The sequence below is a fragment of the Typopeltis vanoorti genome, chromosome 15, assembly GCF_054136105.1.
Source record: "Typopeltis vanoorti isolate ZY-2024b chromosome 15, IOZ_Tvanoo_1.0, whole genome shotgun sequence".
Taxonomy (NCBI): domain Eukaryota; kingdom Metazoa; phylum Arthropoda; class Arachnida; order Uropygi; family Thelyphonidae; genus Typopeltis; species Typopeltis vanoorti.
The window spans coordinates 108,988,487-109,494,517 of NC_143563.1; the positions used below are offsets into that span (position 1 = coordinate 108,988,487).

General features: G+C 36.6%; 3 protein-coding genes and 1 non-coding gene across 5 annotated transcripts; 1 reads left to right on the top strand and 3 right to left on the bottom strand.

Moving 5' to 3' along the window:
* Window positions 1-6,697: 6,697 nt before the first annotated feature.
* Rab5 (RAS oncogene family member Rab5) lies at window positions 6,698-100,299 on the bottom strand. 2 transcript variants are annotated; one of them, XM_090405540.1, is made up of 6 exons: window positions 100,034-100,299; window positions 77,848-78,019; window positions 60,049-60,200; window positions 53,676-53,798; window positions 37,561-37,654; window positions 6,698-7,365 (listed from the first exon to the last, which is right to left on the bottom strand). In XM_090405540.1, the coding sequence occupies exons 2-6, from the start codon at window positions 78,011-78,013 to the stop codon at window positions 7,262-7,264; spliced, it is 639 nt and encodes a 212-aa protein (XP_090261666.1). In that variant the 5' UTR covers window positions 78,014-78,019; window positions 100,034-100,299; the 3' UTR covers window positions 6,698-7,261. The 2 variants fall into 2 exon arrangements, with proteins under 2 accessions (XP_090261666.1, XP_090261667.1); XM_090405541.1 differs by lacking the exon at window positions 100,034-100,299 and adding an exon at window positions 81,041-81,056.
* A 77,934-nt stretch (window positions 100,300-178,233) lies between these two features.
* Window positions 178,234-353,375, top strand: LOC150099067 (EF-hand domain-containing family member B-like). The gene is made up of 6 exons (XM_090405805.1): window positions 178,234-178,368; window positions 205,504-205,678; window positions 262,794-262,893; window positions 293,953-294,132; window positions 321,821-322,052; window positions 353,175-353,375. The coding sequence occupies exons 1-6, from the start codon at window positions 178,351-178,353 to the stop codon at window positions 353,373-353,375; spliced, it is 906 nt and encodes a 301-aa protein (XP_090261931.1). The 5' UTR covers window positions 178,234-178,350.
* TRNAP-AGG (transfer RNA proline (anticodon AGG)) lies at window positions 221,259-221,330 on the bottom strand. Its single transcript has one exon. It is a non-coding gene; the product is annotated as a tRNA-Pro (tRNA).
* Window positions 353,376-355,912: 2,537 nt separating the features above from the next.
* LOC150099069 (chitin synthase chs-2-like) lies at window positions 355,913-448,512 on the bottom strand. The gene is made up of 8 exons (XM_090405806.1): window positions 448,494-448,512; window positions 422,859-422,973; window positions 418,959-419,194; window positions 414,734-414,906; window positions 400,214-401,163; window positions 383,529-383,625; window positions 365,570-365,745; window positions 355,913-356,069 (listed from the first exon to the last, which is right to left on the bottom strand). The coding sequence occupies exons 2-8, from the start codon at window positions 422,918-422,920 to the stop codon at window positions 355,913-355,915; spliced, it is 1,851 nt and encodes a 616-aa protein (XP_090261932.1). The 5' UTR covers window positions 422,921-422,973; window positions 448,494-448,512.
* Window positions 448,513-506,031: the final 57,519 nt, after the last annotated feature.

Genomic DNA, 506,031 nt, shown 5'->3' on the forward strand with positions numbered 1-506,031 from the left:
TGAGACCTGTAGATGACAAACTGAGAGCTTGCAGGATGGGGAGAAAGCCTGCCATAGAGGAATACTGTTTTGGGACTCATCTTTGATGAGTCCAAAAAACTTGGCCTTTGGAACTATGGGGGAGGACAATAGTTTGTCTCATTCTTAAATCAGGATCACAGTGGAGTGTGCATTTCTGGCAGAAGTGTATAGACTTTTTTTTTTTCCCAGCAGATACCTGAACCCATGAAGAGACATGATTGATTGCTTGTTGAAGTTGTCTTTCAATGACCCTCATATTGCAGAAGTGACAGAAAATTGAGAAATCATTGACATAAAGGCTGTAGGAGGAACCGCCTCCAAGATGATGCTGCTCACTTGGAGTTGGAACAAATGGCTGGATAGAAAGTTCTTAATAAAAACAGTAAGGTACCCCTTCAGACCAAGATTAAACAGGTCTTTTAATATACCATATCTCCAAGCTATGTCACAGGATTTTTCCATGTTGACGAACAGTGAAACCACATGTTCTTGTTTAAGGAAAGCATCTCTTTATACATGTTTCTAAACAGACCAAATGGTCCAAGATTGATTGGCATCCACAAAAGCCACATCGTGCGTTGGAAAGAAGTTTGTTGCTTATAAAGTGTTATGTCCATTAAAGTCACCCAATAGGAGTATGGGATGAGGCAGTTGCATTATGAGATATTATCAGGTTCCATTTCATTTAGTTTAGAACCCTGTGGTAAATAAATATATCAAGCATACTGTGATTAGAAACCCCACAGAGGGAATCACTACTGCTTCCAGAGCAGTATTAAGCTGAACCTGATGGAATGGAGTATGTCTACGAGAATAGCACCATGTGCAGGGCCATCAAAAGTTCTGTCCTTGCATACAAGAGTGATATTTCTAAAAGTAGGATACTCACTGGGTTTTAAATAAATTTCCTACAAACAGAAACAAAGAGGTTTGTGTTTCTGAAGCAGGTGCCTGATATCACTGATATTCTAGCAAAAACCATGACAGTCCTATTGTTTAGGCTGTGTAGACTGGCTTCTGGGAGGTTGTGGACTTGCCCTTATCAGATTTGTATTTCCTATTAGCTTTTGGGAAGTATGGATGACCAGTGTCTATCTCTTCCTCTGGAAAAATATCCAATACACCTTCAGATGTGTCAGGATGAAGTTGCTTTCAGTAGATACTGAAGTATTCATTTTTTTTTTTTTTTTTTTTTTTCACAAGTGGGTTCTCACTGAATGGAACTCTTTTTAGAGTGGGACCATGCATTGTGTGACTGATGCACTTAACAGAGAAACAGTCATAATCGTAAAGTTCAGGTACAGTGAAATTAGCAAACGGTGGAATAGGCATACGACTGAGTTGCTACTGGCATTTTCTTAACTGTTACCTTTTCAGCATAAGAGGATCTCAGAGCAGGTGTGGTGGTAGGTAACTTTCTTTTTGCATCCTGATATGTTTTTATTTTTTGTATTTCTTCTCATCTTTTCACTTCTGACATGCACGGGAGTATGATGGATGATCTCCCTGACAGTTTACACATTTAGCTTTCTTGGCGGAGCACGACTGGTTATCATGCTCTTTACTACTACACTGGATATAGGTAGCAGAGCCATGGCAGGCACTTTGGGCATGTATGTATTTCTTGCAATTGAAGCATCTTAATGGATTAAGAATGTAGAGTCTAACATGAGAATTGAGATATCCTGCTTTAATAGATGTTGGAGGCTTAGGTGTATCCAAAGTAAGGATGATTTTTCCTTGAAACCAGGTGACCATCCCTATGGACCAGGATGCACCTCATACCTGTCACCCTCTGATATTTCAGTTCTAAACTTATCAGGAACATCTAGGAGATCCAATTCTGAGATCACTCCTCTAAATTAATTGAGTGTTTTATGGGGTGTAACTGTTATTGGTATTCCACCCATTGATGTAGCTCTGAGTAATTTTTTGGAATGTTGTTTCTACAAGGATATTGCCAGAATGTAGTTTCTTAACTGTTTTGGGAGAACCTGCCAGTCCTTCTAGACGATTCTTTAAAATAAAGAAGGGTGACATTTTCCCTATTAGCTTTTTCACCTGTTGCATTGATGATTAGAAAACCTTGTACATTTGTAATGATATCACGTCTTTTGTTAATTATTTCTGTTATTGAAAGGTGCATCGATCGTACTATCACTTGATCGGAACTTTGTGAGGTCCTCTGAAACAAATGAGGATGAAGGATTCATGCTTGAGAGGTTTTTTTTGTTAGACACCAGAGCTCCCCACCCACCATGGAGCCACACATGGACGCCCACTATCCAACAAGCAATGATTGTGCTCTGGGGTGGAATGCCTGGACATTAAACAAGCACCACAGCAAGTCTTGGGCTCTGTCCTTGGACCATGGTGAAGGAGACTTACAGCAACACCCTTGATCATTGCAGACAAGCACACTAGTAGAATTATTCTAGCCAGGCCACCATCTTCCTGAAGCAGAGGTTAAAGCAGTGCAAGACTATCGATTCCCTTTTCCAGATGTCCACAGGTTGCACCATATGACAAACACGGGGCAAGGGGTTGAATCCCACTGATGGTAGTTTGGAAGAGAGGATAGTAAAATAGACTCGGGAGAAGTACAGCGAAGAATACATGAAGTAAAGCAAAGAAAAAGCAGAAGAATGAAAAGGGCCAGTACCATGAACATGGGCCTCACATGGATGGGGAAACTCACAGGATAAGGTAAAAAAATTTAACTCGGAATGTCTAGATAAACTACAGAAACTAAGATATCAAGTCTTCCTCTTTGTTTCAGCTGGGTGTGTTATGCTTCATATATCTCATATATTTTGACTGTTAGTGATATTCTGGATAGCCTAAATCATCAAATATTGCTACATTACTATGTATATCAGGCTGACTATATAATATAGTCAACCTGATTGAATTACTATTCAATTTGATAAGGGAAAAAAAAAGACTGAAAGCATTTTTTTACTGGATTTGAGTTTACCAGACTTTCACCTTTGCAGTTACCTGAAGGATATAGTGAACAATGAACCCTGAACGATGATGTGCATTACTCCTACAATGCCTTGTTTATCACTCAATTCTTTAACACTGAGAGTAAAATCAGTAGGGGGTGCTTAAGGGTCAAAGCTGTACAACGGAGTGGAGACCTCCAAAGAGCCTTTATAGGAATGCGGAGGACCAAATAGGTCTTCTGACCTAATGTCCAATCCTCACCTTCTCATGGTGCAACATGTTGGGTATCTACCTGGATAATGAACAAATGAGGATAGGCTGTCAATTTGGGATTTAGCCGACCAAATTGTATTCTTATTGGTTTAAACCAATATAGAAAATGATGGTACAACATGACAAAATTTCATTTTGTCATGTTGTACGGCGTTGTTTTCGCCAGGAAACCAGGGCAAACATCGAAAAGTCAGCTACGGGAACAAATCTGAAAGCACACCCCAACTCAACATCACCAGAGTTAAAGATCGGTACTATCAACATAAGAAGCCTGAATGGCAAAGAAATGGAGCTAGCTGAGGAATTAGATAAGTACCAGATTGACATAATAAGGGTGACTGAAACAAAACAGACAACAACTAGTGAGATCTTTCTGATCAATAAATACAAAATGTTACATTCAGAAATTGACAATCAAGGAAAAGAAGGAGTAGCCATAGTATTCAACACAAAATATGAGGCTAATCTTCTTGAATGGCAGGCAGTCTCAAGTAGAGTGATGTGGGCAAATATCAGAATGGGGAACTGGACAATGAGACTTATTTGTGCCTATGGTCCCACAGAGGGTTCTACTAAGGTAGAAGTGGAGGAATTTTTTGAGGCTTTAGAAAAAGTACCTGACACAATGAAAAAGGAACAGTTGGTCCTTGTTGGGATCTAAATAGCAGAGTAGGAAATGATTGTGAGACATACAAAAATATTTGGGAAAATTTGGAGAAAAGAGCAAAGCTAATAATAATGGCAAATATCTGTTGGATTTCTGCTCAGGACATGGACTGGTTATTACTAACCCCATGTTCCAACATAAAAATGTGCACAAATTCACATGGAGAGAAGACGCAAGGAATAAGAAAAGTCTCATCGACTATGTTATTGTTGATAGTGATGTTCTCTCACTGGTGCAGGACACCAGAGTGTACAGAGGATTTGAAATTGGAAGCAATCACTATTTAGTCTTGAGCACGATAAAATTGTATTTCATATTGAAAAGAATAACATGTAAGAAAGTTTTAAAGCGAATAAAAGTTGAGCAGCTCTCGGATGTGAACTGTAGACTAAAATACACAAAGATTATTGAAGAAAAAAAAGAAAGAGTTTGAGAACAGGAACCAAACCTTAGAGATTCAGTGGCAAGCCTTGAAGAAAACCCTGATTCATTCAACCAAAGAGCCATGTGGTGAGGTTGTCTGCAAGGATAGAAAAATCAGAACTCCATGGTGGACACAGGAAGTTAAAGAGGCAGTGAAGGAAAAGAAGAAAGCATATCAAAAGTTCCTGGCAAATAAATCAGCTTTTGCTCTTAGAGAATACAGAGACAAATGTATGAAAGCGAAACACTATGTAAAACTAACTAAACAAAAGTCATGGGAAGACTTTGGCAAGAACATGGAAAATAAATATCAAGGAGGTGGTAAGATATTCTGGAGGTGGTTGAAGAAGCTTAGAAATGGAGGAAAGAGTGCTGTAAAAGGAGTTAGGGATGAGAAAAGTCATATGAAAACAGGAGAAAAAGATATCCTTGAAGTATGGAGTAATTACTTCGAAAAATTACTAAATGAAACAAGCAGTGGAGCACAGTGGTAAAAAACACTCAACAGGCATACAGTCAGGAATACATATCCATACTTGAAGAGTAGAAAAAGCCATCAAATGCTTGAAATGTGAAAAGGCAGAGTAGATGACATTCGATTTCTGGTCGAAAATCATCTATTCCTGCTGCCTTTCCACATTTAAAGCCTTTGATGGCTTTTTCTACTTCAAGTATGGATATGTATTCCTGACTGTATGCCTGTTGAGTGTTTTTTTACCACTGTGCTCTCACTGCTTGTTTCATTAACAATTTTTCAAAGTAATTACTCCATACTTCAAGGATATCTACTTCTGAAGTATGGTGGTATAAAAGTCTTACAGTGGCTGCACCGCATAGTTCAGAATGCCTGGACAGATGGACGAATTCCTGACGATTGGAAATGAGCTCTAATAGTACCCATATATAAAAAGGGAAATAAAACTGAATGTGAGAATTACAGTGGTATTTCCCTAATGAGTGTTCTTGGCAAGATCCATGCAAGTATACTTGAGAAACGGTTGAGAAGAATTGTGGAAGAAAAGCTTGGTGAAGAACAAGCTGGATTCAGGCCAAACAGAGGCTGTCAGGATCAGATCTCCACTTTACGACAAACAGTTGAGAAAGCATGGGAATATAACAAAGATCTGTATTTAAGTTTTGTCGATCTGGAAAAGGCATATGAGAAGGTGCCAAGAGAGAAGCTATTCAATACGCTACAATTATATGGTGTCAATGGGGCATTATTATGAAGCAATACTTAGTCTTTATTTGAGTTGTCAGTCAGCAGTTAGAATTGAAGTACAGGAAGATGGTTTAATGTTAATTCTGGTGTGAGACAGGGATGTACATTATCTCTTCTGTTATTCATTATCTATATAAATCACATTATGAAGGAAAGTGGTATTAAACATAATATCAAAATTGGAGATGTTAATGTCAGCTCTTTGCTTTATGCGGATGATGTTATACCTCTACAAATTTGCAAGATTCCCTGACTAAATTGAATAACTGTTGTAATAGATATGGTATAAAGGTCAGCATTAAAAAGACAAAAACAATGAAAATAGGTAGAATTGTTGAAAATGTCAACTGTGTTGTGAATGGGGAACCTGTGGAGCAAGTAAAATATTTCAACTACTTAGGCACGATTTTCACTGAAGATGGTAAATTAAATATGGAAATAGACAGCAGAACAAAGCTGGTATGGTAGGCAGGTAGGCAGTCAATTGAATAAATTTATATGGAATAAGAGAGAAATTAGTCGGAACACTAGATTAGCTATATACAAGACAGTGTTCAACCCAGTTTTAACTTATGGATCTGAGAGCTGGGTCAGAAGTAAAACACTTGAGCAAAGACTAGAGACCGCAGATATGAGAGTCCTGAGAAAGATTAGAGGCGTGAACAGATGGCATCAATGGTAATATCATATTAAAAACAAGGATATTAGGAAGAAACTTGACATTGTCAGCATCCAGGAATGCGTTAGCAGAGCTAATCTCAGGTGGTATGGTCAATAAACAGAATGGGCGAGGAAAGATTAGCAAAACAAGTGTTCTCTGCCAGGTTGGCAGGAAAATGACCCAGAGGAAGACCAAGATATAGGTGGATTGATATGGTACAAAGTGCCTTAGACGACAGAAATATAAGATCTGATAATGTTGGAGTCTTGACAAGTAACAGACTGATTTGGAGGAAAATTGTAGATAGGAAGTTAGTAATGATGTAAATTTTTCATGTAGTACTATCATATCCTGTACATCCCTTGAGGGTACATGTCAGGAATTTGATGATGATGATGATGATGATGAGTAACTACCAGTTACTATATGTTAGAGATGAACACGCTGAACATATGGAATAATGAATCATGTAACCAAAATATCAGTCTGATATTTCATTTTTTTTTTCTTTATTTAACAATAAAATATTCCAGCATTAAATATGTACACATTTTTGAGTACCTTGTACTAATGAAGTACAGTACATAAAATGATAATTTCAATATGTATATGCATTTCTTTATTTAGGATATCAAAACTATTTACATACCATACCCTTTTAATATAAAGGAAGCAATGTATAGTGCATATTACAATATTATAATTCATGCTGACAACTGTTTTAATATTAGTTTGTTTGTTTTTTTAATTTACATAATTTTTGACTGTTATTGTTCCATTTTTTCAATACTCACAGTATGGCAATTTGAATTTAAAATATAGCTTATTTTCTTTGCATGCATGAGCATCCACCCACATACCCATAACAAAAGAAGCAAAATTTTTGCATGTGCAGCATAGAAATATGAAATTTATTTTTTCCCTAAAAATTACATTATGTACAAAACTTGTTAAGGTTTTTTTTTTTTTTTTTTCTTTTTTCCCCTCACATCTGGATTAAAAATCCAAACTTGTCTATACACAGCCATCATCTGCCATGATTTAATTAGTTGCAACATTCTCTTTCAGACTGCTTCCTTTCAACTCTCTTTCTTGGACCAATATTTACACTGTTCCCATTTAGCTGATCATTTTTAGGCAATTGTTTTGCTGTACAAATTAAAAAAGAACTTTTAATAATACAAAAGAAATGATGCAAGTATAAAATAACAAGGGAAAAAATGATTAATTTTTTTGAAATCCAAAATTTAATTTCACAGAATTTCTGTTTATATATTTTTAATACTGTGGAGACCTATTATAATACAATTTCAAAATCATTTATTTTGGACTGGATCTGGAGAGTGTGTCATAGAATAAGTTGTATGCAAAAAACATTACTAATTTATTCATGTATTCAATGAAATATATATGAAAAGTAACTGTGATAACTCATTACCCAGTGTATAAGAAATGTTTAAGAAGTGTAAGAAGTGTATAAAAGAGTATATGCTGTATACTCTCTCTCTCTGATTTTAATCACATTGGACCAAAATGTTACTGTATTTAAAAGGATTCTAACAATGATGTAATGACATCCACCTGTAGCATATACCTGCCATGAAATGTCAGCCAATTGTTGTACACACAAATCATACCTTGCTGTTTCAAAAGTAGTTGTTAAGCTGACAACAGAATGAATTAAGCATGTTGAAATATCTTTTACAAATAGCAATTTTTTTTTTTTTTTTTTAATTTCCTTAAAGAAGAGCAGTGATCATCAAGATAACAGCTGGCAGAATGGTATTGAAATTAGACTATTTTCTGTAACCTGAGAAAGAAGGGGTGCCAACAGGAAGATGTGTTATTTTAAGTTAGTCAAACAGTTAGCTAAATCTGTAACCCCACTTACTGGACATATTTCATCTAATATTAAAAATTCCACTCATTTCAAATCTTTAATTCAAAATTTAGTTTTAAATAACAATATTACGGTGTGCTTTGATGTTACCTCTTTGTTTACCAATATCACCCTTTCTGACACTTGAACTTTACTGAAAAATGTTCTGTATCCATACTGGCTACTTTGCTTGAAAGGACACCATATAAATGTAGTGACAGGATAGTCATGGCTCTCCCTCTAGCCAATTTCTATATGGAACATTTTTTTTGGGGAAAAAAAACATGCCTGAGATACTGCCATTTTCAAATCTTCTATCTGGATAAGATATATTCTCTATCTGGCCACATGGCTCAAAATAATAATAGCCTGCCTTTTCTGGATACTAACTAACACATCTTCTAACACATCCTCTAACTAACATCCTCTAAATAATACTCTAACACATCTTCCCAGTGGCATTCTTTCTTTCCCAGTTTACAGAAAATTCACCCACACAGGTAGATACGTACAAAACCTCATCATCAAATTCCTGACATGTACCCTCAAGGGGTGTACAGGATATGATAGTACTACATGAAAAATTTACATCATTACTAACTTCCTATCTACAATTTTCCTCCAAATCAGTCTGTTACTTGTCAAGACTCCAATATTATCATTATCAGATCTTATATTTCTATCGTCTAAGGCACATTGCACCATATCAACATTTTCATCCTTAATCACAACCCTTGTCAACAGAGTCTCCAACCTCTGTTCTATCCAGTCTGCCCTTACAGCTGAAACCTTTATTTTCAACACCATCCTGTCCAATGGTTAAATGCTAAAAGGATTAACAAATTAGTTATTCCTTCCATCCCTCTCAACATACAGACCACAGCAATACTGTTACTATTCCTTATATACTGGATCACCTCAGAAAAAATAGCCAGCAATCTAAGAAATATAATCTGTGCACTACTTTTAAATCTCATCTGAAGCTGGCTGCTCTAATCCATTTTCCCAAGGATTCATTCCCTTTCTGTTCCAGATTTACAAGATCCTTGTTCTTACTACTTGTGGTTTTGCTGCAAGAGGGTGAAAGATAGTGCAAGTGATGAATATTGGTGCTGAAAAATAGGTTCTTTTTGAAATTCCTTTAGTGTTAATTATGTCATTCTTTTTGCATCATTATGAGTGTTTGTGTGATTAACTTTAAGGGTAGTGTATTTAATTTTCTGATTTTTAAAGGTTTAATATTTATTTTCTTGTACACTGTGCAGCACGGTGCCAATGCACAAAACCATGGTAGGAAATTTTAATGAGTGAATACATTTACTGCAGCATGTGCAAAATGTATGGCCTTCACAGAACATGAGATTTTTGGAAGGAGAACGAAACTAGAGAACATGCCTCCCAAAAGTGTTTTGTGAGCAAATGCCAGAAATGTGAAGAGAGTAAGAAGAGTGATAAAGATGAGTTGTAAGATGAAATGCATGATAATGCGATTAGTGTAGTAGTTAGTGTTGCAAGCAGTATGAGTGACTGTATGAATGACAGTGGAAAATGAAGAGAATGACCAAGTGATAATGGAAAAGAGAGCCCACTTATGTGGAGTTCTTCACAGAACAAAACATGAGATTGAGTAGTTGGAGAAATGCATGACAGATAATATGACACAGAAGTGAAAGAAAGGGGAGATAAAGCAGAGCATGAAAGAGCAAAAGCAAAAAAATAAGGATCAGATTTTGTATGGTGATTCATTGATACAATGAGTCCTTGAGGAAAGTGTGACAAAATCATGTGTTCCTGAAGCTAAGATAAAAGATGTTAGTGATGCTGTACGGATACAGAGAGTTAAGGGGAAAGAGATGTTTATTTTAGTTGGTACAAATAATTTAGCATGTAACAAGTGTGGTATGCAAGAGTTGTTGCTAGTACATGTGAAAACGAGTGAGAAAGTAAATGTTGTGAGTCTGTTACCACAGCACAATAGAGGTGAGCTAAGACAGAGAGCTATGATTGGGAATGAGTCAGTGAGCTGATTGTGCAGGAGGAATGGTGTGGAGTTTGTGGACTTGTGGAGTGAGTTTGATGGAAGCAAGGATTTATATAAGGATGGCATGCATCGAAATGGATTTGGTGTCAGGAGACTTGAGAAAGTGTTGTTCAGTGAAAGTTTAGAAGAACGAAGTCAGGGAATTTTTTATTTTTTTGGGGGGGGGGGGGGGGGAGAGTTTCCAGGCAACTTACAGGTTAGTAAGTGGGAGAGTGATTACAAGATGCAAAATGTAGCACACCAGGTTAACTTTAGTGGACTATGTAACACAAGGATAAACATATTCAAAATAAGGTTGAGCAGTTTTTGGCATTGATTAGCACAACTTGGCTAAATGTTATACACATTGGTGAGACGTGGTTGACTAAGGATTAGGCATAGAATGTTTTCAGAGAGGACAGAGAGGGGGGGGGCTGCTAATGATAGCATAGGAATTAAAGCCAAAAATAACAGAAGTACATGATGGGGACAGGGCAGTTCATTTGAGGCTATCTGGTGTGATAGGGACCATATAATCCATAGGGTACGAGAGAGAATGTAGACGACATGAACTCACAAATTAGCATGATGGGCACAAGTAGAGTAATTATTATTAGGGATTTCTACTATGGAGAAATGGATTGGGAGGATGAATGGTCACAGGCATGGAAAGAAATGGAATTTATACAGCTGCTGAGAAATAGTTACCTGAGGCAATATGTATGGAGGAGAAAACAAGGTTCAACAGTGCTAGATCTGATCACAGCATCAGAGAACTTAATGCTAACCAATCTAGCTACGCTACCTCCGATTGGAGAAAGTGATCGTGTAGTCTTGACCTGAGAGATTGCCAGACATGCAGAATTTTCTATTAAGAAAGGATATAAGTGGAATTACATAGCAACTAATTATGACAAGCTGAGAGGTCAGCTTTCAGCAGAGCCACGGCATACGAAGTTGGAGGGGAGAGATGGTGGTGGTACATGGGAGGTGGTCAAAGAGTGTTTGAAGAAAACAGTATCTGAATGTATACACAGAGTCAGAAGGATAAATCAGATAGGAGTTAGATGGATGAATAGCTTCATTAAGCAGTAGTTGCGCATAAAGAAAAGGATGAGGAGGGATTATAAAGAAAAACGTGATTAACTTGCCCATGAGTAGTATAAAGCTAGCTGATGAGGCCAAAAGCAACCCTAAAGAGTTCTTTTGCTATAGAAAGTAAAAGGAGAAATGACTATGGGAGGATGACTTTAAAAAGTGCTGATGGTGAGGTAACAGAAGCAAGTCAAATAGTTGAATTACTGAGTAAGCATTTTGCAATAGTATACCATCTAGGTGATGACAGTGCAATGTGGAAAAGATGTGACACTGAGTGATAGAAGAATGGAGTTTGGAGAAATGGAAGTGCTTAAAATATTGCAGAACCTCAATATGAACAACAAAGCCATGGGATTAGATGGCATATCAGTCCATGTATTATGAGAATGTGCAAGGGAATTATCAGTTAATTTGACCAGGCTGTTTAATTTAAGCTCAGTACTGGAAAAAAGAAATGGTTCTGCAAAAGGAAAGAAATGGCAACGACAACAGCACCAGCCTATGGCTTTAGGCAACTGGAACATTTTCTCTCTGACAGGGAAGGAGTTGGAACTGGTCGAAGAAGCCAAGTGCTACTGGCTAGACTTAGTCGGGCTTTCTTTGACCAAGAGGAGAGCTCTGGAACTGTCGACCTAGATAAGGGGTGGAAGCTCTACTACTCTGGTGTGAGCCCGACAATGTCTGCTCAGGCGGGTGTGGGGATACTCACAAGCTCCCAGCTGTCAGACTGTGTTGCTGAGTGGATCCCATTGGGGGGACGGATATGTGTGTTAAGGCTTCAGAGGAAAAACCATGATTTGGCTGTGGTGCAAGCCTATGCACCTAATCTGGAGTCAGAATACTCTGCCTTCCTAGAGGAAGTGGATGCTGCTTTTGACAGGGTGACAGACATGGAATCAGTCCTGCTAATGGGTGACTTCAATGCACATGTTGGAACAGATGACCAGACATGGAGGGGTGTGGTTAGGAGGAATGGTGCCCCTGACCTTAACATGAATGGGTTGAAATTATTGGACTTCTGCTGTACTAACAGCTTGTCCATAATGAATACCTTCTTCCAGCACCAAGAAGTCCATAAGCATACCTGGTACAGGGATACACTAGAACAAAGGTCTCTGATTGACTTCTTTATAGTCTCAGCAGACCTATTTTCCTCAGTGTTGGACGTTCGTGTGAGAAGAGGGGCAGAAATGTCAACTGACCACCACCTTGTTGTGTGCACTCTACAGCTTCAGAAACCAGATGCTACCATCAACGCTGGTAGGTCTAAGCAGCTATACTGCGTGAAATGGGAGACATTGGAAAATGAGGCTGTGAGGAAGAATTTTGCAGATGACATTTCCTCCAGGTTCAAAGAGATTCCCAAGCATACTGCAGATGTTGAGGAGGAGTGGAAGCTATTCAGAACAGCTGTCACTGCCTCTGCACTCTCATGCTGTGGCAGAAAGCGGCTTGGCGTGGCAACAGGCAGTGAGAAAAGGACACCTTGGTGGAACCAAGAAGTCCAAAAAAAAACTGTCCAGGCAAAAAAGGAGTCAAAAAATCCATCTCAGGTCACCTGAGATGCATTTGCGGTATGCTGAGGCATGAAAAGCTGCTGCTGAGGCAGTAAAGACAGCAAAGCAGAAGGCTTGGGAATCCTTTGGAGAAAGATTAGACTCATCCTATACAAATGCAAACAAAGTATTCTGGCAGACCATCTGCCGCCACCTTCGAGGGAAGAAATCGTGCACAGCAAGGGCAATTAAGGCCTCTGATCGTGCACTTTTAACAACTGAGAAGGATATCCTCCACAGATGGAGGGAATACTTCGAGAGCCTTCTTAACCCAGGTGGCCTAGCAGTTGTGGACATCCAAGAGGTGCAGATCGGGGCAATGACTAGTCTCACAGCAGAAGAGGTCCATTTAGCAATAAAATCGCTAAAATCGGGCAAGGCTGCTGGCGATGATGAAATTCGGCCCAAAATGCTAAAAGCCTTAAATTGAGACAGCGTTCTCTGGCTGACTCGAGTGTGTCAGGCTACTTGGATATCTGGGTGAGCATCAAAGCAATGGCAGACAGGCATAATAATACCAGTCTTCAAGAAGGGAGACCAAAAGGATTGCAGTAACTATCGTGGCATCTCTCTGCTCAGCCTGCCTGGGAAAGTGTATGCTAAGTGCTTGGAAAGACGATGCAGGAGCATAGTTGAGTCAAAGTTCCAGGAAGAACAATGTGGCTTTCATCCTGGTAGAAGCACAACTGACCAAATCTTCACTTTAAGGCAAGTCTTTGAGAAATCTTGGGAATATGCCAAGAATGTCTACACATGTTTTGTGGACTTGCAGAAGGCATATGACCAGGTTCCTTGGGATAAGCTTTGGCAAGTAGTACAGGAGTATGGAGTGGATGGCCAACTATTAGCTGCCATCAAGTCCTTGTATGAATGCCCAGGGTTTTGTGTCAGGGTAAACAGCACAAAGTCTGAACCTTTCACAGTCTCCATCGGCCTGCACCAAGGGTGTGTTCTGTCAACCCTCCTTTTCATAATATTTATGGACTAGATTGATAGGCACAGCCGAGGCAGTGAGTGTGTCAGAATTGGAAGATGTAGCATTAGACGTCTGCTTTTTGCAGATGACCTAGTTCTGCTTAACTCTTCCACAGATGACCTCCAGTGGACCCTGGATAGGTATGTAGCTGTTTGTGCAGATGCTGGAATGAAGAAAAATGGCCAAAACTGAAACATTTGTGGCCTCAAGACAACCATCCCGGTGCACTCTACATGTAAGTGGAGTCCCAATGAGGCAGGTGAAGAAGTTTAAATACCTTGGGTCCATATTCACGAATGATGGAAAATGGGACATAGAGCTAGATACTCGAATTGGCTTAGCAAGCTCAATATTGTGGGAGCTTGGCCGTTCGGTAGTACTGAAGTGGGAGTTAAGCCAGAAGGCAAAGCTGGCTGTCTTCAATACAGTCTATGTCCACATCCTCACCTATGGTCATGAGAGTTGGGATGACCGAAAGAATGCGGACACGAATCCAAGTGGCTGAAATGAGGTTCCTTCGAGGGGTTGCGGGGCTGACAAGACTCGACAGAGTCAGAAGCTCTGCAATTTGGGAAATCCTCAATACACAACCGCTGCTTCTCCGTGTTGAGAGATCACAGTTACGTTGGTACGGGCACCTGGTCAGAATGCCACAAGAGAGGCTCCCTCAGCAGGCCCTCTTTGCCAAGCCAGAGGGTGGGAGGCCACGTGGAAGGCCAAGGACTCGCTGGATAGATTATATCCAAAACCTTGGGTGGACACGTTTGGGAATCCCACCAGAACACCTGAGCTTGGTGGCAGAGGATCGTGACCATTGGAAGTTCCTCTTGCAGCTGTTGCCCCCACAACCCAATTAGGAAAGGTGGGCCTTGAAGATGTATGTACTGGAAAGGTAGCAATGGAGTGAAAAGAGAGCAAAATAGTCCCACTGCATAAAAGAGACTCCGAGACAGATGTAGCAAACTATAGGTGAATCAGCATATTCACTAACAGGATTCAGTATTTAGTTCTCTGTTGTTTAATTTGTATATCAATGATATAGGAAATGATTTGACAGGAAATATTCAGTTGTTTTCTGCTGATGCTAAACTGGGAAAAGCAATAGTAAATGAAGGTAATGAAGAGATTCTTCAGGAAGACTTAGACTAATAGCATGGGCAAAGGTAAATGGCAGTCAGTTTAATGTGGCCAAGTGTAAGGTGATGCACTATGGGAAGAGATCAGAAGCTGTGTAATAACTGATGTAACTGAACTGCAGGAAACTGATAAGGTTAGGGACTTGTGGAGAGGGAGTTGAAGTTTAGAGGGCATATTGCAAAAGTAACCTAAATAGAATATCAGATTACATGGTTGTTGAAGAATACACCAACAAGCAGGGATAGAGAGATTATTGTCCTCCCATATAAGGCTTTAATAAGACTACATCGGGATTACTGCACACAGATATGGACATTTGGATTCTGTAGGTATGAAGAAGTGGTGTAGAGGATCCAGTGTTGAGTGACAAAGATTGTAGGTCTGTGGAATGCTCCCTATGAGAATAGATTGGTCTGTAGGCTTTAAAAATTAGCTAATAGGTGAAAAAGGGGAGACTTGAAAAAAGCATTTAAGTTATTAAAAGGGTTTTATAGGATTGACCGTGAAGATTTTTTTTTTCAGTACATGAAGAAGGGAGAGAACAAGAGGTCACCAGTGGAAGTTGTGAGAATGTGGTTATCAAGGGCATTAGAACTAGATTTTTTTTGCTTTAAGGATGATTATTGGTTAGAATGGGTTGCCAGAGGTGGTTGTGTGCATTTCATCAGTGAATGAGTTGCAGGAGTGGTATGGCAGGTATTGTGGAAATGATGGTGTGTGAATAATGGATCTCCCATGATGAGTCTTATGACTCCAGAGATACCTGTATAATGATAATAATAACAACTTATCAATAGAAAAGGGGTTGGTAAATCCCTTTATGTTTTAAAAGCCGGGTATGACACTCGGATCGAAATTCATCGAAAACCATAGAGTTTCATGCTGAAAAAACTATCGGCAGGCCCAAGTGTAAATGATCGCTTGGGTAGTACCACACCAGGGCAACTCCGAGCAAAGGTGGCGCAAGCTCCCTCACTAACTTTAATATTCTCTCATAATGTAAAAGCCAACTCCTAAGAGATGTATATATATTGTTTTACATTATGAGAAGAGGTCACTACCCAGACCGGTTTCAATAACTTATCATATTATGGTCAAATTGAGAGATATGCCAACATCTGCAAAGAAGAACATAAAGAATACATCTGCTGCCACCTCAATGGTCAGTCAGGTCTACCTGACCATGCCCTGGATACCTTACACAGAATCAAATGAAAGAAACTACTATGCTTCACTGCAACAAATATAAACTTAATACTTATTTCAGAATCAGCAACACATTTGAAAAACCAATCTAATCTTAATATTGTTGTGTTAAATTTCCCAAAACAAATCTTGGGAAATTTAACTTAATTCTTAGGCCTCCAATCCAATAGCATCCAATAGAGGGTACTTTCATAGGACTTTAGCCTTTTAGTCTAATTTTGTCCACTCACTGTTTTGTGTGCGCTTTTATGATTTTAAGATTGTATCCCTGATGATGCTTTTGTGACAGATGAAATTTAGGATCCATTAAACTTGTGTTTAATTGTTTCTCCATGTTGTATTCATACCATTAAACCTAATAATGAATTTAAACCATCACATAAACATAAATACTGTACTTGTAGCTGGTGCTTAGATGGGGCTGGTCACTTAACCAGTACACTGCTGTGGGTGCCACTGGATTATGGATAATTGTTTGTCATGATGTACAGTCAAGGGCTTTCTGTTTTGCTTCTGTGAGACAGAACCACTGGTTCTTTAGGTCGTGTTCAATTTGCTAATCCCAGGTTTTCTTAGTAGCAGCTGGTTGTGTCTTCAGTGTGCAGGTTGTTGCCTCAATAGTAGTTGATGCACACATGCCCAAACCAACAAAGTCTATGTGTTTGAAATTCTTCTTCAATTATGGGTTGGTTGTCACACTAAGTCCTGATGGTAGTGTTTCAGATATGGTGGAGTAGTGATATTCAAAGTATGTTATGGAGGCATCACATTTGAAATGGCTCTAGTTTAAGTCAGTTTTAAAAAGTGTCCAAGTTCTGATCCATAAAGGAGGTTAGGCATGATCAGTGAGTGAAAGAAGCACATCTCTGTTTTGAGTGAGATGTGATATTTTTTCCATAGGCACCAATTTAGTGAACCAAAGGCAGTGGTTTTCAGGCCAATTCTGTTGTGTACTTCTGCTGTTGATGCAGTTTTCCTTGTTTGTATGAGTGAACCGAATATTTGAATTGGTTCACCTGCTCAATTTGGGTGCCATGAGGGTAAACAGTGCAGAGTGGCCCATCAGTTGTCATGGCCTTTGTTCTGTCAATATTAATTTGTAGTCAAATCATTTTCAAAGATGGTGCTGTCATCAGTAAACATAAGATCAGTTAAATTTTTTGTTTTTTGCTGTACTGCACTCCACATTTACTAGTGAAGGCCTGTCGCATGATAGCATCAACAGTGTTGAATAGCAATGGTGAGATTATACAGCCCTGTTGGATGCCTGTGCCAATAGAAAACTCTGCTGAGTGCTCATTTTTGATGTGGTCACAGCTACTGGAGTTGGTATAAGTTTACTTGTAGCTAGAAAAAAATAACTCTTAACCCATTCATGGTAATTTTTTAATCCTAATATGCCAAGTCCAGTCTTAAGACTTATAAAATGTCAGCAAAAATTATTAAAAAACATTTCTGCCTATGCTTTTGTTGTGATGTGATGTACAGCAAATGATCAATACAAATAACAGTTAAAAGTTAATACTAAAGTCACTGGTAATTTGTCTGCTTGCTTAGACTCTGTATCTACAAAAGACACAGAAGTTCTTGATATAAGAACTCAAGAACTGGCAAATCCAATGTCCAGTTTCTGCTTCAGTGTAAGAAAATGCTATGCAACGAAGTTTATATCCTAATTCACTTAGGACAATAAATTCTTCCTGGATGGTGAACAACTATGCTTATTGGAATTGGAAGTTTATCTTCCACTTGGTTAAACTATAATAAATTAGTTTAATCCTTTATCCAAGAGTAAGCAAACAAAGTTTGCGCCTGAAGTATCTTCAGGACTGAGGCAACTCGTAGTTTTTGGTTTTATCACTAAAACCAAAGTTCTAAAATGGGTAGGTTTAACACCTTTGAAAGCAAGAACAGAAAAATATGCTAGTAGATTTTGCTAGCTGCCAAGTGGGCACACATTGCACAAAACAGAATGATGTCCAACATCTTTCTCTAAATCCAGAGTAATTTAATAATAAGGCGGTACACCTTTTGGCAACACGTATAAGTAAATATGACCTCTTCATTGCTTCTGCCTTAGTATCATCTCTTCTAGGTCTGGCTCCCACTGATGAAACCTCAATAAAGGTCAAAACCGGTCTGGGTAGTGGCCCTTAATGCATAGCATTATACATATCCGCAAGGAGATGTGCTTTGCATTATGAGAGATACAGAGACAAGGAGTGATGAGAGCTTGGTCAACCTTTACTATTAGTCACCTCAGTCCTGAAGATACTTCAGGCACAAACTTTTGTTTGCTTACACTTGGATAAAGGATTAAACTAAATTTATTATAGACTATGCTTATTCATGCCGAATTTTGCAAATTACATACAATTTCTGAGGAAACTGAATTTTTTAAAAGATGACAGTTTTTTTATTTTTATTTTTTTTTTTTTTAATGGGGAAAAAATTTAAAAGGAATGTCAAAACATTTTAAAGAAAATTCCATAATATGCAACTTTAGTGTTTTTACAAAAATGATTACAAATTTCAGCAGGAAACTTCAGGTTTTGCCTATATCACTAAAACCAAAGTTCTAAAATGGGTAGGTTTAACACCTACCCATTTTAGCAAGAACAGAAAAATATGCTGGCCTGTGGAGAGTAGATTTTGCTAGCTGCCAAGTGGCCACAAACTGCACAAAACAGAATATTTCTGATTTAATGAAAATAATAATAATTTCACCAACTACAGTATATTAATATAACCTATTAATCATTTTGTGATTGGAAATTTGGGAAATAACATTAAAAAAAGGGCAGATTCTTGGGCGAATACATTTTTTTGTGTAGTGAAAGGATTTTGCATAATTTGTCAAGCCTTGTTTGCGAGTGCATTCTAAAATTAAGAACTTCTAATTTACATGTATATGCCAGGTGCCTGTGTAGCCTTGTGGAAGTGGCATTTGCATTCATTGCACTAAGACTCCCAACGAAATACTGTTCTAAGTTCAATTCTAGTTAATGACTAGATGAACTTTCTCTAAGCCTTTCCTCAACTGGTCCCTGATTTAATTAATTGCTGGCAAGGTCAGGATGAGTTTTCCCCCACACAGGATGCAGGTTTACAACTCAACATCTGGAGGAAATTGACCATAGAACCCACAATATTGTTGCAGATACTAGTACAAGTGTTGCACTACAAATCCAGATACTCATAAACTATTTGTTTTTTGATATGACATAAGGGAATTTGGAATCCCCACAAAATTTATTTATAATTATGTAAAATTTAATTACACGAGTTAAGTAGGGGGTGCTTAAGAGACAAAGCTGTATAACTAAGAAAAGACCTCACATAGCCTTTAAAGGAATGCGGTGAACCGACCAGGGCTTCTGACCTGATGTCCAATCCTCACCTTCTCGTGGTGCACCCTGTTGGGTATCTACTTGGATACTGAACGAATGAGGATGGGCTGGCAATATGGGATTTAGCCGACCAAATTGTATTCTTATTGGTTAAACCAAAATAAAAAATGATGGTATAACATGACAAACTTTCATGCCAGATGGGGAGTTGCCTGGTTAAACAAGGCCCCTGTTGTTTTTGCCAGGTAACCAGGGCAAACAGCGAAAAGTCAGCTACTGAAACAAATCTGAAAGCACACCCCAACTCAACATCGCCAGAGTTAAAGATCAGTACTATCAACATAAGTCTAAATGGCAAAGAAATGGAGCTATCTGAGGAATTAGATAAGTACCAGATTGACATAATAGGGGTGACTGAAACAAAAAATGACAAAAACTGGTGAGATCTTCCTGAGCAATAAATACAAAATGTTATATTCAGAAAATGACAATCAAGGAAAAGAAGGAGTAGCCACAGCATTCAACACTAAAAATGAGGCTAATCTTCTTGAATGGCAGTCAGTCTCAAGTAGAGTAATGTGGGCAAATATGAGAATGGGGAACTGAACAATGAGACTTATTTGTGCCCATGGTGCCACAGAAGGTTCTACTAAGGTAGAAGTGGAGGAATTTTTTGAGACTTTAGACAAAGCAACTGACACAATGAAAAAGGAAAAATTGGTCCTTGTTGGGGATCTAAATAGCAGAGTAGAAAATGATTGTCAGACATACAAAAATATTTTGGGAAAATTTGGAGAAAAGAGTAAAGCTAATAATAATGGCAAATACCTGTTGGATTTCTGCTCAGGACATGGACTGGTTATTACTAACACCATGTTCCAACATAAAAATGTGCACAAATTCACATGGAGAGAAGAGGCAAAGAATAAGAAAAGTCTCATTGACTATGTTATTGTTGATAGTGATGTTTTCTCCCTGGTGCAGGATACCAGAGTGTACAGAGGATTTGAAATTGGAAGTGATCACTATTTAGTCTTGAGCAGGATAAAATTGAATTTCATATTGAAAAGAATAACATGCAAGAAAGTTTTAAAGTGAATAAAAGTTGAGCAGCTCTCAGATGTGACCTGTAGACTAAAATAAACAAAGATTATTGAAGAAAAAATGTAAGAGTTTGAGAACAGAAATCAAACTTTGGAGATTGAGTGGCAAACTCCGAAGAAAACATTGATTGATTATGCCAGAGAGTCATGTGGTGAGGTTGTCTGCAAGGATAAAAAAAAATCAGAACTCCCTGGTGGACACAGGCAGTGAAGGAAAAGAAGAAAGCATATCAAAAGTTCCTGTAAATAAGTCAGCTTTTGCTCTTAGAGAATATAGAGACAAATGCAAGAATGATAAACACTGTGTAAAAACTAGATAAACAAAAGTCATGGGAGGACTTTGGCAAGAATATAGAAAATAAATTACAAGAAGGTGGCAAAATATTCTGGAGGTTGTTGCAGAAGCTTAGGAATGGAGGAAAGAGTGCTGTAAAAGGAGTTAGAGAATGATATAGGTGACATGAAAATGGCGAGAAAAAAGATATCCTTGAAGTATGGAGTAATTACTTTGAAAAACTGCTAATGAAACAAGCAGTGATGACAGCATCAGTGGTAAAAAAACACTGACCAGTCATGCAGTCAGGAATTCATATCTACAACTTGAAGTAGAAAAAGCCATCAAAGGTTTGAAATGTGGAAAGGCAGCAGGAGTAAATGATATTCAACCAGAAATGCTGAAGTATGGTGGTATAAGAGTCTTACAGTGGCTGCACTGCATAGTTCAGAAAGCCAGGACAAGAGGGACGAATTCCCGATGATTGGAGTAGAGCTCTCATAGTACCCATATAAAATATATAAAAAGGGGAAATAAAATTGAATGTGAGAGAATTACAGAGGTATTTCCCTACTGAGTGTTCCTGGCAAGATCTATACAAGTATACTTGAAACGGTTTGAGAAGAATTGTGGAAGAAAAGCTTGGTGAAAAACAAGTTGGATTCAGGCCAAATAGAGGCTGTCAGAATCAGATCTTCACTTTATGACAAATAGTCGAGAAAGCATGGGAATATAACAAAGATCTGTATTTAAGTTTTGTTGATTTGGAAAAGGCATATGACAAGGTGCCAAGAGAGAAGCTATTCAATACTCTGCAGTTATATGGTGTCAATGGGGCATTATAACAAGCAATACTTAGTCTTTATTTGAGTTGTAAGTCAGCAGTTAGAATTGAAGGAAGTACAAGAAGATGGTTTAATGTTAAATCTGGTGTGAGACAAGGATGTACATTATCACCTCTGTTATTCATTATCTATATGGATCACATTATGAAGGAAAGTGGTATTAAACATGATATCAAAATTGGAGGTGTTAATGTCAGCTCTTTGCTTTATGTGGATGATGTTATACTTCTAAATAAATCTGCTACAAGTCTGCAAGATTCTCTGACTAAATTGAATAGCTGTTGTAATAGATATGGTATGAAGGTCAGCAATAAAAAGACAAAGACAATGAAAATAGGCAGAATCATTGAAAATGTCAACTGTGTTGTGAATGGAGAACCTGTGGAACAAGTAAAACATTTCAGCTATTTAGGCACGATTTTTACTGAATATGGTAAATTAAATATAGAAATAGACAACAGAATCAGCAAAGCTGGTATGGTGGGAAGTCAATTGAATAAGTTCAGTTCAAACCAGTTTTAACTTATGGATCTGAGAGCTGGATCAGAAGTAAAACACTTGACCAAAGACTAGAGACCGCAGATATGAGAGTCCTGAGAAAGATTAGAAGCGTGAACAGATGGCATGAATGGAAATATCATATTAAAAATGAGGATATTAGGAAAGAACTTGACATTGTCAGCATCCAGGAATGCATTAGCAGAGCTAATCTCAGGTGGTATGGTCACTTAAATAGAATGGGAGAGGAAAGATTAGCAAAACAAGTGTTTTCTGCCAGGTTGGCAGGAAAACGACCCAGAGGAAGACCAAGATATAGGTGGATTGATACGGTACGAAGTACCTTAGACGATAGAAATATAAGATCTGATAATGTTGGAGTCTTGACAAGTAACAGACTGATTTGGAGGAAAATTGTAGATAGGAAGTTAGTAATGATGTAATTTTTTTCATGTAGTACTATCATATCCTGTTCACACCTTGAGGGTACATGGCAGGAATTTGATGATGATGAAGTAAAAATGATTCATCAACATTACATGAAAGGTAAATATTCAAGGATAACTCCCTTGAATTACCTGAGGCAATATGTATGGAGGAGAAAACAAGGTTCAACAGTGCTAGATCACCTGAAGTGATCTAGCAATTCACAAGGAATCAGCAGACTGACAAAGATCAGTTGAAGTCAGCTGCGTGGAGAGTGTTTTCGCTTTTCAACCAATATGCCATGGGTTTGAATCCCTTGTGGGAACAAAGTGAATGAAAAAAATTTCCGTATTTAGTTGTTACAATATGTAGTTTCCACCATACTAATATTTAGGTAATCCAGTTCACCCATCTGTGGTACTGATGTATAAATTTTATTAGGATGAGATTGACATAAAAAAGAGATATTCTATTACACTGCTAGTCAATATTCATCTACAAAAAGCAATTAGATTGAATTAAATGGAAAAACAACTATGAAGTATTTTGCGTATGCCAATGACATGGACATAGAACAAGACGACTAGTTTATTAAACAGGATCTGGAAAATGAGAACTGATGGGGTCGGGGTATGGACCTTAAGGCCAGGTTAGAGGGTCGAATTATCGATCACACAAGTAGAGTTTTCATAATACCCATCTATAATAAGGAAAATAAAACTGAAAGTGACAATTACAGAGGAATCTTCCCTACCATGTGTTCTTGGTAAGACTTATACAAGTATACATGAAAAACAGCTAACATTACTTGTGAAAGGGAAACTTGTAAAAGAACAAGCTGGATTCATCGGTACACAATAAATAACGGAAAAAACTCACGTAGAAAGATTATTTATTAGTATAATTTTCACCTGTGTGTCACAGGCATCCTCAGTACATTAAGCTCAAAATTAAACACTAACTGACAATTCCAAAAAGTGCCACCTAAGTAGCTGGTGTAAGATAACTAAAAAGGTCAATAACTTTCCTAAAAAAAAAAAAAAAAAAATTAATACAATAAAAAGTTAGGAAAGATTCGCTGATTTGTAAAGTACTATCTCCCATAAAGTGGACAGACGTAAGCCGTCGGATCTGTTTAAGTTAGGAGAATGAAGTAGAGTTTCACATGTTTCTTTATAAAGGCGTTCCATGAGAAACTGACTTTTGTGAAGAACTCTTGTCTTTCTCCAATGAACTCTGTGTCTAGTGAAGATGGCATGTTCAGAAAGTCCAGACTTTTCAGGTTTAAAGTATTCAATATAAGATTGGTGTTCTTCTAGCCGAATAGAGGCAGATCTTCCCGTTTGTCCGAAATAAGATAATCCACAAGAGCACGGAATCTGGTAGACACCTGGATGATTAAGATGTGGAAGCTTGTCCTTAGGAGAAGTGAGAAAGGTGGAGATTTTTCTAAACGGTCGAAAGGCAACAAAAATATTCAGTGATTTTAAAACTTTTGCTATACGTTCACTGATGCCTTGTACATAAGGGATAGTAATGCGCATTATTTCCTCTGTGTTTGAAGAGGAAGACATATTAAAACTACTCAGAGTTCTTTCAATGAAGCAATTCTTATAACCATTAGATAGAAAGGAAGAAGTTAATGTATTGTAGTTCTTTCTGTAAAAGATTGTCTGTAGAACAAAAGGAGTGGGCCCGATGAACCAGTGTTTTAATAGTTCCTGCCTTTTGACTGGGATGGTGATGAGATTCCGCATGGATATAATGGCCTGTATGAGTCTTCTTTCTATAAACTGAGAAATGTAGGTTACCATCTGGTTGGCGAAGAATTAGAAGATCTAAAAAGGCTAACTGCTTATTTGATTCTATTTCTAGGGTAAACTTGATCCTAGGATGAAATGCGTTTAACTTAGTGAGAAATTGTTGAAGTTCATCAGAAGAGCCATTCCATACAGCAAAAATGTCATCGACATATCTGAACCAATGCGTAGGTCTGGGAGAAATATTGTCAAAGATACGTTGTTCAAAATGTTCCAAAAAGAAATTGGAGATAGCAGAAGAAAGAGGATTACCCATTGCTGTTCCTTCAATTTGTTGATACAACTTATTTTTAAAGGAAAAATAACCAGAATTTATTACAAAATCAAATACGTTTACAATATCCGAAGGAAATTCCTGTTGTAGTAATTCAATACTTTCCGAAAGAGGCACATTTGTAAATAAAGAAACAACATCTAAACTGATCATGATATCAGAAACGTCCAAATGAAGATCTGAAATTTTATTTTTGAAATCCAAAGTATTTTTTATTTAAGTGTCAGTTCTTCTAGTTGAAGAGGAGAGTAAATTAGATAAAAATTTTGAGATTTTGTAAGTGGGGCACCCTATACAATCTACGACTGGTCTCAACGGAATGCCTGGTTTATGAACTTTCGTAAGACCATACAATCTAGGTGGACGACCGAAGAAGGTTTTAAGTTTTTTCTTTTGATCTTCATTCCATGTAGATACATTATCTGTAAGAGAATTAAGTCTCTTCAATTGACTCCGGGTAGGATCCGATGTAAGAGGCCTATAAGTTGAATAGTCGCGAAGTAAAAGAGACATTTTTCTCTCATATTCCTTCCTATCTTGAATCACTATAGCCTTCCCCTTATCAGCTTTCGTAATTATTAAATTATTGTTATTCTTCAGTGATTTCAATGCTTTAAACTCAGAGTAAGAAAGATTAGGACGAGGAGGCTTTGCATGAAAAAGAATTTGTGCACATTCAAAACGTAATCTGTTGGCTGTTTTTTGGGATAAGGATCGAATACCCCTGTATGAAAATACCCATGGAACGCCTTTATAAAGAAACATGTGAAACTCTACTTCATTCTCTTAACTTAAACAGATCCGACGGCTTACGTCTGTCCCCTTTATGGGAGATAGTACTTTACAAATCAGCTAATCTTTCCTAACTTTTTATTGTATTAATTTTTTTTTTTTTTTTTTTTTTTTTTTAAAGGAAAGTTATTGACCTTTTTAGTTATCTTACACCAGCTACTTAGGTGGCGCTTTTTGGAATTGTAAGTTAGTGTTTAAATTTGAGCTTAATGTACTGAGGATGCCTGTGACACACAGGCGAAAATTATACTAATAAATAATCTTTCTACGTGAGGTTTTTCCGTTATTTATTGTGTACCGATATGTCTACTCACGGTTTACCGCTTTTAAAACTTAAGCTGGATTCATGCCAAATAGAGGATGTCAGGATATTAGATTTTCATTTTAAGACAAATAGTTGAGAAATCTTGGGAAAATAGCAAGGATTTCTATTTAAGTTTTGTATATCTGGAAAAGGCAAATGACAAGGTACCAAGAGAAAAGATTTTCAAAACACTACAGTTGTATGGCATAAATAGGACATAATATCAAGCAATACATAGTCTGTATTTGAGATGTAAGCTGGCAGCTAGAAATGAAAGGAGTACAGGAAGATGGTTTGATGTTAAGTCATGTGAAAGGGTGTATATAATTTCCAGTTATTCATTATTTATATGGATTATATTAGGAATGAAAGTGGTATTAAACTTGATATTAGAATTTGTTATGAAAATCAGTGATAAAAAGAAAGACAATGAAAATAGGCAGAAACACTGAAATGGACCTTATAACAATTAAAACATCATACCAGATGTTTTCATTGTTAAGTTCTCCACTGCATCCTAATGGAGAACTTGACAATTAAAACATTTCAGTTATTTAGGCACAATTTTTAGAGAAGACAGCAAATTAAATATTGAAATATACAGAAGAATTAGCAAAGTTGGTATGGTATGAAGTCAGCTGATATTTATATGGAATAAGGAAAAAAATTAGTCAAATTAGTTTCTATACTAATTTTATATAAAACAGTGTTGAAACCAATAACTTATGGATCTGAGAGCTGGGTTAGAAATAAAACACTTAAAGACTGAAGAATACAGATATGAGAGTCTGAAGAAAATGAATGGAGTGATCAGATGGCAGTTTCATATTAAAAATGAGGATATTAGGAAAGAACTTGACATTGTTAGCATCCAGGAATGTGTTAACAGAGCTAATCTCAGATGGTATGGCAACTTAAATAGAACAGAAACAGAAAGGATAGCAAAACAATTGTTTTCTTTGCCAGGCTGGCAAGAAAAAAACCAGAAGAAGACCAAGATATAGGTGCATTGATACAGTAAAAGACTTTAGAAGACAGAAATATAAGATCTGATAATGTTGAATCTTGACAGATAACAGATTAATTTGGAGGAAAAGTGTTGATCAGAAGTTAAGTAATGCAGTAACTTTTTCATGTAGTACTACATGAAAAAGAATTTGATAATGATGCTTTTAGTGAATGAACAGTTTCAGGATATGGAACATGAAGTTGTGCATGAAATAATACTAATGAATAAAATCTGCTACAGTCAATTTTTGACTCTCCTGATGTTTATATTACTGAATTTAATATAAACTCTCCAGCAATACTGCTACAGAGATTCAGATGGCATCAATAGAAGATTCATATTCAAAATGAGGATATTAGGAAAGAATGTGTTAAAAGAGCTAATCTCAGGTGTATGGCCACTTAAACAGAATTGAACAGAAAAGTGTTTTATGCCAGGAGGGCAAGAAAAAGACTCAGAGGAAGACCAAGACCTAGGTAGATTGATACAGTAAAAAGTGCCTTAGAAAACAGAAATAAGACCTAATGACAGATAACAGATTAAATTGGAGGAAATTTGGCGACAGGAAGTTAGTATGATGTAACTTTTTCATGTAGTATTATCATAATATTATGCACAACCCAAGGATGATGATGATCATGTTGATTACAATACAATAAACAGAAAGGAGTGGGAGAAATGTCCATTTTATTAACCCTATTTCGTTCCAGTTCTTTTATTAAGATTGCTTAATAATAAATATCACCTAATATAAAATATATATATAAAAATATTAAAAAAACTCCACAAAATAAAGAGTTACATATACTATTATCTGAAAGCAAATATTCAAATCAAGGTATCTTCTCTAGATATGCAATGCTAGTTGAAAACATACAAAATAATTATCAAACTTATGGGAATATATGGGAGTGGAAATATAACATAAAAAAGCGAGACAAATATTTAATAGCTGATGTATGTGAAATAAAGTTATTGAGCAAAATATATGGAATAATATATGAAAATGGGAAAGGTACAGAAAAATGAAGAACCAAACATCAGAGATTGAGTATCAAAATCTGAAGAGAACACTGAATGACTCAACCAGGAATGCATATAGTGAAGCTACAAAGATAGCACAATAAAAACTCTATAGTGTAAGAAAGCAGTCCACAGAAAAAATGCTGACTTACTTCCTGGCAAGTAAGTCAGTAATATGCACTCAGAGAATATAGAGAATAGTGACCTTATCAATTTCAAAACCAAGATACAGTAAAAAGTGCCTCAAAAGACAGAAATATAAGACCTGATAATATTAGTCTTGGCAGATAACAGATTAATTCGGAGAAAAATTGTCATTAGGAAGTTAGTAATGATGTAACTTTTTCATACAGTACTGTCATAATGTCCCATACACCCAAAAAAATCCAACAATATTATTTTGTGGTTGGATTTTGTTGCTTTTATATTTTTATTATTTTTTTTGTGTAATTTCCTAACTGCAAAAGGTTATTAGTTAACCAATAATACATATGTACCATGGGTAGGCTAAGGAACAAAAAAAGACAAAAACTGGTGAGACCTTTCTGAGCAATAAATACAAAATGTTATATTCAGGCAATGACAATCAAGGAAAAGAAGGAGTAGCCATAGCATTCAACACTAAATAAGAGGCTAATCTTCTTGAATGGCAGGCAGTTTCAAGTAGAGTGATGTCGGCAAATATGAGAATGAGAAATTGGACAATGAGACTTATTTGTGCCCATGGTGCCACAGAAGGTTCTACTAAGGTAGAAGTGGAGGAATTTTTTGAGACTTTAGATAAAGCAACTAACACAATGAAAAAGAAAAAGTTGGTTCTTGTTGGGGATCTAAATAGCAGAGTAGAAAATGATTGGCAGACATACAAAAATATTTTGGAAAAATTTGGAGAAAATAACAAAGCTAATAATAATGGCAAATACCTGTTGGATTTCTGCTCAGATGTTGGACTGGTTATTACTAACACAATGTTCCAACATAAAAATATGCACAAATTCCCATGGAGAAAAGAGGCAAGGAATAAGAAAAGTCTCATTGACTATGTTATTGTTGATAGTGATGTTTTCCCACTGGTGCAGGACACCAGAGTGTACACAGGATTTGAAATTGGAAGTGATCACCATTTAGTCTTGAGCAGGATAAAATTGAATTTCACATTGAAAAGAAGAACATGTAAGAAAGTTTTAAAGAGAATAAAAGTTGAGCAGCTCTCAGATGTGAACTGTAGACTAAAATATACAAATTGTATTCAAGAAAAAATGAAAGAGTTTGAGAGCAGAAATCAAACCTTGGAGATTCAGTGGCAAGCCTTGAAGAAAACCCTGATTGATTCAGCCAGAGAGGCATCTGGTGAGGTTGTCTGCAATGATAGAAAAATCAGAACTCCATGGTGGACACAGGAAGTTAGACAGCCAGTGAAGGAAAAGAAGAAAGCTTATCAAAAGTTCCTGTCAAATAAGTCAGCTTTTGCTCTTAGAGAATATAGAGACTAATGCAAGAATGCTAAACACTGTGTAAAACTCGATAAACAAAAGTCATGGGAGGACTTTGGCAAGAACATAGAAAATAAAAAGCAAGAAGTTGGAAAGATATTCTGGAAGTTGTTGAACAAGCTCAGAAATGGAGAGAAGAGTGCTATAAAAGGAGTTAGAGATGATAAAGGTGACATGAAAATGGGAGTAAAAAATATCCTTGAAGTATGGAGTAATTACTTCAAGAAATTGCTAAATGAAACAAGCAGTGATAGCACAGTGGTAAAAAACACTCAACAGGCATACAGTCAGGAATACGTATCCATACTTGAAGTAGAAAAAGCCATCCAAGGGTTGAAATGTGGAAAGGCAGCAGGAGTAGATGATATTCAACCAGAAATGCTGAAGTATGGTGGTATAAAAGTCTTGCAGTGGCTGCACTGCATAGTTCAGAAAGCCTGGACAGAGGGACGAATTCCCGATGATTGGAGTAGAGCTCTCATAGTATCCATATATAAAAAGGGAAATAAAACTGAATGTAAGAATTACAGAGGTATTTCCCTACTGAGTGTTCGTGGCAAGATCTATGCACATATACTTGAGAAACGTTTGAGAAGAATTGTGGAAGAAAAGCTTGGTGAAGAACAAGCTGGATTCAGGGAAAATAGAGGCTGTCATAATCAGATCTTCACTTTACGACAAACAGTTGAGAAAGCATGGGAATATAACTAAGATCTGTATTTAAGTTTTGCCGATCTGGAAAAGGCATATGACATGGTGCCAAGAGAGAAGCTATTCAATACGCTGCAGTTATATGGTGTCAATGGGGCATTATATCAAGCAATACTTAGTCTTTATTTGAGTTGTAAGTCAGCAGTTAGAATTGAAGGAAGTACAGGAAGATGGTTTAATGTTAAATCTGGTGTCAGACAGGGATGTACATTATCTATATATATCACATTATGAAGGAAAGTGGTATTAAACATGATATCAAAATTGGAGATGTTAATGTCAGCTCTTTGCTTTATGCGGAAGATGTTATACTTATCTATAGATCCACTACAAGTCTGCAAGATTACCTGACTAAATGAATAACTGTTGTAATAGATATGATATGAAGATCAGCAATAAAAAGATAAAGACAATGAAAATAGGCAGAATCATTGAAAATGTCAACTGCGTTGTGAACGGAGAGCCTGTGGAACAAATAAAACATTTCACCTACTTAGGCACGATTTTTAGTGACGATGGTAAATTAAATATGGAAATAGACAACAGAATCAATAAAGCTGGTATGGTAGGGAGTCAATTGAATAAATATATGGAATAAGAGAGAAATTAGTCAGAACACTAAATTAGCTGTATACAAGATAGTGGATCTGAGAGCTGGGTCAGAAGTAAAACACTTGACCAAAGACTAGACACTGCAGATATGAGAATCCTGAGAAAAATTAGAGGCACGAACAGATGGCATCAATGGCAATATTAAAAACGAGGATATTAGGAAATAACTTGACATTGTCAGCATCCAGGAATGCGTTAGCAGAGTGAATCTCAGGTGGTATGGGCACTTAAACAGAATGGGCGAGGAAAGATTAGCAAAACAAGTGTTCTCTGCCAGGTTGGCAGGAAAACGACCTAGAGGAAGACCAAGATATAGGTGGATTGATACGGTACAAAGTAACTTAGACGACTGAAATACAAGATCTGATAATATTGGAGTCTTGACAAGTAACAGACTGATTTGGAGGAAAATTGTAGATAGGAAGTTAGTAATGATGTAAATTTTTCATGTGATATACTATCATATCCTTTACACCCCTTGAGGGTACATGGCAGGAATTTGATGATGATGTTTTGCTACATTTATAAGCTGTTAGTTACTTTATAATGTCAAGTGCACATGTCCTATTAAAGGTCTTAGTATCAGACTGCATACCCAGGATAAGGAGTAGTGATTAAGTGGGCGAGTTGCAATCTAAACCAGAAGTTGAAGGAACAGAAAGCATTGTGGATGGAATATAAACAAAAAGCAATCAGCATGCTCACGAGCAATATAAAGCTCATGAGCATGCTGATCATCTTTTTATTATAGAAGGGTAATAAGTGTGATAAGGAAGGCTAAATCAGATATTGAGAGAAAATTAGCTAAGCAGGGCAAAGTAAATCCAAAGTTTTTTTTGCTGCATATCAAGTAAGAGAAAGAATGATTAAGGAAAGATAACTTTACTCAGTACTGATGGTAGGAAAGTGACAGAAGCAGAAAAAATAGTTCAGTTACCAAGTGATCATTTTTAAGTGTATCTCATTGAGGTGGAGACAGCATTTATTGATGTGAGAATTGCGGTAGGTTAATTGGAGGTACTTAATGTATTGAAAAATATCAAAGTGAATACAGCAGTGGGCATGGACAGTATGTTAGCTTGTATGCTACGAGAATGTGTAAGTGAACCAGCAATGCCTCTGACAAAGTTCATTTTAGAAATTGACTTTACAACCGTGTTGTAAAGTTCCGGGTTAAAAAAATTTCCCAACGTTTCGACCTTAATATGAAGGTCCAAAAGTAAAGGAATATGATATTCTATAGAGGGAAAACATGGCTTTGTAAAAGGCAGTTCCTGCCTAGTATTAGTATTCTTCTTCTTCTTCTGCAGCTAATCCCACTTGAGTATGGTGGCTGTTTTTAGTGAGTCTCCTCCATGTCCTCCTGTCTTGGGCTGTAACCACATCCAAGTTCTTCATCCTCAAGTCCTACTCCACCAGCTCCCTCCACTCTTCTTTGGCTGCCCGTGCTTCCTCCTCCTCTGCCCATCAGTAAATTAAAATAGTTATTTTTATCACGGTTGTAAAGTCCATAATTTCTAAAATGAATGCTGATCACTGTGCAACACTAAAAGAAAGGCCTCTGACAAAGTTGTTTAATCCAACTCTTAGCTCTGGCAAGGTTCCAAGGGAATGGAAAGAGGGGTGAGATAGTTCCATTACATAAAAGGTAGCTCCAACAGAAGTACAAAAATTACAAAGCAATCAGTATCTCTGAAGTGATGGGTTAAATTATAGGAAAAGTGTTGGTTAAAAATAAAATTCAGGACTAGGTCGATAGGAATATGATACTCTATAGGGGGAAACATGGCTTTGTAAAAGGCAGATCCTGCCTTGTATTCTTCTTCTTCCGCAGCTTATTCCACTTAAGCATGGTTGCTGTTTTTAGTTAGTCTCCTCCACATCCTCCTGTCTTGGGCTGTAACCACATCCAAGTTCTTCATCCTCAAGTCCTCCAGCAGCTCCCTCCAACTCTTCTTTGGCTGCCCATGCTGCCTTTTCTCCTGCCCATCCATCTGCATAACCTTTCTTCGAACATATTTGTCCTTCCCTTCTCATCATCATGACCAAACCATCCCAACCTCGACTCCTGTATCTTCACTCCTAAGTTGGTAACTTTCACTGTTCCCCTTACATAGTCATTTCTCAGATGATCCTTTCTGGTCACACTGCACATCCACCTAAGCATTCTCTGCTACCTCCATCCTGCTAATGTTATTTTTCCTGGGGGGTCATTTTCTATAGCATACATCATAGCTAGTCTCTCTACTGTCTTGTAGATTTTGCCTATTTGGATTGATCGGCACTCTCTTATCGCATAGCACTCCAGTCATCTCTCACTCTTTCTCTCCACTTCCTCCATCCAGCATCCCACTTCCTTCTCAGCTCTCCATCCTCTTTCACTGTTGAACCTGAGTATCTAAAGTCCCTAACCTTCCTAATGACATCTCCTTCCAGATCTGTCTCTTGGCTGCCATCCACTTTGCAACACATACTCTGTCTTACTTCTGCTCAGTCTCATACCTCTCTCTTCCAGTACTTTCCTCCATCTTTCCAGTTTAGCTGCCACTTCTCTTGATTCTGCATACAGCACGATGTCACCTGCATACAACATTGTCCAGGGTGCATCTTCTCTCATCTCCTCCATCACAATATTAAACAGGAACAGACTTAATGCTGACCTTGACGCAAGCCAACTGTCACTTGAAAACTTTCTGTCTCTCCCAAGCAGGTTTGAACTCTTGTCTTCACATTTCTGTACATCTCCTGCACCAACCTGACATATTTCTCCGGTACCTTCTTCTCCCTCAGACCCTCCAGACTTCTTGCCTTGGCACTCTAACATAAGCTTTCTCCAGATCAATAAACACCAGACATAGCTCTCATTTTCATTGTTTCTCTTGAAACTTTTATATCATCATCTGTAACCCAAAGATAGCATTTGTCGTTGATCGACTAGGCATGAAGCCAAATTGCTCTTTAATTTGCATGTTGATATAGTGGAAGATTTGGAGGAGGGGGGGATATTCAGTTGTTTGCTGATGATGCAAAACTCGGACACCTCCCTCAGACACTTCCAGACTTCTTGCCTTGGCACTCAAACGTAAGCTTTCTCCAGATCAATAAACACCAGATGTAGCTCTCGTTTTCATTGTTTCTCTTGAAACTTTTACATCATCATCCATAACCCAAAGATAGCATTTGTCGTTGATTGACCAGGCATGAAGCCAAATTGCTCTTTTGCAATCTCCACTCCTTCCTCAGTCTTCCATCAAGAACCCTTTCTAGGATTTATTGTGTGGGACATCAACTTTATTCCTCTGCAATTCTTACAGTCTAGTGCACCGCCCTTTACCATTGTAGATGGGGATAAGAGTACTTTCCCTCCACTCCTCAAGTATATTTTCCTGTTGGCAAACTTTCATGAACAAGCCCCACAGCAGGTCAATTCCCTCTTCCCTCAGTGCATCCACTGGGATCCTGTCAGGGCCCACCAATTTTCCCTTCTTCATCCTCTTTATGGCCTCCTTCACTTCCACTCTACTAATGTTCTGCACCATTCCCTCATAAGGCTGCCCATTTTCTCTGTGCGTCCATGCATTTTCCTCATTCAAAAGCCCTTCAAAGTATATTCTCCATCTGCCTTATTTCTATATTTTGCCAATCGATAAATTTGGAAAGGCACTGGACAGAATACTGCATGGAAAACTATTACATATGGGGAGGGTGGCGAATAAGGGTTACTAGTGGAGGTGCTCCAGGGCTCTGTACTAGGACTAGTACTCTTTAATTTGCATGTTGATATAGTGGAAGATTTAGAGTGGGAGGGGAGGGATATTCAATTCAGTTGTTTGCTGATGATGCAAAACTGGGAAGGGCAATAGTTGATAAAGGTGATATAACTATCTTGCAGGATGACTTAAATAAATTGGCAGTGTGGGCAAGGACGATATTTCATCACTTTGGGATGAAAAGGTTACATACTTCATATCGTAATGATGGTACTAGATCACACAAAACTGATGAGGCTAGGGATCTCTGAGCGATGGTGGATAGAGATTTGAAATTCAGTAGACACATTGCAAGAGTTGGCAAAGTAACTCAGAGGATTACTTGGATGTTGAAGATCACACTGACAAGATAGGGAGGTTATTATCCTACTTTATCAGGATATGATTCAGCCCCATGTTGACTGTTGTGCACAGATTGGGTCACTTGCATTTCTTAGGGATCAGGTGGTGGTGGTGGAGGAGAGGATTCAGAGATGAGTGATCAAGCTCGTGACAGGTCTGTGTAATGTACCCTATGAGGACAGACTGAAGATGTGTGGGTTGCAGAGTTTATCTGAGAGGCAGAGAAGAGAGGATATCATAGAAACTTATAGGTTACTTAAGGGATTCTATGAGATTGACATAAAAGAAATTTTTGAATACATGTTTTGAATACTAGGGATCACACTTAGAAATTGTCTAAGAGTTTGGTTAGTAAGGATATGAGGACAAGGTTTTTTACTCGGAGAATCGTGAATGAGTAGAATGGACTGCAAGATGTGGTTGCGAGTGCCCCAACAACGAATAAGTTTTAGGAGATGTATGATAGGTATTGTGTTAAGGAATAGCGTGGGTCTCCTGTGATGAGGCTTGACTCCATGGCGTACCGGTATAAATAATAATAATAATCTTGAGAAGACTGATTATTTCATCTTACTATCAGACCCTAAAAAATTTGTCTAGAAATGAAAGCAGCATAAGCAACTTCATAAATGTTTTCAACACAGAGAGAGGAAAATGTATGCCTTGAGCTCTCACAGTGTAGTAAGCCCCTAAATTGGAATGGCTGAGGTATGCAGAACATGAACTGTGAAGCAATTGAAATAAGATTCATTTCCACTACCCCACAGATAATATGCATCCATTTCCAATGCATGGACCGATTTCTAATCAAATCTGTCCATGCAATTATCCAAGAGGCAATGGAAATGGATGCAAATGATCTCTCATGCTACATGCTCTTCAGATCTGTTGATTATGTCTGGGCAAGGGGAATGCCTGGATGCAACCTCACATCATAACAAAGTAATGATGTGAGGTTGTCTCTCATGTTGCAGATTAAGTTCAGTAGTTGGTGCATGCACTACACCACTGTTGTCATGAGTGGCAGCATGCTTGCTAAATTCAAAATGTTCATCATTTTTTAAAAATTATGGAAACTGTGTTAATAGTAAAATTTTAGTTTAATATAAACCAAAACAATCACTCGACATTTTGACCTTCATGTCAAGTCAAGGTCATCACCTGGAGTATACACATATATACAAAATACTCTGGATCAGAGATAGATGTTGAAAGTTTTTCCACTTGGTTACATTAAAAATTAAAGATTCCAAGAAATTATATTCTTGATTTAATCCTTTATCCAAGTGTAAGCAAACAAAGTTTGTGTGGGAAGTAACTTCACGCTGGGCAACTCGTATATAGAGGCTAATGACTTCACATTACTAGCCTTAGTATCCCATAATGCAAAGCACATATCCTTATGGACATGTGTAATGCCATGCATTATGGGAAGGGTCATTACCCAGACAGGTTTCAACCTTTATTGAGGTGTCATCCGTGGGTGCCAGACCCAGAAGGGATACCAAGGTTGAAGTAATGTAGAAGTCATATTTCCATATACTAAAATGCTCTGGATTAGAGATAGATGTTGAAAGTTTTTCCACTTGGTTATACTGGAAGAAAATCACTGCCAACATGCTTTCTCCAGGACTGCATAGGAACTGTTTGTTTCCTAGCTTTCTTCTTAATTTCAAATGACAAAAATATTTCTCTCTAAGCTTCTCATATTGAGATATTCAACGAAATTGCATCTGTTATCTTGCTATCTCTATGAACAGTTTCGATGAGAAAAGATAGTGATTTCTGCTATGCTATATTATATGAACTTTGATAAAATATCAAAGATTACTAACAAACTTTCTGAAGATGTCTCCTTGGTAAAATTAAGAAACAAGTTATGTTGCTGCATTTTGCACTAAAGAAACTTGCTTCATACACAGAAGAAAAAATAAGTTGTAAGTGCTAATTATGAACTGCAGAAAAGAAAAACCATTACCAGGTTTTCAAGATAAATGGCATATATATGAGGAATGGCCATTTTGACAGATGTTATATCTCCAGTAATACTAACTGAAGTTAAATGTTTTCTGACATATCTGAAAACTATTCTGCCTGACAAGAAAAGTTTTAACATGCATGCATGCACATGTGTGTGTACACACACAAAATAAAAAAATTACGTCTGACCATTAATTAGTTTTGACTTGCACTGTTTTTCTCAAATATGGATAAAAGTCACATTAAAAATAATTCATCAAATAAATACTTAGGCATTTTTATTTTTATTTTTATAGAGCTTCCTTAGTTCGAGTTCCCCAGTCCTAAAGGTATTTCAGCACAAACTTTGTTTGCTTACACTTGGATAAAGAATTAAACCAAGAATATAATTTCTTGGCATCTTTAATTTTTAGCTCAATCAGTTTCAACTATGCACTTTGGCTGGAAAGGCTTGGGTTTGAATCCTGTCTATGATGTGGAAAAACCTTACCTTTATTAGAGCTTTTCAATGAGTTAGCCAGTCTCATACAAAAGTGACGGGGGTTTTTCCTCCTGGAAACCCAGGCTTTTCATTTCACAAAATGGCTAACAGGCCAAAAGAATGCAGGCAATTCATAGCCATAATACACTAAGCATATAGAATTCGATTTCGAAGAATCAAATTTACTTGGCTATGACAGGGCACTGGGCCTAACATGCAAGGGAAGATGAGATGATGTTTTTTATATTGGTGATGTGCTGTCTATTTTTCAAACTGGATATTAGTAATAAAGTAATCATCTTAGACTAATTCATAACAACACATACTGTTATTCTTATATACAATCGAGTTAAAATTTGACTTACCTATTGTCAAAAATAATTCATTAATATTCAAATTTGTTTTTGCTGAAGTTTCTACAAAAAGTAAACCATTTTCTTCTGCATATGCAACTGCTTCCTATAATAAACAATATATTTCTTAATTGTATTACAGAAGAGACAAGCTCTGCTAATAAATATTATATAGGATACATTTGTTGGAACTTTTTCCACTTGGTTATAGTATAAATTAAAGATGCCAAGAAAATATATTCTTGGCATCTTTATCCAAGTGTAAGCAAACAAAGTTTGTGCCTGAAGTATTTCCAGGATATGGCAACTTGTATATAGAGGCTAATGACTTCACATCACTTGCCTTAGTATCCCACAATGCAAAGCAGATATCATTAGTATAATGCTATGTTATGGGAAGGGTCACTATTCAGACCGGTTTTGACCTTTATTGAGGTCTCATCAGTGGGAGCCAAACCCAGAGTGCTTCCAACAACTATCTCTAATCCAGAGTATTTTAATAATAAGGTGTGACACCTTTTGGCTACTCGTATATGGAAATATGACTTCTGCATTACTTCAACCTTGGTATTACCTCTTGGTCTGGCTCCAACAGATGAGATCTTAATAAAGGTCAAAACCAGTCTGGGTAGTAACCCTTCCCATAATGCATAGCAATATACATGTCCGTAAGGATATGTGCTTTGCATTATGGGATACTAAGACAAGTGATGTGAAGTCATTAGCCTCTATATACAAGTTGCCCTGTCCTGAAAATACTACAGGCACAAACTTTTTTTTGCTTACACTTGGATAAAGGATTAAAATCAAGAATATAATTTCTTGGCATCTTCAATTTATATATAGGATATACTTTAAATCACTCACTGCTAAAAGGGTGTAATTGGCTGAAATATTCAAAAGATCGTTAACTTCAATAATGTCACAATTATTTAAGATTACGTATTTTTCAAGATAAAATTTTAATACTTGTTTAAAAAAAAAAAAGTGAAGCCAACACTTTTTTCAGTAACTGTTTTGAAAAAATAAAAAAAAAAACAGTGCTGTGCCAATATCTAACATGAAGCTGTTTTGAGAAGGAAGGAAATACCTAACCTTGTTTTTATTCACAGATTTAGATTTATTAGTTTTTATTTTTCACATAACCCATTAGATTTTATCATTATCAGAATCTAAACCTGAGAAATATATCCCAATAATAGTGGTATACAGTACACTATAAGATGCTAATAAATTAAAGTCCTAAATCATCCACTCACATAACTGGTCTTCTGGTGGCCTTTACTATGTCATTTCAGTAATCTGAAGCAAAAAAAAAATGATCTCTATACCTTTTCTACTAATTTTTTGTCATTCCATTTTCAAGGATGACATCATAGATTAGTTCCGTCTACATACACTTAAATATTAATAACTAAGGTTTATTTCTAATATTCTTATTTTTAATATACTTCTGCTACTTATTTCATTATTTAATTACCCAATTTTACTCCAAACTCTTATATCAAAGATTTTATGCGAGTTTGCTGTTTTAGCTAATTTTCTTGTTATTCTTCATAATTCTGCTATTCTATTACTCATTTCCATATTTGTTTTATCTCTTCATTAAAAGTTTTAACGTGATAGTTAAAAACAGTTCACACTTATTCTATTGGCTCAATATTGAGAATGCAATCAAAATTTTCTGTTGTTTCCAAAATTTAGCCATTTTTATCACTAGATTTCACTGGCTGGTTTGGTTATAACAGCTAATTAATTTGGTTAAGTCCTGAATAACTACAAAAGATCTATTTTGACAACAGGTTTGTATCACTTTTCCCAATAATCTTAGTGCCAAAAGTTATTAAATAATTTGCCCCTAATTGGGATGTAACTTATATAAAAGTTATGCACAGCTCAGCACATGGCTCAATTTTATTTTATTCATTAAATATGAATAGAAATTTTATTTTTTGAACTTAACATTTCATTAAGTTACTTGAAAGCATTCAATACCTCAATAGTCATTTCAAATTTCCTTGGCTTCTCATATTATACTGATAAAATACTAAGATTTGAAATGGCTTTTAAGGTCAATGAAACCTTTTAAAAACATATTAATGAAAGGCAGAATATAGTCAACAGTTGCACTCTTCCTAAAGAATTTTCTGTAAACCTAAAATATATTTTTTTAAAACCTATAATATAGTTTTTGGATATGTGGATTGAGTTTGAGTCCACGAGGTTGGCCTAGTGGCTATGCGCTTCGCAACCATATGCCTGGGGAAGGAGTGTCCTAGGTTTGATTCCCGTCGGTGACATGAGGAGCTGAAGGATCTTCCTCAGCCATAGCCAAGTTAGCCGGTCTTGGGCAGTAGGGTTTTTACCCCAGTTTATCCTGAGGTTTTTCATCCTGCAAAGCAGGCAAACTGGCCTTGAGAACTCAACACAACAGGCCATAGAGTACACCAGGGTATAGGGCAGACCACCTTATCCTGTGAACGGTTTGAGGTCCAATGATTAATAAACCCTCGACACCACAAGGTAAAAGAGGGTAAAAAGGAAGATGATGATGATGGAGTGAGTTTGAGGGAAGATTGGATTCGTATAAGAGGGATGGCTTATACCTGAATGTGTTTAGTATCAGGAGTCTAGAAAAACTAATAACTGGTATGAGACCTAACAGAGAGTGTGTCAGGAAAACTAAATTATAAATGGAGAATGGTGAGAATGTGCATGTAAGAGCAACGATGTTATATAACTGTGTTAATGACAGGATTTTGACTTTGTGTTCATCCGTTTTTAGACCCATCAGACGTGTGCTAAAATGTCTACATGTATAAGGCACTAGAGAAGCATAGAGATCTGCAAGTTGTCCATGCAGACAAGAGTATACAAAAGATCATGCAGGTAGATTATTATGTCTGTACACAAATATTAGAAGTATCAGAAACAAAGTGGTAGAGTTTGTTGCCTTGGACAATATGTTAGAACCTCAGATTGTAGGCATTAGTGAGACCTGGCTATCAGAATCAGACATACTAACTGGTATCGAGGGTAAAGGGTACAGTATTTTTAGGTAAGATAGAGGATAGGAGGGGATATGTTGCTAATGATGGATGACTTGAATCCAGTCAGTATTGAGACATATGATTGACGTACAAGTAACAGTATTTCATGTAGCAGTGAATTTGAAACAACCTGGTTAGAGGTGGAATCTAACAAGATCAATTACATAGTAGGGTGTTGTTACAGGGGCCTGGTAGATCCGTTGCTAGTGATGAAGAAATGCATTACCAAATAAAGAAGATGAGCACAAAGAGAGTAATCATAATGGGAGATTTAATTATCCAAATATTGATTGTATAGCAATATAATCTCACGAGAAGAATGAAAATGAATTTATTGAGCTGTTGAAGGACAACTTCCTCAAGCAGCATGTGAAAGAAGGAACTCGAGGCAACAGAGTGTTAGATTTGATTATAGTGTCAGAGAGCATTTCAGTTAAAGACATAATTATTCTGCCTCCGGCTAGTGACAGTGATCATGCAGTACTCACTTGGGAAGTGACTAAGTTTATGAATGTTCCATTCAGAAAAGGTTACATGCTGAACTCCAAAGCAGGAAATTATACACTGGTTTAGACAGCATTTCTATTTTTGAAACAGGCCTGGAATTCTTTTCCAGAATACTCGAGTTCCTTTATCACATTATGCTGAATATCAGCAATGTTAGAAAATCTTCATCCTTTTAGCGCAGTCTTTAATTTTGGAAACAAGCAGAAATCACAGGGAAGTGAATAAGCAGGATGACATAATTCAGTACTCTATTTTTTGGCCAGAACCTCTCTCACAATGAGCATACTATGGCTTGGTTCCTTGTTGTGATCCACTTGTCAGGCCACACTTCAGGTCTTTATCTCTGAACAGAATCTCTTAATCTTTTCAGCACCTCTAAATAGTATTTTTGGTTGACCATTTGTCCCTGTTCAATGAATTCATAGTAGACTATCCCCTTGTGATCAAAGAAACACACCAGCATGGTCTTGAACTGCAAATGTTACATGCAAGCTTTTTTTTGGACATGGCGAACTCTGGGTTTTCCACTGCATGCTCTTGTGTTTATTTTCAGGATTGTACTGGAAGCACCAGGTTTTGTTACCCATAATTATCAGAAACATGTGCTAATTTGCAGAAAGATCAGTCACAACTTAAAGCTGTCACTGCTTCTATTCGTCTATCAAGATCTGAGGCACATACTTTGCATAAATCTTTTGCATACCCAATTCTTCAGTTAAAATGACCCTGACTATTTGTTGATTCATTTGCAATTCATCAGCCATTAATCGCACGCTTAATCGTCTTTCAGACCAAATCTCACACTCTGTTCACATTTCTGTCCATCATTTTTGTTTTTGGCTGCCCACTTCTGGGGTCGTCATTCACATCTTCTCTCCCACCTTTGAATCTCTTATGCCACTCAAAGAGACTTGACTTTTTCAGAGCATCCACACCATATGCCACTTTCAACAGCTCTAACGTTTCAGTAGCAGTTTTGCCAATTTTCACACAAAATTTGATGTTAACACACTGCTCCAAATTTCAATCACACATTTTTACACCAAAGTTACATGCAGATCTCTATTGTTTTTGCAATAGTCAATTATAAAATGGCTCTATTGGCTTGAGGTTTATGCAAGCATTAGTTAAAACACATACAAAGACAATTATTCATGTGACTCCAACCAAATCACCACATGGGCGACACTACATGGCTCTTCCGAGAATTAAATCGTCCCACCTCTTATATCTCAAAATATTATTAAATTATATACAGCCAGAGTGGAGTTACTGCAGCATATATAATTCCAATATATTTTTGCCTCAGCAAACAGTCCAAACGAAACAAAACCTTAATAAATTTTGTAAGGATTGAAAATACCAAACTTTGGTTTCTATCCAGCATTAATAATTTGTATATGAACTGGAAAAAAAAAACACAAATCCAATAGAGTCTTATGAATTCTGCAAAGGAATTAGATTAGATTAAATGAGAGATTAGTGAAACTTGGTTAACTGATGATGGTTTATCCTTGACACAATGTGATTTATCCTGCATCACATTTTTGTAAAAAATTTTCATAAATATCCCAATCAACGGACAAATTTCAACCTGATATTATTGGCACTTTTTTGCCAATGTGGTTGCACATGAAATAACTTTCCGGTTATTTTGTGTGACAAAATAATTTTTACCTACAATAGTAAGGTACAGCCACAATCTACTTCTCTTTTTACACGGCTTTTTTTTTTTTTTTTTTTACAAGATTTTGAAATAACACGGTTTAGAAAACAAAAGCAATTATATTTTTACACAGAATATTTTGATTTAACATGGTTCAAATGGCATTTATTTTTAAAATTTCTGTTTGAAATTCAGTTCTGTTAAAAAGGGCACTATGCTGATTCCCCACAGTTAAGTTGGTCCATTACGGAAGGCCTGCCTATATAGGGTTGCTTGGAAGGAGTTAAGCTGTTTGCTAACCAATCATTACTTGTTTATAATTCGAAATGTTTATATGTCTTGTATTTTGTTCGTGAAAGTTTTGTTCATACAATAGAGTTATACAGATATGTATTAAATTTTGAAGATTTTTTGTATACTTTATATCAAATTAGTAAAATTAATTATTGATTATTTTCAGATATTTTTCTAACATTACCCGATTAATCACGACGTCAGATAATTCAGTTAGACAGAAGAAGAAAAGTAAAGCTATTTCTTTAGAAACTAAGATCCAAATTTTAGATTGTTTAGCAGCTGGAGAACATTCAGCATCCTTAGGGAAATATTTTGGACTGAACGAAGCTACAGTGAGAATGATTAAGAAAAATGAAGAGGCCATTAGAAAATCTGATCTTTATGGAACAAAATTAAATGCCAAGTCGTCATCGTATAAACATTATAAAAGTGAAGAGGGAAAAGGTCCTAATGATGTAGATAGAAGATTGCTTGCAAAAAAGAATACCTTTAGATGGAAATATCATCAAACAGAAAGCATTACAGTTGTACAAACAGATTCAGGAAAAGAAGCCAACAACATCAAACAACGATTGCGATTTTTCTGCAAGCACAGGTTGGCTTAAAAATTTCTCAAAAGATATGTGCTTCATAACGTAAAAATAAAAGAAGCCGTATCTGCAGATGAGCCAGCAGCTAGGAAATTTCTTTCAAAACTATCCAAAATATTGAAAATGGTGGCTACACTCCTGATCAAGTTTGAAACACAGACGAGACCAGCTTTTTTTGGAAAATAATGTGAAGTAGAACTTATATAGCAAAATCACTAAAAAGTGTTGATGGCTTTAAAGCAGCTAAGGATCATGTGACTATTATTTTGCAGCAATGCTTCAGGAGATTGTATATTGAAACCATTATTCATTAGTCGATCCATAAGACCACATGCAATGAAAGGTAATGTGAATTTTAACACATTACCAGTGCAGTGAAAGGCAAACAAAAAATACTGGATTACAAAAGAAATTTTTAATGAATGGTTCCATCAATGTTTCGTTCCAAAAGTTAATTGCTATTTGATGGGAAAAAATTCCGGAATTTAAAGTTTTGTTGATTACAGACAATGCGCCTGACCATCCTGTTTTAGAACACCTGAATGCGGAATTTTGTTTTCTGCCACCTAATACAACATCCTTAATACAACCACTAGACCAGGGTGTGATCGCTACCTTCAAAACTTACTATATAAGAAGAACATTCCAATACATTTTGGATAAACTGGATAAGGATAACTTACTGACAGTTATTGATGTGTGGAAGGCATTTTCTATTTTGGATTGCATCAAACTTGCTAAGTTGGCGTTATCAGAAATGAAACCATCAACTTTAAATGCATGCTGGAAAGCTACTTGACCAGAATGTGTGAAAAAGAAAAACTGTGTACCTTTGCATACAACCGAATATACCAATATTATCAGATTAGCACATGCAATCGGAGAAGGATTTGATAATTTTTCGTTTGCAGATTATTATTATTATTTGACACCTCCAGGGAGTCCAAAGACTCAATGAGGGAGAGTGTGCCAACAGCATCGAACGATTGTCCCCTTCCAACTACTAGCTGTGCTCAAACTTACTTAACTGAGCCATTAGTAGCAGAGGCTCTGCCAATCGACCAACCTTTGCCGGCATTGAAGAATTGATGGTTGACAAGGTAGAAGCTGTCCTTGAGAATCTCGATGAAAAAGAAAAAAGTGAAGATGATGAAGAAATTCCACTTACTGCAGGATTAATTAAAGAAGGGCTTCAAATGGCTAGTAAACTGCAAGGTCATTTTCTTATACATGATCCAAATACAAATACTGAAGTCATGTATGGTGTGATATGAAGAATTACACAAAGATCTAGTCAAAACCGGATCTCAACCATTAATTACAGAGTTAATGGTTTAAAAAAAATAAATAAATAAACCTTCAGAATTATTGGAAATTAGTGCCAATCCTCAAGGACTCACTTTAGTGAGTACGGGAATGGCAAACCCGAGGTATCTGATGCTGGACCATGCCTTACTTCATGTAATATACATCCGTTATATTATCTGTAGACTGGTCCCTCCTCTTCCTTCCTTGCTTGCTTCTTTCTTCTCTTCTTTCTCCTTACCCCCAATGCTATTAGGGGTGATCTTTCTTATTTTGCTGTGTCATTTCATCTTATGCACTATTGTGAGGCACCAACCCGTCTGGCCAGTGTGGTGCTATAAGGCCAAATATTTCCCCATGAATGAATAAAATAGGAAGATTACATACTGGCTCGTCAATCACCCATTGGTCGAAAAATATGCTACAGTCTCCACTAGCTACAATGAGTCCACCTACAGTGCACAATGATAGAAGGATATTAGTAGAAACATATAACTGCAGATCTCTATGGGATGATGATAGATTGGAAGAACTGATGAAAGAATTGGAACATATAAAATGGGACATTATGGGCCTTTCAGAGATAAGAAGGAAAGAAGAAACTCTTATGCGATTAAAAGATGGACATCTACTCTACCACTGTGAATGAGACAGAAACTCAACTGGTGGTGTAGGATTCCTAATAAATAAAACAATTAAGGACAATGTCCTGTTTGTAAATAAAATAACATCAAGAATAGCTGAACTAAGTCTCTTCATAAATAAAAAATACTAACTGAAAATTATACAAGTATATGCCCCAACTATGGACCATCCAGATGAAGAGATAGAAGATTTCTATGAAACATTAGAATCCACATTCAATGATTCTAAAGAATTCTACATAATTATAATGGGCGATTTTAATGCCAAAATTGGAAGCAGAGATGACCATCTGAACTCCATCGGTAAATTTGGATTTGGACAGATGAATGAAAGAGAAAGACTTGTTGAATTTGCAGAAGAAAATAACCTCTTTATTATGAACAGCTTTTTCAAGAGGAAAATCAACCGAAAATGGACTTGGAGAAGCCCAAATGGACAAACTTACAATGAAATAGACTTCATCCTCTCCAACAGAAGATATATAATAAATCATACCGAAGTGCTTAATAGATTTAACACAGGAAGTGACCACAGACTAGTAAGGGCAAAAGTATGGATCAACAAAAAATGGGAAAGGAATAAGCTCATAAGAAAAAAGTCCAATTTAGTGAATCTACAAAACCTCTGCCACAATAAAAGCTGTTATAGAGAATCACTCAAAAATGAACTAAAAAAGTTGAACACAGATACTACCATCGATGATGCTAATGAAATATTAACAAAATCTATCTTGAATTGTGCACTAGAAATAGGTGGTGTAAAAAGGCACAAAGGAGAGGAAAAATCTAAGACAGGAAACCTTAGATCTGATGAAGAAAAGAAGAGATATGAAAAGAAATTTGAATGACACCAATAAAATAGAATATACGGAAATTTGTAAAACTATACATAAAAGGATGAAACATGAACTTAGATCGTATAATACTAGGAAAATTAAAGAAACAATAGAAAACAATAGTAATATGACAGTCCTAAGACTAACATTATCAGTTGGAACAAAGGAAATAACCTGCTGTAAGAGGAAAAATGGTGAACTGATAGAAAATTGAGATACAATAATCAAAAGAATTCAGGAATTTTATACTGAACTCTATGAAGACAAAGACCGGGACATCCAAGAATCATCTATGGATTACTCAAGTGAGGAAGAACATGATGACCCTGAGATCTTACAAGGTGAAGTGGAAATGGCACTGCGGGAAATGAAGAATGGAAAGGCCCCAGGAGAAGATGGAATTATGGTAGACTTCTTAAAACTGGGAGGAAGCCCTGTCATCAAACAGTTGAGTAAACTCTTCAATAAATGCATAAAACAAAGAAAAATTCCAAAAAATTGGAACAATTCACTTATAGTATTAATTTTTAAAAAGGGAAACAAGGAATAAATTAAAAACTACAGACCTATAAACCTACTCCCCACCATATATAAAGTTTTCACAAAAATTATAAATAATAGAATAAAATTTAAACTAGAGGGAATACAATCCTGTGAACAAGCTGGATTTAGGAAGAATTACAATACTTTGGACCATATTCACACATTAAGACAGCTCATTGAAAAATCAATTGAATACAATAAACCCTTATGTCTGGCCTAGACTATGAAAAAGCATTTGATTCAGTTAAAACATCTGCAACACTAAAAGCACTTGAAACCCAGGGAACTGAAAAACCATATATTGAAACACTAAAACATATTTACAATAATGCAACTTCTGTAATTAAATTATATAAAAACAGTGAAAAGTTCCCAATACAAAAAGGCATTCGGCAAGGTGACACCATATCTCCCAAATTATTTACAGCTGCACTAGAGGAAGTCTTTAGAAGCCTTGATTGGGAAACAAAAGGAATAAACATAAACGGAGAAAGGTTGCATCATCTGAAATTTGCAGATGATATTGTCCTGATAGCAGATAATCTTGAAGATCTAGAAGAAAGGCTAAATCAGCTAAACGAAGCCTCCAGAGAAATTGGATGAAAAATAAATAGAGAAAAAACAAAAATAATGATGAATAAATACATAAACCATAGAACTATCAAAGTTGAAAACCATGAAATAGAACAAGTTACTTCATATGTATATTTGGGCCAATTGTTATCCTTTGAGGAGTGCCAAAGAAAAGAGATTGAACGAAGAATTCACCTTGGATGGATGGCTTATGGGAAAATGAGAGACGTATTCAGAAGTGACATTCCTGAGTCTAAAAAGGAAAGCTTTCGACCAGGTATACTTCCTGTCCTAACAAATGGAGGAGAAACATGGACTTGAACAGAAACCCTAAACAAAAAGCTGAGAACAACACAACATCGCATGGAAAGAAGTATGCTAAAAATAACATTAAGAGATAGGAAGACAAATATCTGGATAAGATCTCAAACAGGTGTCATGGATATTGTAAAATACATTAAACAGGCTAAGTGGAGATGGGCTGGCCATATTGCCAGATGCAGTAACGGGAGATGGACTAGAAAAACAACAGAGTGGAGACCAATGGATGGAGCAAGACAAAGATGAAGACCGAGAAGAAGGTGGAGAGACGAACTGGAAGAAATTGCAGGAGTGAGATGGATGGGAGAAGCAGAAAACCGAGTGATCTGGAAAATCATGGGGGAGACCTTCGTCCAGCAGTGGACAGAAACAGAAGGTTGAAGAAGAAGAAGTGCCAATTTAGTTCCTTTTACTGAAGAAAAGAATTTGGCAATGCAGTATGAACAGGATGGCCAAAGTGTTTCAAGTGATGGAAGTGATTTAATTCCAATCTCACACAAAAGAATGCCGCTACCGTCATAAAGTGGCAGCGAATAAAATTTAACTAATAACCATATGCACGGGTGTATTTGGGCCTTTTCGAATTTCTGCTTTATTAGTGACAGAGTATTTTCTTTAAGAAAGATACATATGTATATACTTTAAATAAGTACCTAAAATAAAAAAATATTCCATTAAAATTAAATAGAATTTTATTCAATGATTTTCATGTGTTTTGTTTGAAAATAACTTATTGTTCGTATCAGGTTTTCACATCCATCTGGAACCATTCTATTTTTTTTTTGTATGCACTCATGGTTTTACATGGGTTTTTTTCTGGAACCAATCTACCATGGTTCCAGAAAAAATGAAGAATTGGTGTATTTTGAGCAATGTGCTCTAGATGCCTCTACCTTAAAACCCCCACAGACTTTGACTTAGATATGTTGACAATAGCTTTTTTTATCTGATGGCAGGGCTACCAAACTTCCTTAGCCCCCTGAACAAACAACACAGATGTATACAATTTACCAATGAAACTGAAAACCAGAAATCATTCCAGAAATGGAATGATTTCTGGTTTTCAAAAAAATAACAAAACAACAGGACAATAACAATTTGTTCTAATGAGCAAGCTGTTAAACATGAATTACAAATTATTAACAATAGCTATAGCAAAAAATATCATCAATAAAATTCTTCACAAAAGTATACCTAAAAATGGAAATAATACAGATTACAGTGAAACCATAGCTACTGAATACATTAAAGGAATATCAGAAAAAAAGTAAACAAATGCTATACAATTACAATCTTAATGCCACCTTTAAACCCTCTATGAAATTCAAGAGCTTAAACTTCTCCAAAGATCTCCCAGTCTCTCCCCTGGCTCATCCCAAATACAGTGCACCTATAACTTACCTTATACTGATGAAACAGGATGTATGATTCCAATCTGAAAAAAAGAACAAAAACAATACATTCAATTTAATGATTTTCGTAAACTGGCCCTCTCCGATCAAGTTCTTAACACACTACATCGAAATGACTGGTTCCTTACATTGTACTTAAACTTGGTATGAACACAAATTTAAGGAAGTCTGTGAGATTTTGATTTAACCATTCTAATCCAAATAATAATGATGGTCTAAATTATCATGAGAATATGGATAGCAAGCATTCAACCCACTTATGTTTCAATTTCACCTGCAATTTTCAACTCAAGACTTTAGGCTATAACTTCAGTTCTAATTTCTTACATTGAGCAATCACTAACACTGTTTTTGTTTTAATCATCTTTTAGTGATTTCCATTCAAATAGATAACAGGAGTCTAGCTTTGATATCAGACCAGTAATGTTCATGGTTTGCCAAATTGTGTACTCCAGATGATGACCAGTGAATGTTGAAACAAAGATAAATTCATCTTCCTTCTTCTCACAACTTCCAAACTGGGTAGCAACTAATCAAGAGCAATATTCTTCAAACTTCAGACATTCTACATCAACTTCCCAACCTTTTCTTCCTCACTAGCTTCCCTATATATCATAAAAAAGTTGCAATTTGCTTTCAAATAATCAATGAACTTTTAATTTTTGGCCAACCTATTGTATTACATTATCATGTGTTCTAACATTTTGTGGATGGAACTAATATTAAAAAAAATGATTCATCATCAAATTCCTGCCATGTACCTCAAGGGGTGTACAGGATATGATAAGTACTACATGAAAAACTTACATCATACTTACCATAAATTTATATGGTATACAGCTAATTTAGTGTTTTGACTAATTTCTCTCTTATTCCATATAAATTTATTCAGTTGTCTATTTCCATATTTAATTTACCATCTTCACTAAAAATCGTGCCTAAGTAGCTGAAATGTTTTACTTGTTCTCCATTCACAATACAGTAGATATTTTCGATGTTTCTGCCTATTTTAATTGTCTTCGTTTTGTTATTGCTGACCTTCACACCATATTTACCTAATTTATCCATTCATACCTAATTTAAAAAAATATGGTTGCATTAAACTTCCCAAAATTTGGGAAACTTTAATTATCGGAGATCCCTTTTTACATACCAGGTCACCTGCAAATGCCCACAGAGGGCGCACCACCTAGATAGGATTTTAGTTTCACTTTGTATTGTATTTGTGTGTGTGTTGTTACAAAAAGTTTTTGTAATCCCCGAAGATCTCTCTGTGACGGAGATGAAATATTGGAAGTATTAAAATTAGTTTTAATCCTTTCTCAGTGCTGTTAATATTCCATTAAACCTCTAACATGAATTCTTCACAGCACTTAAGCCTCAACACAGGTATTCTGATCATTCATGGTGATGAAATATCACGCAAAGCAAAACAATACGGTAAGTCGAAACTACACTTATCGAGGCTATTAAATCGGCTGGCCTTTTAAAAAAAAGATGTCGGGACTCAAGAGTTATTCCTAACTGTGTTAGGCTTAAAACCAAGTTTAAATCTAATAAAGCCCTATGGATATACAAACGTGCTAGTCTGGCACTATTACGAGAGCAGATCACTGAAACTCTGCGCCAGCTTCGATACGACAAAAGCTGCCATTGTCTCATTACAGACAAAGCTCTCCGCTATACTCAATCCTGAACTTTGGTCTATTCTCCTTAGCATCTCAGAAGTTTTCTCTCAAAAAGAATTCCAGAAAATAAAAAATAAGCACATCAAAAAGTTCAATAACCTTTGCAAATCAAAACCGCTACCTGAAGTTCAACCGCTCCATACAGTAGTCAACCTATCTTCTAAAAGACTTAGCGAAGATGCCGTTAGTGCCTTAAGCCTCAGACACAATTTTGCCATTGCACCTATTGAAGTTCCGGTATTGGATATTATGTACCACATTGAACACGGAATCTGTCACTCAGCTCCAGAAACAGCCAATAACATCAGACTTGACATAGCTAACATTCTCTCCCATTCTTCACCTCCTAAAGTTAATTTATCTTCCAGTCAACTCTCTGCCCTCAAAAAATTACGGAAAGAAAAAAGTATTGTCATCACCAGAGCTGATAAGGGTAATGCCACTGTTGTTCTCAACGCCTCAGAATATAATCGGAAAACGGATATTATTCTCCGGGATCGCGCTACCTACATACCACTGGAATACAATCCCACAAAATCTCAAGTTAAAAAATCTACTTAAAAAAGTTTCTTCCTGGCCTCCTGACATTACAAAAAAACTCAAACCATTCTGTTCTCACCCCCCCCCCCGGATATACGGTTTACCCAAAATCCACAAACCTAATTCTCCCCTAAGACCTATAGTAGATGCCACCAATGCACCTTGCTACAAATTATCAAAGCAGCTAGCTAATTCTTTGAAAATCTTACTTTAAATAATACGATATATTGGTCAGCTTTGACATCATCTCTTTGTTTACAAATATTCCCCTAATTGACACTTTAACTCTTAAAAAACGTTTCTCCTTCTGATATCTTGGAGCTCTTTTCCTTTGCCATCAACTCTGGTTATTTCTCTTGGAAGAACAAAATCTACAAACAGATAGAGAGAACTGCCATGGGTTCCCCCCTCTCACCAATTATTACATGGAAAATTTTGAAAAACGAGCCATTGACTCTTCCCCTCTAAAACCTTCTATCTGGCTAAGATATGTAGATGATGTGTTCTCTATTTGGCCTCATGGCCCAGACACATTAGATTCCTTCCTCAGTCACCTCAATAGTCTACATCCAAGAATCCAGTTTACGATGGAAAAAGGAAAATAACAATAGTTTACCCTTCCTAGACACATTAGTAACACGCCTTCCTAATGGTAACCTTTCTTTCTCTGTACATAGAAAACCTACTCATACAGGCAGATACATTCACGAACTCTCCCACCACCACCCCTCCCAGCAATATGGCATTATTAAAACTCTGACCAATAGGGCCCACAATCTTTGTTCCAGTAAAACTGCCCTTTCAACTGAACTCAAACACATACACAACACATTCCTTTCCAATGGCTATAATGACTACAGAATTAAAAAAATAATCAAGTCCTTCCCCATTCCCCGACCATCTCTTCAGAAGGACTTTAGACATGCCATCACCATTCCTTACATCCGTGGTACTCAGAAAAAATAGCCAGATCATTAAAAAAGTACAATCTCCATGCAACTTTTAAGCCCCACCGTAAACTTGCTACCCTTATCAGCTCCACTAAAGACCAGCTCCCTCCTCTTTCTGTGCCTGGTGTATATAGAGTACCTTGTTCCTGTAAACTTGCCTACTTCGGACAAACAGGCAGGTCAGCATCCATCCGGTTAGAAGAACACAGTTCTTACATCTGCAAATACGATTATGGTCAATCTGGCCTTGCAGACCATGTTTTGGATACAACATCCCACAGGATCTCCTGGAAAAAAACTACCATGCTCCACCATAGTAAATTCAAAAAAGAAAGACCATTCTTTGAATCTGCATCTACACTCAGGAATCAACCTAATTTAAACAAATACGGTTGCATTAAACTTCCCAAAATTTGGGAAACTTTAATTATCAGAGATCCCTCTTTACATCCCAGGCCACCTGCAAATGCCCATAGAGGGTGCACCACCTAGATAGGACTTTAGTTTCACTTTGTATTGTATTTGTGTGTGTGTTGTTACAAAAAGTTTTTGTAATCCCCGAAGATGTCTCTGTGACGGAGACGAAATACTGGAAGTACTAAAATTAGTTTTAATCCTTTCTCAGTGCTGTTAATATTCCATTAAACCTCTAACATGAATTCTTCACAGCACTTAAGTCTCAACACACTCAATAATTTTTCATACCATATCTATTACAACAGTTATTCAATTTAGTCAGGAAATCTTGCAGACTTGTGCCAGATTTATTTAGAATTATAACATTTTGATTTACAAAAAAATTAAAATTGGAGATTAACATCTCCAATTTTAATTTTTTTGTAAATCAAAATCTGTTGTAAAACTGATGTACAACACATTACATGCCTTTAGCTGGAAAACATATGGATTCAATTCTCATCATGACAGAAAAATTTTTTATAAAGGCTTTTTCCAACTGAGGATAAAGTTAGCCAGTCTCATACAGAGGTAGGAGGGTTTCTTATCTCCTAAAAACTCAGAATTTTAATCTAGCAAAACAGACTCACTGGCAGAGAACACACAATTAACAAACAAAAAATATTCATAAAGTAAATATAATGGCATACAAAACAAATTAGTATAATGTGGAGCAGCCTTTTACAATGAATTGTGGGAATCCATGGAGGTGCCACATAATAACAATAATTATCACAGCTAAAACTTACTTCATATTCTACAGTTCGATTGTTCTCCTTGTCTGCTTTATTGCCAGCTAAAGCAATTACAATTTCCGGACTTGCCTGACGTTGCAATTCTTTAATCCATGCCTTTGCTCTATTAAATGATTCCTGCAAGAAAAAGAGAGGAAGTAATATTTAAGATAATTCTGTTAATTCATTGAATGAGTGTTATTATTAACAATAATTAATAATGAAACAAGGAAATGATTAAAAATTAAAGACTGACTTTTTTTTTTTAAAAACTCAATCTTTAAAACACTAATAAAACCTGAAGTACTAATTTTTTTTATTACTAAACACTTATCAAAATCCTATCTATTAAGTTTGCACATAGTGAAAATAGGGAAACCTCATTATATCGGGGAAAATTGATGACTTCCAACTATAAAAGATGTGGTAAAAACTATGTTTGGCAACAAGTTACTAAAAGATGATGATTTGATTCCTCTTTCAAATGCCCGTAGCAGAATTAATGATATGGCAGGTGACGTAGAATCTCACTTAATCGAAAGAGTTAAGAAGATCCCTTATTATGCATTACAAATAGACGAGACTACTAAATCATGCACAGTTAATATGCTACATAAGATATGTGCATGATAACAATGTTCATGACGATATTCTGTTTTGTAGAACTTCGTCATCCTGAAGAACTGGAGAAGAAATATTTCACACTCTCAATAATTACATAATACACAAAGGGATCCAGTTGGAAAAATGCATGGGCTTCTGTTCTAATGGAGCTCATGTCCTTACAGGCAGGCATAGTGGGTTGTTTCTAAGGTCAAGGAAGTAGCTCGGGATTTCATACAGAGGGAAGCGTTAGCCTCCAAAGGAATGCCACAAGAATTTAAAACTGTACTATACAACGGTGTAAAGCTAGTTAATTTTATTAAGGCTCAACCATTAAATAGCAGGTTATTTTGTGTACTCTGCGATGAAATGGAGAGTGAATATATATACAACTTTTGCTTCATTCTGAAATTCACTGGCCTTCCAGGGAGCAAAGTACTAACAAGGCTATTTCATTTAAAGTACAAGTTTTATTGTTTGTAAATGAACGTAATTCTGATTTTGCATCACTCCTTGTTGACAAAGCATGGTTAGCAACATTGTCTTATCTTTCAGACATTTTTTAAAATCAAATGAATTAAATCTCTCCCTTCACGGAAATTCTTTAATAGTATACCTACAACAAAATAAAGGCATTTGAGAAAAAACTGGTGTTATGGATTAGTTATGTAAAAGACAGACAATTTGCACCTTTTCCACCACTGGAATCCTTTTTAGTGGAAAATTATATTTTTGTTGATTCTGAGTTTCTGGAAAGGATTTGTGACCACCTCAAAACTCTGAAACAGTATTTAGAAACATATTTTCCGAATAATTTTTATAAGAAATTTCTGTGGGTTCGAGATCTACTTCAGGCTTATAGTCATGAGAACAACCTTTCGTTATCGAAAAAAGAACAGTTAATTGAGCTTCCAAGTGACAGTGGGCTTAAAATGCAATTCCGTGATCTTGGTTTGTTTTGCGAGAAAGAATTTTCATTACTCCTTCAAATAAAAACAAAATACAGAAATCGCTTTAGTGTGTGCCGTTCTTCGACTGAAGTTGACCAATATTGAGCCAGATATCCAGCAACTCTGCAAAGGCCGAGAAGCTCAACCATCTCATTAAAAGTAAGTAGTAACATAATTATATCATATTATTTATTTGTTTAATAAAAAATTAAAACTTTGTTTCAATGATGATACACTTTTAATTGTTTACTTCTATGTTAATTAATTATGTTTCCATATGTATTCAAAACACGCTTTTAGATTTATTATGTTATAAATGGCACAGTTTTTCTCAAATGTTGGTAATTCCCACATAGGTTTTTAAAAAAATTACATAACTTAGTGATCCGTAGCATTGTTTTAGGCATTTTACTGGTCCTTGGGCTTAGAAAGGTTAAGAAATGCTGGTTTAAGATATTGAAGCTTGAATCAAGCACTATAAGGTTTTGTGACTGATGAAGAATTGTGTGTACTGTCATAAACAAAGCTATGAAGAGAATGAGATTTTAGCAAAGACAAGATCACTGATGTACAGGAGAAAGAGTGTAGTAGTCAAACTTGGTTGAATGCCTTGGCAGTATCAAGAGTGACCACATGAGTTTTTCTCCAAATCTTTCCATGGCCTGCATCCAAAAGTGGATAAGGTTAGCGAGGAGGTCTACTATAGAATGAGAAAGGCAGATCCATACTGGTGATCATTAATTAAGCAATGGGTCTCTAAGTAGTGAAGAAGCTGGTTGTTGACCATATTTTTTGACAGTGCCGAGATAAGAGCAAAGGGATAATAGTTTGATGGCTTATAAAAAATATTTACTAATTTTTTTAAAATATTAAATTCTTGTCATCGATTGCACCAATTGTAAAAAATTGGCTGAAAGTGGTATCAGATTTCTATACTGAAATCTAATCACACAAGTAAGATCCTGGATATATGTATTTTGCTATGATAATTTTCAGGAAATAGTTTCTTGAAAACTATTTCCTGAAAACCACTTTCTTCTTATCTGAAAATCTACAGTTATCTGAAAAGAACTGTAGAGTTCCTATTCATAGTAAAAGATACAAAAGTTCAGACTTTCATATCTCTTACATATTGGATAATAACATCCTCAATTTCAAACACTATTTCCTCATTTAATAATTAAAATGTTTCTTCTTTCTTCTTCAGGATTCACAACCTTTTTCATCTTCTTGTACAAAGGAATTACATGAAAAAATAATCAAACAATTAAAAATCAACTTGCTACATCTATTCTCTGAAATAGCCATTAAATCATTATTATTCTAATGGAGCTTTTAATATCTGATAAACATTTCTCCTTCTATGTGAGAATTCATTTATCAAATTCCAAATTGCCTTTAATTTATTTCACAGCTGTTATTCCAGTTACCTTTGTAACATAAGGGTTAAAATCTTTTAAACTTCTTTCTATATAAAAGGCCACTACTCATGAACTTTTATGCACTTGTTCCAAAAATTCTTCCTTATCACTATATATATATATATCTTCAGATGTTTGCTACTTGCCGAATCTGTTTCACTTGTGCATACTCTGGCATGCAAAAGATTTCTGGTTCTGCTTCATTTATGAAGCAAGACAAACAGCTGCCATTACATGGTAGGTAAATGCGAGTTTCTACCAGTTTGCTTGAAAGGGGTAGAAACTCATAAAATGCATAAGTGTTATGTATTTTATACATACACAAATATTAAATTTTAACCCACACAATTAAGTGAATTCACTTGTGACACATAAAAGTAAATGTGCAAATAAATGTTATCAATGGCAATATCATATTAAAAATGAGGATATTAGGAAAGAACTTGACATTGCCAGCATCCAGGAATGCGTTAGCAGAGCTAATCTCAGGTGGTATGGTCACTTAAATAGAACGGGAGAGGAAAGATTAGCAAAACAAGTGTTCTCTGCCAGGTTGGCAGGAAAACGAAAGATATAGGTGGATTGATACGGTACAAAGTGCCTTAGACGATAGAAATATAAGATCTGATAATGTTGGAGTCTTGACAAGTAACAGACTGATTTGGAGGAAAATTGTAGATAGGAAGTTAGTAATGATGTAATTTTTTCATGTAGTACTGTCATATCCTGTACACCCCTTGAGGGTACATGGCAGGAATTTGATGATGATGATGATATAAAAACAAGTAATTAATTAATTGTGCAGTTCTCAATATAAATGCACTAATGGGAACTACTGGCAATTTAAAACAGAAAACTTAAGTTTACATTAAATAAAAATACTGTAGACACCTTTTATCTGACTTTTTATCTCCTTTTTCAGGAAAAAGCTGGATAAAAGTTCATCTGACATCTATCCATGCTGTTGGACAAATGCCAGATGAATGGGACAATAGTAAAGATGATACAGGATGGGTGTATTAAATCTGAAGCACAAATCTTAGCATAACTAGAGGGATACCACATGGGCAAGAGGACTTATAACTGTCATGGCAACAGATAGCTTTCTTATGTCCTTCTGTTGAAAAATTAGAGGAGGTATACTGAGGGTAGTTTGTGGAATAGTAAGAGGAGATTTTTCTTTAGTTCTCTAAACAAGAGATGGAGGAGAAAATCGATGCCAAGAGATCTGCATTATCTTAGATGTTATTTTTACATTAGGATGTGAGAGAGACAGAGAGATGCAATGTAGAAGGGCAGAGGTTTTGCTCGACAGGCTTAGCAAGGGACTGGACAGCTAACCTGCAACTTTAAATTTGCCAATGACTATTTTACAATTGTTACAGGTTTTTTTTCTGGGAAAATTAGCACCTCCGTAGCGCAACTGGAAGAACGACGGTACGTTGCGCCCTTCAATTGGAAAAGGCCTAAGTTCGAGTCTCGTCATGACGGGAGGGATCTTTGTATAGACTTTTTCAATTGAAGGTGAGTTAGCCGATCTCATACGGAGGTAGCAGGGTTTTTTATCCTGCATAGACAAATCGGCCCTTCAGAACACATGCAATTTACAGACAAAAAATACTAGCTGTGGTGGTGGGCAGTAGATGGCGCTGATGTAGATGATTGGTAGTAGAGGTTCAGTATAGTGGTGGAGACAGAAAGTTGTGCAATAGGTGTCCTCCAGTGATGAGTCTTCGGACTCCTTGGAGGTGTCACGAATAATAATAAATATAACAGGTGTATGTTTTGCTGAATGTCAGGATGGAGTCTAACTTAAGAGGTTAAATGAATGATGCATTTTTAGCTTTGATTCCTCTAGTACATTTGTTAGAAAATCAAGGCTTAGATAATGTCAGGGATTTTAAGTGGAATAGAGAATAAAGACACTCATTCCAGCATGAATATTTCAATTATGAGATCAGAACAAGTGCTTCAATTAGGATTGCAAAAGCAATAATCAGACCATGGAAAAGAGAAATCCCAATTGACACTATTTTAGCACCATAGGACATGATGCTGAGATTGTCTGGGAAAAGGACAATCTGTAGAAAAAAGAACCATGGACAAGGTTGTGGTCAGAGCTGCCAAGAGAAGAGCTAATACCACTAATGTATTGAGTGGGAGAACTGGTTAAGAAAAGATCACAGTATTAGGAGAATAATGAGAAGTATCTGGAATTTTGGTAGAGAGATTGGTTAACAATCTGTATTAGATCATTACTGACAGGAAACAATTCAGCTTCTCTTCCAGTTTGGTCTGTGAAGTTAGAGAAGGGGGGGAGCCAGCTGAAATTGTGCATGTTGAAATTCTCTAAGGACAACTGTTTCTCTGTTTAAGTAAACAGATTGTATGTGATAAACTTTCAGAGATGGATAATCATCAAAGAGGTCAGTATAATCATCAGAATTAGAAGAGCAGTAAAGAAGCAAATGAAGACAAGAAAATCTTGAGCAAAAGCATATCACAGAAAGGAGATTCCAGGTCTGATAACCTTAGGCATTGGGATATCAGACCTGACAAAAGTACCTGTTCTGCATTTCTTACAGAAGACATCATGCATGATGCACTGCAGGAAGTTTAGGTGAGCTGTAGTCATAGAGGATGCCAGCTGAGGTTCAGGGATAAATAACAGATCAGTTTGGATGTCTGCAAATGGTGGAGCACATTGCTCATGTTGGTATTAAGCCACCGATATTGGTAAAGTATATGGGGAAGCGTTTTGTTGGATTTTTTGGGTACATTTGTTTTTCAATTTTTGTCCATTTTCGATCTTTTTTTTTCTTGTGGGAGTTTTTTTTAACTGCAGAAACATTATAATTTTTTTATGCTGTCTTTCATGTTAGAATGTGAGGAAAATTTATACAGGAGGGACACACAACAATGGTAAAGGACTCATGGTGACAACACCACATAAGGTATGACCAGACCCTAATCCAAGTGTGGCCTTGACAATGTCTCCTGCAAGTTACTTAACTTGGACTCCCTCTAGAAAACCTGGTAGACTAAGCAATATCAAGATTATCTGCTGACTGGAAAGCCTCCTGAAGTATCACCGATTGGTTCACATTCTAGTGTACTAACTGGTGGCTAGTCTGTGAAACACCGAGTGTTGGCTCCCTAGTTCAATAATTACAGTGTGGAAAGCATACCCATCAAAATCACAATATGCACTGCATGTAAGAAGAAAGGGAGAGGACAGAAACTGGAGACTACTCTAGAAACAAAACATGGCAGCAGCGACTTCATGCCTCAATTAAGCAAAGTGGGTGATGTTTTCGTAAGTTGGTGTTTCATCTAGTTGATTAATAAAATTCAGTTTATTAGCAGTAATAATCATTAGCAATATTTAATCACCATCAGTGGTTATAAACTTACATGATGAGTAATATCATAAACTACAATTGCTGCCTGAGCTCCTCGATAATACATTGGTGCTAAGCTGTGATACCTTTCTTGTCCTGCAGTGTCCCAGATCTCAAATTTAACTGTTACATCATCCAAGCAAATCGTCTGAGTAAAGAAAGCAGCTGAAAAATATATATCTTCATTAGTTGGTCAAATTTTGAATAATATACAGGGTGACTGCAGTTAATGAGATAGCAAACATTTCTAAAAAAGTAAAGCATGCACCATTATAAAAGATAACTCAAAGAATTTTCACTCAGCACATGTAAGAAGTTATTTTCATTTTGCCATTAGCATTGCCACACAAAGCCTGAAAAACCAATTCATGCACTGCAGTTTCACCAGTTCTGATCCCCCCCCCCCCTCCTCCTCAAAAAAAAAAAAAAATAAATAAATAAAATAAAAATCTCTGCTGGGAATCTGTGAAAGATAGCATAGTAAACTTTATATTCTTTCACACTGCCTCAGTCTGCTAATGTCATCACTGCTGAGCAACTTAAAAGATCATGTATGGATAGAAAATACCCAAACTAATCATCAGCTACTACTAGAAAAGGTAAAGTCAACTACTGTCTTGATGTGTGCAGAACAACATCAAAATAGAACATGACTGAATCAAAAGTATAAAAAAACTCTGAGTTGCTCTTTACAATGGCAAAGATCTGGCTTTTGTATTTCCAAAAAATTACTTATCAGAAATAATTTTATGCAATTACTCACATCATTTGTAGTTAACTAGTTTCATACTCAATAAAAAATTGCTTAATGTGATTATGGCATAACAAATGGACTAAGTAATCATTCTGCTAACTACTTTCTCTGAACTATAAATACATTACATAAGTTTATGTATAATAATGTTGCTGAATAAAAGTTCAATACTATTCTATTCAAGTTTATGTTTACAATATTCCCTATTTACACAAGGTTAAAATGACCATATGCAAGACATTCAAACCAATTTTAACTTATGGATCTGAGATCTGGGTTAAAAATACTTTGGTCAAGAGATGACAGATGTCATCTCTAGACCAAAGACTAGAGATGACAGATATGAGAGTCCCGAGAAAGATTAGGGGCAAGATCGGATGGCATCAATGGCAATATCATATTAAAAACAGGGATATTAGGAAAGAATTTGACATTGTTTGCATCCAGGAATGTGTTAGCAGAGCTAATCTCTGGTGGTATGGTCACTTAAACATAAGAAACAGATTTTGAAGAAAGGTTAGCAAAAGAAGTGTTCTCTGGCCAGGTTGGTAGGAAAAACCCAGAGAAAGACAAAGATATAGGTGGATTGATACAGTAAAAAGTGCCTTAGAAGAGAGAAATATAAAATCTGATAATGTTGGAGTCTTGACAGGTAACAGATTGATTTGGATAAAAATTTTAGATAGGACCGCCGACCATCATTAGTAATGATGTAAATTTTTCATGTATTACTATCATAATATCCTGTACACCCCATGAGGGTATATGTCAGGAATTTGATGATGATGATAAAATGATGCTGTTTAGCACCCTAAATTTTAAGAACATATCCTGAGCGTTAACAGGAGTCTTACTGTACTTCACATAGTGTGGTTAATATGTACTGAAAACATTGAGTACTAACTGAAACCACACCAAATGGAACATTAATATGTCAGGTTTCACTGTAATATGTTCCAAAGACAATTACTGGTGAAAAAAATGCTTAGATTCTTAACATGCATTATTTGATGTAATAAAATGATTTAACATGATTAAATGGAATGATATAACCTCCCAGTTCAATATCAAGATGCATTTCAAACAGACTACAATCACAAATAAAAAAGGATTAGAAATAACAAAAAAAATAAAAATAATAATAATTTTTATTCTTTATGAATGAGTTATATTTTACAATTAAGTTTATAATATTTAGTAAAATACAAAGTAGTTTGTACAAATAAAGCTATAAGTTTTAAAAGAGGTAAACCGTGAGTAGACATAACTATACATAATAAATAACGGAAAAACTCACGTAGAAATATTATTTAATGGTATAATTTTCGCCTGTGTGTCACAGGCATCTTCAGTACAATTAGGCACAAAAATTAAACACTAACTGACAATTCCAAAAAGCGCCACCTAAGTAGCTGGTGTAAGATAACTAAAAAGGTCAATAACTTTCCTAAAAAAACGGCTTACGTCTATCCCCTTTATGGGAGATAGTACTTTACAAATCAGCTAATCTTTCCTAACTTTTTATTGTATTAATTTTTTTTTTTTTTTTTTTTTTTTTTTTTTTTTTTTTATATTTTTTTTTAGGAAAGTTATTGACCTTTTTAGTTATCTTACACCAGCTACTTAGGTGGCGCTTTTTGGAATTGTCAGTTAGTGTTTAATTTTTGTGCCTAATTGTACTGAAGATGCCTGTGACACACAGGCGAAAATTATACCATTAAATAATATTTCTACGTGAGTTTTTCCGTTATTTATTATGTATAACAAATAAAGCTGTTTATTTCTTTGTCATTTTCGGAAGTATGCACTGTGAATGAATAAAACAAGAACATTTGAGGTTTTTTTTTTTTTTTTTTTGCTTAGAAATGCCCTCTGCTTTAATTTTGTAACACACTGCTGCTCCAATGCAAATAATTACTGTACTATGATGTCATGTCTATATCAATATTTTGCTGGACATCAAATGTAGTTATTTTCTTATAAAAAAGGATTCATTTTGATTCACAGGAAAAAATTGATTTTTGTTCACAATGCCTATTCTTTTGTAAGCCTGGAATGAAAATAGTGAAAAATACTACATGCTCAACAGACATACTGCAAATGGAATAAAAAACAAGTGGTTTTATTGTATTGCATCACTAAATACAGTACACAGATGACTAGAGTATGTCATATTTTCTGGCGACAAATGGAATGAAAATGACTTTGCATAATGAAAAACAACTTCCCTTCCACAGACATTATACTGCATACAGGCAAGCAAAGTTTTACTGCAGTGCCAAACACAATTAAATAGTGTCGTAAAACTTTCGGTTGCAGAAAATGTGGTCAAACTTTAAATTCAATCAAGGATGCAGAAACCAACTGATTTGTGTAAAGCAAATATAGAACTTGAAATAAGAATTACAATTGAGGTTTTTCTATCAAGAGAGTTCATACATGCCAAAACCTTTGTTAACCATTTAACCATTAACATTACTGACAGGATGGGTAAAGCACTAGTGCTTTTCATATTCCCCTTTATCTGTAATGAGAGTTGTTTGGGAATGGGAGGTTTGTGAGCAGTTAAGCTCGCCCTCCGAGGGCAGTTGTGTTAGCTATGATCAGTTGAGAGAAGAATAGTCTTCGGTCTTTTGTGTTTGTAGTAATCAGTCTCATTGTAATTGACAGCTTCTACGATTAGTGGGTTTGAATGTGAACTTGACTTCACGAAGAATTTTTCTGCAAGATTACGAAGAAAGGAGGTAATGTATGGATTGCCGGTTTCTCTGTGAATCTGTGAATTTCTGATGAACCACGGTGCATCCAGGATCATCCCAAGGCATTTGTTTTGGATTCTCTGTAATTTCGAAATGTTTGATCTTGAAGTGTGACTCCATGCTGGTGAGGCGTAGGCAGTGACTGGACGTATTACCATCCGGTAAAGAAGCAATTTATTATGTAGGTTCAATTTGCTCTTGCGGTTGATCAATGGGTAGAGCTGTGCTATTACTTTGGAAGATTTGGAGCCAATGAGATTGATGTGCTTGCTAAAAAGGAGTTTCTTATCCATTAATACCCCAAGATATTTGGTCTCTGATTGCCATGGGATCTTATGACCAGAGAGCAGGATGTCTTTTTTATTGCAGACTTTTCTTCTTGAAAGCAGCATGGCTGAGCTTTTAAAGGGGTTCACTTGAATCCTCCAGTTGGTGAACCAGTTTGCTAGCTCATTGATACTTCCTTGGAGTCAATGTGATTGCTAGGCGGGGGCTGAGCGATCTAGCTAGAATAGTGGTGTCATCGGCATAAAGGGCCGTAGTAGTTGTTCTTGAATTGAGAGAAATATCTGCCATGTAAGTTGTGAAAAGTATTGGGGCCAGAAGAGAACAGTGAGGTACTCCCACCAGTATTTTGCGCCTTGATGACACAATTCAATTGAGTTTTACTTGCATGTATCTTTCATTAATATATGAATATATGAGTTTCACTAGTTTAATTGCGATATTGTTTTCAATTAGTTTGAAGATAAGGCCTTGATGCCAGACCTTATCAAAGGCCTTGGCAACATCCAAAAATACAGCAGCAGTGTGAAGGTGCCAGTTAAAACCATGAGTGATATGTTCTGTTAGTCGGTGAATTTGTTGAACTGTGTTGTGACTTTGCGAAACCCAAATTGCTCATTTGGGATTATTTTCTGTTTGTCCACTGCTGATTGTAGTCTTGATAAGATGCCCTTTTCTATTACTTTGCCAAGACAGGAAAGAAGACTGATGGGTCTGTAGCTTTGGGGAAGTTGTGGGTTATTACCAGGCTTTTTCAGAGGTATAATGTCTGTGATTTTCCAATCTGTGGGAAAGTACTGGAATCTTAAAATGGAATTGGTAATATTAACTAAATGAATTATGGCTTTCCGTGAAAGTAGCTTTATTATTCTATTGTTAATGCCATCAGGGCTGGGAGCCTTTTTATTCTTCAGGTGGGAAATAATATTTATTATTTCTATTGGAGAAGTGGGGATGATGGCTTCTGAATCATCCTTAGGCTGTCTTAGTGCATTTCTAACTTTACAATGAACTTTGTAAATAAGATTGATATTTAAGTTTACGTAAGATGGGCTGCATTGATTTTCCAGATTGTCAATTAGGGCTTCTACTTTTTCTTCATCTAAATATGCAATTCCAAGATTGGTCTTCAAAGGGGGAAGTGGTTGTCTTTTGGTACGAAGAGATTTTACAAACTTCCACATGGACTTATCTTCTGGGTTGATTTCCCCGAGTTTGGATTCCCATTTGGAATTCCTGTGCATCTGGAGGGTTTCTCGAACCTGTCAGTTTAGGTTGTTTAAGGTTGTTTTGTCCTGCGGGGCTCTGGTGTTGTGATATCGTTTTCTGGTTTATTTTTGGCCCTAATCAGGTCCATTATCTCTTCTGGGATCCAGTTGGGAGTGTGGAAGACTGTGGTTTGAGTGACTGACGCTATTGCTGATTTGCCTAGTTAAATTGCTTACAGCTTGGTCTATTTCTTCTTTTTTACGAATGACAGGGGGGGGGGGGGTTGGACCGATGTGGACTGGGAGAACCTTAGAGCTTGTCCCATGGTAAGAAAGAGTGATGGGGAGAGAGAGCTGATCTTGAAGTCCTAACCTGAGCAGGATGGGATTATGATCCAAGTTAAGCTCTTCTAATGTCTCCAGCTGGTATTGATATTTGATGTTTCTGAGGATAACTATGTCTAATACATCAGAACTACCTGATGAGTTGTAGTGGGTGGGTTCAGTGGGTCCAGCTACTATTGATGAGTTCAGTAACGTGTACTTGAACAAGGTACAGCCTTTGGAGTTGATTGACGAACTGAACCAGGATGTATGTTTGGAGTTTAGGTCTCCTACTATAATTATGGAATCCGTGGAGCCAAGGATGGAGTCTAAGTCTGCTGTCAATAGTGGAATGCTGGGAGGATTGTATGCTGTATAGATTTTGAGTTTGCCTGCATTATTAGTGTGCACCTCCAAACCTGTCACCTCAAGGTTTAAAGTTTGAGGGTTGGTCAGCGAGTTGTGGCTCAAATAATTTTTAATAAAAATAGCTGTGCTGCCTCCACTAGAGTTAAGTCCGTCTGTCCTATATAAAATATAACCTCTTAGTTTTGGGTTGTTCGATGGTCTGAGGTGGGATTCACTGATCAAGATTATGTCTAGATTGTATCTTTTTGCGAATTCTTGCAGCTCGAGAATTTTATTTGTTAAGCCATTCACATTCCATGTTGAGAGAATTTGGCTTAAATTTTTTAAACATTATCATCATCATCATCAAATTCCTGTCATGTACCCTCAAGGGGTGTACAGGATATGATAGTACTAAATGAAAAAAATTACATCATTACTAACTTCCTATCTACAATTTTCCTCCAAATCAGCCTGTTACTTGTCAAGACTCCAACATTATCAGATCTTATATTTCTATCGTCTAAGGCACTTTGTACCGTATCAATCCACCTATATCTTGGTCTTCCTCTGGATCTTTTTGCTGCCAACCTGGCAGAGAACACTTGTTTTGCTAATCTTTATTCGCCCATTCTGTTTAAGTGACCATACCACCTGAGGTTAGCTCTGCCAATGCCTTCCTGGATATTGACAATGTCAAGTTCTTTCCTAATATCCTCGTTTTTAATATGATATTGCCATTGATGCCATTTGTTCACGCCTATAATCTTTCTCAGGACTCTCATATCTGCGGTCTCTAGTGTTTGGTCAAGTGTTTTACTTCTGACCCAGCTCTCAGATCCAAAAGTTAAAACTGGTTTGAACACTGTCTTGTATACAGCTAATTTAGTGTTCTGACTAATTTCTCTCTTATTCCATATGAATTTATTCAATTGACTTCCCACCATACCAGCTTTTGCTGATTCTGTTGTCTATTTCTATATTTAATTTACCATCTTCAGTAAAAATTGTGCCTAAGTAGCTGAAATGTTTCACTTGTTCCACAGGTTCTCCATTCATAACACAGTTGACATTTTCAATGATTCTGCCTATTTCCATTGTCTTTGTCTTTTTATTGCTGACCTTCATACCATATCTATTACAACAGCTATTCAATTTAGTCAGAGAATCTTGCAGACTTGTAGCAGATTTATTTAGAAGTATAACATTATCCGCATAAAGCAAAGAGCTGACATTAACACCTCCAATTTTGATATCATGTCTAACACCACTTTCCTTCATAATGTGATCCATATAGATAATGAATAACAGAGGTGATAATGTACATCCTTGTCTCACACCAGATTTAACATTAAATCATCTTCCTGTACTTCCTTCAATTCAATAACAGAGGTGATAATGTACATCCTTGTCTCACACCAGATTTAACATTAAATCATCTTCCTGTACTTCCTTCAATGACAACTCAAATAAAGACTAAGTATTACTTGATATAATGCCCCATTGACACCATATAACTGTAGCGTATTGAATAGCTTCTCTCTTGGCACCTTGTCATATGCCTTTTCCAAATCAACAAAACTTAAATACAGATCTCTGTTACATTCCCATGCTTTCTCGACTATCTGTCGTAAAGTGAAGATCTGATCCTGACAGCCTCTATGTGGCCTGAATCCAGCTTGTTCTTCACCAAGCTTTTCTTCCATAATTCTTCTCAAACGTTTCTCAAGTATATTTGCATAGATCTTGCCAGGAACACTCAGTAGGGAAATACCTCTGTAATTCTCACATTCAGTTTTATTTCCCTTTTTATATATGGGTACTATGAGAGCTCTTCTCCAATCATTGGGAATTCGTGCCTGTGTCCAGGCTTTCTGAACTATGCAGTGCAGCCACTGTAAGATTCTCATACCACCATACTTCAGCATTTCTGGTCGAATATCATCTACTCCTGCTGCCTTTCCACATTTCAACCCTTTGATGGCTTTTTCTACTTCAAGTATGGATACGTATTCCTGACTGCATGCCTTGTCAGTGTTTTTTTTACCACTGTACTGTCATCACTGCTTGTTTCATTTAGCAACTTTTCAAAGTAATTACTCCATACTTCAAGGATATCTTTTTCTCCAGTTTTCATGTCACCTTTATCATCTCTAACTCCTTTTACAGCACTCTTTCCTCCATTCTTAAGCTTCTTCAACAACCTCCAGAATATTTTGCCACCTTCTTGATATTTATTTTCTATATTCTTGCCAAAGTCCTCCCATGACTTTTGTTTACCTAGTTTTACACAGTGTTTAGCATTCTTGCATTTGTCTCTGTATTCTCTAAGAACACAAGCTGACTTATTTGACAGGAACTTTTGATAAGCTTTCTTCTTTTCCTTCACTGCCTCTCTAACTTCCTGTGTCCACCAAGGAGTTCTGATTTTTTTATCCTTGCAGACAACCTCACCACATGCCTATTTGGCAGAATCAATCAATGTTTTTTTCCGAGTTTGCCACTGAATCTCGAAGGTGTGATTCCTCTTCTCAAACTCTTTCATTTTTTCTTCAATAATCTTTGTGTATTTTAGTCTACAGTTCACATCTGAGAGCTGCTCAACTTTCATTCGCTTTAAAACTTTCTTACATGTTATTCTTTTCAATATGAAATTCAATTTTATCCTGCTCAAGACTAAATAGTGATCACTTCCAATTTCAAATCCTCTGTACACTCTGGTGTCCTGCACCAGGGAGAAAACATCACTATCAATAATAACATAGTCAATGAGACTTTTCTTATTCCTTGCCTCTTCTCTCCATGTGAATTTGTGCACATTTTTATGTTGGAACATGGTAAATAACCAGTCCATGTCCTGAGCAGAAATCCAACAGATATTTGCCATTATTATTAGCTTTGCTCTTTTCTCCAAATTTTCCCAAAATATTTTTGTATGTCTCACAATCATTTCCTACTCTGCTATTTAGATCCCTAACAAGGACCGACTTTACCTTTTTCATTGTGTCACTTGCTTTTTCTAAAGCCTCAAAAAATTTCTCTACTTCTACCTTAGTAGAACCTTCTGTGGGACTATAGGCACAAATAAGTCTCATTGTCCAGTTCCCCATTCTCATATTTGCCCACATTACTGTACTTGAGACTGACTGCCATTCAAGAAGATTAGCCTCGTATTTTGTGTTGAATACTATGGCTACTCCTTCTTTTCCTTGATTGTCATTGCCTGAATATAACAATTTTTATTTATTGCTCAGAAATGTTATATTCAGGCAATGACAATCAAGGAAAAGGAGTGGCCAATAGTATTCAACACAAAATACGAGGCTAATCTTCTTGAATGGCAGGCAGTCTCAAGTAGAGTAATGTGGGCAAATATGAGAATGGGGAACTGGACAATAAGACTTATTTGTGCCTATGGACCCACAGAAGGTTCTACTAAGGTAGAAGTGGAGAAATTTTTTGAGGCTTTAGAAAAAGCAACTGACACAATGAAAAAGGAAAAGTTGGAGAGCTGTTAATATGGATTGGATTTCTAGATAGAATCTCTTTCTGGAAGCTGGTGAGGTGCATGCTTTGCTGAATTCATGCAGCATTGTTGCAAGTGACGGGGTTAAAGCTGATGTGAGATTAGAGCTCGTTCATTCTTGCGATGTAGGAGTCTGGGTTCTTACCGCTTCCGCATATGATTTCGACATGGATGAAGGTCAAGTGCCTTCCTGTGTTGCCGAATGTGAGGTATTATAATCTGGAAGGCGACCTGCTTCGTTGTTTGTGTCATTGCTTGGAGGACCGTGGTTCGTTCTTGTTGATCCACGGTTTTTTGGATGGAAAAGGCATCCTTTGTAATTAGAGGGATGTGGTCCTCTACAATTGGCACAGCAGGCAGGTGTGGATCTGGGCTTGGTGCAGGAGTTAGTTTGGTGACCCTCACCACATTTTAGGCATCTGTAGGCAGCTCTGCACAGTTTTTGGGCATGCCCGAACCTCTGGCATCTGTGGGACTGCCCTGCCGATGCCTTCTTCCTTGAGGTTCAGTTGTAATTTTAGCTTACAATTATCGGTAACTTCATAGATTATTTTTTGTGTGTTGGAGATTTCGACCAACACCAGTGGAATTGGTATTTTATCTGACCTCAACATTCTACTGACTTTGATTGGGGTCAATCCTTGATTGATGAGGTCAGCTGTGATCTTATCAGTTGTGATGCCCCAGCCACTCCTCTTAGAACTACTTTTAAGTTCTTCTTGCTTGCTAAGCACAAAGGTGTGGAAGGGCAATTTAGAGTTGTCCAGCATTTTTGTCATCATGAGATAATCTGCGACAGTGGTAGGGTGAATCTTTACACCCTCTTCAGTATTTCTTGCCTAGGAGAAATTGATATTTTGTTCTCCTAGGGATCTTGAGACTGAGGTCCATTTATTTATCTTTATCTCGAAGGATAACTGGAAGGACCTTTTCTTTTCCATCTTGGGTGACCTGATTTTGGTGAGTTGTTACATCATCTTCCATTCCACCTTCTGATGTTCTGCGTCTTTTATTAGATTGTTCCTCCTGTGAACAATCGATTTGTCTGGGAGTCTTTGTAGGTGGAACAGGTGCAATGTCCTCTTCGATGTACAAATCATCATCTTCAGTGTCATTTACTTGAGTGAAGAGATTCAAGCAACCAGGATAATCCTTTTCAAATTTCTTTAGGATGAATTTGAGAATGTCAAGTGACATATCTTTGTTTAGATGTTGAATGGCATCCTTGATATCTTTTACATTCTCCATCCTTGTGTACAATGAGGGAAGATTCCGATGTCTTATTCCTGACGATCTAGGAGGGTGGTCTATTGACAAATCCCTCAGACTCACGCAAGAGGTCTACCAGCTAAGCCATGTGTAATCACAAAAATAGACAAAAGGAAGAAAGCTTACCTCTAAATATATCATTCAGAAGTCCCAACCATTATATACAACATAGAACGCTTACCTCTATATATCATTTCATCTTAACTATTAAGTACTCTTTAGCAACAAGTATCACGAGCGAATCACTCAATCACTTGAAACCGTTGTAAAAAAGCATCTGCCTGATGGTTAAAGCTGATACTAAAAATTTAATGGAATATATCACAAAGAGAAATAATTAAACAGCAGGTTTAATCATTCGATCTCTTATCTCTGTCACAAAGACATCTTCAGGAATTCAATATTAAAATTATAATAGCATATATAAAACAATAAGCGGAAGAAATTAGACTATTTAAAACCTAATGGCCTATGAGGTGCACCCTCTATGGGGAGTACTTTGAAGGAGACTAAAATATGGTATTATAAACTTTAATAAAATTAAAAAAAAAAATTATGGTTATTTTTGGGTACCGCTCATACATAAACTTTCCTATCCCCATGTTTCAACAATATTCTGTGGATGTTGCTGTCGTTGTTAGCCTTAACTTTTAACAAAATGGGAGGCATAAGAATTAAAGTTTCACAAATCATGGGAAGTTTATCACAATCATATTTATTAATATTATTATTATTTGTCACCTCCAGAGAGTCCAAAGACTCATCGAGGGAGGGCATCTACTCTACAGCTCTGCTTCCACCACTCACAATCCATCAACTGACTGCACCTACACCATCTACTGCCGACCACCAGCACTAGTATTTCCACAGACAATCACAAACATCCATGCCCAATGTGGGATTAGAACCCGCAGCCCCTTCACTGGAGAGAGGACACACTAACCACTCGGCCAGCCAGGCTGGCATTTTAACATTAGGCAGTTATTTTAAATAGAAGGCCTGTGTAGTCCTGTGGAAGTGGCATTTGCTTCCTTAGCACTAGGCCTCCTGAAAAAAACCATTCTTAGTCTGAATCTAGTAACTTTTTTGCAGTTTCTTCATCCAAGTAAATGAAGAAACTGCAAGAAACTTGGGTTTACATCTAGTAAAATCAAGAAAATTGACCGTAGAACCCACAATATCTCGGATATTAATATAGCGAATCACAATTAGGGACCAGAAGATGGTGTTAGTTGTCTGTCTCTCTTCACTAGGTTATTTATAATTAACAAAGGTTAATTATAAATAACCTTTATAATTAATGATAGTCTTGGCCTGATATCTCTAAATGGCTACTGATGGAGAATGGACTGTCCCATTGGTGTCCAAAAGTTAGATAAGGCTAAAAACAGCCTCTCCTACTCCCTCTCCTACAGGGAATAAAAGGTGTTAGAGGATTAATCTTAGGATTGTTTTTTAAATCTGCTGCTGATTCTAAGAAGTTTTTCATGTTTGTATTTGCTATGATGGAGCATAAGTTTTATTCCATTTGATCTGTGTAAGGTACCCATCCAAGGAATGGTCAGCTAGACCTGCATGACCATAGTTGTGGGCAGTGGATGCTAATAGATCTCCCAGTTTGACCATAATATGATAAAGCTTGTAAACATCTGGAACAAAGAAGAGGAGGAAATGGATCCTTTGGAGAGTGGAGAAGAAAAGCCAGCTTCAAATGAGGCTTGAAAGCAGAGATTATATTTCATTAAAGTTCTGGCTATTTTTAATGAACTGCCCCAGATATAGGGAATAGTAATGGCATTACTGTAGTCTGTATGTTGATGTGGGGAGATGGCCAGGACAGATAATTTGTATATATTTTTGGCATTGTAATCACTGAACAGGAAGATATGGCAAATAAAGGCGAGTTCAGCTGTCAAGGAAGCCTAGGTAGAACAGAGGCTGAACTGTTTACAAATGTTTTGATAACAGAATATTGTTGAAACATGGGGGATAGGAAAGTTTATGTATGAGGGGGGTATCCAAAAATAACCATAATTATTTGCTGTTTTAAGGATACTTGTGACATAAGACTGAATGATATATGCACGTAAACACAAGAAAGATGTTTAATTAACCAAATATTTCAGTCCGGAAATTTCCAGACCGAAATATTCGGTTAATTAAATATCTTTCTTGTGTTTACATGCATATATCATTCAGTCTTATGTCACAAGTATCCTTAAAACAGCAAATTCTTATCCTTCATGGGGAAAATGCTACCAAACTAACCGGTAAATTAGAAAAACTTTCAGTTATACAAGGTAGGTTACGAGCAAAGACCAATTTCTTAAAAAAGTGCTGCGACACCATGATTATTCCCAATTTCGCTAAGATTAAAGAAACAATAAAATCTCCTGGAGCTCATAATATTTACCGGAACACTAGTTTATCTCTAATCCATAATCAACTTAAAACTGCTAAATGTGACCTTGCTATTCACAGTCGTCACATTTCTGATCTGTGCACCTATATTTCCATAAATTTGGATCCACATCTTTCTCACATAGTTCTAAATGTGGCTAAATGTTCTACTCAACGTGCTTATAATAAACTAAGTCAACATCTTAACTGTAAATATGAAGCTCTTTTGTCTAGACAATCCAAGCCCTTCATAACTCCAGATAAATGGATTGTCAATATATCCGGACATCCTTTGACTGAAAGTGAAATACCCTCAAAAGGACATGATTTTTCTATTGTTCCAAATAAGATACCATATCAAGATTTCCTAGTTAACATTGAAAGGAATCTCAATCATCTAACTAGTGATAAAGCTAATGCTCTTTGCCTAGAAGTCACTTCTTCTCTACTTAAGGCTAAACTTCCTCCTTCCAACATATCTCCTTCTGAAATGAAATCTATACAGTTCTTGAGAAAAAATAATCACCTCATTATCACCAAATGCTGACAAGGGAAAAGCAACAGTAGTTATGGACTCAGCAAATTACAGAAGAAAACTTTCTCTTTTGCTTCGAGATTGTTCCACATATCAAGAAATTGATTATAATCCAACCAACAGACAACTAAAGAAATTAAATTCTCTCTTAGATGAAGTCATCAGTTTAGATAAAGACACAATTGAAAGACTTAAAACTCATTTTGCAAGACCTTCTAGATTTTATGACCTTCCAAAAATCCATAAGATTGACTATCCTCTTCGTCAAATAGTAGATTGTATTGATTCTCCTACTTACCGTATAGCCAAATATCTAGCTAAATTATTGAAATCTTACATTGGCAACTCTAATTCTTTTTTAAAATCCTCAGATTTGTTAGAAAAATTAAAAAATGTCTCATTACACCCTACAGATCTTATGGTTAGCTTTGATATAGAATCTTTATATACCAATGTACCTCTCAAGGAAACTTTAAAATTACTTGCTGACATCTTTCCTCAAGACATTATAAAACTATTCGATTTCGTAATACATTCTGGATATTTCGTATGTCAAAATAAATTTTACAGCCAAGTAGAAGGAATGGCCATGGGAAGTCCTCTTTCTCCTGCTTTAGAACATTTAGAAAAAGTCCTCTTCGCATCTATTTTCCCTCAACCATCTTTTTGGGTAAGATATATAGATGACATATTTACTATTTGGCCTCACAGCAAAAACGCTTTACCTTCTTTTTTAAACAGTATTAATTCCTTGCATCATCGTATAAAGTTTACTATGGAAATAGAAGAAAACAACCAGTTATCTTTTTTAGAGACGTTCTCCTCATCCGGTCACCTTCAAATATTCTTACAACTATAGTATACAGGAAACCAACGTTCACAGGTCGTTATATTCTTAAAGAATCAGGCCATCATTCATGTCAAAAAACAGGAATTATAAAATGTCTCATCAGAAGAGCCAAAACTAATTGTTCTACTTTTGATTATCTACAGAAAGAACTTTCTACTATCCAATAACACATGAAGCTCAATGGCTTTTCTAAAAAAAGTACTCAACATCTTTTCAATTCTTATAATCCTCCACAAAACAACAAAGTTTCAATACGTCGAGTGCCTATTCCTTATATCTCCAGTATTTCAGAACCGATCACAAGAATTTTAAAGAAATATGATTTAACAACTACTAATTCACCTATTAACAAATTGTTTTCTCATTTTCCTTCTCCTAAAGACAAACGCTCAACTTTATCTCTTCCTGAAGTTTATCAAATTCCTTGCAACTGTGATCTCTCATATTTTGGACAGACTGGACGTTCTCTTGAAAAAAGAATCCAAGAACATCAATCCTCCATTCTTCACAACAAACCTGAGAAGTCTGGATTGGCTCAACACGGGATTGAAACTGACCACAGCATCTTTTAGTCCAGGACTCGCCTCTTACATAGATCCCGTTATAGGTTCGAACGTTTGTTCAAGAAAAGCGTGGAGGCCTTGCTCCATCGTCCCAACCTGAATCGTAATGACTGTATATATCTATATCAAAAATCTGGGAAAGTCTAATCAAGATTATTCATTAATTTTTTTTTTTTTCAATCATGTCTCTACTTCAAAATATTCCGTTTTATACTTAATACTTAGTGATATAACATTACGCGGCATGTTCTATTTTTAATGATCTATTGTTAGTATTCTAGCTTGTATTTTTTTAAAACTGTTCTTGTAATACCACTGAGGATGGTCTGCTATTTCCGGACCGAAATATTTGGTTAATTAAATATCTTTCTTGTGTTTATATGCATATATCATTCAACCATAATTATTTTTTCTTTAAATTTTATTAAAGTTTATAATACCATATTCTAGTCTCCTTCAAAGTACTCCCCATGTGAGTCAATGCACTTGTCCTAACATTTTTTTCTGCTGCTGAAAACAATCCTGGAACTGTTCAACTGGAATACTGTTTATAGCCTTTAGCAACTTTCTTTCACTTCATCCATATCAACAAATAGCTCCTTTCAAGGTTTTCTTTATCCATGGGAATAATAATTTTAAAAAAGTCACATGGAGAGAGAGATCAGGCAAACCTTTTCGATGTTTTCATACTTTCTGCTTGTTGAAGGTCGGCCAGATTGTGGCTGGTCTTCAACTGACATGTCCCCATTTTTGAAATGGGAAAACCACTTGTAGACCTGTGTTTTATCTAAAGCATTGTCCTTAAAGGCTTGCCAAAGCATAACAATAGTTTCAGCTGCAGTTTTACCCAAAAGAAAACAAAATTTCATGCACACACTCTGTTCCTTGTGGTTAGCCATCACAAAATCATCAAACTGATGATATGTTCTCTTTTTGCTCACATGGCTCAGACACAGACTCTTTCCTCTCTACCTCAACAGCAAGCATCCCAGAATCTAATTCACTATAGAATTTATTATTTAATGTTTTATATGCGTTATTACGATTCCAATATTGTACTTCTGAAGATGTCTCTGCAACAGAGACAGAAGATCAGACCGATTAAACCTGCTGTTTAGTTATTTCTCTTTGTGCTATATTCATTCCATTAATTTTTTTTAATATTTTAAGCAAAATGACTCTGATCTGGGGATCAGAGTCATTTTGCTTATATTTAGAGGAAAAAGAGACCTTTCCTACACTCATGATATCATTAGTGTGCAACAAGCAGTTTTTGGAATAAAACTTATTCAAATGTTCCAAAATACTCCAAAACTATCTGTACTCTTATGACTGCAATCTCTTTACTAAGAGAGTCACATGTAACAGGTCCCCTATCCCTATGGCTTTAACAGGCCTTTAAGGCCCACAACCTTCCAAGCATGCTTGGATTTCGTAACCGAAGTACTAGGATAGGATGGTCACCCCTATTCCTCTAAGTATTCCTGGCTGTATCCCTGTGTGTTCACGGGGCCGGTTTGCCTGGTTGCGGGATGAAAAACCCCAGATAAACTGGCAGAAAAACCCTGCTGTCCATGCCTTCTTCCATTTAATGCTATGTGATGGGATATCAAGAGAGAGAGAGATGCCAATCCCATAATGACTTGCCATAATAATAATAGCAAATGTAGTTTTTCATGTTTGTCAAGGTGAATATTAACACCATCTATGTGTCTGTCAAAAGTAGATAAGTTGCACACATGTGGAACTTTATACACTCCAGGATGGTTAAGTGGGTGAGGCATGTTCTTTATAGAACATACAAAAGTAGCTAGCTAGATGGATGATTGAAAGTAGTATGGAGATTGCATTCATGAAGAACTTCAGACATTTTTTCAGATGTATCCTGGCAATAGTAATAGTTATGTTGTGATCTTGTGTAGGAAGGGAGGGATGGTGGAGCATGTAGCACTTCTTCTTATAAGGATTACAACTAGTGGCTAAAAAAAATGAGAAAGATAAACAAGTTGTGTGGCAAATGCTATGTTATCAGAACAAAGAGTGTTTTGAGGATGTCAGACTGTTGGGAAGGATTATAATGTGATCTGTTAACATCCATCTTGGAAGAACATAAGAGCTACATACAATATGGTAAGTTAGGACTAGCAGACCACCCATTGGATGACCTATCACACAGGATAAAATGGAGAAAAGTAACAGTGCTACACAAAAGTCTATTGGAATCAGCTTCAGCTATGAAGCTGCTCCCATAACTCCAATATATACAGCTGCATTAAGTTTCCAAAGATCTTTGAGCCATTGTTTCCAAAATCTTTGGAGAGAATAACTTTATCCAATTCTATCTAAGAGGGCACATAATAGGACACTAAGTACCGTTTCAGTTGCAATTTGTGCTATGAGATGCTAGTGAGAATGCAATGAAATTTCCAATCTTTGAGCTATTCATTCTTTCCAAAACTTTTGGAGAGAATAACTTTATCCAATTCTATCTAAGAGAGCACCATAATAGGATACTAGTACTCTTTCAGTTGCAATCTTGCAATTTGAACTGTTTCTTATCTGTTGTCTCTAATTCATTTATAAACAATATACTCTAACTGCATTAATTATGCTAGGAGCAAGACTACTGTATTTCAAAGTAGTCTGCATTACTCACAGTGACTCAAGGAATGAGGGTCCCTTTTCCAGGAAGCCACAGAAAAGTATCCTTTCATTCAGTTTTCAAACAAAACTCAGTTCTGCTAAATTATTCCAAAATAAAATGGCCTTATTATTAATACAGTTGATACATTTTTAACAATTAAATGACTAATCTTTGATAATTATTTTCATCATGATTTCCTTTTACACCCACATTTTGTAAAATGCCTGAGAGTACTATCAAGCTACAATCTACCTAGATCCTGTCTGAATCACTTTCCTGCTATCTTAGCAAGGAACAACTGTTTTAAGTTAAATATAGAATTTACAAATGAATAAAATAAAACTTACCACCTATAGTGCTTTCTTCATAATCATGAAACTGACCTTTGACGAATCGCAACACCAGACTTGACTTTCCAACAGCTTGTTCTCCTAAAAGCACAAGTTTAAATGGACAAATCTTTCCTTGTGCTGTTCCACTGGGCCTTTGGATTGTATTATTTCTATTTGCCATAATTATCTATTAAAATAAAGTAATTTTTTTTTACTTTTTTTTTTTAATGCATGTATAAGGGGGACCAGAAAGTAATCAATTTTTTGAACTACATTTTTAATATAAATTTTATTAAAGAACAAATGAACATTATTCAATTCTATAATCGCCATCATTAATTATAACCTTATTCCAACGATCTACTAAGTTTAGAATTCCTTTTTTGAAAAAGGTTTTTTTCTTTGTAGGCAAAAAATGATATCAAACTCCTTTGGACATCATCTTGCAAATGGAAGGTTTTATTTCTTATGCTGAGTTCTAAGGACCAGAATAAGTGATAGTCAATAGGGGCAATATCCGGCGAATATGGAGGATGTGGTACAAGTTCCCATCCTAACTGCCTAATTTTTTCTTGAGTCATTCTTGCAGAATGTGGTTTTGCATTATCTTGCTGCAAAATTACCCCTTTTTGATTAACAAGCGCAGGACATTTGATTAACAACGCTTGATGTAGTCGCTCTAATTGTTCACAGTAGATGGCTGCTGTGATAGTCTTACCTTGTTCCATCAGTTCGTAATGAATAATTCCATGAACATCCCACCAAACGCACAATGGAACCTTCTGTGGATGAAGTCCATCTTTAGTGTTGAAATTGGAGTTTGATTTGGAGAAAGCCACTGTTTTTTGCATTTATTATTCTTATACAGCACACATTTTTCGTCACCAGTTGCGACTCGTTCCAAAAAGGGGTCATTTTGTTGTCTGGTCAACAATGAATTGCAAATTGCCCGTCTCTGTGCTTAATTGTTTTCTGACAGTTCATGCAGTACCTATACATCCTGTTTAAGAACCCTGCCACTCTTATGTAAGTGCTCTTGGACAGTTGACCATGATGAATTAAGTTTCTCTGCTAATTCTTGTATGGTTTGTTTTGGATCTGATTCAACGAGAGTCTTAAGAGCATCGTCATCTAGAGTAAGAGGTCTTCCAGATCGAGGACAATCAGAGAGATCAAAATTTTTTTTTGTAAATCTCCTAAACCATCGCTGACATTTGTTAACCTTCAATATGTCTCCATAAGTTGAGCAAATGATTTTGGTAGCCTCAGTAGCATTCTTTCCTTGGTGAAACAAAAACAGCATACAATAACGTTAATGGTGCTCCTCAACTTTAAAGCCTGCCATATTAAAAAAAATAACCTAAAATAAAAAAAAAAACAGATTTTTTAAATAGAAAAGTAATGCTAATATTTAAATAAAAATCAAATTTAATAATTTATGTGTTATTTAAGAAAAAACAATCGGCTAAAAATGACCTATTAAAAATAATTGATTACTTTCCGGTCCCCCCTTATATGTGAAAGCTCTTTCATAAAAAGAGCTCTCACATACATGCATTTACAAGCTTCTAAGCTAGAAAATTAGATACACTTAACCTTTATTGCATGAAAACAATCGACAGAAATCTGTGTAGCTTAGGGGGGATCAACAAACGGTTATCTCCTACTGTGCTCCTAACTGTATACTTCACTTGAAAAAGTTATTCAAGGAAAAATTTGCAAAATGGAGAGTCGAAAGTTGGAGAAGTAGTGCTGTATATACAAGGGTATCCAAAAACATGGAACTCAATCAGTTTTATGTTTCAGGAGAAAAAGTGCTGGAGAGGTTACACTTAGAATACATGACTAGACCAATGAAAAAAAGTGTCTCTGCAGGAAAGCAGCACACACCTGGTAAAGTGGTAGTAATTTGAGTGGATTTTATACAGTAGAAATGCATATGCAGTAATACTGTTGGACTTTGCAAAGGCATCTGGGAGAATGTCACATGACAAATTTGTATTGAAATTCAGAAGAATGGATATTAGATTAGTAGCTTGGATATAAAGATAGTTGTCAGATAGTTCTCAGTGAGTTGCACAGGGTGTGGTGCCTCAAAGATAGTGAGTTGGGAGACAGATATGCCTTAAGCAAAAGGAATCTGTTCTGGATTCCTATGCTTATGTCACTTATTTATACATATGGTTGAACTTTGTCATAAGCATGGAAATAACGAGGGATCAGCTTGCTGACACAGTGCCTAATGGTTGTGTGAAACAGTGCTCTGTAGTAAACAATGTTTTAAACAATTATCTTATTTAAAAAACATATTATAGTAATCATGAATTTGTTATGTCTATTTTTATTTCTCATTTGTATAATACTATTTGATTTAGTGGTCACTACTCTTTCCTTTACCTTATTATATATGTTGGCCTCTGTCTGCTATCTTTAACCCTTATATATCCCTAAATCGTCTGCCTAACACTGCGTACATGATCTTACTTTGGGCCCCCAGAATATACCTATTCCCTGATCTCTATAAGTCATCCACATTTGCTCAGATAAATTTATTTCCTGCACCAGCCTGGGCTTTAAGGACAGAGTCAAACTCAGCCTAAGGATGGTTATAGAGTATTAGAAGCTATTAATATAATTTGCTTGAAATCAGAAGTCGTAGGTTTTCTTTTTTGTCTGTTTGCAGTCGTGCCCACTTTCCTTTCTTACTTAGGATGTCCCTGAGCACGTATATGATCACCAGGTTCGTATTTTTTATGAAGTGTCTAGGTCAGTTAACATGGCCAGAAAAGCAAACATGGAAGGTAACAAACAAATTTAATGAATTCATAATTAATTATAATACAAAGACAAAATTGATATTTATGCTAAGTTAAAACTCTTACGTTTCTCTCACTTTCTCATTCTTAGATAAACATGTATTTCTTAATCTCTACAATACTATTCCTTCAACTTATCAAATATTTAGTTTACAACTTAATAGGAGCCAGCTAGGTATTTGGCACATTATTAATCTCCCTTGAGTAGGTCACGACAGAATCTCCAGTAAGTTAATAATTCTCAGAATTCAGTCTAATGGTATAGAGTCATTCACACATATATTAATTCTTCATGCTTATCCTTATCATAATTTCGAGATACACTTTCTTCCGTTTCTGTTAGTCAAGTTCTCTAAAGGGCTAGAATATGTAAAAGTACTTATCTACACTACCTTAGGTTCTTTCGGGATTTTCTTCGTCCTTCCTTCTTATGAAGTTCTGGCTGCCTTGGTTCTGTTGCCATGTGGGAATCACGTGCTCTCCCTGGATCGGGTGCTCGGTTTTTTTACTAAGGATTTACGTCGATGCTATTCCTTACCGATGGCATGCGTTCAAAATTTGCCGTGCTCTGTGGCAGTGCCATACTGGGATTTCTCAGAGATCAGCTCTTAAAGATAAGAACTGAATCACGATGACCACTTGAAGCACACGGTGAGAATACAGGAACAAACAAAACGGGGGGAGGGGGGGGTTCAATTCTGTGTTGCAGGTTTTATACGCTCCCCAAGAGCATCACCTTTCCGAGTTTGATCTCACCTTTCGCCCTTCCAATTCGTCCCCGACTGGGTGACCACCGATCCTCATACGGGACCTTCCAATTCCAGGAATGCATGTGTCTTGATGTCTTCTTAGAGATAGCACCCCATTGACGCTTACGCTGCTATTGTAGTATTGGGCGACCTTTGCCCCTTCTTACCGAATTCTTAGCATTCTTTCATGTGTAGAAATTCACTGATAATTACTCTCATGTGAGCCCTTTTTGTTGACTTACAGTTACATTAAAGTATAAACACACTAACTACAATACAAACAATTCTTATTCTAATTTGCCAGTTGTTATTTCTTTTAAGACCTAGTTAAATTGTGCCAAATGATAAGTATGCTCATTTAACATATATCTTCTGTTAGACTCTGGAAAGGTGACCTCATTTAGAGTGAGGTCGCCCGTTTCAGATCTAATAGTGCCTAATGGTTGTGTGAAACAGTGCTCTGTAGTAAACAATGTTTTAAACAATTACCTTATTTAAAAAACATATTATAGTAATCCTGAAGTGTAGCATGTGATACACTCTACAAGTTGATGTCGTGCATAGCTCTGAGTTTACAACCTCTGCAAGCAGTGAGAAAAAATTGCTTTCCATCAACAGTCACCATAGTATACAAAGTGAGAACCTATAGGTGCTAAAGTTAATCCTCTCCTTTTTTATATAACAAAGGAGAGGATTAACTCTGTCTAGCGAAATGGCAGTCTGTTGCAGAATTTATGAAGATATAATCGCCTCTGTAGTGCAATTGGAAGAACAACAGAACATTGAGCCCTTTGACTGGAAAAGAACATGTATTCGATTCTCACTGTGACAAGAGGAATCTTTATAATGGCTTTTTCAATTGAAGGTGGGTTAGCCAATCTCATATGGAGGTAGCAGGATTTTTTCTCATGGAAACTTGGGTTTTTCATCCCACGTACAGGCAAATCAGCCATAAGAACACATGCAATTTACAGAGAAAAAATACTAGTGTGGTTAGTGATGGCCAGCAGATGGCATTGATGGAGGTAGCATCACTGTGTGTATTTGCAGAATTAAGTATCATTTCATCCTGTTATTATTTTATAATTTTTCATCTCTATATAGAGACTGTTTTACACCGAATGTTAAGTAATTAATTACACAAGAATTAATTTCAACTGGTACAATGACTTAACTATTTCTTTTAGAATCCAGAAAATCACTGGCTCAAGGCTAAATAAACTACATATACATTTAATGAAACTAAAACACTATATACATTTTAAATAAAATTAAATAAATAAATAACTACAAAATTTATTGGGTCCAAGGCAAGTCTACACTTAAAAGATATTCTTATCCTAAAAATATTTTTATTATTATTACATAACACCTCCAGGGAGTCCAAAGACTCATCGAGGCAGGGCATCTGCACAACAACTCTCCGTCTCCACTATGGCACTTGACTGCACGAAGAAAGACATGGGTTCAAATTTAGTTGCCAACTAGAGGAACTTTTTCTAAGCTGTTTTTCGACTGATTCCTGAGTTTGTCGAAGCTATCTCTGATTGGCTACTAGTGGAGATTGAACTTCCCACTCAGTTTCCAAAAGTCAGATATGGCTAAAACGGCCTCTAATACTCACTATACAGGAATAAAAGGAGATAGCTGATTTATTTATTTATAAAAATATAAAATCATTAATTGACTCATACTACTGCTGAGTTGTTTAACATACACTTAAATCATGCCTACCAGACTAAACACCTTGTTGTCACAACAAAATGTTCATCTCTACCTCTTCATTGGATGAAGAAACTCTAGTGTATGAGGAATGAAGTATTAGAGTTGTTTCACAAACTGAATAAGAATTTAGCAATAGGGACTAATGGAATATCAGCACTGGTGCTAAAAGAGTGTTCAGCTGAACTGGTTATTCCCTTGACCAGGCTATATAATATGAGTCTCAGAACAGGGAGGGTTTCACAGGAATGAAAAAATGTATAGTAATTCCATTGCACCAGGGTGGTGCAAAAACTGATGTATCAAACTAGTGACCAATTAGTATCTCAGGAGTGGTGGTGAAGATTTTGGAAAAATTTAATGTGTGGGAAGGCTTGAGTGTTTGTCATACATGTTGATTAATTTTAATGGTATAGATGAGAACATAGACTGATAAGAAAATAACTATTTATTAACTTATTGCTGATATTTCGCTGGTATTCTATCCAGCATCTTCAGAACAAAAATATTCAAATTCAAAACTAGTTTGTCACAGTACATGAGACAACAACAATCCGGTAAAACAATGGGACTAGTTTGAATAATTGTAACGTTCAACACAAAGACTGAAGTCCTAATTAGGTGATATCTATGTTGAGGGGAAAAAATAATAATAACAACAATAAAAATAAAAAAAAAAAAAAAAAAATAGAAAGAGAAGAGGTATTAATTTGGTTTCAAGATGACTGTTTCCCATATCTTTGGCAAATTTATATAGCCATACTTGAGGTTTGGAGTATGTTTCAAGGCTTCTTTTAATTCCAGGTACAACCTGACTAAAAGTTTCTGTGCAGCATTTTTGTTTTTTTCCAATTGATCCTGTGTGCAAGGGTATCTAAAGCATGGTCTGCCAGACCTGACTTTCTATAACAGTAGTGCTGGATGTATTTTTTATGTTCACTGAGGTGGATGTCCACAGTTTTTCCCATCTGCCCATAGTAAGCTCAATCATACGAACAGGCACTTTGCAGACTCCTGGATGTGATAAGGGAGAGATTCTGTCCTTGGGTGAACAAATGAGAGTTGCCAATTTCATGTATGGTTTAAATATGGTGCATAGTTGATGTTGGTTAAGCACTCTAGATATGGGATGGTGACAGTTTTGTTGTAGCCTTCTGAAGTAGACAGTGGGGAGGATTTCTCGGGAACATTTGGTATTTAGTCAACTGAATAAATTTATATGGAATAAGAGAGAAATTAGTCAAAACATTAAATTAGCTGTATACAAAGCAGTGTTCAAACCAATTTTAACTTATGGATCTGACAGCTGGGTCAGAAGTAAAACACTTGACAAAGACTACAGACTGCAGATATGAAAGTCCTGAGAAAGATTAGTGGCATGAACAGATGGCATCAATGGCAATATCATATTAAAAATGAGGATATTAGGAAAGAACTTGACATCGTCAGCATGTTGGTGTGTTAGGAATGTGTTAGCAGAGCTAATCTCAGGTGGTATGGTCACCTAAACAGAAAGGGAGAGGAAAGATTAGCAAAATAAGTGTTCTCTACCAGGTTGGCAGGAAAAAGACCCAGAGGAAGAACAAGATATAGGTGGATTGATATGGTAAAAAGTGCCTTAGAAGATAGAAATATAAGATCTGATAATGTTGGATAAAGGTTTATTTATAGGAAAACTGTAGACAGGAAGTTAGTAATGATGTCAATTTTTTATGTAGTATTATCATATACCCTTGAGGGTACATGGCAGGAATTTGATGATGATAACATGTTACTAATTTTATTTATAGACACAGCCAAACAAATGCAAACCATAGTGAATGCTGATCTTTTAAAAATAACAAATTGGTTCTAGTCAAATAAACTCAGTCTGAATGTCACAAAAACTAAATATGTAAATTTTAACTTATAAAATACAAGTAAATTGAACTTCATGCCACAGTTATTCTTGTATGAATGGAACTGCAGAACAAATTCAAAACAGTGTGGAAATAGAATATAATAATTCAATGTAATAACTTATTTGGGATTAAAAACTGATTGTAATTTAAGGTGGAAAGCATGCATCATTGAGGTGTCATTAACAAAGTGAGAATTATGTTAAACAGACTTTACTATTTAAAAAGATTCTTAAATTTAAATATGTTAAAAATATTATATTCTGCATGAATTCAAAGCACACTACAATTATGGTTTTAAGATGGAGAAGTATCTACAGCAATACACAGAAACTTCTAGTTTCGACTCAAAGTAATTCAAATCTTAACTAAAACAAATACAAGAATACTGCAACATGCAATAAATACACCATAACGAAGACGAAACTGGAATATGAGAGGAGATTAGCCCTAAGATCCAAAGAAGATCCTAGGGGAATTTTTTTAGATATGTGGCCAGTAGGAGGAGAAATGACTGTGGAAGAATGATATTGTGGGATAAAAATGCGAATAGGGTGACTGATGCAGAGGACATAGTAGAATTGTTCAATGACCACTTTATTGGAGTATTTCATTCTGGAGGAGTCAGTTTTAATGCTAGAGTGATAGGGCAGATTCAAGGTTTAGAGGTACAGGAGGAGAGTGTGTTTCAAATACTGAGTACTCTGGATGTCAGTAAAGCTGTGCGACTGGATGGTATTTCACCACAAGTTTTGACAGAATGTGCTAGGGAACTGACAGTGCCTTTGACCTGGCTATTCAATGAAAGTCTCGCTACTGGAAAGGTGCCCATGGAATGGAAGGAAGGTAAGATAGTGCCATTGCATAAGGGCAGTAGCAGACTGGAAGTGTCTAATTATAGACTAGTTTGTGTGTCATCAGTAGTTAGTAAGATCTTGAAGAAAGTAGTGAAGGACTGTATACAGCATTGGGCAGATGAGGTTAATGCTATCTGTGAGAGTCAACATGGATTTGTGAAGGGGCGCTCTTGTTTTAGAAATATGCTAGCCTTTTATGATAAAGTTACAAGAGCATTAGATGAGGGAAAGGTATATACTGCCATTTTCTTAGATTTAGCGAAGGCATTTGACAGGGTGCCACATGATAAGCTGATATTCATGCTGAAGCACAGGAGTCTGGATGTCAGATTAGTCAACTGGATTCAAGATTGGTTGTCCGATAGGTATCAGAGAGTTGTATATGGTGGGGCAATTTCAAGGAAGCAGAGAGTTACTTATAAGTGGGGCCCCACAAGGTTCAGTACTGGGACCTATATTGTTTAACCTTTATATCAATGACATTGTCAGTGGATTGCAAGGGAATATTCAGTTGTTTGCAGATAATGCGAAGCTGGGAAGGGTTATTAGTAATAGTGCAGATTTGGTATCCCTGCAAAAGGATTTGAATAAGCTAGACAGATGGGCAAATGAATGGGGTATTGGTTTAATGCAGCAAAATGTAAGGTCTTGAGGTTTGGGAAACATCGATGCGACACTGCATACTCTATGGGAGGAGTTATACTGGAGGAAGTAGGGGAGACAAGAGATCTAGGGTTGATGATTGATAGAAACCTGAAATTCAGGTGACATATTGCAAAGGTGGTGAAGGTAACACAGATGATTGCTGCAATAATGAGAAGGACACTGACCTGCAGAGATAAAACAGTTATCATTCCATTGTATACGACCCTGATCAGACCACACTTGGACTATTGTTCTCAGATTTGGTCCCCAAGATTTGAAGGGGATAAATTAACTGTGGAAAGGGTACAAAGGCGGATAACAAAGATGGTTTCAGGACTGTACAATGATAGTTATGAGGATCAGCTGAGGGAATGCGGACTGCAGAGTTTGGTGGATAGAAGAAGGAGAGGTGATATGATTGAGACTTTTAAACTGTTGAGAGGTGGTTACAGGGTTGACACTGGGGAGTTCTTTCGCTTGGTTGAACAGCGGGAAGGAGTGATGACAAGAGGCCATCCCTGGAAGTTACTAAAGGAAACTGTGAGCAAGAGGGTGAGGAGTTGAACCATGGAATGCATTGCCTGATGGAGTGGTGAGAGCAAGAGCAGTCAGTGAGTTTAAGGAGTGGTATGATAGACTTTGTGTTTCTTAAGGTGGACCTCCCCTCGATGAGTCTTGATAGACTTTGTGTTTCTTAGGAAGGACCTCCCACGATGAGTCTTTTGACTCCATGGAGGCCTGAATAATAATAATAATAATAATAATAAGATACTTTCTTTAGAAGACATAAGGGCATAAAATACATAGTTCCTAAATCAAATAAAGAAGCAATACACAAACATAATACTTATTTAGTGCCAAAAATATCCAATACACTACTTTTAACAATAAGAAGTGACTCTAACCCAAACAAATACAAAAGCTAATTAGATAATATTTATTTTTCCACAAATGAGAAAACTCTGTTTAAAATAACTGTATATTTTAAATAAGGGCATAAAATACATATGTATAAATTATATGTATAAATTATTGGCTTTAGGTAATGGATTCTAGAATATTTGTATTCAAAGATCCAGTTTCATGTGTAAAATGTAAAAATCTAAATATTTAACTACTTTGTTTTATTTTATTCCAAAACTTAATTGTTTTCATTGTATATTTAGCATGTTACACTTCTTCTCTCTCTCTGTCTGTGTGTGTATCAATGATTCATTACATAACTTTTTGTAACTATATGCATATCATAACATGGACCAGCTATTGCTCTCAGGTTACACATGTGATCATTCAAAATTTTGTACTATAATTTGAATCTTAGAATAATGATTTAGAATTAAAAAACAACAAAAAAAAAACTGCTCACTTTTATAATGAGCATACTACACGGATATAGTCTTTTCTGGAATAGACAACAATGAAAGCAGTGACTTGGTTTTCTTGACCACCTGCATAGGATTATGGGGTGGTTAGTAACCTAATCTTGTTTCTGGAGCAAACTCCTCATTATCTAATCCAGTGTAGTTTCCAGACTTCCTCCCTCCCTTTAACCAAACACTGCTACAACTGTAAAATGAGTTAAAAAAATCAACCCTTCCATCAAAAACGTGTCTATTAAAAGAAAGTTTCTCACAGTTTATGAATAAGTCAAACTTATCTATTATTATTATTCATGACACCTCCAAGGAGTTCAAAGACTCATTGCAGGAGGACACCTACAACTGTCTCAACCACTCTATCTATGAGTTAGAAATTGGTGCAAAAAATGTTGAACTGTGTAAAAAGTTTTATTATTACATAAAGACTCATCTAGGAGGTCCTTTTTGTCATACACACACAGCTCATCATACCATGGGTTAAATACACTCAAATTCTCTGCAGACACCATACTCTCAGACAAGGCATTGCAATCATTCACAACTTTGCATGCAAAAAACCTGCTTCTCGCTCCCTTGTTCACACCCTCCTTATACAACTTCCAGGGATCATCTCTAGTTCGCCTCTGATCTCCCACCATTTTATGAAAAATCTCTTTAACATTGATCCTATAACAAAATCTAAGATAATACTGTGTATCCCTCTCCTCTGTCTAATGACACTGTCAGTTTATTGTAATAAGTAAGTAGATTACTAAAGCATGATCTCCCTTTAGCTGTCCATTCTGTCCATTAGAGATTATACCATTTTGTCAACCTAATTCTAGATCTTGGTTCTTACCAGCCTCTCCAACACTTTAACTTCAACATCTGACACTGATAGTCCTTGCTCTCCTTCCACTCCTTTGGAACTGAAACCAGTGTGACTCATTAAACAGATACATCAAGGCAGATGCCAACTCTGTGGCACATTCCTTCAAAATACATGGTGATATATTATCAAGTACCACAGCATTATTAACATCGTTTGCTCAATTCCTTACATACCTCTTGCTCACTTAAAGTCAGTCTCTTCTCATCAGCTGCTCTCAAACTCTCCATGATGTCACAAGAATGAAAGACCTCTATGAACTGCTTATTAAGTATCTCAACTATATTGTCTGCAGCAGTTGTTCTTATACCACTTAGATGTGACTTCTCCATGCTTAACTTGAGTCATTTCTTTTTCTCCTTATTCATCTTAGAATCTGCATCAAATTCAATGGTTTTCCACTGATCCCAGGTTATCCCCTTCCCTTTTTGTCTATACATGCATTTGCATACTCTTGGAGCATCAACCTTTCACACGCTGTGTCCCTGTTTGTCTAGCACACTTGTTCTCTCATTCTTTATACTCATGCTACTCACTTCTTCGTTCATGATCATCACTTCAATCTCACCTTTCTTATTCTCTCGCTCTTTCACACTGCTTCTTACTTGATCAGATTCATTCTCTGCACTCATTTCTTTACCTTCCAGCAGCAGTCTCTCACACCAAAACCATTCAAATGAAGTCTCCATCACAATTATACAGTTCAATTTGTCCCTCAAACTCATTCCACACATTAACATACTGCACTCCTTTCTTCTCACACATTTCTGCTAACATATCATTCACAATCTTTGCTCTCCACCTCTCTTCATCACTATCACACCTGGGCAACACACTGACTACCTTTCCTATCACATTATTATCTTTTATCTGTCTCAACAACCTCCTGATATCCAATATGATGTGTTCCTTGTTCCCAGTCAAGTTATTTGTCCTTATTACCACTATCGACTCTTTTGCTCACTTACTTCTCACATCCAACACCTCAATCACTCTATTCATTCTATCTCCAGGAAAACAAACCTTGCGCATCCTCTCGACCACCACACCTCTATTAATTGAATCCCCATACAATGCCACTCATGGGTCTTTCGTTACTCTTTCATACTGATATTATTTGTTTTCATCATTTTCACTCTTCCATACACATCTCGAATTCTCTTAGCTTGTTTCTCTTATTATTTGTTTGTCTTTCTTATTATCGACTGTTAAATTTATCAGATCATTCGTTCACTTTTTCAAAACTTTTTAACATTTTTTTCACTGCTCTTTTACACCATCCCTCTTTTCTATCTGATGAGTACTTATTCTCCTTGTGGCATTCTCACTACAAACACTTTCAGTTACCAATACATTACCACTCATCAAGCCACCATTCAGCTTACACTTCGCACGCACCCTCCTTCCATTTGCCTTAATATCCATAATTTATCCACATAATCGAACAAATGCATATAGTACACCTCACATTTCACAAAATGACAGAAATCAAAATTAAATTCTTGCAAAGACAGAGCCGCCACCATCTTTCCTTTGCTGGTTACTATACCAAGCTCTAAGTTTGCACTTTTGTAAGCAAACGTAAGCAAGTCCACACACTAAAAACACTGCAAGTGCACAACTTTTACTCATAAACACACATTTAGAATTAATTATTCAAAAAAAAAAAAAACTTACTGAAACGGGAGCCTTCTTTACACACCACTACTTCTTGTCATGACACTAGCGACATTTTTTTTGTCCTCTTAAACAGTATCAACAATTTGAAAGAATAAAGAGGTTTACATATCGGCACTGGAAAACAACATAACCAAAACCAAAAAAATTTAGAGTGCGAGCTTATAGATCAATGAAGCATTGCTTCAATACACTAAGAAGTACTGAATTTTCAATAGATGGCCTAATCTTGAAGGCTTGAGCAGAAAAATTTGTTAAACAATTTGGAAATGACGATTTTGTATGTAACAAAATTTGACTGGATTAATTTACAAACTGACATAGCATCATTATATCAGTTTTTAATAACTAATTGAAACTGTGTTTGTCATTAATTATTGTTTTAATTACAGACAAATTGCATTTAATATTAAGTGTACTGTAATTTATATAAACATATTCATACAAATAATATCTGAGTGTGTAATTTTATTATTTTTTTCTCTAATACCTCTTGTTTTTTTATCTATTTTTTATGGAGTTATTAATAATTAAAAAAATAGGAAGTAGATTTAACTCAGTGATATAGTGAGTAATGGTTACAACAAGGAAATTCTGTCAGTCCCATGGTGCTTGTTATAACTAAGTTCAACTCCTCTCTCTCTCTCTCTCTCTCTGTGTGTGTGTGTGTGTGTGTGTGTGTGTGTGTGTGTGTGTGTGTGTGTGTGTGTGTGTGTGTGTGTGTGTGTGTTTGTTTGTTTGTTTATGTGACTCCACCCACCTACTATAAGTTACAGACCTATAGTACATTAGTATCATGAGTGGACTAAGAATTTTTCTATTTTTTATTACTTTATTAATTGACACAGAAACCCTGCTCTGGAGAGCAAACGTTACTTTTTCAAGCCACTTCAGGTTTCCAAGAAGCAGGTTGGTGGTCACTCACTGGGCAATGAAATTCATCATTCAATAAAGACAATCTCACAAATGCCCATGGTGGTATTCAAACCCACGGCCTATTAGAGAATATGTTGAATATATGTGGATTATATATATTGAAGATATGGAGTCACGGTGTAAAAGAGATATTCATATGATGGATCATATGATGAACAGTCTGATATAAAATTAGAGTAACAGCAGAATTAAAAGGAATCTGAATAGGCTCATACTAGAAAATAAACTTTGAACAGATTTATAACAGAACAGACTTATTTAAATCTCATATAACAGACTTCGTTGCAGGCAGAACAGTATGGATGTCAAGTCAAGTCAATTAGCATACTAAAAGTGCAAAGCTTTACACTTTATACACAAAATATGGGATAAAATCTGCTATATCAGCAGAAAATTACTTGAAAAAAATGGAGGCAGCACAGGAATCCATGGCTGATGGATAAGAAACTAAGTTTAGGGACCACACACAACAATTATGAAAGATAGTCATAAAAAAATAATAATAATAAATTAATAAAAGAGAGAATGACTTGAGGGAATGACAATATCATTGTGAATAGTTGTATTTTCATGCTGGTTAAAGATAAGAGTGTACAGATGATTTGAAACTGGAAGTGACATCACTTAGTTTTAACTAAATCCCCAACGCAACATCACCAGAGTTAAAGATCGGTACTATCAACATAAGAAGCCTGAATGGCAAAGAAATGGAGCTAGCTGAGGAATTAGATAAGTACCACATCAACATAATAGGGATGACTGAAACAAAAAAGACCAAAAACTGTCGAGATCTTTCTGAGCAATAAATACAAAAAGTTATATTCAGGCAATGACAATCAAGGAAAAGAAGGAGTAGCCATAGTATTCAACACAAAATACGAGGCTAATCTTCTTGAATGGCAGGCAGTCTCAAGTAGAGTAATGTGGGCAAATATGAGAATGGGGAACAGGACAATGAGACTTATTTGTGCCTATAGTCCCACAGAAGGTTCTACTAAAGTAGAAGTGGAGGAATTTTTTAAGGCTTTAGAAAAAGCAAATGACACAATCAAAAAGGAAAAGTTGGTCCTTGATATAGGGGATCTAAATAGCAGAGTAGGAAATGATTGTGAGACATACAAAAATATTTGGGAAAATTTGGAGAAAAGAGCAAAGCTAATAATAATGGCAAATATCTGTTGGATTTCTGCTCAGGACATGGACTGGTTATTACTAACGCCATGTTCCAACATAAAAATGTGCACAAATTCACATGAAGAGAAGAGGTTAGGAATAAGAAAAGTCTCATTGACTATGTTATTGTTGATAGTGATGTTTTCTCCCTGGTGCAGGACACCAGAGTGTACAGAGGATTTGAAATTGGAAGTGATCATTATTTAGTCTTGAGCAGGATAAAATTGAATTTCATATTGAAAAGAATAACATGTAAGAAAGTTTTAAAGAGAATAAAAGTTGAGCAGCTCTCAGATGTGAACTGTAGACTAAAATACACAAAGATCATTAAAGAAAAAATGAGAGAGTTTGAGAACAGGAATCAAACCTTGGAGATTCAGTGACAAACTCTGAAGAAAACATTAATTGATTCTGCCAGAGATGCATGTGGTGAGATTGTCTGCAAGGATAAAAAAATCAGAACTTCCTGGTGGACACAGAAAGTTAGAGAGGCAGTGAAGGAAAAGAAGAAAGCATATCAACAGTTCCTGTCAAATAAGTCAGCTTGTGCTCTTAGAGAATACAGAGACAAATGCAAGAATGCTAAATATTGTGTAAAACTAGGTAAACAAAAGTCATGGGAGGACTTTGGCAAGAATATAGAAAATAAATATCAAGAAGGTGGCAAAATATTCTGGAGGTTGTTGAAGAAGCTTAGGAATGGAGGAAAGAGTGCTGTAAAAGGAGTTAGAGATGATAAAGGTGACAAGAAAATGGGAGAAAAAGATATCCTTGAAGTATGGAGTAACTACTTTGAAAAACTGTTAAATGAAAGAAGCAGTGATGACAGTACAGTGGTAAAAAACACTGATAAGGCATGCAGTCAGGAATACATATCCATACTTGAAGTAGAAAAAGCCATCAAAGGCTTGAAATGTGGAAAGGCAGCAGGAGTAGATGATATTCGACGAAATGCTGAAGTATGGTGGGATAAGAGTCTTACAGCGGCTGCACTGCATAGTTCAAAAAGCCTGGACAGAGGGAAGAATTCCCGATGACTGGAGTAGAGCTCTCATAGTACCCATATATAAAAAGGGAAATAAAACAATGTGAGAATTACAGAGGTATTTCCCTACTGAGTGTTCCTGGCAAGATCTATGCAAATATACTTGAGAAACGGCTGAGAAGAATTGTGGAAGAAAATCTTGATGAAGAACAAGCTGGATTCAGGCCAAATAGAGGCTGTCAGGATCAGATCTTCACTTTACAACAGATAGTCAAGAAAGCATGGGAATATAACAGAGATCTGTATTTAAGTTTTGTTGATTTGGAAAAGGCATATGACAAGGTGCCAAGAGAGAAGCTATTCAATACGCTACAGTTATATGGTGTCAATGGGGCATTATATCAAGCAATACTTAGTCTTTATTCGAGTTGTCAGTCAGCAGTTAGAATTGAAGGAAGTACAGGAAGATGATTTAATGTTAAATCTGGTGTGAGACAAGGATGTACATTATCTCCTCTGTTATTCATTATCTATATGGATCACATTATGAAAGAAAGTGGTATTAAACATGATATCAAAATTGGAGGTGTTAATATCAGCTCTTTGCTTTATGCAGATGATGTTATACTTCTAAATAAATCTGCTACAAGTCTGCAAGATTCTCTGACTAAACTGAATAGCTGTTGTAATAGATATGGTATGAAGGTCAGCAATAAAAAGACAAAGACAATGAAAATAGGCAGAATCACTGAAAATGTCAACTGTGTTGTGAATGGAGAACCTGTGGAACAAGTGAAACATTTCAGTACTTAGGCACAATTTTTACTGAAGATGGTAAATTAAATATAGAAATAGACAACAGAATCAGCAAAAGCTGGTATGGTGGGAAGTCAATTGAATAAATTCATATGGAATAAGAGAGAAATTAGTCAGAACACTAAATTAGCTGTATACAAGACAGTGTTCAAACCAGTTTTAAATTATGGATCTGAGAGTTGGGTCAGAAGTAAAACACTTGACCAAAGACTAGAGACTGCAGATATGAGAGTCCTGAGAAAGATTATAGGCGTGAACAGATGGCATCAATGGCAATATCATATTAAAAACTAGGATATTGGGAAAGAACTTGACATTGTCAGCATCCAGGAATGCATTAGCAGAGCTAATCTCAGGTGGTATGGTCACTTAAACAGAATGGCTTGGCAGCAAAACGACCCAGAGGAAGACCAAGATATAGGTGGACTGATACGGTACAAAGTGCTTTAGATGATAGAAATATAAGATCTGATAATGTTGGAGTCTTGACAAGTAACAGACTGATTTGGAGGAAAATTGTAGATAGGAAGTTAGTAATGATGTAATTTTTTTCATGTATTCATGTAGTGCTATCATATCCTGTACACCCCTTGAGGGTATATGACAGGAATTTCATGATGATAAAAATTAATTTCACATTGAAAATAACAGTATGAAAGTTTTAAAAATAATTAAAATGGAGCAGCTTTTACATGTAAACTGTAGACTCAACTATACAAACATTACTGAAGAAAAAATGAAGAAGTTCAAAAAAACAAGAACCAAACCTTGGCATCTGAGTCGCAAGCTCTGAAGAAAACACATTCATTGATTCAGCTAAGTAGGCATGTTGTGAAGTTGTCTACAAGAATAGAAAAAAGAAGAACACCATGGTGGACATAAGAAATTAAAGAAGCAGCTCTAGAAAAGAAGAAAGAATACCATAATTCAGCAGATGTCCTAAAAGATGTCCTAATTTTATAGAGAAAAATGTAAAAGAGCTAAGCTATATTTAAAAGTGGCTAAACAAAAGTCATGAGAAGACTTCAGTAAGTATAAGTTAAATATCAGGAAGGTGGCAAAATGCTCTGAAGGCTATCGAAAATGCTTAGAAATGGAGGCAAGGGTATTGTAAATGGAGTCAGTGATAAAGGTGAGATGAAAACTGAAAATTAGAATTTCCTCGATGTCTGGAGTAATTACTTTGAAAAGCTGTTAAACAAGCAAAAAAAAAAAAAAAAAAAAGGCAGTGACAGAACTGTAGTAAAAAAAATTTCATGAGAAATGCAAACAGGAATACATATCAATACTTGAAGTAGAAAAAAAATGATGGAATAACTGTGCCTTCATAAGTCATGATCAGAAAAAGATGGAGAAATACTTGAGAAGGTTCAGAGACAAGTGACTAAGATTTCATCACGGTTGTGATTAAATATGAGAACAGTTAGGAGAATTTTGTTTGCATATATTCCAAATAGGAAAAGTGATATAACCGATATATGGTGAATAGAGATTACCGAACAGATGTAGGGTAGCAGTGTGTATGAAGTTGTACATCAGTGTTCTGAATAACAGAGTAAGAAGAGATTATGAAGGGGAAATGGTGTGTGTGTGTGTGTGTGTGTGTGTGAGTGAGTGAGAGAGGAAAAGAGAGAAATGAGCTATAGTCACTAGAATGCATGAATATTGAAGAAAATCAAGATTAACTATAATAAATATTCTAATATATAAAACAGAAAGACCTCTAATGGAGAAACCTCTTAATACTTAAGCACAGTAGAAATTATCTTTCATCAGATAGATCTTTTACAAATATAACTCAGTGATGACCATACTGCATATGCGTAGGCCACTAATAACTTAATTTTAACCAAGATTTTTTATCTTTTCCAAAACAAACAAAAATATATTATTTTCCAGTGCAGGGAATGATTTACACTTATTATGATGGCATGCTATTTTTAAAAGTGTGGTTTTTGGATTTCTAGCTATCAGAAGAAGCTATACTAACTGGTTTCTAGTGCAATGGATATAGTATTTTTTTAAAAAGGATAGATGGATTGGAGAAGAGGGGACATGCTGCTAATGATACTGGAAGACTTGAATTCAGTTAGTACTGTAATACTAACTGTTTTTAATGTGGTAGTGAGCTTGAAGTCACTTGGTGTGAGGTCTGTCAAACATGATAAAATATATAATATGGAGTTGTTACAGACCTAGTGGATTGGTTGCTAGTGACAAAGAAATGCATCATCGTCTTTATTTGGTGATGCAATGTGTGCAAAAAGAGTAATCATAATGGGATACTAATTATCCAAACATTGATTGGGTAAAAGTAAAATATTACAAGAAGCATGAAACTGAATTTCAGCTGTTGCGAGACTTCTTCAAGCAGTATGTGACAGAAGGAACTCAAGGTCAAAGGATGTCAGATTTAATTATAGTGTTGGAGGGGCTTCTGTTAAAGACTTTTGGATGGTGACAGTGATCATGCAGTTCTCACTTTGGAAGCAGCTAAGTTAATAAATGTTCCATTCTGAAAAGGTTACATGCTGAACTACAAAACAGGAAATTATGACCGACTGAGGAGTATGCTGGTTTCTGTGTCACTGTATCAGTATAAGATGAGAAGAATGTTGACAGTTCATGGGAAGCATTTAAAAAATTTAAATCTAAATAATGCAATATTGGAATGTGCCCGAGTTCAAAGAATAAATAGGGGAGAAGTAAAATGAATGTGTAATTTTATTAATCAAGAGATTTGTAAGAAAAAGATGATGTGGAAGGAATACCATGTACATAAGGATGATGTCTGCTATGAAAATTTTAAGTGGTAGGCCAGAAGAGTCAACTGTCATACGGAAAGCTAAGTCTGAGTATGAAAAAAAAACTGGCTCTGCAAGCTAAAGACATCACCAAAGAATTTCATCATTATGCTGCAAGTAAAAGAAAGAATGAATATGAAAGAATAATTCTACTGAATGTAGATGGTGTGAGGGTGACAGATGAAGAGGTTTAACTAATGAGTGCCCATTTTGCTAAAAGCTATCAACCTGGTGTATGGAACATTGCACTCACTGCTACTGCTTCATGTAATGAAACTCTGGTGTGTGAGAAGGAGGTATTAGAGCTGTTGCACAAACTGAATAAGAATTTGGTAATAGGAACCGATGGGATATCAGCACAGTGCTTAAAGGGCGTTCAGCTGAACTGGCTATTCCCAGGCAACATAATTTGAGTCTCAGAAATGGGAAGATTCCATAGGATTGGAAAGAATGTATGGTAATCCCATTGCACACGTGTGGTGAAAAGATTGATGTATCCAACCATCACCTTATCAGTATCTCTGGAGTGGTGGTTAAGATTTTGGAAAATATTAGTTAGGGCTTGCATTCAGAAAGGATTGACAGAGAATCTCTTTGTAACGAACAGCATGGGTTTACTAAAGGAAGGTCATGTTTGAGCAACTTGCTCACATTCTATAATAATGTTACCATTGAGTTGGATACACCATGAAATAGATACACCATGATACTTTTGGATTTTGCTAAGTCTTTTGACAGAATACAACATGGAAGACTTATATAAATTGGAGAATATGGGACTGGATTATAAAATTTAGCAAGGATAAGAGGATGGCTAACTGACAGGTGTCAAAAGGTGGTATATGGAGGGGGGGGGGGATGTGAGTGTATAAGATTTAAAGTAACCAGTAGTGTACAACAAAGATCAATCCTTGGTTCATTGTTATTCAATATGTACATTAATGACATTGAAAAGGATTTGACAGGCAACATTGAGCTATATGCTGACATGCAGAATGATGTGAATAGGCTGGAATTGTGGGCATGTGAAAAGGCTGTCAATTCAATTTTTCAAATCAATAAATTTAGTTAATTATTAGCTTTAGAAGTGGTTTTTCATTAACCTAAGTAATAATAATCAACATCCAAGCATCCATATCAGATTACTGCCTTCTTCAATATCTGTTTTACATCTGAAGAGTTCTCACCAGTTCAGACCTCAACCATGTCACCTCTATGCATAACCAGCAAACTTTGTAAACCACACTCCCTCAATCTGTTCTCACTGAACATTCCAAAACCTTTATACTAGTTTGCTCACTCACCTCTGATCTCTATCTGTCTGGTGTTTTTGTAGCTCTTATGTAGTCAGCCTGGGTGAATCCACAGTGGTCAGATTCTTTGCAGTCCTTGGAGTGATTTACAAAAGTGTATCAGTGTATTTCCTTCAACTTGAGCTCTTTATTCAGTCATCCACATATACCAAGCATTCTAATTCTCATACAATTCAGTTCAACCAATATAGTACATTAAATTTCCTCTTGACATAGTGCATAATTTTACACTTAGTGACACTGAAATTACATTGCCATTTAAATTATTTAAACATCTAGAAGTTACCATCAAATTATAAATTTGAATTCTCTGCTATTATCCCCTTCTGTTTTTTCCTTAAAATAATCAGATAATCAGATCCTCTGTGGCTCAGTCAATGACCATGATACCCTTTGGTTGTAAAGATCTGGGTTCAAATCTAGTATAGGGCACAAACTTTTATAATGGTTATTAATATATATATTAATATATACAATTATGACCAAAGCATGTAAGGCGATGGCACCAGTGCATTCAGTCTGTAAATTGCATGTAGCTGGTTTGCCTATTTTGTAAAATGAAAAATCCAAATTTATAAAGTGCTTGCAATATGAAGTGTTTTATCCCACAAGACACACACAAAGGCAGGCAGGCAGAGAGAGAGAGAGCAAGAGAAAAAAAAAAAAAAACTAACAAGCAAAGCAAACAATGCATATATGATTAAACATTATAAGAGCATTAATTAGGTTTTTATGGCGCTAAGTTACTTGAAGACGATGGATCACTGAGGCTAACATGTAAGGGGAAAGTAATGATATATATATGGTGTCACATGAGTTACGTTAAACAGAATAATTATACATTATCGGAGCCATTTACGTGATCAAACACCCATCTATTAAATTAATATATATATATATCAGGTTCATATTTACTCGAAACTAGTAGTATCTCAGCATTCAACTTTATTCTTTTTTATTCTCGGTATTATAGTAATTCAAACTAATTTATTTTTCCTATATATATATATATATATATATATATATATATATATATATATATATATTTATTAAAGAAGAATGCACTTTGCCTGAAAGGTGAAAATATGCCAGTTCGGAAATCCCACAGAGCTAGGTTTCTAAGTAAAGTGTGATCGAGAAAGAGTGGTATGTACGGTGTATTTGCAAATGTAATAACTAATTACGATTTTAAAAATCAAGCATTTAACATGATGAGAGTTTAATATGTACAGGATGCATACTATTAATATTCTTGTCCAACTGAAGTATTTCCACTTGAACTAGGTTGAAAAAGCTTAGATTTTAATAATGGATCTACACATAAATAGATGGAGGAATTCCATGGCTCGTATTTTGTTTACATTTCTTGGGATAAAGCATACAAAATTTGTGCCCCTAACATTCACACACAAATTTTTCACTTATATTTTCGTATCAATAATAAATATTTTTCATTAAGTTATATCATCAGGATTCCATTAAGTTATTAAATTTGATTTCATTATTTAATACAAGAAAGTCTTCCAATTATAATTTAATTATCAAAATTATTCAAAAACCCACCTCTCAAACCATTTGTCTTACTATTTTTATGACAAAAAAACAAATGCATAAAAATAAAACTGTTTACAGTTACGATATCTGAAGTAAAGATCCCGCCTACACAAATAGCTTGCAATGAAAAATGCGTGTTAAGTAGCCAAACAGCGTCAATTCGATTACAAACAGAATATTCGATATTTAAAATATATAACTGTCGATATTAATTAGTATCTTCCCAATAGATATAAGCTGAGTTTTTTTTTTTTTTAACTCAGTAAATTTTATCTTTAAAAAAAAAATTGATGAAAGGATCGGATTATGATGCCGCCTGTTAAACAAGACCACATAAGCAAAACCTATGTGTAAGCACTATTAGAAAATTACATATTAGTCACTTTTTTTTAAGAATGTTTTGAACAGAAAGCATATTCTTAAAAAATGTCACAGTGTAATAAATTCACATTGTTTTAAATTAGGATATATCTTAACAATCTTTAGAAAAACGTATTATATATGTAGTATTTATTTTTTAAAAAAATGAAATAGTATTTGATTATATATATATATATATATATACAGGGCCGACGGAAGCGGGCATGCAGAGCATGCGGGCGCCGCTACGAAGGGGGTGCCGGGGCACGGGTTATAAGTTCATTTTTAAGAAACAAAATTTGTATCATAAAAACAAAAAATTCTTAGAATGGTCAATATTAAAATACGTGGGCTGTTCAATAAGTAATAAGACAAATTTTACTGTGGCGAAACCACTCATCACAGTATTAATTTCTGTGGAATAAAGACATCTTGTTGTATGTATTAACAAAAGAGGTTGCTAGATGGCGTATACCGGCTGATGTGCCAGAGTGTCACGTGACTAAACGCAAGTGCTCATCGGCGCGCCTACGAGGTGCGACCAGTCTTCGAAATGGAAGCGTCCTTGGAACAGCGTTATGCGATTAAATTTTGTGTGCGTTTGCAAAAATAGGCATCGGACACTTTTAACATGATACGCGAAGCCTTCCACGATGAAGCAATGTCGTGGGCAAGTGTTTTTCGCTGGCATAAAACTTTTAAGGAAGGAAGGCAAAATGTGGAAGATCTTGAACGTGAGGGAAGACCTTCAACATCCATCACAGAGACAATGATCAACACAGCAGCGATTGTCATCAAGCACGTCAAAAGGAAGCGTCCATTGCTGAAGAATGGCTTCTTATTGCACCAGGATAATGCAAAGCCACATATTGCTGGTTGTGTAGTGGACGTTTTGCAGAAGAACAACAAACATATCCTACCACACCCTCCATACAGTCCTGATCTCGCACCGTGCGATTTCTGGCTGTTTCCTCAGACCAAGAAACCACTAACCGCCATTTCGAAAGCAACAAAGCATGTGTAAAAGCTGCGGAGGCGGTTTTGAAAGAACTCTCAAAAAACGGACTCTCACATGTGTTTAAGAAGTGGACACAACGTTGGGACAAATGCATCGCGTCTCACAGTAGTTACTTCGAAAAAGACCATGTAAATGATGACGATTAAAGGTAATCTGTTTTCTGTATAAATATAGTCTTATTACTTATTGAACAGCCTACGTAAATAAAGCCGGATACACCGAATAAAAATTTTTAAAAAATTGTATATTGCTGGCTGTTTACAATTTTGCAGCGAGAGCAGGCTAAATGCTTGCCTCCAGAATCTAAAGTGAAACGGTGAACGGTTTTTATGTGCAGAAACGAATTTTCGTACAAAACATTTGTTGCAACGTAACCAGTCGTATGGTACTGTAAAAACTCGATTGTAGCTTAAATATTCCAAAGCACATTACATTCGATTATTTACTTAGGTAAGTCCCATGTGAATATTGTAAAAATAAACTTTGTTTGTCTCTGTATAGTTTGTTTTACATGTTATTGTAAATAACACTCTGGAAGTTAACTGTATATACCGCTTTAATAAGAATATGTTAGAGTGTTAAAAACAAAGGCAATGTTTTTATCGCCGAAGCTGCATGTAATAGATCTACATGGCGGCATTAGAAAGATTGTTATTAAAATTTGTTTGTATGAGAAAGGCTTGCAAGCTTTAAGTGTAAACATCTGCTAAGTCAGTCAGAAAGGTTCAAACAACTTTCCGATGGCCGGCAACTTACAATTAAAAGAAAGCGGAGGAGAACAAAAGGCATGCCGAACTTGAAACTTAAGATGAAAGAATCATACTGATTCTTTGGGGGGGGGGGGTGCCAAACTTCATGCAAGGTCTCAGAGGAGGTATAGTAAAAAGGGACTGAAGCAAACAGAAGGGGCTGCACAGATCCAGAGATTGCTGCAGAAGTAGAGGGAGCCCGGTTCCAGACGCTGTCAAAGAGGAGGCAGCTCGATTCCAGACATTCCTAAAGCTGCCCGGTCCCAGACGTTGCCGAAGAGAGACAGAGCTGATCGGTTCCAGACATCGTCAGAGATTCCAGATCCAGACGTTGGTTGAGAGAGGAGTTTTCTGCTTCCAGAAAGAAGCTTCTCGGTTCGAGACGTCGCTAGAGAGAAACGACTTCTAGGCCACAGACAGGGCATTCAAATTGCCGAAAGGAGAAGTCCCAAACGCCATAGAAGAGAAAAGTTTCTAGTCCAGGGGAATCCTGATTGACAGTTGACAACAGTTTCATTTTTCTTGGAGGCAGCATTTTCAGTTTCTTAGAGGCGGAAATTCAAGCTACTTGAGACGGCAGTAGTCCAGGCATTTTCGGCAAGCTCAAGTAGAAGACAAAAGGCGAAGCAAATCTCCGAAGTACCTTCGCTCGTAAGTTTTTCTTTTCGCAGTGGGAGAATAACCTTTTTCTGGAACTGTACGAGTCCCGCTATATTCCCAATTGATATAGCCGAAGCCAAAATTCCAGATGAAGATCTGAGATGAAAGAATTGCCATAGAACTTTTAATGAAAGACTTTTGACTAATTGTGAGATACAGAGCCTTTGAAAGTTCAAAACATTTATATAATTCCTCTTATAGTTGTATTAGAAAGACTTTTAAGATATATGTATAATAAGGTTAAGAAGTGTCCTTGAGAATCAACTGGCATGTTAGAAGTTGATATCAAATTTGTAAAGATAACTTAACAGAGAGATTTAGGTAACCTCTTTGCGAGTAAGATTGGAGTTTAATAAGTAAAATTTGTAAACTGAGAGTAGATAACGTTTTGTGTTAAAGAAAGTATTTTAAAGTTGAAGAAAAAAGGTTCTAAATTTTGCTAAAGAGTTTTTATAGAAGGATAGAGAAAGCAATCTCCCTAATGTTTAAATTCGTGTACATTTCATAGTAATGTAAATAAATGTTATTTGACTTTCTTGTAAACATAGCACGTAATAATATAAACAAGAGAGATTCTGAGAGAGAGAAAGCATGCACAGCTACATTAGAATAACGGAGAATAAAGTATAAAGTAAAGAAAAAAGACATCACAAGTAATTAATAGAAATTACGAGTATACAAATTTAAAATAATAATAAAATTTTTGCAGTAATGACAGGATAGCAACAGTAGATTTATAACAGTACGCATCTCAATAGGCTACTGACAGTAGCGCAGTGCGGACTATTGTTTTGTCTCTGTGTCGTGTTTTGTAATAATTTCTTGTGGGTATAAAATAGAAATGGAATCAAAAATTAAAAACAGTTATCTGGTGCACAAAGTCGTAAGCGTCATGCTGCGAAAGAATCAGATATTAAGAAACAAACTGGGGCCCTTAATAAATTTGTTAAAATATTAAAATATTCTGATGTTGGTTACAATAACCAACTTGATGCATCAGAAATCAGAGTTGACGAACCGTGCATATCATCCAGTTTGAATGAAAGTACTATAACAACTGTTGAACAAGATAACAAGATGCAGAATTTAAGTGAAAAACAGTTAGGAGAAGATTTAGTTGTAGTTGACAATGAAACTAACATATTATTAGTCTCTGTAAATTTAGAAGATCCAGGTGAATGGGGAAATTTTGATGAAAAATTACGAGTTGTTTTAATTGATATGGGGCCTGTTCAAAAGAAATATATAATATATCCCAGAGATACACATGGTCGTAAATTTGGCGACACGTATTATAATAGAAAAATGGAAAACGGGAAGCTCGTGCCAAGAACATGGCTCATTTATTCCGAAACTTTAAATTCTGTTTTTTGCTTTTGTTGCAAACCTTTCGCACCTACTGAATCAAGTAGTCTTGTAGAAGGTTATAACGATTGGAGAAATGTAAGTACAACTTTGCATAGACATGAGGCTAGTTTAGCTCACGTGAAAAATTTCTTAAAATGGAAGGAACTTGATAAAAATTTAAAAAACAAAACTACTATTGATTGCCAGGCTCAAAGCATGTATGAAATGGAAAAGAAACATTGGATGAGTGTTTTAGAATGCTTTATTTAAATTATAAAATTCCTTGGTAGCCAAAATTTAGCTTTTCGCGGATCATCTGATAAATTATATGAAAGGAATAACGGCAATTTCTTAAAATTACTCGAACTGTTTGCGAAGTTTGATCCCGTTATGGAAAATCATGTTGAAAGGGTCCTACAAAGAAAGAATAGAGTACACTAAGATGTGTAATGTAATATAGTGACACACCTTTCGGTCAATCGTTTAGCAAAAGTATGTAAGTTTTCTTCACTTAAACTCTGATATTAACTAGGTCTAGCTACTCACTGATGAGACCTCAAAAAAGGTTGAAACCGGTCTGGGTAGTGACCTCTCCTCATAATGTAAAACAGTACTACATCTCTTAAGAGCTGTGTTTTACATTATGAGAAAATATCAAGAACAGTGAGGAAGCTTGCTTCACCTTTGCAACGAGTTGCTGTGGTGTGGCACTACCAAGTGGTCACTTACGCTTGGATACGCTGACAGTTCGTCGGCATGAAACATTACAGATCGTAGTGTTCGATCTTAGTTTCGCTTACTGGCTGAAAAACAATAAGGGATTTTTATCCCCTTAACTTATAATAGAGTACATTATTTGAGTAAAGATAACATTTGAGTAAAGATAGTATTTGTAGTCAAAATGAAATATTGGAAACTTTAAGTAATGCAACCAGGGATGCAATTTTATTATCAATTCGAAAATCTAAATATTATTCCATAATTTTAGACTGCACACCTGATGCAAGTAAAACAGAACAAATGACCATTATTATTCGCTTTGTTTCCTGTGACAATGGAATTATCAAGATCAGGGAAAACCTTTTAGGTTTTGCAGATATATCAGATTCCACAGGACGTGATTTATGTGCAACAATAGTGGAACAACCGGAAAATTGGAATATTCCCATTGAAGACATGCGAGGTCAAGGGTATGACAATGGCGCAAATATGAAAGGGAAAAAATGTGGGCTCCAAAATTTGCTTTCGAACAAAACTCCTCGAGCTTTTTACGTGCCATGTGCTGCTCATACTCTAAATTTAATCATTAACGATGCAGTCAAAGTGAATGCAGATACAATTAGTTTCTTTTGCAATTATTCAAGAAATATATAATTTCTTTTCATTCTCTTATAAACGTTGGGCAATCCTTTTAAAGTTCGTAAAAAATTTAACATTGAAACAGCCATCAGAAACGCGATGGGAAAGCAAAATTAATGCAATCCGCCCTCTACGATATCAGTTAGGAGAAATTTACTTTTGACTTTTGAGAAATGCACTTTTTGAAATTTTTAATAATGAAAATTTTAATAAAGAAACCCAGCATGAAGCACAAACATTATGTGCTAAAATGAAGACTACAAATTTATTTGTTCTCTTATAATTTGGCATGATTTACTTAACAGAATAAAGCCTGTAAGTAAAACGCTTCAAGGCAAAAATATGAACATTACACTTGCTTTAGAATCTATCGAAAACTTAAAAATATTCTTACAAGAGTATCGATCAGATACAAATTTTAAAGAAGTTCTAGAAATGGCAAAAGAACTGAGTGAAGAGGTGGATGGAGAACAAGAATTTAAAACTGGTACGGAAGTTCGACGACGAAAGAAGACACCACAATTTAACTACGATCTTCATGATTAAACTCCACAATCGCCAGAAGATAAATTTAGAGTGAATGTGTTTTATACACTTCTAGAAGTGTATAAAACACATTCACTTTAGTTGTTTAAAACGTTCGTTAATATAACGTTTTGAACAACTAAAAACATATTATGATAATTTCAATTTTTTGTATAGATTACTACAAATTAATAACGAAGATTTACGAAAAAATTGTGACTGTTTAGAGATTCTCTTCACTGATAGCGACAATAAAGACGTAAATGCGATAGAACTATATGACGAGTTATGTGCTTTCCGGGATATTTTTCGAAAGGATAATTTAAATATTCAAAACCCTTTCGATATTCTTAATTTTATTGTGTCCAATAATTTATCTTTCCCAAACTTTTCAATTGGTTTAAGAATACTATTAACCTTACCTGTTAGTGTAGCGAACGGTGAACGTTCCTTTTCCAAGATGAAACTGATTAAAACCTACTTAAGAACAAGTATGTCACAAAAAAGGCTTGTTAGTTTGGCGTTAATAGCTATTGAAAATGATATATGTGCGGAATTAGACGTTAAGACCATTATTTCTAATTTGGTGAATATGAAATCAAGAACCCTAAAATTTTAATTAAAAATTTTCAAGAAAATTTATGTAATTTAATTTATTTTCAGTTATTCTGTAAAGATTTTATTTTTTGAATACTTATATTAATATTAATAAAATGTTATTATTATTTCTGAATTCTTTTCTTATTTTCTCATCTATCTTGAGTTTCTTTTATTTTCCTAAAAGATAGTTCCACTTATAAAAAATTATTAAAAAAAGTTTACAACTTACTAAGAATTTAGTAAAATGGAAGAATTTTTTTAAGTGTAGCTCAGTGGATGTGGCGTTTGCACACCACCGCGCTTGGCCGCACGAAGGAAGTCTTGGTTTCGAGTCTAGTCGGCGACTAGAGGAAATTTTTCTAAGCCTTTTTTCGACCGGTTCCCTAGTTAGTCGATCTCTGGCACGGGCAAGCAGGTTTTTCCTCCCGGAAACTCGGGTTTTTCGTCCTGTAAACTCAAGAAAATCGACCGTAGAACCCACATTATTTCAGACATTAAATATATTGTGTTAGGGTTAGGAACCACGAGATGGCGGCACATTTGAGCCGTCTCTCTTCACTGCGTACCGCTTAATTAGTGATAGCCTTGGGCCATCTGTCTCTGATTGGGTACCAGTGGAGATTGAACTGCCCACTCAGTCTCCAAAAGTTAGATAGGGCTAAATGGCCTCGCCTACTCCCGTATATACGGGAATAAAAAAGGCGTTAGCTGATTTTTATTTTATTTTTTTTAAATTTTAACTTTAATTAAAATTCATTTTAACTTTGTTAGCGATTCGGGTCGGTGAGAAAGCTATAATCCCTGTATCATTATATTCAACGAATAAAGTGAAGTGGCTTTATCAAAATTTGCTTTAACTTTTGAGAATAACTTTTGAGAATTTTTTGAATATTCGGGTTTTTAAGATTATCCTGCCTAGTCAACACTCCCGGTTCGTTACATTTAGCGAACCAACGTGTGGCTGTTCTCAAAATTTATTTAAGAAATTTCAAAAAATTAAAATTTTTATTATCTTAAAAGAACCACACACAGGCCTGGATCGTTACAGGGGCGCTTAGATAGACATTGTATGCGGGCGGCAAAGATCCTAGCGCCGGCTCTGCTGACCATATTTCCTTCAGACAACAATAGGACATTGGGATGACAAAAACGGGACTGGGTTATGTAATATTGTGTATTCATGAAAAAGTAAGACGATAAAAAAAGTTTTATATTGCCCAATATGTTTGGTGCTAAAACGTTGGTAATTATTGCTTCTGATTTGGTACGTGCTGAAGAAAATTTTGGTTCATAAATTTTATTGATCAATGTCGACAAGCTATCATTTGCGCGAAAACTTTGGCCATGACCCACAGAATGATATGCAACAACAGCTTCACCTGCTGCAATTTTATCACTTTTGCTATTACCATCACGTCTCACCACAAACGAGCTAATGTTTTTTTTTATTTTTTAACTGAAGCCGGAGTGTTTTCAGCATCCTTATGTTCTGGCTATGTAGCTATTGATGTCGCTTCTGTCTCCATGAGCAACGGAAAAATTTACATTACAATGTTGGCGTACCACTTTTGTTCCATCACTAAACACCTTGTCCAGTTTAACACATTTGAATTCTTTCTGGAGATCGTAATTAAAACTGCCGTTTCGCTTCTTTAACATTGCAAGGATCGACTTAAAACTTTAAAAAATAAATCTTAAAACTTTAAAAAATAAGAAATTTAAGCTATCTGCATTGAATAACAAAGCCACCGGTTAGCATACAGACAAAACAAAAACTAACGCTAGCAGAACAGACGACGCGTCTGAGACCGCAAATGTGGTCAACATACATTAATTATTTTCTCTGAATAAATAACTGCAGATGTCGATATTTAGTATCGAACAACGCGACACCATGGTTATACAAATTACTGGTATCCATGATATCGACATACGATTATAGGTTATGAATAATAATTTATGATTCACCAATATAAAAATATATTTATAGTTTATATTAAAAACGAGACAAAATTAGAATTTTTATTAAAACGACGGGACGACCGGAAAATATGAAAAAAAAAATCAGTACTGTCCCATTCAAAATGGTACATATGGTCAGCTTAATTATAAACCAATCTGCTTGTCTGGAGTTGTGGTCAAGGTGTTGGAGAAGCTAGTGAGGTGAATGATTCAGAACTAGGTGGATAGCAGCAGAATTCTTTTTAATGGACAGCATCGGTTTGCTAAAGGAATATCGTGTTTTAGCAATCTGCTTATTTATTATAACAAGGCGACGAATACATTGGACAACGTGATGCATATATTTAAATTTTGCAAAGGCTTTCAATAGGCTTTCCACATGACAAACTAGCAGTTAAATTGGAACAGATGGGGTTGATAGTAGATTAGAGTGTTGGGTGGAGATTGGCTATCTGATAGGTACCAGCAGGCTATGTATTGGGGATTCAATCCCAGAAGAGGAAAGTCACTAATGGTGACTTTCAATGAACAACACTGGCCCAGGGGCCTGTTTAGCGGCCAGTGTTGTTTACGTTGTATGTAAATAACACTGGAAATGCGCTTGCCCAGAGATCAACTAACTCGGCAACCGGTCGAAAAAAAGGAAAAAGTTCCTCTAGTCGGTGACTAGAATCTAACAGGTGACGCTCTTTCTTTGGGCGGTTTAGCGCTGAGGAAGGCATGCATCACTTTCACTGAGCTACATTATGCATTATACAGACTTGAGATTATTAATATTTCAATAATTCAGACTTTGTTCAATATATTAAAAAATCTCCTCCATTATAATTTTTTCAATACTCTAAAAAAAAAGCTAGATAGATTTTTTTGGCCTAATTTATAAGCCCTTCCCAAAGTATCCTCAACCATGCTCTGTATCTCTGGTTCATTTAAAATTGATGATTTTCGATACCATTTTCAACGATGTGAAATAAGGATTTTAGGAACAGAACTGGAAGCATTTATTAGCCTTTACTACCATGGAGATATGTTCATTAAGGTATTAATTGGTCTCATGCCATATGTTTTATACCGGTTCTCTTGTTGTGTGGAAGGGATTTCATTGTGACCTATCTGTGTTTTTGCCATGTATTGTTACATTTGCGTTTTAGTGGAGTGGTTTGCGTATTTCAATAAGCTAGGAAGCCATGAATTAAGTTTTATTCTCTAGTGTAGGCCTACACTGGGAAGTGAGCCAAAAGATAGTTTACAAACTAAATTTAATACAAGAAGGCAAAACAGAAGAAAATATTCTACACTTCTATGACTAGTACGGCAGAAGAAAGCCACAGTGGAACTCGAATCTTGAAGCATTTGGGCCTCTGTGCAAATGGAATGAAATCTCTGTGCTGCCTAGTGCTGTGTTCATGCGTGCACGCGTTGTTATAATGCAGCCTTAAAGAAGGTGCACACAGGTATCTTCCTCCAAATACCATCGTTCACAGAAAATAGCTGATAATTAACCTGAGATAGTTATCGCAGGAGTGTAGCTCAGCAGAAGTTGCGTTTGATTCCTCAGGGCTAGGCCGGCCGAAGAATGACCTAACTTCAATTATAGTTTCCAACAAGAACTTTTTTTCTAAGCCTCTCTTCGATCGGTTCCCGAGTTAGTGGATCTCTTGCACTGGGAAGTGCATTTTTACTCCCAGAAACTCGGGATTTTCGTTCCGTATGTTTAGGAATAAAAGAAATGGTAGTACTTGTTTGCCAATCTCTTCACGGGATGACACTTAAAATTAGTGATAGTCTTAGTTCAGCTATCTCTGAATGTCTACTGGTGAAGAAGAGAATGAACTGCCTACTTAGTCACCAAAAGTTAGGACTAAAATGGCTTCCCTTACTCCCTATAAGAAATATAAGAGATTAGTTGCTTTTTATATAAATAATTTTCTAACGCCTTTTATTCTCATACATCTTTGTATGCTAATAAAAGCCGAGGCCATTTTAACCCTTTCTAACTTTCATTTAATTTTTTTCACTATTAATTTTTGTTTTATGAATATTAGTGTTTCGCTACCTCACCTTATTTGCGAAAAGTGTCTATAGTTGAAAGTATGGAAATCTGGTAAATAATTTCTTCATCATTAGCAGCAGATACATCGGTCAGGACGAATATATTGGCTTATGCTACAAAAGTTATCTTCAGATAACCATTGGAGCATAAGCCAATATTTTCGTATGCTTCTGATGATTACAAGTAGAATGGAGAGCCCTTTAACTTTGTCAGTGCATTGCTTTCATTCGGTGACCGTGTTGAGAATATAACGGCTGCTGTGGTTTAGTGTTAAGTCTGCTTTATAGTTCAAAATTTAGAAATTCATGTCTAATACAACAACAACGTTTGGTAGAATGATGTCAGATACTCAGAAAAGAAGACTGAATCACTTTTTTGGGATATGTTCATCTTTGGCTGATCTTTTTAGTTTTCTAGATTTTATGATAAGATTGTCTCTTATGGGCTTGCTTATTAACAGGTTACTGGTTTATTGCTAGATTATTAAGAAGAAAGACAGAAAGCGAATTGATTCATTTGAGTTATGGCCATGGAGGAGACTATTAAGAATCCCACGGACTGCAAGAATGACCAATAAGAAGCTTATAGAGAGTATAAAGACAGAATGCTCCTTTGATGCGATGATTGCTAAACAGAAGTTGACGTACTTTGGAGATATTATGAGAGCTGATGAATCATTGGAAAAGGCAGTTATATTAGGGAAGATTCTGGGAATGAGAAGAAGAGCAATACAACTAAAGAGTTGGATGGACAATATACAAGAAGTTATCAACTTAAACTTACAATTGCTGAAAGAAAAGACAAGATGCTGTGTGGGATGACGAACCTTTATTCACAAGATCACCAAGAGTTGAATATGGGTGAATGGCACATAACAACAACAACAACAAAGATATATCCATTCGTCATGTTTGACATTTAACTTACTTTGTCAGGTGGATTTGAAAAGGCCAGAACTTGTAAAGTTCAGATTTCTAAGTCATTTCTAAGTCATTCCTGCAGGATTTGCAATTTCTTTTGGGTAATACATGGCTTTCGCATTTTTGCACTTTATGACTCACCTGCAACAATCTCCCTGAGCTACTGCAACCAGTGGTGGATTACCCATTAAGGAAATAAGGCACGTGCCTAGGGGCCCATGTTTTTGGGGGCCCCAAGCCAAGACATTTTCCTAAAATTGATTAATGTTTTCAGTAAACATCGGAAAAATCCTGAATATTTTAAGCGCAAATTTTTTCGAAAAATTATTACGTTTTAATATGTATTTTGAACAGCGCGCACTATCTACGCTTTAAATAATGCCGCAATACCAATGTCGGCGCTAGTTGACAAGTTTCGTATTTTGTATTTTGAACACCGCGCGCTATCTACGCTTTAAATTAAACCGCATTACCAATGTCGACGCACGGCACTGTTGACAGCTTTGAGGTCACGAAAACTGATTGCATTGCCGAGATAGGAAGTTTCGCCTGGTTGCTCCTTAACTTCATTTGTTACTGAATCGTGTAAGAGTGAGGTGTTTGTTTCAAAAATAACTTTTTGGTCTGAATTTTCGTGTTTTCATTATTTGAGTGTAGTGCAAGTAAAAAAAACACTTTGTAAAATTGTAAAAAAAAAATTAAAAAATAAAATAAAATAAAAAGTTTTATTATTTATCAGAGAGCTTGTGTAGATCAGCGGATGTGGCGTTTGCACACCGCCGCGCTTGGCCGCACGAAGGAAGACTTGGTTTCGAGTCTAGTCGGCGACTAGAGGAAATTTTTCTAAGCCTTTTTTCGACCGGTTCCCGAGTTAGTCGATCTCTGGCACGGGCAAGCAGGTTTTTCGTCCTGTAAACTCAAGAAAATCGACCGTAGAACCCACATTATTTCAGACATTAAATATATTGTGTTAGGGTTGGGGACCACGAGATGGCGGCACATTTGAGCAGTCTCTCTTCACTGCGTACCGCTTAATTAGTGATAGCCTTGGGCCATCTGTCTCTGATTGGGTACCAGTGGAGATTGAACTGCCCACTCAGTCTCCAAAAGTTAGATAGGGCTAAATGGCCTCGCCTACTCCCGTATACGGGAATAAAAAAGGCGTTAGCTGATTTTTTATTTTATTTTATTATTTATCACCCTTTAACAGGCAGAAAAGTCCAGAAGTGTCAAAAAATTCAAAAGTACTAAATTTCATTTATTTGCCACCTAACTTTTATTATTTATTATTATTTTTTCTGGGGCCCCCAAATATAATTTGCCTAGGGGCCCCCAACTATCCTTAATCCGCCACTGTTTGGACCCCATTGAAAAGATAAATCCAGCCGACAATTGTCAGGTTTTAGACATAGAAAATGTATATCTAGGGGCGGTATGAAGAGCTTGATAGAGAATGGCAACTATTGAAGACTGTAGAAGCATTTGAAGAAAGGACAAGAATTCGTGTTTTTTTTTTTTTTTTTGGAATAAAGCTTTCGAAATGGAAAATGCTGTAGGAGAACAAATGTTTCCTAATTTAATAACATTATTATTATTATGTTGTACCTCCAGGGAGTCCAAAGACTCATCGAAGGAGAGTGTGCCAACAGCATCGAATGATTGACCCTTTCCAACTGCTAACTGGGCTCAAACTTGCTTAACTTTTTGCGTGCGCCATTAGTAGCAGAGCTCTACCAATCGACCAACCTTTGCTGGCATTAGTTAAAGCTGTACTGTACTGTGCCTCCCTCATTCATAAGCAGCAACTGAAATAATATTTTCAGCAGGGAAAATAAATAAGAATAAAATAAGAAATCAACTACAAACTGCCTTGATGAATGGACTCCTTTTGAGAAAAGAAAAATTGAAACATTCATCGTCTACAGAGTTTACTATTTCTGAAGAGTTAATTAATTTAGAAAAATCTGCTAAAAATAATGAATAAATACTTCCAGTGTTTTTCTTGTGAGTGGGAACCCCCGTATACATATGTAAATAACATATTAAATAACTGAAAATTTAATGTTACATTATTTTAAACACTAAAAATTATATGGTAAATTAATACACATATTAAGTGCAACTGCAGCTCTTGGACTCATACATGATTACAGTGAGATGAGTTTGGCTTTTTTTTTTTTTTTTTTTTTTCCTTTTCATTTTTGATGTGCATGTGTTAATTTAGAGGTTTTACATTGAGTTCATCTATGATAATAAGGTAGTAGTATCGTAAAATGCCCTAAATAGAGTGAAATGAAAGCAAATAAAAATTTTAGTACTTTTTTTTTTCAGATCTGGTACCTTTTTCTTGCATAAGTTGGTACTGAATATTTTTGCTGGGTGGTCACCCTGGTCGTGATACGTCACACCATTTGAAAATGGCAACTTTCGACGGTGCAGAACGAGTACGTATGTTTTGGTTTGAGAAAACGAAGTCTGCTACACAAGTTCAGAGGAATTTTCGGATGCGGTACTGCCAATTTTCGGAATCTATCGTTACTTGTGGTATGTATCTGGGCATGCTGTAAGGATACCTAATACTGCAATTAGAAGACGATGAGCACGACGGACGCTTACATTTCAAGCAAGACGGAGCACCTCCTCGTTATCTGAGAGACGTAAGATTGTACCTAGACACCCGTTTTCCAGGTAGATGGATTGGTAGAGGAAGGCGGGGCTGTACTATAGTCACCACGTTCCCCTAACCTTACATTAGATTCTTTCTTGTGGGGCTTTGCGAAAGATCCAATGTTTGTATCACCACTACCAGCCAGTTTGGATGAGCTGCGTTTCAGAATTACTGCCACCATTGCTGAAGTTACGCCAAATATGGTCTGCCTCGTGTGGCAGGAAACTGATTACAGATAGGATGTCTGCAGAATTACTGGAGGTTGTCATATCGAACTTTAACTGTTTGTATTCCTGCGGAGGTTTCTGTGGTTAAGAAGCTCAATATAACTATTCCGGTTTGGTGACCACATTTTTATTAAAGAAAACTGTTTTTTTTTTTAAAATTAAACAAGTACTAAAAAACAACACCAGACAAGTTTCGTTAATCGTCAGACTAACATCTTCAGGGGTAAAGAGAACTAAAAGTTTAAAACACAGATTACTAGAAATTACGAAAATTAGTTCATTTGTTGGTATTGTGAACTTCTAAACAGTTCGTTAAAAAACTGAATAACAGATCTATACAACCGTTAATGCGTGTTAGTTGGAGACAATGTTATTTGTTGTCGCGTTCAGTGGTTCACTCTCACTCTGTCCGAGGTCTGAAATTGATAAATTTTTAATAAACGCTAACCAAACTTGATTTAAAATGAAACCTTGGTTTTTGTTGCATTGCGTAGGAATTTTAACCATATTTGCTGCCTCTTTGAATTTTTTTGTGAAACAATTCTTATCTATGACTAAACAAACACATGTAATAACCACAGTAATAAGTTTTAAGAAGTACCATATTTCATCCCAAGTATCTTAGGACATCGTCAGTACAGTTAATTCAAACAATACTAGGAATAACATACAGTTAGGGAGCATGATTACAATGAAATCCGAATTAAATTAAAATATATCTGGAGGGGGGAAATTACATTAAAATAAGATAACATGTATATATGGATCCTATGGTTTGGGTTTTCAACTCCGTGTTGTGCGATGCCAAATTTCTGCGGTTTGATGAGACGGATATGGGTTGCCGAAATGCGTTTATGAACAGATCTACCTGTCTGTCCATAGTAAGACAATTTACAGGAGAATGGAACCTCGTACACGCCAAGTAGCATCAGAGGCGAGAGTTTGTCTTTAGGAGAAGGTACCAAGTTATAGATCTGGTTGATTGGTTTGTAGGTAGTAGCAAGTTTGTATTTCTTCATAATGTTTGAAACACGTTCGGAGATGCATTTGACATAAGGTATGGGAATCTTATGGGCTTCTTCTTGTCTAGTTTGATGTGTGGGAAAGTGACTGATGATATTTTGAGTTGTTTTAAGATTATATCCATTTAGTATGGCTGAATTCTTTATTATTTCCAATTCTTGGTTTAGAGATTCTTCAGAGGAGCAGAATCTGTGTGCTAATGAGTTGAAAACCTAAACCATAGGATCCATTTGGAAAAGACCAAATTTCGACATAGGTCTTTTATATAAACATGAACGTTTATACAAAGAAAGTGCTGAAGCCCTACTTCAAATCTAAACCGTAATGACGTTCTTGATATTCCTAAAGTATGGGAAATTGTCACACAAAATTGTGTAAAATAATTTTTATATATGTTATCTTATTTTAATGTAATTTTTTTTCCTCCAGATATATATCCGAGAGACGTAAGATTGTACCTAGACACCTGTTTTCCAGGCAGATGGATTGGTAGAGGAAGAGGGGGGATGCACCATAGCCACCATTAAAATAGAATTTTAATTTAATTCTATAACACGCTACTGCACGCATATTAGGATTCCATTGTAATCATGCGCCCCAACTGTATGTTATTCCTAGTATTGTTTGAATTAACTGTACTTACGATGTCCTATGATACTTTTTTTAAAACTTATTATTGTGGTTATTGCGTGTGTTTGTTTAGTCATGAATTCTCCACAGGTTTCATTGTACAATAAATTCTTATCTATATAGGACATGTTTGTTCTATCCCAGAGTACATCATGACCGGTAGAGGTTGCGTGAAATGCCAATCCCGATTTATGTTCTCTCTTATTTTGTACACCCTTTTGATGTTCGCTCATGCGGATTTCTCCTGATCTCCCCATCTGGCCCACATAGCAGATGCCACAGGAACAGTGAATATTATAAACTCCTAGTGTTTTCATTGGGTGATGTGGAAGTTTCGGAGGACGAAGAGATCGTGATATTTTTTCAAGTGGCAAGAAGGTCACTTTTATGTTGTATTGGCAAATTTATTGTATTGGCAAATTTATCTGTCATATTCTTGATATAAGGAAGGATGACTGCGTTCTTGAAATCTTGTTTATTTAAGTTTCCTGTATGTGCTGTATTGAGAATTAACTTAGTATTGAAACCATTCAGTTGTAGGATCTGTGTTAAGTATTGTATTTCTTCTTTCCGTTTTTTTTTTTTTTTTTTCTGTACTGGGGATGTTGTATGCTTTATCCCTTAAGATTTTTATTAGGCCTATTTTTTGCTTGGGATGGTGATGTGAAGTAGCGTGCAGAAATCTTCCTGTGTTTGTTGGTTTTCTATAGACGGAGAACGATAATCTGTATTTTTTTTCATTTATTTCTATAAGGATGTCTAGGAAAGGAAGTTTTTTATTTTTATCTAGTTCCAGAGTAAATTTTATGTTAGGATGTAAGTTATTAAGATAGTCTTAGTTTTAAAAACAGTTTTCTTTAATAAACATGTGGTCACAAAACCGGAATAATTATATTTAACTGTCTGTGTTGAAACTTCAAGTACTTGCTACATTTGCCTTCTCTTGTCATTCAAAGCTGTATACTCCCTTTTGAAACACTCTGTGTGTGTGTGTGTGTGTGTGTGTGTGTGTGTGTGTGTGTGTGTGTGTGTGTGTGTGTGTGTGTGTGTGTGTGTGTGTGTGTGTGTGTGTGTGTGTGCTGTCCGACCACAGATGCGAGACCCCACGACACTTGCGCATGGCAGAAGGCGAATCCATTCCGATAATAGGGTAATTAATGCGTTTCATGGGGAGGAGTGTTTATTATCATACGTCGGAAAGTTAGTTTTTCGTTTATGAAAATTGTAGTTTTGCTTGCACAACAGTTGGAAAATTTTATGTATAAACATGATTTCGCATGTTGGTGACGAATTCGTACATCGCCTTGAAGGGGAACCGTTCAACATGAATTGACTCTTTTTGGCATTGCGCCACCCGAGACTCTCGCACATGTGGTCGGACAGTTTCTCATCGGGCAAGATCCTTGTTATTAGACGAACAAAAGCTTAAAAATGAATTACAACACCTCAAAAGTACCTTCAAACAAAATGGATACTCTGAGAAGAGTATAAACAGACTTCTTTCTCACCGTCACCATCAACCTCCAAAGGAGGATACGTCTAATTTCAAAGTCTGCATCTTCTTACCTTAGTATAAGTATATTAGCAAAAATCTTAAAGAAATCAAGACTTTTTTCACAACTTTACTCAAACTCTAGTAAATTTTAAGCCGTCCGAAAGAGAAACATCACAATCTTCAGTTTCCTGGTGTCTACAGAATTGTTTGTGATTGCGGTAAACCGTATTATGGTCAGACTGAAAAATCAATCCTTCTTATCCGCTTAGAAGAACACCAGAGTGACATTTCTTACAGCAGAATTCGGGCCACTACCCTGTCCAGCCATGTATTGTTTTCTGCAAACACCAATGATGAAGGTCTCCAGCATCAAATACCAAATACACTGGGATTTAACAACCAACGTTCGCAGATGTTATGACGAACTAGAGAGACGAATTCTGGAATCAAAAGAAATAGTTCTTGATACCTCCCACATGAATAACAACCTAAGTTACAGTTTGCCAGACTTTCACAGTTCTGCCATTCAACACTAGCGCACACGCACGCATGTGCGTGACACTTCAACTAAAACTCAGTCTCCAATTTAAACTTTAATTGCAGTTAATTGTCATATTCCGTTGTATTAAAAATGCAATGCTTTTATGGTCTTTCTGCTTTATATATTTTTATGCTGTTACACCTGACGAAGTCGGCTTTCCGACGAAACTAGTCGTGTGATCTATTAAAGTTTTGATTTTAAAACTCTCAGCGTTCAGTCATTAAGTATTGCGAGGGCCCACTTATATGCGGATTCTTTTGAATATATATTGAAAATATTATTATTATTACATCACATCCAGGAAGTCCAAAGACTCATCGAGGGAAGGCATCTACTCTCGAAGTCTTCGTCTCACTACTCCACCAACCTTCATCATCTAACACCAACGCCATCTACCGCCGCCGACCACCACCACTTTCATAGATAATCACAAACTTCCATGCCCACGACGGGATTCGAACCCGCAGTCTTTTAGCTGGAGAGCGGATACGCTAACCACTCGGCCAACTAGGCCGGCAAATATATTGGGAAATTTTTTAGTGATTTCAACAATTTGAAAAAACTCGTAGACGAACCGCGTAGCCTAAAAATATGGCCATTTGCAGTCAAGAGAAATGCAAACAAACGTGCAGTATAAAATCATCACTGTATAAAATTAACTGTTATTAATTAATTAGCTAAATTTAATCAATTAATTATGCTAATTTTATGCTAATTAATTGGCATAAAATAAAACTGTTATAACGATTAATTCATTAGTGTATAGGCTAGGCTACCGCAAAGCAATCGTATCGATTACACTAGGTCAGTGATTCTTAACCCGGGGGGGGGGGGCGGAAAATTTATAGAACATTTCTAGTTTTTAAAATCTCTTAAAATATTTATTTTTTGCTCTTTATTTTACTTTGTTTCAAACTTGTATCGTTTTGTATTAGTAATCTGAATTATGCAGTACTTTCATTTGCTAGCAACGCTGCAAGTCGTGACATCTGCCTACTGGACGTGTGAACGTGTGACAGAAGTGATTGTCAGAAGTTTTAAACAATACTAGTACGAATGCATACAACTTAGCGTTGTTACGTGCTACTTGAGTGTCATTACTTTTCGAAACTTTCAGTGCTGTAATGCTGATTTGTTATTTCTTAATATTTGCCCCCTTAAAAAATGAGCAAACAAAGAACATTATTTGATTTCCTAAACATGAATACACCTGGTAATTTGAACAATAACACGTGAAAGTAGTGATAAGACAGTGATAATTCTACGGATGGTGTAAACGCGTGTGAAACAGAAAATAATGCCAATCGTAAATGTCAAAATAAAAAAAACTAAAAGTAAGCAAAGGAAATATGATACAAGTTATTTAAAATTCGGATTATTAGTATAGAACTGGATGAATTTCAAAAACCACAATGTGTTGTTTGTGGTGTGGTCCTCTCCAATGAATGTCTGAAACCAAATAAATTAAGAAGGCATTTAGAAACGAAGCATCAGCAATATAAAGATAAACCAGAAGAGTTTTTTTACAAGAAAAAAGGATGAACTGAAAAATCAGAAGTCCTTCATGAATGCAATAACTTGAAACTACTTAGAAATAAATCATTAGTTAAATCTTCTTTTATAACAACTTTGCATATTGCGAAATAACAAAGCCGCTTTCGATAGGCGAAAGTTTATTGAAGTCATGCATGATTAATATTTGCGAGGAACTGTTTGGAATATCAGAGGCTAATAGAATCAAAGAAATAACTATGTCGAAAGACTCATAGAACTACACTGATTGCGGGCAATCTCCAAGAGCAGTTAATTCAAAATATTAAAAATTCACTACAAATAGATGAATCAACTGACGTTTCCATCAAGAGTATCTATTTTGGACAAGGGCGAATGCTGGTCTTGAAATGCACGCTTGTTCTTGTTATCATTCAGGGAGTGAGAGGTGTGATTGAAGTCTGATTAGCGGAATAATGAATTATTAACCATTTAAAACTATATATTTAGAAATTTATGTACATTTAATTATGCAAATACAACGTTTTGACAAATGATATTCCATCTTTTTCAATTTAACTACTTGGATACAAATTCTACCCTACGGTTCGTCTTTATGAACTGGTTAATAACATCGTCATAAAAAGTTGGTTGTAACTTAATTTTCCCAAGCAGCACGCACACTTGTAAAAGCTGGCTGAAGCTCACTGGCTAGAGCTACTTTCACTGCGTATGGCCTGTGCTTAAGACGACGTGAAGGGAGCAGAAATGGCTATGCGCGCGCATGAAATCACAGTGCTACAGCGAGGACCTGGAAATTCACACAACCGAGCAAGCCAAGGTAGCTTTCACTAGACGAGCAAGCATCGGCCTTCGATTCACAACGCAAGGCTCAATTATTGCCTCGCAAGCTTAAGACGTCTTCTGACTACAAAAATAAAAGCCTAAATGGAATGCTTAGAAATGCATGCATTGATTAACAAATAAATATTACTTCTTTCTCAATTAATGAGCTTGCACAGTAAGCATAGCAAGCATGGAGAATTCGCCCCTGATTTGGGATATGCGCGATATATTGACCATAATAAAGAATTTATATTCGAAGAAATGTTGTTTTGTTTAGAATTAGAAACTGATACAACAAGTGAAAGTATATTTAACAAAATACATTTATTTTCACATCCAATGACTTACAGTGGCAAAATTGTGTCGGAATCTGTACAGAAGGTGCAGCCGCTATTTCCCAATTTCTAATGTTTTATGCACATAGAACAACTAGCTTCTAAAGAAATGAGTGCGGAATTGCACGAAGTAATGATGGTTTCTGTAAAATTATAAATTTCATAAAATCAATGCTCTTAATTCAAGACAATTTCAGCTCTTTGTGAAGAAATTGATGTCGATCATACATTGCTTCTCTTTCATACAGAAAGTATTAGTTCAGGCTTTCCAGTTCATCGACACGTCAATACATTCCAAGTTATCGTGTGTGTACGTGCACGCGCGCTCGAATTTCTCACAACGGCTGTAGTGGAAATGAAACCTATTAAACATCAGCCTACTTCCCAACACAGCAAACAAACCAATAAATAATAACTAACTGGTGTCATCCTTAAAGATAAGCTTAACAAATAAGCTTTGCAATGGAAAGCTGAGAAATTACATCTAATTCAAGATCAACAAAAAAGGGGAAAAAAATCCATATATCACATTTCAGTGCTGTAGTTACAGCGCTTAAATATATTAAAATCAAAATTGTAAATATATATAACTCATTGTTAAATGAATAGATGCTATATTATTATTATTGATACATTATACAGAAAAAGAAAAAAATCTGTACGAATTTCATTGTTACAAAAAAAAATTAAACCTGTTGTAAATATGTAATCATAATTTTAATAATAATAAAAAAATCGAATTTAAAAAAATGTAATCAAATTCATGTAATCTAATGTAATGTATGTATCATATATAATCAAATTCATGTATGTATGCAATGTATGTATCACATTTAATTTAAATCAGTAATCATAAATTTCTGTAATAATAATTAAAAAAATTATTATTATTATTATTATTATCTACATCCCAGACATGATAAACAAATTACCTTTTGAATAGAGAAACCTTACAAACTACAATAGCCTGAAAAGAGCTCTAAGGACATACTATGAACAAGAAACACGCACCCAAAATACCATACAAACTTAATGAAACACAATATATTCGTTCAGGCTTCCAGTTCAGCGACGCATCAATACATTCCAAGTTATTGTGTGTGTGTGTGTGTGTGTGTGTGTGTGTGTGTGTGTGTGTGTGTGTGTGTGTGTGTGTGTGTGTGTGTGTGTGTGTGTGTGTGTGTGTGTGTGTGTGTGTGTGTGTGTGTGTGTGTGTGTGTGTGTGTGTGTGTGTGTGTGTGTGTGTGTGTGTGTGTGTGTGTGTGTGTGCGTGCGAGTGCGCTCGCGCGAATTTCTCAATCATAGATTTCGTAGCTTCCCAACACAGCAAAAAAAAAAACAATAAATAATAACCAACTGGTGTCATCCTCAGATAAGCTTACATATAAGCTTCGAGGATGAAAGCAAAGAAATTAGTTCTCATCCAAGATGTATCATATGTAACCAAATGCATGTAATGTACCTATCACATGAAAACCAATGTATGTAATGTATGTATTATATGTAAACCAATGTACGTAATGTAAATATCACATGTAAATAAATGTAAGTAATGTATCATATGTAAACAAATATATGTAATGTATATAATAACTGTAACAAATGTATGCAATGTAAAAAAAAATTCTTTTAAATGTAAATCATGAGTTTACACTGTATGTTTGTGAGAATAAGGAAATATAACATTTAGATTGCAAAAAAAAAAAAAATATTATACTGAACAGAAAATGTAATAATATGTTTTAACTGTATATATGTAAATAGTCAGCATATGTAGGGTATCGATGTAAATAGTCAATATATGTAGGGAATCGATGAGTCCTTGGACTCCTTGGAGGTGTCACTTAATAATAATAATAATAATAAATTATTAAACTAAAATTGATAAATGTTGTTTAAAAGTCGTGTACAGCGTTGAGACGTGAAATTAGACAAAAATTGTATTTAATTTTCCAAATTAAGCATTATGAAACACAAAATTGCACAATCTGAGGTTATTTTAGATAGATACATTTTTATGGTGATCGCATGGTTTAATACAAACCTGATTTTTCTCTAAATTTTTGACACATTATAGAAGTGACTGTTTAGAGTATTATTTTTATTTTATTTTATTTTATTTATTTATTTTTAATAAATAAAGTGTTTATATTTTAAATATTTTAAATAAAATAATATTTCTGTTCTAAAAAAAAAAAAAAATTATTATTATAAAAAGAGGGCGCTTTAGCAGCAAGAGATACCAAGTACGTTATTTCTATGCTCACATATTTTAAGTTGCAAAGTAGGTTTTTTTCTTGTGAATTAAAATTTAAAGTGTATCAGTGAATTTTTTTCTTCAAGACGTTAAGTAATAAGTAAATTATAAGTATTCAAAGTTTGAAGCATACGTTGGTCTTGGTCAACTACGCTAGAGGAGAACAAAGCAAGTCGCCATTTTAGTCATTTAAACCAGAAATATGTGCTACAAATGCCAGGAAGACTTAACGAGGCAAGAAAACCACATAACATGCAGGAACTACCAGAGAAATATGCATTTTCTATGTTCGGGATTGTCCGAGGCCACTTGGCAGCGAAAATCGAACGCGAAGTGTGATGAGTGGAAATGCCCATATTGTAGAAAAAACAAAGGAATGTCGCCTTCAACTGCAGGCGGGAAACAGCCAACACAGAAAACTACCGCAGGAGGTAAACAGCTAACGTGGCAATCAACAGCAGAGGAAATTAAAAACCAAGAATACAACAATGGAAACCCAGGTGAGCCAACATTGAATGCATTACTAGAAAATAGATTACAAAACCTAAAAGACTGTTTAATCAATTTTGTTGGAGAACTATTTGAACAACATACCGTACAAATTACTGAAAAATTCAACTAATATGAAGAATTTATTAAATGTAATAATAGCTCAGTAGAAGACCTAACACTCTGTGTATTACAAAGTGTTAGAGAAATTAAAAACTGCGGTAAAGAACTAACAGAAAGACAGCATAATTTAATTAAGGAGAGAACGGAACTACGACAAGAACTAAGCTCTTTAAAACAACACTATGAACTCTTAAACCAACAGCAGTATAAAAATGATCTCCTCATAGATGGTCTCCCAGAAATTGCTATGGAACAGTTAAAAGACACGGCAATACAACTAAGCCAGAAAATTGGCGCTCCCATAGAATCAGAAGATATCCATTCGGTACATCGATTACCAAAAAAAGGAAAAGGGAAAGTAATCCTCGTCCTCCCCCCCCCCGTCGTGGTGCGACTCACTCATTGCCCAACAAACATTACCCTTATAAAAGTTAGCAGGATTAAGAAATCAACAGTCAAGGATCTGAATGGACCCCACGACAATAATACCCCAATATACTTGTCTGAATACTTAACGCCATATTATCAGAAATTATTCTACCAAACAAGGAAAGTAAAAATAGAAAAGAATTACCAGTTTACGTGGATAAGAGAAAGCAAAATATTCCTTAGAAAGACGCAAAACCAATCCAAATAAAATCCGTAGAAGACCTCAACATGTTGCCACATTAAAATGAATATTGACGACTCAACAGCACACCAACCTACATGAATGCAGACCACCAAGCAGATGTAATCACCCCGGATCATGATAACTGCCACATTCTGAAATCGATAACAGAATGGAAACAAGTGACTATCCCCTCCCCCACCAAAAAAAAGGACTATCTGTTCTCCACATCAACATCAGGAGCATTCAGAAATACTGGCTGACCCTGCAAGCTTATGTGAAGGAAGATATAGACAACATAGACATTTTAATACTGACTGAAGTATCTACAAAAAGCGAAGAGGCAACCATCTACCAAATGCCAAACTTCCAACACAAACACTGCAGACAAACTAAGAGAAACGGCGGTATAATAATATTTATGAAACAGAAACTAGACGTAACAGAAATAAACTATAAATTAGAATTTGCAGAAAACATATGCATTGAAATTAAAAACATCAAACAAGAAAACTCCTTGATAATAAGCTTAATATTCGTAAAATAATCTTAAGCTGTATTAACGAACACGTAAAACTATTTCCATTATAACAGTCGAAGTTTCAGATGGTATTATGTGCGATATAACGCAAGTTATTATTATTATTATTATTATTATTATTATTATTAATTAATAATTAATAATTAATAATAAATACTAATCCTAGAAATACACAGAAAGGACGCTTTATGGAAAGAATTAAAGCGATATCCAAATAACACAACTTTAAAAACTGAATATAAGATAACAAGGAATCGCCTTACAACACAAATCAGAAATGCAAAAAGAAGCTACTACAGAGACAAACTAACCTCCGCACAAAACAACATGAAACAAACCTGGCATCTGATTAATGAGATGCTAGATTCTGTTCCCAACACCACTGCCTCCGAAACCATAAAACACAGCTTCATGAAAGACGCAAAACCTATCCAACAACTAGCAAATGACTTTAACCAATACTTTGTAGACTCCATCCAGAACTTCACAGAAATATTCCCCAATCACAAAACGAGACCCTCCACTTGGACCGCTATCAAAACAGACATTATGGTTTCCAACCATAAAAGAAGCAAAACTTCTCTCAGCAATACATCAAATCAAACCAAACAAAGGCCCAGGAATAGATGGTATCAGACCTAAAGATATAAAGCAACATGCAACTAGTTTAAGTCCTATGCTACTAAAACTAATAAATAAAATATTTAAAACAGGACAGATACCAAATATGCTAAAGACCGCCATAATTACACCCATATACAAACAAGGAAAAAGAAATTTAATCAGCAATTACAGACCCATAGCAACATAACCAATTATCAATCAAATTATGGAGCGGATCATACTGAAGAAACTCACAGCATACACTGAGATCTTTAATATTATCCCCAAAACACAATATGGTTTTCAGAAAAATAAGGGAACAACATCTCTCTTGGAAGACTTTACAGACGTAATTAATACCGCCTTAGACAAAAACAAAATAGCCATGGTAGTCTTTATAGATCTAACCAAAGCATTCGATACACCTCACACATCAAACCTTGTTAGAAAAGCTGAGGCATGTTGGAATAGACGGGCCTCTTCACAGGTGGTTTACAAACTACCTCCAAAATAGAAAGCATATCACACGTATCGGATCAAACCGAAGCAGAGAGTAACCTGTGGAGTGCCACAGGGAGCTGTACTCTCCCCAACTCTATTCAACATTTACACGCACGATATTAATCAGTTACCACTCAAAGGTAAGATATTCCAATACGCAGACGATACAGCAATAATATCCATCCATAATAACGCAAACATAGCCCAAACAAATATGCAACATGACATAAATCTGATCATAGACTGGCTCACGAAAAACTCCATACACCTAAACTCAGAAAAGACAAAATTAATGATATTCAGAAATCCACTGACTCGACCAGTTGATAACAAATATATAACCATCCAACATCCACTTTCCAACACAAAAAACACACAGAACAGCAAAACCACTACAATCACTCAGGTTGAAACAATACGATACCTTGGAATTTACCTCGATGTAGATATGAACTGGAATAGCCATATAAACCATCTACACAACAAACTCAGAGCAATAAGTGGCAAACTCTACAGAATAAAAGACATAGTTCCCATACGCCTAAAAACACTAATATACAAAGCACTATGCCAAAATATACTAAGATACGCTATAACAACGTATGCTTTCTGCGCACCCTACAAACTAAATAGATTAATGTCGCTACAGTACAAAATGACAAAACTGATCTTTTGGGAACAAAGAGAAAATCACGACCTTATAAACATTGCAATGGCAGAACACATAATACTGACAGCAAAACATTTATGTCACTATGTAGCCTTGCTAAAACTTTATTTCGATGCCAACTACAGGACAGTTAGAAATACATACCGTAAAACAAGACCTCAGACTACTAATTATATCACATATAAATACAATAATCACTACGGAAAGGCCACGCGAAACTTCTACATCCCAGACATGATAAACAAATTACCTTTTGAATACAGAAACCTTACAAATTACAATAGCCTGAAAAGAGCTCTAAGGACATACTACGAACAAGAAACACGCACCCAAAATACCATAGAAACCTAATGAAACACAATATATTCGCTCAGGCTTCCAGTTCAGCGACGCATCAGTACATTCCAATTTATTGTGTGTGTGTGGGGGGGTTGCGCGTGCGTGTGCGTGTTAGTGCGCGCGCGCGAATTTCTCAATCGTAGATTCCGTACCATCCTAACACAGCAAAAAAAAAAAAAAAAAAAAAAAAAAAAATACATAATAACCAACTGGTGTCATCCTCAGATAAGCTTACATTTAAGCTTCGAGGATGAAAGGTAAAAAAAATTAGTTCTCATCCAAGATGTATCATATGTTAACAAATGCATGTAATGTACGTATCACAAGAAAACCAATGTATGTATTATATGTAAACCAATGTACGTTAATGTAAATATCACATGTAAACAAATGTAAGTAATGTATCATATGTAAACAAATGAATGTAATGTATATAATAATTATAACAAATGTATGTAACGTATATAATAACTGTAACAAATGTATGCAACGTATATAATAACTGTAACAAATGTATGCAATGTAAAAAAAAATAAAAATTTTAAAAGTAAATCAGGAGTTTACACCGTATGTTTGTGAAAATAAGGACACATGATATTCAGATTGCATATGTGTAAATACTGTTGTATAATCACACCTTTTCAAACTTGAAAAAAAAAAATAGTAAACCACAACATGTAATATTATACAACTTATGTAACTCAGAACAATATAATTGTAAATTATTATTATGATTGTTATATAAAAAAAAACTGTTATCATCATTACTATTTAAATCTCATTATATGTAGCACAAAGTGCTGAACCTTGTAAAATAATATACTGAATAGATCAATGTAAATATTTGAAAGAACAATAAAAAAAAAAATATTATGTAAGGTGCCTCCATGGAGTCAAAAGACTCATCGCGGGAGACCCAACATTGACATAGTAACCGTTATTCACACAATATCTGTCATACTTCCCCTTAAACTCATTCACAGATGAAGCATTCACAACCACCTATGGCAACGCATTCCACCCATTTACAACCCTCCAAGCAAAAAATCTAGTCCTAACACCCTTGTTCACCACACTCCTGCACAATCTCCAGGGATGACCCCTCGTTCTCTCCCTTCCTTCACTGGTCTTAAAAAGGTTATCAGTATCAATCCTATAAAACCCTTTTAATAATTTATATGCCTCTATCATATCTCCTCTCCTACGTCTATCAACTAGTTTTTGAAGCCCACAGACCTTCAATCTATCCTCGTAGGAGACATGTAGCAGGCCTGCAACAATTTTCGTAACCCGCCTATGAATCCTCTCCACCATTTCCACATCACCAAGAAATCCAGGTGACCAGATCTGTGCACAATAGTCCAAATGAGGTCTTATTAATGCTTTATAAAGTGGGACAATTACTTCCTTATCCCTGCTTTTCAGTGTGTTCCTCAATAACCGTGTAATATGATGTGTAGTTTTGGCAACCTTTGCAATATGCCCTCGAAACTTATCCACAATAACTCCCAAGTCCCTAACCTCATCAACCTCCTGCACTTCAGTTTTCGATCAATATAGTAAACAGTATGTGATCTCATCCTTCCGAAGTGCATCACCTTACACTTGGCCACATTAAACTAGCAGTCATTTAGTTTAGCCCAAACTACCAGCCTATTTAAGTCATCCTGTAAGATATCGACATCATCTGAATCAACTATCGCTCTTCCCAGTTTTGCATCATCAGCAAACAAGTGGATATCTCCTTTCAAACTATTCCCAATATCATTGATGTTCAAATTAAATGTACAAAGATGTGCAAAGTTAGTGAAATAATTTGGAACAAAAAATGAACATGATTTTTTTCCCAAGCAACTTCCACTTGCAGTTACTTGACTTTACGTCATAAACACTTATTAATAACATTATGTTTGTTAAACTAGCACTTCTTTTGTTAAACGATGGGCAAAGAACATTGCTTAAGTCAGCATGAGCAACTGAATATACCCATTCTACACCACACCCATCGGAAATCCATTCACAGTATAATTCGATTTGCTTCAGCGAATGAATATATGGATATCCATGCATAACATCGATAAGAATTTGTCCATAGGGTCAGATTGAATATCAGTTAGTTTTCTAAAGGAATATTCAGCTGAATTGGCTATGCCTTTCACATATTTGTATAACTTTAGTCTCAGAGCAGGAATGATACTACAGGAATGGAATGGAAGGCATGTGTGATAGTTCCATTGTACAAGGGTGGTGCAAAAACTGGTGTGGTTAACTACCCACCTCTCAATATCCCTGCTGTGGTAGTGAAGATTTTAGAGAAGTTGGTAAGAACTCGCATACAGGAATGGGTAGACAATCAAGCTATATTCTGCAAGGAGCAGTATGCATTTACTAAAGAAAGGTCATGTCTTAGCAATTCTCGTATTTTATAATAATGTTATGGCCAAATTGGATAAAGGGAATTAATACGCTATGATAATGTTGGATTTTTGATAGGATACCACACGAATGGCTGTTTATAAACTAGAGAATATGGGATGCAAATATAAACACTTGACTTGGCTCATATGGTTGACAGACAGATATCAAAAAGTTGTATACAACGGGTGTATATCTGCCAGATTAAAAAAAAAATCTAAGAAAAAGAAATAGGTGGGAGTTTTTGACGCCCAGGTTTGGAACTAGGTGCCCACTCACCTCTAGCCATCTTAACAAGGTGCAATACTAGAAGCAGAACCAAGGCCATGTGAGACTAATACAAAAAAAGGAGTTTAGGCAACTCCTCACTTTACACCATTACATTCTGAGATTAAAATTCTTAAATTAGGTAAAGATGGCATATCGAACACTGAGAGAGGCCTCACGCGAATTTTTTGGCCAGTCTGCAGGGAGATGAAACATCTTCTACCACTCTGGATTGAGGATGTAACCAAAAAGGAATACGTCATAATGCAAGGAATAATTAGGCAAAGGCGCTCATTATTTTTACCTCACTGAAAGTGACCAAATTTCCAGAGGAAAGTGAAAGCTTTAGTGTGAGTTTAGGATGGTTTGACCGTTTTAAAAATCGAGCGGGACTGCCTATCATAACAATATCTGGGGAATCTGTTACAGCTGATTAAGATTCTGCAGCCAAGTTTCCCAAAGAACTGCAAAGGAGAAATCAGCAGCATGATTGTGACTATGGCAAATATTCAACGTCTATGAAACTGGTCTCTTTGGAAGCGCACGCCAAAAAACTTTCTTAGCTAAACGTGAAGCATCTCAACCAAGATACAAAGTATCTGAAGATCGTAATACGCTTCTATTAGGAGGCAATTCAGAAGGCGACTTTTAATAAACTAGCATAAGCATGAGTTTATCTGACCAAGATGTATCATTATTGAAGAAATCAGTACAATTGGAAAAGAACTTGGATTTAATGAACTGGATAATGAAGATGTGTGAAACAACTTGTTCGATTCCCATTCAGAATTAAGCGAGAATGAGCTCCTTCAACTAGAACAGCATGCATATGAAGAAGATAAGGAGTGCGAACAAGAAGACAATGTTACGACTAAGAAGCTAATTGTAAAAGATCTTGAGCCAGATTTCAATCACATTGGGTAGGATAAGAAAATTTTGTTTCATGCTGATCCTGATATGAACGAAGCTTCAAAGTCTGCTAAAATCTTAATAACGCGATCGCAAGGTATCGCAAATTGCACATCAACATGAGAAAGTCGACCATGATTCAAACATCTTTATTAATCATTTTGTAAAGAAAAAACAGCTCAATCAAATATTTAGACATTAAATAAATATTTAAGCAATTCATTTTTATTAACTTGGATGATTTTATCCTCTAATATAGCTTGTATTTTTTTGTTTATATATATATATATATATATATATATATATATATATATATATATATATATAAACAAAAAAAGTTGCTAATATCTTAATAACGCGATCGCAAGGTATCGCAAATTACACATCAACACGAGAAAGAAGTCAACGACTCATCGCTGGATGTCCTCATCATACATACACCAACACTTCATCATAATTAACTTGAATACAGTCGTTGTCTCCACACTAACTACACTTCTGGGCAATGCATTCCAACAACCAACAATGCTGAACGCAAAATTCTTTTCCACACACACACATTTGCTCAAGCCATTTTTATAGCTTCCAGGAATGGCTTCTTGTTACCACCCACTAACACCCACCACTGTTAATAATGTTAATAACCTCTTACAAGCTCATATCGATCAACCCCCCCCCCCAACTTGTGTTTCAGTCCAATAGACTGCAAGTTTTTGCAGTATATATATATTTTTTTTCAATTTTTTGCATTTCCTCAATGCCTTTTGATATTCAGCATTGTGGAAACTACTTTAGTGCATTAAAAATAGTTCTTGAGTGATGGAAGACAGCGGACTGAAGTTCCGAGGGCACATCACACATGTTGAAAGACTGCACATTCATCGTGTTGCTCTTATGATAAAGAGTAGACACCACTAGCTCCTGTCTCTATATTAACATGTAGAGATAAGGATGTAATGGTGCTTCTATTTAAGGTATTGGTAAAACCACATATGGACTATTGTGCTCAGATTGGTACACCTGTGATGTGATGTTAAGTTTAAAGTCTTAATTTCTGTTTATTTATGAATGCGAAAAAAGAATTCCGAGTGCAAATTACCAAAAGTCTTATTGCAATCTGTCACACTACAGTGTGAAAATTAACAGAAGAGGAGAGCAGTGACTTTACTTCCAATCCTTGTTTGTTTCATTTCCTGTCAATGAATACTTACTAAAGCAAAATAAAAATATGGGAGTCTAAAGTATAATTTTTGGAAGTTGTAGCAGAGTAATTAATTTGAAAATTATAGTACCAGATGTAATATTCAGTTGAAATAAGAATAAATAATTATTTTCTTGAGTGTCCGAAAGTAGTGCTACCATACTTCTTGAACACAATGTGCGACATCAAGGTTGACCATTAAAAAAAATTGTAAAGAAAAAGAAAACGTGTACATTCAAATAAATATTTATGATCATGGCAAACAAGAAATTCATCAGCTTTTCAAAGTTTTGACATTCATTCACACCATTATTGTTTTCATCATTTGGAATACCACAACCTGAAAATTCGCATCACTTGATGCAGGCTTTTGATATGCTTCTATTTATCCAATCTGCTTAGTTGTTTTCTCTATTTTACTTTAAATCTTGCAGGAGAATTTTTATAACTGAAACCACAGAAAAGAGATTGGGTATTTCAACAACCGATTTTTCAGAAGTCGAGATATGGAATTAACAAATTCTGAGGATGCATGACATCTGGCCACTGAAGCTCAAAATGCCGACTTCATTGTATTTATGAAAACTGCTCTGTAGCTTTGAGCTTGCTCTCCCATATTTCTTAATAAGAAATACATTTCTCATAAAAATTCAAAATATTCTTTTCAAAATCCACTTTTCATCTCTCCTTCGTTGACGTACAGAAACTGCTTTTTGCACTCGTAAATCGAAATACCGCAACCCAAAAATTTGCATCACTCGATGTGCGCTTTCGATACGCTTCTATATTTTTTTTTATCAATCTGCCTGGTTGTTTTTCTCTATTTTACTTTAAAAATTCAAAATATGCTTTTCAAAATCTACTTTTTATATCTCTCATTGGCATACAGAAACTGCTTTTGCTTGCAAAACTGTGGAATGAACTTTTTGTCCCTTCTGGATATTAATTTTACCTTCAATTCCTTGTGCTTCAAAGCTACTTCTGCAGCTGAAATTTAAATTGTGTTTCAAAATATCGTATTTGTCATTAGCATTAGTAAGATTAAAGGAAATGAGATGAATAAGGTTTGGACTCTGCATTAGCGACTTCTAATAAGAAACTTCTTTTGCCTGCACAATTAAATAGTTAGTTATTCTTATTTCAAATGAATATTAGATTTCTAGTATACTTTGTTAATTTCCATGTTACAAAATTCCAAACATTGAAAACTTGAGTGTTATGTTTATGTGAATGTAAAGTCAATGGTGTTTAATCATGATTCATATTCTCCCTTCTGAGATGTTAATGACACCAACATTTTAATTGAAATTATCAGCTCTGGTTTTCCAGTATACAGACGAAATGTTTACAGATAACTCAAGCAATGTCAATAGGTAGCATTAGACAATTTTCTAAAATAATTAATTACAGGAATATCAGTTTTCCCCACTTTTGTTTTCCATTCCTGACATTAATTTCGCAGTGGTGATATTTTTTTTTTACATTTACGTTTTCTTGTATTATGATGTATTATGATCTGTGTTAATGATTCTGCTTAAAGTTTCCTTTTCACTGATTTTTACACATATGGTCTTCATATAGATGTAATTTTCAAGATCTTAAAATTCATTGCTTTTTCCTAAAGAAATGTTAACTTTTTTTACAATAATTAAACAGAGCTACATTACTGCATAAAGTTATGGTTTCATACATCAACTTCTAAACAGAATAACTGAGTAAAAATTTCAATGTGGAAAACATCAACAACACAAAACGTTTGATCATTTAAGTTTACAAATACATATTTTATTTTGCTGAAATATTATTTACAATATATTCACAGAGAAAAATTCGAATATATAATTACCTAGAAATATTTCACAAGATTTAGTTTACATTCTTAAAATTTCCAAGGAGTTCAATAAAGAAAATGTTTGTTACTTACTGTTTCTTGATTACATTATATCAAAATAGCTGGTCACACAAGTCTTAAGACCAGACACCACAGGAAGCACAGCTCCATACATCTCATAAGGTGTTAGCCTGAATATGACACCATGCCTCCATTAAACTTTCCATGTATTCTTCTGTCACAAGCGGTCTATGTATAATGTTCGTAAATGTCCCAAAATAAAGAATCTTTATTGAATTGAATAAAGTCTTGAAAGTCTAATTTTACCATTGAAGAATTTAAATGGTTAGCAATAATTTTTACCATGATACAAATACATGGTAATTCAGTTTCCAAAAATAGTAAATGATTATCAAGGTCATATATTTTTGATGAAAATCTCTCAGTTTCTTCTCAACTAATAGAGAAAACTTTACTTCCAGAAGCTCCTGTATCATCGACCATTAGTTCCCCGTCTTGGCATTTGAGAATATAACAGTCTCTGTGGTCCAATTCGTAGTCTACTCTTCTTTGCAAGTAGTCGAGGATATCAGACCACTTCCTGCATAATCTTTCCCAAGTGGTCCTGGATAACCACATCACAATATACGTATCTTCTAAAATAATAATCGGTTTCCATTCTTAGAGATATGTAAAGAGTTTTGTCTCTTGCTATGTTCATGAAGAAAGAAATTTCCAGACTTTTGTGGCTCATCCATTATTTTATCTTACCTGACGCAAAAACACTACAACACAAATCGATAGCTGCACTGGATGAATGATTGCAGTAACTGAAACACCACTCAACTTGATTGTTTTTGCTTATAGTACTGTTTAACCTGACCATTCTAACCTGTGGCTAGAATGGTTTTGTATATTATTTATCCTTATTATGTAAAGTATTTTTTTCACACAAATAAAGTAATTATTTATTATTGTTATTATTCTCTCAACTGAACATTAGGTCTGATACTATACTTTTCATGTTAAATCTTCTCCACTAAAAATTCTGGCTATTAATTTAACATCGAATTCCTTGTACTTCCAAGTTGCTTCTGAAGCTGAATTTTCCCCCCAAAAGATTGACACAGTTTCTTGAAATATTCGAAGGTTGGCATGAACAAATAAGACTAATAATTCACTGAGTGGATTTTCAAAAAAATCTCTGATTAGTTTGTGGTTTCACAAGATTTGTCTGCAAACTTGCACATTTCTTTCAGTTTTTTTCTATTCTAATCTGTTGCATACAACTAATATAGTAACAAAATTGTCACTATTTTATTCATTGTGTACTTTGTCAATTAAAAAATTCACAATTCGTTATTTGCTAGCTCTGTCTTTTTTGTTCTACTTGTAGAATAGTAGGATTGCAAAGTTTTGAAATACGTTTTGACTGTCAGTCACATTATTTAAAATTTTTATCATGTACAACTGTGTGAAAAGAAAAGAAATATACCTACTCTTTATTTTTGAAAACACCATCAAGCATTACTAATATTAATTGCTCAAACAGCGTTTTTGATGTAAGACCAAGTGACTAGTTCTGTCACTCATATGTACGAAATTTTTGGGAGGGGAGACTGTTTGTGTATATCAGGTGACAAAAGAATACATGGAAAGCTTAGGGAGGTATGGGTTCATATCCAGGCTAACACCTTATCAGATGTATGGGCTGTGCTTCCTATGGTATCAGATCTTAAGGCTCTTTTGCATGAGCAGCTATTTTGATGTAATGTAATCCAAAAATAATGAGTAACGAACATTTTCTTTATTAAACTCAATGGAAAATGTTAGAAATCTTGTGAAATATTTTTAGGTAATTACATTTTTCGAATTTTTCTCTGTGAATATACTTATAAATAATATTTCATCAAAATAACATATATGCATTTGTAAACTTAAATGAACAACAGTGTTGTTGATGTGTTTTTCCAAAGTGAAATTTTTACTCAGTTATTCTGTTTAGAAGTTGATATATAAAACCATAACTTTATACCTTAATGCAATACTGTTTATTTATTGTAAAATAAATTAACATTTCTTTAGATAAAAGTAGTGAACTTTTAAGATCTAGAGAATTACATATATACAAAGACCATATGTGTAAAAATCGGTGACAAAGAAATCTTAAACAGAATCATTAACACAGATCATAATACATCATAATACAAGAAACACGTAAATGTAAAAAAAAATATCATTACTGTGAAATTAATGGCGGGAATGGAAATCAACGTGGAGAAAACTGATATCCTGTAATTAATTATATTATGAAAATGTCAAAGACCATGCAAAAACATTGACTTTACCCTCACATAAACCTAATACCTATTGATTGTTTGAGTTATCTGTAAACATTTTATCTATATACTGGAAAACCAGAACTGATAATGTCAATAAGAATGTTGGTGTCATTAGCATCCCAGAAGGACCACACAGAAACATCAGAAGGGAAAATATGAGTCATGATTAGACACCATCAATGATTTTTTCTAGAAAAAAAGGTGCCGGAACTCACATCTTATTAAGCTTTTTATTAAAGAAAATGATATTCAAATCTTAATTTAAATGAAAGCCGTGAAAATGAAATCTTAATTTAAATAAACTCCGTGACAGCCGTTGCTGTCATGGAGTCGCATAAATGAATTAAATATAATTTATCTTCAGCATTGTTTATTTTAGACATGATCAAATGTAAAATTAAACAAACAAATTAAAATATACAACCAAATACCAAATATAAAAGTAAAAGTAAATTTGTAAAAACATTATATAATTTAAGAGAAGTTCATTGTTTTCCAAAGTTTTGTCCAATTCTCGTCGAACAAATCGTCTCGACTTCTTTCTTTGCTCTTAATATGTAAGGCCGAATGTCGTCCTGTAAGTAACCATAGATCAACATACTTTGAAGGATCAAAAAGTCTTAAAGATGGTCCAACGAGTTTGATGAATAAAAGTGTCGAAACTGTTTTAGTCTTCAATGAAGCTCTTGTTGGGGTAATAATTAAATTCATCTGCGAAAATCCGCGTTCACATTAACTTGATGAAATGGGAATGGTATTCAGAGCATGTATCAAATTCAACAGTTTTTCTGGGTATGTCTTTATCGAGAATGTATTCACGGAATCAACGAATAATTTCTCTTTCATTTAGTTGCAGTCCGATTGACAAATTTCTAATTTCCGCCTCTCCGAATGTTAGCTGAGCATCAATATCTTTAGGCCAATGTTTATGGTCAAGCAGGTGAGCCCAAAGTGCTAGCTCAACATCTTCGCTATCAAGCAACCTTTTCAATTGACTCTTTCAATTTGATATAAAATGTTTTTTGGTCAATAGGAGGATTATTTTTTGGAGCTTTTTTCGTGAAGTAAAACTTCACGAAAGCGCAGATCGCTTACAACGCATCTATAATAAGGTTCAAAATTCTGTCTTGTCTTCTTTCTTCAAAAACTTGTACAAGTGCATTTATTTTTTGATTTGCCTTGTAAAGGTTCATGTCACTGTCTTGCGGGTCCAAACTTAATTCAGACAATTCTCTCCAAGAATTGTCTGAATTAAGTTTCACACATCAATCCTAGATCCAATAAAATGTCTGTAGATGTTATTTTTCTTCGCATGTTGTCAATCACAAGCCAACGTAGATGCTAATAGCGTGCGCATGCGTGTTATGTACGCGCGAACATTATTTCAAAAATTACTTTTGAAAAATTGAAAAAAACTGTAAAAAAAAAAAATAGGTGCCAGAACGCCGTTTCGGTCCGTTACACCATAAAAAAGCACTGGACACCGTTGACTTTACACTCACATACACCTAACACTATAGGCGCTAATGTTTTAAATGTTTGGAACTTTGTAATATAGAAATTAACAAAGTATACTACAGAGCTAATATTCATTTGAAATAACAACAAATAACTATTTAATTAATTTGAACCTTATATAGTTTCCACAATACCATCAAATTCACATTAGAAATGGAAAAAGATAAAAAACTGCCATTCCTCGACATTTTAATAAAGAAACAATCCAATAATAGTATCAACCTATCTGTATATAGAAAACCTACAAATACTGGACGTTACCTCCATTTCAACTCAGCTCATCACATAGCTCAGAAACTTAGCATTATCCATAGTCTCAAGAAAAGAGCTATACAGTATACGACAGACAAGGATGACCTACTAACGGAATTAACCACAATATCCAGAGAACTTTCTTTGAATGGTTACCCAAAAAGACTCTACAACAAGATTCTCTTTACTGATATACCACATCAACAACGTGATGACGTCCAATACATCAGTACAATTACGATTCCTTTTGTCAGCAACCTTTCCAAAAAATTAGCTAACCTTTTAAAACCACATAAGATCAGAGTGGCATTCAAACCAATCAGCACTATTCGGAAATTTTTAAGATCACCGAAAGATCCTCACCCATTCTACAAGTACTCTGGAGTATATAATATTCCTTGCTCATGTGGTATTAGTTACGTAGGTCAGACCTCTAGAAGCTTTGAAACGAGAAAGAAAGAGCACATAGGATATGTCAGAAATAACAGACAAGACATTTCAGGCCTTTCATGCCACTTTGCCTCTACTAACCATCACATTGAGTCGGATAAGAGCCTTATGCCATACATAGAAGATAACTACCATTCAAGAACCTTTAAAGAAGCAGCTACAGTCGCCCGTAAAACTGAAAACCTAAACAAGAATCAAGGTCTAATTTTACCAGAAATTTGGAAAACTTTTATCAGATCATTAAACATCAAAGAAATGAACTTTCATAACAATTACGTAATGAGCCATAACGAATAAATCACGTTATCGAGACACGCACATTGTCACGCACAATACCAATTTTTGTATGAATTAGAATTATCAGTTATAACCTAGAGCCTGTGTAGCTCAGTGGATGTGGCGTTTGCCAACCACGGCGCTTGGCCGCACGAAGGAAGACTTGGTTTCGAGTCTAGTCGGCGACTAGAGGAAATTTTTCTAAGCTTTTTTTCCACCGGTTCCCGAGTTAGTCGATCTCTGGCACGGGCAAGCAGGTTTTTCGTCCTGTAAACTCAAGAAAATCGACCGTAGAACCCACATTATTTCAGACATTAAATATATTCTGTTAAGGTTAGGGACCACGAGATGGCGGCACATTTGAGCCCTCTCTCTTCACTGAGTACCGCTTAATTATTGATAGCCTTGGGCCATCTATCTCTGATTGGTACCAGTGGAGATTGAACTGCCCACTCAGTCTCCAATAGTTAGATAGGGCTAAATGGCCTCGCCTACTCCCCGTATACGGGAATAAAAAAGGCGTTAGCTGATTTTTTTTTTAGTTATAACCTAGTCTGTAACCTTCATTTTAGCTTACTAGTTTGTATTCCCTGAGGATGCCAATAGAAAAAGATTGGCGAAACATGTAGGAGGATAAAATAAAGCTACTTGACAAAGATTATAAAAAAAGTGTAATAGTCTTATAAATAACTATTTATTTGTGCTGGCAAAAGAAGTTTCTAATGAGAAATCGCTATAAGAAAAAATGAGACAAACAAATCCAAACCTTATTTGTCTCATTTCGTTTAAACTTACTAATGCTAATGACAAATACGACATTTTAATTAACGCGGTTAATTAATCCCTCGATGTTACCGCATATACCAAAATCGCGTTCATCAAATCTAATAACAAATGGTAAAAATTACAATTCGTCCATGGTCGATTACTGTATTAATAATTCGTTTTATATGGTACTCTTTTAGGAAAGATAAAAAGTGAATGCAAAGTAAATGCTTAATAAATACTTGTACCTACATTATTTACTGCAATTTTTTTTTTTTATCCAAAGAAGTTATCAAGAGTCGTTTGAACAGCTTTAGTTTTTTTTTTATCGGCGTAGATTCTACGATAACATGAAAATGACTCTCTGGAGTCTAGACCTTGGCAAACAAGCAATAAAACATAAAGAAAAAACACTGCAAATATAATACATGATGGTACAAATTACGTGGATATTGAATCCAACATTATTTCATTGCCGAATATAGAAACTACAAGAGTTTCATGCCAAATATATAGAAACTGAAAGTTTCGGCGGATGCAAGCATAAGTAGTGCCTCATGTGCAACTCCGTAGTAAAGGTGGAGCAAGCTCCAGGTCACTTAGTGTTTTCCATAATGAAAAGCACATCTCCTAGAGGATATGTATGATAAATACGCCTTTGGCTTTCTATTTCAGTAATACATGATAATTTATTTATTTTCAGTTCCAATCTAAATATTACTGAACAAAGAATAAAAAAAAAACAACTAAACCATATTATACTGACATCGGAGGTCGCGGTATCTCTCACCCAAGCTATACACTGAACTGTGTAAGAATATTTCTATTAAACATTTATTAAACATTTTGTATGTATCTGTCAGATTAGCTGCGAGCTCTGCATGATTAAAGGCGCGTTAATCAAAACTCTTTCGCGTATATCAAGGGATTGCCTCAATTAATTTCGCCGCATTAATCAAATCCGCGTTAAGCAAAACTGCGTTAAGCAAGGGATACCTGTATATAGAAGCATATCAAAATCTTGCATGGAGTTATGCGAATTTTCGGGTTGCAGTATTCCAATTTACGAGTGCAAAAATCAGTTTCTGTATATCAGTGAAGGAGACATAAAAAGTAGATTGTGAAAAGTATTTTGAATTTTTATGAGAAATGTATCTCTTATTAAGAAATGTGGGAAAGAAGGCTCAAAGCTACAGAGCAGTGAATACAGTGAAGATTTTTTCATAAATACAGTGAAGTCGGGAATTTAAGCTTCAGTGGCCAGATGTGATGCATCCTCAGAATTTGTCAATTCCACATCTCCACTTCCCAAAAATCAGTTGTTGAAATACACAATCTCTTTGCTGAGGTTTCAGTTATAAAATACTACTGCAAGATTTAAAGTAAAATAGAGAAAACAACTAAGCAGATTGGAAAAATAGAAGCATATCAAAAGACCGCATCGGGTGATGCGAATTTTTGTGTTCTGGTATTCCAAATGATGAAAACAATAATGGTGTGAATGTCAAAACTTTAAAAAGCTGATGAATTTCTTGTTTGCCATGATCATAAATATTTATTTCAGGGTAAACATTTTATTTTTCTTTTACATTTTTTTTTTTATGCATTGATGTCGCATATTCTGTTCAAGAAATATGGTAACCATACTTTTAGACAGTTGTTAAGTTTAAACTCTTAATTTCTGTTTAGTTATGAATGCGAAAAAAAATTATCAGTGCAAATTACAATTCTTAGTGCAATCTGTTACACTACAGTGTGAAAATTAACAGAAGAGGACAGTGACTTTACTTTACTTCCAATCCTATGTTGTCTCATTTCCTTTCAATCAACACTTACTAAAGCGAAAGAAAATGTAGGAGTCTAAAGTATAATCTTTGGAAGTTGTAGCAGAGGAATTAATTTGAAAATTATAGTACCAGACCTAATATTCAGTTGAAATAGGAATAAATAACTATTGATCTGTGTTGGAAAAAATACCTAACATAATAATGAGTTAAAATAAATATCACTGCTATGAAATTAATGCCGGGAACGGGGGGGAGGGAAATGCCACACGCAAACAACAACAACAAAAAAAAAACTCATTTCACTTGTCAGAATTCCATACTCTAACTATCACCCAGGATTCCATACTCTAACCGTCACCCAGAATTCAACACACAAGAAGTCACACATATCCATGACAATAACGTCCATTTCCAGTTCAACTCAATGACGTCACATTGGACAGAAACCTATAAGGAACAATAATCGAGTGCGTTTTCAGTTTATTTACTGCAATTCGTTCTTTCAGGCTGCAGATCGTCTTTGTGTGTGTGTGTTGTATTGTACTGTACTGTTTTGTGTCCTGTAAAGTAAAAAAAAAATGAGTAAATTTAAAACCCTTTGGAATTTTTCTTTCTTCAGACAAATACCAAGAGAGAAAAATGTGAAATATTTCTAGGTAATTACGTTTTAATTTTTCATTGTGAATATGCTTGTAAATACTATTTCAGTCAAATAAATGTGTATTTCTAAACTTAAATGAATAATTAAGTTATCATTGATATGTTCTCCATATGTAAGAATATTTATTTTCTTCATTTAGATGAAAATTTAGCATAGCTACATAGTGATATAAGTGTTTTGCTGTTAGTAATTTGTGTTCTGACATTGAAGTGCATATAAAGCCTGTATTGTCTTTTTGTTCTCAAAAGATCAGTTTTATCATTTCTGTACTGTAATGACATTAGTCTATTTAGTTTGTAGAGTGTACATAAAGCATATGTTGTTATAGCGCAGTGGTGGCGAACCTTTTTATGTGCGTGTGCCTAAAGTTTAAAAATCGAGTTGCTCACGTGCCGGCGCGTGCCAAAAATTTACAAATCAAGGTGATGATGTGCCGGGAAGTTTTTAGTAGGGGAAAAATTATAGAAAATCTATTAATTAATTTATAATAATATACAGGGTGTTCGGGATAAATTTGACATATTTATAATTAATTATATTTTTCCGTAAGTTACATGTATTAACACACACTTCTCTTCATTTAAAAGTTTGGACCCTTCTTCATTCATATACATCTTGTATATGAATGTCAGAAAGGATGGATAGCTGGAACCCACCTGAATCATGGAAGAGAATAACTTGTATCATGATGATTCGTGCCCGCCATCAAAATAAGGATATTACGACTGCTGCCCAATGCTCCCTGAATACAGTAAAAACAATCAGGCATGAACTAGAGACTTGCAATGGTGACTACGAGGATGTAGCAAGAAGAAAGATCCCTAGCAGACGATCTGATTGCGTTCGTACAGCAGAATTCCTCGCAAATCTGCAGGAACAGGTGTTGAAGAACCCTGGCATTGGAATTCGGGCTTTGTTCGTGGAGTTGCTAACTGTAGTCAAGCCCTGGATAACAAGGGTAGCCAATGGTAGGCCGTATGTATGGCAGCAGGATTCGGCCCCTTGCCACACCTCTGGGAAAAGTCAAAAATGGTTGTCTGAAAATTTCTACGACTTCACCAGTCCAAATGTTTGGCCTCCAAACTCCCCAGACTTTAACCCCATGGATTATTTTGTATGGGGCGCAGTTGAAAAAGACACCAATCGCACTTCCAGTAATACAAAAGCCCAGTTAATGGATAAAATTAAAACAGTTTTTGCGGCCCTTCCCAGGGAGACTGTAGCATCAGCTTGTTCGAGGTTCCGAAGCAGAATTGAAGCTGTGATCGATGCTAATGGTGGTTATTTTGAGTAAATCTTGTTGATAGTATTGTAATTAACTCTGCCTGTAATGTTTTTTTGTCAATTCATTAAATTTAATAGATACAAAGAAGATTTTCTTTTTCCTTACGAAACTGTCAAATTTATCCCGAACACCCTGTATATATGTATATTTTTTGATAATATTTTATAAATAATATTTAATTTTATTTATAATATTTATTTATATATACATTTATTATATTATTCAATGTAAATTGATTATTGTATTATTAACTTGATTTTAATGTTGGTTTGAAAAAAAAAAAACAGTAGTGAGAAAAATATTTATGCATTGTAACTCACCATTGGAAGTCAGCTCAGCAGGGGAAGCTCAACTTGTCGGCGAAATTCTTATCGTATTTACTCGAATAGAACTTGCCTGGAGTATGACTCGCATCCCTGATTTTACTTTACGAAAAAAGACATCGAAAAGTTTTGCATATTACCTCGCACACGAAAAATGTTTAAACATGTTCACGTCGAGGCGATAGTAATTCCCCCTCCCCCTCCCTCCCCTCGGTTAAAAACACGCCCTCCCCAAAGCCATTATACTTCAGATGCAAGAAAAATGAGTATAGTTTTATTGTATTATTTCATGGTTTCTGTGGGAGGGGACAATAATAGTGCAATTAGAGACAGCTGGAATAAAAACGGCGCTAACTAATGAATCACAGTCTGTGTAATATATTTCTCAATAAATAGTGTGATTCATTAGTTAGCGCCGTTTTTATTCCAGCTGTCTCTAATTGCACTATTATTGTCCCCTCCCACAGAAACCATGCTGTACAGACTCGAGTCAACAACTATGTTTCAGTGCAACCATATGTTGCACTGAAACACATTATCTAACTAAAAACTATTGTCCAATTTTTCAATTACATGAAATAAGTGTTTGTTTTATTGAATTTGAAATTCTCGATATCATTATGACAGATCACAAAGGCTAACTTCAAATAAACTTGTATCACGAATTGAAACATGCCATATAATTACGGTGACCATACGTCCTTTATTTCACTGCTCTGTCCTTTCGATTATTTTTTTTTCTAAAATGGCCATTTTGTCCTTTATTTTGTGAATTGAAATAGTAAACTGAATATTAAGGCCAACATATTTAAAGATGCAATTCATAAATTTTACCAAACCTGTATTGATTATTTAAATAACTGGGACAGATGTTTCGTGGAAATGGAAGTATTTGAATGGGTCCTACCACGAGAAATCCCTCTGTGGGCGAAGATCGAGGAAAGTGTTTTGTTCATTTCCAGTCACTGGAACTTAAATATAAATGACGGCGAACTATTTGATGAAGTTTCGTGTATTAAAAGTTATGTCACTAGTGAAAAGATCGAAGAATGGCGACAAAATGACGAGGTAGGATTGGATATTTTAAATATTTCGCAGATAAACATGTATCTTTTAAAAACATTTTAAAAATCGTTCAATTCTGCTTATCTAATGCCCACTGAACAAGTATTTTCATTAGTGAAAAATATGTGGACCAGTGGGGAAAAAAAACCAATTAAAAATCGAAACATTGAAAGCATGCATTTATACCAAATGGAACTTTAACATGAATTGAATACAGTTTTATGAATTTTTAAAACACAAACCTGATTTATTAAAAAAAGTTTATTCTTGTGTAAAGTATCAAAATTAAATTTTTAAGTAATAATATGATTGTTTAAAATGCTATGTATATGCTTATATTTTAAAATAAACGTTATAAAGCTTTTTAGTTTTAGTGAAACAAATAAACGCAATATTTTTTTTTATTTACTATGAAACAATTTCTCATTTGGCCTTTATTTTCTCCAAAAAATATGGTCACTGGACATATAATGCGTGTGAGTTCGCCTGCCAGCTCAACCCAAACAAGCAGGAATAAAATTCAACCAAAGGTTGTAACTCTGTGTGAGTTGAGCCCGCTGGTAATGAGAAGTTCCGTCAGAACGATAAACGATGCCCGTCGTGAATGTGTTAAAACTCGGAAATATATAGCGAATATTGTTATTACATTTTCAGATGTTATGGAATTCGTTTGAAGAGAATTAACGTTTGAACTCAATACTTGTCGGTTGCCTATGTCTTTGGGTTGCGCGACTTTTGTTAATACCACACCAATCATATGCACGTCTTCACAGCTGCTCTCTCGTGTAAAACAAAATTTAACTTGTACGTATTGTAATAATTAAAAAAAAAAGTTTAATAATTTATAAGCGTATAAAAGGATATCACCTGTAAATCGTTGACGTGCCGGCAAAATTCTCGGACGTGATATAGGTTCGCAATCTATGTTATAGCATATCTTAGTATATTTTGGCATAGTTCTTTGTATATTAGTGTTTTTAGGCAGGTGCAAGCTATGTCTTTTAACCCGTAGAGTTTGCCGGTTATTGTTCGGAATTTGTTTTGTAGATGGTTTATGTGGCTATTCCAGTTCACATCTGCATCGAGGTATATTCTAGCGTATTATATTCTTTCAACCAGTGTGATGGTAGTTGTTTTAAATTACAGGGCAACAAGAAATACATACCATACAACAAGACCTCAGATAACTAATTATATCACATATAAATATAATAATGAGTATGGATAGGCCTGAAAGTTTCTACATCTCAGATATGATAAATAAACTACCTTTTGAATACAGGTAGTTTATTTAAAGGAACCATACAAATTACAGTATCTTGAAGAGGGCACTAAAGACATACTATGAACAAGAAACACATATTCCACACACATTACAAACTTAATGAAACACAATATACTAGTTCAGGCTTTCCAGTTCAGAGACGCTCCTGACATTCTAAGTTATTGTGTGTGTGTGTGTGTGTGTGTGTGTGTGTGTGTGTGTGTGTGTGTGTGTGTGTGTGTGTGTGTGTGTGTGTGTGTGTGTGTGTGTGTGTGTGTGTGTGTGTGTGTGTGTGTGTGTGTGTGTGTGTGTGTGTGTCAGTCCTATCAAACAGCCTACTTCCAACACAGCAATCAAATTAATAAGCAATAACTAACCGGTGACATCCTTAGATAAGTTCAACAAAAATGCTTCGAGGATGCAAGCTAAGAAATTATATCTCGACACACATCAACAAAATAAAATCCACATATTATATTAAGGTGCTGTAGTTACAGGGCTTGAATACATTAAATCAAAAATTGTAAATGTATATATTACTTATTATTAATACATTATATAAAAAAAAAAGAAAATTTTGTATGAATTTCATTGTTACAAAAAAAAAATTATATATTTTTGTAAATATGTAATCATATGTAAATTATATGTGTTGTAGAATATATGTGTTGTAAACTACAATAGCGCTTTTCGGGCTATTGTAGTTTGTAAGGTTTCTGTATTCAAAAGGAAATTTTTTTTATCATGTATGGGATGTAGAAGTTTCGTGTGGCCTTTCCGAAGTGATTATTGTATTTATATGTGATATAATTAGTTGTCTGAGGTCTTGTTATACGGTATATATTCCAGACTGTCCTGTATTTGGCATCGAAATAATGTTTTTGCAAAGCTAGTGATATAAGTGTTTTGCTGTCAGTATTTTGTGTCCTGACATTGCAGTGTATATAAAGTCGATATTGTCTCTTTGTTCATGAAAGATCAGTTTTATCATTTTGTACTGTAACGAATTAATCTATTTAGTTTGTAGGGTGCACAGAAAGCATACGTTGTCATTGTGTTTCTTAGTATATTTTGGCATAGTGCTTTGCATATTAGTGTTTCTAGGCATGTGGGAACTATGTCTTTTAACCTGTAAAGTTTGCTCGTTATTGTTCGGAGTTTGTTGTGTAGATGGTTTATGTGGCTATTCCAGTTCATATCTACATCGAAGTAAATTCCAAGGTATCGTATTGTTTCAACCTGAGTGATTGTAGTGGTTTTACTGTTCTGTGTGTTTTTTATGTTGGAAAGTGAATGTTAGATGGTTATATGTTTGTTATCAACTGTCGAGTAGGTGGATTTCTGAATATCATTAATTTTGTCTTAACTGAGTTTAGGTGTATGGAGTTTTTCGTGAGTCAGTCTATGATCAGATTTATGTCATGTTGCATATTTGTTTGGGCTATGCTTGAGTTATTATGGATGGATATTATAGCTGTATCGTCTACGTATTGGAAGATCGTACCTTTTGAGAGGTAGCTGATTAATATCGTACGTATAAATGTTGAATGGAGTTGGGGAGAGTACAGCTCCCTATGGCACTCCACAGGATGCTCGTAGCTCTCTACTTCGTTTTTTGACCCGATATATGTGATATGCTTCCTATTTTGAAGGTAGTTTACAAACTACCTGTGCAGAGGCCTGTCTATTCCAACATGCCTCAGCTTTTTTAATAAGGTTTGATATGTGAGTGTATCAAATGCTTTGGTTAGATCAATAAAAACTACCATGGCAATTTTGATTTTGTCTAAGGCGATATTAATTACGTCTGCAAAGTCTTCCAAGAGAGATGTTGTTCCTTATTTTTCTGAAAATCGTATTGTGTTTGAGGGATAATATGAAAGTTCTCTGTATATGTTGTAAGTTTCTTCAGTACGATCAGCTCCATAATTTGATTGATAATTATCAATCAAATTATGGAGCGGATCGTATAAAAACATTACCAATTATAATTGGTAATGTTTTTATGGGTCGGTAATTGCTGATTAAATTTCTTTTTCCTTTGTATATGGTGTGATTATGGTACTTCTGATGTTAATATGCAAGATGGAGAGTCCTCTCGCGTGTACTGTGTGTTGTTTCCATGCGTCAAAATAGTCAAAAGTACTACTGCTGATGTATTCTGGGGTAATTACATCTATCTGATGGTTCACAATCATTTTTGTTGTGTTGAGGTCTTCTTTTTGAACTAATTAGGAGTCTTTTGTTTAACTCTGGCAGCCTATGTATGTCTTCCGAGTTTTTTATTTGTATCGACTTTGAAGTTTATGACTTTCTCAAGAATATCTTGCCATCTTTGATCCACAAAAACGGATAATTTTTTTCTCTTTTTGCTTTTCTTGCTTGTTACAACAGATTCTGATTGAATGGTGTTAAATACTCAAATAGAAAGATTGGTGTATTGTCTTGCGATTGCGTTTAAGCCCTTGGCAACTGCTTTTTTCAGTCTGCTGGATTTTATGAGATTGTTACTTGTGGACTTGCTTGTCAGACGAACTATGACTGGTGCGGCTCGTGGCAAACCTTGTTTTTTGTTCTTCCTGGGAATCCGATTTATGGTCTGAAAATCATTATGCTGTAAGGGGATGTCAATTGCATGGCCTAACTTTAAAACTACGTCTGAGATTTTCTGTGGATGCAGTTTCTGGAAGACCGTTTATGACGAGATCTTTTTTAAGTTGTTGTTCAAATAAATGTTCATATTGTAGTTTTAGGAAAAACTCTTTGATAAACAGAATAAACAAATAACAAAAAAATAGTAAATATGAAGAGTTCTTGACGGATTCGGATGTGTCTTTCATCAATTTGTGTTACCTGTCAGTTAGTACGTTAATGATGATTTTAATGTCTTTTACCATTTCTAAGACGTCTTCGAACTGTTGAATTATTATATTTAAAAAACTCTTCATATTTGCTATTTTTTTTGTTATTTGTTTATTCTGTTTATCAAAGAGTTCTTGGACAGGATCTACTAAGCTGGCTTTTATGCTCTTTAACCTTTTTCTATTAATAAATTTACGAAATTCAAATTATAAGATTCACCTGTATTTTTTGGTCTGTTCAGTTCGTCGTCCTATTCTGCCCACTGTGTAATCGGTTGCACCGTGGGTATGTGTTTCTTTGTTCTCTCTGCAGTATAGGCACTTCAGTTCTCGTTTGACATTGGCAATATTTTGCATTGCCTGTTGTTTCTGAAAATTCCGGAACATGTCAAGTGAAGATTCCTAAGGCATTTTCTGCAGGTTATATGACTTCAGTCGGACGATAAATCCGTCATGCACTTGTTGCACTTCATGACTCACTTTTCTTCCCTTGAGCAACTGTAAAGGTGGCGACGTCCTTTGTTCTATGCTCATTGGTGACTACGGTGAACTCTGTTCAATATTCAGCACACTCAAAATTTGGATTCCACTTGGCCGATTTCGGTGAATTATATATCACTGTCTTCAGCATAACAAGTAGAATTACTTTATAACAATTTTAAGTTAAAAGCAGGAGTGAGAACCACTTTTAAACTATAAAAAACGGGAGCAACGATACCACCATGCAACCCTAAATGTGCTTAAGCAGTGCCCTCATAATAATTTTATTTTTATTTATTTTTTTTATTGATCTCTCAAATATTTACATATATGTAATAATCATCTTGAGTAACATTCAGTATATTATTTTACAAGATTCAGCACTAAGTGCTACATATAATGAGATTTCAATAATATAGATGATAGAATTTTTTTTTTTTGCTATTTTTTAAAATAATCACGGTAATAATTTACAATTATATAGTTCAGAGTTACACAAGTTAAATAATATTAATGTTGTAGTTTACTTTTTTTTTACAAAGTTTGAGAAAGTGATTATACACAGTATTTACACATATGCAATTAAAATGTTATATTTCCTAATTCTCACTAACATATAATGTAAATTCATTATTTACATAATTTTTAGTAATAATAATGTTTTATTACATTATTTTTTCTTGTTACAGTAGTATTATATTAATGATATTATCACATAATAATAATAACAATAATAATAATTTTCTTGATGAAGGGGATACAAATCCTTTGATGTTTATCTGCCACTAAGCGAAACTCTAAGAACTAGGACTAAGGTCTATGAGTTTCATACCGAAAAAACTATCGGCAAATCCAAGTGTAAGTAACCACTTGGTAGTACAACACCAAGGCAACTCGTATCAAAGGTGGAGCAAGCTCCCTTACTATCCTTGATATTTTCTCATAATGTAAAAACACAGCCCCTAGGAGATGTAATACTGCAATTACATTATGAGAAAATATCAAGGATATTTTCTCATAGTGTAATATATCAATATTTTCTCAGGGAGCTTGCTCCACCTTTGATACAAGTTGCCTTGGTGTTGTACTACCAAGTGGTTACTTACACTTGGATTTGCTGATAGGTTTTCGGTATGAAACTCATAGATCTTAGTCCTAGTTCTTAGAGTTTCGCTTACTGGCAGATAAACATCAAAGGATTTGTATCCCCTTCATTATTATTAAGGTTGCCAGAAAAATAGCCTTTTGGCTTTTATTCTATGAAATAATTTTCTTTGTTTCTTTTCTTTGGATGGCATTTCTGATTTCTTCTTAGAAGCGTTGCAGAGCTTATCTGAGGAAGATAATAGATGGCAGTGGTTTCGTGGTTATGTTTCTATATCGGTCGCAATCGGGTGTTGATTTTACTGTTTCTTGGTATATGTTTGGAAGACTTCAACTGCTATTTCGCAGTTTAATTTTTTTTTGGCAAAGTAGGTGTGTTTTTTGAGTGGGGTTTGTCATAGGTTTTTTTTTGTGTGTGTGTGGGGGGGGGAGAGAGAGTAACAGGAATTTCTCTAATTTTCGTTCTCTCTATAATATTTAAGTAGCGCCTGTTTCAGCTCTCTGTATGTTCCTAGGTTTCTGTCGTTGAAAGGCAGTTTGTTTATCATATCAGGTACATAGAAGTTTCGGGTGGCTTTGTCGTGGTGATTGTTGTACTTATATGCTATGTAGTTTGTTGACTGTGATCTTGTTATCTGATATGTTGTTCTGGTTACTCTATAGGTTGGGCTGTAGTAACGTTTTAACATGACTGTGTAGTGGCATAAGTGTTTCACCTTAAATATTTTTTGTTGTGTCCATGCTACCTGCATAGGTGCGGGTTGTTCCCAGAATATCAATTTTACCATTTTAACTTGCAACCATTGTAACCTGTTAAGTCTGTAGTCTGGGCAGAATGCATATATTGTGACTGCGTATCTTAAAATGTTTTTACATAATACTTTATAGTTAGTATTTTTATATGTTTCGGGGCAATGCCTTTTAATCGGTATAGTTTGCTTGCTATTATTCTAAGCTTGGTGTGTAGGTAGTTTATATGGCTATTCCAACTTTGATCAGCATTGAAGTGAAGCCCAAAATAGCGTGTTGTTTTATGTTCAGTGCTATGTGTATAGGAGGATGAATGACTGATAGTGAGATATTTAGTTTCTATGGGCAGAGTTTTGGGGTTTTTGAATATCATTAGTTTTGTTTTTCCAGGGAGTATATATGTCATTTTCTGTTGGCCAGTTAGTAATTTGATTGGTGTAGTGTTGAATATTTGTGTAAGCGATATTTGCAGTGTGTGCATGGATACTATGGCTGTGTCGTCTGCGTACTGGAAGATTTTACTTTTTAGGGGAAGATGGCTTATGTCGTGTGTGTATATGTTAAATAGAAGGGGAGATAGGACAGCTCCTTGCGGTACACCACAGGTTACCGGTACCTCTTTGGTGTATGCTGATCCTATACGTGTGATGCGCTTCCTATTTTTCATGAATGCTTTAAACCATTGGAGAAGGCGACCTCCGATTCCGATATGCGTTGGTTTAATTAACAAGGTTTTGTGTGTTAGTGTGTCAAATGCCCAATGCAGCGTTCATTAGGTCTGTGAAATCTTCCAGGAATGTTGCTGTTCCTTTATTCTTTTGAAAGCCATATTGCGTTTTCGGTATGATTTGAAATTTTTCGACGTATGTAGAGAGTTTGCAGTTCACGATGCACTCCATGTTTGGTTGATTACAGACAACGTGGCGAAGGGTCTGTAATTATTTACAATGTTATTTTTTCTATGTTTATGTATGGGTGTGATTATTGCAGTCTTCTGTGTTACAGATATGTGTCCCGTTTCGAAAATTTTATTTAATAGTTTTTGTATAACTGGACATAGGTTGGATGAGTTTTCTCGATGTTTTTTTCTGATTCCGTCTATCCCCGGTCGTTTGTTAGGGTTAATTTGTTGAATTGCAAGTGATAGTTCTTCTTTTGTTACTGTAGGGAACCACATCGACTGGGTTGCTCGTGGACCTAGTGGAGAATGTTCGTTTGTGTGAGGAAAGGTTGTTTCTTGTAGTTTTTGGACAGTTCATGAAGTGCTCATCATAGTTGTTTACCAGCTGTTTGAGGGATTTGGGATTGCAAGCAAAGCTGTGTTTTATTGTTTCTGAGGCAGTGGTTCTGTGTATATTGTCCAGCATTTCATTAATCAGGTGCCAGGTTTCCTTTATGTCGTTCTGAGCTGTTATTAATTTGTTGCTATAGTAGTTTCTTTTTGCCGCTCTAATCTGTGTTGTTAGGAGATTCCATTTTCTTTTGTATTCAGCTTGTAAAGCGATATCGTTTGGCGAATTCTTAAGTTGTATCAACAGGGCTGCTTTTCTTTGTTTGTCTATTAGTATGTTGTCCGTTATCCATGGATTCTGTTCCGTTTGGGAGCGTATGGTCAATTTTGTTAATGCTTTGTTATATATTTTGTTAAATGCAAGTTTAAAATTATTTAATACACAGCTTCAGCAGAGTCTAAAGATGCTTTCTGCATCCAGTCTGTTTTTCTGATTTTATCGTTTACTATTGTTTCGTTTAGAATGCTATAATACTGTTTTGTAATCTCAGTGAGTTTTATGGGTTGTTCAGTGTGTAACTGTAATGCTGTGAAATAATGGTCTGCCAGTTTGCATGTTATGATGGCTGCTGTGTGGCTGTTTGGAGAGGCCCGTATATTTATATGATCAATGCAGGATGAGGTTGTTTTATTTCCCACTATCTCTTCTAGTGTATATGACCGTATGGATGGGGTTATGTTATATGCTGATAAGTGGTCTAGGTATTGTTCTGTGTTGTTATTTATGTTCCTAATGTTAATATTTATGTCTCCTATTATTATCAAGTATTCTGAGGCGCCTACTTCTGTGGCTGAAAGTCATCTGTTTAGTTCTTCAAGAAATTTTGTGGTGCTTAAGTTGGCTGGACTGTATATAGCGTTTAATATCAAGGAGTTTTTCTTGTTTGATGTTTTTAATTTTAATGCATATGTTTTCTGCGTATTCTAATTTATAGTTTATTTCTGTTACTTCTAGTTTGTGTTTGGTAAATATTATTATACCACTGCCTCGTTTTGTTTGTCTGCAGTGTTTGTCTTGTTGGAAGTGTGTCATTTGGTAGGTGGATGCATCTTCGTTTGTCGTAGATACTTCAGTCAATATTAAAATGTCTGTTGTCTATATCTTCATTCAGATAAGATTGCAGAGTCAGTCAGTATTTTTTCATTTGGTAGGTGGATGCATCTTCGTTTGTCGTGGATACTTCAGTCAATATTAAAATGTCTGTTGTCTATATCTTCATTCAGATAAGATTGCAGGGTCAGTCAGTATTTTTGAATGCTTCCGATGTTGATGAGGAGATAATATAATAAAAAAAAAATCAACTAACGCCTTTTATTCCCTAATAGGGAGTAGGCGAGGCCTTTATACCCTATCTAGCTTTTGGAGACTGAGTGGGCAGTTCAATCATAATAATAATTTTATTATTATTTATTTATTTATTATTTTATTTTATTTTTTAGTAGTATAGAATATGATTGAATGATTGCTAAAATATTTATACATACAATAAACATCTTGTGTGACATTGCACCTTATAATTTTACAGAATTCAGCACTAAGTATGCAATTTCTGCATTGGATTTCAATTCAAATTTTTAATAATACTTTTTTGCCTTCATATTTACAACACATGTTCTTCTAATATTAACAATGAACATTATACAGAATTTTTTGTATAATTATTTTTTTTCTTAAAGTTTGAGAAAGAGTGATTATACAAACAAATTTCTGCATTTGTTTATAAGGATTACTTGTAGATGAGTGAGGCAAGTTAATCCCGCCTACTTCGAAGCTTGGGTTAGCTTTTATGAAGACAGTGGGATTTAGCCTTCACTATTTATGTTGTTGCGACTGTTTATGTATGGGAATGTAGGCATTGGATGCTAGTGATTTGTGATGTGTATATTAGTGTTAATGGTATCTTAACTTTGTTGGTATATTTTCCAGAGTTCGTTTTTTAATGTTCTGTAGTTATGTATGTGTTTTAAATTTCTTGGTAGGTTGTTGAGTTGCGTGGGTATCTGATGTGATCTCACAAAAGAACCGTATGAGTTGTTGAAGGGAGGTGTGAGGATGTAGAGAGTTGCTGTACGTCGTGTTATACGATATGTGTCTCTGTTGTTTCGATAGATGATGTTGAAGTAATTCCTTGTTAATGTCATGTAGTGTTTCAGGTTTTTATTGCTCAGAATTCTGTGTATCGCCATGTGCTTGTCGGATATTGGTTGCTGCGTGTAAGGTGTCCAGATCACTGTTGACATGATTTTCCTGTGTAGTGTTTCTAATTATGTTAGGTGGCTGTTTGATGTATTTGTATAGACTGTTATTCCGTATCTGAGTAGAGATTCGCAGATAGCGTGATATAGGAGTTTTTTTATGTTGGATGGAATAATGTATTTAACTTAGAAGAGTTTTGCTGCGATGATCCGGAATTTGGTGTGTAGGTATTCTATACGTTTTATCCATTTAAAGTGGGAATCTATATAGAGACGGAGGCATTTTGCGTGTATTACAGGTTTGATTTCGGGACATTGGCAGGTATTTGTGTTGTTAATGCAGCGGCATGTGTGACAATGTATCGATAGTGATGCGGGGCGTATGATTCTTGGGTTGTGTATTATCAACATGTTTTGGTGCCGTTGATTAGAATTGCGTTTTGGTGGAAGTATGTTGTGATTTCACTCAGGTCTTGTGCTTTGCAGAGAGCTGTGTTAATGTCTGTGTGGATTGCTAGTAGTTTAGTGTCATCTGCGTATTGAAATATTCGACTTCTTATGGATATGTTATGAACATCGTTAATGTATGTGTTGAATAGAGTTGGTGATAATATGGCACTTTGAGGAACACCGTGTTTTATTTGTATACTACAACTGTGACATGTACCTATTTTTATTACTTATGTTCTGTTTGAGAGGTAGTTCTTGAACCATGTATGCAATGTTCCTCTTATACCTATTGAGTATAGTTTATTTCTTGTGTTTTTGTATAAGGTTTGTAAATGTGTGTTACTGGGTGACTTTTTAAGTTTTTTTCATAGATTTTCTTTTACAGTAATAGTATTTAGTATGTCGTCATTTATCCATGGATTGTTGTCTGTTTGTCGCCTCGTTTGTGTAGGTTTTGTTGCTTTTTTGTATATTTCTGTGAACTTTAGTTGAAAATTCTTGTATAATGTTACAGGATCATTTATTTTAAGTAGGGAATTCCAGTCTATATTTTCTACTTGGTTATCGACAATGCTCTTTAGTATGATCGAGTTTTGTCCACCTTTGTGGTGGTGGGAGGGGGGGGGGTAGGAAACGTAATAAAACGAAGGTTGAGACAAAGTAGTGATCAGCAATTTTGACGTTAATTACTGATGATGTATATGTATGGATGGGAGCCCGTATATCGATATGATCGATGCATGATTTTGTTAGTGAGTTATTGAGTATTTCTTCTTTTGGTGGGGAGTTAATGGTAGGGTTTATGTTGTACTGACTTAGTATATCTAGATATGTGTTAGTGGTTGAAGAAGTGTGGTCAAGAGTATTTATGTTAATGTCTCCTATTAGGATGAGCCTGTGTGTTGGGGTTCGATGCCGCTTAGCCATGTTTCTAACTCGTGAAGAAAACTGAGTGGATTATTATCTGGGGGTCTGTATATTGTGTTTATTGTGTATTTGATACTACGTTTGTGGCTATTTGTGATTTCCAAAATTAGTGTTTCCGCATGTTCGAAGTGAGTTTGTTTTTCAGTCACATTGTATTTTTCTTTGATAAATGCCACAATGCCACCTCCTCTTTTGTTTGGTCTACATAAGTTGTAGGTTTGATAATTATTTATGTTGTATGCGTAAATTTCTGTGTCGTTTATTGCAACTTCGGTCAGTATTAGCGCATCTATATTTCGAGACCTATAGCGGTCTCTCTTTGCTTTTTTATGGACCTCGGTTAATAGAGGTGATATCTATGGTTGCGATTTGAATTCCAATTTTGCTGCCGATCAGTTGCATTATGTTGCTTAAGTCTTCTGTATTTTCTTTCATTATTCCCTCAATTTGAAGTTCTTTTTTTCTTTCTTTTTGTAGCATGTGTGCTCCATTTGACACTTGTGTGTGTGTTTACTTCTTTCCGCAATTCTTGATTTTCACGCTGGTGTGTTTCTTGCGTTTCTATCGCTACCGTTAATTTCGTCTTTATTTCTCGCACGGTTCCTAACATTTCTTCAGAGGTCTCGTTATTGAACTGTATGTAATGTTCATACTCCTCGAATTTTTTGTTAATTTGTTCCATGTGTGTATTTAACAAGTCTTTCACCATGAGTTTAAATGAATCAAAGTTATCTATAATTTTAGGATCCGGAAGCGGCTTACCTTGATGTGCGTCGTTGCTTTTTTTTAGTGTCTGGTCTTTGTTCTTCGTTTTCTCACGGCACTGTTGACATCGCCATTCGGTCCGTTTCACGGCTCCTTTTGCTTTCCACGTGCTTTCTGAGATCCCTGAACAGTGGAAGTGTTTTTTTGTTACATCCGGAACAATGCGGCCCGTCCCCTTCATCGCTTAATGGCTTATTGCACTTGTTACAGCTCATTTTGCTTGAACTTCGCTGTCTCGGTGACCTTTAGCCTTTCTTCCGGTTATAGTTCGCCCACCGTTTGTGGGTCCCTGCTTCGCGTCTTTCCAAGAATAGTCAATTCATGCTGAAGGGGAGAAAGAAATGAAGAACGTCCGAATTGGTCGCCCACACGCGAAATCACGTGCTTTATAGGTAAAATTTTCCAACTGGTATACAAGCAACATAGTTAATTACAATAATCATAAAAGAAAAGTTACTTTTCAGACCGGTAATAATAAACAACTCATCCCACTATACGGACTGATTACCCTCTTATCGGAATGGATTCTCCTTTTTCTGAGATGCGCAGAAGTGTCGAAGAATCTCTAATCGGTGGGCGAACTATAGTGACTATAGTGCGACTTTTAAAATGGCGACGTCCTTTGTTCTTCATTGGCTGATGACTGCAGTACACTCTATTATTATTATTATTATTATTATTATTATTATTATTATTATTATTATTATAAAAACCTTCATGGAGTCAAAGACTCATCGTGGGAGGTCCACTGTTATACACACAGTTTATCATACTGTGCCTTAAATATATTCACTGTCTCTGCACACACACTACACTCTCGGGCAAAGCATTCCAATCACTCACCACTCTCCATGCAAAAAACCTGCTCCTCACTCTCTTGCTCACACCCTCCTTATACAGCTTCCAGGAATGACCTCTTGTTCTCCTGCTATCCTCACCCATTCTGTGTAAAACCTCCCCGACATTAATCTGGTAATAACCACTTAACAGCTTATATGTCTCAATCATATCCCCCCTTCTCCTTCTATCCACCAATTTCTGCAAATTGCATTTTGTCAATCTGACTTCATACTCTACATTCCAGAGACCAGAAACCACCTTAGTCAATCGCCTCTGAACTTTTTCCAACGCAATTTCATCTTTTTGAAAACCAGGTGACCAGATCTGTGCACAGTAATCCATATGTGGCCTGATCAAAGCCTTATACAAAGAAACCATAACATCCTTTCTTCTACGAGACAATGTCCTCTGCATCATTCCCATTATCCGCTGTGTTGTCTTCACTATTTTAGTAACATGTCCCCGAAATTTTAGATCCTTGTCTACAATCACTCCCAGATCTCTCATTTCCTCTACCTCTTCCAAGATATTCGCACCGATTGTGTACTTTACATCCCATCTCTGCTTCCCAAATTTCAAAACCTTACACTTTGAAACATTGAATTGACATCCCCACTTATTTACCCATTCTGACAGTGTATTCAAGTCCTCTTGCAAAGCTACAGCATCCACACTACTCCTGATAGCTCTGCCCAACTTTGCATCAACTGCAAACAACTGCACATCACCATTCAGACCTCTCCAGATATCATTTACATACAAATTAAACAGCAATGGACCCAAAACAGACCCTTGAGGTACACTACTAGTGTACCTCAAGATATCCCAGAAGAGGAAAGTCGCTCCTCCATACACAACTCGCTGATACCTATCAGACAACCAATCTCCAATCCAGTGAACCAATTTACTGTTCAGCTCCATCCGTTCCAATTTAATTACCAGCTTGTCATGTGGCAATTTATCAAACGCCTTTGCAAAATCTAAATATACCACTGTATATGCAATACCCTTATCCAACGCATTTGTCACTTTATTATAAAAAGTAAGCAGGTTGCTAAAGCACGATTTTCCTTTAGCAAATCCATGCTGGCCGCCAAAGAGTATTTTCCTGTTGTCAACCCAATTCTGAACTTTATTCCTAACTAACTTCTCTAATACCTTGACCACAGCTCCAGACACACAGACTGGTCTATAATTCAAAGCCTTACTCTTATCACCTCCCTTATGAATTGGAACAATTTTACCCTCTTTCCACTCTTTTGGAACTTGACCCAGTGAGAGACTCATGTTGAAAAGATATACAAATCTTTTCATACTCTATGAACTTCCAACACTGAAAATTTGAATATTACTTATCCGATTTCCGATTGTGGTGATTTGAACGTCCCTGTCTTCAGCGTTACTAGTAGAATTAAATAGTAGCACTTTCAAGTTAGAAACATGAGTGAAATAACACTTTAAACCTATAAAACCAGGAGCAGCGATACAGCGTACATGCATCCGTCTGCCAACTCAGCGCTCTCTGTGATAATACTACTACTACTAATAATATTTTTTTTAATCAGATAACATTTTTTTTATTTCTCGGATAAATTGCATACATTATATGAACACAATTATGCATAACAAATACTTTCTCGTACATAAAGTTTTTTTTTAAATAATAATAATAACAATAACTGTTTAGAACGTATATTATTATAATATTCATAATGATGATTATCACCGATGTTTCTTTGCAATTTTACACTCTATATATGCAATATCAATGGATATAATCACTCTATATTGCACACTTTTGTTATAGTTATTACATACATTACTTACATTTGTTTACATATAATGCATACATTACATACATTGGTTTACATATAATGCATACATTACATACATTAGTTTCCATGTAATATGTGCATTACATGCATTTGGTTAGATATGATGCATCTTGGATGAGAACTAATTTCTCTGCTTTCATCCTCGAAGCTTATATGTAAGCTTATCTGAGGATGACACCAGTTGGTTATTATTTATTGTTTTTTTTGCTGTGTTACGAAATCTATGATTGAGAAATTCCCGCACGCACGCACGCACGCACGCACGCGCGCACACACACACACACACACACACACACACACACACACACACACACACACACACACACACACACACACACACACACACACACACACACACACACACACACACACACAATAATAATAACAAAATGTAGTCCATCCTTTCTTTTGCACACCAATGCATAACAGATCAGCTGTTGCTGTTTAATAATACACATGGCCTAAATTGTAATATTAAAATGTAATTGTGAAAGTTTTGTGAACATTTAAAAAATAAGTAAAAATTATTATTTTTAGTAGTGGGAAAACGTGGATGGTATAAAAATTCTGAAGTTGGGTTCAAATTCCGCCCATCTAAAATTATAAAATTCAGCATATTTTATATAACAAACGTTTAGCATTGTGCAATGTAATTAATTAAAATTTTAAAAAATCAACACTGCTATAGTAGTTGCTTACATAGTACAAAAAGAAAACTATTTGATGTTTCTTAAATGAGTTTCAAGAATTTTTTGGAAATATTTTTAGTTCATGTTTCTAAAGAAAACCAAAGTATGCTCCAATCTTTGTCATGGTCCTGTTCTTGATCTCACAACAGTCTCATTGCTTGCTTTCCCTCTCTGTGCATGTGAAATTGCTTATGAAGATAAAGATGGGAAAAGACTGATGAAATGCCTGGTAAAACTTATCCTTCTCCGGCAGATGCACCCCCCCCCCTCCTTTTTTAACGATTCAATTAGAAGCTGTGTAGCTCGGTAGAAGTGGCGTTTGTACTCTACAGGGCTTGACCGCATGACAAAAGGCGTTCGAATCTAGTTGCCGACTAGAGGAACTTTTTCTAAGCCTTTTCGCGACCGGTTCCAGAGTTAAGTCGATCTCTGGCACGGGTTAGCGGGTTTTCCCTCCGGAAACTCGGTTTTTCGTCCCGTGAACTCAAGGAAATCGGCTGTCGAACCCACACTATTTTCAGACATTAAATAAATTATGTTAGGGTTAGGGACCACCAGATGGCGGCACTTATACCCGCCTTCTTGACTGCGTGCCGATTGATTAGTGATAGCCTTGGGCCAGCTATCTCTGATTGGTTACCAGTGGAGATTAAACTACCCACTCAGTCTTCAAAAGTTAGATAGGGCTTAACAACGGCCTCGCCTACTCCCTATATCAGAACAAAAAAGGCGTTAGCTCATTTTTTTATTTATTTAAATAACGTGCATAATATAAGGCGAAATTAGATTATTTGGACATTTAAATTGAACTGAGTCTTTATGGGATAATACTTTCAAAATGAGACTTACATGTTGGCCTGAACTGCATATAAATAAGGGATAGAGTTTGTTGCCTTGGTGGATATGTTGGGATCTTGGTTTGTCAGAATCAGACAAACTAACTGATTTTTGATTATAGTGTAAGAGGATATTTTAGTTAAAGACTAACTATTCTGTCTCCACTTGGTGATGGGATCATGAGTGTAAAGGGTGCAGTATGTTTAGAGAGGATAGACGAGATAGGAGAGGAGGAGGCGTGCTGCTAATTATATAGGATGACTTGAATTCAGTTAATGTTGTGCCCTATGAATGTAGTACTGGAAACAGTGTTTCATGTGGCAGTGAATATGAAGCTGCCTTGTGTGATGTGGAATCTGTCAAGATCAATTACATAGTGGGGCTGTTCTTACAGACCTGATCGGTTGCCAGTAATGAAGAAATGCATCACCAAATAGAGACGATGGATGCGAAAAGAGTAATCATAATGAGAGACTTTAAGTATCCAAATATTGATTGCATAGTAGTAAAATCTCATTGAAAAATGAAATTGAATTTATTGAGCTGTTGCTGGAAAACTTCCTCAAGCAACATGTGACAGAAGGAACACGAGGTCAAAGACTGTTAGATTTGACTATAGCGTCAGAGAGTGTTTCAGTTTGAGACAACTATTCTCCCTGCAATTAGTGACAGTCAGTATGCAATACTCTCTTGGGAAGTGGCTAAGTTTTTGAATGTTGCGTTCAGAAAAGTTACATACTGAATTACAAAACAGGAAATTATGACCAACTGAAGAGTATACTGAGTTCAGTGGAATTGGATCAGTTGCTAAATGGGAAGAATATCAACAGTGCATGAGAAGCATTTAAAAAAATACTTAAATGATGCAATATCAGAATATATTCCGAGAGTTTGAAGAATAAATAGGGTACGAATCAAATGGATGCGTAATATTAATAAGCAAGAGATTCGTAAGAAACGCATGATGTGGAAGGAATACCGTGTGCATAAGCATGATGTCCGTCATGAAAATTATAAGCGGCAGGCTAGAATATTCACAACCAATTGTACGGAAAAAACTGAATCTGTAAGCTAAAGACAACTCAAGAATTCTATTGGTATGTTGCAAGTAAAAAAAAAATAATGAATATTAAAGAATAATTCTTCTGAATGCAGAAGGTACACGAGTGCCAGATTCATAAGAGGTTGTTCAAGTAATGAGTGCCGATTTTGCTAAAAGTTATCAACCTGGTGTATGCAGCATTGAGTTCACTGGTGCCTCTTCACTGAATGAAGAAAATCGGTGTATGAAAAAGGGGTATTAGAGCTGTTAGAGCGGACGCATATATCAATAATAAGCAACACTTTGTAGAAAAACTAAGAGAAATTTTATCTCAAGAACAGATATTCTAGCTAGTTTAGATGTTGTGTCGTTATTTACAAATATTCCTGTGAACGATGTCATGGTACTTAAGATAATCTATTCTTTCAAGACATCTCTCAGCTCTATAAACATTGTCTCAACTGAATTTTTTTTCCGATGGAATGAAAAAATCTACAGACAACTTTCGGGCCTTGAAATAGGAAGCGCTATATCTCTTCCTTGCGCGAACTTATTCATGGAAAAGTTCAAAAATGACGTCTTGTTATGTACAAGTCTTAAACTGTCAATTTGGAGGACATATGGTGACGATATATTCGTAATATGGAAACACAGTGTAGCTGAGTTATACGATCTTCTGGAATCCATTAACTGGTTCGACCATAAAATCAAATTCACTTTAGAACTTCAGTATGAAGGAAAATTACCTTTTCTAGACATTTGAATTACGAAACAAGGACGAAGGCATTTCTCTTCACTGAATGAAGAAACATTTCTCCGCGTTACACCATATTTCACAAAACTTGGGTGTTTTACATACGCTGGAAAAAAACGATCTCTATTATAAGAGATGAAGGAACATTAACAGAAGAATTACATTCTATTCTCCAACTATTAATCAGCAATGAATATCCCCCCAAAATAACAAAACGAATACTACTATCTAATCCCTCTATACAACAAATCCATGATATTCATTACAGAACTTCAATTTCCATTCCTTTTGTTGGCAAATGTTCGCAAAAAATTGCTAATCTCCTGAAATCTCGCGACATTACAGTAGCCTTCAAACCGATTATGACAGTACGAAATATGTTAGGCTTACCCAAGGACCGCAACTCTTTCAACAAACATTGTGGAGTTTACAACATCCCGTGGTCTTGTGGCCTTAATTACATAGGCCAAAATTCGAAAAAGTTTAAAAATAAGACAAAGGGAACATATTGGAGACATCGACAACAAGAGAGAAGACGGTTCAGGGTTGGCATTCCATTTCTCCAACACTCCCACAACACTGATTGGGATAAGAGCTCCATGCCATACATAGAAAAAGGCAACAGTTCCTGCAACAAAAAGAAACTACAGTGGTAATCCACTCACCTAAACTGAAACCAAGGGATGATTCCGTGTGATGACGTTTGGAAATCACTCATAAGATCTCTAAACACATCAGAGTTTAATTTCTCTGCTAACTATCGGACGCACCTGCTGAACAATGACTGACCATGTGCCAACATTCACGCTCCACGTATTCTTGTTGTACTTGTGTAACGGTTCCTATATATTCGATGTTTTTTTAGTAATGTATTGATTCCTAATCAAAGCTTGTTTATTTATATTTGTATGCTCATTCAAACCCAGATGAAGCCACTAGTCGACGTGGCGAAACTAGTTGGTAACTAGTTGTATTAAAATATCTACGACCAATAAACCGAGTGTTAGTTATTGTATTATTATTATTACTTGACATCTCCAGGGATTCCAAAGACTCATCGAGAGAGAGAGATCCTACTCCACCACATCCTCCAACTACAACGAACTGCAACTAACTTCATCAACACCAGCGCCATCTACCACCGACCACTACCAGTATTTTCACAGACATCCATGCCCACAGCGTGATTCGAACCAGCACCCTTTTGGCTCGAGAACGGATACGCTAACCACTCGGTCAACCAATCTTAGTTTGGTGGTCGAAAATAACATCCTGATCACAAATGTAAAGTCATTCACTTTGGTGTGATTAGTTATCCAATATCGTATTACGTATATTGGTGGAAGAACTGGTGAATATTGGTGAGAATAGTGATGGCAGCTGAGAAAGAATGTCGCTAAGATGGGGGGGGGGGGGCTAGAATTTTGTCTCATAGGGTGGTGAATGATTTGATTGGATTGCCATTGGATATTGTGTGTGTGTGTGTACAAGAATTCAAGAACAAGTATGATAGCTGATGCGCGTAGTGTGTGGCCTCCCTCGATGATTACCTGACTCCCCCGTGAGTCTCTCATAATAATAATAATAATAATAAAAGAGTTTTAACATAAATATTTTAGCCTTAACATAACGGTCCGTCGTGATGTCCCGAATTATCTGGCACTTCAATAAAATCGTCGATCATTTTAATCAGTTATTCAGTTTCTATTTCATATTCTTTCTAACAAACGTTTCCATAGCAAAGTCTGTAGTAACAACACTCTTTGGTTGGAAAATTCAGGTTCCCAAACAGAGGACTTTTACTTCTTTTCTTTTTTTTTAATTCCGTGCAAACCAACCAGAGAATAAAAACAGTTCATAAACATAATACACTCTCCTCTTAGCTTTTCTTTGCTTTTGCATGATCTAAACAATCAATCAATCAATCATTTTTATAATTCTTCCTGAGAAACTTAAATTTGGTGAATAAATTCTTTCCTGTATGATAGAAAAATAAGTAAATTTATTTTTTCTATCGTACAGGAAATAATTCAAAGGGAGCAATGTTGACATCCATATCACGGATGAATGCCTAACACCTGGTTTATTAGAAGTTGAAGTTTAGTGTCAAAGCTTTTTGGTTTCTGTTCTACTAGTCTTCTAAAAATGCTCTCTCAAACTAGAAATGTATTACATTAAAAATAGTGTGCATACGAAAATTTAACATTATATTGCCAAATTAAAAAAAAAGAAACACGAGAGATTGAGTAACCGATTGAATATTTGACGATATACATGGAGGTAAAAACTAGAGATTGGGGGAGGGGAATTACTTTGTACGACAATAAATGTAGAGAGTCAACTGGAGTCCACAGCGTAGTTACGAATAATTCATTAACATCCAAACAGAACATAAAAAGAATAGAACTTATAATTTATATATTTCAGAATAATGTTATGCAGTTGAATTGTGAAGAGCCATACTTAATGGAAAATAAAACATGTTATTATTAACATCTGAGGGCGATTACTCGATTCTCTTTCTCAATGATTTAGCATATCACAACAGTATTACATAATTCAGCTAGACTACCAAACTATATCTGATCTATTGCTCTTACGCCGTTACCATTTTAACTTAGTCTAGTGTTGCACTGATTTGATATGCTAACCTACAAAAATCCAACCGTGTGGCTTAAATTTTGTAGCGTTTCATCTTCAGAGGTAACAGAAACTACATTTAACATTATTTTGGGAACATAGTTATATTTAAGTTATTACTGCATTTGTCAATCAAATGCAACAATATACAAACAAAGAAGTATTGCTTCTAATTAATTCGTCAGCATTTAAGTTATTTGTACACTGGCAATCAATGATTTAAAATGTTTTTTTTTTTTTTTTTTTTTACTAATTCCATTCTTTATGACTGGTTTATATTACATAATGATGTATACAAATGAAAGTTACTGTGAGTTGTGCCAATGATAGGAATGTAGACCACTGGGCAGAGGAATTCTAAAGAATTTCGTCTCTCTGTCTCTCGAGAGAAGAACACACTGCTTAAAACAACAGAAAAGACGGAATAACCGCAAGCGAAGAAAAGATTAAATTCAGCATCAACCGCATCTCCTCAGTTCAAATTAATGGACCTAAGGCGTCTGTTGTTGCCTCGTCTAATTCAGCAGTCGGTCAACGAAGGGAGTAATACTTTTCTTATTACAAGTCTCGCTTTTATATCAAAATCTGGCTTTCGCACTTCGGTAGTAAAATTGCTGTAAACATGTTCAAAAAAAAAAAAAAAGATCGTAACTGGCACTCAAGCCAGATTAATAATAATGCGATAATAGCAGATACTTACCAGTTCATAGTTCTCAGGAGATTCGCAGGCTGCTATCAACCTGCAAACAGTGGCGCACACAGGGGAGACCAGTGGGGCCCTTCCCCCAAAAAAAGAAAAAGGAAAATAACAGAAAATTTCCCGAAAATCTTTTCCTCATTAAAATTCTTTTATTATTATTATTTACGTTGTGTTGTGGCTTCTATTTCTATACTACTTATGAAATAGCGGTCACATAAGGTGGGAATACCCTATAGCTCTCGGGAATCACGGCCGCTGTGAACGCAAGGCGAACGAAGCAGTGCTCGGGCTGACCGAGCGCTACTTCATTTGCCCGAGCCGATCACGGGTATCATGTATTGGTGATCACTACAGATGCTCAGTCATAGATCATATGCAATGCGTAGTGTGTATTCTCAAATCGTCTACTCAACTCCCCCCCCCACCCTCCAAATTAAATCTTGAGTGCTCCACTGCCTTCAAAAATTTGATGTATTCCATTAGGCTAATTAAAAGTGCTAACTTAAACTTACTAGTAAATCGAAGGGGAAAAAAAAACTAGTCATGGAAAAGAGTTGCTCAACAGTACTTAAAATATGTTGGAAACTATTAGCTTGTACTATGAATACTTTTAAAATTCTGACTCCTAAAGGTAAATCTTTCGTGCTTTGCACAGATTAAGAACTACAATGCAAGATACTTTAAGTACTTTTGCAGACCGGTTTCTTGGGCAGACGAACAATTGTAAATAATTTTACTTGAAATTTAGAGTACTTTGCCCAGCTCTGGTATGTAAAAAAAAAAAAAAAAATCATCTAACGCCTTTTTATTCCCCTATACGGGGAGTAGGCGAGGCCCTTTAGCCCTATCTAACTTTTGGAGACTGAGTGGACAGTTCAATCTCCACTGGTACCAATCAGAGATAGATGGCCCAAGGCTATCACTAATTAAGCGGTACGCAGTGAAGAGAAACGGCTCAAATGTGCCGCCATCTCGTGGTCCCTAACCCTAACACAATATATTTAATGTCTAAAATAATGTGGGTTCTACGGTCGATTTTCTTGAGTTTACGGGACGAAAAACCCGAGTTTCCTGGAGGAAAAACCCGCTTGCCCGTGCCAGAGATCGACTAACTCGGGAACCGGTCGAAAAAAGGCTTAGAAAAATTTCCTCTAGTAGCCGACTAGACTCGAAACCATGTCTTCCTTCGTGCGGCCAAGCGCCGTGGTGTGTAAACGCCACATCCACTGAGCTACATAGGCTCTGCTCTGGTATGTAATAATAAATATTATATTAAGCATCAAAAGCTTTCGTATCACAGTCCAGGAACTAAACTCAGTCGCATACGTTAATTCCAACTCTCGCATGGAAACCAAAATGTAATGTTAATTTATTTATTCGTGTGGGCTTCCCTCCATTCCTCGACCACCCCTTGAGCCCTCCTAATGAGGGATTAAGTACTATCTTCTATGATTGTAGCCTGTGTGTTCATGGGCCGGTTTGCCTGCTTGCAGGATGAAAAACTCCAGATAAACTGGGGGGGGGGGGATACTGTCCATGCCCAAGACCGGCTAACTTGGCTATGGCTGAGGAAGATCCTTAAGCTCCTCACGTCGTCGACGGGAGACACCCCTTTGTCAGACATATGTCGTTTACGAAACGTACAATTAAAGGAAACGACAAAAATGTCGTTTCCTTTAATTGTACAAATTGCGTAATTGAAAAACTCATGTGGTTGCCATTGACAATTCAAAGGCATTCGATCGGGTTGGGCACAGGGTGATTACTTAATAAACTGCCATCCTGTGGTCTGCCTACCTTACTCTGCAACTTAATCTCCTCAGATTTCCACACCAATGCGGGAGTACCCAAGGGTTCTGTTCTTTCACCCACTCTCTTCCTTTTGTATACTACATTCATCCTTTTCATTAGACAAATATTGCAATTCTCAAATATTAGAATCTCAAAATCTACCACGACCAGCAATCTTAACTCAGATCTCCTAGCTATATCTCGGTGGGGCAAGGACAACTTTGTAAACTTTAATGCCACCAAAATAAAGTCCTGTCTGTTCACTGGCAAGAAAGAGCTCACATACTTCCTCCTTACTTTCAGAAATACTGTGATATCTAAGCACAATCAAGTTTCTCTTCTTGGACTGACCCGCACCTCAGATCTTTCCTGGAACAACCACATTTCAACTATAGCTTCTGCAGCTACCAAAAAACTTGGTATACTTTTTCGTACAAGATACTACTTCATACCTTCACAGCTGATAACTCTATACAAAGCCCAAATCCGCCCAGTCATGTAGTATTACTCCCATATTTGGGGTCGTGCACCAAAATCCTCTCTAAAATTGCTTAATTCTCTCCAGAAGAGGGCAATCGAGATAATTAATGATCCCTCTCTCACAGACATTCAGTTTTTGTCTTGTACGTCTTCTAGAGATACTTTCATGGACAGTGCTCTGCTGAACTTGCCACTATTATTCCTCCACTGTCCTCCATAATTCATTAAAAAAAGAGCCCCTATTAACCAATACAATTTTACAGTCCATCTTGAAACTCACCGAACCAACTTCACTGCCTCCTTTTTTATTCCATCTACTTCTGTCCTTTGGAACAATTTCCCCCACTCTGCCTTCCTCAAAGATTACAATCCTCAGCTGTTCAAGGAAAATGTGAACAGATTCCTCCTTTCTTCTATTTCCTTTCCAACACATGCCACTAATGTGCTACAGGTTATGCGGCCTTTCGTGTGTGGACCAGATATTAAAAAAAAATTTTAAAAATAACAAGACACATAAGGAAAATTAAAGAGGATTCTTCAGGAGGATATAAAACATAACGTGTTCACAAGATTTCAAAAAACATCTTTTCAATATTTAAAGCCTAATATACTATACTGGCTATTAATACAAAGCATATAATACAAAAGGGGAACTTAAACTGTCCTACGATAGAAGTGAAGAATGGAATATTAGATAGTATAATATTGCTTCTCATAGGTTTTAGTAGTTGCTTGACAATATTAAGTATTTATCAGAAAAAAAATCAGCTAGCGCCTATTTGTTCCCGTATCGGGAGTAGGCGGGGGCATTTACCTATCTAACTTTTGGAGACTCAGTGGGCAGTTCAATCTCCACTGGTAGCCAATCAGAGAGATAGCTTGCCCAAGGCGATCACTGATTCATCGGTACGCAGTGTCGAAGGCGGCAAGCTAATGCCGCCATCTCGTGGTCCCTAACACTAACACAATATTTTTAATGTCTGAAAAGCTCTCTCCATCCTCTGAGAATGGAATTTTCTCGCTACTTCAATATTGCAGTATAGCATCGTAAATTATTTCATTTTAGCTCTCACGCCATTCTTAGAGAGAGAGAAAAGTTAATTCGCATCTTTCCTGTTGTTGTACCAATATATCATTAACATTACAGTCGCGCAGTTAGCCATTTTACATTGTTTTGCCGTGTCAATTAGCATTATATCTCAAAAGAAGTGTCCGCGCAGTTAGCCTAGTAGCTATGAGCTTCGCAACCATCTGCCTGGGAAAGGATTATCCTGGGTTCGATTCCCATCGCTGATGTGAGCAGCTTAAGGATTTCCTCAGACGTAGCCAAGTTAGCCTTGGGCGTGGACAGCAGAATTTTTTTCCCCAGTTTATCTGAGGTTTTCCTCCCGCAAGCACCGGTCTCGTGAACACACGCAGCTACAGCCATAGGATATACCGGGAGACATAGGGCTAGCCACCTTATCCTCGGGACGGGTACAACTTAGAAGAGCTAAAGATAGCTCTATAGCAGGCCAATAGGTGTAATACGTAAAAGGGAGAAAATGAAGAAGATCTCAACGAAGCTAAAATGGCTACTCTCAAATTCATTATTTATATATATTTAAAGTCATCTTGAGGTGAATCGTTATCCTCTATAAATAAACTGGTTTCGATACGTGAATTTCCTTTCGGTAAAATGTCAACCTGTAACACATAATTCGTATAATCGGAATGTATTGCAGAATTGGTCAGTTGGTTTCTTTACGGAGAGGGTGCTGATTGGTACGTAGTCCGATGATCAAATTCTAGGTTGTTATCCAGGCACCTTCTTATCTCAAGTTCTTTTTTGTTTTTTGATTTTTTTAACACTACCTACTCTTAGGGTGCAATTTTTTTCCTGTGAATCAGATTTTGGAGTACTAACTACACAGAATTGGGTTCTCTATCTTTCAGACTATTCCTGCCCAATATCTTGCATTCAGGTTGCCTGTTACGAGGCCAACTTATGCAACTAAATCACCAATTGATGCTCTTGTCTAATTTCAAATTTATGCTCCCAGATCAGTGTCTTTTACGGGATCAAAAACTTAAACTATTCCAAAAGGAATCCTGCCAATTCTGTGTGATATGGGTTAACTCGCCTTAGTTAGAAAATCTCCTTTATTCCAAGAAACGTTCCATACAGGGGAGCTCAGTATTGAGGGCAAACGTTTGTTGAACTTTTGCTCTTCGGTTTTAATAGACCTAGGTCCGAATCCGGCCTAGGACGCCAAGTATCCTTCACGGAATCTTCCAGGAAACTCTAGAAACTGGCTCGTGAACATAAGCAATACAGCCTTAAACACTGCCCTCAAAGCCTAAGCTGCTTGGGACAGTTGAGCTACCAGTGGAAACTGAACTGCCCACTCAGTCTCCAAAATTTAGATAGGGCTAAAACGCCTTCGCCTGCCCCTATACGGGAATAAAGAGGCGTTAGCTGATTTGGTTTTTTAAATTAAATTATTAATAATTGATTATTATGTACTTAATTAATAGCACTCAACTAACACCCTGTTATACTAAAACTGTTAAAAGTATTTGAAATGGGGTACATACCTGAAACACTAAAGACTGCATGAATCACTCCTATACTCAAACACGGAAAAATAAACATTTTAAGTAGCTACAGATCGATCGCCCCATTGTCAGTAATCAACCAAATTATAGATCGTATTGTGTATCACAATACATAAAAACACGTATATAAACATTTGTACAGTATCCCAAAAACACAATTCAGAAGAATAAAAGAAAAATACTCCTGGAAGATTTCACAGAGCCGATAATCGCTGCGACAGATAAAAACAGAATATCATTGGTTGTTTTTATTGTTCTAACAAAGTCGTTTGACACTCTAACACATAAAACTTTGTTGAACAAATTAACAAACAAAGTTTGTTGAACAACTAACAAACAAACTTTGTTGAACAAACTAAGGCATTTTCAAATCGGAGGACATCTGGTTCAGAGTATACTTGGAAAATAGAAAGCACGTCACATGTTTAGGATCAGCAAAGAGCTATCAGTAACCCGTGGAGTACCACAAGGAGCTGTGCTCACCTTTCTCGAATTTTGTTTATCATATACAAACATGACATTAATAACTTCCCATAATAAGTAATATCTTCCAAGTTTAGCCAGTTAGTGCTCAATCTGATCACTAATTGGCTAACGGAAAACGGCATATATATAAACACCAAAAAAAAAAAAGCCAATATCATTTAAAAATTTGCAGAGAAACCCATAGAAACTAAATATCTTACTATTCGGCATCCATTCTCTTATGCAAAAATGGGTGCTCCTAAAAATACAACCATCACATTGGTGAAACAACAGTCCGTTATCTCGAACTTCACTTTGATGTTGATCTAAGTTAGAATAGCACATAAATTATGTACACTACTAACTCAGGACAACAACAAGCAAACTATGCCGATTAAAATACATTGCGTCCACATACATAAAAATACCAATCTATAAGGCATTATTTGAAAAGATTTTAAGATATGAAATCATATCATACGCATTCTGTGCAGATTACAAACATAGGATGTTACAATCGTTGCAAAATAAAATTCTAAAACTGATACTTGTAATTACTGAAAATTACCACTCTCATTTACCAAAATTTTACCAAACTCAATCCACCAACTGACCGCAACTACACCAACGCCATCTACCGCCGACCACCACCACTGATATTTCCATAGACAATCACAAACATCCATGCCCACGGCGGGATTCGAGCCGGCAGCTTTTTGGCTGGAAGGCAAATGGGCTAACTACTCGCCCAGCCAGGCTGGCACAATGTAATGGCCAAAATTGCATTGAAAGAGTAAAAAAATGAATATTGAAAAGAAAATTTCTCTCCCAGAAAAAAAATTAAAATCATGGATCGGTTGAAAATGGAGAAAACCATTGTAGTAAGGACTTTGAATTTAAATGAATCAACAATTCAAACAATCAAACACAATGAACATAAAATCCGAAAGTGTTTATTGCTAGGTGAACGGTAAGTACAAAGCTCGTTGCTCATGTGCGTAATATTCTAAGAGAAAAATGAGGAAATCTCTAATGATTTGGAAAGAAGATGCACTCGAAAGAAAATTCCTTTTGGATGGAAATCTTAAAAAACTCTCAAAGTGTATAAACATTTATAATGCAGACCAGGTGTTCAATGTTGATGAATCCGGGTTATATTGGGAAAAAATGCCAAAACGCACCTATATTTCGAAAAATGAAAGATCAGCTCCTGTATTCAAAGTTTCCAAAGACAGAATTACTCTACTGTTTTATAATAATGTCATGATTACATGACAAAACTAATGTTTATTAACCAATCCTCAAATCCTCATGCTATGAAAGATTAAAGTATGCACTTATTTTTATTTTGCCTAAAACATTTATGCATTACGTGCAATGAAGCTTAAATACAATTTGTAATTTTTATAATTTTATACTATGTATTTGTGTCATAGTTTATATGATTTCTTAACTTACATGAATTCGTCGTCGTCGTCCGGTAGCATCCTCTAGCAAGAGGGTTGCAGCAGATGAGCAGCTCTTCTCCAGTTCTCTCTGTCTGTTGCTTCCATCATTCTTAAACCAGCCCATTCCACGATGTCATTAAACCACTCTCTAGTTGGTCTTCCACGTCTTCTCTTCCCCTCAGCTTTCCCTTGTAATATAGTTCATGTCAGGTGTCCCAAAGAACCTCTCAGAAGATGTTCTGCAAATCTAGTCTTTTTTTGCATAATATTCTTTAACAGTGTTCTTTCCATCCCAACTCGTCTTAAAACTTCTTGATTTGATATTCATTCTGTATAGCTAATCTTTTCCATCTTTCTATAACACCACATTTCCAATGCATTAATTATTTCCATTTCTCTTTCTTAGTGTCCATGACTCATTTCCATAACTAGCAATACTCCAAACTGTTGCTTTAACTATTCCAATTCTAACGCCTATTTCAATGTTCTTATTTATTAAAATTCTCTTCATTTCCATAAATGCCGATTTAGCTTAACCTATTCTATTTCTAATATCCGACTCTGAAGTTCCTTTCTCTGAGATCCAGCTACCTAAATATTGAAATATTTCCACTTCTAAAATCTTTCCTCTACACATCTTATTTTTACATTATCTCCTATTTTTCTACCCATTATCATTATCTTGGTCTTTTTTGTGTTAATTCTTAGTCCATACTCTTTACAAGAATTTTCAATTCTTTGAATAATTTGTTGTAACCCATTTTCACTTTCTGCCATCACTACTACATCATCCGCATATCTTAAGTTATTAATGATTCTTCCGTTTATTTTTATTCCTTCTGCTACATCCTCAAGTGCCTCTCTAAACATTTTTTCACTATAAAAGTTAAACAATAATGGTGATAACTTGCATCCTTGCCTGACTCCTCTCTCCACAGGGAATTCTCCTGTTTCCTCTCCATTTACACATACTGACTCTATTTGTGACCAATATAATCTCTTTAAAATTTCCAAGTCATAAGAGACAATATCAGTATTTTCTAGAATGTCAAAAAGCCTTTCATGTTTCACTGTATCAAATGCCTTTTCAAAATCTAGAAATCCCAAAAACAACTTTCCACCATGGTTTAGTGTTTTCTCCTCAATAATTCTTTGACAAGTTATAGCCTCTCTAGTTACTCTGTTGGTTCTGAATCGAAACTGTTCCTCATTCATTTCTTTTTCTATTTTATTCCTAATTCTCTCTAAAATTATTTGCACCAGAATTTTTGCTCTGTGAGTTATAAGACTTATAGTTCTAAAATTGTTACAGTCTAAAACTTCCGTCTTTTTTGGAATGAGGATAAAAATTGAATTGATCTTCTAAACTACTCTGGTAATTTTTGTCCTTCATAAATTCCATTAATAATTTGCCATAACACTTCCATACCTTTTTCACCTATATTGCTTATACGTTATATCTGTATACCATCTATTCCAGGGGATTTTCCTTCTTTCATCTTTTGAATTGCTAGATTCAATTCCTCCCTCATGATGCACAGTATCTGCCCACTATGTTCTTTCCTTTGATTTTCTCCTCTTTCTCTGTCTTCGTAAAGTTTACTTACATATTCTTCCCATCTCTGTAATATCTTCTCTTTTGTGGAAGAATGAAAGAGGTGAAATTCTATCAGAATTTCACCTCTTTCATTCTTGATTGCTCTAGTCCTTAGCATCTTTCTCCTTCCTGTCATCATATTAATGTTTTTATAAACACCTTTTATGTCCTTTCTTTCTGCCTTTGCTGTTGTATCTTTACTTATTTCATCTAACCACTCTTCCTTTTCCCTTCTTATCTCTCTTTGTATCTCCCTACTCAAGTCTTTATACTGCTTTTTTTTCCTCCTCTGTTTTACCATTAAATAACGTTCTTCTTTGTGTGATTTTCCTCAAAATATTTTCCGTCATCCACGGTTTCTTTCTTTTCTCTCTTTCCTCCTCTTTTTTAGCTCAATGTAATTCTGTAGCAGTAATTATGCTTTCCTTCAGAATCTTCCATTTTTCACTTGTATCATCATTTTCTTGTATATTTCTCTCGTTCATTTCTTCCTCTACTTTCTTTGAGAATTCATTCGCCGTACTTGGTATCTTCAGCCGCTTCTTGTTCCATGATTTGTTCCATTTCCCTGTAGTTACCTTTTTTAGATTAATCCTTATCTTAGTTGACAACAATATGTGATCTGTATCACAGTCTGCTCCTGGATATGTTGTCACATATCTCCATGAATTACCTGAATTAAATAAAAATATTTTTTTCGGCGGGAAAAATTAAATTAAAAAAATTATTATTATTATTATATACAGGCATCTCCATTGAGTCCGTAGACTCACCGTGGGAGATCTATTTTAAAATCATTAAGCAATAATTGTCAGTACCTGTACAGTATCTGTTATATTTTGCATTGAAATCATTCACCGCCACAGCACACACAACTGACTCTGGCAATTCGTTCCGCACATCATCTTAATACGATAAGTCGCATCCCAAATATTTGAAAGTACACTCTGATTCCCTATGCTTTGTATCCACAATTCCATTTTTATTTACACCCGCCGAAACTAAAGACAGCATTTTCTCTACAGTCACACGTCCATTTGTTTTATTTGCGCCTGGACGCTCCCTCACCTGCATTCTCCCTAACAGTTCTAGTTTCCCTGATTTTGCATATCTAAACTTACTACAGGCTGGAACACTTTTTCTAAATGCCTAACACTAAACACATTTAAGTGCAAATGATCTGCCTTGGCCGAAGCTTTTCGGCCAAGGCAGATGATTTCGGCTATCAAACTCATTTCACGCATCGAGAAACTGCACTCGATTCCTATTCTAAAACAACCTGCACATTGAATCATTTGCAATTATTGCTCTTCTTTGAAGTTCACATATATCATAGCGTGGAAATAGACTCAATGTCTTTACTCTCTCTCTCTCTCTCTCTCTTCTCTTTTGCTACTGTCAGTAATTCTTTCATGTCTTCCTCATATCATACTCCCCCCCCCCCTTTTTTTTTTCGTACCTGCCATAAGAATCAAGTATTTCACTTTACCTTTCTACAAGCTAATGCCAATCGTTGCAGCTAGGAAACATTATTTAGTCATTCCCTCACAAATGACTCATCTTATCATAGAATCTCCCTAAAATTCCCATTCTATTCTCTAGCATTCCTTGACGAGCATTTTTTTCTCTTGGTCTGTTCTTCATTATTCTCTTTTCTCCGTAGCACCACTCGTCAACATTTATTAAGCCTATCAAGGTATACACTTCATCCCATGAAAGACCCCACGTAAGCAAGCTATCTCTCTAATCGCATCTAACTCTTCATTCACTACATCATCCATGCTTTTCAGTATTTCTACCTACACTAGCATCCTTCCTTCTCATCCCCGACACCTCTAGCACATTAGTCTCGAGTCATTAAGTCTTACATTCATCCGTCCTTCACATACTGGCACATTTTCTTGGAACCTTCTCATTTCCTCTCTTACCATTATACTTTTCTCATCCAAATTTCATCCCATTTCTCTCTCTCTCTCTCTCATTTTCTGTTAAATTTTTTATATTAGCTAATCTTATCTGTTGTATCCCAATTTCTTCATTCATCATCTTCATCCTTGTCCTCAAATCCTCTACTTCATTTCTTTTTTCGAGGTAATGAAGACTGTACAACGCAGTGACAGAAAGAAACGATAGGCAATCCTCACGGATCATAAAATTCAATAACTAAGGCATTGTCTTGATTTGTAGCTTGGTAAAAGAAATATCTATATCAGATATCTGATTGTTACATGGACCAGGAATGGCAAGCACCTTAGAAATATCCTTATGACTATTATCTTAGTATAGATTATCAACAAGAGGTGAAGAAGTAACATATAATAATCACCACAGAAAAGCCACCAAGCGCCTCTACAACAAACCTAGGGACTTGACCAACAAACTGACATTTGATAAGACAAACCTAGGGACCTACAGAGAGTTGAAACGCGCCATATATAGACAATTATAATGTATATAATATCCATATAGATATTATAGCAAGATGCAAAATTAGAGGGAATACAAGATACCAAGAAATTATGTCATACCTCTCATACCTCTCCTTATAAAGTAATTCACAAACGAAGTAATCACAACCACTTCTGGCAACGTATTCGCCCATTTACCACCCTCCTGGATTTAAGCTTCAAATTTTCAACTTTGTCGGGTTGAGTACTTCTGTTCAGAACGGTAATATTCAACTTGACCCGTTTTAGTCATGCGCTAACATGGCACATCGAGGCGTAAGAAAACCACATAACAGCAGGTGTGTAGTCGGGCAAGGGCGCGTCAGGGCAACGACCTAGTACTTTTTTAAAACTATCAAAATTTTTAAATTCAACGAGCGAGGATTTAGTGCTATGAACGTTATAATTTAAAAAGTTACGCACAAAACTCTTAATGAAAAACGTTTCTGCTGCGATGCTCATCAAGCTTAATGGACCACCACTTTCCACATGGAATGCGCTTCCTTAGGTTAAGTCATGGCTAGTGCATCACAGCCCAGCTGAAGATCGACAATCGCGACATGTAGCAGAGAAGAAAGATGAGAGCAGGGAAATTTGAAAATTATTTTGACAAGGTAAGCCTAAATGTTAATAGTGTAGTATTTATAATTTTAATTTTAATTGAATTAACACCTAAATGACCATCAATGCAGTCTGCTGGATGATTAAAATTATTCCAATGAAAACAATGAAAGAATTACATAATGGCATGGTGTAATTTTGCATAATAATAATAATTTTTGTTTATGTACAGTACTGTCTGGGTTCTTGGGTTAACCATGTGTTTAGGGTAATCCTTTGCCCGCTGTTATATTGTGTTATTCTCTGTTAGTCTGCCAGATTATCCCACCTAGTTGGGAGGGACCTTAACCACACGATCTCTCTCTCTCTCTTATCTCGTAGGGCGTACCACAAACCTTCTTCTCCTCTCAAAACGACACCTACCACTCTGCCATATGGACGTCGCCATAATAATAATAATACCGCACTTCATGTTCCGGATTTTTGTTTCCCTGGCACTATTTCTTTTAGGACTACATCCCTGCATAACAGTACATTATTATTGTTATTATGTGACATCTCAAGGGAGTCCGAAGACTCATCGAGGGAGTGTGTGCCAACAGCATCGAACGATTGATTTCTTTCCAACTACTAACCGCGCTCAAACTTGCTTAACTTTTTGCGTGAGCATTAGTAGCAGAGGCTCTACCAATCGACCAACCTTTGCTGGCATATAAAATAACGGACGCTACTTACGTGTTAGGAAAAAAAATATTTAATATACGGGAATAAAAAGGCGTTAGTTGATTTTTTTTTTAATTAGCAAAAAGTTAGTTAATATTTAATGATTTTTTCATAGTGTGTCATCCGTTATTTTAATTTTATTATTACCTTTAGTTAATCTGACAAAAAAAAAAACAGCTCTTTTTTTACTAAAACATAAAACTGTTCTTGATTGAAAAAAAATAGTTTTGCGGTACTAGTTGAAAATTTTATCTCTTGAAAATTTGTTAAGCCATTCTGCTAGTTAAATCCAGTATTTAAGTACATTTATTAATAGAGCATGATTGGAGTTCCGTAAAGATGGCGGTTTTTTCGAATATTTCTTGTTCATTAGCATTCGATATGACTTTAACGAAGTTGAAATTTTCACTTCAAGTTTACTCCCGCATACAGAGAGAAAAAAGCAAACTGCGAGTAGAATCATTTCTATATAGTATTTATAGGTGTATTGCTGTTGTATGCAATGCATTCAACTATACGAGTAAGTTTTAATTTGTACGTCGTGCAGTATCTTATTTTCATACTAAAACGTCTGAAAAGGAACTGCCATTACATTTCACAGTTTCAGCAGTGTATTTTTATAAAACGATAAAGAATTCGGTGTGAAAATTTTTATTTTATTTCGTACAAATAACTTTTTAAGGATATAAAATGGATATGTAGGTTGCTGCTATTTAAAATTGTACGTTAATGCAATAGGTTGCAGATGGGGTGAAATTGGGTAAAGCTTTAGTTAACCAAAGGTGATATGGGAATCTTTAAATATATTGATAGTGGGTATAGGTGAATGACTGTCAGTTTACAGTTATGCATCATGGGATGACATTGAAATTGACTTCAGGAAATTAATGAAGTTAAGGATTTGAGATATCAGCAGACTGTGAATTAAGATTCAGAGGTCATATTGCAAAGGTGGCTAGAATTACTTGATCAGGGCTTCCCAAGCTCTTTTGGATTAAGATCCACTTTCTGACAATGTAATTTTTCACAACCCACTCACTTGTAATGCATATTGTAGCTTCCGTATCACAATTGGAAGAATAGCAGAACATTGCACCCTTCGATTGGAAAAGACCCAAGTTCAATTCTCGTCGTGACGAGGGGAATCCTTATATGGGCTTTTTCAGTTGAAGGTGAGTAAGCTGATATCATACTGTGGTAGCAGGGTTTCTCTCTTCCGGAAACTTGGGTTTTTTCATCCTGCATACAGACAAATCGGCCTTCAGAACACACAAATTACAGACAAAAAATACTGTTTTGGTGGTGATGGTGCTGATTGTAGTGGAGATCGTAGTTGGAGAATTCAGTAGTAGTGGAGAGAATGAGATGTATTTAACAAAGTAGAGTTGTGTGCCCTCCCATGATGAGTTCTTGGATTCCTGGAGGTGTCATGTAATAATAATTTAAAAGGAAGGGGGGTTGAATAAAAAAATATCACTATACTACTTTTAAACTTTTTATCGAATACACTTAATTAATCTGTAAATTTATTAATCACATACATAATGAGGTGTATGTAAAGAATGGGCTTGTTTTCTGTTTTTGCTGATCACGTCTTTGACATCCACATTGATATGTGTTATTTTCAGGTGCAAGGTGTTTGATAATTGAAGTTATTTCGAAATTTGTTTTTAATTCCTATCATCACTGAAAATCCAACTTCACACATGTACAAAGTAGTAAAAGGAAGTAACACTCTTAAAGCTACGATAGAAAGAGACCCACTCCAAAATTAGCTTGAGACCCACACTTTGGGAATCTCTGTACTTGATTATTGGTAATTCCATAAGGTGGTTTTATTATTATTATTCAGGCTTTCATGGGGTCAAAAGACTCATCGTGGGAGGTCCTTCCTAAGAAACACAAAGTCTATCAAGACTCATCGAAGGGAAGCCCCCCCCCCCCCTGTAAGAAACACAGTCTATCATACCACTCCTTAAACTCATTGACTGTTCTCGCTCTCACCACTCTATCAGGCAATGCATTCCATGATTCAACCACCCTTCATGCAAAGAAACCACTTCTCACCCTCTTGCTCACAGTTTCCTTTCGTAACTTCCAGGAATGGCCCCTTGTCATCACTCCTTCCTGATGTTCAACGAAGCGAAAGAACCCCCCAGTGTCAACCCTGTAACCACCTCTCAACAGTTTAAAAGTCTCAATCACATCACTTCTCCTTTTATCCACAAACTCTGCAGTCCACACTCCCTCAGCCAATCCTCATAACTAGCATTGTACAGTCCTGAAACCATCTTTGTTATCCACCTTTGTACCCTTTATAGAGTTAATTTATCCCCTTCATATCCTGGACACCAAATATGAGAACAATAGTCCAAGTGTGGGCTGATCAGGGTCTTATACAACGGAATGATAACTGTTTTATCTCTGCAGGTCAGTGTCCTTCTCATTATTGCAGCAATCCTCTGTGTTACCTTAACCACCTTTGCAATATGTCCCCTAAACTTCAGGTTTCTATCAATCATCAACCCCAGATCTCTTGTCTCCCCTACTTCCTCCACTATAACTTCTCCCATAGAGTATGCAGTGTCCCATCGATGTATCCCAAACCTCAAGACCTTACATTTTGCTGCATTAAACTGACATCCCCATTCATTTGCCCATCTATCTAGCTTATTGAAATCCTCTTGCAGGACTACCACATGTGCACTATTACTATTAACCCTTCCCAGCTTTACATCATCTGCAAACAACTGAATATCCCTCTGCAATCTGCTGACAATGTCATTGATATAAAGGTTAAACAATATAGGTCCCAGTACTGAGCCCTGTGGGACCCCACTTGTAATCCTCTGCTTCCTTGAAACTGCCCCACACATACAGAACTCTCTGATACCTATCGGACAGCCAATCCTGAATCCAGTTGACCAATCTGACATCCATACCCATGTGTTCCAACTTGAATATCAGCTTATCATGTGGCACCCTGTCAAATGCCTTCGCTGTCTAAGAAAATTGCAGTATATGCCTTTCCCTCATCTAATGCTCTTGTAACTTTATCATAAAAGGCGAGCATATTGCTAAAACAGGAGTGCCCCTTGACAAATCCATGTTGACTCACAGATAACGTTACCCTCATTTGCCCACTACTGTATACGGTCCTTCACTACTTTTTCCAAGATCTTATTAACTACTGATGACACACAAACTGGCCTATAATTAGACACTTCCAGTCTGCTACTGCCCTTATGCAATAGTACTATATTAACTTTCTTCCATTCCATGGGCACCTTTCCCGCAGCCAAACTTTCATTGAAAAGCCAGGTCAAAGGCACTGTCAGTTCCCTTGTACATTCTCTCAAAACTTGTGGTAAAATACCATCTGCTCCCACAGCTTTACTGACATTCAGAGTACTCAGTATTTGGAACACACACTCTCCCCCTGCACCTCTAAGCCTCAAACCTTTTGCCTCAGATCCTTTCCTATATTGTTAATGAACAAATTAAACAGTATTGGTCCAAAACAGAACTAGTCACAGGCCTTCTTTTTGGATTCTACTCCTAAATTAACTACTCTCTGATATCTCTCCATCAACCACCTTGCTACCCTTCTCACCAATCCTATGTCCATTCCCATATGCTGCAGTTTACTGATTAGAATTCCATGTGATATACTGTGAAAGGTCTTTGCAAAGTCCAGCAGTATCACTCTAAACTCATTTCCTTTATCCAACTCAGCTGTTACTGTATTATAAAACGTGAGGAAGTTAATGAGACATGATCTACTCTTCACCAAACCATGCTGTCCCCATACAGTATGGCATTTCCACTTATCCATTCCTGTATTTTGCTCTTGATCAACTTTTCCAATACTTTGATAACAACTCCTGATATGCTGATTGGTTGGCAATTTGCTTCGTCACTCTTGGAATCTCCTTAATGCAATGGAGATTCCTGCTAAAAAATATATGCTATTTTTTCTTCTTTCCACCCCCTCCAGACTAACCCAGAGGTGAGACTTTGATTGAACAATCTGGTTAAGGGCATTGACATTCCCTTGCCACTTCACGTAACACTTGAGTTGGTATACCATTCAATCCCACAGATGTATTCACATTAAGGTTTTGTAATATGCTATGCACCTCCATTTCATTTACCTCGGTTCTCATATATGCCTTTGACTCTCTCTTTCCTTCAATATCACCACCTGGATGATATATTCTGGCAAAGTGTTCACTTGGTAATTCTACTGTTTTGACTGATTCAGTTTCCTCCTTACTATCGGCAGTCATTAAAATCATTTTGCTATATACATTCTTTTACTAGGAGCACATCAAAAGAACTGTTTGGGATTCTTTTTAGCCTGCATTGTTGCTAACTTCATTTCATAATCTGCTTTTGCCTTTCTTTCCACACCAGTTACCCATCTGGCCTGTACTGTTCATGTGCCTGCAGGTCAACTTTCCCCTTAAATTCCCTCTACGATTGTTTCTTTTTTTGCATCTCCAGCTTAATGATGGTATTCATCCATTTAACTCCCACTTGATTTACTCTGCTGACTAGGTATACAGTCTGCCAGTACCTCCCTAACACTCCTTTACCACTTTCCATGCATTATCAATTGCAGTTTCACATTCTGTGGCACTGATCTCCTAAGCTTGTCATACTTACCAGCCCTATAATTCCACATATGAATTCCACACACAAATTCAACACATTTAGCCAATTTCCAGGTCAAAACAATATGATTACTCTTACAAATTGGTGGCAATGTGGTAATATTCGTTATAGACAAATGCTCAGATGCAATTACCAGATTGCGCTCTTGAACCCCCTAGTATGTTCCATCACATGTGTCTCAGGTAATTATCTTTTAGTAACTACATAAATTTCATTTCCTTCCTTCCTTCTAATCTATGTTCCTATAGTTGAAATCACCCGTAATAATTACATATCATTCACTCATTGGTCTCTTTGCCAATGCATACTATTTTCATCATCTTTTCCATCCCCTGGTCTATAGCAGCATCCAACTGTATATTTTGTTCTGCTCGCTTCAGTCTCACACCAGATAGCCTCAAATGTTCTATTTTCACTGACCTGCAGTTGAACTTCAACTCTCTCTTTCTTTGCCTATTTCGACTCAGTTATTATCAATAACACTCCTTTTCCCCCATCTTTTCTCTCTATCCTCCCTGAACACACTATATTCTTCACATTCTTTCCCACTAACTGTATCATCTTCTGTTAGCCTTGTCTCACTAATGCTAATAACCTTCATCCAGGATGAACCAACAATGCCAAAAATTCTTCCTGCTTGTTCCGAATGCCCCTGCCATTAGAGTACATAAAGTGTGCAAGCCCCTTAGGCCTACCACTATCCTGACCCTTTATACTACCTGTCCTATTCTGGTTTGTTACCCGTGGTACTAACTTAGGCATATTATACACATTCTTACACTCAGCTGCCTCACTGATGTCTGCATATCCACTTTCATATGCAAACCATCTTTATATAAGTCCTTTCACCCATCAAACTCGCTTCGTGCCACTCCTGCATAACCTACGATCGAGTCATTTGCTATTATGGCCTTCCTCAACTCTACTCTGTCATACCATGGCAACAGACTCACTGTCTTAACTCTTTCACTCTATTCTTTTGTTACTTCTAGTAATTCTTTCATGTCCTCTCTCATGCCATACTTTTCTCCTTTTAAATCATTCATTCCATGATAGATTTCTTTTAGGAGGCAAAGTTTGAGAAAAAATTCTGGTGATGTAAAGTAATGCTGGTGATAAGTAAAGTAAAAAAAAATAACCAGAATCTTAAAGAAATACAATCTATGCATGGCTTTCAAGCCCCACCAAAAGCTTATTACCCTTATACATTCTACTAAAATCAACTCCCTTCTCTCTCCATGTTTGGAGTATATAAAGTGCCTTCCTGCAAGTTGGCTCCTATGGACAAAGAGGAAGATCAGCCAACATCCCCATTGGAACACAAAAAATACATCTGCATTCATTACTATAGTTAATGGGAACAATGCTTTAGATACAGCTCATGGAATCAACTGCAAAAGACCACCATGCTCCATCGCAGTAAATTTAGAAGAGAGAGACTATTTTTGGAATCCGCAGCTGCTCTCAGAAATCAGCCAAAGTTAAATATGGTTGCATTAAACTTCCCAAAATATGGAATACACTAATACTTCCAGGTCCCAGGTTACATACTAGGCCACCAACAGGTATCCATGGAGGGTGTCCCACCTAGTTATGACTGGTCTTTCATTCATGTGCTTCTCTTAGTTTTATGTTGCCTGTGTGTGTGTGTGTTATATGTCTCATATTGTACTCCTTGACGATGTCTCAGTGACTGAGAAAAAGTGTTGGAAGAATTAAATATTTTAAATCCTTTCTCAGTGCTGTTTCTCTTCATTAAGCCTCTAATATCACTTAACACACAGATTGTTATAAAAGTCTTTGAATAGGTTGTAATTTCAGCCAGAGAATAGGTCATCATTCACTATTGCTAAGTGTAATGCCATCCATTTTGGTCAGAGAAAATAGAATAATGTTTATATATTGGAGGAACTCTGCTTCAAGAAGTGGAGGAGGCAAAGGATCTTGTCAGATAGAGAATTGAAGATTAGAGTGGTAGTTCCACTACATAAGGCACACTAATTAGGCTGTATTTGGATTTCTGTGCACTGATTTGTTCATCTGGTTATATGATTGATATGGAAACATTAAAGAATGCATAGGTGAATAATCAAGATTGCTTTAGGACTCTGGAATTTTGAGTATGAAGATAGATTTAGGGAATGTGTATGCAGAGATGGTATTAGGAGAAGGAGTGATATGTTGACGTATATGTTAGTGAGAGGAGCCTGTTAGAAAAATAAAAGTAAATTATTGCACAGGATAATAGGTGATGGGAGAAGAAGAGGTCATCCCTAGAAACTGTACAAAGGTCACGTGAATAAGAAAGTGAAATGGAAATATTTTATTTCAACTGGTGAATAAATTCAAGAAATGCATTGCTTGGAGTGAGTAGTGAATGCTTAAGGTTAAGATATACAATAAGTATTGTGGTTTGTGTATATAGTAATAGTAATATTATTATTGTTATTCAGTAACTACACTGAGTAACAAGACTCGTCATATAATTCCTTAAAGCCATTCACCACTGTGTCAGGCCATCCATTTCATGGTCCATCAAAAATACCACTTCTCAAACTCTTACTCGCCACTTCCTTTTGCAATGTCCAGGAATGGCCCTTGTTCGTTATCTATCTATTTCTCTACTATACAAAAAATCTCTCTGGTGTCAATCCTATAAATAGCGCTCATCTGGAAACTATAATGTCTGTCATAGCATCCCATTATCTTCTGTCTACCAAACTGTGCAGTTAGTGTTCATTATTTCATTCTTTCCGCATAGCCAGAGAGATTTTTTTAGTTTTGTGTGGGGTTTTATACAATATAATTGACCCTCTTTTTTTTCCCTCTACTAGTCAAAATGTTCTTCTAATATTATTAATTTTTTGCTATATCCACAAGTCGAAGAATCATCAAGGCCTACACTAATCATTATTTATACAATACTTATTACGTTCTCCTTGAACTCATTCACTGACAGAGCACTCACAAACACCTCTGGCAACCCATTCCACCAATTTACCACCATTGCAGGACTTCTAGTTAATATTAGAACATTGACCAGCAGAGATAAATATGCGTGATTCCATTGTATAACCTTAGTCAGGCCACATTTGGATTATTGCTCTTGAATCTGGTTATCAGAATTTCAAGGGATGCAGTGGGAACTGCATATGGAAACAGATGCATATAAGAAAAGTGATATCAGGACTGTAAAACGTTGATTATATGAATAGAATGAAATAATGAAAACTTAGTCATAATATTCTGGAATTTGTGTAAGAATGTGATTACACTCAAACAATTTCCAGGGGCGGCTCTTGTTCTCATTCTTTCTATCATACAACAGTCCTGCAATCCATTTCACTAATCTGATATCTAAACCCATGTATTGCATCTCAGTGAACTTAAGATGTTACACCTGACATGCTTTTGCTGTTAAGGGATGCTCTGAAACAAAAGCATCCCTTAACAAAAAGAGAATGTTACGATTAAGAAGCTAACTGCAAAAGAGCTTGAGCTAGTTTTCATTCACATTGAGCATGCTAATGAAATTTTGTTTCCTGATCTTGATATGGAACGAAGCTTTGAAGTGTACCGAATTCTTGATAAAGCATCGCCGTCAGCTATCGCAAATTGCATGACAAAATGAAAAAGTTGAGCACGATTCAAACATCTTTATACTTAATTTTTTTTGTAAAAAAGTAGCTCAATCAAATAATTAGACATTAAATACAAATTTAAGCAATTGATTTTTATTAACTTTGATGATTTTATTCTGTAATATAGCTTATTCTGTAATTTTTTTTCCAAATTTACACTAACTGATGGATGAATTATAAGTATTCCTATCATTTATTGTATTTGCTCAATGCGATTTCGCTTAGCACGCATTAATTGATGGACTAATTGATCAAGTTAAGCGAGGTTTTCCTGTATATAGAAACTGTAGCATCTTCTTGAATGTATCAGCCAGACTTCTGATATTAAGGATGGGAAGGAATTTCTGTCATTGCATATTATTATTATTGTTATTATTTAGGCCTCCAAGGAGTCAAAAGACTCATCACAGCAGGTCCTTCCTAGGAAACACAAGTCTATCAAGACTCATTGTGGGAGGTCTCACCTAGGAAACACAAAGTCTATCATACCACTCCTTAAACTCATTGACCATTCTTGCTCTCACCACTCTATAAGGCAATGCATTCCACGGTTCAACCACCCTCCATGCAAAGAAACCACTACTTACCCTCTTTCCCACAATTTCCTTTCGTAATTTCCAGGGATGGCTCCTTGTCATCACTCCTTCCCACTGTTCAACCAAGCAAAAGAACTCCCCAGTGTCTACCCTGTAACCACCTCTCAACAGTTTAAAAGTGTCAATCATATCACCTCTCCTTCTTCTATCCACTAAACTCTACAGTCCACATTCCCTCAGCCGATCCACATAACTAACATTGTACAGTCCTGAAACTGCCTTTGTTATCCGCCTTAGTACCCTTTCCACTGTTAATATATCCCCTTCAAATCCTGCGGACCAAATCTGAGATCAATAGTCTAAGTGTGGTTTGATCAGGGTCTTATACAACGGAATGATAACTGTTTTATCTTTGCAGGTCAGTGTCCGTCTCATTATTGCAGCAATCCTCTGTGTTACCTTCACCACCTTTGCAATATGTCCCCTAAACTTCAGGTTTCTATCAATCATCAACCCCAGATCTCTTGTCTCCCCTACTTCCTCCACTATAACTCCTCCCATAGAGAATGCAGTGTCCCATCGATGTATCCCAAACCTCAAGACCTTACATTTTGCTGCATTAAACCGACACCCCATTCATTTGCCCATCTGTCTAGCTTATTCAAATCCTCTTGCAGGACTACCACATCTGCACCATTACTATTAACCCTTCCCAGCTTCACGTCATCTGCAAACAACTGAATATCCCTCTGCAATCCGCTGGCAATGTCATTGATATAAAGGTTAAACAATATGGGTCCCGATACCGAGTCCTGTGGGACCTCACTTGTAACCCTCTGCCTGCTTGAAACTGCCCCACCATACAGAACTCTCTGATACCTATCGGACAGCCAATCCTGAATCCAGTTGAACAACCCGACATCCAAACCCATGTGCTGCAACTTAAATATCTGCTTATCATGTGGCACCTTGTCAAATGCCTTCGCTAAATCCAAGAAAATGGTAGTATATGCCTTTCCCTCATCTACTGCTCTTGTAACTTTATTATAAAAGGCTATCATATTACTAAAACAAGAGCGCTCCTTCACAAATCCATGTCGACTCTCACAGATAACATTACCCTCATCTGCCCAATGCTGTATATGGTCCTTCACTACTTTCTCCAAGATCTTACTAACTAATGATGACACACAAACTGGCCTATAATTACACACTTTCAGTCTGCTTCCACCCTTAGGCAATGGCACTATCGTACCTTCCTTCTATTCCCTGGGCACCTTTTCCGTTGCCAGAATTTCTTTGAAAAGCAAGGTCAAAGGAGCTGTCAGTTCCTTAGCACATTCTCTCAAAACTCGTGGTGAAATACCATCCAGTCCCACAGCTTTACTGATATCCAGAGTACTCAGTATTTAGAACACGCTCTCCTCTAAACCTCAAACCTGCCCTATCCCTCTAGTATTAAAATTTACTCCTCCAAGATGAAATAGACCAATAAAGTGTTCATTGAACAATTCCACTATGTCCTCTGCATCAGTAACTTTATTCCCATTTTTATCCCACAATGTCATTCTTCCACAATCATTTCTCCTCCTACTGGCCACAAAGCTAAAAAATTCCCTATGATTTTCTTTGGATTTTAGGACCAATCTCTTCTCATATTCCAGTTCTGTCTTCTTTACCATACCAGTCACTCTCGTGGCCTGTGTCTTATTCTCTTCATGCATCTTCTCTTCACCTGTCTCCTTATATTCTTTCATAGCCTCTTTTTCGCATGCAGTTCCGGTTTAATATTGTTTGTCATCCACTTTACACCAAATTGTGTCCTCTTCTTCACTTGTGGAATGCAGCTTACTATTGCTGCTAACAAATATTCCTTCACAATTTCCCAAGCATTAATGATATCCCGGCCTTCCAATTCCTCCCTCCATGAAACTTACCCAAGTTGATGTCTAAGACTATTATAATCACCTGCCTTGTAATTCCACATATGTTCCCGTCTCTTTGATACTCCTGCATACCTGTTCTTCTTTCAAGTCAAAATCACATGGTCACTCTCTCGAACTGGTGGGAGAGATGCTATCTTTATTATTATATACTCGTCTGATGCTACGACCAAATCCAAAACTCTTGAGCACTCTTGTTCCCTCTATTACATGTTGCCTAAGACATTTGTCCCTCAAGAATTCTAGAAATTCCATTCCTTTATTGCTACATGCATCTTCCTCTCCCCAATTTATACTGCTGTAGTTAAAATCTTCCATAACAATCATTCTTTTTGCACTTGCCAAGCTCAATTGTCTAAACATCTCCTGGTCCCCACCTTCTGTGCTCCTGGGTTTGTAGCAACACCCCACTAAATATCCCATCTCGCCTATCTCTACCTCACACCATATGCTTTCAAAATCATTAGTGTCACTACCTTCCAAAGCCTTCATTCTTAGAGGACATAAGTCGTCACTAATCATAAGCAGTTCTCCACCACCACGCTCTCCCTTCCTGTCCTGTCGAAAAATGCTGTACCCTGCTACTTCTATTACTGTTATTATAACCTCTTCTGTCAACCATGTCTCAGTGATCCCAATAATCTTTGGCCAGGCTGATGCTATCAGCACCACCAATTCCCATCCTTTATTCTGGATACCGTTGGCATTAATTTAAAGCATAAAAATGTCACAATTTCTATACCCAACATTATCTTCTCTAGAATCCACTGGGCTCAGCATTAACTGATGTTGTCTCCCCCCCCTCTCCCAAGTACCCTTTCCCACAAGAGGCCACCTATGCTACCATCCACCTTGGGTATTCTAGTTTCCGTGCATTGAAACACTGACTCGTTTAGAACAGCAATCTCTCCAAATGCCTACTTCCTTTCTCATTCAAATGCAAGCGGTCTCTCGCATACAATTACTCTCTGTCCTCAAACGCCTTCCAAGCATCCACATATTCCAATCCTCTCTTCTGACACATTCTAGCTATTATGTTATTCAATATTACTGCTCTTCTACTCAGCTTGTCACTATCATATCTAGGCAACACGCACGCTATCTTTCCTACTACCTCAATCAAGAATCTCATATCTCTACCAACCATCAGAATCATCTCATCCACCCTTTCACCCCTCTTAATTGCCATAGCCACATTTTCTATCGTTTCTCCAAGCAAACACTCCTCACACATCCTATCTTGCACACCATGGATCATTGAGTCGCCATACATTACACCACTTACCACCCTGTTCCTTGATTGCTCCCATGCATCCCTCACTCTCTCTCTTTCCTCTAACACTTTCTCTCTGTGTTCTCCTACTTACCCCTTGCTGACACACTCTATCCCTGGTTCCAGTGCTCACTTGCATTCTTCTCATTCCCTCTTCTATCATTCCCATAACTCTCTCATTCCCTCTCTTCCACTTATCCTATTCTCTCCTCTTGTATCATTCCCATAACTCTCTAATTCTCTCTCTTTCACTTATCCTATTCTCTCCTCTTCTATCATTCCCATAACTCCCTCTCACCCCCCCCCTTCCACTTATCCTATTCTCTCCTCTTCTATCATTCCCGTAACTCCCTCTCATTCCCCCTTCCATTTATCCTATTCTCTCCTCTTCTATCATTCCCATAACCCCCTCTCATTCCCTCCCTTCCACTTATCTTCTTCTATCATTTCCATAACTCACCCTCATTCCCTCCCTTCCACTTATCCTATTCTCTCCTCTTCTATCATTCACATAACTCTCTCTCTCATTCCCTCTCTTCTACTCTTCCCATTCTCTCCTCTTCTATCATTCCAATATCTCTCTCTCATTCCCTCTCTTCTACTCTTCCCATTCTCTCCTCTTCTATCATTCCAATATCTCTCTCTCTCATGCCCTCTCTTCTGCTGTTTCTATACTCTCCTCTTGTATCATTCCCAAACCTCTCTCTCATTCCCTCTCTCTCCTACTGCTTCTTATTCTCTCCTCTTTTATCATTCCCAAAACTTTCTCTCACTCCTACTCTGATTTGCCTTGCATATATCTCTTCCATTCTCCTAATCTCATCTTTCATACTTCTCATCTCATTCACAAGACATTCCACCTCCTCTTTCAGCTCATCTATCCCTCTTTGCAAGTTAGTCACTCCTACTCGCCATTCATTTACCCAATCAAAACCGTCTCCCTAAACTTCATAGTCATTCAAGCCTTCCACACTCCCGACTCTTATTTTCTCATTCATACTTTGCTCATTATTCTCTCCTATCACGCTACTCGTCTCCCGACATTCATTTCACATCCCTGAAGCAACTAGGTCGGCTATCGAAATATCTGATTTAGTTGATTTCCTCCCACAGTGCATTTTGTGCATATATGCACCCCCCCCTTCTCTCACCCACCAGATATCCAACTCCTGGGAATCGTACATGCCACAAACACTGCATGCCACAAAGTCCTTTATGTTATGTATAATAGAATTCTTAAATGGTGGAAGACTTGGTGACACGGCATTTATGATTGCAGCTGGGTGTCTGCCATCTTTCCTTACTACCAAGTAAGTAACTACTAAACTAATTGCTAAAATACACTCGGGTCCTTGTTTTATGCATATCTTTTTCATGTGGTTTTGAAGTTATGCGGTGGATATTTTGCAAATTCGGGGTTTCTCCGTTATACAACAGCATGTTGCAGCACATTCTGGCGTAACGTGTAAGCAGTGAGTGTCTATGAAGTTTAATTTTGCATGTGAGTAAAGTGTTTGTCTTTTCATTATTATAAGTCTAAATTTTGCTAATTTTTATTTTAAAGATTTACTTTGGCCCAATGGAGAAAAAAAAAAGCACCAAAGGAAAGCAATTTCTTTGGAAATGAAAAGTGCAATTTTAGATAGCTTAGCAAAAGGAGAGGGATCTATGGCGATTGGTAAACATTTTAATTTAATTTAAAATCTACCATTTCTGGCACAAAACTAAGTGCCAAATTATCAACGTACTCAAGAGATGCTTTATTAGAAAAAACGGAACGAGCGCTTGTAATTTGGATCGAAGAATTAACTAAAAGAAGAATTCCTATAAGTGGTTATTTAATTACCAAAAAGCTCTTCAGTTTTATGAACAGATGAAGCAATTGGAGCACCTAATTCCGCTTCCAGGCTAATAAAGAATTTTCGGCTAGCAGAGGATGGCTAACCGGCTTTTTAAAAAGGAATGCACTTCATAACGTGAAGATTACAGGCGAGGTTATAGCAGCAAATGAAGAAGCGGTCAAACATTTTCAAGAGAAGTTAGCCAAAATTATTGAAGATGGTGGATATTGTCCCGATCAAGTGTTTAATGCTGACGAAACAGGATTGTTTTGGAAGAAAATGCCTAGTCGAACTTACATTGGAAAGTCTGAGAAAAAAAGCAAGTGGGTTTAAAGCAAGCAAAGATTGAGTAACATTGTTATTTTGTAGCAATGCATCAGGAGATCGAATGTTGAAACCCCTCCTAGTAACTCGATCTCTAAGACCTCGTGCTCTAAAAGTCAAAGATCTGAAAGCTGCCGATACATTGGATGGCTAATACAAAGGCCTGGGTAAAAACTGCTGTATTTACTGCATGGCTCAATAATTGCTTTGTACCAGAAGTGGAAACATATATGAAGCAGAAAGCTCTAGATGTTAAAATTTTAATAATTGTGACAATGCACCAAGTTATCCGCATTTAGAACATCCAAATGTGCAGGTAGTGTTTTTTTCCACCCAATACAACAAGCATTATTCAGCCATTAGATCAAGGCATAATTGCTACTTTTAAAAACATATTACGTTAAGCACACTTTTCAATTTATATTGGATAAACTAAAAAAACGAATCGTTAACAGTAATCGAAGTTTGGAAAAAATTTTCTATTTTGGACTGTTTTAATCATGTTGCATCTGCTATCGTTGAAATAAGACCACAAACTATGCCTGCTGGAAAACAGCTTGGCCTGGATGTGTTGCAAACAGTGCAACCATGCAAACATTTACATTATCAGCTGAAATCATTACTTTGGCACATGAATTTGGTGGAGAAGGTATTGATACATTTAGCCAGAATGATGTAGAAGAATTGCTTGTGGATAATGCCTTAAGTGATGATGATATTATTGGATATTAAAGATCCATAAAACGATAGGTGAAGCGGAAGAAAAACCTGTCCCCCCCCCTCACTGCAAATATAATTCGAGAGGGTCTTGAACTGTGTAATAAATTGTAAAATCATTTTCTTGTTAATGACACCAATTCAGAATGAGCCTTTAAATTCCAACGTGAGCTGAAGAACTGTATGTCTAGATATCATGAGGTGTATAAAAATTAGTAAAATTTTCATCGCAAAGTTTAATTACTGATTACATTGTCAGAAAAAAAAAATCAGCACAGAAAGAGGGTGAAGCTAATTCTGTTTGTGAAGAACTATTGCCTTTACCATACAGATCTGATACGCTGACCATTTCTTCTGGTGATGAAAGTGATTTCGCACCAGTTTGCAAATGTTGCCGAATATTGTCCAATAGCGACGATAATTCTGATGAAAAAATGTAAAAAAAATTCTTACATTTCAATAAAATTAAACGAATAAAGCTTTAGAACAAACTTAGGCATTCTTATTTTCTTGAATTTTCGTAAACTTTTTTATGCAATTTTAGGTTTATTTGAAGTCATTGCTTCGGTTTTATGTGGTTTTAGAACATTATGGAACATATTCCTAATTTTTCAACGCAATTTAGATTCTTTTTTGTACGATTTTTTATACGCGGTTTTCTGTGGAAAGTATTTTCTAGAATTCTCAAGGGACAAATGTCTTAGGCAACATGTAATAGAGGGAACAAGAGGTTTAAGAGTTTTGGATTTGGTTATAGCATCAGAAGAGTTGATAATAACTGAGATGACATCTCTCCCACCAGTTTGAGAGAGTGACCTTATGGTTTTGACTTGGAAAATGGATGGACATGCAAAAGTCTCAAAGAGATGGGAACGTATGTGGAATTATAAGGCAGGTGATTATAATAGTAAAAGACGTCAACTTGGGGAAGTTTTATGGAGGGAGGAATTGGAAGGCCGCGATATCATTAGTGCGTGGGAAATTATGAAACAATATTTGTTAGCAGCAATGGTAAGTTGTATACCACGAATGAACAAGAGGACACAATTTGGAGTAAAGTGGATGACAAACAATATTAAACAGGAAATGCATGCGAAAAAGAGGCTGTGGAAGAGATAAGGAGACAGGATAAGAGAAGTTGCATGAAGAGTATGAGACATAGGCCAGAAGAATGACTAGTATGGTAAGGAAGGCGAAACTGGAATATGAGAAGAGATTAGCCCTAAGATCCAAAGAAAATCCTAGGGAATTTTTTAGCTTTGTGGCCAGTAGGAGGAGAAATGACTGTGGAAGAATGATATTGTGGGATAAAAATGGGAATAGAGTGACTGATGCAGAAGACAAAATAGAATTGTTCAATGACCACTCTATTGGAGTATTTCATCCTGGATGAGTCAGTTTTAATGCTAGACGGATAGGGCAGGTTCAAGGTTTAGAGGTACAGGAGGAGAGTGTGTTTCAAATACTGAGTACTCTGGATGTCAGTACAGCTGTGGTACTGGATGGTATTTCACCACGAGTTTTGAGAGAATGTGCTAAGGAACTGACAGCTCCTTTGACCTTGCTTTTCAAAGAAATTCTGGCAATCGAAAAGGTGCCCAGGGAATGGAAGGAAGGTACGATAGTGCCATTGCCTAAGGGTGGAAGCAGACTGAAAGTGTGTAATTATAGACCAGTTTGTGTGTCATCATTAGTTAGTAAGATCTTGGAGAAAGTAGTGAAGGACCATATACAGCAGTGGGCAGATGAGGGTAATGTTATCTGTGAGAGTCGACATGGATTTGTGAAGGAGCGCTCTTGTTTTAGTAATATGCTAGCCTTTTATAATAAAGTTACAAGAGCAGTAGATGAGGGAAAGGCATATACTACCATTTTCTTGGATTTAGCGAAGGCATTTGACAAGGTGCCACATGATAAGCAGATATTTAAGTTGCAGCACATGGGTTTGGATGTCGGGTTGTTCAACTGGATTCAGGATTGGCTGTCCGATAGGTATCAGAGAGTTCTGTATGGTGGGGCAGTTTCAAGCAGGCAGAGGGTTGCAAGTGAGGTCCCACAGGACTCGGTATCGGGACCCATATTGTTTAACCTTTATATTAATGACATTGTCAGCGGATTGCAGAGGGATGTTCAGTTGTTTGCAGATGACGTGAAGCTGGGAAGGGTTAATAGTAATAGTGCAGATGTGGTAGTCCTGCAAGAGGATTTGAATAAGCTAGACAGATGGGCAAATGAGTGGTGATGTCAGTTTAATGCAGCAAAATGTAAGGTCTTGAGGTTTGGGAAACATCGATGGGACACAGCATACTCTATGGGAAGAGTTATACTTGAGGAAGTAGGGGGAGACAAGAGATCTAGGGTTGATGATTGATAGAAACCTGAAATTCAAGGGACATATTGTAAAGGTAGTTAAGGTAACACAGAGTATTGCTGCAATAATGAGAAGGACACTGACCTGCAGAGATAAAATGGTTATCATTCCATTGTATACGTGTCTGATCAGACTACATTTAGACTATTGATCTCAGATTTGGTCCCCGGGATATGAAGAGGATAAATTGACTGTGGAAAGGGTACAAAGGTGGATAACAAAGATGGTTTCAGGACAGGAATGATAGTTATGAGGATCGGCTGTGGAATGTGGACCGCAGTGTTTGGTGGATAGAAGGAGTGGTGATATGATTGAGACTTTTAAACTGTTGAGAGGTGGTTACAGGGTTGACACTTGGGAGTTCTTTCGCTTGGTTGAACAGCAGGAAGGAGTGATGACAAGAGGCCATCCCATTGGAAGTTACGAAAGGAAACTGGGAGCAAGAGGGTGAGGAGTGGTTTCTTTGAATGGAGGGTGGTTGAACCGTGGAATGCGTTGCCTGATGGAGTGGTGAGGGCAAGAACGGTCAGTGAGTTGAAGGAGTGGTATGATAGACTTTGTGTTTCTTAGGTGGGGGGGGTGAACCTCCCTACAATGAGTCTTTTGACTCCATGGGGGCCTGAATAATAATAATAATAATAGTATCTACTGCACAAAAAGAGACCTGACTATATATGAACACTGTATCACAGATATATATATAAATAAACGCTAAATATAAACATATATATATATATATATATATATATATATAGCGTTTTTATTTAGCGTTTATATTTATATTTCTAATTGTGAAACCACACAGAAAAAATTGCAGCACAATTCACAAAAGAATTCACACATACACCGTTTTAAAAACTCTTTTCCTTACCACCGCTCAAATCACCCGCTGCGTGCTCCAATAATATGAGCAAATGCTGTAGTACTGATATCTAATTAAAGAAACCTGCTCCAACATTTTGTTCTGAGTTTCTTTGTTAGCGATTATTATTCTGATATCAATTCCATGGGTTCTGAAAGTCTTTGCTTCCTTGGTTGTTCATCTAAAGTGTTAAGTTGGCCAAATTATCCAGTTCAATATGGGGGGCATGCAGTCTTTTGCTAACAAGCTATGGGTTTGAATCTCACTGTGGGCTTGGTTTCTTCTTGAATATATTTAGGTGGTAGATGTATTTCATTTCTAATTGTGAAACCACTACCTTGGTTGGCGTCTACGCTGATGTATAGAATAGAGTTTCCAGATTATCTAACCTTTAACCCACCCATGGTATTAATACTGATGGACTAAAGAAAAAAAGAAACATTACTGAAACAATGCTCTGGGTAGTGACACTTCCATAACACACATGTACATGTATAAAAGGAAGTGTGTTGTGCATTAATGGGATACTGAGGTAATGATATGAAGTTAACAGCATCTTCAGGAATTTATTTGCTTTCAAAGCACACAAATGCTTTTGACTACACACTCTACTCATTCTCTACTCTGCAAGCAAACAAAAATCTAGTCATGCCTTCTAACCACACTTTTACATGATTTCCAGATATGACTTTTTGTTCTTTCCTATTTTGTCGTGTAACAAAAAATGTCTTTTGAATTTGACTAATTCACTTTGTTAATATATGATATTTCTGTCATATCCCCTTTCTTCTGCTTTTCAACCAGATCTTGTTACATGCGAACTTTGTTACCTGTTACCCACTGGCCTGGTTGGCTGAGTAGTTAGCGTATCTGCTCTCCAGCCAAAAGGCTGCGGGTTCAAATCCTGCTGTCAGCATGGACGTTTGTGATTGTCTGTGAAAATACTAGTGGTAGTAGACATTTCTGCACGTCAGAAGGAGAATCCATTTTGATAATAGGGTAATCAGTCCGTATTATGGGATGAGTTTATTATTATATGTCGAAAAATTAACTTCTCTTTTATGAATATTGTAGTTTATAAATTGGTAACTATTTTGCTTGTATAATAGTTGGAAAATTTTACGTATAAAGCACGTGATTTCATTGTGTTGGTGACCAATTCGTACATTGCCTTACTTCTTTTCTACCCTTCAACATGAATTACTCTTCTTGGCACTGATCCAACTGAGGTTCTCATATCTGTGGTCGGACAGTAGTTGCGACAGGTTCATTGTAGTCGGTGGAGACAGAGAGTTGTAGAGTAGGTGCCCTCCCTTGTTGAGTCTTTGGACTCCCTGGTGGTGTTATGTAATAATAATAAAAACCTTTAATCTATTTTCCTTTCCACGGACCTGGTTACAGGTCTGTGGAATAGTACTGTGAATACTGTTCACAGAATAATATACACCCAATTCCCTATTTACATGGTAGATTGGTTCCAGAAAAAACCATGTAAATGAAAGCCATGTAAAAAAGAATACAGTGCATATGAAAAAATAGAAGAATGGTTCCAGATGCGAAAACCGATACAAACAATAATTATTTTCAAACAAAACACAAAAATCATTGAATAAAACTCTATTTAATTTTAATGGAATATTTTTTTATTTTAAATAGTTAAAGTATATACATATATATCTTTCTTAAAGAAAATAGTGTGTCACTAATAAAATAGAAATTCGAAAAGGCCCAAATACACCTGCACATATGGTTATTAGTTAAATTTTATTTGTTGTCACTTTCTGACAGTGGCTGCATTCTTTTGTGTGAGACAGGAATTAAATCACTTCCATCACTTGAAACACTTTGGCCATCCTGTTCATACTGCAATGGCAAAATGTTTTCTTCAGTAAAAGGAACTAAATTAGCACTAGTTTCCAATAATTCTGAAGGTTGATTTTTTTTTTTTTTTTTTTTTTTTTTTAACCGTGAACTCTATAATTAATCACTGAGATCCTGTTTTGACTACTGTATGCCCACAGATGCGAGACCCTTTGACACTTCTGTGCACGTCAGAAGGAGAAGCCATTCCAATATTAGGATAATCAATGTGTTTTGTGGGATGAGTGTTTATTATTATACGTTGGAAAATTAGCTTTTCTTTTATGAAAATTCTAGTTCTTAAAGTGGTAACGATTTTGCTTGTACAACAGTTGGAAAATTTATGTATAAAGTACATGATTTCAAGTGTTGTGACCAATTTGTACATCCTTTATTTCTTTTTCCCCTTCAGCATGAATTGACTATTTTTGGCACATTGCCAAGCTCGGTTCTATGAAGTGTGGGCGTACAATAGATATTTGCATAATTCTTCAAATCACACTATACATGACTTCAGTTCACGTTTAAACTATTCAGCTTGTTCAGTATTTGGATCATGTGTAAGAAAATGACTTTGCAATTACTAGTCATTTGAAGCCCTTCTTTGAATCCCTTCTTTAATTAATCCTGTAATGAGTGGAAGCTCTTTATCATCACTTTTTCATTTTCATCAAGATTCTCAAGGACAGCTTCTATTATTTCATCATCGTTAACAGCCTTGTCAACCATCAATTCTTCAATATCTGCAGACAAAAAATCATCAAATGCTTCTCCGCCAACTTCATGTGCTAATCTGGTGATATTGGGATATTCAGTTATATCCAAAGGTACGGGGTTTTTCTTTTTCACACATTCTGGCCAAGTAGCTTTCCTACATGCATTTAAAGTTGATGGTTTCAATTCTCGTAATGCCAACTTAGAAAGTTTGATGCAGTCCAAAATAGAAAATTTGTTCCACACATCAATAACTGTCAGTAAATTATCTTATCTAGTTTATTCAAAACTTATTGGAATGTTCTTCTTATGTAGTAAGTTTTGAAAGTAGCAATCACATCCTGGTCTAGTGGTTGTACTAATGATGTTGTGTTAGGTGGCAGAAAACAAAATTCCACATTCTGGTGTTCTAAAACAGGATGGCCAGGCTCATTGTCTATAATCAACAAAACTTTAAATTCTAGATTTTTTTCCCATCAAATAGCGATTAATGTCCAGAACAAAACATTGATGGAACCATTCATTAAAAATTTCTTTTGTAACCCAATCTTTTTTGTTTTCCTTCAAGTGCACTGGTAATGTGTTAAAATTCACACCTTTCATTGCATGTGGTCTTATGGATCGATTAATGAGTAATGGTTTAAATATACGATATCCTGAAGCATTGCTGCAAAATAATAGTCACATGATCCCTAGCTGCTTTAAAGCTACCAACACTTTTTTGTAATTTTACTATATAAGTTCTACTTGGGATTTTTTTTCCAAAAAAGGCTGGCCTCATCTGCGTTCCAAACTTCATCAGGAGTGTAGCCACCATTTTCAATAATTTTAGACAGTTTTGAAAGAAATTCCCTAGCTGCCGGCTCATCTGCAGATGCAGCTTCTCCTTTTATTTTTACATTATGAAGCTCATATCTTTTGAGAAATTTTTTAAGCCAACCTGTGTTTGCAGAAAAATTTCAATTGTTGTTGGCTCCTTTTCCTAAATCTGTTTGTTCAACTGTAATGCTTTCTATTTCATGATATTTCCATCTAAAAGTATTCCTTTTTTTGTGAGCAGTCTTCTATCCAAATCAGTAGGGCCTTTTCCATCTTCACTTTTATAATATCTCTGGTATACACTGACGACTTGGCACCTAATTTTGTTCCATAAAGAACAGATTTTTTTAATGATCTCTTCATTTTTCTTAATCATTCTCATAGTAGCTTCGTTCAGTTCAAATATTTCCCTAAGGATGTTGAATTTTCTCCAGCTGCTAAATAATCTAACATTTGGATCTTAATTTCTAAAGAAATAGCTTTTCTTCTTCTAACTGAATTATCTGAAATCATGATTAATGGGGTAATGTTATGAAAATATCTGAAAATAAAAATTAATTTTACTAATTTGATATTATGCATACAAAACTTCAAAATTTAATACATGCCTGTATAACTGTATTGCACAAACAAAACAAGACGTGCAAATGTTTCGAATTGTAAACAAGAAATGATTTTTAGCAAACAACTTCTCCTTTCAAGCAGCTTTATATAGGTGGGCCTCCCATAACGGACCAACTTAAATTTGAGGAATTGGCATAGCACCCTTCTGCTTTCCGGGAATCAACGGCAAGTGAATATAACAGATCATCTGTCGGCTTAACTTCAGGAATTGTAATTACAAAAATTGATTGTCTTGTTGTTGCCACAATTGTCTACATTATGTATTGTAGAGTAATCCCTGATATTTAAAACATCGAGGGGGGGGGTTCCCCCAAAATTCAAGTTTGATATGTACCGTTCTAGAAAATGATAATTATAATGGAAATACCCTTTTTAACAGAACTGAACAGAAATTTTAAAAATAAGCTCCATTTGAACCATGTTAAATCAATATATACCGTGTAAAAATATAATTGCTTTTGTTTTCTAAACCATGTTATTTTGAAATCGTGTAAAAAAAAAAAAAAAAGCAATGTAAAACGAGAATTAGGGTAATGTTATGAAGTAACATTACCCTAATTCTCGTGTGATGCTGTATGTATATATACAGTGATGCTGTATATATATATATATATATATATATATATATATATATATATATATATATATATATATATATATGATAGAATGATCATTGACTCGGTTAACATACATAGTTTTATGAAAAAAATTGAATGACTAGAACCGAGATTTAATTAAAAAGGTTTTAATATAAACACACTACTAGTTTCGGCCTGTAACAGCCTTCTTCAGGTGACATTATAAAAGAAAAAACACTAAACATTGAGGGTTAAAAGACTATGAACATCATAGACAGTCTTTATACATAATTAGCATTAAAACGTTGTAGTTGTATTTGAAGCTGTTCTTTCATTTGTTGCATTGTTGGGAGAGTGCGTGCTTGCTGCATCACATGAACGCCAGTACATGATTACAGCTGAATGACTATCCGGGAGGTTGTAGCTTAAGTTCTTATTTAGATGAACAGGATTGAAGATGATTTCTCTCGATTCCACAATTTTTCTCTCTATTTCATCACTGCAACGGAAGATGTTTGTAGATTTTTCCCAGCAGACTTTGTGACTTTGGTTATCATCATTAGGATTAGCCGAGAAGAGGATATGACTTGATAATGCACTTGCTCGCTGTCTCTTGTAAGTAATGTCTCTCATGTGTTCTTCCATACGCATTTCGACAGATTTGTCTGTCTGCCCGAAATAAGGAATATCGCAGTCACATGATATTTTATATACGCCAGGGTATTTGAGTTGATGATGACAAGGTTTTGGGTGGCTAATTAAGGAACGGATCTTTGGAAGTGGAGTGAACAAGGTTCTGATATTGTATTTTTTTAGAACTTTTGCTAATTTATGTGAAACAGTACTTATGTAAGGAATAGATATATTGCTTTTGAATCTATTTGTTTCTTCTGAGTGATGTCTGGGAGGATTAAGAAGGAATTTGTTAATGATTTTCTTGGAATATCCATTAACTTCGAAAGAAGTTTTTAGATGGTTTATTTCTGTAAGCAGTTCATTTGGATCATCAAGAAGAGAACGGGCTCTATGTCCCAAGGTGGAAATTATTCCAAGCTTATGAGGAGGGAAATGATGGGATTGACTGTGCAGATATCTGTTGGTATGTGTGGGTTTTCTATATATCGATATTTTTAGTTTACCAGCAGAAGAGCGAGTCAGTTTGACATCAAGAAAAGGCAAGGAATTATCCTTGAATGGACTGGCTATGGGTAATCCTTTATCTCCTGTTCTTGCAAATATTTACTTAGAAGATTTTGAAACCAAGGCTATCTCTTCCTTTATTTTAACACCTAAAGTTTGGAAACGTTATGTGGATGATGTCTTCATTGTTTGGAGCCATGGACATGAATCCCTTATGGTTTTCCTCGAACATCTCAATAGCCGACATCAAAGTATTAAGTTTACTGCTGAGCTTGAAACGGATAATTCCTTGCCTTTTCTTGATGTCAAACTGACTCGCTCTTCTGCTGGTAAACTAAAAATATCGATATATAGAAAACCCACACACACAACAGATATCTGCACAGTCAATCCCATCATTTCCCTCCTCATAAGCTTGGAATAATTTCCACCTTGGGACATAGAGCCCGTTCTCTTCTTGATGATCCAAATGAACTGCTTACAGAAATAAACCATCTGAAAACTTCTTTCGAAGTTAATGGATATTCCAAGAAAATCATTAACAAATTCCTTCTTAATCCTTCCGGACATCACTCAGAAGAAACAAATAGCTTCAAAAGCAATATATCTATTCCTTACATAAGTACTGTTTCACATAAATTAGCAAAAGTTCTAAAAAAATACAATATCAAAACCTTGTTCACTCCACTTCCAAAGATCCGTTCCTTAATTAGCCACCCAAAACCTTGTCATCATCAACTCAAATACCCTGGCGTATATAAAATATTATGTGACTGCGATATTCCTTATTTCGGGCAGACAGACAAATCTGTCGAAATGCGTATGGAAGAACACATGAGAGACATTACTTACAAGAGACAGCGAGCAAGTGCATTATCAAGTCATATCCTCTTCTCGGCTAATCCTAATGATGATAACCAAAGTCACAAAGTCTGCTGGGAAAAATCTACAAACATCTTCCGTTGCAGTGACGAAATAGAGAGAAAAATTGTGGAATCGAGAGAAATCATCTTCAATCCTGTTCATCTAAATAAGAACTTAAGCTACAACCTCCCGGATAGTCATTCAGCTGTAATCATGTACTGGCGTTCATGTGATGCAGCAAGCATGCACTCTCCCAACAATGCAACAAATGAAAGAACAGCTTCAAATACAGCTACAACGTTTTAATGCTAATTATGTATAAAGACTGTCTATGATGTTCATAGTCTTTTAACCCTCAATGTTTAGTGTTTTTTCTTTTATAATATCACCTGAAGAAGGCTGTTACAGGCCGAAACTAGTAGTGTGTTTATATTAAAACCTTTTTAATTAAATCTCGGTTCTAGTCATTCAATTTTTTTCATAAAATATATATATATATATATATATATATATATATATACATACAGTGATGCTGTATATATGTATTTAAGGAAGTGTGCTTTACATTATAGGATACTGAGGCAATGGGTATGAAGTCAGTAGCCTCTAATATGCAAGTAAATTTACTTTGTAACAAAGCAAAAAAAAAAAAACTCTCTACAACTCTCTCTCTCTCTCAGACATTATGTTACTGATAAAACTGTGTTTTATCTATTGCATAATGATATACAGAGTAATACTTCAGCATTCAGATGTCATGTTAATGTGCATGAAATAATATTCCTTAACACAATTTTTTAACAATGGAAAAGTGAAAATGGGCTAACATCAGTTCTTACTGATGTTAACATTATAATTGTGTGCATGCTATTAGATTGTAAGTTACATTACAGTATTAGAGCCTCCGTAGCTCAGTCAGTATAGACAAAGCCCTTTGGTCAGAAAGACCTGGGTTTCATTCCTATCCATGCCATGAGGAACCTTTTATCTGGTCTCTTTCGAATAAAGGTGAGTTAACCGATCTAATACGAAGGTTTTTCAAATGGAAACTCGGGTTTTTCGTCCAGAATAGGCAAACCGGCCCTGTGAACACAGATCTAGTCATAAAATACATACTTAATCTCTCATTTGGAGGGCTCAACCCATCCTAATGGATGAGAGAGAATTGGGGGGGGGGAATCCCATACATATAAGATTACAGTGTTAAATAATTCAGTTTTCTAGATGTTTTTTAGATCGTTTATGCTCCATTCATGTTTTTGTTTAATGCAAGAAAATTAGTTAACTGTTATCTGGGATAATAAAGGATAACCAGTTGTTTGCTGATGGTGCAAAACTGGGGAGGACAGTAGTTTACATAATTGACGTAGATTGCTGCAGGAGCATTTAAATATGTTGGCATTGTCGGCAAAGGATGATAGTTGTCGATTTAATGTTGCAGATTGTAAGGTAATGTGTATTTTGATGAATAGATTACCTACTTTTTATCATACTGATGATACTAGATTGCAGGAAATTGATGAGGTTAGGAATTTGGGAGTGATGGTGGACAGAGATTTGAAGTATAGAGGACATATTGCAAAAGTTGACAAAATAGCTGACAGAATTACTTGGAAGTTGAAGAACATATTGACAAGTAAAGATAGGGAGGTTATTATTCCTCTTTATAAGGCTATGATTCTGTTACATATTGACTTCTATGCACAGATTTGGTCACCTGGGTTTCTTGGAGATCAGGAGGTGGACAGGATTCAGAGATGAGTGACAAAGTTGGTAACAGATCTGTGGAATGCTCCTTACGAGGGTAGATTAAAGGCTTGTGGGGTTGAGATAACAAGTGGAGGAGAGGGGATATGATAGAAATAAGTTAATAAAGGGATTTTATAAGATAGACATAAAAGAAATTTTTCAATACATGACAAACAGAGAAAGAGAGAACTAGGGATTGTCCCCTAGAATTTGTGTAAGAGTCTGGTTAGTAAGAGTGCTGACTAGATATTTTGTGTGGAGAGTTGTGAGTGAGTGGATTGAGTTGCCAGGAGCAGTTGTGATTACCTCAACAGTGAATGAATGTGAGGAGAGGTAAGATAGATATTGTGTGAATGATGGTTAGCTTTGGTCTCCTGCAATGGGTCGACACCACAGAGATATACCCGTATAATTAAAGATTCATCTTTATAGGCACAAAGATTTGCATGCATGTATATGTCTGCACAATAGGAGGAGGCTACTGTATATTTATGTAAATGGTAAGGTGATCTTGATCATCTTGCTGACAGTCTCATAGTTTTCCAGATTTTTGTTAATGTGAGGAAACCATATTTATATAGGTTAGGGAAATGTTATAGAGCTGTGGCAGAAAAGCCTTTCAGATTTAAATGTACATCTGTATAATAAAGAGTTTTTATGAACTGAATCTGATGATACGAGTAGCATGGAGCTGATATAGTGTAAGTGTTAGGTATATTTTTATGTTCATCCAGAATTAGAAGATTATGATTTTCTATTCAGTCAGTCTTCCATCTATTGTGCCTAGTGGCTGCAATGATGCCTCAGTGATGAAGATGAAATATTAGCTTAATAATTAAATAAAAGTTTATTATTATTATCCCAAGATGTCTGTTTCTTCCTCTGAATGAAAACACAAGTGATAATTAAATCTAAATATCCATACCAGGCTCTTTTAATTTGGTTGTGTGACCTCATTTATTAGTTTAACTGAAATGTACTTTGGCTTTCAATTGCTACTTAAAGTGACATTAGATTAACAATTTATTAAAACATGCCATTTAAACTAACATTATTGCTACACAATTGTCATTGGTCTAGTATTTTCACTTTAGAATATATTAAAAAAATTTTTTTTCTTAGGAACTTGTGAATCCTCCACTGAAGACAAGATTTAGTCAACATGCCATAAACTTGAACGAATCTGTCTATGCAAGTTCAAAATATGCACCTTTAGGTAGAGGTCCATTAGTTGCAAACCACCTTCCATATTACATAGACCCATTAACTTCACAATTTGGAAAGCCCAGCGACTTAGGTATGTGTAATTTTTTTAAATGTTTATGTTACTTTCAAAATGACTTCCATTTTCTAGATGTGATTTTATCAAATTTCACCTAGAATTTCAAATAACTGAAACAGGCTATGCAGTTTTTTTATGTTGAGCCCATACATGAGAGGTTGGTTGATCTACCTGTAGTGCATTAGTACTGTATATGGGTAGTGGGTTGAGAAAGGAGTTTCTTGTTTACATTTGATTTAAAAGCCTGAATATTGTATTCCTTGAGAAATACATAAGGGGGAAGACTGTTTCACAGTACAGCAGTAGCAGGAATGAAGGAGGAGGCAAAGAACTTGTTCTGTGAGTTTCAAAATGTACTGTGAAAGGATGTTGGGTGGCAGCTGTACATGTTCCAACTGGCTTAGTACTGAGTGGGGGAATTATTGATGCTATTTCAGATGAATATATGCTGTGGAAATATTTATAGAATACACAAGTTGCAGAGACCAAATGTCTGTGAATGTGTGAAAGTGGGGTTTGTGAGTTGGTAAGATGGGTCATTTATCAGTCTAATTGCTCTTCTCTGTATTGAGTCAAGCATTTTGAGGGAGTTTTTAGGAAATCCACTCCAAATGTGAAAGCAGTATTTGATAGCTGGGTGGATTTGTGATTTGTATAAGGTCAACATCTGTCCAGAGGTAAAGTAACTTCTTGAGTTAAAGAGAAATCCTAGTTTTTTGGAAGTTGAGGATGCAATGGTTGTGATGTGTTCATGGCAGGAGAGACTTGATGTCAGGGTAATTCCAACAAGAGAAATCTCATCTTGTCTGGAAATTTCAGTGTTATCAAAAATAATTCTGGGGGAAAAATAGTTCTTTTTTGTGAGAAATTAGACAAAACTGGGTTTTACTAGCATTGAAATTGACGAGGTTCTCTGAGCCCCATTGGAGGATGGCTTAGAGATCAGAATTGAGCGCAATGGTGGTTAATGTTCTGCAGGTTGTGGTGAGTTGTTAAGTAAGGTTTATCAAATGAAAGGGAGGAGTGCAATGTGCTGTCATTTGCAAAACTGTATTGGGTTGGAGGCAGTGGTGGCACGTACATAAGCACTGCGACACTGCAGCACCCCCAAGGAAAAAATGAAAAAATTAAATTTTGTTTGTGTTTATAAATAATAACAATGCTTACAACATTATATAAATGCAATACAACATGATAAAGGTTACAGCTTATGTTTTGACATTCATTGAATAGTTAATAATTGGAATTGTTCGATTACGAAACAGATACACTGCGATCTAATGCAGTGTCAGAATTATCACGTTCAACCAATCGCAGCCAGACTCGCCGATATTCATTTGCACTTCTCATTGTACATAACTAGTGAATCTGACACTGCTCTTTTGGGCAGTGTATCATATGCTTGCGCTCGTTATTTCTGTGAGATAAGAAACATTTATTACTGGAGTTTGTTCATGGTGAGGGTGAAATATTTTTAATAAAGCAATTTTTTAGCATGTAAATTTATTTATAAATAAATTGGTTACTGATTAGGAAAAAAAGAATTTTTTAAAAATTTTATTTTGTATATGCAGCACCCCCACTTAAAATTTTCACCAGCCGCCACTGGTTGGAGGCCAACTGAAGTAGGTCATTGATATACAGAAAGAAGAGAGTTGGTGAGAGAACAGAACCTTTGGCATTAGTTGGATGGTGAGCTTATAATGAACTATCTACCACCACACATAGCATGCGTCCAGGCAGAAAGATGGCAATCCAACAGCAGAAGTCCTAAAGAATTCCAAATGATGGTAGTTTGCTTAGCAAGCCTTTGTGCCAGACCTGGTCAAAAGCTTTGCAGATATCAAGTGCAACCACTTGAGATTTGCCAAATTTCTCCATGGCATTTGTCAGAGATGGGTGACAGCTATTAAGCGACCACCAGTGTGGTCACCTAATAGCTGGTTGCCTTCAATGCAGTGTAGAAGTTGAATTCATGGTTTTCTCCATCAAATAGGACTTTAGATAGGACTGAGGTGAGTGAGATTGGTCGGCAGTTAGAGGGCAGTGATTTGTCACCCTTCTTGGGAGTGGGTTGTATATAGGTCATATATAGGTTGTATATATATATATACTGGTTCCAGGCTCTGGGATAGATACCAGTGCAGTAAGAGAGAATGTACAGGCAGCATATTATAGGAGTCAGTTTTGGTGCACAAACCTTCAGGATAATTGGAGGAATGCCATTGTGGCCAGGAGACTTTTTTGTGTCTAATTTAGACAATAGGTTTGTGATCTCTTTCTGGCAAAAGGATATAGGAGAATTGTATGTTGGGTAGCTGAATGGTTGGGGGTCATTTACCATTGTCACTTATGCATGCATTGGAGGCCAAGTGTGAAGCCAGGAGAGTGGCTTTTTTTATTTATTTTTTTATTTTTGGGGTGATGGTGCAATAGAGCCATATGGGTATGATAGGGGTGGGAATAATGTTGAGCAGAAGTTACAACCAATTGCTTTGCAAGAGATCAAAAGGCACAGCAGCTGTTTGGACAGGTTGCAAGTTTCCTGCTTTTTTGCAAATTCTGTTTTGCAAGCATTGATAGTTTTCTTTCATCCATTTTGGGCCTGGGTATAAGCATTGAAGGAGGATGGAGTTGTTTATGTAAGCCAGTTGTGGTATGCTTCATTTTTCATTTTCATTTGTACAGCCTTGGCACATCTTTTGGAGAACCAGGGTTTAGTTAGTGGATGGCATTTCAGAGAAGTGTGGGGAGAATTACTATGGTGATATGTTCAGTGCGTATGTTTGGATTGGAAGACGAAACAATAGTCCAACAATGGGAATGAGGCATAGAAGTCATGGAGGCTATCCCACTTGGCACTGTTATAATGCCAAACATAATTTTGTATGGAAGTGGCTGTGTATGCATTGTTGCATGGGAGAAGAGATGAGCACTAGATTGTGATTGGAATTACCAGGGGGGGGGTCATATCATCATCCCCTAACACCCTAGATCTCTTCCTCACCAACAAGGAAGAGATCTAGAGTGTTAGGGAACGGTTCGGACTATCTGGTATTCTGGTTGGCATCTGAACAAGTTGTGTAAGGTCGTTAGCTGGCAAATGTTTCAGCATCTCTGTCTGCAAGATCTGTACAACTGTAGGAGGAAAGCCAGTTAGTGTTGTGGACATTAAAGTCTCCAAGGAGGAGGATTTCACTGTTAGGAGAGTGGGGCTGGAGAAAATAAATTTTTAAGGAGAGGAAATTAAAGAGCTCAGAGTGGTTGGTAGCATTAGGAGAGCAATAGAGACAGCAAATGAATTTGATTGAGTGGCGAAGGGATATATTCAACCAAAAAAGGTAAAAGTTGGGTGATTGTAGGTTAGGTACTCTCTGGCAATGTATGTCAGAGTGGATATACGCGAAGACGTCACCCTTGGATCGAAAGAAGTTAAAGAGCGTGTGTAGTTTGGAAGGTTGAGATGGAGCGTGCTGGGGGGATGAGATTTGAGTTTCTGCTAAAAAGAGTAGGCGGGGTTTGGTGGACTGAAGATGGCAGCGAACACTATTAAGTTCACCAAACCCCCATCTACTTTTTTCAGCAGAAACTCAAATCCCCCCCCCCCAGCACTTTCCATCTCAGGAGTTGAGGCTATGGATATTAGTGAAGTGGATGTGCAAGGTTCATTGGAGAAGATATTTGACTGCAAGGATATTTCTTGCATATTTCCTATTCATTGCCTGCATACTTATATCTGTGGTGGCTACTGGTGATGTTAGTTGATTTTTGCACTAATTTAACTTGTTTGTAGTTGATGATCCGACTGGTGTCTTCATTTTGACATTTTTCTTCATGTTTTCTTTGAAGATGACATCCTTTTCCCTCTGGGGTTTGGTGTTAAACAAACTCCGGAGCAAATTTTATGACATCGACATTCTAATTTCATGAGGTCTTGCATATCTGTATTAAATGGATCCTTAAACCAATTTGCACTCTTCACAGCACATCTTGGTAATGCATACCATTCACACATCATTCATTCTCTATAAAAAAATTTACATATTTACATATTCGAATATAACTTACAAAGATGGTCTCTGATTATCCCTTCCTCCCCTGTCATGACTCCCATTCTAAGTGTGATCTCTTTTGTACTAATCATGTAAAATCTCATCAGCTTACCTGTATAACATCATCTCTCTTTTCTGTGTACCTTGCAATTTACAATTCCTCACTCTCTTCTCATAATCAAAGTTTTTGAGTCCTGATTATGTTATATTATAAATAAAATATGCCAAGAAATTATATTGTTGGCATATTTTTTTATCCAAGTGTAAGCAAACAAAGTTTGTATGTGAAGTATCTTCATGATAGCCATAGAGATACTTCACATGCAAACTTTATTTGCTTACACTTGGATAAAGGATTAAACCAAGAATATAATTTCTTGGCATATTTAATATAACCAAGTGAAAAAACTTTCAACATTACCTTGATGGACCTGTATTTCATTTAGGGTTTCTCCATGAGTGCAGGTCACAAAGATGCCTCCAATGATCTTGATTTTGAGCCTCTCTGTTCCATGTTATACCCATAGGTTTTCCTGGTTTTCTCTTTATTCTTAGTTGCCAATTAAGTATTCTATAGTCCATCTCTTATCCCTGAGTCTAGCTATGTGGCTACTGATCTCATCTTGCTTTCGTATACTGCAGTTACCACATCTTTTATGCCTGATCTCTCTCTCTTAGTTCCATATTTCTAACATGTTCCATTTTGTAGATGTTACAAATTCTATGTTCTTTTGCATGCTGAGTTATCCTGAGAATTTCTTATTCTTGTCTTGTTGTGTTTCATGTTTCTGATCCATATATGTGTGTGATGGAAGAATGTCACTATTAAATAGTTTTGCCTTCGCAGAGATGTCAAGATTTGTATCAGTAAATGTGTCTTTTATCTGTCGAATGATAATCATGCAGCTTTCTTTCTTTTTATTAGTTCTTCAGATAAATCGTTATTGATTTTTATTGTTTGTCCTAAGTAATTGTAAGAGTCAACTTGTTGTTAGGGATGTTATTAATACATAGGTGACTGTCACTGGCATAGATGTTTTTAATCCATGGTGTTGTTTCTAGATTCACTGCTGTTTGTGTATATTTTTCACCATTTCTTCTAGATATTTTGGGTTTTGAGATAGTACTTGATCATCAGCAAACATAAGGATTTGTAGTTTTTCAAATTTCTTATTCTTCTGTTTAGGTCTGTTTTTCTCAGAATATATTCTGAAGTGTTGGTAAATAGATTTAGAGGGATCACCTTGACAGACCCCTCTCTTTATATCTATACTAGGGGGGCGGCTCTTTCCCCCAGCGCCTATGGCACAGGCCCCCCCCCCAGTTCTGGGCTGAGCTGGTAAGAAAAAAATATTTAGGATGCCTGCAAAAACTTAACTTAAAAAACTAGATTTTATCTGCATATTTAAAGAGGCCTAAAATCTCTCCCAAGTAATGTAACTGATTAACACTTCTGACATTTTAAATGATTCTAAACCATATTAAAATTAGCAACTGATAAATCACTAAGCCCAGAATCCAGTTCCAAATTTAAGATGAGAACTTTGGGATCAGAAATTTGAGATATCCTCAAGAGGATCGTTGATAACCCAGCTAAACATATCCTAGAAACAAACAAAGAATACCCCCATACCCAAATTTCAGAGACTGGGACAACAAGATACGAACAGCCAACCTAAAACCACAAAGTATGTTGATTATCTGTTCACCATTTTGTAACCCTAGGAACAGCCAGCCACACACAACTACTGTGAATAGTAGTGTGTGGCTGGTTAGATTAACAAGTTAGATTTTATCTGCATATTTAAATAGGCCTAAAATCTCTCCCAACTAATGTAACTGATTAACACTTCTGACAGTTTAAATAATTTATTAGCAGCTGATAAATCACTAAAGCAAACAAAGATGTCTTGTTATTAAATGCAAAAAAAAAAAAAAAAAGGTAGTGCTGTTATTGTTTTTTTGTTTGACAACAACACATATCAGCAACTCAAATATAATCCAATGAACCATATTAAAAAGAAAATTGCAGAAGAAATTAAATCTCTTGACAGTCTACCAAAAATAAACAAAAAACAATACACTGGTTCAACTCATAGTCGAAGGAATCAACAGCCCTAATACTCCTAGCCAAGAAAGCAACAGTGACACTCAGTGAGTTGGTAGGTCATTCCATTCCCTTCCTATATCAAAAACATAACACTTAATAAACAAAATTAAGAACATCATGTTAAGTGAAGATGATTATTGACTATTTTGACGTTTGAAGAATAGTGTGTCCTTTTCACACTATTCTTTATATATAGGAGAAATTAGTCCTGACAACATGATGCTATTCGTCCAGTACTATGTTCTTATTACTTAGTGTGATGAAGTAACTTTTACCTCAGGAAAAAAAAAAGAAAAAGGAAATGGCAGTGGGCTTACACTGTTCTCTACTATAGCCAACTTATTGGGCAACAGGTTCTTGGTTCCTCAACTTTTAATCTGGAGTTTGATATTTTGATGATATTTGCATTATTTGGCTCCTTAGTTGCAACTTTAAACACCTTCCTCAACCAAACGAAGAAAACAACACAAATGCATACAGTTTTTACCAGAATGCAATCCCAGGAAAAAAACAGTTGTCATCCTTTGAGCTGCTTGTCCTTCAATGGTTTTAGTGTAAGCTTACATGTAATGGCGAACCCATGCTCTCACCATCACCACCTTTCATAAAAATTAGGTGTCATTAACACTTTCAAAAAAAGAGTAATAAAAATTTTCCTGATGAGTAAGTTCTCAAGAAGGTTACAGATTATGAGCAAAACATTTATAAACAATGTCTACAACAAGAAAAACCAAGTAACAAACCACTTGTAATCAACAACTGTGTTGTTGCTTATAGGTGGTTTGCAATTCTTGACTAAATGGCATCTAAAAATTAAAAACAATTAAAATGAAATCATATCTGTTCCACACATTAAAGGAATATCCAAAAAAAAAAGTAAACAGAATGCTATACAAATACAACCATTATCCCACATTTAAATTTCTCCACAAAATTAAAAAAAAAACTTTTTCACTTTATTCATGTATGGGAGCGATGGACTGCATTTGAGTGGTTATGGTGTGAGTCATTTGGAGAGACTGTTGCTGGAAGGTAGAGAAGTGAGTATAGAGAACGAATCAGATCAAGTGGGAAGTGATGTGGAAGAGCAGGAGAGTACAACAGGAGAGATTGAAGAGGTGGTTATGAATGAGGAAGTAAGTGCCATGAGTATGGAAAATGAGAGAATGGGTGTGCAAGATAAACAGGGAGGGTCAGGGTAGACACAGGTACACAGTGTGAGAAAGATGGATGCTCCAAGAGGATGTGAGAGCATGTGTAGACAGGAAAGGAAACAGATGACCTGGGATCAAGAGGAAACAGTTGGAATTGAAGAGGATTCTAAAATGAATAAGCAGAAAGGGAAATGGCCCCAGTCGTGCATGGAGAGATCACATTGAATGAGTGTTATCAGTGTAACTAGCTGTAAATCCATGAGTGAGCTGTTGTGTTTATATACAAATGCTAGAAGTGTAAGAAACAAGGCAGATGAAGATAGCAACTGAAAGTAAAGAAAATGAGTTTCTTGAGTTTTTGAGGAATAACTACCTCAGACAGTATGTAACAGAAGGCACAGGAGGATTGAGGGTCTTGGATTTGGTCATCTCATCAGAGGATGTAATTATAAATGAAGTGTCAAATCACCCACCAATTGGTGAGAGTGACCATGATGTGATTACCTGGGTGGTTGCCAGCAGTGCGAGGACCTCTGTGGGAAAGGTTTTATGTGGAACTACAAGGGGGGGGTGATTATGAAGATCTCAGGAGACAGCTTGCAGGTGTAGCATGGAATGAGGAGTTAGCTGGAAAAGAGATCAATGCAGCTTGGGGGATTTTCAAAAACTGTTTAGTAGATGCAATGTCTAAATGTATTCCAAGGGTGAGAAGGTTAAATAAGGTGGGTGTGACATGGATGAATAAAGAGATTAAGCATGCGATACAGAGAAAAAGGGCATTGTGGAGGCAGCATAAGAGAAGTGGAAATAACCAATTCCATGAGGTCTACAAAGACCAAGCAAGAAGGGTGACTTGGTTGGTGAGAGTAGCTAAAGAGAGGTATGAACAGCAGTTAGCTAATGAAGCCAAAAAGAATCCAAAGGAGTTCTTTCGATATGTAGCCAGCAAAAGAAATAATGATTATGGAAGGATGATATTGATTTGAGAATATGGTATAAAGACAGCTGTTGCAGAAAGTGTGGTGGTGGAGATACTTAATAAGCAATTCATAAAGATCTTTCAATCTTGTGAATGTGACTTCATGAAGAGATTGAGAGCAGATGATGATGGGGAAGAGAGACTGACTGTAAGTGAGCAAGAGGTATATGGGGAGTTGAGCAAACTAGATGAAAATAAGGCTGTGGGGCTTGATAATATATCACCATGTATTCTGAAGGAATATACCAGGAGTTGATGCCCACCTTGACATATTTTTTTAATACGAGTCTTTCACTCAGTCAAGTTCCTAAGGAGTGGAAGGAGGGCAAGATTGTATCACTATAAAGGAGGGGATAGAATTCAAGCATCAAAACTATAGGTCTATATGTGTGTCAGGTATTATAGTTAAGTTGTTGGGGAAGCTTGTGAGAACTAGGATTCAGAATTGGGTGGACAACAATTGTATTATCTTTGATGGACAGCATGGATTTTCTAAAGGGAGGTCATGTTTTAGTAATCTACTTACTTATTATAATAAGATGACTGCTTCCATGGACAGAGGAGAAGGATACACAGTAATATACTTAGATTTTGCAAAAGCTTTTGATAGATTACTGCATGATAAGTTGATAGTCAAACTGGAGTGGATGGTGTTGGATATTAGATTGGTGCATTGGATTGGAGACTGACTATCTGATAGGTATCAATAAGTTGTGTATGGGGAAGTGATATCCTGGAAAAGGAAAGTTACTAGTGGTGTGCCTTAAGGGTCTGTTTTAGGGCTATTGCTGTTTAACTTGTATATTAATGATATTGGTGAATATATGGATGGAGATATTCAGTTGTTTGCAGACGATGCAAAGTTGGGACGAAGTATGAAGAGTAGAGAAGTTGTTGTGGCCTTACAAGAAGACTTGAATAAATTGAGTGATTGGTCACAGGAATGGGGATGTGAGTTCAAGGTGTTGCAAAATGTAAGGTTTTAAAATTTGGAAAACAAAAATGCGATGCAGAATTTATGCTTGGTGAGGATATATTGTCAGAGGTGGAGGAAATAATTGATCTGGGGGTGAAAGTGGATAAGGATCTGAAATTTAGGGGAAATATTGCCAAAATTGTGAAGACAACACAAAGGCTTCTGAAAATGATGCAGAGGACACTGACTTGTAGAAGTAGGGAGATTCTTGTTCCATTGTATAAGGCTTTGATTAGGTCACATATTGACTATTATTCCCAGATTTGGTCACCTGGTTTTCAGAAGGATGAAGAGATGCTGGAGAGGACCCAGAGGTGACTGACTAACGTAGTTTCTAACCTCTGGAATGTCAAGTATGAGGAAAGATTGAGAAGATGCAACTTGCAGAGTCTGGTGGATAGGAGGCGGAGGGGAGATATGATGGAGACCTACAAGTTATTAAGGGGTTGTTATAAGACCAGTGCTGGAGAGGTTCTACAGAAAATAGTGGGAGATCAGGCGAGAACCAAAGGTCATCCCTGGAAACTTTATAAGGAAGGTATGAGTTGGGGAGTGAGAAGCAGGTTTTTTTCATGCAGAGTTGTGAATGATTGGAATGCCTTGCCTGAGGGTGTGGTGTCTGCAGAGAATTCGAGAGTGTGTCTAAAGCATGGTGTGATGAGCTGTGTGTTTGATAAAAGGACCTCCTAGATTAAGCTTTGGCTCCATGGGGTCTTGGGTAATAATAATAATAATGTATTCTCCCCAACTATGGCCCACCTTTGGATGTACCAAATCCAGTGTTCCTGTAACTTATAGGTAAAATGGGATCGAGGTAAATAGAACGAGGGTAAAGCTAATTCTGTTTGTGAAGAACCATTGCCTTTACCATACAGATCTGATGCGCTGACTATCTCTTCTGGTGATGAAAGTGATTTTGCACCAATTCGCAAACATTGCCGAATATTGTCTAATAGCAATGATAATTCTGATGACAAAAAGTAAAAAAAAAAAAAATGTTACTTTTCAATAAAATTAAATGAATAAAGCTTTAAAACAAACTTAGGCATTCTTATTTTCCTGAATTTTCATAAACTTTTTATGCGTTTTAGGTTTATTTTAATTCATTGCTTCGGTTTTATGTGTTTTTAGAAGATTATGGAACGTATCCCTAATTTTTCAACTTAAGTTAGGCCTTTTTTGTGTGATTTTTTACATGCGGTTTTCTGTGGAACGTATCTACCTCATAAAAAGAGACCCGACTGTATATATATCTACCCTATATATATAAAATGATAAGCCTTTTTATGTCACGTTTGCATGTCACATTTTTTGAAACGTTTTGAAACTCAGGGGCTACCCTGAGTGTCAAGTCTTCAAAATTCAAGTCATCAGAATTCAAGGAGAACCGGCCTACCAGTCCGGAACATGGGAGGTTGGGTGCCGTAGCCCCCCCCCCCCTACTATACACACACACACACACACATACATACATACGTATATGTATGTATGTAGGATTTGATTTCTTCATATGGTATACATTTTTTAAGAAATTGAATGACTAGAAACTGAGAAAAGTAAAAACAAAGTTTATATATACGCACGCACATACATGCATGTATCAATGTAGGAAGTGTGATTTACTCATTTGATATACATTTTTTAAGAAATTGAATGACTAGAAACCGAGAAAAGTGAAAACAAAGTTTAATAGCACAACTAGTTTCAGCTTGTATCAGCCTTCTTCAGGTGCACATTAAAAAAGAAATAACCAGTAAAAACATATGTTTTTACTGGTTATTTCTTTTTCAATATGTATATTATTATTATTATTATTATTATTCAGGCCTCCAAGGAGTCAAAAGACTCATCGAGGGAGGTCCTTCCTAAGACATAAAGTCTGTCAAGACTCATCGAGGGGAGGTCCCCCCCCGAGAAACACAAAGTTTATCATACCACTCTTTAAAGTCACTGACCGTTCTCGCTCCCACCACTCCATCAGGCAATGCATTCCACGGCTCAACCACCCTCCACACAAAGAAACCACTCCTTACCTTCTTGCTCACAGTTTCCTTTCGTAACTTCCAGGGATGGCCTCTTGTCATCACTCCTTCCCGCTGATCAACCAAGCGAAAGAAATCCCCAGTGTCAACCTTGTAACCACCTCTCAACAGTTTAAAAGTCTCAATCATATCACCTCTCCTTCTTCTATCCGCCAAACTCTGGAGTCCACATTCTCTCAGCCGATCCTCATAACTATCCTTGTACAGTCCTGAAACCATCTTTGTCATCCGTCTTTGTATCCTTTCCACAGTTAATTTATCCCCTTCAAATCCTGGGGACCAAATCTGAGAACAATAGTCCAAGTGTGGTCTGATCAGAGACTTATACAACGGAATGATAACCCTCTTATCTCTGCAGGTCAGTGTCCTTCTCATAATAGCAGCAATCCTCTGTGTTACCTTCACCACCTTTGCAATATGTCCCCTAAACTTCAGGTTTCTATCAATCATCAACCCCAGATCTCTTGTCTCCCCTACTTCCTCCAGTATAACTCCTCCCATAGAGTATGCAGAATCCCATCGATGTTTCCCAAACCTCAAGACCTTACATTTTGCTGCATTAAACTGACACCCCCATTCATTTGCCCATCTATCTAGCTTATTTAAATCCTCTTGCAGGGCTACCACATCTGCGCTATTACTAATAATCCTTCCCAGCTTCGCATCATCCGCAAACAACTGAATATCCCCCTGCAATCCACTGGCTATGTCATTGATATAAAGGTTAAACAATATAGGTCCTAGTACTGAGCCCTGTGGGACCCCACTTGTAACCCTCTGCCTCCTGGAAACTGCTCCACCATACACAACTCTCTGATACCTATCAGACAGCCAATCCTGAATCCAGTTGACCAATCTGACATCCAGACCCATGTGCTGCAACTTAAATATCAGCTTATCATGTGGCACCCTGTCAAATGCCTTCGCCAAGTCTAAGAAAATTGCAGTATATGCCTTTCCCTCATCTAATGCTCTTGTAACTTTATTATAAAAGGCTAGCATATTGCTAAAACAAGAGCGTCCTTTCACAAATCCATGTTGATTCTCACAGATAACATTACCCTCATCTGCCCAATGCTGTACACGGTCCCTCACTACTTTCTCCAAGATCTTAACAACTACTGATGACACACAGACTGGCCTATAATTAGACACTTCCAGTCTGTTACCACCCTTATGCAATGGCACTATCTTACCTTCCTTCCATTCCCTGGGCACCTTTGCCAAAGCCAGACTTTCATTGTAAAGCCACGTTAAAGGTATTGTCAATTCGCTAGCACATTCTCTCAAAACTCGTGGCGAAATACCATCCAGTCCCACAGCTTTACTGACATCCAGAGTACTCAGTATCTGAAACACACTCTCCTCCTGTACCTCCAGACCTCGTACCAGTCTTATCCCTCTAGCATTAAAACTGACTCCTCTAGGATGAAATACTCCAATAAAGTGTTCATTGAACAATTCCACTATGTCCTCTGCATCAGTCACTCTATTCCCATTTTTATCCCACAATATCATTCTTCCACAGTCATTTCTCCTCCTACTGGCCACATAGCTAAAAAATTCCCTAGGATTTTCTTTGGATCTTAGGGCCAATCTCCTCTCATATTCCAGTTTCGCTTTCCTTACCACACGAGTCACTCTTCTGGCCTGTGTCTTATATTCTTCACCCATCCTCTCTTCACCTGTCTCCTTATATCTCTTCCATAGCCTCTTTTTCGCATGCAGTTCCTGTTTAATGTTGTTTGTCATCCACTTTACTTCAAATTGCGCCCTCTTCTTCACTCGTGGTATACAACTTACCATTGCTGATAACAAATATTCTTTCACAATTTCCCATGCACTGATGATATCCCGGCCGTCCAATTCCTCCCTCCATGAAACTTCCCGAAGTTGACGTCTAAGACTATTATAATCACCTGCCTTATAATTCCACATAAGTTCCCGTCTCTTTGATACTCCTGCATGTCTATTCATTTTCCATGTCAACACCATATGGTCACTCTCTCCAACTGGTGGGAGAGACGTCAACTCAGTTATTATCAACTCTTCTGATGTTATAACCAAATCCAAAATTTTTGAACCTCTTGTTCCCTCTGTTACATGTTGCCTAAGACATTTGTCCCTCAAGAATTCTAGAAATTCCATTCCCCTATTGTTACATGCATGTTCCTCTCTCCAATTTATACTACTGAAGTTAAAATCTCCCATAACAATCATTCTTCTTGCACTTGCCAAACTTAGCTGTCTAAACATCTCCTGGTCCCCATCCTCTGTGCTCCTGGGTCTGTAGCAACACCCCACTAAATATCCTGTCTTGCCTACCTCTAGCTCACACCATACGCTCTCAAAATCATTTGTCTCACTTCCTTCCAAATTCTCCACTCTTAGAGGACATAGGTCATCACTTATCATAAGCAGCACCCCACCACCACACTTTCCCCTCCTATCCTGACGAAAAATGCTATACCCAGCGACTTCTATTCCTGTTTTTATATCCCGTTCTGTCAACCACGTCTCAGTGATCGCAATAATTTTTGGCCAGGCTGATGCTATCTGCGCCACCAATTCCTCTCCCTTATTCCGGATACTCCTGGCATTAGTATACAGCATATAAATGCCATTGTTTATATACCCAGCATTATCCCTTCTAGACTCCACTGGACTCAGTGTTACCTGACGTTGTCTCCCTTCTCCCAAGTATCCATTCCCACAAGAGGCCACCCCTGCTATCATCCTCCCTGGGACACACTGACTCGTTCAGAACAGCAATCTCTCCAGATGCCTACGTTCTTCCTCATTCAAATGTAAACAGTCTCTCGCATACAATTCCTCTCTTTCCTCAAACGCACTCCAAGCATCCACATATACCAATCCTCTCTTGTCACACATTCTTTCTATTATGCCATTCAATATCACCGCTCTTCTGCTCAGCTCATCATTATCATACCTAGGCAACACGCACACTATTTTTCCTCTCTCTGTCTTCTTCCGTACAGTCTCAAGCAAAAATCTCATATCTCTCGCTGTCCGACTTACATTACCACTCAAGTCATTCGTTCCTACCATCACAATCATCTCTTCCACCCTTTCACCTCTCTTAATTGCCATAGCCACCCTTTCTATTGTTCCTCCTGGCAAACACTCCTCACGCATCCTATCTTGAACACCACGGATCATTGAGTCACCATACATTATACCTCTTACCATTCCCTCGCTCCTATTGTTTCCATTCTCTCCTCTTCTTTCATTCCCATACCTCTCTCTTCTACTGTTTCCATTCTCTCCTCTTCTAGCACTCCCATACATCTCTCTCATTCCCTCTCTCCTACTGTTTCCATTTTCTCCACTTCTAGCACTTCCATATCCCTCTCTCATTCTGTCTCTCCTACTACTGTTTCCATCCGCTCGTCTTCTAGCATTCCCATACCTCTCTCTCATTCCATCTCTCCTACCGTTTCCATTCTCTCCTCTTCTAGCACTTCCATATCTCTCTCTCATTCCGTCTCTCCTACTGTTTCCATCCTCTCGTCTGCTAGCATTCCCATACCTCTCTCTCATTCCCTCTCTTCTACTGTTTCCATTCTCTCCTCTTCTAGCACCCCCATACCTCTCACTCATACTCCTTAAATTCTCTCTCTCTCCTACTCTGATTCGCCTTGCATTTATCTCTTCCATTCTCCTAATCTTATCTTTCATACTTCTGCTCTCATTCACTAGACATTCCACCTCCTCTTTCAACTCATCTATCTCCCTCTGCAGGTCAGTCACTCTTAATCTAAATTCACTCTCCCATACAAAACCATCTCCTAAACTTCCACAGTCACTCACACCTTCCACACTATCAACTATTATTTTCTCATTCACTCCTATCATACTACGTGTCTTCCTATTCTCCGTTCCTGGAGCAACAAAGTCGGATATCGATATATCTAATGTATTTATTTCCTCCAACTGCCTGCATTTGGTGCACATACGCTCTCCACTCTCTTTAACAAGCCACATATGTAATTCCCGAGAAGCATACATGCTGCAAGTACTGCATGCCACAAAGTCCTTTATGATATTGCTAATAATTGAGTTTTTAAATGGCAGAGGACTTGGCGTTACGCCACTTGCGACTGCTGCTGAATCCACCATCATTCCTTACTGCCGAGTAGCGTAATCTTTAATAATTATTCAATTAATAAATAAGAGGGGAAAAAAGTACAAACATCAGAACATTTAAAGTACTAAATATAATTAAATAAATGAAATATAACTAAATAAAAAAATACCCATCGGGCTCGTCCGGGATTTGAACCCGGGACCTCTCGCACCCTAAGCGAGAATCATACCCCTAGACCAACGAGCCACATATATATATATATATGTGTGTGTTTAAAGGAAGATTTACTCGGTTTGGGAACATGTTAAAAGTATTAAATGACTAAAGACTGAGATTAACATTAACATAAAAGAAATAACCAGTAAAAACATATGTTTTTACTGGTTATTTCTTTTTCAATATGTATATGTATATATGTATATATATGTGTGTGTTTAAAGGAAGATTTACTCGGTTTGGGAACATGTTAAAAGTATTAAATGACTAAAGACTGAGATTAACATAAAAGGTTTTAATCACATAACTAGTTTTTGTCTTACATAGGCTTCTTCAGGTGCTAAAAAAACATATAAGAATTCTAGTAAAAAACTGTATAGGAACTGGATCTGAACAGTATTAAAAAACAAAGCAAAAACACTATAGAGGCTAAAGCCTAGATGAGTTTAAAAAGAAGAACAATCTCCAGCTGTATAATACAGTTGGAGATTTCTGCGTTTTTTAATACTATTCAGATCCAGTTGCTCCACAGTTTCTTACTGGGGGATTTTTGTATGTTTTTTAGCACCTGAAGAAGTCTATGTAAGACGAAACTAGTTGTATGATTAAAACCTTTTATGCTAATCTCAGTCTTTAGTTATTTAATACTTTTAATGTGTGTGTGTGCGCATGTACAGTACATAAATATATACATCACAGATTAAAACATTGCGACTGATAAACTATAGAAGAATTCTGTTCATTAATTGCATGACATTCCTGCATCCGAGAAGATTAAAAAAAAAAGTTAATATATAATTTAAATGACCTGCAGTCCTAGTGGTAGTCTGGGGGCCATGGTGACAACGCTATCACCAAACTTAGCTTATTTTGGCTGGTAACCAGCTTGAGGAAAATCAAATTACTCAAAAGTAATTCTCCAAAGAAGTGTCTTTGGACATATCTTTTGGATGTAGTCACCCAGGATTGGATAATGGTTACTGAAAACCAATAAATGGAAAAATCAGAATAGCCATGTGTCAAGTTTGGAGTATGACACACAAAGAAAAAGAACTAGATGCAGAACTAAAGAAAGCAAAATTTTATTTGACATAATCGCTGAAACAAAAAAAAAAAAAAATTAAGCACTACAAAAGAATCAGAATTTTATATACAGATATGTTTTGTGAGGTTGGAAGAGAAGAGAGAGCTATAGCAGGATTAATGATATGGATAAACATTGGAAAGAAAATATACAGAATTATAACTATTTGAGTTAAAGATTATTAGAAAAGAAGAAAAATAAAAAGAGGCTATCAAACATTTATAGGAACATGTGCCCCAGTACAAAGCAAAAATGAAGAGAGTGAAGTATTTCATAAGTTATTACAAGATATGTTAGATAAAAAGAAACCCAAATTATTTATTCAATCAGGTGGTGTATGGAGGTAGGCCTGTGTTTGGAGAGGTCCGAAAGCTTAATTGTTTAGTTTAAAAAAAAAAAAAGTGATATTAGTTAAAAATTGTGTTAGAATTACATTGTATTGTGTTTTTAATTAGATTTAAGTTAATATAGTCTTTCTGCATGGTAAGTTGCATTGCATAGCATAGCATAGCACATGGCACTGATGTGAAACAAAACAATACTGTTCATGGCATCATTGTTTAAAGAATTCAACCGAAGGAACTTTGTACAGTGCAATGTCTGAAAGATGTACACATTACCAACAGCAAATGGAATTTTGTTTGAAAGTGATACTGGTGGGAAAGTGTGCTGAAAATGCTATAAAAGTGAGGGTCAAAAGTGCGGATCAGATCACGAGATTGAAGTGATGGACAGAACAGAGAATATGCATGAAAATGCCTGTGCTGGCGTAATGGCAGCTAGGAATTGAAACAGGGGTTAAAAGTCACACGATGGAGAGTGCAAAAGTGTTGATCGAAAGAATAGTAGTATGATGGATGTAAAGAATTGAAGAGTTGGCTGTAATGAGGGACATAGCTTAGTTATGCAGAGTGATACACAGGATGAAGTGAGAGCTGCAACAAATGCGAAAACATCTGACAAGTGGGTCAGCTGATCATTTAAATCCTCTTGCATGGCTACCCCATCTGCACTGTTACTAATAATCCTTCCCAGCTTTGCATCATCCGCAAACAATTGAATATCCCCTTGCAATCCACTGGCAATGTCATTGATATAAAGGTGAAACAATATAGGTCCTAGTTCTGAGCCCTGTGGGACCCCACTTGTAACCCTCTACCTCCTTGAAACTGCTCCACCATACACCACTCTCTGATACCTATCAGACAGCCAATCCTGAATCCAGTTGACCAATCTGACATCCAGTCCCATGTGCTGCAACTTAAATATCAGTATCATGTGTCACCCTGTCAAATGCCTTTGCTAAGTCTAAGAAAATTGCAGTATATGCCTTTCCCTCATCTAATGTTCTTGTAACTTTATTATAAAAGGCTAGCATATTGCTAAAACAAGAGTGCCATTTCATAAATCCATGTTGACTCTCATCTGCCCAATGCTGTATATGGTCCCTCACTACTTTCTCCAAGATCTTAACAACTACTGATGACACACAGACTGGGCTATAATTAGACACTTCCAGTCTGTTACCACCCTTATGCAATGGCACTATGTTACCTTCCTTCCATTCCCTGGGCACCTTTGCCGAAGCCAGAATTTCATTGAAAAGCCAGGTTAAAGACACTGTCAGTTCCCTAGCACATTCTCTCAAAACTCATGGTGAAATTCCATCCAGTCCCAAAGCTTTACTGACATCCAGAGTACTCAGTATCTGAAACACACTCTCCTCCTGTAGGGCATAGAGCTGTTATTCCAGTCTATCGTGTGGTTCGAAGTTGAAAAGTGATGTGCTAACCCGGAAGTGATCATTCTGTTGTGATTTACATCGCCAACATGTTCTTTCTGTCTTATTTCCAGGCTTCTCGAAGTTTGTCCAATGTAGGAATTGAACTCTTTTCATATCTTCTCATATGTTGCTCTATTAAAAATGGTAAGTAAAATTACAAAGTCAAATCTATCTTTTGCAAAACCATGATGTTCTCCATAGAGTGTCATGTTCCTTTCCACCCATTTTGAATCTTACCTTTAACCAACTTTTCATATATCTTAACCACTATTCATGAGATTGTAATTGGTTTATAGCTTATTATTCTGTCTTTATATAATAGAACTGTCTTGTCCTCCCTCAGAACATTGCCAGGAATGAGACAGATTAAACAACTTACTGAGAAACACTGCTAGTTCTCTAGCACATTTTTGTAACATAAGGGCTGACATGCCATCCATTCCACACTATGTGTTGATATTTTTCAGTATTGTGAGAACCTGTAGTTTATGTACCTTAATTCGATCCAAAGTTTTTCTTTGGATTACAATCCCTATGCTTTGTGATGCTATGCATGCATTCAAATCTCACACTTGGTTTATCCTCCTGATCCTGATGGAATCATACCATGGTATGATATCATGACAGAAGACTGGCAATCTCAACTACTCTCTCTGCTTTTTTGCTTTTTCCACTAACTCCTTCATATCTTCTCTAATTGCATCTTTCTCATCCCTCCCTGTTTGCTAACAGCTTTATTGATATCCTTGATCATTGTGCTCAGGACACATACTTTCATCACATTCTTATCAGGTATGCCTCTTTTCATAGAATCTCCATACAGTACTCTCTCTCTCTTCCCCTCTCCCTCCATGTGAGGTGTATCTGTTCGTGGCAGAGGGGATGTCCCAATGATGGTGTTGGCTCTTTTTTGTTCTTATTCTTTTCTTTGCTTTCCTTTCCAGTATTCACTCTACTTCTCCTGAGACTTTTTTACTATCCTATCTTCCAGACCACCATCTGGAATCCATTGCCACATTGCAAACATGTGGTGCAGCCCATGGATCTCCAGAAAGGGGAATTCTGGTATTATTGCACAATCAGGATTCCCTATCCTCTGCTTTGACAAGATGGGTAGTCCTGAATGGCCTGGCTAGTAGGCTTGCCTTCAAGAGTCAGTAGTTTTGCAGTTAGTCTCCTTTTCCATGGTCCAGGACAGGGTCTAAGGCTTTCTGTGGTGCCAGTATGACATCCATGATAGTCCTGGCATTCCACTCTCAAGCACAGTCATTGCTTGTGAGAAAGTGGGTATGAACGTGTGGCTCTCTGCTGGTTGGGGAGCTTTGGCACAGAAATAAACTTGCTTTGAGAATGATTTTTTTTTTTTTTTTTTTTTTTTTTAATCAGGAAACTCAACAAGCCCCAACCATGTTCAGAAATCATTGCAGCAACAACTGAAAAAAATTAAGACACAAAAACATCAGAGGCAGCAGTAAGCATACCAACCTTTTTTTATATATATATTACACTCATCTGAAGAACATTCACTCAGGAAAATGTCACTCTTCTTCACCCAGACAGATTGACAGGATCTCCAAAATCAAGCAAGAAACTCTCTTCAGGCAGACATTCTTGTAGAAAACTTAAACACAGTCAGAACAACTCCTTTGTTCAACATCTATTAGAGGAATACTACTGACAGTGACCTCTCACAAAACTTTGAACTACTCTTGAGAAGCAGAAGGAGAAGGTTTCTTTGATGTTCCTAACAAAGATATCTACTCCAGAATGAAAGACTAAGGAGATGACAGCAATGAGGAGAATACTCATATATCATATATTTGCTAGCCTGGTTGACCAAGTAGTTAGCATATCTGCTCGTCTACTAACAAGTTGCTAATTCAAATCCTACTATGAACGTGTGTGATTATCTTTTGGGTGGGAGATCAGCCAGTGTGAAACCACCTTCCTGCCATTTGGAGGACCAAACATAAAAAAGTTTCATGGTTGGTCTCTAGAACAGGGTTTCTGAACTAAGTAACAACTAAATTCATAAAAATAAAAAATAAATAAAAAAAATAGAAAATTAAAAAAAAAATAGAAAAAATTCTTAACTTGCCCACTGTACAACTATACGACAGGTTTCCAAAAACATTTTTTGGGTAGGAGCCACATAAAAAAAAAAATCTCTCTCTCTCTCTCTCTCTCTCTATATATATATATATATATATGAAACGTACTATTAACTCGGGCTTGGGATATGTTCATTTTTATAAATTAACTGACTTAAACCCGAGAGTTATAACACAATGACATTTATTTGAAAAAAACGCAACATGTTTCGTCAAGAATGACTTCTTCAGGCGATAAGAACATAGAAAAGATAATAAAAGACACTTAAATTAACATTGACACACTCCAAAGCTATACAATTACAAAGCCATAATATTCGACTGTAAATTACAGTTATTATGAGCTTGAACTACAGTCCGAGTTAATGTTCTATTGTTGTGCACCTGTGCGTGTGTGGAATCACGCGATCTCCAGTATCTAATAATAGAGTTGAAAGAGTCAACCAAATTATAGCTAAGATTATTATTCAAATGCAAAGGGTCTAAGGTGATTTCCCTTGACTCGACAATGCGGCGCTCTATTTCATCATGGCAGATGTGTAGGTTTGAAGTCAATGTCCAATTTATTTCATGTTGGTGGCCTTCGTTGTTCGTGTTTATTGAAAGCAGGAATGGCCCGACAGAGCAGTTGCTCTGGTTCTCTTATAAGCAATATCTCTCTGATGTTCTTCTAGACGTAGTAAGATAGATTTCTCTGTCTGCCCATAGTAAGGCTTTCCGCATTCACAAGTGACCTTGTATACACCTGGGAATTGTAGAAGGTTGTGAGGTTGTTTATAGTTGTTGAAGCGTGATATTATTTTTGGCAGAGTCGAGAAGCACGTTTTTATGTTAAACTTCTTTAGAATTCTGCTCAGCTTTTTGGATAGTGTGCTGATATATGGCAAGACGATATGACCTTTGGAGTCGTCCTGTGTCTCTACGTTGTTACGTTGACGGCGGGATAATTGGTTGTTAATACTTTTTAGAGAGTAGCCATTGTTTTTAAAGGTCCATTTAAGATGTTGTAGTTCCTTTTTCAGTTCTTCTTCATCTGACAGTACAGATCTTGCACGATTCGCTAGAGTTGATATAATACCCAACTTTTGCGCTGGATGGTGATGGGAGGATGCATGCAAATATCTGTCCGTGTGTGTTGGCTTTCTAAAAATAGAGACTTTAATTGATTCAGGCATCTTGGTGAGTTTAACATCTAGGAAGCAGATGGAACTATTTTCTTCAATCTCCATAGTCAATTTTATATCTTGATGGCGGTTGTTTAAGTGGTCGAGAAACTTGTGAAGATTCTCAGTACCATGCTCCCATATGAGGAATATATCGTCCACACATCTAAGCCAAATTTTTGGTTTTAAAGTAAAAGAGGAGATCGCCTTTTCTTCAAAGTCCTCGAAAAAAATGTTGGCTAACACAGGAGAGAGAGGGCTTCCCATAGCTAATCCTTTGACCTGTTTGTATAGTTTTCCTTCGAATTCAAAATAGCCAGAGTTTACACAGTGAGATAACAGAGAGAACATTTTATTTGAAATCTTGTTTTTTAAAATATGGAGAACGCGTGATTCCACACACGCACAGGTGCACAACAATAGAACATTAACTCGGACTGTAGTTCAAGCTCATAATAACTGTAATTTACAGTCGAATATTATGGCTTTGTAATTGTATAGCTTTGGAGTGTGTCAATGTTAATTTAAGTGTCTTTTATTATCTTTTCTATGTTCTTATCGCCTGAAGAAGTCATTCTTGACGAAACATGTTGCGTTTTTTTCAAATAAATGTCATTGTGTTATAACTCTCGGGTTTAAGTCAGTTAATTTATAAAAATGAATATATATATATATATATATATATATATACCCATCAACCTGGTTGGCCAAGTGGTTAGCGTATCTGCTCTCCAGCCAAGAGGCTGCAGGTTCAAATCCTGCATAGGCATGGATGTTTGTGATTGTCTTCTCCCAATATGGACTGGGTCACCATGGTAGTAGTAGACCCAAAACCTCCCGCAATGGTAGAGGCCTTCACCCTGCAGTGGGTAGGAAAACAGGCTGTTAATTAATTTTATTTATTTATTATATATACACACACACACATATAGGGATAGTCAGCTGGTTCCCATCCTTACCTTCAACACACTGATCAATAACATCTGTGAAAGCAGGATATCTAAACCACCTAGTTAAGTTCTACATCCCAAGCCCTTTGCTCTGCTTTAAATGTCAAAAGTCTGGTCATCTTAAACTGTCTGTCATGGCTCTATCATCAGTACGTGATGTGGCAGTAAAGATCGTGAGAATAAAGACTATAAGAGAAAAATACCAAAATGGTGTGTGTGTGTGTGTGTGTGTGTGTGTGTGTGTGAGTGAGTGAGTGAGTGAGAGAGAGAGATCACCCAGTGTACTCCTGAGCATGAAAAAAGCAGAAGGATGAAAAGGAGATCCAAAAAATTGACCTAACTCCAGAGGCGATCAATTGGATTAAAAATCTAAATGTAAAAATATGACTAAATTTTTGTTTGATGCTTGTCATATATTTAATGCCTGTATTTTATCTGTTTGCCTTTGTTTTACTTTATATTTATAATTTTATATATCTGTATCTTATCCATGTGTATTTCATGTTATTCTCTTTTAACCATGTGTATATGCCATACGATAAATAAATAATAAATTGGGACCTTAACATATACATCAGTCCCACCTTCTCACAACTGCTTCTTTAGAATTCATGAAAGAGAAAAATCGATATGGGCTCTATACTAAGGACATGTGGAAAATAGTTTATTTAAATGAAAATTCACAAATTAAAATAAAATAAAACAAAAAAGTACAAGCAGGATTCTCTATAATAATCACATTCACACTATAACCAAGTAATAGAAAAAGCAAATTAATATAATCTTCCTGCATATATAACCTTGCATAGATTTTGAAAAATCCTTTGATTTTCTGTATCATTCAAAAATAATAAACCGTGTAAAACAGCAAGTCATCCCAACAAAGTATATCAGATTATTAAAAACTCAGCAGCCAGTATAAAGTCAGTATTATCAAAACTCAACAGCCAGTATATAGCTTAGAACATCAAGGTAAGGAATTTCATATTGAGAGAGGAGTAAGCAAGGAAATTGTATATCACCCAAATTGTTTTCTACTGCATTAGAAGACCTCTTTAAGAATGTCTTAAATGGTAAACTATGAAATTAGCAGCAGTGGAAAATAACCTCAATCACTTATAAGTTTTGCAGATGACATTGTACTTTTAGCAAAAAATAAAAAAGATACTCAGTGATCTTGATAGAGAAAGCAGGAAAGAAAAAAAAAGTTTAAAGATTAATCTAATTAAAACCAAACTGATAACAAAGTCAATCAAATTTAACTAAAATTAACAGATAATTATTATTATTATGCAACACCTCCAGGGAGTCTGAGGACTCATTGTGGGAGGGAACACTACTCTGCTTCGCTAAATATATCTCATCCTCTCCACTATTACTTAATTCTCCAACTACGACACTACTACCATCAATGCCATCTATCACCCATCATAATTGCATGGAAATTGTGGATTATATATTTATTATTATTATTATTATTATTATTATTATTCAGGCCTCTATGGAGTCAAAAGACTCATTGTGAGAGGTCCTTCCTAAGAACATAAAGTCTGTCAAGACTCATCGAGGGGAGGCCCCCCCCCCCTAAGAAACACAAAGTCTATCATACCACTCTTTAAACTCATTGACCGTTCTCGCTTACCTTGGTCATTTAGTTAATTTTAAAGAAAAACAAAATAAAGAATTAAGTAGAAGACTCACAGAAGGAAACAAAGTATTTTTGTTGTATAAAGATTATTCATTAAGAGATTAACTTATATGCCTAAAAAGAAAGCTCTTTAATATATTGGAATATGCATTTTTCCAGTGCATACCAATGAAAGCGAGACATAGGCAACAACTAAAAAACAGGATTACAGGTTGCATGTGGCCCAAAGAGCCATGGAGAGAAGAATGCTCCACATAATAAAAAAGGGATAAAATACAAAAAAAAAAAAAGTAAAAATACTAGAATTAGAGAGATGGCTGGAGTAGAAGAAATTGTGAAGTGTTGTTAAGCATGTAAAGCATGGAGTGGGGCTAGCCATAATAGCAGGCCGCTAGATGAAAGGTGGACAAAATTAAGCACTCAGTGGATACCAAGAGAAGGAAAGGTTGCCAAAGGATAAGATGGAGAGATGATCTACAAAGGTTTGACCTTAATGTTGGACATTGCTAAAGACAGACAACTGGAAAGTTAAGGAGGCCTGTATCCAGTAATTGGTGGAAAGAGGGTAAAGAAGAAGAAGATACTTATCCAATTCTTCTGCTACTTTCATTTCTTTTCCATGGGTGCTTCTTATGTTGACGTGCCAGTCTGGAATTCTGCTAATGTTGAGTTCTGATTTCTTCCAATATCTGACTTTTTGCTTCTCACCCTGGTTCTCTGATGAAAGCAATGGGACCTTGTTTAACTGGGTAAAACCCCATCTGACATGAAATTCTGTTGTATTACACCGTCATTTTGTATTGTGGTTTAAGCAAATAAGAGTAATACGAGTTAAGCATATTCAGTTGGCTGAATCCCATATTGACGGCCCATCCTTGTTTGTTCAGTATTCAGGTAGATATCTAACAGGAGAACATGAAGATTGGACATTAGAAATATATACATGTTAGCACAAGAATAATGTTAATGTTTAAGAGGTGACTCTCAAGTCCTATCTAGGTGGTGCGCCCTCTATGGGCGGTTGTAGGTGGCCTAGAATGCAAGATGGGATCTCTGATGATTAATGCTTCTCAAATCTTCGGAAATTTAATTGGTTAGATTCTTCCCTTAGTAAACTTCTTCCCATGTTGTTCATTGCAAATAGAAATTCACTGTCAACCGATTTTTGAATACAAGCCCTAACCAATTTTTCGAAAATCTTTTCTTTTTTCCAAATTTTTTTTCCGGTTTCTGAGTTTTGTGTACAGCTTCTTCAATCTCTTCTTTTAAAATGCAAGGTTCCTTATGGAAGTTTCTGGTGTTTTCTTTGTTGAATGAGATCAAATTATCTTTGTATCGATTTAAGCAATAGTCTTTCGATCTATTAATGATATCTGTTGGATCAGTAAGAATACGATTGTTGACATCAGCTATAATGCGTGTAGTGTTTGTAGAGAGCTCCTGAAAACATAAGTGTTATTGTGAGTAAAAATTGGCAGTATTGCTTGAATCTTATGTAGTATTGTTTACTTTTGATAACTTAGCGTGTCTGTGTGATTTTTGTGTGTTTTCTGCATTATTTAATTAGTATTTTGATAAGATACGATAGATAGCATGCACATGGCACCGATAAGAAGAAAAACAATGCCATCCAAATCGCCATCTTTGTTCAAAAATTTTAACATAAGGGAGTTTGTTTAATGTAATGTCTGCGAGATGTATGCTTTGCAAAGAGCGGTTGGAGTTTGGTTTGATATTGATAGTGGAATGAATGTGTGCCAAAAGTGTAAGGAAAGTGAGGATTTTAAGTGTTGTCTCAGGTTGCGAGATTGTTGTCGATGTTGAAAGTCAGAATGTAGAAAATAGTGATATGATAGAAATTTGCGATGTAGTACCAGATAGCTTTGAGAGCGGTGTTGAAAGTGAGAGTGAAGGTGAAAATACAGAGCAAGAGAATGGTTTAATGGATAAAAAAAATGCAGAGTTAGTTTCAATGAGTGAGATCGCACGGTTGCATGGAGTGATACATAGAGCGAAGCGGCAGCTTGAGTGTTTGCAAAATTGTTTACTGAGCGGATCAGCTAATAAAAGTCAAATGTATGATAACAAAAATAAGAGTATCATCGGGAGTATAAGAAAAATGAAGGAGCGAGTGTTGTACAGTGATTCTTTAGTAAGAGGTGTAATAGATGAGAGTTTGTTAAAATTGTACTTACCAGATGCGAAAATTAAGGATGTAAGTGAGTCTATCAGAGCGCAAAAGCAGATGGTGAAAGAAATGATAGTAGTGGCAGGAACGAATGATTTAAAAGGAGAAAAAATTGCTATGAGAGAGGATTTGAAGGAATTATTAGAGGTAGCAAAAGAAAAGAACGAGAGAGTTAAGATAGTGAGTCTGTTGTCACGGTATGACAGAGAAGAGTTGAGAAGGAGGGCCATAATTGCAAATGACACAGGTTATGCAGGAGGAGTGGTGTGGAATTTGTGGACGTGTGGAGTGAGTTTGATGAGCAAAAGGATTTATATAAGGTGCATGGTTTGCATCTGAATGGATTTGGTGTGCAGAGACTGGAAAAAGTGCTGTTGAATGAAGTGGATGTGCAGAATCAGGGAAACTAGAGTTATTAAGGGGCAGGGGAGTGGATATGGGGAGGAGCAGGAAGGGATATTACAGTCTATTACAAAACCTCAATGCAGATACATCTGTGTGATTGGATGGTATTTTGTTTAATTTGAGTCTCGGGTCTGGGTTAGTCCTGAGGGGATGGAAAGAGGGGAAAATAGTTCCACTGCATAAAGGAGGTTCCAAGACTGCTGTTGTAAATTACCGACCAATCAGCATATCAGGAGTCATTATCAAGGTCTTGGAGAAAGTAGTCAAGAGGAAAATACAGGAATGGATAGATGAAAATGAGATACTGTATGGGGGACAGCATGGTTTTGTGAAGGGTAGATCATGCCTCAGTAACTTGCTCATGTTTTATAACACAGTGATGGCTGAACTGGATAAGGTTAATGGGATTACAGTGATTCTGCTGAACCTTGCTAAGGCCTTTGACAGGATACCACATGGAATTCTAATCAGTAAACTGCAGCATATGGGGATGGATATAGGGTTGGTGAGATGGATAGGAGAGTGTTTGATGGAGAGATATCAGAGAGTAGTTTATTCAGGAGTAGAGTCCAAAAGACGGCCTGTGACTAGTGGTGTGCCGCATAGCTCTGTTCTTGGACCACTACTTTTCAATTTGTTCATCAATGATATAGGAAAGGATCTGAGAGGAACTGTTCATTTGTTTGCTGATGATGCAAAGTTGGGTAGAGCAATAGTGAATGCACAGGATGTCAAAATTTTGCAGGATGATTTGGATAGTTTGGAGGACCGGGCTAAGGAGAATGGATGTCAATTTAATGTGGCAAAATGTAAGGTTATGCATTTTGGGGTGAAAAGATTAGCAGCAGTATAACATTGGTGGAACTGTACTCCAGGAGATTGACGAGGCCAGAGATTTGAGAATGTTGGTGGATAGGGAGTTTAAGTTTAGGGGGTACATTGCAAAAGTGGCTAAATCAGCTCATCAAATCACTTGATGAGCTGATTACCAAAGAATACTTTGACGAGCAGAAACAAGCAAGTTATTGTTCCTCTGTATCGAGCCTTGATAAGACCCTGTCTAGACTGTTGTGCCCAGATTTGGGCGCCAGGGTTTCTTTTTGATGGGGAAAAGGTGGAAAGGATCCAGAGACAAGTGACCAAGATGATAGTTGGTCTATGGAATGAACCTTATGAGAATAGGTTGAAGATTTGTGGGTTGCTGAAATTGGTTGATAGGTGGAAAAGGAGTGATATGATTGAGACATTCAAATTACTGAAGGGTTTCTATGAGATTAATTCAGAAGATATTCTCGAGAACAGGACTGTGGTGGGAGGACTAGGGGCCATCCATACAAACTGGGCAAGGGTGTTAGAGCTAGGTTTTAACTTGGAGAATGGTGAATGAGTGGAATAAGCTGCCAGAGTGTTGTCGGTGCCATGACTGTGAATGAGTTCAAGGTGAAGTATGATAGATACTGTGTGAATATTGAATAATTGTTCTTGACATGATGTTAGGGTCTCCCATGATGAGTCTAAGGACTCCTTGGAGTTGCCCGTAATAATAATAATTGAATACTTTAGTTTTTAAATTTTCTAATCAACAGGCTTATTTTGCTACATAGGTAAATTTGCTGACTTGCACATACATTTTTTTGGCAATTATTGCTGCTACTTTTCTGCTTATAGAATGATGTCTAGTAAAATAAATGGTATTGCCTAGATGTGATGATTTGGTTTGATTTTGATTTGAGTGATCTTCAATTTCTCTGCATGTGTTGTTGATAGATTTGTTTTTATCTTTAATGCAACATTTTTTGATAAGCTTGGATAACTTGCTATAGATATGTCTATCATCTTCTGTTGAAAGTCCTTTTGGTTTTATTTCTCGACTTGTTTCAGAGTTTCATTTAATATCCAGGATGTGCTGATTCCGGATTTTTGGGGCAATGTTGACTTTGCAGTTTCCAGGAATATTACTTTGGTTTTATTATTATTATTATTATTATTATTAAACAAGACCTCATGGAGTCAAAGACTCATCTAGGAGGTCCTTTTATCTCACACACATCTCATCATACCGGGTCTTAAACACATTCAAACTCCTTGCAGACACCACACTCTCAGGCAAGGCATTCTAATCATTCACAACTCTGCACGAAAAAAACCTGCCTCTCACTCCCCTACTCACACCCTCTTTATACAGTTTCCAGGGATGACCTCTGGTTCTCCCCTGATCTCCCACTATTTGCTGTAGAACTTCTCCACCATTGATCCTATAACAACCCCTTACCAACTTGTAGGTCTCTATCATATCTCCCCTCTTCCTTCTCTCTCCACTAGACTCTGCAAATTACATCTTTTCAATCTTTCCTCATACTCGACATTCCAGAGGTCAGAAACTACCTTAGACAGTCGCCTTTGGACCCTTTCCAACATCTCTTCATCCTTCTGAAAACCAGGTGACCAAATCTGGGCACAATAGTCCATGTGTGGCCTAATCAAAGCCTTATACAATGGAACAAGAATCTCCCTACTTCTACACCTCAGTGTCCTCCTCATCATTCCCAGAAGTCTTTGTGTTGTCTTCACAATTTTGGCGATGTGTCCCCTAAATTTTAGATCCTTATCCACTATCACTCCCACCATTTTATCCCAAAGTTTTTCTTGGGTCATTTCATCAGTATAATTCTCTAGTTCTAGAAATTTATTTTCCACTTTAATGATGTGTCTCTTAGTAATTCCTGAAATCTAATCTGGGTGGATATGTTATGTTATTGGTTTTCAAACATATTTTCATATCAGCAATGAGGAGTTAGTGATCAGAACCACCATCAGCTCTGGGAAATGCTTTAACATTTTTCATCATAGACCTCCATCTTTTATTAATAAGGATATAATCAATTTGGTTACTAGTTCTGTCTCCAGGTGTACAGTCTTCATTTATGTTGCTTAAAGAAGGTGTTAGTAACCATAAGTTCTCTTTCTATACAAAAGTCAGTCTTTCACTTCATTCATTTTTGGTGTTCAGTCCATGATATCCCAGAACTGTCTTGTGGTCTTCCATCCTTTTTCCAACTTTTGCATTGAAATCACTCTCAGTGATTGCATCTATGCCTAAATTCAGATCCCTGTAGAAGAGGTCAATGAACTCTTCATCTGCATATTGTTGATAGGGTTGTAACTCAACACTGCCTTGCACATACATTTTTTGACAATTATTGATACTCCTTTTCTGCTTATAGAATGATGTCTAGCAAAATAAATGGTATTGCCTAGATGTGATGTAAAGTGTTCCTTGTATTTCCAATGTGTTTCCATGATTCTTAGTATATCGATGTTTAGTCATTTCATTTTGCACTATGTCCAGTTTGCCTGTATGTAATAATTCTTGTATATTCCAAGCACCAATATGTGTAAATTTCCTTAATTGGTGCTTTTTGGTCATAGTTGGATTGTGGCTGAGAAAGGTATTAGTTTTTTGAATATCATAGGTTCTCAGTGGGTGTCGAGATTGGGGGTGCACATTCCTTTCACTTCTGTGCCTGGAGGTACTACCTTGGTTTGCCACATAGTAGAGTCATTTCCCCTTGCCTTCTCTACCACAGAGTTATTGCCAATAATGCTGATTCAACCATGCCAAATAACTGTCCAGACACAATCTCTTTCGTGATGTTGCATATCTTCAGCCTCATGCCTGTACTGGAATGTGCTATTGTCCACTTTCAGGGTATCTCACATAGTCTGGCTTCTACCCAAATGAGACTAGACCAGCTTGGGTGGCTCTGCTGGTTGCTGAGCAACTGCCAGTATAGCTCTCTTGGTTATCAGAGCACACAAGCCTTCTCCTTACCATGTCAAGGTGGAGATACCTTCAGGGAGATTTAAAATTATATTAATTGATAAATTAATGTATTCAGTTATCTTACAATTAATTGTATTGGACCAATTAATATGAGTGCTGATGCACTATGCACTCTTAAAACTTTCATACATCAATAAAAATGCAATCATATGGTCAAATTGATGTGAATTTTGTAGCATGGGTTGCATAAGCCACACGACAGCACACCTAACGTAAATGGGCATGTGACATCACTGATAAACAGGTTCTTCGATACATCCGTAGAGGAAGGCAGCTTCTGGAAAAAGACCCAGCAAAGATATGGCTCGAAACTGTTAACTGGCCACTAAGCCTGTTACCAGGGTGATGATGGTTTCAACTAGTCTTTTATCGTCTTTACTTTTTTTACTTTTAAAGGCATCTCCTTTGCTCAGTAGTGTAGATAACTTGTACTTCCTTTCTCCATCATGACTGGTCATCTCATGATCTTTTTTTGCAACCCTCTGGATTACATCAGCTTCTCCTTGCCCTCCCTCATGTATGTCAAGACTGCCCTCTCTTTTATCTTCCTGGTTATGACCAGTTCATCACTTTCTTGGGGCATCTCTCTCTCGAGGCATCCATTGAACATGTCTAGTCTACTGTAATGATCTATTCTCCAACCAGTCCACAACATGTTCTCACAAATTCAATTGCTCCATAAAGGTCTTCTTCCAAAACTCTTTGAGGGAAGATATACTCACATTCTGCCATTAACCATCCTCTCCACAACTCGTACAACTTTTCGGCCTTTTATTCAATTCTGTTATCATGGATGAATGTCTTGATTACAGTATGTTATTCAAATGTTTAAGAGCTTGAATGACACAATGACTTACATCTTTCTCACACATTCCTCATTTATGAATAATAGATCCAGAGTATCTGAAATGATCTGTTGCCTTGACTTTATTGACTAGGAGGTCAGTCTCTGCATTCTTCATTAATTTCATTGCTAAATTTCTGTCCAGTTCCATTCTTCTTTTGGGAATGCATAGCAGTAAGATTATTGCAAGAAGGTGGTGCCACTCTTTGCTCAATCTTCAACTTGAAGGACCAGAATTTTATTTTCAGAGCACACCTTTTCCTGGCCTCTGGGGAACCAACCCCAGACTGTGCCAGGCCACACAAAGGGGTTAACATTGGGGATCTCTGTCACTTAGGACTGTCTTCCCCTTGCCCATGAACTCCTTCTACCTGCAGAAAGAGAGCTTAAGGTGAGAAAAAGAAAGAACCCCTAGCCTTTTACTCTAATACCATTGGCATCAGATGTAGACAAGAGCTGGTCAAGAAAGAGATCAGAGTAAGGGAAAAGGGAGAACATACTCAACTAGAGGATTCTAGGAATGCCATGAGATGATAGCTTCTAGGACACTAGTGGTTCACAGGTCCTTATTTGGTAGGCACCTTCATCTGCCACATGTGAAACAACTTTCTAGAGATCAGGGTTCTCCAAGAAGATTGTTTTATGAAAAGATGAATGGACTAGATAATGGAAAATCATATACACTGATATTTTGCACTTTCCAAAGACATTCGACAGATTACTGCATGGCATCAGTGTTTAAGGAGATGCTAATGACTAATAAATTAATGAGATGGATAAGAAATTAATAGCTTGATTTTATCAACAAGTTGGTAACCTTCATTCCTTGTTGTTATGTAGGACACCATCCCAGAAAAGGAAGGTAATTAATCACTAGTGAACTACATGGTTCTGTTCTTAGCCCACTAATGATTAGTGTATTTGTTGGTGTGGATTGACGAGGGATATTCAGTTGTTTGCTGATTATGTAAATTTCAGACAGTTATAAGAAGAAATACTGATGGCAGTATCTTTCAGGAAAAACTGAGCTTTACCACTGAAAAAAATTACTTGCTGATTTCAAAGTTCTGCACTTAAATGTGTAGAAGTGTAATACTGTGTACTGTATTAATGGAATTGTATTTCAGGATTTAGGTTGAGATTTAGGATCTAGTTGGTGATGGTTTATATCTGAGATTTATTGGACACATTGCAAGAATTGTGAAGCTTGCAGAGCTTATTGCTGCTATAATAAGGAGGTTATTGTAGAAAGCCTTGAACAAACTATTTTAAGGCTGTTGTGAATAAATTTGGTATCTCAGTTTGCACTGTATTCAAGAAACTCTTGAAAGCATTTAGAAATGAATAATTGAGGAAATATTAGGACTTTGGCATTTTGCTTATGAACAGAGTTTAAGGAAATGTGAATTGCAGATCTTGGTGGATAGGTGAAGTAGATCTGATATGATATGACTTAAGTTAGATTTCATCAAATGGGTACATAAGGAATTCTTAGACTGGACGGAGTGAGCAAGAACATGAGTTGGTTTCCTTTCTCCTCTTTTACAATTTTTCATTCTTATCATCAGCCCCTTCTTCCAGGAATGGAAGTTGTGTAAATGTAGTCAGCAAGGAATAAATGTTTTATATGTAGCTTGCTGGTTGGAATGCACTCTTGAGTGAAAAGAATGTGAATGATCTCTCATACTGTATCTTAAAACAATCAGATATGTTGCCGATTGAGTGAGATAATAATGAAATTTTTTAAAAGTAAGAATAAAAAGTTTAGATTAGTTAACAAAATAGTTGACAGCTTAGGTGTTGGATGTTATTTATAACTATTTTAGAGGTATTATAACTGTTCATTTCAAATCACTAGTCAAAAATCATATTCAAAAAAAAATTCAGACATAATGGTTAGTTTAGATGTTACTTCCTTATTTACTAACGTACCACTAACAGACACTCTTGATTTAATAAAGTCATTCCCCCCCCCCAGATATCTTTGAATTATTCAAATTTACTATGCATGCAGGTTACTTTATTTGGCAAGGAAAAAAATCCGCAAACAGATTAATGGTATATCAATGGTTCTCCCTTTAGCAAACTTACATGGATCACTTTGAAAATAAAGCACTTGCCACAGCTACTTTCAAACCTTAAGTGTGGTTATTCTTCAATGATGATGTGTTTGCTATTTTGCTCATGGACAGGACACCTCTTTGGATTCCTTTGTAACTTACCTTAGCAGCCACAACCTAAAATTCAGTTCATATTAGAAAAATAATGTAATGAAATAGCTGTTTTTCTTTTCTTGCCATGTTAGTCACTTGTCTTTCAGATGGCTCACTATCTCTTTTGCCACTTATAGAAATCCAACACACATAGGAAGACATCTACATAAACAATCACATCATCATCCAGCCTGTCAGTATGAAATTCTCAATCTGCATCATTAAAACAAATTATTTGTTTTAATGATGCAGCTCTTTCCACAGAACTTAGTTTTGTGAGAGCTGTAGACATCAGCCAAGAAGGCAATGGCTATAGCTCTAACAAAATAGATAAAATACTACATACTACACTCTTCCCTTCCCCTTGCGAAACATGCAGTCACACACAAGAACAAAACACCACCATTCTTATTCCCTATATCCAAGGTACCTCTGAAAAGATAGCCAAAGTATGACTGAAAAACACCTTTAAACTATATGTCAAATTAGCAACATTGATCTGCTCTCCTAAGGACAAACTCCATCCCCTAGCACATCCTGGAGTGTATGAAATTTCCTCTGACTTAGCCTACTGTGGACAGACAGGAAGATCCATTAACATCCACCTTGGAGAACATGAGAATACATATGCATCCATTATTATGGCAAGTTAAGACTGGCAGACCACATTTCGGGCACCCCCTCCTCCTCCTCTCACACAGAATTAAGTGGAAGAAAACTAGTCAGTTTTGGGAGACAGTAATCTTAAGATCAATTTCTACACAAGTATAAACACTTCTTTTATACAACTTTAGAGGCTACCAAATTAGGACTTTAGATCTTTTGTCTGTTAATTTGAATTGTTTCACTTATTCAATGTTAGGTGTTGCATTCTCTAATATGGGATGTCAAATGATCTGGACAAACACACACGTACTGTACTTGGAGGAAATCATGTCAATCATATATCACATAGCTTAGTTATATAAATGTTGAAGTCACTTATTAAGATTCCCTTAAAAATAACATATTTTGATGGTGTATGTGATATTGAGTGGATGTGAAAGAATACTTTTCATTCGGTTTCTTTTTGGTATTTTTAGGTTGTTTTTTACATTATTATTTCACACCTCCATGGAGTCATAAAACTCATTGTGAGAGGCCTGTCTTAGAGAGTACAATGTCTATCATACCACTACTTAAACCCATTTACCAACTGCATATTAACCACTCTGTCAGATAGTGAATTCCATGCTTCACTGATTCTCCTTGCTAAAAAGTCACGTTTTGCCCTCCTAATCACCACCTTTTGCAACTTCCAGGAATGGCCTCTTGCCCTTCCCCTGGTTCTACTAGATGAAAAATCCTTCCCATGTCAGTCCTGTAAATACCTCTCCACACTTTAAATATCTTAGTCATGTTCTTTCCCCCCCCCCCATCTTCTATCTATCAAACTCTGCATACCCTCAATCTATCCTCGTGACTAACATTAGAAAGTCCTGATATAATTTTGGTTATCTTCTCTGTACTTTCTCCAAGGCTAACTTCAGATCCTGGTGGCCAGATCTGGCCACAGTATTTCAAATGTGATCAGGACTTTATACTAGAATCACTACCCTTTTATTTCTACTGGTTAAAATCCTTCTTATTATTGCAGCAATTCTCTATGTTACCTTCACTACCTGAACAAAACATGCCATAAGCTTCACATTTTTATCCTCTGTCATCCCAAGATTCCTTGCTTTGTTCACTTCGTGTAGTATAGATCCACCAATAGCATATGCATCCTCCCAATGGTGGGCCCAAATTTCAAAATCTTATATTTACTTGCATTTAACTGCCATCCTCATTCATTGACCCACCTGCATAGCTTATTTAAACCATCCTGAATGGCTACCACATCGGCAATATTACTAATACTCTTTCCAAGCTTCATGTCATCTGCAAATAATTGAATATTGCCATACAATCCAGTGACAATATTATTATTATTATTATTATTTTTACAGAATCTACATGGAGTCCAGAGACTCATCATGAGAGACACAAATACACGCAACTTCTGTCACTACTCTCCTTGAATCTGTTCACCATCAAGGAAATCGTGTTATTCTGCTCATCTTTAACTCATGTTATTACCAATTTTGGTAATCCATTCCATTCCCTCACCACTCTCCATGCAAAAAATCTGGTCTGCATGCCACTACTACACCACATCCTTACACAACTTCAATGGATGGCTCCTAGTTCTCTGGCTAGTTCTATGTCATATATGGAAAAATTTCACTTGCATCAATTTTATAAAATCCTTTTAAGATCTTGAAAGTTATATCACGTCTCCTCTTTTCTGCCTATCAGCTAAACTTCGTAACCCACAAACTTTCAATGTACCTGTCACTGTTTTGGTCACTCGTCTCTGAATCCTCTCTACCACCATCTGGACCCCCAAGAAACCCAGGTGATAAAATCTGTGTGCAGTAGTCAAGCTGTGGCTGAATCATAGCCTTATAAAGAGGGATAAAAACTTCTCTATCTTTTATTCAAATTAAGTGGATATTGAATCCAACATTATTTCAAAGCCGAATAGAGAAACTACAAGCATTTCAGAGAAACAGCAAGAGTTTCATGCCGAATATAGATAGAAATTATAAAAGTTTCAGCAGATCCAAGCATAAGCAAACCTTTCATGACCGGAGTAAAGGTGGGTTAAACTCTGATCACTATCCCTAGTATTTTCTCATAATGTAAAACACATCTCCTAGGAGATGTATGATGTTATACATTATGGAGGGGGGGGGGGTCACTATCCAGCCCGGTTTCGACCTTTGTTTGAGGTCTCATCAGTGAGTAGGCAGACCCAAAAAATACCCAGGTTGTAGTGATGCAGAGGTTATACTTTACCATGCGAATTGCTAGGTGGTGTCACATTACAAAAGGTACCAAGAATTACTGAAATAGAGAGCCAAAAGGGTTTACTTCGGCGATGCGATGCAGAATTATTCAAATTAACTCGATATTGAATCCAACATTATTTCAAAGCCGAATAGAGAAACTTTCAGAGAAACAGCAAGAGTTTCATGCTGAATATAGATAGAAACTATAAAAGTTTTGGCAGATCCAAGCATAAGCAAACCTTTCATGACAGTGATCAGAGCTTAACCCACCTTTACTACGAGTTGCCCCTGTCATGAAAGGTTTGCTTATGCTTGGATCAGCCGAAACTTTTATAGTTTCTATCTATATATGGCATGAAACTTTTTGCTGTTTCTCTGAAACACTTGTAGTTTCTCTATTCGGCTTTGAAATAATGTTGGATTCAATATCCACTTAATTTGAATAATTTTGCATTGCTGAAGTGAAGCCTTTTGGCTCTCTACTTCAGCTTCTCTATCTTGTTAGTGTGTTTTTCAACATCCAAGTAATTTTTTGAGCTATTTTGCCAACTTTTGCAATATGCCCTCTGAACTTAAACTCTTTGTCCCCCATTATTTCCAAGTCCATAGCATCATCAATTCCCTGCAATCCAGTACCATCAATATGATACACCATATGCAACCTTTTCAACCCGAAGTGAATAAATTTATATTTTGCAACATTAAATTGACAATCATTATCCTTTGCCCACAATGCCAATTTATTTAAATCATTCTGCAGAATATCTACATTACCTTTATCAACTATTGTTCTTCCCAGTTTTGCATCATCAGCAAAGAACTAAATATCCCCTCTAAAATCTTTCCCTATATCATTGATATACAAATTAAAGATAACAGCTTTAGTATGAAACCCATAGGTACTCCACTAGTCAACATCATTCTCCTAGATTCCACTCCACCATACACTACTCTGGTGTCTGTCTGTCAACCCCCCCCCCCCTGCAATCTAATAACCTCATATCCATTTCCATTTACTCCAGCTTTTGTAATAGTTTTCCATGTGGTGTTATTATTTTTATTATCCTAAGACCCCCATGGAGTCAGAGCCTCATCTTAGGAGGTCCCTTTGTCACATACACAACTGAATGTGTTTAAGAGAATCTTAAACACATTCAGATTCTCTGCAGACACCACACACACACTCTAAGGTAAGGCATTCCAATCATTCACAACTGTGCATGCAAAAACCTGCTTCTCACTTACTCTTTATACAGCTTCTAGGAATGACCTCTTGTTATCCTCTGATCTCCACCATTTTATGAAAAATTTCTTCAAAACATTGATCCTATAACAACCACTTACCAACTTGTACATCTTTATCATACCCCCCCCCCCCCACACACACACCACTTTCTCCTATCTGCTATACTCTGTAAATTGCATGTTCTCAACCTTTCTTCATATTCAACATTCCAGAGATCAGAAACTATCTTAGTCATTTTTGGAACCTTTCCAACATCTCTTCGTCCTTTTGAAAACCAGATGAACAGATTTGTGCACAGTAGTCCATGTGCCTAATCAGTGGTGAATTCTCCATGCTTGCTGCGCAAGCTCATTAATTTAATATTTATTTGTTAATAAATGCATGCATTTATGAGCATTCCATTTAGAATTTTATTTTTGTAGACAGAAGACATTTTAAGTTTGTGTGGCAATAATTGATTGCGTTGGGTATTGCAGGCCGACGCTAGTCAAGCTACCTTGGCTTGACTAGCGTCGTCAAGCTCTGAGTCTGAGGCTCCCATAACACGATTTATATAACGCGGCATTTCTGTGGAACCTAACATCCGCGTTATACGAGGGTTGCCTGTATATAGTTTTAAATGGTCAGTAATTCATTATTCTACTAATCAGACTTCAATCACACCTCTCATTCCCTGAATGATAACAAGAGCAAGCGCGAATTTCAAGACCATTAGCCCCTGAGCCTAATCATGGTCTTATACAATGGAACAAAAATCTCCCTGCTTCTTCAAGTCAGTTAACCCTTTACCCTGCATCATTCCCAGAAATTTTTGTGTTGTTCTCAATTTTGGCAATGTGTTCTCTAAATTTTAGATCCTTATCTTCCATCATCCCAAAATCTCTCTATTTCCTCCACCTCCAACAGGCATGAATTTTACATCGCAACTTTGTTTCCCAAATTTTAAAACCTTACATTTTGTGACATTGAACTGGCATCCCCACTCCTATGCCCATTCACTCAATCTATTCAAGTCTTGTAAAACCATGAAATCTGGTTTACTCATGGTTCATCCCAACTTTGCATCATCTGCAAACAACTGAATATCCTCATCCAAATCTTCCACAATATGATTAACATGCAGGTTAAACAACAATAGCCCTCAAACCAGATCCCTGAGGCACACCACTAATGACTTTCTTCTTCCGGGATATTTCTTCCTCATCCACAACTTGCTGATACCTATCAGATAGGCAATTTCCGATCTAATGCACTAGTCTAATATCCAACACCATCTGCTCTAGTTTGACTATCAACTTTTCATGCAGTAATCTACCAAAAACCTTTGCACAATCTACGTATACTGCTGTGTATTCATCTTCTTTGTCCAATGAAGCTGTCGCCTTATTGCACTAAGTAAGTAGATTACTAAAACATGACCTCCCTTTAGCAAATCCGTGCTGTCCATCAAAGATAATATCACTGTTGTGAACCCAATTCTGGATCCTGGTTTTCACCAGCCTCTCCAATACTTTAACCACAACAACTGACACCCAGATAGGCCTATAATTTGATGCTTGAGTTCTGTCACCTCTCTTATGAAGTGGTACAATGTTGCCTTCCTTGCACTCCTTTGGAACTTATTTGCTCTTATTTCTTATTATTTCCTCTTCACCCAGTGCAAGACTCATTAATCAAATATGTCAAGACAGATGCTAACTCCCTGGCACATTCCTTCAAAATATGTGGTGATATATTATCAATTCCTTATTAACATCAGGTTTGCTCAATTCCCCATATACTGCTCATTAAATATCTCAACTATATCCTGTGCAGCAGTTGTTCTTATACCATTTTCTCCAATCGGTGTCATCCTTCAATAATCATCTTTTTTTTTTTTTTTTTTTTACAGGCTACATATCGAAAGAACTCTAGGATTCTTTTTGGCTTCATTAGCTAACTGCTGCTCTACTTCACTTTTGCAACTCTTACCAACTAAGTTACCGTCCTTGTCTGTTCTTTGTAATTCTCATGGAATTTATTATTACCACACCTCTTATGTTGCCTCCATAATGCCTTCTTTCTCTGTATCACATGCTTAATCTTTTCATTTGTCCATTTCACACCTTCCTTATTTAATCTTCTGATTCTTGGAATACATTTAGATGCTGCTTCTACTAGACAGTTCTTGAATATCAACCAAGCAGCATTGATCTCCTTTCCAGCCAATTCCTAATTCCTCTCTACACTTGCAAGCTGGCTTCTGAGCTTCTCATAATCACACTACCCTTGTAGTTCTACATATATCCTTTCTGTGCAGAGATCCTCACACTGCTGGCAACCACATGAGCTGATCACTTGCTGGTCACACTTACCGACTGGACGGTGATTTGACACCTCATTTATAGTAACATCCTCCGATGAGATGATCAAATCCATGACTCTCGATCCTCATGTGCATTCTGTTATATACTGCCTGAGGTAGTTGTCCCTCAGGAATTCGAGAAATTTATTTTCTTTACTTCTAGTTGATATCTCATCATTCCAGTCTATATTGTCTTTATTAAATCACCCATAACGATCACCTTTTGCTTATTTGCTTGACTAATTTGGTTATACATTTCATGGTGACTACCATCTTCTTTCCCAGGTCTATAACAACATCCTACTAAGTGTTTCATTCTATTCACCTGTATCTTACACTGTACTTCCTCAAAATGCAGTATTTTCGTCTTGCATCTCTACCTTGTATGGACATAACTTTCTATCATCAATAGCACTCCCACTCCATTTTTTACCCTTTCTACTTTACGAAACACATCTTACCCTTCCATTTCTATTCCTCATCTAACTATGTTTCACTTGTTCCAACCATTCTTGAACAGACTCAATTAATGCAGCCATTTCATTTGCCTTGTTTCTTACACTTCTAGCATTTGTATACAAACACAACAGCTCATTCCTGGATCTATAGCAAGTTTCACTGATACCACTTATTAGATGTGACTTCTCCATACTTAACTTGAGCCGTTTTTTTTCTCCTTATTCGTCTTGGAGCTTTCTTCAAATCCAACTGTTTTCCCTTGATCCCTTCCTTTTTTTGTCTACACATGTATTCACATCATCTGAGAGCATCAACCTTACTCACGATGTGTTCCCCTGCCCACCCTGAAATTCCCTGTTATCCTGTTTGTTTGTCTTGCAGACTTGTTCTCATTCTCTATACTCATGCTATCCACTTAATTCATAACCACCACTTCAGTTTCTCCTTTCTTACTTGATCAGATTCATTCTCTTCACTCATTTCTCTACCTTCCAGCAGCACTCTCCAGATGAATCATCCCAAAACTAATCAAATGCAGTCCATTACTCTTATACAGTTCAGTCATCCTTCAAACTCATTCCACAAATTAACAAACTGCAGACCTTTTTCCTCACACATTTCTGCTAACATATCATTCCCAGTCTTTGTTCTCTGCCTCATTTCATCACTGTCATACCTGGGCAACACATACTACCTTTCCTATCGCACTATTATCTTATATCCTTCTCAACACCTCCTGATATCCAATCTGACATGTTCCTTGTTATCAGTCAAGTCATTTGTCCCTATTACCACTGTCAACGCTATTGCTCGCTTACTCCTCATATTCAGTGCCTCAATCACTCTATTTGTTTTGTCTCCAGGAAAACAAACCGGTGCATTTTCTTGTTTACCACACACAGTACCAACCGTGGATCTTTCATTACCGCTTTCATATTGATTATCATTTATTTTCACATTTTCTCTTTGCCACACATATCTCGAATTCTCTTAATTTCACTCCACATCTGTTTCTTCTCTTGCCTCATCTTAACCAACTCAGCTTGCAAATCTTATGTCACATTTTTGCTCTCATTCACTCTCTCAGTTTTATCCCCAGCCATATACATGCTTGTTTGCCATCAATGTCGCTTGCCACCTTATCTTTAATTACAATCTGTTTTTCAACTTCAGCTACATTCATATTGCTCTCATCATTCTTACCGTCGATTGCTAATTTCATCACATCATTTGTTTACTTTTTCAAAACTTTTTTTACCATTTTTTTTCTGCTCTTTTACATTGTCTCTTTTTGCTGTCAGATGAGCACTCATTCTCCTTGTGGCATTCTCACTACTAACACTTTCAGTTACCAATACATTATCACTCATCAAGTTTTCATTCGGATGATACTTCGCACACACATACACTCTCCTTCCATCTGCCTTAAATATCCATAATTTATCTAAGTAATTGAATAAATACAAATAGCATACCTCGCATTTCATGATACGGCTGAAATCAAAATTAAATTCCTGCAAAGACAAAGCTGATGCCATCTTTCTTTCACTGGTTACTATATTCTGCTCTAAATTTAATGAGTCTGTAAACCAACAAGCCCACACACGCACACTAGAAACACTGCAAGTGCACAACTTTTATAGCAATTCTTACTTATAATCACATACTTATTTACAGTTAATTATTCCAAAAACTTATCTGAAATGGAAGCCTTTACACAAACCTTCCAGCTACCTGTCTGTCACCCCCCCCCCCCCCCATCCATGCTGCTAGCCTCATGTCCATTCCTATTTACTGCAGCTTTTGTAATCGTTTTCCATGTGACATTCTGTCACATGCCTTGGCAAAAGTCAAGCAGTACCATGGTGTAGCCATTAACTTTATCCAATTCTGCTGTTACTTTATTATAAAATGTTAATAAGTTACTAAGACAGGACCTATCCCTTTACATAGTCATGCTGTCCACTATAGTAGTGCTTCCCAACCTTTTCCATGTCACGGCACACCTCACAAGCATAAATAATTTCACGACACACTATGAAGGAACATTTTTCTGTTAACATGATTAATTTCTTCTATTTCATACAGGGATTCAATTAATAAGATCTTTCTTTCAAATATTTTTGCATTATAATACATAAACATTCCAGCTAGACATTCGTTTCAGATAAGTCTTCTTATGCAGTCATAAGCACAAAATAAACAAAACAAATGGAATGAAAATACCTAATCCATACATCCTCAGTGATTGATATTTGACATAGTTTTTATATCGCATCTATGAACTAAATTGTCAGATTTGACTGAGTGAAACTGTGATTAAATTTTTAGAACACTTATTTTATAAAATTAAATTTAATAGAATTAAAATATATGCAAATAAACAAGCCATTGAATAGAAAGATATAAATCACATAAAATCATATAAAACTAAAAATACTACATTATAATCGAGGATATCAAATAGGCATTGTAACTAGGGCATCCAAAATACTAGAACACGCAAAACTGTGTTAGGAAAATGCCTATTAATGACATTTGGAACTGAAGCAGAGTAATGATCTTCTGAGTCGTAGATGCAAAATGTGAGGAAGGGAGGAATGGTGCCTATGACATTCTGGGAGGTTGCCTTCACACGTGTGTAGCTAGAAAAGAGCAATAAAGCGAAAAGGGAACCACTCGGCAGCCTAGCCCTCCGGTACTGTCGCCCCATAATCAGGACTTAGGGGGTTAAATTTTTCGTGGCACACTTCCAGTCCTTTTGCAGCACACTGGTGTGCCGTGGCACATCGGTTGGGAAGCACTGCACTATAGAATATCGCACCCCTATCTGCCCACTGTTGTATTTTACCTTTCACCAACTTTTCCAGTACTTTAACAACCACTCCTGATATATAATTAGTCTGTAATTTGCTACTTTTGTCTTGGAGCCACCCTTATTCAATGGTACTATCTTAACCTTTTTCCATTCTCTTGAAACTCTGCAAGAGCTGAGACTTAGATTTGAACAACTTCATCAGAGGCAATGCCAGTTCTTTCACACATCCATGTAGTATTCGGGTTGATATGGCATCCAGTCCCTGCTTCACAGAACAAGACTCCATGGTCACTCTCCCCAGTTGGAAGCTGAGTGTCTACCTTGTTTAAAGATATATCTTCTGACACTATGAGCAGATCCCACACCCTCATTGTCCCTTCTATAACATGTTGTTTCATGCAATTATCCCTTAGCAACTGTATAAATCCCACTTCCATCTTGATGTGCTCCCTTTTCTTCTTCCAATCAATGTCCCCCATAGTTAAACTCTCCCATTATAATTGATTCAGCCTACACTTGTGCAAATCTGCCATTACGTGGCATCTACATCTTCCTGTGGATCCCCTGGTCTATAGCAGCACCCAACAATGTTTTTTGTCCTATTTGTCTCTCACTCTCTCTCTCTCACCAGACAGCCTCAAATTGAACCATCTTCCTCAGATCTAATCTTCTTTAACTTCTAATTTTGTCGGTTGTAATTCTTCAGCTATCACCAGCAATTTTCCTCCCTGAAAAATATCCTTTATATTCTATCTCTGTAACTATGTCATTTTCAGTCAATCAGGTAATCAGGTCTCACTGATGTTTATAATTTTTGGCCAAGTCGAGCTGACCAATGCCAAAAACTCCTCATTTTTATTCCTGATACTTCTTGCATTCATGTACATGCATTTCAACATCCCTTTGTAACCATAGTTACCCTTGTGTAATGTCATTACCAACCCTTTTAAATTGGACTGAAATTCCATTCAACATTATTGTACACATGCTCATTTATCACAGGGTGGCCAGACACATGCTTGATTTCATCCTCCCTAATATCACTGACAAAGATTAAAAAAGTAAAAGTTCCAGTGCTGATGCCCGTGGGACCACATTTGTGACCTTTCTCTTTCCTGTGAATTAAAGATGCCAAGAAATTATATTCTTGGTTTAATCCTTTATCCAAGTGTAAGCAAACAAAGTTTGCATGTGAATTAACTTCACGACTAGGCTACTTGTATATAGAGGCTAATGATTTCACATCACTTGCCTTAGTATTGCATAATGCAAAGGCACATATCCTTACGGACATGTATAATGCTATGCATTACGGGAATAGCCACTACTCAGACTGGTTTTGACTTTTATTGAGGTCTCATCAGTGGTAGCCAAACCTGGAGGTGTGATACCATGGTTGAAGTAATGCAGAAGTCATTTCCATATACAAGTAGTCAAAAGGTGTCACACCTTATTACTAAAATACTCTGGATTAGAGATAGATGTTCAAACTTTTGACTACTTGTATATGTATATTTTGGTTTTCCTTACTATGCTAGTCTTCACTTTCCTGGCCTGAATATTATATCTTTTTTTTCATCTGCAGTTCTCATTTGTTTCATTAGTTAACCACTTTACACTAGATCATGTTATCTTTTCACTTGCAGAATACAATCTGCATTGCTGCTGATAAATATTTCTTCACTAGTCCTATGCGTTGCTGATATTTCTTCCTTGCAATTCTGTCCCAAGTTCATTCCTAAAATGATTATAGTCACCTGCCTTATAATTCAATATAAATTCTTTTCTCCTTGATACTTCTGCATGTCTATTTAGCCTCCAAGTCAAGACTGCATGGTCACTAAGTTTTAATAAAGGAATAACCGTGAATAGACATATAAATACAAAATTAATAACGGAAAAACTCGCTTAAAAAGATTATTTAATAGTATAATTTTTGCCTGTGGGTCACAGGCATCTTCAGTACAAATTAAACAATAACTGTCAATTCCAAAAAGCACCACATAAGTAGCTAATGTATGATAGCTAAAAAAGGTCAAAAAGTTTCCTAAAAAAATTATGTCATCATCATCATCTTCCTTTTACCCTCTTTTACCTTGCGGTGTCGAGGGTTAGTTAATCGTCGGATCTCAAATATCATCGACATTTTTTAGCTTTGTGTAGCTGATAATTTAAAAGAGACTTACTAGCTTTTAAGTAGATCCGATGAGCTTTTGGGGACCTAAAAATATGTCGATGATATTTTTGCTATATGGAATGGCTCTTCTGATGAACTTCAACAGTTTCTCACTAAGTTAAATGCACTTCATCCAAGGATCCAGTTTACCCTAGGAGTAGAATCAAATAAGCAGTTAGCCTTTTTAGATCTTTTAATTCTTTGCCAACCAGATGGTAACCTACATTTCTCAGTCTATAGAAAGAAGATGCATACAGGCCATTATATCCATGCTAAATCTCATCACCATCCCAGTCAAAAGGCAGGAACTATTAAAACACTGGTTCATCGGGCCCACTCCTTTTGTTCTTCAGAAGATCTATTACAGAAACAACTGCAATATATTACTTCTTCCTTTCTATCTAATGGGATATAAGAATTCCTTCTTCAAAAGAGCTTTGAGTAGTTTTAATATGTCTTCCTCTTCAAATGCAGAAGAAATAACGTGCATTCCTATCTCTTATGTACAAGGCATTAGTGAACGTATAGCAAAAGTTTTAAAACCACTGAATATTTTTGTTGCCTTTCGACTGTTCAAAAAAAATCTCCACCTTTGTCACTTCTAAGGACAAGCTCCCACATCTTAATTATCCAGGTGTCTACCAGATTCCTTGCTCTTGTGGATTATCTTATTTCGGACAAACCAGGAGATCTGCCTCTATTCAGCTAGAAGACCACCAATCTTATATTGAATACCTTGAACCTGAACAGTCTGGACTTGCAGGACATGCCATCACCACTAGACATAGAGTTCATTGGAAAAAGACAAGAGTCCTTCACAAAAGTCGGTTTCTCATTGAACAGCTTTATAAAGAAACGTGTGAAACTTTACTTCACTGTCCTAACTTAAACAGATCTGATGGTTTACATCTATCCCCTTTATGGGAGATAGTACTTTATAAATCAGCTAATCTTTCCTAACTTTTTATTGTACAGCGATACCCCGAAGTTACGCAGTAGGTGGGACCAACGAAAAGCGCGTAAGTTGAATTCGCGTAACTCAGGGTATAATTTTGCATGTAATTTATATATACAAACATACAATTGGGACCAAAGGTTTACAAAAACACCTATATTTTTTAAGAAACATACAGTAATCATAATTGTAGTTTTTCGTACATAAAAAAAAAGGAAGTTATTTCGATGTCGATGGTTTCATAAAATCTTACGGATTCGTCTGATGGCATAATGCCTTTTTTTTTGTCATGCAAAATTACTTCATAGCCAGCCAGTGATTTTTTTATTCCTTGCCTTGTGGCTACAATTCGTTCCTCATTAGAATCTGTGTCCTCCAAAATCTGTAAACCTTTCTTAATTAAGCTGAGACCGTCTGTTAATTTTTTAATTGTCATGTGCTTTTCTGGTAAAACTGGATCTGAGGTTTTGGTGTCTTCAGTAGTAGTGCTTTGCTTACGCATCTCTATGAGCTCGTCGACTGTAAGGTCCTTGTTATGCGAGTCTAACAGCTCGCTGAAATCTTCACTGTCGACTTCTAAATCTAATTGCCTGCCAAGGTTGACAACTTCTTCTATTGCCTCAGCAACTTGATCAGTTTCTGGCAACATTTCCATTTCGCATTTTAAAAAGGATGGACAAAGTTTTTTCCAGACACCATTCAAGGTTTATTGGCAAATTTCACCCCAAGAATTTTCGATAATCCTTACAGCATCTAAAACATTAAACTGTTTCCAAAACTATTTAACAGGCAGTTGCTCATTTTGCCTCATAGCTTCATTCAGACTTGCAAACGAACGGCATGTGTAGTATGCTTTGAATGTTTTGATAACTCCTTGGTCCATCGGTTGAAGTAAGCTGGTTGTATTTGGAGGCAAGAAAACAACTTTTACACGTGGGTCAAAATCGATTAAAGTTGCAGGAGGGTGACCAGGTGCATTATCAATAATGAGCATAACTTTAAACAGAATTTTTTTAAACTCGCAATAATGTTCAACTTCAGGTATGAAGTGGTGACTAAACCAGTCTTCAAAAATAGAAGCTGTCACCCAAGCTTTAGAATTTGACTTCCAAATCACTGGCAAGCCAGCTTTAGATTTTTTTTTCAGAGCTCTTAGATTTTCGGAGCGATAAATTAAGAGAGGTTTTAACTTGCAATCACCAGCTGCATTTCCACCAAGCATTACTGTCAATCGGTCTTTGGAAGCCTTAAAGCCAGGAAACGTTTTTTCTTCACGTGCGATGAAAGTTCTCTTAGGCATCTTTTTCCAGAACAAGCCGGTCTTGTCTACATTAAATGTGGTTTGACTGCTATAGCTACCTTCCTCGATGATAGTCTTAAGTGTCTCAGGAAAAGCAGACGAAGCCTCTTTATCAGCGCTTGCCGCCTCTCCACTCTCCGCGATGCTGTGCCAGTTACGGTGATTTTTAAATTGGTTGAACCAACCATTACTCGCCACGAAATTTTCTTCTTTGGCCGCTTCTCCAGCTTCTACTTTCAGCCTCTCAAAAATCAGCTTGGCTTAGCTACATATCATCATTTGATCAACTGGGCAATTTTTTACTCTCACTTGATTATCACACCATAATTTAAGCATCGTTTCCATCTCGCCAATAATCCCATGACGTTTACGAATTATGCTTGAATTCAATGATTGGGCATTTTTCACAGCAGTGAGAATTCTTTCTTTATCTTTCATGATTGTTCTTATTGTGGATTCTTGTAGATCGAACTTCTTTGATAGCTCACCAATTTTCATTGCTTCAAAATCCTTAATAATGTTGAATTTTGTTTCCAAAGTCAATGTTTTTCTTTTCTTGCTAGCTGTAGAAGAATCGGACTTGCTTCTTTTGGACGACATTATTATTTTTTATGTGATTTTGTAGGCTATAAAAATGTATGAATGGAGGCTGCGTGAAACACGTCAGTGCTTGTTCATAGCATGTGCGACACTGGTGAATGCAGCTGCGCAGAAAGATATGACTAGTGGTGAGGCGTGATGGGAATACGTACATATAAGAAACCGCATAACTCTGGATTCGAGTAAGTCGGGGTATTACTGTATATATAATTTTTTTTTTTTTAGGAAATTTTTTGATTTTTTTAGTTATCTTACACTAGCTACTTAGGTTGCGCTTTTTGGAATTGACAGTTATTGTGTAATTTGTATTGAAGATACCTGTGACACACAGGCAAAAATTATACTATTAAATAAACTTTTTACATGAGTTTTTCCGTTATTAAATTTGTATTTGCATGGTCACTTTTGCCATTGGGGGGGAAACTGATCTCAGTAACAATTAAATCCTCTGATACAAAGACCAAATCCAAAACTCTTGATCATCTTGTTCCCTTCTACTACATGTTGCTTAAGATATTTGTCCCTCAAGAATTCCTCATAAACCAACCAACCCTCAAGAATTCCCAAAATTCCATTCCTTTATGACTGTATGTTGCTTCCTCTGCCCAATTTATACTGCTACAGTTAAAATTTCCCATAATGATCACTCACTTTGCACTCACAAGACTGATCTACCTAAACATTTCCTGCTCATCACTCAGTGTTCCCTGGCCTATAGCAACATCCCACTAAATATCTTGTCCTGTCTACCTCAACCTCTCACCATATACTTTCAAAACTATTAGTGCTATTTCATTCCAAATTGTTCAGTCTGAGAGGATTGAACTCATCATCATAAGTTTCATTCTTCTTCTTCTTTTCAAACTTTTTCTGTCCACTGCTGGATGAAGGCCCCCTCCAGTGCTTTCCACCTTTCTCTGTTCTTGGCAATGGTTGACCAATTTTTCCCAACAAAATTTGACAGTTCATCACTCCACCTTTTAGGATGTCATCGGCCTCGTTTCCTTCTTTTGGAATCCAGTTTGTTAGTATGGTAGTCCATTGCTCATCTTCTCTTCTGGATAGATGTCTGACCCATTTCCATTTTAGTTGCTTATGGTGAAGAATGATGTCAGTGATGTGAGTCTGGCTTCTTATCCAGGCGTTTTGCTTCTTATCTTTTGTGATGCTTAGCATCAACCTCTCCATTTTACTTTGAGTTGTTGTTAGTTTAGCCAGTGCTTTTGTTAGCGACCAAGTTTCACAACCATATGTGATGACTGGAAGTATGCACTGGTTAAATGTCTCCCTTTTTAAACAAAGTGGGACATCATTGTTTTGAAAAATGCTTTTCAGTTTTCTGAATGAACCCAGGCAAGTTGAACTCTCCTATTTATTTCTTTTGGAGTCCACAGTTTAGATCAGTGAGACTCTTTCCAAGAAATATTTTCTATTATTATGTTTTTTGGTGTTACAAAATGATTAAACATGATTTTAGTTTTTTCTCTGTTTATTTTTAGACCGACTTTTCTAGTTTCATGATATTGGTCTTCTATTATTATATTAAGGTCTTCTGTAGACTATATCATTTTGTATAATTTTAAACAGACAATGGAAAAGATCAGTAAATAATGTACGAACATTAAGAAGCTTTGATTTCGACACTGACCACGGAATATTAACTGCCAAAGTGAAGATAAAATTGAACAGGAAAAAACAATATCAGAAAAGAAGAAAATATCAGCCTATCAAAATTAAAAGATAGCTCAAGTAGAAGTCAATTTTTAGAACAGATGTGCTTGAAATTAAAACCCTCCATCTCCCAGAACACGGAAAATACTGGGAAGAAGGAAAAGAAACAGTGTTATTGATTGCAAAAGACACTGCAGGTATCAAACCCAAAATAAACAAACAGTCGATAACCCAAGAAATCGTAGCTACAATAGAAGAGAAAAGAGAGGAGAAGATACTTGTAAACCAACAAAACAATGAAGAGAATACAGAAAAATACCGAGCACTAAAAATAAAGTTGGAATATGAACTGCCAAAGTAAAGATAAAATTCAACAGGAAAAACAATATCAGAAAAGAAGAAAATATCTTCTTTTCTGATAAAAATGACTAACAAAAAAGCCAAAGAAAAATGGTTAGAAGAAAAAGCTAAGAAATGCCAAGAAGCATACCAACAAAACAACCTAAAAGTCTTCCATGACACTATAAGAGAAATTACGAAGGAATTCTCAGGAACTATTAAAACTAAAAGATAGCTCAAGCAGAAGTCAATTTTTAGAACAGATGTGTTTGAAATTAAAACCCTCCATCTTCCAGAAAAGCAGAAAATACTGGGAAGAAGGAAAAGAAACAGTGTTATCAATTGCAAAAGACATTCTAGGTTCCAAACCCAAAATAAACAAACAGTGGATAACCCAAGAAATCATAGCTACCATAGAAGAGAAAAGAGAGGCCAAGATACTTGTAAACCAACAAAACAATGAAGAGAATAGAGAAAAATACAGCGCACTAAAAAAATAAAGTTCATAACCTATGCAAAAAAGCCAAAGAAAAATGGTTAGAAGAAAAAGCTAAGAAATGCCAAGAAGCATACCAACAAAACAACCTAAAAGTCTTCCATGATACTGTAAGAGAAATTACAAAGGAATTCTCAGCAAAAGCAGTAACAATGATAAACAACAAGATGACTGAGACCTGGAATACTGAATATATAAAAAAAATCTGGTCAAACCATTTTAAGACTATCTTCCACCAAGGAAACAAAACTACAATGCCAACAATAGAAGAAAATAATGACCACCCAAAAATTTTACAAGAAGTTAGATACGCAATAAAACAGATGGAAAACAATAAAGCACCAGGCATTGATACTATTCCTACTGAATTGTGGTCATATGGAGGCAGCACATCAATAGAATATTTAACAACCCTATTTAATAAAATACTACAAACAGGAGTGATCCCAGATGACTGGAGAACTGGAAAGATCATCCCAATGTACAAGAAAGGAGACAAAAGAGACCGCAGAAATTACAGACCAATCAATTTATTCTCCCACACCTATAAAATATTTGTAAGAATTATACAAAATAGATTAAAAAACACCTATGAAGAACTGATAGGCATAGAACAAGCTAGTTTCCGAGGAAACTATTCAACAATAGACCAGATTTTCACATTGCACCAACTAGCAGAACTCAGCTGGGAAGACCATAAAGAACTATATTGTTGTTTTGTGGACTTTAAACAAGCTTTTGATAACATCAACAGAGAAATCCTTCTTAAAGTTCTACTAGAAAAAGCAATAGACCAATATATAATACAGTTTCTGATAAAATATTATTCTAAGACAAATGCAATAATTAAAAAGGACACATTCATAACAGAACCCATAGAGATCCAAAAAGGAGTAATGCAAGGATGCCCATTATCCCCATTCCTATTCAATATATATCTAGACGAAGTTGTAAAGAAGGCAATAGACAATGAGCCTGGAATCAATGTCAATGGTTTAAACATAAATAATATCAAATTATTTATGTTCTACCCTCAAATGAACTACAAAGGTTGATAAACAAGCTAAACGAAACCTGTAAAACATATGACATGACAATAAATATACAAAAGACAAAAGTGATGAAAATAGGGAGGAACAGAACTATCATCTCAGCCACCCTAAACGGAGAACAAATAGATGAAGTAGACAACTTCATATAAATTGGATCAAAACTAACAGAAACAATAGATGAACTCAAAACAATCAAACACAGAATAGCGATAGGATGGACCACCATGGGAAAATTACAGAAAATCTGGAAAACAAACAAGATATCTAAGCAAGCCAAAATCAAATTATATGAATCAATAATTATACCAACAGTCATCTATGGGGCAGAAGCATGGACAGTTAAGAAAAGAGAGGAGAAAAAACTTCTGGCATTTGAAATGAAATGCTTAAGAAAAATGGATAGAAAAGAAAACAAATAGCACAGTCAGACAAAAATTATTGTATAAAAAGACAATAATAGAAAAAATTAGAAAACAACAACTGAGATGGTTTGGCCACACTGTATGCATGGATGCAGATAGACTTCCTAACGTCCTAATCAATACTTTTCCAACTGAAAAAAGAAGACCCAGAATTACCTGGCTGAAATTAATAAAGAACATCTCGGGATGCAGAACATATATAAGGAACTTCTTTGAACAGCAAGGAACAGAGAAGACTCAACCTGTCTTAGACGGAAGAGAAGAAGAAGTAAACAAAGTTTGTGCCTGAAAGTATCTTCAGGACTGGGGTAAGGTAGTACAACACTGGGCAACTCGTTGCAAAGGTGGAGCAAGCTAACATCTCTCCTATTTCAGTATTTCCCATAATGCAAAAAACATCTCCTTGCAGATATGTATAATGTTATGCATTAAGGGAAGGGCCACTACCCAGACTAGTTTCGACCTTATGAATAAGTAAAGCCATCTCTAAAAATTCAGACGATCCCTAGGCCACTCAGTTGTGGGTGAAAGACCATCAATCTCAGCGTTGGCTCCACTCAGTGATGGCCTTATCCCCACCACCACCACCGAGCAGAACTGCTCATATTCCGAAGAAAAGCATTCACCGACAAAGCTCCTCACCGGGCTGTGCCGGGAAAATTCTTTCCCCGGATACTCAAATTGCTCTCTTAAAGCAAAAATCTTAAGAGAGCGAACTCATAATAGCCCTGCACCGGTTTCGACCTTTATTGAGGTCTCATCAGTGGGAGCCAAGCTAGAAATACCAGACTAGTTTTGACCTTTATTGAGGTCTCTTCAGTGGGAGCCAGGCCCAAGTGGAGATACCAGGCAGAAGCATTAGCAAGGTCATCTCTACCTATAGGAGTTGCCAAACAGTGCTGCCTTTTTATTAAATTACTCTGGATTTAGAGAAAGATTTATCCAAGTGCGAGCAAGATGTGTTTTGCATTATGGGAGATACTGAGATAGGAGTGATGTTAGCTTGCTCCACCTTTGCAACGAGTTGCCCGGTGTTGTACTACCTTACCTGAGTCCTGAAGATACTTTCAGGTGCAAACTTTGTTTGCTCACACTTGGATAAAGGATTAAACTAAATTTATTATAGTCTAACCAAGTGAAAAATAAACTTCCGAGAAGAAGCAGTGCTTGCAAAAATTATATTATCTGCATATCTTAGGTGTGTTAAATTCTATTATTAATTTTTATGCCAAGGTTTGTCCAGTTTATATTATTAAATATTTCTTGAAGGACTGCTCTAAAGATTTTGGGTGATAGTCTCCTTGTCAGACACCTTTGTTTCATTAGTATATGGTATAGGATATACCATATATAAAGTATTCATTAGTATATGGTATATAGTATAGGATATACTGTATACTAAAAAGTATATAGCATATTTTTTATATAGTATAGTATTTTAGTATATTGACATATACTAAAATTACCTTCTACTTCTATACCTGTTAAGACATCATCTGCTGTCACTCATGTTTCACTGATTCCAATAATCTTGGGATATGCTCAGGCTACCAGTGCCAACAACTTACTTATTTACTTCTTGATTTCTTGACTTTGATACTCATGAATGGGTTGGTGTCATATCCTTTAAGGATATGACATCTGCTGCATATGAGAAGATAGGTTGGGACAGAAACCAAAGAACACAATCACAGGTGTAATATACTGACTTTATGTCCTTAGACCTCAAAGTGACAGTCTTTTTTGAAGAGTAAGAAATCCAAGTTTTTGGACAGAGAAACTGCAATTTCCCTTCTTTTTTTTCCCCCACCCACTGAAGGCTGTAAACCTATAGTACATAATACTATGATTAGGCTAAAAGATTTTTTTATTATTATTTTTATTAGATTATTAGTTTGTTTTTTTTATATGTTATTATTTTTATTGATATTTTAAGAAATCTGGAAACCTGATTTAAAGACCAAACATGGAAGTTTTTTCAATCACTTCAGGCACATATTTTGACAGTTCATGACTGGAGGGAGACCAAATTGTGGCCTTGGCAGTTCCCTCTGTGGCTGCAGAGGGAGCGGGAAACTGTTGAGGCCATGTATGGACAGGAGAACAAGTTCTCTCTGTGTGGGCAATATGTTTGCAAGTCTGTCACCTCTCATGTATGCCCCACTTCCTCTTTATCTCTTTCTCAACAAATACAATGGATCACAACTCAAAGAAATGAGATTTAACTGCAGATCTCAAAAATTCTCCCACAAAAAATAGTTTAAAAAAAATCCAACCATAAAAAAACCAAAAATCCAACCAAAAGAATCATAAAAAAACAACAGAAATCCAACCAAACAACCCACTAATATTAATCTTGAAAAGAAAAAAAAAAGTTTCCACATCCATTTCATCAACATCCATGGCCCAAAAACAGCAATTTGGAGTTCTGATAGGAATAGTACTTCTGGTTTAGATGGTGTTGTAAGCAGTTGCACACACACTTTATATTGCTGTTAGTGGTTGATGGAGTCTGGAGAGCAATAGAGAGAGCACATGAAAAGGACAGGTTGTTTTAGTAGAGAAATTTTCAGCCGAAGGAGACCAAACAGTGGGGATTCAAGGATTTGTAGTCTGTGGCATGGTATGTAGGTTCTGATGAATGCACGTCTGCTCCCCCCCCACACACACAGGTGGAAAGATTTGTGTAAGGGGGAGCAGACGTGCATTCATCAGAACCTACATACCATGCCACAGACTACAAATCCTTGAATCCCCACTCCTTCGGCTGAAAATTTCTCTACTAAAATAACCTGTCCTTTTCATGTGCTCTCTCTATTGCTCTCCAGACTCCATCAACCACTCTGACCTCTTCAACTATTTCACTCTAAAGCTTGACTTTCTACACTCGAAAAACTTCAATAGTGAGGTCATCTTTCCTGGGAACATCAATATTTACAACTCACATTTGCTCCCCTTCTCCAGTTTCAATGATCAAGCAAGCAGGAATGCTGAGCTGTTTGCCATCAGTAGTGACCTATTTCATATCAATCTTCCTACCAGAATACCTGAAAAATCCTCCAATTTGCCAACACACTTGACCTCTTCCTAACTAACAAGCTCCCCTTCCAGGTATACCATGATTTTCAGTTTTCTCAGTTAACTTCTCTTTTGTCACAGAGCAACCTTCACCCACCAGTTCACAGTCTTGTATCCCTTGGCACTACAAGGGTACGAACTGGTAGGACGTTACTGACTTCTATTCTTCCTTCCCATGGTTCAACTACTGCTTCAGTTCTTCTGATTCAAACACCTGCTCAGACCGAACAACAGAAATCAATCTTATAGGAATGAAAGCTTTCAATCCCTTATTTCATTCCAAATTCTCAGCCACCATCTAAGCCTTGGTTCTCAAAAAAAAAAAGTGTGCTAATGCTGTAAAAGAAAAATCCTCTGCTTATCAGGAATGGCTCAAGACCAAAATCCCAGCTGCCCACTCTGCCTACACTGTAGCATGTAACAGTTGTAAAAGAATTATCACCAAGTTCAGGTCAGACTTTGAAAGGGCCAAATGCTGCAAACTCGCTTCCTGCTGTTAACTCTATACCAAGCTCAAATCCACCCAGCCATGGAATGTTGCTCCCATATTTGGGATAGTGCAACGAAATCCTCTCTTAGATTGCTTGATTTTATCTAGAAGAGGGCAGTCTGACTAGTTGATGATCCTTCTCTCACATATCTACGTTAATCTCTCTCTCTCTCTCTCTCTTATAGATGCTCAGTTTCTGCCTTGTGCCTCTCATACATATACTTTTATAGGCAGTGCTCTGATGAATTGGCCACTATTATTCCTCCACTGTCCTCAAAAATCATTAAAACAAGAGCCACTGCTAACCAACACTCTTTTACAGTCCATCTTGAAACTGATCCAACCAACTTTACAGCCTCCTCCTTCATTCCATCTATTTCTGCCCTTTGGAACAGTCTTTCCCACTCTGTCTTTCTCAAAGGTTATAATCCTCAGCTGTTTAAGCAAAATGTGAACATATTCCTCGTTTCTTCTATTCCTCTTGCCCACACATAGCATTAGTGTACTATAGGTCTCGTGGCCTTTCACGTGTATTTCAGATATATATTTTTAAAAAAAAGTGTTGAATAAGTCAGACGCCAATCTCCCATAGGTTAATGAATTCCATCTCCTGCCTTGAGAAATTCACCAACATCGATGTCTAAAGCAGGATTCAAATCCTTCAAATTCACAACCTGTTAGAGAGTGAGTATGCTAACCACTCAGTCATCCAGGTTGCCAGTGCTAATATACTTTTGTGTGAAACATCCCTTTTTAAAAGATTTCTGGAGACAGGATTTGATTTAAAACCCAGTTGTTTTCAAAGAAAAGTCAAATATTGCATTGTCCTCACAACTGCTTAACAGAAATCATTAACCTTATTTATAGAAGCACTTTGTGCATGCACACTTGCTCATTCTTGCATCTTAAATGATGAATATGTACATTTTCTGTTTCATTAGGAGACTATGTCGGAGATTTGATGTTTCCCCCTTCACCAACTGGTGGAAAATTTCGATTTGGAGGACCAACAGAATATGTAGCATGCTTTCAGATGAATAAGTATGTATGATAAATAACAATTTTTTTTCATTTGCATGTTTTGATGTAAGATCTGTTTAACACACAAGAGATTATAGTAGATTTTGACAAAAGAATGCGATAGCATGCATTGAATTTCATGGGATAAGGTTCAACTTGTTTTGAAGTTTATGGGACTTTTTCCTTACATAAGAAAAAAAAAACAAGTAACAACTCGATTTCCTTGCATGAGAAAAAGTGAGCCAAAAAGTTTTTTAATTATATTATTTCTGCATATTTAGGCTCATGTGTACAGAAGTATAAAAATACTATCAAAAAATTAAGTGAGCATAAGAGTAACTTAACAGAGAAATACATTTTTTTCCTTTATAATTTCACATCATTATGAGCTCAAACGTAATGTATTACAGTAAGTATCACTTATCCCTCAGCCTCATGATTTGAATGTGCAGTTTGTGCAGACAATCACAGGTTTGATAGTTTGAAATTTACAAGAAATTTTTGTGGATAATGAAAACAAATGATGAGTAAATGTGAATTGACAAGTCTCCCTGAGTATTATTAATGCATCTTCGGACTCATTCAGAACTCACTCATGATATGAGATACAAGAAGACTGATTTTTTATATTTATTTTTTTATAATGGTTTAATTCACAACACTAACGAAAAAATAAATATTATAATATATTTAATCACTGATATTTTGCTGGTTTTATACTTGCCATTTTCTGAGCACAAATAGATAGTTTGTCACAGTATGCAGACAGCAACAATTAGTTAAAAGTGGGTTAAAAGTGGTTAAAATAAAAATTTTAATAGACAATACAAATAATTAAAGTTCTGATTAGAGCCATCTATTTTTTTTTTGATAGAATACAGAGAGGGTTGACAAGTATTATTCAATCTTAAAATGATTGTCTCTCAGATTTTTGATAAATTTATATAGCCATACTAGTTGAGGTTATGGAGAATGTTTTAAAGCTGCTGCTGATTCCAGAACTAGTCTCTAACTTGTAATGACTTGCAGTGACTTGTAATGCACTTACAAAATTACAGATCATGATCTTACTAATACAGAAAAGAATAGTTTTTAAATTAGACTTTGCAGCCTAATGAAACTTTTAACAAACTTGAGCCTTTTTATGTAGAGCCACCCAGAATATATGGGGCACCAATAATTCACAAACGATACACATCCCCTATGTATAATATATATATAGTGTGATAAGGCTTAAGTGCTGGGAAAAACTCACAATAAAAGTTTAATGGAGTGACAGCACTAGAAAACGATTAAAGAAAGTGTTTATTGATTCCAATATTTCATCTCAGTTACAAAGACATCATCAGAGTACAAAATGATACTTGTAACACACACACACACACACAAAGGCAGTACAAAACTAACTGAAACATGTGGAGGAAAGACTAGTCCTAATTAGATGGGACACTCTCTATGGACACAGTCAGTGGTCTAGTACATAAACTGGGAAGTTTTATGCAACCATAAGAGAAGCAGCAGATTCCAAAAACAGTCTTTCTCTTCTATATTTACTGTGATGGAGCATGATGGTTTTTTTATAATTGATTCTGTGAGCTATTTCCAAAGCATGGTCTGCAAGGCCAGATTACCATGACTGCAGATGTATTTTTTATGTTCTTCCATTTAGATGGTAGCTGATTTTCCTGTCTGTCCATAGTAGGCCAGCTTGCAAGAGCAAGGAATTATATTTAGACCTGGAACTGAGAGGGGAGGGAATTTGTGTCTAGTGGAGCAGATAAGGTTATCTAGTCTCTTCACCAATGTACTCATAAATGACACAGTGGATCTACTGTGTCATTTCTGAGTCTTCACATCTTTTCCCACCGGACACTGTAGGACTATTTAAATAATGTGTGGAAAACGCTTTTCTCATATTTCCTTGCCTAGCATATCTGCTCTCCAGCCAAAAGGCTGCAGGTTCGAATCCCGCCGTGGGCATGGATGTTTGTGATTGTCTGTGAAAATACTAGTGGTGGGTGGTAGATGGCGTGGGTATAGTTCCAGTTCGTTGTAGTTGGTGGATTGAGTGTTAGAGACAGAGAGAGTTGTAGAGTAAGCCCTCCCTCGATGAGTCTTTGGACTCCCTGGAGGTGTCACATAATAATAATAATAATAATAATTTCAAGACAAATATTGGGAACAAAAAGAAGGACTTGCCATGAGCTCCCACCTTTTTTTCCAGCCATAATTAGCCAACCTATTTATGGAAATTTTCGAAACTAATGTATTAAATAACTATCAGAAGAAACCAAAAATTTGTTTACTTTATATTGGTGATATTTTCATCATTTAGTTGGGAACAGTGGATGAGCTGATTGCTTTAGAAGATTATCTGAACAACTTGCATCCCAATATAAAATTCACTCTTGAACTAGAACAACACAAAAAATTACCATTTTTTGTGTAATTTTTACCTCTATGAGGTAAATTTTTACCATTTAGCTGTGTGAGAGTAACTTAAAGTTGCTTTTTTACCTTGGCAAAAAATATCAAGATTCCTACATCCACCAAAACCTTCACATCACCCCCTTGAAGAAACCAGGCATCTATGAGATTCATTGCTCTTTTGGCATTTGTTATATAGGCCAGACAGGAAGATCGGGCCTGGCATTCCACATAACCACTACTGACCATCAAGTACTTTGGCAACAAACAAAAATGTCATGTATTGATCTGAACTGTTTTACAAGAAAATTTAAAGAAGCCTTGCAAATGCTTAGAATCCCTACACAACACAATAAAAATTAAAGGGTTAATTTTACATTAAGTATTGTCTACTTTCATCAAAAATTTAACTACCATGGACCTAGGATATAACATGTGTGATATCACAGAATGTGATAGCAACAACAACAAGCAATGTTCCAACCCACATACAGTAACAAATTTTGGATTTTCAATTATATGTTACAGTTATCAAAAACATCCAATATGTGTAATTAATTGTTAATAGTCCTTTGTTGTGTAAAACTTTTAGGTATACCTGAGGATGCAAGTCATATGACTTATGAAACTTTCAGGTTATAATTGCTTCTTTTTATTAAACTCTTTAATTACATAATAATGTGGTCTCAATACTGAAAACTTACCACAAAGCATAGCTAGTTTTAAATGGGGCTTGAAAATGGCTCAAAGATTGTATTTCTTTAAGATTCTGGATATTTTTTATCATGTGTCTCAGACATAGAGATGGCGATAGCATTAGTATAATCTTTCTAAAGAGAAGGTCATGGATTGGGGAAATTATTGATTTTTGATGCTGTGGGAGCCATTATCATTAGGTAGGTGGGCGACCAAGTTATCTAGAAAGGCCCGACTATTATTAGTTTCCTTTTCCGTAGTGCATTGAATTCTATTCCAAATTTAGAAGAGAAAGACTGATTTTAGAATCTGCTGCTCCTCTTAAATATCAGGCTAATTTAAATAATTAATACAGTTGCATAAAACTTCCCAAAATATGGGAAACGCTAATACTTTGAGATCCCATTTTACATCGTAGGCCACTCTTAATAAACTATGTAAAGACAACAGCATAGTCATTACTAGGTCTGACAAGGAAAGTGCTACCATTATCCTCGACTCCAGTGAATACAATAAGGAAATGGATATCATTCTATCATATGAGACTGCTCTGCCTACAGACGTTTAGATTATGATCCTACAAAGTCACAAATCAATAAACTAAACTGTCTACTCAAAGTTTCTTCCTGGCCTCCTGATATCACAAAAAAAAACTTAAACCCTTCAATTGCCATAATCCCTGGATATATGGCTTGTCTAAGATTCATAAACCCAGTTCCATCCCCCTCCCTCCACTACACATAGTAGATACTATTGATTCTCCCTGCAATAAATTATCCATATAGTTAGCAAAATTTCTTGCTCCCCCCCTTTCATACCATATCATACATAAAAAAAACTTCCAATTTTAAAAGTTCCATTGAAAATATGATTGTTAATGATAGTGATATCTAGTGAGTTTTGACATCACCTCATTGTTCACTAACATACCCTCTGTCTGTTTATAAATTTTGTTCTTTAATATCATTGACCTACTTTCTATTGCTATCCATTCCAGTTATTTCTCTTGGAAGAACAAAATTTATAAACAGATAGAGGATACCGCTATGGGGTCTCCCCCTCTCATGCTCCCTTGCCAATATTTTTATGGAAGGTTTTGAAAAACAAGTTCTTGACTCGGCTCCTCTCAAACCTTCTATCTGATTGAGATATGTAGGACGCCTTTTCTGTTTGGTCTAATGTGGCCCAGACACATTAGATACTTTTCTATGTCACCTCAATAGCCTTCACCCTACCCTAGAATCCAAAAAAAGAAACTAATAATAGTCTGACCTTTTTAGACACCTTTGTTACCTGCCTACCTAATGGTAACCTGCCCTTTTCAGTATATAGGAAACCCACCCACACAGGTAGATACATTCACAAACTTTCCCAATCATCTACCCCTCTCAACAATATGTTGTCATAAAAACACTTACCCATAGACCTTATAACCTTTGTTCCAATGAGACCTCTCTTGCAGCAGAACTTAATCATATACACCGCACTTTTCTGTCTAATGGTTACAGTTCCCACAATAAAAAAAAAAATCAGTCATTTCCTCAATCCACGACCAAAATTTCTTGCTTCCCCCCTTTCATACCACAACATACTAAAATCTTTAGAAAGATTTTAGTAATGCTATCGCCATCCTCTGTGTCTGAGGCACATCAGAAAATTTATCCAGAATCTTAAAGAAATATAATCTTTGCACCACTTCCAAGCCCCACTTAAAACTAGCTATCCTTATCTGCTCTACTAAACACAAATTCCCTTCCCCTCTCAGTTCCAGGTGTATATAGAATCCCTTGTTCCTGCAAGTTGGCCTACTATGGACAGACAGGAAGATCAGCTATCATGGAAGAACAAAAATACATCTGTAGTCATGATTATATAGTCAGTCTGGCCTCACAGACCAAGCTTTGGATACAGCTCACAGAATTAGTTGAAAAAAAAAAAAAACATCATGCTCCATCACAGTAAATTTAGACGAGAAGGACTGTTTTTAGAATCTGCTGCTTCTCTTAAAAATCAGCCTAATTTAAATAAATATGGTTACATAAAACTTCCCAAAATACTAATATTTTGTGATCCCACTTCACATTCTAGGCTGGTGTTGATGGCCTAGAATGTAAAGATAGAGAACATAAAAATATAATGTAAACATAAGAGAGTGTTCCACCTAATTAGGACTCTAGTCTTTCTTCCACATGTTTCAGTTAGTTTTGTACTGCCTTTGTGTGTGTGTGTGTGTTATAAGTCTCATATTATATTCCCTGACGGGGTGTCTGTAACTGAGATGAAATATTTGAAGCATTAAATACTTCTTTTAATCGTTTCTTAGTTCTGTTTCAGTTGAAACATCTTATATGCAAACTTCTTGCTAAATTTGTCTAAATCACTAGTTCTCTCTCTCACACACACAGGCATTTCTTCATCCTTTGTAAAAAAAAAATTCTGTTCAGTTAAAAAGTATAGTAAATAACCATGTTCTAAAAGTTCAGACATAATGATTAGCTTTACTAATATACCATTAACTGAGCCCCTTGATTTGATGAAGAGACTCAGTTAATGATACAGTTGATTTCTCCAGTTAATTTTCCCCCTAATATATTTAAATTCACATTTACAGTGTATTCTTGTTATTTCTCATGAAAAGAAAAAATATACAAAAAAAAAAACGCCTCCCCCCCATTTGGTTAATTTTTTCATAGAACACTTAGAGAACCAAGCACTCGGCTCAGCCATGCTCATACCAGTGGTTTGGCTATCTATCTATCTCAATGGCTTTAACAGGCCTTTAAGGCCCACAACCTTCCAAGCATGCTTGGATTTCGTAACCGAAATACGAGGATAGAATGGTCACTCCTATGCCTCAAGGTATTCTTGGCTGTATCCCTGTGTGTTCAAGGGGCCGGTTTGCCTGCTTGCGGGATGAAAAACACCAGATAAACTGGCGGAAAAAACCCTACTGCCCGCGCCCAAGACCGGCTAACTTGGCTATGACTGAGGAAGATCCTTCAGCTCCTCACGTCTCCGACGGGAATCGAACCTAGGACACTCCTTCCCCAGGCATATGGTTGCGAAGCGCAAAGCCACTAGGCTAACCGCGCGGACAGTGGTTTGGCTGCACTGTGTAAATAATGTTTTTGCTATTTGCCACATGGTCCAGACACATTAGATACATTTTTAGTGCATTTAAATAGCCAACATCCTCAAATCCATTTCACAGTGGAAAAGGAATCAAATAACTGACTACCCCTCCAGGATACACTAATCACAAGTCTTCAAAAATGGTTCATTATCTTTTTCTATTTACAGAAAGCCTACATAAATATCTTCCAGTATGAAGATATTTGCACAAACAATTGCACCATTATCTTTTGCATGTTTTCTCAATTCCCTCCCTCTCCTTACCATAAGGCCTCAACAAAAACTGTTATTTTTCCATATATTCTGGGTGCATCTGAAAAAATATTCCAGAGTGCTTAATAAATACCAGCACCACACCACATTTAAACACAATCACCTGACAAATTCCATCCTTTATCACATCCAGGAATATGTGAAGTGCTCAGTACTTGTGACCTGGCTTGCTAGGAAAGTATTGGACAGACAGGCAGATCAGCATCCATCTGCCTGGAGGAACACAAGTCTTACATCTGTAAACACAACTATGGTCATTCAGGCTTGGACCATGTTTTGGACACCACCCACAGGGTATCATGGAAGAAAACCACCATGCTCCACCGCAGCAAATTCAAGAAATAGAGACTTTTCTTAGAAGCAGCAGCAGCTCTCAGAAACCAACCAAATCTTAATAAATACGGTTGCATTAAGCTTCTGAAGATTTGGGAAATACTCATCACCAGCGGTCCCACCTTACATTCCACGCCACCTACTACCGCCCTTAGAGGGCGCTCCACCTAAATAGGACTTTAGTGTCACCCACGTGGTTGGGCTTAGTATTGTATGATATTCGTGTGCATGTTACATTAGTTGTTTTTGTAATCCCCGTAGATGTCCTAGTGACTAGGATGAAATATAGAAAGTATTAAATTCTATTTTAATCCTTTTTGAGTGTTGTAAAAAATCCATTAAGCCTCCAACATGATAGTTTCATAAAAACTAATGAAATATCAGCACCTAAGTAAATAAATATCTTATTTATTTTCTTATTATTGTCTTGTGTTGTGAATTAAACCATTATAAAAAAAAATTCAAGATGAACTATCAATTCATAATCCTGTCTGCTCATCATACGAAAAGACTGGGGGGTATCAGTTTAATTCAACTAAATGTAAAGTCTTGGTTTGGGATACATTGATGGGAGGCTGTATACTGTTTGGAGGATGTGGGGTCATCCCCTGACTGGTAGAAACCTAAAATTCAGGGAACATATTGCAAAGGTGGTGAAGGTAACCCAGAGGATTGCTATAATATTGAGAAGGAAGCTGACTTGCAGAAATAAGAGTTGTCATTCCATTGTATAAAGCCCTGATCATACCACATCTGGACTATTGTGCTCACATTTTGTCTCCCGGATTTGAAAGGCATAAATTAACCTTTGAAAGAGTTCAGAGATGGATAACAAAGATGATATCATGACTCTACAATGTTAATTATGAGGATAGACAGGGAATATGGACTGCAAAGTTTTGTAGATAGGAGAAGAAGTGATATGATTGAGACAGTTAAACTGTTGATAAGTAGTTACAGAGTTGACACTGTTGAGTTCTTTTGTTTGGAAACAAGGGGAAGGAGCAAGGACAAGGGGCCATCCCTGGAGGTTGTGAAAGTAAGTCATGAGCAAGTGTGAGAAGTAATTTCGTTGCATTTGGGTGGTTGAACCATAGAATGCATTGCTTGATACAGTGGTGAGAGCATGAATGGTGAATGAATTCAAGGAGCGGTACGATAGACTGTTTTCTAGGATGGGTTTCCAATGATGAGTGTTATAGACATACCTGTCTATAACACTCATCATTGTAAGTTATACCTGTCTGTAAGACTAAAACTAAGGATGAACGTTTTTACATGTATATGAAAAATTTTCACAACTACAACCAAAAGCTAAATTTATTGCCAGCATACTAATAAATTATATTACACAAAAAATGTATTATAAATTTCATACAAATTAAATTGCAATATGTTTTTGTCAAAAGTCCTAAAAAATTTCCTAATGATGTAGTTAAGGAATTAATGTACATGTCATGGTCCAGTACTGAAGCCTGTGTAACTCTATTTGTAACATTCCTACTCCCAGATATTGCTCCCCCACCTAAAACTCTCTGATATTTATCAGAGAGCCAGTTACCTGTCCAATTCATTAAATTGGTATTTATACTCATAGGCTGTAATTTACATATAAACTTATTATATGGCACCCTGTCAAATACCTTTGAAAAATCCAAAAAAAAATGCCTGTATATGCCTTACCCTCATTCACTGCCTTGTTTTTCTATTGTAAAAGGAACCAGATTACTAAAATAAGAGCACTCTTTAACAGGTTATTGCCAGCCTGCATAAATAATATTGCCCCCACCTCCCATTCCATATACAAATTCTTACCAGTTTTGCCAAAATCTTAATGACTACAAACAGGTCTCTAGTTTGATACCTCCATTTTACCATCACCTTTATGCAATGGCACTATCTTATCCTACATCTCCAGGAACCTGTCCCATTGCAAGACTTTCTCCTTAATTAGCCAAGTTAATGGCACAGTCAGTTCCATGGCATGTTCCCTTAAAACACAGGTGCAATTCCATCTAGTCCCCCTGCTTTATTGACATTTAGCATACTCAGGATTCAGAACGCATCCTCTACACTTACTTTTAACTTAACCGCTCCTGGTACAGTAGGCATTATTCTAGGAATAATGCCTACTGTACCAGAATGGGACACTCTAATAAAGTGATCATTAAATAGCTCAGCTATGTTATTACATTGGTCACCAGAGTTCCATCTCTATCCACTATCATTATCCTCTTGCTCACCACATAGCAAAAAAAAAAAAAAAAAAAAAAAACCTCCTTATAATTCTTGTTGGATTAGAGTGTTAGTCTCCTCTCACATTCTAACTTTTCTCTCCTTACATTACTAGTCACTTTCCTAGCCTGAGCCTTGTATTACTCATGCAACTTCTCTCTCCCTCTTTATGTTTTCCATAATCTCTTATTCATCTGCAATTCCTGTTATATTTCTTTTGTCATTCATCTGACTCCATATTGTTTTATCTTTTTCATTCAAGGTATACAATCTGCCATTGCTGTCAACAATTTTTTCTTAAGTATCTCCTATTATGCACTGATGATCGCTCTTCCTTCAAGGTCTTTCATCCATTGTACTGTTATAAGCTGGTTTCTAAGTCTGTAATAGTTACCGGCCTTATAATTCCACATAAATTCCTCTGCCTTGATACCTCTACATGCTTGCTCATCCTCAAAGTCAGTTCTATATCATTACTCTCACCAACTGGGGACAAATATGACATCTCAGTTACAAACAGATCCTCTGATGCTTTGAACAAATCCAAATCTCTTGATCCTCATGTTACCTTCACTACATACTGCCTAAGACAGTTATCCCTCAAGAAATCCAAAATTTGATTTCCCTTATTACTGCATGCTGTCTTCTTTGCCCAATTTATATTTTGCTATAGTTGAAGCCCCCCCCCCCACTTAATGAACACTCACTTTGCAGTTGCCAGTCATCACTATATGTATTTCTTGGCCTATAATAACAACATTCCACTAAATATCTTGTATAAGCTTCTATATCACACCATAGACTCTCAAGCCATTAGTATCATTTCCATTGTGATTCACCACTCTGTGAGGGCACGATTTATCTCTTATCATAAGTAACACTCCACCACCACTTTTATCTTTCTTATCCTGCCAAAATATGCTATACCCTTTGATTTCCATTCCTGTTAGAATGTCCTCCTCAGTTAACTAAGTTTTCTCATACCAACAGTCTTTGGAGAGACTGAGTTAACCCTCTCATGCATAAGGGTCTCATATGAGGACACATATATTTTCCCTCATAATAATTATTCATTCATAATTTAGTGCTACTGTATGCATGTAGTCGTCATCTGGAGAGACCGAAGTTTTCTTAGAAACCACACCAGATGGCAGGAGTTTCAACAGAGTTACAGGAATACCAATCTCTCTGCAGTATGGTGATATCAAGAAAGAAGTGGAAAGCTGCTATTTTGTTGATTTGAATTTGGTGATTTTATGAGTCTTCTGGAAAGGTTAGTATGGTTTTATATATTGTTACTCCTTGTAGATGGAGTGTGAATGTTTAATTTGTTCATGTTTATTACCATATTCATAAAATGAACTTGAAAACAACCTGTCCTCACATGAGGACGATATGTTTGTAAGGTAATCTATGCGGCAAATAGTTTGAAATTAGAAAGTTGTACAATATTTTTATAATTTTATTTTATTTTATTTTTGCAAACATAAATGAATAGTAAGTGTGTTAATTGGCATTATCATCTCTTTTACAGATGGATAACTAAAAGCCAGGTCCATTAAGCATAAAAAAGGCCTATTACCACAAAGGACTTACTGAAGAGGAGATTGAAAAACTGTTGGGGGAATCTGAAGATGGTTTGGAGCTGAGTGGTTCTGATGATGATCCTACAGAGAGTGACAGTTCAAGTGAAGACAGTGATGTTCAGTGTCCTTCCCCTGTTGGTCATATTCACAACGTTCAAAGTCCAGCTAGTATGCAAAATACAGATAGCTGGTCATATGCCATTGCAGAAATAACCAGTGTGGTTTAGTGAGAAAGATAATCCCTTTCCACAGTTTAGAGGAAAACACCAAGTAAATATTCACAGAGAGAGCCCTGTAGATTATTTTTCACAGCTGTTTCCAGATGTGAATTGATGGAGGAAATTGTGAAACAAACTAATCTGTATGCATACCTTAAAGGCAAAGATATAGACACTTACTGTGACTGAACTCAAAATTTACCTTGGAATTGTACTTGTCATGACATACATAAAATACCCACTTGTAAGGCAGTATTGGTCTTCTGAACATGGACTGTGCATGGATGTTATAGCTGATGCTATGTCGTGAACAGATGGGAGGACATAAGGCGATATTTGCATTTTGTTGATTTAGACACAGTACCTACCAACAATAAAGACAAAGCAATACGTATAAGACTAGTGCTGTAAAAGTTTCATGATATAATAAAATTAGTTTAATCCTTTATCCAAGTGTGAGCAAACAAAGTTTGCGCCTGAAAGTATCTTCAGGACTAGGGCAAGGTGGTACAACACCAGGGCAGCTCGTTGCAAAGGTGGAGCAAGATACCAACACTCCTATCTCAGTATCTCCTATAATGCAAAACACATTTCCTTGCGGATATGTCTAATGTTATGCATTAAGGGAAGGGCCACTACCCAGACTAGTTTCGACCTTTATTGAGGTCTCTTCAGTGGGAGCCAGGCCCAAGTGGAAATACCAGGCAGAAGCATTAGCAGGTCATCTCTACCTATGCTTCTGCCTGGTGCCTAATGCTACTGCCTGGTATTTCCACTTGGGCCTGGCTCCCACTGAAGAGACCTCAATAAAGGTCGAAACTAGTCTGGGTAGTGGCCCTTCCCTTAATGCATAACATTAGACATATCCGCAAGGAGATGTGTTTTGCATTATGGGAAATACTGAGATAGGCATGTTGGTAGCTTGCTCCACCTTTGCAACGAGTTGCCTGGTGTTGTACCACCTTACCCTAGTCCTGAAGATACTTTCAGGCGCAAACTTTGTTTGCTCACACTTGGATAAAGGATTAAACTAATTTTATTATACTCTAACCAAGTGAAAAATAAACTTTCAACATCAAAAAAGTTTCATGAAACATTCCATGCTGCTGTCAGCCCAGAAGAATTTCAAAGTGTAGATGAGATACGTTCACAACTCAAACAATACTTACCTAAGAAGCCAAAAAAAATGAGGTTTCAAAATGTGGGTGAGGCATTTCAGGCTATGTATATTGTTTTGATCTTTATGTAGGTGCAGATCCTGTAAGACAAAATTCACCCTCATTCAGTGCAAGTGAAAATGTAGTACTTAGACTTTGTCATGATCTTGCTGGTAAGAACTTCAAGGTGTACGCAGACAACTTCTTCATGAGCATCCCTCTAATTAAAAAACTAAAGGAAGATGATATTTATTATGTGGGTACATGTAGAAGAAATCGACTTCAAGGTGCTGACATGAAACTTAAAAATGAAAAGGATTTGCAGAAGATGGGATGAGGAAATATGTCAGTTACCACTTCCTCTGATGGCATTACATCACTAGATGGGTTGATAACTCAATAGTACATGTGGTATCTAGCTACTTAGGAGCGGAACCTGTCAGTGTATGTCAGAGGTTCAGCCAGAAAATAAAAAAGTGTGTTGAAATTCCACTACCTCATAGCATAGCTGTTTATAACAAACATATGGGTGGAGTGGACCTTATGAACTCTCTTGTGGCTTTGATCCTGGTATTGAAATGATACCAGGAACAAATGATGGTATATGAGAATTTTTTCCCATATGTTGAACGTACTTGTTTGTAATACACGAATCATTTGGAAATAGGAAGAAAAAGAAAAATTGGATTTGTTGGAATTCAAATCAAGAGTGGCAACTGCTTTGATATATCAAGGTTTAGCTCAGCTAGGTACAAAGAAACGAGGATGCCCTTCAAGTCAGACACCATCAGCACTAAAGAAACGCAAATTTCACTCTGTACCACATGAGAAATGTTTTGATGGCATTGGCACTTCCCAAAGAAGACAGCAGGTGCTAATGCCAATCGTTGCAGAGATGTACACTGCAGATACATCTGTGGTAGATGTGAGGTTCCAATCTGTCCATAATGTTTTCAGTCTTTCCATACAAAATGAGGCAAAGAGAATAAGACTGTTCTTGATTTACATAGCTGTACTGCAAATTCTGATTGTTCTGCTTTTTTATATGTACTAAGTAATCCAACTTTTGATCATTCATGCAGTGTCTTTCAATGAAAATAAATTCCTTAGTCTAAGTCATTTCCATAGAAATATGTCTGTAGGCATTAGTGCATGATGTCCTTAAATGAGGACATCATTTTTTACATATACAAAACAAAAATTTAGCAAAATTAATGAATTCATGGTAATACTGTAAGATTAAATGGTACTATACCATGCCATTATAATTTTTTATAAATGAATATAAAAATTCATGCATGAGAGGGTTAATCAAATGCCACAAACCTATTCCCTTTATTCCTAATGCTCCTAGCATTTGTATACAGAAAAACCAGTTCATTTGACAGTATTCTTATAGTCATTATCACTCTCCTCATAATTTACCTGTCTGTAAAATAGTGTACACCCTTTCATTTCTCAAACCCCACTATCCCCATATGAGGCTATCCATGATATGTTCCACCCATGCAATCAATTCAGGTTTCTCCACCTTGACACATATACTTGCCAGAAATCAACAGCCTCTCCAAATGCCTATGCCCTTCTGCATTCAAATGTAATCCTTGTCTTGTATACAACAACTCTCGCTACTAGAGAAAGGTTTAAATTATGCCATTGTCCCGAGGTCAGTAAATAAACTAGATATAATCTATCATATCGAGAGAGGTTTAAGATCCCTCCCCGCCAATTTAGCTGAAAGAATATGGATGGAAACTGCCTGTTTACTAAATTCAACCAAAAAATTAAGCAGCAACCTAAACAAAGCTGAAAAACTGGCTCTCAAATCCCTAAAAAATAGCCGTAACATTATTATCACAAAAGCAGATAAAGGGAATGTCACTGTCGTTTTAAATCAGACAACCTACATAGACAAAATGAACCATTTGGTATCGGACCACAACACCTACCAAATGGTAAATTACAACCCCACTCAACGCAACAAAAAGAAAACTACTGAACTACTTAAATCAGTTAACATGTGGCCAGAAGAAAAAATTAATACCGCAGTATGCCCACATGACCAGAATTTATGGCCTGCCAAAAGTACACGAAACAGACACACCATTATGTCCAGTTGTAGAAGGAATGATGTCCGAATTACTACTTAGCCAAAAAATTAGCAGCCACACTCAAGGAATTGGTTGGTCTTTCTCCTTCCTACATAAAAAATACACAATTCATAAGCAAAATTAAAAACATTGCACTCAATGACCAAGATCTATTAGTCAGCTTTGACATAACTTCCCTTTTCACCAATATCCCAATCAATGATACTATCTTGCTCTTACAGAACATATTTCCACACGACATCACGGGCCTCTTTGCCCACATACTCCGCTCCAGATATTTCGTGTGGCAAAATAATTTTTACCTACAGAAAGAGGGTACAGCTACGGGCTCACCAATTTCCCCCCCAATAGCGAACTTTTATATGGAAGACTTTGAGCAACGAGCTCTAGAGGCAGCTTGCCTAAAACCCAAAATGTGGCTCAGATAGGGCGAAGATATTTTCGCCATTTGGCCCCATGGCCACGAAGCACTAAATACATTCCTTAGCCACCTGAACAAACAACACAAACTCATCCAATTCACTATTGAAATAGAAAAAAACAACTCTCTTCCGTTCCTAGACACACTTGTCACACGTCTTCCTTCAGGCTGTCCTTCTTGGTTTACCACAAACCTATACACACAGGCCAGTACATACACAAAACTTCTTATCACCACCCAACAAAAACTAGGGGTCATAAACATCCTTAAACATAGAGCTCAAACTATTTGTTCAAATGAACAAGCTCTTAACCATGAATATGAAACCATCAAGCATACTTTTATAAAAAATGGATACAGTATAAAAACCATTCACAAGATTCTCCACAAAGATACCACTGATAACAAAAAAAGATTTCAAGCATGCTATTGCTATACCATATGTTAGAGGTATTTCTGAAAAAATAGACAGAACACTACACAAATACAACATCAAAACCATCTTTAAACCCCCGACAAAATTAAGACACCTACTCAGTTCTTCCAAGGATCCTCTGCCACACCTATCCTACCCAGGGTTTACAAAATACAATGCACATGCAACATACCATACATAGGGGAAACAGGGCGAACCATTCCACTGAGGAAGGATGAACACAAACGACACATAGAATACCTCCATTTTGGAAAAACCAGCCTTTCTGACCATGCACTCCAAACATACCACAGAATTGATTGGAAAGGTACCAAATCCTACACCGCACCAAAACCTGGTTCGAGCGGAAATTCAAAGAAGCATGTGAAATGCTCAAAAATGATCCGAATCTTAATAAAAATGATGAAAGGGACACAAAACACGTGTTGAAAAGATTATTTTACTGATTAAGAATAAAAATGATGGTCTAACCATTCCAAGAATGTGGAGGGCCCATCTGCAACCTTCATAGCAACCACAAAGAAAAATCTCAATACAAGAAGACTTGGCGAAGTGTTTTTTTTTTTTTTTCCCCTGAACATTCAATAGCGACCTTACTGTACAAATCCAGAAGATAATTGTAATATAACAATATGAACTGTATAATTCCAGAAGAATCCTAATACGTAAGGACTTTAGCAGAGTTTATCGTAGTTTTTTTTTTTTTTTTTAATCACTGGAGGGCAGGCTAAGAAAAAAGATTAGTTAACAACATAGATGTAATTTACCTGTATATAGTGCAACAGCATGTAGCTTGGTTCTTATACACATGTATCCTTCTGATGATGACCTCAATACAGCGGTCGAAACGTCAAGTTATTATTTTATTATTAATCAGTAAAATAATCTTTTCAACACGTGTGTTTTGTGTCCCTAAATTCATAAATATGAATTCCCTTTTTTGTGTTATCTATTGGTGACGAAGGTGTAAAATGGACAGAGTTTTGAAATGGAGAGAGAGAGATTTTTGAGGCAGTTTCCTGCGTTAAGTTAATCGAATTGGACTGGTAATCTACGTTCATAAGTTGTCTAGACCAAGTTTAATGTGTATGGGTTGTTAGTAGCAGTAATCTAGTTTAATACCAACATCCATGTTTGTGATATAGATGAACATAAGATTCTCATGTGTGTTTGAATAGCTTGTCTGTTTGATTATTATTACCCTGCTTTACTTGTATTTTAGTATTAACCTTGATTTGCTTGATTATATGTGTTGTTTAAATTGTAATGCTCTTAGATAAATAATAAATGTGTTTTCCCATGTATACCTGAGTTTGTCTGAGTAAGAGATTGAATTTTACCACTCACGAAAATATCGAACCTATGTTTAGAGAAAAAAAGGCGGAATTTAAGATTGTCAAGGCCCATGACTGTATACTGAGAACTCAATCTACCTAACTACTTAATCTATATAAGGTATTACTTGAATTCTGGGAAACTTTCTTTGGATAAGAGTTTCTGTCTTATAGTTCTGACCAATGCAGCATAAACAAATAAATATCGTCAGAGCTCGAAGAGAGAAACGGCCCCAGAAAGTCAGTTTAGAAGCTAGATCTCAGTAGGCAAAAGGAGAACAATAGAGGTAAAATATTTAAGAAAAAAAACGACATAACAATAGCATTGGCCTAAAATCCTCTATACATAACTTTGTTATAAATGGGGATGATGTCAAAACCCCTGGGCTTAGTCATCTTGCTCTCTGTAGGTATCTATACTTGAAAATTATTATTATTATTTATTAACATCTGACCTCTATGGAGTCAGAGACTCATCGTGGGAGGTACGCACTATTGTACACACATAATGCTCATCCAACCCTGCTTTAAACTGATTCAACATGTCTACATTCACAACACACTCAGGCAATGCATTCCACTCACCAACTACTCTTCATGCTGCTCCTCACTCCTATTTTCACACCCTCCTTATACAGTTTCCAGCAACGGCCTCTTCTACCCTCCCTACCCATCCCATTCTTAGAGTATTTAATAATAACCCCTGACTAGCTTATATGTCTGTCATATCCCTTCCCCTTCCTCCTATTCATGAGGCTCTGCAACTTACATTCTTTCAATCTGTTCTCATACTTCACATTCCAGACCACTACTGACGCCTTCGTGATTCTTTTCTGGGCACTTTCCAACATATCTTCATTACCATGAAAATGAGTTGAAATGCTGGCATAATCATAAGTAATTCTTTTAATTGTTATTCATATTATGGTTTAATGGGATGAGGACAGCACAGGGAATGATTTAAACACATTTTGATGTTCTGATATTTCATCTCTATCATAGAGACATAATCTTAAGCTTATGTTTTAGTTTAGGATTAAAACAAGAATATAATTATATTGTGCATTGTAATTATTGTATGTTGTTATTATATTATTATATTGTACTTGACATAAGCATAATATACATTGTAAGCAGGTGAAAAACTTTCCACAACTCTCTCATCCAGAGTATTTAATAATAAGTTAGTATGCTTTTTTTTATACTTTTATATGTAAAATATATGAATTCTACAATGATTTAACCTTGGTATCTTCTTGAGTCTGGCTCCCACTGATTACCATCTACATGAAAAGGATATAACCAATTTAGAAATCAAGAACAGTAGCCATGAAATTGAAATAATAGCAATCAACAGCATAAAATTAAAAAAGAATTACAGTTGCTCCCTCACATGCTTGAAGGCCTTATCATATTCCTCCAAAATGTAGATATTAAAAACTTATTAGTTACAGTTCACTAATCATATCATGTCCCTTCTGCATTGCCTCATTAAATATATGAGGATTTCACATCCCAGTTAAACAAGAAGCCATATGGAAACATTCTGTGCCATAATGTTAGGTCGTTTCTCCAAGAAACATACTTTTGCAGATATATAAAAACCTTAATAAACATATACCCATTTCACTCTTATTGGAGCTTTGGATGGTCTAACAGGGCTGGAGGGGGGTTCTTATTCTTGCTCCCCTATTTGGGTCATTCTCTAATATCCAAAGGGATGCAGAAGGGCTAAATTCAAAGAAGTGATTCTAACTATATCATAGAGCTGGAAATTGGAGGTATTGAAAACCCTGTATTAGACAAATCAAAAGGTAACCCCAAAAGTGGAAAAGTAAGATATGCATGTTTAAAAATATGTCTTGACAATTTTCAGCTAACTGATATATAGAGGATTTACAACACTAATCTTCAGGCTTACACTAATCATGGTATCGGTTCCCATATTGCTTGAATTTATAGCTCTTCTTCCTATATAAAACAGATTAATTTAGATAAAACATCTTAACATCGACATATCAGATCATAATCTATTATTACTTAATTTCCACAAGTAGAGATCAGTTCCAGATAATGGAGACTTCAACCAGATTTCCCATCAATTGTTTCAACCAAACTCCACACCATCTGTTCAAAGTGGAATAATGTTGACTGGGATATGTGGGCTAAATTTGAAAAAGCAGTAGAACAGAATATAATCGAATGGGGAAAGCAACAGGCTCTCCTCAAAAGAAAAAAGTTGAAAGACCTGCATAAAAAGCGAAGCTGGTTTATAGCAAACCAAGCACAGAATTCTGCAATATCATTAGAAACATTAACACAGAGATAGACATGGAAAAGCAGAAACAATTGAAAGAAAGAAATTTTGAAATAAGAATACATCAGCACTTAGCAGATAGCCCTTCAGTTGCATTCTTCAGTAGTTTACCAAATCTGTGTGGATAGTGAAGACATCTTTGATCCTTTCAAAAACAGTATCAACATCTCTTTGAGGACAGTAGTACTGTGAAAACTGTAACTCTTGGAACGGTAATGCCTTTCCTGTTCATATCCAAGATGGGTTCAACATACCCATTACAGCAGTTGAAGTTATTACAACCTGTAAAAAAAAAAATGCCAGAAAAGAAAAAAATATTCCCAGAGGCCTGCTGGTCTGTTGATAGAACTTGACTGTGATGCCTTGGATTTTATTCTTCTCATTCTAGTTATATTCTTTAATTCTTCTCTCTATTTCTCTCTACAGATCATATACCATGTGAATTTGAAGTAAGGATCATTTCTTAATGAATAATTGGAGGCCTATACTATCTAATACTAACTGCAAAGTCTTTTCTCACATTCTCACCAACAGATCCAAAGTAAGAATGGGCTACATAATCAGAAGCATACATACAAGAGTATATGTTTCTGCTATGTGATCTTCTCTGCCTAGTTAAATGAGAAAAAAACAGCCATTTGCACTATTCTCAGTGGATCTTACTCAAGTATTTGATAATGTCCAGTAACCTTTCAGGACATACTGGAAACTAAGCTTAAGATCACAAGTGAAAAACAGAATATAAATACAAAAGCAGAACACAACAGTACCTAAAAAAATGGTAGAGGAAGTAATTCCTGAAAGAGAGAAGATCAACAAGAAATGGATAACTCTTGTATGCTTCTGATTATGAAACCCTGATCTGAAACCCTGAAATTGGTACAAGAAAAAAGAAAACTGAAACTTAAAAGAGTGATTTCAGAGGCAGCAGATAAGTTATACCATCAAAAATGCATTGAAGTATGGAAAACAGCAAGATCTGATAAAGTCAAATAGCTGGAGGACCAATGCAAAGACATTGAACAGTACTATTTGGAGAACACAAAACTAGTGAGGTCTAGAAACCCTGAAATTGGTACAAGAAAAAAGAAAACTGAAACTTAAAAAAGCGATTTCAGAGGCAGCAAATAAGTTATACCATCAAAAATGCATTGAAGTATGGAAAACAGCAAGATCTGATAAAGTCAAATAGCTGGAGGACCAATGCAAAGACATTGAATAGTACTATTTGGAGAACACAAAACTAGTGAGGTCTATAAACTTATAAGAAATGTCAATAAGAAGTGGCAAATAAGATCAGTAGTGGTCAAAGATGAAGATAAAGTATTGATGAGCACGACTGAAATCATACACAGATGGACAAGATATTGCAGCGAACTATATAAAAATCAACTAAAGACTGCAACAAAAGTAATCAAAGATCTAAAAGCAATCTCTCCACCAACAGAGATCTTTGAAAATGACATCTTAGAAGAGGAGGTGAACAAGGGTATAAAACATCTCAAAAACAACAAGAGTCCTGGAAATTATTATTATTATTATTCAGGCCTCCATGGAGTCAAAAGACTCATCGTGGGAGGTCCTTCCTAAGAAACACAAAGTCTATCAAGACTCATCGAGGGGCGGTCTCCCCCCCCCCCTCCCCAAGAAACACAAAGTCTATCATACCACTCCTTAAACTCATTGACTGTTCTCGCTCTCACCACTCCATCAGGCAATGCATTCCATGCTTCAACCATCCTCCATGCAAAGAAACCACTCCTCACCCTCTTTCTCACAGATTCCTTTCTTAACTTCCGGGGATGGCCTCTTGTCATCATTCTTTCCAGCTGTTCAACTAAGCAAAAGAACTCCCCAGTATCAACCCTGTAACCACCTCTCAACAGTTTAAAAGTCTCAATCATATCACCTCTCCTTCTTCTATCCACCAAACTCTGCAGTCCACATTCCCTCAGCGGATCCTCATAACTATCATTGTACAGTCTTGAAACCATCTTTGTTATCTGCCTTTTGTACCCTTTCCACAGTTAATTTATCCCCTTCAAATCCTGGGGACCAAATCTGAGAACAGTAATCTAAGTGTGGTCTGATCAGGGTCTTATACAATGGAATGATAACTGTTTTATCTCTGCAGGTTAGTGTCCTTCTCATTATTGCAGTAATCCTCTGTGTTACCTTCACCACCTTTGCAATATGTCCCTTGAATTTCAGGTTTCTATGAATCATCAACCCCCCAGATCTCTTGTCTCACCTACTACCTGCAGTAACTCCTCCCGTAGAGTATGCAGTGTCCCATCGATGTTTCCCAAACCTCAAGACCTTACATTTTGCTGCATTAAACCGACACCCTCATTCATTTGCCAATCTATCTAGCTTATTCAAATCCTCTTGCAGGGCTGCCGCATCTGCACCATTACTAATAATCCTTTCCAGCTTTGCATCATCCGCAAACAACTGAATATCCCATTGCAATCCACGGACAATGTCATTGATATAAAGGTTAAATAATATAGGTCCCAGTACTGAGCCTTGTGGGACCCCATTTGTAACCCTCTGCTTCCTTGAAATTGCCCCACCATACACAACTCTGATACCTATCGGACAGCCAATCCTGAATCCAGTTGACCAATTTGACATCCAGACCCATGTGCTTCAACATGAATATCAGCTTATCATGTGGCACCCTGCCAAATGCCTTCGCTATGTCTAAGAAAATGGCAGTATATGCCTTTCCCCTCATCTAATGCTCTAACTTTATCATAAAAGACTAGCATATTGCTAAAACAAGAGCGCCCCTTCACAAATCCATGTTGACTCTCACAGATAGCATTAACCTCATCTGCCCAATGCTGTATACAGTCATTCACTACTTTCTTCAAGATCTTACTAACTACTGATGACACACAAACTAGTCTATAATTAGACACTTCCAGTCTGCTACCGCCCTTATTCAATGGCACTATCTTACCTTCCTTCCATTCCATGGGCACCTTTCCCGCAGCCAGACTTTCATTGAAAAGCCAGGTCAAAGGCACTGTCAGTTCCTTAGCACATTCTCTCAAAACTCGTGGTGAAATACCATCCAGTCCCACAGCTTTACTGACATCCAGAGTACTCAGCATTTGAAACACACTCTCCTCTAAACCTCGAACCTGCCCAATCCCTCTAGCATTAAAACTGACTCCTCCAGGATGAAATACTCCAATAAAGTGTTCATTGAAAAATTCCACTATGTCCTCTGCATCAGTCACTCTATTCCCATTTTTATCCCATAATATCATTCTTCCATAGTCATTTCTCCTCCTCCTGGCCACATATCTAAAATATTCTCTAGGATTTTCTTTGGATCTTAGGGCAAATCTCTCAGTTTCGCTTTCCTTATCACACTTATCACTCTTATCATTAGTGACTATTATCACACTAGTCACTCTTCTGATATGTGTCTTATATTCTTCATGCATCTTCTCTTCACCTGTCTCCTTATATCTCTTTCATAGCCTCTTTTTTGCATGCAATTTCATTTTAATATTGTTTGACCACTTTACTCCACATTCTGTCCTCTTGTTCACTCGTGGTACACAATTCACCATTGCTGCTAACAAATATTCTTTCATAATTTCCCACACACTAATGATATCTCGGCCTTCCAATTCCTCCCTCCACGAAACTTAGACTATTATAATCACCTAACAAAATAATAGGCGAGATGCTGAAATATGGGGGAGAATTGGTTGTAAAAGAAATGCATAAGCTATGTAATGAAATGGAGATCAGGGTATGCCCCTGAAGAGTGGCAAAAAATTCTGTCCTGGTTGAGCTTTATAAAAAGGCGGTGCTTTAGAATACACTAATGAGTCATCTTTGCAAAGTGGTGATGAAAATACAGAATGCCTGAAGAGTCATATGGAGACACATCTTCCTGATGAGCAAGATCGAAGTATACAGTGTAACAATTACTCGTACTAAGTTTAATAGCAGAGAAAGCTTGAAGAAAGAACAAAAAGATATGCTGCTGTTTTGTGTACTTCCAAAACGCCTTTGATAATACTGACCAAAATATAACATGGGTAGTCTTGGAATCCTATGGTGTGGAAGACAAATTGATCTGCCTGTTGAAAGATATAAATTGCCAAGCACAAGAAACAGTCAGGATAGCAGGTGTGACTGGAGATTGGTTTGCCACTAGTCAAGGCAAAAGAAAGGGGACCGAATATCACCAGTCATCGTCATCGCACATCTGGGAAGAACATTTGATAAGATTAAAAAAAAATGTGGAGGCATTTCAATAAATGGCATGAGAATAAACTATCTCTGCTTTGCAGATGACATTGTCCTGATTGAAGAAGATGCAGCAAGGTTGGAATGGACACTGCAAACACTATACACAGAAAGAAAAAGATATGGGCTTAATGTTAATTTTGAAAAAACTAATACAGTGATATTCAGACAACTGGAGTTACTGGACAAAGTTACCATAGAAGGATTTTAACTGGAAAATGTGGAACACTTCACATATCTTGGTTGCTACATGACGCATGACTTGTACCCAAAAAAGAGGTAAAAATTAGAATAGCCAAAGCAACAGCTTTCTTAAAAGCCATGCACAAAATATGGAAGAGCTGAGCTATAAAGATACACACTAAACTGCATATTGTGGAAACCTGTATCTTCAGCAGCATGCTCTATGGATGTTAGGCCTGTGTACTTCTGAAAGAATCTGAATGGAGGATATTAGCATTTGAGAGGAAATGCTATAGAAAGATCTTGAGAATAAGCTGGATCCAGAAAATGAACCATGAGGAAATATATAGATGAATACAACCAAAACAAAACCTGATCCAGAAAATAATCAAAAGGAAATTACATTTACTTGGCCATATATGTAGAATGAACAATGAGAAGAAATCAAAAATGCTGCTTTTTTTTTGAATGATTGAAGGATAAAACAAAAGAGGAAGACAGAACAGAAGGCAATGACATCGCCAAATGATGTGGAAACCCTGTACACAGTTATCTAGCACCAAATAGAATGCAATGGAACAATCATATCAAGATGGCATCAGACACCTATAGGCATTGAACCCATAGTGGTTGTTGATTCTTTCTGTTCCACATGATCAGCAAATCAGGGTAAACAAAATTCAAAAAACAAAAGGCTTTATCCACCATCAAAAGAGTCTACCTGCCTCTTAGTCAATGAGCTCATGTCATACTCCATCAAAATTCAAAAAAGTAGTCAATCAAGGTTGTCCTCCTACTCCCTTACTCTTTTCTCTGCTTCTGGAATCTTTTTTACAGGAAATTGCCAATTAGTATAATGTGCAAGGGATAACCGTTATCCCTTGCGCATTATGCATTGTGGATATACATGGACAAAAGCAATGACCATATTAGTTGCCTAACTGCCACTAATCAAAATCAGTGGCCTGCCAGTGCTGACAAGACAAAATTAAAAAGTTTTGTAAGATGGGATCTAAGAGTCATTCTCTTTGGACTGACCCCTAAAAGAGAACTGCTCACCTTACTTGGAATTCCTTTTTTCCACCTTTTCAATATTACCAGTTCAAGAACTTGTATACAAAAACATTTAAACCTTAAAAGACTGGAAAATTGGGCCACTTCCCTTTTCTTCTGAAGTCACAGTATTTAAAACTATAATCTTCTATGCTCAGCTGTACATAATAAATATTATAGATGTTATAGAAGTTAAAGAAAAATAGTTATATAGTAAACCGTGCAGCGTTTTGGTCCAGTCATTACCAGAAAATTTAAAAAAAAAAGGAATTTCTTCAATTATAGGCGTCCAGTATTAAAATTCTTCTATTTTTAAGTAATATGGTCTCAAAAATTCATAACATGTTGTATACCAATCATACATGTGGACCTTCTCTGTTATTGCCTGGGTTTTCATCACATTTCAGTGGCCCAAGAGCCAAAATTAAGACTGCAACAACATTCTGGCACTGACATTATTTTCATTAATAACAACAGAACTTGGTGTAAGAAAAGCTTTAATCTCTTTTGCCATTAACTTCCACACTTGGGTGCTAACAGTGACAATCTATTTAATAACTCACTGAAGTTTCGAGGATACTCTAACAGAAGAGATCTTACTTGGATAATCGCATATGGTCATCCTTCAGTAAATGTCCTAAAATGAGGGTACTTCAACATCACAGATTCAATCTGCGATATCTGTTACAGATTGGAAATAGTAGGAAAAAAAAAAAAAAGCATTCTATATTCTCTGGCTGTCCTCAATACCCTTCGTATTTGGAACTGATTATGTAATATGTTGGGTGTTCCATTACTTACAACAAAACGTGTTCTTTTTTTGTAATACCCACCTGTCAGCAATTGGAAGATAATATTGATCTTTAGAGATATCTGTAACAAAACTTTAAGCAGCAAATTACACGATAACCACAGTAATTAACTTCAATGAAAGTACAGATATTTCATACTGAGAATAACAGTACATCATCAGTGTGTGGAAACAAGCAAATCAAAGAACAGGAATACAAAGTACATGCAACAGTTGGTTTACCAATTAAAAATGGTTGGTGCAAGCTAGAAATTAATATATTAAAAACAATATTAAAACTATTTTGATGTTTACATAAAATGAGAATTTCCCAAACTTTCGGGAGAAAGCGACAATCCTTCTGATTCAGGTTAGGCCAATGTAAAAGAACTTGCTAACTTTTTTTGAAAAGATGCTCATATTTAAAATTGCTTCTATGGAGAAGACAAACTTCAATCCCACTGGATACTATGTTCAGTATCAATACTATACTGTGCTAGACCAGATTTTTGATGTTTCAAGTATTCAGTGTAATATTGATGTTCATTAATTTTTTTTCCACAAAATGACCTGTCTGCTCAAAGTATGTCAAATTATGTTGCATGTCAATTACAAGGAATCTGGTAAACACCTGATTCCTTGTAATTTTTTTAATTCGAGTCTTGCACTTGGTCAAGGTCCTAAAGAGTGGAAGGAGGGCAAGATTGTGCCACTTCATTAAGGAGGTGATCGAACTCAAGCATCAAACTATAGGCCTATCTCTGTGTCAGGTGTTGTGGTTAAGTTGTTGGAGAAGCTTGTGAGAACTAGGATCCAAAGTTGGGTTGACAACTCTGGATATGGTATAATCTTTGATGGACAGCATGGATTTGCTAAAGGGAGGTCATGTTTTAGTAATCTACTTTATGGAAGGAAGCAGTCACTTTATTACAATAAAGTGACTGCTTCCTTCGTACAGAGGACAATGATACACAGTAGTATACTTAGATTTTGCAAAAGCTTTTGATAGAGTACCTCATGATAAGTTGACAGTCATACTAAAGCAGATGGGGTTGGATATTAGATTAGTGTATTGGATTGGAGACTGGCTATCTGATAGGTATCAACAAGTTATGTGGGGGTGCGATATCCTGGAAAAGGAAAGTTACTAGTGGTGTGCCTTAGAGGTCTGTTTTAGGGCCTGTGCTGTTTAACTTGTATATTAATGATATTGGTGAATATATGGCTGGAGATATTCAGTTGTTTGCAGATGATGCAAAGTTGGGACGAAGTATGAAGAGTAGAGAAGTTGTTGTGGCCTTACAAGAAGACTTGAATAAATTGACTGATTGGGCACGGAAATGGGGATGCGAGTTCAATATTACAAAATGGAAGGTTTTTAAAATTTGGAAAACAAAGATGGGATGCAGAATTTATACTTGGTGAGAATATATTGTTTGAGGTAGAGGAAATAAGAGATCTGGGGTTGATAGTGGATAAGGATCTAAAATTTAGGGGACACATCACCAAAATTGTGAAGTACGGAGACGTGAAAAGGTGTTGTCGAATGTAGTGGAAGTGAATGTACAGAACCAGGGAAACTAGAGTTATTGAGGGGGAGGGGAGTGGATATGCAGATTTTAGGGAGACAGTTGAGTGTGTGAATGTGTGTAATATGTCCAAACGAGTAGGAAAGACAACGAATCAGAATGGGATAGTTAGTATAAGGCATTAAAATAGGGATGGGACAAATCGGCTTCTGCAATTCATGTATACAAATGCCAGAAGTATTAGGAACAAGAGGGAAGAATTTTTGGCCTTGGTTGGCACTTTCAGACCACAGATTATTGGCATTAGTGAAACATGGCTGACAGAAGATGACACAGCTAGTGGGATTGAATGTGAGGAGTATGGTGTGTTCAGGAGAGACAGGGAGAATAAAATGGGGGGAGGTGTGTTATTGATGATAGCGGATGAGCTTCAGCCAAGGAGAATAGAAGTGGAACTGCAGGATAGAGAAAAGAGCACATTTGAGGCTATTTGGTGTGAGATTGAAACTAGCAGAACGAAATATACAGTTGGGTGCTGCTATAGACCAGGTGATGGAATAGATGGTGGAGATAGTATGCATAAGCAAATAGAAGAAATGAGTGGAAGGAGGGTAATTATTATGGGAGATTTCAACTATGGTAACATTGATTGGAAGGAGGACACATGGGAGGAAGGAATTGGATTTTATGCGGTTATTAAGGGATAACTATGTGCGACAGCATGTAATAGAAAATACTAGGGGTCAGAAAGTGCTTGACCTGATAATTGCATCTGAGAATTTGGCTGTAACGAATATGACGACGTTGCCACCAATTGGTGAGAGTGATCATGGGGTCTTGACTTGGGAGGTGGCTAAAGGTGTGGAATTTACAATTAAGACAGAGTACATGTGGAATTATCGAGCTGATAAGTATGACAAGCTTAGGAGATTGATTGGTACAGTGCCATGGCATGTACAACTGCAAGGACTAGAAGTTGACAGTGCATGGGAGGCGGTTAAAAAGTGTTTGCATGAAGCAATGGCTGACTGTATACCTAGAGTCCGAATAATAAATCAAGTAGGAGTTAAATGGATGAATAACACCATTAAGCTTGAGCTGCAAAAAAAGAAACAACTATCGAGGGAATTTAAGGAGAAAGGTGACCAGCAGGCACATGAACAGTATAAAATCCTGGCTAGAAGGGTAATGAGTGTGGTAAGAAAAGCAAAAAGGATTACGAAAGAACATTGGCCATGCAGGCTAAAGAGAATCCTAAACAGTTTTTTCGATATGTTGCAAGTAAAAGAAAAAATGCATATGGCAGAATGATTTTAAAGAATGCTGATGGTAGGGAGGTAACCGAATCAGTTGATATAGTGGAATTACTGTGCTAGCACTTTGCAAGTGTATATCATCCAGGTGGTGACATTGCAGAAATGAATGAACCAATAGATTATAGGGGAATTGTGGTGAATGAGGTAGAGGTGAGTAGTCTATTGCAAAACCTCAATGTGAATACATCTGTGGGATTGGATGGTATACCAGCTCGTGTCGTACGTGAAGCGGCTAAAGAACTGTCAATACCCTTGACCATTTTGTTTAATCTGAGTCTCGGGTCTGGGTTAGTCCCGAGGGGGGAGGGTGGAAAGAGGGGAAAATAGTTCCACTTCATAAAGGAGGTTCCAAGACTACTGTTGTAAATTACCGACCGATTAGCATATCAGGAATCATTGTCAAGGTCTTGGAGAAACTAGTCAAGAGAAGAATACAGGATTGGATAGATGAAAATGGGATACTGTATGAGGGGCAACATGGTTTTGTAAAGGGTAGATCATGCCTCAGTAACTTGCTCACGTTTTATAACACAGTGAAGGCTGAACTGGATAAGGGTAATGGGTTTACAGTGATTCTACTGGACCTTGCCAAGGCCTTTGACAGGATACCACATGGAACTCTAATCAGTAAACTGGAGCAGATGGGGATGGATATAGGGTTGGTGAGTTGGATAGGAGGGTGGTTGATGGAGAGATACCAGAGAGTGGTTTATTCAGGAATGGAGTCTAAAAGACGGCTTGTGACTAGTGGTGTGCCTCAAGGTTCTGTTTTTGGACCACTACTTTTCAATTTGTTCATTAATGATATAGGAAAGGATCTGAGAGGAAGTGTTCACTTGTTTGCTGATGATGCAAAGTTGGGTAGAGCCATTGTGAGTGCACAGGATGTCAAAATTTTGCAGAATGATTTGGATAGTTTTGAGAACTGGGCTAGAGAAAATGGATGTCAATTTAATGTGGCAAAGTGTAAGGTTATGCATTTTGGAGTGAAAAGATTAGCAACAGTATATCACATCGGTGGAACCGTATTCCAGGAGATTGATGAGGCCAGGGATTTGGGAGTGTTGGTGGATAGGGAATGGAAGTTTAGGGGGCACATTGCAAAAGTGGCTAAATCAGCTCATCAAATCACTTGGTTACTGAAAAATACTTTAACAAGCAGAGACAAACAAGTTATTGTTCCTCTATATCGAGCCCTGATAAGACCTCATCTGGACTACTGTGCCCAGATATGGGCGCCAGGGTTTCTTCTTGATGGGGAGGAGGAGGTGGAGACGATCCAGAGACGAGTGACCAAGATGGTGGCAGGTCTGTGGAATGAACCTTATGAGAACAGATTGAAGATTTGTGGGTTGCAAAAATTGGTTGATAGGCGGAAAAGGGGTGATATGATTGAGACATTCAAATTACTGAAGGGTTTCTATAAGATTAATCCAGAAGATATTTTTGAGAATAGGACTGGTGGTGGCAGGAGGACTAGGGGCCATACATGTAAGCTGGGCAAGAATGTGGTTAACAAGGGTGTTAGGGCTAGATTTTTTACTTGGCGAGTGGTAAACGAGTGGAATAAGCTGCCATAGTCTGTTGTGGATGCTATGACCATGAATGAGTTCAAGGTGAGGTATGATAGATACTGTGTGAATGTCGAATAGTTGTTCTTGACATGACGTTAGGGCCTCCCTCGATGAGTCTGTCAACTCTTTGGAGTTGCCCGAAATAATAATAATAACAACACAAACGCTTCTGGGAATGATGTGGTGGACACTGACGTGTAGAAGTAGGGAGATTCTTGTTCTGTTGTATAAGGCTTTGATTAGGCCACACATGGACTATTGTGCCCAGATTTGGTCACCGAGTTTTCAGAAGGATGAAGAGATGTTGGAAAGGGTTGAGAGGTGACTGACTTAGGTAGTTTCTGACCTCTGGAATGTTAAGTGTGAGGAAAGATTGAAAAGATGTAATTTGCAGAATCTGGTGGACAGGAGGAAGAGGGGAGATATGATAGAGACCACAAGTTGGTAAGGGGTTGTTATAAGATCAATGTTGGAGAAGTTCTACAGAGAACAGTGGGAGATCAGGGGAGAACCAGAGGTCATCCCTGGAAACTGTATAAAGAGGGTGTGAGTAGGGGAGTGAGAGGCAGGTTTTTTTCGTGCAGAGTTGTGAATGATTGGAATGCCTTGCATGAGAACATGGTGTCTGCAAGGAGTTTGAGTGTGTTTAAGACACAGTATGATGAGATGTGTGTGCGGTAAAAGGACCTCCCAGATGAGTCTTTGACTCCATGAGGTCTTGGGGTAATAATAATAATAATACTTTCAGTGCATAAATTTATGGCATAATAAAGTCATTAGTACACAGAGCTAGAACTATTTGATCAAGTGACTTTTTACTCCAAAAAAATAATTATTTTAATAGAATTAAATGCATTTCAATTTATTAATAATGGTTACAGTTCTAATCAAATAAACAAGTTGTTATTCCCCACGCCTAATATTAGACAAGGTAATTAGAAAGGCTGTATCTGAAAAGATTAGTACTGCAAATATCATTTACCAACTTTATATAAACGAATATTAAAACTAGCTTCTCTAATTTGTTCACCAAAAGATGAGATTCACCCATTTTCAGTACCAGGAGTATTGCTGTTGTTGATAGTCTCCCAGGTTTTTAGCTAAAAAAAAGAAAGAAGAACACCATAATTATTTAGTCATGAACCAGTATTAACAAAGTAAATTAGCTAACCATCTGATCAAAACTCAAATGCAGTTAGATGGAGGACTGTTTGTCACTTTCCAAGTGACAGATTATTCTCAGAATTATGAATATACTTATGCTTTGCAGAATACTCCTAACCTAAATAAATATGGCTGCAAAAACACTTCTAACATAAAAATAAAGTTATATTTCACTGTGCTTAGATGGCACAGTTAAAATAATTAAATTGCTTGTTTAATGTTGTGTGTTCTTATTACAACTACTTTGTTTATCACATTATCTTTTCTTTAACATCAGTTACTGTAAGGCAAAGTATTGGAATAAAATAATTACAATTTTTTTACTTCTGTGTTGTGAATGACTTTTAAATTCTTAAGCAGCCTGTTTAACTAACACATAAGTTTAAATAAACTCATCAATCAGATTTTTATTTCCATAGATGTCTGATGATAATAAGAAAAATAATTTATAAAATTTATTATGATTTTCATTGATATATTGAATTTTTTAATTTTAATGATTTTTTTTTTTTTTCAGAGGTGATTCTTTTGAGAAGCATAAAGTAGCTGGAAAGTTATTTGATGTAGATAATACAGGCAAATATGTCCGAGAAATAATGACATGGTGTGAAGATAAGAAAAATTTGTATCTTGTTCCTGCAGTGGCAGATGATGTAAGAGAAAGGACTCAGCATCAACTGGGAAAGGGTCTATATCCGTAAGTAGTATTTTATTTTTATTTTTTTCAGTGCTCTTGAATAGGAGTACTAAAGGTGTTGTAGAAATGTTCGAGTTTAACACTAAATACGGGTATAGACCATATTGGTCTGTTCTGGTCACATTATCCATCCAATATCCTCTTTTGAAGTCTACCCTACCTTCTCTTTCCAATTGGCTTATATTTTAGTATTTGTTTAGGATGTCGGGTGTTGGCCATTCAGTTTACATGTTCAATCTATTTTTGTTTATAATTGTTTACTTTTTCTTCTATTGATTTTGATTTTAGTTCTTTTAAAATGTCTTCATTCCTTTTTTGATCTAATAATGTGTATTTTGCAGTTCTCGTAAATCTCATTTCACTTGTTTATCTTGTTTATTGCCCAAATTTCACTGTCATATAATAATGTGGGCACTGCTATAGTATTGTATATTTTCAAGCCTGTTTCTTTTTGTACTATATTTGGATTGAGTGTTCTATTTTAATCCGTAAAAAATTTGAAGTTTTTAATTTTATGTCTTTTTCTCCTTCATATGATATTTCACATCCAAGATAACTGAAAGTATGTATTTGTTTATTATTTTATTATTAATAACTATTTTGCTTCTAACTGGAGTTTGTCCACAAAATGCCATTGTTTTAGTTTTATCTATGGAAATTTTCATTCCAAACTGTTCTACTATAATGTTTAAATTGTATATTACTCTTTATAGTAATATAGATAATATATCTATATTATCTATAGATATATTATAGATAATAATATCTATAGATAATAGATATTATTATTATCTATAATATAATTGTCTTCCTTATCTGATATTATTACCTTATCATCTGCAAATAATGGAGTATTTATTTTGTAATTTCGGGAAATTTCAATACCTTGATTGTTTAAAGTGTTACACTGTATTAATATTTTATTAATGTAAATATTGAAAAGTGTTGGATACAGAGGGCATCCCTGTCTTACTCCTTGGTTTATAGATTGTTTTTCAGAACTTTTCATTTATTTCTATTTTTATTTCATTATCTTTATATATATTCAATATTGCATGTAGTAAAATATTAGGTATATTTATTCTTTGTAATATATCAAACAGTATACAGGTATCTCTTGCTTAACACGGTTTTGCTTAACACTGGATTTGATTAACGCAGCGAAATTAATTGTGGCAATTCCTTGATATATGCGGCAAGAGTTTTGATTAACGTGCCTTTAACCCTGCAGAGCTTGCAGCTGATCTGACAGATACATGAAAATGTCTAATATAAATATTCTTACACAATTCAGTGTATAGCTTGGAAGTCATGAGTAGCTGTGCATTCGTATGTTACGAGTAGTCCGTGTGGTTAGCCTAGTGGCTTTGCGCTTCGCAACCATATGCATCGGGAAGGAGTGTCCTGGGTTCGATTCCCATCGTCGATGTGAGGAGTTTAAGGATCTTCCTCAGCCATAGCCAAGTTAGCCGGTCTTGGGCATGGATAGCAGGGTCCCCCCCCCAGTTTATCTGGGGTTTTTCATCCTGCAAGCAGGCAAACCGGCTCCGTAAACACACACGGATCTACAGCCATGAATACTTAACCTCCCATGAGGTGGCTTAACTTGCCCCAATAGGGACAGGGGAGAAAAGGGAGGAAACTCCATATGAATAAATAAATAAATATGTTACGAGTGACATTCTGCACTGTTTTTTGCTGTCAGTTTGGTTTAACATGTTATGTAAAGGTTTGTGATATTTGAAAGAATGGTATCTGAGAGATACCATGACCTTCGATGTCAGTATAGTGTGGTTTAGTTTTTTTTTTATTTTTTATTCTTTGTTCAATAATTTCTAGATTGTAACTGAAAATAAATAAACCATCATGTATTACTGAAATAGAGAGCCAAAGCTTATTTATCATACATGTCCTCTAGGAGATGTGCTTTACATTATGGAAAATACTAAGGAAAGTGATCTGGAACTTACTCCACCTTTACTACGAGTTGCCCATAAGGTTACTTATGCTTGCATCTACTGAAACGTTTACTTTCTATATATTCGGCACGAAACTCTTGTAGTTTCTATATTCGGCTATGAAATAATGTTGGATTCAATACCCACTTAATTTGTACCATCATGTATTATATTTGCAGTGTTTTTTCTTTATGTTTTATTGCTTGTTTGCCGATATCTGGAGAGTAATTTTGCTTGTTATCATAGAATCTATGCCGATAAGAAAAAATTAAAACTATTCAAACGACTCTTGATAACTTTTTTTGATAAAAAAAAAAATTGCAGTAAATAATGTAGGTACAAGTATTTATTAAACATTTACTTTGCATTCATTTTTTATCTTTCCTAAAAGAGTATCATATGAAACGAATTATTAATACAGTAATCGATCATGGATGAATTGTAATTTTTACCATTGATTATTAGATTTGATTAACGCGATTTTGATATATGCGGTAAAATCGAAGGATTGATTAACTGAGTTATTATTATTATTACCCCAAGACCTCATGGAGTCAAAGACTCATCTGGGAGGTCCTTTTACCGCACACACATCTCATCATACTGTGTCTTAAACACACTCAAACTCCTTGCAGACACCATGTTCTCATGCAAGGCATTCCAATCATTCACAACTCTGCACGAAAAAAACCTGCCTCTCACTCCCCTACTCACACCCTCTTTATACAGTTTCCAGGGATGACCTCTAGTTCTGCCATGATCTCCCACTATTCTCTGTAGAACTTCTCCACCATTGATCTTATAACAACCCCTTACCAACTTGTAGGTCTCTATCATATCTCCCCTCTTCCTCCTCTCCACCAGACTCTGCAAATTATATCTTTTCAATCTTTCCTCATACTCAACATTCCAGAGGTCAGAAACTACCTTAGTCAGTCGCCTTTGGACCCTTTCCAACATCTCTTCATCCTTCTGAAAACCCGGTGACCAAATCTGGGCACAATAGTCCGTCTGGCCTAATCAAAGCCTTATACAACGGAACAAGAATCTCCCTACTTCTACACATCAGTGTCCTTCGCATCATTCCCAGAAGCCTTTGTGTTGTCTTCACAATTTTGGCAATGTGTCCCCTAAATTTTAAATCCTTATCCACTATCACCCCCAGATCTCTTATTTCCTTTACCTCCAACAATATATTCTCACCAAGCATAAATTCTGCATCCCATCTTTGTTTTCTAAATTTTAAAACCTTACATTTTGCAACATTGAACCCACATCCCCATTTTCGTGCCCAATCACTCAATTTATTCAAGTCTTCTTGCAAAGCCACAACATCCTGTATATCTTTTTACTTTGTGAAATGCTTTTTCGTAATGTATGTAAAAAATACTATGTAAAAATGTACTACAGACTATGTAAAAAAAAAAAATTAAAATTACAAAAAAAAAATGAAATTGTTAAAAATAGAAAGAAGTCCTTCTTACAATACAAAAATAATGCACTATAGATTGGCAATAACCTTTTGTTGGTGGAAGCAATATAAAAATAAAAATTGGCTTCCTTGTCTTGTGTAGTGTAAACTACAACTGATCTTGTAAATACTGGGTTATTTTAAGTGGTGAATGTGGATGTTTAGGAAGTTTCAGGTGCTCATAGATTTCATTGATTGGATAGAAGGTGACTTTTATATTTTGTTATAAAAATATTTCATATATAGGCCTGTTTGTCTCTTATTCAGCAGTGAATTTGATTTGAGGGTGAAGGTTATTGAGGTAGGTGAAGAAGGCTTCTAATTGGGTAATTAGAACTGGGCCAGACGATGAAAATATCGACTTCTCCAAATTTTAGGCTGTGTTCTTTAATACCGAAATGCTTTTTTTCCCCCCCAAACCACTGCATGAATAGATTCACTAACAACAGAGAGAAAGGAGAAGATTTCATCACCAATTAGAAGAAATAAAGTAATGGATGGATTCTCCAGAAATCCATTTGCAGAAACATGCCTTATCATAAAAAGACAGAGTTGTCCTGGTTTAGGAGAGGCTAATCATCAGCAGTAGCCAAATTTCAGCTCACAAGCCACATGCAGCACACAGGTTGTTCATTGTGGCTCTCGAAGCAATTTTGGTTTTTATTTTGTTTATCATAAAAGACTAAAATTCGCGATACATGTATATTTTTTAACACAAACGTATAACAAATATTATGTCTTTCTATATATATATACAACAGTATATGGTGCTTATTGTGATCACTTTGGGACAGTTGCTTTTCGATAACATTAAGCAAAGGATATAAAAAATTGCATCATTTATTTAAATTTATTGTTATGAACATTATTTAATTTAATTTATTGTTATAAACAACTTTTTAATAAGCAACAACATAAAATTTATTTTAAAAACTTATCTAGTGTTGCCTCTTATATGTTTAAATAGAGTAGTTAATGAATAAATTGCCCATACTCATAATGCGTTTCAAATTTGTTGCTCTTTGTTGCACATGGTGATGAAGTATTTGTAGAGCTTCTTACATCTGGGCATTGGTTGGAGAAACTTCTAAAATTTATTCTTCTATACTTGTATTAGGTTCGCTTTCGTCAGCTAGTTTAAAGTTCTCATTGGAAGCAGCTTGACATATTTCCGACACTGTCACTGTAGCCATCACTTCAATGTTGTCAAACTAGAGCAGATGGGGTTGAATATTAGATTAGTACATTGGATCGGAGACTGGCTGTCTGATAGGTATCAACAGGTTGTGTATGGGGAAGCAATATCCAGGAAAAAGAAAATCACTAGTGGAGTGCCTCAGGGGTCTGTTTTATGGTCATTACTGTTTAACTTGTATATTAATGATATAGGTGAAGATTTGGATGGAGATATTCAGTTGTTTGCAGATGATGCAAGGGACGAACCATAAAGAGTAGTGAAGATGTTGTGGCCTTACAAGAAGACTTGAATAAATTGAGTGATTGGGGATGTGAGTATTTTAAAACCTTACAAAATGTAATGTTTTAAAATTTGGAAAACAATGGATGTTTTTTTTGGATGGGATGCAGAATTTATGCTTGGTGAGGATATATTGTTGGAGGTGGAGGAAATAAGATCTGGGGGTGATAGTGGATAAGGATGTAAAATTTAGGAGATACATAGCTAAAATTGTGAAGACAACACAAAGGCTTCTGGGAATGATGCAGAGGACACTTACGTGTAGAAGTAGGGAGATTCTTGTTCCATTGTATAAGGATTTGATTAGGCCACACATGGACTATTGTGCCCAGATTTGGTCACCTGGTTTTCAGAAGGAAAGTTGTGAGCAAACAAAGTTTACAAACTTTGTTTGCTCACACTTGGATAAAGGATTAAGTTAAATTTATTATACTCTAACCAAGTGAAAAATAAACTTTCAACATCTTTCTCTAAATCCAGAGTAATTTATTAAAAAAGGGTTGCACACCATTTGGCAACTCCTATAGGTAAAGATGACCTGCTAATGTTTCTGCCTGTTATCTCCACTTGGGCCTGGCTCCCGCTGAAGAGACCTCAATAAAGGTCGAAACTAGTCTGGGTTGTGGCCCTTCCCTTAATGCATAACATTAGACATATCCGCAAGGAGATGTGTTTTGCATTATGGGAGATACTGGGATAGGAGTGTTGGTAGCTTGCTCCACCTTTGCAAGGAGTGCCCTGGTGTTGTACCTCCTTACCCCAGTCTTGAAGATACTTTCAGGCGCAAACTTTGTTTGCTCACACTTGGATAAAGGATTAAGCTAAATTTATTATATTAAGAAAACATATAAACTGTGAAACAAATACATAGTACAAACTTATGAAAATTGCAAATTGTACGTAAACTTCATTGCACATAATACATAAATGTTTGAGGTAAATTAAAGTGCACACTTTAATCGTCATCACTGTCTTCAAAAATAAATATTTCATAGATGTTCTTTATTTACGAGTGGCCAGACGTCTTCATTACTTGAAATCTCTTGGACATCATTTCTATAATTGTCATTGCATACTTTCAGCTAGTTTAGTTATCAAGAGGTCAGTAATAAGACCCTGTTTTACCACTATGGTGCAATTTTTTATTAAGTTCATAATATGGAGCTAAATAAATATCCAGTTGTCTCGTGAATTTTCCAGAGCGCTCCAATGAAGGGGTATTATCCATAAAATAACTTCCTAACTTTCTTGCCAAGTCCAATCCTTCTGCTAATTTCTTTAAACTGAATTCTTTAATAGATTTATCACAATCAGAATCTTCTTCAGAAATTTACCTGACATTTGATACATCATCATTTATTAATTGTACCAGTTCCTCCTCATTTAAATCTGTTTCCTCATCAATTAATTCACTACTTTCGTTTTCAACCATATTGCAAAAGCCCTCTCCACCAAAAATGTATGCAACATTTATTATATGATTTAGCTCGGCACCCACTGGAGGTAGGACATTTTGTTGCACAACAGCAGCAGGCCATATTTTTTTCTAGAAAGCATTCAGAGAAGGGTTGTAATTCCTTGATGGACAGAGAAATAATTTTCACACAGTTCAATATTGAAAACTCTTTCCACGTTTAAGGCAATGTCATGTTTGGATTAGATTCCATTTTTTTCAAAATTAATTGGAATGTTCGACGAATATAATATGACTTAAATGTTGATATTATTCCTTGGTTGAGTGGTTGAATAAGTGAAGTAGTATTAGGCGGCAAAAAAGTTATTTTAATATTCGGATGTCTTATATTTGTTGGGTGGCCTGGTGCATTATCTAAAATAAGTAGAATTCTGAAGTCAATATTCTTTTTTTTTGTGTAACTTTCTGCATCGAGTACAAAACACTTGATTCCCAATTTTCAAACATGCTAGCTGTAACCCATGCCTTTTTGCTGGTCTGCCAATAAACAGGTAGGGTGGACTTGTTGAGCCATTTCATAGGAAAATTTTAATTTTCTCTTCAAGAGAAATGGAGTTTCTTTAGTTTTTTTTTCAATGTTGTTTTTTTCGCTTTCGTTGAAGTTTTAGTGACGATTACTAGAAAAATAATTTTTTTACATAAAAATTGCATTACATATTAATTACGTAACTCACCAGAAAATAAAGTGCTCAGCTTGAGATTAACACATTTGTAATTTTTAATGTACATTCCTGGCAGAAAACAATGACAATTTTCAACAATAAACACTTTATACGGTAAACAATTGACACACATGCATGTTAAAGGGTATTTCCCTAATATAAATTCGCTACTTATAACTACATTCATGATACGGGCAGACACAAATTTAACGAAGATAAAATTTTATTTTTAAGTCACACAGTGAAAAATATATGAAAAGATAAAGGGTTACTACAATTTGTAGAATTTGTTATATCAAAACCGCATTGTATAAGTACCACGTTGAACAAGGGTTATTACAATTTGTAGACTGCGTTATATCGAAACTGTGTTATATAAGTACCGTGTTATACGAGGGTTGCCTATTTTGATGACAATTTTTCGCTTTAATTTAAGATCCCACTTAACTTTCCAATTGTTGGAAATGGCATTAGTCATCCAAGCATTTCCACATTTCCAGTAGTCAACAGGCAAACTTTTGACACCTTTAAAACACCTAGGATTTTTGCATTTTCCAATCATTAGGAACTCTCGTTTCTCACTTTTCATATTAGCGCAACAAAGAACTGTTACTTGCTTTTTTGAAGATATAAATCCTTTAGTACTTTCATATATAAACAAGTAACTATGCTCATTTATTACACAAAAATAGTCCTGTTTCATCTACATTGTAAATATCCTCAGGAGAATATTCAACAATAATTTTTGGCCACTCGCGCTTGATCCATGCATCAGCTGATAAAAAAAATCAGCACTCTTTTCTTCTTGTATGCTTGTACACAATATTCTCTCCCTTTTTCCACCTGTTAAATCATCCATCAGTTGCAGTGAAATTTTTTTGCCCATCGTTTTTGTAAGTTCTGCTTTTTGACACATCAAATTAATCGAAGAATTCTTTTCACAAACATTACTAAACCAAATTTTTAATGCTGATTCATCTTACGTATCCTTACCATATCAAGCTCTCTTCCAATCTATGTTTTCTCACCAGTAAGAGCTGAAGTTTCAATGTTTGATCTGTTTTTTTTAAGATCTTACACAAGAGTGGTTGTGACATTTTTAAATGTACAGCCGCACTATGCCGACTCATTTTGGGCAACTTATCATAGTATTCCAAAATTCTTTGCTTTTATTGAAAAGATAAATTGTTACATTTTTTTACTTGCATTCTGCAATAATGCTAAGGGCTGTTTTAACGAGCACTTAAAGTCAAATTCACTTACTGAAAGAGAGCATGAAAATAAACTGTATTTATTTTTGACTGTATTTCTACCCACCTGCATTTGCCTGAAAGATTAAAAATATTAAGATTATAAGAAGATTAACACAAAAGTTAGATTTTTTTTAAAATTTATATTTGTGTAATGCTGAGAAAGAGGAGTGAAGTGTACTGTCATTAGGAATTATGTACTGGATTTGCAGTTGACTGAAGAAGGCCACTGATGTATCGAAAAAGCAGTTGAAAAAACTATGGAGCCTTATGGAACACTGGCATCAGTAGTTAGAGTTTGGAGGGTGGGTGGGGGGTAAAGATTCCTTCACCATCACATGCAATATGCATCCATATAGAAAGCTGGAAACCTAGTTACAGAATTCAGAAGACAGATTGTATGATGCCATAAAGTATGCCATAAAGGCCTATTAAAACTGTATTTAATAGGCCTTTATGGCATACCTGATGAAATTTCTTATATCAAGAACAACCACTTGAGATTTCTCATCACAGCTATGGTATTTTTCCAAAGGTGGATGATATAAGCAAGATGATCTGAAGCAAGTGAAATTGGGTGGTAATGTGATGACTAAAGATTTTTTGCTCCTCTTAGGAATGGGTTTAATATGGGCTAATTTCCAGGCTGCTGGTTAAATACTAATGGAATAGTCGAGAATAATCAAAACCTATATAGCACATTCTGCAGTTCTGGTGTACAAATCTTTAGAACAATCAAAGAAATGCCACCGTGACTAGGAAATGTTTTGATATCCAGTTTGGACACAAGATTCTTGTGATCTCTTTTTGTCAGAAAATCAGAAGGCATAATGTTTAATGAGAATGGTAGGAGGTCATAGATAAGGATTGTCTATACAGGATTAATTTGAGGAAAAGTAAGAAGGAAGATTGACTTTTCTGTAGTAATGCTGCAGTAGAACTGCTGGGTGCAGAAGAGGTGTTAAGCAGGGTTAGATAAAAGTTATGGTCAGTAGTTTTGCTAAAAGACTAGAAAGTGTAACTGCAAATTCTGAAATAGCTGCAGCAGATTATTAGCCCTTTCAAAATCAATTTTGAATGTGTTTATAATTTTCTGCAGCTATTTCAGAATTTGGGAGAAACATAAAAGGGAGATAGTGGTTTCAATGAAAATCAATTGCAATATGCCTAGTTCTTCTCTTGTACAGCCTTGTCACACTGCTTTGAGAACTAGAGCACAGATAAGGGCCTCATGGTATAAATGACACCAAAAGAGGAAAAAATACATTTATTAAACTTACTGATATTTCATTGGTATCTGATATCTAAATAAAGAAGTTCTGCATACTTCTCACAGTTATAATTGTGCTCTGAACAGTTCAAATTGCAACTGAAACTTAACTAATGGGACACCCTGATGGGTTTGATAAACCATAAAGTTAAGATAGGGAAAGTGCTTCGTAGCTGATCTGATTCGAAAAATAGCCTCTCAGACCAATGTGTGTGGAACAGAGCATGGCCTGCCATTCCTGACTTGCCATACAGATGATCGCAAATGAAATTTTTGTGTTCTTCAAGGCTGATGTTAACTGATCTACCAGTCACTCCAAAGTAATCCAAACTTCAAGCACAAAGAACTTTATACATTCGAGGATGTGCAAAAGGATGAAATAGATCTCTAGAAGAACTGATAAAAGTAAAAGCTGAATGAAAGATATATGAAGTTGAAAGTGGCATTGAAATCATATTTGCAGAGAATTTTGGCTATAGTTTCAATTGCTCTGGATGCTCCTTCATGTAGGATTAGGTGGATTAAATTGCTGATTCTAAAAATAGTCTCTCAGATCCACATTAGAAGTCATTATAGGTCTGAGAGACTATTTTTAGAATCAGTGTTGCTATGAAGCACTCTCCTAAACTCAACAACTTGGCAACATTAGTGTGCCAAAGTTCTGGGAGAGCCATCATTTTGAGACCTGAAAGCCTGACGTCTGCAAGTTAATTTTCTGGTTGTCTGTTCCATAGAGAATGCCATGTAAGGACATTAGTTCAGTTTAGTTAAAATTTGAATTGTTTATCATGTTTATTTAGTACAGTAATGCATGCTTCTCACTGTTATAATCGTGCTCTGAAGACTCTTGGTAGAAAACCAGCAAAATATTAGCAACTTTAATAAATTTATTTTTTAAATAACCTAAGCCTTTTCATACTCAGGCACAGATAATGGATGAAAATTTCTTTTTCCTAACATGGCCAGTGGCCTGTTCTGGTCGCATGCCATCTCTTTCTTGGTCTTCTGATTCATCTTTTTCCATTTATTTTATATCTATAATATTTTCAGTAGTCTGCTGTTGTCCATTCGATCATCATCATCATCATACATATCAAGGATTTAGGCCTAGTATGGCCTGTTCCGGCCTTAGAAGTCATCGTTGAATCGTTTAAGAGGACGTCCTGGTTTTCTTTTTCCTAATGGCTTGTACTTTAAGGCTTGTTTTGGTAATCTTTCTGTTTTCATTCTTTGAACATGTTCCATCCATCTATGTTTATATTTTTTAATTTTTTCAATTACTGGTTCTTGGTTTAATTCTTTCATAATATCTTCGTTTCTTTTGTGATCAAATAGGGTATACTTTGCAGTTTTTCTCATAAACTTCATTTCTGCTGTTCTTAATCTTTGTTTGTCTTTTTGTTTTATTGTCCAGATTTCGCTGTCATACATTAAGACCGGTAGGGCTAATGTATTGTATACTTTTAGCCTGGTTTGTTTTTGAACTAGGTTTGGTTTAAATATAGAGTTAATTACTCCTGTTATTTTTACATATTTTGCAATTTTTATGTTTATATCTTTTTCATTTTCATAAGTGATCATACATCCTAGGTAGTTAAATGAATTCACCTGTTCTAAGATCTTGTTATCTAATACTATTTTAGTTCTTGCTGGATCTTGTCCTTTAAAGGCCATAGTTTTTGATTTTTCCGTTGATATTATCATACCATAATCTTTGGATATCTCATTTAGATTTAAAATAGCTTTCTGTAAGTTATCTTCAGAATTTGTAATTATTATTTGGTCGTCTGCAAAGAGGAGAGTGTTTAAGTTAACTGTAGGTGAAAGTTTAATTCCTTGATGTAAATTTTTACTCCATTTTATTATTATTTCATTTAAGTAGATATTAAAAAGAGTTGCTGAGAGGGGACATCCCTGTCAGACCCCTTGGTTTATCTCTCTTGTATATGATAGCTCATGATTTAATCTTATTTGTATTTGATTATTTTCATATATACTTGTGACAGCTTTTAGGATATTATTTGGTATTTGTCTTTCTTTTAATATGTTAAATAATATGTTTCTTTTAACTTTGTCAAATGCTTTTTCAAAGTCAATAAATGCAATATGTGTTTCTAAATTATATTCTCTTCTTTTCTCTATTATTAATTTTAGGCAGAAGGCTGGGTCTGTACATGATCGTCCTTTTCTAAATCCATTTTGTACCTCTAGAATAAAGTTTTCGGAATATTTCATTAGTTTGTTATTTAAGATTCTGCTGTATATTTTGTAACATGAATTTAGTATACTGATACCTCTATAGTTTTTAGGGTCATCTCTATTACCTTTCTTAAAGATAGGAATCACAAGTGCTTTTTTCCTTTCTATTGGGGGGATACCAGTTGAGTAAATTTTATTTAAAAATAATAAGAGTCTTCCTTTGAATCTTGTTCCTGCATATTTATATAGTTCTGAACCTAGCTTATCTTCTCCAGGTGATTTTCCGTTTCTTGTTTCTTTCAGGCTGATTTAAGTTATTATTATTACATGACACCTCCAGGGAGTCCAAAGACTTATCGAGGGAGGGCACCCACTCTACAATTCTCTGTCCACCAGTCAATCCACCAACTACAACGAACCGCAACTACACCAATGCCATCTACCGCCCACCATCTAGTATTTTCACAATCACAAACATCCATGTCCACAGCAGGATTTGAACCCCCAGCCTTTTGGCTGGAGAGTGGATACACTAACAACTCGGCCAACCAGGCCGGCATGTTCTGTCCATTTTGTTTATACTGTCTTATGTAGTAATTAATTGATTTTATGTTCAGGAATTGTAAAATTTCTTCATTTGTTTTATGGTCCCACTTGGTATATCTGCTTTTTTTCTGAGAAATTTCATTTCTGCTGTTTCAATTCATTTTTCATCTTTCCTTTTTATGGTCCATGTTTCACTTCCATATAGTAAAGTTGGTTTTAGACAAGATATTATATAGTCTGATTCTAGTGTGTTTTTGTACTAGGGATGGCTTTAATATATTATTTATTATTGTTACGTCATTACTTTTCTATATTTTCACTACTATTATTTCTCTTGTGCATACTAAGAATATCTCTAACCTAATTCTCTGGGGCCCGTTCCCCTTTTTGGACTCTGACGATATTTGTTTGTTTCAGCTGCACCAGTCAGAGCCCAAGGACAGAAATTTCTTGTCCTAAGAAAGTTTCCCAGAATTTAAGTGTTACCTAACCTTGTTAAAGGAATTAAGTAGCTTTAGACATCTCAGCATACAGTCATTGCCAAATTACTCTTAACTCCCCTTATATTCCCCTTATGCATAGATCTGTAATCTTATGAGTGGTAAAATCAGTCTCATGCTCAGACAAAACTCAGGCTTACATAGAAAAACATATTTATTAAATGACTAAAGAGATTACAATTAAGTTTAATGTCAAAGGCAAATCATTGAAATCATTACTAAATCACTAGTTAAGCAAATAAGAAATATTCAAACTGACAAGTATACTATTCATTCCATGGGTGAATTAGGTTCACACATAGCACAAAATATAAGATCAATTTCTAAACTAAACTTTCTGTTATTTTGACCCCTTTACATTAAATTAGGAACTGCACAATCTTAAGTTCTCAGACTACCAGTCCAACACAATCACTAAATCACTGAGCACAAAGTTACTTTAAAGTTCTTTTTCTTCCTAGTCAGAATCTTGTTCCTTCTTTCCTCTAAAGTTAATTATTACATACGTAAAAGAGTTTCAGTACTTTATCACCTTGACGTGAAGAAGTCGTGGTTCTTTCGTCTGTCCTTTGTGAGGGGATATCTTTCTGCTACGGTAGATTGCCACCACGTGGAAGTCACGTGCTCGTTACGAAATGGCCACTTTTCTTTGCTGGACACTCGCTCATCTCATGGATTGCTGTTGCTAGTTTGACCTCCATCAAAAGGAGAATCCTTTGCTATCTCAACATTGGTGAAAGCTTTACCGATGGCCCAATTTGGAGAACTGCCGTCATCTTGTGTATAGCATGCCCGACTCCTTCAGTTAGCAACCGGGAAGGAGATTACCGTCTGGCGCCGTTCAATTGGTCAGCACTGCTGGTCCACACTAGAAAACAGGAACAGAAAAAAAAAACAGGGGTTTCAAACACACGTGAACTCATACTTATCCTGTTACAGCACCCTCTTTCCACATTCGAATCTTATTCATGGCTCCTTCCTATTCGCTCTTACGAAGTGGTGTCATACCTCTCTCTTCGATGAGCGCTCTATTCGTAGAACGCGAATTCCGTTCGCTTTCCACGAACACTTTTGCTTCGGGCGTTACATCATTGTGGGCAGCTAGCTAGCAACCTTTGGACCTTTGTTTGCACTCAGACATACATTCTTACATAGTGTATATGTTTGACATCAATAATTTTAAACAATATAATTCTATTTAGACATACAATTTTCTCCTCTATTTTACTTCTTTCTAAGGTAATTCTAACATGTTTTCTTTTATATTTTGCTTTCTTAACTAAGAGTACAAGTATTTCTAGCTCAGAATTTTGTTTCTTGTTAAATCTTGAATGAATGATTCTTTTGTTGAAAGAGTCCTCATTCAAGATCTAACATTATGCTATTTACTTTGACAAAGTTTGATATTTTAGTGTCTATATCTTTTTCATCTTCATATGATAAATCACTTCCCAAGTATTTGAAAGTGTTTACGTGTTCTAATATTTTATTATCTATCACTATTTGACTTCTTATTGGGTTTTTGAATGCCATTATTTTTGTGTTTTCTTTAGATATTGTCATATTATATTGTTTTGAGATATCATTAAATGATTTTAATAATCTTTGTAAATCATCTTATGTAGCTAATACTATTTGATCATCTGCAAATAATAGTGTATCTATCTTCATTTGTGGGGTTATTTGTATCCAAATGGGTTATACTGTTTCCAGATTGTTATAATTTTATTTATATATATATATTGAAAAGCAGAGATGAGAGGGTGCATCCTTGTCATACTCCTCTTGAAATATAATAAATTTACTTTAATCCTTTATCCAAGTGTGAGCAAACAAAGTTTGCGCCTGAAAATATCTTCAGGACTGGGGTCAGGTAGTACAACACCGGGTAACTCGCAACTCGTAGCAAAGGTTAAAAAGGTTAAACCTTTTGGCAATTCCTATAGGTAAAGATGACCTCGCCATTGCTTCTGCCTAGTATCTCTACTTCTGGGCCTGGCTCCCATTGAAGAGACCTCAATAAAGGTCGAAACTAGTCTGAGTAGTGGCCCTTCCCTTAATGCATAACATTATACATATCCACAAGGAGATGTGCTTTGCATTATGGGAGATACTGAGATAGGAGTGATGTTAGCTTGCTCCACCTTTGCTACGAGTTGCCTGGTGTTGTGCTACCTGACCCCAGTCCTGAAGATATTTTCAGGTGCAAACTTTGTTTGCTCACAAAAGATAAAGGATTAAACTAAATTTATTATAGCTTAACCAAGTGAAAAATAAACTTTCAACTTCTTGAAATATCTTTCCATTCTGAGGTGTGTTCTAATTTAACTGCTATTTTATTTCCTGTATATATTTCTTGAATGGATTGTAAGAGTTGGTTTGGTATATTTAAGTTGGTTAATATTTTAAACAATTTTTGTCTACTAAAAATTAATAGTCAAAGGCTTTTTCATAATCAATAACGGCCGCATGTGTTTCTTTTTGAAATTCTCTTCTCTTTTGTATTAATAATTTTAGAGTAAAAATTGGATGTATGCAGGATCGGCTTTTTACGGAAACTGTTTTGTTCTTTTAGTAGTTTGTCCTCTATAATACTGTTAAGCTTCTCTTTTAATATTCCTGTATTTAGCAGACTAATTCCCCTATAGTTATTGCAGTCGTCTTTATCTCCCATTTCACAGATTGGGATAACCAGTGCTTTTTTCCAAGAGTTAGGAGTTTTTCCAGACATCAAAACCATATTAAAAAATTTCAAAAATCTTTCATTAAATTTTTCTTCTGCGTTTTTGTATAGTTCTATGTTTATATCATCTTCTCCTGATGTTTTCCTATTAAGAAAGAGGAGAGGAGGTAAAAAACTACTTGTGAAGTGCAAGGTGAAAATTTAAATTTGGAAATAAATGTTACCATATCATGCCTGATGTCGTGAAAATTTTTAAGTTTGTTATACAGTCAGGATATTTTAGCTAGAAAGCAAGATCTCTCCCTCTGTCTCCACTTTTGACAAACTATTTCTTAAACCATTTGAAAGATACCTTGTTCTCATCCATTCATTCCCAATCCTCTCCATAGTTTCATTACATTTATGATATTTTTTCTGTTTGTTTTCATTTTGAAAATGAACTTACCACTTCCCTACATTGGAACAATAGCATTCACCCATGCATTCAGTTCACCATGGAAAAGCAAAATCCTGGAAATTTGTCATTTGTGGACATTCTTCTTACTTGCACAGTCTTTAGAACTTTGTCAATCATTCATACATTCATCAAAAGTCTGCTTGTCATGCATCCCAAAAAAAAACTGGTGTTATCAAGTAATTAATTAATAGAGCATATAATGTATGCTTCTCTTCCTAAAGTTTACAACAAGAACTTCTCAAAAACTTTAATGGAATTAAATGGTTACAACCGTTATCAAATCCAACAGATAAATGATTCCTATGTTCCAACACCTAAGGATTCTTTGACAGACCACACGGTTTCAGTCCCTTATGTTTCTGGAATCTCTGAACTTATCAGTAGAATTTTGAAGAAGTATCACCTTGATCCCACATATTTTCTTATCACCAAAATATCTCATCTGTTACAAAAGACAAACTGTGAATTCTATCATCAGATTCCTTGTAAATATAATTTGACATGCTTTGGACAGATAGGCTGTTCTGTGGATGGAAAAAAAAAAAATTATGAACCCCTTTTCAAAGATAGTTGTGAAGTCCTTTCACATCAGCCTAACCTGAATCAGAATGATTGTCTCTCTCCATTCCAAAAGTATGGGAGATTTTGATCTTATCTAAACATCAAGAACAGTTTTAATATTGTTTTTAATATATCAATTTCAAGCTTGTGGCAACCAATTTTAATGGGTAAACTGATTGTTGTATGTACCTTGTATTCCTGTTTTTTTTTATTTGCTTGTATCAACACACTGATGATATGCTATAAGTTATAGTATGAAAATCTGTGCCTTCATTAAAGTTAATAAGTATGGCTATTTTGTATATAATGTGTGTGTGTTTTAATTTCATCCCCAAATGACAAAGAAGAAAGTTTTTTCTATATATGTTAGCAATGTTACTCGTCTCCTCTGATTTTTATTAGCATATTAACATTCTTGTCTCTCTCTCTCTCTCTCTCTCTATATATATATATATATATAATGATGATGGATTACATAAATTCCTTTAATTATATGCATATCGTAACCTGGACAAGGTCTTGCTCTTAGGTTACACATAGAAAATTCAAAATTTTCTATTATAATGTGAAGCTTAGAGAAAAGAATTTAGAATTTAAAAAAAAATAGAAGTAGTCAAGTTAAAAAATAAAGCTTTTCAGAGATTTATGAAAACTAGAATCATACTGCCAGCTGCACCTTTGGATAAGGTACTCTAAACTTGTCCTCCCTCGTTTTCTCATTATTATAAGTGTTTTTGCTCAAATTAATCAATAAATGCAAATCTTAACAGTGGTAATAAGGAGCTGATGACTGCTCCACAACCTGCAAGTACTTGTAGTGCATCAAATCAGTTATCTTTCCAATTAAAAATCAGCCACAAGCCACATGTAAGTCACGATATGTCTACCGTGCAAAGCAAAAATGGTGACAAGAAAGGCCAACGACGAAATAGCACCTTGTGGCTTGCCACCATAGCGTCGTCATCTTCTGACAAACCCATTGATAATATAAAGTGCCACAGCTGTAAAACTGATGTCATGAATAAAAAAAAAGGGTAAAAAAAAAAGATTGTGCAATTTTTGTTGCCACTGGCTACATGCTTCCTGTGCAAAAATAGACGAATTGGTGCACAAAAATTTGACCTCATCCAACACTTTTTCTGTTTGCTATGCCTCTCTTCTGTTTAACAGCTCCTAAACTTAGGCAAACAAGTCTAGGTATTATATAGGAATTACATCAGCCAGTTTCCAGGTAGAAAGAAAATAGTGAAATCTTAAGATTGCATTTATTATACTGGTCAGGTGCACTACAGCTTTCTGAGGTAGCAGCTTGATCACCCTGTTTGAGATGCCGTCTGGTCCAGGAGCTTTATTGTTCTTAAGTTTTTTAATAATATCATATAATTCAACAGGTGATGCGGGTGCAATATGGTCAGCACTGGTATCTGGGAGTTTTAAAGCGTGTCTGACCTGTCTGTGGATTTTGTACAAGTGATTGAAATCTAAGTTGTTATAAGAGGGTTTGCACTGCTCCTCTAGATTCTTCACTATGGCCTCTGCCTTATCTACATCTGTGTGAACTAAGCCCTGGTTTGAGATTATGGGGGGAACTGTTTTTATTTCTGATGTTTCTCAGTATCCCCCAGATAGAGTGATCAATAGATGAGATAGAGGATAACTTTTTATCCCAAACTTGGTTTCTATGAGTTTTAAAGTGCATCTCTTAACTGCCCCATTTATCCTGTTTAGATACCAAGGTTTTAGTAATACAGAGCCTTATCAACTTTACCTATACAAGTTGCTACAAGGTGTTTTTATTTTGAATAAGAATCTCTGGAGGAGATATAGATGTAAATAAGTTTTTTTACCTTGCTACTCACTGAGGAGACCTCAAAAAAGGTTGAAACCGGTCTGGGTAGTGACCCCACCCATAATGTATTGCAGTATACATCTCTTAGTGAGATGTGCTTTACATTATGGAAAATACTAAGAATAGTGATCAATAAAACCACCTTTACAATGAGTTGCCCTGGTGTTGCATCACCTTTAGACTTGAACTAAGTTCAGACGCAAACTTAACTGTTTGCTTACTTATATATATATCCTTAATAAGCCACCCAAAACCTTGTCATCATCATCTTAAATATCCTGGTGTGTACAAATTATGGTGTGATTGTGATATTCCTTATTTTGGGCTGACGGACAAATCTATTGAATTATGTATGCAGGAACACATGAGGGACATTGCTTACAAGAGACAGCGAGCCAGTGCCTTATCAAGCCATATCCTTTTCTCGGCTGATCCTAATGATGAAAACCCAAGTCATACAGTCCGCTGGGACAGATCTATTAACATCTTTCGTTGCCATGATGAATTGGAGAGAAAAATCGTAGAATCTAGGGAAATCATCCTCAACCCTGTAAATCTAAATAATAACTTGAGCTACAACCTCCCAGATAGTCATTCAGCTGTAATCATGTACTAGCGTTCATGTGATGCGGCAAGCATGCACTCTCCCAACAATTCAACAAACGATATCATTTTCGCTGATTGAAATATTTTTGATATGAGAAAAATATTTTTGATAATGAAATATTGAAATATTTTTGATATGAGAAACGAAGTCTATGGTGTTTTTGATGAACGATGAAGATTTATTGTAGAACCACTTGAGGTATTCTGCAAGATGTTTTGAAAGCTTATAAGTAGGACCATCAATTCCTTCCACAATTGGGTGAAGAGGAGTGTTTTCCTTGTGGATCTTCGGAACTCCATAAATGCGTGGTATAAGAGGATGTAGAGAGTGTAAAGAAAGGCGAATATTGTGAGGAAGTTCAAATGTAGTCTTTAACAGATTGTTTGTCAATGCCACAGTCATCCTCAATTCTGAAGATTACCACAATAAAATGCTTCATTTGCTTGAAGACAACATTACATATTAGTCAGCCAAGCGCTGCGGACGCGATTTGAAGAGCTCCTGATTCAGATAAGTTTTACTAGGAATAATTAAGTATATATGTGTAATTGTTTAAATAAGAGCAGCTGTAAACGTTGTACTCTACCGATATTATTAGTGTGGGGGTTTTTTCTTGCCTAAACTAAATTACAAAATCGTTATTATTAGACCTAGTAACCTTCAGAGAAAAAAAAAATGACGGCGGCATTGTCATTCCATGATTTTAATTTAGATTTCAGTCGTTTCGTTAAGTGTGAGGTCTGTTATATGTATTCCTTCGATTACATAAATGATTTGGGGATGTTTAGTGTGGATGGAAGAAGGGTGTGTGTGTGTGTGAAGTGTGACCTGAATGAGGAAGTGATGAATGCGAATATGAAATTGATGACAGAAAGTGCTAGTACCGATTGTGTCACGTGTGCACGTTTGAAAGAGAAGGATGGTGAGAAAGATAGGAAAAAAAAAAGATTAAAATATCTGGAAAAAAAGAAAAAGAGCGATTTGACAACCGTAACGGATATTAAAAGGGACAAAAGTGAGGTGGAAAGAAATGAAATTGAGAGAACAAATAAAAGTAGAAATGCCGTGATGCAGAAATCGCAAGTAAAAAAAATCAAAAGAATAAATGATAGCGAAAAAAGAATGAATGATGGTGAAAGTTGGACGCATGTTGGAACGAAAGTACTGAACCAAAGAAAGATGAATGACAGTAAAAGTGAGAAGAATGATAGTGAAAGTTGGACGCATGTTAGTCCGAAAGTACGGAACCAAAGAAAGATAAATGAGAGTGAAAGTGAGAAGAATGATAGTGAAAGTTGGACGTATGTTGGACCAAAAGTATGGAAACAAAGAAGGATGAATGAGAGGGAAAGTGAGAAGATGGGGTTGAGAGTTAGAAAGTTAGAAAGATTTAATGATAGAAAGAATGTGTCGCGAGGTTCGGAAGGTGAATTGGATTGGATGAAGCAAGAAATGAAATGGATGCGGAATGAAATTAAGAGAATTCAGGTCAAAACTATTAAAATAAATCATGATAGCATGAAAGAGTTAACGAAAGATGAGCGAGTGGCGTTGTATGGCGACCCCATTATTAAAGGTGTGCTAGAGGATGAAATGCACAAGGTATGTTTTCCAGGTGGTAAAATGAGTAGAGTGATTGAGGCATTGAATATGAGGCAGAAGCGAGCAAAAGAGTTAATTGTATTAATTGGTACAAATGATTTGAGAGAGAACAAAGAGCATGTCAAAATGAATGTCAGGAGACTGCTTGGAAAGATAAAAGAGAATAGTGTGACAGGAAGGGTAGTCAGTGTGTTGCTTAGGTATGATTGTGGTGAAATGAGGCGGAGAGCAAGGATTATGAATGATATTCTGGCTGAAATGTGTGAGGAGATGGGAGTACAGTTTGTTAATGTGTGGAATGAGTTTGAGGGACGAAGTGAGCTGTATGGGAGCAATGGACTGCATTTGAGTGGTTATGGCGTGAGTCACTTGGAGAGACTGCTAATGGAAAGTAGAGAAGTGAATAGAGAGAATGAATCAGATCGAGAGGGCAGTGATGTGGAAGAGCAGGAGAGTAAGACAGGAGAGATTGAAGAAGTGGATATGAATGGGGAAGTGAGTGGTATGAGTATAGAAAATGAAAGAATGGGTGTGCAAGAGGAGCAGGGAAACGGGGAGGCTCAGGGTGGACAGGGGTACGCAGCGTGAGAATGGTGGATGCTCCAAGAGGAGGTGAGAGCATGTGTAGGCAGGAAAGTAATGGGGTGACCAGGGATCAAGAGGAAACAGATGGAATTGCAAAGGGTTCTAAAATGAAGAAGCAGAAAGGGAAATGGCCCCAGTCCAGCATGGAGAGATCACATCGAGTGAGTGGTATCAGTGGAACTAGCTGTAGATCCAGAAATGAGTTCTTGTGTTTGTATACCAATGCTAGAAGTATAAGAAACAAGGTGGATGAAATGGTTGCACTAATTGTGTCTTTGCACCCAGCGATTGTCGGAATAAGTGAGACATGGTTAGATGAGGACGACATCCTGACAGGAATAGAGATGGAAAGGTATGATGTGTTTCGTGAGGATAGAAGGGGTAAAAAGGGAGGGGGAGTGCTATTGATGATAGAGAAAGAGTTATGTCCATACAAGGTAGAGATGCAAGAGGGAAATTGGGCCAGTGGTTTTGAAGCAGTATGGTGTGAGATAGAGGTGAATAGAATCAAATACTTGGTGGGATGTTGTTATAGACCTGGTAATGTGGATGGTGGTGATAGTGAAATGTATAGTCAAATAAGCCAAGCAAATAAGAAAAGGGTGATCATTATGGGTGATTTTAATTATGGCAATATAGACTGGAATGAAGAGATAGCAACTAAGTAAAGAAAGTAAAGAAAATGAGTAAACAAGTAAAGAAAACGAGTTTCTTGAGTTTTTGAGGGATAACTACCTCAGACAGTATGTAACAGAGGGCACACGAGGATTAAGGGTCTTGGATTTGGTCATCTCATCAGAGGATATAATTACCAATGAGGTGTCAAATCATCCACCAATTGGTGAGAGTGACCATGATGTGATTATTTGGGTGGTTGCCAGCAGTGCGAGGACCTCTGTGGGAAAAGGTTTTATGTGGAACTACAAGGGGGGGGGGTGATTATGAAGAACTCAGGAGACAGCTTGCAGGTGTAGCATGGAATGAGGAGTTAGCTGGAAAAGAGATCAATGCAGCTTGGGGGATTTTCAAAAAAAAATATTTAGTAGATGCAATGTCTGAACGTGTACCATGGGTAAGAAGGATAAATAAGGTAGGTGTTAGATGGATGAATAAAGAGATTAAGCATGCAATACAGAGAAAAAGGGCATTATGGAGGCAGCATAAGAGAAGTGGAAGTAACCAATTTCATGAGGTCTACAAAGACCAGGCAAGGAGGGTGACTTGGTTGGTGAGAGTGGCTAAAGAGAGGTATGAACAGCAGTTAGCTAATTAAGCCAAAAAGAATCCTAGGGAGTTCTTTCGATATGTAGACAGCAAAAGAAAGAATGATTATGGAAGGATGACATTGATTGGAGGAAATGGCATAAAGACAGCTGTTGTAGAATTTGTGGTGGAGATACTTAATGAGCAGTTCATAAAGATCTTTCAATCTTGTGAATGTGACTTCATGGAGAGATTAAGAGCAGTTGATGATGGGGAGGAGAGACTGTCTGTAAGTGAGCAAGAGGTGTTTGGAGAGTTGAGTAAACTAGATGTAAATAAGGCTGTGGGACTTGATAATATATCATCGCGTATTCTGAAGGAATGTGCCAGAGAGTTGACACCTCCCTTGACATATTTTTTTTTTAATACGAGTCTTGCACTTGGTCAAGTTCCTAAAGAGTGGAAGGAGGGCAAGATTGTGCCACTTCATAAAGGAGGTGATCGAACTCAAGCATCAAACTGTAGACCTATCTGTGTGTCAGGTGTTGTGGTTAAGTTGTTGGAGAAGCTTGTGAGAACTAGGATCCAGAGTTGGGTTGACAACAGTGGTATAATCTTTGATGGACTGCATGGATTTGCTAAGGGAGGTCATGTTTTAGTAATCTACTTACTTATAATAAAGTGACTGCTTCCTTGGACAGAGGAGAAGGATACGCAGTAATATACTTGGATTTTGCAAAAGCTTTTGATAGAGTACCTCATGATAAGTTGACAGTCAAACTAGAGCAGATGGGGTTGGATATTAGATTAGTGCATTGGATTGGAGACTGGCTATCTGATAGGTATCAACAAGTTGTGTATGGGGGTGCAATATCCAGGAAAAGGAAAGGTACTAGTGGAGTGCCTCAGGGGTCTGTTTTAGGGCCATTACTATTTAACTTGTATATTAATGATATTGGCGAAGATTTGGATGGAGACATTCAGTTGTTTGCAGATGATGCAAAGTTGAGACGAACCATAAAGAGTAGTGAAGATGTTGTGGCCTTGCAAGAAGACTTGAATAAATTGAGTGATTGGGCAAGCAAATGGGGATGTGAGTTCAATGTTGCAAAATGTAAGGTTTTAAAATTTGGAAAACAAAGATGGGATGCAGAATTTATGCTTGGTGAGAATATATTGTTGGAAGTAGAGGAAATAAGAGATCTGGGGGTGATAGTGGATAAGGATCTAAAATTTAGGGGACACATCGCCAAAATTGTGAAGACAACACAAAGACTTCTGGGAATAATGCGGAGGACACTGACGTGTAGAAGTAGGGAGATTCTTGTTCCATTGTATAAGGCTTTGATTATGCCACACATAGACTAGCCCAGATTTGGTCACCTGGTTTTCAGTAGGATGAAGAGATGTTGGAAAGGGTCCAAAGGCGAATGACTAAGGTAGTTTCTGAACTCTAGAATGTCGAGTATGAGGAAAGATTGAAAAGATGTAATTTGCAGAGTCTAGTGGAGAGAAGGAAGAGGGGGAGATATGATAGAGACCTACAAGTTGTTAAGGGGTTGTTATAGGATCAATGGTGGAGAAGTTCTACAGAGAATAGTGGGAGATCAGGGGAGAACCAGAGGTCATCCCTGGAAACTGTATAAAGAGGGTGTGAGTAGGGGAGTGAGAGGCAGGTATTTTTTGTGCAGAGTTGTGAGTGATTGGAATGCCTTGCCTGAGAGTGTAGTGTCTGCAAGGAGTTTGAATGTGTTTAAGACACAGTATGATGAGATGTGTGTGAGATAAAAGGACCTCCTAGATGAGTCTTTGACTCCATGAGGTCTTGTTTAATAATAATAATAATAATAATTCTTCAGGATGATCCAACAAGGGAACTACAAAACTGCACAAACAATCTGTTAAAGACTACATTTGAACTTCCGCACAATATTCGCCTTTCTTTATGCTCTCTACACCCTCTTATACCACACATTTATGGAGTTCCGAAGATCCACAAGGAAATCACTCCTCTTCGCCCAATTGTGGAAGTAATTGATGGTCCTACTTATAAGATTTCGAAAAATCTTGCAGAATACCTCAAGTGTTTCTCCAATAAATCTTCATCGTATATCAAAAATATTTCAATCAGTGAAAATGATATCATAGCAAGTGTTGACATTATCTCATTATTTAGCAACGTCCCTATGGAGGAGGAAGTAACATTACTAAAGGACAAATTGTCTAAAAAGATATTTGCTTTATTAAAGCATTATATTCAATTGGCTACTTCAGATATAGGGACCCCATTTACAAACATAACCAAGGCCTAGCAATGGGTCACCATTTATCCCGGTTCTAGCAAACATTTTCCTGGAAGATTTTGAAATGAAAGCCATATCGTCCTTCTCACTTAAGCCGAAACTTTGGAGACGTTATGTTGTCGACATTTTCTTCATTTGGAGTCACAGACACACATCTCTCGTGAATTTTCTTCATCTTAACAACCAGCATTCTAATATAAAATTCACTGCTGAACTAGAATGAAATAACTGCCTTCCATTCCTGGATGTATTTCTTACACGATACTCTGATAGATTTAAAATCTCTATATACAGAAAACCCACTCATACCAACAGATATCCGCACTGTCAATCTCATCACTTTCCCCCACAAAAGCTTGGAACTTTTTCTACCTTAGGACACAGAGCATGCTCTCTTTTAAATGAACCAGATGAGCTCAAAAAAGAAATTAATCACCTTTCTCTTATCTTTAAACAAAATAGATATTCTGAAAAAACGATTAAGAAATTTCTTCTGGATCTTAGGAGTGTACTACAGAAACTGCTGATTTTAAAGGTAGCATCTCAGTACCTTACATTAGTTCAGTCTCCAATAAATTGGCTAAAGTCCTTAAAAAATACAACATCAAGACGTTTTTCACTACATCCCTAAAGTCTGTTCTCTTATAAGCCATCCGAAGCCTATTAATCACAACCTGAAATGGATATTTCAGGTTGTGATTAATAGGCTTCGAAATATCCATTTCAGGTGTTTACAAGTTGTGGTGCAATTGTAATATTCCTTATTTTGGACAGATTAACAAATCTGTTGAACTTTGTATAGAGGAGCATAAGAGAGACATCTCCTATAAAAGATCACATGCATCTGCCCTATCCAGTCATGTTCTTTTCTCGAACAATCCTCATGATGATCTACAGAGTCACTCAGTTTGCTGGGATAAATCCGAAAACATTTTTCGCTGCAGTGATGAGTTTGAAAGGAAAATCGTGGAGTCCAGGGAAATCCTCCTTAATCCTCAACATTTGAACAACAATTTGAGTTACAACATCCCTGATAGCCATGCTGCAGTTGTTCAATACTGGCGTTCACAAGAACTTGCAAGCTCGCATGCAACAAACAATAGTGCATTAGATAGAACAACTTGGAAAAATACAATGTTTTTGTGTCAATTATGTATTGCATTTTTTGCCTGTAATTCTCAGTTTTTTGTAACTTCAATTTTTATTACTGTGTTCTAACTTTAGTGGATACCTGAAGAAGGCTGTAAAAGGCTGAAACTAGTTGTATCATTTTCATTAAAACTTCATATTTTATCTCGGTTTAAGTCATTAAATATTTATTCTTTAATATATATATATATATATATGTGTGTGTGTGGCGATTAGTTTTTACTCGGTTGTTATACATTTCAAAAAATAGATTCAATGACTCCAAGACCGAGATAACATATAAAGATTTTAATGATAAATACTACTAGTTTCGGCATATAGCAGCCTTCTTCAGGTATTTATAAAGGAAAGGAATACTAATAATCATTGAATTATTTAAACAAACTGGAAATTACAGGTACAAATTGCCTCACATAATCGATACATAAAAACGTTGTATTTTTCAAGTTGTTCCAACTGGCGTGCCATTGTTTGTTGCAATTGTGCATGCAAGTTCATGTGAACGCCAATATTGAATAACTGCAGCATGGCTATCTGGGATGTTATAACTTAAATTATTATTTAAGTGGACCGGGTTCAGTAGGATTTCCCTTGATTCTACGATTTTTCTTTCAAACTCATCTTCACAGCGAAAAATATTTTCTGATCTATTCCAGCATACAAGAGTGGCTTTGTTGGTCATGGCAATTTCACATATGGAATTCGATTGAAGATTGTTTGCATTTCAACTCAATTGTTATTTATGTTTTTATCTTTCGGTCGCATGATCTTTGGTTAATACCGCACCAATCATATGCACATCTTAATAACCTGCCATTGCTGTCTGTTCGCATTAGGCTTAATTACCGTAAAGGGAGAAAAGTCATAAAACAGAAAAATGTTCAGGGTCTGGTGCATAAAAATGTTTCGGGGCTGGGCCCCGGAGAGCCCGGCTGAATTTAATCACTGCCTCTGTTATTCATTATCTATATGGATCACATTATGAAGGAAAGTGGTATTAAACCTGATATGAAAATTGGAGATGTTAATCTCAGCTCTTTACTTTATGCAGAGATGTTATACCTCTAAATAAATCCAGTACAAGTTTGCAAGATTCTCTGACAGAATTGAATAACTGTTGTAATAAATTTGGTATGAATCTCACCAGTTTTTGTCTTTTTTGTTTCAGTCACTCCTATTATGTCGATCTGGTACTTACCCAATTCCTCAGCTAGCTCCATTTATTTGCCATTGACGCTTCTTATGTTGATAGCACCAATCTTTTACTCTGTTGATGTTGAGTTGGGGTGTGTTTCAGTATTTGTTCCAGTAGTAGCTTACTTTTTGATGTTCATCCTGGTTCCCTGGTGAAACTGGGCAACGCCCCAGCCGGCATGAAATTCTGTCGTGTTGTTCCATTCCTTCAGTATCCAGGTAGATACCTAACAGGGTGTACCATGAGAAGGTGAGGACTGGACATTAGGTTGGAAGGCCTGGTCGCTTCTCCGCATTCCATTAAAGGCTGTATGGAGGTCTTCTCTCAGTTATACATACAGCTTTGAACTTTTAAGTACCCAAATTTTTTCATATACAGACTCTTTCATATATTTCTTTTACTTATATTTTTATCATTTTCATCAATATTTTTTCATATAAAGTAAAAATGTAGTTCAACTTTAGCTTTTGGACACTAGTCTAATAAAGTGAGTGTAATAAACTTAACTCTGATTAGAAAAAACACTAAGTTACTTAAGGAATTTGAAAAAACTCGGCTGATGGCTAAACATAAATAACTTCCTAGCAAATTAATATTTTATTCTAGAAGAGCTTTATAACTGCATTTTTATTTGCATATTTGCAAGTTCTTTATTATAATGATTATTGTATTGCTTTTCTTTGAAAGGAATAAAATATTAGAGAATTTGCCAGAAAACTACCAGTTTGGAGTACGTATTGATCCAGAAAGACATATTATGGATCAGCTGTTGAGGGATCGCATCAGTGATCCAATTTTTATACCCAAGAGAGGAGCTCGAAAAAAACAAGCACTGTTAAACCAGTTAAGGAATAAATTAAAAATGGCTAATTATCAACACTTTAATGATCTCAGGACAGCCTTTTGTGAGTATGCTCAAGTAAGTTGCATTTATGTTAATGCTAAAATTAGGCTTATTGTTGACTTTCATCAAATACTGGTATTTTCAGAACAAATAGAAAATGTCCTGTCCTGTCAGGTGTCTTCTCCCTCTAGGAGATCATATACCATGTGTCTCCACTGTGTCCTACTCTATGCCTCTCTGCTGCACTCCTTGTAGGAAAAATGTTATTATTATTATTATTCAGGTCTCCATGGGGTCAAAAGACTCATCGTGGGAGGTTCTTCTTAGAAAACACAAAGTCTATTACTACTCCTTGAACTCACTGTCCGTTCTTGCTCTAACCACTCTCTCAGGCAGTGCATTCCACAGTTCAACCACACTCCATGCAAAGAAACCACTCCTCAGCCTCCTACTCCCAGCTTCCTTTCGTAACTTCCAGGAATGGCCCCTTGTCATTGCTCCTTTCTGCCGTTCCACAAAGCGAAAGGACTCCCCAATGTCTACCCTGTAACTGCCTCTCAACATTTTAAAAGTCTCGATCACATCACCTCTTCTCCTTCTATCCACCAAACTCTGCAGTCCACATTCCCTCAGTTGATCCTCATAACTGACATTGTACAGTCCTGAAACCATCTTTGTTATCCTTTACACAGTTAATTTATCCCCTTCAAATCCTGGGAACCAAGTTTGACTAACCCGAACATTTAAACCCATCTGCTGCAACTTAAATATTATCCTATCATGCAGCACTATGTCAAACGGCTTTGCAAAATCCAAAAAATGGCAGTATATGCCTTTCCCTCATCAACTGCTCTTGTCACTTTATTATAAAAGGCAATCATATTACTAAAGCAAGAGCACCCATTAACAAATTCATGTTGATTCTCACAGATAACATTATCCTCATCTGCCTACCACTGTATATAGTCCCTCACTAATTTCTCCAAGACCTTAACAACTATTGATGACACACAAACTGGCCTATAATTAGACACTTCCAGGTCTGCTACTGCCCATGTACAGCAGCAGCAGCACTATCTTACCTTCCTTCCGTTCCTTGGGTACCTTTCCTGCCACAAGACCTTTATTGAAGAGCCAAGTCAACGGAGCTGTCAGTTCTTTAGCACATTCTCTCAAAACCTGTGGTAAAATACCATCTAGTTCCACAGCTTTCCTGATATCCAGAGTACTCAGTATTTGGAACATACTCTCCTCTTGCCTAAACCCTGAATTTGCCCTTCTTCTTCTTCTTCTCTTCCGTCTAAGATGGATTGAGTCTTCTCTTGAGTAGGATCTTCCAGTCTTCTCTATTCCTTGCTGTTCGAAAAAGTTCTGCATCCCGAGATGTTCTTTATTAATTTCAGCCAGGTAATTCTGGGTCTTCTTTTTTCAGTTGGAAAAGTATTGATTAGGACGTTAGGAAGTCTATCTGCATCCATGCATACAGTGTGGCCAAACCATCTCAGTTGTTGTTTTCTAATTTTTTCTATTATTGTCTTTTTATACAATAGTTCTGACTGTGATGTTTGTTTTCTTTTCTATCCAACTTGTTCTATTTATTTTTCTTAAGCATTTCGTTTCAAATGCCTTTTTTTAACTGTCCACGCTTCTGCTCCATAGATGACTGTTGGTATAATTATTGCTTCATATAATTTGATTTTGGCTTGCTTAGATATCTTGTTTGTTTTCCAGATTTTCTGTAATTTTCCCATGGTGGTCCATCCTATCGCTATTCTGTGTTTGATTGTTTTGAGTTCATCAATTGTTTCTGTTATGATCCAATTTATATGAAGTGTCTACTTGTTCTATTTGTTCTCCGTTTAGGGTGGCTGAGATGGTAGTTCTGTTCCTCCCTATTTTCATCACTTTTGTCTTTTGTATATTTATTGTCATGTCATATGTTTTACAGGTTTCGTTTAGCTTGTTGATCAACTTTTGTAGTTCATTTGGGGTTCTTGCAAGAAGGGACGAGATCATCTGCATATTTGATATTATTTATGTTTAAACCATTGACATTGATTCCAGGCTCATTGTCTATTGCCTTCTTTACAACTTCTTCTAGATATATGTTGAATAGGCATGGGGATAATAGGCATCCTTGCATTACTCCTTTTTGGATCTCTGTGGGTTCTGTTGTGAGTGTGTCCTTTTTAATTATTGCATTTGTCTTAAAGCAATATTTTATCAGAAACTGTATTACATATTTGTCTATTGCTTTTTCTAGTATAATTTTAAGAAGGATTTCTCTGTTGATGTTATCGAAAGCTTGTTTAAAGTCCACAAAACAACAATATAGTTCTTTATGATCTTCCAGGCTAAGCTCTGCTAGTTGGTGCAATGTGAAAATCTGGTCTATTGTTGAATAGTTTCCTCGGAAACCATGCCTATGCCTATCAGTTCTTCATAAGTGTTTTTCAATCTGTTCTGTATAATTCTTATTAATATTTTATAGGTGTGAGGGAGTAAATTGATTGGTCTGTAATTTCTGCAGTCTCTTTTGTCTCCTTTCTTGTATATTGAGATGATCTTTCCATTTCTCCAGTCATCTGGGATCTCTCCTGTTTGTAGTATTTTATTGAATAGGGTTGTTAAATATTCTGTTGATGTGCTGTCTCCATATGACCACAGTTCAGTAGGGATAGTATCAATGCCTGGTGCTTTATTGTTTTTCATCTGTTTTATTGCGTATCTAACTTCTTGTAAAATTTTTGGGTGGTCATTATTTTCTTCTATTGTTGGCATTGTAGTTTTGTTTCCTTGGTGGAAGATAGTCTTAAAATGGTTTGACCAGATTTTTTTTATATATTCAGTATTCCCGGTCTCAGTCATCTTGTTGTTTATCATTGTTACTACTTTTGCTGAGAATTCCTTTGTAATTTCTCTTACAGTATCATGGAAGACTTTTAGTGGCATTTCTTAGCTTTTTCTTCTAACCATTTTTCTTTGGCTTTTTTGCATAGGTTATGAACTTTATTTTTTTAGTGCGCTGTATTTTTCTCTATTCTCTTCATTGTTTTGTTGGTTTACAAGTATCTTGGCCTCTCTTTTCTCTTCTATGGTAGCTATGATTTCTTGGGTTATCCACTGTTTATTTATTTTGGGTTTGGAACCTAGAGTGTCTTTTGCAATTGATAACACTGTTTCTTTTCCTTCTTCCCAGTATTTTCTGCTTTTCTGGAAGATGGAGGGTTTTAATTTCAAACACATCTGTTCTAAAAATCGACTTCTGCTTGAGCTATCTTTTAGTTTTGATAGGTTGATGTTTTCTTCTTTTCTGATATTATTTTTCCTGTTGAATTTTATCTTCAGTTTGGCTGTTAATATTTCGTGGTCAGGGTCAAAATCAAAACTTCTTAATGTTCGTACATAATTTACTGATCTTTTCCATTGTTTGTTTATGATGATATAATCTATGCAGTTCTTTATATTACCATCTGGGGATGTCCATGTATATTTATTATTAGGGTGTTGATAGAACAGTGTGTTTGTAATCATTAGATCATTTGCTTTACAGAAGCGGAGTAATTGTTCTCCTCTGTCATTAAGCTCTCCGTATCCAAATTTTCCCATCACATCTTTTTTGTCCGCTGTGAACTGTCCTATTTTAGCATTAAAATCTCCCATCATTGTCATGAGTTCTCTATTTTTGGGATTATCTATTTCCTGTTGTAGTTCTTCAGAGAAATTTTCTATTTCTTCCTCTGAATGGTTACTGTCTGGTGCATGTATTTGGATTATATTAATTGTTTGAGCTTTTTCTTTTGCTTGAAGTTTGGCTGTTATTATTCTAGGAGATACTGGGTTTATTTCAATTACTGAGTGTGTAAGTTTCTTTTCAATTAATAATGCAACTCCTCTTGCCCTATCCATCTAGTATTAAAACCTTCTTCTCCAGGATGAAATACTCCAATAAAGTGCTCATTGAACAACACTATGTCATCTGCATCAGTCACTTTATTCTCATTTTTATCCCACAATGTCATTCTTTCACAGTCATTTCTCCTCCTACTGGCCAAATAGCTAAAAAATTCCCCCACAATTTTCTTTGGATCTTAGTGCCAATCTCTTCTCATATTCTAGTTTTGCCTTCCTCATCATACTAGTCACTCTCTTGATCTGATCTTCTATATTTTTCATCCACTCCAGTCTTTGTCTCTTCCTCTCCTCTTTCCCTCAACAGTTTCTTTGAGATTTCTAAGAATATGTCCAAAATAGCAAACTTTTTTCTTTTTAATTTCTGTTATCAGACTTCTGTTCATCATCTCTAGTATCTCTTTGTCTTTCCATGATATCCTCATAATTCTTCGCAACATCTACATTTCAAAGGCTTCCAGTTTTTTTACACTTAGATTGGAGAATGTCCAATATGAATTTAACATGTCTCTACTCCATATAATAATGTGGACCATATGTAACATTTAGAGATTCTTACTCTTGTTTTCAGATTTAATTCTCTAGATGTCAGCAGATTTTTCATATTATTGAAAGATGACCTTCAGATTACCCTCAAGGGCTCTTTAGTGATTATGGGAACGGCAAACTCGAGGTATCTGATGCTGGACCATGCCTTACTATATGTAATATACATCTGTATATTATCTGTAGATTGGTCCCTACCAGAACCATCACCAGATTAGATCACACCCTGAGGCACACAATTAAATATCGACTCTGATGGATTATAAGACAAATATATATGACAAATATAAACAAAATATATTGCTATTTTGTTTTTATTACAACAGAAACGTTAATGCAAAACAATTACGTAATAATATTAATTAAATGTTTGCTCTATGGGGATATCGCACAATAAAACTGTTCGCAAATAATTTTTAATCAGTTTAAGCTTGGAAAAACTTCTTTCCACACTTGCTACGCTAACAGGAATTGTTAACAATATCCTTAGAGAGGTAGTTATGTTGGGATTTTGGTTATATATATATATATATATATAATATATATATTATATATATATGTCTATGTCTGGTCATCGACTTATGACCTATGCGACTTACGACCACAAAAAAAATTAATTAATTAATTAATAAATGAATAATAAATCAGGCAGCTGCACATACAATAACTATGGGATACGATAGTTATCTTACGATAACCCGCGTACGATAACTATCTCTCACATACACTTAGTCGCTTTCAAGCATCTGTTGTGTGTGGTGTATTAATTAAAATTCTACTGAAATACTACCCATAAAATGTCTAGTAAAAGGAAAATGCCTTCATCTACAGATATGCCAGCTAAGAAGTCAAGGAAAACTATTGATTTAGAGTGCAAAATGAAAGTTATCCAGAAGTATGAAGGCGGAAAGAAAGCGAATACGATAGCATGTGACTTGAAGTTATCACATTCCACGGTATCGGTGATACTTAAGGACAAAGAAAGAATTCGGGAAGCTATGAAAGGTTCCGCACCTATGAAGTCTACAATTTTAACCAAACAACGACAGGGACCCATTCGCCATAATCGCGCTGGAGACGATTACACAGAAGATTTTCAGGCTAGTATAGGATGCATTTTAAAAAAAGATTTGCTTTGCATAATGTAAGTGTCACAGGAGAAGCTGGAAGTGCAGATGAAGATGAAGCCCAAAAATTCGTTGATAGTTTCGACTCTTTAATCAAAGAAGAAGGTTATCTACCGGAACAAATATATGTAACGTAGATGAAACCGGCTTGCAATGGAAATGCATGCCTAATCGTACGTACATACACCAAGAAGCAAAAAGGATGCCAGGATTCAAAGCTTTTAAGGATCGGTTGACTTTGTTGCTTGGGGCGAATGCCGCGGGTTTTAAGCTGAAGCCTTTTCTCATTTATCGTTCAGAAAACCCTCATTTAAGCACAGCATTTAAGCACATCAACAAACACAGACTGCCAGTTTACTACCATTCAAACCCTAAAACTTGAATGACTCAAACTGTTCGAAGACTGGTTCATGAACTGCTTTATTCCCCAGGCTCGTGAATATTGAGTGGAGAGAGGTATCCCTTTCAAGATTTTATTGATTATGGACAATGCCCCTGGCCACCCTCCTCATCTGGATGACCTTCAACATGATGTTAGAGTGGTTTTTATTCCATCTAACACAACCGCTCTCATTCAACCCATGGATCAGGGTGCTATTTCAGCATTCAAGGCTCACTGCCTCAGAACGACATTTGCATAAGCCATCGAAGCGATAGATTCTGATGCTGATTTATCTTTGCGAGACCGAGACTTTTGAAAGCAGTACAACATTCTTCAGTGTATCAAGAATATTTCAACCGCATGGGAATGTGTAACAAAGAATTGTATGTCGGGAATTTGGAATTTGACTAATTCCAAATTCCAAATTTTAGACACTTTGAAAGTGTCTAAAATGTTATGCGAATATATTAATAAATATATGGCTGACATATGACCAGATCGACCTACGATCTGTCAGCCAGAACGAAAGTCGGTTGTAAGTCGACGACCAAGTGTGTGTGTGTGTGTGTGTGTGTGTGTGTGTGTGTGTGTGTGTGTGAGATAAAATTTGGTGAGGACCACGTTTTCTCGTATTATTTTTGAGATAATTTTTAATTCTTTGAATAAATCTATTGCATCTACATCAGATGAAAAATATCTTGTTGCCCTAATATGGCGCCTATCGCAATATGGCTGAACAAGCGCTCTGCATTAAGCAGCGCCGTGAGGCAGGCTGCCTCTATTCTACACCCTGTCGATGATACTGGTCCTTACTCTTCTTTCTTGCTTTCTTTCTTTCTTGTTCCTCTTGCTCCTTCCTACCCCTAATGCTATTAGAGTAGTTGAGGGCTAGAGGTAAAACTTTCCTATTATACTCTGTTTTTTCATCTCACACAGTGGGAGTCTGCTTTTCCTCCCAAAAGGCAGATTTGGAGGCCTTAAAGTAGCAGCCCCACCACTAAACTCACCCTGTGAAAGGTTAGTAGCCTATCCAGGGGAAATTTACAATTACTCGCAAAGCTCTGAATCAGAAAAATAGGATGGATTTAATTGGAATTGACCTAGCTAATGGACAGGGACTTCTCCTTGAAAAATTAAAAATAGCTACTTGGAATGTCCATGGAATCACACAAAATTGATGAGCCTAACAGAGAACTAAAAAATAGAAACATTGATATAGCAGCAATAACTGGGACAAAAAAGAAAAAGAAGGGATCTCAAATTCTGGAAGATAATGTCACACTCTTTTCCTGAGTTCCAGAAGACAAATTGGCTTCATCTGGGGTTACAATTTGGATTAATAACAAATGGAAAAACAAAATTTCAGATTATACTTGGGTATCAGGCAGAATAATCAAAGTTAGAATGAAAATTACGAATCAAACATTCAGTATTTTCAGAATTTATGCACCAGTAGATGGAAGAAACAGAAGAATTTTACGGAAAACTTCAGGAACGTATTGATGAAACAAATAAAAGTGAAGCAACACTTTTGATGAGATTTCAACCCTAGAGTGGGAAGTAACCCGATAACAGGATGCATTGGATCAGAGGAAGAATTGGGAAGCAAGAGGAACTAAATCAATAATAGATTACATTATTATTAACAACAAATTAAATAATAATATCAAGGATGCAAGGGTTTTTATAGGGAGCGAAACTGATAGTCATCACATGTTAGTTGAAGGCATATTTGAAATAAAAAGAACCAAATACTTCAAAAGAAAAAAAGATAAGAACCAACATTTAATAAACAGTTTAAAATTTACCTCCTAGAACAGGAGAGTATTAGAAACTTATATAAAAGCAGAATAAGAGATAAAACAAAACCAACCACTAACAGTATTGAAAATGACTGGAAAAAAAATAAAGGAAACCATACTAAATGCAGCAGAAGAAAGTTTAGGATACAAATCAAGGATAAACAAAAAACGGTGCAGAACTTGGAATGATGACTTAAAGGAATTAATCGAAAGGTAAAAATAGGTTTTTAAAATCTATTTGCATAGTAAAAACACTGCTGACTATATACAATATAAGAAACTACAGGCTGAAGTCAGGAAGCTTTCGAGAAGTATATGCAGAATAGAGTGGAGTAAATATGTTAAATCATTAGAGCAGGATATCACTGGACCACAAAGAATAGGTTTTAAAATTTTCAGGCAACTACAAACAGCAGAAAATGACCAATTAAGAAATAATCTAATTTCCAAAGAGGATTGGATAGAACACTCTAAAATATTGTGGAATGAAAAACAAGAAATAGAAAACAATGACAAAACTCACAAAATTGAAGATATCAGTATATAGGAAAGTACAGAAGCAATAGTAATGGAAGAATTAGAAAAAGAATTTAGCAAACTCAAGAAACAGAATGGGGCCTGGATGGAATATGCTTTGAGCTCTTTAAATATGCAGACAATAGCTTAAAAGAAAACCTACTTAAACTCTTCAATAATATCTGGAAATATCAAAAGATCCTAAAAGAATGGGAACTGGAGTAGTAATAAATATTCATAAAAAAGGTCCCAAGGACAAATGTGGGAATTTTAGAGGCATTACACTCTTAATAATAGCATCTCAACTATACAAACATCTCAAAGAACAGACTAATTAAATGTACAAAAAATTATTTAGAAGAAGAAGAACAGTGTGGTTTTAGAAGAGGGAGAGGATGCACAGATGCCTCTTTCACAATGCAATGGATCATAGAAAAAAGAAAAAAAAAATTAACCTCTCCACTTTCTTCTATTAATTGACTACGAAAAGGCATATGATAACTTGAACAGAAATCTACTCTGGAAAATATTACAAGACGATAAAATACCTCCTTAATTAATTAAAGCAATAAAAAGTGTATACAGAGAAACAAAAATTTGCATCAAATTTGCAGATGGAACATTATCAGAACCTATAACTATAAATAAAGGAGTAAGACAAGACTGTGGCTTATCTCCAATCCCATTCAACATTTATATAAACAGAATCCTAAAAGAAGCAACTATCAAAGATGTTATTAAACTACAAATAATATACAGCTAAATACGATACTTTATGCAGATAATCTAGTACTAATTTCAAATTCAGAAGATAAACTCCAAATTGCAACTAGCCATCTAAATGAAATAGCAAAAAAAATTTCAAATGAAAATCTCTGAAACAAAAACAAAAGCTATGGCAATGTGTGGAAACACTATTCTAAAAGTCAAAATTATGCTTAACAGTAAAATAATAGAAGAAGTTACAGAATTCAAATTAGGAAATATAATCTCGCAATACAATACTGATTCATAATTGGAAGCAAGACTACAAATTTACAATAGAATGAATGGCATAATTAAAAGAAATTTTGGAAAACAAATGACTAAAGAAACTCAATTAAGATTACATAATATGACCTCAAAAGCATCTCTCAAATTTGGAAGTGAAACTTGGATTCTAAAACAAAGAAACAGATAAATATTGGAAGCAGCATAGATGAAATTTCTAAGACCTCCCCTGGGACTCACTAGATTAGATAAAAAGAAACACATAGAAATAAGAGAACGATTAGATACAAAAAAAAAAAAAAAAAAAAAACATTATACAAGAAATAGAAGAATACCAGCAAAATTGGCTACACCACATAGAAAGGATGAATAACAATAGGATTCCTAAACTGGCACTAGAATATACCTAGAAGAAGAAGAGACCGTGGACATCTAAGATCAAGATTGAAAGATCAACTTCATCTGCAGAGCAGGAATAGGACATAAAAACCTATACCTAAATTGTTCAGACGATGCCCTTGAGATTTCAGTCCTAATTTCATCTTCTTTCCTGCCATTCTCTGTGATCAAGTGTCCAAGGTATATATATATATATGTTTGCACTTGTTCTAATTTATTTCCTTTTCTCTTGATGTTTATTTTAGTTATTTCCTTTTCCCTTGAAATTACCATGATTTTTGTCTTTTTATAGTTGAAACTGAGGTCATATGGTTCACTGCACTTGAGGGTTTCATCTATAAGAATCTTGAGGTCATATTTGTTTTCAGCTAGAAGAACAGTGTCATTTGCATATCTTAGGTTATTAATACTAGGTATTAATTCTGGGAAAATTCCCATGTTACTCCTCTAAAATAAACCATTATTTTAATGGCTAATATAGCCTATTTTTGTTTTAGGAGTGCCCCTTTTTTTACATGTCATTGGCTCTTTACCCAAAATCTTAGGGCATTACTGAAGTGTTATAAAATAAAGTTTTATAATACTTCAGTAATGCCCTAAGATTTTGGGTAAAGAGCCAATGACATTGTAAAAAAAAAAAAATAGGCTATATTAGCCATTAAAATAATAATTAGGTTATTAATATTACTGTCCCCTATAGCGATTCCTTTGAGGTTACTAATTTTATTAAATATTTCTTTTGTGTATAGGTTAAAGAGAATCAGAGACAAGACAGCCTTGTCTCGCACACCTTTCTGAACTGGGAATTCTTCTGACTTGTTGAACATTTAATCTCAAAGATGCAATCTGTTCCTGGTAAAGATTAGTTATTAGCCTAATGTCTTTTCCATCCATGCCTATTTTTGAAAGGATTTTAATTAATTGCTCATGTTGAACATTGTCAAATGCCTTTTTTGTAATCTATGAAGCAGAAGTGCACATCTTTTTGTTTTTCTAGATATCTTTCTATGATGCTTCTGATGTTAAAAATATCTTCTCTTGCTCTTACATTTTCCTTGAAGCCACTTTATGTATTATTTATTTCTATGTTTATTTTTCTTTTTCTTTCAAGAATAACAAGAACTTTCTTTCAAGAACATATAAGAGGACTTTTGATACTTGACTAATGAGGCTAATTGTCCTGAAGTCTTCTCATCTTGTAGCTTTTGTTTTTTTGGGATTTGGAATTGAGTGATTCATATCTTTGGGTAGAAATCCAGTCTCGTATATCTTATTGCATAATTTTGTTAGGAATTTCAGTCCTCCCTCTAGAGTCCTCAATCATTCTGCTGAGATATTATCTGTTCCTGCAGCTTTATGTGGTTTTAGTTTTCTGATGGCATTTTCACCATCACAAAGTAAAATGGATAGGCCTTTTAAATCTGTCTGTTCGGGAATATTATTTCTTTGTTGCTTGTATAATTGCCTTGTGTATTCAATCCATTTTTTCCATGACTTCTTTCTTACCCATTAGAATATGGTGTCTTGAATCTCTAATCACACTTGCCTGTATTTGTCCTGCTTGTCATTTATCTTATGTTTTCATGCATTTCTATGCTTCTGTGCCTTTCTATCAAGGTTTTCTATGTCTGTACATTTGTTCCTAATCCATTCCTCTTTGGCTTTCCTGCATTCATTTTTTATTTCTTTGTTCCATCAACTCTAATATTTTTTCATTTATCCAAGGTTTATTCCTTTTCCTTTTTAATTGTGAGAGCATATTTTTGGCTGCTTTGTTGATGCTATTTTTGAATGTTTGCCAGTTCATGTTAATTTCATCATCTGTGTGAGTTGTAGTGTCAGACTTGTTAAGGGATTTTGTAAATTCTTTTATTACTATTATTATTATTATTGTTCCGGGAAACTCCAAGGAGTCGACAGACTCATCGAGGGAGGCCCTAACATCATGTCTGGAACAACTATTCAACATTCACACAGTATCTATCATATCTTGCCTTGAACTCATTCACGGTCGTAGCACCCCCAACAGACTCTGGAAGCTTATTCCACTCATTCACCACTCTCCAAGTAAAAAACCTAGCTCTAACACCCTTGTCAACCATGCTCTTGCCCAGCTTCCATGCATGGCCCCTAGTCCTCCCACCACCACTAGTCATATTTTCAAAAATATCTTCTGGATCAATCTTATAAAAACCCTTCAGTAATTTGAATGTCTCAATCATATTACCCCTCCTTCGCCTATCGTCCAATTTCTGCAACCCACAAATCCTCAACCTATTCTCATAAGGTTCATTCCACAGTCCTGCTATCATCTTGGTCACTCGTCTCTGGACCCTCTCCACTTCCTCCCCATCACGAAGAAACCCTGGTGCCCATAACTGTGCACAGAAGTCCAGATGGGGCCTTATCAAGGCTCGATACAGAGGAACAACAACTTGTTTGTCTCTGCATGTTAAAGTATTTTTCATAAGCCAAGTGATTTGGTGAGCTGTTTTAGTCACTTTTGCAATGTGCCCCCTAAACTTCAACTACCTATCCACCAGCACTCCCAAATCCCTGGCCTCATCAATCTCCTGGAGTACGGTTCCACCAATGCGATATACTGCTGCTGTTCTTTTCACCCCAAAGTGCATAACCTTACACTTTGCCACATTAAACTGACATCCATTTTTTCTTAGCCCAGTCCTCCAAACTATCCAAATCATCCTGTAAAATTTTGACATCCTGTGCACTCACAATTGCTCTACCCAACTTTGCATCATCAGCAAACAAGTGAACACTTCCTCTCAAATCTTTTCCAATATCATTGATGAACAAATTGAAAAGCAGTGGTCCAAGAACAGAGCCCTGCGGCACTCCACTAGTCACAAGACGTCTTTTTGACTCCACTCCTGAATAAACCACTCTCTGGTATCTCTCCTTCAACCACCCTCCTATCCATCTTACCAACCCTATATCTATCCCCATCTGCTCCAGTTTACTGATTAGAGTTCCATGTGGTATCCTGTCAAAAGCCTTGGCAAGGTCCAGTAGTATCACTGTAAACCCATTACCCCTATCCAGTTCAGCCATCACTGTGTTATAAAACGTGAGCAAGTTACTGAGGCATGATCTACCCTTCACAAAACCATGTTGTCCCCCATACAATATCCCGTTTTCATCTATCCAATCCTGTATTCTTTTCTTGACTAATTTCTCTAAGACCTTGACAATGATTCCTGATATGCTAATCGGTCGGTAATTTACAACAGCAATCTTGGAACCACCTTTATGCAGTGGAACTATTTTCCCCTCCTTCCACCCGCTCGGGACTAACCCGGACCCGAGACTCAAATTAAACAAAACGATCAAGGGTACTGACAATTCTTTAGCTGCTTCTCGTACTACACGAGCTGGTATACCATCCAATCCCACAGATGTATTGACATTGAGGTTATGCAATAGACTACTCACCTCCACTTCATTCACCACAATTCCCGTATAATCTACTGGTTTATTCGTTTCTGCAATGTCACCACCTGGATGATATTAGTTAAAGACAAGAAGTTAAAGACAGCTATAAAGCTGTCTTTAACTTCTTGGTTGTTAAGCGAGTCTGAATTATAGGTTTCACTTATGAGTTGGTTGGCTTGGTATCTTAAATTTTATTTTGATTTTTGCAATCACTAGGTTGTGGTCCGATCCTATGTCTGCTCTAGGATATGTTTTTGTTTGTGTTATTCCATTTCAGAATCTTTTGTTTATTATTATATAATCAATTTGGTTTCTATAGATGTGCCCAGGGCTTTTCCATGTATATAGTCTTCTGGGAGGATGTTTAAATAATGTGTTTGCAATTGTTAGGGTCACTGGTTTCACAGAATTGAATCAATTTTTCACCTCTTTCATTCCTAATTCCAAGCCCTTGGTTTTCCATGCAAAATAAGATTTTTTTCTTAACCCATTTTTGCTTTTAGGTTGCTTCATTATAATAATATCATCTGACTCAGCACTAGAGATTGCAGTTTGGATGTCTTCATAAAACCATTCCAACTCTTCATCTGGATGGTCTTGAGTTGATGCATACGCTTAGATAATATACAAGTTAAATGGTTGTGCAGCTCCCACTGATGAGACCTCATTGAAGGTCGAAACCGGTCCGGGTAGTGGCCCCTTGCCTTTAATAGATAGCATCATACATCCACACACACACACACACACACACACACACACAAAGCCAAGCTAAATTACATTTCACACAGTATGCTGAAGAGACAATGATTTGATCAACAGTTATTCTACTGGCCTGACCTCTAATGAAAATAAAATAAAATTACAATAAATAAATGAAATAAAATAAATTAACTACATCAAAAAGCTATATTCCTAAGGCAACATCAGAGAAACATTCTTTCATATAGATAGTTTTGTTACAGTAAAACAGATGTCCTAATTTAACATAGATTTAAGATCCTGGATTATCTATGGTCATATTTATAATTAACTCTTAAGAAGGAAGTTTTGGGTAGAATATGTTCCTTCCATATACTTGGGATTTTTAGACCATCATTATTGTTAAGATTAGGGTGATTGATAAGAATATCACAGGCCTCCTTAAATTTACATTCATACCATATTTTGGTGTGATGAAAAGCACCTGTTGTTTGCATCACACCGAAACGTGGTATGAACGTAAATTTAAGGAGGCCTGTGACATTCTTATCAATCACCCTAATCTTAACAATAATGATGGTCTAAAAATCCTAAACATATGGAAAGCACATATTCTACCCCCACTTAACCTTTCACCCTAAAAGTTAATTATAAATAGGACCATAGATTATCCAGGTTCCTAAATCTAATATAACAATTGTCATGTTAAACTGGGATATGTAACAAAAATATCTATATGAAAGAATGTTTCTCTGATGTTGTGTTAAATAGAATATAGCTTTGATGTAGTTAATTTATTTTATTTCATTTATTTATTATAATTTTTTTTTAATTTTAATTTTTATATTCACTAGAGGTCAGGCCAGTAGAATAACTGTTGATCAAATCATTGTCTGTTAAGCATGCTATGTGAAATATAATTTAGCTTCTCTCTCTCTCTCTCTCTCTCTCTCTCTCTCTCTCTCTATATATATATATATATATATATATATATGTGTGTGTGTGTCTATATATATATGTGTGTGTGTATACACTCCAGATGATGACCTTAATATGAAGATCGAAATGTCAGGAAATTAAACTAATTATGACACAGTTGCAGAGTCCATAATTTGTATAAAAAGTGATTTTTTTTCTTATTATTATGCCTGTATCTGTTCACCTCACTTCACTTATACCTTCAACATCTACCTTCATCACTTGTAATTCTTGGATTAAGTTGTCTAATTTGTCCACCTCATAGAGTGTATACTGACGTTCCACGTTACTATTTTCAAAAGATGGCTCCTGTTTTTCAGACAAGTTACAATTCCCGGTGTCAAGCTCTTCTTCATAGAAAACATAATCATTGTCAAAAAGTGTAACTTACATGTTAAGTAATTCTTGTATGATATAATTTTGTATTTCCCTTTCGTTTATTTTGATTATAGCACATGCTATACATAATTATTTCAAATTTATTGACTAAATTTAATAAATTTAGTTTAATCCTTTATCCAAGTGTGAGCAAACAAAGTTTGCGCCTGAAAATATCTTCAGGACTGGGGTAAGGCAGTACAACACCGGGCAACTCGTAGCAAAGGTGGAGCAAACTAACATCACTCCTATCTCAGTATCTCCCATAATACAAAACACAACTCCTTGTGGATATGTATAATGTTATGCATTAAGGGAAGAGCCACTACCCAGACTAGTTTTGACTTTTAATGAGGTCTCTTCAGTGGGAGCCAGGCCCAGAGGTGGAGATACCAGGCAGAAGCAATGGCAGGTCATCTTTACATATAGGAGTTGCCAAATGGTGTGCCACCTTTTTATTAAATTACTCTGGATTTAGAGAAAGATGTTGAAAATTTATTTTTCACTTGGTTAGACTATAATAAATTTAGTTTAATCCTTTATCCAAGTGTGAGCAAACAAAGTTTGCGCCTGAAAATATCTTCATGACTGGGGTAAGGTAGTACAACACCAGGCAACTCGTAGCAAAGGTGGAGCAAACTAACATCACTCCTATCTCAGTATCTCCCATAATGTAAAACATCTCCTTGTGGATATGTATAATGTTGTGCATTTAGGGAAGGGCCACTACCCAGACTAGTTTCGACCTTTATCGAGGTCTCTTCAGTGGGTCTCTTGCATTATGGGAGATACTGAGATATGAGCGATGTTAGTTTGCCCCACCTTTGCAAGGAGTGTCCTGGTGTTGTACCACCTTACTCCAGTCCTGAAGATACTTTCAGGCGCAAACTTTGTTTGCTCACACTTGCATAAAGGATTAAACTGAATTTATTATAGTCTTACCAAGTGAAAAATAAACTTTCAACATCTTTCTCTAAATCCAGAGTAATTTAATAAAAAGGTGGTACACTGTTTGGCAACTCCTATAGGTAAAGATGACCTGCCATTGCTTCTGCCTGGTATCTCCACCTCTGGGTAGTGGCCCTTCCCTTAATGCATAACATTATACATATCCACAAGGAGTTGTGTTTTGCATTATGGGAGATACTGAGATAGGAGTGATGTTAGTTTGCTCCACCTTTGCTACGAGTTGCCCGGTGTTGTACTACCTTACCCCAGTCCTAAGATATTTTCAGGCACAAACTTTGTTTGCTCACACCTGGATAAAGGATTAAACTAAATTTATTATAGTCTAACCAAGTGAAAAATGAATAAATTTAATTGATAACATGATGCCATCATGGGACTCATATTTTTTGGTATTTCTTTCAGAAGGAACTTAGTTGAAACTCCTTCAACTAAGTTCCTTCAAATTGCGTGTAGTTTTTGTGCAAAACAGTCATTAAGTTTTCGGTGCCTTGAAGTATTTACCACCGCAGTAAGATTCCATTTTTTCCTGTTTTTACTCTTTCCATTGAACTATCAGTCGTATTAATGTAAGTTGGTAAATACAGCTTTCCCTTGCTTAGTGTGGTTTTGCTTAATGCGGATTTGATTATCGCGGCGAAATTAATTGCGGCAATCCCTTGATGTACGCGGCAAGAGTTTTGATTAATGCACCTTTAACCCTGAGGAACTCGCAGCTGATCTGACAGATACAAGCAAAATGTTTAATATAAATATTCTTACACAATTCATTGTATAGCTTGGAGGTCATGAGTAGCTGTGCATTCACATGTTACGAGTGATATTCCACATTGTTTTTTGCTGTCAGTTTGGTTTAACACATGTTATGTAAAGTTTTGTGATATTTGACAGTAAACTGTATCTGAGAGATACTGCGGCCTCTGATGTATAGTATGGTTTAGTTTTTTTTTTTTTATTCTTTGTTCAATAATTTTTAGATTTTAACTGAAATAAATAAATCATCATGTATTACAAAAAAGAGCCAAAGACTTATTTATCATTCATGTCCTCTAGGAGATGTGCTTTACATTTATGAAAAATACTAAGGAAAGTGATCTGGATCTTACTCCACCTTTACTACGAGTTGCCCATAAGGTTATTTATGCTTGCATCAGCCGAAACTTTTAGTTTCTATATATTCGGCACGAAATTCTAGTAGTTTCTCTATTCGGCTTTGAAATTATGTTGGATTCAATATCCACTTAATTTGTACCATCATGTATTATATTTGCAGTGTTTTTTTCTTTATGTTTTCTTACTTGTATGCCGAAGTATGGTGAGTCATTTTGCTTGTTATCGTAGAATTTATGCCGATAAGAAAAAAACTATAACTGCTCAAATGACTCTTGATAACTTCTTTTGATAGAAAAATTGCAGTAAATATTGTAGGTACAAGCATTTATTAAACATTTACTTTGCATTCATTTTTTATCTTTCCTAAAAGAGTACCATGTAAAACGAATTATTAATACAGTAATCGATCATGGATGAATTGTAATTTTTACCATTGATTATTAGATTTGATTAATGCGATTTTGATATACGCTGTAACGTTGAGGGGTTAATTAACTGCGTTAATCGAGGGATACCTGTATATTATTATTCCATCTAGATGGATGACTGAGTGGAAACAATATGCTAATCTCATATCCTGTTGTTTCTCATAGCACAAGCATGTGCATAGTTCATCACTTAGTTGAGGAGACACTGTGATAGTGTATATAGTTTGCCAGAGGATGAAGATCATGTCAGAATTTTAACATGGTAGTAGAGAAAAAGATAATTTTTGATATAAATTATTAGAGTATTTGTTCTGAATTTGTAAGGAATTTGTCTGGTTAGATCATAATTGTATGTGAATAATTTGTTTTGAGTTTTTTATGTTTTTAATATATCTTGTACTGTGATTTCATAATGGCAGCTATTGTAAGTCTGTTTTGCTGATAGGTTATCACTCAGTCCACCAATATTCAAGAACTACGTTTTACACTGTATACTACAAGGTTTTGTGGCATGTGGTACTTATGATTTGCATCCCTGAAGGTAGAAATATGGTAGGTAAGATATAAGAGGTAAATACCATTGTGGTTCTAAACTAATCTGATTACACAGGTAAGCTTGCCTCTTTACTTTCAAATTGGTCTACCTATCTCATTATAGAATATGATCCCACCAGCTCCCAAATCAGAACGCTCCATAGGCTCCTTAAGAAGGTTACTTCTTGGACTGTGGAAGTGACTAACAGACTAAAACCTTTTAACTCTAGACCCCCCCCCCCCAGATATATGGACTACCAAAAATCCATAAGCAAAATGTACCATTATGTCCCGTTGTGGATAGCACTGATTTCCCCACATATAAATTAGCCAAACATTTAGCCAAAGTGCTTACACAATATACTGGCAGCACACCTTCACACTTAAAAAAACTCGGCCTACTTTAAAGCAAGTATAGAAACCTCTCACTCCAATACACTGAACATAATGGTCAATTTTGATGTATCCTCCTTCTCCTTCGCCAATGTCCCACTCAAAGATACTTTAGACCTCATCCAAGCCAAATTTCCTCCTGATTTCTCAACCCTATTTCAGTTCACTATGAACTTAGGCTATTTCATTTGGCAACGAAAATTGTACAATTAGATAGAAGGGACAGCCATGGATTCTCTACTCTCTCTACCTCTGGCCAATGGAGACCTTTGAAGAAAAAGCCTTAAACTCTGCTCCACATAAACCCACTATTTGGCTCTGCTATGTGGATGATGTGTTTGCAATTTGGTTGCATGGCCTGGATACACTCCACAATTTTGTGACACGCTTAAACAATCAACACCCCGGGATCCAGTTACCTTGGAAAAGAAAAATAACAGTTTCCCTTTACTAGACACTGATGAATCCTTGACTTTCTCTGTTTACAGAAAACCTACACACACACAGGTAGATACATTCACCAGCAGTCATCACCCCCCCCCCCCAACAATGTGGGATTATAAAAACTCTATATAACAGGGAAAATCAATTCATATAACAATGCCATAACATCAATCACTTCAGATAACAATGTCCTAACTACTGAACTTGACCATATCCTTAACACCTTCTTAGCCCCCCCACAAATCCAAAAAATATTAAAACAAGTTAACCACAAACCCCCACTCTCCAACTTCATAACAGTGATTACTCTCAATCACTCTATCACCAATCCATATATCCAGGGTACATCTGAAAAAGTAAAAAAAATCCTAAGAAAATATGACTACACGACTAGTTACAAACTATGTAAGAAATTGGTATCTCTTATCCACTCCACCAAAGACCAGTCACTTCCCCCAGACCTACCTGGAGTATACCAAGTCCTTTGCAGTTGCAAACTGTCCTATGGCCAAACAGGCAGGACAGCCAATATCAGGATATCCAAACACAAGTATTACATCTGGTTCCACCGATACAGCCAATCAGGACACTTGCTCACCATGCATTGGACACCCACCACAGAATACGCTGAAGAAGGCCACTTTATTACATTGCAGCAAGTACGAGTATGAAAGATTATTCCTTGAATCAGCTTCAGCCCTGAAAAATTTCCCAAATATCAACAAATTTTGATGCATGAGACTGCCCCAAATTTGAGAAGCTTACATTCTGAGATCATCAGTCCAACAGCCAAGACAACCCAATTTATCCCATAGGGTGCACCTTTAGGACTCTAGGACTGATTTCAGTTACCTTTCTTCAGCCTCGTTTGCTTAGTGTGAGTTCCTGCATGCACATATCATTGTTTTGTGAACCTTGAAGATAGCAATGTAACATTGCTGAAAGATAGGTAGTTATTTATTGAAGTTTCTATAATTAATAATTTACTTTACATTGTCATTTCCTAAAAAATTGGAAGTATGTCTAACCAACATATACGTTTATCTACAAGAATTAGGTAAGAGATTGGGGAATGTATTTTTGCATAAAATTTATAAAATGGGAATTCCTCAGCGACAGATATCAGCATTAGTTTAAATGGCTGTGGTAGCAGTCAGAAAGGAGTGAATGCCAGCCAAAGAGATGTGAGTAACATGAGTATCACCTTTATATCTTTCTCATCTTTACAAAGGTAAAGGTGAGGAAGATGAGATTATGTGGAAATGGATATTGCATCAGAGAATGTAATAAATTTAAAGGATGGTAACAATTGGGTAGGAAACTGTCAAATGAGAGTAGGTTGCTTGGAGAGAGGTAGATATACTGAGAGAAGAAATGGAATATATGAAAATTGAGTTCAGAAGCTCAAAAGAAGACATTAAGAGACTGGAAAAGCTAGCTGATTTAAAGGAAGCGAACAAGAGTGTGAGTGAGACTGGAATGTTGATGTTATGGGAATGATAGAAGGAAAGAGAATAGGAGAACCAGAATGACTGGGAAAGTGAGATTGTACAGAAGCTAGGGATGGAAAGACAACAGTAAGGCAGGAGTGCAAGGAGAGAGACAGAGGGGGGATACAGGTGAGCAAGAAATGAATGGAGCAGCAAGAGGTGTGATGCATGGAGATTCAGTGATTCATGGAGTGCAAAATAGAATGCTAGAGGAGTATGCTTGCCTGGAGCAGTGATAGAGAGTGTGACTGTTGCAAGTACTGTCTGATCACAGATTATTGTTATTATTACCCCAAAACCTCATGGAGTCAAAGACTCATCTGGAAGGTCCTTTTATCACACACACATCTCATCATACCGTGTCTTAAACACACTCAAACTCCTTGCAGACACCACATCTTAGGCAAAGCATTCCAATCATTCACAACTCTGCACGAACAAACCTGCCTCTCACTTCCCTACTCACACCCTCTTTATACAGTTTCCAGGGATGACCTCTGGTTCTCCCCTGATCTTCCACTATTCTCTGTAGAACTTCTCCACCATTGATATTATGACATCCCCTTACCAACTTGTAGGTCTCTGTCATATCTCCCCTCTTCCTCATCTCCACCAGACTCAGCAAATTACATCTTCTCAATCTTTCCTCATACTCAACATTCCAGAGGTCAGAAACTACCTTAGTCAGTCGCCTTTGGACCCTTTCAAACATCTCTTCATCCTTCTGAAAACCCGGTGACCAAATCTGGGCACAATAGTCCATGTGTGGACTAATCAAAGCCTTATACAACGGAACAAAAATCTCCCTACTTCTACACGTCAGTGTCCTCCGCATCATTCCCAGAAGCCTTTATGTTGTCTTCACAATTTTGGCAATGTGTCCCCTAAATTTTAGATCCTTATCCACTATCACCCCAGATCTCTTATTTCCTCTACCTCCAACAATATATTCTCACCAAGCATAAATTCTGCATCCCATCTTTGTTTTCTCTAGTCTTTGTTCAAGTGTTTTACTTCTGACCCAGATACAAGACCCTCAGCTGGCAATGTGCAAGATTATTCAATTCATGTTGAAGGCGAGAAAGGAATAAGTCGATGTATGAATAATTACCAACATGTGAAATCGCATGCTTTATACATAAATTTTCCAACTGTTGTACAAGCAAAATAGTTCATCATCATCAGGGTGTACAGGATATGATAGTATTACATGAAAAATTTCCATCATTACTAACTTCCTATCTACAATTTTCCTCCAAATCAATCTATTACTTGTCAAGGCTCCAACATTGTCAGATCTTATATTTCTATCTTCTCAGGCACTTTTTGTCATATCAATCCACCTATATCTTCATCTTCCTCTGTGTCTTTTTCCTACCAACCTGACAGAGAACACTTGTTTTGCTAATCTTTCCTCTCCCATTCTATTTAAGTGACCTGAGATTAGCTCTGCTAACACATTCCTGGATGCTGACAACATCAAGTTCTTTCCTAATATACTCATTTTAACATGATATTGCCATTGATGCCATCTGTTCATGCCTATAATCTTTCTCAGGACTCTCATATCTGCGGTCTCTAGTCTTTGGTCAAACATTTTACTTTTGACCCAGCTCTGAGATCCATAAGTTAAAACTCGTTTGAACACTGTCTTGTATACAGCTAATTTAGTGTTCTGACTAATTTCTCTCTTATTCTATATGAATTTATTCAATTGAATTTCTACCATACCAGCTTTGTTGATTCTATTGTCTGTTTCCATATTTAATTTACCATCTTCACTAAAAATCATGCCTAAGTAGTTGAAAGGTTTACTTGTTCTATAGGTTCTCCATTGACAATGCAGTTGATAATTTTCAATATTTCTGCCTATTTTCATTATCTTTGCCTTTTTAATGCTGACCTTCATACCATATCTACAACAGTTATTCACTTTAGTCAGGTAATCTTGCAGACTTGTAGTAGATTTATTTAGAAGTATAACATCATCTGCATAAAGCAAAGAGCTGACATTAACATCTCCAATTTTGATATCAGGTTTAATACCACTTTCCTTCATAATGTGATCCATATAGATAATGAATAACAGAGGGGATAATGTAAATCCTTGTCTGACACCAGATTTAACATTAAACTTCCTTCCTGTACTTCCTTCAATTCTAACTGCTTACAACTCAAAGACTAAGTATTGTTTGATATAATGCCCCATTGACACCATATAACTGTAGTGTTTTGAATAGCTTCCCTCTCTTGGCACCTTGTCATATGCCTTTTCCAGATCTATAAAACTTAAATACAGATCTTTGTTATATTCCCATGATTTCTCAACTATTTGTCATAAAGTGAAAACTGATCCTGACAGCCTCTATATGGTCTGAACCCAGCTTTTTTTTCACCAAGCTTCCCTTCCACAATCGTCAACCGTTTCTCAAGTATACTGGCATAAATCTTACCAGGAACACTCAGTAGAGAAATACCTCTGTCATTTTCACATTCAGTTTTATTTCCCTGTTTTTATATATGGGCACTATGAGAGCTCTACTCCAATCATCTGGAAGTCGTCCTTCTGTTCAGGCCTTCTAAACTCTGCAGTGCAGCCACTGTAAGACTTTTATGCCTCCATACTTGAGCATTTCTGGTCGAATATCATCTACTCCAGCTGGCTTTTCACATTTCAGAATTTTAATTGCTTTTTCTACTTTAATTATGGATCTGTATTCCTGACTGCATCTATGTTGAGTGTTTTTTACCACTGTGCTGTCACTGATTGTTTCATTTAGCAATTTTTCAAAGTAATTACACCATACATCAAGGATATCTTTTTTCTCCAGTTTTCATGTCACCTTTATTATCTCTAATTCCTTTTACAACATTCTTTCCTTCATTTCTGAGATTTTTCAATAACCTCTAGAATATTTTGCCACCTTCTTGATATTTATTTTCTATGTTCTTACCAAAGTCTTCCCACGAATTTTGTTTAGCTTGTTTTACATTCTTACATTTGTCCCTGTTCTATTCTCTAAGATCATAAGCTGACTTTATTTGTCAGGAACTTTTGATATGCTTTCTTGTTTTCCTTCACTTCCTCTTTAGCTTCCTGTGTCCACTATGGAGTTCCAATTTTTCTATCCTTACAGACAACCTCATGCCTCTCTGGCTGAATCAATGTTTTCTTCAGGATTTTCTACTAAATCTCCAAAATCCTGTTCTCAAACTCTTTCATTTTTCTTGAATAATGTTTGTATATTTCAGTCTACAGTTCACATCTGAGAGCTGCTCAACTTTTATTCGCTTTAAAATTTTCTTACATGTTCTTCTTTTCAGTATGAAATTCAATTTTATCCTGCTCAAGACTAAATGGTGGTCACTTCCAATTTCAAATCCTCTGTATTCTCTAGTGTTCTTCACCAGAGAGAAACACATCACTATCAACAATAACATAGTCAATGAGACTTTTCTTATTCCTTGGTTCTTCTCTCCATGTGAATTTGTGTACATTTTTATGTTGGAGCATGGTGTTAGTAATAACCAGTCCATGTCCTGAGCAAAGCTAATACTTTGCCATTATTATTAGCTTTGCTTTTTTCTCCAAATTTTCCCAATATATTTTTGTATGTCTGACAATCATTTCCTACTCTGCTATTTAGATCCCCTACAAGGACCAATTTTTCATTGTGTCAGTTGCTTTCTCTAAATCCTCAAAAAATTCCTTTGCTTCTACCTTAGCAGAACCTTCTGTCAGACCATAGGCACAAATAAGTCTCATTGTCCAGTTCCCCATTCTGATATTTGCCCATATCACCCTGCTTGAGACTCCCTGCCATTCAAGAAGATTAGCCTTGTATTTAGTGTTTAATACTATGGCTACTCCTTTTCCTTGATTGTCATTGCCTGAATATAACAATTTGTATTTATTGCTCAGAAAGATCTCACCAATTTTTGCCTTTTTTGTTTCAGTCACCCCTATTATGTCAATCTGGTACTTATAGAATTCCTCAGCTATCTCCACATGTTTGCCATTCATTCTTCTTTATGTTGATAGTACCAATCTTGAACTCTGGTGATATTTTTAATGAATGGTCCTTTACAAGTTTGACACGATCCAAAATAGAAAATTTCTTCCACACATCAATAACTGTCAGTAAATTATCCTTATCAAATTCCAATACATTTTGGATAAACAAAATATATTGGAATTTTCTTCTTATGTAGTAAGTTTTGAAGGTAGAAATTACACTCTGGTTGTATTAAGGATGTTGTATTAAGTGATAGAAAACAAAATTCTAAATTCTGCATTTGGGTGTTCTAAAACAGGATAGCCAGGTGTGCTTCATTGTCTATAATCAATAAAACTTTACAGTTCAGATTTTTTTTCCATTAAATAGCTTTTAACTTTTGGAACAAAACATTTATGGAACCATTCATTAAAAAGTTCTTTTGTAACCCAGCCTTTTTTTTGTTTCCCTTCCAGTGCACTGGTAACATGTTTTTGCACTTGGCATTATTTTCCAAAAAAGGCTGGTCTTGTCTATGTTCCAAACTTGATCAGGAGTGTAGCCATCATTTTCAATAATTTTGGAGAGTTTTGAAAGAAATTCCCTAGCTGCCAGCTCATCTGCAGATGCAGCTTCTCTTTTTATTTTTACATTATGAAGCGCATATCTTTTGAGAAATTTTGTAAGCCAACCTGTGTTTTACAGAAAAATCACAATTGTTGTTTGATTTTGTTGGCTGGTTTTGATATTCCTTTTTGTGAGCAATCTTCTATCCACGTCATAATAAATTTAGTTTAATCCTTTATCCAAGTGTGAGCAAACAAAGTTTGCACCAGAGAGTATCTTCAGGACTGGGGTAAGGTGGTACAACACCCAGTCCTGAAGATACTCTCAGGTGCAAACTTTGTTTGCTCACACTTGGATAAAGGATTAAACTAAATTTATTATACTCTAACCAAGTGAAAAATAAACTTTCAACATCTATCCACATCACTATGATCTTTTCCGTTTTCACTTTTATAATGATTGATGACGACTTGACAGTTAATTTTGTTCCATTAAAGAACAGATTTTCTAATGGCCTCTTAATTTTTCTTAATCATTCTCATGGTAGCTTCGTTCAGTCCAAAATATTTCCCTAAGGATGTTGAACCTTCTCCAGCTGCTAAACAACCTAAAATTTGAATCTTAGTTTCTAAAGTAATAGGTTTTCTTTTCTTCTTCTGTCTAACTTAATTATTTGACATCATGATTAATGGGGTAATGTTATGAAAATATCTGAAAATATTCAATAATTAATTTTACTAATTTGATATTACACATACAAAACTTGAATTACATTGGTAAGTTGTATTTAATACATTCCTGTATAACTCTGTTGCACGAACAAAACTTTTATGAACAAAACACAAGACGTGTAAACATTTCGAATTATAAACATCATCATCATCATCATCATCAAATTCCTGCCATGTACCCTCAAGGGGTGTACAGGATATGACAGTACTACATGAAAAAATTACATCATTACTAACTTCCTATCTACAATTTTCCTCCAAATCAGTCTGTTACTTGTCAAGACTCCAACATTATCAGATCTTATATTTCTGTCGTCTAAGGCACTTTGTACCGTATCAATCCACCTATATCTTGGCTTCCTCTGGGTCGTTTTCCTGCCAACCTAGCAGAGAACACTTGTTTTGCTAATCTTTCCTCTCCCATTCTATTTAAGTGACCATACCATCTGAGATTAGCTCTGCTAACGCATTCCTGGATGCTGACAATGTCAAGTTCTTTCCTAATATCCTCATTTTTTATATGATATTGCCATTGATGCCATCTGTTCACGCCTCTAATCTTTCTCAGGACTCTCATATCTGCGGTCTCTAGTCTTTGGTCAAGTGTTTTACTTCTGACCCAGCTCTCAGATCCATAAGTTAAAATTGGTTTGAACACAGTCTTGTATACAGCTAATTTAGTGTTCCGACTAATTTCTTTCTTATTCCATATGAATTTATTCAATTGACTTCCCACGATACCAGCTTTGCTGATTCTGTTGTCTATTTCTATATTTAGTTTACCATCTTCAGTAAAAATTATGCCTAAGTAGCTGAAATGTTTTACTTGTTCCACAGGTTCTCCATTCACAACACAGTTGACATTTTCAATGATTCTGCCTATTTTCATTGTCTTTGTCTTTTTATTGCTGACCTTCATACCATATCTATTACAACAGCTATTCAATTTAGTCAGAGAATCTTGCAGACTTGTAGCGGATTTATTTAGAAGTATAACATCATCCGCATAAAGCAAAGAGCTGATATTAACATCTCCAATTTTGATATCAGGTTTAATACCACATTCCTTCATAACGTGAATCCATATAGATAATGAATAACAGAGGGGATAATGTACATCCTTGTCTCACACCAGATTTAACATTAAACCATCTTCCTGTACTTCCTTCAATTCTAACTGCTGACTCACAACTCAAATAAAGACCAAGTATTGCTTGATATAATGCCCCATTGACACCATATAACTGCAGCGTATTGAATAGCTTCTCTCTTGGCACCTTGTCAAAAGCCTTTTCCAAATCGACAAAACTTAAATACAGATCTTTGTTATATTCCCATGCTTTCTCGACTATTTGTCGTAAAGTGAAGATCTGATCCTGACAGCCTCTATTTGGCCTGAATCCAGCTTGTTCTTCACCAAGCTTTTCTTCCACAATTCTTCTCAACCGTTTCTCAAGTATATTTGCATAGATCTTACCAGGAACACTCAGTAGAGAAATACCTCTGTCATTTTCACATTCAGTTTTATTTCCCTGTTTTATATATGGGCACTATGAGAGCTCTACTCCAATCATCTGGAAGTCGTCCCTCTCTCCAGGCTTTCTGAACTATGCAGTGCAGCCACTGTAAGACTCTTATACCACCATACTTCAGCATTTCTGGTCGAATATCATCTACTCCTGCTGCCTTTCCACATTTCAAGCCTTTTGATGGCTTTTTCTACTTCAAGTATGGATATGTATTTCTGACTGCATGCCTGGTCAGTGTTTTTTTATCACTGTGCTGTCATCACTGCTTGTTTCATTTAACAGTTTTTCAAAGTAATTACTCCATACTTCAAGGATATCTTTTTCTCCTGTTTTCATGTCACCTTTTACAGCACTCATCTCTAATTCCTTTAACAGCACTCTTTCCTCCATTCCTAAGCTTCTTCAACAACCTCCAGAATATTTTGCCACCTTCTTGATATTTATTTTCTATATTCTTGCCAAAGTCCACCCATGACTTTTGTTTAGCTAGTTTTACACACTGTTTAGCTTTCTTACATTTGTCTCTGTATTCTGTAAGAGTAAAAGCTGATTTATTTGCCAGGAACTTTTGATATGCTTTCTTCTTTTCCTTCACTGCCTCTTTAACTTCCTGTGTCCACCAGGGAGTTCTGATTTTTTTATCCTTGCAGACAACCTCACCACATGCCTCTCTGGCAGAATCAATCAATGTTTCCTTCAGAGTTTGCCACTGAATCTCCAAGGTTTGATTCCTGTTCTCAAACTCTTTCATTTTCTTTTCAATAATATTTCTGTATTTTAGTCTGCAGTTCACATCTGAGAGCTGCTCAACTCTTATTCGCTTTAAAACTTTCTTACATGTTATTCTTTTCAATATGAAATTCAATTTTATCCTGCTCAAGACTAAATAGTGATCACTTCCAATTTCAAATCCTCTGTACACTCTGGTGTCCTGCACCAGGGAGAAAACATCACTATCAACAATAACATAGTTAATGAGACTTTTCTTATTCCTAGCCTCTTCTCTCCATGTGAATTTGTGCACATTTTTATGTTGGAACATGGTGTTAGTAATAACTAGTCCATGTCCTGAGCAGAAATCCAACAGATATTTGCCATTATTATTAGCTTTGCTCTTTTCTCCAAATTTTCCCAAAATATTTTTGTATGTCTCACAATCATTTCCTACTCTACTATTTAGATCCCCAACAAGGACCAACTTTTCCTTTTTCATTGTGTCAGTTGCTTTTTCTAAAGCCTCAAAAAATTCCTCCACTTCTACCTTAGTAGAACCTTCTGTGGGACCATAGGCACAAATAAGTCTCATTGTCCAGTTTCTCATTCTCATATTTGCCCACATTACTCTACTTGAGACTGACTGCCATTCAAGAAGATTAGCCTCGTATTTTGTGTTGAATACTATGACTACTCCTTCTTTTCCTTGATTGTCATTGCCTGAATATAACATTTTGTATTGCTCAGAAAGATCTCACCAGTTTTGGTCTTTTTTGTTTCAGTCACCCCTATTATGTCGATCTGGTACTTATCTAATTCCTCAGCTAGCTCCATTTCTTTGCCATTCAGGCTTCTTATGTTGATAGTACCGATCTTTAACTCTGGTGATGTTGAGTTGGGGTTTGTTTTCAGATTTGTAAACATTTCTTGTTTATAATTTCAGAATTATAAACAAGAAATGATTATTTAGCAAACAGCTTAACTCCTTCCAAGCAGCCTTATATAGGTGCGCGTCCTGTAACAGACCAACTTATCTTTGAGAAATCAGCATAGCACCCTTTTATCAGAACTGAATTCAAACAGAAATTTTAAAAATAAGCGCCATTTGAACTGTGTTAGATCAAAATATTCTGTATAAAAATAGAATTGCTTTTGTTTTCTAAATCATGTTATTTCAAAATCATGTAAAAAAAAAAAAAGCCCTGTAAAAAGAGAATTAGCTGTATATATATATATATATCATCATCAAATTCCTGATATATACCGTCAAGGGGTGTACAGGATATGATAGTACTACATGAAAAAAAAAAAAAAAATATATATATATATATATATATATTTTAAATCTTTAGATTTTTTCAACATTCATTTTTGTGTTGTGGCAAGCATCATAAACATCTTTACCATTAGTTCCCCTTACTATTGCTCGCACACAACACCTTGAACATGACGTTTCCATAAGGTAATTATTATTATTACATGACACCTTCAGGGAGTCCAAAGACTCATCGAGGGAATGTTTTTTCATTATCTGGATCACATCCATAAAGACATTTTAATGTCGGCATGAAGGTGGGCAAAGCAATTGGAGGATGGATCCTAATGCCTTTATAGTCTGAAAGAAATAGATGACACTCTTAGCATCAAGAACTTGATGAAGAGAAGAAAGAAGCCACTGGCCAGTCATCTCTTGATAATTTCATACTGAAGGCTAAACAGCCAATTATACTTTTTTTTTCCCATAATATTTTTACTTTATTATATTTTATTTTGCATTGATAACTATATACTGAAATCTAATTTGTGTAAGCGTTTGTCTAGCAGAAAAAATAAATAAAAATAAAAATGTTAATGCACTACTTGCATACACATATTGTAAACCCTAAACAGGGCATGATTTAATTGACAAGGGGAGGGGGGAGGTAAAATTTGAGTTACTTAGTTTGCTCTGTCTGCTGGCTTGTTTGTTTTAGATAATTTAATTGTATAACTTTTGAAGGATCTCTTTTTTTTATATATGAACTTCCATTTTAGTGCTATATTGAATGGTTGATAAACCTGATTATTACTATTATTACGGGCAACTCCAGGGAGTCATTAGACTCATCGAGGGAGGCCCCAAATCATATTCATCACAACTATTCGACATTCATACAGTATCTATCATACCTCGCTTTAAACTCATTCACTGTCACAGCATCCACCACAGACTCAGGGAGCGCATTCCACTCATTCACTACTCTAAAAGTAAAGAACCCAGCTCTAACACCTTTACTAACCACACTTTTGCCCAGTTTCCATGGATGTCCCCTAGTCCTCCCACAACCAGCCCTGTTCTCAAAAATATCTTCTGAATTAATTTTATAGAAACCTTTCAGTAATTTGAATGTCTCAATCATATCTCCCCTCCTCTGCCTATCAACCAATTTTTGCAACCCACAAATCCTCAACCTGTTCTCATACGGTTCATTCCACAGACCTGCTATCATCCTGATTATTAAAAATTCATATAATTAATTTTTGTATTTTGCGTTATGCAAGAAGCAGAGGCCACTTTATGATCTGATATGATTACTCAGTTTCCTGCAGCCTTATTTTGTATATCCTAAGGAGGTCGACAACTGAAGCTAGGGAAATTTGCTGAAATTATTCTTGACTAAAATAAATTGGATACATTGCAAAAAAAAACAACAACCATAAATTGGTTTTGTTTACTTAGTAAGATTTAATTTTCAAATGAACACAGTACATACAATACTAGCCTAGATCTTCATTCAGTTTGTGTGACTTACTAACAACTTAAAAAAAAGTGAGAATTTTAATGACAGCTAACAACTCCTTATACAGATAGACAGTCATATATATACAGACTCTTCTTCTGCCCTACAGATGCAAGCAAACCTATTATTGACCATGGAAACTTGAAAGCCTGTTGCATATATAACGTAGTCAGTTAAAGAAAAATATTTTATATGTAGAGATTATATATAATTTTTTTAATAATATTTGCATTAAAGCATTTAATGCTTTATTATGGTATCTATAAATAACTTAAAACTACTCTATTGATCAGAACATTTGAAATATCAGAATTTTTTAATACTCTTTTAGGATAATGATGGAAAGATCAGTTTGAAGAATTTGCAATGCATTTGTAAGAGTTTGGGTATTCCTATATCTCTTGAGGTATTACCTGATTTGTTGGCTGAATGTGATATAGAGAAAGATGGCTATATCAGCTATGAAGAGTTTATTCATTATTTGAACTGGAAAGATAAATTGCCGGAAATCTCACAGTCCTTTCAAAGTTAGTTTAGTTTTGAAATGTATTGATATGTATTGTACATAAATATTATTATGCAGAAGGAGAACTTGCATTAAGAGTACTTTTGCTTTAATGAATTAATTTATGGATAAATATAAATTAATAATGTGAGATTGCCAGATTAGTTAAGATCTTGATCATATAATAGACATATATGGTAGTTTGATCAACCTGTACTTGTTGGTCTCCATGCAAAGAACCTACTCCTCATTCCTCTGCTCATAACTCCTTGTCAAATTACAATATCACTATCATCCTGCAGTATAATGAGTATCAAAATTACAAACTGGGATATAACATTTCTATGTGCTTTAGGGTGGAAAAAAGTATATTGACAAATTTGATTATAAAAGGTAAGCCATCTCAGTTTTAAGTTTGATTGATGGCATTTTCCTAATTGCTTTGAAGTTTTGTGCTTCCAGAATTAATTCCTGTTTTGTAGTGTTATTATTATTGTTGACATCTGACCTCCATGTAGTCAGAGACTCATTGTGGGAGGTATACACTATTTGCACACAAAGCTCATTCAACTGTGCCTTAAACTGATTTAATGTGTTTACATTCACAACACACTCAGGCATTGCATTCTACTCAGCAACCACTCTCCATGCAAAGAACCTACTCCTCACTCCTCTGCTCACATCCTCCGTATACAGTTTTCAGGGATGGCCTCTTGTTCTGCCCCCACCCCCCATTATATGAGGTTTGTCTGGGAAATTCTGAAACTTTTTAAATACAAATTTTCCTGTCTAACTTAGAAGCTGTTTGGCTTTGTTGCCTTCAAAGTACTCTCTTCACTTTGTGTACACTGCTGCCAGCATTTTTTCCATCCTTTGAATCATTTCTGGAACACTTCTTCTGGGATACTGCACAGTTCTGCTAGCGATTTTTTTCTTTATTGAGTCATTCGACTGAAAACGTCGGCCTTTCAATGTCAATTTCAATTTGGAGGATAAAAAAAAGTGTGCTGGTACAAGGTCAAGCAAGTGAGCAGGGTGTGGAATGACTGTTGTCTTGTGTTTTACCAGAAATCGATGGATTAAGTCAGCAGTTAGAATTGAAGGAAGTACAGGAAGATGGTTTAATGTTAAATCTGGTGTGAGACAAGGATGTACATTAACCCCTCTGTTATTCATTATCTATATGGATCACATTATGAAGGAAAGTGGTATTAAACATGATATCAAAATTGGAGATGTTAATATCAGCTCTTTGCTTTATGCGGACGATGTTATACTTCTAAATAAATCTACTACAAGTCTGCAAGATTACCTGACTAAAGTGAATAACTGTTGTAGATATGGTATGAAGGTCAGCATTAAAAAGGCAAAGATAATGAAAATAGGCAGAAATATTGAAAATTATCAACTGCATTGTCAATGGAGAACCTATAGAACAAGTAAACCTTTCAGCTACTTAGGCATGATTTTTAGTGAAGATGGTAAATTAAATATGGAAATAGACAATAGAATCAACAAAGCTGGTATGGTAGAAATTCAATTGAATAAATTCATATGGAATAAGAGAGAAATTAGTCGGAACACTAAATTAGCTGTATACAAGACAGTGTTCAAACGAGTTTTAACTTATGGATCTGAGAGCTGGGTCAGAAGTAAAACACTTGACCAAAGACTAGAGACCGCAGATATGAGAGTCCTGAGAAAGATTAGAGGCGTGAACAGATGGCATCAATGGCAATATCATATTAAAAACGTGGATATTAGGAAAGAACTTGACATTGTCAGCATCCAGGAATGCGTTAGCAGAGCTAATCTCAGGTGGTATGGTCACCTAAACAGAATGGGCAAGGAAAGATTAGCAAAACAAGTGTTCTCTGCCAGGTTGGCAGCAAAACGACCCAGAGGAAGACCAAGATATAGGTGGATTGATACGGTACAAAGTGCCTTAGAGGATAGAAATATAAGATCTGATTATGTTGGAGTCTTGACAAGTAACAGGCTGATTTGGAGGAAAATTGTAGATAGGAAGTTAGTAATGATATAATTTTTTCATGTAGTACTATCATATCCTGTACACCCCTTGTGGGTACATAACAGGAATTTGATGATGATGATGATGATCGATGGATTAGTAATGATGTGTGTGCAGGCATATTATCATGATGAAGCATCCATCGGTTTTCACTCCAAGCATCAGGCTTTTTTTCTGATGCCTCACAAAGACATTGCATTGGCTCAAGATAATACCATTGTTCACTGTCTTGCCTTGTGGAAGAAATTCATGGTGAACAATACCCTCAGAAAACTGCCATCATCACTTTGACATTTGACTGCACTTGTCTCGCTTTTTTTGGATCATGATGACACTTTTTCAATGCCACAGTAATGATGTTTTCTAAAAAGTTTTCATTCTTGTAAGTTTGACTGAAAAGCATTTGGTTCACATCAGCATGAATTTGTTTTTGATCATCAGTCAAAAGGTGAGGCACAAATTTGGCTGCAGTGCAAAGCATGCCTGAAGTTTCCATAAGAATCTCATGACAAGCAGTTTTTGAAATGTTTACTTATTTAGCTACCTCATGAACAGTTAGAATGACTCCATTAACTTTTTCATCATTTTCATCAATGTTCAGTGTTGATGGTTGTCCTGAACAGGGATCATCAATCACTGAAGTTTGGCCATCTTTGAAATTGCTACCGCTCCATACATTTGAGTCTGGCCTAAATCCTCATTACCAAATGCTCTTTTTAGCATTTCAAATGTTTCCGTGAAAGATTTTCCCAATTTGAAACAAAACTTCAACACAAATTCATTGATCGTGAAAATCACCCATTGTAAACACAACAAAAAATTGCGACATGCACCGAAAATGTGTTGACACAAACAGATGCAGTACAGTAACTAAGAAAAATATCATGTTGCAGTTTTTGCTATATTACTTCCCAATGTTGTTGCTAGATTACAGCTAGTAGTGCTTGTTGGTGCGATAATTCAAAAGTTCAAGAATTTCCTGGACAAACCTCATATGAAAATTTTCTTCCATGTCGACATGATAACAACTCCTGACTAACTTATATGTCTAAATAGACTGCACAGATAGACAGGTAAGTGGAACTATCAGTTCACTGTAACTCCTATTCACAAGGCTTTGCAATTTACATTCTTTCAGTCTGTCTTCATGCTTCACATTCTTCCAGAGACCACTGATCACTTTTGTGAATCTTCTCTGAACCCTTTCTAACTTACCCTCATCACCATGAAAACCCAGTAACCAAATCTGTGCATAATAATCCATATAAGGCCTAATCAAGGCTTTATATAATGGAATCATAACCTCTTTATTTCTGCATGTCATGGTCCTCCACATTATTGCCATTATCTGATGTAACATCTTCACAACTTGTGCAATGTGGCCCCTGAATTTCAGGTCCTTGTCTACCACCACTCCCAGATCTCTCACTTGCTCTACCTCCTTTAAAATTTCCCTACCAAATGTTTACCTTGCATCCCGTTGTTGCTTACAAATATCAAAACCTTACACTTTGCAACAGTTAACTGATAGTTCCACTTACCTGTCTATTTTTGTGCAGCTATTCAAGTCCTCCTGTGAAATAAGATTTTAACATCTGCATTACTCTCATTTTTGCATCATCCACAAACAGTTGCATATCATCATTTAAACTCATCCCAATATTATTAATATAGAAATTGGACAATGATGGCTCCAATAGACCCCTACAGCACACAACTAGTGACTTTCCTCTTTGGAATAATGTACTCCTTCATACAACTTTCTGATACCTATCTAACAGCTAGTCACTGATCCAACTCACTAGTATGTTATATCCAATCCCATGTGTTTCAATTTATTTAACAGCTGCTTGTGTGGCAGTCATATGCATCTCCCTTGTCCAAGACAGTTTATCACCTTGTTATAGTACATGAATAAGCTAGTAAAACATGATCTCCCTTTAGCAAACCCATGCTGACAACTACAGAGAATTACTGCTATTATCAATCCATTTCTGTATCCTAATTCTCACTGATCTCTCTAGTACCTTCAAGACAACTCTGGATGTACAGATTGGCCTATTTGTAGCCACAGCATTATCACCACCTTTATGCAATAGAACAATTTTGCCTTCTTTCCACTCCCTTGAAACCTGTGCTGTTGTAAGACTCTTATTAAACAGGCATGCCAACTACTGCCAATTCCCTGGAACATTCCCTTAAGACATGTGATGATTTGTCATCAAATCCTGTCACCTTATTGACATTAAGCTTATTTATTTCCTCATATACCTCCTGCTCATTCACAATTAAGCCATCCTCTACACTTGTGGTTTTCATGATTTCACTCTGAGGAGGTTGAAACACCCTTATAAATTGTTCAGTAAATACCTCAACAATTTCATCCATTAACGTAATCTTACCATAATCATTTCGCCATCTACTTGCCACATATCTGAAAAACTCTTTAGGGTTTTCTTGGCCTGATTTGCTGATTTCCACTCATATTGTAGTTTTGCAGTTCTTACCAACTAAGTCACCTTCCTGGCCTGCTCTTTATATTCCTCATGTAATTAATTATTATGCTTAATCCCTTTATTCATCCAATTGACACCCACTTTATTCAGTCTTTTGACCTTTGGAATACAATCGCACATTTAAATATCTTTTTCAGAACCACATCCTCTGATGAAATTATCAGATCAAACTCTCTAACTTCATGTGCCCTCCTTTACATACTGCTTAAGATAGTTGTCCCTCAAAAACTCAAATTCATTTTCCTTATTCATAAATGCTATCTCTTCATTACAGTCTATACTGCCATAATTAAAATCACCCTTCCATTTCTAATCCTGTTATGATATGTTTTGCTTCTTATTCCAACAATTTCTGGGCAAGTAATTACCAGTTGTTGGTAATTCCACCCACAAACCATCATAAACCTGTCGTGCATTAGTACTATGAGTGGTATAAGTGTTGGATAATCTTATATCTTGCCTGGCAACAAAACTTTTTTTTTCTCCAAGTAACTTGGTAATTGATGGAGTGCCATCAATTACTTGATGGCACTCCATAATGACACAGATGTCAGTGAGTGTCTTTCATCATATGGAGTGCCATCAATTACTTGATGGCACTCCATATGATTAATTAATGAAGTGCCATCAATTACTTGATGGCACTTCATTAATTACTAAGTTACTTGGAGGAAAAAAAAAAGCAAAAATCTTAGAGAGAAAAAAAAATCCGCTGAAGGCAAATTCAAATGATGAATTTGCCTTCAGCAGCTTGGAAAACAGAGATGCTGTTCACTTGGAAATCTGCTATGGCCGATTGAAAAATTAGCTCATATCCACTATTCTGGTGAATGTATTCCTGTAAACTCTCTACGAAACTTTTAAAGAGTCTGCATTCGGCTTTGAAATAATGCTGGATTTAATATCCACTTAATTTTTATAAATTTTGCATTACCGAACTGAAGCCTTTTGGCTCTTTATTTTAGGAAATAAAATTGAATATAGATAGAGGTTGTCAAGATTAGCTGTGACAAATATGACAAGACTCTGTACTTTGTTTTGTAGATCTGGAAAAGACATATGACAAGGTGTCCAGAGAAAAGCTTTTCAAAACACTACATTTATTTGGTGTAAATGGAACATTGTACAGAGCAGTATATAATATATATTTAAGTTGTCAGTCAGTAATTAGAATTGAATGAAACACAGGCAAATAGATGGTTTAATGCAAAATCAGGAGTACAACAAGAATGCACATTATTTCACCTCTTATTCATCATCTACAGTATATATGGATCACATGAAAGAAATTAGCATTAGGCCTGATGTTAGAACTGGAAATGTCAAACTTATCTCTTTGCTTTATGCAGGTGATGTGGTACTCCTAAACATATCTAGTCCAAGTCTCTAGGATTCTTTAACTAAATTGAATAGCAGCTGTAACAAATTTTGCATGAAAATTAAAAAGACCAAAACCATGAAAATAGGCAGAAGCGTTGAATTCTGCACATCAACTGCATTCTGAATGGAGATCCTATAGAACAAGTAAAATATTTCAGCTATTTATGCACAGTTTTTAGTGAAGATGGCAAGTTAAACCTAGAAATAGACAATAGAATAAGCAAAGCTAGTGTGGTTGGTAGCCAGCTGAATAAATTTGTATTGAATAAGAGAGAAATTATCCAAAAAGCCAAACTAGTAGCATACAAGACATTTTTCAAATCAGTTTTAATTTATGGATCTGAGAGTTGGGTTAGAAATAAAGCACTCGATCAAGACTAGAGACCACAGATATAATGGTTTGAGAAAAATTAGGGGAGTAACAGATGTCATCAGTGGCAGAATCATATTAAAAATGAAGACATTAGGAGAGAACTTGACATTGTTTGCATTCAAGAATGTGCAAGCAGAGCTAATCTAATCTAATCTAATCTAATGTGGTATGGCCACTTAAATAGAATGCATGAGGGAAAGGTTAGCAAAACATATGTTTGATGCCAAGATGACACGAAAGAGATCTAGAAGACCAAGGTCTAGGTGGATTGATTCAATCAGAAGTGCTTTAGAAGCACGAAATGTTAGATATGACAATATTGGAGTGCTGACAGGTAATAGACTGATTTGGAGGAAAATTGTGGGTAGGAAGTTAATAATAATGTAAACTTAATCATGCAGTGCTGTTATAGTAGCTTGCTTGAGGATACATATCAGGAAATTGATAATGATGGTAATGGTTATGGATGAAACTTTATTTTGTACCTAATAGTCAACTATCATAGGACTCTCCTCTTTACTTTAAGTTTTTTGTGGATATCGACAGTCCTCTGATTGTTGACCAGATGAATTTTTTTTTTATATAACAGTAAATTGCACACTTTCTCATTTGACAAATCTTGTGCTTCACAAAAGAAAAAACTTCTAGAATGTCTAATTCTCTAACCTTAAATACTGATCTCCAAGTCTATTCTTAATTACCTCATTAATTTTGGAACCAGCCAAACTTAATCATCCTATCTGGTATCTCCCAGTCCTAGATATAAGACATTAAATGTCATTAAGAATCATGTTTTCATCTTTAAAAAAATTATATTTAGTATTTCACTTCAGCCATTAATTTTCTTCTGATCGACTATACCCAGTACAAATCCATATGACCACTAAATGTTCTGTTATGATAGGTTTCACGGTATAAAAAGAACACAGATGGTTAAGAAAATAACTATTTATTAACTTAAAAGCTAATATTTCGCTGGTAATATATCCAACATCTTCAGAGCACACAACACAAAGTTTGTTACAAAGGCAAGACAACCACAATCCGGTGTAACAGTGGGGACAGTATAAGTGATTGCAGCGTGCAACACAAGACTAAAGTCCTAATATGGCGCCATCTAGGTTAAAAAAAAAAAAAAATCAAAGTTTTGAAATAGTAGTCCAAATGATAAAAAATAAAAGTAATAAATATTAATTTGGTCTTAGGATGACTGTCTCCCAAATCTTTGGTAGATTTATACAGCCATACTTATTAAGGTTTGGGGTATGTTTCAAGGCTTCTGTTGATTCCAGAAACAACCTCTCTGACTTGTAGAAGCTTCTGTGCATTACTTTTGTTTCTTTCCAATTGATCCTGTGTGTAATGCACAGAAGCTTCTACAAGTCAGAGAGGTTGTTTCTGGAATCAACAGAAGCCTTGAAACATACCCCAAACCTTAACAAGTATGGCTGTATAAATCTACCAAAGATTTGGGAGACAGTCACCCTAAGACCAAATTAATATTTATTACTTTTATTTTTTATCATTTGGACTACTATTTCAAAACTTTGATTTTTTTTTTTTTTTTTTTTACCTAGATGGCGCCATATTAGGCCTTTAGTCTTGTGTTGCACGCTGCAATCACTTATACTGTCCCCACTGTTACACCGGATTGTGGTTGTCTTGCCTTTGTAACAAACTTTATGTTGTGTGCTCTGAAGATGCTGGATATATTACCAGCGAAATATTAGCTTTTCAGTTAATAAATAGTTATTTTCTTAACCATCTGTGTTCTTTTTATATCATGAAACCTATCATAACATGTCTGACGAACACATAAGCCTATCCACGCACTAAATGTTCTCTCATTTGGTATGGTGTCTCTGAGATTATTATTATTAAGAGAGACCTCCAGGGAGTCAGGGACTTATTGAAGGAGGCCACCAGGGGCGAATATTCTGGGTGTGCTAGGTGTGCAGTGCTCATCCACGAAATAACAGTATCACTGATATTATATTTTTGCATTTATTCCCGTTAAAGACTCACCCAATTTTTTGCAGACTTCACTCGATTCCTAAAATTAAACACAATATACTGTACCAATGCTTCATTGTCCTCTTCACGAGGATAATAAAGCATTAGTGCTTCATGAAAGGCGCTTTTCGCTGCATAAACGTTGCGTCACATTCGCGTTAATAGCCTGGGTGTGCTTTCAAAATGCATACACCTTTGAGCCATTCAAAAAGATGTAAAGAGGGCACAGTGTGTCAAATTCTTAGCTTTGTATTATTTTTAAACCGCTGAGAAGGCGTGACTAGGTGAGCTTAAATTTTGAGCTCGCTCAGCACCTAGCGTCAGTGATTGGTTATTGTCTCAACCAATCCAATTGAACATTGTCACTGTCATGAGTTGAGATATTACTATATCCGATGGCTTTCCCCCCACCCCCCCCCCCCCCCACCCCCCCCCCCCCCCACCCCCCCCCCCCCCCACCCCCCCCCCCCCCCACCCCCCCCCCCCCCCACCCCCCCCCCCCCCCACCCCCCCCCCCCCCCACCCCCCCCCCCCCCCACCCCCCCCCCCCCCCACCCCCCCCCCCCCCCACCCCCCCCCCCCCCCACCCCCCCCCCCCCCCACCCCCCCCCCCCCCCACCCCCCCCCCCCCCCACCCCCCCCCCCCCCCACCCCCCCCCCCCCCCACCCCCCCCCCCCCCCACCCCCCCCCCCCCCCACCCCCCCCCCCCCCCACCCCCCCCCCCCCCCACCCCCCCCCCCCCCCACCCCCCCCCCCCCCCACCCCCCCCCCCCCCCACCCCCCCCCCCCCCCACCCCCCCCCCCCCCCACCCCCCCCCCCCCCCACCCCCCCCCCCCCCCACCCCCCCCCCCCCCCACCCCCCCCCCCCCCCACCCCCCCCCCCCCCCACCCCCCCCCCCCATCTTCCTACATTCATTCCCCGTTCCTGGAGCAACAAAGTCGGATATCGATATTTCTAATGCACTTATTGTTCAAGAGGTTGAAACTTTAACTTATTGTTAAAGTTTCAAGAAGACATTTTCGGAAATAATGTGGGATTTAATATCCCCTTAATTTAAATAATGTTACATCACTGAAGTGAAGCCTATTGGCTCTTTTATTTAAGTAATTTATGGGTGCACCTTTTTGACAACTCATATAGCAAAGTGCAGGTATCCCTTGCAACCTATAGGACACACATATCACAAATGATAATTATTAATTATTCCTTACCATTAATGAAAGTATTTCTACTCACACTTATTCTTTCCTATTCGCATGTCTTATAAATGATGGTTCACATATTTTCATCTTTGAATATTTCAAATATACCAACCAAATATAGCATTCTCCTTCATTGTTTTCTAATAAATCCTAAAAACAGATTGTTCCCCCACTCTACGCAGAAGTATTCAAAGTTATCCTGCAATTAATTGCATTGGACCAATTAAGATGAGCACTGATGCACTATACCCTCTCAAAACTTTCATACATCGATAAAATGCAATCACAAGGTCATGCGCTTCCATGGAGGGGGGGGGGGGGCACTTCCCCCCAGGATAGATTAAAAAATTCCACAAATTCTAATCGTAAAATTGAGTGAGATATGTAATCTTACACCCTCGACCCTGGGAACGCTTTGTCTGTCGTAAAATTTTATTATGTGTTGGCCTGTTTCGGCTGGTCCACGGTGGGATAGCCATAGAACATGTGTTTTATTGCAGCAATAGAACACATGTTTTATTGCAGCAATAAAACACGTGATCCTGTTTTTGGATCATCTTTTTCTCATTTGTGAACAGTGACCGGTTAGTGTGCCCTCTGTGTCTAGGGAGTTACTAAGTGTGAATTATAAATTTATAGTGAAACAAATTTAAACAGAAAAATACATTTTAAAAGTTAATTGTATGTAATTTAATATTATTTTATTTGTTAGTTTTACGATTTTTTTGCTTTTAAACTGAAATAATTTAATTTAGGATGAATTAGTTAGTTGATTTTTAATAAAATATGCCGGTCAATTTTTTTTATATATGAAATTCTGGTAAAAACTATTAATTCTGAATACCTTTTTTTTTCCAAGAATTAAAGATAATTAAAATCGATGCAAAATGAAAATAACGTATTTATAGTTTACAAAGACGAATAATTTCATAAAAAAAAACTAAAAGACGTTTACTGATGTAATTATTTAAATAATCAATAATTATAAAAATTTATCGATGTAATAAATTTTACATCGGGGAGGGAGCTTAGAGACAAGCTTCTCCCCCTGGAAAATTTTCTGTGGACGCACGCCCATGTATATGGTCAAAGCACCTCCATAGCGCAATTGGAAGAACGATGGTACATTGCGCCCTTCGATTGGAATAGGTCTATGTTCGATTCTCGTTGCGATGGGAGGAATCTTTATCTGGATGATTTCAATCGAAGGTGAGTTAGCCAATCTCATACGGAGGTAGCAGGGTTTTTTCTCCCGGAAACTCGGGTTTTTCATCCCACATGCAGGCAAATCGGCCCTTCAGAACACACACAATTTACAGACAAAAAATACTAGGTGTGGTGGTGGTGGATGGTAGATGGAGATGATTCGTAGTACAGGTTTGGTATAGTGTTTGAGACAGTTGTAGGTGTCCTCCCGCGATGAGTCTTCGGACTCCTCGGAGGTATCAGAAATAATAATAATAAATTGATGTGAAATCTGTAGCACGGATTGCATAACCCACATGACAGCACACACCCAACTGAAATGAGCATGCGAAGCCACTGATAAACATATACAGGTATCCCTTGCTTAACGCGGTGAAATTAATTGTGGCAATCCTTTGATATACGCGGAAAGAGTTTTGATTAATGTGCCTTTAATCATGCGGAGCTCACATCTGATCAGACAGATACATGCAAAATGCTTAACATAAATATTCTTACACAATTCAGCTTGGAGGTCATGAGTAGCTGTGCATTCATATGTTACGAGTGATATTGCGCACTGTTTTTTGCTGTCAATTTGGTTTAACGCATGTTATGTAAAGGTTTGTGATATTTGATAGTAAATTGTATCTGAGAGATACCGTGACTCCGATGTCAGTATAGTATAGTTTAGTTGGGTTTTTTATTCTTTGTTCAATAATTTTTAGATTGTAACTGAAAATAAATAAACCATCATGTATTACTCAAATAAAGAGCCAAAGGCTTATTTATCATACATGTCCTCTAGGAGATGTGCTTTACATTATGGAAAATACTAAGGAAAGTGATGTGGAGCTTACTCCACCTTTATTATAAGTTGCCCATAAGGTTGCTTATGCTTGCATCCACCGAAACTTTTAGTTTCTATATATTCAGCACGAAACTCTTGTAGTTTCTATATTCGGCTATGGAAAATGTTGGATTCAATATCCATTTAATTTGTACAATCATGTATTATATTTGCAGTGTTTTTTCTTTATGTTTTATTGTTTGTTTGCCGAGGTCTAGAGAGTCGTTGTGCTTATTATTGTAGAATCTATGCCGATAAGAAAAAAAATTAAAACTGTTCAAACGACCCTTGATAACTTCTTTTGATAAAAAAAATTGCAGTGAATAATGTAGGTACAAGTATTTATTAAATATTTACTTTGCATTCATTTTTTATCTTTCCTAAAAGAGTACCATATAAAACTAATTATTAATACAGTAATTGATCATGGATGAATTATAATTTTTACCATTGATTATTAGATTTGATTAACGCGATTTTGATATATGCGGTAATCGAGGGATTAATTAACTGCATTAATCGAGGGATACCTGTACATTTTTATTTCTTTTTACAAGACATTATGTAATAGCATGTAAATGAAAATGAAGTCAGCTACAAAATCAATTAGGGCAAAATATCAGTAAATTATCTCTGAAGAACCCATACCTTTACAGAGTTCACATACCTCATGATGGATTTTAACATCTGGACCATTTCTTCTGCAGTTTCATGCCACATAGTAGCACAGGCATAAATGTGTGTGACACCTATATTACTGTTGTCTACACCAGGGTCTGCTGCCTCTTCGACTGTCTCGCCCAATTCAACGTCTGAAGGAGCTTTGTCGTAAGATGAATATTCCTGTATGAAAATAAACAAAACTATAAATTTCAAGTGGTAATCTTATATTATTTCAAGTGGATGTCTCAAGTATCAGGTACGTTTAGATTATTATTATTATTATATTGAGTTTTCTACCATAGGAATGGCTACCCGGTGACATCTCTGCTCCCGTTTTTATAGTTTTAAAGTGGTTCTAACTCCTGTTTTTAACTTAAAATTGTTGCAAAGTAATTCTACTGGTCACGCTGAAGACAGTGATATATGATTCAATGAAATCAGCTAATTAGAATCCAAATTTTGAGTGCTGAAAATTGAACAGAGTGCATCATGTGTCTGAAGGATTTATCATCCGACAGAAATTATATAACCTGTAGAAAATGTAGAAATCTTCACTTTACATGTTCCAGCCTTTCAGAAACAACCTGGCAGCGCAAATACAATGAAAAGCTGAAACAAAACAAAGAAACGTTGCCACCCAACGCAGCCTATTATACTGGAGGTAGAATCAGACGATGAACAGAATAGAATAGGCAAAAAAAAATACAGGTGAATCCTATAATTTGAATTCATTAAATATACTACTAGGAAACAGTTTAAAGACTATAAAAGTCAACTTAGAAGGTCTTGTCCCAGGACTCTGACAAGCGAACAAACAAATAAAAAAATGTAGCGAATATGAGGATTTTGTTAAATACAATAATTTAGCAATAGAAGAAGTCTTGCAAATGGTAAAAGACATTTTGATGAAAGAGACATCCGAATTCCTTCAAAAACTTAATTCCTAAAACTACAATACGAACTTTTAAATTAGCAACAACATAAAGAAGATCTTGTCATAAACTGTCTTCCTGAAACTGCACCCACAGAAAATCTCAGACATAGTTTTAAAGTTAGGCCATGCAATTGACATCCCCTACAGCATAACGACATTCAGACAATAAATCGGATTCCCAGGAAAAACAAAAAACAAGGTTTGCCATGATCTGCACCAGTCATAGTTCATCTTACAAGGAAGTCCACAAGAAACTAGTGGCAACTAGTTGCCAAGGACTTGAACGCATCACAAGGCAATACACCAATCTTCCTATAAGAGAATTTAACACCATTCAACCAAAATCTGTTGTACCAAGCAAGAAAAGCAAAAAAAAAAAAAACTATCAATTTTTGTGGATCAGAGACACCAAGATATTCTTAAGGAAGTCACTAACTTCAAAGTCGATACAAATCAGAAGCTGGGAAGACAGAGATTGGCTGTCACAGTGAAATAAAAGACTCCTAATTAGATCAGAAAGAAGATCTCAACACAACAAAAACGAATGAGAACCGTAAGACATGTTATAATACCAGAATACATCAGCAATTGTACTTTTGACTCACTCGAAGCATGAAAACAACACAGTACAAACGAGAGGACTCTTCATATTAATATCAGAAGCACTAGAAAACATTGGTTAATGCTGCAAGCTTATCTGAAGAATTACACCGGTGTTATTGATATATTAGTCCTAACATCCGTTAATAATGATGAAGCAACTGCCTTCCAAATTCCATGCTTTCAAGAACATAGATCCTGCCGACAAACAAAAAGAGGGGTGGAATATTAATATTTATCGAACATAAATTAATAGCAAAATAAACTTTCTCAGTTTGGGCATGCTGAAACCCTTTGCATCGAAATCATTAATACTGCCAATTGACAGCACCCCTTAATAATAAATGCTATTTACAGGCCACCAAACTTAAACGTGATAAAATTCCTGCATGAACTCGACTGCTGACTTTCTAGCCAAAATTATGCTCACCCGAATATCTAATGATAGTGATATAAACATAAACATTGCAAACGAAAACGATAACAACACTGTACAATACCTCGTCAGCAAAAGTTGGTTGATTGGTAGAGCCTCTGCTACTAATGGCTCACGAAAAAAGTTAATCAAGTTTGAGTGTGGTTAGTAGTTGGAACCACAATGTCCCCAACCACAAAAGAAGCAGAACTTCTCTCTCTTTAATATATCAAACCAAACAAAGGCCCAGGAATCGATGGTATAAGACCTAAGGATATCAAGCAACATGCAACTAGCCTAGGCCCTATCCTACTAAAATTAATAAATATTTAAAATTGGACAAATACCAAGTATGTTCAAGACGGCCATAATCACACCCATATACAAACATGGAAAAAATTTTAATCAATAACACAGTGCAACACAATTTTTGCTGACTTTTATATGAGACTTGTTTTCTACTGATTTGGGTGTGCTGATTTCAAATATCAAACCCATTTTTCTCTATCACGTCAGGTTTTTCCTCTATGGCATTTTCTTTTTGCTAATTTGTAAGTTTTTGATAGATTTAAGGAGGCAGTACTATTTAGAGGATCAAAAAAATCGATTTTTTAATATTATTTTCTGAAAGTATGTATGTACTTTTAAAAATCTGTTCCTAACTTTTTATCAAGAAATTCGTAAAATTCCCGAAGATATAGCCTATTATTCAAAGCGGTGCGCAGATCAGAATCGAAGCACCAACTGCTCTCGCTTGTTAGTAAACGAATAAATGCGTAAGAACCTGCAACGGTGCGTACTGGCGCTTTGAATGCGAGAGAGGCCGATAATTAGATACATAACTGCTTAACAATATTCATTAAAAATTACGAGAATATTTATAAAAAAATAACAATTTTACTTACACGTGAGTTTCAGGGAATAAATTTTTGTTTGTAGCAATTTCTGCTGTGTTCTGTTTTGGCAATCCCTTTGAATACTCCAACAGCAGTCGGCAACCATGTGAGAATCCCATCTTCCTTGGTACCGATCTTCCATAGTTTTTAAGTCTTGACAAGCGAGAGCAGTGAGCGCTCCGATTCTGATCTGCGCACTGCTTTGAATAATAGGCTATATCTTCGGGAATTTTTCGAATGTCTTGATAAAAAGTTAGGAACAGATTTTTAAACGTACATACTTTTAGAAAATATTAAAAAATCGATTTTTTTGATCCTCTAAATAGTACTGCCTCCTTAAAACTATCGAAAACTTACAAATTAGCAAAAAGAAAATGCCATAGAAGGAAAACCTGACGTGATAGAGAAAAATGGATTTGATATTTGAAATCAGCACACCCAAATTAGTAAAAAACAAGTGTCAGATCATAATCAGCAGAAAAATTTTTTTTTTTTTTTGTTAGCCAGTGTAATTACACACTCATAGCAACACTACCAATTATCAATCAAATCATGGAGCAGGTCATACTAAGGAAACTCTCAACATATAAAGAGAACTTTCATATTATTCCTAAAGTACAATACGGTTTTCAGAAAAATAAGGGGACAACATCTCTCTTGGAAAACTTTACACACGTAATTAATACCGCCTTAAATAAAAACAAAATGGTCATGGGCAGTGCTTTTTTCTGGAAAAAAAGGTGCCAGTACTCACCATGAAGATGTCATTACAACAACTTCCACACTTTTAACATATCCTCCGATATACCCTCATCGTCTCTAGATCGTTCTTGCTTTTGGTATCGACTGCAGAATGACGACTTCAGAGCAGCCGTGAGTCCACATATTTGCTAGGGTTGAACTGAGTGAGAGGAGGTCCTACCATCCTGATGAACATCAGTGCATTAGTTGTTCGTACAAGCAGAGATGACCCAAATAAAGTTACTATAAGACTCCTCTGAGAGAAACCCTTTCACAACATATTGCAATTGTGCCCAAAGTGTGCTTTAGAGGAAGTAGTATGTCCGGGAACTTTATTTTCTTGAAGATATTCACGGAAACCACGAACTGCTTCTCTTTCATTTAAGCGACATTTGCGTGCTAACTTTTTAATTTCAGCTTCACCATTAGATGCTTCACAGGATTTTTTGGCCAATACTTGGAATCTGAAATCTTAGCACATTCAGGCAAATCAGCATCATCTCCTTCAAGCAGATGCTTTCCAACAGTTTCTTTCAGACTTTTATAGAAAGCAGATGAACTTATCAGGACTGTGTCTTTCATTTTTGTGGAGCTCAATCCCTTTAAACTTCATGTTCTTCTGACTTTGAAGAGAAATACTATAGCACAGACCAGGATTTTCAATTTCTTCAAAAGTTGAACTGTATTCTTTATCTTCCTGTCTGCTTTGTACAAGTCAATATTTCTCTCTTGTAAATTTAGACTTAGTTCACTAAGCTCTTGTAGAGCATCACACATAAGGCTCAAATCAAGAACAAACTTGCATGACGTTATTTTTCTTAAAAGGCCCTCATAAAGAAAGCGATCTGTTTTGCTTCTTCTGCTGTCTTCTTTTGCCTCCAGAAAGTGACGGACGTGTGCAAGATTTGGGATTCAAAGTCTTCATCAATAAGTAACGATATTTTGTTCTTGGAGTTCACTATATTGTAATGTTTTTCTCATTTCATTTGCAAGACTAGGTTTCAAAGTCTTACACGCTGCAGAAACAATGCGAAAGCTAGAAGCAACCCAGCAAGTGCTTAAAATTCTGCCAATTTTAAGAAGTTGAAGTTCTAGAGTCGCTGCTCATTCCTTTAGTTCCCTAGCATTCGTAGGTGAAACATGATAAGTCACAAAAAGTTTGTCCATGAAACTCTTAAAACGATTCACTCCTGCCACATTGTTCACTGTGTCACTAACAGACATTCAAGGCGATGGTTAGCACAATGCCAGAAAATAACACTAGGAAACTTCTCTTCATTAGCCGCCTTACACCATTATGCACACCAAACAACGTCTGCTCCATCACAAGTTACAGACAATAAATACTCCTTTCCGTAATCTTCAGATAATCCTAAACACTCAAGATGATTAATTAAAGAGTTTAGAATTCCTCTAGCAGTTACATCTGATAATTCGATCAAATCTAGGAAGACTCACAGGAGCTGAAGGTTCAGGGAGAACTACACGAACAATAACAATCAATGTTGTATTACTCACAGTTGTCGATTCATGAATAAGTAACGATATTTTGTTCTTGGAGTTCACAATATTGTAATGTTTTACTCATTTCATTTGCGATATGGTTCACAATGTCAATGCAAGCATTTGCAGAAATAAGAATATATCCCATGTCTAGGCCATTAAGTCCCTGTAAATTTATTTCGTCTTCAAAGTTGTTAAATGATTTCTCCTCGCAACTTTGTAAACACTTTTCCTGTTATGTCTTTATTATGAGAAAAAGTATTTAGGAAAACTTTCTCTAATGTTTCGTTTTTTGCTTCAGATTTTATTTTTTTGCACGCTTTGTGCGCTGCACTCTCCTTATGATCGTAAATCATTTCTGATCGTATGTCATTTCTTAATGACATTAACTGTTGTCTGCGAGATTCTCCAAAATGACTGATTTTAACCATTTGCCCACTCCACTGAAATTTTCGTTCCCATGTGTTTATCGACGGCAAGACTTCCAACATCACGACACCCTTTGCAGTCCAACATTTTATTCTTGACATACAGCCACTCGTTTCTCTCGCAGAAGTCATTTTTCTGCAAAAGTTTCCAACATTCTGGCCAATCATTATCAGAATCTGCTTCCTTTTGACCACGTGGATCCTCGGTCTTGGTTTCGTGATCGTCTTCACCAAGTGTATTTTCGGTGCTAGTTTTCTGTTTTACAGGATCACAAGTAGATTGAATAATTTCTGCTTCTTCAGTCGTCCTTTTTTTACTCATTGGCATAGAGTAACTACTTATTTTATTCATTTTGAACAATGATTGCACTGATTAAACTTAGATTAATTCAAAACACGCGTGAACACTTGCCTGTTGCAGAGTGAATATAGAACTGATATTGGAAGCAATCGGAAGTGAACACAACTTCCTGTTTCCGGTTGCGTACCAACCTATGAAACAGGAAAGCAGGGTACCAAGTTGTGAGTAATCAAAACTGAAAATTCAATTCGTGAACACAGTACCATCTACCGGAATATTTATAATACATTTTGCTATTAATATTATAAATCGCAAATTTTTAAAAACTTAAGAAAAACAGTGCCGGTACTGCGTACCGCCAGAAAAATAGCACTTGTCATGGTAATCTTTATCGATTTGACTAAAGCATTTGACACACTCGCACATCAAAAGTTATTAGAAACGCTAAACGTGTTGGAATAGATGGGCCTCTGCCCAGGTTGTTTATAAACTATCTTCAAAATAGAAAAATCACACGTACAGGGTCAAACAGCAGTAGAGAGCTACCAGTAACCTGTGGAGTGCCACAGGGAGCTGTTCTCTTCCCAACTCTATTCAACATTCATATGCACGATATTAAGCAGCTACCTCTCAAAGGCAAGATCTTTCAATACACAGACGATACAGCTATAATATCCATCCATAATAATGCAAGCATAGCAGAAACAAATATGCAATTTTTTAATATATGAAATTGTGCTAAAAACTATTAATTCTGAATACCTTTCCCCCCCCCCCAAGAATTAAAGATCGTTAAAATCGATGCAAAATGAAAATAATGTATTTATAGTTTACATCGACAAATAATTACATAAAAAAGGCTAAAAGACGTTTATTGATGTAATTATTTAATTAAAGCAATAATTATAAAAATTTATTGATATAATTATTTGTCTCCAAGCTCCCCCCTCCTGGAAATCATGACAGCACACCCAACCGAAATGATCACGCGATGCCACTGATATATATATATATATATATATATATATATATATATATACATCCAACATAAAAAAACACAGAACAGTAAAACCACTACCATCAGTCAGGTAGAAACAATACAATACCTTGGAATTTACTTTGATGCAGATATGAACTGGAATAGCCACAGAAACACAATCTACAAAACAAACTCCGAACATTAACTGGCAAACTCTACAGGTTAAAGGAAATAGTTCCCACTAAAAACACTGTTATACAAAGCGTTATCAATATATAGGAAGTTACGTTAAAACGATTTATGCTTTGTGTGCACACTACAAACTAAATAGATTAATGTAATTACAGTACAAATTGATAAAACTGATCTTTTGGGAACAAAGAGACAAAATCGGCTATATATATATACTGCAATGTCAAAACACAAACTACTAACAGCAAAACACTTATGTCACTATGCAGCTATGCTAAAATATTATTTCGATGCCAACTACAAGACAGTCAGAAATACCGTATACACAAATACAAGACCTCAGAAACTAATTATATCACATATAAATATAATAATCACTCTGGAAAGGCCATTCCCAGCTTCTGCATCCCAGATATGCTAAATAAACTACCTTTTGAATACTGGAACCTTACAAACTACAATACCTGAAAAGAGCCCTAAGCACATACTATGAACAAGAAACACGCACCCTACTCACCTTACAAACTTAAATGAAACACGATATATCAGTTCAGGCTTTCCAGCTCAGCGATGCATCATGACATTGCAAATTATCATCTGTGTGTGTGTGTGTGTGTGTGTGTGCACGCGCGCGTGAATGAATTTCTCAACCTACGGCTGTAGTGGATATCAGACCTATCAAACATCACCTTACTTCCAACACAGCAATCAAACCAATAAACAATAACTAACTGGTGTCATCCTCTGATATGCTTAAAGAAAAAGCTTCAAGGATGCACGCTGAGAAATTACATCTCAACCGAGATTTAAAAAAAGAAAACAACAACAAAAAATCCATATATATGAGCACCTAAATTACATTTAGGTGCTAATATATATCTACAGCGCTTAAATTCGTTAAAGCAAAAATTGTAAATATATATAACTTATTCTTATTGTATAAATGCTGTAAAAAATGCAATATTATTCAACCGCAAATATAAATTACCAATTACAGTAACTATTATTAATACATTATACAGAAAAAAAGGGAAATTCGTATAAATGTTATTGTTACAAAAAAAAAAAAAAACGTGTTGTAAACTCATAATATATAATCATAATTTTAATAATATAGAAGGACTGAATTTAAAAAAAAAAAAGAGAGAGAGAATGACAGACCCCGAGGGTGGCTACATACTACACGCAGCAGGCTATCATACTTATTCTTGAATTCATTCACACTGCTTGCACTCATAACATCCAATGGCAATCCATTCCAATCACGCACCACCCTATGGGAGATTATATTTATATTCTATTATATTAGTATTTTTTGACATAGCATGTGTCTTTTGCACGAAGGAAAACCTAGGTTCAAATTTAGTCGATGACTAGAGGAACATTTTCTAAGTCTTTTTTCGACTAGTTCCCGAGTTAGTCGATCAAGCCGATTTTTTTCTCCCGGAAATTCAGATTTTTCATCCCTCAAACTCAAGAAAATAGGCCGTAGAACCCACATTATCTTAGACAATAAATATATAGTATTAGGATTAGGGACCACGAGATGGTGGCAGTTGTCAGCCACCTCTCTTCACTGTATGCTGAATATTGTTAGTGATAGTCTTGGGCCAGCTATCTCTACTAGGCTTCAGATGTAGATTGAACTGCCCCTTCAGTCTCAAAAAAGTTAGATATGCTAAATCGGCCTCACCTACTAATCAAAGGAGTTAACTTTTTTTTTTTAATCGACGAATGTGTTTTATAAATGCTTTCTACAATTTTAATTAACTAACACACCATGCATGGGGAAATATCTGGGATCAAGATTGAATCCACTGAATCAAATTGAAAATTATTTATTTGTGATGGTTTGGGTAGGTTAAAATTGCTGGTGTAGCAACGAAGGCTATAAGACCTAAAGATTGCTTCACCAGTAGTTCTAACCAACCCAATTAATTGCCCTAGGTCTTCTGGCCGGTTTGCCTGATTTGCAGGATTAAAAACTAAAATTAAAGTTTTCGGAAGGGGGAAAAAAACTGCTATATGAGACCAACTAAGTCGCTTTCGGCGGAAAAGCCCTCGTCTGCCATCTATAAAAATATTGCCACATTCTTTTAGAAATCTGTTTAAAAAATGAAAGGAACAGTGAAATAAACCGAAACGAACAGAGAGGTACTGCGGAAATAGAACTGGCAGCGATTCAGAAAGCATTAAAAATAGATGGCGAATGGGAATCCTGTGAGATACCTGATATCTGAACTGGAAGTTAATGTTGGTTACTCTTGCTGGATAAATGGATGAGCGAATCTTAATGTGTTATGAAGCAAACCCAAAGCAACTTTCTTTCGAGAAAATAACAATGTTGAAATGGTTAAGACATAATTTTTAAGCGAGAGTTAAGGATGGAGCATATATTGAAACAGTTTAAACATGAATATAAAGCAAGAAGTCCAGAAGGAATGTTTCTATTTGAGAATGATTCTTTTAAACTTTTTATCTTTTGTCAGGTGTTTTCTTATAGCTGCAGCCTAGTCTCTAAGACGTTCCATATTTCATGTCTTCTTAAGGTGAACTGCTGGAGCAATATGAAATGTGATGGGAATCCGAGAATGTAAAGTTCGATATGAAAAATCAAACCCTGAAATGATTAAAGGAAATACGAGGTGGTATCAAAAAGTTTCGAGACTAGGTTTGTAAACATGCCAACAGATGGCAGCCCAAGGCTGCACGCACAGTCACAGGGAGCACCTACCTTCATAAGTCAGTGTGCCAAAAGACATGATCCTGTGTACATCGGGAGCTGTGCAACTAATGCTATTCTGACCACATGTGTTACCATACCTGCGATTTCATCATGGACAGCAAGTTAGAACAAAGAGCAAACGTGAAATTCCGCATGAAACTGGACAAATCTGCCACAGAGATGTTTGACACGATTTGGCAAGTTTACAGCGATGCTGCTATGAGTCGTTCGAGGTGTTCTGAGTGGCACGCGTGCTTCAAGCGCGGAAAAACATCACTGGAAGACGACGAGAGATCAGGAAGAGCTTCAATGAGCTCAACTGCCAAAAAGGTCGAAACCATTCGGCAACTTGTGCATGAGGATCATCGGAGAACACTCCACAACATTGCTGCCATTGTCGGTGTGTCATACAGAACAGTCCAGGCAATCCTCATGTGTGATTTGAACATGCGCCGTGTTGCTGCCAAGTTCGTCTTCAGGCTGCTGACCCAGTAGCAGAAGGAACACCGCGTCGAAGTCTGCCAAGAACTCCGTCAGTGTGCCGTGGATGTCGAGGATCATTACCGGTGACGAAACTTGGGTGTATGGGTACGACCCTGAAACGAAGCAACAGTCTTCACACTGGAAGAGACCATCATCTCCACGACCGAAAAAGGCGAGGCAGGTCCGCAGCTCGACCAAGTGCATGCTCATCGTCTTTTTCGACATTCGCGGCATTGTACATCCAGAATTCATCCTCACGGGCCAGACCGTCAATAGCGAGTTCTACTGCCAGGTTTTAAGGCGTCTGAGGGAGGACATTCAGCAAAAAAGCGACCACATCTGTGGCGCGTGAAAAACTGGATGCTCCACGACGACAATACACCTTGTCACCGAACTCTCCTCACACGTGAGTTTCTCGATAGAAACAACATTATCTCACTTACGCACCCACCCTACTCGCCAGATTTGGCTCCTGAAGACTTCGCCCTCTTCCCAAAGATGAAGATCCAGCTCAAAGGTCACCATTTTGACACTACTGCAGAGATCCAGCGAGAATCGCAGAAGGTGCTTGACATGCTTCGAAAAGAAGACTCCCAGGACACATTCCAGAAGTGGCAAGAAGTTTGAAGGTGATAGTGTGTAAACGTAGATAAATAAAGTACTTTCTCGTAAACAGAGCTAGTGTCGAAACTTTTTGATACCACCTCGTACATTCCATTTAAAAACTAGTAAACAGTCGGTAAATGATAAACGATTGGATATTATGGCGTGATATTATATGACAGGTTGACAAATTGCCTTACCGTGCGCCGTCATGTTCGATTGATCAATCGGCCTCAGAAATGAGAAAGACATTGAGAAAAAATGCAGAACTACACAACTATCATATCAGAAACCCAAACTATCAAAACTAATTCCCATAAATTCTTTCGACAGCCTGGAATTTGAACAAAATAAACTATCACTGTATTCCTAACCAATTGTAATGTCATAAAAATTCAAATGCTTCCCATATATATGACCTTAATGCTAATCGTCTACCTGCCATATCATGTTGCACCAAAAAACGAAATTTGTTTATCCAACCGTTTACTAGTTTTAAAAATGGGAAATACCATTCGTCCAACTTAAAAATATTTCTTTCTCTAGTACTTTAAGTTTCGAATTTTACCATTGCATTGGTTCTTTATACTCATACATGTATTTCCTTTAATCGTTTCAGGGATTGTTTTCATATCGAACTTGACATTCCATATTGCTTCTATGTCACCGAAATGCATTAGAAAACACGTGATAAAATATCAACATTTTAAAAGAATCATTCTTCGATAGCAAGATCCCGTACAGTCACCATCTGCTCCTCAGTTACATATTCATGTTTAAATTATTTCAAATTCTGTTCCATCCGCTGCAACTTTTATAGTCTTGAGGGAAAGCTGCTTTGCTCCATAATGCATAAGCTTGGTGGTTATATATTTACAGCCCATGGGATATACTTGCCTGTCGGATTAATCGGAGCTTCTAGTAGTCAGGATTTAATTAGCTATGGAGGAAGATGTTACTTGGTAACTGGTCCAATGGGATTATTATCCCAATATATAAAGGAGGTTCAAGAAAGGTGTGCAGTAACTATAGAGGAACAATACTGTTGTGTCACTGTGGGAAAGACACCGACAAAAAGGAAAAAGGGATAAAATCTTAGAGAAATGCAGGTTGTTATTAGAAGAGGGAGATCAACCTGATGATTCGATTTTTTTTGCATTAGAGAAATGATGGAAAGACATCAATTTTTGACATTCTGGATTTGGAAAACCCTTCGAGTACAACGAAAAATGTCTGAGAAAGTGTTCTAATTTCCAATGTATACTCAAAATTTCCGTTCCAGAATTAACATTCTTCCAAACCGCATCTTTATAATCATTCATACTTATCTGTCATCTACTCTAGTAGTAAGCATCTCACAAAAATGGGATAAAATGCAGCCTATCATCCAATGCACTTACTTCAGTTTTCTCAAAAATAACAGAACAAACCATCGACGGCCAGCTATTTCACCATCTGGAGATTTGGCCATACTCGAACCACAGCAGATCTGACCGTGAGAACCGTCGTGAAAAGTCGAAACTCATATAGTTACTTTATTTAAAATTTCCAGGACATATGATCAGATCTGGTACAGAGGTCTATTTTCCAAAGTGCCATTTTTGGTCAGCCTTTCAAGTTTTGCAACTGGTTTGCAGTTTCCTCACTGGTCGTTCACTACATGTCATGGCGAATGGGTTCCTCTCTTTTCAGATTTCTCCAATAATGAGTACCCCCAAATTTTCTTTACTTTAATCGATATAAGTTAACGTTTCTCGCAGGGGTAAAATTGTTCCATTTTCCCGAAGTTTCCCCTGTATGTTTGGGGTTGATTCAGGTGTTAGAGAGGTTGATGAGGGCTAGGATTAAGAATTGGGTTATTAGTAATATTCTCTATGAGTCAACATGGATTTGTTAAGGGGGCTATATTTCATTAATCTGCTTAGGTGCTACCAGGTAATGAACTCACTAAATAAGGGAGATGCCTACACAGTGGTATACTTGGATGATTTTTTAAAGGCCCTGGATAGATTGCCACCTGATAAGCTGGTAACTGAAATGCAACGGACTGGACCAGATAAGTGACTAGCGAGTTGGATAGCTGACTGACTATCAGATCGGTATCAGCAGGTTGTGTACAGGAAGCGGAAACTCAAAAGGAAGTCACTAGCAAAGTGCCCAGGGATTTATTTCAGGGTCATTGTTGTTTACCTTGTTAGTGATAATGTGACAGGCTTAACTACAAATATACAACTGTTTGCAAATGATGCAAAGTTAGGAATTATGAGGATATTCTAAGACAACCTTGTGGGGTTCATAGAGTGTGTTATATGAAGATAGACAGGGAATGCAATTTGCAGAACCTTGTAAGCGTTATGTAGAGATTTTTCACAGAGCAGTAGAAAACAAGAGGTCATTGCTGGAGGCTGTATAAGCAGCATGTGAGCAAGAGAGTGAGGAACAGGTTCTTTCCATAGTGAGCAGGATGAAAATGATTTGAGTTTAGAACCAGTGAATGGGCCTAAGGCACAGTTCGATAAATAACCTTTTTGCGAGAGAGTGTAGACCTCCAGCGATAAGCCTTTTGGACTCCTTGGAAGTCTGATATTAATAATGAATAATAACAATTTAACTGCCTATTTGTGTATGGAATCTCATATCTTTCATCATTCCTCTGTTCATTGCGAGAGTCAACACTGCTTTCTCAAGGATTATACATCTACAGCTGTTCAAGACATGTCAACAGGTCTCTGGCCCTTAACCATTTGTCCACACACTAACAACCATGTGCAAGACTGATAACATACATGTCTGATGCTATATGTATTATAATCCAAATGCACAAGGGTGGAACAAAGGCTGATGTATTTAATTATCAACATATTGGTATCTCTGGACGGGTGATAAGATTTTGGAAAAGTTGTCAAGAGATGGCATACAGAAATGGGTTGGTGGACAACGTATACTTTGCAAAGAACAACATGGGTTTACTGAAGGATGGTCATGTTAGATTAACTTGCTTGCACATTTTATATCACGGTGAGTTTAGACAACAAGAATGGTTACACCATTATACTTCTAGACTTTGCTAAAGCTTTTGAGAGAATTCAGAATGCCGCATAATTTGGAGTACAAATTACAAATGGGTAGTTGGAATAAGAGATCGCTAAGTGACATGTCGAAAAAGTGGTGTATGGGGAATACGGGTCAACAAGGTTTAAAGTGGTGAGCATTGTAACCAGAAAGAACAGTCCTGGCACTGTTATTGCCAATCTTTATATCAACAATGTTGAGAAAGATTTAACAGATGACACACACAACTATTTGAAGTTGACGCAAAAATAGTCAGGGTAATCAGGAATACACAGAGATATGCAGTATTTGCAGAACTAAGTAACTAAGACCAGGTGGAGCCTGCGAATAAGTTGCACTCACATTTTACCGTTGTTTTTCGTGCAAAATAATCAGTAAACGGAAAACTAACAGCGAGTACTAAGGAGCCGATTACTTCTGCACAACCTGTAAGTGCCTACAGTCCATCAAATCAGTTATTCCTGCAATTAAAAAACATCCATGCCTACCGTGCGATGGTGGCAACAAAGGCCAACGACGAAATCGCACTTTCGTCGTTGGCTAATGACAATGTGAAGTGCTGCAGTTGCAAAACCGAAGTTACCGATTAAAAAAAAATGTATATCGTGCGATTTCTGTTGCCACTGGTTGCACACTTCTTGTGTAAAAATAGATGAATTAGCACACAAGCTTTTTAATCGTTTACAACGCCCCTTTTTTTTCGGTTCGCTGTGCCTGCCTTCCATTAAACAGCTTCGAAATGAGACGAAAAACTCGAACAACACCTTAATAACATGATCGAAACCGTCTCTTTCATAATCCAAACACTGGAAACAACTCGAGCTACTCGACGATCAGCATCGCATCGCAAGTGCGCCCTTGCCCGCTAATGGACTCCGCGACCTAATCGCATCAACAGTGCATAGCACGATGGAGGCCGAAAACAGGAGACTAAATGCCATTATTTTGAACTTTCCGACGGAAAACAGTAAATCATTAAAAGAAGACATCAGCATATTAGCAGGAGAATGCAACTTTGATCCAAGAAATATCGTAAGATGCCATCGTTTTGTTTTGGAATCATAAATAAAAGAAAGAACGAAACAAGCTTTCCACGTCTCGTGAAAGTGACCTGTGAAACACCAACAAGCATAACCAAATTAATAACAGCGATAAATAACAAGTTCAATGACAATTTCCCGCAATTGCGCATACGTGCTCGATCTGAGGATTCTATCTTCGAAGACAACTTGAAGAAAAACGCCAAAATGGAGACAACAGTTGGATCATCGTCTACAAAGAAGTTAAATTAGTGCAAAATTCAAGTGACACCAATAGCAGCCACCATGGAGACCAGTATGCAGATGCATAGGAAACGTACAAGATCCTCACAAAATCTTGCACATCCACTTCACTAATATCTGTGGTACAACTCCAACCTTAGTATCCACTACGATTATCAGTCCATCAAACCCCATCTACTCTTTTTAGAAAAAATTCAAATCTCACCAACCCCTAAGCACTATCCATCTCAACCCTACAAACTACTCTTTAACTCTTTTCGACTTAAGGGGTGGCATCAGTGCATATATCCACTCTGACATACCTTGCCAGAGTGCACATAACCTAGAACGCCCAACTTTGACCTTCTTTGGTTGAAAACATCCCTTCCCCACTAAATTAAATTCATTTGCTGTCTCTATCGCTACCCCAATGCAACCAATCACTCTGAGTTCTTTTTCCTCTCCTTAGAAATTTCTTCAATCACACTTTCCCAACAGCAAAATAATTCTCCTAGGAGATTTTAATGTCCACAACACCAATTGGCTTTCCTCCTCCAGTTGTATAGATCTTGCAGGCAGAGATGCTGAAACATTTGCCATCACTAACAACCTTACACAAATTATTCACATGCCAACCAGAATACCAGATAACCCGAATCACTCCCCAAACACCCTAGATCTCTTCGTCACCAATGACCCTTCCAAATATACTGTGAATGTAGTGAGCCATCTGGGTAATTCAAACCACAATCTGGTGCTCATCTCCACTCCCATGCAACAATGCATACACAGCCACTTCCACAAGAGTAGATGCTGAAACATTTGCCATCACTAACAACCTTACACAAATTATAACAGATTGGTATTATAACAGTGCCAAGTGGGACAGCCTCCGTAACTTTTATGCCTAGCATAAACACATCACAACCATTGCATCCTCAGCTTCCAAAAAACTAGGATTTCTCTTTCACTCAAGACATTACTTTACCTCTAAACAGCTGTTAACCTTATACAAATCACAAATCCGCCTAGCTATCGAACACTGCTCTCACATTTGGAGTGGGGCTCCTTAAAGCTCCCTCAAAATGCTTGACTTAATACAGAGGAGAGCAATCAGATTGATAAATGACCCATTTCTTACCAACTCACTCCACCAAATTTCACACAGACGTTTGGTCTCTGTAACGTGTGTATTCTATAAATATTTCCATGGCAATTTTCTTCTGAAATAGCATCAATAATTCCTCCACTCAGTACTAAGCCTACTAGAACACACAGCTGCCACCCAACATCTTTTCACAGTACACCTTGAAACTCACAGAACAAGTTTCTTTTCCTCTTTCATCCCTGCTACTGCTGTACTGTAGAAGAGTCTTGCCCCTGATGTTTCCTAAGGAATACAATATATAGACATTTTAATTCAAATGTCAACAAGTTTCTCCTTTCCAAACCCACTACCCATATACATTTTTAACATGTTCATTGCCAAACACGCGATACGAGTTCTCACCAAACGGCCGATCACGCGTTATCGCGTGGACGTCGCTAACTGAATAAAAAAATTAAAAAAATTTGGCCACCACACGAAATTTCAATTTTCAGCTTGGCAATGAAAGTGTTAATGTACTATTGGTTGATCAACAACCTCTCATGTATGGGCTCAATATATATATATATGTTAAAGATACCAAGCTATTTTAAATATAAACCTGGTTTTTTACTCCACTGGAGTAAAAAACCAGGTTTATATTTAAAATAGCTTGGTATCTTTAATATATATATATATAAGATAAGAGCGATTTGAATAAGCTGGAATTGTGGGCATATGAAAATGTTAGTAAATTTAAAGCTATGCATTTTGGTGTGGTGTGACATATTATATGACAGAACAGCCTTACTAGGTTAGGGATCTTGGAATTTTAATTGGCAGGAAGTTAAAGTTTAGAAGTCAAAAAGCAAAACTTGCGGATATGACTCGAAGGATGATTGCAATAGGGAATGAATATTACTATAAGTCATTTTGCCTCTTTACAAGGCCTCACTTGGACTATTACACTGAGATCTGGTCTTTGTGGTGATTCTGAATACAACATAGTACAAAATAGCGTTAAAATGACAACAGGATTTTGGAACTGCGAGCAAATTACTCAAACATGACCATCTCTTAATAAACTCATGATGTTCGTTGCGAAGTGTAGTTTGTCTGTCAACCCATTTCAGTGTGCATTCTATTACCAACTATTTCAAAAATTTTGCCACCACTCCACAAATACCCACCATGAGGACAGGTTGAGAATTTTTACTGCAGAAGCTAGCAAATAGAAGAAAGAGGGGTGATATGATAGAGAGCTACAAACTTCTTCAAAGGGTCATATCTTTCGTATGTGCAACACCAAAACTATATATACATTCATATACAAAATTTTCAAATTTACATATACCCAAATATGTCAACATGTATTTTCAAATTTTCCCATGACTTTTGTTTCACATTTCGGCATCATTTTGCATTTTTCTCTATATTCTCTAAGAATGTATGCCGACTTATATCCTGGAATTTTCGGTATGATTTTTTTTTTTCTTTTTCATAGACTACTTAATGTTCATATTTTAATATATTTTAAAATTCTTGAGTTCACAGTTTGAGTTTAAATCTTACTATATTAATTTTCAAATATAATATACTGCAAAAATCCAACAGATTAGTAAGAGTACTACCAAATTAGAGATTGAGGTGTTCTACATAAAAACAAGCTATATTTTCTTCATGCGAAAAGGAGCAACATATATCACAAAAAAAGGGCGGAAATATGGTTCTTAGTTATTTACCTCTTTTGTGGCTATCTCATCTGCTTCATCTCGTCTTCTGTTCAAAGCAAGGGATTGGTCAATGAATGGACCACAGTACATTGGAATCACGAACAATCTATAGTAAAGGGAAGAACATGATTTTGTTTAATAGCTTTATTTAACATGTTAATTTTTTTGGTTTTAATTTTTCTTGAAAAAACCATGGATTTTTTCCTTTAAGAAAAATCTTTCATTTCCCAATTCATCAAATATTCGGGAAACGATTGTTAGACTTCTGTTCTACACTAATTTCATAGCTTCATAATTATTGTTAATTTTCTTTAAGAAACACAGAATCAGTTTCAACAACAGAGTTTAGGAATGGTATGAGAAAACAGCTGTTTCTTATAGTAAATCAGAAAATTTTGCTAAATTTCTACCTTCCCCATATGCTTCTAGACTACTTCTTCACACTATGTGATCAAATACATAATTTTGCTTTTTACTGATCGCAATGTATTCATTTTGTTTTTCAAAAGATGCTCGAAGATTCATTAGGTAAAATGAAAGTCATTGTTTTAATTATAACTTAAGCAGAAAAGATGCAATCCTAGACATCTAAGACCAGTCTAGAAATAAAGAAGTTATATCATACCAGATTTCTTTTTTTAAAAAAATAAATCCTTCGCAAAATAACTTAAATGAAATCTTAGGGAGTTCTGTCTAAATAAAATGAACGCCTAACGATAGATCTCTTCTGTAGTAGCAACAACGACTGTACAGTTAACCCCTTAGCATACAAAGACGTCTGTGCCACGGCTTTTGTTTATTGCACCAAAATTGATTTTGAATTTTGGTTTCACATATAAATACAACCGAATATAGACGCTAGACAATCTTGTGCCTATTTCCTTTCAGCCGAGAAAAGTTGCCAACGGCGTGTATCGGCTATTTCGTTTGCGTTTGCACAAATTCATCATTATTTTTCAAATAATGATGAATTTGATCCAGCAAATCACCCTCGCCCAAAAAATTGGCAGAAAAACGAGCGCTTTCTGATTTTTAATGGGCACGTTAAGGGGTTAATATTGTTAACAAATTACACTCCCAGACAAGTCGCATTTTACAGAAGTAAAATGCAAATAAAAAGAAGTAAAACCCAGCCAATTTCGAGTTGCCTTCTTTCCGTCTACTTGAAGAATATTCATCAATGGTCTCTTCAGGAATTTACAGCAGTCCTCGTTTATGTAATTTAAATTATTTTGAAACGATTTAGAGGCTTGTGTATCGTGTGGAAATAGCATTCACATGGATAGCGCTAAGCCGCCTGACGAGAGACGTTCTAAGTTCGATTCTAGTTACCAACTAGAGGAACATTTTCTAACCCATTCGTCAACCAGTTCTCGAGATAATCGATCTCTAGCAAGGACAGACAGGGTTTTTCCTACCGGACACTCAAATTTTAATCTCGCAACTCAAGAAAACCAACCGTAGAACTATTTTAGACAATAATATATAGCATTAGAGTTAGAACCCACATGATGACCGCAGTTATCTGTCAGACTGTCTTTCCCGGATGTCAATGAAAATCACTGATGGTCTTGGATCAGCTATCTGTGATAGCTAATCCAAAAGTTAGGGCTAACAGCATTCCCTTTGATGATTAAAAAAAGGGTTAGAAAAATAATAAAATAATACTATTATTTTATTATTATTATTATTAAAAAGAAAGCAAACAGAATCTTAACCTCAGATAAACAATGGTATACAAAACAGCATTCTCCTCGAGAACAATCGTTAGAAGGAAATTTTTTAAAAAAATCACCTACAAAACACACGTGTTGAATGCTGCTGAATGGGCTCTTGAGCAGCCCATTTAGCAACAAACTATATTCATTCCATTCGTCCAGAACTGGAAGTGAAAAATGCTTTCTCGCAGCTAAATCCTAAAAACTAGCACAGAGACAGATAACATCAGGCTAAAAGACCTTATAACATATTTTGACCAACTATATCCATCCAGTACTTTTGAAACTGATAAATACATTACTCGATAAGAGCATTACCCTCAATGAATTAAAAAAACAGCAGTAATTACACCTCTCGAAAAAGAACGCGAAAAAATGGCATACAAAACGACATACCCCATTTCCAATTTACCTGTCATCTTAAAAACCATAGGAAAAAAAAAAACTTATACAATATATTGCAAAATTACTTATGTACAATAAAATCTTCCCAAAATAATACGGATTCTAAAAGCACTTTAATGGCATTATTAGAAGACATTATGGACACCATATATAGAAAGCTTTAGATAAAAACAAATTCGCCATAAATACGTTTAGATCTAAGAACAGCATTCGATACTCTCTACCACAAAATATCACTGAACAAATACGAAATACACCATTTCCATAGATCTACACAGGCAAGAAAAGGCTGATATCTAAAAAATTAATAAAGCATGCATAAAGGACAAAAGTGATAGTAATACAAACTTCAGTTATTCGTAAGTATAATTATCTTAATTATTTTATGGCATCCAAAAAAATGGAGATATTGGAAAGGGTTCAGGTATGATTGAATAAGGTGGTTTCCAGTCTCTGGCACGGTGAGTATAAAGAGTCATTCAGGAAATATAATTTGCAGACTGGTGATAAGGAGAGGGAGGGGGGATTGATTATATGAATGGGACATAACTGCTAGGGTTATTCGCATATTAATATTGAAGAGGTTTTACATAGAATGAGAAAACACAAAGGAAGAAGTCATCTCTGAAAGTTGTGTAAGGAGGGAGTAAGGGGATTAAGGACAGGTTATTTGCATAGAAAATGGTGCGTGATTGGAATGCATTGCTCATGAGTGTGGTAGTGCATAGAAAGTGAATGTATTTAAAAGCACGGTATGAAGAACTACGAGGGTGGTCTGAAAAGTTCTCGGCCTAACAATGAAAAAAACGAATTTATAATTTCAAAATTATTTTCATTTTTCAATATATAATCTCCCTTAAGACTAATACATTTATTCCAGCGATGCTCCAGCACCATTATCCCGTTCCTGTTGTGGTTCTCAGTAAGATCTGCAAAATACCCCTCTACAGCTGCAATCACCTCTTGATTCGAAGAAAAATGATGACCAGCGAGGAAGAGCTTTAGTTTTGAGAAGTTTTGGGAAGAGATAGAAGTCAGAGCGAGCCAAATCTGGGGAATAGGGTGGATGTTCCAACAATTCATAGTGCAGATCCCTTAATTTTCCCATTGCCAAAACACCTTTGTGGGCAGGTGCATTCTCCTGATGAAAGATGATTTTTTTTCTTCTGCAAACCGAGTTTTCCCTCACGAATTTTTTCGTCCAGTCTGGTTAAAAGATCGGAATAATATCCCCCGGTTACTGTTTTACCCTTTTCAAGATAATTAATAAACGAAATGCCTTCAGCATCCCAAAAACACCGATGCAATGACCTTTCCTCCTGATTGAACCGACTTTCTCTTCTTTCGCCTTAACAATCGACTTCTGGCCACTGTTTTGACTGTTGTTTGGATTCTGGTGTGTAATGGTGAATACAAGTCTTATCCATAGTAATAGATCGATGCACAAAATCAGTTTTATTCTTGTTAAACGCTCCAAGTTCAGAGATTTTCATGCAAGTGTTTTTGATCTGCTGTGAACAAGCGCGGCACCCATCTTGCACAAAGCTTTTTCATTTGCAATTCTTCGAGCAAATATATTCTACACGTTCTTTTGAAATGCCTATAGTCTCAGCAATTTCACGCATTTGACTCTCAGGTCATCCAATACCATATCGTACCCTTGATCAATGATTTCTGGTGTTGTTACACTTTTTTGGACGTCCTTTACGTGGATCATCTTCCAGATGCTCCACATTTAAACTCAGCAGCCCATTTCATAATTGTCAAAAACGAAGGAGAAGAGTGACCATAAACTTTTATGAACTTCGAATGAATTTCTTTTGGCGTTAAACCTTCTTTTACAAAGAATTTTATAACCGCACGATACTCAATTTTATCCATTTCGAGGGATAGAGACAACACTTTTGCTTCAGACAGCTGTATTAAAAAATCTTGCCGATAGTGTTGCTATCTATGGTCTAGGCCGAGAACTTTCAAGAACACCCTTGTATATGTGTGAGAGTGGATCCTCCTGCGATGAGTCATTGGACTTCATGAAGGACTGATGATGACGATTCGTTTTTTTCTAAAAACTATTAAAAACACAGGATGTACATTAGATTAATCTGATAAGGATCGGGTAGATTGCTAAAAGTGGTAAAATAATGACTGCACTCATTAAAGAGAAGAAGTGTTCTCTAAAATATGAATAACAGTTAAAAAGAACCATAGTCCTCGTACTATGGCACGATATAGCCCTGCAACTGGAAGGAATGTGAAATAATTGTCCTATGAGGAGGCGACCAAGAACAACTTGCTTTATTGTTTTCGTGAAGGCCTGTCTGCTACAGTTTAATATGAGGCTTACTGCTCTGGTATGGCGGCGAAGAATTTCTATTGCAGGATATCTGCCACTGGGATATTCATTTTTAATTGATCTGCCTATAATTAATATAAGGGACACAGAGATAATGATAGCTTGTATGGGACGAGCTGACTTAGTTGTAGTATCTACAGCCTCATTCATCTTGATCCCGACGTAGCTTGGGATTCGACATAGGCGCAGTCCAAGTAGAACTCCTTTATATATGATGCTGGATCCACGAGAGCACTGGATGTAGCTGGTAAGAGGATATAAATAGGAGTTTAACTTCTCTTATATAAATAAGAAAGAAAAAAGTTACCCATCCATAATCATTCTTCCTCTTATTTGCCACATAACAAAAGTACTCGGGGATTTCCTTTGGCCTGTTCGGCTAATTTCTTCTCTTAATCTGATTTTACCTTCCTTACCTGATCCCTGTATTAATCGTGTGTCTGCTTATCACTGTTCTCTTTATATACTATCCAGAACACTTTTTCTGTAGCTCCTGCTTAATGATATTACTCCATCTAAGCTCTACTTGTTTATCCCTTCTGACCGTAGGATATACAATCGGATACTGTTTATTACAGATACCCCTTGACTATCTTCCATGCACCATTAGTATCCATCCCTTGCAAGTTTTTACGCGATGACACAGCTTCTAGCTTCCTCTTAAGCTTGTCATATTCACCTACATTTTAGGTTCCCACATATACTCCTTCTTGACAGAAAATTCCACGTATTACAACCTCCCACGTCAAGACTGCATGATCACACTCCACCTGATTTACAACTTCCCATGGACAGTTCTCTGATCCTGTGACCAGATCTAATATTTTCATACCCTGAGTCCATCCATCACATGCTGCCTCAATAATTATCTCTCCGTAGTTGGATAAATTCCATTTCCTTCCTGCCAGTGGATTATTCCTCCTTCCAATCCATTTCACAATAGTTGAAACCCCCCATAATAATTACCCGAATTGCACTCATTGCACTAATTTTGTGATGCATATCTTCTATATCATCCCAGGAACCCTCTGGCCTATAGCAGCAATATTTTGTCCTACTGGCCTCAATCTCACACTACAATCAATGTCTCGAAAGAAGTGCAGTCTACCTTCCTGTCTGGTATCCTTTTTTTGGCTGCAACTCGTCTGCCATCATCAGAAGTACCCCCTCTCACAACCTATCTTCTCTACATTCTATCCTAGTAATTCCATGACACCCAGTCTTCTGCCAAAAAGAAATCGAAGAATTCTTAATAACCTGAACACAATCAAGGCATCAGGTCTGGATGGTATTCCACCTATTGTGTTAAAAATTGTACCCCAGAACCAACGCCTAACCTGCATTGCCTCTTCAATCTCTCTTATTCAAATAGCCTGTACTATAAAAAAAAGGAAACAGGCCCACATCCAGTCCATTCCAAAGAAAGATGATAAAAGTCAGCCATTGGAATATCGTCCAATTGCTGTTACTTCTATTCTTTCTAAAATTATGGAGAAAGTAATCAAGAACCAACTATTGAACCACCTAGAGACCTATCAACTAATCAGAGACCAGTAGTATGGATTCTGCTACTCCCAATCTACATCTGATCTTACATTCCCCACCAACCTCTGGACTCAAGGCACGGAAAAATTTCGAGAAACTCATGTCGTTGCCTTCGACCTTTACTATTGTTAATTTTGGGCACTCCATGTAGTCAAAACACTTATGTTTTGGATGGAATGATAGAATGGGAGAACCATTCTATCATTCCATCCATTAGCATATCATCCTACTACACACATCTTAAAGCTATTCACTGTTGGGGCGCTCCACAACATCTGGCAATCCATTCCACTCGTTCACCACTCTCCAAGTAAAGAACCTAGTCCACACACCCTTACTAACCACACTATTAGAGAATTTCCAAGTGCGATTTCTTTTCCCTCTACTTCCCAATGTGTTTAAAAATTTCTTTTGTGTCAATCTTATAGTATCCCTTTAGTAACTTATAACGTTAAATCACATCCCCTCTCCTCCAGCTGTCAGCTAGACTCTACAACTCACACCCTCAATCTATCCTCAGAGGGAATATTCCACAGACCCGTCACCAGCTTGGTCATTCGTCTCAATTCTCTCCAATAAACGCAGATGACCAACTCTGCGCACAGCAGTCAACATGATGCCAAATCATGGCCTTATAAAATATCAGATATTAACCATAAAATAATATGTCCTCTGAATTTCAAATCTCTATCCACGCTACCCCGAGTCCCTAGCCTCATCAATTTCGTGTACACTAGTACCATCAATATGATACAGAGTGTGTAATATTTTCATTCTGAAGTGCAGTACCTTACATTTTACAACCAATATCCTTTTTCCGCACTGCCAATTTATATAAATCATCTTCTAGGATATCTATATCACCTTTATCAACTATTGCCCTGCCTAGCATCATCGGCAAACAACTGAATACTCCCTTTCAATTCTTCTGATATATATCCTTAATGTAAAAATGAAAGAGCAGTGGTCCTAGTAAAGAGACCTGGGGCACTCCACTAGTCACCTTCATTTGCCTTGATTCTGCTCCAACATACACCACCCTCTGATGTCTCATACCCATTCCCATCTGCTCCAAATAACGTAATAGTTTTCCATGCAGTATTCCGTCACATGTCTTTGCAAAGTCCAGCAATACCATGGTGTAGCCATTTCTTTTACCCAATCCTTTGGTCACCTTATTATAAAATGCGAACAAATTACTGAGGCAGGACCTACCTTAAACAAAACCATGCTGTCCTCTATAAAGTACCATATTCCTATCCACCCATTCCTGAATTTTACTTTTAACAAACTTTTCCATACTTGAACCATTACAGAAGAAATACTAACTGGTCTGTAATTTGCTACTTCTGTCTTGGGGTCAGCTTTATGTAATGGAACTATCTTATCCTCTTTTCCCTTCCTTGGAACCTTGCTATAGCTGTGACTTAGAATAAACAACTTCATCAGATGCACTGCCAGTTCACTTGCACATGCTCGTAGCACACGAGCAGACATGCCATCAAGACCTACTGCTGTATTCACGTTTATATTTTTCAATATACTGAGGAGTACCTCCAAATCTGTGCAGAGATTAAACTAGTATCTACAGACAAACACCCAGTCCATCCCAAAGAAATGTGATAAAAGTCAACTGCTGGCCTATCATCCAAACGCTCTCACTTTTGTTCGCTCTAAAATTTAGATCATCAACAACCAACTCTTGAAGCACTTGGAGACCAATCAACTAATCAGTGCCCAGCAGTATGGATTCAACTCACTAGCAATCTACAAGATGCCTCTGCAACTGCAGATGGCAAGTGGCAAATATACCTCAATGCTCACATCGGTCTCTGTTACTTCAGTAACTGAGGCATTTCAAAGACATTTGATGTGGTTTGACACATGAGCCTACTTAACTTTCTTAATGGTCGCTCACTACATGTCATGGTGGATGGTTTCCCTCAACTCAGATTTCCCCACGAATGCAGTACTAGTACTCCAGGGTTCTGTTCTTTCATCCACTCTTTCTCTTGTATATAAATTACCTGTTCTAACATACTTTCGATTCTATCAACATCTTTGTCGATGACAGTACACGTCATTCCACCTTTTCATTTGAAAAATCTTGTAGTGCTCATATATTAGAATACTCACGATGCACCATGGCCAGTGACCTGAATTCTTATCCATTAGCTATATCCCAATGGGACAACCTGGTAGAACTTTGATGCCACCAAAACTCAGCCCTGTCTGATCTCTCTCCCATCCCTCTCCTTACCTTCAATAATACTGAGATATCCAAACACGACCAGATCTCTCTTTTTGGATTGATCTGCACCAGGAGAGTTCGGACACGACCACTTTTCAACTATAGCTTCTGCATCCGCCAAACAACTTGGTGCTTTTTCACACAAGACCCTACTTCAAATCTACACATATATACAAATCCCTAATCAGCCCAACCATGGAATATTGCTCCCATATTTGGGAGCAATATTGCCAGATTCTATTCAGAAGGCAATCCAGCTAATTAATGATCTCTCTCTCACAGACTTTCATTTCTTCCTTGTGCTTCTTCTGCAGATACATTCATGGACAATGTTTGGCTGAATTGTGCACTATTATTCCTCCACTCTCTTCCAAAAATCATTAGAATCTTCAAACTCACCGAACCAGCTTCACTGCTTCTGCTTTCATTCCTTCGAAACACTCCCCGCCTCTGCCTTCTCCAACGATTACAACCTTCAGCTGTTCAACCAAAACGTGAAAAGATTCCTCCTTTCTATTCCTTTTTGCTCGCACATTAATTTTCTCTAGGTCATGTGGCCTTTCGTGTGTGGATCAGATATACAAATATATATATCATCTGCTCTTAAACAAGTCCCACTAATGCCTATAATGTTTGGCGAAATTACATTAAACAATGCCAAAAAAAGGCCTTCCTTTTATTCCTGATGCTTCCGGCATTAGTATATAGAAATCATAACATCCTCTTAGGCCCCCAACCACTTTTACATACTAAATTGGCTACTCCATCTGAAATTGTTGCCTTAGAGACTAGATACTATTGTTTTGGTCATTCTTACACTCATTAGTCTAATGCCAGCTTACCCACCTGCATATACCCTAACTGCTTTAGTTTTCCTGATGTTGCGCTTCAGTACACTCTCTAGACACCTAATCTGAATCCATTTAACTGCAGTCGACCAAATTCGGCCCATTTGTGTGCAAATTACATCATTTCAAGAGGATTTAAATACACTTGATAATTGGACAAGTTTTGGAGTTTGAGTTCAATGTTGCAAAGTGTAAGGTTTCAAAATTCGGGAAGCAAAGATGGGGTGGGTGCGGAGTTTAAGACTGGCAAGGGTATCTTAGGAAAGATTAAGGAAGTGAGGGAGCTGGAAATGACAGTGACCTAAAATTCTAGGGTTATTTTACTGGAATTGCGAGACCAGCACAGCGGCAATGATGCGCAGAACCCTGACATGTAAATGCAAGCATGTCGTGATTCCAATGTATAAGACTTGGATCAGATGGCAGTAGTATGGATCCCACTAGTGACCAAATCAAGATAAGATAAGGAATCATGATGGGATTGGTTGTTCATTTGATGACGTCATGAGATTGGAATGTTTGGAATTTCCCTGTGGGCATATAAGTCAGTTCTTGTGTTTTGTTTCGCGTATGGAATTATGGGTGATAGTTGAGATAAGGATTCGTATTGTGATTGGTGGGGCACTAGTGACCAGATGAAGATCAAGATAAGATAAGGAATCGTGTCGTGGGTGTGTGTTGTTTTCAGATGTAGATAAGTGATGTCATTTGTTAGTTGTAAATAAGTGACATTGTTGTTTTGAATGGAAAGGGATATATGTATATTAGTGTATAAGGAATCATGTCGTGATTGGTGGGACACTTCTGACCAGATCAATATCAAGATAAGATAAGGAATCGTGACATGAATGTTTGTTGTTTTCAGATGAAGATAAGTGATGTCATTTGTTAGTTGTAAATAAGTGACGTTATTGTTTTGAATGGAAAAGGGAGATACATTAGTGGATAAGGAATCGTGTCGTGATTGGTTTGACACTTCTGACAAGTTCAAGATAAGATAAGGAATCGTGACGTGATTGTTTGTTGTTATAGAGTTTGGAATGTCTGGAATTTCGCTGGGGCCCTCGTCTGTCAGGGACATCACGTGTTGTGTTGTGTTAGGTTCGCTTATAGCATTGTGGATGTGTTTTTAAAGATAAGATTCGCGATGTTGTGTTTGGAAATTTCTGGGGAACATATGTCTCTCTGTGATATCACATGGTGTTTTGGTTTGGCTATGGAATTGTGGGCGACGTTTTTGGGATAAGATATCTTGAAATTTTCCCAGGGTGACACATGTCCGTCATTGTCGTCATGTTTTGTCTTTGGTTGTCTATTGATGGGTGTACTAATTTTCCAATACATTTTGGGGTGTTTATTTCCTGATAAAGGATGGGAATTCTTAGAGTAGAGTCGAGTCGTGATGGCGGCCGTGTTTAGGATTTTTCTGAATAATTTACCTATATACTAATATCACTCAAATATACAGTTGTTTTTTTTAATATATTTTGGGGTATTTCTTTCCTGTTAAACGGTGGGAATTTTTAGAGCATAGTAGAGTCTAGTGGTGGCTGTGATTAGGCTTTTCTGAATAATTCAATTATATGCTGGTGTCCCTCAAACATACTTTTTTTTTGCTCTGATGTTATCACTATCAGTTGTAGGTGACATCACTAAAAGATTATTGGCAAATGACAACCTCTTTTCGAATTAACGTTATCTTGTTTACTAATGTTTGAGTAATGGTGTTTTTTAGTTTACATGAAGAGAAAAAACCAAACGGTATTTTAAAAAATAAATTTAAAATAAACGGAGACTTAATCCTTACAATAACTTTTTTCTATGTAGTCCAGAAATTCTAATGATAATTTAAATTTATTTTAAAATATGAAGCCTGTGTAGCTCAGTGGATGTGGCGTTTGCACACCACAGCGCTTGGCCACACGAAGGAAGACTTGGTTTCGAGTCTAGTCGGCGACTAGAGGAAATATTTCTAAGCCTTTTTTCGACCGGTTCAGGAATTAATCGATCTCTGACATGGGCAAGCGGGTTTTTGCCCCCCGAAACTCGGGATTTTCGTCCCGTAAACTCAAGAAAATCGAGCATAGAACCCACATTATTTCAGACATTAAATATATTGTGTTAGGGACCACGAGATGGCGGCACATTTGAGCCATCTCTCTTCGCTGTGTACCGCTTAATTAGTGATAGCCTTGGGCAAACTATCTCTGATTGGTACCAGTGGAGATTGAACTGCCCACTCAGTCTCTAAAAGTTAGATAGGGCTAAATGGCCTCGCCTACTCCCGTATACGGGAATAAAAAGGCGTTAGCTGATTTTTTTTTTTTTTGCAAATAGATATTCCAAAATAGTTGAATTTTTATCCACAGCTGAACACACACACAAAAAAAAAAACACAAGGTTGAAAGAACGAAATTTCTGTAATAACCTGAAAAACTATTTTACTTTTGTTCCTTAGATTTTCTTTCAATTTGGTACAATGTTAATTCCTTCACATTGGGTCATTCTGTGTTTTGCTGACTAATACATCCGGCAGCAATCGTTAATTGTTGTGTCTACGTGTGAACTTTGCTGACTGGGAGGGTTTGGAATTCTCCTGGTCTTATTTGAGGGCTTGATAATACATTCCAAACGTCATCTTTTTCACGACTCATATTCTCCCTTGGATGTTGTGTGCAGTATTATCAGTTTCTATAGTTCACTACTTAATTTAGATTACTATCTGATTGGTTCTCTGTTTAATTCCTTCCTACAGTTGCTCATGCTGTTTTCCCAAGCTTGGTGGGAAAGTCTATGTGCCTTTTTGTTTAGGGTAAGTGTTATTTCCTTTTTCATATTCTTGTTCAAAAGTTCAAAACCTTGTTTGTCTCATATCTGTTACTTAAAATTACGAATACTAAAGAAAAAATAAATTCCAGTTACAGAAATAGGATAAGAGCACAAGAAATCGTAGGTAAAATTAATAGTGATTGGTTTAAAAAAATAATAAATAGAAGCATTAATTTACTACAGCAATAATTTCCCACAGGAACCAAGAGTTCCAACCTAAACACACGTTTTCTCACCTACATACAATTTTTTTGCGACCGGATAAGAGACACATCTTTAAGATAAGACTTAATGAGAAATCTAGTGTTGGAAAATAAATTCACGTACATTTCATTGATTTATCAATATTGCTCAGTTCTTCTGTTAGAATATGTAGTTAAACTGAATTTTAAAAGTAAACTACAGAAAATAACCATTCAATTTGAAAAAAAAAATCATTTCACTTATCAGAATTCCATACTCTAACAGCACTAGGAATTCGAAACAGGAAATGACACTTACCGTAAACAAAAAAGCACATAGACATTCCCACCAAGCTTGGGAAAACATAGCATGAGCAACTGTGGGAAGGAATTAAACAGAAAACCAATCAGATAGTAACCTAAATTAAGTAGTGAACTACAGAAACTGACAATACTATGCACATCAAAGGGAGAATATGAGTCATGAAAAAGATGACGTTTGGAATGTACTATCAAACCCTCAAATAAGACCAGGTGAATTCCAATCCCTCACAGTCAGAAAAGTTCACACGTAGACAAAACAATTAACGATCGCTGCCGGATATATTAGCCAGCAAAACACAGAATTACCCAATGCAAAGGAATTAACGTTGTACCAAACGGGCAGAAAATCTAAGGAACAAAAGTCAATTAGTTTTTCAGGTTATTATAGAAATTTTGTTCTTTCAACCTTGTGTTTTTTTTGTGTGTGTGTTCAGCTGTGGATAAAAATTCAACTATTTTGGAATATCTATTTGCATTAAGAAGAATCATTCTGGAAAACTGTAAATAAATTTAAATTATTATTAGAATTTCTAGACTACATGCAAAAAAGTTATTGTAAGTGTTTAAGTCCCCGTTTATTTTAAATTTATTTTTTAAAATACCATTTGGTTTTTTTCTCTTCATGTAAACTAAAAAACACCATTACTCAAACATTAGTAAACAAGATAACGTTAATTCGAAAAGAGGTTGTCATTTGCCAATAATCTTTTAGTGATGTCACCTACAACTGATAGTGATAACATCAGAGCAAAAAAAAAGTGTTTGAGGGACACCAGAATATAATTGAATTATTCAGAAAAGCCTAATCACAGCCACCACTAGACTTTACTATGCTCTAAAAATTCCCACCGTTTAACAGGAAAGAAATACCCCAAAATATATTAAAAAAAACAACTGTATATTTGAGTGATATTAGTATATAGGTAAATTATTCAGAAAAATCCTAAACACGGCCGCCATCACGACTCGACTCTACTCTACTCTAAGAATTCCCATCCTTTAACAGGAAATAAACAAAATGTATTGGAAAATTAGTACACCCATCAATAGACAACCAAAGACAAAACATGACGACAATGACGGACGTGTGTCACCCTGGGAAAATTTCAAGATATCTTATCCCAAAAACGTCGCCCACAATTCCATAGCCAAACCAAAACACCATGTGATATCACAGAGAGACATGTGTTCCCCAGAAATTTCCAAACACAACATCGCGAATCTTATTTTTAAAAATACACCCACAATTCTTTAAGCGAACCTAACACAACACAACACGTGATGTCCCTGACAGACGAGCGCCCCAGCGAAATTCCAGACATTCCAAACTCTATAACAACAAACAATCACGTCACGATTCCTTATCTTATCTTGAACTTGTCAGAAGTGTCAAACCAATCACGACACGATTCCTTATCCACTAATGTATCTCCCTTTTCCATTCAAAACAATAACGTCACTTATTTACAACTAACAAATGACATCACTTATCTTCATCTGAAAACAACAAACATTCATGTCCTTATCTTATCTTGATCTGGTCAGAAGTGTCCCACCAATCACGACACGATTCCTTATACACTAATATATATCCCTTTCCATTCAAAACAACAATGTCTCTTATTTACAACTAACAAATTACATCACTTATCTACATCTGAAAACAACACACACCCACGACACGATTCCTTATCTTATCTTGATCTTCATCTGGTCACTAGTGCCCCACCAATCACAATACGAATCCTTATCTCAACTATCACCCATAATTCCATACGCGAACGAAAACACAAGAACTGATGTCACTGACATATATGCCCACTGGGAAATTCCAAACATTCCAATCTCATGACGTCATGCCCACAATGACATCATCAAATGAACAACTAATCAAGTCACGAGTCCTTATCTTATCTTGATCTGGTCACTGGTGGGACCATACTATTGACTGCATAGAGATTAGCGGCGTCATCTGGTTTTTAAAGGATTAAGTAATGTTACGAATAGTCCAGGAACGATTCACTATGATTTTATCCAGCGTTAAGGAATGCAAATTGCTGAGTCTAGTGGATAGGAGGACATGACATGACTCTTAGCTTGCTAAGAGGTTTTCATCACATTAATGTGGATGAATTTTTCATAGAATGGATGGAGACAGAGGAAGAACAAGAAGAAAACTGTATAGGTAACGGTGTGACGGTGGGAGTAAGTTTTTTGCAGGGGGGGGGGGGTGGTAAGTGCACAAGCATGAATGCATTTCAGTCACGGAATAATGAGTTGTATTGTGTGACTTGGACCTTCTGCAACTGTTGGAGTGTTAGATCGTTTCAACATACAATAATTTAATTTGATATTTCCTTCAGTTTCTTTTAGATCTGTGAATTAGGAAGAGGAGGGAAAATGTTTCCGACATTCTGACAAAGCTCTTCAAGAGTATCTGCAATTGTACATCCATTGTGTTCTAGGATTGAAAGCCAGTGTGTGTTGGGGGGGTATATTTACCCTTCATTTTCTGGATTATGTCCTATGCCGATTTTGTATTCGTTTTTCATGTTACAGGCGCGATAACATTGTCATGTTATCGAGCCTATGTAGCTCAGTGGATGTGGCGTTTGCCCACCATGGCTTGAACGCACGAAGGAAGACTTTGTTTCGAATCTAGTCCTCGAGTAGAAAATTTTCTAAACCTTTTTTCGACCAGTTCCCGAGTTAGTCGATCTCTGGCACGGGCAAGCGGGTTTTTTCTCCCGGAAACTCGGGTTTTTCGTCCGGTAAGCTCAAGAAAATCGGCCTTAGAATCTACATCATGTCAGACATTAATATTGTGATACGTTTAGGGATCACGAGATGGCGGCACTTGTTGAGCCATCTCCCTTCACTGTGTGCCACTTAATTAATGATAGCCTTGGGCCACCTATCTCAGATTGGCTGCCAGTTCAACTTCCCACTCAGTTCAATCCCTGGATTGAACTTCCCACTCCAAAAGTTAGATGGCGTAAACGGCATAGCCTACTCCCTGTACGGGATTAAAAAGGCGTTAGCTGATTTTTGTTTTTGTTATTGTCATATTATATGTGAGTTGGATCCAGGAATCCTTCATGGTGACTTGTTAAGTTGATAACAAAGAAGGAATAGGAATATAGTGGATTATTTCCTGTGTTTAAGAGGTAATGTTGTTGTTGTGAACAATCTCGTCATTATAGTGCTTTTAATGCTACCTGGAAGATTTGTATACCATCGCTTTAAGAGGCTAGAGATCAGACAGGTATAGCAAAGGCAGGAAGGGTAACTTATGTTTAGAATAACACTGCCAAGTAATAATAAAGAAATTGCTATTCCTTTGATGATGCCCCAGCACAGCTGGGCAGGCTGATGTAGAAAGTTAGCCATTTTGATAAACCTGATACATCAAGATGTATCAGGTTTATGGAATGGTGAATATGAAGATAGATTAAGGAACCTTTAACTGCAACTATGAAGGAATACACAGAAAAAGTGGAGTAGATATTGTACAGATATACAAGTTGCAGAAAGAATTTTTCGGAAAATATAGAGGATAGGAGGAGAAGAAAGCAAGCGGGATCGCCTGTGGAAAAAGAGTAAGATTGCGGTTTGCAAGGGAATGAGAAGCAGATTTTTCTCATGGTGAGTGAATAAAAATGAATGTTGCCTGAGCACACATTCATTTTTGGGAATCCCAAGGAGTGCACCCACAGTGAATGATTTAAGATAACTATTGCATGTTATATATGAGATAAGCATTTATAGAACTTTCTCTATCGTGTTGTCCTGAATATGTTCACCATTTTAATGAAGAACTTCCTTAAGTCCCCTATGATCAAAATTAAAGTCTGATAATTCTAATTCTTAAAAGTGATAAAGTGAAGTGCATTGTTCACACTTCAATACTGAAATTTAGGTCATTTCAGATATTTATCTGTTTGCAACCTTTATACCATTTCAGTAGTAATTTAATCTTGGCCAATGTAACTTAAGTAACACTGCTTAAATTTCCATATCTCACTGTCGGTTCGGAATGTTGTTTTCTTCATTTCAACAGTATAACTGTCCTCATTTAATTAAGAACGCTACTTTTTTTAAAAAAAAAAAACTACGTTAGTAAGTTGGTCACAGTTACAACTGTGAGCTTTACAGTTACTAATATACCTTAGTAATAATAAATTACTAATGTACTCGAAAGCACATTTAAAGAAATGCGATCAAAAGAATACATACTTGTCAGTAGATGCAAGTCGCTCGCACTTGGGTATCCAAAGATGAACAGTGATCCATGCTTGCGATAAAAGACAGCACATCATTGCCAACACATACATATCGAGAATGGAATTTCTGTTTATGTCCTTCTGTGGACATGTCCAAAATAGGTAACGCGAAATATCGATTGCGAAACAAGTGTCTTTTAGTTTAGCATGGCATGCCATGACGAGGAATGTCACCGAAACAGGAACGGTGATTGTGACTGGAAAAGCAAAACTGAAGCTTTGGATGCAAATCTTGCATGCAAATCGGGCTAATACAAAGCCGATGTAAGCAGCCGTGGCCTGAACGAGGAAGGCATACAACGGGATCATTCCATTCGAAACGATTGGCAAAACTATATTTGGCAGTCTTGGTGAAGTGAATGATTGCTCGGGGGAACAAGTCCAGGAGACGTTGATCTGGCGTGATTCAAAACTTTCTGAAATATTCCTAAAAAGTATTTCAATCAAGTGACCTTGATCAGAGATCAGTACAGCAACAGCAACTGTAGCAGGTATTAAAAGAGCCTTCCAGAGAGGTATGAAGACGTAAGAAAAGTGACGGCTATTCTCCAAGTCTTTTTTTAATTTGTGCAATTTTCTTATACAAGGAAGCAGTGAATGCTCATCAATGAAATTCTCCCACCACTTAACGGATATCAGAATCATAACTATGGGTATGTACCAATGCGATTTGTCCACAAATAAAGAAAGCCCAAAGCATTGTGCCGCAATGGACAGAACATCAAAAACTGCTTTCACTGCTACCTTCGGTTGCTTTGTATCACGTGAGAAAAAGGAGATTACTCCTGGAAGAAGATACATGCAGCTTGTCAGCAGTGTTGCTTTCACCACGTCTAACTCGGGAAGGACATAAAACAGCAGGAAAATCAATCCGATGGTATGCACGGTTTCAATCACGAACACCTGAGATGAAAAATAAGGAAAAAATACGTTTTTAACCACTTAATAGTAATCATTATAGGAGCTGCAATATAATGGATTATATTATACATTCAGTGAATACTCATTTTAAAAAGTTGTTTTAATTTCGAATTAAAATTCTGAAGTACTGCATTACAATGATAATCACTAAAAGTTGTACTCGAGCCACAGACGGAAGAAAGAGGTAATCGTAAATAAATATTGAATGGAATTCACAAAATTCACTTAAAAAATCTTTGAAATCAATAAAAAAAATGTACAATGAGAGGCATCTACAACTCACAAAGTCATGGGTGTTGCAGTCAGCAGAGGTTAAATCAAATTGTTTCGCCAGTTCACCAATCCAGTCTCAAAAGGCTCACAACTGCTGTTGTGAGCCTTTTGAGACTCACAACAGCAGTTGTGAGCCTTTTGAGACTCACAACTGCTGTTCATAGTGTTGGTCACTGTTAGCTTTCGTTGTACGGGCAGTACACTCCCACATGTACACCCTCTGTCCAAAAAAAAAAACGAACTTTTCGAAAATAGAAGAAATTAGTGGTGTCACCTGTTGTATCTTTTTTTTTTTGTCGAAAGAGGTAACCTTCATTAGTGTTGTGTCAATTGATTATGACATTTGTTTCATTAGAAGCCGAGTTATAGTGCCAAGAGTGACAGTGTGTTTTGACGAACGGTCGGAAGAGTTTCAAACAGAAAGTTGCGATTGACTTTTGTGTTAAACTTGGTAAAAGTTTTACCGAAACGCATCAGATGCTTCAAAAAGCATATGGTGATGAATGCTTATCCTACTGAAGTTTACGAGTGGTTTAAGCGATTTCAAGGTGGTCGTGAGACGCTTGACGACAAAAAAGCTGGGCCATCCAAAAACTGGACTGAGCGAAGTTAACATCCAAAAAGTGCGTGATTTCATCAAAGAAAACTCAAAATTGTCTGTGAGATTGAATGAAGATGAATTGGGGATTCCAAAATCAACTGTGCACAACATTTTGACCGAGAGTTTGGGCCTTCGTAAATTGAATTCGCGATTTGTTTCCCACAAGTTGACCTACGACCAAAAAATGTATCGAATTGAACACTGCAAGGACCTCATTAAGGACTCAGACTTCCTTGAAACGATCGTTTACTGATGACGAAACGCGGTGTTTTGAGTATGAGCCCGAAACAAAGCGCCAGAGTGCTGAGTGGAGACCACCAGAAGCGGGGTATCCGAAAAAAAGTCGCTTGGAAAAGTCAAAAGTAAAGACAATGCTGATTTGTTTCTACGATTCCATGGGCATTATCCACAAAGAATTCGTTCCGCCTGGCAAACGGTCAATGGTGAGTTTTATGTCGAAGTTTTGAAGCGATTGATAGCGAGAGTTGGTCGCGTACAGCGTGAATATCGTGACGACCGACCGTTCGTGTCACTATAACTCGGCGTCTAATGAAACAAATGTCATAAACAGTTTACCAAACACTAATGAAGGTTGCCGCTTTCGACAACAAAAAGATACAAAAGTGGCGCCACTAGTTTCTTCTATTTTCGAAAAGTTCGGTTTCTTTTTGGACAGAGGATATATGTACAGTACTAGATTCCTCCACGGCACAATCAGAACACACCTGAATGCACTCTGATTATCTTCTTAACTCGTTTTGGAGGCATTCAGAGACATGTTCAAATAACGTCAAACATGCAAAGACGCCAGTGTCATTCGATGGAAGTGGTACAAGGTTTCCTCAAGAGAATTTGGACATTTACTACAACAAAAACAGATAAAATGGCAAGATACTGATGACGGACATGATATATCTGCTTTGTCATTTACTGTATTTCTTGTATGCATTTCAATACATTATCTGCTTTGTCATTTATGGAGAAGATTTTTAATGTTAAGATTTTCTCTCCAATGATTCTAAAGCAGCTGATGTAGACTAAAATTTTTCAGGACAATCAAAGCTATGCACCTTTTCACCGGAATCGGTATAATTGTTTTCATCAATATAATATCGTTCGTATTTAGAATAATGTCTATAATTTCAGAGTCAGTACAGTGACAGACAACAGGTGTTTCTTCGTCAATGTTCATCCAAATGGACATTGACGGTGTAGCAAGTTCATCCAATTGCGATACCTTTAGAACACGTCCAGAAACACTTTTGCATACTAAAGGAAATCTTCTTTCTCCTTTCCTTTATCACATCAAACATTCAAAATTATTGCTAACCTTTTCATCCGAAATTATCAAACGTTAATGTACCACAACTTATGCCAGCATTTATTTTTTACTCTCTTCCATCCCATAGCCACTAACAAGAAAGCAAAGCACACGTTTCATGCTAAATTCCTTGATATATGTCTCTACAGGCTTACCAGCATTTACATCTAACAAGCGTTTCACGAAAAGTGAGCGACTCTTGTCCTCCACAGATCATAATATTCCTTAGTCTTGAGGCTGGCAAGGAATGTACAGTTTGGTGGTAAATACATCGTACAAACGTTTTTATTACACAGAAGTTCCGCTCTAAGGTGAGCGGAACTCCTGTGTAATAAAACACAGAACAGTTGTCAAGAATCAGAAGAATTTTGCGATCCTCTGGTAAGCTCGCAGATGTGCACTGTGCTGGCCCTACGTTTTCCGAACCACCCTAACATAATCTGTGGTACAGCCATTTTTTTTTTTTTTTTTTTTTGCACGGTATCTCAAGTAAATTTGAATGCCTTTCAGCATTTAGGACTGTAGAGCATTTAGTTTTCATATCACCAGCGGCTTACATCTGTGCTCGCCTGGTGCGTTTGGGAAGCTTAGGACAGCAACTCTATCCTTGGATTATCTAAATATTGTTGGCCTTCCTTCTTTCATACTCTGCTGTCCCTTCGCGGTGTGCATCTCCAATGTAATAGTTTCATCAGCATTATATTACACACCTAATCGGGACTGAGGACGTCAGCCGTAAATTTGCCTAATTCGTCCACACATTCGAAGCTTCTTCGTGGTTTGTAGACCGTTTTTCACCAGAACTTTATGGAGAGAAATACCGATATGCTTCTTAAACAATTGAAGCTAACCTTCAGTACAGTACTACTAAGCGCGAGTATCTGCTTAAATTCTTCTGTGCATTTGTGGCGGCTCAGTAAACTAGGCTGTGGTCATAAGATTTTCAAGTTCGCTCTCGTAATTTCTTCCGGACTAAAGGAGGTGCACGACCATCCACTGTCAAAACAATGGTGGTGTACCTGTAATTAACAAGCATACATACGTTATAATATCGCATAGGAATAGTGATATGTTGAAGCGCAGTCAGTTTCGATAAAATCCTTTCGTTGAAAGATGTGAATTCGAATTCCATCTTTCCATCTAGGAATTCGACGAACCTTTATCGCGAGTTTTGAACTGAGGGTGAGTTAACTGGTCTCAGAGTGGTGGCAGGGTTTTCTCTCAGCGGAAACTCAAGTTTTCATTCTGCAATTAAGGCAAAGAGGCCAGGAGAATACATGAAACTGACACACCCCCTCTCAAAACACACACATGCACACTGACATAAGGTTAGTATTATCCTTATTCTAAAATTACAATTAGGAAAGTCAATGATACTTGGCAGGGTCTGTATTTACCATGGAATACTATTATTAGGGGTGTGTTGACGATCAGTAACGGTCAAGAAAATGAATTTAATTCATCTTACTTCATGATCTAATCTGCAATGCTTTATAAATCGGAGGGGGAAAAAAACTTTTTTTCCAGTGTAACAGTTAAAACAGAGATAGAGGCAATGTGGCCTCTAAATTAACCCACTCTCCTCTATTATCCCTAAGTCTCTAGCTTTATCAACTACCTGCAGCAAATTCCTATTAATATAAAACGAAGTCTGCAATATTTTCAGCCGAAAATGCATACCTTGCATTAACATTCCCCATAGAATCAGCCTGCAAGAACTCTGTATCAGAAATGTCTGATCACCAGACCCAACTAAGCATCGTCAACATGTAATTGAAAGTATCGCTCCAGACCATCGACAATGTCATTAGTATACAAGTTAAACAGGAGTGGTCCAAGCACAGAACCATGTAGTGCCTACTTGTCGCCCTCATTCTCATAGCTTTCAATATCACCATGCATCACTGTCTGATAATTAAGCTTCAATCCGTGCCACAATCCTATTTTGCACACTCTCTTGTAAGGAATTCTGTCAACTGCTTTGGCAAACGTGTGAGTAAATTGGTATAGATTTTTTGTGTATCCCTTCCCCTTATTCAACCCGCTGTGAATCTATTGTTAAACGTGAGTAGATTGATAAAATAAGACCTACTTTTCACAAATCAAAATGTCGTCTAGAAGAGATCAACGTCTTATCTACCTCTCTCTCAATGTCATTCGTCATTAGCTTCTCTAATACTTTAATAACGACTGCACACATACAGATTGGTCTATAATTATCTGCACGAGTTCTAGCTGCCCTCTTGTATTGTTGAATTATTTTGTCTTCTTTCCTTCTGCTGGTCAGGAATCGCGTTCGTCTTGAGACTCAAGTTAAACAACTAGGTTAGGGGCGTAGCTAGTTCCCTAGTATAATCCTTTCAACACGTCTGATATTCCATACACACTGTAGTAGTAACATTAAGCTTCCGTAATATTTTAACACCTCTAACCCTTCATCCGAATCCATCTCAGCTTCCACAGAACTAATGTGTCTGTCAAGATTATAAACCTTACCAAAATGATCACTTAATAACTCTCAGCTGTTTCTAGAGCATCCGACACTTTCCTGCCATCTGTCTTTGCTAAGATTAACCTGATCATTCTTCCTTTTACTCGCCATGCAGCGAAAGAATTCTACAGGAAAGTGAAATCTGAGTATGAAAAGAAGCTAGATGAACAGGTAGAAGGAAATCACTTTCTTCGCCACATGTGTCGCTTGCCTGATTCTGTTATTTGTACTGGTCATATTATTGACCATCACTTTTCATACGATGCACGTATATTCTATAACATTTTCTTTTTATCTAACTCGAGCTTTAACGCTTCTCACCCATTTCACATCTCTCCGACTCATTCTTCTGACGTGCGGAACGCAGTCAGTCAGTTACAGCTTCCTTTAAACACTCCGTTACCACTTCTCATGCACTCCTAATTCCTCCACCGTGCAACTTCTTATACTACAGCTGAAAGCTACCTTCGCAGTGTATCATCATCACCAGCTTTGCAGTGGCACAAATACCCTTTTTACATGGATTGCCAAAACAAAGTCTCGTTGTCACTTTCACCAACTGGAGGCAAGAATTACTTGTTTCACGGTGAGATTCTCGATCGTTATCACCAGATCTACATCGGTTTCCTTATGAAAACCTCTCTTCTCCTTATGCAAAGCTGTTCTAAGTCTCTTGAGGTTTTGTGGAGGGAAGATTGAGAACAGCAACATGTCTACCTAGAACACATCGCAGACATACTCAACAGAATTAAGGTAAGAAGACCTGGCTGGTCAGTCCATACATACGACAGCTTCTCTCTCTCTCTCTGAAGATATTGGTCTAGAGCTTCGCTCGATGAGGACGAGCATGATTGTCTTGTAGGTTAAATGTTCGCCCTAACCTGCGTATGGATGAACATATGAGTCCAGGACCTCGTCTCTATAACTTGTAGCATCCATGATTCCGCTAGGAAGCACATATAGGTGAGCTTTGCAGGAGCAACGATTGTTATCACCAACTGAACTCCTGGACACTATTATGAACAGCATGAAACATCTTTTTGAGTGCTGTATTGCGGGGGGGGGATTTCTTATTGAGGCACTTTCACGATCTCATTTTGATCTCTGTTTTTCACCATTGTCTTCATTTACTCAAGTTACTGAATTAAGCTATTTATTTACAATTTTCGTGGATGCTAACTGCGCATCTCTTATCATACTGCTTTTCACCCAATTACATTAAAAAAATTTAACACAGTTTTTGAGTTACCGTCATTTTTCTCTTTGTTCCTTAATTTATGTAAACCAGTGTATTTACTATTCCTTGACATTCGAACTTGCTAAATTTACATTAAACTTGCCAAGAAATTATATTCTTGTTTAATTCTTTATCCAATCCACGTGTAAGCAAAGTTTGCACGTGAAGTATTTTCATGACTAGGTTGATATAGGTAAATGCAGCAGAGGCTAATGACTTCACAGCATAATTGTGATATGCAAGTTTAATTTGTAACCAAGTGAAAAAACTTTCTATATCTATCTGTCATCAGAGTATTTTAATGATAAAATGATACATCTTTTTACTACTTTTATATGGGAAATATATGATTTTGTATTAATTCAATGTTGATATTCTTCCGGGTTCCCGCTAATGATATTTATATATTCGTCTTGGAGCTGCCCAGTTTGGACTTGTTTTCTGCTGTGCAGAGCCAATGCTTGGCGCTCAACTAGTTTGTGTACAGCTGAGGCTTGGCATGGGCGCGGACGACTTGCCTGTGGCTGTGCGAAACAATAAAAGGCTATTGAAAACTAGCATTATATACACCTGAAAGAATGCATTTATGGACTACTAAGGTAACTGATATATCTTTTTTTTTTAATGTTGCTCCCACCCATAAAAGGCTATTTGCAACATATAGTACATTTTGTATAGTGGGTGGGCTAAGGATTTTTTTCTATTTCTATCAATTATATATATCAGTGGTGTCACGTGTCCATTTCGGTTGGCTTATGCAACCCGCGCTGCAAAATTCACGTCAGTTTGACTGTACGGTTGCATTTCTATCGATGTCTGAAAGTTTTACGAGTGAATAACGCATCAGCGCTCATCCAATGAAATTAATTGTAGGATGACTTTGAATATTTAATTTATCAATTAATTGTAACCAAATCTGCGTAGTGGGGAAACAATGTGTTTGTTTTAATATATAGTAGAAAACAATAATGAAGGAGAAAGCTCTATTTGGTTGGTATATTTGAATTACTCAACTATATAAAATATGTGAACACCGTCATTAAGAGTCAGGTGGGAATGGGAAACGTAAAGTAACGAATAAGTGTGAGTAGAAATACTTTCATTAATGGAACATGAATTATTCATTAACATTTGTGATGTGTGTGTCCCATAAGTTGCTCGGTACTGCGAATAGCATACGATCCTAAAAAGTCAAGACATGCATAAGTGAATTTATAATGGCATAATTAAACAAAAAAAAAAAAAAAAAACTTACGCGGAGAGGGAAAGAGATTTGTTTGCAAAGTAATAAATAATTAACAGTCACTACATACATTTAGTAGATCAGTTAAAAACTATAGGTAGAGGCTAATCAAATGAACTAATAATGTTGATCAGGTGATTCATTTAGGCGTGGTAAGAATACACGTGGTCTGATGGAGAAATTAATCATCCCATATAAAAGTAGTAAAAAGTCACTTCGTTTTTTTTTAAGAAGTTTCTTTTGTTTAAAGAAACAAAAGAAACTTTTGTTTCTTTAAACAAAAGAAATCCGATCATTATCGGAAATATCCAGACTTTCTGCAATCCTACATTCATTAGTTTTATTATTATTATTATTTATTTATTTTAGTGTCAGCGGCTCTTTGGTCTTATCAATAAACGCTATCTCACATATGCTAGTATTTTATTGTTGATCCAAATTTTCTCATAATACACGGAAGTATTCATCTTTATTCAGGAATAGATAAATTTTTAATCTACGTCTGTTGTTTCCAAAGACTAGGAAAAAAACGTCGCCATACCGTTAAAAAACTTTCCAACCTCAACAGATGCTATACTGCACAAGCAAGAAAAACAAGTAACTATGTTCATCACATTTAACATCTATGTATTATATTTAGGAACAATTAGTGTAATTACTGACAACTCGAACGACACATTTAATGGAAGAACACTCTGCTCCCGCAGACTATGATGCAAGCATATAAACGGAACAGATTAGTGTATCCATGCTTATTCCAAAAGCCTTTCTCTCTGGTGAATAATAAACAAGGATAACAAAAAAAAAAAAAGTCTTGACTGCACTTCACATCCAGTTAACCAATCTACTGTATTGTATTGTGAAATAGAGAAGTGCCATGTGCTCAGTTTTTGCATCTTTGTGCTTTCTCAGTAAATTTGGAAGAGGTCGGGGCTTACCTACTTCGACTACAGACATGCAATCTGCAAAGGTTCTGCCAGAAAATGGGACATTCATTAGATCGTCAGCACTATTTCCCATTGTAAATATGGGCAAAAAAACTTATAAATTTATCGAATATTATATATAAAAACTTTCCTACCATGCCAGTTCACACTTCACGCAGTAAACAAAACAGCAACTGATGACAAAACATGACAACGTTCAATTTGATTGTTTGACAATAAACAATAACCAATCAAAGCCACTGATTTCTAGGTGCTACTGTCTCAACGCTCACCCTCGCCTTCTGGGCGGTTTAAGACCACTGGAACGCTAAGAATTTGACCAGCCCCTCAGCTCGGAGAAAAACCTGAAGGTGGTTCTTCGAGGTGTTTCTGAGGACATACTTAGATGAAATCGCTGCTGATCTCCGCTATCAAGACCCACCACCCATCAAGGTCAGCTGAATGATCAGAGCTGAAAAGAGCCCGATGCCTCTGGACTTGGTTGAAATCCATCAGGCCTACAAAAACATATATGAGTTGACATTGATCTGTGGACTTAAGATCAATCCTGAACCCTGAATCCAGAAAAGGGCTTCAACAGAACAGTGCCACAAATGCCAGAAATTTGGCCATGCTCAGAAACTGTGCCGAGAGCAGAGTTTAAGTGTGGGGAGAGCCACCCCATCCCACCAACACCTGCACTAAGCTGAAAACCACCCCGGCTGAATGTGCTAACTGCAGTGCCCCTGACCCGGCCAATTACCAGGGATGTATTCAACACAAGAAGAACAGACAGTCGGAAACAGCCAAACAGTCTTCCTCCTCTAGTACACGAATATCAGAAGCTCCTGCACCACGGCCAGAAGCTCATCGGCCACAATCACTTTCAAGAAAACAGACCACCAACGGCAGACAAAAACTTATGTAGATGTGGCCCGTTTCAACAAGTCATCACAAAAACAGAATCAGCCAGCAGCACCTACTAACCTGACCGCTGTTATTACTGCCTCTCTAGCAAACATGCAACAAGATTCCAGCATGTCTAACCCTTCAGTAACCTCCACGAAAAGATCCCTATGTGAAACACAAGTCATCCTCACAGCACTTATAGACGAATAGAATCAAACTAATTCCAGTCTCTCTACAGATCGTTGCATGGAATACAAATGGCCTCAGAAACAAAATTTTGGAGCTCCAAGACTTTACTCAGAGATATCAGACAGATATTGTTCTAATAAGTGAGACACATCTAAGACCCTCGGACAGCCCTAAAATTAGGGGATATCACTCATACAGAACGGACAGGCTAACCTACAGAGGTGGCGGCACTGCCATCTTTATTAAAAATTAAATTATACCATTATTATTATTGTTGTTACGCAACACCTACAGGGAGGGCACCTACTCTATAGTTCTCCGACTCCACCAACCACAACTACCTTCATCTACACCAACGCCATCTACCGCCGACCACTAGTACTTTCACAGACATTCACATATTATATTATATCAAACACAATTCCGTAAATACCCCTCCAACCTCTAACCTTGAGGTCACAGGCGTGAAGGTTTTCTCAAACTCGGCTGCAGACTGAAAATCTACACGGCCTACAAACCGCCGTTAAAAACCCTACTACATGCAGATCTAAATGCCGTCCTGGGCACTAGAGAACAAATCATTATTGCCGGGGATCTAAATTCGAAACATCCTGCATGGAACTGTAGAACCACACAAGAACGGCCAAATCCTCTTCAGGTTGTGGTTCAGTACTGTACTGTGATGGGTTGGTTCAGGCCGCTCTGAACCAACCCATCAACAGTACATTCGGCACTGCTGACATCCTGAATCCTGCAAAATATCAAATTCCAGTACAGCCTAAAATCGCTGAATGAGCTGACATCTGATCACAATCGAATTCTACTCCAGTGGGAAAACAACATCTGTCTTCTCCCTCTCACTCATTTATATCTTGGGAGAAATTATCAAAAGTATTCCCAGACTACATCGGTCTTGTTCCTGATACAAGTTCAGGAGATGTCGAAACGGCAGTCACAAGTCTCACCCAACAAATTAACTCAGCTATAAAGGCAGTCACCTCCTCCACAACTGTCCCCAAGCCCGGTCGTCTGCCAGAAAACATTATGAACCTGATGAGAGAAGAAAAAAAAAAAAAAAAAAGGCAAGAAAGAGATTCCACAACAGCCGTGCGCAGCATAAAAAATTTCTTAACAGACTAAATGGTGAAGTGAGGGATGCGCTCAAATCCCACAGAGACCAACTGTGGGGAAGAAAAGTTAGCCTCTATTTCATGTACTGATCATCTGGAAACTACTGAAGAATATCAGAAACAAAAGCAGATCCCTTCCCCCCCCCCTCTACTTTCTGACCTACGCCTTGTTCACACAGACGTAGAAAAGGCAGAAGTCATAGCAAAAAAATTAAACGAGCAGTACAAACCTTCATATGAAAACTTAAACTTCAATCACTTGTATAAAATTCACAGACACGTCAGATACTCATTAAAACTCCCTGATACCGGTGCTGACCATATTGCACCCACATCATCTGCTGAAATATATGATATCATAAAAAATTTAAAGAACAAAAAAAGCTCCTGGTCCAGATGACATCACAAATAAAGTGATCAAGCTGCTGCCCCGAAAAGCTGTAGTGCACCTGACCATAATAATAAATGCAATCTTAAGGTTTCACTATTTTCCTCCCATTTGAAAACTGGCTGATGTAATCCAATGCATAAGTCGGCCATCATGACCCACACCTGCCTCAAAATTATCGTCCCATCTCCAACTAAAATTGCAGAGAAAGTCATCCTCTCACGACTTTACGCTTCAGTAAATGAACTAAACATCCTTTCAAAAGAACAATTTGGTTTTCGGCAATACCATAGTACTGCTCAACAAATCCTCAGAATAGTTTAATATATCACCACCAGATACAACTGGCATAAATACACTGGAGCTGTTTTTCTTGATTTATCCAAAGCATTTGACAAAATTTGAAAATAAGAAGGATTGCTTATCTCAGCCGATATCTCATTGAAAATGGTACACCTAATTAGATCATATCTACAGAATAGAAGCATGCAAGATAAATGGTACAACCTCATCCCAGCGCCATGTCTTGTCCAGAGTTCCAAAAGGATCCTTACTAGCTCCATTACTGTTCTCTATATACATGTCGTTCATCTACATGCAGATGATACAGCATTATTAGCCAGATCTCTTCGGCCACACCTTGTTACTAAAAAACTTCAAGAAAACTTCTAAAGTTAGAGAAATGGTTCTCCAAATGGAGACTACGAGTAAATCCCCAAAAGAGCACAGCCATTCTCTTCACGAAAAGATCGATATCTCCTGCAGGAGACGTCTGTTCTGTTCGGTACTAAAATTCCGTGGCAGACAGAAACAAAATACCTTGGTGTAGTGCTGGACAAAAAATTAACTTTTAACCAGCACATCAGGACTACGTGTGAAAAGGCATCTAAAGCCATCGCCCAGATCTACCCCCTAATTAACAGGAACAGCAAGCTAAATATCAGAATCAAATTGCTCTTATACCAGCAGACGATTCGTCCATAATCACTTACGCCTCTCCAGGGTGGAGAGGCGTAAGCGATTGGAGCCATACCTCCTATAGTAATTTGCTCAAACTGCAACGTGTACAAAACAAGTGCTTACGAATGATTCTAAACGCTCCATGATTCGTCAGAGAAAACCAACTTCATCGAGATACAAATGTTCCTTATATCTTTTCTTTCCCACAATCTTTAGCAACAAAGTTTTTTTCCTAAAAACGTCCATACAGCTCAATGATCTGGTCCAGCAAGCTGTAACCTACGATGCAACGGATCTATTCAAACATAAAAACCAAAAGCCATTTTAATTTCCCGTAGTGATACATAATCTTCATGCCCGTTCAGGGCGAGCAAACTGCTCATAAAATTTTTCCCTTCACTGTATCCCTAACAGATAGCAGGGAATATGAAAAGCATCTGCTTCATCCCTAAAGCCATTAATGTCAATAGCCAATTTGACCCGCTGCGCCATCTGTACGTGTTTTCAAATGGCTCAAAGGCGTATATATTTGTGACTGCACACCCGCTCCATTAACGCGAATGTGGTGCAAAGCTTACACGTCGAAAAGTATCCTCTTCATGAAGCATTAGTATATTGCGTTTAATTTTAGGAATTACGTGAAGCCAGGAAACAATGAAGGTAATATAATCTTCAACGGGAATAAATGCAAAAATATATCGGTGATATTGATGTTCCATGAATGTGTACCACACACCTAGCACACCCTGAATATTCGCCCTTGATGTGTGTGTGTGTGTGTGTGTGTGTGTTTAATTTATTTTTTTTACATAATCCGAAACTCTGCTCTAGACGCCAAACATGGAAATTTTTCAACCCACTTCAGGCCTCGATTAAGGGAAAAGGGGGGGGGGGAGGTATGAAATCATCAACATCTATATGTAAATAGCCTAGTGGTCGTAAAGATACTTCATGTGCAAACTTTGTTTGTTCCCTTGAATAAAGGATTCAACAAGAAATTAATTGCCCACGGCGGGATTCGAACCAGCAGTCTTTTGGCTGGAGAGCGGATACTTAGCCATAGAAAGTTTTTCATTTGTTCTCGGCTAGTTTAATTGAAAACTAGCCGAGAACAAATGAAAAACTTTCTATGGCTAAGTATCCGCTCTCCAGTCAAAAGACTGCGAGTTCGAATCCCGCCGTGGGCATGGATGTTTGTAACTTTCTGTGAAAATACTAGTAGTGGTGGTAGTAGGCGGTAGATGGCGATGGTGTAGTTGCTGTTCGTTGCAGTTGGTGGATTGAGTAGTGGAGACAGAGAGTTGTAGAGTAGGTGCCCTCCCTCGATGAGTCTTTGGACTCCCTAAAGGTGTCAAATAATAATAATAATAATAAATTCATCATTCCTTGAAGTCTTGTTTGATATCATTCTGTAATCTCGTTAACCCGCAGATAATGTTCTAGGTAATGTTTTTAATACTCCACCACTATTCGGTCAACAGCACGGCAGGTAAAGTTCTTTAAACCGTGCAAATCAGGCTCTCATTAGATCAACAAGAGACATCAGCATGTTCACAACTGGCTGTAAGCTTTCTGATACGCGAGATTATCACTTTTTAATTATCTTTTAGTTTCATTATTTTTTCCTTTCATGAATCAACAGTTTAATTTCTTTTAATTAATTAAACTAAACACACATGATATTTTTATTTTTAATTAACTTTTCTACTGGAAAGTTCCCACTTATTCATTCCTACTCTAAATACGGCTAACAAACACGTCAGCGAGCCACGCCTTACTAGTAAGGAATGTAGGTCCTAAATTAATGCGAGTTTAAGACTCCTGGCCTACGTTAAAGTTTTATGAACGACTGGTCATCTTATAAAAAAATTGCTTCATACTTACCAACATAAAAGTTCCTGGTTTTGGCATCACAAACGATTTAAAAATGCATATCCTCAGAGAACGCAGGAAAACTAGGGATTCTGGTATTAAGATAATAAAAATTAGCGCCCACATCCATGCAGCTCTGTCTTGATCAGTAAGGGTGAATGCATAATTTCTGTCACCATTGAGTACTTAAAAAAATAAACAAAAAGCCATTAAAATTTAATAAAATAATAATAAATATTAAATAATAAAAACAATTACTACAGAAATGAAATCTTAAATGCTAGGGTAATAACAGAAAACAATGGAAGTTCGCAAATAAATTAATCGGCAATGACATGCTGCAAAAACAAATCATTCGTACACTTGAAAATGTTCATGATAATATAGTAAACGAGCAAAAAAGAATAGCTGAAGAATTCAATAATCATTTTAACACTGTCAGCGGAAACCACTCCTGTGAATTACACTGCTAACTTAACTAGAATGCATGTTTCCTCCACTTCTGAAAATAAAATGAAAAGTAATAGCTAAACCTAACCTGAAAACAACTTAACCCGATAAAACTAAAATCCAAGAGTTAATATTTTTCCAACAGACTTAATGATTAGAATCAAACTGCATTTTCCACAGCAACAGCAAACATATTCATTCTTATGAATGGAATTGTGAAATCTTTGGGGAAAGGAGCATCCAGAGTAGCAATCCTTTTAAATTAAAAAAAAAAAAAAATCCGCTAAAGCTTTTATTCTCCTATAGAGAGTAAGCGAGGTCGTTTTGGCTGTGTCTAACTTTTGGAGACTGGGTGGGCATCCAGTGAAAAGACTGCAGGCAAAGTCGCCATCTCGTGGTCTCTAACACAATATACGTATTGTCTGAAATAGTGTGGTTCTCCGATTGATTTTAAGGGCGAAACACCCGCTTGCCTATGTCAGAGATCAACTAACTCGGGAAGCGGTCGAAGAATGGCTTAGAAAGCGTTCCTCTAATCGGTGACTAGAATTGAACTTGGGTTTTTCTTCGGGCGGCCTAGCGCTGTGTATGCAAAATTCAGGATGACAAGATCAATCATCAGAAGGCCTAACATCATCGAAGAACGAGTCAAAAACAATGGATCGGGATTGCGTCATGAAATCATGGAATTAATTATTTAAATTAAGGGGATATTAAATCCTACATTGTTTTAAAACGGAATGAGAAACTCAAAGATCGGAATCAAAGAGTTTCATGCCGAATATAGTAACTACAAAAGTATCGGCGACTACTAGCGTGAGCTAAAGCACGTAGTTCAAGTACGTAGTACAAACTAGGGCAACTCGTAGCAAAGACGGAGAAAGTTCTGATCGCTATTCTTAGTATTTCTCATAATGTAAAACCCATCTCCTAGGAGATGTATGATGTTATACGTTATGGTGGGAGGTCATTATTTAAATTAAGGGGATTTAATATCCCCTTATTAAATGTTTACATCGCCGAAATGAAGCCTATTGGCTCTTTATTTTAAATAATGGAATTATTTTTTAAAAAAAAAAGGAAAGAAAAAGGCAAGGATCATAATATAATAGGAAATTAAAGAAATAACTCAGAAACGTGAGTAATGTCGTAGGTGTCAGGTTTAGCTGACATTTCCTCCAACTAGGGAAGATTATCAGGCACCAATGCTTTCCAGGGTCCCGTTTGTGGAATCAGGCCATACCACGAAGGTGGAGTTGATTGGGAAAGGCTACAAATTGCACATCAGGATATACTTGCGCATTTTCTATTTAAATTTATCGAATCACTGGGACTATTTTGAGGACAAAATCAGATAAAACAAAATTGCATGCGGCTTTTGAAAAACGGCGTGGTGTTAAATACTGACAACGAATGGTGTCAAGTACGCAACAATGTTATTACGAAACGAACTTTTCTGCCGGCGATTATTTCCTTGTCGGTTTGTTATCGAATGGGCGATAAGAATGAAAATGCAACTACTTCCCTATATTCATTGATTTGTCGAAAACTTAATCACTTCATAGGCAAATTTATTTGAATCCAATCCACAGAAAAAAGCTTGTAAAATTATCGCACATTTGGTGTCGTAAAGGTCTGACAACAAACCAAACATGCTACTTTTGCAAACTATTTGAGGCCTCCAGTAAACAAGTCGATGGTCTTACAGCGGACGAAGAAAACGGCCCACCACCTACACCCAATAAGCATCCATCGCAGTGGGATCGAGTGGGTTGTTTTCTCGTGAACTTTTGTGGCATTCATTTGAAAGCCGTTTCGAAATATCCACATAGGAAAATAAGATCACGTTTCACGTTCTTTATGGAACGCTTCTTCAACAGGGGAAAAAAAGTATAAAATGGTATCATACTTAAAGAAAACGAATCGAACAGCGGTTGCAGGGCATAACTCTTGTATCACATAACAAATATTTGAAAAACAGAGTACTTCGTGTGCTCTTCGCTTGTTATGGCAAGCGCGTCCCTGGCTTATGTTTATTTCCTTCCCGACATCTTGGGCGTATTCTGCCATGGGAAAAACGGGTGAAACATACCGAGAGAAAAAAATGAATAGGATGAACATGATGTCGAGAAGTTGACAGGATGTAAATTTTCCACTTTTCGAAGTCAGTTCTGAATATGTAAATAAAAAATATATAACGCAACTGACTTTCGTCGAAATCTCACTTCTTTTTTTCGAGAAGAAAAGGAAGTGAGATTTCGATGAAAGTCAGTTGCGTTATGCTCGATTCTTATACAGACTTGGCGCACTTTCGGAATATACTAAATGAAGTGATACAGAAATCGTAAAGAGGAATTCTGTATTCTATGCTATACGGAATTCTTACAATGATAGACAACAAGTCGATGAGAGTGACTGTTGCTACATGGGGAAGAGGAGTCGACCTCAACACCACAGCGTGATCTCAGCTGCTTTGGTTCCCCACAGAATACTCAGAAGAATCATTAACGAAAATATCGAGTGTTTGAAGATTAGTTAAATATAATGTCAACAATTTTTGTGAGCCATTAGAAGTGTCTTCACGTTTCTTCCTCCTTTATTCGTGCAGTTGTTTTTTTTTTTTTTTTTTTTACATTGGAGCTTTAGAACTGTGAATATTAACATTTCCAAGGAAAATTAATTATTAAGAAAACTGGAATGGATAAAAAAAAATCAGCATTTGGAGAAAGAAACTTTTCAAACAAATGGCATTAGAAGAGCAATGCAGACGATAAACGAATTTCCGAGAAAATGGCAGAGATTTTAATCAACAGAAAAGAGGATCGGATGAGGAAAAAACTATTAACGTCGGCGACGACATCTGCTGTAAAAATACGAGAATCCATATTGTTGTGCTATCATTCTGGTTTAGTTTGGGCCATCACTGCTTGTATAGGCGATACAGGATAAGTTATAATTGTGGAGGATGCGTTTTTAGCACAAATGAATATTTTCTCGATCTTCTTATGGCGAATGATCAGGAGAAGCATGCGGTAGGTAGTGTTTGGGAATAGCGGGAGATTTGCCCTGATCGTCTAAACTAGAGTGAGGAAAAGCCTGATTCCAAAAAGTCTGCCTTCCCTTAGATGTTATGGTGAGAGAGAAAAGAGAGAGAGACAGAAATGGAGTAGTAGCTTTGCCCATCGGCCTCGGCAACGACCAGAAAGTTCGACTGTCATTGGAGCAGACAGTAAGATTACTGCATTTCCGAGCTGAATGAGAAACTGGAATTTTTGACTTGAGCCATTGAATGGATGCTGAATTTTTGTTACTTTGGCCGATTTGTTAGAGAACTAGGGCTTTGACAGAAGTCCTGGAGTTGCAGTGGAGATAAGGATTTGTTCAGAACAGGCGTTCAGTTCAGGAAGAGAAAACAAAATGAGACTGGGCATAGAAATCTTCCCGATGTGCGGCATTATTACAAATGAACCATATTTTAATGAGAGCATCAACAGAGGAGCGCATTACTGTTATACAATTCTGGCAATCTCAGTGTAAATGGAACCGCAGTGACTATTTTTATTGAAGCAAGTCTTGAAAAGCATCGATTTGATTTTTTTAAAAAAGGTAAGGCTTTTATTAAAATTTCTATTTTATGTAAATTTCCGAATATCCTAGATAAGTGTTTACTATTATCACTTCTTTCAAATGTTACACTTAAAGCGAGCTATTAACAATTAAAAAAATAAGCTGATTTCAAAACACTGTTTATTAAAAACTGCCGAAATGCTTCGTAGCTGCTACTTACTTAAATCGCTGCTGCAGAACGGAAGACACGGGGACCTTTTGATGAGAGCAGTTATAAAGAATACGGTGGTTTTCGAAACTGTGCAGCATGCCAGCAACGCTACAAATGTGAAAATGTAGACCAACACTTTCAATATTTTAATTCCGGTTTCAAACGACTTCGTACTGAAAGTCTCGTCATCATCTTCGGGCGGCAACTCACGAAATGCGTCCCACTTTTTAGTAGCATCTTCGTCACTAGAGGTGGGGAAAAGAAAGCACAGAGCATATAAGCACACCAGTGGCAGGATTCTTTTCAGTAGTTCAGAATCTGAGAAAAAGTTAACAGCTTAGACGAGCGCGCATTTTCCTATTAAACAAAATCGACAAGTTTCGCACCGATGAAACAGACCGAGTAGGAGCATCGAAGGCAATCCTTCGCACGTTCAGATCTTGTTAGCAATCTCATTTAGGGATCCAAATGGCATTTCTAACGAGAGAAAAGTGACGAGTCTGTTTCATGGGGGCAAATTTCTTCATATTTTGATTTCTTTAGTTAGTCGATAAACGCTCCCGTTCAGCACCATTAAGCAGTGCCATAACGCGGGCGTGGCGAAAGAGGCACCCGCCACGGGCGCAAAACGTAAAAAATAAAAATAAATAAATAGATATAAAAGTCCGCTATTTTATATTGTATTTCTAAATTTCGGCAATACGCCGCTTTAGACACACAAATTCTGCAACTCATTTTGATGGGGTTAATAGGAAGTATTTAACATATTGCATTTAGTAAAATTTAACTTGTTACATTTAAATTTTTCAAATTTTTGTCATTTTTGGGTTACGGGGGCACAAGTTAGACACTTGCCACAGACACTTCATACCCTCGTTACTGTACTGCCATTAAGTTTTGAAATGGGAAAATTACAAATGTTTAAGTTTTACTGTTTGTAATCGCTTAACGTGTTTAGGCATGGCAATCAATATACAAAAGGACGTGTGCTGTGCAATATCCATCTGCCTCCATATACAGTATATAAGGGCCTTAGTCGAGAAGTTACTTCACGCGCAAACTTTGTTTATTCAACACTTGGGTAGGATTAAAACAAGAACATAATTTACTTTTAGCTATGCCATCTGGAAGTCAGTTTAAACTAGAGTTGTCCTTTCGTATGGAATTACGGTGAATAGGAACAGTCCCTGAAGCTGAAAATATTCATTTAACTTTTATTATGAATATTTTCACTATTCTTCCCGAAGCCAGTGCGCCGGACCTAAAATAACAGGTGCATTTGCTTGCTGTATTTCTTTTGCACGAATCCGAGGATATTTCTTTGCTGCGCAAAATTTACGAGGATCCATGATGAAATTCATTGCATAATCATAACGTTTAAGCTTCTTATGTTCCACTTGCATGTTTGAGGATGCACGCAATATTCACTGAGTTGCCTCATTCCTAATTTTTCTGGAATATAAACTTTCGAAGTGAAAGTTAGTGATGCTAATAACGAATTAGCAGATTCCTCCAACAGTTTTTCGAGCATCTGTACCTCACTGGAGACCCTCTTCTTTAACGAACTGAACAGTACTGGTTGCCCAAGCGCCACGAAACCTTCCTCGGCCAATCACCTCCTACGACATACATTCTCGCATGTTCATAACAAACAACGCGTGCGAAATAAAAAAGAAATATAAAAGTTTTCGATTTCTCTCGTACTCCTTCGCACCTTGGATTTCTGTTCAATGCTACTATTCGCGAGCTTCCTTTGTCTTTATAGGAATCATCCCATGGAAGACGAAAACTGACGCTATTGTTTTTTTTTTTTTTAGTTTCTGCTGCATATTTAAACTTTCTCTTAATTCCTAAAAAAACGAAAGTGCAAGAAATTCTTTGCTTTATCCAGTTAAAGTCCAGTTTCTCTTTAAGGGAGGAAAGAACTCTACCAGCTCCGACTAAAGGCGGCTAGTTCTACCTGGGGGGAAAGGGTACAGACAACATTTCTGATGTCCTCATCGAAATTCGAATCAATTATTGCCTTATTATTAGCTCAAATATAAAAAAAATCCTCGCAGATTCTTGAGCATACAATCGCGCGCTGTTGTAAATACATTTTCAATCAACCAACATGTGCAATTACACTGGTTAAATGCATCCAGTTTATCAACACTCATTCTCGGTTCCGATTCGACATTTTTCGTGATAATCCCCTCCTGTGAAAGGTTGTAAACGTATCGCGCATTTGTAGTACAGTAGGTGAACACACAATAAGCAGGATGTGGCTTCGCATCAGACGATGAAATTCATTTCCCGCCCCAAGATTCACAAACATCCATGCCTCTGTGGGATTCGAACCAACACCCTGTGGTGGAAAGCATTCGGTCAAGCAAGTAGAAGGACTGAAAATTTGTCCTACTAACTCACCGTCATTTATCCATGACGGGGCAGTACTATGGATGAAACGTAGTTAAGCAGCAAAAGCTAATATCCCAGGAACTACAATGGTGCATAAAAGGAGTGGCCACACTTTTCTTTATTGTATTTAATCTGAACAGTTAACGGCGCACACACACACACTATACCAGAGGCTTCAGTCTTTCGTGGATGAGGTTGTATATTAAAATAAACGAGGTTGTGCAACAATCAAGAGATTTTCGACTCCAATCCTAAGAAAGATGTGTTGAGAAAGTATTTCCACTTAGTTACAAAAAGTACAAATTACACTAAAACGGAAATTATATTTTTTGCTAATCCATTACCAAAGTGCAAGCAAGCAATGTTTGGGAGTATAATTGGCATAATTTACGTTATAAACAAACAAGAACTTTCTCTGATCCCGAGTAATTTAATAATGCAGTGACACACCATTTTACTACTTGTACATGGAAAATATATTATTTCTGCGTTGATTTAATCTTTGGTATCTTCCTGAATCCAGCTTCCAATGATAAGACCTAAATAACGGTCGTTTGAGCAATGCTCCTTCACATAATGCATAGACAAGTCCAAAAGGAAGTGTGATGTGCATTACTGGATAGAGGCAACGGATATGAAGTCAAAGCCCCTTGTCGCGAAGATATTTCAGGCGTAAAAGATTAACACGAGAATATAATTCCTTGTCTAGTATAAGATATACTGTATATCTGTCTCTGTCAAAAGATCAGCAAACGAAAAATTGCAGACGGTGTACAGATTTATCACAACCATTTTGGGAAATTTTGTCACTGCAATAAATGCTTGTTACGGTTAATAATGTATTTGGGGAATGTATTATATCTGTTGATTGTGTAAGTGTTTTAGTGGGTCGTTTGCCTGTTTTGAGGGGAAAACCTAATACCTCGGTATGAGACGCGATAACCGATCTTCAGATATAAACACCTTACAAAGGTTCGCGTCCTAAATGGGATTCGAACCTAGGTTTCCTTGGGTGTTGCACCCCTTTAAAGAGGCGAAATTTTCCCAAGAGTCAACAGACTGTATATTTGCCTTTTTATTAGTGCTCTTCATTAAAGATTTCAGAGACCTGACAGCTGTTTAGAAATACTAACTTCCAAAAGAGGAACTGAAACTCTCGCAGCGGCCGGTGTTTGAAAAACGGCATATGTTTTGTTATTAAACTCTCGGTAGGTGTATAAATCGTGATTAATAAAAAAAAATGAGCCTAAACATGCGTGCGAGGAATCTTACTAAAAGGAATAACAACAGATATATATTAGTATGCGTTTTATGGTAGTCAATTTATTTATAATTTATTTATAATATATTTATAAATATGTTATAAATAAATGTAAATACGTGTATATATCAACCAACACGAAAGGTTGAAAATTCTACAGCAGATCAGTGCCGTCGGGGGACGCAATCTAAAAATACTTTTACATTAATATGCGGGTATCGTAGTGCTGAGAGCAAAGCATTACTTACCCTTCTCCATTGAGGAGAGGAGAACCATCATCTGCCTCTACAACATAGTCTTGCATATCCATCTCGCCTTGATCCTGAAGTGGAGGTTAATATCAGCTAACAATAGCTAACCAATCTGCAAATCAACACAAAAACATCAAACATTTAGTACTCTGAAAATATGCAGCAGGAAGTTTAAATAAACCATTAAGTTGATTCAATTAGACTGAAAGTCATTAACTTAATAGAAAAAAAAATAGAGCTCTTGTCAACAGAATTACGTTTGATGGAGGAGAAGACGTTTTGTCATTAACTTTGTCTGTGGATAAAAGATTAAAAATAATGCAATTATTACTGGAATGTTCCTTTTAGAAAACTAGAAATAATAAAGCTGGTAACTATTGGAAAACAATACGTATTGGTTCATTTATTAATCCGTTTAATACTGAATAATTTATCAGTACATTATTTTCCGAAATTTGCTATTATCACGTTTCTATTCCACAAGCTTCCAACGCCTCCGTGTCCGTGAAGAGTTTGATGCGATTCCTTACAATTGGCTTAAACGTCTGAAAACCACGAAGTGTTAATATTAGCGCAACTTACAAGAAATAAAATATCAGTATGGTTATTTTCACAATGAATTTCTGCCGCTTCTTCAAATTAATCAAAATATAAAGCCACACATATAAAAAAAAAAAAAATTAAAAATTTTGATAGAAGGACCGTGTTGTCTCAAGACGATAACTAAAACAGAAAATCAACGCCAAAGTGTATCTATACATTTTTTTTTTTTAAATATTTCGTTTGTAATAATTCCTAACGTTCATTTTTTGTCTAAAATTTATGCATGCTACTGCTTAGATTGTGGATCGAGAAATACTGCGGCGTGCAATAGTGCTCGCTTGCATCGAAGTCATACAATCGGGAAAAACGGCAAAGGGCAATTTTACCCAAAGCAACACACTTGAGATTTAACTGAAACATGAATGAAACTGAAATGTGGCAGCATCATTTTTGAAGTCAAACTAAATACCCAAGCAGGAACTGGTTATGAGAGCTTGATGGTGGGGAGGGTGGAATGTGCGGAACAATCGCCGAAGGATTATATTACACGTGTGGAAATCTAGCTTGACTTTTGGCAAGCGCTGAGCTGACCTGTCCCGAAATACCCGCATATCACTATCGTCAATGCCGCATCAATTAATAATGATGGGTATTTGAGTATTTCTCGGTAAGTCAGGAAATAGCCAAATTCTCCAATATATTCATGAAGAAAAAAAAAAAAAAAAAAAAAAAACGTTTAGAAGAAAATACTGCACGTTTTTATTTAAAAAAAACTCCATAAACATTAAATCGTGTAACATTTTCAAATTTTGCTTAAATAAATGAGTTTATTATTTAATTTTTTTAAGTACCACTTCGGTGTGGTATTGTCCCGAGTTCAGCATTTCATCTGTATCTTCACTGCAGACTTCTTAGAGTCAGCGGGTTTGTTGTTCCCACCCTTTTCAAAGTTCGAACCTTCACTCGTCAGAATTTATTTCAAACTCCTTTCGGATTGGATTCGACGAGTTAAATTCTAAAGATCGCTAAATGTTTTACAGTTATTGAAATAACTGAAAATATAATACATGTGTGTGTAAAAATGTTGATAAAAGGCATCCAAGTGCTCAATTTTCGTCAAAAATTGAATCAGATCGTTGAACTACCTTCCTAATCAACTGACTCAATCCGGTCACAATAAATCAAATCAACAATTTAAAAAAAAACGCAAACATGTATATAATATTTTGCGGCATTTAAGTCGTTTATTGGGTAAAAAATAGACTACGTTGTTTCAGTTATTAGAATTAAATACTTTATTCTAGGTTGGACGTTGTGGTCTCAGTCAGTCAGCAAGCCTGCCGTTGAAGGATCCGTATCTCGATAGCCTCGCTTCTGTGACATGTTTCATAAATTCATAATGGAAAATTTACACCAGTCGTAAAAGCGAGGGGAGGGATAAAGTGTTGTGTACGAGGGGTGAATTCTCCATGTTTGCTATGCTTGCTGCGCAAGCTCATTACTTGAGAAAGAAGTAATATTTATTTGTTAATAAATGCATTCATTTATAAGCATTCCATTCAGGCTTTTATTTTTGTAGACAGAAGACGTCTTAAGCTTGCGCGGCAATAATTGAGCTTTGCGTTGTGTATCGAAGACCGATCCTTGCTCGTCTAGTCAAAGCTACCTTGGCTTGCTCGGTTGAAGGAGCTTACAGGTCCTCGCAGCAGCAGCACTGGGTTTTCATGCGCGACCATAGCCATTTCACGTCGTCTCACTCTGTTACTTAAACCCAGGCCATACGATGTCAACGTAGCTCTAGCTAGTGAGCTTCAGCAGCCTTTACAAGTGTGCGTGTTGCTTGGGAAAATTAAGTTACAACCAACTTTTTATGACGATGTTATTGACTTCATAGAAGAACCGTAAGGTAGAATTTGTATTCAAGTAGCTAAATTGAAAAAGATAGAATATCATTTGTAAAATAAATGTTGTATTTGTATGATTAAATGTAAATACATTTCTAAATATATACAGTAGTTTTAAATGGTCAGTAATTCATTATTCCGCTAGACTTTAATCACACCTCTCACTCCCTGAATAACAAGAGCAAGCGTGAATTTCAAGACCAGCATTTGCCCTGTTGTCTACTGTATTTCTTTTTAAACATCGAAAATACTACCACCATAACGTGTCTGAGAGTATGTCCGTCCTATAGACTGATAATAAAAACATCCATCTCTTCTTTTCATGCATCTCACGAAATTATTTTTCTTTATCATCGTCCGGATAGTAGGATTTAACAGAACGATACATCGCACGCTTTCTTAAGTAGAATACAATAACTACCGTCATTTTTTCTTTTTTTTTTAAATTTTGAACTGATATCGAGTGCAATCAGTTATTATAAAAGCACACTTTCAATGTCATTAAAAATAATGGGAATTATTTTCTTGTTGTCCCTCTCTATGTATAAAACAGTTCAGATTGAAAAATAGGTGTGAGTAATGTGACGACACATTACTCGCAACTATGACAACGACATCTTCTACTTATGAGGCAAAGCAGTCAGTGTGTGTCCCATAGTAAATAGAGGTGTCGCACAGTGGTTAATCCCATTCTGAGGGTCTGTTTAAGCACGCATTTCTCTGACTGCTTTATTTTTGTTGGACGGAAAACTCGTGTTTTAGGGAAGAAAAAAAAAACTTACCTAACAGTGGCAGAACAAGCTAAACGAGAATGCATTAAAAGGTCCACCTAGAAACAATAAACGAGATAATCGTTATTTCCAATGACAGATAATTACCGCTTATCCCTGTGACTTGACTGTAATGCTATTCATTGATAACTGACCTAATAATATTCATGAAAGCAGTCAAGGCTTGATAACGTTTCTATAGGTTACCCTCCCCTCGATATCTTTCCTTCAATATTATTCTTCCCCTTCTTAGATAAATATTTATCGAAACAGTCTAGATTTATGTAGACCAACCTTCAATCATTTTTATGTTGCGGCCCACTTAACTGAGTTCATGAGGATGCTGGATTGGTGTCTCTTCTCACAAAAGTTATGCATTTTAATAATTGAAACTAGTGGTTGTTGGAAATTACAGCTGAAAAACTAAACGCTATGAGGTGCATTATGGCTGATCATTGCATGTGTTCTAGCCTTCTGCGGGATGAAAATTCGCAGTTTCCGGGAGGAAAATCGAAACTAATTAAAAACTAATCAAACAAAAGCAAACTAAACATTCTCAGACTAAATCTATTATTCTGACGCCTTCTGCTTCCAAAAAATCTTCGGTCTCAATAACTTTCATTTTTAACCGGTTATAAGAGTAATTAAAAAGAAAAAAAAACACTAAAAACATAAGTAATAATTAATTGAAGAAAAAATGAAGCAGGACAAAGTGGGATTTAATAATTATTTTTCCAGGTAGGAATCTTCGTTCATTGTTGACCCGACAATTTCCAGCGCCCTTGAGGTATGACATGCCAATATTCTGTCGCACACCAGCTCGAATCTCCATACAGCTATCATGCAAGTCATTCTAGTTGTTTACCTTCTGAAAACTAAAGTTTCTCATGCTAAATCTATTATTCTTCTGCTTTATGCTTCCAAAAATCTTCGGTCTCAATAACTTTCATTTTTAACCGGTTATATTATATTCCAAGGAAAATATCTTCCACACACCTGTATATTCAACATTTAGACATCATGTGTTAAGCCAGGAGTGCCAAACATACGGTCCACGGTCATGTTCAATCCGGCCCGCAGCTCAATTTAATAAAAAAAAAATTATTTTCTCATTTTAAATTATTCTGTTAAGATATACTTATAGAGGTTAAGCCCTAAACAGTTTATCTTTAACCCTTAACGGTTAAGGGTTAAAGATAAACTGTTTAAGGCTTAACTTTTCGCTGCGTTAGTATATATGAAAAAAAAAAAAATGAACAGCCTATATTTCTACCCACTGCAGGGTGAAAGTTTGGGTCTACTACTCCCATAGTGACCCAGTCCATATTGGAAGAGTGGACAATCACAAACATCCATGCCTACGCGAGATTCGAACCGGCAGCCTTTTGGCTGGAGAGCGGATACGCTAATCGGCCAACCAGCAAGGCAAATAAGTAAGTATATATACTTGTCAGTGACAGTGTAGTGCTTTCTAAAGATAAGTTTAGTTTTACAAAGTATTTCATGTAAATAAATATGAAATGGGTTTTTAGGAATAATTCTCCTTATCCGGCCAGCGAGATCTAGTTTGTGCTTCAATCCAGCCAGCAAAGCCAAACGAGTTCGACACCTCCGTGTTAAGCAGTACTGACAGGCGCACCTTCCTGATTACGACCCTTGGCTCGAGTATCTCTCCCGAAGACTTCGCATTCCAATCCCATTGTAACAGCATAAATGAAAGCGAGATTATGTGCCAAGTGGCCACAAAATCCTCTCAAGCAAGTGCATCCTTAGTTACTCTTGCTTGTAAGAAAGGGAGGGGAAAACAATTTTAACTTGTTCTTTTTCAGGAAATCATACTTTTGCTGTTGGTTCTTCCTGTTAATTGTCAACACAAATTTCACCTTCCCAACCTATATTTGTGCATTGGAAATACATAACACTCTGCTTCAGATATTTCACTAACATCGGATAAGAGTAAACGTAACGCAAGTTCATGTAATGTATAATATTTCGTGCTTTTTTTTTTTTTTTTTTTTACATAAATGCAGCTTAAGTTTCATTAAAATGACAAGTTCCTTACCGCTTGTTCTCCTCGAAGTCCTTATACAATACTTACATAACAAGTGAATTATGATCACTTAATGGAACACGCAATCTACCTACTTACTGCAGCAAAAAGCTGCGCATACCAATTAGATTAGCATAGTGTAAGTGGGCACACGATTGTGTAAACCAAACGAGTATTAGAGATGCAATCGTGGGGAAAAAAATGGAACAATATCAAGAAAGTTCGAAAAAAGGAAGAAAAAGCATAATCGTTGGGTATACCTTCTCGGCTGCATACATTCTCGATTGCTCACGACCACTGGGACCAATGCATGTACGGAATGGTGCCTAACAAACGACATAACCTCCCATAGTCAAAACGAAAGTGAATATTTGATAAGTGGAGGACGCAATGCTTCGTACGGGCTAATGAACAGATGACGCAGCTATAGTTGGCTTCGTGATAGAACACGGTGAGTGCTGGAACAAGATCCAAAATAATGCGCACTCCTCTTGACAGTACATACATGGTTCCAGAATCGAAGATCCACAAGATCATCGTCGAAATTCGATTCAAATGAGATTCAGGCTCATCGATTTCACGTGAACCCCGCTCCTCCATTTTGTGAACAGTGAAGGCACGTCTGTATTAGCACACAATCCTTACGAGATAAATATGACTTCTACTACAAATATTTCACAACAGCCATAACAGAATAGAAAATGCAGAACTGTAAGCACGCACTTCTGCTGGATTCAACTTTAACATACTTCAAATTGTAGTACAGCTTTATTAAAATAATTTTACAGACCTTTTATAATTACTTCATAAGAAGAAATTTCTTTCTGCATGTCAGTCGCTTCGGTGCTGTTTACCAATGAGCTTCCTTGTCCTCATGCTAAACTGCAACTGGAATGAATGCCATAATCTTTGTTGAAAAGATTGATAAATTATCACCTGATGTATCAATCGCCGAAAGGATTAAAATTGCAGTAGCTTGTAGAGGGGTAACTGCTTCTGGTATAACGATAAAATGACAAATGAGTCGTTCGTTATGGGCGAGTCATCGGTTTATCTGCTTCACCAACGATCGATAAGTGTTTATGAAAATACGGCCTTTGTGTCTGGTATTTTATGAGCACACACTCACCGAGATAAGTGCGCTTATCTTTATCGCATGCTGTCGGTGCTATCAAATGATTACATAATTAGTACGCTTCCAGCTCGGATTTTTGGGCGCTGGTCATGAATTCAGCACATGAACAGATTATTACGAAACCACTTCTACAATGACGTCAGGTTTGCAGTCATCGCATTCCTTTTTCACCAGCAGATTTGCAAGTTCAGTGGGCGGTTGTACGACAGCAGGTATTAAAAATGAAAATACAGCAAAGTACGCGTGCTTTGTTTACAAAGTACGCGTTAACGTACTTTATTATACGCATTAAATGAAAGAAGTAACTGCTATTTTTTAATCTTGGCCAGAAATAAGACACTAAACAAAAATATTATTCGTATATTAATTAATATTATGGCCATGCTATTTATTTTACGAAATTGTCCTGAGCATTACGAAAGTCATATGAAATTATGGCTGCTAGTAGTCCTTTATGATCCCTACACCTTTAGGCTAAAGTCCAACGGACTCTTTGGTCGGCCAAATTCATCATCATCAAATTCCTGCCATGTACCCTCAAGAGGTGTACAGGATATGATAGTACTACATGAAAAATTCACATCACCACTAACTTCCTATCTACAATTTTCCTCCAAATCCAAAAATCCTCACACACACCAGTTTATTAAATTGTTTATTATTATGAAGCAAAAAAAAAAAAAAAAAAAACAATGAACGAGCCAGATTTTTTTTTTTTTTCAGACAGAAGAGCATAGGGTATTTGTCTATTCCCACTGGGAGTGAAAATGTCCCATAAGATCTTTTTGTCCCCCACATTTTGGAATGAGACTCATTCGCATTATAGCGGCATTCAATTCGAGGAAAGATTCTCAATTTGGCCGAGTAGTCTCGATTTAAAAAAAGAAACCTTTCTCGTCTCTTTTATTCGAATAGTGCAAAAATGTAACAGCGCAATAAGAATTACATTTAAATATAAATGGAACATTTCAACTTCTTCCCACAAAACCTCGCAAATGTCCCTGTTCCGATAAAATTACCTTTTCACCCTCCACAGCGCCAGCATTTCGAACATCCGTTGAAACCATTTACTTTTTTCAAGTGATGTTGCTTGAATGAAAAATAAAACAAAAAGTTTGTTCTTATTACAAAGAACGACAGCACACGAAAAGTTTCGCATGAGTGTGACGACTTCCCTGTAATGCTGCGGGACTGAAACCTTTCGCCCGAATGGCGATTTGGCCTAATACGCAGCCAGTCAGACCGTAGCTTGTAGGAAGCGTATGTTGCCCACCCACAATGGCGTGCTATTACCCAACGTTTCGGCCACTATTTGGACTATTAATCGACAGCGAATTTCTTCGACAGTTAACTCTATTGAAAAAAAATCGCCTCGTAATTTATATAATGCTTTATTGAAGATAAAGCAATGTCACAACAGCTCAAAAACAGAAAGAAGAAATAATTACTAACCAGTTGCAGTCAGTTTCTCAACGCAAATTTTAGTATCACGACAAACTTCAAGTTCATTATTATTAGTAAGGAACACTTCATGAAATGTAGATTTGTTTAAATTTTATAAGCGAAAACGTAAACGAATCTACCGAAATATCAAGGAATGCTACACAAGGAATGATAAACAAGTCTCGAGAAGTGAAAATACAGTAAATATTAATATTTAAATAATAAAAAAAAAAGACGCCGAGCTAGCATTAGTGATAAGGGCAGACGAATATGCGAAGGATTTTAAGTGAAGAGGGAAACCGGCGCATCAGTTGTAATCTTAACATATTCATCCTAATAAACAGGGCCGACGGAAGCGGGCATTCAGAGCATGCGGGCGATGCTTCGAAGGGGGGGCACTGCCGCCGGGGAACGGTTCATAAGTTCATTTTTAAGAAACAAAATTTTTATCATAAAAACAAAAAAATTCTTAGAATGATCAATATTGAAATAAATAAGGCTAGATACACCGAATAAAAATTTTTAAAAAATTGTATACTGCCGGCTGTTTACAATTTTGCAGCGAGAGCAGGCTAAATGCTTGCCTGCAGAATCTAAAGTGAAACGGTGAACGGTTTTTATGCGCAGAAACGAATTTTCCTACAAAACATTTGTTGCTACGTAACCAGTCATATGGTACTGTAAAAATTCGATTGTAGCTTAAATATTCCAAAGCACATTACATTCGATTGTTTACTTAGGTTAAATCCCATGTGGATATTGTAAAAATAAACTTTGTTTGTCTCTAAAACAAACTGTATAGTTTGTTTTAGATGGTATTGTAAATAACACTCTGGAAGTTAACTGTTATACTGCTTTAATAAGAATATGTTAGAGTGTTAAAAACAAAGGCAATGTTTTTATCATGCATGTAATAGATCTACGTGGCGGCATTAGAAAGATTGTTATTAAAATTTGTTTGTATGAGAAAGGCTTGCAGGCTCTAAGCGTAAACATTTGCTAAGTCAGTCAGAAAGGTTTAAATAACTTTCCGATGGCCGGCAACTTACAATTAAAAGAAAGCAGAGGAGAACAAAAGGCGTGCCGAACTTGAAACTTAAGATGAAAGAATCGTACTGATTCTTTGGGGGTTGCCAAACATCATGCAAGGTCTCAGAGGAGGTATAATAAAAAGGGACTGAAGCAAACAGAAGGGGTTGCCCGGATCTAGAGATTGCTGCAGAAGTATACAGGACCCGGTTCCAGAGACGTCCAGAGAAAGACAGGAGAGGCTACCCAGTTCCAGACGCTGTCAAAGAGGAGATCAACTGATTGCGAAGTTTGATCCCGTTATGGAAAATCATGTCGAAAGGGCCCTACAAGGAAACAACAGAGTACACTATTTGAGTAAAGACAGTCAAAATGATATATTGGAAACTTTAAGTAACGCAATCAGGGATACAATTTTATTATCAATTCGAAAATCTAAATATTATTCCATAATTTTAGACTGCACACCTGATGCAAGTAAAACAGAACAAATGACCATTATTATTCGCTTTGTTTCCTGTGACAATGGAATTGTCAAGATCAGGGAAAACCTTTTAGGTTTTGCAGATGTATCAGATTCCACAGGACATGGTTTATGTACAACAATAATGGAACAACTGGAAAAATGAAATATTCCCATTGAAGACATGCGAGGTCAAGAGTATGACAATGGGGCAAATATGAAAGGGGAAAAAATATGGACTCCAAAATTTGCTTTTGAACAAAAATCCTCGAGCTTTTTACGTGCCATGTGCTGCTCATACCCTAAATTTAATCATCAACTATGCAGCCAAAGTGAATGCAGATACAATTAGTTTCTTTATAATTATTCAAGAAATATATAATTTCTTTTCATTCTCTTACAAACGTTGGGCAATCCTTTTAAAGTTCGTAAAAAATGTAACATTGAAACAGCCATCAGAAACGCGATGGGAAAGTAAAATTAATGCAATTCGTCCTCTACGATATCAGTTAGGAGAAATTTACGATGCACTTTTTGAAATTTTAAATAATGAAAATTTTAATAAAGAAACAGCATGAAGCAAACATTTTGTGCTAAAATAAAGGACTACAAATTTTTTTGCTCTCTTATAACTTGGCATGATTTACTTAACAGAATAAACCCTGTGAGTAAAATGCTTCCAAGACAAAAATATGAACATTATACTTGCTTTAGAATCTATCGAAAACTTAAAAATATTCTTACAAGAGTATCGATCAGATACAAATTTTAAAGAAGTTCTAAAAATGGCAAAAGAACTGAATTAAGAGGTGGATGGAGAACAAGAATTTAAAATTGGTAAGGAAGTTCGACGATGAAAGAAGACACGACAATTTGACTACGAGCATCATAACGAAACGCCACAATCGCCAGAAGATAAATTTAGAGTAAATGTGTTTTATACACTTTTAGACGTTGCAATGTGTTCGTTAATAGAACGTTTTGAACAACTAAAAACATATTATGATAATATCAATTTCTTGTATAGATTACTACAAATTAATAACGAAGATTTAGAAAAGAATTTTTTTATAAGAAAAAATTATGACGATTCAGAGATTTTCTTGAAGGACGGCGACAATAAAGACGTAAATGCAATAGTTTATGACGACAATATGACGAGTTATGTGCTTCCGGGATATTTTTCGAAAGGATAATTTAAATATTCAAAACCCTTTCGATATTCTTAATTTTATTGTGTCCAATAATTTATCTTTCCCTAACTTTTCAATTGATTTAAGAATACTATTAACCTTACCTGTTAGTGTAGCGAGCGTTCCTTTTCCAAGTTGAAATTGATTAAAACCTACTTAAGAACAAGTATGTCACAAAAAAGACTTGTTAGTTTGGCGTTAATAGCTATTGAAAATGATATATGTGCGGAATTAGACGTTAAGACCATTATTTCTAATTTTGTGAATATGAAATCAAGAACCCTAAAATTTTAATAAAAAATTTCAATTATATTTATGTAATTTGATTTATTGTCTGTTATTCTGTGAAGATTTTATTTTTTGAATACTTATATTAAATGGTCTAATTATTTCTGAATTCTTTTCTCGTTTTCTCATCTATTTTGAGTTTCTTTTATATATTTTCCTAAAAGATAGTTCCACTTATAAAAATTATTACAAGTTACTAAGAATTTAGTAAAATGCAAGAATTTTTTAAACTTTAGTTCAAAGAAATTTTAACTTGAATTAAAATTCATTTTAATTTCGTTAGCGATTCGGGTAGGTGAGAAGGCTATAATCCCTGTATCATTATATTCAACGATTAAAGTGAAGTGGCTTTGTCAAAATTTGCTTTAACTTTTAAGAATTTTTTGAATATTCGGGTTTTTAACGATTATCCTGCCTAGTCAACATCCCCCGGTTCGTTACATTTAGCGAACCAGCGTGTGTCTGGTCTGTCAAAATTTATTTAAGGAATTTCAAATAATTTAAATTTTTATTATCGTAAAAGAACCACACACGCCCGGATCGTTACAGGGGCGCTTAGATAGAAATTGCATGCAGGCGGCAAAGACCCTAGCGCCGGCACTGCTAATAAAGCCTTCTCACAGCGACTGGCAAGATGTGAAACTGTTTCAGGAAGAATGGCAGGGCAAAACCCGCAAAAATGTTCAGCACTAACTTTTCGATGTCTTCTCTCATGCACTGAAAGATTTGCATTTCACCATATGTTAGATCAGACAAAAGCTTATCCCCTGTTCAAATGCGCGCTTTCTGGTATTACGTACGATTTAGTTTGAAGAAATGTGGAACTGAATAGATGCACCCAGATTACTAAACAATTTATCATAAATTTTCTTAAAGTGAATAAAATTTGCTGTTGAGGATAGCCATCGTCCAACAGTTTAAGTTCAATATGAGATCTATAATGATACTTTTACTCCAGCTCTATTGTGTTTCGCACACAAAGTTAGCAGAAAATAATACAGGAAAACCTCGCTTAGAGCGATTAATTAATCCATCAATTAATGCGCGCTAAGCGAAATCGCGTTAAGCAAATACAATAAACGATAGGAATAATTATAATTCATCCATCAGCTAGCCCAAATTAGAAAAAAAATTACGTTATAAGCTATATTAGAGGATAAAATCATCAAAGTTAATAAAAATCAATTGCATAAATTTTTATTTAATGTCTAAGCATTTGATTGCGCTACTTTTTTACAAAAAAAAATAAGTAAAGTTTTTTGAATCGTGATCGATTTTTTGATCTTGTCATGCAATTTGCGATAGCTGGCGATCGCTTTATCAAGATTTCGGCGGACTTCGAAGCTTCGTTCAATATCAGGACCAGCAACAAACAAACTTTCCTTATCATGCTCAATGTCATTGAAAACTAGCTCAAGTTCTTTTGCAGGTTGCTTCTTAGTTGTAACATTCTCTTCTTGTTCGCACTTCTTATCTTCTTTGTCATATGCACGCTGATTTTCTAGTTGAAGATCATTCTCGCTTAACTGTTATGAATGGGAATCGAGCAAGTTTCTCACGTCTTCATTATCCAGTTCATTAAATCCAAGTTCTTTTCCAATTCTGCTGATTTCTTCAATAATTTAGATCTCAGAATTTGCGCACGACAAACTAATATACGAGGGTGGTCTGAAAGGTTCTCGGCCTCTACCATAGATGGTAATACTATCGGCAAGATTTTTTTCTAAGTTGGTGCATCTGTCATAAGCATCCATGTGAAATTACAAGTCATTCTATCAAGTAGTTTTTTTATACACCTGTCTGAAGCAAAAGTGATCTGTGTCCCTTGAAATGGATAAAACTGAGTATCGTGCAGTTATAAAATTCTTTGTAAAAGAAGGTTTAACGTCAAAAGAAATTCATTCGAAGTTTATAAAAGTTTATGGGCACTCTTCTCCTTCGTGTTCGACAATTAATGGGCTGCCGAGTTTAAAAGTGGCCGTACCAGTCTTGAAGGTGATCCACGTGAAGGACGTCCAAAAAGTGTAACACCACCAGAAATCATTGATCAAGTGCACGATATGGTATTGGATGACCGGCGAGTCAAAGCGCGTGAAATTGTTGAGACTATAGGCATTTCAAAAGAACGTGTAGGATATATTTTGCATGAAGAATTCTATATGAAAAAGCTATGCGCAAGATGGGTGCCACGCTTGTTCACAGCAGATTAAAAACGCATTCGCATGAAAATCTCTGAACAGTGCTGGAAAGCGTTTTAACAAGAACAAAACTGATTTTGTGCGTCGATTTATTACTATGGATGAGACTTAGATTCACCATTACACACCAGAATCCAAACAGCAGTTAAAACAGTGGTCAGAGGTCGGTTGTTGCTCCAAAGAAGACAAAGTCTGTTCCATCAGCAGGAAAGAAATCGGCCTTTTGGGATGATATAGGCATTTTGTTTATTAATCATCTTGAAAAGGGTAAAACAATAACCGGGGAATATCACTCCGACCTTTTAACCAGACTGGACGAAAAAATTCGTGAGAAAAGACCCGGTTTGCAGAAGAAAAAAATCGCCTTTCATCAGGAGAATGCACCTGTCCACAAAGGTGTTTTGGCAATGGGAAAATTAAGGGATCTGCACTATGAATTGTTGGAACATCCACCCTATTCCCCAGATTTGGCTCCCTCTGACTTCTATCTCTTCCCAAAACTAAAACTCTTCCTTGCTGGTTAGCATTTTTCTTCGAATCAAGAGGTCATTGCAGCTGTAGAGGAGTATTTTGCAGATTTTACTGAGTACCAGTACAGGGACGGGATAATGGCGCTGGAGCATCGCTGGAATAAATGTATTAGTCTTAAGGGAGATTATATTGAAAAATAAAAATAATTTTGAAATTATAAATTCGTTTTTTCATTGTTAGCCCGAGAACGTTTCAGACCACCCTCGTAGGCTTGAGTTTAAAGTCGCCTTCTGCATTGCCTCTTAATAAAAGCGTAAGACGATCTTTAGATTCTTTGTATCCTTGATGAGATGCTTCAGTTTTAGCTAGGAGTTTTTGTTGGCATATGCTTTCAAGAGACCAATTTCGTTGACGTTGAATATTTTCCGATCGTCATAATCACCCTCCTGAATTATCCTTTGTAATTCTTCAGGAAACTTGGCCGCAGAATCTTTATTAGCACTAGCAGATTCCCCAGTTATTCTTACTTTATGCAGCCCAGTTCGATTTTTAAAATGGTCAAACCATCACAGTAAAACTTTCACATTCCTCTTGAAATTTGGTCTCTTTCAATGAGGTAAAAATATAGAGAGCTTTTGCCTGAATTCCGTGTACTAAGCGGTATTCTTTTTTGGTTACAGTTCTCAATCCAGAGTGACAGAAGACGTTCACTCTCGATGTATTCTGTCTTCTATTTCGGGTAATCTGCATGTTTAAAGAAGCAGGAGCACCTTTTTACTTGTTCTTTGCATTCTTTGCTCTTATTTAATATGGTCCGAACTGTAGACTCGCTGTATCCCAGGTCTCGTACAATCATTGTATTACTAGCGCTACTTTCATGTCTCTTAATGACTTCCAGCTTTTCCACTCGCTGCAGATTGGCGACAAAAAATTTCTCGTAACGTAAAATTTCCCATAACGTAAAAAAATCGCGTTAACTGATTAACCACTCGCGTAAAGCGGGAAATAGTATCATTTCACTCAATCGTGCTAAGCGCATATCCACATATCGAATTCGCGTTAAGCGACGTTTTCCTGTACTAATACTTTGAAAATACAGTCAGAGCTTAGGATTTGCATAACAATTTTGGCCATAAAAACTGCTATCGATATGTAACATAAGGAATTGTATACATTCGTCCGTTATTGATTAAGGAATAAAACCTGTCTGCTGTTTACGATGGTCCCAACAATAATCAGCACGAAATATGAACATTTGATGCTTATGAAATATTTCTTCTAGCGTCCTCCGATCAGTTCCCTGTAGGACAACATGAGTATCAGAACAATGTCCACATTCAGAATGGTTGCCTTGACGGCCAATGAGAACTGTTCGATAATCCATCGTTCCAGGTCTGCTGCGATGGTTAAATTTAGTGTCCATACAGGCGCCATTGGCACAATGAAAGTTGTTCCTTGGAAATTCGGATCGGCCTTCCAGTGTTGTCATTCTCTCTGTAAAAGGAAGAACCCTTACTTAAGTTGAAACTGATTCTCTATCATTATAGACAAGGCATTTACAGCTTAAGTGTTCAAGATGGTCCTCAACAGTTAATTTTGTTGCCTTTACGAAAATATATGATAATTTGTTACGTAATCTGGGATACTCCCATCAGTTCCGCATTTCCTTACACTAAATCTTATTCAATATCAGTACAGTATCGAGGGTAAGAAGGGCCTGTGGCAAGTGTCTAACTTGCGCTCACCTAATCCAAAAATGACAAAAATTTTGAAAAATTTAAATGTAACAAGTTAAATTTTACTAAATGCAATATGTTAAATACTTCCTATTAACCCCATCAAAATGACTTGCAGAATTTGTGTGTGTCTAAAGCGGCGTATTGCCGACATTTAAAAATACAATATAAAATAGCGGACCTTCATATCTATTTATTTATTTTTAACGTTTTGCGCCCCAAACTTAGTTGCGCCCATAGCCGGCGCCTCTTTCGCCACGCCCTCGTTACGGCACTATTCAATATCAAATCTTATGCAGACCTTCCAGTGTCGCCATCCCTCTGTAAACGGGAGAAGAACCCAGTTACCCATACTTTTGTCTTGCTTTAACTAATCCACAGGCTGAACATATACTGACAGATTTTGCAATTTGGTACATACCACAATAAAATTATCACAATAATCTATAAGTAGGGAATAAGGAAACATCATCGGCAGAGACGAAGCATTTACACTGTCCCGGTACGAAATGGAAACACTGTGAACCTGGGGATATCTAGAAATGCAATCGACAGTAGTTCACGTGAAAAAAAAAAAAAAAAAAAATTATACCAAGATGACAGTTCTACTGCACTCTTCTTTCATAGGATTGGAAAAAATCTATCTATTAGCAATCCAGATCTAGTAGTCGACATCCCCCCCCCCCCCGAGAGATATTCTCGAACAACCTCGCAGGCTTGGGATGACGAAGCACTGGCAAGGTATATTGTTTGAGAGACGATTTAAGGATTCTGCCCCAGCTGCACTTCTGTATTTCAGATAAACCCTAGAAAATATCATTTGTCAAAATATCAAATACTTAGTCATTTGTCTCTCGGACAGCCCACAGACCTGAGAACCTTGATTATATCTTCCAAGTGAGGATGGAGCCAGATGTTCAGCATTTTATGAACAGTTCGTAATCGAGGTAGACTTGTAAGCACGTCACAGTTATGTATCGGTAAAGGATTGCTATCTTTAGATCCTGCGTCTCTAAATATTAACATGCCTTATCTGAAAGTTTAAAAAAATATTCGTTTATTTGTTTTTCCAATGGAATTTTGACTAGATTATGTTTTCCTTCCTTAGAAGGATGATACCTTCTGAGGGGAAGTATTGGCATTTAATGCAACTGGTTTATCATCTCTCTTCGCATCTTCAAGAAGAGAAATGGCCTGAGTATCGTCTGTAAATCGCGTGTGTTCTCTAGCCGGTCTGTACATTATGCAGGATAAAACTCTGTCAACTCTATACGAGACCAGCGAAGTCACTTTCATTTACAAGTCCTCTAAGAGCCCCTCATCAAAAGGTGCTGAACCCAAATCAAAGAACAGCATTGCAACGTTTTCGCGACTGCTGCTCTTCTGGGAATCGATCATTTAAAATGACGTGCTGTCACTTCAATGATGACTTCCCTCCCTCCTCCATTAGGAGATCATTCAGCACATAAATAAGTGAAACTCTTTCTTCGACCCCTACTGTTTCATCTTTCTACTACACCTATATTTCGCATATTCCATACACGATGAAGAATCGCCGAAACGTTTTATTTCCATGTTACGGTTCTTTTTAGGCCTGGAGATGGCAAGGAGGAATTTTTAGCTTTTTCATTAAGATATTAGATAATTTTCAATTAGGTTCTTTGTATGTTGTTTTATTTGTGTGTTTATTTTTGAATAAGAAGAAACAGGATCGGATTTTCTTAATACAAAATGTTGCGTATAAATATAGTGAAAATGTGTTTTCCATTTAACACTTTTTAATACTACGTTCTGTCAAAATCCGGTTTTCGGTTGGATTCATTTTTCAGTATTAGCAGTTAAAGCGGCTTCTAAATAAGTGTTCATAAATTGATTTTCAGGTAAATACGATTTAAAAATCCAGAAAAATGCGGGAATCTTTTATAAAGTAATAGAAAATCGAATATAATGTGGAATACTTATTAAGCACTTGCATTTGTGAATGATGCAGCGATATTCACTGCTAATATCTGTGCAAGGAGCAGTAAAAAAAAAAAAGGGGGGGGGGAATCGCAGAAACTAATTTCATGCTTTCTAGTTGAGTTGAAAAACTCAACTAGAAAGCACGAAATTACTACTACTGTACAGCTTCCTTAAGTTCAGTTATTCACAATGCATTTTTGTTGAAAAGCCCTCGGTTCGAATCCCCGTCTAGAATACAGAGCCTTTATAAATCTGAAGGTGAGTTAGCTGGACTCATACGGTGGTGGAGGGTTTTTTCTTCCAGTAATTCTGATTTTTCTTTATCCAAAAAGTAGACAAACCAAACAGGAGAAAACACGCAAGTTACAGATATAGCATACTAGCCTCGTAGCCTGAGTTTTTGCGGCGTTATTCCGAACAATTACTACTAGACGAATTCTGCTGGATAGGAGTTCCAGTCGACGAGTAAACGTTGCTAATCCAAAGCAATATTTGAAACAACTTCGGACTAATATCGAAAAGACACAGGGTGACAGACAGTTAACTGGGAATACCAAGTGACACGTTTTATATTAACGTGATTGGATACGCAGCAGTCACTAATTTGGAAATGCTCACACTAAGAGTACTCTTACTAATATCACTAGTACTGCTAAACAAATTCGAACCAACCCAGTGGAAGTGAAAGAGGCGGAAATTGTTATGAATTACAAATTAATTACAATTAGGACAAGGAGACCACTGTACTGTCTGTTAATCATCAAATCTTGCTGATTTGCTTGCTTCTGTAGGAAGTAAACCCTTTCACTGCAGTATGCCACTGGTTAACTCACTTTCATCTGAAAAAGCCTTATAAAAGGTTCTTTGTTCTACACGGAATTCGAACCCAGGTCTTTCCTATGGTTGGAAAGATCTGGATTCGAAGTATTTCCATCAATGATATCGACTGAGATATGGAGACTCCTGAAGGGATTACACAGTGGTGTCACAGAATTTGACAAGGAAAAAATAAACTGTTCTCAAAAATCCTTAGGGACTATTCAATGCGACAAAATAAAATAAAAAAAAGTTTTAAATTTCAGTTCAGAGGAATATCGGGTTTCTACTGACATTAACTTTCAGTTCTACTGATATGCTACCGCCCACCGAAGTGATGGCCGTTTTCATCCTGTCCTCAGTTCTGCAAATTGCAACCAGCGTTTCTCAACCTTTCTTCAGTAATCGTGCTTAAAGGACTTTCTTTAGTCTTTTTTTTCTTTTCTTTTTTCGAATTGTCGTATACTTTTTCGAATCGTGCCCTGTAATTTCCTATACCAATATATTATTTTTATATAAGTGTTTGCTCCGCTTCACTAATAATAAATTATTAGTGAATTTTTATTAATAAAAAGATTATGCGAGAGGGGGAGCGATTTTCTCGTTTCCCTATTGGATGACGTATAATGAAACATGGCAATAAAAAAGCAGTATATCGTTATGCAGTGAATGCATACCTCAAAAGGATATTCTGTTATTTACTGACGATTTTAAAAATTTCCTCATTTTTCATTTGGTAGAGTAACATTGCTAGCTAGCATGATTTCTAATATTTTTTCGTAACGAAAACTAATTCCCCGGGGGATTAGTTTTTACGAAACACTGGTCTAGACCTATTCTTGAGTTTCTATGTAAAGTCAATATTTCTTCTGCTTCCAGCAGACTTCACTCCCAAAAAACCCTTTGAGGTTAGGGGGGGTGACGCAACAAAATGTCGAATGTGGAATGTAACAGCATGTGACGATTATTTATTATATAAATGCAGTTGTCACCGTTCAAATTGGTATAATATTTAAGTATTTGTTTCTCAAATCAATTTTTTTTTTTTTTTTTTTTTGTTGTTGTTGTTGGTCAAGCCTAATATTATAAAGGAAAAACCTGCTTCGTGTAAGCGGACTATTTCATATGATACAAAAAAAAAAAAAAAAAAAAAAAAAACATGAATGAGTATTACAAGCAGTACTGCTTGATACATGAAATGAATCCCGGTAACCTGAAAACATACCTGTTTTAAACTTTTTATCGTTATGTTGTTTTTATTTTGCTTATTTTAGTTATGTTCGTCTTATCCCATCTACAAGAGTATGTCACTCCAGCCTTATAATTACAGCACGGCTTATCCATATTTATTAACTATAACTGTCAGACCTTCGAATCTAAAAATATGAAATATTCAGAATATTTGTTATTCAAACTCTAGCAAATCACATTACAATAACAACCTGAACGATGTCAATAAAGAGATAACTAATATGAACTACTGGTTTCTGCATCTGGCAAAGAATTGGAGTGTCGGACAAACGACTTTGAATTCCGTGCTGTTGATCATGCACAAAGCAATATCTACATTCATTTAAGCGTTTTATCTTCTAAATATTTAAAGAATTGTTCGATTATCAAGCCTTTATCTCAGAAGGAAAACAACGGTGCTGATAACCAATCTGGCACGAGCACAACAGCGGAATTCTTCGTAAGATAACCACTCGAGTGAAAGGAACGGAAATAAAATAACTCCCATGCCAAGGATAACGAAAGGAAGAACAACCCTCCTTTCTGATCACTTACTTCTTTCTTCTATTTTTAAGACAGTTCCTTCAACTGAAGGAGCCGCTGATCAGGAGAATTCTTAAAATATTTCCGACACTCCGCTTGGCGACTATCACAAAGTTGTCTTTCACTTTCCTTCATGCATTTTAAACTTGAATATAACATGAAAAATTCAAATTTATAAGCGTGACGCCAAACTAAAGAATTTTCACTTTTTTATTTATCATTAATAAAATCACAATTAAAAAAAACATCAATGAATAAAATTATGCTCTTATGTTTTTCATCGCTAGCTGTACGATATCCTCTTCGAGGAGAAAACTCTCGACAGCCAGTCTCGACTTCCTCAACAGCAAAGAAAGATAATAATCAGATGGCCCAGGTGTCATCCTAGACTTTACTCTTACTGGATGAGGGGAAAGACCATCTTAAGACTTCGGATTTTTTTTTTTTTCTCTCCCGTCGGAAGTGCTACGTGCAGTGATTAGGCGTTGCATTACTGGAGAAACGTCTCTTTCGATTGTTCAGCAGCAGAACAGCATCCACTCGCTCGACTTGTTGAGAACTTGAGCCTGTTTAATGGTGCTCGTGCTTTGCCTTGTTGATTCCGCAACATTTTCTGCATAATCGTTAAAACTACTATCGTCAAAATATTTCTAAATAGGTAAATCGTCAAGGTGGAGCATTTAAAGGTTTCTCTTCGAAATTAAAAATCGTTATGAGTTTCATTAAAAGTTAAAAAGTAATTCAAGAATATTTTCTGTTTTAAAGTTAACGGAAGCAAAGAGGACATGATGACAGCGAGAGTACAAACTGTAAAAAATCGAGGGAAACCCTGAGAAAGCATCTAATAGACAGGATTCCATGAGGTTTCATTTTCCTTGTGAAATTAAACCACTGAGAATCTATTAGTTTTTTCTCCCCCCCCCCCCGACTTTTTCCTAAAAATATGCTATCAGCTTATAACAAAATCTGAACCCAATGAAGCCAAATTAATTGCAGTAATCATTTAGACATATTGATCCCTCGGCATAGATACATGTACATATATGTGTGTGTGTGTGTTTTAAGGAGGAGAAAAATCAAACTCTCCATCCCTTTTGGACTTGCTTTTACTTCAATTATGGAACGATTTTTCTTTATACTGAAAATGCGTTTTTAATTTTTGACGTTATGCTAATCTCTGAACTGTTCTGTTTCATTATTAATACGCTACGTATTTAAATATAGCTCTGAACTACATCGGCCACGTTATCGTTTTATTTTGAGCATACGTCTAACGTTTCCCATTCCTCCTTATTTTATTCATTATATTTATTTAAGGAAAGAATGATAATTATTTAAGTTCTATTTATTCGTGATTTTATTTTGCGTCCTGCGATTGGGAAAAAAACCCGAGTTCAGTTCTGGTCATAATGATGTAAGGAATCTTTATGCTGGCTTTTTCAAATGGAAGAATTAGCCGGACTGAAGCGGAAGTAGTAAGATGTTCCTCTCCCATAAAACTGACCAGAGAACACACGCAATTACAAACAAAAATACTATAATGTATAGTGGATGGGAAGGTGCGGATGGTGGATGGTGCTAGTTGCTGTCCCGTAATGTATCGGGAAGAAATCCGGAAGTGTGGTGTAATAATAATATAGATTATAAATTAACGTTTTTACCTATGACCCAGCGGCTCCATTACATCAAGTGATTTGAGAGAACCGCGGTCGAATCTCTAGTCAAATGTAAGCAGTTCTCCAGGACCCAGCCAAGCCAAAGCTCAGCTAGACGGTTGACTTATACAGGAAACTTCTTCCTGAATATTTGAAGTTTTCTGTCCTTCCTTCCTTCATTAGTCTAAAAGTGTGCATTTGACAGAAAAAGCACAATGGAAGGACAACAAGTAGATATTTCGAGCCGAGATGACATTTAACTCGCTAACTTCCAAAAATGTTAAGGCAGGGAAAGGTTTATGCATCAGGTCTCATTTACACATTGGGCATCCGTGAATATCCATACGAGCAAAATAATCCTGACTGAATGAAGAAAAATCGCTGTTTGAACAAAGCAAAAAAAAAAAAAAATCGGGAATTTCAAGTTTGTCCCAGTATTTGCATTTTTTTTTTTTTTTTTCGAAGCAGAGTTGGATTTCAATCTGAATTTCAGATCTGCTCCAATTGAAAGTGTGAGCAGAATGTTGTAAAAAAAAAAAACGCTTGTGAATTACTGAACAATTTTCTCCACTGGTTGCACGATTACTGATTATTGAAAGTATGACAAACTTAAAATGAATTACACAGTTGATAAGAGAATAAAATCCAACAAGGAAATTGTCGTTTTTACTTTCAATATCGATAAGTGGATGACTAAAATACAAGGAAAAAAGATAACTTCCATAGTGATGCTAGATTAACTTTCGAAATACAAAACTGAATTGGAGGAAGTCGCGGCCGAGCTGTTTGAGCGATACTCTAGGTTTGATAGGAAAATCACCTTCGCACACGGCATTTGTTCCGTAATGAATAAGGGGGTGCGGTGCGATTATAAAAAGCATTTCCATTAAATTGTTCCCAGCTACTTAAACATTTAAACACCGAAGCGGTTTTATAGTATTCATACCAATATCAAGCCAGTATCCGACATATTTCTAATAATTGCAATACATAATGCTTAAATAATGTATACTAGTGCTTAATTATTCTCACGTCTGAATGTACAGAGGCAAGAGAAGGTAAACCTATTCATCATTCTTGAATCACTCCCTGATAACAGACACCACACTACCTATAAGTAATCCGTTCCGGTCATTCAACACATGCCAGGTAAAGAAAAATCTTTATCTTATAAAATCCCTTTATTATCTTGCATGTATCAACATGTATGTTGTTCATATTCGATGGAGTAAAAACAGTTGTTTGCGTGAAGAAGGAAGACGTGAAAAATGAGATTACTGGCAGCGATTAAAAAAAAAAAAACACACATCGATGTTGTGAAAAAGAAACAGTTATATCATTGATTAAAATAACTAGATGGTAAAAAATATCGAGATGAAAATACCACCAAAGAACAAAAAAAGTAATGGCCAAGAAATTCACTAACAGCTAAAATTAAAGCGAATGTATATATAACACCCATTTTTGTGCATGTTATGAGTCAGTTTAATGATTAGCATGGCTTCGTCAGACATTATCGCTAACATCACATCCATTTCATGAAGAAGATGTATATTCAACTAGGGGACTCTGTACGTGTTCATCTCGAGATTTCACAAAGCTTCCATGTTTTTTATGTTCTGCCAATTTTTAGGAGCGTTTAACAAAATGCATAAGCACTTACAAGAGCCGCTTGTCTTGACAGTAGCAAATTATGCGGTCTCTGGCTGAACGAATTTAACTGAAAATTTGGCACTTGAAATACTCAAATGTCTGTCGAACCTTTCTCATTTTTGTTTCAACTGGACGATTTTCAGAAGAAAATGTAATTATTATTATCTCTGCCTAGACAACATTTAAAAAAATTAATTTTTGTTTCATTCAGAATATTTTCATTAAAAAAACGATTCTAAGTGATTGGAGAGAATTTAATGAAATTTGATTTTTCTTCGAATTTGTGGGAAATCATTTCAATTTTGATTTCGCTCAAATCGCATAATGCCACTACGACGAGAAACTTTCCACCCCAATATAGAGTGAAGGAGTAGATATTTTTATGCTCCGATGATCACCTTTAGAGCTTTTGTGAGGACTCTGGGTTCCTCGCATCCTGGCACCTCTATCCCTAAAGTTCTGGTGCTGGAAAGGACTGGAATCATTTTACTCATTTTTTTTTTAATCTTTACGCATAAAAAAAAAAAAAGAAAGAAAAATAAACTCTAAGTCAACCGACTTACAGTTACGTTAGGATAAATGTTAGAATAAAGCCTACCTGGCAAGAAATCCCGCTCTAGTGGGAAAAAAGAACATCCACACTAGAGCCAACAAGTTAGTAGTGAACACAACAATTAGTATTAAAAAAAGATCAAAGCTGGAAAGCGCAGGCCTGCTATGTACTTTTCTATCCTGAAATAGTTACCGTAGGCGGACACAGTTGCATTGACTTGGAAGCATCATATTCCTCCAATTTATACTGGCTACAAAAACGCGACTCGTTACATGGCACGAGGCACCTTGCCCATGGGCATGTCTGTTGAATTCTTTCTGTGATGAAACTGAAAATTAAACTGAGCTGTGTTGAATTCTTTCTGTGATGCGCGCCATCACAGAAACTGCGCGCACTTTTTGTGATGGCGCGCAGTTCTCTTATCGCATTTTCCTGAATCTCCACTGTGGTTTGGAAACGACGTCCTTTCATAGTGATTTTAAGTTTGGGAAACAGGAAAAAGTCTGCTGGGGTAAGACCGGATAATAGGGTGGATGGGGCCCGACGGATGTCTGATGTTTTACCATATACTGCGGATGAGGAGCAATGCGTGAGCCAGCGCATTGTCGTGGTGCAACATCCAATTTTCCCACAATACAAGCCTCTTCCTGCGCATAGCATCCCTCAAACTTCCTCGTACAACTCTTTGTTTACCATCTGAATACATGGTACAAATTCATAATGGACAATGCTTTTCCAATAAAAAAAACACAACCAACATCAGCTTGATCTTTGACCGACTCATTCGTGCTTTTTTTTGGTCGAGGAGATCCTTTCTCTACCCAATGCGATGATTGCATCTTGGTTTCAACATCATAGCGGTGGCGGCCCGTACATAAACACTGCGACACTGCAGCACCCCCAACGAAAAAATTAAAATGTGTTTGTGTTTATAAATAATAACAATGCTTACAACATTATATAAATGCAATACAACATGTTAAAGGTTACAGCTTATGTTTTGACATTGATTGAATAGTTAATTGGAAATGTTCGATTAACGCTTTAGATTACGAAACAAATACACTGCGATCTGACGCCGATAGTTTGCGCTTGTCATTGCACGTTACGTCATTCCCAACTGTAACTGCTCAAGCGGTGGTGTATTTTTAGTATGCTTACGCACCTTATTTCTGTGAGATATGAAACGTTTATTATTGGTGTGTATGCGTGGTGATCTATTTTTTGTAAATCTTATTTTATTTTGTTAAAATAACATATAATTATTTATTTATTATAGATACAAGGCTTTTCAATCATCGTTACACGAAACAAATGCACTGCGATCTAACGCCGTTATTCGTTTGCCTTGTGTTGTACGTTACGTCATTAGATACACTGTCGCTTGGGCAGTGTATCTCATGCCTGCGCTCGTTATTTCTGTGAGATAAGAAACGTTTATTATTAGCGCGTGTTCGTGGTGAACTTTTTTTTTTTGTAAATCTTATTTTATTTTGTTAAAATAACATATAATTATTTATTTATTATAGATACAAGGCTGAATTATGACGAGTGTCACTGTTGAAAATATGTAAAGAATTATATTTTTTCAATTATATTGAAATATATAAATGAAATCGAATACTCATGCTATTCATTGCAAAGTAGATTCACTGTCATGTTATGATAGTTAAAAAAAAATACACAAAAGTACCATTGAAATCGAATACGAATTAAATTGAATACTCATCGAGGGACGAGTCTTTGGACTCCCTGGAGGAGTCAAATAATAATAATAATTATCGTTACACGAAACAAATACACTGCGATCTAACGCCGATATTCGTTTGCATTTGTCATTGCTATTGATACGAAACTTTTATTACTGGTGTTTGTTCGTGGCGAGGATGAAATATTTTTAATAAAGCAATTTTTAATATGTAAATTTATTTATTAATAAATTCGTTACTGATTAGGAAAAAAGTTATATATATATATATGCAGCACCCCCCACTTACAATTTTCACCGGCCGCCACTGCATCATAGTCATAAATTCAAGTCTCATCTCCTGTTGTGTTCTTAGGAAAGTTTTCATTACCATTTGAACAAGCAAGCAGTTCCTGGCTGATTTCGATACGGTTCCCTTTCTGATCGTCAGTCAACAAACACGGCACGAATTTTTCACTGACACAACACATCTGAAGTTTTCAGTCAAAATTTGATGGCAAGTCCATCAAATTTCGTTGTTTAACTGTCCGACTTCTCGGACAGTTAAACAACGATTTCCACGAATCACAGCACGAACTCTTTCTACGTGGTCGTCGTCTGTTTATGTGGAAGGTCGTCCAGTCAATGACCGACGTTATGCTCTTTTTAAGACGCTTAAACACTCATAGCACTGCGTTCAGCTCATACAGTCCTCCCCGTATGCTTGGTTAAGTAATTGAAATGTTGTCTCTAAAATGTTTACCAAGTTTGCAGCAAACTTTCACACACACGTTGTTCTTCAAGCTCTTTCGTTGTCACTTCGTCACTAATCCGACGAACAGTTTGTGCACGTGCTCACTTCAGCGGATGTAACTCGACGACTAATGATCATAGCAGAACAGGACACATGGCAGTTTGTTGACAAAACCTGCCGTTAGGTGCGCTCAGTAACAGCAGCGAACGCTCTGTACTGGTTGGCGCGCTATTTAAAAAGTTCGGTTTTTTTCGAACACCCCTTTGTGTGTGATTGAGAGAGAGATATATACACATACACTAGCCCAGGAACACTTTCCTCTCCCCCGCACTTTTAGTGATATGCTCCGATAAGTCCATGAGTTCCATAAAGTGATCACTTGTGCTGTATTGTGGGTGGAGATTTCCTTTGTAAAAACCATTTGAAAAAGGAAAATATTGATCATCTTTTTTTGGAAAAGAATTTGCTACATTACTTTTATTACTAGAATAGCCCTTTATAATTATGCATACTCTTCTATGCTTTATTCAAGTTAAAAAAATTGTTTAGAAAGCTATTTTTTATAACATAAAAAATAAAATCTATTTTGTCATTTCCGAGCTATTCGTCAGCAGGCAAAATCTACTAGCGGGGCGAGCGTATTTCTCGAGTCGAGCCCTAAGCATGATATAGTGGTCATTTAAGGAAAAAGAAGTTATCTTCCCTAACTGAACAGGTCATGAAGACCACGGCAATGCCTTCCAAACTATGCAAGAATGCCTACATAACTTCATGGGGTTCGATTAGCGACACATTTTTGTCAGCAGTTCCTGGTTAGTTGATGGCACAGATAACGAGGTTTGCTCTCGGAAAAACATTCGAGTTTTAATTCAGAAAACACTGTAATATACCACTTAGAATTAGGCACACAAGACAGAGGAGACTTGAATAACACTGTTGTCTAGAAAGAGCCTCATTTCCTTTAATGACAAAGGCAGAATCTAGCCTACAACTGATTTCTAAAAAAAAAAAAAAAAAAGTTTTTACATGACACCTCCAAGGACTAATCGCAGGAGGGTACTCCACTCCATACTCACTGTCTAAACTACTTAAGCCTCCACTACACATCATCTGCAACACCATCTACGCGCACTAAATATATTTTGTCTGCAAACTGCGTGAGTACTCGGGGCGATCTTCCTGTATGCGGGATAAAAAAAAAACTACTTCCTCCGTATAAGACCGGTTAACTCACTTTCAATTGAAAACGCCCACAAAAGATTTCCTTTATCACGACAAGAATTGAACGCAGGTCTTTTCCAATCGAAAGACCCAATGAGGCACCAAGTTAGAACTAGAGGAGTAGCCTCCTAGTTTCCCTGGAGAATAAAACGGGACTTGAAATATCCGAAGAACGAATCCTTTTTGATCCTCAAACAAATATTCTGAAGTGAAACGAAGTATTTATTTTATTTTATTTTATTTTTTTTTGTAAATACATTTCTATCCTACTTGAAACTGATATTCAGATTTTAGAATATTTATCTTCGACGATTTCTTCTACAGGCACAAATTTTTTTTCCCCACTCCAGTATATCGTTTCGGTTCGGAACAAAAAATTTAATTCGGAAAATTCACTCTGTCTGGAAAAAAAAAAAAAAAAAAAAATATATATATATATATATATATATATATATATTTTTTTTTTTCCCAGACAATTTTTTCCAGACTGGTATACAACAAGGATCAGTCCTCGGTTCACTGTATTCCATCTGTACATTAATGAACATTGAGAAGGATTTGACCGGCGACATACAGCCATTTGCTGATGATGCAAAGATAGGTAGTGGTAATTAGGAATGTAGCTGATATGCAGTACTTGCAGAATGAGTTCAATAGGTTGAAATTGTGGACATGGGAAAATGGATGTCATTTCAATGTCAGTAAAAGTAAAGTCATGCACCTTGGCATGGTTAGATATCCAATGTCGTATTATATTGGTGGGATTAGGCTAGAATAAACTGATGAGGCTAGGAACCTTGGACTATTAGTAAATAGGAAGTTGAAGGTCAGGGACTATGCGGCAAAGATTGCAAATACAACTCAAAAGATAATTGCAATGCTGAAAGGAACGTTCACATTTAAAGATAAGGATGTTATTTTGCCTCTAAGACCTCACTTGGACTATTGTGCGCAGGTCTGGTCTCCTGGTTTCCGCTGATTCTGATACAGTGAAGAGAGTGCAAAGGACAGTGTCAAAAATATCAGGATTGTGGAATACTGATTATGAAGACAGATTGAGAATTTGTAGACTGCAGACACTAGCAAACAGGAGAAAGAGGGATGATTTGTTTGAAACAACCTTCTGAATGAGTCATACAGGATTTCAATTGATGGAATTTTTCAATTTATGGAAGGTACGGAAAGGAGAAGAGGGCATCCTTGGAAGCTGAGAATGAAGGTCGCCAAGAAGGGTGTGAGGGCTAGATTTTTCTCTCAGAGGGTGGTGCGTGGTTGGAATTGATTGCCTTTGGATGTGGCGTGTGCAAGCAGTATGAATGAATTCAAGAACAAGCAGGATTGTTGGTGTGTGTGTGTGTGTAGTATGTGGCTTTCCTCGATGATTCTGTGACTCCCTGAAGGTCTCTGATGATAATAATAATTCTAATAACACCAAAAAATTCCATCCGAGATTATTAATTCGTACGATTTGATTATGAAAAATTTTGGTTCAAAACCCTTTCAACCCTTAGAATAAAAGACGTTAGATGACATATTATTGTCATTTCAAATCAAGTTTAAAATCAAAAATCTTTATCGTCGTAACACCCTAACCCGATTTAAAATCAGTAAAGTACTCTAAATTCATTTAAGCTTATCTTTTGGAGATTAATTGCTCGTTGCAACATTACATTATCTTGTGATAAGCTTGCCTGTTAATTCGATTAATTCCGAAAAAATAAAATAAAATAAATAAGGTGTCTAGTCTACTGAGTACTGATCAGGATTGGGGAGCTAATTATGGATGAGAAGAGAGAGAGAGAAGGGACCAAAATATCTCGACTGAGGCCTGCAAAGCAACATTCCAAAACCAGAAATCTGAACCCTATAACATAACCAGACTGCACAATGGGTAACCAGTGGTGGGACTGCAATGCTACCAGCCAAAACTGCACACGTAACCCCCACTAGGTAGCGGTATGGTGCAGTCTGCATTGAATGCAGCTTCAGCGTTGTGGTATACTAGCCAGTACTGCTACTAGCTCTAGTCCGCACAGCACATTGACTATTGCAAAATACAACTGTTGCTACAAAATGAATTATATAAAATACTGTCGAGCCGTATTGTATTACAAAAAAGAAAATAACGTTTTTTTAGATGAATATATAAAAATTTAAGAACGGCGATAATAAAACAGGAACTTTCCTGTTATACTGGAGGGGCTGCAGCCCTTATGGACGAGCCCCCACTGTGGGTACCCTAACCTTATAACCTGTGAAAAACCGAATGTAAACGAGTGTTAGGAGAAATCCATTATTATCATTTTTTCTATGCACCGTCGATGAGACTATTTTTCGGGTGTGCGAACGCTTTTAATCGTTTGCACAATTTCATAAACAAAATGTCTGCCGATGTGAAGTAGTCGCTATTTAATTATTTTCGCAAAACGAGTCTAATTCCTTTTCTTAACACCAAAGATTACGTCTATTGACATACCTGTCGGCTCTCGCTTATACGTGAGTTCTGTTCCACAGGTAAACAGTGCCGCTGATGGCGAAAATCACCATAGTGACAAGCAGAAATTTTGTATATCATTCTGCGTCTGGTATCGGCTGAACTTTTTTTTTATGTGACTCCCTCCCACGAAAGATTGCAAACCTATAGTATATTACTAACATACTACAGGTTTACTTTACAAGCGTAGTATATTAGTAATAATTGGTACTAATATACTCAGTCCCACAGTGAGTGGGCTAAGGATTTTTTTTCCCTATTTTTTGCATTTTCATTTTCATTTCACCGCAGAAGTTAAATATTCATATTCGCAATGAAACTGCGAATATGAATATTTAACTTCTGCGGTGATCACCGATAACGTTACTGGTAACTAAGAAATGGCGTGAAATAATGTACTGCGTCCATAGCAACCACATGACATTTAATAAATTACATCACGTTCATTTTTAATTTTTCACGTTTCTTCGTTCATTCACAATATTGCCAAATTATTATTCGACGGCAATTCTCAGAATGATTTTCTGATCCCCACAACTAGAAAAGCAAGCACTGGCTGGTTATGACGACAGTGTACTAAATGAAAATGCCCAGGTGCGACAGTCTCGCAGTAAGTTGTTATTACAAAACTGATATCACATAGTAGTTAAAACAACTAGGTTCTACCCAAATTTATTTTGCTAAGATATGCTGATATGCCATATTTTGATGAATCTAGAACGCATGGTAAGCACTGTATTAAAAACAGAGTAATGGAGAAATAACACTTTATAGCAACCACTGAGGATATTAAGATGACAATGAAACTGGCTGGCTAATGGTTCAAAATTAAAATTATTTTAAATGATTTACTTACAGCGTGTTATAATTCGACGCTTCACATTATCCACAGATTAATAGGAATTATTTGAGGATGTTTATTTTAGGTATGTGATGTTTATTTACTTAACTGGCGGTTCCTTCGAATATGGAATAAACAACGCCTCATTATTTTTGTTTTATAGTCAACTTGAGCTTTAATTGACGAGTTATTAACTTTCTCTTAAATATACGGCGACGCCTTGTTCGCCACCTAGTGTATATTTTTCTATCTCATGTCCGTTATATACTAGCGTGTTCCGATTTCTACAACTATTCTGTAGGGACGGAGATTAAACATATACATATATAATGAATTTAAATGACTCTGTACCGAGAAAGAAAAGTTTAATGTTAAGATACGACTAGTTTCATTGAAATTCAACTTCTTCAGGTATCACAGCAAAGAATTAAATAAAAAATAACAGGGACAAGATAAAATACATTAACAGATCTAGTATAAAACACACAAGTACATTTAAAAACAGGAATGCGTGCTTCAGTTCCAATTGAAGTTGACTACGTGCGTGAGCTGACATGAGTGCGCCAGTATTGGACAGTGGCAATGTGTGCATCAGAAATATTGTAGCTAAGGCTGTTATTAATATGAGATGAATCTAGTGAAATTTCTCTAGATTCGATGATCTTTCTTTCGAGTTCATCACAGCACACATGGATATTAGAAGTTTGTGGTGTTGGCGGGCTTCATCCGAGTTGACAGAGAAGAGAACGTGGCTAGAGAGAGCGCTGGCCCTGGTTCTCTTGTAGGAAATGTCTCTTCGGTGTTCTTCCATGCGTAAAAGGATGGATTTAGCTGTCTGGCCGTAGTATGGTTTGCCGCAATCACACAAAATCTTGTAGACTCCTGGATACTGTGTAGGAAGATGTTTCATTTTAGGTCTACTTAGTATGGAGCGAAGTTTAGGACACGTAGTGAAGCAAGTTCTAATGTTGAATTTCTGAAACATTTTGGCTAGTTTTGGGGAGAAAGAGCTGATGTATGGTAACGAAATAAAAGCTCTTGGTGGAGAAGAATCTTCACCAGCTGTTGAGCGGTGGACAGAGAGAAATTTATTAATCTTTTTAAGAGAGAATCCATTGTTAACAAAAGGCTTTTTAAGAAAATTGAGTTCATATTCAATTTCTGTTTCATCTGTTAATAAAGATCTGGCTCGATGTGCCAGGGTTGAAATAATACCAAACTTTTGTGGAGGGTAGTGATGGGAAGAAGCATGAAGGTATCTGTCTGTGTAAGTGGGTTTTCCAAAAATGGAGATTTTGGTATTTTCAGCGCATCTCGTAAATTTTAAGTCCAGAAAGGGAAGACAGTCGTCGGATTCCAGTTCACAGGTGAAATTGATTTTCTGTATTGATTTCATGTATTCACATTAAGGTTCTGTAACAGACTATTCACCTCCACTTCATTCACCACAATTCCCATATAACCTAATGGTTTCTTCAACGTCACCACCTGGATGATATACTCTTGCAAAGTGCTCACTCAGTAATTCCACTATATCGACTGATTCAGTGACCTCCCTACCATCGGCGTTCCTTAAAATCATTCTGCCGTGTACAGTTTTTCTTTTATCAGTAGCATCTTGAAAGAACTTTGGGATTTAATGCAAGCTAAAGAGTTTGGCAAACTCTTTAGCTTGCATGGCTAATTTCCTTTCATAATCCGTTTTTGCTTTTCTCACCACACTCGTTACCCTTCTGGCCTGCGCTTTATACCGTTCATGTGCCTGCAGATCACCTTTCTCCTTAAATTATTTCCAGTTTCTTTTTCTGCAACTCAAGTTTAATGGTGTTATTCATCCATTTAACCCCTACTTGATTTACTATTCGGACTCTAGGTATAGTCAGTCAGTCAGTCATAACCTCCTGCAAATGTTCCCTGACCACTTCCCTTGCCCTATCAACATCCAGCCCTTGCAGTTTTACATGCCATGGCACTGAACCAAGCAAGCTCCTAAGCTTGTCATACTTGCCAGCACGGTAATTCCACATACACCCTGTCTTAATCGAAAATTTCACACATTTGGCAACCTCCCAGGTAAAGACCCTATGATCACGCTCACCAATAGGTGGCAACATGGTCATATTCATTACAAATTCTCAGATGCTATTATTAGGTCAAGAACTCTCGAACCCCTAGCATTTTCCATTACATACTGTCTCAGATAGTTATCCCTCAGTAATTGGATAAAATCCAGTTCCTTCCTCACATGTGTCCTCTCCTCCTTCCAGTCAATGTTACCATAGTTGAAATCTGCCATAATAATTACCCTCCTTCCACTCATTTCATCAATTTGCCTATGCATACTATCTCCACCATCTATTCCATCACCTGGTCTATAGCAGCACCCAAATGTACATTTTGTTCTTAGTCTCAATCTCACACCAGATAGCCTCAAATGAGCTCCTTTCACTATCCTACAACTTCTATTCTCCTTGGTTGCAGTTCATCAGCTATCATCAATAACACTCCTCCCCCATGTCATTCTCTCTGTCCTTCCCAGGGCAGATTTTATCATTAGGCGAACCTAGGCAATCACCTGTGGGCGCCAAGACTTCGGGGAACCAGATTTTGCTACATATAAAACTATGTAAAACTAACAGGAACTCCTGTATTCCATAAAATTCATGTATGTAAGCATACCATTTCTTTGCTGGACGTGTATATACGTCCAGCAAACCTGGATAGTATTCTGTCCAACTGCTGAAAGAACATGGATAAGAAGTGTAGTTTGACAGTTATGTCCATTAGAAGGGGCAATAATCCTTCACGCTGAAAAGAATACTTAACTAGATTACCTGGAGTAACTAACTACGTTTAGTTGCCTACAGCAAGAAACGTTTGCTCGGTAACCGGAATCTAAGTTATATCAGACTAAATACCTACGAGTTATATTCATTTTGCTGCTTGTTTTTATCGTATAATTATCGTTTCTAATGGCAGCGCAAAATAAGAAATCCTTTCATACTTTCTTCACTTCATACTGTATCCCTATGGAAGATCAATATCACTATCAATTTTTTGGATAATTATTTTAATCACCAATAGTTTTTAAAATTCTCCCAGAACTTGATTGAAGATAATTATTTTTGTCAAACAATTATTTTATAAATTCATGAAAATCCGAATCTAAAAATGAATACAGCCTCCATCTGTTCCAAATTAAGTTTTCTTTTTTATTCATAATCTTAGTTCGAAGGTTCGCACTTTTAAATTTTGCTTTATAGAGAATCGTATGTAAATGTTGAATCATACCATGTAATGCATAATTTTTTATAAACGTAATCTGTAGGTTTTTGCATTTCAACTTTCTTGGTTTCCCCCAATCACTCCCTATAAATCGAAATAAACGGCAGTTATGAAGTCAACTGTTATGTGCATATTTTCGGTATTATGCGGCAGTTTTAAAGTATTCCTATTGATGTTTTCCATACACTTTATCCTTCGAAACATGTGTAGGTGGATGCGTCAAAATGAAATTTTATTTCCAAAATTTTCATAACAGAATTAATTCGCCTTTAATGGCTAACCCCCCCCCCCAAAAAAAAATCACTACACACACACACACACACACACAAAATACTGCTAGTAACATATGTGCACTTTCTTTTTGTTTGAAATCGTTATTTTTCCAAAATAATTGTACTGTTGCAGTTTTAAGCAAAAGACAAAGGCGAAGAATCTCTCATAAAATACCATTGGATATAAATTTTTGATATTAAAAAGACTCACAATCGGAAACTCCAAGTAACGCAGTTTAACATCATTTGTTGTTCAATAAAAAAAAAAAAAAAATCGTTCTTAAAATTGAAATGTGCGACCCATATAATTTTATTTTGCAAGGAAAGAAAGCAAAATGTTATATTTATTTCAATAAATGTTATTTAAAATATATAAATATTTGACATAATATTTCCAATGTAAACAAACGTTTTGATTATTTATTTTCGCACATGTGAAATTCGTTTTTATTTGGGAAGAGAGACAATAAATAAATTGTGCAGCAAAAAAAGAGTCAAATATCATAGGACAGTAAAGAAATTCCAATGGGGGGGCGGAAATAATTGCATTTTACCAAATAGAATGCTGATGAAGTTTCATCAGCATTCTGCCTTTTTATTATGTCAAAGGAATTTTGAGTATATTTGCGAACAGATATATTCAACATAACTTAGTGCTGTAAAAGTGCCGCATTTGAAGAAATATTAGCGGTATAATAATAAAATAGCAAAATTCATAATGCTTTAGAATAACTTGATAATACCAAAACAAGATGAGACAACAACATCTGTAGAAATCTATTATTAGAGTCCTTTTAATTATGAACTCTATAAAGATTATTTAATAAATTTGTTGTATTTTTGTGTTTTTAATTAAATAAACTGGTTTCATTTTGTCACAGATGGTTTTCGCTTCTGAACTACCGGTTTTTATAAATATTACTAAATTCCAATCTCCTTTGCTGGAAATTTTCTCTTACTAAATGTTTACCTTTGTTGACCAATAATTGACTTAGATTAATCCAGAGGGGTCAGTTTAATCCATACCGTTCTTAAGAATATTTCACCCTGTGATTTCCCAGAATCCTGTTAGGAAAGAACAGATCGCTGAGTATTGAACTTGCGATCATTTTGAAACACGTTTCTGAGACAACAGAGGTTTTCGTGTGTGCTGCTGCTATTTGTATTAATTAGGGGGTAGGAGCAGTTTCTATATCACATAAACAGAGCATTTGATTTTCAAGTTTATTATTATTTATAAATTAAATTGATTTTTCAGTTCATTTTTTTGTGCATTAAGATTCTAGTCATTTTAGGGTAAAATGTCGAGTAAAAAAGTGGATGTTAGCGAGCATAGCAAGTCATCACTACTATTCATTGCTTCTACATTTTAACTAAAGCTGGAATTATTATACTTATTACTGCAACTTAAAAAAATCAAATCTGGAGTTGAATAAAGCTTAATAATTGTGCGATAAAGTTGGAACTGAATTAATCCTCTCTCTCTCTCTCTCTCTCTCTATATATATATATATATATATATATATATATATATATATATATTCTGTCAACCAGGAAGGCATACTGTGCATGTTACTGCAAACTGAAACGTTTTATATTTAGATCCATGTTGTAATTCCATAATTTGCTACAATTTTTATTACCGCAAATTCAAAATTTTTATTTTTAGTGAGAATATCTGTACTTTACAGTTAAAGTTCCTATTTTTACCTTGATTAGCAAGCTCAATTTGACTGCATTTAAATTCTTTTCTTTTTTTTTTTTTAAACTTTTATCCTTATACAATTATTTAAGAAGCAACTTGCACCAAAATAAAACAAGTGACCTGTCGTTATTATGCATTGAATCAGATATAATGGACTCGATTAATTATGATGACATTATAGATATATTTGCTAAAACCAAAGCCAGGAAAAAAAAACTTTTAGTTATTGATTTTTTTAATTTAAATTTTAACTGATTTATTTTTATACTTTTTTAAAAATGCAAATATATGTATACCAATGTTGTATTGTGTTATTAAAATTAGTTATGGAAATGTTCTTTTATTTTCAATAAACTAAAAAAAAAGTGCTTATTTTTGAGGTCTCATAATGATGTTGCGCCTCGGATCTCCAAAAGTATAAATGTGGCCCTGGATACTGCCTGTTTGTAATGCTAGCGGTGAACGCCCATTTTCTGTACTGAAACGCGTTACACAATTCGTTAAGTCAGATGCATTTGAGAAATTTGTCAATTATGTTCATAGAAAACGATATTGTTGAATTATTAGATTATAAATGTATTATAGATAAGTTATATAGTTATAACTTATAAGGTTTATATAATTGATAAATACTTCATTAAGTAAATGTATAAAAATTTATTTGTGAATTACTGAATAGTTTAAAGTCCATATTTTTATAATTAAGTTTATTTTTATTTATAAATATTTCAGTTACTGGATTTTGAAAACGGATAAAAAGAAATCGGGTTTTCAATATCGCAAACGTAAAGTGGAAAAGGAAGAAAGTTTGAAAAAACAAGAAGGGGCATTTTTAAAATATCTTTGCCGGGAAGATCGTAATCGCATACAAGAAGAAAATCTTAAAGATTATTCGTTGGATAATTCGTCTATAGTTTCGTTTAATGAATTGGAGAATTCTACAGATACCAAAAATTGGATTAAAACATAGAAGGAGAAATCTACAGATCATATGGGTATTGTGGATTCTGAAGCTGGTTGTTCTACAGATCCAATCATAAAGGATTTGATTTCACAAATTTAAATTATAATGATCCAGCGACTTGGTGTCCTGTAAAATTTGCCAATATCAACCAATTACGTCAACTATTAGTTGAACATGGACCTGAACAGATTCGTGATTTTGATTTTCCGAAAGATGATAATAATAGAAGATTTTCAATGACTCATTATATTCGAAGACTCTTTAACGGCGAGACAATGCGGCGTTTGTGGTTATTGTCAAAATCCACGGATTCTGCATATTGCTTCTGCTGCTTATTATTTGATCAATGGCGGATTAACTTTGCTGATTCTGGATTGAGGGACTGGAAAAATGCTTCTTCTATTTTAGCTGCGCATGAAAAAAGTCAAAGACACGTTGAAAATTACCATAAGTGGAAAGAATTAGAAATTCGAATAAAAGAAAAGAAAATCATTGATGAAGAGAACTTGCTAGTTATTAGAAAAGAGGAGAAACATTGGGTGCAAGTATTAGAACGACTCTTTGCTTTAGTTCAGACGTTAGCTATTCAAAATTTAGCATTTCGAGGAACAAATGAAAAATTGTTTTCGCATGGAAACGGACATTTTTTGAAATTTGTCGAATTTCTAGCCAAATTTGATCCAATAATGAATGAATATCTTCGAAGAATAAAAGATACATATGTGCATTATCTTGGAAAAGATATTCAAAATGAAATAATAAACATCTCCGCCAATGCGATAAAAAAGAAATTTTAGAATCTGTTGTTGCCACAAAATATTTTTCCATAATTATTGACTGTACGTCCGACATTGGTCACACGAAGCAAAAAAGCATAATACTTTGATTCGTAGACAATAGTAATAGCACGGTTTCTATAAAAGAACACTTTTTGGGATTTATAGAAATAAAAAATACCACTGGAGAATTTTTATCAAATGAAATACTAGGAACTCTAGACAAATTTTCATTACCAATACAAGATTTACGAGGTCAACGATATTAACCCGAGAGCAATGTATATACCCTGCAGTTCACATTGATTAAATTTAGTAGTGAATTGCACTTCTGATACTTTAGATGCCACTGCATTTTTTGATGCGGTACATCGTCTATATGTATTTTTTTTCGGTTCGACTCGTCGATGGGAATACCTCAAAAGACACAAGTAATTTTACACTCAAACCAGTCTGTGATACACGATGGAAGAGTCGAATTGACTCATTAAAGCCCCTAAGATATATAATTTGTCCGATGTTTTTGAAGCACTGCAAGAAATATCTCAAGATGATAGTTTATGTGGATTAAGTGGAAATACCATGAAATTAGACGGAAGTAGTCTTCGTAAAACATTAAGGAAGTTCAAATTTATCGCATCCTTAGTAATGTGGTATAATATACTTTTTGAAATAAACTTAACAAGTAAACAACTTCAGAATACAAGCCTTGGTATAAATGGTGCCATAAATTGTATTAATGATACAAACAATTTCTTAGTGAAAATCCGAAATGAGGATGAATTTGAAAAGATATTAACAGATGCGGAAAAAATCGCTTAAGTGTAATGCCTATTTTGAACAAGAAACTGTTAGACTTAGAAAAAAAAAAAGAAACAATTTGTGTATATGAAGCAGAGGATGAATTCATAACAGATTTTAAAGAAAAATTTAAGGTAGATTTTTATTTTTCAATTATTGATACCGCAATTGCATTTGTTGATAAAAAAATTCAAGCACATTGTTGGATTCTGATTATATAGAGATTGAAGTAATTATTATTTGTTTCAGAATCCAACATGATCTTCCATCACATAGGCAAAACTTGTAAATATTATTTAATGTAAATCACTTATTTTACAATTAAATATTCATATAACTACCTTAATTTTGTCTAATAGTAAATTAATTAATCAAAGATATATGTATTAATAATGAAAATACTGTATTAAATATTATTAAGTTATTTTATTTATTGCTATGTTAATATTATAGAATTTGTACTTGATAATTTTAACTGCGTATTAATTGAAATGTAAATATTCTCTATTTATTTCTGTTATAGAAGTTTAGAGTTATGCAATAGCTCAATTTTATTATATTTTATTTGTTGTCATGGAGACGCATGAAGAAGCGAGGAACAGAGCGTGAGCTAGGACAAGGATAATAAAAAAATGATATAGAGGTAACAAAAGAGAGTTGGAAAGGAAATTTTGAAGTGAAAGGAAGCAAGGGTATAAACTAGAGAGGTGAAAGTAAATAAAAAGTTCTCAAGGGAAGAAGTTAAAGGGGATAATAATTATAAGCGAAAAAAGACGAAGTGAATTTTATAGTTAGCTGAAAGTAAAGTCAGCAGTGATAATTAAAGGAATTTAATGGCGCAATCAGATAATATGAAGAAATTGGACGTTCAGTGAATAATTCTGATTAAACCCAGTTAATCTAGAATTGCGACTTAATTCTAAATCGCCCTAAGCAGAACTGCACAGTGTTTAATTATTTAATGAGTGGTAACAAGGATAATCAAAGTACCTTACAGTTGATATCCATAGTCGTGAAGCGTGATTAATAGTGTTTTAGTTATAACTGCGGAGAAGTCTTATAAATGTGTTCTTAAGTGCAACAAATATATTTTGAAAGTTATTCGCAACGTAATTGATGTACTAGGAACTGTTTCTAGTAAGCACTGATATATTGATCATTTTCAATGTATGAAGAATTGAATGTTAGTTACGCTACGTTTAACCTAACCTTAACTGTGGAAATTCTTTGCGAATGAGAATTTGAAAATAAGAATTGTTGAGAGATATTTACAGCAATTAGTGCCTGCGGTGTTCTTTAAGCGTATAGCATAGCTGAGAACTGTGTGGAAACCATTCAGATGGGAAGTTCTATTGTATTTAATTAAGTGTAGGAATTTTGTGACTCAGAAACTGAGAAAGTGTATGTAATGTTTGGAAGATTGAACTAATGTGATTGACTTGACCTAATATTTAACTTTATTCTATTGTTTAAAATTAGAGGTAGAATTTATGTATGTGTCATATAACTTATATTAAATGTTTTATTTTGTTAATCTAATTATTGTGTTTGCCTGAATTCCTTTTTATTGCACCGTTCATAAAAATTCGAATCTTGCGGGAATCCCAAGTGGAAAATAAAATACCTCGGCCAGAATGAATGAGGAGACTGCTAACTAACTATGAATTGATCCTGCTATTTTATATAGACTAATCTAAGGATAGAGTGGCGCAGTATAATAGAAATTTCTCTACCCTTGGATTGGTGATCAATTTACAATTAGTTGTTTTTTTTATGAAAGTGACTTGTAACAAGATGGCGGATTCGAACATGAAGAAGAGAACGTCACAACATTTATTTTTCAATTATTGATACCGCAATTGCATCTGTTGATAAAAAAATTCAAGCACATGTCTACAAATAACGAAAAGTTTGGTTTTCTCTTAAATATATATACATTTCAAAAAATTACTTCAGCAGAACTGCTTAAAAAATGTTTGATATTGGAAAATTATTTAACACATGATAATTCTAGAGATATTGACCGAACAGATTTATGTAGTGAATTACAAATAATAGCAAGGCGAATTCCAGAAAATACTTCCTCATTAGATGTCCTGTCATATATATGCAAAAATAGTTTAAAAAATCGTGTTCCAAATGTGTTTATTGCTCTGAGAATTTTTTCGACATTGCCAGTATCGGTAGCAAGTTCAGAAAGGAGTTTCTCGAAATTAAAACTTACAAAAACCTATACTCGCTCTACGATGGCTCAGGAACGACTCACTGGTCTAGCATTAATATCTATAGAGCATGAAATTACATCTACAATCAATATAGATGAATTAATTCAAAACTTTGCCAAAGCAAAAGCCCGAAAGATTAATTTTTCATAATTTTTGTATTTAAGATGTAATAATTTTCTTGCTATACGGATATTAGGAGTAATCATATATGTATACAAATGTATTGGTTTTGATTAATAAATTTTATATATAAATGTTCGTAATGATATTATTTTTATAAATATCCACATGTGTACGTGTGCTTGTGCGAGTATGACAAAATACAGTATATATACAGCAATCCCTCGACTAGTGCGCTCTTTAAAACAGGCGCATTAATCGAAAACGCACTAATTTAATATAATAACCTATGGAAAAAAGCATAATTCGTTCCTCAAATTTCTTTTTTGAACCTTAATTTTTTTATAAAAGAATTACGGTGTCTCAGGGCCTAGTTAAAGTAAAATGATGAAGCTGAAAGACTATAATACATATTCAGAATATAACTGCTATTATTATTCTACTTCTTAACAAAGAATTGAGCTAACGTAGTTTGGCGGTCATTTTGTTTCTTTTTTTCATACAACCGACGATATGGCCCTATTGCCTCTTCTGCAAATTTTACTGCTGCTCTATTCATCAGGGTCAGCCTCTGCATTGCTGCTTCAAATCTTCTTGTACGAAAAATATTATGCGCCGCCGATATTGTTATAATCCGCTTGCAGGCAATTTTTATGACCGATCATAAACAGCGGTAGTCTCTTTCTCAAATGTTGAAAGGTTTCGATGTGTGAAAATTAACGATACACAAATGTTATTAGGCGTCTGGGTCCGAGCTTTTCGACATATTCTCAAATATTATTCTCCTCAGAATATTTCCACTATAAAATATTTATTCATAAAAAATGTTTAGAAAACTAAAATGACAAATTCCAGGAACTTCTCGCGGAACCCAGTTTGGGAAACCCTGGTATACATAGTAGTGTACATGGAAGTAGTGTAGTATGCCATTAAAAATAACTTTGTAGAATGTTTTAAATCGGTAACTAAATTATTTCATTCTGGTGAGTGATTTTTTTTTAAATAGTTAGGCATAAAAATGTATAGACAGAAAATTAAGATCTGTAACATTTATTTTTAAGATGTATATCACTTATCGAATTTTAGAGGCGCACTAATCGAATTTGGGTATCGAAAAAAATGACGCACTAATTACTGCATAGAGACATTGTATAGGGGCACCTAAATTTTCTTTGCCTGGGGGCATCAGATACTCTCGCACCGGCCCTCGTCCATCCTGAACATACTATACCCTACACCTTCTATCCCACTAACTATATCATCTTCTGTCAGCCATGTTTCACTAATGGCAATAACCTGTGGCCAGGAAGAGCCAACCGAGGCCAAAAATTCTTTCTTCTTGTTCCTAATACTCCTGGCATTAGTATACATGAAATGCAGAGGTCCATTTGTCCCACCCCTATCTTGGTGCATTATACTAACTATCCCATTCTGATTTCTTGTCCTTCCTACTGGCTCGGGCACATTATGAACATTCTTACACTCAACTGCCTCACTGATGTCTGCAAATCCACTACCTGTCCTCCTTAATAGTTCTAGTTTCCCTGATTTTGCACATCCACTCTCACTTCACTCAGCAACGCTTTTTCCAGTCTTCGCACACGAAATCCATTCAAATATAAGTCATCCATCTTGTACAAATCCTTTCGCCCATCAAACTCACTCCACACCGGCTGCATAACCTGCAGCCGGTGTGGAGTGAGTTTCGAAGGAGGGCCATAATCGCAAAGTCATTTGCGATTATGGCCCTCCTTCTAAACTCTTCTCTGTCATACCGCAGAAACAGACTCACTATCCTAACTCTGTCATTCTTTTCTTTCGCTACCTCTAATAATTCCTTCACGTCCTCTCTCATATCAAATTTACCTATTTTCAAATCATTCGTTCCAGCTACGATTATCATTTATTTCACCCTCTGCGCTCTAATACTATCACTTACATCATTAATTTTCGCACCCGGTAAGTACGATTTAGTTAAACTCTCATCAATCACATCTCTTACTAACGAGTCACCGTACAACACTCTTTCCTTCATTTCTGAAACACTCCCGACCATACGCTTATTATTCCTTTCGTACACTTGCTTATTTCCGTTTGCCGAGGCGCTCGGGAAAGAATTTTGCAGTCTCTCTAACTGCAGCTTCGCCCTATGTATTACTCCGCGTTATAAATTGTTTAAATCATTCCGATACTTCCTGCGTGTTTTAAATTACCATTTAAATTTTAAAATATGAGTGACGGTAGAAAGCGATTTAGTAGTGAATATAAGAAGAAAAGAAAAGGAAGCGAAAATTAACGAAGTAGTATCAAAGACAAGAAAACTGGACAGTTTTTTTGCGTCGGTATCTGCTAATAGTAATTGTGATTTGGAAAAAGAACAAGAAGTGGTTGATGAGACGGAAATTGAATCTGTTTCAAATGGCATGCCTACAACAAATCCCAACAATTTGGCAGCACATGTGATAGTGAGTCATGACTCAGCTGAGTGGATTCTAAATGACGTAACACGCGATTATATCGCAGTTAACGGTTGACAACAAAATTTAGACAGTGATCTTTCAAAATCACAAAGAGCTTATCCTGACAGGGTAAGACATGTTTCTACGGAACTCATTGAGAGGAATCTGATCAATGGCAAAAAAATCATAAGAGATTTTCTTGTTTACTCTCCTAGTACCGGAAAGATCTTCTGTGCGCCTTTTTGGTGGAGGGGGAGCTGACGATAGTCACTTTGTCAGTGGATTTAATGACTGGAAAAATGCAGAAGCACGAGTGAGTCATCACGAGACAGCAACTAGTCATATGAACTGTCTGATAGCTCTGAAACAAAGAGCAAATCTTGCAGGGAGAATTGACTTACAAATAACTCAGCAACTGGGAGAAGAAATTAAGTACTGGAAGGCGGTGTTAAAACGAGTCGTTGCAGCTGTAAAAACATTGGCCAATAGAGGACTTGCTTTGAGGGGAAAGGGTGACATTTTCGGTTCTTTGCATAATGGAAATGTAATGATGTGTCTAGAGTTAATTAGTGAATTTGATCCCTTTCTTGCTGAATTGCGAAAAGTAAAAGATTTCGTTTCCTATCTTTCCTTTGCCACGTATGAGGAATTTATTAAAATAATGGGCGAGAAAGTAATCAAATTTATTGTGGAAGAACTTAAAATAGCTAAGTACTATTCCATAAGTGTTGACTCAACACCAGACTTGTCTCATGTTGATCAGCTGTCCTTCATTGTACGATATGTGAAAGAACATGGAACTCCTGTGGAGCGTTTCATCAGCTTGGAATTGATGTAGCAAATTGGAGAGGACAGGCATATGAGAATGCTAGTAACATGTCAGGCAAGTACACAGGACTGCAAGCAAGAATTCTTGAAATAAATCCATTGGCAGAATTCACACCGTGCGCTGGACATTCTCTGTCTCTAATTTGTACTTGCGCTGCCGAATCCTGTCGGTACTCTTCCGCATTTTTTTGATGTCCTTCAGAAACTGTACGTATTTTTCACATCTTCAGCACATCGGTGGAGTGTTCTAAGAAAGCACCTGGAAACTTCTGCAAAAGTAATCAAACGTCCTTCGCCTACTCGTTTGTCAGCTCGTGATGATGCCTGTCGGAGTCTTCGTGAGGGACGGAAGGAAATAATTTCCACTTTGTCCGAAATTAAAAATGACACCACACAGAAGAAAGTTACGCGATTTGAAGCAAGTGGGATTCTACGGCAACTTCCAGAGGCTAGGATCATGACCTGCCTATGGGGTGATATTCTCGCAAGAATGAATGCCACAAGCAAGAAATTACAAAGTGTAAAATTGATATTGGAACTATGTGTGAACTGTATGGGTCCCTCGAAGAATATTTCAAAGAACTAGATTTACTCTATGAAGAATAGGGCAAGAAACTTAGTGGAGTTGACTTGTATGAGGAAGAGAAAAAGAGGGAAAATAAGCCCACCAGGTTTTTTGACGATAGCGCAGAGGAAAGTAACGAAAATGAAGACGAGTACAATCCATCAGTCAATTTCAAAACTGATACCAATGACACAATTTTGCACGGTCTCTCATTCGAAATGAATCGAAGAAAAGTGTCGCATGAAACCTCTCGAAGGAGTTCCCTTTTCGACTGATATTGAACCTGAATTTGTTAACGAATGTCTGCACTTCAGAGCGCACCTGAAATCAAGTGGCCTAGAAATAAATACATTCCTACAACTTACACAGAAAATTCGACAGAAAGCTCTACAGTGTATATAGATCCCAATCTGGACACTGCTGTTACGATTTTTCTGTGTAAGATGGCAACAAATCGCTCAGCTGAACGATCGTTTTCAGTCCTAAAAAGGATGAAGGACTGCCACAGAACAACTACGACGAGAAAGGCTCAGCAACTTGGAAGCTCTACAAATTGAGAGCGATATTACAAGGGCACTGGACTACGAGGACGTGATAAATACCTTCGCCGAGCGAGCAGCAAGACGTAGAATATTCTAGGACATTTTGGGTGAGTAATAATATATATACAGGGTGTTCGGGATAAATTTGACAGTTTCGTAAGGAAAAAGAAAATCTTCTTTGTATCTATTAAATTTAATGAATTGACAAAAAAACATTACAGGCAGAGTTAATTACAATACTGTCAACAAGATTTACTCAAAATAACCACCATTAGCATCGATCACAGCTTCAATTCTGCTTCGGAACCTCGAACAAGCTGATGCTACAGTCTCCCTGGGAAGGGCCGCAAAAACTGTTTTAATTTTATCCATTAACTGGGCTTTTGTATTACTGGAAGTGCGATTGGTGTCTTTTTTCAACTGCGCCCCATACAAAATAATCCATGGGGTTAAGGTCTGGGGAGTTTGGAGGCCAAACATTTGGACTGGTGAAGTCGTAGAAATTTTCAGACAACCATTTTTGACTTTTCCCAGAGGTGTGGCAAGGGGCCGAATCCTGCTGCCATACATACGGCCTACCATTGGCTACCCTTGTTATCCAGGGCTTGACTACAGTTAGCAACTCCACGAACAAAGCCCGAATTCCAATGCCAGGGTTCTTCAACACCTGTTCCTGCAGATTTGCGAGGAATTCTGCTGTACGAACGCAATCAGATCGTCTGCTAGGGATCTTTCTTCTTGCTACATCCTCGTAGTCACCATTGCAAGTCTCTAGTTCATGCCTGATTGTTTTTACTGTATTCAGGGAGCATTGGGCAGCAGTCGTAATATCCTTATTTTGGTGGCGGGCACGAATCATCATGATACAAGTTATTCTCTTCCATGATTCAGGTGGGTTCCAGCTATCCATCCTTTCTGACATCTTGTATATGAATGAAGAAGGGTCCAAACTTTTAAATGAAGAGAAGTGTGTGTTAATACATGTAACTTACGGAAAAATATAATTAATTATAAATATGTCAAATTTATCCCGAACACCCTGTGTGTATATATATATATATATATATATATATATATATATATATATGTGTGTGTGTGTGTGTGGCTGCTATATACTTAAATATCGAAACCGGGGGAGAAGATTTAAAAAATAAAATTCAAAAAAAAAAAAAAAAAAAACTTGGGAATGCATATCATCATCAGAAGATATCGAGAATTTCCAATTTGTTCAAACTCAAAATTTTTATCCAACAAAAGTGGACTCAGAAATGGGAATTCAATTATTAAAAACGGCATCGAATGTTTGTTTATATACTTGCAGTGTTACATACTAATTCATCGTTGAAAAAAACCGAATTTGCCAATTACCACTAATTTCAAGAATCTGCTAGTTTTATTGAACATGTTAAATCGACAGAGTTTAAAGAAAGAAAGAAATTCAGCCGTCATATTTTCCATGCGATTTCTATGCATTAAACCAAATGTTAACTAAGATAGCACCAATAAACCTCATAACATTAACAAATGAAATTATCTATTCACAACAGTGTTTAAAAGCTAATGAATCAGAAAGGTGGGAATAGATATTTTCTGAAGCAACTTATATATATATATATATATATATATATATATATATATATATATATATATCAGAGTTATACTAGGATTCCATCGCTGATTCGTTAACGCTAGTCAACCTTATCATTGTTTACATATTTTAATATTATATGTATATAACTTCCTATTTGGTTTTACTCGACAGTCAAGTATGACGATTCAGCAGCTGGCGACTAGCGTAGTACATCGCGTTCACTATTTTTATTTATTTATTGAACATCCACGTTTGCACTGATTATATTAGAATGCGTTAATTAGTTATCAGTAGATAAGATATTACAATTAGATAATTAGTTATCAGTAGAAAATTGTTGATAGAATTGTTTCCCTTTTGGATGAGCAGAGCTAAGCTATCTGATTTAGTGCCTCCGTAGCGCAATTGGAAGAACGACGGTTCATTGCGCCCTTCGATTGGAATAGGCCTAAGTTCGATTCTCGTCGCGACGGGAGGAATCTTTATCTGGACGATTTCAATCGAAGGTGAGTTGGCCGATCTCATACGGCGGTAGCAGGGTTTTCCTCCCGGAAACTCTGGTTTTTCATCCCGCATACAGACAAATCGCCCCTTTCAGAACACACGCAATTTACAGACAAAAAAAAAAAACTAGTTGTGGTGGTGGTGGAAGTGGGCGGTAGATGGCGATGATTCGTAGTAAAGGTTCGGTGTAGTGGTTTAGACAGTTGTAGGTGTTCTTCCGCGATGAGTCTTCGGACTCCTTGGAGGTATCAGGAATAATAATGATAATAATAATAATAGCGCAGTCAGAAGAACGCCGTGATAATGTGGCTTTGAATTAAGAAAACGCCTCGTTTCAATCTTCGTCGCAAGAGGAATCTTTACATTCAACCTTTTTAGTTGAAGGTGGACTAGTGGATCTAATACGGAGGCAACACGCATTTTTTTTTTTTTTACCCGAGGAAACTCGGTTCTTTTCATCCACACACACAAGCAAATCGGTCTGAGAACACATGCAAATAACACACAAAAATACAATTGTCCTTCCTCTTTATAGCGTTTTTATCCCGTTCGGTGCAGGGTCCACTATGATTATGTAACTGTGGGAAACCCCCAACCGGATTGTCGCGGAGTCTAGCGTTGATGGGAGGGGAACAATTTTTTTTTTTAATGACTGCAGATGCGTGTGTTCACGGGGGCCAGTTTCCCTGCTCTGGGGGACGAAAAACTCGAGTTTCCGGGTGAAAAAAAAAAGTCTTACTTCTGTATAAGACCGGCTAATTCACACCTTTAGTCGAAAGAGACCAGATTACTCACGCCTTGGACAGGGATCGAACCCTGTTCTTTCCACCCAAAATGCTTCGTCTATACCCACAAAGCTACGGAGGCTCTAACAGACAAAATATAATTACTGAGTAGTGTAGTTACCAGCTATATCTCCTGTCTGGTTGGTCGAGTGGTTAGCGCATCCGCTCTCTGGCCAAAAGGCTGCGGGTTCGAATCCTGCCGTGGGCATGGAAGTGTGTGATAGTCTGTGAAAATACTAGTGGTAGTGGCCGGTAGGTGGCGTTGGTGGATTGAGTGGGGAGAGTTGTGGAGTGGGTGTCCACCCTCGATGAGTCTTTGTAGGTGTCGCGTAATAATAATAAATGGTGGATTGTTTCTGTGGAGTGGTGCAGAGTGTCCTCCGGACATGAGTCTGCTAACACCATGAAGGTGTTATGTAAAAATAGTATATATTTTTTAAAATTCTCGTTTGTAGGATCGTTCGCAGCACTTACTACTTTCTTAATATTGGTGTGACTCAAGAACAGATAAACTGATTTTGAACGTCTTTCATGAAAATCCGTTAAGCACTTAATTTTTGTTGATAAAATCTTTTAAACATCGAAAATACCCTTCGGGTAATTTCAGTGGTCTCATCTCGACAGTAATGTTCTCTTTAAGTAGCATGTTTTTATCGCTAGTAGGCCTCTGCACTGTTACACTTGACGCACTTCCCTATTTATTTATTTCACTACAGAGTGAAAGCAGTATCTTCTGCATTTACAACAACTTGACAGAATTACATAAGACATACAACTATTAGTCTTCTAGCCTCAACCACATGTATAATGACTGCTGAAATTTAGTACTGTTTGTTAGTTTCGTTTGTGTTTACATAAGCAAATAATAATAACAGATGTCAGAAAATGAAAGAGACTAAGTTACAACTGCAAATATAACAATCATTACAAAAAGCAGATTACGTTACAAAAGTTAAACGGAAACACACCATTTTATTTTTATAACTATCGGAAACTTAATTTTTTTAATTAAAAATAGTAATAATTGAACAAATGCTTTACAAACCATTCTTTATTTTATTATTATTATTTTTACATTCCCTTGTAGGGAGTAGGCGAGGCCTTTAAACCCTGTCTAGTTTTTGGAGACTGAGTGGACAGTTCAATCTCTACCGGTAGCCAATCAGAGATAGCTGACCCATATCTATCACTAATTGGCAGCCACCAATGAAGAGGCCGGAAAACAAGTGCAGCCATCTCTTGGTACCTAACCCTTATTTGCTTTCCAATACATATCGGTAACGCGTTTTTGTTCACGCTTCTATTTCAAAGAGCCTGTATAGCTCACTAGAAGTGGTGGATGCCGTCCACCAGCAGAAGGATGAGCATAAGAAGTTCTATTCCACTCGCTGACTAGAGAGTAGTATAGCATGCACTTCTGATCAGACTAGGATCAAGATAAGGAATCGTGACGTGATTGGTTGTTCAGATGACGGCATTGTGTGTGTGTGTGACATCATGAGTTTGGAATGTTTGGAATTTTTCTGGGGAATATCTGTGTGACATCACGTTTTTGTTCGCGTATGGAATTGTGGGTTATGGTTGGATTTAAGGATTCGTGTCGTGATTTGTGGGGAAGATTAAACCAAATAGGGGTAGGGTGAATGGGGGGAAGCAACATTAGTGTCGTGGATGTATGTTGTTATCAGATGAAGATAAGTGACGTTATTGTTTTGAATAGAAAAGGAAGATATATTAGTTGATGAGGATTCGTGTTGTGATTGGTAGGACACTTTAAACCAAATAGCAGTAGGGTGATTGGGGGAAGCGACATCACTGTCATGGATATGTGTTGTTATCAGATGAAGATTAGTGACGTAATTGTTAGTTGCAAATAAGTGACATTATTATTTTGAATGGAAAAGTAAGATATATTAGTGGATAAGGATTCATGGTGTAATTGGTGGGACACTTTAAACAAAATATGGGTAGAGAGAATGGGGGAAGCGACATCAGTGTCATGGAATGTGTGTTAAGAGGTGTAGATAAGTAAATGGTTTGCATATTGCATTATGGGTGATGGATAGTGATAAGATAGAATTTGGAATGTTTGGAATTTTGCTCGGGGGGGGGGCTCCCATCTGTCAGGAACATCACGCAGCATGTTTGGTTCACGTGTAGCCTTGTGGGTGCTGTTTTCAGATAAGGAGTTATGTGTTTGGAAATTTCTGGGGAACATATGCCTGTGACATCACGTGGTGTTTTGCTTTGCCTATGGAATTGTGGGCGATGTCCCCTCATTATATGCTGGTGTCCCCTCAAACACACACGTTTTTTTCATAACTCATCCATATTTTATTCTAATTCTAATTCATATTTTATTCATAACTCGTCGGAATATTTTGATTTGTCTAAATTTAATATCTTAAAGTTCAATTAATAAATAAATAAATTGTGTGTGAATTCACTGATTTCAAAAGTGATCTTATTTAAATATGCATAACACCTCAACGACACCATTTGTTCATTTAAATTTACACATTTTTTTTCACAGATATCATTTACAATGTAATATGCAGAAATAGAATTTACAGACATCATCACTGTATGTGGTGTTTTTATTTTTCTAACATTTCTCTGATGAGACATGTGCGGTTGGGTGATATTGATACTGCTTCCCATTCGAAAAGTTAACAAATTACTATAATCCTAATACAGTAGTTAGTTTTGGAAGTATCAAAGCTTTACAGAAACATAATTTGCCACATGAAACCGTGAAAAGCTGGTTAGCAACACACCCCCTGCTTATGTGAGACATAAACCCATATGGATTAATTCATCCAAAGGGAGATGAGTGAGCTCGCCATTTGCGGATATCTTTTAGTGATGTCACCTCAAACTGATAACCAACGAGATGAACGATCTCGGCATTTTTAGATGTCAGAAATTGTTGGGATGGAAAAAAAAGCATTACGTGGTGGAGGTGAAAGTCTAGTCAACAGGTTGACAGTGGTCTTCCCTGCTAGGTACCCCTACCCTACACATCCCAGAAGATGTCTGCTCATCCATACGGAGATGAGCAAGCTCGCCGTTTTCGGATTTCTTTTAGTCATGTCACCTCCAACTGATACTTTAAATAAATAAAGTACTTAAGGGTCAAAGCTGTATAACTGAGAGGAGACCTCCACATAGCCTTTAAAGGAATGCGGAGAACCGACCAGGGCTTCTGACCTAATGTCCAATCCTCACCTTCTCGTGGTGCACCCTGTTGGGTATCTACTTTGATACTGAACGAACGAGGATGGGCTGGCAATTTGGGATTTAGCCGACCAAATTGTATTCTTATCGGTTTAACCAAAATAAAAAATGATGGTACAACATGACAAAATTTCATGCCGGCTTGGGCGTCGCCTGGTTAAACAAGGCCCCCGTTGTTTTCGCCAGGGAACCAGGGCGACCAGCGAAAAGTCAGCTACTGAAACAAATCTGAAAACACACCCCAACTCAACATCACCAGAGTTAAAGATCGGTACTATCAACGTAAGAAGCCTGAATGGCAAAGAAATGGAGCTAGCTGAGGAATTAGATAAGTACCAGATCGACATAATAGGGGTGACTGAAACGAAAAAGACCAAAACTGGTGAGATCTTTCTGAGCAATAAATACAAAATGTTATATTCAGGCAATGACAATCAAGGAAAAGAAGGGGTAGCCATAGTATTCAACACAAAATATGAGGCTAATCTTCTTGAATGGCAGTCAGTCTCAAGTAGAGTAATGTGGGCAAATATGAGAATGGGGAACTGGACAATGAGACTTATTTGTGCCTATGGTCCCACAGAAGGTTCTACTAAGGTAGAAGTGGAGGAATTTTTTGACGCTTTAGAAAAAGCAACTGACACAATGAAAAAGGAAAAGTTGGTCCTTGTTGGGGATCTAAATAGCAAAGTAGGAAATGATTGTAAGACATACAAAAATATTTTGGGAAAATTTGGAGAAAAGAGCAAAGCTAATAATAATGGCAAATATCTGTTGGATTTCTGCTCAGGACATGGACTGGTTATTACTAACACCATGTTCCAACATAAAAATGTGCACAAATTCACATGGAGAGAAGAGGCTAGGAATAAGAAAAGTCTCATTGACTATGTTATAGTTGATAGTGATGTTTTCTCCCTGGTGCAGGACACCAGAGTGTACAGAGGATTTGAAATTGGAAGTGATCACTATTTAGTCTTGAGCAGGATAAAATTGAATTTCATATTGAAAAGAATAACATGTAATAAAGTTTTAAAGCGAATAAAAGTTGAGCAGCTCTCAGATGTGAACTGTACACTAAAATACAGAAAGATTATTGAAAAGAAAATGAAAGGGTTTGAGAACAGGAATCAAACCTTGGAGATTCAGTGGCAAACTCTGAAGAAAACATTGATTGATTCTGCCAGAGAGGCATGTGGTGAGATTGTGTGCAAGGATAAAAAAATCAGAACTCCCTGTTGGACACAGGAAGTTAAAGAGGCAGTGAAGGAAAAGAAGAAAGCATATCAAAAGTTCCTGGCAAATAAGTCAGCTTTTACTCTTACAAAATACAGAGACAAATGTAAGAAAGCCAAACAGTGTGTAAAACTAGCTAAACAAAAGTCATGGGAGGAATTTGGCAAGAATATAGAAAATAAATATCAAGAAGGTGGCAAAATATTCTGGAGGTTGTTGAAGAAGCTTAGGAATGGAGGAAAGAGGGCTGTAAAAGGAGTTAGAGATGATAAAGGTGACATGAAAACAAGAGAAAAAGATATCCTTGAAGTATGGAGTAATTACTTTGAAAAACTGCTAAATGAAACAAGCAGTGATGACAGCAAAGTGATAAAAAACACTGACCAGGCATGCAATCAGGAATACTTATCCATACTTAAAGTAGAAAAAGCCATCAAAGGCTTGAAATGTGGAAAGGCAGCAGGAGTAGATGATATTCGACCAGAAATGCTGAAGTATGGTGGTATAAAAGTCTTACAGTGGCTGCACTGCATAGTTCAGAAAGCCTGGACAGAGGGACGAATTCCCGATGATTGGAGTAGAGCTCTCATAGTACCCATATATAAAAAGGGAAATAAAACTGAATGTGAAAATTACAGAAGTATTTCCCTACTGAGTGTTCCTGGCAAGATCTATGCAAGTATACTTGAGAAACGGTTGAGAAGAATTGTGGAAGAAAAGCTTGGTGAAGAACAAACTGGATTCAGGCCAAATAGAGGCTGTCAGGATCAGATCTTCACTTTACAACAAATAGTCGAGAAAGCATGGGAATATAACAAAGATCTGTATTTAAGTTTTGTCGATTTGGAAAAGGCATATGACAAGGTGCCAAGAGAGAAGTTATTCAATATGCTGCAGTTATATGGTGTCAATGGGGCATTATATCAAGCAATACTTAGTCTTTATTTGAGTTGTAAGTCAGCAGTTAGAATTGAAGGAAATACAGGAAGATGGTTTAATGTTAAATCTGGTGTGAGAAAAGGATGTACATTATTCCCTCTGTTATTCATTATCTATATGGATCACATTATGAAGGAATGTGGTATTAAACCTGATATCAAAATTGGAGATGTTAATGCGGATGATGTTATACTTCTAAATAAATCCTCTACAAATCTGCAAGATTCTCTGACTAAATTGAATAGCTGTTGTAATAGATATGGTATGATGGTCAGCAATAAAAAGACAAAGACAATGAAAATAGGCAGAATCATTGAAAATGTCAACTGTGTTGTGAATGGAGAACCTATGGAACAAGTAAAACATTTCAGCTACTTAGGCATGATTTTTACTGAAGATGGTAAATTAAATATAGAAATAGACAACAGAATCAGCAAAGCTGGTATAGTGGGAAGTCAATTGAATAAATTCATATGGAATAAGAAAGAAATTAGTCGGAACACTAAATTAGCTGTATACAAGACAGTGTTCAAACCAGTTTTAACTTGTGGATCTGAGAGCTGGGTCAGAAGTAAAACACTTGACCAAAGACTAGAGACCGCAGATATGAGAGTCCTGAGAAAGATTCGAGGCGTGAACAGATGGCATCAATGGCAATATCATATTAAAAATGAGGATATTAGGAAAGAACTTGATATTGTCAGCATCCAGGAATGCGTTAGCAGAGCTAATCTCAGGTGGTATGGTCACTTAAATAGAATGGGAGAGGAAAGATTAGTAAAACAAGTGTTCTCTGCCAGGTTGGCAGGAAAACGATCCAGAGGAAGACCGAGATATAGGTGGATTGATATGGTACAAAGTGCCTTAGACGATAGAAATATAAGATTTGATAATGTTGGAGTCTTGACAAGTAACAGACTGATTTGGAGGAAAATTGTAGAAGGAAGTTAATAATGATGTAATTTTTTCATGTAGTACTGTCATATCCTGTACACCCCTTGAGGGTACATGGCAGGAATTTGATGATGATGATTTTTTTTCTTGTAAAATTTCTTGCCCCAAATTAACCAGACTTTTTTTCTTTTGAAAATCCACTCATTGAATTATAAGTTTTATTCATTCATGCAAGCCCTCAAATATTTCAACAAACCGTGTCAACTCTTGGAAGCAAAAGGAATCGGGTATTAAATTAATAGCCAGAATTTTTAGTGGAGAAGATTTCACCTGAAAAGGGACAATTTTGTTACCATATCTGTAGATACTGCCACCAGACTAGAACAAAAAGTTGTGGTTAAAGTACGACTGTTAGAATTCGGTTATTTTACAGAGAGACTGTAGATATTTTAACCCATCATGTTACCAAACTCTTAAAAAAAATCATCATTAATTACAGGATATCAGTTTCCCCAGTTTTTTTCCCTTCTTGGTGTAGAAAAGAAGGGAAAAAAACTGGGGAAACTGATATCCTGTAATTAATTATTTTAGAAAATTGTCTAATGCAACCTATTGACAATGTCTGAGTTATCTGTAAACATTTCGTTCACATACTCAAACCGCGAAGTGATAATCTCTAATAGAATGTTGGTCTCATAAGAACACAGAAGGACCGTTCAAAACATCAAAAGGGAGGATACGAGTCATGAAAACACAACACGTTGGAACTTGGTAACATGGAATTAAACTAATTACAAAGTATTCTATAGAACTAATATTCATTTGAAATATAAGAAAACGCTAACGAAGAGGTCCAAACCAAACACACGATTTCTCACCTAGGTACAACAAAATAGCGACCGGTAATGAGACATCTTTAAGATAAGATAAATATCACAATTTATTTATTTATTTATTTATTTATTTATTTGCTCAGTTATTCTGTTAGAATATGTAGTTAACTGAATTTGAAAAGTAAAATAGAGAAAAATAACCAATCAATTTGAAAAAATATATATATATAGAGAGAGAGAGTCATTTCAAAAACTCTGCATCGAGGGATGCAAAGTTACAGGTCGCTGGTAGATATTATTACAGGAAGTAACACATAGCCTCAACAAAATTGCGCTTAGACTTCAACTCTATGATCTCATTTTGGACAGACGAAACATACAGTAACTATAAGGAAAAAAAAAGTCAACTGCATTTTCAGAGCTTGTGTTTGTTTTGAGCTGTGAATATGTGGTTAAAAATCAACAATTTGGAAATATCTATTGTTTTCAGAAAACCTCGCTAGTATCAAGATGCAACATTCTGGAAAGACTAAGTAATTTAAAATATCAGTAGAATTTCTAGACTACATACAAAAGTAGTAATCCATATGGGTTTATGTCTCACATAAGTAGGCTGTGTTGCTAACAACTTTTCACGGTTTCATGTGGCAAATTTGTATGTTTCTCTAAAGCTTTCATACTTCCAAAACTAACTACTGTATTAGGATTATAGTAATCTGTTAACTTTTCTAATTCAAATGCAGTATCAATATCACCCAACCGCATGTCTCATCAGAGAAATGTTACAAAAAGAAAAACACCACATACAGTGATTTATGTAAATTCCTATTTCTGCATATTACATTGTAAATAATATCTGTGAAAAAAAAGTGTGAATTTAAATGAACAAATGGTGTCATTGATGTGTTATGCATATTTAAGTAAGATCACTTTTGAAATCACAGTGAATTCACACACAATTTATTTATTTATTAATTGAACTTTACGAGCTAAAATTTTAGACAAATCAAAATATTCAGATGAGTTATGAATAAAATATGAATTAGAATATAGAATAAAATACGGATGAGTTATGAAACAAAAAGTGTTTGAGGGGACACCAACATATAATTAATTATGTGTGTGTGTGTGTAACCCTGGGAAATTACAGGATATGTTATCTCAAAACATCGCCCACAATTCCATAGGCAAACCAAAACACCATGAGATGTCACAGAGACATATGTTCCCAAGAAATTTCCAAACACATAACTCCTTATCTCAAAACATCACCCACAAGGCTATACGCGAACCAACACTACATGATGTCCCTGACAGATGCCCCCCCCCGAGCAAAATTCCAAACATTACAAACTCTATCTTATCACTACCCATCACCCATAATGCTATACGCAAACTATTTACTTACCTACACCTCATAACACACACATTCCATGACACTGATGTCGCTTCTCCCATTCACCTTACCCTTATTTTGTTTAAAGTGTCCCACCAATCACACCACGAATCCTCATCCACTAATATCTTCCTTTTCCATTCAAAACAATAATGTCACTTATTTACAACTAACAATTACGTTACTAATCTTCATCTGATAACAACACACATCCAAGACACTAACGTCACTTCCCCCATTCACCCTGCCCCTATTTGGTTTATTATTATTATTATTACTACTACTATTCAGGCCTCCATGGAGTCAAAAGACTCATCGTGGGAGGTCCTTCCCAAGAACATAAAGTCTGTCAAGACTCATCGAGGGAAGGTCCCCCCCCCTAAGAAACACAAAGTCCATCACACCACTCCCTAAACCCATTGACTGCTCCCACCACCCCATCAGGCAATGCACTCCATGGCCCAACCACCCTCCACGCAAAGACACCACCCCTTATCCTCTTGCTCACAGTTTCCATTCGCAACCCACATGGATGGCTCCCTGTCATCACCCCCCCCCGCTGTTCAACCAAGCAAAATAACTCCCCAGTGTCAACCCTGTAACCACTTCTCAACAGCTTAAAAGTCTCAATCATATCACCTCTCCCTCTTCTATCCACCAAACTCTGCAGTCCACACTCCCCCAGCCGATCCCCATAACCATCTTCGTCATCCGTCTCCCCTCCACAGCCAATCCATCCCCCCCAAATCCTGGGGACTAAATCTGAGAACAACAGTCCAAGTGTGGTGTGATCAGAGACCCACACAACGGAATGATAACACTCCCATCTCTGCAGGTCAGTGTCCCCCCCCCCTCATAATTGCAGCAATCCTCTCTGTTACCTTCACCACCCTTGCAATATGTGTCCTAAACCCCAGGTCTCCACCAATCATCAACCCCAGATCTCCCATCTGCCCCACCTCCTCCAGTACAACTCCTCCCACAGAGTATGCAGCATCCCATTGATGCCCCCAACCCCAGGACCCCACACCCTGCTGCACCAAACCGACACCCCCATTCACCCGCCCATCCAAATCCCCCCACAGGGCCACCACATCTGCACCACCACTAACAATCCCCCCCCAGCCCCACACCATCCGCAAACAACCGAATATCCCCCCCGCAATGTCATTGATACAAAGGTTAAACAATATAGGTCCCAGCACTGAGCCCCTTGGGATCCCACCCATAACCCTCTGCCTCCTTGAAACTGCTCCACGACACACAACTCTCTGATACCCACCAGACAGCCAATCCCGAATCCAGTTAACCAATCCAACATCCAGACACATGTGCTGCAACCCAAATATCAGCCCATCATGTGGCACCCCCATCAAACACCCCCGCTAAGTCCAAGAAAACTGCAGCACATGCCCCTCCCTCATCCAATGCTCCTGCAACTCCACCACAAAAGGCCAGCATACCACCAAAACAAGAGCGCCCTTTCACAAATCCGTGTTGACTCTCACAGACAACACCACCCCCATCTGCCCTGTGCCGTACATTGTCCCCCACCACCCTCTCCAAGATCCCAACAACTACCGATGACACAGACCGGCCCACAACCAGACACCTCCAGTCTGCCACCATCCCCATGCAACAGCACCATCCCCCCCCCCCATCCCGGGGAAACCCTGCCGAAACCAGACTTTCATTGAAAAGCCAGGTTAAAGGCTCTGTCAGTTCCGTAGCACATTCTCTCAAAACTCGTGGTGAAACACCATCCAGTCCCACAGCCCCATCGACATCCAGAGCACTCAGCATCCAAAACACACTCTCCCCTGCACCTCCAAACCCTGAACTACCCCCTTCCCTCTAGCATTAAAACTGCCCCACCAATCACGACACGAATCCCTATCTCCAACCATCACCCACAATTCCATATGCAAACAAAACAAACAACGTGACGTCACAAATACAGATGTTCCCCAAAAAAGGAGTATTGTTGATGATAGCTGATGAGCTGCAGCCAAGGAGAACAGAAGTTGAATTGCAGGATAGAGAAAAGAGTACATTTGAGGCCATTTGGTGTGAGATTGTGGCTAGCAGAACAAAATATACAATTGGGTGCTGCTATAGACCAGGTGATGGAAAAGATGGTGGTGACAGTATGCACAAGCAAATAGAAGACATGAGTGGAAGGAGGATAATTATTATGGGAGATTTCAACTATGGTTGCAGTGATTGGAGTGAGGACAGAACACACGGGAGGAAGGAATTGGATTTTATGCAGTTATTAAGGGATAACTATCTGCGATAGCATGTAATGAAAAATATTAGGGGTCGGAGAGTGCTTGACCTAGTAATTACATCTGAGGATTTGGCTGTAACAAATATGACCACATTGCCACCAATCGGTGAGAGTGATCATAGGGTCTTGACTTGGGAGGTGGCTAAAGGCGTGGAATTTACAATTAACATTTACAATTTGACAGGGTACATGTGGAATTATCGGGCTGGAAAGTACGATAAGCTTAGGAGTTTGATTGGTTCAGTGCCATGGCGTACAACTGCAAGGACTAGAAGTTGATAGTGCATGGGAGGCAGTTAAGAAGTGTTTGCATGAAGCAATGGCTGACTGTATACCTAGAGTCCAAATAATAAATCAAGTAGGGGTTAAATGGATGAATAACACCATTAAGCTTGAGCTACAAAAAAAGAAACAACTATGGAGGGAATTTAAGGAGAAAGGTGACCGGCAGGCACATGAACGGTATAAAGCGCAGGATCAGAAGGTAACGAGTATGGTAAGAAAAGCAAAAAAGGATTACAAAAGAACAATGGCCATGCAGGCTAAAGAGAATCCTAAACGGTTTTTTCGATATGTTGCAAGTAAAAGGAAAAATGTATATGGCAGAATGATTTTAAAGAATGCCGATGGTAGGGAGGTAACTGAATCAGTTGATATAGTTGAGTTACTGAGTGAGCACTTTGCAAGAATATATCATCCAGGTGGAGACATTGCAGAAACGAATGAACCAGTAGATTATACGGGACCTGTGGTGAACGAAGTGGAGGTGAGTAGTCTATTGCATAACCTCAATGTCAATACATCTGTGGGATTGGATGGTATACCAGCTCTTGTCGTACGAGAAGCAGCTAAAGAATTGTCAGTACCCTTGACCATTTTGTTTAATTTGAGTCTCGGGTCTGGGTTAGTCCCGAGGGGGTGGAAAGAGGGGAAAATAGTTCCACTGCATAAAGGAGGTTCCAAGACTGCTGTTGTAAATTACCGACCGATTAGCATATCAGGAATCATTGTCAAGGTCTTAGAGAAATTAGTCAAGGAAAGAATACAGGATTGGATAGATGAAAATAGGATATTGTATGGGGGACAACATGGTTTTGTGAAGGGTAGATCAGGCCTCAGTAACTTGCTCACGTTTTATAACACAGTGACGGCTGAACTGGATAAGGGTAATGGGTTTACAGTGATTCTACTGGACCTTGCCAAGGCCATTGACAGGATACCACATGGAACCCTAATCAGTAAACTGGAGCAGATGGGGGATGGATATAGGGTTGGTGAGATGGATAGGAGGGTGGTTGATGGAGAGATACCAGAGAGTGGTTTATTCAGGTGTTGAGTCCAAAAGACGGCTTGTTACTAGTGGTGTGCTACAGGGCTCTGTTCTTGGACCACTGCTTTCAATTTGTTCATCAATGATATAGGTAAGGATCTGAAAGGAAGTGTTCACTTGTTTGCTGATGATGCAAACTTGGGTAGAGCAATTGTGAGTGCACGAGATGTCAAATTTTTACAGGATGATTTAGATAGTTTGGAGGACTGGGCTAGGAAAAATGGATGTCAATTTAATGTGGAAAAGTGTAAGGTTATGCACTTTTGGGTGAAAAGAATAGCAGCAGTATATCACATTGGTGGAACCGTACTCCAGGAGATTGATGAGGCCAGGGATTTGGGAGTGTTGGTGGATAGGGAATTGAAGTTTAGGAGGCACATTGCAAAAGTGGCTAAATCAGCTCATCAAATCACTTGGCTTCTGAAAAATACTTTAACATGCAGAGACAAACAAGTTGTTGTTTTGCTGTATCGAGCCTTGATAAGACCCCATCTGGACTACTGTGCCCAGCTATGGGCACCAGGGTTTCTTCGTGATGAGGAGGAAGTGGAGAGGATCCAGAGACGAGTGACCAAGATGATTGCAGGTCTGTGGAATGAACCTTATGAGAACAGGTTGAAGATTTATGGGTTACAGAAATTGGTCGATAGGCGGACGAGGGGTGATATGATTGAGACATTCAAATTACTGAAAGGTTTCTATAAGATTAATCCAGAAGATATTTTTGAAAATAGGACTGGTGGTGGGAGGACTGGGGGCCATGCATGGAAGCTGGGCAAGAATGTGGTTGACAAGGGTGTTAGAGCTAGGTTTTTTACTTGGAGAGTAGTGAATGAGTGGAATAAGCTGCCAGAGTCTGTTGTGGATGCTACAACCGTGAATGAGTTGAAGGCAAGGTATGATAGCTACTGTGTGAATGTCGAATAGTTGTTCTTGACATGATGTTAGGGCCTCCCTCGATGAGTCTGTCGACTCCTTGGAGTTGCCTGAAATAATAATAATCCTCTGAGTTGTATTTGCCTTTTTTGCTATGTGACCTTTGAACTTCGAATTCCTGCCCAGCATTAAAACAAGATCCCTAGCTTCATCTGTCTCTTGCAGCATAACCCAGCTAATACAATTATGCCAAAGTTTACCACTTTGTTACGTCTGACACAGTCGCGTCGCATGCTCATTTCGGTTGGGTGTGCTGTCATGTGGGTTATGCAGCCCGTGCTACAAATATCACATCACTTTGACCGTATGCATGGGCGTGCGTCCACAGAAAATTTTCCACGGGGGGGGAGCTTGGAGACAAATAATTACATCAATAAATTTTTATAATTATTGATTTAATTAAATAATTACATCAATAAACGTCTTTTAGCTTTTTTTTGATGTAATTACTTGTGGATGTAAACTATAAATACATTATTTAAATTAAGGGGATATTGAATTCTGCATTATTTCACCAAATAAGAAACTAAGATAGGAATCAAAGAGTTTCATGCCGAATATAGTAAACTATAAAAGTTTGGTGAATCCATGCATAAGCCAACACCTGGTAGTACAAACTGGGGCAACTCGTTGCAAAGGTGGGATAAGCTCTGATCACTTAGCATTTTTCCATAATGTAAAACACAACTCTTAAGAGATATATGCTGTTATACATTATATACATTATGGAAGGAGGTCACTACCCAGACTGGTTTCAACCTTTATTGAGATCTCATCAGTGAGTTGGTAGACCTGGATAATACTCAGGTTGTAGCGATGAGAACTTATATATATATACTTCACAATACGAGTTGCATAAAAAGGTGCACCCAATAAATTACTGAAATAAAGAGCCAAAAGGCTTTATTTCGGCGATGTGAAATTATTTAAATTAAGGGGATATTGAATCCCACATTATTTCAAAGCAGAATAAGAAACTCTAAGATAGGAATCGCTTACGCTTGGATTTGCCGAACTTTTATAGTTTACTAAATTCGGCATGAAACTCTGATTCCTATCTTATTCTTATTCAGCTTTGAAATAATGTGGGATTCAAAATCCCTTTAATTTAAATAATTTCACATCGCCGAAATGAAGCCTTGTATGCCCATTCTCTCTTCATCTCTTATATTACCACTGTTTCCATTGCCAAGCATTTTAGTCTCTTCAATACAACTCTCCTGATCTTTCACTTTACATCTTATTTCAGATCTCTTGCTTTCATCACGTACAGCACTCCATCTAGCAACAGTTCCTCCATGCCTACCTTGAAGGTACCCAGCTATTAAGCGACCACCAGTACGGATTCCGTCGATGCCGATCAACAGGTGATCTGCTCTCATATATCACCCATCTCTGGACATATCTCATGGAAAAATTGAGCGAATTACAAGTGGTTGCACTTGATATCTCTAAAGCCTTTGACCGTGTCTGGCACAAAGGCTTTAGAGATATCAAGCAAAATTAAGCAAACTTCCATCATTTGCACTGTCTCAGGACTTCTGCAGATGGAGTGCCAGCTTTCTGTCTGGATGCACACTATGTGTGATGGTAGATGGCTCCCTATCCTCCCACCATCCAACTAATGCTGGGTCCCACAAGGTTCAGTTCTCTCACAGACCCTCTTCCTTCTGTACATCAATGACCTACTTCAGTTGGCCTCCACCCCAATACACAGTTTTGCAGATGACAGCACATTGCACTCCTCCCTTTCATTTGATAAACCTTACCCTACACAACTCACTTCAACCCACAGAACATCAACCACAACTTCCCTTAATTCAGACCTCCAAGACATCCTCCAATGGGGTTCAGATAACCTCGTCAACTATAACGCTAGTAAAACCCAGTTCTGTCTTATTTCCCACAAAAAAGAACCAATTTCCCTCCAGTATTATTTTTGATAACACTCAAATTCCCAGACAAGATGAAATCTATCTTCTTGGAATTACCATGACATCAGGCCTCTCCTGGCATAAACACATCACAATCATTGCATCCTCAGCTTCCAAAAAACTAAGTTTTCTCTTTTGCTCAAGACGTCACTTCACTTCAAAACAGCTGTTAACCTTATACAAATCACAAATCCACCCAGCTATCGAATATTGTTATCACATTTGGAGTGAGGCTCCTAAATGCTCCCTCAAAATGCTTGACTCAATACAAAGGAGAGCAATTAGACTGATAAATGATCCATCTCTTACCAACTCATTCTCCCCCCCCTACTTTCACACAAATGTTTAGTTTCTGCAATTTGTATATTCTATAAATATTTTCATGGAAAATGCTCATCTGAAACAGCATCAATAATTCCCCCACTCTGTACTAAACCCATTGGAACACATACAGCCACTGCCCAACATCCCTTCACAGTACACCTTGAAACCCACAGAACAAGTATCTTTTCCTCCTCCTTCATCCCTGTTACTGCAGTACTGTGGAACAGTTTTCCCCCCCTGATGTATTTTCCAAGGAATACAACATACAGGCTTTTAATTAAAATGTAAACAAGTTTCTCCTTTCAAATCCCACTACCCATATACGGTACTATAGGTTGACCAGCCAACCTCTCGTGTATGGGCACAACATAAAAAAAATTCCACAAACTGCAGCACTCCCTTCTCCTCTCATTTACATTTGATAATGCTGGAATCCAGTAATTATTCTAAATTTTAATCATAATGTGTTTCTCAAAGACTATTTCATCAGTAGTTTCTAATTCATTCTAAACAGGCAGAGGATAGGTAAAGTAGTCAGTGTGTTGGCCAGGTATGACAGCAATGAGTCAGAGTAACAATTATGACATGTTAACAGAAATGTGTGAAAAGAAAATAAGGAGTTAGAGAGTAAGGCAGGAGAGATTAAAGTGGTGCTTACTGAAGAAGTGGGTAGCATGGGTGCAGAGAATGATAGAGCAAGTGTGCAAGACAAAGAGGGGAAATGAGGAGGCTCAAGGTAGACAGGGTAACACTGTGCAAGAAAAATTGATGCTCCAGAAGGATGTGAATAGTATGGGTAGATAAAAAGGAAAGGGGATGACTTGGGATGTAGGAAAAACAGTTGGATTTGAAGAAGGTTCTGGGATGAGCGAGGAGAAAAAGAATTGGCTTGACAAAGATATGGAAAAGTCACATCTAATAAGCGATATCAGTGAAACTTGTTATAGATCCAGGAATTGTCTGTTATGTTTGTATATAAATACTAGAAGTATCAGAAACAAGTGAAATGAAATGGTTGCGTTGACTGTGTTCATTCACATAAAAATTGTTGGAATAAGTGAGAATGGTTGGATGAGGATGACATCCTAACAAGAATAGCAATTGAAGGATATGATACATTTCGTGAATTATTGAGAAACAGCTAGGTCCATGCAAGGTAGAGATGTAAGAGAGAAATAGTGGTGGTGGTTTTGAGGCAGAATGGTGTAAGATAGAGGTGAATACAATAAAATACTTTGTTAGATGTTGCTATAGACTTGATAATGTGGAGGATTGTGACCAGGAAATGTATAAGCAAATTAACCAAACAAATGGGAAAAGGGTGATCATTATGAATAATTTTAATTATGGCAATATAGATTTGTATGACAAGATAACAACTAGAAGTAAAGAAAATGACTTTCTTGAGGAGATAACTACCTCAGGCAGTATGTAACAGAGCACACAAGAATTGAAGGTTTTGAATTTGATCATCTCAGAGGATGCTAGTATAAATGAGGTGTCAAATCTCCCTCCAGTTGGTGAGAGCAACCATGAAGTGATTACCTGTTATGCTTGTATACAAATGCTAGAAGTATCAGAAACAAGTGAAATGAAATGGTTGCATTGACTGTGTTCGTTCATATAAAAATTGTTGGAATAAGTGAGAATGGTTGCTAACCATGACTTCTGTGAGGAAAAAGGTATATGTGGAACTAGGCTGGTGAGTGTGAGAAACTCAGGAGACAGCTTGCAGCTGTAGCATAGAATGAGGACTTAGGTGGAAAGGAGAAACAATGCTGCTTGGGTGATATTCAAGAATTCTTCACTTATAGCACCACAGAACAATCAAACATGACATTGAAAAACTTTGTTTCAATATCATTTAACAGACATAGTCCCTTTTTCCACACTTGTAGCTTGGTGCATCAATTAAGCATAATACCTACCCACACCATGACCCCAGCATCACCATATCTATGCCTTTCAAAAAATTCTTGTGATGGTAAACAGTACCACTTTCACAACAGATTACTTGTCGTTTAGAATCAAAGGAAAGACAAATGATTCATTTGTAAAAGAGTACATTAGCCCTTCGGTCCTGTCCAATTTTTATGGATACAACACCAGTGAAAAGTGCTCTATGATGAGATGTGGATAAAGGGACACAGACTACAGGCCTTAAGGCATATAGGCCTACTTGTCCCAGATGTTAGAGATGACAGAGTTTGTTGAGATATCCATGTATCCGTGCTTGAATGGAGCAGACTTGCAAACTGTGCCATGGTACATTGATTATGCTTTGCTGTTATCACCAAAAATCTGTCTTTGTGCTTAGTAGTAGTAAAGAGGGCAACCGCTTAGCAAATATCTGGAATGCATTCCATTGGTTTGAAACACAGTCCAGAGCCTCAATATAATGCTATGAGAGATTCCAAATCTCACATAGCATTATATAGAAATATATTGGTAATTCTGCAGCCTTTTTCTAACGTTCCAATAATTCTTTCCCACGTGAAATCATCTAGATGATATCATTGAGATATTACAAGACATCCAAGTTTGCAACTTTATTCATACATAAAAAAGGGCTTTCTTCAAACATAATTTGCTTAGTGCAGCCTTTTATCCTGTTGAGTGCTACCACATGACCCCTTTGCACATGATTTGAAAATATTAATTGGTACCTGCTTTCTACTCGAATCAGTTATACCAATTGCCACAAGCTGATTCATCTAAATATGTAGCTACAATCTTCAGAAATAGTATTTGTCCTTAGGTTTTGGATATGAGTGTATAAGGCTCTGATTAGGCCACATATGGACAACAATGAACATATTTGATCAGCAGGTTTTCAAAAGGATAAAGAGATGTTGGAGAGGGTCCAGAGGCAATTGACTAAAATAGTTTCTGATCTCGGGAACGATGAACATAAAGAAAAGTTGAGATGATGCAATTTGCAGAGTCTAGTGGATATGAGAAAGAGGGATGTTATGATAACAGCTGTACAAGTTGGTAAGGGATTGTTATAGGAATAACACTGAAGAGATTTTTCATAAAATGGTGGAAGATTGAGGGAGAACAAGAGGTCATCCTTGGAAGTTGCATAAGGAGAATGTGAGCAAGGCAGTGAGAAGCACTTTTTCTTCATGTATAATTGTGAATAATTGAAATGCATTGCCTGAGAGTGTGGTGTCTGCAGAGAATTTGAATGTATTTAAAGCATAGTATGATGAGTTGTGGATATGACAAAAGGGATCTCCTAGATGAGTTAGAAAGTATTTTTAACTTGGGTATGGTTATGTTAAAGATACCAAGCAATTTTAAACCTGGTTTTACTCCATTTTTTCCAAGTAAGCAAACAGACAAAATGTCAAGTTTGCGCCTGCAATTTATGCAAGACTAGCTGATCTCACAGGTAGTGCAAGACCAAGGCAACTCGTGGTAAAAGTGGAGCAAGCTCTGATCACTAATCTTAATATTTACCCTTAATGCCAAAACACACCTCCAAGAAGGGGATGTATGATGTTTTGTATTAAAGGCAAGGGGCCACTACCCAGACCGGTTTCGACCTTTATTGAGGTCTCATCAGTGGGAGCTAGGCTAGAAATACCAAGATTTAGTAATGCAGAGCTTGTAAGTATTTTACCAAAACAAGTTACCATAAGGTGTTATAACCTTATTAAATAAAAATCTCGAAGGAGATACAGATGTAGAAAGTATTTTTAACTTGGGTATAGTTATGTTAAAGATATCAAGTAATTTTAAACCTGGTTTTACTCCATTTTTTCCAAGTAAGCAAACAGACAAAATGTCAAGTTTGCGCATGCAATTTATGCAAGACTAGCTGATCCCACAGGTAGTGCAAGACCAAGGCAACTCCCTTCTTGGAGATGTGTTTTGGCATTAAGGGTAAATATTAAGATTAGTGATCAGAGCTTGCTCCACTTTTACCACGAGTTGCCTTGGTCTTGCACTACCTGTGGGATCAGCTAGTCTTGCATAAATTGCAGGTGCAAACTTGACATTTTGTCTGTTTGCTTACTTGGAAAAAATGGAGTAAAACCAGGTTTAAAATTGCTTGGTATCTTTAACATAACTATACCCAAGTTAAAAATACTTTCTACATCTATATCTCCTCCGAGATTTTTATTTAATAAGGTTATAACACCTTATGGTAACTTGTTTTGGTAAAATACTTACAAGCTCTGCATTACTAAATCTTGGTATTTCTAGCCTAGCTCCCACTGATGAGACTTATTCGCCAAGACGTGAAAGAGAGCTCCAGTTCCAGTTCGAAGAAGAAAGAGCCTGTGCCTACCAGTCCAAAAGAGGATCCAGTTCCTGCGGCCCGAAGAGAGAGCTCCATGCTCAGATTCCTCTGTAGAACCCAAGCTTTGGTAAGACCTCTTTCTCTTTTTTTTTTCTCATCTGTTGTTTTGCCCACATTTTCTGGTCTCGCATTGTTTGCCGCGAGGAACGCCCTGCGTTCCTCGACTTTGCCCTCCCTTACATCCACTCTCTACAATTAGTAGTCAGGAATTTCTGTAACTATGTCGCATTTTTTGCCTAGAACTAAGATGCTCGGTATCGAGCTCACGAAGCCTGTAGATCAGCGGACGTTAGCGGGAGCTCTAATCGAGACAGTAGGGGCTGAAAATATATACGGATTCATACCATATGGGAACAACAGATTTCAAGTAGTGATCAAAAACGACCTAACAAAAAAGAAATTACTAGAGGGTTTTATTTGTTGTGGACAAACAATCAGACCATTCCTCGTAGGAAGCCTACGCAAAATGCTAAAAATAACCAGGTTTCCACTAGAATACCTAGAGAATGAACCTGAAATCAAGAAATTCTTCAGTCAATGGGGGAAAATCCACGAGATTAAAGCACTTGAGCACGCCGACTATAAAGGATGGAAAACAGGAGACGTTGAAATCCAGATTGACATGAAAAAATAAGTCCCCAATTTTGTTTTTTTGGGGGGAACGAGGGTAATGGTGAACTACCCAGGTGTGAAAAAAAGGTGCTTTAGATGTAACTCGGAGGAACACCTTGGGGCAGATTGCCCTCGAATACAATGCAGAAATTGCAAATCATCAAAGCATAAAACAGAAAGCTGTACAGAACCCTGTCTTAAGTGTGGGGCTCTGACCCACAAAGTGGACAAATGTCTGAACAAGACACACTCAGAAGTAATAGGAGGGACCATAACACCGATTAGGGCTACGCCCATCGGGAACCCTGAGAAAGTATCAAGGAGCGATTTTCCGGAGCTTTGCCAACAGGCTGAAAAGGAAGCAGAAACGGAAACGAAAACCCCAAAGATACCCAAGGCAAGCCGCCACACACAGAACATCGCCAGCATCAATGTGGCAAACCATGAAGCTCGCAGGAAAGAGGAAGAGGTCACACCCAGCGCCCCAACAAAGCGCGCAAGAGAAACGGAATCACAGGAAAAGAAAAAAGCGAAACAAAGCAGTATGATGTCATCGGAGGACGAAACAGAGTACACAGAGACCACAGGTCAACGTCGAACAATAGGCACAAAGCCCCTCGACAATGACGTTACAATGTTAGAGAGCCTACCCCCAGTAATGGATCAATTGGCACAACCCCAAGTCCACGAAATGGACTCTGACGAAGACAGGGACTCTACAGACAGGCTCGTCATTGTCTCGGATGCTCAAAGTGCAACCAGCTCCAACGAGGAACCAGAACCGGCTTTCATAAAACAAACACCAGATAACGCCCCACCCTCATTCTAACACCACCATGGAAGTTAAAATCGCAACTTTAAACACTAACGGACTACGCAACCCCTTTGCGCAAAGCGCTGTCTGGAGGCTAATGTTAACACACAAAATTAATATCCTCCTGATACAAGAAACCCATTTCTATAAGCATTGGGACATGGAGAACTTCTCAAGAAGCTATCCGGTCACCAGCTACTGGTGCTCCGGGGACGCTCACTCGCGAGGGGTGGGGATACTAATTCTCCCCCCAATCGCGGGGGGTTCTTCAACGTCCAAAAAGACGCCACAGGACGCCTAGTAACGGTGAACTGGAAGTACGGTGGCCGTACCATCCGACTTGCTGCAGTTTACGCCCCGAACAGTCCATACCACAGAATTGGTTTCTTCTCTGCCCTTGAAAACTATCTCCTGGGAGCAGAACACCTAACAGTTGCAGGAGACTGGAACTGTGTGGAAGACACACGTCTAGACAAAATAGGCGGGAACACAAACACCGGAATTGGCGGCATTGCCGCTTTAAATCGATGCTGTATAAATGTTGACCTCGTCGATATCTGGAGGCGGAATAACCCCGCCAAAGTAGAAACTACGTGGGGCCGCGGCCAGATATCGACAAGACTAGACAGGGTGTACGTGTCCCAAAACTTAGAACAATATGTTCAGAGGATACGTCACACCGCAGTGCATTACTTGACAACCAACCACAAGATGGTCATACTAAAAATCACGCTCCCAGAGGTGATGGAAACAGCCAGAGGTCCTTGGAGGCTCCCCCCCACCTTCCCCAGTCTTTTCAGCGACCAGCTACAGAACCTATGTGACAGATGGACAAACACCAACTGGGACTGGGAAAACTGGCTGACCTTCAAGAGGCAGGCTAGGGAACTGTCCCAAAAATGCGGACGCGAAAGGGCCTACCAACAACGCAAACGGCTGAGGGATCTCTACAGGGAACTAGGCTGGTACCAGACAAACGAACGGAGCGGAGTTCCCTGCGGAGATCTCATCAGACAAGTAGAAATAGAACTGCAGCAAGAGCGGCAGAGTAGAGTCGAGGACCTCGACTTTCGAACAAGACTCTATCTCAGACATTTGGAAACACCTTCTGCCGCATTCTACAACCAACAACGGGTGGCGGCTAATGATGAGAAAACTATTCACCAGATCGAGGAGAAGGGCCAGATTTTACGCTCAACCCACGAAATACTCCGTCACTTTCATCAGCAGTATATCGGTATCTTCTCTGACCGGCAGGGCACGGATGACTTCAGTGAGTGGGACGCAACACGTTTTCCTGATCATCTTAGTGCCCTGCAGGACAGACCGATAACTGCAGCCGAATTAAAGGCCACGTGCAGAATGATGAAAACAAAGAAGACCCCAGGGCCAGACGGACTGGGGATAGAATTCTATAGATCTATCTGGGAATTTGCATTGGCAGCGTTAATAAACATCTTTAACGAATTCCTCACTTTGGGAAACATCCCCGAGGAATTCATTAAGAGCGACACCATCTTTATCCCCAAAAAGACCGAGATCGGACTTTGTTGAATAACTGGCATCCAATCTCCCTAACCAACGTAGACTACAAGATTTTTGCAAAAATTATCTGCACGCGCCTTAAGGGCAGTATCGAAAAAATAATAACAAGCTCACAGGTCTACGGGATCCCTGGTAGATCTATGGAATTCAATCTCTTTTTGTTAAGAGACTTGATCAAACTGGCCAAAGAGAAAAAATACCCCCTGGCACTTCTCTCCACCGACCTGGAGAAAGCGTTTGACAGCGTCAACCACAGGTACTTGTAGAACATCCTACAAAAAACAGGCGTGGGCCCGAGACTTCGGCGTACAATTAAAAACATGCATGCGGAAGCCACGACCCAACTATCTATTAATGGGTTTCTAACAGAACCAATCCGCATAAAGAGAGGGGTTAGGCAAGGCTGCCCGCTAAGCCCCCTCCTCTTCTCCCTAGTATTAGAACCCATAATCAAAAGAATTGATAACACCCCTGCAATTAACAGTATTCCACTGCCCCAAGGCTCCAGACAATGCAAAATAGTGGCATATGCGGACGATGTAGTGGCTACACTCAGAGACTCTGAGTCCATCTATATCTATCTGCACACGCTGCAAAAATTCAGCATAGTCAGTGGTCTTCGCGTTAACGCACAAAAAACCAAAATCAAAAGTTTTGGAAATTTCCATAGCACTGGACTTCCCTACGGTTTAACGCTACAGACACAGCCCCTAACTATACTAGGCGTGCCCTTTTCAGACACCCTAGCACTACCAATCCAAAAATTGCAGGAGACAAGCAGGGAAAGGATAAGGCTGTTCAAACCAACCTTCTTCTCCTTTTATGGCAGAGCGACGGTAATAAAAACAATCGTCACCCCAATGCTGATGCACAGTGTCAATATCACAGGCATCACACTGGCACAAGAAAATAAGTTATCAAAAGAACTCCTGGATTTCTTCTGGAATGGTAGAAAATGCGAAGTAAAGAAAGAATACCTACAACTCAAACAGGAAGAAGGGAGTTATGCTCTGCCCGATCACAAACGCTTGCTACAAGCAAACACGTTCAAAACTGTACGGAAGGCCTTAAACTCCAACCACATTTCTGGCCTACTAATTAGATATTTTATAGGACTTTTCCTCCCCCTCTTTGGGATCACGGACTATGCTGGACCCTGCGCAAGGGGGGTGCCCAAGTGGTACCGTACAGTAGTGAAATCGATCACAACACTCAGAGACAGAGGAATAGCAATCCTCACACACAAACCCAAAGCAGTATACTGGGATTTCTTCCAACTTTCCAGGCGTGATACACCCAATCTTAGTACAAATAATGAAATTCTCTTCAGAAACATCAAAAATAGCTGGGGACAGCCTTTTCATCGGGATCTAGCCTGGAGAATAGCCTACGGGCGGCTCCCGGTGAAACAGGTGAAATCCCGGTATGTACCTAACCCGTGCGACCCATTCTGCGATGTCTGCCGGGACGTGGAAACGGTGGACCACTTCTTTTATTTTTGCCCACCAGCCCAACGCATCTGGCGGAGACTCAGCACAGCATTGGGAATCCCCATGCTGACAGTAGAAGAGGTTGTTCGACTACAATTCCCGCCACCAGTCCAAAAAACCCAAAAGTTTGCTATCTTACTAATCAATGTACTAAAATATCACATCTGGAAAGTACGGAAAAAATCCCAGGTACGAGACGCAAATTTAATGTATGCAAGAATAAGAAAAGGTTTCTTTTTCTACTTACCCAAATTTCTTGCACAAGAAAGGCACTTACTAGGAGACTTTAAATTTGTGAATCAATACTGCAAACCACCGACAATATGCTTTCTTATACAGGGACGCATCAAGCCCTGTATATCTCTTTAGAACCCAAAAAACCCACCATCCCCCCCCCCCCACCCCCCCACCCCAGGAAAAAGAATAACCACTCTGTCTCCCCTAGCCACAAAGCTTTCACTGGCACGGTTTCTTTACTCCAAACAAGGGGGGGAGAGCTGAGAACCCGGGCGGCGAAGGCTTACTGCGAGGCGGTGCCGCTCCTCGTGAGCGGCATCTCCCAGGCCAGTCTCTTCCCCATTCTAAGTCCCAGTGGTACCAGGTATACAAGTTCCTCAGTAAGTTCCTATTCATTCCTACGTACCGGACCTTAAGTCCTGTTATTTTAGATTTAAAATAAATATTTAAATAAGTCCTATTATTTACATCTTGTCTTTAAAAAAAAAAAAAAAAAAAAAAAATTATTTACCTGGAATAAAAATAAGGATATTATATCTAGTAACAAAAAGAACCTCCATTAACACTGGAGTAAATTATTACTTTAGATAAAATAATATGTGAACTATAGACAAAAGTCTATGTTTAACCTTTTTTCTGAACAGATAAATTGAGATTATATGTTACAGACCAATTAGCCAATAAGGCTAAACAGGTTGACTGAGGCCTCTTTTTACCTCCTACTATCCTACTCTATCTTATATCATACTCCTCTTTTACTGTCTGCTGATCCTCAGCATGCTTATTCGCCAAAGGCCAATGATGAGAGACATGAACTCCCATTCTACCTCAATAAAGGTCGAAACCGGTCTGGGTAGTGGCCCCTTGCCTTTACAAAACATCATACATCCCCTTCTTGGAGATGTGTTTTGGCATTAAGGGTAAATATTAAGATTAGTGATCAGAGCTTGCTCCACTTTTACCACGAGTTGCCTTGGTCTTGCACTACCTGTGGGATCAGCTAGTCTTGCATAAATTGCAGGCACAAACTTGACATTTTGTCTGTTTGCTTACTTGGAAAAAATGGAGTAAAACCAGGTTTAAAATTGCTCGGTATCTTTAACATAACTAGATGAGTTATGTGAACAAGTGCAAAGCAAGTGATTTTGGTAACTATAGCAATATAAATTGTGCAGAGTATGTGTTACACAGTATCAAGGGAACAAAATTTCTCCAATTCTTAAGGGAATAAAAGGAATTAAACTCTTTCTGATGTGAGGACTGGCTGGTGAGAGTGACAATGTAGTCAAGTATGAATAGACATGCAGAAGTATCAAGGAGAAAGGAATTTATGGAAAATATTAAGGTAGCTAATCTATAATAATCTTAGAAATCAGCTTGGGGCTATTCCATGAGTGTAAGAATTGATGATAAAGAAATGGAAGTTTTAGTACATGAAAGTTAGTTAATTATTAATCAGCAACAAGGCAAACTGCATATAAGTGCAAAAAGATAATTTAGTGTGAAATCAAACATTAACTGTACATGAAAAGTAATTGCAAGAGGAATATAAAAATCAAGCCGGAATAGTGACTAGCATAGCAGGACAAAAATGGAAAAATAAAAGATTAGCATTGCAATCCAAGAAAAATCCTATCAAATTCTCTCATTATGGGGATGATATGAGGAAAATTGATTGTAGAGGAATGACACTGTAGGATGAAAATAAGGGTTGAGTGACCAGCACGGATGACACAGTGCAGGTGTTTAATCAAACTTTATTGGGGAATTTCATCTTGAAAAAGCAGGTGTTATTCTGAAGGAATTTTTTTTTTTTTGGGGGGGGGGAAGTTGAAGGTTTAGAAGTGCATCAGAGGAAAGCATTTGAAATGCAAAGTACTTTAATAGTCGATAACGCAGCAGGACTGGATGGAATTTCACCACATTTTAAGAGATTGTGCTAAGCAACTCACAATGCCATTGACCTAGTAGTTCAGGGGAAGAGTAGCTACAGGGCCCACAGAGTGGAGGGAGGACAAGAAAGTGCTGCAACATTAGGATGGTGGCAGAATGGTGTCATCAAACTACAGACTAGTTTGTATTTCTTCTGTAGTTAAGATTTTGGAGAAATTACTGAGAGATCATATTACAAAACTGGGTATATGAGAATAATATCTGTAAGGGATCAGCAAGGATTTATTATGGGATGTTCTTGTTTGATTAATCTGATTATCTTTTATAACAAAGTAACATGAACATTTGACATGGAGTAAGATGTATACTACTTTTTTTTTTCTTTTTTTTTTTCAAAACATTTGACAGGTACCACATAAGCTGATATTTAAGTTGCAACATATGGGTTTAAGATATCAGATTGGTGAAATGAACTGGCTGCATAACAGATCTCAGGGAGCTGTGTGTGTGGAGGAAGGGGTGGATGGTATCAAAGAAACATGGGTAACAAGTGGATTCCATAATGCCAACAAGGTGTTAAAGTTTGTAGATGATATAAAATGGAGAAGAGATACTGGTGAAGTGCCAATGCAGTGGTTCACTGGAAGGATTTGAATAAGCTGAAAAGGTGGACAAATGAGGGAATATTAGTTTAATATGACTAAATGTAAGGTTATGAAATATGGGATCCACAAACAGGAAGATGCATAAGTTGCAGCCTTCATCTCCAGAAATGTTGAAGAACCCATGACAAGGCTTAGTTACAGTTTGGATATATATATATATATATATATATATATATATGCGAATATTTATTTTACAGTTCAAATGAACTGTAAAATAAATATGAACAATTTGAACATAAATATTTATATTTATGTTCAAATTGTTATTCACGATATTTATTTCTGCTATATCTAAATTTTTTTTTCAATAAGAATTGGCGTTAAAATATCACGTTTTTAAACTCCTCAGAGGAGGTTGCAATAGGGGATTAATCTTATTCACATTCCTCCCAGCGAGGAAAGAAGAAAAAAAAAAAAAAGCACCTTTTGTTCAAGGTTTCATCCACTTAAATAAATAGAAAAAAAGAATACATTATCATTGTGCCCAAACCACAAGTCTTCAAATTAATAAAATAAAAATGCAATGCTGAGTGCATATTTGGATGAAATGTGCACAATGGGAAGAGTTGGATGATCTCAATATCAGTTTTCAGTGGCAACAAATAGTGGGGCTATGTCACCAGTCTTAACTATTCTGGCAAATAAGTGGTTTTCAGGAGAGTGTTATGAGTAATGTGATTGAAGGGGGAAGAAGGCGAGCATGAGGTAATATTATTATCATCATCTGACCTCCATGAAGTCGGAGACTCATCATGCAAGGTACACATTAATGCACACAATGCTCATCCAATCTTGTCTTAAACTGATTCGATGTGTCTACACTGGCCACCACTGCACTAACGCAATCTACCACTGACCAGTATTTTCACAAACATGCATGCCCACGGCACAACACATTCAGACAATACATCCCACTCACCAACTACTCTCTATGCAAAGATTCTTCCCCTCACTCCTCTGTTCATACCCTCCTTATACAGTTTCCAGAGATGGCCTCTTGTTCTACCCCTCTTCTCATTCTATGAAAAATATTTTTCATGTCAACTTGATAGGCCAATCGCTGTTGGTCGAGTGGTTGGCGTATCCACTCTCCAGCCAAAAGCCTGTGGGTTCGAATCCTGCCGTGGGCATGAATGTTTGTGAAAATACTGGTCAGTGGTGGCCAGTGAAAATTTTAAGTGAGGGTGCTGCGTATACAAAAAAAAAATAAAATTTATTTTTTTGCTAATCAGTAACCAATTTATTAATAAATAAATCTGCATATTAAAAAATTGCTATATTAAAAATATTTCACCCTCACCACAAACAAACACCAATAATAAAAGTATTATATCTCACAGAAATAACGCGCACAAGCATACGATACACTGCCCAAACGAGCAGTGTTGGAATCACTGGTAATGTGCAATGAGAAGTGCAAACAAATATCGGCGAGACCAGCTGCAATTGGCCTAATGTGATCATTCCGACACTGCGTTAGATCGCAGTGCAATCTAAAGCATTAATCGAACAATTCCAATTATTAACTATTCAATCAATGTCAAAACATAAGCTGTAACCTTTAACATGTCGTATTGCATTTATATAATGTTGTAAGCATTGTTATTATTTATAAACACAAACAAAATTTAATTTTTTCATTTTTTCCTTGGGGGTGCTGCAGTGTCGCAGTGCTTATGTATGAGCCACCACTGTGTTAGTGTGGAGGATGAAGGTAATTGCAATTGTTGGAATGTTGGAGATGGAGAGTTGTAGAATAAGTGCCCGCCCTCGATGAGTCTTTGTGCTCCCTGGAGGTGTTACATAATAATAAAAACTGTATAAGGAGGATGTGAGTAGAGGAGTGAGAAGATTCTTTACATGGAGAGTGGTTGTTGAGTGGAATGCATTGCCCGAGTGTGTAGTGAATGTACATACATTGAATCAGCACTGAGTGCAATAGTGTGTGTACCTCTAACAATGCATCTCAGACTCCATGGAGGTCAGATGTTAATAATAATAACAACAATCCCTGACTAGCTTATGTCTCAGTCATATCCCATCCCTCTCTTCCTCCTATTTGCAAGGCTTTGCAACTTACATTTTCTCAATCTGTCCTCATACTCCACATTCCAAAGAAGACCACTGACTAGATTTGTGAACCTTCTCTGAACCCTTTCTAACATATCCTCACCACCTTGAAAACCCAGTGACCAAATCTGTGCACAATAATCCATGTGAGGGCTGATCAAGGCCTTATACAATGGAATCATAACCTCTCTATTTCTGCATGTCAGGGTCCTCTGCATCATTACCATTATCCGATATGATGTCTTCACAACTTGTGCAATGTGGCCCCTGAATTTCAGGTCCTTGTCCGCCATCACTCCTAGATCTCTCATCTCCTCTACTTCGTTTAAAGTTTCCTCCAAGTGTATGCTTTGCATTCCATCATTGCTTACCAAATCTCAAACCTTACACTTTGCAACACTAAACTGACAGTTCCACTTACCTGCCCATTCATGCAATCTATTGAAGTCCTGTTGCAAGGCCATAACATCCACTTGATTCTGTATTACTATTCCCAATTTTGCATCATCTGCAAACAGCTGCATAACACCAGTTAAACCCATTCCAATATCATGTGACTTTCCTCTTTTGGGATACTGCACCCCCATATACAACTTTCTGATACCTATCTGACAGCCAGTCACTGATCCAACTCAAAAATCTGTTATCCAATCCGATCTCTTTCAATTTATGTAACAGTTTGATGTGTGGCAGTCTATGAAAAGCTTTTGCAAAATCCAAGTACACCACTGTATATGCATCACCCCTATCCATGGTATTTGTTATAGTATGCAAGTAAGTTAGTAAAACATCTCTCTTTTTATAATAAAATAAAATGATAATAAAACATGATTTCCCTTTTATAACAAACCCATGTTGATAACTACGGAGAATACTGCTGTTATCACCCATTTCTGCATCCTACTTCTCACTAATCTCTCTCCAGTACCTTCACCACAAATGTGGATGATACGAAAGCAATGTTCGATACAAATGATCTGAGAGGTAGTGTGAAATCAAGTAGTGAGAGAGAGAGTTGAGGTTATTGTTAGAAAATGTGTAGCAGAAAAGTGTGAGGGAGAAGATAGTGTTTAGTTCAGATATAATACAGAATTTAGGAGGAGAAATGCAGCAATAAAAATATCATGCATGTTGAAAGAGGTTCTGGAATGTGAATACTTTAAGCGCATTTGAGAACAGAAAAATCAAAAGAACATAATCAAGAGATGGAATGCATCTGAACATGGAAGTGCATAAGCATCTGGAAAGATTGTTGTTCTAGGAGCAAATGAGGATGTAAATGATAGGAATCCAGGGTTGCAGATTGGATGGCAGCAAGGCTTCTTGTGGGGATGGTCACCATATACCATATGGTGACCATCAAATAAATGCCAGGAATATCAAGGATAAAAGAAGTAAAGTGGTAGCACTAACAGCCTCAGCACTAATATTCCAAAACTGAGGGAACACAAGTATCAAGGTTTTGGATATGGTCCTTCTATCTTCAAAAGTATCTGATTGTAACTGAGATGTCAAACTTGTCCTCTCATTGGTGAAAGTGACATGTAGTCTTGACTTTGAGTCTGAACAGACATACAGAAGTATCAAGAAGAAAGGAATTTATGTGGAATTATAAGACAGGTGACTATAATAATCTTAGAAATCAGATTGGGAACAGTTCCATAGATGGAAAAACTGCAAGGGCGAGATAAAGATATCAGCAGTGAATGGAGCTAGTGAAGAAATATTTATCAACAACAATGGCAAATTTAATTTCTTATGTGAAGAAAATAATACAATTTGGATTAAAGTGGAGATGAATAATGAAACCAATCAGGAAATAATGCAGATGAAAAAGAGGTTATGAAAAAAGTGTGAAGAGAATGGAGAGCAGTTGCATGAGGTATAAGACTCAAGTCAGGAAAGTGACTAATATAGTAAGGAAGATAAAAATGAAATATGAGAGTAGCACTACAGTCCAATGAAAATCCTAAAGAATTCTTTCATTATGTGGCCAGTAGGAGGAGAAATGATTACAGATGAATAACCTTATTAAATGGAAAAAAAAAAAGGGGGGGGGAGACAATAGACCAATGCAATGATATAGCAGAACTGTTTAATGATCACTGTATTGGAGTAATGTATCCTGGAAAAGGTTTTATTCCTGAGGATAGACAGGGAGGGTTGATGGCTTAGAAGTGAATATGGAAAATGTGTTCCAAATACTAAGAGCACTCTGGAAGTCATTAAGGCACTCGATGGCATTTATTATTATTATAACTAAATCTTTACCACAAAAAACCTGTCATAACTCTCCTAAAACTTATTCACTGTCAGTCGTATTTATGACTAATTCTGGCAATCTACCACACTCACTCACCAGTCCAAACAAAAAAAAATGTATTCCACACTCTTACACAACTTCCAGGGTCTCTATTTGTCATGTATTGAAAAATGTCCTCAATTTTATAAAACTGCATCAATTTTATAAAACCCCTTTAATATCTTATAAGTTTCTATCATGTCTTTACTTTTTTTTTCTGACTCTCAACCAAACTTTGTAACCCACATACTTTCAACCTATCCTCATAGGGAGCATTCCACAAACTTGTCACCAACTTAGTCACTTGTCTCTGAGGGTTCAGAGACAAGGGACTAAGAAACCCAGGTAATGAAATCTGTACACAGTAGTTGAATGTGGCTGAATCATCTATCTATATACACACACATATACAGACAGTCCCATGGTTACAGACGAGATACGTTCCTGAGAATGTCTTTAGGTTGGATTTGTATGTAACTCAGATCCTTGATGAACAGCACATATACAGTAATAATAATATAATCGCTCATATGTGGCAATAATAATACAGTGTAATAATAATACTCCTGTACTGTAACAATAAGTTACAGAAACTATTGTGCTCTTTCTTTTAATTCAAACAAACAGAATATAAAAACAAACTCTTAAAAAAAAGTTTAGCTAGGAGATAGAAGAAATTTCAAGAAATAATATTAAAGGTTGCATCAATGAATTGCTTACTGGAAGGGGGATTTTTGAGGCAAGAAGGTAGGCTAACATTAATTGGGAGATGATGATGGAGAGGATGGAGTGGGTGCTGGAGTATCAGGATTTGATTCTGTTGCTGGAGGAGAAGAGCTTACCACTGAAGTTGGTTTCTTGAAAAAGTTATCTAGGGTTGTTTTACAGCCTTTTTCTTTTTCTTTTTTCATAATAAATGGCCTTGTAGCAGTTGATGTTCTCACTAACTGCACGGTAAACCTTTGCAAGCTGCTCAATATTAGGATCTTGCTCCTCCTTTTGTCACATTGAAACAGGATGCAAATCCTGCCTATGAAGCAGGATTGAAGCAAATCTTACTTCAATGAGATGAAAGGCTTAAGTTAATTCTTTTGTCATAAACTTTCTTGGCTCTGGATCTTCTGATTCTTCATGCTCTTGTGTTTTTATCAACTGCTTCTCTATCTCCATAAGGTCTTCATTGGTTAATTCTTGTGAATAGGACTCAGGATGAAGTCAACGATATCATTTTCATTGATGTCCAATTGCAGTGCATTACCATTATCCACCACTTGTTTACATGTACGGAAGAAACTAGTTCCCAAATTATTAATTTAATTATCCTCATGGGGAGGATAATTAAATTAATAATTTAATTATCCTTATGGAGCAGTGATTAATTTTTTTTTTTTTAATCTCCTTCCATGGCCTGACTGCATATGTTCAACTAAATGTACTGACTGAACCATAGAAAATAGATGCATACTATGTGTGACAAAAATACAGATCTCAATGAGATCTACAAAAAACTACGTGACAGCATATGTCTATTTGCTACAGGTGATTTACGATATGCAAAAAATCAGTGTTTCAAGGCTGAGGAACATTGGTAGGTGCTCTGTTGAGGGGAGAGGCTCACCCTGCTCAGGTGAGAAACTATGGCCTACCATGAGAGCTGGTGTGAGTCAGAAGCATCCTGTTCATGGTATATGTGCAGTGAATTTATTGCTTTACCATACTGCAGTTGAACAATACCTGGCCACTATTATGCAAAGATCTTTCGTTATTACCATTATTATTATTGCTATCATTATATTAATATCCGTGTTTATTAGTAGTCTATTAGATTTTTAACAGTTTTTATAATTATTAGTAGATATTTTATTTTTTTCTAATATGTCATGATGAAGAGCAAGTTCTATTAGTTGCTCAGCTCCTGCAGTAAGGCATATGAGACTAAACAGAGTGAAATTATTGGGTTTTTTGGGATAAGAATGAATAGTCTGCTTTCTCTTACAATTGTCATATAAGATATTCCACTGATTCAACAGTTGTGATCAGTACTATGACTATAGTATGTGAGCACTGTAAAGCACTTAAATACAGACTTGAATCTCCCAGAACATGTTGTTTGAATGGAAAGGTGAAACTAAATGAAATCACACCTCCTCCTGAACCATCTATGTCCTCTAAGAGTGGAGACTTTGGAAGGCAGTGACACCAATGATTTTGAAAGCATATGGTGTGAGGTAGAGGCAGGCAAGACAGGATATTTAGTAGGGTGTTGCTAGAGACCCAGGAGCACAGAGGGTGGGAACCAGGCAATGTTTAGACAGTTGAGTTTGGCAAGTGCAAGAAGAATGATTGTTTTGGGAGATTTTAACTACAGTAGTATAAATTGGGGAGAGGAAGACACATGTAGCAATAAGGGAATGGAATTTCTAGAATTCTTGAGGGACAAATGTCTTAGGCAACATGTAATAGAGGGAACAAGAGGTTCAAGAGTTTTGGATTTGGTTATAGCATCAGAAGAGTTGATAATAACTGAGATGACATCTCTCCCACCAGTTGGAGAGAGTAACCATATGGTTTTGACTTTGAATAGACATGCAGGAGTATCAAAGAGACGGGAATGTATGTGGAATTATAAGACAGGTGATTATAATAGTCTAAGACGTCAACTTGGGGAAGTTTCATGGAGGAATTGGAAGGAAGGATATCATTAGTGCGTGGGAAATTATGAAAGAATATTTGTCAGCAGCAATGGTAAGTTGTATACTACACGAGTGAACAAGAGGACACAATTTGGAGTAAAGTGGATGGCAAACAATATTAAACAGGAATTGCATGCGAAAAAGAGGCTATGGAAGAGATATAAGGAGACAGGTGAAGAGAAGATGCATGAAGAGTAAAAGACAAGCCAGAAGAGTGACTAGTATGGTAAGGAAGATGAAACTAGAATATGTGAGGAGATTGGCCCTAAAATCCAAAGAAAATCCTAGGGAATTTTTTAGATATGTGGCAAGTAGGAGGAGAAATGACTGTAATGATATTGTGGGATAAAAATGGGAATAGAATGACTGATTCAGAGGACATACTGAAATTGTTCAATGAACACTTTATTGGAGTATTTCATCCTGGAGGAGTCAGTTTTAATGCTAGAAGGATAGGGCAGGTTCGAGGTTTAGAGGTACAGGAGGCGTGTGTGTTCTACATACTGAGTACTCTGGATGAAATACTCCAAATGAGGGTAATGTTATCTGTGAGAGTCAACATGGATTTGTGAAGGGGTGCTCTTGTTTTAGCAATATGCTAGCCTTTTATGATAAAGTTACAAGAGCATTAGATGAGTTAAAGGCATATACTGCCATTTTCTTAGACTTAGCAAAGGCATTTGACAGCATGCCACATGATAAGCTGATATTTAAGTTGCAGCACATGGGTCTGGATGTCAGATTGGTCAATTGGATTTAGGATTGGCTGTCCGATAGGTATCAGAGGGTTGTGTATGGTGGGGCAGTTTCAAGGAAGCAGAGGGTTACAAGTGGGATCACACAGGGCTCAGTACTGGGATCTATATTGTTTAACCTTTATATCAATGACATTGACAGTGGATTGCAAGGGAATATTCAGTTGTTTGCAGATGATGCGAAGCTGGGAAGGATTATAAGTAATAGCGCAGATGTGGCAGCCCTGCAAGAGGATTTGAATAAGCTCGATAGCTGGGCAAATGAATGGGGCATTGGTTTAATGGAGCAAAATCTAAGGTCTTGAGGTTTGGGAAACATCGATGGGACACTGCTTACTCTATGGGAGGAGTTATACTGGAGGAAGTAGGGGAGACGAGA

Excerpts from the sequence above, each read along its gene's own strand:
- Rab5 (XM_090405540.1), bottom strand. The coding sequence starts at position 78,013 with ATGGCAAATAGAAATAATACAATCCAAAGGCCCAGTGGAACAGCACAA. Across the intron at positions 60,201-77,847 it reads TGAAGAAAGCACTATAGGTG|CTGCTTTCTTTACTCAGACG; the intron begins GTAAGTTTTATT and ends TATATTTTTCAG. Across the intron at positions 37,655-53,675 it reads ATCGAACTGTAGAATATGAA|GAAGCAGTTGCATATGCAGA; the intron begins GTAAGTTTTAGC and ends TGTTTATTATAG.
- LOC150099069 (XM_090405806.1), bottom strand. The coding sequence starts at position 422,920 with ATGGATATGCAAGACTATGTTGTAGAGGCAGATGATGGTTCTCCTCTC. Across the intron at positions 419,195-422,858 it reads CCTCTCCTCAATGGAGAAGG|TGACGAAGATGCTACTAAAA; the intron begins GTAAGTAATGCT and ends CCCCACCTCTAG. Across the intron at positions 414,907-418,958 it reads GTTCTGCAGCAGCGATTTAA|TACTCAATGGTGACAGAAAT; the intron begins GTAAGTAGCAGC and ends TATTTTTTTAAG.
- LOC150099067 (XM_090405805.1), top strand. Across the intron at positions 205,679-262,793 it reads TGGAAAGCCCAGCGACTTAG|GAGACTATGTCGGAGATTTG; the intron begins GTATGTGTAATT and ends CTGTTTCATTAG. Across the intron at positions 322,053-353,174 it reads CCTTTTGTGAGTATGCTCAA|GATAATGATGGAAAGATCAG; the intron begins GTAAGTTGCATT and ends ATACTCTTTTAG.